This window comes from Dufourea novaeangliae, unplaced genomic scaffold (assembly GCF_001272555.1).
Source record: "Dufourea novaeangliae isolate 0120121106 unplaced genomic scaffold, ASM127255v1 scaffold177, whole genome shotgun sequence".
NCBI lineage: Eukaryota > Metazoa > Arthropoda > Insecta > Hymenoptera > Halictidae > Dufourea > Dufourea novaeangliae.
In genome coordinates this window covers 2,105,882-2,682,597 of record NW_015374070.1, presented here as the reverse complement: position 1 = coordinate 2,682,597, position 576,716 = coordinate 2,105,882, and the positions used below count along the sequence as shown (strand labels likewise).

General features: G+C 38.7%; 20 protein-coding genes, 1 long non-coding RNA gene and 1 other non-coding gene across 24 annotated transcripts; 13 read left to right on the top strand and 9 right to left on the bottom strand.

Moving 5' to 3' along the window:
• Positions 1 to 228,860: 228,860 nt before the first annotated feature.
• Positions 228,861 to 229,741, bottom strand: LOC107190346. Its single transcript, XM_015579140.1, has 4 exons — positions 229,673 to 229,741; positions 229,465 to 229,546; positions 229,192 to 229,378; positions 228,861 to 229,120 (listed from the first exon to the last, which is right to left on the bottom strand). The coding sequence occupies exons 1-4, from the start codon at positions 229,739 to 229,741 to the stop codon at positions 228,907 to 228,909; spliced, it is 552 nt and encodes a 183-aa protein (XP_015434626.1). The 3' UTR covers positions 228,861 to 228,906.
• Positions 229,742 to 230,773: 1,032 nt separating this feature from the next.
• On the top strand, positions 230,774 to 233,972 carry LOC107190324 (dynein intermediate chain 2, ciliary). The gene is made up of 14 exons (XM_015579116.1): positions 230,774 to 230,818; positions 230,897 to 231,007; positions 231,115 to 231,316; positions 231,434 to 231,538; positions 231,610 to 231,773; positions 231,846 to 231,929; positions 232,001 to 232,187; positions 232,253 to 232,414; positions 232,483 to 232,626; positions 232,692 to 232,798; positions 232,918 to 233,095; positions 233,181 to 233,412; positions 233,492 to 233,725; positions 233,795 to 233,972. The coding sequence occupies exons 1-14, from the start codon at positions 230,774 to 230,776 to the stop codon at positions 233,970 to 233,972; spliced, it is 2,133 nt and encodes a 710-aa protein (XP_015434602.1).
• A 1,837-nt stretch (positions 233,973 to 235,809) lies between these two features.
• Positions 235,810 to 238,024, bottom strand: LOC107190345 (fukutin-related protein). Its single transcript, XM_015579138.1, has 3 exons — positions 237,560 to 238,024; positions 236,887 to 237,144; positions 235,810 to 236,577 (listed from the first exon to the last, which is right to left on the bottom strand). The coding sequence occupies exons 1-3, from the start codon at positions 238,022 to 238,024 to the stop codon at positions 235,810 to 235,812; spliced, it is 1,491 nt and encodes a 496-aa protein (XP_015434624.1).
• A 3,133-nt stretch (positions 238,025 to 241,157) lies between these two features.
• On the top strand, positions 241,158 to 243,475 carry LOC107190398. The gene is made up of 7 exons (XM_015579193.1): positions 241,158 to 241,370; positions 241,529 to 241,821; positions 241,991 to 242,134; positions 242,255 to 242,369; positions 242,444 to 242,618; positions 242,703 to 242,878; positions 243,463 to 243,475. Exons 1-6 carry the CDS (start codon positions 241,158 to 241,160, stop codon positions 242,843 to 242,845), a joined length of 1,083 nt encoding a protein of 360 aa, XP_015434679.1. The 3' UTR covers positions 242,846 to 242,878; positions 243,463 to 243,475.
• A 5,977-nt stretch (positions 243,476 to 249,452) lies between these two features.
• LOC107190397 (acetylcholine receptor subunit alpha-like) lies at positions 249,453 to 279,730 on the bottom strand. 3 transcript variants are annotated; one of them, XM_015579192.1, is made up of 13 exons: positions 279,679 to 279,730; positions 267,939 to 268,078; positions 267,193 to 267,237; positions 263,800 to 263,909; positions 262,850 to 263,030; positions 260,382 to 260,497; positions 259,256 to 259,424; positions 255,322 to 255,458; positions 253,829 to 253,957; positions 251,702 to 251,704; positions 251,322 to 251,504; positions 250,484 to 250,697; positions 249,453 to 249,684 (listed from the first exon to the last, which is right to left on the bottom strand). In XM_015579192.1, the coding sequence occupies exons 1-13, from the start codon at positions 279,728 to 279,730 to the stop codon at positions 249,487 to 249,489; spliced, it is 1,677 nt and encodes a 558-aa protein (XP_015434678.1). In that variant the 3' UTR covers positions 249,453 to 249,486. The 3 variants fall into 3 exon arrangements, with proteins under 3 accessions (XP_015434678.1, XP_015434675.1, XP_015434676.1); XM_015579189.1 differs by lacking the exon at positions 251,702 to 251,704 and having other exon boundaries at positions 253,799 to 253,957; XM_015579190.1 differs by lacking the exon at positions 251,702 to 251,704 and having other exon boundaries at positions 253,838 to 253,957.
• A 35-nt stretch (positions 279,731 to 279,765) lies between these two features.
• Positions 279,766 to 372,396, bottom strand: LOC107190384. Its single transcript, XR_001516248.1, has 3 exons — positions 372,298 to 372,396; positions 340,585 to 340,625; positions 279,766 to 279,798 (listed from the first exon to the last, which is right to left on the bottom strand). It is a non-coding gene; the product is annotated as an uncharacterized LOC107190384 (long non-coding RNA).
• Trnan-guu lies at positions 314,323 to 314,396 on the top strand. Its single transcript has one exon. It is a non-coding gene; the product is annotated as a tRNA-Asn (tRNA).
• Positions 372,397 to 376,486: 4,090 nt separating the features above from the next.
• LOC107190323 (IQ domain-containing protein G) lies at positions 376,487 to 383,022 on the top strand. Its single transcript, XM_015579115.1, has 6 exons — positions 376,487 to 376,675; positions 376,779 to 376,852; positions 377,789 to 378,029; positions 378,766 to 378,972; positions 379,918 to 380,049; positions 382,825 to 383,022. Exons 1-6 carry the CDS (start codon positions 376,487 to 376,489, stop codon positions 383,020 to 383,022), a joined length of 1,041 nt encoding a protein of 346 aa, XP_015434601.1.
• Positions 383,023 to 389,259: 6,237 nt separating this feature from the next.
• LOC107190358 (tankyrase-1) lies at positions 389,260 to 391,923 on the top strand. The gene is made up of 8 exons (XM_015579153.1): positions 389,260 to 389,316; positions 389,716 to 389,818; positions 389,901 to 390,059; positions 390,130 to 390,327; positions 390,396 to 390,732; positions 390,827 to 391,102; positions 391,179 to 391,456; positions 391,535 to 391,923. Exons 2-8 carry the CDS (start codon positions 389,756 to 389,758, stop codon positions 391,790 to 391,792), a joined length of 1,569 nt encoding a protein of 522 aa, XP_015434639.1. The 5' UTR covers positions 389,260 to 389,316; positions 389,716 to 389,755; the 3' UTR covers positions 391,793 to 391,923.
• Positions 391,924 to 397,266: 5,343 nt separating this feature from the next.
• Positions 397,267 to 412,658, top strand: LOC107190322. The gene is made up of 16 exons (XM_015579114.1): positions 397,267 to 397,516; positions 398,927 to 399,111; positions 399,248 to 399,444; positions 399,540 to 406,441; positions 406,522 to 406,733; positions 406,811 to 407,114; positions 407,222 to 407,400; positions 407,472 to 407,658; positions 407,746 to 407,978; positions 408,065 to 408,470; positions 408,548 to 408,653; positions 408,717 to 409,062; positions 409,124 to 409,168; positions 409,250 to 409,366; positions 409,443 to 409,545; positions 409,625 to 412,658. The coding sequence occupies exons 1-16, from the start codon at positions 397,372 to 397,374 to the stop codon at positions 411,877 to 411,879; spliced, it is 11,922 nt and encodes a 3,973-aa protein (XP_015434600.1). The 5' UTR covers positions 397,267 to 397,371; the 3' UTR covers positions 411,880 to 412,658.
• Positions 412,659 to 415,621: 2,963 nt separating this feature from the next.
• LOC107190373 (SAP domain-containing ribonucleoprotein) lies at positions 415,622 to 417,541 on the bottom strand. Its single transcript, XM_015579170.1, has 7 exons — positions 417,344 to 417,541; positions 417,009 to 417,105; positions 416,862 to 416,923; positions 416,293 to 416,526; positions 416,092 to 416,220; positions 415,937 to 416,008; positions 415,622 to 415,837 (listed from the first exon to the last, which is right to left on the bottom strand). Exons 1-7 carry the CDS (start codon positions 417,392 to 417,394, stop codon positions 415,739 to 415,741), a joined length of 744 nt encoding a protein of 247 aa, XP_015434656.1. The 5' UTR covers positions 417,395 to 417,541; the 3' UTR covers positions 415,622 to 415,738.
• A 631-nt stretch (positions 417,542 to 418,172) lies between these two features.
• On the top strand, positions 418,173 to 419,237 carry LOC107190321 (ubiquitin-fold modifier-conjugating enzyme 1). Its single transcript, XM_015579112.1, has 4 exons — positions 418,173 to 418,404; positions 418,574 to 418,705; positions 418,926 to 419,093; positions 419,151 to 419,237. Exons 1-4 carry the CDS (start codon positions 418,282 to 418,284, stop codon positions 419,235 to 419,237), a joined length of 510 nt encoding a protein of 169 aa, XP_015434598.1. The 5' UTR covers positions 418,173 to 418,281.
• Positions 419,230 to 420,934, bottom strand: LOC107190320 (NADH dehydrogenase [ubiquinone] 1 alpha subcomplex assembly factor 5). Its single transcript, XM_015579111.1, has 3 exons — positions 420,348 to 420,934; positions 420,095 to 420,279; positions 419,230 to 419,680 (listed from the first exon to the last, which is right to left on the bottom strand). Exons 1-3 carry the CDS (start codon positions 420,932 to 420,934, stop codon positions 419,394 to 419,396), a joined length of 1,059 nt encoding a protein of 352 aa, XP_015434597.1. The 3' UTR covers positions 419,230 to 419,393.
• Positions 420,935 to 422,189: 1,255 nt separating this feature from the next.
• On the top strand, positions 422,190 to 423,921 carry LOC107190365 (probable GDP-L-fucose synthase). The gene is made up of 7 exons (XM_015579159.1): positions 422,190 to 422,222; positions 422,552 to 422,700; positions 422,778 to 422,892; positions 422,969 to 423,097; positions 423,178 to 423,391; positions 423,473 to 423,610; positions 423,686 to 423,921. Exons 2-7 carry the CDS (start codon positions 422,564 to 422,566, stop codon positions 423,919 to 423,921), a joined length of 969 nt encoding a protein of 322 aa, XP_015434645.1. The 5' UTR covers positions 422,190 to 422,222; positions 422,552 to 422,563.
• Positions 423,922 to 427,743: 3,822 nt separating this feature from the next.
• LOC107190319 lies at positions 427,744 to 429,144 on the top strand. Its single transcript, XM_015579110.1, has one exon. The coding sequence runs from the start codon at positions 427,744 to 427,746 to the stop codon at positions 429,142 to 429,144; it is 1,401 nt and encodes a 466-aa protein (XP_015434596.1).
• A 7,687-nt stretch (positions 429,145 to 436,831) lies between these two features.
• On the top strand, positions 436,832 to 526,319 carry LOC107190341 (sn1-specific diacylglycerol lipase alpha). The gene is made up of 16 exons (XM_015579134.1): positions 436,832 to 436,926; positions 487,732 to 487,943; positions 495,219 to 495,320; positions 496,406 to 496,592; positions 498,141 to 498,225; positions 498,328 to 498,656; positions 500,032 to 500,227; positions 501,967 to 502,155; positions 503,974 to 504,264; positions 505,369 to 505,598; positions 505,780 to 505,803; positions 508,050 to 508,182; positions 523,747 to 524,096; positions 524,774 to 525,118; positions 525,547 to 525,721; positions 525,980 to 526,319. The coding sequence occupies exons 1-16, from the start codon at positions 436,832 to 436,834 to the stop codon at positions 526,256 to 526,258; spliced, it is 3,222 nt and encodes a 1,073-aa protein (XP_015434620.1). The 3' UTR covers positions 526,259 to 526,319.
• A 1,277-nt stretch (positions 526,320 to 527,596) lies between these two features.
• LOC107190366 (protein Asterix) lies at positions 527,597 to 528,273 on the bottom strand. Its single transcript, XM_015579160.1, has 2 exons — positions 528,151 to 528,273; positions 527,597 to 527,943 (listed from the first exon to the last, which is right to left on the bottom strand). The coding sequence occupies exon 2, from the start codon at positions 527,934 to 527,936 to the stop codon at positions 527,604 to 527,606; it is 333 nt and encodes a 110-aa protein (XP_015434646.1). The 5' UTR covers positions 527,937 to 527,943; positions 528,151 to 528,273; the 3' UTR covers positions 527,597 to 527,603.
• Positions 528,274 to 528,883: 610 nt separating this feature from the next.
• On the top strand, positions 528,884 to 531,319 carry LOC107190357 (periodic tryptophan protein 1 homolog). Its single transcript, XM_015579152.1, has 11 exons — positions 528,884 to 529,084; positions 529,157 to 529,215; positions 529,273 to 529,373; positions 529,452 to 529,628; positions 529,735 to 529,842; positions 529,906 to 530,080; positions 530,159 to 530,317; positions 530,396 to 530,504; positions 530,583 to 530,673; positions 530,752 to 530,988; positions 531,059 to 531,319. The coding sequence occupies exons 1-11, from the start codon at positions 529,022 to 529,024 to the stop codon at positions 531,175 to 531,177; spliced, it is 1,398 nt and encodes a 465-aa protein (XP_015434638.1). The 5' UTR covers positions 528,884 to 529,021; the 3' UTR covers positions 531,178 to 531,319.
• Positions 531,320 to 533,468: 2,149 nt separating this feature from the next.
• LOC107190379 (YY1-associated factor 2) lies at positions 533,469 to 534,483 on the bottom strand. The gene is made up of 2 exons (XM_015579177.1): positions 534,063 to 534,483; positions 533,469 to 533,807 (listed from the first exon to the last, which is right to left on the bottom strand). Exons 1-2 carry the CDS (start codon positions 534,237 to 534,239, stop codon positions 533,469 to 533,471), a joined length of 516 nt encoding a protein of 171 aa, XP_015434663.1. The 5' UTR covers positions 534,240 to 534,483.
• Positions 534,484 to 537,519: 3,036 nt separating this feature from the next.
• Positions 537,520 to 548,779, top strand: LOC107190318 (WASH complex subunit FAM21). Its single transcript, XM_015579109.1, has 12 exons — positions 537,520 to 537,655; positions 537,850 to 537,978; positions 538,070 to 538,255; positions 538,333 to 538,484; positions 539,279 to 539,639; positions 539,707 to 539,836; positions 539,899 to 540,084; positions 540,167 to 540,465; positions 540,556 to 540,821; positions 544,666 to 546,044; positions 546,417 to 546,538; positions 546,608 to 548,779. Exons 1-12 carry the CDS (start codon positions 537,653 to 537,655, stop codon positions 548,093 to 548,095), a joined length of 4,701 nt encoding a protein of 1,566 aa, XP_015434595.1. The 5' UTR covers positions 537,520 to 537,652; the 3' UTR covers positions 548,096 to 548,779.
• LOC107190407 lies at positions 541,889 to 543,587 on the bottom strand. The gene is made up of 3 exons (XM_015579205.1): positions 543,487 to 543,587; positions 543,072 to 543,174; positions 541,889 to 542,096 (listed from the first exon to the last, which is right to left on the bottom strand). Exons 1-3 carry the CDS (start codon positions 543,545 to 543,547, stop codon positions 541,991 to 541,993), a joined length of 270 nt encoding a protein of 89 aa, XP_015434691.1. The 5' UTR covers positions 543,548 to 543,587; the 3' UTR covers positions 541,889 to 541,990.
• A 987-nt stretch (positions 548,780 to 549,766) lies between the features above and the next one.
• LOC107190343 (putative fatty acyl-CoA reductase CG5065) lies at positions 549,767 to 554,592 on the top strand. Its single transcript, XM_015579136.1, has 9 exons — positions 549,767 to 549,835; positions 550,390 to 550,572; positions 551,877 to 551,970; positions 552,053 to 552,298; positions 552,435 to 552,580; positions 552,651 to 552,950; positions 553,450 to 553,728; positions 553,825 to 554,082; positions 554,166 to 554,592. The coding sequence occupies exons 2-9, from the start codon at positions 550,403 to 550,405 to the stop codon at positions 554,272 to 554,274; spliced, it is 1,602 nt and encodes a 533-aa protein (XP_015434622.1). The 5' UTR covers positions 549,767 to 549,835; positions 550,390 to 550,402; the 3' UTR covers positions 554,275 to 554,592.
• Positions 554,593 to 576,716: the final 22,124 nt, after the last annotated feature.

The window sequence follows — 576,716 nt, the reverse complement described above, 5'->3', positions numbered from 1 at the left end:
GTCCAAGTTAACAAGTAAATATGTAAATTAAACAGACGAATTTCTACGAGTTCAAACATAACATTTAGAATGAAAGACATTTCGACAGAGACCATTTCAGACTGATGGAAATTAAGATAAGATGCTAATAATTGAGTTCTAGAATTAAAAATATGGTATGTGTAATACAGTTACAAATTAACTGAATATCAGTTAGAAATAAAATAAGGTTCACTATAATGTAAATCTTATCTACTGTACAAGGTACTGTGGAAATCAACTGATAAATTGGGAGCACAAAAAAAGGCGAATTAGTGGTAATTTTAGAGAACGGTTTCAAGTAAATCTGGGGAATATTCTGCTAAAATGATTATACGTATAAATGTCATTAGCGTATATGCCATAATTTTCTTGCGGTTCTTCTTTTTTATAGACTCTCTGAAGATCCAGTAACCAATAATTATAGTCCATTCGCGATGATTTCGTTATTCTTTTGCAAGTGAGGTTGCATAACACCGGTAGAATTAAGAATTTCGCGAGGTATGCTGTCGGGGGAATTAAAGCGGTCGTAGCACGTTAACTATTACGCCTGATCCTCAATAATGAGAGGTCGTGATGAGAGTAACAAGAAGCGCGAACCGAGAGTGTTTACTTTTAATTGGCGCCGCGTCTGCCGGAATCGCAAGAGCGTGCTGCTTCTTGCAGCGAGGATAATTCAAGGATTCCTTCCATGCGACGACGGATTCCTGCCTTGTCGACTAAAACGTAACAATCAACGGTAAATCCCTCCAATTCCTAACACATTCTTCCGCTAAATTCAATTTTCTTCGATGTATCCAAACTTTCTATTGTGGCGCAACGAGATCACACAAAAGTACGAACTTGTAGTTTATTTAAAATAGTGGAAAAAGATTGAGATCAAAGAGAGCAAGGAAATAAATTATTCTTAAATAAATCGATTCAATCATAAATTGAAGACAGTAACTTTTATAATATCGTAATAATTATTGGATAGTTCTTCGTCTGAAATTTACGATCGCTACTGTAATGTTTTCAAGATGCTGTAAAGTGGGATTCGTGGAACGACGTAATCCTACTTGTAAAATGGTATTATGAAGAATTAATGAAGAGTGGCTTCATAAAGAATTTACTTAAATGTCAGTACTGTTTTCTTTTTACTTGGGACCTGATAGAACCGTCGATGCATTAAACGAATTTCTATGTCGTTCTAGTTCCTTCACACAAATCCTCGAAGTCAAATATTTGCATAAAGATTCTCTATACATTGATCACGTTATGTCGCTTTCAGACACAACTACGAATTTAATTATATAGAGCCCGCCGTATTTATTTACCTACATAGAGATGTATCGCGAAGGAAAATTAGTACAAATGTTTTTAATCGCCCGATCTCAGTTTTATTCTGGTACTCCATCAGCTAACACTTTTTTCCTTTCGAACCAACAAAGAAGAAAGGATGAGAGCGCATACCTCAATGAAGCATCGCTCGATACGCGTATTATCCGTGGACGCATAAAAGTAGACGGCTCCTAGCTACCAGTCATGTATAAAGCATGAGCCGTTCGGTCTCGGGACGCAATGAATAAATGTAAATTCAGCCCCATAATAATTGCTTTACGGGGTTGCCCACCACTGTAATCACTTTAATAGCCGCTTCTGTCATGGCGGCCGGGGCAAATAGTGGCTTCTAGCCGTGGTGCGATGCGCTGTTGTATTAACGCCGCCTTTTACGAGACCGTGCACGCCCATTCCCGGTTTGTTTCGAGCGTGAGAATAAAAAAAAAATAAAACAAAAATGAGATCGTCTGTCCAAGAAAACGTACTCGCTAGATAGGCCTCACCGTCACCGAATTAAAATCACGCGTAAACTGGGACAGATATCGACGATAAAACGTTCACGCCGTTTACCATGTGCCTTGGGGCTACGTAGTTTCCTCGATAATTTTATTCTACCTGTATACACATATATAGGGTGGACCAATAACGTTGACCATCTGACGTATATCCGTTATTTTTCAAGAAATGGATAAACTTTATTTTCAAAAGTTATACGGAATTTAGGAGACGTATACAGTAAAACAATGACTCTTACGTCATACGAGGCTTTACCAGTTTGCAATGTTGCGTCGATGCAAAGGGACACCGAAACAAGCGGCACCAATAGCACCACCTCCTATGACAAAAGAATCGTCCTTTTACTCCCTTATACAATATGCAATAACCTTGTACCGTAGGTCGGTGAAATCATCTGAAAATGCACTATTCTACTAGGGATACGAAAGTATAAATTAAAAAAAAAATTGAGATGACTGAAATTTTCGAAAATCCACCACCCACAAAACAATTATTACCGGCACCCTTATGGCCTTGTCGATATTGTACAATTTCTTCAAATAAAGCTTTTTCATATCACTAAAAATACTGGACATCATCCAGTTGGTCAAAATTATCGATCCACCCAGTATACACTTTTATTCTTTCAAGCCAGACTAGTTTAAGCGCAGGTTCGTCGGACAAGTTCATCATGGGCCGATATAAAGCTCGTTGCGCTCCGGCTAGTGTCCCTCGCGGAAAATAATGGACTTATTATTTATGCCTGCCGAGAAAGCGCATTGGTAGCTCTGCCGCAGATTTTATTTCAACTATCGCCGCTCGATGATTATGGGGATCGTTCGGATAAACGAATAAGTTTTTGCGTAATTACGAGGATGAAGAATTTATCGGCGTACTAAACGCGCTCGTTACTCGGCTGCACAGAGATCGGATGTACGATATATCCAACGTCTCCTCCCTGGTTACGCAATACTCGGTTCGATGAAGTAATGAATGACACAGCACGTTATGTGGAAATGTTGAAAAGTCATTGAACCGGAAGATGAACGATACTGTGTCTTTCAACAGACCCATCGTAGCGTTTGTTACCGGTGACCGACGCATAATCTTCGGTTCACGTTGTGTCGGTCACCGGTGACCGACGAATAATCTTTCGTTCATGTAGTGTCGGTCATCGGTGACCGGCGGAGAATCTGTCGTTCACGTAGTGTCGGTCACCGGTGACTGAATAGTAACCTTCCGATCACGTCGTGTCAGTCACCGGTGACCGACGAATAATCTTTCGTTCACGTAGTGTCGGTCGCCGGTGACCGACGAATAATCTTTTGTTCACGTAGTGCCGGTCACCGGTGACTGAATAGTAACATTCCGATCACGTCGTGTCAGTCAACGGTGACCGACGCAGAATCTTTCGTCCACGTAGTGACGGTCACCGATGACCTACGGAGAATCTTTCGTCGACGTAGTGTCGGTCACCGGTGACCGACGGAGAATCTTTCGCCCACGTAGTGTCGGTCATCAGCGACCGACGGAGAATCTTTCGTCCACGTAGTGCCGGCCATCGGTGACCGACGCATAATCTTCCGTTCAGGAGTGACCGACACATAATCTTCCTTTTACATCGTGTCGGTCACCGGTGACCGATGCAAAACATTCTGTACACAGCCACGTCGGTCACCAGTAACCGATGCAGAAACTTCCGTTCATGGCACGTCGGTAACCAATGACCGAGACAGAGTACCGTTCACACCGCGTTGGTCATCTTGGTGACCTTCGTGTAATACAAATTCAAATGTCAAACAACACAATCAACGTGAACGGGAAGTCAGCCGCAATAGGCTCAGCGAATAATGTGTTAACGAAGAGGTGCTTGGATGACGACTCTTGGGTACACTCGAGGGGATAGTTTTCGGACCACCTGTTGATCGTTGCAGAACTACTACTTGATCACTGATCATCCGCAAATGAGGCAATGACGTTTAACTTGTCCGTTCGGATGGACGTGAACTCGCGTATGTACAATGATTAAACATATACTCGAGGGACGAATGAAAGAGTCCCGTCGTCGGACAAGGATGCTCCGTGATTGATCAGCGCAGCTGTTGAGTAATTAGCCGTCATAAGCGGAAGCGGTCGGAACCTCGTCTCCATCTGGTGTTGTGATTTCACCTGGAGAGGCCTGGCGGTTTTGCAGCCTGTAACCAGCCGACGGACGAGGCACTTGTTGCGTAATCGGGCTTCGTTTAACGTTTGACGTGTCCATCAACCAGCACGAAATTCCTCCCAGTAATTGATTCCTCGCAGAAAATACCCTTGATTTTAGTGTTCCGCGTTTGGTTCCGAAGTCTTCCTCGGTGTCTTCCGCATTCAGACGTGTCGAATGGCGTTCGTAAAAAGTTAGTTTGAACGCTGGCGTGAGGTAAACGAAACAAAAGATTCTGGTATGTAAGTAAAACTGAGTATGATCGATGGTGCTTGGTTCGAAGATGTTTTACACGAAATGTTAGTGCCTTCAGCGTTCGGACGCGTCCACTAATGCTTGTAGGAACAGTTTGAAAGCTGTCAGGATGTAGATGAAGCAAGGGATTTTAGTGCGCAGGTAGATCGTAAGATTTAGAAGTATGCTTGACGTCCTTGTCTTCAAGATGTTTACAGGAAGATAATATGGTTCTGTATTGAATTGCGTCAGTAATATTTTTGTGAAGGCACTACGATTTGAGATGGGACATTTAAGTATCGATATAATGATTGATTCGAACAACAGACATCAAATTATGGTTTAGGATACAGATGAAGGATGAACCGACCGACTTCCGTGTCATGTAGAATATTATATAGAAGTGATATTAAATTGATGTAAATACTCGGACCATTAGTAACAATACACTGATGAACAGAAAAATTGACAGTGCAAAGACTGTCACACTTTTCCATCTGCAGAGTTAGGCACATCTTTATTGGAATAATACACAGTAAAACGAAAGTACCTAAGATAATCATCCTGACTTTTAAACAGTTAATAAGATTAGTTAATTGTATGTAAAGATTAGTATAATTGTAATAAAAATTGGAATTCGCACGTGTAATCGACTGAAAATGACGAAATACTTTTTTTTACCTTTTATTCTTCATCTAGATTATGAGTGTGCCCACCTCTGCTTCCTCCCATGATTTTAATTTACAATCCCCCAGTAGTTGTTATCGACTACTTATCATCTTGTTCCATTTAAATACCACGCGTAAAAACATTTTCTTCGAACAAATACGGTTCTAATGAGAAATGGATGGAATTCGCAGGAGCCTAACGAGGAAACGAGACACGCATTATCGAACGATAGCATTATCTTTACCAACTGAAACCAGATCGTAAAGCCCAATGGAGATTAAGCGTCTCGGACATAATCAACGAATCAAGAAAAACGAGTCAGGGAGAAGAGTTCACGTTGCACGGGCTGTTATCGTAACTCGAATTACTTCGAGGACGTGGATAAGAATACCGAAGCAGTTTGATACGCGCGGCACCAGTGGCACCGGGACGCGATCGTTGCGGATACGTTGCACGTCCGGCTGCATTTTGTCGCGTGTGCAACACCCAGCGACGGTTTAACGAACCGATCGAAGGCCGACCATCGATTTTCACACGATCGGCCACGCCGCCGTCCCAGCAACGCCGACTTCTTCCCCCTAGATCGTAATTTATCTCCGGTGCGTGGTCGTCCGTTGTAAAGAAGCTCTAATCGCGGCGAACGTCACAGGAAACGTAAAGGTTAAAGACCATAAAATCTGACGGTTCATTAGGTATCATAAATATTTCATTGCGCGACCGATCTTCAACAACATTGTAGATTCATCGAAATCGAACGATATTTCACGAAATTTTTGTCCGATTATGTTTCTACGCGAGTATATGGACGTATATGAAATAGAAAAGTAAATTGAATTTATTTCGAGGACTGTTGAAAATGGGTCTGATCAGAATATATGTTATTATGACATAAAATTATATTTCTATGTACGAAAATAATTAAGAATTTCGATAAGTAGTAAAGTTCCTTTTTTTAATATTAATTCCAACAAACCCTACATTCACCCAGTGGAAAAGTACGAAATAATTAATTTTTTGCGTAACCAAGAAGAAAAAGAAACATCTAATCAGAAGTTACAACGATATACAGGGTGTTAACAAAAATGTGGGACACTTTCACAGAGTGGACACTACTTGCCAAACTGTAAGACGAAACTCAAGAATTACGAAATGAGGTTCGAGGCTTCGTTTCCGAGTTATTAATTCTTGAAAATAGTTGACTACTACTTCAGAGACGCTCTCTTCAACTGTTTCAGAAATTGGTCTTATTAATTTCGTTTCATTTCATTCATTAAATTTATGTAAATCATCGATACTCCAAGTAGTATATCCTACCGCGCCAGGCGTATGTTGCCCATATTTTCAACAATTAATACTTTGGAAACGAAGCCTCTAACAAAATTTTACTTTGAATTTTCGTCATTTAGTTCAGCACGTAGAATCCACCCTACAAAAGTGTCCCATATTTTTATTAACTCCTTATATAAAAAGAATCACCGTACCCATTCCTGGATATATACGAAAATTCAACATGCCAGATTTAATTTCAAAAAATCAAGTCTAACCTGACCATCGGTTAATTTCGGTAAATTAATCGAAAGTAAATATTTGGTAATGTTCAAAACTAACAGACGCAAGAATCCAAAAGCGAAACGTTCGAAGCGGTAGATGCTCTAAATTTCATATTCAAGCTGCTCGGGGGGAACCAGGTGACCTCATCCTCCCAGGTGACACCGATGCAACCTGGATATCGTGCCCTGGTCCGTGGCGAAGTCACGTGGCCGCGCCGTGAGTCGTGCCATCGACAAATCGAGCCCGACTTTCGCACGACCCGCATATCCCGCCGATACGGTTTCCGTTGCATCGTCGCCCGTTTGCCCATCGTGACTTACCATACCCTCATGCCCCAGGTGAGAGCCGTGCACGATCGCCCAGACACGAGCCACAGGAGGGAAGGACAGAATCTCCCCCCCCCCCCAGAAAAGTTGGTGATAAATGCAGATATGCGGCCCCGTGGGGGAGGCGGTAACACGCAAACGCAATATACCCTCATCCACCGTGGGCAGGCCACGGATTAGCAGTGTTCGCCGTCTAAGAGCATAGAAAATCTAGGAACAGGCTCGTCCAGGTGTGCCGCCTTGAAGCACATCTCGTGAATTTAGAAGAAATTCTAATGGCCGTTCTTTGTCTAGCTCCAAAGCGTTATTCCGTAAGCTTCGACGTGTTCGAAAGCAATCGCAGCGCTTTAAATAGCCGCTGGTAGCTTGAAGTTTGCAATACTTAGATGTACGAAATTATTTGTTAAGACTCTGAAGGGGGACGTTTTTGATGATTGAACAGATAGAGGCACTTGGGTCTATAGACTCCTACTCATCTTTAGATGTGCTTTGAAACGAATTTCTTCGACATATGCTGGTATTTTATATAATGATTGTATAAACAACCATGGGGTTCAGTTTCTGTAAGCTAGAATGGTATGCGAGGTTCCTGAAATCCTAGATCAAAATGGACCCAGACACCGCTGGAGTCAGAGGGTGAGAATAACTTTGCAATCTACGTTGATCTGTTTGCCCTTTATACTCCATCTCAACGTTACCGCGGGACCTAAACTCGTTTAACAATTGATCTTTCAAACCCTGATAGTCCGATTAATAGGGACCGTATCCACTCTGTTTGATGGTATATGAATTTATCAACAATAAGAATAAGTAAATAGGTTTGCTGTGAAATGGATCCTTCCCTAAAAAGCCCTGTGAACCTGAGTTAATAGATCTTCGAACCAGTGAAGCAGTCATTCGGACCAACTTCGCCACCTGCGAACATTGTTTCAATTCCAAAGTGTTCGAGCAACCAAACTTGAATCTGGAAACGGTATCGGGTAACACGATACAAAGGATACACTTATCAACCGGCTACGCCCCGGAAAAACGGGAATGCGCAGTGTGGTTATCGTTACAGACCCCCACGGAACGCAGCGGAGCAGAAAGTAGCAGGGCATAAAATTAACATAAAGGAAAATCTTTTTGCCTAGCGCGTCTTCCTGGGCTTTCTATGCCGCGGGGCACTTCCCGTATCTAGATTCGTCTGTGGCCACGATGCTCTGTACTCTATAGAAACGATGCTAGCCGCATCCACGCGAGGATGGAACGCGGTTTGCACGCATAAACGGTGCGCAGATGGTTGTCTGATATCGGCCACGGAAATGCATCGAGGTGGTAGGCACCTCGGGGGGTTATCACTCGCTGATAACGACACGCAGGCGCGAAGCATGTTACATTCCCGACGTAGGATTCTCGCGATCATCGCGAAAGAATCTCTATCGGTTGAATGGCTGTTAACGGTTTTCTTAATTCTTAATAATAGTATTATGTTATGTTTGTTGTTATGAATATATACACATATATATATATATATATGTTATGTTTGTTGTCATAATAATCATAAAGCTAACTCCAACGCGGTTTAAATATCAGACTACTACAATATTTCCGAAGAAACGAAATAAACGCGACACCCACGCTCACAAATCTCAATTAATTATTGTCATATTACTTATTAATTTAGCTTTTTGGGCGTGGGTGTCGCTTTTATTTCGTTTTTTGAGGAAATATCGTAGTAGTCTTAGATGCAGACAAAAATGCAATATGACAATAAAGTTTCGAAAATAAATCGTTAAAAAAATCTTACTCAGAAAAAAGTAAGCCCATTGACTTCAATGTATTTCTCAAGAGACCGTACACACGCATTCCACCATCAAATCCATTGATCGTACCATTTCTGGTATCTAGGTTTCATATCTACGTTACATTCCGACCTGTAACAATTAAGTTTCGAGAATGCAAGTTCCTTCCCCGTCAAATTGAACGTAACTGGTTACAATGCCACCTGGAATGAAAGTCTCGAATCTCCATTCGCAAAACGCAGTGTGGGTAAAAATGGCTCCCAAATGCGGTTTCAGAACCGTCATCGACGGACAGGTTGCGTTGCGTGTGCGCATGCAAAATACATGAAAGCCACGGTGTGGATCTCTGAACATCCAAGGAAAATTGGCGTGTCGTTTTGACGAGGGCGCAGCCAGTGCAACGATAAACACCTGGCGAAATTCGAGGAACAAGATCGTTAAGTCCCCCGTTATCGAGATCACGATCATCTGTCCTCGAATTGTCCCCTGTTCCTTGCATAAGAGGAACACGAACAGTTCTTGTAATGACACGAAACGTCGTGGAAGCGATTTTTTCCGACTTTCGCTACCAGAACTTCCAGCGCGAAATCTTGTCGAACAACGGGGGAGGTCAAACGTACTGGTAACCGCAGGTACCGGTGTTTTATTACTAACAATAAGTCGGCGGTATTGTCACTATCAATTACGATCGAGCCCATCACCGATTACTTTTACCGTAACCGCCACAACTGATTGCCAGTGCGAAAAAGCAATCTCGACGGCTGGAAAATCGGAAATTGCAAGAACGATTCCCTTCGCGAACAATCGAGGGGAAAGTGTATTTTTCGAGCTTCGTATATTGTTCGAGAGTGTTTCGTTACGTGATGCGAGGGGCGAAAGAGTTTCCTGCGTACGACATTCTTCTGTTCGTAGAATGTTAAACATTCCTTGCGAATTATCCATAAAAACTCACCTTACGACGCTATAAATTGGATGCAATAAATCTATTACTTTCTAAGCAGGGTTTCGCAATGGTACGAACAATTTGGTAAGTGCATGAAAAATGTATGAAATTACCTTAGGTTTTGATTGTCGACTGGGTCGATCTGGGTAATCTGGAAATTTGGGACGCGATTGTTGCTAAACGATTACCTGATTTCTCAAGAGGTCAGACACGAGTTGCCACTGAAGAAACTCGGGAGAATTTTTTCATCGATTTGTGATTAAAAGAAGAGGATAATACTTGGGTACGGAAGAACGGATTGTCCCTTTGCGACATTCTCGGTCACGAGCTGCATGCTCGACTCCTAAATGAAGTATGCGGGCTTGATGTTTAACGGGGGTAACGAGATAATTCGGGGACAAACTGCCGCCTGTGTGCCTCGTTACGGCAATCAGATACAAGGCCAACCTGCATTTTCACCTGTAATTCGCGGGAGTGAAGACGACAGAGAAGAATAGAGAAAGAGGGGGGAGGGAAACAACGGTTTGCAACAATGGTTCGCTAACTGTGGATTTAATTGGGTCCGCTATTGCGATATAGCGCCTTCTGATGACATTGTTTGGAGCAATGTAATAAAGAAATTGTATTTACTTTCGGTTTTGCTATAGTTCCCATAATGACTAACCCGCTAACTGCATTTGTTTACTACAGTAGACGCTTACCTTATCATTTTAATGACAATATCTAAAAAATTTCGAGACGATCGACAGTAAGAAACTTCTTTAAATGGCATTCACACATTAGCAAAACCATGTTACTATGACAACCAGGTTGTTATTTATCGTGAGCAAACGGATTGTTTATAAATAATAAAATTTTAAAAAATGGTTTAAATAGTCTTAAAATGACTATTGGTTCTTGATTTAATGAAAAAGAGTTTTTAAAAGATAACAAAAAGGTGCAGTGAGCGGGTTGAAAATATAAAAGTGTAACTGTAATACTTATATTTGTACCTAGTCTTAAATTGGTAATACCATTTCAGGAGGAAAATAAGTATATTGGATACACTAGGTCTGTAATTGTAGTTACTAATGAATTAAATTGTCCACTAATTGTGGGAATTTAAATTAACTATTACAATGTAGATTAAAGATAAGTTAATTTGTGGGTATTTTTCAACTTTTTACGTCTATCCTTTTTCTTACACTTTTGGATTTCCTGTTTCAGTTCTGGTTTCACTTCTGAGGTATTTAGGACCGAACGTTACTACGATATTTAAATATTGATTGTTCCTTCCTCTTTCAGGCAAAACGGACGAACGATTGTGCAAGTTCAAATAGACAGTACACGGCCGTCCTCGTGAACGGTTCTTACGTTTCCTGTATTGGCATTTCATCACCGTTAGATATCCGGAGATGTTACGAAAACTAAATATTGGCAGAGTCAAGGGACCGTGTGTATCTGTTCTGCTGGTACTTTCCTCATCGTTTCCGTCCTTCCAACGGAATTCCCACTTAAGAGATGTTTCTATGAAATTCGAAAATCATGGGTGTCAGGTATACTTCGAGACAACCGAAGGATTCAGTATCACTATTTAACAGGACAGTGCTAATTATTTAATGATATTTTCGACCAAAAATTTATACGTTTACACATTGTGTCACTGAAATACTTATATTACGTAACGTTTAATCGTTAGATGTACGAAATTTGTACTATTCTCACTAAATTACTACCAGTCGTGTATTTACGTGAAAAATGAACCAAAGTCCAGAAATAATTTATTAGGAAAGTTAGACTTTAGAGAATTCAAAAGAGAAGAAAAAAAATATAAATCTTCAAAAGTAAATTTTTCATGATAAAGTTGAATCGATGAAAACATTCTCTCACTCCTCTTAACATGATCCTTACAAAGTTTTAATCCAACTACAAATAATTTATCTCAAAATTGAACCGTATCAAACCTAAATTTTCTTTTAAGAATAAAAAAAAATTGATTACACATTTTTAATCACTAGACTGTTTACTTCAAATTTTGTTTCAGAAAAATTCTTTCGAAAACAAGACTGGTTATTCAATTCTGAACTCATTAGACATACTAAACATATTCAGAACATGGAAAAAGTCAAATTTATAAGAAAAATATCTGCAACACGCTAGTACGCTTTCTGCAAAATCTAAGAAACTTCATATACACAAATCTGACCACCACTTGATCAGAAAGGGTTAAGAAGAAAAATACGCAACTACATTGACTTCACTAATAATACTCTCAACGAGACAAATAGATACACGTGTAAATAAACCATTAGTTTATCTAAAGAGCAAACAGTGATTGGTATTTTTAAAAGGCAATGTAAATGCAAATGGAACACTTAGTAAGCAAGCGTAATCACTTTCGTGAAATGAGTGCAGTTTCCTGTCAGACAGAACAATTCGCGTCCCCTTTGCCAACGTGCGCGCGCGGGCGTTCGCATCAGAAATGCAGATCAGTCCCGAGGAAGCCCCCGAGCGGGCGACTTTCTTTCGTCGTTGGCTCGCGGCGCAGATCGAGTCGAGAAGCGAGAACTTTAAATAGCGAAGTGAATGCATCATACCGAACTTCCGGCGACTCCTGATATTCTCACGCCGCTGATAGCATCCGGTCAACGTACCTGAAAAAAGAAGAGGAACGGAGAGGCTTTAATTAGACCGAAGCGATCCACGAGCCGTAATTGTAGATCAGTTCGCGCTCGTCCACATGCGTCTGGACAGTGGAGGCGTGATTGCCACATAGCGGCGAAGGGGGGGGGATAGGGGAGCGGGAACGAAAAGAATTTCATAAAACCGTGTTAGCGTGTTATGGACAACAGATTCCCTTCGTGGACTCGATGTAGAGCAGACGAGTCGACTCGACCAAGCAACGGGCTGGGAATCTGTTGTCCACCGGATGGAGTCGGTACTTAGCGAACCGGAGGAAACGCGTGTTATGAATTCAAGATGCTCGTCGCGCCTTCTTACGGCTAGACGTTCTTTATTTTATTACTGAAATCAAATGGTAGCCTGAATCAAATTGCTACGTGGTGTATAGTGTGTTATTATTACATTCGTTTTGGAAAAAAAATGTATTCGCAAGAATATATACATATACAGGGTGAACCACGAATCGTGATCAGTAGATATCATTAGATGTGTTCCAAGAACAAAATGTTCACAAACAGTAGGCAACAGCTCAATATCGGAACGCGTACAATGACGTGGCATACGATACTCTTTGTAATATTACAGTTCGAATATTTCTTTAATCTTTTCTCGACCCAGATGAAAAAAAAAGTAACACGTGCTATGTTATGATACTTACCGAATTCGTCTTGAAATCCTCTAACAGATAGGCATAACAAAATTATGGGTGTATTTGCAAAAAATTGAAGGTAACCTTGAAAAATCATGAAAAAAAAAGTTGACAAAAAATGTGCTATAATCACGTTAAAGCTCTCTTAGAACCATGATATACTTGATAAAAATATTTTCGATCGGACTGTTAATAACAGAGTAATCTCTACTGAACACGATTCTTGGTTCACCCTGTATACAGGGTGATACAAGAAAAACGGTTCATAATTTCTGGCGGCGATGGTACTCGTCGAATGATGAAACAAAGTCCTAATAAACGTGGGTCGAAAAATCAATATTTTCGAACTTATAAACAATTTTTTTCCAACTAAAGCAAGTGATCAATGAAGAAATTTAAAAAAAAACTAATAAAAATTGTAGAAAACCTTCCGCAGTCAAGAAAAGAAGAAACTATAAGGTAATTCATTGTTTCCATACGGTACAGTCCCAAAGCAAGAATAGTCTCTCGCATTGACGGAATCAAAAAATTGTTTATAACTTCGAAAATGTTGATTTTCCAATCCATATTTATTCGGACTATTTTCCATCATTTGACTACTATCTACCCTAGAGTTATAGTTGTACATATACATTATTTTGAAGATACTATACGTGGTATTGCGAAGTGGCGACTACAGGACCTCGAAGGTATAAATTATTTTATCGTCGTCAAGCCTTCCATACCTGGATTGCTTAACAGCTGCAACATGGACCTTTTACTACCTTTAGACTGGACATAAAAAAGGCTATATCTAACAGAAATAAAAATGACCAATATGTTGTTTATTAACAAAATGTATTGAAAGCTGATTTTTGACATACATACTAATGAATTTTAATGGCACTTCCATCCTCGTTTATTGATATGTGCCACGACATGTTTGTCCCTTTATAGAAAACAAATTTCTTTAAACGGGTGACACTTATAGCGTTTGTTATGCCCAGACTTCCATTTTCCAACAAAGGCTGACTCCAGGTATTCAGAAACAATACGTAAAGACAACTACTAAGGAAACTTCCCTTTCTATTTTTCTGTTCCACTTGAATGTAACACAACTACAACGACGAAGTTACCAACTAGCCATAGACACCTAGATTAGATGAGAATTAAGAATTAGAATTAGACACCTACAATTTTTTCTAAGATTGATTCAACACAGAAGGGTTTCCCTCCTTCATACGTTTTGTCATATCGTCATATGAGTGACATGAACCAAATCGTTGATCTTTAAATTCTTACGTTAGCTACCTTGCGTCTTGACGATCAAAGCCACGAAGCGTGGTCCAACGCTTGTCCTAATTTCCTAATTCTCCTTTTATAACACATCCGAGGACGTGGAACAAATCTATAGAGTCTGGAATACTGTCGACAGACGATCCGACCAATGAATCATGGCACGGACACTATGCAAAGAGGACCAAAATAATCATGTCCCGTGTTCCTACGAGCAGAGAATTCTTGGACGATGAGAAAACGTCTGTCGCACGGAACAAGTGATTCGTTCTCCTCTAATGCGATTCCAAGCAACCGCGAACAGAAACCCGCCTAAGGTCAGAGCAACCTACCGTAACTGGATCAAGTCTGTATCATTTTCTGCAATTATTTCCAGCGGTAGTGAAAACACTCTCAGCCGTCTCGACGAGGAATATGAAAAGCAGCCGCTCCACCTTACGCGGGCAGGGTTAATTATAATTTCATTCCAATTAATAAGTAGACCGTCGGGGATCTCGTGGCCGATATATCGATCTTTTTATCGCTGGAGAAACAGATCGAGGACAGACGACGTATACAGGAGAAAGTGTTCGTATACGAAAACACGCGTGAAACATTCGATTCCGTTTTTTCTCGCAACACGAAAGCTTATAAATAATCTTTCTAATTATAAAAGACATTAACTTAATGCCTTCTATTTAGATACTTCGTATGAGATTTCACTTTTACTTTCTTTTATAGCTGCTTCGTTTTGTCGTTTGTTAGAATGAGAGGGGGGGCATCTCGTACGGTGAAAAGCTTCTCAATGAGGAGATTCGTTAGAATTATTTAATTTTGTTAATAAACACTTCGAGTCCTAACTCCAAAACTGTGAAAGTTTTTTTTCTCAATGGTTGCATCTCGACATACTAACAACAATTACAAATTTATGTTGATAATAAGATAGAATTTACAGTTGATAATAAGATAGAATGTTACAGTAAAGGCTCTATGAGAGTTGGATAGGAAGTTCCTCGTGAGAGTTGTTCCTTCATCCTCACCACGTACCACGATGAGGGGGAGGGGGTCTGGAATCTATCAAGCGAATAATTTATTCCCTCCACCCCCGTTTTTGTCTCTCAGACTCGAGTTTCAGGCAAAAAATAGATTTCTGAGGTGTTGAAACGGTCCCGAGTAGTTTTCGGAACATTTTGAAGCGATCCCTAATTTTAAACTATCATGGAGCCTTTACTGCACAGTGTGTTTGATTATTTCACTACTGTCCTGCTTCTATAACATAAAACTTCATAAGCTTTAAACTCAGCTTCCTCAGTTTACAGACTATTGTTCATAGAACAATTAAGAACGAGAGCAACGATATGTCAATTAACTAAAGAAAACATGAAAAAACAAAGAATTCCGCCAAAACTAATCATATATTCCACTTAACTTTCAACATACACGAACTCGGTCAAACAAAATTCCTCATTGATTCCAGTTTCCACGAAACAATCTACAAAAATCTGGATTAGCATAAACATCATCCTCGGCCTATTGGTAAACTCGAGCCTCAGCATCCACAGGCGTGTTCCTCTTTAATTCTCCGCTGGCGCTCGTGGCATCGTTTGTCAGACACGTTTTCTCGCTCGCTACCACGATGATCTCGCCCCGTTTCAATATTACCGACTCGATAACGAGACACGGCCGGACACCGGATCTGCATAAATCGTGGATCGGCGTGGTCTCACCCAGAGGGGAGATGAAGCCTCGAACGTCCCCCACCTCCAGCATAAACGCTCGATTTTTACCGCGAACCGATCAGCCCGAGCTTTTTAACGTCCCGCGGTTGTCTGCCCGCCGCGAACCGACGTCTACCTCTCTCCCCGTCGGCTTTACAAATTCACCGTGAGTACACCGGTTTGAAAAACGTTGAGGGAGAAGAGGGGAGATCGCGAAACACCGGTATGACAACTAGTTCCCGGGATCCCCGCGAAACGACAGGCAGAAGAAGAAGAGGAGAGACGTGGTCGTCGGCGAGAAAGAAAATTCCGTGGGCTGCACACGCGAATCCACTTGTCGGCCGTGTGTTAACAGGTTCGCTACCAGCGACACGTATACGTGACGTTCCGATCTCTAACAAGGGAAGTTACACAGATGTTAAATTAGTTTCGAGAAAATGATGATCGGAGGTTTGTGGGACTCGATTCTCCTGAGCTCTGAAGTACAGTGGATGCTAGAAGTTTACCGGTTGAATTATATTTTCACCGTATCTTTGTCGTAATTTTTGTCAGGCATGTACAGTAAATCTCCGATGAGTGTTCGAAGGTTTCACAGCACTGAACATTAAATATTTTAAAAGTCAGCGTTACACTTGGAGACCTCTTGTCAGTGGACCACCTTCTCAGTGCTGAGGAGCCTACGAACACTCATCGAGGATTTACTGTATTTGTGGGAAATAGGTGAATAAATTCTTTTCAAGCAGGACAAATTTTTAATATCATAAAATCTGAAGAAGTAATGTATTATCAATATGGGTATACTAAGAGTTTATTCGTATTATGTATTTTTCAAAGGATGTGGTGAGATTGTAGTTTGGCTGGTAATTTCTGGAAAACCACTATAAGAGTCAGTCGCCAGGGATGTTCAGGTTGGTAAAAAAAATATCGTCAAAGTGCTGTCGTCGTGTATTTCTAATGATAAATATTCCATTGAATAGACTGATAGGAACCTAGCGTGGTCTAGGACGAACATTTTTGAAACAATACAGTGGTAGCGAAAGTGTTAACCTTTTTTGACCCAAATAAATTGTTCTTCTACAAAAAACTGTTTTATCTGTATACACTGTTCACAACTGACCAGTTGAACAAGTGAAGCGTAAATTCTTGAATTTTTACGGTTTCAATTTTCTCAAAATAGGTTTTCAGCTTTAAAGTCATACAGGGTAGTAGCGACATTTTCGACTGTCTTATAAATTCTCTCATTCAAGTTACATATTCGTCAAAAAAAAAAAAAAAAAGAATATTCTCGTTTGTTTAATCATAATAAAAACTGGTATCTTACTTTAAAGTTACATGACGTTATAGAGGGTTAAGTGCACGCGCGTAGACACGAAGACTAAGCGGATTTACGCGCCACTGATCGCAAACTGAATATTCCATGGACGACAGCCGACGGAACGCGGGACCGTGTAATTTGTTCGGGATCGAGGCACGAGACAGGGATCGAACCTTTATAAAATTTGCATGATTAGTCGACGACCAACCCACTTGAAGATCGAACGAGATGCTTTCGCAGAGAACGTCGGGGCTTAAACCCTGAAATTTTTACTACGAAACACTTTACAAGTACTCTTTCAAAGTATGTATTCGAAATCGACGTTGATTTCATGAATATATAATGCGTAGAAGAATTCAAAACGTGTGCAAGAAATTATGTACTTGATGGAATAAATATGCTGTTTAGTGATTAGTCAGTGATTACGAGTGAAATAGTCAATGCGTCTAGAATACAATTTTTTTTCTATTAAATTCTAAGGCAGGATTAGACGAATTCAACCGATACAAGATGTCACACTTTTATTCACACAATACTAAATTTATAACAGTGAAAATATTAGTAAATACTTGTGTTTTCCAAGTAAATCCAGGGGACGTTCTGACCAACGAATCGACTTCCACTACTGTGAATTAGTACTGTGTCAATGGAAATGAAATTTTATACTGGGTTATTTCATCTTGTTGTCCCCTACAATATACTGTGATACATTTTTGCACTAATCCCTCTACCGTAATTATTTTATTATTTAAATCTACTCTCAAACATTTATAGATTTCTCGTACTCAAGGCCACATGAAGGTCACACTATCATAGGTCATTGAGTCGATCCTGATCTCAACTATTACGCCACACTGATAAAAATATATAATCCCATTTAAAGAAACATCGATGACCTTATAATCTCGAAAAATATAACCTTCAGAAAAATTGTAGCTTACCATAGTATTTGCTCCTTCTAACATACTACTTTCCTATCCCATTTTTGGGATAGGAAAGTATAGAACACCCTGTGTATACGCTTCATTAAAATGTTTCCATTCTCAAATACGTTTCATCAATCAGAATAGACTCAATTCAAAGAACGACACCTCGATTAATCCGCAGAAAACGTTCCAAGAACAATACAGCTGTCCGACAGGCATCGCGAACACGTTCATTCGCCTTTGTAAAAGTGGACAAATCGATTTGTTAATTTTGTCATGGTTTAATCACGAAAGCTTTCGCCGAGACGCTTAGGCCATTAACGTGTCGCACCACCAGACGGAAAAGGCCGGAGACTTTCACGCTAATGACAATGGAACTCTGTGCGCGCTGGGGCGGCCAGTACCTACACGGGGCGTCCTTTTCTGACCGGACGCGAGCGAAAGGACATGCCCGACGACAAGACGCGAAAGTGAATCCACGTGTACTTCGAACTAATCGGCCGATAAACGCGCCGGAAAAATCACGGCTACGACACCACCACGAGCCTTTCTCCTTCCTTTCGCGGACGTAATAACGAACCCTGTCCGCGGCTTTACGTTACGTTCAGGTCGGTGACACGCGATGTTCGCCGTAAATTCTTATGAGAGTAATAATTCTATGGAACAATACTGCGTGGAAAAGTCTAGCTTCCCTTATCAAACTTCAACCTGCCTCGAGCAATTATTCGAAATTGATTGTTACTTCTTGCATGAACTACTTTTATTGTTTCTCCCGTAAATTTTCATTAGCTAGGTAATAGGGTAATGGACCCAATTAGGGATGGTGTCTATATTATCGAGGGTTAATTATAATTCTGTGAATTAAAAACACTGTATTTATACAACATCTCAAATAATTATTTTTAATGAAGATCAGTTCCGCTTTTATTCGGAGGAATCGAAACATTTTTAATTTAGACTCTTGTGTTTATTAAGTTTCGTAGTTTAGTGTTGAATCTGACAATTTGGTCGTGATTCTGCAAACAGTCTAAGTGAAAGTGCTAAGAAGTCCCAGATGCACGAAAGTAAAGATAAATAGTATTTATATTTTTATGGAACAAAATAGAAAGAAACATGTATATACTCAATATCACAATTTTAATAATATAGTTTATAATAAGGGCAACAAAAACTTTTTTTTCATTCGTTCGGTATTTCACTAATTTTCATATATTTCATAAAAAAATTTCTTTTTGGGGACTCCAGTAAAATGGTACTTACTAGAAAGCTTGACAAAAAACAATTATCAATAATTTCTTATTATTTCTTAACAAAAACAAGCTCATCGGGCCACTAATCTGTTCGTAATTGGAACACTTACCCTATTGGTGGAATGTGTGTACGACCCTAATTTCATAGGTACAACCGTACGGCTTGAAAGATTAAAACCGTAGCGGTCGTAGATAATGTAGATTGTAGACTCTTGATATGAATATCATTTTTTATGGCGAAAGTAATTTAGATACCTACTTGATGTAATAACTATTTTTCAGATTGTAAACGCTTGATATAAATATTACATTTCATTTATTGCTAGAGGAAACCATTTGTCGTTCTGGTTTTTTATTTTCTGATTTCGTTTGGTTCTCGACTTCTGTTGCGCTACCTGCAATTATTCTTACAGTTGTTCCATTAGATTTTATGTTAGGATTTTATGTTTGACTTCTATGTTTTCCTGTTCGCAGGATACCGTTAAATACATTATATTAAATCGGATGCAATTATACTGTCTTCTTAACTACAGTGGTTGTTCAACCAAAATTGTTCAGAAGTAATTTTCTCAATTTCCACGCGACGCTCCTGGGAACCGATCCTTACAAACGCAACACGGAGGAAAGGTGTGGTGCCGTATTATTATCTTCTAATGTTCTCAACCGTTGTCGCCGTTCATTAGCCCGTTTTCTTTATTGCATCCGTGTAAAATCGAGTATTTACGAGGAATTGTTTGTGGATGCTTGTAATTTGAAGACATTTAAAGTGGATGACGTCAGGGAAGATATGCTACGTAAGTTGCGGTTTGAGTAATAAACGATAAGGAAGGAAACTTAATTGAGTGGAGAATATATTTCTCGATAAGTCTACAGTCTGTACACATTTAGACGACGTTGCTTCCCGTCGAATAGCAATATTAGAAGTCGGTAATATTTTTCTTTTATACTGTTCGTATAAATACACTGTAAATTTTATGCGTTCGTAATGGACGCCTGTGTGCAACAAAAAATTGAATTAAAATGTTCGAATAACATTTTTACTTTACTGTTAACCTAACGATATACCTAAATGACTACTATAACTTGTAAGAAAACAAACATTTTGTTCATTAAAATAATAATAAACTGTTTCTTCTAGTAACGGTGCTATCATATCGCAACGCCGCAAGAATACTGTCACGAGTCGAGAACCTGTAATTTTCCAGAAGAATAAAAAACAAACTGTACTTAATTACCCTAGAATTTCATATATTAAACAAAGTGAAAACAAGCGACCGAATTTCAACCGACGAAATTTTTCTGGATGGTGTATCCTACGTATTAGAAAATATTTCCACGCGATAAAATGGAAGTGGAACATTTGTCCACTTATTACACTTGTCCGACGGAGGTGTGATATTATCGATAAATAGACTGCAGATTTTATGCATTTATAGCCTACATGGCCAGAAATACAACAAAAGACAAAACTATCATCATATTCAACAAATTTTCTATTTCATTCCCAACCCACTAAGATACTCAACAGAAAAAAGAAATCTCCAAGTTCGCTTTTGCCTTAACAAATTATTTTACAAAGCCTCAATCTGCATAAAAATCCGCAGTCTACTGACAAAATAACAATCTCGACGAAACTTCCTAAATTTCGTCACTGTATCCTATTCAACACAATTACTTACTCTCCAAATATGGAAATTCATAGTCCATTCAAACATCGAGTATCAAATAACAATTTCACTTTCTACCTTCGACAGCACGCGTACCACCATCGTCGAAGCCATATTCCTTCGGTCCCTTAACGGAATTAAACGTCCGCTGGACCGAGAGAAATTTTCTAACGGGGCGAAAAATCAGCTGTGAAACGTGTGGGCGATTTATTAATTGGGCGTGAATGCTGTGCGCCGAAAGTTCATGCGAGAAACGTCACTCCGATCGGGGCAAATCCGTTTCACGGTTCTCACCTGGCATTACCTGGTCGCACGTGAACACGCGCGTTCCTCCCCTCTGCCTCTTGTGGCACCTACGACCACCCAGGGACGACCGGCTAATGCGAAAAATTCGACGCACGAACCCGTGAGATAACAATTACGCGGACTGTTACATAAAACAACCCAGAAACGCGGCGACACGTCCTTTCCTCGTTGCCCGTGGAACGAACGGAATTCCACGTCGCCCGTTCGTGCGCTCGGAAACACGCGGTCAACCGGACGGTATGCACGATTCCTGTGTCCTCCTTCCCCTCACGTGTATTTTAAGTCGTTTCACTATTCAATCGACTCGATCCTTGATATCACCGATTCGCGGAAAATTCTGGGCTCCCTGGCGTGGCGACTGGCCAGAGTGAATATCTATGATATTTCCTCGTCGTACTCGGATCCTCCTTTTAACCGGTATGTCCAATTCTTGTCGAATTTCAGGAGGGCCTTACAAGTTTATCTTAGGTGATATATCACCTTGAGTATCAATTTTGTCTTTTGTATATGTATTGATAATTGGGTTGGGTAATCCTAGAACGCGTACAGGGGTAATCGAAAATCCTACTGAACTGTAAAAGTTGCAATTATTCTGATGTCTTTAGGGTTGTAGATATGAACGTTTTAATAATTAAAAAAACCAAATAATGTTATAATATACAATGTATTAAATAATATTATGATGCAACTATTATAACAGAGCAGTTTTTTCGAAAATAAATGTTCGTGGTAGAACAATGCATGCGTTCTAGGGTTAACATGTTCACCCTTGAGTACACGTGAGATATTGTTATCTAAGAGGTTGTTTTACATTTTTTTCTCAGTACTGAATACAGTATAAAATATGGATATTGAGAAATGGGCTAGGTATACATGTATTGTATGAAAGGATAGACAACGGAAACGTCGTGTTTCAAAACTTTTGTCATAAGGTCTACCTGAGTATTGTCTTGCTTATGTGTCTATTCATTACTGGTTATTTCTATTTGCGCTAATTTTTATAAACACTGATCATAGTATCGTTATTTCTACAGTAATTTGATATACATTGATAGGTATACGATAATAAGATTGATACAGATTAAACCATACCGTACCATTATCTGTTTATTGCGAGTAGAGACGGTGAGTAATAGACAGACGCATTAATCAATCATACGTATTCAGAAGCAAATGACTAAAGAGGCAAAATAATTTATAATATATTATATAAATATATTTAGTAGTAAATTAAAAATATTAATTTCTGTATTCATATATTAAAAACGAGATTTAGAGTGTCTCTTGTGATCATTCCTTTCTGAAAAAATGGAATCATACCTGCACTAAAATTATCGTACGTTCATCATCACAGAATGTGCTCTTTTATCAACTTTACGTCAGTGTGGAATTTGATATTTTGAGTCTTCGGTATTATTAAGGTACATCCTTCAAAATTCACATTTGCATGAACATCACCGAGCCTCGAGCGACGCGTGTGCGAAAGAAATAGTAGAAAGTGGAAGTGGTACGATAATTGATGGGCAATTCCACGGTGGCGACCAGAGCTACACGGAATACGAAAAGTCTGGACGATCCAGGCTGGACCAGTTAATTCGAGTTAATTGCACAGCCGCCATGCTGAATCATAATGTTCAGTCCGCTTTCGTGCGTAACATATGCACACTGTGTTACCCGCACGAGACACCTAATTACAAGCGGAAAGACGGAGAGCATTTCTTCGTCGTGTTTTGTAATGATGGCTTATTATAGGCATTTACATTGATATTTACTGTCACGTAACGTGTCATGGGCTTTAGATTAATACGAACGAAATATATTACATGATTTGCATAAAACTTTAGATAATCTACATCTTAATTTGCAACCGTATGTTTTTAACAGGAATAACAATTTTAATATTGTGCCAACGAGTTATTGACTATTTTCTTAATAAACTGATAATTCAAATATACTTGATAAATCAAATATAAAAACACAAGATTATTTGCTGGTATATTCGTTGAGGTTTTCATGTTAACCCTTTAAATCCTGAATTATGTTGTCATTATGTTTTCACCGTAATTTCTATTCTAGATACTCGAAAACAGTTCAAACAGGGTATTTCTAATATATTATATTTCTTTATTCAAATATCTAAATATGGTCTTTGAGTACTGGCACCATTTTGTAGCATCTCAGAGTACAAAAAAGTAGAACCTACTTCAAGTCCTAAATATAGGGCATAAGGTATAGGCATAGGTATAAAGGGTTAATATGAACAATAAATCGAACTATGATATTTAGAGTCAGAAAACTGCAGATATCTAGGCAAATGTCTCGATAGATTCATTTACAAAAACTGAAATTAGATAATAATTTTGCAATACGTTAAGTGTTCTATCCTGTTCAGAATAAAATAAATAGCTAAAAGTTTATAAGAGTCTACCTAATCATGCAATAAGTAATCTGAACATCTAACAATGTTTAATATTCACTTCATTTATTATATTTGATTCCACTATTACGTAATTCGTTCGCACACTGAATGTAAATAATATCTTGAATAAACGGTACGATGACCGAGAATGAAAAGAGCAAACAGTTTATTTTACCACGAAATGTTCGCTTGGAAAACACCGTCGAGGATACGAAGCGAGCCAAACTGAAAATGTTTCCGCACACATACATACGAGACCGTACGACCGTTCGATAACGAGGTTTCGCTACACAAAGGCCTTGTCACACTTTTTTGCTCCGACGCGGCCCACGGTGTAAATTAACGAGAAACGGGAAAAAAGGATTACCGTTCCCTCTGTCCGGCTACTCGCCTCGGCGAAGTTCCTCGTTCGGCGGGAGGCTCCTTTTCGGCCGACGATCAAATTACGCACGTATTAAAAGCCCTCTTTTTATTGATACGGCGTAACTGTTCATTCCGGACACAGCGGTAGATTATTTTGAAATAAACTCGCGTGAAACGGAGGTAAAAGAAAGAAGATATGTGCGTTTAATGAACGACTGATCGAATAAAAATAAAGTAGCAAGGATGAGAGAAGCTTCCATATTTTTTAAAACGACGATGGAATGAATGGAAATAGTGATTCTCAACCGCTGGTCGGTAAAAAAAATTAGTTTTTTAAAAGTTACATATTGCTTTCTCGAAAGTTCAAGACGTTCTATTATCGACATTTTTGTTTACTGCTAGATTTCTGGTTATTTCAAAGTACTATAGTATTTTCTTTTTATAATACTGAATTTACAATCTAATGCACAAAGTACTGTATAAATAATGGCTTTTATTTTGGTCTTAGCGGTCTGCTATGTTCACCGGTGTAGAAATGTAGAAACAAATGTAAAATTCTGTATAATTTTCATTTTCAGGTATTAGTATTTGAAACTGTGAATTTGCATAAACTTCTACAGAAAAGTTTTAAAAAATAGCGAATTAAAATATACTTCACATGTACGGTCTTACCCAACAGCTTAGATAAAATTGTGGAAATGGAATTGATCCAATTCTTCAAACCCCAAAATACTTGACTACCCTTAATTTACACTTTAATACACAACAAATACCATACTTAATATCGAAAAGTACTTACCAACATTTTCAATAGTTGCGACGTTTCAAAATGTTTAAAAATCCGATCAGGACAATCAAAAACACAGAAAGCACAATAACCCAAGTAAGCACACGTGTGTCGCGATCGGCGTTTGTTAGCGAACTGATGCAAATGGCGGTGATAAGCGCCTGAAACATCGTGGGTAAATTTAAAACCGTTTCAACAAGAATAAGAGGTTCCGGTTTTACCCAGGTAGGTACCTACTCGGTTTTGGGCGGGTCACCCCTACATACTATAATAATAACACTCCCAGATCACGTGTTCATGTTATGCAGTATGATATATAGTACATACATCCACGGATTGTAAACGTAACCCACAATTTAATACCGTTCCAATAGATGGTGCGACTCTTGAATATTTCTGATACGCGACATGAGACTCCCATCCTTGAAAAAATTTGACCACCACTAGCCGATATATTAAAATATGTCTAGCCAAGCATTAGTTTCTTCACACCTCCAGAAAATCAGTTTTCAATTAGAACTGTAAGTATTCGGATATTCGAATTATTCGAATAATTCGAATGGTACGGAGTATTCGAATAGTATGACTGACGAATCCGCACCGTTTTCGGAGGCTTTTGCAACAGTTCCACCAGTTCGCATAAGGTTAAATCGGCATGCGATATAACTATTATTTTTAATCCAATATTTCATTGAAATAATGGTTATTTAGTCTGTACAACAAATTCTTCTCTCTACTTATAGGCATCATTCAACATTATTTACATGAACAATTTATTCGAATAATAATTGCAAAACTATTCAAATAATAATACCAAAAAATGATAACTGACGTTTAAAAAACAAATAACTGTAAAGGCCAACGTGAAAAGAATTTCACGATAAACTGTGAAAGAATATAACATGTTCAGATTTCTATTCACAAGAATAAAAAATTCGATCATTCCAAATATTCCGAATATCAAATTCGAATTCCACTTCTGTTCAAATATTCGAGTAGGTATTTGAATATTCGTACCAGTCCTATTTCCAACATCCAACGTAAAACAAAGAAACAAGAAGAATTCAAAATATTCCAAAGGGGGAGAGAATCGTTCGCCAGAAACTGTCGCGGTCCCATAAAAATCCTCGAATACAGGTAATGTATCCACCAATTCGCAGCTACACCGTGACGGAGGAAAATGAAGGTGCGGGAGTAGGATTACCCTATCCCGTGGCTCCGTATCTCTCAATCTCGTCCGTCCTATCGGTAGAGTCACTCTTGAGCGTTGTTGAATCCTGCGCTAAGTGCTCGTCACACGAGAATCGGTAATACCTGTGAAATTTACATCTTTTATACGGGGCCCGGTACGCCCAGCAATAAACCGGAATGGGCGGTACCCGCGACGTGGGGCCTAAAGAAAGAGAAAAAACTCACGCGGCCCCGGGATACCCTACGAGAATACCCCCCAATTATGTTTCGATACGCCGAGATTTAGGGTTAAGGGTCGACCATCCACCCCGCCAACCATCGGTGCCCAAAACAATTTTCGAGCAAACGAGGGATCCTCCCCACCTTCCTTTTTTTTTTTCTTCTTTACCGAACGTGACCGCGAAAGGCTGCAATTATCACTTGAAGGGTACAAGTCGGGAGATATGGGGAGGGGAATTAGGGTTGTTTGAGCGGTCTGCTGAATAGCGTGAGATACTCTTAACAGATTAGGTATGGGTCACTAGATATTATCCGTAGTGATCCTTTATAGTCTCTAGATCCCCCGTAGTCACTATATCGCAGTGATGGGCAACTTAGCGCCCGCCAAACTCACTAGCGGGCAACAACGTGCAGCATGAGGGCATATGGCAGTGGTGGGTGAAATGTGTGAATGATAGCACGTATCTATCATTTTCTTCACACGAAAATATGTCGTGAATCAGGACTCGTGACATCCATTCTGTTAAACGGTTTTTCGAGTAATTGGTCGAGAAGATCCACAGTGTCATGTATCAATGAGAATAGATTAGACATCCATTTCTTAGAGTTTTAGAGAATGCTCCGAAGGAAGTCTCGCAGAAATTCTTTGACGTATTTTGTTCTGCTACAAGTGGGTGCACGAATCTTCAGTTTAATATTGTAGTGTATAATTAAATGGGCGCCTTTGTTGACAATGAAATAGGAAAGTAGAAGATCCCAGTTTTTTTAGTACTCTAATAAGAGTTAGTATCATTACTAAATCCCATCCCTATCATTACTATTATAATTCGCTAAAAAGAGAATTTTTACCTTTCACAGATTTTGTACCATGTTGTTGAAATAAAATGGAAGGACTGTGACTACGAAGAAGAAGCATAAATGAACCTAATACTTCTACATGTCATTTTTAATAGTAATTATATCTTGTACATATCAAGAATTAAAACTTACAACTGTTAAATAAGCACCTATTTTTACCGCTGTCGTTATTTTCTTCATGTGTATTCATGTCGTTTATGCAACATTTATCATACATTACGATAACTCGACTCTTGCAGACCGATAAAAAAAAGTTACACGACGTCCCGATAATATAAAAACTAGTTCAACACACACAGTAAAAGCTCGAACTTCGTAACAGGTGACGAAAGAAAAAGAAGAAAAAAAAATGACATTTGCTTGGAGGATTATGTCGCGCGTACGGACGCATCCAGCCGATGATCTTCGTCACGCTGAAACAACGACGCCGGTTTTCTTCCCATCGGCGCGTGACTCTGTGAATCGTGTAACCGCTAACCTCGTGCCACTTTCGTGACAGTCGCTGATTACCATGATAATTAGTCCATAGAAAAATCGACGCGAACCTCTGTGCCTCTTTTGTACCCGCCTATCGTTCGACGCTTCGAGGAAAAAAGAAACGGCCGACCATCGAGTTTTGGTGTCGAGATGCTTCGACTTCGGTGAATTCAAACCTCGAATTCGTTTTCGATTTTGAATTTCGATGTCGATGAATGCAAATTTCTAATTCATTATCGACTTTAATTTCGAGTTCGATAAATTCAAATTTCAAATTCGTTTTCAATTTTGATTTCGATTTCAATAAATTGAAATTTCATATACGATTTCAATTTCGGTGATTACACCGCGCCGAAAATCCGTGGGAACCTGATTGCATGGAACTCTGGACGATCAGGCCGTGCCTGCTTATCGTTGATTCTCTAATTACGGCGACCCTACAGACGTTGCTAATTACATTTGCAAAGAGGTTCTGATTTCAGAGGAAATTTCTGTTTGATAATTAGATTGTGAACTGTAAACGAATTGAAATGGAGAGTTTATGCAAACATCAACGCAGTTTTTAATGCATCTCATATGAAAGTAAGAACTTGTGTAAACATACGCAGTCCATTGATGAGGGATTTCAATAGAGTGTATTCGTTCTCGTTTGCTTCGAGTAGAATTCAAGATCTTTATCAAACGAATAAAAACAAGAAAGTATCTTGAAAGATACATAGTTAGTAATAATAAATGACAGTATATATTACACGTACTTTAATAGAAGATATCTTTCCGTTAATGCGTTAATCATTAGACTGCCAATCATCGCGATTCTAGAGATGTTGCTAAGTACCTGTCGCGAAGCTTGTTACAGGCAAAATTTCATTACAATGACTGACTTCCAGAGAATCCATTCTGTCTTGCTATCTTCGAGTAAGATTACAGAATTTCATATCTATATTACATCATAATCGTGCTTAGATCAATAATATAAAAGATGATGTATACTATTATTTATTACTACTATTTTCTATCGTAATTTATTACTCTGTTCGATCGTTTCTCACAGTTCTGGTACCCTCGAGTTTTCTATATCCCATAAAATTGGAAACCGTGCACGTGAATGCGAGACACTGCGAAAAATCGGCCTTAAAAGGAAACGCAAAGGCGTGCAGAGCAGCTTGTGTATCCAGAACGAAATAGAGATAGCTAAATTGTATCACGTGGCTCTCCCGCTTAGCCAGGTGTAAGGCGTACCTTAAAATTCTCGGGGGGACGGTAAGTAACGAGCCGATTCTAATCAATAAGATTTGTTTCGCGGCCACTTATGTATGCGCCGCGAACAGGAATGCATCTATTGAGACGTTACCCTTTCTAACGAGCTTCTTGTTCCTCCCACCCTACGCGAACCCGGACAAACCCAATTACTTTCCTTTCATTACAATCTGACGATAAAAATGATGGAAAGAATGGAATGCATGCGTGTAGAAATCATTGATGTTTGATAACGTGGAATGTGAAAGCATTTATGACAACTGTTAATAACACTTATATCGTCGATTGAATTCCTCTTTGTTATCGAGATTTCAATTGTACTCTATATGTTTCGATGAAAATTAAATCTTCTAAAAGTAGTTACACAAATTCTTTAATCGATAAATGACAATAATAGGGTAGATAAATGTCTGTAAAGTGTAGACATTACTTTTATTTCGCATAATTTGAGCCTTATTAATAGCCTTCAGCTGTTGTTATCTCTATATTGTTACGAGTAATTTGTTAGACATAATCTATTGTTTGTGAATAATAATCTTTAATTACCTGATTTTTTAAAATAATTTGAACCCTGGTGAATTTTCAAACTTCCAGGATGCCGATTTGTAAAGGAAGCTTCTTGTGAATTAAAAGTTACATAGGTATATGGATCTATCGAAATCACATTTCGTCAGATTTCGTTCAGTCGGATTACATTGGGATTGTAAGTGGCAATTATTATAACTACGTTTCACTTGAATGAAAGTAATTTCGCGAAAAACGGAAGATACGAGTAGGTATCGCAGTTTCAAATTTCACGGGCAATTTCGTCCAGTTAATATCATATTAACGTAGTATTATTATCGTGCGAGTATCAATTTCTAGGTATACGATCCACGATACCATACTGAACGATTTGCATAATGTTCAAAGTGGAATACTTAAATAACCAGCAACCGTAATCCTATGTGTATCGGGAATAGTTTATTGCACCATTTTCATAATCGATCAATTTTCTTCAATCATGTCTTACCTAATGTTCTAACGTTCCGCGGGAATTCTCCATTTGATCGTTTGCGCAATATTTCAATTTTCCGCCGAAATTGGTTCTTAAATATCCGAGCTACTTCGTTCGCATGCGGTCATAAGCAATGCAATTTGAAGATCAACAGTGGAGCACGATTCGGTGGAAGTCATATTACACGAGCACACCTTCGACAAAGAATTACTTTTCTCCTTCCGGAAATTCTTTTCACATTAGTCTTGACAATTATTTGTTTTTCAAACGTTAAATCTGAATCTCCGACAGAAAATTTCTGTTATTCGAATACTTCGAACTATTCGAATTATTCGAATACCTCGTACTATTCGAATTATTTGAAGTATTCTTACACTTCATGCTTATCGAATTATTCGAATAGTTCGAACAATTCGTATATCCGAATACTTACAGTTCCAGTATATACACATATTGTCAGTGGTCGAATAAAAATAACAATCCTTATACTCACTAGACGTCACATCGATAAGTAAAGATTTTCGGTGAAATGATTGCCGATGAAATCATTACTGGTGATCTAAACGCGTCGACGAATAAGTATTGTCGGCATAATTCGGTGTCGATGAAGTCGTGTCGGTGAAATGACTATCGAAGAAATGATTGTTGATGCGGTATCGGTAACCAGATCAGAGGGCGATTCGCCATTATAATTTTCTTGTCCGTGGTTTTTGCGTTATGGCGCGCTGGAACGAGGTGATCCGGGCCGAGCAGGCCTCGAATAATCGACTTGAACGGGACGGGTATCCCGGCTGAACAAGATCCAAAAAACAAGGAGGAACCACCACCAAGGAGGCTGGGATGAACCGTTACAACGCTCTCTCGGGTCAGCCGCCGCGCATCTGCGGTGAACTGAGCGCACCGCGTACGGCGTCGAACACTGGCTACCGCAATGCAGTAAAATTCGTGCGCGTCTTCTCGCGTTTCTTCCTCGCCGCCTCGCTCGAGCGGAGTGGCTGCTCGAGTCGGACGCTTCCTGGTTCCATCGGTGCCATCAATTTTCGATATTCCCTGGCCCCGACCGGTTCGTTCGTACAGGGTGACTCAGAAAGTGACTTCGAGGAAAGAGGGTCATAAATGTACTACCGATGTTTGTACATGCGAAAATTCATGTAAATAGGATTAATGGTTTTTATGGTAGATTGAGGAACGGAATTTTGTTGTGGTTCTATTGGATTTTACTGGGTTACATTTAGAATAGAACCTTGATTATCAGAAACTCTCAAATACGGTAAATCATTGATGAGAGTTTGTAAAACTAAGTAACATTAACTTTTTAATGAAATTTAGTACAGTGTATAGAGCTTGGAATTCTGAAGCCAATGGTATTTGTTTATGACATACTTAATATTGAGTGCTGAGGAACCCTCGAACACTTATCGATGATTTAGTGAACAGATTAATGGCACATGAAACGACTGGACAAAGATGATATTCTTTTATCTGTTTTTATTGTTACATGAAATTATGGATCTCCTGGACTAAATAACAAGAGAAACCATTTATAAGAAAGGATTTATCTTTTTATTAATTCGGATAATCGAGGTTCTACTGTATTCAGAGGGGTAGGTTACATTGTAAAAACAGAAAGAATGCAAAATTGTCGAGGGATATGATTTAACGTAAACAGTATGTTAAATTGTACAATTAAGTCTTCCCCAGTTGAGAGATTAACTTGTTAACCGAGGGTGACGAGTTACCCCATCACTTGTATTCATCTGGATCTTTTTGTATGTTTTCGTTTGTTTTGCGTAATTATTTACTTGCCAGGAAATCCTTGTAACTTGGAATAAGTCGTTTCAAATCATTTTTTTGTCATCTTTATTTGCGACCGTGTTGGCATCAATGATCGAAAGATCATTTAGTTAACAAATTAAAAATGTTTCGATATTATGTTTCGAGAAATTTGCACTTCATTTCTGTTTGTACCGGATATCATCTTCGTGTTGAAAACAGAGTTAAACTATCCTCAAATGAAACTGTAATTTTTCAAATGAGTTGAATATGTGTGACAAAAATTAATGATGTCTACTATACTGATGTCTCTTTCAATTCTGACAAACAGGAACCTTTAAAGATTCTTTACATAATTGTACACCAGTGTTGAATCGTCCTGTATAATTGACAATGTATCGCGCATACACAATGTGTTTAACATTGTTCAGTAGAAAATTTTAATCTAACGACGACAATCTTCAGATAACTCGCCAACAGCGAACCCAAAAGTTTTGCAACACCCTGTACGATCGTTGTGATGCGTGTACGATTAAACGGTACATTATACAGTGCTCTCAATCAGTGATTTAGAGCGAGGTGTTCGACGGGACCCGAAGAGGCTCCCTATAAGGTGGACAAGAAAAGTCAACGTACCCGAGAGACAGGTGGCTGGCGCTCTTTCACGTATCATGCTCGAGAGTTTGATGGGGATTCCTGTCTGTCGGGAATTCACGGCCTCGTGAAAGAAATCACGGCAATGGCTCGATGTACCGTTACGGCCATTTAAATATCCGTATGTGTAAATATACACGAGCGCGTATCGTCTGCGTGAACTCTGTGTACGATTTTCGTTTCGTTCTGTAAAATTCCGCAGATTCTTACGAAGCATCTGCGTAACACAGGTCAACACTTTTGACTGTCGTGTCACCCAAATATGGGTGACACGTATAATGCAAAGAGGCCTGATTATTGTTGCAAAATTTTTTGTAAAATTAATATCGCAGTATTATTTAAAACAACAATCTGTATTAACGAAGCGCATATTTATGACTTAGAAGATGAGATAAAGTGTGTCTGGCTACGTACGGAAGTTTTCACTGTGGCAGTCAACGTGTTAAGCATATCAAATAAAATTAATATACTCGAAAACGTATAAGCTATGGAAAATTATCGTTATTATTTTATGTAAAAAACATTATTTTGTGCACGATGTATAGCCGGTAATCATGGTAATCCATGAAGGAAAGTTAATTTAATCGGTTAATTGTTATAAGCTTCAACACTACTTGTAACCAGTAAAATGTATAATTGGGAAATACAATCGTCACTGTTAGTATTGACTAAAAGTGATTTAAAAATACAAATGACTTCTTCACTCCTTTTCGATGGATACAGTATTTACTTCAAAACCAATTAGAACTCCCGGTTATCTTAACACTTTACTATCTTAGATCAGAGTTAAAGAAGAAATTATTGCCTTATTAAAGTTCTTGCTATTTCTCATGAATGTAATTCGCTACTCTGATTGAACTGTTTAACAATAACTTCTAGGCTGTTGAATCTACTAATCCTATTAAATAGCAGCCGTTAGGCAACCTACTAAAAGTACTAGTTTTCAGTTTCAAACACGTACAGACGAAATAACACAATTTCCACTTTTACTTCCCACAGCAGAACAAACAAATTGTTATCTGAGACCCACGAAGGTACAATAAATTGCCAACAATAACCAACCCACATACGTTACACGACCCTCCATCCATCTTCACCGTAAAAACTAAACAGCGAAACCCGTTAAATAAGAATAATAACAATAAAATCCTCGTGTCGTCAGAACATACCCCACAAATCACCGGCCGAATTCAAGCGGATATCAATAACGTCAACACATTCGCGCCTTTACGGCCCACTTCTACCTCCCATTCGTTCGCCACCCTAAACCTATCCCCTTACCGCCACATTTGTCGCTCAAGCTACCCCCGTCCGAAGTTTCTAATTTCCATTTTTACACGCCCCGTGCGGACCGACATTGCCGGCCACGAAATCACCACGGCCGATCTACCGTCCATAAATCCCGCGTGACCACGTAGGCAGATATCTAAGACACACAAGCCATTCTCGTTGCGCACGCGAGAGGTATGCGTTAGGAGATAACTGGGTACGCTCCGCGATGCTAGTAAGTGTATCGTTGGTGTGCTCACAAAATTCCGCCGCGGGATTATCGTTCGGCGAACGAGTTTGTCCGTATATTCTAGCCGGTGTGAACGAGCCCAGTTCGCCACTTTTATGGTTGTAATTAAAATCTACCATCGTACCATTAAGCCCGCAGCCCGTATCTTCCGCGCGACTGCCGCGCGGTATCGTGTCCGTGGAGAAACGCGTTTAGGGCCACTGCTTACTTGGGAGCCTGGAGATTTCTTCCGTATACTGGATACAAATCGTTACTGGCTGCCAGTACTGTGACCGGTTCGACGATTCACAGATGGAGAATTAACTGCACTGATTTGGCACTGGGGGGTGGTTTATACACCTTCCAGTGAACTATTGGATTGTTCGAAAGTGTTTCAGTTTCAGTGTATCCGTTGTCTATTTGATGGACGATGGAAAAATCCTTTGATCCGATGGACAGGCACTATTTTACAGGTGTGGATCGAATATACTCGTATTTTCTGTATCTAACAAGGGAAATTCGGTAACTCGAAAATTCCGATTTTTTTAAACTTTGTAGGGTTTGTAGGGGACCTCAAGATAAGTATAGCGCAATTTTTGTTTTTGTACCAATTTCAATTCTTCAGGGTGAAAACATCCCTTGAAGGTAGATAGGTGTTTCCTTATTTCCCTGTATATCTTTAAAACTATCCTAGATATAAAAAAGTAGTTATAATAAAAATTGAATGGTTTTTCATGCTGTATAAAACGATGCAATTAAATTGATAAAAATTCTTTGTTTAAATATAAACATCCCCCCACTTTTATTAAGTATCAATTCTAATAAGATTCTTCATTAGAAAAGATTTTTTAACTAATTAAAAGTGAAAACTTTTAACATCAAACGCGTGTATAATATTCGGCCTAACAGTGTGCCAAAAATAATTATCCCTGAACGTGTTGATTGTGTCGAGAGTGTTAGTTTGACAGTTAAACGTTATTGTTACAAATTAAATCTAACATTGATAGATTAGAATTAACCAGGTATTAGTTACCGTTAGACGATCAGATCTTTTCTGTTCTAAAACCGGTACGCTAAATAAATCATTCAGTTCCCTCGATAATCAACGATCCATTCGTAAGTGAAATATTTCACGAGGAACTTGTGCAAGTGACGAGGATTAGTTTATGACACAAGAACCCATATTGCGGATGCGAGTCAGGTAATACGTAATTACCATACGTGCCAATACGCGCGCGAGCACACACGCCGCAGACGGTCATGTGCATTCGTTGCACCGGCGAATTACCTGCACCCGGCCGCTTATTAGGATGCACATAGAGAAAGAGAGACAACAGTCAGGTAAATATATTTCTCCATCCTTTCGTCACCAGAAAATCTCACGTCCTCCATTGTTTTTATAGATTTTTAAAGCATCCCGCCCCTCTAGCAATTTCATTGCAAAATCACTTGTTTCGGTGATTATTATCCCGACAAGGATATATCGTTTGCCTTTTTTATTACCATTAACTAGTCTTCCCACTGCTTATTTTCGACCGTTAGAAAATTTTATTACCGGAATAATTTATTTTTTACCTGCATACATTCACTGTTTACGATCACCGTTTAAATTGTCAGAACCATTATCCTGTGTTGCCAATTAATGAACGGACTTCTGAAGCTTTCTTACTATTCGTTTGTTTTTTTTTTTTTTTTTTTCAAGAAACTTGTGGAAACGATAAATACCTACTAACGTTTCAAGTAAATATGATCTTGAGATCTACGATAAACGTAATTTCCTCCGATAACAAGTAATAGCGAACGGTATAAGGGGAGAAGCAATCACGGAAACGTAATAAATGATGTATCGCGGTATTATTTCTTGCTGCCTCTCGAACGAAGCACACGTACACATATAAATCGCAAATTACCATTCCCCTCTTTTTATCATACGCAGGATACGCATTTTATTTTTTTTTTTTTTTTTGGTATCGTCCTGCACGTCTGCTTGGCGGTGTTATTGCACGCGGTCATGCGTAACGATTTCTGGATCATTGATCGTACGCGGGACGCGAAATCACTGCCGCGTGGAATATCAGCCAAGAAACGATATCGTAATGCGCAACGTGCACCTTGCAACGATATCGTAAAAGGATCGTAATGCAAGGGAGCTGCCAGTTTATATTAACCCTTGACTGCGGCGCACTATAGCACGGAACCATCAATACATATGACGCGATATGTGAATGTTAAGCGCTAAAGAAAGAACTAAATTCTATGTTAGGTCAGTTTAGTTAAATGGTAAATGTTTATACGCCTTTTGTATACAGGGTGAACCACGAATCGTGATCAGTAGAGATTACTCTGTTATTAGCAGTCCGATCGAAAATATTTTTATCAGGTATAGCGTGGTTTCAAAAGAGCTTTAACGTGATTATAGCAACTTTTTTCAACTCTTTTTTTTTCATGAATTTCAAGGTCACCTTCAATTTTTTGGAAAGACACCTACAATTTTTGTATGCCTATCTGTTAGAGGATTTCAAGGCGAATTCGGTAAGTATCATAACATAACATGTGGTACTTTTTTTTTCATCTGGGTCGAGAAAAGATTAAAGATATATTCGAACATTTAATGATATCTACTGATCACGATTTGTGGTTCACCCTGTATATTGATAGTCATCTGAGGGCATATATGTATATACGCCTTTCGTAGTCAAAGGGTTAAGACACAACAAATCGTCAGCCTGGCTTCCTTCGATTCAAAAATGATTTATCTTCAGAACACGTCGAATCAGCTTTATCGTCTTTTGTTACAGACATCACTCGTTTCTTTGAGTGTCGGTAACGGGAATTAAATCCTTCTCAGGGAAATAAAGAAAAAAAGAATATATTATTTAACACCTTTTGTTGAGGTGTTAATTGACAGGCACAGGTTAATAAGTACAGCATTTCCATAAGGAAGTGCTGTAAAATAAAAAAATAATTCTATAACACCGCAATGAAAACACGCTTAAATGTTACAAGATCTGATTAAAAATTCAGTCATCGGTTTCTCCTTCGGTAGAAAAATCGTTCCATATTTTTATTTCGACACATATGTAAATGAGACGTTTATCGAATCCTTATTATAAGACGTATAAATTTATTCGTTGCCTAATTTATCGTGCATTAAGTATTCCAAACGTTAAACGGTTTTTACGTACGAGTTCCGATTCACGTCGTGTTCGTCGTAAATTACAAACTTACGTAATATCACGGAAAATTTGTTTCTTACTGTTTCCCGCGGACCACACGCAACGTAACGACACGTCGAACACGAACGCCGTGTGTGATATTAATATGCCAATAAGAATACGATTACATCGTACGTGAACCCCGTGAAATCTCGTTCTCCATTCGAATATTGAAAAGCCAGTGAGTACGTGAACATTGTAGACGGTGGTTTTCACGCGAACTATATACGGTTTCCTCGATTTATATTACGTCTATTCTCGTTACGTTCCACCGTCGTTTCCACGAGATAGTATTATTACGACGGTAGAACGCGAGCAACGATACTTCGATCTTTAACCGGGCAAATACGCATTATGCGATGTAGCTGTGCGTGGTACGCAGGCGTGCACGCGCGGTTACATGCTCCGCATGACCCCTGGGCCATTCATCATTGAAACGCACGTGACGTTAATATCGCGGAATGCCTGATACCCGGTGGATGATATTGGATTAGGATACCAGGGAAATCAGACCATTTTGGTCAGACTCTATTTAATAGACGATTTAGCCCAGACTCTGTTTACTAGACCATTTTGGTCAAACTCTATTTACTAGACAATTTTTATGAGATTCTATTCACTAAGCCAGAGTTTCCCAAACTTTTTCTGCAATGGAACACTTCGCAAACCCGGAAATTTTAACGGAACGCTTAGCTTATTTTTTAGGTTGGGTAATTCCTACTAGTACAAATTAAAGAAAAATGTTATTAAAACACATTGTTTAGTTAGTAATTATTTTTAAATATAAAACTACAATATAATATAAACATAAAAATATGAATAAATAAAGCACTTAATGACACACACTGGTGTTCCGCGGAACACAGTTTGGGAAACCCTGCACTAGGCAATTCTAATCTAATGTCACCGAATTTTAAGGTGTGTTCTACGCTTCGAAGATAATTTTACGGTGTATTAAACGGTTCAAGAAAATTTTTAGATGTACTCTACATTTTAAAGTTTATTCTGAGGTGTATCCTACATTCGAAAGACAATTTTAAGGTGTATTATACTATTGAACAATAATTTTGAGGTGAATTCTACACTTCAGTGTTTATTTTAAAGTGATCCTACATTTAAAGGATAATTTTGACACGTATTCTAAAATTATGAATTCATTTCGAGCTGAATTGTAAACTTCAAAAGTTAATTTGGCGCTGCATTCGGCACCTCAAAGTTAATTTCGAGGTGTTTCTTTACACTTCAAAGTTAGTTTTAATTTTAGCAGTCAGTATGTTAACGTAGATATAGTAATTATATGAATAACAGTATTACATTAGTTATAATACATTAGAAATACTTAGAAGTTGACGTGCTTTGTGCTTCGATTCGGATCGAAGTTATATCACGTCCGTGGACAACAGAGGGATAAAGCAATAGAGAGGCGAGCTATATTCCTGAACAGTGCACGGAGTTGTCAATGGAAACCGTAGGTGCAAATAGAATACGTTATACCCGGTTTCTTATTGTCGAGTCCGAGATATTCAGATCGTAAATAGAAATCCGCGGGCACAGGTGAACGATACGGTTGTACGCTGGAAAGGCGCGTACGTTATCGTTACCGATTCTACTATATCGAAGTGACTGCCACAACACGATTCTAGCGACAATACAGTCGAGTATTCTACTCGCGTGAATCTATGGCGATTTCAGAGTTTATGTTTGTTCATAAAATGTCTTCTTCGTACTGTGCTGGACTTCGAAGGTGTTCGAGTATTTCCAAATAAATACATAAAAAGATTAAAATACAATTAAAATGATTTCATTAGGATGTTGCACGTGAAATGACTAGCACTTTTATGTATAAAAATGATGAATAACTCTTTACTATCTCTGCGGAATTTTGCTCTATATGAGACACTGTGTGTCTCAAAATAAATTAAAATAGATAATAAATAGAAATGAAATTTTAACTGAAATCTTTATGCATGTCCACATTTGACAATTTTGAGCTAAACTCCAAATTCATTTTATAATAGTTCGTTGAAGTTTCTGGTGGGGACTGTTCGTTAACTAAGAATTTGGACAGTACACAGATGTCAAGAATGAAGGTTTTTACAAATAATTCTATAGTAATTAATAGATAAGGATGGAAAAAAATGAACATACGTGGTGAAAGTTCCTAATTGTATGAAGAAAAGGATGGATCAGAAGTTCAATGGCACCAATTGGTGAAATTACTCCTTGGAAGTTGTAGCAGGGAAGTAGAAACGACGAAAAAAAAAGAAGTCAAGGATCGATAACGAAGCACGTGTACGGATTCTTTCTTTTTCCTTCGCCCTAACTTCGTGGCGCACGAAATTTTTCTTTCCTGGCGCTTAATCGACTCCTTCGTTAGCGGCTTTGTGAAGTTCAGAATACAAATGGCGTAAATTTGAAATATTCTTGAAGGATACGTATATACACATATACATAGGTGTATATTATCCCAAGGAGAAAGTGATTATTATATAAAAAATTAGTTTAAAATTTAATCTTATACTTAAAAGTAGTAAATAGTACCAAAAGTGTTGAAACAGTCGTGGAGTTATAATGACAGAAACAAATGTTTATATATAATTCAAATCTGTATCACAAACCTATGGAAGTTGTCAAACTGCCAACGAATACGGATGCGCGTTATTATCGCTCATGCAGACCAGCGATTCAGATCCGATCTCGAAGAATTCGCGATGAAGAATAGGCTGGTCCGACACTTCCGTGAGGAATAAATAATGCAATTGTGCCGGCGGTTGAATCGCAGAGAGACTATCACCGTCATTTATCGCACTGGACGCGCCTATTGAGTGCACGGCTTTATAAATATTCTGAATGAGAATATACAAACACATCGGTTAGCTTTTGTTAAAAAAAAAAGAATAAAATCCTGTTCCTGTGTTATTGTAATAACTAGGATGTTTTTAGTATTTTTGTGGTTAACTAATATAATTAGGTCTGAATGCAATGTATACGCTGCACGTATATATTTATTCATCTATGTACGTAGATATTTGTTTAAGTAACATCCAGAATATTTAAATGCATTGTAAAATATTATATGTTGAGTAGTAGACACAAAAATAAAAATTGTTTCTACTGAAACGGTCCATTTAACAATTGGAACAGGATTACGTTGACGAAATCGAGAATTTTATTTAATCCAGGATTAAACCAATTACGATAAATAAAACATCGAACAAATTCAGAGGAAGTAGTTAAACTACAGCGTCAATCGTAATCACCGTAATTAAGTTAATTCTGTTCAGCCATGTCGCTTTCCCCAATTAAGAAATCCTACTAGAAAGCTCCCTACAAACATCAATGAAAAACGTCTTCGTCATTCGGAAGAATGAGCTACTATGTTTACCCATGTAATCTCATGGTCCATTAAAAATGTCGTCGATAAATTTACCAAGCACTACTCAGATCGTTCGAGTGAATAATGAAAGTCCCTTCTATAGAATTCTAGATTTCGTTTAGTAATTTTTGTATTGCAATAACTATTAATTGTTATGGCATTCAGAACTGCATTTAATTTGTAACATGTGCAAAAGATGATCTAAAATTTAAATTTTAGTAAAAATTGATTTTTATTAAGACACATCATTCCTCAAAACATCAAGGCATATCGAATCAAGCCATCATGATGCGAAAGTTAAGCATCGTAATAAAACTGTAGCAGCCAGTCATTTTGACTGCTTCCGTAGGTCTACTGTGAACAGACATCCACTGATCCGTTCTGTAAAAGCGCCAAAACACCAAACCTTGATCAGTAAATCCCCCGAGCATAGATTAAAGTTCCCCCAATCCACCTCCAGGATTTTCGATTCCCCTGATTAATTGCTTTAACACCGAAGAAAATCGTACTTTCGCTATACAAAACAGATCATTCGTCAAGCACGATGCATCCTACGGAAAAACAAGGTAATCATCGTCGTCCGCGCGATCCCGACAAAGGGGACCCCTGGCTACCGAACTCATTTATCCGTGGCGATCAGGCCCACAAGCGAACCCGACTAAATCCTCGAGAATCGGTCGGTCTCTAGTGGGCCGAGCTGAAGAGTCCAGGGACAGTTTATCACTGGGGCCTTTCGCGGGTCGTTCCCTGTTGTTGAAATTAATAAGCGCCAAATAAACCAACTCCGGCCCCCCAAGACAAATGATAGCGAATTGTGCACACGGACGAGCGGAATCGTGGCCAGGCTTATTTATTTCGCCAGTGCGAGCATTTGCGAGGCTCCTCGAGCTTGAACACTGGCTGCGTGATTAAAGAGATGAACGGATACCACGGCGCCGATTTTCTTCGTTATTTTATTACTTTGTTCTTCGAATACCATCGCCACACGATCTGTAACAAGGACGAATTTGCTCTGATCCGCGTGGAAACACCGCACAGTGGTTAAAGAAGGCTTACTAGCTGGACAAAACCTAAACCATCAGTGGGCAAAGTTGGCTACGCGAAACCTAAAACCTGTCACCACTATTGTCCGCCGTTACCATGGAGTAACAGAGGCAAAAGTCTGAGTTTCTTTGTCTCCACGAACACTGCGCGAAGGAACAGTTTGAATGGGCGCGTGAGAGGACCCCTGCGAAGCCTAGCGCTGACCTAAACACTGAAGGTGCTTTAAAAAAAACATTTCGCCACGATTAGTGAAAGGTAGACAGTAGATATGAAGATTCCGGACTGGTTGTGATCTTTGTTCATGGATGAAGTGGAAGTACGTGGTTTGGTCCAGTTGGTAAGCAAATTTTGACCATTGTGCGCTGGTGGGTTTTAGGTTTGGATTTTTAGAGAGGGCGTTAGTGTACAGGTGCGTTCAACTACTGGTTTCGGGGACTTAAACAGGTAATTCGACGTGACGGAGCACATGTAAATGTCAACATTATTTTGAACCACCTTGTATTTATAATCGATTAAAAAGGATTAACTCTTTGAGGCACGGTGGTATAAAAAATGACCCACCTTTTTGTATACCCAACCCGCATAGTGGGACGTTATTCATACCACCTTTAAATCATGGAATTACTAAAAATAAAACATAATTCAAGTAGAACAATATTTTGACACATTTCATACAAAAAGATGTATCTGCAACTAGGTATTTCTTTTATTGTAAAATCCTGTGCTTCAAAGAGTCGACAGAGGGATTTGATATTGACCTTAACGAAACCATAAATATACACCTATGAACTATGAAATAAAATGAATATCTAAATTCTCAGTACACTTCAAGATTGATCTGATCAGTGTCCACCATCCTCTGTCATCCACAGATTAAATAATACATCCATCTTATATCAAAATTGTCTGACCCGTCAACTAGTCTAAACAACGATCCTGCCATCAGATCTCCATTACAGTCTCCAGTTTACCGCCCAGGCAACCCTTCCACCGAACCCCTCGGGGTAAGAATTCCAAAGGCCTAACGAACTCCGCGGATAAGGATCACAGGCCTGCTAAAAACTAGACACGGTGGAGGCAAACGATCTGGCGACTCCTGGAAACCGGTGGTGTAAGCCCGAAAGAAACGCGAGCTCCGTGTCATAAATCGTTCGATCGATGCCGTTTAATGCTCGGACGCTCGGTTCTACCGTTGCTTTGCTATTCCATGACCAGGCGCGACCGCGCGCTCCGTGGACGACGCGAGAAGACTCCTCTTGGAAGCTGGGGGCCCCACGGGACGTTTCTTCGAAGGGCCGATTTTTTACCGGTTGACCGACCGTGCACGATCGGCGGGCGTGTTGTAGCGTCCTCTCTCCTCCTCACCCCTCGGGTACGCGTTCCGCGTTATAGATCGGGATCCACAGATGCCGGGGTAATGTGACGCCCTCATTGGAAACGCCGAGACGTGGCATAAGTGGAGGATCGGCCGGGGCATAAATCACGAACCGGGGGAAATAAATGCCCGTGCACTGTACATTTCTCCGAGTGGATGTACGAATCGTGGCTGCGCCCGTTTCGTTACGATAAATCAGCGGATTGTCTGCGGAAAGAAAACGCGCTTGGTAGTCGCCTGGGCCGACAGTCAGTCGTTAGATAGGTACACAAGTGGGGCCCAGCGAGGTGTATCGGTCAGTATACGCTCTTGCTTGGAGAGTACACGCTCTCTCTCCCGTTCTCCCACGACCGCCACGGATGCCAATATTTTGAATATATTAGGTGGCAACGCGTTACTGACCGGGTGTGGCTGGATCTTGGACGTATGGATGCGATGGTTTCGTTCCAACTGATTCTGTGGGTAGCTCCCTGTACTCTTGGAAGCGATTGGAATAATAAAAATGATCCTACTGATTCGATGGGTTAACGTTAGTGTTAATGGCGAGTAAATAGAGGTAACGAAAGTTTCACTCGCTAATTGCGTCTACAGCAGTGTTTCCCAATGTAGGGCGTACGCCCACTGATCTGTATGCATATATGGATACGGGATGGGGTATATGGGGTTGCTGCATTTTACAGGTACGCCATCTTTGAGAATAAAGCAACTTCGCTGCCTACATAGATTAACGGTAACTAACGTTTTCCATTCACATGTATACCTATTCACATATATTATTATAGTATACTATATACTATCAGTACTTGTCTCATCTAAATTTCTAACTGATTCATCGTTCACACCTTGTGCTCTTTATATGCAACAAATAAGTACATATATACTTTGTATTACTCTACAAATTATACGAGGAAGCATACATGTGTATGGAAAGCATTAGTTACCTGGAACCAAGTAAAAGAACCAAGAACGTTATTCGTTCCGAACGTTTCTCCGATCGCCACCGAAACGATAAATATTCGAATAGAAATATTTTCATCGAAAATCAACGTTAATTACACGCCATAGCCACGCTATTACCATTACGTTCCGGTAACGATCAGTCAACCGAATACAGACACCACGTATTTAGAGCAACATTAATCACCATCGGTATCACTGGACGGCCAAAAAAAAAAAAAGAAAAGAAAGAACAAGACACCCCATTGCATTTACGATCCCGCAGTTATCACGAACCGGTCGTTTCCGTCCCCGATACCCGCGAACGTCAAGCACTATCGACGGTGGTGGACGCGGTTCAAAAAGCTCCAATGACGTATGTATCTCGAGATCCGTCAATTAACGACTCGCCGAGAGTCTTTTTATTTTCTACTCTTCCAATTTCGCAAGATAATCAGAGCCTAGCGCACAGGAGCAACGAGAGGCTACGGTATAATTAGAGGAGACCGGAATCACGGAGTTTGGTCGGTAGAAAAAATCGTATTCCACATTCTTCGAAGCGCATACCATCCGGCCTGCGACCGCTCGATAATCTCGAGCTCTCCTCGGCTACGAATCCCCCCCTGGCGCGGCGTAAGGTATTCCGGCCGTACCTAAAATCAGTAACTCCGATCCGTCTGTAGCTACTCCGGGGCAGGCTCATTATCGTCCGCCTCCTTTGATGCTTCTAATTGCTCGGGAGTCGACGGGGCGGAAATCGGAGAGGGAGGCCTCGCGTGATCAGCTTAACAGATACCAGCCGTCCTCGTGGCTCGTTTCCCGAGAGTAGTAATTCTATTAGCAGGCTAGACCAGAGCTCGTTCTCGTAATTGATAGGACAGATGAACGCGATTTGTTTTATGATTTCGATCGACAGGAGCGAGTCGACTATCGAGGGAAGATCGATGATCTCGCGTAACGAACAAACATTACTCTCTGCTAAATTGTACGCGGAACCTCGTCTTGTTTTTATAGGTAAATGATACTTGCTGAACATCAATTTTTCCGTTCATTGTTCGAGATAGAGCAGATTTTTTAATGATACTTATAAAATCGGTATAACTATTAAACTCATTTTACGAAAGGTAGAACTCCCTTTAATTGACTGCTGCATAGTTCGATAGGAGAAAAGTGGGTAGCCCGGGGAACTTAAATGGAAAACAAAAGGAATATATAAACAATAAATTGTAATCAAATTACTCTTTCAGAAAATAAATGTAAAAACATCCCGATTCGTTATAAATAACAAGATAGAATCTTCTATAATTGAAAGAAAATCAATAAACTGTAGGCTCTGGTTTTACGCGATCAGTGGCGGTTAACCCCGGACATAATTTTCAACGATGATGTAAAAATTCGCGAATCTTTATATACATTACAGTAATAATATAGATTTGACAGATCAATATTTACACCTTCTTCGTGTGCCCAGGCTTTGCGTGTACTGCATTAATTAAACCGAGAAAATGAAGTAAGTATTATTATTATTCACCCGTACCTAATACTAGTATATCTTACGTCGGAATAAATTTAATGGAATTGTAAAACCTCCGTGAAAATCGATTGAAATTTATTTAAATGTATCTGACGGATGACAAGCAGCAAGCCTTTTAAGAACAGAGATACGACTAAAGACACCCTAACTGTACAGACGCCCGTTTATTTCCCACAAAATTCCGACCTGTTAGAGGTTAAGAAGACTAAACACGACCGCAGTTCGGACGGGAAGTAACGGCCGCAATAATCGTGAATCATTCGCCTCTCTTCCACCGTTCTCTCTGTCTTTCTCCGCGTAGCTCGCTTCTCCTCGTTCTGAATGGAGAGAAAAAAAAATTTTTCAAACAGCGCCTACGCATCACCCGGTTGAAATTGTCCTACAGTTTTACGGCCGTTTCGCCACTTTCCAGAAGCGGCCCTGTTTTTTCTCTTTGCGGTTTTACGCCCGTTTAATGGAGGCGAGGTCCAGAAGATCTACGACGCCTCGGTAGCTCGGCGGTTTCAAAAACACGAGCACGAACAACCCAATAGGCTACCCTGGTCGATGTACCGGGTTGTTTCTATGTAACAATATATTCGTAGCTACTTTCCCGTAGTTGTGGGAGGAGAAGATGACTCTAGAGCTATCAAAAGTAATTCGGGAGCTGACAGACCTAACAGTAATGATTCTAGGTTTGTGGAACCCAATACAGGGGAGCTCGAGCTGTTCGAATTTAACAGAGAAGATGTTGGTCTTGTAAATTTTAAGATAAATGATCTCAAACTTCTAGAACCCATAAGAGACAACATCGATCTGGTAAAACTTACGAAAGACGAATCCTTATTCATTCAACTTATCACATGACTCCAGATTCGTAGGACTCAAAACAGATAACCTCAGATCCACGGAAGATGATACTGTCACTTTCGGAGTTTCTGGGGTTCAGAGGCCTCGGAGATCTCAAGGGCCCCAAGAGCCTCGAAGGCCTCGAGAGTCTTTAGAGTCTTATATGTCTTGAGGGTATCTGAGGTCTTGTGGGTCGCGGAGGTCTTATGGGTTCAGAGAGTCTGAATGGTCTTGTAGGTGTCGAGGGTCTCTGGGGTGTTGTTGGTCTCGAAGATCTGAGGAGTCTTGTGAGTTTGGTGAGTATCCGGGGTCTTGTGAATCTTGAAGCTATCAGGGATTTGAGGATCATAAAAGCTCGGACATTTCGGGTCTCATGGAATCCCGATCGGCCAAAGTGTCTCAGACTGGTTCGAAACAGTCTGCATCGGGTCTGTTGGAAATAAAGCAGTCTGCAATGTGTCTCATGGGTTAGGAACTATCTCCTTGGGGTCTATCGAGTCCAGAACTGTCTGTGTCAGATCTCTCGACTCCAGGATTGTTTGTGTCAGATCTGTCAGGTCTGGAGCTGTCTTTCCATCGAGTCTTTAGAGTTTGGACTTGCCTATACCTACTATCATGAGTTTAACACTATAAATAGCATATCCCAAGATTGTAGATTCACATATATTCCACAATTGTTTATGTTATTCATGACGATTCTAGTACAGTCCAGTCTCTTCTGTCTTCAACACAGGGTAATAGATGCAACACTAAGCTCGTTGCATCTAAGAGTATCCGTATCGAAACTCAATGAGAGGATCTCATTCGTACTACTTAATTTCCAGCAAGTCCATGGCAGTTGAACGATAGAGTCGATCGAAACAGGGGTATTATTCACCGTAGTACCGCAATATTTCCCTAATCATCGACTCCGCTTTAACCTTCGGCCGTTCGACACGAATTTGAATTTCATCGTCGAGCATCGCAACGGACCGATGGAAATACGATCGCGTGCGACCGGGGGCCTGTATGCGGCTCCGCTTCGCAATTCAAATACCGCGAATCAAAACTCTATCAGCATGCGCGGAAACTTCGTCGAATGAATAAGCAGGCGGAACGCGAACCGTCGAGGCCTGGAGAGAAACAAAAAAAAAAATAACTCTTTCGAGCCGAACCGCGCGCGATTTCTTATTCCAACGGACTCGCGGGTCAAAAGGCTCGATCGATTTCCCCCGACGCCGTGGTTTCTGTTCCTCCGCAGTTAATGGGCCGCGATTCAGCTCGATTAGTCTTTTAACGACGATACCCAGCGATGCTTGATTTCACTACCAGGCCAGCCTTAAATCAGTAGGCTGCCGATTGCCCTTCGAAACGAACGATCCGCCGAATTTATACGAGAAAAGAGGCCGGAACAAGGACTTCCGATGCTACTTGCGACACGCACGTCTTTCGCGAGCCAGTTTCGATTGTTCGATACCTAAATGAAAGAAGTGTCGTTGTTCCTTTAAGAGTTTAGGCCCTCCTGACCGTTTCACAATCGTAGGTACGTTTGTGAATTTTTCCTGGGAATACAATGAAGTGAACTGGAAATCAGTTGCAAGATCTGTAATGTACATATTTTCGAATATGCAAAAATATTTTTTTTTCGTTCTTAAATGACGGTGCTGGTGCCGATTTTGTACTGCACCTGTTCGATCGACTTGTTCCACGGCGACGTCAATCACCGTCGCTAGGTTTGAACTAAAACAAAACGCACGAATTTTTCATTTTTTAGAAGCAATTTCCTCGGGAAGTACGCAAGAGTTTTTCGATATCTCAAAAACTGTCTTTTTTAGAGAAGTTTGTATGTAAAACTTTTTGGCTAAAATCGATTTTCTTATTTTAAATAGACAATTCAAGAAAATCCCACGTACTTCCCCAGCAAATTTCTCTTATTAGAAAAGGAAAAATTCTCATTTTTGTTCAGTTCACACGCCGGCTGAAAGGTGCTCTGCAGAAGTGGCACCAGCACCGCTATTTTGTATGAAAAAAAATAATTTTGTATACTGGTAGAAAAAATGGCAGAAAAGATTCGCAAAGGTGCCTTTTTTTTAAGCGGTCAGGGTGAACTAATTCTTTAATTCTCGTTTGGAGAACAGTCACACTTCGTGAACTCGATTTTTGGGAACCATTTCACGCGTAGTATTAATTACTGAATCTCGTTACGAGGAACCATGCTGTTTTATAGAGCGGCGCGAGGAACGTTCCGTGGCACGGGTTTCTAGATCGTTTAATTCGAGATTAATCGCTCGCTAATTGTATCGCGTGACGTTGAAGACCGACCATGTGAACCGATTAACCATCGACTCGCGGAACAACTTTCTTATTCCTTGTTTTTAACTTCATCCCTAATGACATTATTGAGTATTTTACTTATATTAACATATTTCTACGTACAAAACCTGAAGCGTAACCTGTAAATCTGTCGAACTACCAAACTTGCAATTTTAATAATAAATTTCGATATTCCTGTTGAACGATATTACAAGTTGATACCTAACACGTCATATGTAATTACAGTAATCTGCAAGGTGTTCAAAAAGAAAGAAGGACACAAGTTAACACAATAACACGACAACCAAGTAGTACTCAGAAGGGAAGGACCACAACAGGGTTTCAGAAGATGATAGTATACAGGCTCCTAATTATATATGTAAAATATTAAGTGTAAGCACTCGATAATTTAAATGATACGAATAATTAAAGTTACAAATCTTCGAGATATAATACGAATATAACTCAAAGTTATCGAAGTTCCGTTGGCAAAGTAAAAAAAAAATATTTCGGTGAACGGGAATCGACTCCAGGACCTCCAATTTACCAGCTAAACAATCTTATACTTTGATAATACTGATTGTAATATACTTGATGTAAGATACTTTGATAATAATTTATATTCATAACATATTTCAAAGGTACGTAAATTTAATTTTTCATATCTAAAATTAACGAGTGTCTACACCTAATATTTCATGTATATCATTATAAACCTGTACACTATCATCTTCCAAAACCCCGTTAAAATCGAAGTTGGGGTCCTTCTTCCCTTGTGACTCGTACGCGTACCTGATCAATCTAAAAACTCGATCTTCCCAAAAACGAATCCTACAACGAAACAATTTCATACCAATTCTTTTTCTGAATTTTTTGCACGTAGAATCACCTCCTGTCCAGTTGTATTATGATATCCGGCCCATCCTGTACAGGAAGAAGACCGGTTCTTCTAATGATATAGATTAAACGCTGCAGATTACAAACTTTCGTTTCGTTAAAAAGTTCAATTTGCGCAGCGAAACGAAGACATCGCGACGGAAGAACATTTTCTTCCGCGGAACGGAAAACGAATCACCGAACGGAAAATGGAGTCGAAATCGCGGAAGGAGCTCTCGTTGTCCGTATGGAAACGGCTCCGATCTCACAGGCCGGAAATAATATTTCACCGGCAAAAGAAATAACGTGTGTACGGTTCTCTCGTGTCGGCGGCAAGACACGCTCGATGTTGTTCTCTTGTTATGAGATTTTACGGCGAATGCGCGCATTATAAAATTTTTGTACGTACGAGAAACGAGCAAAAACCAACTCACGCGGATCTACAAAGGCGGTACGGTGTTTCCCAAGAAAACATTCATTCCTGCGCTCTATTGAGCTTCTCAAGACTTGTAACACAGCTTTTATCGAATTTTGCGGAGTAAATTGACTGTCGGAGACCTCGACTCCGATGCAAATTACCCATTTTTTTTGGATTCTGATCTGATAGATTATCGATTTTTATAAAAGCTGTTGTTTACAGGAATTTTAAATAAAATTATTCTTGATGAGCTACTTATGTACGTAGTTAATTATCCGTTAAGTAATTGATACAGCTTGTAACAGGTCCATTCGTTCATCTTGATAAAAATCGAGAATATGTCTCTTCCAGAAATAATAAAAAATCTTCGTAAGGATGTCTAAGTCATTAAATAATCATTAATTCGTCATGAAGAATTTATTTTCTTTGCACTTACGAACTCCCTTCGTGAATAATTCCTTCGTAGCCTCAATAATTCAAACATTTTCCTTCCAACAGAAGATGGATTCATGCTTCCAAGAACTGTATGCACTCAAACGATCCACAAAGTTGATAGATCACAGTAGAATCATCTTCGACCTCCAACGATCTCCTTTCACTTGTCTCTAGACAGCGTTTGTTCATGCAAATACAGACTTTTGTACTCTAATTTTCAAGAACTAGAATCAAATTAAAGATTCTTTTCGTTATTCACTATATTGCCTCGTTCCAAACAAAATAAAAACTTCTTCGAAGTACACCAAACTCTCAACTACACTGAGTTCTACGTAATCCTGTACGCTATAAATGCACAATTATAACAAGACTGCGGAAGTTTATGTAAATTGAAAATTTGGATCACTAATATACAAAAATTAATTGAACAGAATTTTATTTCCTGACCAAAAGCTCCAGAATATTTACAAGAACACCTAAGAAGCTTAAGCCCTGTTGTTCTCATTTATTCTTCACGTGTGTATCCCTTTGAATATAATTATTCCAAACCTCGAAGTGATTTCTTCCTAAAAAATCGGAAATAGACCAAAAACAGACATTTCAATATTTAGGTACATTGGACACTAAAAACAAATATTTAAAAACATAATCTTCATTTCGGATTCTGTAGACCCGATGAGAACAGCAGGGTAAGAAATTATAAAAAATTTTCATTTTACTACACTTTACAACCTAAGAAACCCAAGGAATGCATGAACATCCGCAGTCTACCGACTACAAGCCCTCATTCTCCCCTAGAACCCTTCCTTCGAGAGCTCTCCGAGCCTCGTGTTCGCATTTCATCGCGTTCGATGGCAGCGTAAGCAAGTCCAACAAGAGTTGACTTTTACGAACGACCCCGATCGGCAAGGCGTTTGCGTTACCATTGTCCAGTTTTCTCGCGCCTCCATCCTGGCCAGCGTGCGTGTACGTGCGTGTATTTACGATTCGAGCGGCATCGACGACGGGGAATCAAAACGTCGACGCGCGTAGGATAGCCTCCTCCTTTGATGGGGGGGGGGGGGGGGGGGGGGGGGGGGGGGGGGGGAGGAAAAATGCGGTTGACACGAGCGGAGGAAGGCCGCGTGTCCGACTGATTATTTCCAAGGATGCATCAGCCCGCCGACCGAGATGGATGTATCTTGGCGAATCTCTCCGGTTGGTTTGCGCTACGTCTCCATAGGCCCCGAAGGACTTCTTCTCGGTTCTGACCTCTCGACCGCGGCGGGCCCCTCAGCGCGCAGACTGCATAAAAGAGCCGGGACACGAGACTCATCGAGCGGCTCCGTCCCCTTTGATTCGATAATAATTATCGTCCTCGCGATAAAGAGAAGAGAAGCACACACGGCGAAGACGGACAATGAGGCAAGGTTTACGTTCCACCTGGAAACGTTCCTTAACACCGCGTCCAAAGCGTTCCAACCTTGAGAAAGGGGGAGAGAGGAAGCTAAACACGATCGTCGGATAATAGTATCGTCATTCGAGGTGGCCGATGACACGGGAGATTTTTTGTTTCAGTGTTGCTTTATAATACTGAGAGGCTGGAGAGATGTTTGGAGGGTCGAATGAATATTGACCGGTTTGAAAGGAAGCTTGAAGATGGATACGAAGAAATGGGAGTGTCACGAAGTTTGGAAGGTGTATTTTTAATATTTTCTACGTTGCACCTGTTTCAGAGAGTTTCTTAATCACACCGTGTGCTTTCGAGTTGAACGAAACGCCCGGTATGTAACAAAAAATATTGTGGTGGAAGAGCAAGACATTCCATGATGAAATCGACGAACTTCTCTAACGTATTTATCAAGTCATTCCGAGCTAAGAAAGTGAGTGCACCTTTTTATTCTTGTTCTCTTTTTGAAGTATTATTAATTATTCCGTTCCTGAAAGTGGGGGTTTCACAAAAAATCAATACCCCTTCTACGGTAATATCGGTACCGACTCAATACTTCCACCAAAATATCAGCGCACATTTGATACTTCAACGAAAATATTGCTATCAATACTATAGCAACGAAGTAGGAATTTTTCCATATACATACAGTAACTTGAAAAATTCGATTCAATCGTTCATTGCATCGATACTTATTTGGTTGCTTTACAATTTCTATTAATTGGTATCCCCTCAAAGGACAGTAGTATTGAAAGTTGATACCAAGTATCAAAAATTTCGATGCCTGTCGATACCTTCCACTGATCAGTCAAGTATCGAACAGTTTGAACACCAGTAATCGGTATCGTATAAGTCCCATCGCTAATAATTCGACGATTGCGGTATCACCTGAGCGAATATTGCGCCGCGATGGTGCTCCTAAAACAGCCGTGGGGATCTTCTATGGCGCAGTAAATTCCCAGCCATCCCATGCAATCATTCTAACCCACCCCTTGCTTAGTCTTCGCCTCGCCGGCGGACCTTTGACTTTGAGACGGACCCAACCTCCTCCCGGGCCCGGTCTCGCACGGTTCCGCTCGGGTAATTTGCAATCGGCCAGCAGACCCGATTTTTTCGCGGATACCAACGCGCGCACCGGATCCCCCGGGCCCGGGTCGGCTTGTCCTTCGGCTGGAACGTGAGACGACGCGCACAATAGTCATCCATGCTCGGACGATCCTTCGATTGTTCGACCCGGGAAAATAGTCACGGGGACTTTTACATTCCCGGCTGGTTCGACTTTCGTGTTGGACGATCGTAACTTTCGAATCTTTCTCGGCGGTCGTCTCCTGACCCCCGCACTTCTCCGCTTCTGAAGAACGACTGACGAGATTAGAATTTATTGACCACGGTCGCATCTCGTCGAGATTACCTGAACAGTTTTCGGATACTTGCCAGTTAACGGACTCTTTAACCCCTTGGCTTATAACATCTAGTCAGACTCGTGCTGACGATATCAAAATGGATTTAACAAACAGAATTATTATTCGTTTTCTTTGAGTCAAAGGGAAATACTAGTTTGTTGATGTTAATATTTAAGTTTTAGAGTAAATATACAATTGCCATAAGTACACGATTTCCTTTTGTTTCTGGGGAATTATTGATGATAAAGTAATTATGGAGGCTGCAGACATCAAGAAAATCATAGGACAAGGGGCTAAACTTGGGAGAAAATTACGACGAACGAAGAAAGGACTTTTACCGTCTGTCTGTAGAAGGAGATTTCGTTCTTGATTATTTTCTCCTTTGTCGGTGTTCGAGTATTAGTCTTATAATTTGTAAGTGATTTTCTTAATTATGTACGTCCTTCGATACGATAATTTTCTTTCTTTGATCACAATCGTCTACGGCGGTTTTTAAGGTTTGTGTGTGTGTCATCGACTGACTACGTAAAAGTACAAACGACACCTGGGAATTTAATTCGTACGTTGAGGCCGCGTGATCGTATCATTGACAGTTTTCTTATGTTCGGTTGATGATAATGGATGGTGTAAATATAGAAAAACTGATTACGGTGGTTATTCTCGACATTTCTGATTCAAAGCATGTCTTAAATTGTTAGTAATTTCCTCATTAATACATTTCTCTTACTACGAACAATAAATTCCATGGTTTGTATGTATTTCTATGCTACAATCAATATCCTTTTTCGAAACAACAGACGAAATTGTGAAATAAATATTTTAGGTTGATTTTCAATAAACGTAACCAATACATACACATTCGACTAAAAAGAGTAAGAAAGGAACTGACACGAATGTAGAATTTCTGCAACCACCGGATTCTCGAAAATCTAATCTTTAATAGACAAACACCATTTTATGTTTTCCAAAGGACGAATCCAATTATAGACTCAAAAGAATCATCCCATATGCATTCATACCATCGATACTTCTGAAGCCTATAGAGTTCACACAAAAATCTTCAACAGCATCTGAATACCAACCAGATTCACTTACGTGGTCACGATTTATTAAGCTTTCTCATTAAGTTCCACGTCTACAATTAAAACTTTTCACAAAATAACTTACACAAAAAATAGTTAAAACCTCAAAGATCATTTCAGAACAGGCTAGGAATTGACGCTAAACATCTTCAACTTTTGCAATTCGTCTTAGCACCATAGTTGTCCACAAAGTGACAAAATTATTAAGATTTGTCCTCAATTTTCTCGTGTACAACTCGAAACTTTACAAAAATACCCTTAAATCGCCTTGTACGTCGTACCCAATAAGTAGCTAAACCCTCAAAGATGATTCCACAACAGAGCCGGAATTGACGCTAAACACCTTCAACTTTTGCAATTCCTCATAGCACCATAGTTGTCCACAAAGGGAAAAAATTATTGAGATTTGTCCTCAATTTTCTCGTGTGCAACTCGAAACTTTACAAAAATACCCTTAAATCGCCTTGTACGTCGTACCGAATAAGTAGCTAAACCCTCAAAGATGATTCCACAACAGAGCCGGAATTGACGCTAAACATCTTCAACTTTTGCAATCCGTCTTGGCACCTATAGTTGTTCACGAGGTGATAAATTTCAGCCGGGACGTGTTGTAAATGCACGATTCTGTGCCGAACCGCTTCACCGTCCGAACGGTGCATTATCGATCGCGGATCGGTGCATTCCAAAGGCGATCGAAGGTTTCCGTGTGCGCGAGCGCGCGTCCATTCAATTTACCATCCGTTGTCCATTACGTTCCTCGCGTTACGCGGAAGCTCGTAAAACCGTTTCTAACCGGGCGAATATATTAATTACGATTTATCACGACATTTAGAACCACGTCGAAAATTGGCCAGCTCGTACGAACCAAGGGTAGCGCGTGGGAGTCTCATTCGCAATTAAAAGCATCCTTTTTCGTCTGAAACTACCACGTGGGGGGGGGAGGGTGTGATGTACCCGAACCTGGACTTAATTTATCGGAGAATCTATCGGGTCACGATTACTTTCTAATAACATTTGCATTTCAACGTTTCGCATATTGTGAAACTACGAGTCAAGGCAGTCATTGGCTGGCTCGTACGAATGTTAATTAACACGGGATACGTACCGTTTTATCGTTGGAGATTATCGACGGGGAACGAACTGTCCGACTATCGATTTAATCGCGACGGGTATCTGGATCCGATCGCGAGGATCGCGCAGGATTGAATAGCGCAAACGGTACTTGCGATACAGGTTGGGGTTTCCTTGAGGTAGCTATGTAGACGAGAGGGAAATGAGGATGAGTATCAGGTGGAGACAGATTAAAATAGGAAGTGGACATTTTTAGACGCTGGGAAAGTTAGGACTACGTGTACTGATAAACTATCCACTACTTTTGTTTTTAATCCTTTAATGCCTAGAACCTTAAATCGTTATTTCAAAATTATGAAACTAATATATATGCTGTATCTCGTTAGCCATTATTTTCTTAAAAAGCAGTTGCAAACGAATTGTGCGGAGAATTACTCCCACACACACCTTATTCGTCTAATCAGGTATTCAAAAATTGAAAAACCTCTACGTGGTGGACAATTCTGGAATTTAAATGACTTAACGAAGAGACTCCCAAAATTTTTATTCAGATGGCCTAAAAGAATATTATAATTATTATATTATAACAAAATTCCCAGAACTTTGGAAACACCCTCTCTATAATATATTATATTATAAATTCAAGAGTAGGTATATGTGCTTGGCTTGTATACAAAGGAATACCAATTTAATCAAGAAATAGTAGATATATTAGATGAATTCTTTTTCATCTAATTACATCTAATGACGTTAGTGAAAGATGGAAGTGGAAATTTTTAGAGACTGGAAAGTTAGTCGATATAGAATTTAGTTCAAGTCTTCTTTATTTTCTGATGGATATCTAAACACGATCGCTAGAATCGTGCAGGATTGACCAGTGAAAAGGATACCTGTGGTATGAATTGTTTCTTTTGTAAATACATATAGACGAAAGTGAAAGGAGGATGAGAAAAATTCGAGACAGACGAGGATGGAAAAGGGAAATTTTCAGAAATTGGAAATATAGCCGATAAAGAATTACCACTCGAATTTTATTCTGTTTCCCGATAGGCATCTAAAATGATCCCGAACATCGTGTAGGATCGAGACATTTCCGAAATCTTTTCATCTTTTGAAACTACAACCGTCCTAGACCAAAATTTCATGGACGAATATATCGCTCAATTTTTACGTACCCACCGCAATTACCGAGAAAGTAAGCTGTTTTAACAACGAACGATTCGTAACAGTTATGCAAACTCACGTGTTTCCGCAACAGATTCTTCAAATCGGTAAAGCTTGCGCCCAAGGGATATTTCATACCTGAAACAAAGAATGAAACGCGGCGTTGAAGTCAGACCGTACGTTAGAACAACGTGCCTAATAAATTGTCATAATGCATAATGCCCTGAAATAATTACCGCCAGTCGCCGTCTATACACCTTTACCATTTAGACAGAAAAAATCGGCACCGTTTCTAGTTGTTACACCCGTGCACGCTTTCTCGTTCAAACACGGTGTACACTTCGTCATAGAGAAGAATGCCGATATATCTTTCGCCAGGTAGCAAACAACCACCTGCATGCTTACGAGAGAATTGTGTGTTCATGCGACATTGAACAGCGATAATTAATTAGGGCAAGAAGGTGCCGGAAAACGATGGCTCGATACACTTTAATCTTAATCCTTGTGACATTCTCCCGGTTCACAAAATTAATTGAAATGGATTTCCAGTTTGTCCACGTTCGTCATTCTCCAATAGTATGGGAACCAAACATAAATGCATTTATGGGTTTAGTTCGGGTCAATTTGGCTCGAAGCCAAACTTTGGTTCTTAATTACACTTTTTTATTGCAGAAATTTCTAAATTCACTGCTCTATCCGAAGAATATAATATTGCAATGCCAACGATATTTTCTATAAACAAGAATGAATTCGAAATAATGAAGAATCAAGTGGAAGCGGCAAGAAACAGCACGAATAAAAATAAAAGAAATATTTTTGTACTAATTACGTACTAATTTTTGTATCTACTAAATAATTAATAAATTAATTATTTTCAAAATATGGTTTTGAAAATTGATATAAGCAGAAAAAAAATGTGTGGTTGAATCCAATCATTTGAACGTGAACTCCTATTAATTGAACGAACAGGTGGACCCCCATTATTTGCACGACCCGATTGTATGAACTGCTTGTCCCCTGACAATTTCAGATACGCGGAGTTCTACTGTAATTTTTTTTTTAGCTTCGTATACGGTAGATGGAATAGTATATCCTTGATTGCGACAACAGGCAGACATAAACCTCAAAATGCAGACGCGTGAGGAAAGAGAACGAGAGAAAGAGAGACGCCCACGGACTGATAGAAAATGCGAGAGAGGGAGAGACAGAGAGGCAGCCGTGGCTAAGAGTTACTGGAATTTATTAGCGATCGTACATACAGATACACCGGGTGCATCGCAATAACACTTCTTCTAACAGGTTTCCTTCGCTTCGATAAAATCGTCGACGGTCGCGTTGCGCCTTTTGCAACGCCCTGTACGCACCTGCGCGTCACGCTCCCTCTTAATAACGCCATTAACGGCGACTGCCATCGGAGTCGCCGCTTTGGAAAATCCTTTAACCGGCCGTTCGATCATGCACATCTTTGCTCGATCCAACGAGGATCGCGACGGAATTGAATTACAAATCAACATTTTGGTTTTGTTTTTTGGTACCGATTTTTTCAAAACACTTCAACTGACATTCGAATAGCGAATAATTAATTTTTGCGATTTTCTTCTCACTTTGGGAGAATTTTTTTTCAGGATTGTAGAAGCATAGTGATGTACCGATTGTTGTTTCTTTTTTTAATAGTTCTATAATAGCGTGTATAGTGCAAATTATATTGTGAACCTGATATTTAAATCAGACAGATTTATCGCGAGTAAGGTGTGTGAAACGCAGTCTACGGGTGTTTATGTAAATGTGAATTTATCTAGACGGTCTTGTAAAACCGTTAATGTAAAAGATATTTTTGTGGTTAAGAATGAGATAGTAATTAACGTTGAATTGGAATGTCTATTTTATCACGCTTTGACCATTCTTGTTTGCTAGAGAATCTACAGTCTGGTGATATCTTTTCGTGCTGATCGTAAATGTCTCTGCTATACATTTTTCAATTTTCAATATTGACATTGCGATATATTAATGCCAAACAGTCGGGTTGGTAAGTTTATTAGAAAAACTATTGCACATTTCAATGTGTCGATAGAAAGCCTTTTTCTTTAAATGTTATCACCATGTTGAATTGAATTTGTCAAACTACCATTGATCTGAGCGGAGATAAATGTTGATTTGTAAATGGGTTATAAATATCAAACAAAGTATAGTAACCAAGTGTTACAATAATATAATTTTCGTAACAAGGAAAGTCACAGTGTATACATCTACTTCCAAAATAACCTAACTACTTAATCGTCCAAAGATGTGCGAATGAAAAGTACGCAACTTCAACCACGTAAAACCGACCCATCCACTGGTTACATACAAATCCATATAATCGACAAAAACTTCACTTACGTTACAAAATAAAATTTGCCAAATGGTACTGTATTAAAACTTAATTTTACTTATGAACCACCACAAGTGATGTTGCAAATGACCTTGTGCATCTATACATTTTTTTCACGTGAAACTCCATTCAAGCTGACTTCACGAAAAATATAAAAATTAATCTTTCGAAGCTGTTTACGTGGGACACTCTGTATAATAGCACGTATAACGAACTCAACGCATAATAGAAAAAGACTGAACAGATCAGACAGCTGCACTGGAATTCAAACATCATTTCCAGCTTTTCATTACAGGGCGACCAATTAAGAAATATTAACGAGTCCGTTCTTCTTTAATCCTCGTACACAAGAGCGGCTTCGCCCACACAGCCAGTAATTACCGTACTTATCGTGTATGTAGAGACCAATTTACCTCCGTACCTAACCCACGATTTTATTCCAAATAACATTTCGATCCCCATAGAAAAATCGTCTGCACCCGATAATTACACCCATATTCTTCCAGTGTAATCTTCAGTTTAACCATCCTTAACTCCGTGGCAACGTTCCGCGACGCTATTCCCAGCAATTACCAGTCACAGATATCGTGCGATAAATATTCACTCGGACGGGTATTACGTTTCAATTAAAATCGTCGTATCCCATGCGCAAGCGAAAACCTACACCGTTTGCCTTCTCCATAACCAATGGGACACACTATTCCGATCCCATATTCTTATATTCAAGACAACGAAACCATTCGATCTTTCCCCTATAGACTCGTGCAACAACGAATAAGAACCTCCAGCAAGCGCTTATGTACTTCATAATCACGATGTAGGACAAAAAAAAAAGATCGCGGCGGGCTCATTATGGCTTCGATCTCGATTGCGAGAACAGGTCTCAAGGTCGAGCTATCGAGGATGCTCGATCTCTCCTCGTTCGTTCTCCACCGAAAACAATTATCAGTTCGTCGGGGATTCGCGTTTCGTATAGACCATAATACGTAACGCGAAAGCCGCAACGAATCCTCCATCGAGATACCATGATGGTTCTGCCCCCCCTTGAAACGAAATATTAATGATGCCCCGCCGGTTTAATTGCTGCACCACTCGCATCCCTCGGGTTCTCGCCCGAACATCGTATCGTTATCGTAGATTGGGACGCGCCCCGTTGATTAAAAAATTGATGTGTTATTTCGCCGCCAGTACTGTTTCGTTTGAAAATGTCTGGTGTGGGCGGTTGGATTAAGCTTGTCGGTGATTTTGAGCTGGGGCCGTGGGGTTCTTTGACCTTATCCGTGGCTACAAAATAGTTCAGAATTATACTTCTGACAAATTTTTGTATAATACTTGAGATTTTATTTAATACGATAATACTTGGGTACGGTATTTCATTGTGTTATAAATATACTGCGGATCTTATGCATTTATAGCCTACATGAGTCTTTAAATACAGTAAAGGATAAAACTTTCATCAGATGTAATGAGTTTTCTAGTTTATTCTGAACTTAATATGATACCTACTTAAGAGGAAAAAGAAATAACTAAATTTGTTCTTCTCTGTATGAATGGCTTAAGAAAATATCATTTTGCATGAAAATCCGCAGTCTAGTTAAAAATATTTGAAATGTATTAAACATCTGTCATTTATTAGATGTACCAATAAGTCATACACTATTTACTGACAGAATCAATACTAATTTCTATGGAAGCTAGGCAATCTATACTATGTCATTTGTATTCATAATAATTTCTTTAAAATTCTATACCATTTTCACCCAACGAAAGATCGTAAACATATTTGTAATTAAAGCAAATAGTGGATTAATTATTATTGGTTCACCAAAAACTTTGAAAAGAATCACGTCTAGAAATTCCACAGAATGCTTTCGGATTTTCAAACAAACCTAGGAAAATATTAGCTACGATGAATATAAAACCATATAGACGTATGTTACATTCAGAATTATTTATAACTGATTAATAAGAATAATATTAATAACCTCCGAGCAGTTCACATTCTAACCCTGGATTATCTTCTTTATGAATTATCTAGAAATGTTAATTACACATTTCCTCGGGTTTCGAAAAAATTCGGGAATTTCATTAAACCTTTTTAAATAAATTCTTTACAAGTACTTATCGTTCACGCTATGCAGCCATTTAATGTGATCGTATAATACTGTAAAATCCCCAGTACAGAAGATTCCTGTATACATTAGAGGGATCTTTAATGTTCCCTTGCCGCTCGAATAAAATTTACACGCGATGAGAATAATCAAAGGCAGCGGCGTTGATTTATTCATTCGAACCACGCTGAGCGTTTACTCGTGGAAGCGCTAATTAATCGTCTCCGCGGAGGACAGAATTAACAGATAGGCGGACATATTTATGAAGACATCGATGCGCGTTTTTCTTTTTTAGCGCGGGGGAACGTCGATAAGAGGGGAGGAGGGGGAGAGGGTGGTTCGATAGAGGGCGTGGGAGGCGAATGAAGAAACCTCGGCTCTCGAATGTGTCGATATGATTTGTTGCTTGCCTCCTGCCTGGCCGCCGCGAGAGAACAAAACATAATTTACACTTGCGGAGCCGAGCCACATGCTCGACCAGTACAATGTCTCGGGATAAAAAGGCCTGACCTCTGGCGTTCCACCTGGTCGACAATTTTAACGCTGGAACTACCATCAACATTCAATGTACGAGTATACTGAATTAACTTTTATTGTATACAATGCTCTATACATTAAGAGTCGACAGAAATTCCGACAATAACACCTATATGGTTTGAGTGATACCTACATAGTAAAACAAGAAACTTGAAATCCGCCATTTTTAAGGGTCTGATGTTTCTGATGTTAAGAAGGCAGGCGGATGGCAGAACGAGAGGCACGATAACGTTCATAAATTTGTTATTCTTGTGCATGTTTGTAAGAATTCAAGTTTGCACAGAAAAGTGTACGAAAGTTTTAAAATTTCCAAATGTTCAAATGTCCCCACTTTCCGATTTCGAAATGTTCAAATATTTAAATTTTCAAGTCTTCAAATGTCCAAATTTCCATATGTCGATATGTCCAAATCTCCGAATTTTCAAATATCCAAACTTTGAAATTTCCAAATTTAAAATTACCAACCAATGAAACGAGCGCCGAATCTGATCTACGAATCTACATATAATCACACTGCCAGTATCGAACAGTGAATAGCAGTGGGGTACAATTATTTGCAGAACGAGGTTAGGTAGCCATAAAATACGCGCAGAAGTTGGATTCTAGTCTTTAGATATATCTTTTCGGAAAGAATCATCGCTCTGTAGTTGTACCGTTAATAATGGGCCATTCTGTTGAAGCAAATGGGATTATTTAAGTCAGGTCAATGATACTTAAGTTTACGTATTAAGGCAACAATGGCTCCCATAGTCGTTACAAGAACGAGATAACATCCTACGTGACGTATTCACGGGTATTTATTTTTACCGTACATATATCAACGTTTAGCAACGCCTCGAGAGACCGTCTTAGGAATGACGATCCTGCAACGTGGCGTCCTACTTCTCGTCCGAGCGGTCATTGAGCAAGCATCGAATAAATCACCACGGAATCGCGAAACACGGCCACCTTCGACTCCTATTTCCACTACAATGAATAGGCTACTTCAATAACGATGTCCCCTGATGCTAATGGGAACTGACATTCGAATCAATACATGTTCGTACAATAGTTCTCTGATGACAAAAAAAAAGAATACGCCACGGAGGACGTCACGCTGGACTTCAATCCAATTTACAATAAAAGGCTAAAAAAAGAGATCGTTTACAAAAATTAAACGAAGCGTTAATAACGTAATTAACCGTCAAGAGACTTAGGGTATTGCTAATGCGGGTGGTCTTGCACCCAACCAAGCAAAAGAAACAAAACAAATGCTATAAGAATGTTTGATAAATTAATATCTTTTCCGTACAATGCTAACATTATTAATACCTAGTTAGATTTGTATTAAAAGCTATTCGAAGACTATACGTCGTATTGACAAGCAAAGCGACTGCAATACGTGATACCCTAATTGTTCTGAACAGTGTATTTCTTTCCCTTAGCTTGGACAACAGAACCGCCCACAATAACAATCCTCTAATTGACTAAACTCTACTAGTTCATATTTTTGTAGAAATACTTATAGTTATACAATTATTATGCATTTATATATCATTGGTTCAGTTGATTCCGAAGCTCAAGAGTTCAAGACTCCTACCTCTTCCACGGACATTTCGTTCCAGTGGACTTGACGGAAAATAACGAAGGGAAGAGATTCAAGCATACCAACAGGTACATCCTCCTTAACGACTGATATCAGTCACCGATAACGCAGCATCTTTGTATACACACGGGTTGAACGTCTTACACAGGCAGGCCAAGTAACTGTAAATCGGAGATTCGCGGCCGCAGAGGGGAGCCTAGAGACTCGAGAGCTCATCTCTGAAACCTGGTTTTATCAGTTTCGCCGGGGTTTACGGTACTCCGAACAACGGCTGCCCGCGGAAGTGGGTCGTGGTGCCTGCGGATTTGTTGTTCAACGGGAAGAGACTTTGCGGTATCACTTTTTTTATTTTACTTCTCGACCCGAACGATACATTGGAGTGTTAACCCTTTCATTCCCAAACTACTTAAAAAATACCAAAGAAATATTTTGTTGTATTTGCTTGTTTACATTCAATTACATGTACACGATTCACAAGAACATTTTAATATTTTGAAATGGTCTAACGCCGCATTACATTCGTTGTCATTTGTACAACTTTTTTACTTTTGTCACAGTATATATAACAATTCCCATTATAATGTTATTACACATAATGAAACCTAATCTTTCTTACCTATGATCAATAAACCCTCTTGAAATATTTAAAACAAATTAGAGTTATATTTCTATTGTATTTGTAACAATGCTCAACACCTGAATTCTATCAAATAAAGGAGACAAAAGACAATGTCTTATTTTACCGATAAACTTTTAAATGCACATTCAAATCCGTGTAATATATTTATATATCAACAACTATTATTCTCCAATAGATATTTCTACTCTCAACCGTACTATTTCCATGAGTTTACTCCCATATATACACACAGCACTAGGACAGGTAATCAATCTCAAGCATCAAATATTACAGCACAAAAACAAATCATATCCTCACATGAAACTTTATTTCGAACGTGGGAATCATCTGAGTTTCGTTCAGAGTTTAATGTCCTATGAGCTTTATAAAAAAAATAACGAATCAGTACTGGCTCCGATGTATCGGTTCAATACAACGTTACACGCTCACGGCTCTAAATTCTTCCGATTCCACTTTCGCCTTTCGAACCTCAGTTCCTACATTTCCTGCACTCTGGACCGAGTTTCATGCAAATGTGGGATCGCGGTTTCTCGATTCAAGCGTGTGCGTACGAAGACACTCGGATGTGAACGCGAACAGGGGATGCACACACAAGTCCGTGTGACTTCCTGCAACGTACACGATGCGGTGCACGATCTCACCGCGACAAGATGCGGCCTTACGATCGCGACGTGGGCGTCGCGTAGCTTTCACTCAACAATACACCGTTGCGTACAGTAATTGGTAGACACAGACGGTTCACCACTGACCCGATGGAAATTTTCAATTTCGTTCTGATAAGAAGAAGTCTTAAAGTGAGCCATTTTTTCAATAGATTCTATTCGGTATATTCCTGATGAAATTTTAAGCGCGAATACAGTAAATCTTCGATGAGTGTTCGGACGCTCCTCCGTACTGAACGTTAAATATTTCATAAACTAATGGTCATATGCGGCTGATAGAAATATATTTCACACAACTAGACACTTACTAAAAACACAGAACTTCCCTATAAATAACACAAAACAGTTGTAAAATGATAATGCAATCAATATTGACTTTGGACACTACTGAATTTCTCGATGGCGACCGAACTGAGAATTAACTGAAAATGAATGTGCCCGCTCGGTGTCACTACTTATGTATGTATACCTATATTTTCTGAGACGAAATACCCATATCTCGTTTAGTCTACCTAAACGTAAACACTAGACCCCGGTCATAATACATGACTACACTTTTAATCGATAGACTGTGCACATGTACAGTTTTACAACAACAAAACCTATACCTCATACAACGAGTCGAGGCAGTAACCATAAAGAAACGAAGGCAACAAGCAGGTAGGCTCGTAGAAAGGTGATGTCTACAGTAAATCGCTCGATGAATGTTCGAAGGCTCCTCAGCATTCACAAGGAGAAATCCCCAGGTGTAACGCTTTTTTATGAGGTTCCGCACAGTAAAAGAACTTAGTATTTTGAAGCTGAAAATATTCAGTGTCGAGGAGCTTTCGACCACTCATCGAAGATTTACTGTATTTAAGTGGGACAGGGACAGAAACAGTTGTCAACCAACAGCTTGACTTAGCACACGAATGTTTGTTTATTCTTACTGACTCGTCTCATTGGATGGATAATAGAACCAGCATGAACTTTCTTATTTACCCGATCAAATTTCAGAAAGCCCACAATCCGCAAATTCTCCGAAATTCCCACAGTTTCCAATCCAAAACGAACCAGTAGGCCCATAAACATCTCTGGTGTATCGAAACCGTCGCGTCGCTGTGAGGGCAAGAGCATCCTCCTTTCCTAGGGGCGCCGTTGGCCCATAACGTGCCAGGGATGAGGGGATACCCAGCAAAAAGACGCCGGAAACGGCCCCCGGGGGAAAAAGGAACGGGCCAAGAGGGCTTTTCAATAAAACTTATAGTCCTTATAAACCACCGTGGGGGCCGACGGTGCAAGCGGGTATGCGGCGTGCACGCGAGGGTTGGAACATGCACTTTATAATAATAGTAAAAATGACGGCGGCGGTTGCGGCGGTTCGCAGCATGCGAACGTTGCATGCAAATGGATTGCAGGTAGGCTCGTAGGTACCTCAGTATCCCGTGTGCAACACGAATATATACGTTGCTCCGTACCCGACGCGTATTTCACGGGAGTGGGTGGGGGAGAGGGGGCCCTACCAGCTTCTCCGTTTGCTGGGACCCTTCGTGGTGGTATCCTCTTTGCTACCTCGCCCTTGCACCCCCACCTCCCATCCTTCTTTCAGCCGGACTCGATACGACCCCGGGGGCCAGTTTTATGCACCGATTATTGAAATAATTGTAACGCCTACAGCTGTCGTCCGCGAACGCCGCAAACGAGGCTTTATGGGGTAATCATTGTCGGGCCCCCAAGCCTCTCCACGATCTTTACGACCGCGTTATTTATTCGGATCGCGAATCGCCGCGGTGGTGGTTCGTTTGCTTTTAGTTCGTTCTTAGGGAAACTGCCGCCGTTCGATACGTACAGATGCTTATTTTCATACGGAAGGATTACGAATCATTTTTATTCAGCTTCAAGGGGAACACGGAGATGCTTTTGCAGGGGCTTGTCTGGCGATTGAGGTGCGCAGTGCTGTTGGAAAATTTTAGAATTTTAATCCTTTAGCTTTTTTTAACTATTGATCAATAATTAGGGAGACTATCAGTGTATAGTTACTTTGGAAACAGAAACTGTTGTTCTGGGAGGGGACTAACCGCGAGGATGAATTGAAGACTTTGCAACAATAAAAGGACAGCTTTCTTCCTCGCACCAAAGTATTCAAATTGTTTTTCCACATTCAATACAACATACAGCTTACTTTCAGGAAATTGCGGAGCTATCGCCCTTCTTTGCAGCAAAATCAACAATTATTCGTGAAATTTCGTCATTACGTTCACCTCTTAAAATACTACACAAATCATTACAAAATACCTAATAGAATTAACACTTCGAGAACACACACCCTAAAAGTTCTTACAGAAGTGCACATAGGCGAGAAATAACCCTAAGTGATTTACAACTCGAAATGTCTTCTAAACTAGGGACTTTTGAAAAAGACTCGCAAAAGCATGTATTAAATGTTAATGTTTGTACTTTCCAGTAGAATAGATGAGATTAAAGAAAAAATAAATTACTAAAAATGGGGTTTGAAATGAGGATGTTTTTTGGTTCACTTGAAACTTGAGTCTGGGTTCTTAAGTCCCCCCCGATGCACTCGAAGTGATAATATATAAGTTTTAAGGTGCCCATTGAATTCTACCGATAACGAACGTCGAAGTGAATCTAAAATAGCGTCGATCCCATTGTTATTAAAATCTCCGAGGGAAGCCACGCCGGTAGGCGTATGTTGCCAAACGATCCTAAACTATGTTACATAAATATCGCGGTTGCATGCTCATTGTCGCGGATCGGCTTCTGGAACTGCAGGCGGCTCTGGACGACAGGACAATATGGGACAACACCGGGCGAACGCATTCAGGCTACACGTTCAGAGAGAAGTGCGTACCCACGCGCAAGCTTCTTATTCGTCGCTTGAATCTATAGGGGAGCCTCGATAAGAAGAAATAGAAGAGTGTTGCGTAGCTGAATGTAGACGCGCGCACGCACGCGTTGCGCAAAACGCCGACTGAAAGAATCCGATGTAACGACGCGAGCCCAGTTGCGTATTCGTTGCCGCGGCTGTGTACCATTTATCTTACTTTGACCGAGGAAAATATAGAGGGTGTCCTTGCAATATACATTTTTCTTCGCAAGTAACGGTAAAGAAAGGATCGAACGATTGGAAAGTGATCAGCAAGTGCAACGGTTCAGCTGCAACATACAATTTTCTTTTTTCTTTCCCCAATTAGTTTGGGTAAAATATATTAGGGTGAGACAGGTCAAAAAATTCATATGTCTGTTATTCTTTTGTATAGCACTTTCATTGTTAGGAGAGTAAATGGGCTGAGAAGAATGAACTGAAGAGGCAATGACCCAAATAAATACAGTAAAGAGTCTATGAGAGTTTAAAATTTCGGTCCGCTTAAAAACTTTCACGGTGCACTGCGAATCGTTTCAACACCTTAGAAATCTATTGTTTTTTCCCGAAGCCTGACCCTCGGCAACAAAAGCGGGTGGAGGGAGGGCAATAAGTTATACGCTTAGCACGGTTTACAATAATAAATTTAACGCGTTCCTTTAAACATTAACCATATAGTTATAAGCAAATCCTATATCGACCAGATACAAATTTTCCAGATTACAGTCTCTATCGTCAGATAGCTCTAGGTTAGCGGAAATATACAATAAAATAAGAGGATAAAACAATATTAATCCTCGAGGGTATTTTATTTTTTTCCTCGTTGTAGATTCCACCGTGAAATTATCGTACAAACATTTAAACGAACGAAATTTCTAGAAATTGTGCTTATCAAGTATTCTTAACTAAAGTTATCGTGAGTACGTCACAGGAGTCCACTAAAAAAGACTGGTCGCTTCTACCTCACACGGCGGTGATCGTGTATTAAAAAGCATTTAAACACCAGAGGCATTACACACCATCGAAAATACTGACGGAGAGTCGTTGTCGGTGAACGTGTGCGCTGTTAATTGATACAACACACGCGATTACAATATTTATGATCGGCTCGTGTTAGCACGGATCGCTCGGTGTCACGCGGCCGGATCGTTAAAAAACTCGTCGCGGAGTCCTATTTGCAGATCGAAGGATCGTAAACGATCGTTACTGAGCCACTGTGTACGTCCTGTCGTCGTTCGGAGATCGATTAAATATTTTCTCAATGGCCTTCGACACCTGCACAGGTGGCTTAATGGTACACTTTCCTGTCACCGTTGGCGAGACCCCCTCAAAAGAATACACTAAATGATACTTCTTGGTGGTCTCGCCGTCACAAACGCAGAAGAGATTGTAATTTAAAAAAAATTCTCATATTAGCTGGGTATTTAAGATACATGACGATACTTCAACAATAAATTAAAATCATCAAGCATAAGGCAATGCTAAACGACGACTCACGTGGTTTGTGGGAAAAAGAACATCCGATGGAAATCAAGAAAAAGCTTTCGATGTTTCGGGATATACTTCTCTGGAAATAGGAAATACTGTGTTCTAACGAATAGGAGTGATATAATGTTGTACAAAAGTTAATAGATCTCTGGAACACCATACAGGCAATAAGAGACAGGTAGAACCCGATCCAGACTACATTGGGTCGATAGTTCCCCATATAGATAACATCGGACCGACACAAGCAACGTTCAACCAGTCGAACCTGATATAGATAGCTTAGGATCGTATAGATCTGATAGATAAATCGGATAGACGGTACCAAACCCTTGAGAACTAACTTAGGCATTTTTGCGACTCCCAGGACCCTCAAGACTTCTGAAATCTCAGGAATCTCTGCGTCCAAAAAATCTCGTAGCTCCTGTGTGTCTCAGGTGTCTTGAAAGTCGAATTTCTCAACTTTCAAATTTCTTGCACTAGAAATCCTCGAGAGTGCTGAGACCTCAGAAACCCCGAATCCAAAGAATCTCGAAGCTCCTGTGTGTCTCAGGTGTTTTGAACTTCGAATTTCTTGGCTTCCAAATTTCTTGCACTAGAAATCCTCTAGAGTGCTGAGACCTCAGAAACCCCGAGTCCAAAGAATCTCGAAGCTCCGGTGTGTTTCAGGTGTTTTGAAGATCGAATTTCTTGGCTTCCAAATTTCTTGCACTAGAGATCCTCGAGAGCGCTGAGACCTCGGGAACCCCGAGTTCAAAGAATCTCGGAACTGCTGAGTATCTCAGGTGTTTTGAAGGTCGAATTCCTTGGCTTTCAAATTCCTTGCACTAGAGATCCTCGAGAGCGCTGAGACCTCAGAAACCCCGAGTCCAAAGAATCTCGAAGCTCCTGAGTGTCTCAAGTGTCTCAAAAGTCGCATTTCTCAACTTTCAAATTTCTTGCACTAGAAATCCTCGAGAGTGCTGAGACCTCAGAAACCCCGAATCCAAAGAATCTCGAAGCTCCTGTGTGTCTCAGGTGTCTTGAAAGTTGAATTCCTCAACTTTCAAATTTCTTGCGCTAGAATTCGTCAGTTAAACACCTGATTATTTCAAATATGCTGACGTTATTGCAATGAATCCAAAGTCAGTTCTGGTAGTTGAAGCATAAATGCATCCATATTTCACGCTGTCTTCGATCCTATCAAGACAACTATGCGTAATACGACGTTTTCAGTGAACACACTCTCCAGGCGTGTGTAATTAATGAATCGAGATTCCGCGGCTTTCTGTTTCGCGATACCATTTACAATTTCACTGGACATTCGCCTGGGTGGTGCACACGGTTACTCCTACGACGAGTTTTCGCCGCCGTGGGTGGATTATATTATGCAATTTCACGGACAGAGCACCGACAGGATGCGAGCAGAAGGGATTAGGATTGTAGGTGGGTATCAAAGGAAACGGCCACGTACTCCTGGTAGCACGATTCGTCGTGTAATCGTTGGCTCCTGCAAATACGGTGAATATAGGAACGTCGTTCGAACGATTTTAGTTCGCCATAATCGAGATTACCATTCACAAACGCGTTTGTATATAATTCGGGATCGTTGATGCTAAAATAAAGTGACAGAAGGACATAGACTTTCCGCAGTTCCATAGGACAAGAAATTCCTATTCTTTTCTTGTCTTTATGATTTACTTTATTAAATGTCATTTTGCATAAAAATCCACAGTCTACTAATAACTAAACCGTGAACATTTATGCCAATATAGACTTACAGACGGATCTCCAAGAAACCTAGAATCGAGCAGAAGTTATTCCACTCCATTCAGACTTCTATAAAATTCAAAAGAAACTAAACATCGCATGAAACTTTCTTATAATCATTCCCACGATGAGATTCAGACAATCCGACGTTCTAAACGCATGAAATCCGTGGACCACTTATCACGAACCGTCTCGGCTAGAAAGTGAAATTAACAAAACAGTAGAGAACCAGCGGACGAGCCTATAACCATGATAGAACATTAGAGGATATCGTTTACAGTGTTATATATACCTGTATAAAGAGGATTATCCGATAGATGCTGCGATCAGCTTTCACCAGGGGCCACGCTTTCATCGCGAAAAGAATCGTGCGCGGGTATAAGCGAAACTCGTCTTGTCGAGGAACGAAAACACAGATAGGGGGATTCATCGGCGATTTTGCTTTTCCTCCAGGCGAGACCTTTCTTCCCCAGCCATTAACCGGGCGCCCCCCTTGCGCATGGGAACCGTTAGGTGAAAGGGAATCGTAAAGCGGCGCGCGGTGAATCGAAGAAACTCTTTCGCGCTCCGCGGCTGGATTGTCTCGCAATTCAACCGATAGGTGGGTAACACACCTTCGACGGGGAGGCCAACGGGCGAACAATTTATGACGATCATACGTATTGGTTCGACTGTCCCGGAATCGTTCGATTCGCCTAGGGAAACCTATCTTTCTCCCCCCCTCCCAAATGTGAAAAACATTTTTCACCTTTTACAATGACTCAACGAGCGTTCGATCGAGTCCCATTCCCGGGTTGACTTTCACGTAGTTTTATTCTGAATGTACTGGGGATTAATAGGAACAATCGTACGAACAATTCGTATGGGTTTGTTAGGGCACGTCGGTAGAAACATCGGGCAAACTTTCGGTTTTTGCTGATATTCGGTTCTTCGGGGTGGAACCACACTTTGAAGCTTTCGTCTATTTTCCTGTATATCTTGAAAACTATAGTAGATGTCAAGAAATTATTGAAATGAAAATTTAATGACATTCCATGTTCTGTAAAAGAGAAGCTAATAATTTTCATTTTAAGAGTTTTTTATATCTACTGTAGTTTTCAAGATATTCAGGAATATAGGAAAACACACATGAACCTAATCATTGCATCTTTATGGTATCTTATACAAACAGTTTTTTTTTCATAAAATCAACAACTAATAGTCATTTTAAGACTACGTAAAACACTTTTTAAAATATTTGTTTAAAATCAATGTGATTGCCAACGATAAGTAACAGCACTAATAGTCACAGTAACACCGATGTCACTTAAAAAAGCTTCGTACTGCCAATTGCCAAGAAATGTTCCAAATATTGTCACTAGAAGAGCAATAAAGTAAGCAGCCACTGTAATAGACAAATGCAGTTAGAGTCAATATTTAAGGGCTAATATATTAATGGCTTTACAATCGTTCTGAATCTTAAGAATTATTCAGAAATATACAAAACCTTTACAGTTCTCCCTTCAACGCAAAAAACCAACAAAACTCTGTATAGAATGTTCATAAGGAAGCGTACAATATCCAGATGAAAGAGAACATTTTACGTTTCTAAGAAGAACCACCTTTAAACCGACTGCAATATCATTGGTCACCCAGCATGATAGAGAGAAGAGCGGCGCGATTTAAGTGGGCATCGAGCTGTGTATTAAAGACAATAATTAATTGAAACGGCGTTATTTAATAAACGATACGATCCGTAGGATCCACTACTCTCTCGTGCTCGAACGACGTACGAAAGTGTCTTGTATGATGGAGCCGAGGAAAACGTGGAGTTAATGGTATATACGAGGCAGCTGTGGACACGAAGTAATTTGAACTCGTTCGTTTCGTGCAGACATGATACGAAATCAAGGCCAGGATACCCGAGACACATATCTACAGGAACTTTACTACAACGAACGTGTAAGAAACTAGAAAAATCAAAATGGAATTTAAAATTTATATTTTAATGTATAAACATAGTACTAAAGTAGTAATGAAACAGGTATCAATTAAGGGTTGGATCTTGATCATTTGTAAGACAGAGGAAACGAGGTGGTAGTACGAGAAACAAAATTAAAAAATGTAGAACGAAGCAGTGAATTCCACGATGATATTCAGAGAGAGGGAGAGAGGTAATTTCCATGTTCAAGTAGTCGAAGACGGGGAACGTGTTTAAAGGAGACAAGAAAGCGAAGGCATGAAGGAGGGTGCAGCAAATTTACGTCACAGCGGGAGCACGTACATGTTCTATGTAGATGGTAAAAAGTTATGGAGCAATTCTGATTTAATAAAAAGAATGGGCCATTGAGTGAAGCACCGAAAGGAACATGATAATATTATGACATTTTTAATATATTATTATTTATTATTCTGCTCACGTTTTTTTAAATATTTTTTTCTCTGCATTTTTTCTTGGCTAACAAATGAAACATTTTTTCCTCTTCTTCTCTATCGTTTCTGTTTAATTGCAATGACTTGGAAGAGCGAATCTTGTGCGTGCCAGAATGTTTAATGAATTTTGATACAGTTCATATTTTACTTGGACGATAGAACCTTTGGTAGAATAGACAAATGTGTGTGTGATTCCAGTTCTCCTAAATTAGTCCATAGAAACCGACACTTGATATGAATTATACTCATACCAATTTCGTAATTCATTGAAAAACAAACTGACGGGAATGATGCAAATGCAATTTCAAGCGCACGATGTCACGAGAGTCAATAAGAAACGAACACGCGAATGGCATTCATTCATATTCGGTAAATACACAGATTTCAAGGCTGGACAAGTGGAAGAAGTCGACAATGAATGGTAGTCGAAGCACGCATGCCCCGAGACCCTTGGATGTCGTAAATTCAAACGGAACGCGGCTTTATCCCCTAATACCGGAATTTATGGAATAATGAACACCTATTGACACTGGTAAAACCAGAATCTACTACGCTATGAACGGAGTGTAGTCGTGCTTACGGGAATCAAAACGCAAATCGCAGGTTGAAGATAATCGAAAACGTATTGTTATGATTTTATTTAGATAACACGTGTGATTCTCTTGGATAGACTTTGCAAGAAGAAGATACAATTGAAATAATTGTTCTTTTTTGTTTTAATACAAGAGGATAATTAACTTCTTTATTAACACTACAACGGTAATGATTGCTTATACATACACTGAAATAAGAACTTCTTAAGTTCCGTTGGCAACTAAAGACAAAGTTTGAGATGTTACTACGGATCACGATTGACCCATCCACCGGCTGTGACGGTACGTACTTTGTGAGTTGAGGAGCCAATTTTTAAATAATCGAAAGATAGAGTAAGGTCCGAACAGAGAACAGTCTACCTAAATGCTTGGGTGATTGAAATTACTGGTAAGTATCAATGCTGTTTAAAACAAGAAACAAAGTGATAAAAGGAACGATCGATATAAAGGGGCTAACTGCATAGATCTTGACCTAATTATAATTTTTACCTTCATCATGTTACACTGTCAGTGTTATAAAAAAATTCAAGTTTTCTCCTATTTTAATCATAAACCTAATTACAATAATTAACCGTGGACAAGCAGCCGGGATAAATCGAGACCTGCTTGAGAAATAACTGGAAACGCATTTTATACAGGGTCCGGCCGAATAATACAATACAAAAGTGGGCACCATGTGATTTCTTATGAAAAAAATACAAAAAAAGAAACATACAATAAAATTTTGTCATTCTCGGCTTAATTTTCGTGAAAATCGTATTTGAAAATTATTCAATCTGAAACGCGTGTATTCGTCACATGATAGTAAGTAGAAACGGAATGCAATGACCAGACGCGCTAGTCAAGTCCTATTCAATTGCACGTGTGTCCAATAAATATTCAAAGTCGACTTTCTCGAAAACTATGTCGAGAATGACAAAATTTTATTTTATATTTCTGTCTTAATTTTTTAAGCTCACTTTTACATATTATACGGCCGTACCGTGTTTACAAATTAAGCTCTTTACATGACAGAAAATGGATTCCGTTTTGTAATATAATCATATATAGCCAGGTGTATCTGCTTACACTTCTTTTATTTTGTTAATGCTGCATTTACAAGTGTTTCGTCACGAACAAAGGGGAGAGGGGTTTTGAAAAAGGGTTGGAAGGGACGACCGTGAATATGAGACCCCGGATAACTAAGTCCCTGGATGACCTCAATCACGGATAATCGCGATCAGATTAACTCTTTAACGCCCACCGTTGCACAGATGCAACACTCATTTTAAAAGTGTGTTAAATTCTATCGCCGATTAATATCCTAACTTTCGTCAACAAAGATCCATAGTTTTACTGGTGTGAAGTAGATCTTCACGCGTTTAGTTGAGAAATTCAAGTATTCCCTCCAAAAGTAAATAAGCAAAAAAAACATTCTTTTAAAATAAGTTTGTTTAATATCCATACTTTCGACTTCCAGATAACAAGATACAACATATATATATAAATTTCATAATATTGAAACAATTTAAGGTTCTAAGTGTTAAAGGGTTAATCGAGGTGCTCCCACACTCCCTAACATTCCATCCCCAAACCGACACCAAACATCTCATCTATAAATATCCAAAATTCAAACAAAACTCATAAAATCTCTCCTCTTCGGTTAAATTAAAGAAAAATCACCAGGTGATAACTCACGGTGTCTACAAGACAGCAAAGCGTCAAGAATCGCACCTTCAACCGTGGCGAATGCCCGACAAACTAGCGCCTAGGAACGCCACATCGTGTCACGTACGTCCCGGCGTGTCTCTTTCTCCGAGGGACGTATGCGCGCCATAAGCGAAATCCCCCGGTGTTTCCCTGGAAAAAGTCCGCGAAACTCCAGGCCGCGAAACCCGTTTCCACCGTGGGCAACCTGGTGGAATTCGCATTTGCAAAATGAATTACCACGTATTAACGCGTCCCGTGGTACGTGCGCGTGCACGCACACACACCGTCTGCAATCGGTCATAAGGCGCATTAACGCCGAACTGACGCGTCCACGTGCATACCCACAGCGCGCGCTTGGTCGTATACACCTGCCCTTTATTAACGTAGCCGTATCTCCTGGAACCGGTACAGGTCGCGCATAGACCGGCTTCACCCATTGCCACCACGCCACCGGCGGCCCTCTGCGGGTTCGCGTGGCGGGTAGAAGCTTGGTTAACAAACGAAACAGGAGAGATAGAGAGAGAAAAAAAGCACGAAGAAGCGGGTCCCGCGGTTAAATTATCGGTATAGTCGTGTGTCACGGGGGCTCGTGTTTGCATGTATACAGTGTGTACAGAATGGTCGAGGCCAAACTCATACCATGTGTTTACTTTCGAATCGTAAGGTGGGTTTTAAGGTCGTGCAGTAAATCCTCGATGAGTGCTCGAAGGCCCCACGGCACTGACAAGAGGAGATACCCAAGTGTAATGCTGATTTTTTAATAAGGTTTAGGAGAGTGATAGAGCTTGGAATTCTGATGTCAATTATATTTGTTCCAGCCGTATATGGGTATTAGTTTATGAAATATTTTATGGCCGAGGAACCTTCGAACAATCATCGAGGATTTACTGCACTTGGTAAGGTGGGGTCGGATACGACACGACCTCTTTTTCGTTATTTTGAGACAGGAAAAAATAAGTAATTGCCTTGAACTTGTATTTTTATTTATTTATAATAAGGACTAACAATTGAGTTATACGACATATAATAAAAATTGAACGTTAATTAAATAATGAAAAATGTTTGGAAACGAGAATAATAAAGAAATAATAGAAAGCGGAGTGGGGACAGCGCAGGGGGAACTATAACTTGGGTTGGATACGACCAGGGCATTTCGATTAGAGGGTTAATGAGGACAAATATGTAAAAAAAAGTTCATATAAACTTATGTCAGAAAATGCTTTGATATGAGCATTCAATGATTTTCATCGATTGTTACGACAGGTATGATGAAAATTCGTAATTTCCTCACCTTCTGCAAGAATGTAGTGTTCTATGCCACGAACCATCGATTGTCGAACTCTTTCGAATAGGGTAAAACTTGGAATAGTGCTCAAAATTATCTACAGCGTAAACACCCAATGTTCATTCCCAGCATTGAAGAGACGCTTTGACACACCGTAAGGTTCAACGGCCGAATTGTGTAACCAATTAAGAATCGCTTCCTCTACTTCATAAATGCCCGAGTACGATTCTAATTTTTGGACACTAATTAATATTTCACTGTACAGTAAATCATCGATTAATGTTCGAAGGCTCTTCGGCACTGAGTGTTCCGACGTCATCCCCACCACTGGACGCTTGACTGATTCCACAAAGAACACCGCTAATAATAGGGATGATGTCTGAACACTCAGCACCAAGGAGCCTTCAAACAGTTATCGATCATTTACTACATTCCTACTATATTAAAAATAGTGATAAATGCATTTTGAAAACGCCCCCAAACCTGGTCATTTATCATATTTTCATAAACCAACTATTTTGCGTGACCCTACAAATAGAAGTGAAGAGATAGAGATCTTCAGACTATAGGACAGAGCGTGTAAACAATAACTATTAATAAGAATTACTCGTGTCTGTCTGCGATTCCGTGTAAACAAGTTGCAAAAACAAGTTCACCCTAATATCTTCGAATATTCATAACTTTTCCATAAAGCCTTTTCGGGCATAGGTCGATATGAATGTTTTTCATTTACTTGACCTGATTAAGACGTAGCATAAGGTTTGGCCCCGACCTTTTTGGACACCCTGTATTTCGGCGAGGCGATAGCGCACGTAGAGCTTGCTGCTCGGTGGTGATCTCTACTGCGAGCGAATATACACACGTTTCGCCGATGTTACCGTGAATGCATTGCCCCGTGGCTGCGAACGCCCGCCTGTGCACCTATAACACTCGGGGCTTTTGTATAATCATAAATCTCGGGGCCCCGGAGTCGACGGAAAAATCCACGGCTTATTCGCGCCGCGTCGGATCGGATGTCCGGGGAATGTTTATCCATTTACGGTTTCCCCCGATAATTTACCCTGGTCGTTAGTCCAAGAACGATTTTTACAGCGCGACCAGCGTGCGGTCAGATTGGCTCGGCCGCCACGAGCGCAGCGCCCTCGAGTGCATTGTACACACACTAACGATCGTAGAACTGTTTGCCCTGCCATCGAAGAAAGCTTTAACGTTGTTCCATTTTACGGTTCCCTTCGAGAATTTCCGATAAGCTATCGAGGATTCTGCTTGCTTTATGGCCTTTATGAAGGGGATTAGGTTTTTTAGGGAATTTGGCACGGTTTTTTGGAAAGTGAATCTAATGTCAGCATTGAAGTACAGACGTAATGGTTTGGAAAGATTCTTTAGAAAGATTCCTTCCATTTTTCCCCTGGGATTTTGTGTTATTTTGTTCGAACGAAGTGTGGGAAAATTCGGGTTTTCTAGAAAGTTGAATAAGATTGGTGTCGAGTACATTTCAATGTGTGTAGAGGAGGAGAAACTCTGATGTTTTGCTTACCAGGTGACCGCTTTAAGCACTAATTATAAGTTACCCGAGTTGGTGATTCATTTAGCTTCAGATTCTTATTACGTAAATTACGATGTTTGGCGAGTTCTGACTTATAATAAAAATTTAAGGTAACACTTGATCCGCGTGCCACATTTGTTTCAGTAAAAATGAGTCAGCACCGAGGATGCATTGAAGATGATTGATGATGTGTCAAGATGATATCCGGATAACATCTTAATGTGCATGTACACATTACGATCTTTTAAATCGAAATCAATATTAAACTTCATAAATCTTCGCCCAACTATTCAGTCAAGACTCCTGACAAAAGACAACAGATTAATCTGTCCCCCAACAAATAAGATAAATCTTAACAAATTCACATCCACGAATTCAACGTCTCTACAATAATATTACACATTGATATTTCTCGCTAATCTCGCTAATTAATAAATACTCCGTTTAAAGTTGAAAGCAAGACACGTGCCACAAAACGATCCATCATCTTCGCTGCGATAAAAGTACAAATACGATTTCAACACTGAAAATTACACCAGCTTCATAATCACTATGAAACAAGCGTAATGCATGAATTCCTCGTGATTTTGCTGCCCCGGGTTCACCATCGATCCAACGCGATCCTTTCTTCAATCCGATTACACAATATTGTCAATTGTCAATTTCCTGCGGGCCCAGCCGATACCGCGGTTTCGAATACACGAAATTACCGGGCAATCGTCGGAACCCCGGCATTCACACTTCCGCCGTGAAATTGCGTGGATCACGTGAGGTGGGGTTCGACAGGGCCCCCTCCGCGCGGAATTACGTACACGCTCGGTTGGAACGGAGATGGAGGGCCGCCGACACACTGCAACGTTCGCGAGAGGTGTGCACGCGGCGGCTGTGTTCCGCGTTAAGATGATTATCAAACACGTGAAACGAGGATTCGAATCGTCAAACGCGGATGGTCAGTTACCGCAGATCCTCGACGTGATAGGAATTCCACGATGAAGTAACCGCTTGTTTTCGCGTATATCCGCTCACCCTGCGGTTGCCCCGATCCTCAATCTTCTCTCCTTTCCGCTCTCCCTCGCGCGTCCTTGTACATTTTGATTGATATTTTCTCAATGTTATTTCGCAACTCACCGCCACGTAACCTCCACTATCTATCTTCTCCACCGATGTTCCATCCACCATTCGGTATTCTCGCTCGTTCCCTAACTTGTTTTCTGTTCCCGTTGCTCAGCGTCACGGTACAGTATCCAGGAATTGAATCCACAGGGTACACCTCTTGTGAACACTTTGGGCATTTTTTCGTGATATTGAAATATTTTCTAACGATTCTTGGCCGTTAAATAATAATAATATTACTAAATACTTGGCAGATGGTAATTAAATTTTGTAATGTCTATACATTTTTATAACTAGCAGACTTCACGTTGAAAAATTGGAAAAATGTTGTTTATGAAATTGAAAAGAAAAATACAGATTTCACCAGTGAATGAACAGTATTAATCAGTTAATTAATTTCTTAGCAGTTTCGCGGAAAACTATTTGTATATGAAATAAGGAATTGAAAAAATCAATATTTATTCAGTTGAACGTGCTATATAAAAACGAGTAAATTCAGGTATTAAAATAAATACTGTTCAGGTATTAAAATAAAAACTGGTTAATACTGTTCATTCACTGGTACGTGTTTATTTCCTGGTGCAACCACCCTATAGCTGGATTGAGGACCGTAGCAGGGTCAATATGATCAAAGCGAAGCTTTATCCTTATCTATTACAGTCGTTATCTGCAACTTACAACTTGTCACGAAAATAATTACACATGCAACAAGACGTCTCAAATCGACCGGGTGATCATAAAAGTATTTAACTTCTCGGGGTAACCAGGATTCTTTCGGAGCGCAGCTTCCCGTTTGGTAACCGTTAGCCAACACGTTTTAGAGAAAAATTGTTCGGTTTGTACGTACTCCAGAGGATGCTGAAATTCCTGGGATACCTTTTCTCCCCTCGGGCGTGCTGAAGCGAACGGAAAGAATTGTTTCCCAAGAGATCGGCGCTTTGAATTCTACGGAACAGTACCTACTTCGAACGAAAGGGTCTGTCGCTTTTTGCCGGTATCCACGATGCCGTTTAATGCCTGGGAAAGTTCCTGGACTTGTTTGTTCGGCTTATATGCATGTTACGCGACGTTTACAATCATGAGAAACGAGATAGATCTGCGGAATTTTCAATTCATATACAGGCCGATAAGCTTGTGTCGTACGTATATTGGGAAATCGTTGCACTTTTCACCGAGAGAATTTTCGTCTGATCTATCGGAGAACCAAGAATTGAACTGAGAATTACTTGAAAAATTTTAACTTGTATATTAAGGTGCCTGCAAAATTGATGGTAGTTTTTTTATTTGATTGTCTTTATTAATCCTGGAATGCTACTCATAATTTTCTTATGCTAACGAAACTCTGGGTGAAAATTCAACGATACATGAGAACCACTAGTGTTCACTCATTTTGTATTCATTATAAGGTGCAAGGTGATGAAACCTCTATTAATTTGAAAATATGAAACTTAAGGTTGAACCTTACAACAAGCATTTGAATTAGATGAGAATTCGGAATGAGAAGTGAGGATAGCATTCCGGGGTTAATATTAAATAATCGCGATAATAGTATTTTCCATTTCTTTTTGCCATTTTTCTGGAAGAACTTCCATTCCTAATCGACGCAATATAGTGACACCTAGAATGTCAATTTCAATTTAATGATACTCATTTTTGCATGCGTATATATCGATTCTATTCTGTTATCATTCATATTCATGAGTCCTTCACTCCAAAACAATAATCTCGTGCCAAAACAGGAAAATAACCACTTCTGATCGAATCGGCTGGAATTCCAAGATTTCTAAAAATCACCGCGGACAGCACATCCGCGGAGAAAGCTGACTAAACGTATGTACTTACAATTAGAGTTTCTCTTGTCCATGTAAACAATTATACACGGACAATCATCAATAAAAAAAAAGATGATTACCCGCGTAATTATATAAAAAAATCGCGAAATATCTAACAACGGAGAGATCAATGTTTCGTTGCAATCACCGCTAATTAGTTACTCGAATCAATTACCACGGAAAATTAGTTGGTAAACACGACCTAACCAGAAGACGATGCTTCCGGCCCAGCCACGTTGAATTTCCACGCGAAATGCAACGTTCGGCTCGACCAATTGCGAAACGTTCCTTCCGCCACGAAACTCTCGTACACGTTCCGTGTTTAAATCGCACACCGTTCTCTGGAATCCTCCAGGAAGGAATGTATGTTAACTTAATTCTGCTTTTACACGAACTTTTTGTACACGATTTTGATTTAACACGAATTCGAAAAAAAGTTTCTTTTTCGTTTTACACGATCTATTTTGATTTAACACGATCGACCCAAATTCTAACAAACAATTTTTTATGGAAGATCTTGAATGAAGGTCCTGAACTGTTCAATAAGTTAGGTAATCCTTTTGTCCAACATGATCCTAATGAGGAACGAACTGGGAAGATCCAACGTGATCTGAAATTATTAACGACATCAGGAATCGAATGATTTGAATTGATGAACACGAAATCATCAAATACAATCAAAACACGTACACATGGATAATTGAATTTGTTCTTAAAAACCACTGAAACATCGACACCACAAGCGACTAGTGCTAATTTTGTTCAAGAGGTCACAGAAAGAATTTCACTTTTTTTTCTTTTCAAGTGATAATTTACTTTATGTAATACATTTTCATATTCATATACAAACTTTATAAAATAAAAAGTGCAAACACGTAAAATTGAGAAGGTTCTAACATGAATTTTCATATGGTTCATTGTATTATTTCTGCTGGTTTCCTAGGTCTGGAACCAACTTCTATTTTTCCATGGATACAGTATATTTTTTTACACGCATTCTTTCCGAACGTATCAATCGTGTAAAAACAGAATTCGGTGTACACTAATTTTCACGACCTCGATCGAACGGATCGAATTACATGCGAGCTTTATGATTCATCCGTGTGTTGTGTTCGTTGAACCTAATCGACGTCTTTTACGTCACGGGTTATGTTGCGTAACAGCCGTGTAAACTGAAATACGGAAACAGGGCATTTACCGCAATTTCTATTATTCGCCATGATTTATGGAACAAGATTTATATCTGGTCCGATTGAAAATAACACGACACGACGAGATGTCGGTGATTATTGATCCTGCGGATCGAAGGAAGTGACTGGCCGTTATTCCCACGATCGGACACACCAGGTAGGATATAACGGGAACATCCCCGGGATGATGATTACGATAACGTTTAAACATGGCCCGGTCGTACGAAATTAATGACTCCCCGTGTCTACGGTCTATTCATGTCTGCTCGACTCGCAGAAGGTTATCGAACCTTGCCACCGAATCAAACGGTCCGTTTCATGACGGTTGTCCTTTGTCGTATTTCTTTCGTAACTTTTTTTAAAATCACCGCCTTTGTAGTTCTTTCTAACTTCAATCGTGTGCTCGTAACGTGACTAATGAACTGTTAAACAGAAAATTTTCTGTTCAATGTACTAATCAGTGTTCCGTTATTTTTTAACGAATTGAGGAATTATACACAGCACGGGAGAAAGGATGGTATAAGCATGCAGAAGGTTATTCTACGTGAAATATTAAGTCGAAATATTAATTAGAATAAATTTGTTTGCGTGGTGCTTTATTTCCGAGATATTCGAATTTAAACATCTGCTGGATACGCGTGTATTTGAATAGGACTTGGCTACATGCGTCTGTTCATTGCATTCCGTTTCTACTTATTATCGTAAGGAATACATGCGTTTTAGATGAATTTTAAAAGAATCTATATAAATATTAAGTAAATATTTTCTTAGTGTTTCTTTGGCTTAGAAGAAAATAAATTATTTGTTATAATGTTTACCGAATTGGACTCAGTGTCCGCTAAAAGATGGCTAAAAAAAATTATAGGTTTATCGATAAAAAACTGAAGATGACCTTAAAAATTCTAGAAAAAAAGGGTTGAAAAAAAATTTGGTACAATCATACAAAAAAAGTTGTTAATCGAACAGCTAGCAATAGAATACTCTACACATGGTCTACAGTGGTCCACCCTATATGCATGCTTCCTTAACACCAGAACTGCTAAATCCCTAAATCCCTTCTTTGTGAATTGGTTGTCTTTTCGTCCGAATTTATATAAACAATCATAAACTTGACTTATTTATCGAAAGTTGTTAGGTTGAACAAAATTCTTAAAAACTCGAAACAAAACGTCCCAATCATCGTCCTTCGAGGATTAATAATATTCGTCATCGTTCTCGAATATCTTGCATCGATCGATTCATATATCCTTCGATTTACTTTTCAAATAATTCTCTGAACCCGAGGTTCTATCCGACTGTTTGTAAACAGAGAACGAATCCTCAATAAAAGGAAGTAATCGGTGTACAAACACACGATCGAACGTTGTAAACAACGATCACGAGTCCACGATCTTATTATATTTCGCGAAGGCACGGCCACACGAGGCATGACAAAAGAGAATCGGTCTCGCCTCGTTACAGCGAGAATCGGCTTTAGTCATCGCTAACGAGCGATTAGCCGACATTGGCGCTACCAAGAGCGCAGTGGAGAGACTGCCGGTAACGAGGTCACGAATAAACTGCACGGACGACGATGCGCACCAGCTTTCGTTATCGTGCGCTTCGGTCGCTAATTACATAAGCCGTTCGACAGAGAACGGCACTTTGCCGATCGGACGACAACCAACCGATGGAGGAGTTTTACGAAACGATAAGCTCGAACTGTCCAGCGTCGGAGCAGCCATCTTTTCGTTGGGATAAATTAAAGTCTCCTATCCCAGCGCATCTCGGACAAGCTTCTTGCATTATTTCATTCATCCCGTCTCAATGGTGTCCTTTTTCTTTCCATATTTCCCGTCACTTACCGCGAGTCATTTATCAAAACGATTCCGTTTCTGCTTGCGTCAGATATTTTGTTTGACGAATGAAAGAATACGATGGCATGGGTTCTGGTGGGTTCACGATCTCACGGATTATTTCACCGCGATCGAACACATTTACTCGCGAACCCGTTCTACGTTTTATGTATAAATATGTATGTACAGGGTGGACCATGAAATGTGATCAACGGAAAAGAGATGAATGTGCTAAGTTAGTGCCATTTCGATGATAACCATATTGGGGGAGAAGGACGGGGGTCCAATGTTTGCATATTAAGATATTTGAAAATTTCATGGATACATTTCGTATTGTAGAACTGATTTTTGTATTTAAAAATGGGAAACGGAATGAAGGTTTCAGGTTATTACTATTTCAACAATAATCATATTAGGGGAAGTGGACGGGCGTCCATTTTCTGCCTATTGCGATATTTAGATATACAAGCTGGACGACGAAAAGTGATCAGCTTAGATTACTTAGGTAGTTATTCGACCAAAAATTTGTACCTAGTATAACACGATTCTGGAGAGCTCTAAGATGATTGTACCCAATTTTTGTCAACCCTTTTTCCCAGAGTTGTCAAGGTTACACGCACAGTTTTTTTCTAAATACATATAGATACGTATAACTTTTTTTGCGCTCATCTTTTAGCGGATACTGAAACGAATTTGGCAAGCATTATCACAAATAATACTTTTCCTTCTAAACCAAAGAAACATTAAGAAAATATCATTTACCTAAATTAAAACGATATTCAAAATGGTGTCCATCAGCTGCAACACCTTTCGTAAACAATTATAAAACGACTGCGTAGTTCTATTTATGATGGTTAAACATGTCAAAAAAATGTTCGATCAAACAGCTAGTGCAATAGAATAATCTAAGCTGATCACGTTGCGTGGTCCACCCTGTATACACTCGTAGGATCGTTTCAATCGCGAATCATTCTCAAACGCGGTTTCGAATTACGTCGGTGAACGGATCAAAGTACACCGGTAACCACCCCAATTACACATAGCAGCTACGAAAATCGGATTCCCTGATGCAATTCGTCTCGTGTAACGGTAAACGTCCCAGAGGAGTGTTTCGATTCATTCGACTCGCTTCTCGATGGACTATCTAGGGAGTCTTCTTCCTGGTAGACATGCCGGGCAGAGGTTCGTCCCGTAATTGACAATGAGGAACATCGTAATCTTTTGTCGATTTCGTTACGAAATTCCGTCGTGTACGATCGGTGGACTGTGGCTACAAATGATGTACCGATTGGTACCGCTGTTACACGTGGAGTGTTGCAATTTCTGTTGGACGATACTGTTTAGAAATCGAATCGTAAGAGACACTGGCCAATTGATTCTTTCGATTACTGTGCTGCGTTTTGAAACCATCTAACATGAACGTACATATTGTCAGACTTGGTTGATTGTTGCCGACTGTAGATAGTGAATAAGTATGATTGAAGGCTTCGATCTTTTTATAGATCGCTGGAGAAAATTTGGAAAAGGGTAAACGCCTTTTCATGCTACGGTAAGGAAAAACCACGCGTATTCAATGAATTTATTAAATTAAAGTTAACTCCACTTGGAGAGTATGGGGAAAAACAGGGAATGTCCATTTTTAGGTGATTTTATGGTGTACATAATGTATTTGGACGGTGACAACTGGAACTATTAAAAATAACATTAAAGATAATGTTAAAGATTCTATGTACTGGTTACATACTGGTAAACTGAATGATTAAAAATTGATTTTCTCAATAAAGCTCTCACGTGACATTCCTCGTTTCTCCTCTTACCTTTGATTTGTTATGTATAATCCTACTAAAGTACTTCATAGGTATCTACTGAAAACTTTACTACATATACGTTTCCAGAACTGTAATATAACACAACAATTAATATAGGAAATACATATCTATGTAATGTTCATTTACGAAAAATTGTTCAGTCATTACCTTACCACATAAGCAATCAAATACAGTGTCGACGACCCCAGCGACATTCCCACCGAGGCAAGGATAAATACCCAAGCTCCCCGTTCAACAAAATCCACTACTGGATACTACACATTAACATAATCCCATTGGTTACCCAATCAAACATCCATTGTCTCTCAGTCTACGGTCAATCCCCTTCGAGACATAGGACACGCCGCCGGTAGCAAACCGTTCTTACAAACTATTACTCAATTTTCCGTTCAGAACCGTCCGATTCAACGTCGACGCGCGTCAGGCGGAAATGGACGACCGAAGAAGCACAAATATCCTTGCGCAATCGGCGCAATTAAGTCAATGAACATCTCGGAAGTGTCAAGTAACCTCGAATTGACTCTTTAGCTGCTCTGAATCACGTCCGAACTAATCGTAGGATGCAGGACCATTACGCAATTAACGTGATTCACGAGAAGAATATGTTCCGTTTCATTCGCCCAGGTTCGTTTTCATCTAACGCCCGTAATTATTCCGTCTTTACGCGAAAGAAACAACTCTTCCTTGCGTGAAAGCATTAATTGCCGCGTAGGAAAGCCGAGGGCGTGCGCAAGGTAGCCTAAATCAAAGCGTTAATCCGTTACACGCTGACCTATAGATCTTACCGCGGTCGGAGCGTTATTATGGCCGGGTGAAACTCATGGGAAACGGACTGAGGACGCGATGCACACGGTTTCTGTGCGCTTCCAGAGGCACCAGTTGGGTTATTTATGCCCATTGCTTGGACAGTAAACGGTATATGGCAAAGCGGCCGTTCCATATTGTACGATCGTTCGCGTCGGTGGAAACTGCCGGCACGATTATAGAAAGATATACAAGGTAATTAAATTGATTACAGTGCTCGAGGCTTCCGGGTTGCTCGAAGGGAGCGGTGAAGATTTTAGTAGATATATTCGCACATTGTTCTTGGCTCGTGGATAGAGTGAAGAGAGGTCGTGTAGACGGTGATGTACGGAATAACTTGAATATTCGTTCTGAGTGGTCTGAGGATTTTTATGCAAAATTATTTAACTTGTGGTTTCTCTACAGTGTGTTGTTGGGTTCAGAGTAATACAGAAAATTCATTCCATCTGATGAACCTTCTGTCATTTTTCATACAGCCCTATATAGATTAGAAATTCATAAAGCCTCTTGTATGGTTTTGAGGTACTCGGTAAGATAGATAGAAAGTGTTTAAGCTAAATTTATCTTTGGTACGAGATGAAATATGAGTGGGAGTTTAATTTTAGTCAGAATTTGTGAATTTCATCTTTGTTCGAAAACGTATTACAAACTGTATTAGAATGAAACACAAGAATGTAATTAGAATAAGTGTTTTAGCTGAGCCAATAAGTAATTAATACCTATGGTAATTAACATAAGTATTAAATGGAATTTTATTCGATTCATTAACGATGCCATTAGGTTAGTAATTAAATGTATATTTGTAGTTACGATACAACATCTTTACGTGTAGTTCTACTTTAAATTATCGAAATTCCTTTCTTTCTATCAACCAAATACGTGTATTCACCCTATCTTTCTGAAACATCGTTAATCTCGCTAATTCTTTACAATGTGTTGCTAAAATCGTGAACTTTCCGCTAAATACCTGAATCTAACGAATCGCACAAATATTTTCCATCAAGCTTATGTAAATCGCACCACCTCGAGAAAAGTATCACAAGTAAAAAAATTTTTAATTTTCATTTTATTCCGCGAAATACCTCCTAATACGTAGATCTACCATCCGAAAAAATGTCGTAAGTCGAAGTCCAATACTTGAAGCGACCAGTGTCGCTCTATTTAATACAAGGAATCCTAAGTAACAAAATCAGTTTCTGCAGTTCTCCTGAAAAATGTTAGGGCTCTTACTAATATTCAAATATTCGGATAGCAGTAGTATTCGAATTTGATATTTAAATATTCAAAGAATTCGAAGTATTCGAAATAGTCAAAGTATTCAAAATATTCGAATTATTCGAATTTTGGATTGTACTGGATAGAAATCTGAACATAACATATTGCTTCACGCTTTATCATGAAATTCTTTTCACATTGGCCTTTACAATTATTTGTTTTTCAAATTCCTATTCAATACAATCCGAAATTCGATCATTTCTATTATACAAATATTCGAATTATTCGAATAGTTCAAATATCGGAATACTTACGGTTCTATTCACAATTACGAAGTTAAGCCTTTATTACTTGACTGTGCTTACCTCCAAAACAAACAGGTGATAACAAAAATAAATAATTTTCTTTTATCTACGATACAGAACTGAATACCAAAACGATAATAAATCGAACAAATATCGTATCTTCGAGACGAATCGTGTCACAAAAGGGTCGAGATTGCGTTACTGGAAGCAACCGTAACAAAAAAAAAAGATCCATTTACGATCGGGGAAAACGAAACTCTCGGATAAGTGGTGCTCGTTCGACGGTACCAGGAATGATAAAAAAAGTATCTTCAGGAAGTGTGTGGCGATAGGTGAACGCGCTATTACGCTCGCGAGTGTTGCAGTTGGAATTCCCGGTGTACACCTAGACGAGTAAGTACACGAGGCGATTCTGCTCAAGGGAACGTCGAAGAAGCCTCGGCGCGCTCGGGCCGAGCAGCAGAAGCTTTCCGTATACATTACGCTTATGTCCGTAATAACGCGCGGCAATGTTTTCTCGAACTGGTCCCGGGCTGTGCCGTGTGCCGCCGTCGATACCACCACCTTTATGTTACGATATTGTGTAACGCGCCAATATTATTATGGACACGGCTTCCGACACTTGCGCGCCACCGCGATCGAAGCACGGTGGTGTAACTTCATCGGCTGTGTTATTAATGTTCCGGCAGCTTGATACGACAGTAACGCGATAGCATGGATATTATCAAAGTAAAGTCAAGGTGGAACGGGGAGAAAGGTGAATACGAAGTTGGTGGTACACACTGTTGGGTAACGGTTTAGTAATGTCAATGCTAGAACTACCAAAGCAGTCAAAACTACTGGTAAATTCTTATAATAATGAGAAGAATGTTGTAACGGTGTACTTTCTGATATTCTTCGGAATATTTATCGCAAATATATGTGAAGAAGTTCATGTACTAACCATCTACTGTATAAACGCAGAAGATTTCTTTCCCAGAGGAGCAAGTATGGAGTCAAACCAGAGACGGCTTTAACATCGCAAGACCACGTAGAAAGACACCTTGAATTATGCGAAAGATACTGACTTGTACCATAAAACCTGAACACTATGCTTACTAAAGTTTAAAACCAAAATTAAAGAAGTAAGTTCGGGTAATTTATCGATTTGCTGATTTTCAACAAGCAATTCGAAACAAGGTCGATCCAAGAAAATTTAACGCGATCGAGACGCGTTCTTTTTTAAACGACGCGTTGAAGTGTCAACTTTCGGAATATGCTTCTATAGTTTAGATAGAAATATTTCAAAATTAAAATGGGACTGAACTGCAAATTCTGTACTGAAGACTTTACTTCGTTAGCAATAACACATAAATAATATTAAACATTATTAAAACTTTTATTTTATCGCACCTTCCAAGTTAAAGTGTGCTATAAATGCATAAAGATCCCCAGTTTATTTAGTCATAACTTAAAATAACGCCTAACTACACAAAATTACTCCCTTAAAATTCAACCAATGAATGGAATCAAATTCATAATCTATACACAGATGTTAACTTGCGTGTGTATTGGCGTGACGAAAGAGGATCAATTTGCGTTCGACAATCTCGACACGGGGCACGATTTATTCGCGAGGTCGATCGAACGCAACGATTCACAATAGAGTTACAAGAGTTACGAGCTCGATCGCCACGCATTAACCACATTCCTTGGTCTCGATCGTGGGGAATCTCGGAGCTTCCTGGTGAAACGCAATACCAGACTTCGATCCGCGGGGTCGCGCGGTGAAATCGCGATAACAAAACCTGCTTATCTCGGACCATCTATCAGGGACCTACGACCCCGATGATCTCCGTCTCTCTTGTCGAACGTGACCGCGTAGTACGTCGAACCTTAAACGATTCGTTCTATTCCCTCGTGTAACGTTTGCACTGTTCACGCCTAAGGCGTCTTTCCTTCAATATTGGATCAGTCCTTTTATTCCGTGTCCACCATAGAAACACCGTGGACAATGCTCGGACACCTGCTTTACTGAGTCATCAGCGTTCCTACGGGTTCTTCAAACATATTTCGGTCGGAGCTTGACCAATTCTGGAGCACTCAATTCAGAGGGTGACTATTGTGTTCTGAAGTCTACACAGTGGTCCATAAATGAAAGAATTTCTTCTTTTATGGATGGATTGGATCTAGTTTATTTCGAGAAGGGTAATCCTGGAGCACTAGGTTTAACAGGTAACTGAGGTGTTTTGATCTCTGTGTATCGGTGGTTTAAATGAAGAATTCTTGGACTAATTGAATCTAGGTCGTTGAGAATGATTGTTGTGGAGTACGTTGTTTAATAGTGAATATGGTGCTCTGATATGTACCTAACTCTGAGGCACTCAATTTAATGGGTGACCATTGTGCTCTGACGTCTACACAGTGGTCCATAAACGAAAGAATTTCTTTTTTTGTGAATCAATTGGGACTAGTTTATTTCGAGAAGGGTAATCCTGGAGCACTAGGTTTAATAGGTAACTGAGCTGTTTTGATCTCTGTGGATGGGTGGTTTAAATGAAGAATTCTTGGACTAATTGAATCTAGGTCGTTGAGAATGATTGTTGTGGAGTACTTCGTTTAATAGTTAATACCGTGTTTTGATTTGTACCCAACTCAAGAGCACTCAATCCCATAAATAACTATTGTGCTCTGGAGTCGAGAAAATAATAAAAAAAGGGAGGAAATTTTAAGTTGATTCAAAGTTTCAACAGTAGGTAATGCAGATTCAATTACAAAAAGAATACCACAACACTTTTTAAAATCGGTTAATAACTTTTTACATTATAATGGGCACCGTTTATATACAGCGCGATTTTGGATCAACGCGATTGGCGCCACCTGCGATGCAGGAACATTAAAACAAAATTTCTCCTTATTTGCCTGAATGTATAATGAACAAAGGCCAGAAAGTGTTTCTACCATATTTTCTTTGCTTGCTTACAAAAATATTCCTAAGTGTCGCTATTTTTTTCCGGCCCGCTAAAGGGGCAACTGTCCTCAATCGTTGATTAATAGTTAATCGAAGATGTTCGAAATGGCCCTTAGTCGTATAACCTAATATTTTATACGTCGTCGTATCCACCAGAAACGCATAAAATCCGGAAATCTAGTGATCGTTAACGAGAAACCGTCGCACCGGGCTGGATCGCGGCGAGGTTGCGGAAACCGTGGCATCACGGGCATCGTTACCCGCGCACCTGTTACGTCCGGTGCACTTTTCCACGCGTAACCCGTGAACGAGCGGACGTTTTCACGACGTGGCGGCTCGAAGCCGTTGCATCCGTCGTCGCAGGTACAGAGAAAGTTCAAGAGGAAGCGCGCACGCTGGTCTATGCGTGTGTCTGTATATGTATATGTGTAATTCACGTCAGAGGGTTGCTGGCGCGTCGCAAGTCGCTCCAGGACGATTTCACGGTGATTCGTAACGATGCCCATAAAGGTCAGACCAGCGAAGGAGCTTGGACTGTTGGCAACACGTTCGACCAAAAATGGCTCTCTCCGACTATAGCGGCCACCGCGATTTACGATATTGATTTTAAAAACGATCGATGTGCCGTACCGACGCGGAAGCGAAGGGGAACTTGTTTGCGATGCAAGACGACAGGATCATTTAGTCGGGGAGAAGGACCTTAAAGGATCACCTTGCTTCTCACGGGAATTTAATTTGAGAATCTGAATAAGGATTTCGTGCGACGAGGTATGGGTTGGCTTGGTATTCAATGATCTCGTTAAGAGAGATGATTGATCCTCCACAGTCCGGTGTAACTTTGCAGTCACAAAACCAGTTTTACCATTTATTAACCCTTTTGAATACTTGAGAGGGAATACAAAAGGTGACAATACTTCTACATGTTCAGATATTGCATTATAAATAGTCTGTGAATAAGATAACAAACGTTCAGTGGAAATGTAATTACAAGAGGAGTTAGTATTAAATCTACTTCGACAGTTTAAGAAATGTTTAATGTACACAGTCACAAAACCAGTTTTACCATTTATTAACCCTTTCGATTACTTTAGAGGGAATACAAAAGTTGACAATGCTTCTGCATGTGTAGATATTGCATTATGAATAGTCTGTGAATAAGATAACAAATGTTCAGTAGAAATGTAATTGCAAGAGGATTTGGTATTAAATCTACTTTGACAGTTTAGGAACTGTTTAATGAACACGGTAGTGTTCCTTCTTTGTAGTCGCCTACAAGTATCGAAAAGGTTAATACGTTCGGTACCAGGCGTCACATAGGTGTGACGCTTCAATTTTAAAGTCAGCATACTTTAATTGATACAAACAAAATGGGTTTTGCAATAGTCACCCATATTTTATGTTATTCGTAATATCTCTGTTTTATGTACTTTTAATGTATTTATAATCAAGAAGGTAGGAACATTCCACTGAAGAAAACGATGGAGACTTATAGAGTGATCCGTGACAAACGTGTTAAGTATTTGAGAAGGTATTTTTTTCACTACTGCCCAAACTCACAAATTTGGAAAAAAAATAAAACCTTTGAAATTACAAATTTAAGTTCCACGTGTTTAACTGGTCAATACTAAATACAGACTAAAAAACGTTCTATAAGAGAAAAATTAATTTCGGGAACTAAAGGATTAATATACATTAGGAGAGACACTAAACCTCAAGCAGAATACTCAACGAGCTGAACTTTATCAATAATTCGTAACGTCTCTGAACTTCCTACCTTTCGACATTACGAATTTCGACATTAATTCTGAGTGCTGACCACCTCGTTCTGCACAACCACAGACTCTAAAGCCTCTAGCAAACTCGATTCGTTTATGCCACTAGATATTAGGATCACTCAACGGTGTCGAGATTTAAAGGATCACCTTGTTACCCTCAAGATTCTAATCTAGGAATCCCGCCAAGAATTCTGGTGTAGCAATAACAAGTGAACCGCAGGTTTCGCAGCTCGCTGCGATTAGGAAATGTCTGTACGTCGATGTGCCTACGTTCGAAATTCGTTAGGACCTCACTCAGCAGGATAGAAACTGAAAAGATCGCCCTGTTGCCCTCGGGAGTGTAATCTAGGAAAATCTTAACGAGAATATTCGCGATGGCGTCGTGGTTACACGCTCAGCTACACACACAATTTGACTCTCGTTACATCAATGACAACGTGGTTCCGGAGATCAAAACTTTCTGAGCTCGAACGATCCATCTGGTACCAGACGGAATCTTGCCCAATGGCTCCGGACAGAAGAAGGTCCCTTCACATTCCGTCACGAGCATCGAAATTAATTCTTGTTACCTGGTCACAGGTAGATGCGCCGCGCCGTAACGAGCGAACGGCGGACAAGTTGATTAATCAAGTTTAAATCGTGTACCGGATAACACGATAACACGTAAACTCGCCGCACGACCATTATTCACTATCAAAGGGCGCCCAGGGGGGGTTTGTCAGCGGTGGAGACGTACGCTGTTGCTGTCGCGAATAATTAATAAGCAAGTTGCGAAAACGTGGCGCTCCTCGATATTATGGAGGATCGATAGACGTAGTGGAGTCTCGTAGAGATTTTCGAAGCGGTAACAATTAGAAAGTTCACTGGTCTCTACGTGATTTCCCGGGAAAGGAGTCACAGAGTCATCGGAGATTGTACTCGAAAAATCGCTGGTAAATGATCGACGATCAGGTGAACGTCGCCAGGATCAAAGGCTAGTAATTTATCACGCGGTATCGCGTGGAAATTGTGCGATTTACAGGTGAGACTCGTTACGACACACGTATGCACACTCGTGGTTCGGCTTTATTCGTGTTGATCGAGCTGATCCACGCATTTATCAATATCATCGGGTGTATCAATTGCAAAATTGTTTTCTGAGATTGTGTCGTTGCTTTCGATGAGTGGAAATGTTTGAAATTTATACTGTACTTCGTTTGAGGAATCGATATTTTAGGTAGGTTTTAGATAGGTATGTATTGTTAATGTTTCGGTTACTGACCTCGATTAACTCTACGATTTCCGTTGGCACCTGACAGGTACCGCCTTTTATTTGGCTTGTGACATAAAGACTCTGAGGGGTCACAGTATCTAAACTCATTTTATCATAATTCATCTTTCAGAATAAACTCACAATAACTATTGAAACCATTTGTTTATATCGATAGAAATAAAAAATTAATCAAATTTTCCATATTGAATCACTATTTGAGCTACAGGAATGTTAATACATACTTTGAGAGTACCAATTATTTACTTTTTCAATTACATTCCTATATAGATAGATATCTTGAAATTTTTATTTTACTTATTCATTAATTGCAGTTATTTTATTCATTTGTTATTAATAATGTCAAATATTTATTAATATTTCAACCAAGAATCTTTGTGAAATGCAGAAGAATTTCGACTCAAATTCGGTTTAAGTAATCATGTTTGTTATAAGAACAGAGTAAATATTGCGAAAGACGTTTGTAAAATGTGCATGGCACCCGATGAGGTTACACCGAGGGGATACAGAACCGAAAAATGACCAAAAAAAATCCCATCGGAAGATGAGTCACATGATGACGCATTTCGGGAGGGAAAAGATCGCGTCCCATTGATAATGACCTACTGAAGGCTGCCATTGAGTTCCGTTCAAGTATAACCAGATATTTCCGCAGATAATTTCGACCAATCAAAGTTTATAATTCGTAGTGTGACTCATTAAAAAAGAGCATTTCCATTTTCGGTGTTCCGAGGATAAACACGTTGAAAAATGTCGACAATGAAATTCGCGTGAATTTATAGAAAATACGAAACGAGGACACGTTAAATAAACTAACACAAGGCAATATACTTCGAAGACTATTAATTTCCTAGCTTCACATGAAAATACTGATTGAGAAATGTTACCTCGTTCTTCATATCTTTCAGACATCTTGCCACCTAAATACCAGCTTTCCCTATTCGTGGACAATTCTCAACAGAATAGACTGTTTCGAAACCGAGACACGTCGAAGGCGGAGTCAACATTTTTCGATTTATCGAACACATGGGTAATTTACTATTCATCACTGAAAGGTTATTATAATACACAGTATGGGATTGAATTGCGTAAATAAAATGATTTATCAAAGTGAATACCACAAGCTTAAGCGTAACACTAATAATAATAACAATTTCACCTTCGTTTAAAAATATCAATGACATAGAGGGTACCTTTTATTGATGACACAACCAAGAAATTTTGATCTCTCATTTTCACTGATTCGCAGATTCATGAAAATCTTCCATAAAGAGAAAAATAAGTTGAGAGAGTTTAGAGTAAATTTTTTCATACAAAATTCTGTATCTGAAGAAATCACTTTTAAACGCTTATGCGACACGTATACCTTTCTACGCATAACCAGTAGAAACAGCAAGTAATGAACAGACATACTAGCTGAATTCCATTACGTGTGCTCAAACAACGTTTCAAAGTTGTGTTCCTTGAATACAAAACGTTACTTGCAAATATTATATTCGAGACCTCTGAATTATTTTTTCATAAAGAATCATCCCTCCAACGCTTAAATTGTCAATATCAAGTCATCCTTTACATTCTTCCACACTTGCTCACGATTTCCTTTACACTATAATCTTCCAATATATGAAGACAAATACAATAAATCCTTTATTCGAAGGCTCTCGTCACTGAACATTAAATATTTCATAAACTAATTGCCCTGTCGAGCTAAAATAAATATCACTAGCTTCAGAATTCTAAGCTCTATCGCTGTGTTAAATTTCATTAAAAAGTTAGCGTTACACCTGAAGATCTCTTCTTGTCAGCGCCGAGGATCCTCCGGACAAGCATCGAGGATTTACTGTATATCCATCAATTACTGTATATCCTTTACTAAGAATATCTAAGTATTTCTGTTTCATGCACCCTTTAAAGGTTGTACTTTCCATAAATCTAACCTCTGTGTCGTTATATTCCGCAATCTCACGTAGAAATCAAACTCACCGTGAGTTCGACAAACTGCTGCGACCCCGTTTATTTCGCGAGTCTCAATGCAATTATCTGTACGAAACACGTTCTAGCGCACAGGCTCGGCCGATTATCGGGCAATAACGAGCCACCGTAAGTTTGTCAGGTCAATTAAACAAGTGTTCGAGGGGGTAGATAAACCGGCGAAAACGATACCGCGTGTTCTTCCCATAGAGCCGAACACTGCCGCATGAGAGTGGCTCGTAATTGAGAACCTAGGCGAATATCTCGGCCGAGGAGGAGGAGGCGTTTTCGAGCCGAGCACAGCCGATAGATTCGCCCGAGATAACTGTTAATGCCGTGTTAATTATCCGTTTGCTGCACGGCAATTACGGGTCGTATAACAGCACACGCCCTAAATGCCAGGCCTGCGCGCCACTCTTTTATGAAAAACTTGTCGAACCGATACACAGAACCGAACACCGATTCCTGATGATGCTTTATTGATCGCACCCTGGCGTCGTAACTCTTGTCGATGCTGTTTTATTTTTTAAAAAAATAACAGTTTATACCACTATTAAGGCTTTTTGCGACGATCGTTTTTACGTTTATGAGCGACTACTACCAGATCGAACTATTAAATCGAAGCGAGAAGTAATTGTCACGAGTTTAAATTATTAATTTAATCGGTGGGAGGTATGCACGAAGGAAAATGCGAGATATTTCGATGGAGATTTTAAACGCAAGTTCGTATTCGTTAAAAGTGACCCTTTCTTTAATAGGTGTTACTTTGAAAGTTTATTATAGCGTCAAGACATGCGAATTTATTTATATGAATCTGGTACGCTGTTTCATCCTTCACAGTAAAATCAGATGAAATGAATGATATGTCAAATATGGAAGTGAAAGTAACAAGATCAAAGTAACTTAATTGGTAACAACACCTATACTGACGATAAGAACACTCATACTGCCTAAAAATCAGTTTGAATTTTGGATTTTGATGGTTCGTTCTTCCGAAATAATCTACGCCAGCGCTAGATAATATTTTCAAAGTGTTCACTTCAGTACGATATATAAATAAAAAACAAACTATTAAAAGTTCCAATAAAATTTGTTTATACTCTCAAAAAGTGTATTCATAAATAGACAACACTTCATTTATGTTGAATATTTCGTTCACTGACAAAATTCCCAAAAAATGCCAATTTTTCAGAGCATCACAGTGGCAAGATCCCTTAATTACCATTTCAAAAGTTCATGAACAAGTATCCAAGACAATGTAAACGATCTATTGAAAGTTTCTATATCCTTGACTTTCTGGATTTCCAAAGAAAAGAACGTTCAAGCGTGTCTGTTTATCATCACTGCGATCAAGAACCATTCCAGAAGCGTCGAGAACATCGTTTCACACATGCCAGCCCCGACGTTTACCGCGTTTTAATTGACCGGCCGAATTAGCTATCCCGTTTACATTAAATAAGAGTGACTTATATGCAATGCGATCGCGAAAGTCACAATTAACGCGCGGTTTCCGTATTCGGCGCGATGTGTACAAGTTCCTTAATCAAATTCCTCGCGGAAACACTTTGGTGAAAGTCGATTGCGACTGTTGGGATATCATAATCGGTCCCCCAGAAGTACACCGAGGCGAAACGATCTTGCAGCGAGAATTTCTCGCTGGAACTTTTATCGCGAGACTCGCAGCCGTGGCGCGACTGTATAAAAGGAGAAAAAAAATCCAGAAGCACGCATGTAATGAGAAAACAAGGGAGGAGGTGGGGGGAGAGAACGATCGTTCGCAGCTAATACTTCTTCGATGCCGGCCAAATCGACCACTTAAGACAGTTACGGAGGAATTTGCGGTTGGGGCCATTCACGACACAGACACGCTGAAACGGTTTCCTCGTGATGATCGGCTTTCGATACCATCTCCGCGAGGTGAATCAACAAGGGGAAAGTGTGAAACTAAAAAACAGAGTATATTAAGATTTTTAAGAATCGCATAATATTACTAGTTGGCAAATGAACTTCAAAGAAACTTGATTGATCTAAGTAGACCTCAACGTATTCCATACACTTTTGATCGGGTTCAATTCTTTCAATAAGCTTGGAGAAGATTTTACTCTAGATTTTAGTGTAAACACGGTAGAGTTTCTAATCTTTTAAAGATTGTTATGGTTTCAGTACAAGGTTTGAAACTCGAGCATTCTCTGAGATACGACATCTGGGGTTTGTGGGCGCCGTTGGATATTATCAAAATCAGCTACGATAAATAGATTAAATTGAAGTCAAAAAGGTTGTTTCATATAAAAGTCCACAGAGACATGTTTGGTTCCGTAAATGGAATTTTGATGAAACTGGTTATAGTTAAATGGCCAATTTCTTCTCTTGACAGATAGGTATACAGCTGAATTTTTCAAACATTACTAAGGAAATAACATATAATAAGATGTATATGTTGAATTTTTAATAAAATATAAAAATTTTTAATTTTCCCTCTGATTTAATAACTTAAAAGTATGTAACCCCTTAAGACCTAAAATATTGTACTTCATACGATAATTACCTATCTGAGCTATTCCTAGAATTGACTAATACAGTACTATACCACCGCTAACTATAAATCAATTACTCATGAATGCTTATGTTACTTTTAAATGACAATAGGCACCATCAGTTCAAATTATCCCGTGTGAAAATCTTTTAACGCAGCGTCGCTAATAAATAGCCGGTTCATTCTTCGTAAATCTCATATGAAATTTCAGCAAAAGCAATGTCGGTAACCTCGCCCATGGTAATCCAATACGTATCGTTCTGTAATTTGTTCCGGGGAAATTGATACGAGGCTCCGAGCCGAGAGATAGCGCAGCCATAACCATCGTTAAATTCGAGCAATAGCCGAGGCCACGATGCGTCTGGCTGCACGTGATGCTGCAGTTCGTTGCAATTAAACCACGCTGGCAATTGGCGCGTCCGTCCTGTTATTACGATCAGATAATCCGAGCGTAACGTTCCACGAGAACAGGTGGATGGTTCAAGGGCACGGGCCTGGCCTCTGACGCGGCGGTGCACCTTTCTGGATTCACTCGGACGGATTTTCACTTTCGTTCGAACACACCTAGAACCGTACTGAACGCAATGCACTGCACTCACTTAAATGATAAATTTTTATTATGTAAATTCGGGTTTAAAGATCGAAAGCTTAAAATTGTTTTAGTCGTGTTATTTTAGTCGAAGAGCGTTTCTAATTAATATTAAGAGGCGTCACTACCATGATCACCTATCAAAATCATTGATTTTTTAAGAAATAAATATTGTAGAGACATAATACATCGGGTAAGTAATGTAGAATTATGAAAGGTGCGTCTAACATTTAACAATTCATGCATCTTGATTTTTTTCAACCGAAATGGAAAAATGTGAGGTAGGTAGATCAATTTGTTTTGAAAAATCATATTTCTAGAACATTTTGATATGTACAGGACTATAACTATGAAACCAAGTTACTCATCTGAATACTATAGGCAGTAGAAAATACAATTTCAAGGTAGTAGATCAATTTTTTCAAAAATCATATTTCTAGAAACTTTCAAGTTACTAATTTTTTTTTAAATTGCACTATATATACACTTGTTGAATGTACATCAGTATAGTTAGAAAATCAACTTAATTACCAGAGTACCATCTGTTCAAATGCAAGAACGAACAAAGAAGCAGCGATTATTCCAGAGAGAATGCATCACGACATTTACTTCTCTAACAAAATAAATGGAACTACTAAATTACAAACAGCCTAACAACGACATACGATGTTTCTTCTGTCACGTACGTTAGGCTCTTCTAGCGCACGATAAATTCAACGAAATTTCTCGAAACATCTCGTGTCTGCATTCGATATTTCACGAACCCCTATCGACATTACCTCGAAGCGGTTCCGCTTCTAATTACAAGTTGCCATTTATAGAATACACTGCAGACGTTTCTGAATCCTGCCCTCCGCCTCGAGGAAGCATTGTCCTGTACGAAACAGTATCAACCGAACTCACCACCGAAAATAAAAGAACAATTCAAAGTAAAAATCCATCGTTCTTCTCGGCTCGATAGAGTCCGTGTATCATCGCTTGCCATATTTCATGGACGGTTTTTCGTGCGATACTCTCCTCTTCGTTCATATTTCAGGCTTATCAACGCGTGCCCAGAAGGTAGCCGGCCCCCCACCCCCGTTCTTTCCTCTTCTGCGTGTCCGTCTACAGGGTACCCGCCAATTATAATCTGATTTTTTTCGAGGAATGCACCGGGGATAACCTTTATTCATTTTTATTCACGGTCGTAAATAAAACGAGGATACGGCGAAATCTGTGTCGATGAGCATTTTTTCGTGGCGGGGCCTTTCGCTTCGAGGCGAATATCGTGAGATGATTCATAATATTAATACGTCCTAGCCGCGTTTAAAAGCGTATTTATAGCTTTCCTGGGAGGAGCAACGCGATCGGTGAATTCTTTCGGTATGTATGTCCGTATCCCCCCCCCCAAAGTAACTGTGTTTTGGTTTATATATTTTCGGGGAACCATAAATTGGTTTAAAGAACTGCAAAGATTCTGGGAATATCCGAGATCGTAATAATTTATGGCGATAAAGAATTTTGGCTACTCAGGAAGCGTGAAGAAATTTTGTAGATCACTTGATATAGTGTCTAGAAGATCAATGTTTTTATTTAACTAAAAAAAAGGCAAGATTCAAGGGACGTAATATTTTTTTAAATTACATTTTCTGTACCTACTGTTATATTCTTCCTTCATTTTTATGCATTCTGAATTCTTTTCTAAAAAAAAAACAATAAAAAATAATTACGTGGAAAAGAATATTTTAGAATTCTTTTTGTCCCTCTGAGTATTAATATTAGATTGTTATAACTTTAAAATAAATTACAAGCCACTGAGGTGGTTAAAAGGAAGTGTCGAATAAAAAATGAGCTATGATTTTTGTCTTACAACTAGTAGCAATTATCTCAGCGTACTTTGTGCATTCGATCGGCCGCTTTCAGTTTGCCAATAATTAAAATACCAAACGGCCAGCCCGTCTGTTGCAGAATGGCCAACAATGCTGTTCAGGCAACGTATTCTGAGTGACCGGATTGGTATGATAATAGCCAGGCGATTTCGCGCGATCGATTCAATCGACCGGACGATCTCGTAATCGACAGCGTGGTTTGTACCAATCGAGAAAATTGCGGAAAATAAAACATTTATAATAAAACCGATTGTTATCGCTAAGTAGAACGAGTACACCGCTATTTTTAGCCAGACATAGTATTTATGTCCAACAAAATAATCCATGTTACGTTAAAAATATTAATGGTGCTATATTCACCAAATGGAAGACCTAATACATATTTACTTAGAACCTTAACTCCGCGCTATATAACTACTTATTGTTAAAATAAAAATTCTATTGCGTTCTTTTAATAAGAAAACAGTAAATTATTCATTGGTACACTTAAAAGATTAATTGGTACACTTAAAATCAAGAGCTTACGAGAAATCGGTAAATTAAATTTGCAAAAGTTGCAAATAAATAGAAAGGTAATAACCACCTTGAACGCTCGCTTTTCTCGTTTCGTAAAGCTCCGATGTTATGGTCGTTTATTTAACGAGATAAATAGATTCTTTTTCGAAACCAACCAGAATCGCGATTCCTTCACTCGGTGGAACTTCAAAGCGAAATACCAAGGATTACCCTTCGGCGATCCACGGCGACTGGTATAATCTAAAAATGTTTGCGCTAATTATGAGCGCAGATGCATCTGCGGGTAACCTGGCACCGTGATCTAATTAAAAGGCTAGTTAGCCTTCAGCGTTTCTTTGCGCGGGTCGGTTCCATTTATCGAACACAAAAAGGACAACTCGTGAAACGATGCAGTCCGTTACTCCACGTATATCGTCCTGAATATCGAGCATATTACTACAATCATAACTTTACTATATGGAGTATTCGTGGATACACCAGAGATGCAAGTAGTCTCCCTCGATAATAAGAGTAACACCGCCACTTTATTTTCTTCTCGTGAATTCATTAATTACCAACACATAAATTCACATTTTTACATTTACATGTATATTCACAAATTTACTTTTTTTTATTTTGTCACCCCTAATACTAAGTTTCTTTATTACAATCGCGAGATTCCCATAAGTTTTGCGATTGGTCGATTCTTTTTCCACAGTGTTACCTGAGAACATGCCTCAGTAAATAGAAAATTATAATATACATTAATTAACAAAAATAATTATAAATTAAACAAATGATTAATTTTAATTTGTGGATTTTATTACTTCTACTTTAAAATGCAAGTAACGCCACCGATAATACCGATATTTTCTTCTCGACATACATCTGCATGGGTCTAGCCAGGAGGGGGCAGGAAAAAAGTGGCTTTTGCCCCACTGTACAAGAAAAAAAATTGGATCCCCTCCCAACTGATAACCTGGCTACGCCCATGTACATGTGTATCGATACTCTGCTTATCAATACGTATCGGTACCAAATATCGATGAAATTCAAATGTATCGCCATCACCAACTCGTGGCTGTTGAACCGATTGCACCATACCCACGCAGTTGTAAACACATCGAGTACCTACCCGAAAGGATAACCGATCCGCGACGTAATGGACGAGATTTCAACGTGGATCGCCGTTAAAAAATCTAATCCTAAAATCCAACCGCGACGAACGAGAACCACATGGACGCCGAATGTTAGTCAAGAGCAACAGCAGCAACTCGTTCGATCTTAACGAGCGGAACGGCAGATTTGCGACGCGATACCGCGAGCAATTTAATTGAACCAATTCAAATGGTCCTACGACTATTTTCGCTCTTAACGAGCGACGCGGAACGTTTCACCGTGGACGCGATTTAAGGGACGTGGGGATTGGAAAACGGATCGGTACACGCAGCGGGACAAATAATTGTTATTGAATCATCCCGGTTACACGCGATAATCTCACCTGGCTGATCTCCGCGGCGCGCCGGATTAAAACGTTGTACAGTTTCTTTCCGGCGAGAGCCGGTTCCACGACCGTACGATAAAACCGTTTTAATTAAGTATTGAGCGTCCACCGGGCGTTATTTATTTTCGTTCGACCCGCTGTTTCCATTATTCATTCGTCCTCCCCGCAGCACACGCCATTCCGTTGCCCCCCTCGCGGGCCCATCTGAATATAACAACGAAAGTATTTTCGTTCGAACGGACTCGACTCGCGGAGTGAACGAAATCGCATTTAATTGCGAAATCGAGTTCCCAGCTTTGTTTTAACGGTAATTTTTCGTGGGTTCGGTGAAATCTTCGTGATATTTTACGGTAAGATTCCCTTGCAAACGAAGCTGGTTACTCGTTGCTATTGTTCAATTAGAGCTCGTTTTCTTCGGTAAAAGTGGAGAAATATTGTAACGAACAACAATTAGATTCCACATTTCACTTGGGTAGTATATTTCAATATATTTGTTTCAATTATATTTGTTTCAGTGGCATATGGCCATTAGTTTACAAAATATTTAATGTTCAATACCGAGGAGCCCTCGAACACTCATCGAGTTTTTCCTATATATGTACCCCACACGCCACTAAAGGGGCAGACTTATCACAAAAGCAAGAACCCTCCACCGGCCATTTTAATCCTGGCTCTTCCGAAAAAATGCATTCAAATACCCTAGGACAGGAGTCGGCAACCTGCGGCTCGCGAGCCACATGCGGCTCTTTGGATGTGAAGCTGCGGCTCTCTTGCATGAATATAATTAAAAGTAAAGTAAGAAGCCAACTAACAAATGAAAATTTAGAGTCGTGTTTGAAACTTAAAACAACAAGGTATGAGCCAAATTTATCCAAACTTTCTAAAACCATGCAAAGCCAACGCTCCCATTGAATTTTTTTGCTCAAATGTATATTATTGTTTTTTTTTATTTTAAGTACAAGTTACATTGTTTAGTAAAGTTTAAATTTTTTACTTGAATAACCATGCAAAGCCATCGCTCCCATTGAATTTGTTTGCTCAATTGTTTGTTATTCAAGTACAAGTTAGGGTTGTAAGTAAATGTTTAATTGTTTTAATTTTTTACTTAAATAATCAGTAATTATCTAATAATGCCACATATATATTGTCTAATTTGTTGTGAAAAACACTACTTATATATGAATAAATAGATATTTTTTCTTATGAATAAATAGATTAGTTTTTTTTTATCAAAAAACTTTATTTATGCGAGTACTATTTATTGTTGGCAAGAAAAAATTTGGTGGCTCTTTAAAAACTTTGAAATTTTGTAAATTGTAATTTTTGACTCTTCCGACTCAAATGGTTGCCGACCCCTGCCCTAGGATCTCGTTAGAGGTCTGTGTTCCAGCCAGCGAATCCAACTCTAGGCCATTAACCTCGTTTGTTCTCTCGGGTTCGTTAACGTCCGCGTCCCGGCGGAATCCGTGGATCGGAGAAGGACAGATCGATTTAATCGGAAGGGGAATCGATAACGCGCTCGCGACTCACGGGAGAAAGGAGCACTGAAAGGTTTACGGTGACTTCTAAAGTTCAATAGCAACCGAAGCAGGCAAGGTTCCGTCGCTATTTATTTTATAGGCGTGCTCCACTTGCCGTAGCCGATCGAGTGGCGAGCACTCCATTCACCGAAAGAGAGGAATGAAAGCCTGGAGGGCGGCAGAAACAGAGAAGGAGAGTAACAACAGGGAGAGATGAGGTGGGGGGCACAAGAAAAGAAATCAAGGTTTACGACGCTGCACTTTAGCCATTTCTGCATGCCACCGCGGCGCAACGAGACGCCCCGGTTGTTGCGCCTTCTTGTACCCGCGGTTTACGATTTACGCGACAAGTTTCCACGGCTCACTTCGCGGGATCCCATCCGCTCTGGATTCTTCGGAAAGATATCGCCCCCTCCGGTGTATACCCTCTTCGGTCTTGCCTCTATTCGAAACAACGAGGACGATCTTCCCCTCTCTTCATTTTATGCGTCCGCGTATATATGCAAAACCGGTTTAAATTCTTCCCCCAGTTCGAATGAAGTTCGGATCATTTGCCAATGGAATCGCTTGTGGCCGTTCGATGATAACAACACAATCGCCCACATTCGATCAACCCTCCAGCCTCACGACTCTTTGTCTCTTCACAGATTCTACTGTGGGATAAGATTTAAATAATATATTTATTAAAACAAGTGACCGAAATTACGTCATGTAGAATTAGGATTATATTAAAACAATTGCAATTAAACTGGATACAACTATGACTATAACAATAAATGACTACTCTAACAACTCTGACTTTTAACTCTCTCTCCTACTCTGTTTACGCCACGACAACTCTATATTCGGTACCTATGGCAACAACTATCCGACTGTCTAATCACGACTCCCTTTTTAAGGAAAAGCTCTTGCCTCCCTATCTCTTATCCCCACCACAGTTTCGCTTTCCAAAACGTCTAGCTTTCGTCTCCATCAACCCTCGCACTCTCTACTCCCTTCTCCTTAAAGCTACGATCTCTTAAAACTAACTCAGAGTTCACCTAAAATTATAGTGCCTCGCCGAACTATAGTGACTTTAGGTGTGACCCTCCCAGTTAGTGTACTGTATGGGACTCTTGAGGGTACGCTAAATGTGTCCTTTGCTACTTCTACAGGACTACAGTTATTTGGTCCTATTTACTTTCCTTTACTACACTCCTGATATATTTGTTGTACCCTTCAAATTTGAAATATTTTTTTCATCATAGGATGTACCTAAAACTATTTAAGAAGATCAAGAATATATATTTTATCTTCACGTCTGGGGCTCCAACAACCACTACCCGTAAAATACATTAACCGTCCCTGAGCGCTTGACTTGCCACCACAGAACTCTATACTATACCCGGAACGATAACTCTGAGTATCGGGGGTCGGGCCAGCCTGTTAAACAGAGAACAAAGTGTGTAAGGTATCCCTCTTTCAGTCTTACACACATCTCTTATGGACGTCCAGTCGCGTGAGTATACCGAAATTTACTACAGGATAGTAAGTAAAGTTACTACAGGATAAGGTAATAAAGAATAGAGGTACCTTCTCTATAACTCTCTCCCTTATCCTGGCTCATCTAGGATTTTCTGTACTCTGTTATCGTTTTAGGCATGGTGTACAGTTCAGTGCTTGCCACAGAAACACTTAAAGATATGAAGGGTCCAAACCCATGATGTTTTTACAACGCCACTATAGTTGGCGGAGGCACTACACGACCCTACCAAACTTCTCTACAGACACAAACAAAAAATGCCATGAAACTCTATGAGAGCTGGGCTTTCTATTTATTATTTGGAATGTATGTACACACTTAATCGCACCAGGCGGACTTTCTTCCAGATCCTGTCCCCACCTATTAACAAACGTCGCCCCTGATAATCACTATCCATGTGTATCGTAATTTACCTCTGTCGACGGAGGGGTGGGGGTGTTACAGTCTAAAGGAGACAATTTAAACGGCTGGTTTTATCGTACCCGAGAGAGTCCTGTGTATGCACAGAACACAGCCTGGTAGAACTACCGAAGGGACACACCAGGTTACTCGTAAATTGCTAGAGGATCTCGACTGGCCCCCCCACACCAGATCCGCAATAAAACCGGCCGCGAAAGTTACGTTATACGTTCTCGCACTTATCGGTGACGCTTCGCTTGGTGCACAACTTGGTTAAGTAAATGGTGCGTTCGTCCTCGCGTGCACACCACGTGGAACCAGCACCGATGTGCAACGCCTATTACGAGCCTCGCTGTATGCTAGATTCTGCCCCCCGTGAGAAAGTCGCTCGCGATGGCGATCGCCACGATGATTCGATTAGAATTAAGGACACATCTAGGTGGGCACAAGAACTCGCAGAAGGAAATACCGCGAGATTGTCGATGCGAAATAAATCGCGTAACACTGCCAGGGACGCCGCTGGAGACTTCAACGTGTCTGGGACACATCATCCGCAGACTTGAACGCCTTGGACGAACCTAGCGCCGTGGGACCATACTAGATGGGCACAAGAACTCGCAGAAGGAAATTCCGCGAGATTGTCGATGCGAAATAAATCGCGTAACACTGCCAGGAACACCGCTGGAGACTTCAACGTGTCTAGGATACATTGTCCGCAGACTTGAACGCCTGGGACGAACCCAGCGCCGTGAGACCACACTGGAGGGTTCGTTCCTGTGGTTCACAACTGGGTAACACGGCTACCACGGATTTCAATGTAAACTACTTTTTGCCTGGGAAACAATCGATCGATCGTTCAATTTGTCCTCGTTATTCAGGCCGACTCGGAGGGACTTAATGAGGCTGTGATGACGCGCGGGGGTCGGTTAGCAATTGAGGGTTTGAATATTAAGCGACGATCACGGACCGATTTGATGATTATCGTCTTTTGGATTTTGTGTAATATCTTCAGGTTAGAGGGTGTATTGGTGAGAAGGAGTTAAGGTTTTGTGGGAGTGATTGTGATGAAATATTGCGATAGTAAGCTGCGTTTTGTTGGACGGGTTCCTGGAATTTAACATAAGACATTTAGGCTAAATCCTCGAAAAGGTTTGGTGACTTGTGATGTAGTCACTGTTTTCGGAAAGAAAGGAAATTAAGTGATAGGAAATAGAAGATGAAGTACAATTCCGTAGGTAGATAGAAGACTATTTAATACATACACTCCCGCGCATAAGTATTAGAACAGTTATCGAATATGCAATAAATGTTACAAGGTATTTCGAAATTGTTGAATGTCTGTAAGAAATATTGTCCAGGGGATAGTAAAGCTCGATGAACAGAACTTGTACTACCATGAAGTACAGTAACATGCTTAAGTAAGAATCAAAACGTAGCCTAAAATATATAATCTTTACGAAAGAGCATACTGAAGAACGAGATATCAGCCCGAACGATGCTAGGTCTATTTCTCGCCTACGACGTTTCAAGGGTGTTTTATGGATCGATCACGGGATAACAATCGATCATAGACCTAAATCTACTAATTGTCGATTAGCCAGCATAAGGGTTGGTCGATCACGGAGGATTGCCTTCACGACGTCCAGTAAAGGGAACATCGAATAGGTCGAGGAGGTCCCTTATTAAAGTACAGACAAAATGACCGGGGTCGTCTTTGTGAAGCGAGAGCCGCTTGTCAGTTTATTGTGGCACAGGACGAACTAACGCCAGCCATCCATTTATCGGCCTCCCATCAAGATAACAAGATTTCCTTTACTTTTTTCCCCCCCATCTCTTCTTCTTCTTCGTTAACAACGCTCACGGAGGATGGTGCACGATCGACGGACAAGACCCTTCATTATGGCCCTGTGTAATTAAGCTTTGTACACGAAGAAAAATGTTCCCCTTTGCTTGGCCGGCAATCAACCCTCCTCGCATTATCATTCCGCGGAAGCACGGAAACGTCGCGAATATGGAATGATGATCGTGCAGCGCGTGCAATACTATCTACTTTCGTCAATAACAATCTCATAAAAGTAATGACTTTTTGTCACTGGCAAGGTCGAAGATTCGTATACAAATTTAGTACACATTTCTGGGAAGAGAAATAATCAGACATATTATAAAATCATCTACTAAATAGCTATTTATTATTTAACAAAATTTTATCTTATTATCAACATAAATTTTTAATTGTTGTTAGTACTGGGAGATACAACCATTAAGGAAAATAACTTTCAAAGTTCCGTAGTTAAAACTTAAAAGAATATTTGTTGTTTTCTAGGTTTAATGTTCTGTATACTATGGTGAATTTGCATCATTTGGACGAAGGAAACGCACGTAGATTAATGAACTAAATTTTTTTGAAAAATATAGTCAGAACAGTTAAGAACTCTGGCATTGATATGTAATAAGGAGCAGTATGACACCAAATTTATTCATATTATGTGAAAGAAGTTGTGTATTTTATTGCGAAGAGTCAGTTCGTTTGCCACATTAAGCACGTAACACTAATAAATCAAGGATCTGATCGAATTACGTGGGTGACAAGTGTTACGTTTCCCTCTAAACACCGACAATGATAAATTACGAAAGTTACGGCCGCCGTGTGCCTCTCAGACTCGCTTGGTAAAAAGTTTAATCGCGTAAAAACACACGCGTACAAAGCACGAATCAACTTTCATGTCACGGAGCGCAAAGTGGCCGGCGTGCCATGAACTCGACGCGATTTATTTTCGTTTACGCGATGCGCGTTCGGCCATTAACATCGGCCTTTCTCTTCTCAAGTCGACACCCACACGCGACAATTTGCTGTTTCACCATCGATTAAAAAACCCTTACATTTTATCAAAATTTCCTCAACTCAATCATTGAACAATATTTCAAAGAATTTTGTGTACAATAAATTATATTAACTTTACCGCTAAGAAATTCACGATTTTCTTCTAATAAAGTAATATTGTTGATTACAATCTTATAGAAATAATCTATAGGATAATTAATTAAATGACAAATGGTAGTTAGAGATTGTGTGTTCGCGATTTTTTACGGACCAAGAAAACAACGGTGGATTACTTCATAGTACGCTCGATAGAAAAACATGACGATGGGATAATAAAACCGTGTTATTAGCCAATCTACCGGACACGAGAGTACCTCGAATCGGGTAAAATTTATGCTGTATAAATCTTGAGACGTTTCACTGTGTTCTGGTCTTTAATCCGATCGTTAGAATAGACTCGGCGAGGATCGGTGTTTAAATTTCCATTTGAAACGAGAAAACGAGATCATCAGAATCGTAACCTACGGCTTCGCCTCGTTATATTTCTCTCGGGCCATTGTTAACCGAGATTTACGCTCCTCCGTAGCAGTAAACCATCCGCGGAGCAATTTCTTGGCACTCTGACTGATTGACCACCTTTGCAAATGGCCGCACGTGAGCCCCAGCTACGGGGATTAACATGTTTTCAGCTGCGACGCGACGCGATTCCCCATGGGAACGTCCTCCATAGCTCCTTAACCTGACTTTGATGTCGTTATCAATAACAATACACGTGTACTAGTATGAATAACTAACGTTACATATTTATGTCTGAAATTCTTTTATTTTATATTATTACTTTAACGATCTTTTTAAGCTAATGTAACTCGATTTCGTTTTCATACGAAGAAAGAAGTCCTGTGTCAATAATTAGAAAGTAAGTGATTGATTTTGTTTTATTTTACATTAGTCGTGAAAATTGGTGTAGTAGCTCGTATAATAAACAGAAATTATTATAAATTTATTCGACAATAATTGTCATGTAACAAAATGAATGTTGCATAATGAACCCATTAGTACATGATCTCTTTCATCTAGAATCTAGATACATTAGCCGGTATCTTTTCCTCGTTAGTGACTGTACCATTTATATTTATCACACTCGTTAAGTCGTTCTTTAACTTCCTAGACGCAGAGAAATGAATTGCTGTATAATTACTAAAAACCGGTATTTAACTCAAACTCGTATGCAGATCAGTAACCAGTAGGTAATAACGTTTTTATAACTTATTACACAATGGTTTTCATGTATTACGTGAACGCATGCTTTGCTAATTACGACAGCAGACGCTGAATAACAGTAACTGGAGGACACAGCTACACAACATTAAATACTTCATAAACTAATGGCGGTATGCAGCTGAAACAAATATCATTGACATCACAATTCCAAGCTCTATCATTCTGCTAAACCGAATTAAAAAGTCAGTGTTACACCTGGAAACCCCTCCTTGTCAATACTTGAGGAGCTTTCGAACACTCATCGAGAATTTACTGTAGTACCAAACTGTTCCTTTAGATGTCACTGATGTAGATAAATTCACTTGTAACTACACAAAACGAATAAGTACCCTCCACAATGCCCCAAATGCGAGCATTTAGTTGAAATTGCAAGATTCACCCATGTTGGGAACTACAGTTCCCACCCGTACCGAACGTGTTAAAAAGAGGAGTGTACAACAACATTCTGATAAAAAAAAATTACCTTCCGAATAACTCACTTCCCACTCATAACGCCGCACCATAAGGACAACAATTATAAAATCCAAATCTCACAATTTCGAAAGAAAATCAGAAATTTATTTTCGAATCCTATCGTCGATTAAAATTTCCTGGGCTGTTCATTGCTAAACGTCACACGCTGCAAGGTGTCGCCGTCGTTCGCGTGCGGCCGCGAGCGGGAAATACGTCAGTTACTTCCCGAGAACGTACCGTAATCAATGATCACAATACGATTATGGTTGCGTCAAGATCCACCGCGCGTGAGATCGTATCGGGTCTCGGCACGTAGCCGGGATCGTTACAACGTCGGGGAATAGTTAATAAGAATAACAGTGAGTAACGTTTCTCGTAAACCATCCGCCGCCGCCGGCCGACCAGCATATGGATCGGCTTACATAACGCAATCAGGGATAAATGTACGTACGTACACACAGGGTGTGTCGCGGGAATCCATTCCCCGAGTGATTCAGTGACTTCGCGGTATATTTGTCTCTCTGCGCGGTGACCGTTTCGTGAATGGCAAACCTCCGAGCCAGTGCAATGCATTTAACGCTGAGTGCGCGCACACGACGATGCTGCCTAGCCGCGCATTGAAATCACCAGGGCAACGCACAGTGGAATGATTCCTTTAAGGTGTCTCTCGCAAATTTTTAATAATTATACATTTAGTTGAACATTTAACGGAACGTAAACGCTTCAACTTTCGATTGCCACCAAAAATCGAAAGCTCAACGATAGAATTATTGACAAAGAAACGTTATAAAAATGTCTTTTTAACGCGAGCCTTGTGGAATTGTCGTTGATACTGAGAAGTTAATCACTTCTTATTTAGTTACGAAAAATGACATTTTCATACAAAATTGGGGTATATATATCATGTATAAAAAATAAGTAGGCTATCTTAATATAGGAAACAGAAATAATTAAGGCACAAGCATAAGCTATAGGACTATCTAAGTTAGTTAGATGTTACATAGAACAATATAAACTTGTAGAAGCATTTGAAAACCAGTTGGGCCATTAAATTAGGCTATTTCTAAAACCTTAAAAAGCACGCAGGGTATACTAGCTTTAATTGAAAAACGAAACGCCCATGAGGCTCCAAATATTTCGAAAAATCTTGAGAAACAATCATTTGTTAGATTGGACATTTTAGACATTTTAAGTAAGGATGGCAGAATAGACAAGCTCCTCTCCGTAAGACGTAAGTCGACTTTTCCGATTAATGTTTTTCTTTTTTGTTCAGCTCCCAGACATTGTCTTCGGGCATAACACCCACCCACGCGCGACGTCTGTCGACGGCATAGGACCACGGACGCGTGTTTCCCTTCGATAAGAATGTAAAATGCCGGTGATGTAACGTTACACGCGAAGTTTACACGGATGGCCTAGAATCTGTTGCGCGACTCGGTGATTTACGGAGTCCAACGCGCGGTTTACGAACCCCGCTTTATGTGTACGATTCGCAGGTTACAAAACTCAGGGAGTCGCGTTTAACCCGCGATGTGAACGTTCACCTCCTGCGGACGGAGTCACGTCGAACATCACGAACGAGTACGAATTTTATGCCAACGATTTGTTATTTATGCGGAGGATGCATCGTAACTCCTAATACAGAGGGGTCAATGGGTGATTCTTGATAAAAATAAGTCTGAAAATATGACATACGATCATTGTACTGTGGATTTTCTGCACTCATAGCATTAGAGAAATTTGTGAAACCATTATAAAATGGATCTTTTTATGCGAAAAACTGATGGAAAAGAATACGATGACAAAAAATATCATTAATTGTTAAAAGGTATCACAAAAATAACACGAAACAAACTTTGTTTCTTGCGATTATTCTATAATATCAGATAGAACTGATTTGTTTTATAATAATTGTATCGCTATTGATAATATGGAGACTGCGGATTTTATGCATTTATCGTAAATGTGATTATGCAAAACACAACATAGTAAACATTTTCAAAAAGATTGGTATAAATTTTACTTTATTTTGGACCTAACGGAACCTCTAAAAAAGGAAACAAATCTCTAACATAATTTCAATTCAGTAAATTAATCTATAAAAATCATGATATGATTAAATATCTAAAAAAATTGTTGTTATTCCTCCTTAAGTTTTTCAGCAGTATTAAAATATAATTCTCACCCATGGTAACTGTTAAGGGTCACGTTAAACTTACTTACGTTTGGAAGGTAATATTACTAAAGCGATCCCCTATACAATCAAACATACAAAGTAATAAAAAGATTCAATATGATAGCTATTCAAAAACTGTGGAAGTCAGTGCGGAATTACGAACGATCCACAACAACGGAGTGTCGAGGCGTTTCGTTCGCTAAGAAAATCGCAGAACAAAATTGAAAGTTCTTTGAACCAATGGTCGAGGAATAGCGAGGAGGCGGGTCGGATTGCGTATCGTCGATTTCCATCGTTCGGCTAGTCGCGACGCACCTGTTGGAAATCCAGAATACCTGTATCCATGCCAAGGTGTTCGTTCTGGCCATTTGTGTGCGCGCACGCGATACTCTTCCAGGGAATACGAATGCCACTATTGTCGCGAATAGTTCCTTTCGCAGCCCCCCGTGGAAAGACTACTGCAATTTTTCAGAAGACACACGCGAATACAAGGAACGTGGAAACAATACAACGCACGGACAGGTGAAAGTTATATTCGATGCGTTATGCATTAGTCTAACGTGAATGGAGACTAATGTATTAAAACAATTTTCTTCGTGTTTATTATTGCGCACGATCGCATCCACGGGAACATTAAATGTCTCCCTGTTTTGTAATAAAGAGAGAGCTTTCATTGCGAATAATGTGAGAACAAATTTTTTGTTTTTGTTCTGCTGATCCATAACACGATAACCGCAGGCAATATTAAGATAATTTTTTAATAATAACATGAGCTTAAGAAGTTTTTCTATCATTGTTTCACTAGGTCTTGTGCCCATGTTCAAGAACACAGTCATTCTATAATATTACTGCACCCAATCATAAGTAATATTTAAAACAACTTGTAGTTAGGTGTTATAAGTAATAGCTAATAATTTAACCTATAAGCAACTGAAAGCTGAAGAAGTTTAATTGTAATTATATATTAACACACATAACAACTAAATAAATATTGGTAACAAGTAAGTTTGTACGGTAAGTTTTAGCTAGAATACTAATGATAATAAAAAGTTGAATACCGGGTACATCATCTACATGTACAGACTAGACATTTGTTATCCAAGTCAGCCCCCCGAGTAACCTTCAAAAGGTTTAAACCGCTGATTATTGGTTATTAAAAAGTTATGAACAAAAAAAATGTCAAAAAGCTCCAAAATTGGTTAGAGACAGTTCAAGAAAAAAAGTTTCATTATTATCATCGCAGATTTTTTGTGGAATTCAATGACAAAATAAGTAGGCATTTATTCTACTAGTTTATATTTTAACTAGCTCTAACCAACTCAGATCATTATAATAATTTGAACAGTATTTTTTAAAGATAGTACGTTACAAAAGTTCAGATTTCTAGGAAGATTACAGTACATTTTTCAATTTTTCTTTGTTAATAACTTTTTAATAACCAATGATCGGCGGTTTAAACCTTGTAAAGGTTATTCGGGACCTTGATAACATATGTTAAAGTCAGGGTCATCCGGTCTGGGTGCTTTTCGGAAGTTCATCTCTTGTTTTCCCACATTATAATTGAATGTGTAGCAAAGACGTATGTTTTATTGTGTCTAGCCAAACAACAAGAATCTCCCTTCCACGTGCGTGCAAATTTCTGTCCCCACCAGCAGTTTAAATTAGCATTATAATTTATCGAAGGAAACCAGGGACGTTGATCGCTTATAGCCCCCATAACGCTCTCGGCATATTGTTTTCGAGGCAGAAGCGCCGCGCCGCGTCAATAGCAAGTTATTCACGGACTAATACGTTCTGCTGCTCTGTACGGGCATCAATGACGAACAAAGAAAGTCACGTCGGCCTTGCGGATGGCTCTATAAGGTTTGAAAAAAGCGAGCGCGGGCCTCGAAGCCGCAATTTATGACCTCGTCATTAAAATGTAAATATAAAAGTTTCTGCTTATCACATAGTGCCTCGTGACGTGGCACATTATGGTCCCGTGGATACTTTTTCGCGCGACAAAAAAAGGGTGACATCTTTTTTTTCCCCACGGACCCATCAATAGCGAGTATTGATTACTTCGAGTTTAAAAATATTTTCCCTATCGTCTGGACGCGTTGTTTTTGTCGATCAGCGAAACAAACGGAAAATTAATGGAACATGAAATTTCAATACGAACAGACGAACATGCGAACGTGGCGTATTGTTTGAACACAATAACCTCTGATATTCTGCATGTTAGGTCTATTCTAATATCTCGTCTGTGGTTTTATTATGTATAATAACATTGTAATGAGTATTATTACAAAAGACAACGAATAAAAAATGGCACTAGACGGTTTCAAAATGTAAAAATGTTCTTGTCAATCATTTGTCATAATATACACAAAAATGCAACAAAATATTTCTTTGATAATATTTAAGTAATTTGGAAATAAAGAGTTAAGAATGATAAAAACCTTCAAAAAAAAACAAGAACAAATGTAACTGAAGTGGCCACAGGTTTCGAAATATCCTAGAAAAAGAAGTATAGAACTTGATTAGACACAATGAACTACTAATTGGTTCACCTAAATAACTTTAAACATCTGAATTAATCACGTCACGATTACAAATGTTTCAAAAATCAAAAGGTTACAAGAAACCTGTCAGTCGACCAGTCAAGAAAGCCAGCTGGATGCCAAGAAGATCGTTCTCCACTCGTTTCACATCGTGCGTCCAATCGTTACGGCTCATCGTAACGATTCCAATCGCGTCCAAGTCACAGTAGGTGTGTACAAGAGCCATTTTCGTAGCGATAGAGAGAGAAAAAAATGACGAGCAGTGTCGTCACACTGGAAGCCACCCCGCGGCCTCGCCACGGCGACTTTATACGGTCCGCGATAGAACCTCGAACGGATGCCAGAACGAGAATCCTACGATCGAGAGTAAATCCTAGCCTCGTCCGCGAAGAACGCCGGTATTCTGGGCGCGTAGGCACGCGACGAGTTTGGAAAACGGTCACAATTATCGCCGAACCAGGGGGGAGGTGGAATTACGTTGGATCCGAACCAGTGGGTGCTAACCGTAACAAAACGATTTCAAACCTTTTCCTGATTCACTCAACGCACAGATATCACCTTTACTTTCTATTGTTCCACAACTGTTACACACATTGTGCTCCAGATATCTCAATGCCTTCTAGATCCTCCTTGCGGGACATTTAACGGCCGGGGCACGGACCCATTTTCCTACACGAACGTATTATAAACACTTTCGAACATTGTAACGTAATAAAGGTCAAATGACGTGTTGTGTCATTCGATGGAAAAGAAATTTGTTACCGAAGGTCAATGCTTCTTTTTTTTTGTTTAACCCTAAATTGTCATAGTGAGTCGAAATGACCCAACATTTGACTGGAGTAAAATATGTTTGAGGTATCATTGAAAATTGTACTACTGGTAATGTATGGTAGTAATTTCAGGTGTACTAAAAAAACCCTTACATCGGAATTTTTTTTTCAAGAATTTTGTTAAACGTAATGATAATTTAACCCTTTAAGGCCCAGACCCTTAAATCGTTATTTCAAAATTATGAGACTGATATATATGTTATATATTGCAATTGGGAAGTCGAAAATATCGACATTAAACCAACCTACTTTTTTTCATTATTTTCTTGATTTATTTATAGAAATTTCTTCCTACCATAAAAGACAGCTAAGAAACGATACAAAATTTATGTAAAGTTTTTCCGATATCTTTTATAATTTACTAATTACAAGCGAATAAGTACAATGGATCCTTCAAAAAGAAAGGTTGGTTTCTCCCTTAAAGCCTAAAAGTAGCATCAAGAAATGGTAAATTTGATCCCATAAACAATTGAGCAAAGTTACAGAAAAACCGAGGTTTATCACTTCAAGAACATCCCTTGTAAGTTAAATGTTATGTTCTTCCGGGTACTCCATAACAATTTAGTTATCCGTTAATGGCATAGTCTAATGGACAGAACTATAAACATGGTGTTAAACTGATAACAGTATTACTAATCGATATTAAATATCACCGGTGTATACTATTTTTTCTGTCACAATACATACATGCAGCGTTCTAGTAGTTACACATCTATCCACAACGCCAGTAAATAAACACAAACTTTCTTCCAATGATAAGGGCTTCTTTTATACCGAGAGTATCACAAAAAAATTCTTCAAAACATTTAAAAATTTTCATCTCCGTTACATTCTCAAACCATTAAAGACAGCTTGTAAATGCATAAAATCCTCGATTCAACAATAACAAGAAAATTAATACACAATTCAAATTAGCTACACGAAGTGACTAATCGTTCCAGCAGCCAATCAAGACGAAAGGGACAATCGATCTTAAAGATGACGAGCAGGCATAAATTATTCAAGACGGTCTTCGTTAGTCCCAGTTAGTCCTGCTCCTCCGTAAACGCATTAACGGCACCCACCTCGCAGAAGCTCCTCGCGGCGTTTCCCCCGCCCCCCATTACCCTCCTCATTACCGCTTTCAACACGCTCCGATTTCGATAACTCCGACGTGGTATACGCTCGCCCGTAATTGCCTTTACAGTTAATTACGCTGGCCGGCGCGTGCATCGACGACCCGCTCACAGGCTCCAAGAATGCAGTTCGATCGGGTTGCGACACGGTCGCGCGCGAACCACGACCTTGCTCAAATCCGTTCCGATGTGTACACACCCGTGTTCGCGACCCGTGCGACTTCGATTTCAACACGAGGCACAACCGGGCGCACGTGTTACGGGAGAGAAGAGTCTTGAGACGTGTGAATGTCTCGTTGTGCTTTTTCGGAGAAATCGTGTATACAAGCTGTGACAATAAAGTTTCGAGAAGGTTTCACCTTGACAGAAATGAAATTATTCTCGAAACTTTATTGTAGCGCCTCTTACATGAGAATATTGACCCCTTCGTTCCTAACGCTGGAATCTACGCGTCAGTTGTGTCAAGATTGATAATAATATGAAAATAAAATTTGAAAGAAATATAGCTTTTAATTGGAATTGTGTTTGTAATATGCGGAATTAAAATAGTGGAGTAACTAGAAAAGCGTATCTTGTTTCCTATCGACCTATATTGCTGCACTACATCATCACTGTTGAACTAAAGTAACGAGAGGGTTATCTAGGTATTAACTTGTTAATTGAGGAACATTTAGAATTCCAGTATGTACTTTACTCGGCAATAAATTTGAGTGAGATATAACCTACACTGACACAAGTACTTCGATACGATAAAATAAGAGATTCTTGTGGCTACATATGTATACAGAAAAGTGAAAAATTATTGAAAGGTATGGTCAAGCAGACTTGACGAGTTGAGTCGACTTCCCCAATTAATAAGATAAAGTATTCTTAAAGTACTTTAAGTACCTTTTAACTACAATTTGTAAAGAAAATAAATATTTTCATTCTCCAAGTTTTCTAAAGTAACCTTATAGACTCTTAGATTATACTCAGGTCGTAAATAGAATTCGTATCGTCCATATAATTGAAAACAAAGATTGATATTAAAGCTTGAAAGCTATAAGCTGGAAGTTTGATTTCTACGTCGTACGGAAATTTTCAGCCCAAAACCGGATGTGTGTTTATGAAACCTTATCGCGTTGCTTTTTACTCGTGGAAACTACTTACGGAGTGTTTTCAACGTATTATGATACACCCCGTGAATTTGTTTATATCGAATTCCTACCTTGGCCGTTGGACGTCACAGGAAAATCCACGCCCGAGAGGGGGGACAAGTACTAGCGAAGGAAACGGAGAATGCTCGTTCTTACCTGGAATAGAAAATATTTTCCCATTAAGTCAGAGCCTCTCAGGGCTTGATTTACATTTCTATCTATTTTCACACGCTGTTCACTGGTTACGTAACTTACACTCGCGTATTTGCAAAGCGGAATAATACCCCAGTGTTGTCAATAAAATGTCGCTCTGATTTATTCAGAGATTGCTTTTTGTTTTACATTTTGGAAAATTTGAGCTTGCAATACTTGTGACCGCCACTGTTATAAACACGTCTCGAGTAACATCTCTTAACAAGAACTGACCACAGTGACTGATGGTTGACATGAAATATACGTTTTCATAGAATCTAGGTGTGGGTGGGGGTGGAAATATGTAGACCTAATTTGCAATTGGTTAATTTCTGCTAGTCTGGGGACAGGTCACGCCTCTTGTCCTGAAATCAAAGGTAGTCGAGTGAGGGTAACAGTGAAAAAAAAGGACACTTGGAAGTGACCTGACTTCTTTGGGCCCTCTAAGACGACATAAACCTTGCTATTTTCGTTCAATGAGGATAAACTGTAGAAATAACCAAAACAGTCGCGTGCTATGCCCACCTATTGGTTGAGAACTGTCTCTATCCCTGTCCTACCTAAATGGTCAGCACCTCCCTTTGTTCATAGTTACTGACTCGATTCGTTAGCCAAGGTATAAACATCGTTTCATAACCGTCGTTGTGCGAAAGTGTCGAAATCTGGTAAACAAATGAAGCTCGACTCAAATCTTCCATGCTAACCGCCATAAATCAATTCTTCAGAAGAAAACAAAAACAAAAACGATTTACAAGAGACATAGAAGATATAATCAAGTAAACATAAATGCACAATTATAAACCAATAAATCATCTATGTATAATCCACGAAAATTATATACAACATTATTAAACTAAATCTTCAAGTTGATTTAAAGACCATCAAAACCCACAGCGTGGGTGACTTTAATGCGCGGCCACGCAAGGCAAACCATCGAAAGTTGAATAAATCTGCACGCAACACAGGTGAAATTATTTACCCATTACCCGAAAGTGAAGATCGGTGGATAACAACAAAGACAACGCATTAAAAAAAAAAGTTAACATATAATTTCCCACTCTCGGAGCTTCCCAAGATCGTATCCCTGTCAATCTCCGTTTTCATCCTCTCACGCGTTTTCCAGTTACGTCATCGGGGAACGGGAGAAAGATCGCGCGCGCGCGCGCAGAAACGCAGCCGATCGCCGTGAGACTCGACGAAAACACCGACGTACCTTCTCAGGGGTTCGTTTTCTCGATGTATACTCGTGCAATGTTGGGGATTGTTAATCCCGTTCGTTTTTTCCCCCCACTTTCTCGATCTCACGTGTCCGATCGATCGGGAACTCGGTGTCGAACCGTATACATCGAGTATCGAGTTTCGAAGGTGTACCTACAACGCAACATAGAGACAACTGGGCGTGTGATGTACCGGGATCGTTTTTCTGCTCGGGAGTAATACGACTGGCCCAGCCATTAAACAAGATACACGCGGCCTACGGCGACCGACTGGACTTTTCGCATGTTAATTTGACGACGAGGACACTTTGAGGGACGACGCTGCACGGTGTCTGGCCTTACCTCGGGATGTCAAAGATGCCCCGAGGGCAACATGTTTCGCTGCGGCAGACGAGTCCACGAACGATTATATTCGATCGAGTGTGAACATTATTTTTATGTTCGACTATCTATATAACTTTAGGTGTTACGAAAATCTCGTGGGGACCATTATTCTTGATATATGATACGTTCTCTGTTTGTTCATTCTATATTGCTTAGTTTCTTTATTGTGTCTGGTTTCTTTGTTCTTTGACTGGAGGATGTATCCTGTAAATGATGGCTAAGACTGGGGATTCTGAGAATTCTTGTTGTTTGCGAATATGCAGAACACAATAAAGTAAATTATACTTGAATATTTATTTATTTAATATATATCATTATTAACATTAGAACTACCACACCAGTCAAAATGACTGGTTTTGCAATTTTATTTTAAAATTCCTACTTTATGTTACATTTACTTCCCGCAATGATGTGATGACTTTTGCAGCGATAACTGAAGGTGTAATATAATGAATTTTATTTTTGTTTTATTTATTCAGAATCAAAATAATTTTGTATCATGGCTACTTATACTAATACCAGTCATTTTTACTGGTACTTCTCAAAGTGGAAAAGTATCCTATAATCTGTTTACCGAACCCAAAATCGTTTTTTAGATATTTAGGTAGATTTATCGATGTTTTGTTATGAAATTTGATCGCACGCCTCGTCTTACCTGGCGCCACAACATAAACATAAACATAGCCACGATGTAACGTAACATAGTCATGGATGCCGTTTCACGCGGTCATTCTGTATACCATAGTCGTTGAAATAGGACCTAATTCTTTAATTATTATAATGATATTATTATAGTTATTATAGTTGTCATTATATAGTAGTTATAATTCCATAACATGGAATTCCTTTTGTAAGATAGTAATAAATCAGTAAATATAAAAATGTTCTATTATTACGTATTTTTTAAAGACCAGTCATTTTGACTGGTTTTGGTAAAAATAACTTCGTCTTAACTGTTGGTAGTTCTAATATTAAGATAGATTATAAGGATAAACGGGGATAAACCCCATTAATGTACAAAATTGTGTACAAATAATTACCTACACAACCTCGTTTGTATTCAAACTACAATTTTAAATCTCTAAATCAATCCTATCCCGAATAAAAATGTTTCAAACATCAAACATTTCCAGAAACCTCTCAATGAAAAACGGTCGAAAAATCCAGGTGGAATCGCTGAACGATCGGTTTTCCCCAGCTGTCGAGGGTCAAGGATCAAGGTAACGAAACAGGAAGAATATTCGCCTAATTGGTGGTTATGAGGAATGGCAATATGAAGCAGATGGTATCTAAGAGCCTGGTTACAAAGTGCTTTCACGGTTCCGAGAACACCCGAGGGACAACGTATGTTAATTTGATAACGACGACACACCCGCCGGGACGTCCCGAGCATCCGGGTGTATATTTCGTCGGTACGTCAAACCTCGCCCTCGGGGTGCGTACCGTAAAACGCCCCCGCGCCATGGCGCGTTCAGAGCCGCGGTGGGTTACGTCGATCGTGCCAAGCTGCCGTGCAATTGCCAGTACCTTACGGCCCGGAATCTCGTGTACCGGCTTGAAATATTACTGTTATAAAAGTATTTATACTTATTATTGACGCACGGCAACGATGAACGCCTCGACGCCTGTGGACGCACGCGCCACGAAGGCCTGGGTGTTGTTGATGGGCCATTCAATGGCACCGCTTATGCGCTCAAATAATGTATTTATGTACCATTGAAACACGGGACAAAGAACTTTACATCATCCGACGGGAACAAGGAGTGGGGAGTGAAAATTTAAAGCGCGACAAGCAGGCGAGGATAACAGACTGTAAATATAATTTGAACGGTATCTCGTACGAAGGATAGATGTAAGTGTCCTTCCCATTCGTTTTCGTAATCTACACGCGAACCAACGACCTATCGCCGAGATACATGGCGATGATGTAAAAGTTTTTTTTGAACCATTTACTGGTAGAATGTAGAGTCCCGAGGGAAAAAATTAGGGTCGCACATAATTTTTCAGATTTTTCGCGGTAATTGTAGAATTAAAAGGCTAGAACGTGATTTAATAATATTGATATTATTACGGTGTACATAGATCCAGTAGTACTATTTTCAATTACGCCTTCAAGATGTTTTACTTCAAAGTCAAAGTATGGGTCAATTTGACCTAGTGTAACGGAGGGTTAAAAATATGGAATATTGTAGGGAATGAAAAATGAATGATTTGTAGTAAACGTAAATTTTAGGTTACTGAAATGAAGAATGTTTGGGGGAATGAGATTTAGATGCGAATGAAAAGACTTTTACGATGACTGTAGGAAACGATTGGGAAGAAAAGTGCTAGAAGTTGTACTACGAACGTAACAGCATTTTGTGATACTTCCGAGGGAAAATTTCATCCTTGCTTGTCATATTCCAACAAGACTCCACTAAAATGACTATTGCATTGTATTCATAAATATTACTAAAAATTTAGCCATATTTCTACTGTTCTAATAATTTTACCATTTTCATTTTAGAACTATCAGTACTAAACGTGTATTAAATTAAATTGTATAACACAGCAATATACATAATATCTAGTACACTTTAGCATAATATAGCATAACATAGAATGTACACTATACAGTATATTAAAAGTCAACGTAAATTCCGTCAAGAGCATTATTATAACTTCAGTAAACGTAACATCAGAAATCTGCAATCCGCCATTTTTACTGGTTAGATAGTTCTATTGTTAAGGTCGTATTAAATCTCAACAATGTTGAATTCCTAGTTCATCTCACTGTACAAACAAGTATACAAATTTCAAGCCACGATTTAATATATTAAATTAAAATTTACCGCTTCAAATGCTATTGCGTAGCTCAAGGTTCACCACCGTTCCCCAGCACCGATAACAATCCATTTTTCGTTTTAATTACCGCCTGTACAATAAACACACAACTTCCGCGTTAATTCTCAGCATCCCATTCCAGCGTGCACGCGATCCCGTTCTTTCTCGCTGTTCTCAAACAATTCAATCATGGCCCGCGTGCATGCACCGTCGACCTTACAGATATATCTGATTACTTCTTTCTCACGATTGAGTGGCTCGTTCAAGTATATCCGCTCCCGTCGAACAACATGAATGGCAGCTACAAGCTTTACTACTTAACCGATAGTGGGGACAGCCATTCAGGGGCGAAGAAGCGAAAAAAAGTTACTATCAGCGCTCTCCGTGGCCGAATCGAAAGTGCTCTTAATATCTTATGAAGAAAGAAAAAATTGACCGATCGAGCCTACGTTGAACGATTGCGCAACATACGTCCGTTGGTTTACGGTTCGATTTCCTTCGCTGGAAATGAAACGATTCGCGGAAAACACTTCGATGGAATTCATAAGATTCAGTGATACCAGTAGCGATGGAATCAAGTTAAGGATCTTTGATTCCGATTCCATTCTTCAGAAGATGAATTCCCTTGGGTAACACGTCACTGTCATGTATAACACATACACTAATGGTCAAAAGTATGGGATCAGGTACAATAATTTAAAACAGAAATAATTTATAATATTATTATAATAATTTTAAATATTGTTCTACAAAGAGTTAATGAAGATAATGTGTTAAAACCGATGGGAACTGATTTGTGTATCTACCTGATTCTGTAACTTTTATTTTATCGTAACACAATAATGAATTACTGTTCCATGAATCTGAATAATGAATTATGAATTACTGTTCTGAAGAATCGAATCGGAATCGAATCTCCCTAGATCAAGTTCGACATGTCCTCAAGAATCCAAGTCGATTCCAGTACAAAGTGTTATAATAAACTGGTTTCAACCCTTAGAATGAGTAGTATTCGAGAATGTACTTATAAGTGCATTGACATTTCAATGAGTCGAATTTCGTAAAAGCAGTATTCGAACTCTGAAAGACAACCTGTTATGTATTTTTCACCGAAAACAAATCACGCGTGTATAATAAAAATCTTCCGATTGAAGTACTCTCGATATGTTTGAATCTACCTACAAGGAATTAGCATTTTATTTACGAAGTGGATCGCTAAGTAGCCTGCGTCATTTTCCACTATCACGTGCCTGATGTACCTACCTATAGGTAATACCTATAGTACAAATTTAATATCGATTATTTCGAAAACCGATGAATGTTGGCACCTACGCTTTTGAATTTAGAGAGGGGTCACCTGTGCTACTATCCTACAAAAACGCATCAAAATCCTATAGGGTCATCCTCTAACCCTCTCCTGATTGGTCAAGGTTCGATTGCACTTAAAAGTACCGTTTACATTTCTTAAAGTACTTGCAGAGTTCGAACCTATCCCACCTAGGTTCGAGTCTACTTAAAGTATTGTTTACTTTTTTCGAAGTACTAGGGAAGTGTTCGAAACTGTACAGTTTGATCGAACCTAGTTGCAATATACTTGATCTTATCACTAGATACCAAAGAAATTTTCAATCTCAACGCAATCGCGTAACATTGCGCGGGTAATTTTCTACTTGATCTTATCACTAGATACCAAAGAAATTTTCAATCTCAACGCAATCGCGTAACATTGCGCAGGTAATTTTTTGAGGCAACCCTTACGCGAAAATAATATGATAATACGAATGTTAAAGCCATATAATGAGGTGACATAAATTAAACAAGAACGACAGGATACAAATCGCTCTTAATGACACCGTACGCTGAATACAGTTTAATTAATACTGCATATAAACGACAATTTAATTAATACAAGACAATTTTCATTACATTAAGTTAAGCGACGCCTGAACAAAGCGGGGATGCGGTCCATTCACGATTAAGCAAATTGTAGCTGTCGCTTGTTCATGGGCGGCGGCAGCGATTTATCGCAAGGATAACCGCGGCCGCTCGGTGTCGTGGGATGGAATATTAAAGCATGATAATTGTCGACCTTACGTGTGCTCCAATAAGAATCCGGTATCAGACTTTCCGTCACCCGTAATGCCTCCGTTCAATGAAGCGACGAAGCAGTCATCCGTAAAAACACGAAGGTCGAAACGGTATTAAAGGTAAACTGAAACTCGTTTATGATCTATAAATCCAAGGTTTGCATCGCGGAAGAAGTGGTGTCATGGGCCGTGGGAAAAATCTTACTCAGCATTATGTAGAATAGTAAAGTGGGAACACGATTGATTGCTAAAGATTTATGGATTCTCAATCTAGATGGCTGCAAAAATGTCCCCTTTAGTGACATTAAAATCCTGTGTGCAGTTGAAGGGTCCAGTTGAAGACGTTTAGCACAGCTTCCAAAAGTAGAAAGAACGTCTCCAGCGGTTTCTGGCATCCCAAGGGGTCTACTTTAAAGAGGATAATGTTGATTCATCGACAAGTTGACAAGACAAATTTCTATGCTACCAGTTTCATTAATTTTCTGACAGGCCTCGTACACTGAATTATATACAAGTGTGTAATATATGAACACTAGAAAGCTGGAATAACACACAGTGTGAGGACAATAGAGTATTCGAATATCAGAGTGTCTATCAGTCAAGAGAGTCTCCATTATACTAAATTCGATAAGACATAATTATTCGTCGGTACACCCAATACATTTGCCACAGGGCGAGGTGTGAATATTACATATTCAGGATTTATTCATCGCCGTGACTAATAAGCTCAGCATCCTTTTTCGATAAAAATAACAGAATAGAAAAAACGACGGGACATCGGTCCCCGGGGACTCCTGGGGTCGTGGTCGGTGTGAATAGAGCATAGCTCTCGAAAATATCGTCCTCGAGGATTCTAACTCGTAAAGTAGGCACCATGGCGGGATTCGGTGGCCTTTGAGGAGCCGCTGAGAGGCTATGGAGCGCCTATAGCGGCTAGAAGACGATGTTGGAGAGGGACTCGGTGAGCATAAATCCCCTAGAAAAGATAAAACGTCGGTGGATGGAAGGTGGAACGTGTACGCCAGGCTCACGCCGTTCCACATGAACGTGACCCTTGCTGCCCGGGTGATTTGTGAAACAAACTGCTACCAAGCTCTACTCGCCGTCCAGACTCTTTTGGATCTGAGTCAGTGCTTAGAAAAAAGAACAATCAACGATCGGTACTCGATTCGATCGTTCGAACAAACTTTGGTAAAACTTTGGTTGGACCAATAAGTTGCTTAAAAATACTGACATTTCTCAAAATAGAGAGATTCAATGAGGAAAATTAATTAGAATATGTTCGATGTGGAACGTACATAATATATGTATTTTATGAATTCCACGATTCATTTGCGCTAGTCATTGAGACTCTTTTGGGTTTATGTCAGCACCTGATGAAACGTAATCTATGAGAAAATCGGTTCTATCGTTCGAACGAACTTTGGTCAATGTTTAGGATGGACCGATAACTTTGATCGTCTAGAATATCTTAGTTATTTACAATTAATAAATTGACGATAAAATGAGAACTTAACCCTTCACGATCTCTACTACATGACCTAATATTTTTTAAAGCTAAATGTTGCAAGGTTTTTTTAAATAACAATTCCTTTATTTCGAAGATATTTGAGGGTGAAATTTCACTTCTACCATAGAAGATCTAAGGGGTCACAGAGGGTTAAGAAGAGTTTAAGATCTGTTGGATAAAAGAAAGTGAAACATATACAATTTTGTTCAACACTGAAATAGTCTAGAAACTTTTCAATGTCACTGCGTACATACTGATCTAAATTTATTTTCCATGGAATGTTAGCAAAAAATAAGAATAAATAGTTCATAAATTTGTGATTTAACACGAGAAATCTATAAATCTTCCACTTTAAGTGACCATTTCCAAGTTACGTCATTTCGAAATCCCGATTTTAGTCATTTACACCGGAATTGCATAAAAATACTGATATTTCCAGAGTATACAGATTCAAGGAGGAAAATTAATTTGAACGGGTTCAATAAAAACGTACATATCCCACGAATTCCAAGGATTCACTTGCGCAATCGCTAACCAAGCAAGAGGAAGGCATCCCAGCTGGAAATAAAGGAGAGAGAGCATCGGAAATAAGTGCAGAAAACCATCGAAGCGACCGTATCTGCATAGAAACGGTGCGTAAACCGTGGATCGCGAACGATTCAATAGAGTGTATCCTACCACCATAAACGAGCATAAGAAGCAAAGTGTTTTACGAGCGAGTTAGCTTGTCAGGAGGCCCTCGCGACTTTTATGACGACCGGCAACATCCCCGTATATACTCTTTGTTCATTGTTCTAACCACGCTTCGGTTACAAAGGGAAATAAATTTCGTGCGATCTTATCTAGAAATGGGCGAAACATCAGCGATCTATACCGAAAAATGTGATACACTCTTGACGGAGGATGAGAAGAATGAAAAATCGTGAAACCAGGCCTCGAAGGCGTAATTACTGATCGTACAAATGCGTATGCTCATATTTCACCTGGAAGACCAAGTCGACATTTTAAATTCGATTTTTTTTCATGTGGAAAATGGTTTTTGTAAAATCGACTTTTAGAGTGAAATCGATATACATATACATATAAATTTGACGATCGTTTTCTGATTCAAATTGTGGCGATCCTTGAAAAGAGCGATCCTTAAAAGTATATTGAATTACGAATAAATTAATTGAGAGTGTGTTAAACAGTTCGCGATTTTCAGGAGAGAACAAATTTAATTAAAAGGCACTACATCTCGCGACAGAGAAGGTAGAATTACATTGCAGATAAAGAAACACAAAAACTCGTGGTTAGGTTTCCACATTCCTGCATATTGTGGCAACTCGAGTCAAGGTAAAAAGGTGACGATCGTTTAAGAATAAAACTTACACAAAAATGAATCTCAAACAACTTATAACTTTGCAAATGTTAACTTATTAACTCGATCATTTTTTTCAATAAACGCTGACATTACACAAATTAAAGCTCCATTAAAAACCATATAATACGATTCATCCAAACAACAAATGAAAATATAATGTATCTTATATGAATCAATACAAGTATTCGTAAAATTAAGTGCATCAATCTTTAAACAAATGAATACAAAGTTCATTAACGCCTATAGACCAATATAAACCAAAAACTAACAAACATTCTCCATTTAATACCTTGACAACTAAAGTGTTAAATCTACTCCTTCCACAACATATCATCAAACAGGTCAAGAAGATCACTTATTTCCACCATGTTCCAAATTACATTCCGCAGGCTTCTCTTAATCAGCTCTATCGATCTCCCAAGTCTCAACACATTAACGACCAATATTTCCAAAAACCGACCACAAAAAAATCGACGCAACGCGGAAACAGATCCATGACCTTGCGTTACTTTCCGTTTTACTAAAACTTACGGTGAAGAACGAAAAAAGAAATAGGGGGAAGAAGAAATTACTTTCACGATAACATAACAGCGAGAGTCGACGGATAGACGGAGATGGGGCAGCGAGGGCGTGGTGGGGAGAGGACACGGCTGACGAACCTTCAGAGGTGGACGAGGCAAGGTCGGGATAGGATAAGCTGTCCGTTTTTCAGTCGGCTCCGGCGTCGTACAGCTCGGCGACACACTTACGAGACGTTGACCTCGCGACCGGCTCTGTAAACACGGTGGAATATCTTCATTTGCGTGTTTGTAGGCGGCCACCACCGGTGTGCCACGGGTGGAGAGGACCGTATGCACGCGGAATAAGTGGGCAGCTGCAGCAACGGGCTCGCGCGCGGCTCGAATCCTATCTGGGTAACCCGGTCCCAGAAACTCGTTCCGCCCTTCCACGTATCCTCCTGAACCGTACACTGCCCCCACCTCCCTGGTCACCTCGCGAATCGGACAGGAAGGGAACGTCGAAATTCTTTTTGCGATTTCTTCCTCGTGGATCAAGATGGGAATTGAAGGGTACAGAAGAATAGGGATGAGGGTTCAATTATTTTGTCTACTATGATATTCGAATACATTTCCTTTCTTGGATGAAATGTCCGAGTACAATTCATTTTGGTATTTAGAAACGGAAAAAGAGATGAAAGTTCGAAGCTATTGACCAGTTCGACGATAACCATGTAAGGGAAAAAGGACGGGTGTCTATTTTTTGCCTGTTAAAAAAAATATATTTGGTATTGTAGAACTGAGGTTTGTATTTAGAAATGGGAACAAAAATGGAAGTTCTAAGTTATTGCCATTATACGGTAATTGTATAGGGGGAAATGACGAGAATCCATTTTTGCGTATTACAACATTTAAATACATATGAATGTATTTGATATTGTAGAATTCCCGTTTTGTATTTAGAAATAGAGAAAATAAGAGATTAGATGAACACTGTTTACTTCAAATGTTCGTAATATGTATTAATAAATATTGTTGTGTTACTGATATGTCATTAATATACTGCGGACATTTGTACAAATTCACAATTTTGGTCGCTAATATATGATATACAAAATCGGACAGAATTCCATTTGCCATTCTAGCAGTTTCAATATGTTAATAATAATGCCTACGTGAATACTACGAAATTATACTAGAATCTGCAAAGAAGAAATAAATTTGTTGTTTAGAATTCTAATAATCCGTCTGTGAACCATCGAATTCGCATGTATCCTTGAATCTGGTGCTTAAAATACCTGACAAGTAGATTAAGTCAGTCAATGGCAGACCTACCAAGGAGCAGCGTCGTTAGCGGCCACACGATTCTGACTATTAAGGCGTTGAGAATTCGTTACACGAGTGTATATTTACAGATGACCGTGCAAAACGATGCGAAAAATTCGGCGTAGGACGAAACGAGCAAAAAAAAAACAACGGATTTCGTATCGTACGTATGTGGGTAACCCGGTTCCAAAACTCGTTTCGCCCTTTCAAGGATCCCCTTGAAGTCGGGTTTCGTCGAAACCTCCAGGAAGTAGCTGGATGTCCCGCGACGGCATTTTTTCCCCAAAGGAGATCCTGCCGTTGATAATAAAACCGTGTTTCACGGAGCAAGGTGTGAATCACTGAACATCAAAGACCAATGTGTGTGTGAATTAACCACGGTAAAAACGAATGAAACGAACAAACGAAGACTGATATGTTTCGCGAAACATGCTTTTAAAACTCTTTGTCGTTACGTAATATATATTCAAGACTGAACAAATGAATGATGGAAAGATCGTATCGTCGAATCGCCCAATTATTCAACTGACAAATAATCGAATGATTGAACGAGTGAATAACATATCAGTTCCATAAAATTATAATTACTCGAAAATGATATTGAGCAGAAACGATATCGAGGAAACAAGTCAATCAACGGAAACCAGTGTTCATAATTATTTCAGAACGATCCACGATAACCACAAGTTATTGACCTACATAGCCTTTTAGGAGCAATTTGCCGTATCTGTTAACGCTACAAATCGCCGGGAAACAATCATTACCGTTTCAAAACATGTGGTTCACCTGTTACGATACACCTGAGACCGTGTGTACACGAATTTCGCAAGGGAACTTCAACACCTTCGGGTAGCACAAATCGTTACACAACAGTTGTACAACTGAAATTTCCTTGTACAATATTCTCCTGTGCCTAAACACCAATCAATTACACTGAATGGGGGGGGAGGGGGAGAACATCGAAAAACGTTAATTAGATCGTTTGCAGTCGAACATATACGCCCCCTCACTTCGCGCCCATTTAAAAGGCAGTTGTTTCAAAACCGAAATGTAATACCTACTTATAACTTCAGAGAGATATAACGCTCTTGTTAAGTTTAATAGCGGACCCATTAAATCAGATTGGTCAGCCGATACCGGTGTCAATGCTAGTTAAACCGCAATATGGCCGTAATATTCAGCCGCGACGGAGACCCTTTAATTAACTCGCAGCCCCTGTATCGTCGCTGAATGGGATCGTTAAACGACACACAGGTATGTATACCCGACGATTTTATGTCGCGCGCCAAAAACTAGTAACTGTCCGTCGCGCGGAATAATATTCTGCACCAAGCCGTACAGGGAGCACGTGAACCTAATTCAATTAGCAAACATACACACACCGCTCAAACTTGACGGTCCTCATTAAGAGTGCTGTGCAATGTTTCAAAAATAATTGGACGACTTATCTAGATCGTAACATGCCCTGACAAAGGAGATTCGGAATTTGTTAACACGTATAGAACACAGGAACGATAAAGTATTCAAACGATATGGTTGTTTAAGTTAATTTTATTATAATTAGTATCAAGGTTACTCCGATTCTTTCGGGAATTTATATATTTCTATTTAACCCCCGTGCACTGTTCCAGTCAATTCGATCGTAAACCAATGGTTGAATTACATTTTGTTTTATTATAGAAATTTCTTAATTAATTTGTCATTGATAGCTTACCTGTATTATAATCCAGCGATACATTTCCTAAACACGATTTTAATTCACGACATGACACATTAGATAGTGCACGAGGATTAAAAAGTATCTACCAGTGCCACTTACAGGAATATATCTTAAATGTTTTTCATAATGAAATGTTAACTATTCAAAAATCTGAGTAGGTACTTCTGTCATTTATTGATCTTTTGCCCAATGACAAATCGATACATTCGTAAATACGGTAATTTTTCTTAAAAGTAAAATCGTTATTACTCGACTTCGTGAAAATGAATACGGGATCTATCGATGTATGTATAGGATCTGGCTGAATAATATGTAAAAGCGGGCATACCACATGATTCCTCACGAAAAAATAAGAAAAAAATACACAATAACATTTTGTCCTTCTCGGCATAGTTTTCGAGGAAAATGGTCTGTGAATATCTATTGGATACGTATGCAATTGAATAGGACTTTGCCAACACGTCTGGTCATTGTATTCCATTTCTACTTACTACCACCAACAAATACACGCGTTTCAGATTAATTTTCAAATTCGATTTTCTAGAACACTAACCCAAGAATGACAAAACTATATTCTATATCTTTTTCTTATTTTTCCATAGGGAATCACGTGGTGCCCACTTTTACATATTATTCAGTCGGATCCTGTATATGTATATGTTCCTTCTCGGTTGTTGGAAAATAGGCAACCGATAACGATGAACCTCTCGATCCCCGTTGATCGTGTCGCGTGAACCCATCAACAGACTTTCTCCATTCGCTTGGAAATCACGGTGAAGCATGGATATCCCAACACGACCGGGGAACGTGAACTTTCGAATGCGTAGGTTAGTTTTGCGTCACCTTTCGAGGGGGGATCGTTAGCTGGAAACGTCGTGCATTCGACTCGCCTCTGCGGTTCGATAACCCGAGCACAAGCAGACCGCTTGCCTTTTCGTTTCCTCCTTAATTGACTTCTTGTGACTTATTGATTCGAAAGGATCCTGGTGTTCTCCTTTCTTCGTAGACGGGACCGTTTACAGTTTCCAGGTTCTTGGGAATCACGACATGGAACTCGATTACTTCCTTATTTTGATTGAACTTTTCAATTTTGGTTTAAATTTGAATATTAGGATTGTAAGTACAGATACCCTTTAAGCCCAGTTAACTGATCGAAACAAACATTGCAAAGATAGACTAATGCAACATATATTATTAGAAAAGGAATGATTACAACAACAGAACAATAAATATTCCGTCATTTTCATTAGGAAAATTATGTTTTCGGGGGTAGACTCAGAAATAAAATTCAGCGAAAATAATCACATTAAAGCTGTATAAAATGATTCGTATGTTACGTTGAATCAAATATTAATAAATAATTACAAACTAATGACAACAAAAACGTGTATGAATTTAATAATGATAAGCTGTCACAAGTCGAAAACGTGTAATTTGTCAGAAGAACGGAAACACAACTGATTTATTACGTAGCATTACAAAGTGATACTAGTGTCATTTCGCTTGAAATATTGGACTTCGACTAATGACATTTTTCTGAATGATTGATCTACGTATTAGAAGAGAATTCACGTAATAACATGAAAATGTTTCACTTCTGACACTTTTCTCGTGAACCGAAATGATTCACGAAAACGCACCGAAACACGATTTCTTTTATGCATTCGCCACGTTCATCTTTGACCGGATGAATCGCGGTTGAAACAAGAACAGAATGAGCAATGCGTCCGGCCGGGAATTTTTGCCGAGGAGAAAGTGTACGTTTGCTTATTAAATATTTCATGCGCGTTGTAATTATTGGCTCGCTTACGAGTCTTTCCCTTACGTAAAAGACTGCAGTTAACGTTTCCACGGCGGAGGCCCGCGAGAGGATCCGAAGGAGAGCACAATCTCTGTAGATCGATCGTCTGAGATAACGTGGCCCCGAGGTTGTTAAATTTCATGCGTAATAAACGTAACTACACGTCAGGAATAACGCTCATTCATCGAGCTTATAACGGAGATTTTAAATTGAACCGACGTTACGGAAGGTCAACGGGTCGAATACCAAACCAGAAGAAGGAAATACATATAACTTAAATTTTTAAATTATATTTGAAAAGAGACCTCAGTTTTAAATATAACAACACGCACGGAAATTATAATTAACCCATTATTTCTTGGCGAATTCAGTATTTGTTTCTATGGAAGTCAAAGATCTATAGCTGCTCCGTTTATAGTCATAATGATTTTCCACCGCCTTACTACATTTTTGCTCAATGAAAGGTCGTAAAGACATTTTTTACCTAAAATGTAACGCCTTCTAATTAAAAAAAAAGTAGTAGATTACTTATTGATATACGTAATATTTACAAACGAAATTTGAATACTCTTAACGCTTATGATTAAGATTTATCATTGGTTACATTAAACGTTCTTAATCATATACGTGGAAAGATGAATTCAGATAATTTTGCTATATCATCTGATATCGTACAAACATACGACACTTTTATCTGAGTTGATTTTTATTCTTATCCTTGTATAAAGGTATCATAACAGACCCATAACAGTTATTAAACCTTGACCTAGCGTACAATATACAATAAATTAAATATACAACACAGAAGAGAATAGCAGAATTTAGATATGCAAACGTTAGCAAGATTTAAACCCTTCCATTTCATGCCCACCATAGCTACATGCATATACATATATGTGTTCTATGTTCGAGAGGGGACTTCAATTTCAAATAGATTAAGCACGGTCGTTATTCACGAGCGAAATTTCAATATCATAATACCGTCGTCAAGCTTTCGCCACGAATGAAAAAAATATCCAACTACGTTGGTCGACAGGGAACAGTCGTAAAGCGAATTATTAACAGCGAGAGAGAGATTGCAAACGGTGGAAGAGGAGGGACAAAGAAGATGACTGCAAGCAGAAATTATTTGACAGGAGGGTTCCCCATGGACTAATCTAAATAAAATAAATTGGTGGCGAAAAAAAAACTGCACACGCGAAGGGCCGCGCACTCTAAGCTGCTCCGCGGCATGTCTTCATCAGTTTCGCATCGCGCGAACTTTTATTCTTCCTTCGAGGATACGAAGCTATATTTCCTATTAAACGCGACCGTGAAAGTTGAGTTGGGTACCGTCGTAAACTGACTATCGCTGATACACCGGAGATAGGGAGATACCCATCGGAACGTAAAGTAACGAAACTTTAAATGGTGAAAGGTTCTAGGAATGGAAACGCTCGTGTAATAAACGACATTATGGAAGAGGAAATATTAAAACCGAATACGGAAGAGTTCGAGATGTATATTCAAGTTGAGTTATATTAGTTCCAACCCTTTCTCTAAAGCTTCAAGGTTATATTACTTTTGAGAAGTGATAGGTTAATTTTTCATGACTTCGGCGTAAATATCGTAAATTGTACAAGAAAGAAAATAAAAAGTTGAAGATACGATTTCAATTCTAACAAATATTTCATACTATTAGTTATATCTAGCTCATTTTATGATGGGAATGGTAAAGCAATTATGAAATGGTGGAATGAAGTGGTATCGCATCAACTATTTAACACAGTTGTTTCAAATGAAAGGAATTTTTAAATTACATTTTTCAAGCAATACCAATATTCTTGTACAAACGTCCAAAGAATTACATATAATGGAATGGACATAACTCCACAGCATAAAGTTAAAGCAAAGTCAAACGAGGAGGGTGAAATTCGCTGCGACCATCGCCTACCTGTGTTAGGTCACAACAAAACTTATAGAAAACATAGATTTCATTAAAAGTAGTAACAATAGTAAAGAATAATAAAAAACATAGATATAATTCGAAATAGAACGAATTTATATGTTATAAACACCCTGTTACATAAGGGTTCCACACACTAAAACCAAATAGATAGCCGAAAAAACCCAACAAATTCATTTATCAGGAAGGTAGCAGATAGCAGTCGATCTACAAAAAGAAGCGATAATACAACTAATTCCCTTAAAAGGTAGGAAACAAGGTACCAAATCCGATGTTCGATCGAATCGAAGAATACCTATAAATTATAATTATCCCATTTCATAAGGATTCCCCACACTAAAACCAAATAGATAGCCGAAGGAACCCAACGAATTCATCTATCAGGAAGGTAGCAGATAGCAGTCGATCCGCAAAAAGAAACGATGTTACAATTAATTCCTCCAGATGGGAGGAAGCAAGGTACGAAAATCGATGTTCGGTCGAATCGAAGAAGATATTTCTTCACGCGTTGAAGAAGCAACAGGCTCTCCGCTCCCGTTTCAGCCGCGATGATTCTCGCCCATCTAATTCGCCCGAGGGGCGAGATGATGATCCCCGTTCTATTAGTCGAATTTATAGGGGTAGGGTTCGTGGAATCAAGATGCAATTTCGAGGCTTCTCCCGCAGCGAGTGGAACGTATCGTTGGAGAAAGCACGATACCGGGAGCGCAGGATACGTTAGGGATAGAGGCGCAGGGAGAAAGAGAGAGAGAGAAAGTCGAGGGCGCAGTCGGGAAAGGAAGAAAAGGAAGGGCCGTTGGTTCTAGGAACCGTCGTGCCCGCGCATCTTCATTATCCTCGTTCAGGGCCTAAGGGCATCCGTGTATACAACAGCGGAACCGTGCTTGGACTCGATCAATTAGCGTGCTGACTTCGTGATCCGAAAGCGCAAAAGGGACCAAAAGGAGGACCACGTACCGATGGACTTTCCACTTATGAAAACAGATTCCACCACGCTCGTTACATTGGAGCTTCGATAGGGGAAGTTTGAAAGTTAGACGCTTTGCGATTGAGCTTTTTGAATGGTAAGCGTTTAGAAATAGCTGTTGGTGATTTATTTTCTTATTTGACTACATTATGAACTCCTTTTGTAGAAAACCATTTCGAGGATAAAAGAGGATATGTAACTGGATCGTTCGTATAATAGGGATTCACTGATTTACCCCAGTGCATATGATTAAGCCTCGGATGTTTCTGGGAATAGACACTTTTACGAATTAAGTCACAAAAACTGGAGTCATGTAGGAAATTCTTTAGTCTCTTAAGGATTTTTTTAAGTTCTAAGTAATATATAATAAAAAAATTAATTGGGTTTTATTAATTTTTTTAGTGAACTGAATTGTAGATACCTGAGTACGCTATAAATACACAAAATCTGCAGTCGACTTGTGATCTTTTTCAGTCATATATTTTAATCAATTCAGCCATACATTTGCTCCTTTCTCTGCTAACAATAATGTTTCCGAACTTATAAATTTTGATAACGAAATATTAAATTTTGACATAACCATTGTAATGTAATGAAGCTATTCCTATTATCATTTCATAGCTGATGCTTTGACATAATATGTAGCTGTCGGTTCATAACAACGTTAGAAATTTAATAATGGATTTGTTAGACATCAGTACGCGTTAGAATTAACTAATAATACATACCACGATGAAAGTAGAATCATAAAAACAGAAACTCCACATCCGAGATTCCTCATTCTCAAGATGCCGCCTTGCACTTCTTACGGAAGTCACCGTTTTTGCAATATTCAACTCGAGATGCACGTCGTGGCTGCGACTTGCGTCACCGTATAATTATCCCGATGAAAAAATCAAAACACGAGTTTATTTTTAAACCGTGTCCATAAAAAGTCCTGCGCGTAATCACGCGAGTACGACATTCGAGAGGAAGATTGTCTGAGGATCAACACGCGCGTGCTACTTGACGGTGGTCGGCCCTATGGTTAAGCGAAATGAGTCACGAGAGTTCACGTGTACCGCGGAACGCGCGTTGTACTTAAAGAGTTTGCACGGCACTGACCGTAATGTGATTCGCCGCGCGGCTTGGTGACAAGGGACTGTCACAAAGAACGTCCTCGTGCCACATAGGTCCAAAAAGAAGAACATGTTTTGGTACGTGGTAATCAGCTGTTTTGGTAATAAGTGAAATTTTGTATAATAATTACTCAAGTAATCATTCGCAAAGGACAGCAGGGTATACGCGTACTGTTATTAAGTGTACTTTACAAAAGATGAATAAGTACGATAGAAAGAATGCAAGCTTATATCTATTTGTAATTTAATATGTTCGTTGTCAAGAGTAAGTAGGAAATTATATAAACTGAAGATTTATTAACGAAGAGATTGACGGCACTGACGTTCACATTCTTTCGTATTCGCCAGAACTGTTCGTGAAAGTTTTGACGAAGCAAGCCTCTACGTTAGCACACGAGAAACGTGTTCAGAATGACAATGAGTGTAGTCGGGCCGATGATGCATCGATGGCTCAGAAAATATTGATTGTATTCAGTTCTTGTCCCATCATTTAAAATTCATATTAATAAAGTTGGCGGCGGATCGATTCACGACAGTATCGGCTTCCATATGACGCAAAGGATCGAACTTTGGACTCGTGAAATCTGATACGGTGAATTTTAAATTCGGAGAACATGATAGGCGTAATTTTGAACCTAAGAAAATGACTATCAACGAATCGACTATCAACCTCAAAAACTTCTATGCCAATGACACAAAGCTGTAGAAACCCGGCAAACACAAATTCGTGTACGAAAGATCACAATGATTACGACTACTCCTCGAATTAGACAATTTTAGCCAATAGAGGTTATTTAGACTCATAGGTACACTACTGATGACGCAGAGTTTCAGGAATACGATAAATACGAACCCAACGTTGCAAGACTTGATATAACTAACACAAGAATTACAGAGACTAATATAACAAGTACTGAAGTTATAAGAACATGACACAAAAGACCTGAAAAAGTCAGCAAATACCAGGGCAAAATCCAGGAGTCTCAGGGGTGCCAGAAATCTCTAGGGTCCTAAGAATCTCAGAGATCTCATAGGTCCCAATAATGTCAAGTACTGGAATATCTACAGTCCCGGAGGTCCCGGAGGTTCCAGAAAACTCGAGGGTCTTGGGGGTTTGGAGGTCTTGGAGGTCTTGGAGGTCTTGGAGGTCTTGGAGGTCTTGAAGGTCTGGAAGGTCTGAAGAGTCTCCCGGGTCTTTTGGGTTTCTTGGGCTTGAGGAGCCCCAATGTCTCAAGGGATTTCGAATGTCTGAGAACTTCAGTGATTTTAGGGGTCACCTATTTCGTGTTCTGTGGATCCAGGGTCGACTCTACACATTTCTACACTGTTGGGTTCCGCTGTATCTTTATCTACGAGTCTGAAATGAACTGCACCGTGTTCTATGAATAAGGAATTAGCTGTTTAGACTTTTAAATGTCCAAACTCTGTTGTTTAGGATTCCATGAGTTGGTGAGGCTGCTATTTCAAGTTCTGCAAGCCTGTAGTCATCCGTATCGTATTCTATGAATTCAGAGTCAATCTTACTAGGTTCTACGTAGCAAAGGATAGTTATATTAAACTGTATTAGTACAAGAACAATTGAATGGGTCCCTGTGCAACCAAGATCAGCTATTTGGTGTTCCGTTAATCTAAAGTTCTTGTATCAAGTTTAATGGATCTTCACCCAACTGTATCGAGTTCTGTGGGTACAGGGTCAGCTATATCGGGTTACTTGTGCTCAGAAGCATCTCTGTTCGAATCTCAAATTTAAGAGTCAGTTCCCTTAGATGCTACGTATGTGTGGTATTATGCACTACAGCTAAAAATCGCAGAAGTACCAATATACCAACCTATTATTTCTACATTTTCTGTATCTTATGTTTACAGTTCACGACCACATGACTCCGTACATCTGTTCATAGTCATAAAACAACTTTTAAGTTCGAAACCATGAACATTCGTTTCCTTCATATAAAAATGTTCAGAATGAGATCCAACATACTTACTAACAATTTATATCACATGAGAGTATGCGATATATTGTGTTACCGGCATTTATAACCACGTTAAAACCAGTAAAATTTTAATTATTTACATCGTCTACGTCAGGAGTTAACACGCAACGGAGTCGACCGGCTGGCACAACGCTTGTTTTGTTTTTTCTCCTACTCCACGTTCACGGTCACGTGCCTGCACGCCACGCATAGATCCTTTGCCCTACGTGCCGATAATTTTACGGTTCGTGATTCTGCCTGTAGACAAATAACAGAGCCCAACCTTTGCAACGCGGCAACGTCGCCGTCTAAACATTGGTGAACCATCGGATTAATCTCGAGAGGAACATCAAAATCGTATTTATCAAGAGCAAAAAATACACCACAATCTATGTACAATGTTCCGTATAATCTTATTCTGTCAATAATTATTCGATGCAATGCTATTTGACTAAAATGTACTATGATTCCTACACAATCGGTGTACTTATACAGAGTCTCAGAATATTACTCCACAAGGAAACTAATAAAACTTTTTATAAACATCGTACAATTTGATCGAAATTTTATATGTGAAGATTTCATTAACCTATAATATTGATAATGTTTTTTATCTACCGTTTTCGTATCCAAACCCAGATTCCCACACCGTGAACCTGATTTCCGGGAAATCGATTCTAATCGTTGATAAGCACCCATGATACCGTCACGATCGTAACATTACCGATGTCACAGCCACTTATAGTCAATGCTACGGATATAATTATCGGGTTAGACCGGCGACTATTATTCACGCCGCAGCGTCTGTGGGACCGCGTAACGCCCGTTTCCATGCGCTCTGCTCAAGTTTAAATCAATCAAACCGACGCTTGTGCCACTTTGCTTTAGCAACATCCCGTCGCAATGAAATATCGATCGGGACCACGTGGGCGTATTAACAGTACCTGATCGCATGGCCATTGTAGAGGGGGTACCGTTCAAAATCAATCGGCCGTTTCTAGAAACAGGTAGATGGATTTCTTGTTGCGAGCACGCGTCACCACACGCCAGACAAACGAGATCGTTGGGCATTGTTTAACGGTGCAATGCGTCCCGACCGATTTCATAACCGTGACCGTGTTGCGCCGGGTAACGCTCTGCGCGCGGTGACTTCGACGCACGCACAAACGCGGCTCTTTTGTGTACGCGGCAGACCTGGATACTTCTGAAATGATATTATTTAAAACCTTTTTTCAAATAACATGTCGTTTTAGTTCATAATTATTTGCATGCCTGTGATCATGTCTGAAATATTATTTCAAATAATATATTATTTTATTTTACCAATTATGCTATTTACATTTAGCTTTTGCCATTTTTAACACTAGAACTACCAACGACAGACGTATATTTATTTCGTTAGGTCGATAAAGATGAGAAATTTCTAAAAATTTACAAATTCATAAGTTAGATAATTTCTTCACTTTAAAATCGTACATAAAGTTACAAAAGGTCTGGGAAAATGTATTGTTACACTATTTCACTCGTAATAAAAGTGTACTAACAAGTCATTTGGACTTTTTTGGTAGTTTTAGTGTTAAAAATGGTACTTTCGCAATTCCACCATTGGAACAGCGATATTTATTGATAATTCTTTCCTTTTCTTCTGTCATGTATTTATTGACCATTTTTCCTTTTCTTCCGCTAGGGGAGAAGGTGGCGAGAGTAGGGCCCCCTACCACTTGGTAAATTAATTTCAAGTACTGAAACAAATGTTCAACGGATTTCTAATTTGGCATAAATTTCCCTAACCCCTGATATGAAGTCGTAGAAAGCCTTTCCCCTGTGCAGCTTTTTCCCCTAGCAGAAGCCGAGTTTGCTCGTGAAAATACGTCTATTGTAATGTTTATACAGACGTGAATTACACCGTATTCATGTTTAACACGAAAGAACGATGCATACGGTTAAGAGATTAAGAAATGATCTGGATTAGGTGATGACATATTAATTAAATATATTATCGTGATTTCAAAGGATCAGATGTTAGCTGCGCTCTGTTATTATCACGCCGGGGAATTATTCATCGATGACGCGCCTATTGAAATGTGAACGGTATGATTACACCTCCGACTGCCGCAACAATCTACGAACTAAACCTTTGTTCCAATCCACGTTTCCTCTCGTCGAATGACAGTCCTGAAATGCACAATTACAGATCGATAATGCCGAAGAACCGATGACAAATCACCGAGTCGAGAATAGAGGAATCTCAATCATTCGTCTTATTGAATGCTGATTTCAGACAATTGGGTAGGGAAATGTAACGATCAACGATTTGCAAGTATGATTCGCTAGATACGCTTTCGATTTTCATTTAAAAGTCGAGCATTTGTGGTCCAAGTAGAACGATAATTTTAAATGATACTAGTACGACGTTTCATGAATCAGACGAGGACACCGTGAATCATTCGAAAGAATGAACTTCACGAGTATGATGAAATTTTCGCCGTGAAATTCAGTCGGTGTTAATGACTGTTTAACGGTCTCACGGGTCGTCGGTTTTACGCAGCGAAAGCGAGAAGCTCGTTGAAAGCTGAATTGCAGGAAAATCATAGTTTTCTCTATTCTGCGATGATGATAGCGCGCGTTCGCTGCCCACAGTTGCCTCGCCGGATAATAGTGTAATTATCGTGGACAACTAAGAGAAACGGGACTTGAAATGCGCAAGCCTGGTTTATGATCCTGAAATTGTAAGCCACGAGGAAAGTACTTACTTTCGTTAGCATCGTCTTCACGGTCGTTGACTTCGTACGAATACGAGGATTATGGTGAAAGAACCACGAACATCTAACTGTACATCGTACCATCGTGAATAAAACACTACGATTATTAGAAGAGGTATTTTTTTAAATTGCCTAATCAATGTAATTTACAAGCCACTCGGACTAAATGGAAACGTAAAATTCTTAAATGAAGTCACAAGCACACTTCAGGTCTGTAATCCAGATTTACTGAGATTACAAGTCATGAATGTCTAGGGGTGATCAAATGAGTTACTCTCGATCTTACGAATGTCACGACTTATAATTTATTTTTCATGTAATCCACCTCATCGACACATCGACCGATAAACCATTCTACGAATATCACAACATTCAATATGAACCGAAAAAAATCATTCTTGGCATAAGATTACAAAGAACAGAAACACCACTAAAAAACTCACAAAATTCATTACAAAATAAAAAAAAAAACTATAGATACCAATAATAAGGGTTCGTTCGTAATGTTGCTAATTTTCCAAAGAAACAAATCTTGTATTCTCAATTGAAATTTTTTTAACGACGATCCAGGTGTTGAATAATCAACTGACGGCGTTCGCGACCAGGAAACGTTCCTCCGTGTCGGTTGAAGATCCGTTCATTTCCCACGAATCCTCGGTTCTTTACGCGTTTTCCGGTGCGGTTTGTTTTTTTTTTTTTACGAGCTCTCGTGGGATGAGCCCGAGCTCGGGGCGTCGTCGGCGGCGGTGCATACGCGTGCATACACGTCCGAGCGCATATTCGCGGTGCATCGGTGCATACATGCGTGTCGGAGGAGCTGTAACGGCGGGCTCGTCGTCGGTGGAAACGTCGGGGCCCGTAGGTGGCTTAGTGATCTCATGTTTCATATTTATACTCTCATCTGCATATTACGAGCGGGGTGTGCCTAGGTGGCTGCTAGCCGGCCCTCGTGCGCGCACTGACAGCTGGAATGCGCTGGATTAGATTGCCCAGAGCGTGCGGTTCTGTTATAACCTGCTGCGTATACTCTGTTCTTCGCTCGCTGTGACAGACATCCTTCACGGTGGGGAAACCGTTTTCACGAATGACAGCCCCGATGATAAATCTATTTAGAACCGGGCCCGCTTTTACGTTTGAAAAAAACACCGCCCGCGATGGCGGCGGCCGAACTATCGGGCCTTTGAATGTACGTATGGAAATAAGGGAGGTGCAGACAGCGGCAATGGAATTGATTTTTTACACTTTATATGAAATTATTCGATTGGTACTTTGAAAAAAATACTGCGGTTTGAACACACTGAACGGCAGAGTTGGGCAGAATTTTATTCGAATAATACACAGTGAAAGGCAGCAGTATCTAAGGGTGTCGTTCTGAGCTTTAAACAGTTAATGAGATTAAATAATTGTTCGACAAATGTCGATTCATTCATAACGAAGTATTATTTTATTATGAAAATTGAAATTTCCACGTTTGAACAATTAAAAATGAAGAAATACTTTTTTTTATCTTTTATTCGTTATTCGAAACTTTTTATCTAGATAATTAGTTTGCCCATCGCTGCTGAACGGAGGTACACGGTGAGCTAACTTGTACGCTTTGTGTAAAAATAAGAGGCTCGACAACATGCAGGTGAGACAGTTGGATTATCATATTCTGCAGTAATACTGAAGGACGTGCATCATTTTATAGAGGAATGAGAATTACGGAGGATTAATATTATTAGTAAAGACTACTGTCTGAAATTCAAACATCTGCAGGACCGATTTGCAGATACTGGAACACATTACCGATCTCTCTCTGTCTCTCGAAGAAATGAAATTGACGTGTTATGAATTCATAGAATACAATTAACCGGTAAACTTCGACCAAAAGTGAATTCCACGAATCCCCTTTCGATTAGAACGATTCGAGGAAATCTATCCTGACATTCCTGCATGGGAACCGTTTTCCTGTAACGGGACATTGCGAAACATTCAGACAGCGAAAGACACGGATGCCGCGAGACGTTTAACCGTTTTTCCAATTATTACCCAAACAATTACACGTTACGTCTCCGTTTCGTTCCTCGTGACTGACGATTAACCTGTTTTCCACAATTAACGGAACCGCGTCTTGGGATGGGAGGGGGGTGGTGTCTTTCAATTAACGGCCGGCCGCTGCAAGGGTAAAGACTTCGTTCGACACGCAACCGGATAGACTTCGCGGCCTTAAAGGGAACACAATGTCGAGAGAGGCCTCACTAAGTCGCCGTGTGTCCATGCTTGTTTACCAAACGAACGCATATCGCGTGCGATTACATCGCAATTTGCCGGGACGCGATATTACCGCAGATCCATCCGGACGAGAGACTCCCGTTTGTCTTGGATTTCAATGGGAACGAAGGCTGCGCAATCGTCCACGATACTTCCGTGCATACGTAACGATGCGAAAGATGTATGTACGTATGTATGCAGATACTGCATTCTTAATGAAATAAATGTTAGGTGTACTAATGTAAGTGCACTGTGGATGATTATGCAATTATATGGACTGTCACGGAAGAAGCGTTAGTATATTGTTTTGCCACCATTTTCTTCTGTTGAAGCGATAGACCTATAATAACCAGACTGCAGATTCGGTTGAAAAACCGTCAAATATTAGAAAAAGATAGCATAATTTAGGTCATGATGTAAGGGTATAAGGTGTGCTCGGCCAGCAGACTCATTTTCGTCTTCTGTTCCATATAAAATGAAGACATCTTCGAAATTTCATTAAGACCAGAACAACCATACTCGTCAAAATGATGGAGTTCAAATTTCTTATTTTAAAATTACTGAAATCATAAACATGGTTATGTCGATATTTACGTTGATTTTAAATTTATTATACACTTCACATCATACCGTATTTTATTATATTGTATTATATAGGTACTATAGAATTTAGTTCAACATACATTGAACACTGATAGTTCTAGTGTTAAATGATTTTTATACACGAGTTTTCAACAATCATATATGCTATAAATGCATAAAATTCGAAATCCACCAATAACCGTTCGTAGTTACGTAAAAGGATGAAGGGAAAAGAAGATCCTAAAGAACAATAAAAAAAAAATCTTTTCACAAGCAACGTATCGTGTTCACTCAGAATGGATATTATTCAAGTCGCGTGAAGTTAATCGTTGCCAGTTCGCGTTTAGACGAAATTTCATACGTCGCCGGTGAAATCAAGCTCGCAAAAACCATGGCCGAATTTGTCTCGCGCGGGCGGATCCGATTTCCCGACGCGAGAAACGATTGCATCTAGACGAATCATAAGAATATTATGGTCCGCGAGCGACCAGTGCATAGACCACAACGATTTTTCTTGCGGACTCGTTGAACCGGAGTGAAATGTTACCTCTCTCCCTTTGGTCGCTCCTCTCGCTTAACCGCGGTGTAATGTTACTACGTAAAGGTGCACTCCATAAAGTCCCATAAAAGTTTCCTCCCCCCACCCCCCCTCCCCCCCCCCACGACTAGGCTCTTTCAGAACGCTCTCCGCCCAGGGAAAATATGGATTTTTTTTTAATCGGCGGGCCCACGGCGTGACGCGTGCAGGAATCTTAAATAGAGGCTGCACACACCGGGAAATTTGCCACGTTCAAGAAACTTGTAACAGTATCCTACTGGGAACATGAATCACGAACACCGACGACGGTGGTTGTGTTCACTGACATACTGTTCCGTTTTAGCGAATTTTATACGGAATTATTAGGTCGAAAATACGCTGACGTTCCAAAGTATTGGACGTGACTAATAAAACAAAATGCATAGTAAATGCTTTAACTTTCATTATTCATAACATGGCAGGTATTACTTTTGTCTCTATGCTGATCATTTTATCGCTAGTATCCAGAGTTGAACACAATTTTATTCGAATAATGCATACAAGGAATGAACCCCAACTGTCCGACTTCAACTTTAATGGGTTTTGAAAAATTAAAATTACCAACTAATTTAAATAAACAATTAAAATTACCAAGTTTCAAGACATATTATGAATATAAGTCGTTATCGAAGTTGTGTTAACAAAGTAAACGACAAATATTATATTTCGGTGAACTGGAATCGATCACAGGATATTCGATTTAACAGCCAAACAAACTTATACTTCGATAAGTGCGACTCCTATTCATAAGACATCTTAAAGGTATACATATAACTTCGATTTTTATATCCTTAAAATTATCGAGTGTCTACACCTAATAATTCACACATATCATTAGGAATCTGTATCTTATGATAGTGACGAGCATCAGTATCTACGACCGTAATCCTGACCTTTAAACAGTTAATAAGATTAAATAATTATTTGCCAAGTATATACTCATTTAAGAAGTATGATTTTATTAGAAAAATAGGAATTTCCACGTTTAATCGATTAAAAATGGCGAAGTACTATTTATCTGGATAACGAATTTGCCCATCTCTGTGAGTACCTTATTACCAAAGATTAATAAGATCTTTATTTGATCTAAAATCAGATAGAACTGCTACCAGATGAAACGATTCCAATTTCTATAAATTAATCACAACGAAATTCTGTTGCAATTCAATCTGATTTTGCAGGTTGTATCCCCAGTCTATCAATTAGTGTGAAAGTCTTAGTATTACTGAAATTTGATACTGAGAATATTTCACATATACGAATACTTTATAAAATCACGATTATTTTTATCAGACTAATTAGAAAGAACAAACGAGTCCAATAAATAATGAAGACAAATAATAGAGATTGCCAAGGAAAGCTCAATCCAATTAAATTCAACAATAGAGATGACCCAAAGAGATTCAATTTCTTCAATCAACAAGAAATTACATCGGATACCGTCTTACTTTAATAAGATCTGAAGCAAAACCAACCCCGATTTCCTCTAAAGAGACCGTTATCAAACGTAATGACGTGTAATTAAAAGCCATTAAATCTCCTCGTCCCGTCTAATAACATTACAACCGATCCGTGGACGGTCGTCTTACGAATTAATTACTGTGAAAGACGGTTTCTGGATAAAAGCGGAATATCACCGGCCAAAGACAGGATATCTCGTCTAGTCGGAATCCCTCCGGAGACAGGCATCGTATCCCTTTCTCTCGCCGCCGCAGACATTTCTCTTTCATTACATCCAAAACGACAGTAATTACGCGGAGAGTATCCCCTCCGAAGAAGGAACAGTCCAAGGATAAAGCGGGTTTACCGATTGTCATCTCGTAGATTGAACCCTAATACGTGCCTGTTGATCCGTCTGGTTAAGGTGAATGCACTCCTGTTACAAGTCCACGTAAAAGAAGGACACGTAGGTAGAATTATAAATTAAATGATAGATTTTATTCAAGTTAATGGAGTAGTTAGTCGAACTACTAATATCGAAATGAAGGAAATTATAAATTAGATGCTGGGTGTTTTCATAAGTATTTAGGCACGTATCGAATATGCAGTAAATGTTACAAGAAATTACGAAATTGCTGAAACTCTGATATAATTATTCTTTAGGAGATGTTAAAACTCGATGGATAAAACTTACGTTACTATGAAGTAATAAATTTGCTCTAAGATATACAAGTTTTACGAAATATCATATTTTCTTCATTTGGAACAAATGTACATACATTTGTGACTGCTAATGTATATACATCCTTGATTCTCGAATTTAAGAATGTGAAATATGTATTCTGTATAAATAAATTTAGCTACACTGCCATCCATAAATATTTGGATATCTGATTTATAAAAAGAAAATACGATGTTTCATAAAAATTACGTATTTTGTGCTACTTTTATTACTTTATATCAGCATAATCGAGCTTCGATATCAGTCTAGATCTAATATTATACTTACTCTTCATATTCGATAACGGTCCTTTCTGAACTGGACAGTACCTATGTATATACAAACCAATTTTAAATAAAATAAGTACCGAAAGATAATACCAAAAACCAATTCCTTTCGATATTCGTTTCTTTTCATTTAACTTCGAATATGAAAATTTTTCAAAATTAAGTCACGTAACTGTTTAATTAGTAAATACAACATTGAAAAGTAAACATGACCGCTAATGAATATACCTACTACAGTATCTTTACGTCTAAAGCACACAAAACAATCCCACAACCCTTGTCATTAAAAGCGCCATTACACAAGCCAGTAACAAAGTTGTGAAAATTAACTTAATGGGCGGATTGTTTCAGCCCGAAGCAGGAAGTAGTCTTCCAAGCGGAAACACGAGAGGAAAAGCAACGCTCTTGTGGATTGCAGTGAAAAATGAATACACGCGAGAGGCGCGAGCCGCGCAATTCCTCTCTCCGTCTCTTTCACATTTAGAGAAAAATCCAGCTTAATTGCTCAAAATAAATTAACCGATTCCGTCGGAGTGTAAAACAATCGCTCTTTCTTTCTCAACGGGTTCACTGAACTCTGCCAGTCTGCGAGATGATCCACCACGTTAATCGCGCGGCATTAACGAACTGATCGAAAAGATACAATCGGACCAGTCTTTCCAAGTCGGCTGAACCCCTTTCACCGCGGCTGGGATGAAAGTGTACCGTTTGGAGCCGTTTAATCTCGTGTACCCTACGTTTCCGATGATCCACTTTATGAATCGTGTCTTCCTTTCTAATTATTTTTCTATCTGTTCATTGCGATGCTGATTTTTATGGTCCATTTCACTCGAGTAAGAGGCAACCTGGGTCTTTATTCCTTTCTGACCGTTATCAACGTGACAGATCCTCTGATCGTTTATAGTTACAAAGTAGAGTCTAGTTAGACTACGGATTTTATGGACTTATCGCGTACACGATCGTCTAAAAGTCAGTGGAGTTAAACTTTTAATAAAGTTCAGCGAAATTTTTATTTTCCATTGATTTTTACGGAGGCCTTAGTAGGGCAAACCAAAGCGTTATTTATGTAACTCTCTGAAAGAAACTCTTAGCGATCACCAATCAACGGATCTTGCAATTTCTGAAAGATCTCATGATGAAAAAATCACTTTTGATTTTTTAGATGTTAGGATACAACAGAGAACAGGAACGATGAGGCGTGAAGAAAATAGTACAAACCATAATAAATTGATAAACAGAAGATCCCAATTTCGAATTTTCGATTTTAATGAAACTTTTAGGACATGTACTAGGCTTCGTCCTCTTTACAAATCACCATTCATGTAGTGGAAAATGTTTGCAAGTTTTTGAGTTATTTGCTTGTGAAGTTTTCCGCACGACTGAAATATAAGTGTTGCTCCAGCATTCGCAGGTGTTGCAGCAACGGGACAGTATCCATAGTCTCTACCGAGACGACCAAAGTTCAAATACGTCCTTCCAAAAATTATTGTGACATATTTGAACTCTGATCATCACCTGCGAATAATGAGCTACCGTAATTTGTATTTACCGTCCAAAAACCTCCAAAAACAAATAAAAACTTCCAAGTATCTTCCCCTATACGAAGGATGACCCACGAAGAGGAAAGAAGCCTGCTACATGTCCCAAACATTTCGTTAAAATCGACGACCCAAAATTAGGGCCCTCTTCATGTAAGACACTTATCTCGTGTCCCCTCACTGTCAGCCAAAATTGTGGCTAAGTGTCCGAAGAATACAGAATGACAACCGTTTGATCTATCGAACAGCGCTAGATCCTCGAGATACCAATGAATTCCAATGTCAAGTCAATCGACGGTGTAAACGAGAGTCCGTCTGTCCGGGACCAGCTGGAAAAAGCGTACGAAGGCGGCTCGAGGAAGACAGTTGTTTATATCACTCTCCGAGACCCGCGGGAAGAGAAGAAAAAAAGTCTGAACGAAGCATACAAAGACAGAAGTAAGCCTTTGTAGGAGGGCACCGATGGAAAGGGACGGACGGTAGAAAGCGGAGGTGTTCTTGCTAAGCAAACCATGCAAGTGTCCTACGGTGGAACTAATGGCGGTGCCATTAATATAACTTTGCCTTAGCTTAGATGCAACCGCGGTTTGTGTACACACACATTTTGTACCAGCGAGGAGTGATGCATGGCACGGTCACGATTCACGGTCTTCTTAAACGTCACAATGCAACCCGTAGGATGGGGACATTAATCCTTTCGCCGACTTTAGACGTTGCCCCGTTCCCGCGTGTGCGCACGCGTTCCCTCGCGGAGTAGCTTAGAGCTGTTGCACGGTCTGTACCACGCGGTGTGTCCGAGGCACGGTAAGAACTGCTCCTGGGGTTTCAGACCTCCCCTTATAAGAGGATAAGAAGAAGTTTTCGTTCCTCGTTAACGTTTAAGCGCGTCACGAGAGTCCAGAGTGGAAGCTCGATTATTCACCAGGGAATCCTTATTATCCTGGTACGTCACGTATGATAGCCGCATGTCCCTATTTTTGTCGATTTATCGGAGAAGGAAATGACACGATTAATCTTGTCGAGACAAACCTGAGATTCGTGGAGTTTTCATTGTTGAATGAGAATGACGTTGAAGGAATAAGTGCACGCGATTGTTCCGATAATGAAATCTAAAAATTCTTTTAGCTTCTGGGAGTATTTGTCACTCTTGTTCATTTGAAATTTTTTGAATGTTAATCACTCCATCGAGTTTTTTCGGTGAAACGCAATCGACTTTGAAGAAATGGATACAGTAAATCCTCGATGAGTGTTTGAAGGCTTCCACTGAACATTAAGTATTTCATAAACTAATTGCCATATGCGACTGAAACCTCGTTAAAATGTCAGCGTTACACCTTGGGATCTTTCCTTGCCAATGTCGAGGAGCCTTCGAACACTCATCGAGGATTTACTGTACAGTCGTCGTGATATTAAAATCCAGAAGCAGATTCTCGAAGTGTCTAAAATATCTGTGAATATTATTCTTGAAATCTTTGAAATGTTCATTGCTGTCGTCATTCAAATTTAACAGCACCTGATATTATTCCAAACCAAAAGAAACGATATCGGAACACTGATCTCGGTAATCTTCACTTTCTTTCTAATTCATAAATTCATTTCGCGCGCGTCAGACTAGCTCACGTATGAAAGTTCAAGCGGTATCTGATCTCAGAGTCGACGAAGCGCGACTAAATATACATAATATCTCGTCCACGAGAGAGTTTAATCCTCAGTGGAACACGAGTCCCGAGATGAGACGTCGGACACCGAATTGGAGAACAAAATCTCTGATGTGTCGTCTAGATAGAGCTTTCGACACGACATTTATTCGCGAGCCGAGTGTGTAATCCTATCGTGTACGTGGCTAAACGTGTGGCTCTTTTTCGGGACCCGAGTGATCTGATAGAAACAAGTAGCCACGTTCAACGAACCGCAAAACGACTGCAAAAACGTTCACCGCCGACACGAGGAGGATTTCATTTTCGGCTCGGTTGACGTTAAAACCTTGAAAGAGCATGTCACTACCAGTCTACTGTTTAGTGTTTTGTGGGTCCTGTTTAGTTCTCGGGGCCATAACTCTTGGTGGCCGACGTTGAGTGAGATCAATGACTCGAAACGTGAAGCTACTTGGATCTAATTCCTACCATTTAAGTCGCTATCGTGACTTTGCTTCTATTTTCGATTCGTTTCTATAGTTTGAACTATCATACCAGTGATAGAATATCGTCACATGCAGTTAGTCAACATTGTGAACAAGAAATAGAAAAGGAATCCTCGGAGGATCAAGATACGAGACCGAAAAGGGTACCGTCATGAATTTTTTTGAGAATTTTTATGAACTCCAATACGATAGTCAACGTTTAAAAGATTCTCAGGGTCCAACCCAACTGTACTTAAATCAATCCTTAATCAACTTCATTCGAAGTCATCTTTCGAATATCTGAAGCCCAGAGTCAGAGTGCATTAAGTCAGACTTTTCGAACTTTAGAGAAGAGCAAATCAAAGGTGCAAAAACCTTGTAACTTTGGAACTGTTTAGTAAAAATTCAACGAAAAACAATTGTTACCTTCGCACTATTGAGTAGACTTAGGACAAGTCTCGATATGTAAAAATGGTGAACATTGCATTAAGTCCCCTATTTGATAGACTTTATACCCTTTAGCTCGGAACAATATACGAACTTAATATTATTGTTACACTATTATTCCAAACACTAAACGACTTAGAACGAACTAATTTGTACCAAGTGAAAAATTTGATACGGGAAACATGTAAAATATCATTTTCTTTTTAAAGTAGATTTAATACACTCCAGCTCTGGGGTGCAGATATATAGGTAATAGCGTCCACGAATCGGATTTCAATTGACAATTTCACGCAGCACGGTTACGCGTATACCGACAGGAAGATACAAATCGCGGGCAAGTTCATTCCTAGAATAACATCGAAGACGGTTTTGCCGGTGATTGTGCGCAGAGAGCGGGCGTTCGGAGGGGAAGCGGATACCCAGCTATTACAAGCGGAGATGCAGCAGCCCGAAGGAGATATCTTCTGCATACCTAACCTAGGACGATCGAGTTCATTGTTGGGCCTAACCTTCGATAAAGCCTTTGTCCCTGTCGCTTATTTTTCAACGTCCGTCCGTGGCCATTGTTCCGAGTCAGCGTAATTAGTGGACCTTGAGGGATAATCTCTTCGTTCAACGACTCGTGTCTTACGGAGAGACACGATCCTTCATTCCGTGACTTTTAAAACGTTTGACGAGGCAGATAAGCCAATCCTTGCCCCCCTCCCTCCCTCACGGACGAATGCAATCGCATCTTCGAGGCACCTTATTAGCGATGATAGCACAGATCAGAACGACGGATCCGCGTTAATTTGATTTCTTACGAACGATCGCTGCCTAATGGATATGTAAATTACGCGTTATAACGTTACGCGATAAGGACAATACGCACGGATGATTGCTTAACGAGAATAAGCGCGTGTAAATGCGGAGAACGTATTCTTCTCATACGATTCGTTATCGCGCATAGCATCTTAAAAGTGATATTTATCAAATTAACACACGTAGAAAGTGTATTATAGAATATCCATACAAATGGAAATTAATTATCGTTAATTACTCGGAATCCGTGGGAGGAATTGAACGGATGAACGAGAAGTCTGCGAATCACGATGTACAGAGTGGTCCGTGATGTGACTGACTAACCTCCTAACACATCTGGCAGGTCAATCTGAGCTGACAATCTATCGTATACTAAATTTGTTGGAAAACAATTGAAAAAGTAAACGTGCATTTCTGTGAGGTACAGTCATCCGTATTCTTCGTGCATTTTTCACTTATAAACATCGATAAACTTTTCCAAGGAACTGGACAGATCATTCCATGTCGCAAAAATTATACAAGATCCAGCACGATTCGTTAACAAAACAAACGTTAGGTAAGATGTACCAGTAAATGACCACGTACCAGTGAATGCACATTATATCTAAAAACGAGTAAATTAAGTTATTAGAATAAGCAAATGATTAAATATTGATTTCTTTCAATATTTTGTTTCATATTTAAACAATTTTCGCGCCACTGGTTAGAAATGTTCATTTACTTAATATTGTTCATTCAATAGTGATATCTGTGTTTTTTCTTTTTACTTTAATTAATTACAGTTCTCCAATTTTTGAAATTGAAATTCATTCGTAATAAGAAGGTGTAGATATAAACAAATCTAATTTTCATGCGCCAAATATTTATTAAGATTATTATTATTTAAAATCCAACTCTAATAGTTCATTCATTGGTGCGTTTACCCTATCTAAAATTTATAATAAATAAGGACGAAATTACAAACAAACACGATACGTATGAAAATTAAGGAAACTGTTCCGTGTAATAACATGTCTATAATATTTGAGCCATTCACCTGGCCTGAATGACTAACTCCGATTTTTGAATTTTTTCTAACGTTATTCAAAAGATTATAGATCAGAGCTCAACTTTTTATATTTTTTTGCGTTTCGCTCAGAATTACCTGTCAAATATATCAGAGAAGTTTGTCGATTCCACGACGGAACACCCTGTATGCAAGCGGACGCGATGTCGTGACAAGTATAAATGGCAAGACGGAACGTCTCGGGACTGGAAAGGCTCTTCGAATCTTGGGATCAATATTCCAGATGTATTATTTCATTCTTTATCCGTAGGCGGGATCTTCGCCGCGAAGAAGCATCGCTCGGCCGTCTAATTACAATTCCACTTTGTTTTCCCCCGCATCCAAAAGTAGCCCGGCTTTTGTACCCCGCATTTGGTTGAAAATAATCTGTCCGCGGATCTACGGCACGGTCCCACGATTTCTACATCGTACGCCGCGTTCATTAGTATCAGAGATCCCTCGCCACGAGAGTGCACGGTGCCATGAGAAAATAAAACGAGATAACAAGGAAAACGGAAAGCAGATAATAGGGGAGTCGAAAGAGGCGCACAGAAGGATCTCTCCCCTCGAAGAGGAGAAGGAGGTCCTGCGAAGAGATAATGCGAGAAACAGGACACGTCAACGTGTTATCAGAGTGATCGAACAACCTTTCGAAAACCACCAGTCGCTGAAAGTTTATTTTACGTTCGGATGACACGGGCATTCGGGAGAAATTAACTGCAAAAGACCCAGGTTTTACAGAAAGTCACGACTACCTAAAGTCACGTTATAGAAGATGATTCTGGGAACCAAGTTGGGTTTTAATGGATAGAGTTTTTTATGGTATAAGAAAAACGAAATTTTCAACGGGAAATATTTTAATTGGAGAGATCTTTTGATCGAGAATTTTTTTCACCCAGTTATATACATTATTTATCGTTGCTGAACGCTGGAACAATCAAACCCATCAGGATGATGGCTTGCAGACTTCTTATTTTGAAATTAGTGAATTTATAAGAGTGGTTTTGGTGAAGTTTATGTTGACTTTTAATTTACTATACATTCTACTGTAAATAGAAGGAATAAGTGAGATTGTATGAGTAAAAATGTATAAATAATTTCTAATATCAAGTAGGGAAAATGTAACTGTAAGTAGAGGTAAGATAAAAAAAATATACATTGTATGTTATGCTGTATTACCCTAAATTGTACTATATGTTACGTATATTATTATATTATACCATTTAATTTGTATTTTATTACACATATCTATTATACAATCTAATTTAGTGTGACATAAAATGTATACTATATTAAAAGATAACATAAATTTCACCAAAACCACTATTATAATTTCAGTAATCTAATTTAGTACATTCAATGCTGGTAGTTTTAGTGTTAAGATCCATGTGGTTCGAGAAAGTTAGAGAATTGAGAATATGAATAATGTTTCCTGGTATTTGTTTCATTCCTCTAGATAGAGGCTTCTAAGCCTAAAAGTAGGTCTCTTACACTGAGAAATGATTTTTTTTTCTGCAGTACTAAAATAACATACCATTTTGTAGACACTCGTAAAGATTATCAGGAAATCAACTTTGATACTAAATAAGTAAACTATGTGCACGAATGATCTTCTGTCCATAACAAACTGCTACGATAGTTTATGTGATGAAAACAACCGATAAAGTATACAAAACACAGTATGAAAATACAAAGATGCAATCAAAGATCAGATTTTTTCTCCAATGTGTGTTCAACCGTTTTTTCATTAAACAGAACTTGTATAATAAAAGCCATATACATATAATAAGAATTATAAACATGCTTTCTCGATCTACATCCCCATAATAATTCACTTCTTGGAAGCTGAACGGCTCGTTTATAATTGATCCTGGTCCGAGAGCCTTGGGAGATGAACGATTCAGCCCAATTTGGCAATTTGCCGAACAAACACGCGGCGTCGCACGTTCAAAGACACCGCGCGAAACATCACGCGACCTGCCAGAATTCTGTCCGCCATTTAGTTTGCGCAAAGAATTCAAAAATTATGTAGGTATGTTACTTTTTTTCCTTCGAAACCCAACAGCCCAAACCTGTTTCGCGACTAGATTCTATCAATTTTCAAAAATAATTGGTTAGATAGTAAAATTTCTGTTATTTGTAGATTGCAGATATGTATGCAAATTCACATTTTTGTAGGCGAAATTTTGAAAAATGGTGGACAAGTAAAAATCTGTGTTCTGTTTTACCAATATTCCTGTCCGAATATCAAATTTTGATAATCTACTTTTATAAAATTAAGAATAAATTGTATATGTATTTCCTCGACTGAAAAACCTAGGAACCCAAAAATGAAGTAGAAAACAAAATGAAAAAAAAGTCATATCTTATTGAGTTTTACTTACTTATGTTATCGATGAATGCATGAAATTAGTATACATACTCTAAGTTGTCCTCTACCAAGTGACCAAAAATATAAAACTGATGGAGTCAAGAAGTATTCAATTTTGCAATAGACATATTGGAGCAGATAATAGCCTTATTTATGAACGTCTTAATTAAATGAAAGTTTACAGAACGTACCGGGAAAGGTTCATTACACGTCGTTACTGCACGCGATACGTAACAAAGAAACTTTCAGTCAATTTGAAGCGAATACTTTCGATACCACGACCCTTTTACCTGTGCAAAGAACAATGCTTACCAAGCAGAAATGCATCGTCGATCATTAATCAATGCCCTGAGAAAACATTCGAACCTATTGTTCGATATCGCACAAATGAACTCGTTGCTTGGAAATAAAGGAACGGAGATACCCGTAGAAAAGCATCAGGTAGTCTCAACAAACCTTGACTGATTTCAACGCAGCGATCATCGAAAGCTTCGGTTACGACGTTACAATAAGATTTATCGCGGTAATCGATCAGAAACCATGGATTGTTATAAATGGACTATCATGAACATTCTTCCTTGCGTTGTTAGTACACGAATATACTATTATAAGGAAGCTTGAACTTTTGAATTTGCAACGACTATGTAAATTAAATTTCTAAGTGACGAAACCAAAAAACTAGAATGGTTAGCAGTTCTTTATTCGATACTTTTATCGAAATTTTAGAATAATGAGTAACAATGATTTAAACAATCGTTATAGAATGAATCTAGAATTGTTTTTAATAAAAATCACAACAGACTAAAAATTTTTAATCACTTATGGTTTTTAATTGAATCATAGTGTACGACAGAGTATCTACTGATTCGAATATAATATTGTTCGAAAAAATTCGAAATAACTGTTACTCTTAATTCTTAATTCCTGTAAATGAATATTTACTGTTACTTAAGTTTGCTTGTTTAACAAACGTCTCATATCGCTTTGTATTTATAATATGATTCTATTCAGATATAACGTTTCATCGGATACTGAACTTAGTTTCCACAAACTATGGGAAGTATTTCAATTCCTACAGAGTACACCGCGAGTGTTTAAGAAAAGGTGTGGAACCGTGACTGCGACGAATACAAATTACAACCCGCGGAGATTGTCCAGGATCTCGGTGACTGGCTAAAGAGACACAGAAAATACATATTCATCCCGGCTGCTAAATGTTGACACACGTTGCAAGCAGCCGATACATTATAACATTATTACGTAGACGTATTTGCAAACATGAACGCAAGGACGTGTACTTGTTTCTATTGTAAGCAGAAAGAATACCTTGCTCTATCCAACATAAAAAAAAAATGTTTATACGTGAAATAAATATATTATCCTGTCCCTAACGAATGTAAATTATTATTTTATAAATTTCTTTATCATACAATATGCGTGGATTAATAAAGTTAGGTACGTCTATTTAATTCTATCATACCACTGTATCAAAAGAACGGCATAAATTTCTTTACTAACTAATAAAACTTAAATTAATATAACAAGACTGTTGCTCTTATGCATTTATAGGATTCTATGAAATAGAATGATAGACAAAACTTTCACCAGTTTGCAACGAGTTTTCCATTTTCATTCTTCACCCAACGAGGATACTTACGGGAAGAAAGATATTCATTCCCTTGTCCTTGTCTTTATGAATTACTTTATAAAATGTCATTTCTCATAAAACTCCACAGGCGAAATATAACAGGTGGTATATTTTCTTCAATTAACATTAAATACTAAAGTGTAATTAAAAGACAAAGAACGAATTGAAAGAAAGTGAAATGTTCAAGCGAAGATCACTATGAAGCTCACTCCAACAAGGTCAGTGTCATAAACATATGCATTCAGCCCACGCATTCCCTTCAAATGAATCTCCAAGATCGACCGAGATACCAACCGATCAGCTAACCCAGTTCCGATTGAATTCTTTTCTGAATCATTTATTGCTACCTCTGGGATAGCGCAAAGTGGCCAAGCAGATTATTGCGACATCCCAACCTTCATGACATCCACGAGAGGAAGACGCACGATCGGATCTTTGCATAGGACTGGTACAGTATGTTGTTGCCGGAATACGGTGAACGGAAGACAGTAGCTTTGTGGGAATGGAATAAATCCTTGGAAATTAATGATATAATCGAAGGTGACTTCTCGACGACTAGAACTCCCCGTTGTAATTACCAGCACGATTGCGGCGCGGCGGAAATATTATTTATAATTTTATGAACGTTCTGCGACTTAATAAATCTGTCATTGCAGAAAAAACTGTTCCGTGGTGAAAGCCTGTGAAAATTCTCGGTGTTATCGGAACGTTTTTCATTTTTACGAGCACAAGGAATTTTCCATAGGTAGCTTTTATTTGCAGAATCTCGGGAATCGGCACCGAGTTTTGCTTCATTTGAAATCAGAAAAATAAATTTGAACGGTAATCGATTACAATTGGATTACATAATTATTCAAGTTGATGCAAGGTAGTATTATCGATTCATTAAAGTGTTGTTGGGTTGTCACTTGGACAAAACGACCTAACAACTTCTATGACAACCTTACCTACAGGTAGGATCCCTCACACCCGTTCAACCTCTGCCATAGACTACTTGCAACCGAAGACAAAAGGGACAATAGAGGTAAAAAGTTCAAGTATTCTTAGAATTCTTCGAGACGATAGTCACTGGCGTTAGACTTAGCATTTTGGATTTGGCTGAGTAGGAATACCCGATTTAATCGCGAATAAAGCTCCACCAACACAGTTCTACAATAAAGTCTGAAGAAAAAAGGTTGAAGTTGCTGGTACCTGCTACAACAATGACCAATAGCTGCTGAAACTTTTATTATAATACAGGATGAATAGCAGAAAGCCTTTGTACATTAGCAGAGGCAAAGTAGGCGCTTAATGGAGATATGTATGTACATTGAGAGTAAATCTCTACATTCTAATGCATATATCAGAAAGCTTCAATCGAGGTCACGCTCATCCTCACGAATCACAGCAAACACCACTACTTTCAAAATTCGTGTATTCGTTCCTAATCTTCAAAAACAAACACGAAAAACCATTGGAAATCGAGTAATACTTCAATAATGCTCACAGACCAAGTCCTTGTAATGAAACTGTATTAATAAATACCAAGCATCTCGGACTATTCGTGACGAAAGTTCCCTCGAATCCTACAAAGTTCCACGGCAACTCGACGTTTTCCTATCAACGTTCATCAGGGGAGAATGCAACGTTTCCCGCGGTACACGACAATTTCCCAGAAAATTCCCCGCGTCGCGGCGTCCGATGGCTATCGATTGAATACAATATATCCCCCGATTGCGTTATCTCAAGAAGTTCGTCTCGCATAGTTCAGTCCTCACGGCGAACGCGAGTCGCATCGAACCGCGCGTACGGACACTTTACTTCTGGCTCAACTTGTCGATTTTTACCTGGATGGGGATGCCTATTAATCCCTTTCTCGAAGACGCGTCTTTCCCCTAGGCGTTCATTAAATGCTTGACACGTCACCATGGAAATGGCATGAGATCACGGTTAATTGGTAAGCGTGGCACGTAGCGTGTCACGTTTTTCCCGGGAAATCGACGAAGCGCGTTAGGCCTCTACCAATTTGCAATGCTGATGCGGCCACCGCCGCCGCCTTCCCTATCGTTCACGTGACTCTTTTGCAATCTGGAGACTTTTTTCCGTGGCGATTATCCCTCCCGCTTGGAACAGCCATGGGGTGCCCACCCGCGGATCAGGATCCCCGGTTCGACCATCGATCAAGACGATTATGAAACCGTGGGCCTCTGCTACACGATGATAGTTTTGATCCGATCGGCCCGATCATTAAACACCCCGAAGTAATGTGGTCGGTGTATGTAACTTCGATAAACGTACTGTGACGGTGTATGAATACGTGTATATAGGGTTGAATAGAGTGTGTGTGTGTGTGTGTGTTTGTGGATAGGACCTACACACCGGTTAGGGCAGAGCTTACTCGAGGCATTAAGCGCCACAAATCAAGCAACGTATCATCTTGTTGCCCTTCCGCATAGTCACGTCGCGGCGCGATGCACATTCTCGATTCTGTACCTGCATTCTTCTACGTTCGGGGGATGGAGAGGGGATGGGGGATGCCGGGTTGCGACAAAGTATAACGACCACGAAATGATTTATCGACGACTCGGACAAGGCCTGTTCGAAGCCGAAGGAATGAGGCACGAGCCTGGACGAACGTCGGTTTGTATCGTATTGTCGCTTGTTTGTTGAGGGAAACAAGAGGAATAGGAAACGAGAGACGCGGCTGGACATACGTAGTCCTTAGACGGGGCGCGGAATTTTATTGCGGTGACACGGACAAAACGGGGAAAACGGAACACGCGTTCGGGGGATTTCAATGAAATTAGATGATCGAAGGTGAACCGAGGCTAACGTGCGCTAAGAGTAACCGATAGCGATGACTAAGGTATAGGAAATCAATTGAACTGGGACGAAGAGACACGAATCATAATCATCCAGGAGAGAGAAGCTTGAAACCGACCAAACTGGGACCGAATGATACGAACCACGCTCGTTCAGGACCAGGAAATACGAAGCACACTCATCCAGAACCGAGAAACTTAAATCAAATCAGGCTAGGACTAGGAGACTCGAATCAAATCAGGCTAGGACTAGGAGACTCGAATCAAATCCATTTAAGACTGAGCGAGTCAAATTGAACCCATTTAGAACTGAGGACCTCAAATCAAATCCACGTAGAACCAAAGGATTTCTAGTCAAAACCATGAAACCTAAGCCTAGGACATCTCGAACCTAAAGACTTAAAAATTGCACATCTCCAGACCCAAGGGACCGAAGTTTGAATACCCTCGACCCAAGGGCCCAAGTCAAGGAACCCCCGGACTCAGAGGTCTGAAGTGATGGTCCCAGGCCTAAGTGTCCTAACTTAGGTCCGTGAGTCCGAGGAGTCCCCCACCTTGGGCCTTTGGGACGAAGAGTATCCATGCCTGGATCCTTCGGGTCTATAAGATCCTCAGTCTTGGATCCTGGGGTTCTAGGGTGTCGACCCAAGACCAAGTTCGATTTGAGTCCCTCAATTCTAAATGGGTTCGACTCAAGTTTTTCGACCTGGGATGAATGTTTTTGGGTCCTAGTTTGTTTTGATGCGACTTTCTTAATTCTGAATGAATCTGATTCATGTCTCTTGATTCTAATGTGATTGGATTCGATTCTCTCAGAAGTAGACGAATTCAGTTCAACTATCTCAGTCCTAGAAAGTATTTATGCGGTAATGATTCTCACGAGTTCCACTCCTAAATTCGTGCATGTTAATTGTTGCACTTCCAAATTCTTGCATGTTAATCTACCCGTTTGATTCATCAGAATTCTGCCTGCATAAATGAATGAAATTCTCCAGCCACCGTATTTATTAACCACGATATCAATTCTCTCAGCATAAGCATCATAAAATATTCACTATACGAATTCCTAAACCGCTCCCGTTTTCAGCTAATCTATGATTCGTATACCGGCAGACCGAACCGCCTATGTAACCTGTGTGCTTCTTGAAAATAAATCATTACCAACCGTGAGAAACAGCACCGGCTTCCCGACAGAATTCGAGAGTGGACGACCATTCATATCTTCCACTTCTCGTAAATGAAATTTCTTCGCTGGCAAACTACCGCGCGGGTTTTGCATAACTTCCTCGCTATGCTGTGTATGATAACCGAGCTGACCCCTCGCTACAAATATCTAGCCATTAAATTACATTGCCTCGGTACTAAATGTCACAGACCAACGCAACGCTATTTTACATTACTTCGTTAGAATTTGATTTTATTGACACTTAATAGCGATTATATATTCAATATTATTTAACCTATACCTGTATTCCATATACTATCCACGAAAAATTATGTATCGTCAAAATTCTATCTAATTACTCGAATATTTGAAGAACACTTTGCAATTTGGAAATAATTTTCATTTTTGCACCGGTAAAAAGTTAACCGTCGCATCTTTACTTCGATAATTCGCCTAATTGTGTAGTGTTCCCTGTATCTGGAATTCTTGCATTCAGGACTAATGATCGTTTTAATCTCGGTATAGTAACGAAGAGCAAGAAGACCTGTAACATCAAACATGCTATAACATTTCTTTGAAATTACACGTTTCGTCGAGCTAAGAAAAAAGGAACGTGGACCGAAGAAGAAGAGCAGAAAATCGTCGGACGTACGTGCAAAAGCTACCAGACGCAGGTGATTCACGGCCACTCGAGAGCTAATTTAGATCAGGAGATCGATAGGTTGGCTCACTCCAAGTGGACCTCACGTACACGGTTATGCTTGCTTTCGCTTTTTCGAAGCGGATCGCTGCGTGAGATAACCGCCTTTCGTCGGGAATGAGGAGCTCCAGCGATTCGAAGTGAATTGCTACTGCACCATCTATGAGGACTTAGTGTGAAAGGTACGACATTTTGAAACTATTCGATTGAATAACAAATAAACTTAAACGACGAAAATATATCTACGTATGATATATAATTTCTCCCACAGCCGACCAGTGTACAGATGTTACTTATGTTCTAGGAAAATAACATTCTGTGAAATCAACGTCCCTTTATAAAACGTATTCAACGAACAATCCCCTTCGATGTAATCTTGACACATTTTCTCACGGTAACTCTCGTCCTCTTTACATAATATAATTAAAAAAATGAAGAGGATTGATCAATAACAACGGCTTTAAATTCACTTTAAGGTCATACACGAATTATCGAGCACCTGACAAACTTGTAATTCGAAACTTGATTTTACACTGTTAATTAAACCTTAACTAGTCAGGTGGCGTCTGACGAACTCCGTGAATTGTCTTAGAATATTTTATTTTTATTCAATAGTTATTAAAGGGATGAGAAGAAGACCTATAAGTAGTTTTAAATTATTGTATCTATACAGGGTGACCCCAAAACGGTAGTACAACCGACTGAGTGGTGATTCTACATGCAAAAATAATTCCAAAGAAAGTATAACATTTATCCATTCAAGGCTTAATGTTCGAGATAATTGAATTAAAAAATCTGCTGGATACGCGTGCAATTGAATAGGACTTTGCTAACGCGTCTGATCATTGCATTCCGTTTCTAATTATTACCGTGGGAGAATGTGCGTGTCAGGTTAATTTTTAAATTTCAGTTTCCCAAAAATGGAACATCAACCGAAAGAAATTTCTCCTTTTCTTTTCGACTTATTTTTTCCTATAGAATCACCACTCAGTCGGATGTACTACGATTTTGGGGACTTCGAGGAGGTTTGAGCAGCGCGTAACAATATGAAAAAATTCTAAAACAAAACTCACCACAGAACATTCAATTTGAAGCCCCCCACCTGTAAGAAACATACATTCCCCGTTTTAAAATTCCCTATATTCGGTTAAATTCCAAAGACTCCAGGCATCGCTTGAATGAACGATAATAATTCACAATTAGTCATTGACAACGATGCCCTGGGGGCTATATCAACGCGTGTCCGTAAGGCCGTCAGCAAACACCGACGAAGAACCGCGGGGCGAGTCGTAAATCGTTGTTGACCTTGCAACAACAACCGCGTAGCTACGAAAGATCATTTTTCTATGATTACAGTGCAGCCCGTTACGGCACAGCGAGCTCCTCGTTTTCGTTTTCTCAAGGGCTTGAAACGACGGTTCCGAAAATAACTGTTTCAATAACTTGTTCACATACAGGTTCCAATTGAAACAGTTACGGAGAACCTAAATTTCAGACTATATCAGTTTCAGTTATCGTTCTTATATCTGCTCCAATATAAATTCTATAACCGTTATTTTTGGGTTCTATATAAGTTCGAAAACGGTTACAAAACCTTGTAACGATTGTCCTGAATTTAACAGTATAAATGACATCACGACATATTACGCTTATCGATTATTGTATACATATAAACATATTGTTTATAAAATAAGGTAAAATTTTCTTAAGCAGTGAAAAATTTATATTAACACTTTTGTATGAACACTTTTCATATTGCCAAATAATTGTATATATGCAAATGTGTACAGATGTATTTACTCACTTATTCATAATAATTTGGAAAACTTCACTTATACATAGTAATCTATAGCTATAATATGTTGGGATTTCATTTACTGTCAAATTATGTACAATCGTTATATGAGAACCATAACTGAAACTGATATACACTAAATCCTCGATGAGTGTTCAAGGGGATCCTCGGCACTGACAAGGAGAGTTCCCCAGTTGCAACGCCGAATTGTTAAAGAGATTACCACAGTAATAGAGCTTGAAATTCTGAAGCCATGTCCTAGTTCCCCCTCTCTCTTTCTCGAAATCAGGTGGCAAAGGATTGTTGACGAGCAGACATATTTTCGGTTCCTCCAGGTCTTCTTATCGCGATCGTAGGAGGCGGCTCGTAACGTTCGCGCGTTGCAGAAAAGAGCGTCCGTCGGCCGGTTTCGCGAAACGAGGACGCAACCACACAATGGATTACAACCGAGCCACGCTTTCGGCTGCATTGTGGACGGGGACGATGAAAGCAGTCCCGCCGCCGGATATGGGCGCCGCCGCTTCCCGTTTCTCATCCAGGACCGCCGTTCCAAGCGCGTAGGAGGTCATCGGAAGTTTTGCCTTTCGCGAGTGCGCGGATATGAATGCCGGGACGCAATCGGAATCGACGGGAATAACCTAATCCGGTTTACACGGAAATCGTGTTAACTCTCCCCCGCCCGGAACAACGGTCTTAATGAGGTTAGACTTACGCGTAATTAACGGAATCGCGGTCACGAATCGACGTGCACACCTGAGCATTTCCAGGTCGAGTTCCTTTTTCGCGATTTCTGTGAATTTACACTGGTCGACGGAGCTCTGGGACGATTACTGGAAAGTTTATATTAGAAGTTCGTGTGACTGTTTAATTAGAAATTTATGTATAGAAGGGAATACAATTTGATGTCAATGGTTTTTTTGTAGGTCGAAGCGTAGAGGACATATGAAGGTCAACGTTTTTTTTTTTTAATTCCTTGCAAAAAAGTTGTTGACGTATTTATACCGAGAAACCATTCGTTTAGGAGATATTTTAATTCAAAAATTGAAACAGTAATACTAATGATACAATGTTTACTGTCATAAAATGGATGTTCACAAGTACGATTATAGACGTCGCATGTAAGGTTAAAATGAAAATATTTCCTAAAATAATGGTTTCTCGACATAAATAGGTTAATAATTTTTTGCAGAAAATGGCAAGCTGTAGTGATCAACGAATTACAAAATATATGGTTCCATTAAAAAAAATAACGTTGATCTTCATATGTCCTCTCCATATTCAGTTGGAGACCTCTCCTTGCAGTGCCAAGAAACCTTCTAACAGTCATCGAGGATTTACTGTACCTGTCTGCGTCCCTGTCTCACATAAATTGTTATCACCTTCCTTTGTTCATAGAAGGGGTGTTTCCAAAGTTCTAGCAATTGCAATCTGGCTAAATATTTCAGGTGGGTAATGAATAATGTTTTCAAGGATCGTTTGATCGTTTAATGAATTCGTCGTATTCATCGAGGATTTACTGTACTTATTGGTACACCTAATAAATGGACCTAATAAAGTATGCGCACACTACGCTCACCAACCCTAATCCTGGCTATTGTGCGCGTTATAACCGCGCCGTTGAATCGCTCAGAATAAAATAGCGCAACCCGCAAAGACCCAGCCCGGGAAACTAATTACAATAGCATTCGTACGAGCTGACCTGACATCAGTAACGAGACAATCACGCGACTCCCCTCAATGAGCACCATACGATTCATGACCGTATATCTCTGAGTGGGAATGATCGGAGTGGATCTATTTGGCAGGCCGATTTATCTCGCGTGGCTCTCCGACTACATACATATTACGAACATTCTTTACATCTGATTATTTATAACGCAACTCTCCCAATGAAGGTCGTGATTAATGTCGCTAATGATTTACCCAAGACATCGTGAGAGCGTCATTTCGAACGAAAGAAAAGAAAAATAGTAAAACGCTGTCATTTGTATAACGCTATTATTTGTTTTCTAGATCGCTTGGACATTGGAATGGTTTAAAAAATCTCAGCAGTATAATAATCATAGGAACGGTTTACTAAAATTACAGGTGATTCTTCCCCCCCCCCCCGTTAATATCATCCGTAAGTGATAGGTATACAGAATAACACACTACGTCTCTCAATAGCATTCGGAAAATTACAACGCACGCACCATCTAATGATCGTGTCCAGAACACATTGTTTTCCATTTAACAATCTCGCCAGGATCGCAGAGGACTTATCACGACGAAGAAAACCGAGAAATCCCAACATTTTCCAAGACGAAATCGCTATGATCGTTACTTTACACGTAATAACGATCTCGCTTTAAGCTCGAAGCAGAAGAAATACCATCCGTGGCGATATTACAAAAATGAAGAACCAGTTCCTCGAAGACCGATACCACGCCGCGGTATCGAGGCAACGTACTATTCATAATATTCCATCACTCGGAAATACCTCATCCATTCCCGTCTTCCCTCGGGCGCCCTCCATTATCCTTAATTATCCGTACCTAGCGACCGTGCGCAACGAAACTCTGGGAACGCTTCGTGCCGCGTTGCATTTCCTCGGCCCTTTTAGCCCCCTTCGTAGCCAACGGAATATGTACAGAGAAGAGATGAGTGTGTCGGTGTGTGCCTCTCGCGACGATGAAACGCGGTTTCTAAGCATCGATAAATTCTGCCGCGTGAGCTCGAGGAATTAACGTTATTAGACACTCGTACCGCGTCTTTATTTACGAGACTAATAACGCATTCACGCGAATCCCCAATATTGCTTACAGATTCTTCATTTTCGCTGATATTTGTTTATTCGGGGTGAAACCACCCTTAAAGAATGATGTGTGTTTTCCTGTTTTCTTGTATATCTTCAAAACTGTTGTAAATATAAAAAAAAAATATAAATTGACAATTTAATAGCTTCTTAAGCTCTATAAACGTGCGCAATTATACTGTTAACAATTTTTTTTATTTATTTTTTTGTTCAAAAAACAAATTATTGACAATTTAATTACACAGTTTTATAGAGCATAAATAGGTATTCAATTTCCATTACAATAATTTTTTAATATCTATTATAATTTTCAGGATATTCAGGAAAATGAAAAAATACACATTATCTTCTAACACGTTGACTATCAAAGTGAAAAAGGCCGTTCGTTACCAGACACATTTAATTTCGTTTTTCATGATGAATACTGCCAAAAGGATTCATCCAAAGTTACGATTTAGATAGACATTCACTCCAGCTTTCGTAACACCCTATTACAGTTTTAACGACCAGAATAATTTCGTTAACATTCTTTGCTACATTTCAGTAAATATTAGCTGATATTAACCACAGTATCCACGACGTTCAAAGTCTTACAGGTGTTATAATCTAAATATAAACGAGGCCAATGGCTACCTAAGCCATACCTTTCGCGGCACGGGCACAGGATACATTCAACGTTTTATTCGCGGCGTTTCGTTATTCCGAAACACATTTTCTAACAGCTTATTCCCTGTTACGCAAGCTCATTATTCTTAATTATCCGCGACCAGTTGCTCGTGCAGCAAAGCTTCAAGCGAAACAGGTTTTTCGGGTACGGGTGACCTCCGTTCTAGCGTGGATATATTATATGTAGATTAAAACTCAGCATCAATGATCGGGATTTTTTTCGCTGAGAAACCAGCTCCGACGATAATAGGATTAAAGTCGAACAGACAGCAGATAGAGAGATTTACATTATATTCGCAAGGGTATTCAATTAAAAGCATCGGAGCGAATGTGATATTGCACGGATCGAAGTAATCTGCGGTCGAAATCATTGGTCGGCCTCTGTTCACAGCGCGTGTGAAACGTTAATGATCACCTTAAGTGTCGGATCGAATCGGAAAACACAGCCTGGTCTATCCGTAAGATATATTTGTCTCATTTTTATAAGTTAGACCGCGCTGCAAACGTCTAATTCATAGTTCGCAGCCGAGGGGATCGGATTTATTGTAAATTCGCTCGATTCCCATGTAATAATATAACACGCTTTTAAATTCTTGCAGTTTTGTCTGCCATCGATACAGGGTGTTCCGAAACTATTATTTCCAAGCGAGTACCTAGAATTTCACTGCACACGCGACTTGAAAAAGAAACAGTTGCTGTTATTGATCAAACAATTGTAAATTGACAAAGGGCAAATAATAATAACGTAAATTATATTTAATATAAAACTATAATAAAAGACGATAAAATAACAAAATGACTAAATTATAACAAACGATAAGTAACTAATATATGACAACAACAGGCAACACGAATTCCATTCAACAAACTGACCTGAAACCATACACTCTGCCTTCTCTTAAGTATCTACATCTACAACACACACCCAAAGTTTGCATCTCTCGCTTTCGAACTGCGCAACCATTCCTAGAAATTACAATTACCGAATACTCAGCTAAGACAGTCACAGGAAATTCTACCACACTAAACTAAACAGACGTCATTCGCATTTCACTCTTGGAAACCCTCCTCATTCAGCTACAAACATACCCACGACCGAACAACAGTAAATTCTCCATAAATGCTCGGAAAGATCTCCACGTTAAATGTTTCCATTTCACCCACGTACTGCTTCTAATTTTTGCTGGCCGTCGATAAAATACAAAAGCGAGCTACCAAAGCTCGACCTGAAATTGATGAGGTGCGAGTGTCCCTCTACGATAATTGTTCCAAAGCAGTCCCGACTTTCGAGCATTAGTCGAAGATTTACTGTATACTACATTCACCCACATACCACACAATTTCGATAACACCCTGTAAATTACACCCATTTAGCCACGGAATGGCTGAATAATCTATTAGTTACAACAACTCTTCCTAATCTCCAATACTACAACAGGCAATATTACAGGATTCTTCAAAGTAAATTTCGTAATTGATAATTCTATCCAGGATTTTCGTATTCTAAAAACCACTGTACCTCACTACAATAAATCCTCGATGAGTGTTCCGAAGGCTCCTCAGTCTTATACATTAAATATTTTATAAACTGCCATATGCGGCAGAAGCAAATACCGTTGTCTTCAAAATCCCAAGCTCTATCTCTCTGCTAAACATCATTAAAAGACCAGCCTTACACCTGAGATCCTCACCTAGTCAATACTGAGGAGCCTTGGACCACCCATCGATGATTTACTGTACCCCGAGTATTAACTACCCATGAACATCAACTTCCTAATCCACAGCCATATAATACATGTTCTCCATCTTAAGAACGTCTCACTCCCAGGGTCCATGAATCCTCTAGGAAACGTAAACGTCAAGGATCTGTCGCCTCGGTGAGTTCTCCAGTCGCGAAACCTCGCGTCGATCCCGCTCGTCATTTCCTGGCCAGTGCGCACGCGACAGCGGCTAGACGACGGCGGCGACACATCGTACAACGTGCATTACAACCACCGATTCTCGGGTTCCCCCACCTTTTGACCCCGTGAACGATGTCAGTTTGTGTCGTACGCGCGAGGATATCGTTACTCCGGCCAGGTCTCGGTCACGCTATAATTCGAGAAGAGCCTCCACAGGACAGGCACGGGGCCAGACGGCGGGCACGCCGCGGTTGGAAACGGATGACCGCTCCTAGAAACCGAGCGACGTGGTACATGGGACCTCGTTACCGCGAGAAAGACACTCTGCCGCGTTTTGCTGGTACGGGAATCTTCGCTTCTCCGCTAGAGGGAGAAAGAGAGGTAGACCGAACCGGTAAGGAACTGCCACGAGCGTTGCCTACCTGATCCCACGGCCAGATTTATTGGCGCGCGGAAAACCTAATGGTAACACTCGAGGGGTTCCTCCGGGATGCGACCAGTACACACGCGTACACTGTACGCCAATGATTTCAGCTGGTGGGAATCGGTTCGATTTTCTATCGGTAGAACGTAACTATGGTCCGTCCATAACCATCGTATTTTACTAGGGTCACCTACATTAGTTAAGGTAATCCTTGTGTCGAAGGACCTGCACAGCTAAATCAAAATATTTCATGGATTGCTTGAAATTATTCTCTCCTAACACCGATACCCAGAAACCGTCTTGTTTATTAAATGGCCTAGTATTATACTTCGGAAGAACATACTACGAAAGAGAGATGACTGTTCACTTTCTCGAGCCAGCGACAACGAAATTACTTCCTCCAACAGAAATCGTTGTCGGACGCTGTACACGGTCGCGCTTCAAACGACTTTGAATGAAACTACAGGAACCAGCCGATCCTATTGATTTAATGCTCGAAGCCGAGTGGACTTCGAGAAAGTGTGGGAACCGCGGTATTTGATTGATGAGCGTGACGTTGTGATAAGAGTTACGAGATGATGTACACACGTTGTGCTCGGGTGACATGGAAATATTCATAATGAGTCTCACGCGGATCAAGAGCAGACGCTTCGAATGAAACAGAAACTGCATACGTAATCAAAGGTCTGTTACGACGGTATTTGCTCTTCGAACTTCAGTCGGTTTTATAAATCCTACACGCACTCGTTTCAATGAGCATCTAATCTTTGACGTTGATTGTTTAGTACCGCGAGCTGTGTCATCGTAAAGAACGAAAGAATCTTTTCATTTCACAATAATGTAAAAGTAACGATCCTGAAATGTAATAAAAACTCAACACGATATTCGAATAAAATTCGAAGAATTACCATCAGTATACGATCCTCCGTCCAAACTATTCCGTGTGCAAGAAATTCGCCGATTTGCACAACGTTTCGTGATCGTTACCAACAGTGTTGCAAATTATTCGAAATCATGCACGTCATGCAACGTGTACGTACGATACTCTGACATGAAACAATCATCAATAAATCATCCATAATGCATAGGTCGTATCGAATGCAGGATAAGGAGGGCGATGCTTTTCAAGTAGGTCGCGAATATCCGTTGCAGAGTTGGAATAAGAAGAAGTCAGACCTGTGCAACTGGCAACAAAAAAAGGACAAGATTCTTCTATCCACATTCGCGTGGAAAGTGAAGTCTGATTACACGTAGTCGAGGACACTGCAAACGGATACCATGATTTCCTTAATGGCAGCTTTTCCCGAGTAACGTCTCGGTGAAAAGAAAGTCATATCTTCTTCCTTCCGTTCCGGCAGAGAACTTTCGCGGAAGTTCGCGTATCGATTATCGAACGGTAGCAACAATATTCTAATAGAACCGTCAGAATGGTTACAAAATCCTGTAATTACTGCGACAAATTCGTATGCAACTTGCTTGTGATAACTGTGCTCGACTGAAAACACGTAGCAGAAATACCATGGATTCTTGTCGAGAAATACATCGGTTCTCGTCGTCGATACTTTCACGAATTTAATTTTTCAACAACCCAGCCACGACATATATGATCTTGGAATGTATGAAATTGTGCGCATTGTTTATAAGGATCGTAAAGAGAACCAACAACAAACTGCAGAACACTTTTCACCCGTTACGATCACCTGGCTGCGTGAAACGGAAAGGTGAGAAGCAGAAGTGAAATTGATCATTAAACACTTACGTGTCTCACCGACACACTTTTCAACCGGGCTGATCTTATCTTCTATCGCAACGAGATGCACGTTACCTGAAACAAATCCGAAACAAAACTGTTAGACAAAAATCACAGGGAATGTTTAAAAAATCTCGGGAATAAAGAAAGAAATTGAATATTGTTTTAGACAATCGTGATTAAGCGCGATCGAAAGTCCTATTTTCTTAATCTCACTACTTTAGACCTGACATTAAAATGACTTCGAAACAGGTATTCCTGTTATTATCATTGACGTACTTTCTATTCAATGCTCACCGCGCTATCCATCCACTTTCTGACATTGTGGAATAACAGAGTGACGTGTAATTTTCTTTAAATTCGGACTTTGTTGGTCGCTGTTGTTTCTTTTTTCTCAGGGATTTTAATACATAATTACTTAGACTTTCTAATTGCTGAGAGTAGTCTGTGGATTTTATGCATTTATACTATACACAAAAATATCGTATAAAGAATATTCACAGCTAGGTTTTCTGTAACCATGTACATGGGTTGTTTAATAAGTTCTCGGAATAAAGTATAGATAACATTAGTAATTTTTAGTTCATCCAAGATTTCCATTTGTTGTATGAACAACTGTAACGTATTAAGTCAGAGTACACCAAAATACATAACATTTTGTAGATAAAAATACAGGAATCTTTATACCAAAAGTGATACAGCTGAAAATATGTTTGTGGTCTTGATGTTTGAGTAGCAGTTGTCTGAAGGAGGTTTGACACGTGAGTGAGTTTGAATGTTGTTTGGTAAAAATGATAAATATATCATCTATTTCCTGTGCATCTTGTAGCCATGGCTATTAATAACTAATGGTAATTCTGGAATTAATTTTGCAGCAATTGCCAGTATTTGATGCAGTAATTGATTTTCCACAAATGGCTGTCTTTTCTATAAGACTAACATTGATCGTACGGAAATTGCAAGAACAAGATTACAAGTAAATCCACAGATTTAATTTCCCAACCGTCCTATGACTATATCCCGCAAGAATCGTCACTACATAAAAATAGAAGTATCCTGTAGTATCCCCCCGTTCCACAGCCCTAGCTCCTAGTTCCCCAGCCTTTAAAAAGCTACAATACTTTATGTCGTCTAGGTCGTGTACGCGACTGTTTAGAAAAGAAGGCTACATCCGGTGGCGAGGATGCAGCCTGCACGCCGATAGGAAACACGACTAGAAAACGAATAAAGCCCCCGCGAAACCGTCAGAGATATATATACGGGAGGGGGGCGGGGGTGTAGGAAGGAACACACGGTGGATCACCGCTGGCCATCGCCGAAGAAACTGATGGTCCCGGGTGGTATTACCATATTCACGAGGCTTCCATCCCGAAGTCAATGTCACGGTCCAACGGAGTAGGGCCCCCGGGCGTTCGCGAGACGATCCCAGAAGGAGCCTTGAAGAATGTCAGTGTCAGGGTCCCATCGGGCCTCGAGGCGACAACGAAACCAGTTCGCGCGGCCGCGCACGGTCACGTGGACCCACCGTCGTGTTTTGAAACAATATTAATAGCCGGCCGCGATATTACCCGGTGAACGGGGAGGAAAAGGGGAGGGGACCAGGCGAAAACAGGCCCCAAAGAGGCCCAGAGCCCGGTCTTTTTGCGCGGCATACGGCAGAATCGCGTGGCGAATCTGAAACACGTCCGCCGACGACGTTCGCGTGTATGGAAATAATGAATAGAATGTAGGCTAATTCGAGACTGCATGGATCGGCTTTGTTTTATGGGGATAGACTGTTTTCTATGGTGTAAGTCATGAATATGCATTCGAGATATGTGGAGGTTTGGAAGAAATCGTGTAACCTCCACGAATTAATATATTCACAGAAGTGTGTTGGGATTTGATTATAATGAGTATGATCGTTATGTGTATGATGAATGACCACTGAAGAGATTTTGTCACTATTGTAGTCGAATTTTAAATGATAATAATGTTAGTGAATGTACGGCACATGGTTGTTAAATTTTTTAATATCTACACCTTTTTGCAATGTATAGATTTCAATTTGAAAAATTGAAACAATGTGAGTAGTTAAATTAAAAAGAAAAAATACAGGTTTCACCAGTGAATGAACAATATTAAGTAAATGGACATTTCGAACCAGTAGCACGAAAATTGTTTGAATATGAAACAAGGAATTGAAAAAAAAAATCAATATTTAATCATTTGCTTATTTTAATAACTTAATTTGTGCGTTTTTATATATAACCACCCTATAATGATTACACTGACTATACATGAATAATTATATTGATATAGATCTGTATCAATTCATATTGTGATGATCTACTCGACACCCTGTGTTGTCTTATTAACAGACTGCGAATTTTATACATTTGTCGTAAATCTGGGTGTAAAAAAAATAATACAGTAGAAATTTTCGGAAAGATTAGTATACAGTTTATTTTGCCCTAAACCCAAAAGAGACCATCAATGAAAGAAACAAATCTCTAGCGTAATTTAAATTCTGTAAATTGGTCTATAAAAATCTGAGATTACCTAAAGCTACAACCTAATTACCTAAATTACCTGTAGCACAATTTTACAGAATGGATTCTACATGTGAAAATTGTATGACGAAACTCAAGAATGACGAAATTGTGATCAAGGCATTATTTCCGAATTATTAATTCGAGATTGGACGGGTCGTGTTTTTTATAAGGATCGATTCTTTTTTATGGAAATGGAACAAGCAACGAAGGTTCGTTGAAATGGGACAATGGGATTACGTGACGTTAATTAGACTGTGATACTCACGGTTGTTTTCTGGTTTTTTACTGAGGGTTCGATTAGTCGTAGTATTGGATCGATTAGAGAGTTTGTGGCGCATTGGGCGTGGAGTACTTATTAGCTTCTTAATAGAAAAACAAAAAATAGATTGACGCGGTGAATATGCGGTATTTTTGAAGTGTATTGGAAATGGATCCTTTGTGAAAGTTACTCACTGATTTTTTCTTTCACTTTTTGTAAGAAGGAGACATAAATGAAGTATGAGTCCGCACAAAGCGCGTTTGTATTGTGTTAATCGTGTGAAAGAATTCTCCCCAGCCTCATGTAATGTGTTTCTCTCCAAACCTACCGCGGCGATATGTAATTCTATTTATTCATTTCTAAAAAGCTGTAACTCAGCAATATAAGAAAAAAAACTAATTATAAGAAAATAATGTATCTGCAATTTATCATACTTTATGCACATTTCGTATAATGGAATGTACATAGTACTGCAAAATAATCTCAGTATTGAGATTCAAATTGCTTCAATAGAAAGAAAAGCTCGGTAGTTCAGCTGGAAAGTGTTATAGTATTTATCCAGTTCACCAGACATACCTTGAAGTATGCAAAACAGAAATATAATCGAAAAGGACGTTGAATCATATTTTTACAAAAATGCACAAAACTCGTGAGGTGTGAAACATACCGGGAACAAATTGATTTAAACGACCGATCAATCATCGAATTAAAGGTTAAGGTGTAATGGGATTCCATAAAAACCTTACTGACCACCGGTTAAATGGATCGAGTTCGACTGCTTGCGCGTGAACGAGCACTAATCGTGAAACGAGTCTGTCAAACCCGTTCAAAGAGTACACATTCTATAGAATTAATGCAAGAGACGTGTCAATTGAACTTTTCTTCTCTGTGCGATCAATTTATCATATTAGAACTCTAGCGAAATCAATGACAGGTAACACGCAAAACAAATAAAAAGAGTTGCTTAGTTACTAAATATTTTCCATCGTTTTACCTGAGAGAGAAGACAATGAAACAAATGTGCAAGCTTAAGTTCGAGTTGCAAAGCTTGGGTTTGCATTGTTCAATGCGTTTAAATTAATTAAACTTAGCAGCAACAATTGTTTCCCCTTCTCTATTCTATTATTTCTATTATCTTTCTACCTTTCAATATATCAAATTCCAGTAAACTGACAATATTTTGGTAACAGTAATCATCATTAATCATAGTTGAATCACTTATCCAATTTCCCAATTCACGAATTTTCCGGTATACTGGTACCCAGTGGTCCAATTTCGTTACCGTAATCTGATCTGACTATACAGCATTCCTCTTAGAAACGAAGAAATGGGAAAATAGCAGGCATCGGTAGTCTCGTTGCCTCGCGTTATACTTGCAAGACTTTCTAACACCATTTCTGTGCACGAACAATTAGCTCGCAACCAGCGACATGCGATTGGGCAGCTAGTACCGATCGGAATGCGACGAGCAGACGGCGTGCATCGGAAATCGAGAGGAAAATCGGCCATCGGCGATCTCTAATTAACGACTCTCTACGCGGTTTTCCGAACGGCAACGACGACGGCTAATAAAGTATGGGTAACCGAGGAACTTTCACTAGCAAGCGGCTGCTCTCACGCGTCGACGTCGAGGCGCCTTAAAAAGATGCGCCGTGACTGTGTGTAATCAGCGTCATGGATAAAAGGGAATCCCGAGAGCATAGAGAATTCTCGAAATTTTTATGTTCCCAATTTCTAACGAATAATATTTCAATAGATAGAAACGTTCCTCACAAACCACGCTAGGATTTCATCGTTTTATGTGCAGTAGAATTTTCTCACCTTTTTTTGATTAATTATTAAGATGCCGTAAAATTGAGATAAGGAGGAACATAAAATATAGGTACACACTGCAAAGCATATTCTACTTTTATCTAATAAAGTATCCTAACTTAGAAATTCGAGCCTCACACATACTGGGCATCTCCGATAGTTATGTACAAACGGGGGCATGAGGTGATTCTACGTGAAAAAATAAGTCGAAAATATAGAATAACATGTTTTTATTTGAGACTTCGTTTTGGAGAAAATCCACTTTGAAAATTAATCTGAAACGTGTGTGTTCATGGTAGTAAGTAGAAACGGAATGCAATGAACAGACACGCAAACCAAGTCTTATTGCACGCCTATCGAGCAGATATTCAAACTTGATTTTTCTCGAAAAAAAAGCCCCAAATGAAAAAATTTTATTCCTTTTTCCTTCTTATCTTTTGATGACGAATCACCTGACGATCGCTTGTACATAACTTTGGAAGGCACCCTGCAGGTAATGCTCGTCGTGAACATGTTAAAGTATGTATGGACTTCTTGAATCGTGTCTGGTTACGTTCACCCTATTCTACTGGCACCACATAACGATAAGGAAATTATCAATGTTATTTCAGTCCTCCATTATTTTTTGTTAATCCACCCAGTTTGTTTACAAAATGGCCACTGTGAAAACTTAAACTTGTAGTTTCCGACATAAATTTTCAACTTCTTCTGTTACTAAAAAAAGAAATGATGCACGAATCAAAAATTGGTTTCACCAAATACTAGATTTTAGTTTTAAGAATATTACCACAAAGTTTGATCCGAATTAGTTCAGTAGTCCATTATATATTTCTGGTACCGATTTGAAAAACTGTATTTCGAGTAAAACGCTTTTAAATGGTAGCCATTTTCTTCTGTTGACAGATATACATGTCAATTTTTCAGAAATTACTAAGGAAATAACATTTAATAAGATGTATATGTTGAATTTTTAATAAACAATAATTCTGCACATACAAAAAAATGTTTAATTTTCCCTCTTATTTAACAGCTCAAATATCTGTAACCCCTTAACTGACTTGTGCTTAATATTAGAGGACAAGAAGAAGAAGCACCGTCAAGGATTATCGTTTCGCGAATAATAGACATTCCAATTGACCGTCAGATATCCCTTTTCTTCGTACGTGTCCCTTTCTAATCCCCCATTCCAATCTACATCTCCGCGTTTTCACTGTATCCATTTCCATCTAACGTGCGACTCGCACGCCGAGAGGCGAAAAGCAGTCACCAAGTGCATCCTACTTTCGCTGGGACTATCGTTCCTGGCCGCTTACGTGCGAGTTTCGCGTGGGATATGAGCGTCAAACGGGTTGTAAAAGTGATTCGCCAGGAGATACACCCGCGGTGGCGACTGCCTTCCCGAATGAATTCGACGTGCAATCGAGTCGTTTCGGTTTCGGATTTAAACGCAGAGACACCGATAGACGACGGAGAATCGACGAACGGACTCTTGAAACAGCTTAAAACGACTCGAATATGTTTCTATCTGGTTGCTACGTCTAGAAATTTATGGACTGTGGAAGAATTCATACAAATTACAAACCAGTAGTGATATATTTTTTAACCCTAGACTACGAAAGTGTCGACAAAATTACGATTTCCAAATACAAAATTCTTATAATGTTAACATGACTGTGCTCCGTAATAGTTTCAATTATTTTTTAAACTGTAATTCTTCAGAAGTGTAATTATTCCAAAGATTTATACCAAAACCAAAGGGTTTTCTTTGAGTAGTAAATTTTACGAAAGTTTCGTAGTAAGGTAATTTACAGTGAAGTATCGTAATCTAGAATTAAATAAGAATACTTCTTGTTGGAAATTTTTATGATCTGTTAGTTAATACATAGACATATAACAGACCGTTTATGGAGTTGGTTGTAAGAAGAATATTCAACGCATTGTGAAATATAATAGCAATAATATAAACCTAGAAGTTAATTACGATACTACCTTTCTAAAAAAAAGACATTAATAGACTGCAGATATTTATGCAAATTCACAGTTTCAACTATTGGTACAGAAGAATAAAAATTTTTACAAAATTTTAAATCATATAACAGGGTCTTTACTAGCAATAAGGTAATGATAATACATAAGTAGTAGAACTTTATTAAAAATTGTATCTTAATGCGTTTTGTGGGTTAGAAGATGCAACAGATGCATAAACATCCACAATCTAAAAATTAAAGGTTGAATCATATGCCTTATAATTTCGTACTCGAATATTTTCCACTTTAAACTAATAAATAAAGGAATGTTACAAGTTACTTTCACGTCTGCTTCAACATTCTATGGAAGGATTTTTCTAAATAGACTGCATAAATTGGCTCTTCGAACATCCAATTAATCATTCATCCACGAATAAAATTGTACACTATGTTAAATACGAGGTTAATTTATACATTTGTATCTGGCTTTAGAGACTGACGTGTTACAAACTTTCCACTTTCTATCGTGTTACAAAGTCATTTCTGAGTTCAATAGTAACGAACGTATAGTTCGACACGAGATAATAGATAAGTCTATCATTCTCTAAAGAATCGGTGAATAAACAACGAACGATATTTCGTGAACACCCGGTGTACATCCGAAGACCAGCTGAATTCTAGCAGAGCTCCGTAGGAGTTGCGCACCGTGAGAGAGTTGGTCGACCCGTTTACTTTCTCGCGCGAAGATGTAAGCCGAAGGAAAAAAAAATCGCGATTCCCCGGCGTCCGCGGAAAGGAAACACGTCGAATCACTGTCCAACATCTCTCAGACACGTGTTCGTCTACCATGCAATCCGCGAGGAGGAAATATCGAAAGCTCGCGACGATTTCTCGCCGAGGAAACACCCACGCCACCAACAATTCATCCCTAATAGACGTTGATATCGACGTTGGAAAGCGATTCACAATTATTAACCGACTTTCCCTGGACTCTATTGAAGGTAACAGAAACTAATAATAACGAATGAAATACAATAATGATGTTCCGAACCGAGAGAAACTAATAAAGAAAAGAAATAAGAATAATAAGTAATGAAGACGAATAAAGTACGACGATAATTTTCCGGAACAAGAGAAATCGAGGCGACGTTCGATCTTCGAATCGAAAGAAGTACGGGTGTTAATAATAACTGTGGGGCACTTTCACGTGGTGGATTCCACGTATCAAACTAGGATGAAAATAAAAAATCATAAAATTACATTCGAGTCTTCGTTTCAGAGTTATTAACTGTTGAAAAGACGAACGAAATACGTGTAAAAGACTTCTGACGCGACGGGTTATTCTACTTCAAATACGCGTTCGTCCACTGCTTCACGAGTTGCTTTCGTTCATTTCAATAGGTCATCGATCGATCCCATGAATCATCTGGAAATCGGCTGTACGTATAATCAATCGCGACAGACGTATGCCACATACATTTCGCCTATATTGTAAACAAACTTGGAAACAAAACCTCCAACGCAACGTCGTCATTCTCGATTTTCGACCTAATTTGGCATGTAGAATCCACCCCGTGAAAGTGTCTCACATTTTCATCAGCACCCTGTACATGAAATCAATTTTCTAAAACATTCCCATCCTTCGATCAACCACACAATTCCCCGCTAAATTAGATTCATAAAATGCCTCCACTTCAAAGTCAAGAGGCCCCCCCAAGCTACGCAACCCGGCTGAAACAACGAAACCAGTTTCGTCTAGCTCGCATTCTTTAAAACAGTCGCGTCACTCTATCAGACATACCTAATTCTCTAAAAATTAGATCCATGAAATTCCTCCTCTCGAAAGCTAAACACAACATCCACAAACCACAACTCATCCAACCCCGCCTCTCTCCAAGCGCACACGCATCTCGAAGACAGTCAACACCTAATCAACCTTAACTAACTCCGTTCCCCTTGGGTACAACCCCTCTAAACCGATGGTTTCGAGGCCACGCCTATCAAAGACATGTTCCGGCAACCCAGACAAGTCGTTCGGTCCTGGCTCGTTGAAAAGGAGCAAAACATCCCAGGACAACTTCTCGATAATCAACGTGGATCGTGGCGCAAAGCTCTCAAACTGCTGGGGGGTTGCCCCCTCTAAGCGCAGATTCCTGTTTCCTTGCGTCTTGGACACGTCCGGCAACCGATGGCAATTCCACGAACCGCAAGAGAACGCGTGGCGTAACGCGAGTAGGTACACACAGGCACACAGAGAGCCTGGTTGGTATACGCCTGATTCAGCCTGGCTAGCCAGGATAGGGAATAGAGAGCGCAACTGCTGTTCATCCTTTTCACCGTTCGAGGATGGTTCTTACGTTAGGTACTGGCGCGCCGATGCGCATCCAGAGAGAAGCGTACGTACCCGCGGCGACTAAGAGCCAGCCTTGCTCGCCGACCGAGTCAATTTTACTCATTAAGGCTAGAATCCTGCACGAAGCATGCGACGAACGCCGCGAGAAACTAGATCCCATGGCGGGATATAGGCGGATGGTCCTCTGAGGACCTTCGCCCGTACGCTCTACACACCAACTCCCCTTCGTGAACAGAAGCAGCGGAGGGAACGATACCGTCTCGCAGACACTCGCGTGAATTCTGTTTCTACGCTTCCAGCATACCGAGATCCACGGCAAAAAGGCCGAGCACGCGAGTGTGTACACGTCCCCCTTAAGTCGGACCCGGCCTCGATTACATTCAGGAAAAATTGAGACTTCGACGGACTCGAGACATGGGCCGTAGCCAGCGATGTTGCGGGGCTTAGATGGAGCTGATTTTTGCCCCTGGGAGAATATTGGAGGTTGAAAAAGTGTACTGGGGATCTTCATTTTCTTGGAGGTTGCTTGTGCACATGAGCCCTTGAAAGGGTTTTAGTAGTGAGAGTCAATAAATATGCTTTTGAGATGACTAGAGAATTAGACAAAATTTTTTGTAAATCCTACCTGAGAAAACACTGGGAAGGAGGACGTTTCTAATGATCGAATAGACGGCGATACCTGGATTGAGATAGGTCTCTAATCATCTGTCTTTTAATGTAGTTTCACATTATGTGATGACATCATAATTGAGTATGATGAATATACCGAGTATATCCGGTTAATTATATTTATATAGATCAATATCAATTCAGAATGAGATGATATATTCAACACCCCCTGATGAGATGTCAGTGAAGCTATAAATATACATATAGCATTTATTCAGAAGATAGAATGAAGTTATGGCTATCTGATGTTAACTGAAATTCATCGAAAATTGACTTAAACCATTAATGCTTTCAAGGGCTCATATAGAGATGATAGATACACCTACCGAGACAAATTTTGTAAAAATGCTCTTAACCAGGGACTGAAAAATTTGTTTTATTACATGTGTACACGATTGTTCGAGTAGAATTAATTCACTAAATGTGGTATCGAAGTACGGTAGCATGGGACATTCTCTGAAAACGAACAAAATCTTACGCGGATAACAAATGAGACACACCATTGTAAAATTGCAACAAACAAGTCAATGTTTTCTCATACGAAGAAGAATTTCCTCCACTTAGGCATCGCCAACTTTTATTTATGTATCTTTGTAATTAAATGACAAGTCTAAGAAATATAACAAATACCAAAAAATAACAATATCACTCGACTTCTTATTTCAAACAAATCCCTCTATACGTACATATATTCTAGCGAATAAATTACATCACCATTTTCTTTAAATATTTGTAAATACTAGTACCTGTAAATATTAATGCCTACCACCACGTATAAAACTTTTACACAGCGTGCACCTAGAAATCTCAGCGTCCATCGAAGAAGCCTCTTCTAAACAATACCCCATTCCAGCCAACGTTCAGCGAAACCAACAACAAAACCACGAAACAACAAAAATAGGACGACAACTCCCATATCCATACGCGTGAAACAAAACGTGCTATCCACGAGGATAGGGAACGTAGTGTAGTCCCCTTATCCCGTTCGCAACATCGCCGCAGAACAGTTCTCCTGACCTATCCCCATAAAGAGGAAGATGCACGGAGTCATCGTCGAAATTCAATTTCGTTTTGCGTCCGTGGGCCCGGCTGCGCTTGTATGGGAACCGTCACGCGCGCAGACAACCTACGATTATCAACGGCGAAAAAATCGCGGCGGGAGTAGAGACACAGAAACCGGGTTAGATAATAGGAGGCTGAAAGCAGAACGAAATTGGCCCACCAAGGAATCCAACTCGATTTTATTTACTGGAACCGGGTCGCCGTGCCTCGGGGTGAACTCGTTCCACGCCGATTCCACGGTCCGGACTCTCCCAACGTGGGATATCTCCGGCTTCGATTCTGCCACGTAAGAACTTTAAAGGGACGATATCCTGGGCGTACAATGAAAATCCGTTAATGTAAGTCCGGAAATTAAGTCCTGAGAAAAATCGATTCCACCTTATGTAGGCGACAGTTGTGGATTTAGTGGTGGTGAAGTTTAGAGGATAATCAATTCCACATGACATAGGTGGCAATTAGGTGGTGATAGAATATGAATTTCAGTCAAATTCGACTTAGTGAATGTTCATAATATGGTTCGAATTAGCTGTGAGCTTCGTTCTAGCCCTTTACAATTAGAATAGATTCGAACAGTGTTGCGTCAGATTGATAGAAGAAAAGTAGACAATCTATCAAAAATAATAAGAGAATCTGATTTATCTTTTTAATTGTGTTTAGGAATTTAGAAGATAAAATTGTGTTCTTGGTTGACGGAGTGTCCAGCTGAAAGTAGGTTTTAAGTTGAAACCGATTCTACGATCTGGATTCGCTCAAATGGGATATCTCCCCTTTGGGAACTTCCCTCGTAAAACCTTTAAGGGATCATACGGTGCGAATCGAATCGCGTTTCTTTTGTAGCTTCTGACAGAAGAATCGAATAGTGTGGCGACAATCACAGTATAAACGATTCTGTATATTACCTAGGAGAGCTACGAAGAGGACTATGTTGCTAATAATAGAGTAGCAAATGGATTAGACAGAATTGTTAGGAGAAAAGTAGGTAAATTATGCAGTCACTAACAGGACCAGAAGAGGCTTTATTCTTTAAGTCGTTTTTTTAAGGAAAGAAGTCTCCCTAGCTAAAAGCTGTTTCTGTCACAGCAGAGAAATATACATTTTCATCTGGATACTGGAATGTCCAGCTAAAGACTGTGTTCCACAGTTTGAGTGCATGCTTACGATAACGTAGGATCGTACAAAGCGGTGAGCATCGAGTCAGGATTTCAAGAGTGGACTTTTACTTTCAATGGAGACAAAGGTAGCTATGTTCAAGTTGTACAGAATCGTACCTTCTCCCTGAGTACTGTTACCAGTTAAACCATCGATACAAACAGATTCTGTATGTGATCAGTAGACTATGGAATTTATGCATTTCGACTGCACCTTTTCATCTAGATCTCAAAATAATTAATTCACTTATAATAGGGTAATCAGGTTTTTATCTTTTCCTAAACCTGATGGAACCCTTAACAAAGTAAACATAATTCTCTTTCACTCCAGTCTCTGCGAATTAGACCATAAAGGTCTATATTTGCATAGATACCCAGAGTCTAGGGATTTGATTTTAGATTTTTAAATTCTGTTGTGTTGTAAGGACAATACATCAATCAATAGTATGAAGCAGTATATATTATATCGATCAATGGTGTATTGCGTTCTTTGACAGAGCATGAGGATAAAACGACTCTAAGCAACCGATTTGCACCGATGATAATATGCTAAGCGAAAGAGATAACAAAGAATTATCTACATTCATGAACTTCCATTCTGAATGACGTGCTCGGGCGCTAGTTGCATCTTTTAAATTCTAATGCCCGCGAAACGACGCCGGGGAAAATTGCAGCGCAACGCTGCCAGCGACAGACAACAATGATTTATACCTCTGGCATCAAGGTTTACGGTACTGTGCCTCTTGCTTAACGTGCACTTTTTATTACAACCTTTCTTATCTCCATGGCAGATGCCTTATTATTTTAATTAAAGCTACAGAAAGGTTTGACGGTAGTTCTCGTTGCTAACTAGGTTTCCTAAACTATATTTTGTACTACCTTGAAAACCACAGGATGTATACTTTACCAGGAAAATTAGTGAAAAAGATTCTTCCTATATTAACTGATCTAGGTTTATGGCCTCGTGTTTCATACTTGATACAGTCATTTGATTATAATCTTCCCTATCTTCACCTCCGCATGGACACACACAGTTTATTCTAATTTATTATGAGAATATGTTCATATAGGAATAACAAGAAAATACTGAAGAAACACACACCCACGTCCATGAATATTAGAACACTTATCAAATATGAACTAAGTGTAAGAAGATATTATTTTTTTTTTAAAGTAAATATTTTCTGTGGGATCTCACAGCACGATGGACAAGATTAACTTAAATGTAAAGTAATAAAAGTAGTCCTAACTATATCGTTTTTATGGAACATGAAAGATCCATAAATATTTAAATAAATTGTCTACTTGCTTGATCTCCACGTAAAGAGAATCAGAGATCAAATTGTCCCATTATCCGAACACTTATATATCCCTATTAGTTCGGATAAGGCAGGTTCTACTGTACAAAGAAACGCTTGTAACTTGAAAGTCTAAACAAAATGTTTCGTCCAAAACTGTATCTCTCTAAGGACATAGACACCTAAATACGTGTTTCCACTATTCAGACAGATCTCTCATTCTTTAATCAAAATTATGAAAAAAGATGAAAGTTCACATTGTTAATACAATTGACCCAACTAGTTTCCCACAACCAATTCCTTGCTATCCTGCAAATATTCAGATGTCCACGTTGACACTGAAGTTGCCAAGCAAAACGAAGACCCAAGCCTAACATCGGTAGCAAAGGCATTATCAAATGTCCGGCGTTTACAAACGTATCTATCATTATCATAGTAGGAGGTACAGTGTCATTAGTTATAATGAACCGGCATCTGAACGCAGGAAACGTGCGTAAATGATGCAGAGAAAATAAAGGACGCGCACGCGTAGCATATGCGCATAAACGGAACGTGACCGGAATGGTGTTTCCAGCGGCACGTGAATCAGATGGCACAGTTCCACCGGCGAACGAAGACGTCTACATCAAAAACGAGAGACGGCATCGAACAGAATCTCGATTTCATATCGGCGAACATAAATCTGCCTCAACCTCCTCCCTCCCAGACTCCCGTGGCATTATTAAATCCGCGGATCCTAGTTGCATCGGAGCCGACCCGGCCAAATAAGGGATCGCGATAAAACGCGAATTCATAATCGATCGAGAGCCCGAGGTAGCAACAACAATAAACGTTCCTTGGAAACCGAAGGGGTTCGGAAAATAACACTGACAGCCTTGGATATTTATATAACCGGCCGGAACATTAGCATACTTCCAAGTGCTAACGTCCTCATTTGCATACCTAGACGTGTCAATTATATACAGGTGACTCTTCGGGAGAGACTATTAGGAATTCTGGATTCGCAGTCGAGATTAATTCGTCGAACGCAGACGTTGTGGATCATTCGATGAGTAATGCCCAACGAGAAAGATTCGTGATTATGACGGTTTTATGCAGTGATTTAGATCAGGCTTAATACCAGCTGAGGTGATTCTCACCTTTACACCGTTAGTTCTTCTATCTTTTTTTCGTTGTATAAACATTTCTTAATGGACTACTAAGTAGACTACGGATTTTATGTATGTATATATTGTACAGGATCGTCTAGAACTCAGAATAATGAGAACATTAGTAACGTTTTAATCAGGTTTTCAGCTTATCCTGAACTCCTGATGGAATTCTAGACAGAGTGAACAAACTTCTGTTTTGTTTCAGTCTCTGTAAATTTGTTTATAAAAATCTATATTTGCATGAATATCCGTAGTCTACTAATGGGGTTGAGGAGAAATGCTAGTAGACTGTGTTCAGCAACAGGTTTATAAAAGCAAGAAGAATGTATAATAAATGAGCGAAAGGATACAATACGATTAACCTTCATTATTTGAAGTTCGACAAGAAATATGTCAATGGCGTTTACACTTTCTTTGTTTAAAAATTTATTGTCTGATTTAGTTGATTCTAGCAGCATTTACCGTGGAGAATGATTGATGATTAAAGACTTTCATGATCAGCAGTCCCTATCGATAGCGAAGGCTTTCAAGTGCCGCGAGCCTATGTGAAAAATGAATCCGACATATTACACCATCCGTATCGTTATATCAGTTGGTTGCCAACGTCAGAATGCTTTTCCACATGGACGCAATGCGCACTTGGAAGCCTTGATCATCGATGCTTTGCTAACTTCGACTGGTTTTACATGTATATTCGCTGTCTTTTAATTATTAATTAAAATTCTGCGGAAAGATTTATTTTATAGTCTTTACTGGTTTCTGTAGACAGAACCACTTCCTACTCGGCTGTACCACTCATTGCAAAGAATCCTGTACAAATAAATCGAAGAAAAATAAAAAATCTTCAACGTTGTGTATTATTATTAGACTTTGGATTTTATGCAGTGTATTAAGATGTTCAATGAATTTGCTATCAATGAAATTTCAAAGAATCTATGATACAGTAAAGAAATTCATGTGCGTCTCTATTGGGTTCTCCAGAAAATTCGTACCGATTTTCAGGTAAATCCATATTTTAAAGAAATTATTTTTCTAATCTATAAGATATACATAGTTTATGAAATAGTTCGTATTCAATGCCGAGGAGTCTCCGAACACTCAGCCAGCATTTACTGTATATGCAAGCTACATATGTTTGTATTCAGTTACATTTGTTTTAACGTGTTCAAGCACTACCTCTTAGAAATCAGTACGAAGTTTCCAACTAAATAGTCCCTCTAAATAAATCTATAGAGATCAACATTTGCATAAAGATTTGCAGACCTAATCATCACAGACAGAACTGATCAAAAGGATTCACCTCTGAAAGAATCGATTATCACCCGATCATCTTCAAGTGTACTTACAACAACAAAAATGTCCCATTAGAGGATAAAACTTTCACTTCCCGAGGACGGTAATTAATCGCGAGTGAATCAAAAGGTGGGGGGAGGCGACAGGCGCTCGTTACTCCGATCTTTACACCCTGGGTATCTCTGGTAGGTGTACCAATGAGCAGACAATCGAAACGGCCCGCGAAGATACCGTGATAAAACTAACGTCGACTCGCGGTCTCGACCAGGAACATTTTGTACCGAGTTTCAAGAGCATCCGCGGGCTGGTTGCTCCAGACGAGATCGTTAGATACAAGGTACCTAGAAATGCCACGGGGGAAAGAAACGAGAGGAAAGAGAGAGAGAAGAAGAAGAAGAACACCGTGGTTGTACTATAAGCCACCTGCAAAAACCTGGATGGCAACCTGTTCCCCGCGCAACCGATCGCGCATCTACTCCCAGCAGAAACAGAGACAGAGGGAGAGAGAGAGAAATACCGACTTGTGTGATGAAACTCGATAATACGTGCCCCTGGTAGGAATCGCCACTCTGCAATGGGGGAAAAAGGAAATTCCTGTTTTTCGTTCTTTCGCGTTTATCCTTGCCACCGGTGTGTGTGCTTTTCATTCCAACCCCATCGGGTAGAAACGTGAACAGACGACTGGCTATTCTTGAACAATGGTTTTGCACGACTATTCTCAGTAGACACGTCAATCGTATTGTTCATCGCGAAACGTGTGATCGCGGGCATTCAAATTCGTTGCGAGACGACGCTATAAAGTGTCCATTAAAGATAAAGTTGTCGACCAGATAATAATTATTTAGAAATCAAGAATATCCTGAGTTAAGCAATTCGGTTTTCCTTTCGATTTAAACAGTATGAAATAAGAATGATGTTGCACCGGAGAGAGAAGTCATAAGGAGTTACGAGGGAATTATCCCTTCGTAATCTTCATGTTTTTTAGCCCTAGTTGTAAGAGAGTGTATTCGCTATAAACATCTTATTTTAAACAATATTCATTCCGAATAAAATAGAATTGCAGAAACTGCACGGATTGAAGTAACTTGCATCGAATCCAATGTTTACAGAATTAACTATATGCATCGATGTATTCGAACGTGTACTCCAATCATTAAATGAAAGTTCATGGTATTACAAACATTGTAAGCATAACAACGGTAACAATGCTTCAGTGGATATGACATAAGTACAGATAAAAGAAATTATATTGTAATTTTTCTATCAATATAGTTCGTCCAATCTAGTGACTTTAAACTAGTTAGTAATTTAACACTAAAACACTACCAGTATTCAATGTACCTATACTAAATTAAATTCAATAATTGATATGTATAATAAACAATGCGAATATAAGAGAATACAGTGTAATGTAAATGTAAATTTTGACAGAAACACCTTTATGATTTAATTAATTATAAAACAAGAATTTCAAAATCCGTTATTTCGACGGATTTAAATTATTCTAGCGTTAATCACAGGTCTCGATACACAAAAAATTATTTTCACAAAAAGTAGTCAAATGATATGTCCTATCAAGAGAGAAAAAAAAAACGATTCTCGAAACTCATCGGACGTAAACCTTCAAAATTATGTCTCGGAGCTAGGTATTAAACAATTTAGCGAGCACCGGGATTCCTAAAGAATTCCACCCTACCTGGACTTCGTACTTTTTCTCTTTATCCTTCGACTAGCATCTCCCGTCGTGTTTCACCGTTTTTGTATTCGCCCGTTCCTGTTCAGTGGAAAAGGACATAACCTTCGGTATGATTGCTGCCCGAGCGCCGGCTTTTTCTTACATTTGCGTGGTATTCCAGCGCGGTGCTCTTGCCGTGAGGAAGAGAGGTTTTCTTCGAACGGAGGATTCTACGAAGCCCCTTCTGGATGCTCTAGCAAGAGTAAACAGTGGTGCGCGCGCGCACGTTCCCAGTTCTTGCCAGCTGCTTTAAATGCCGCTCTAATTTGAATAATTAATGAGGAACTGTGGACTTAGCTTGCTCGGATCGTTAGCGTGGAAAGAACCCTTAAATGATTTCCGTAACGGTTCTGAATGATTCACGATGACTGGAAATCGGTTTGTGTGTTCCAAGCTTCTTGAGAAGGTTTAAATGTCAAAGTTTTTCCAGGCATTAACATTTACTTTGTAGAAAATATTCTTCTGAAAAATAGTACTCCTGTTATTTCTCTGTTCGGAATGCAAAATTCAAGATAGTTCGTAAAGACGAATGTTAAAATTGTAATTGTATTTCAATGTTCATCAGTACCACAGATTCATATGTTGATAAGAAAGGATATGTATAAGGCCTTGTAATGAACGCGATAAATCTGCGTGGATCACCTGAGGCGTAAGTTGTACGACGGGAAGGTCGGTGGTTTAATTATCTAGAGACAACTTAGAGAAGACGATCGCATTCTTGTTACACGATACGCTACCTATCGGGATCGGTTAAGTATCTACGTGTTCCAATGAAACCTAAGAACGATTGCGTGCTCCGTGATTTCTTAATTGGTCACTGGAAGTAATGTTTTCACCGAAAAATATTTATTCGAACGCATTACCGTAACCATTAGAGGCGTTAAATGAAATAATAAATGTACAAAATATTTTATAATATGATAATAAAATAAATGTACAAAATGTTTTATAATATGACCTAAATTTGGTTAACTGAGGAAACAGGTCAGATCGAGATACGCGGCTAAACCTCAAAGCGTTAATCTTGATCCGTTACTTTGTAATCTTGGATAAACAGCTTTCTCTGATCCTGAGGTCTTCTCTCTTTTCTATATCTTCATGATGTTACGAGACGTGATGGCAGTTTGTGCTACTTCTTATGTTTCAGTTGTGTCGTCTTCGTCCGACAGTCCAGACAGTCGACATCAGACCGACGTTACACACTACGACTGATAAAGATCTTGTAGAACGCGCCATAATTGAGACAAGATCCATAGGATCTAACAGAATCAACGCTGGACTCGCAACAATGAATATGGACAGGGTAATCAATATGACCAACCTCAAATTCATGGAGGTCAATGTGGCCGGTCTCACATCCATGGAACTCAATATAGTGACCCCAAAATATATGAAATTCAAAACATTTGGTACCACATACTAGAGTTAATCCCTAGGCCTCAGAAAGCTTCCCAAGGCATCCGTGACATGTGATATATTGGGGGGTCTCCGTGACCTCAGCAGATTCCAGAGGTCCTTAAACGTCTCAAGAGAATTGAGGATCTCTGTAGTTTCAGGGGTCCCAGGGGTCCCAAAGGTCTTAAGGGTCTAGAGAGTCCCAAGGTTTCTGAGAGTCTCGGGGTCTCAGAGATTCCAGGGGTCCTAGGATGTCAGGGGTCCCAGGGGACTCGGGGGTCTTAGAGGTTTCGGGGGTCCTAGGGTTCAAGAAAGTCTCGAAGGTCCCAGGGATTCCAGGCATCCTTGGGGGCAACAAGGGCCTTAAGGGTCTCAAAGGTCTCAGGGATCTTTGAGGCCTTGGGAGACAATGTGAGGATGCAGTATTTATTATATCGGGTCCCATGTATCTAGTCTCAACTATATCGGTATCTATGTTCTAGTGTTAAATATATGAAGTTCCTGAAGTGCAGTATCGACTATGGATACTGCTATATCAATTCTCATGGATCCAGTGTTGATTACATCAGGTTTCTCATGTTTGACGTTAACTATATTGGTTTCATTGATTCGGTGTCGACTACATCAGATTTTCCAGATTTCACGACAATTATACCATGTTCTACAGGTCCGGTGTCCACTATATTATATTCTACATATCCAGTGCCGACGACATTAGGTTCTGCAACTACGACTCTGTCATCTAAACCTACTACAACTCTCAATTTTACATCCCTTACGTTCGACATTACTGCTACCGTTACACATAACTGCGAACCAGAAATATTGATGTGAAACCAACATAATTTCCGATTGAACACAACGTTCAATCACCGCGTACTGAAGAGAGGAAACGCGTAATGAGAAAGCTGAATCCTCCACGCTTCCGGCGAGCCAGAGAAATTCCCGGGCGCTTGTTTAAATGCAGGCTGCATTCGCCTTGAAGCTTGCGTGCCGGTTATGTCATGTCACCGCAAGTGGGCCACACCGCTGCGTCTCTTCCTTCGGTCGTTTTATTCCAGCTAACCCAGGGGACACTGGAATATACGCATCGTCACGAACTTAACGTCTTCTCGGCTCCGGTCGTTATCTCTTCTCGCTCTCCGAGTGGCTGGCCTTTTGTACACGTAAGAGTTATTCCGTGGTTGCGGGCCACCTTGACAAACCTGAATTTCCCTCTTGTGTTCGCTCTTGCGTCGTCGCGGCTTCTTTAGTTGCAACAACGTTCAAAGGTCAAGCATACTAGGTCTGTTTGTTTATGGGAAACGTAACAAAGGAATGAACAGCGAAACGTTCACGAGCGATTACAAAAACTCCTCTTTATACCACAAACGTATCACGTGCAACCCTCTAAATTCCATTTATAAAACTGATCTACCAATCTACTGCAAACGTAAATTTTACCACAGACTTCCATTGTACTGTAAATGTTTTCAGTTAACAATTACCAGTTAAGTCGCCTGCAACTTGATTCCCTGAACGCCTTTAACGATTCCATCGAAGCAACCATAACTCACGTATTAGACTCCAAAGCTATTCTCAAGTGGTCGATTCGCCGGACGATGGTACCAAAGAGATTAATTGATTACTGTGAGACTCCACACGCGAATAGCAACTGACGATATCGCTCATGCCTCGACGTCTTCACTCCCCCCGTAACCCCTCCCCACTCTTTTATTTGGTTTCCTGACCTTATCTCGGCAACCCTCGACGAACGCCCTCGGCGTTATTACCTTGCAAACCGAACGATCATCTGCGATCGCGCACCGGCTCGGCCAACAATGTGATAGACATAACCCATGACCCGAGACCCTAATGAGAGGAGACCCACGGAGGGGGCTTCGAGCCGCTTCCACGAGAAGGATCGGTTCGTGTTACGATGTAATCGGCGCCCGTTGTGTTCGGTAAATTGGATTCGATGATAGAGGGCTTTCTGCATTGTGCGCACTCGTTTTGCCCTCCTCGTTGTTCGTGTGCTCGAACACGACTCGCTCTCCGAGTTTCACCTCTTCGAACCCTCTCGAAGACGGTGTTTTGACGCGTGCTTCCACCCCGATGATGATGACAGGGTTCGCGCTTAGAATGCGGTCCACCCCGGTCTTCTCGCGATGAGAAATCGTACACGGCTTCGATGATTGGAGATATTGAAAAATACACGACCTTTACCGCAACCGCGAAAGTGTATTGAAACTTTAACTTCGTGCGAACATGTGTTTGGGAACGAATGAACCGATGCGATGGAACATTATTGACTAATTATTAATTATTTAAATTTCGTCTTTCAAAACGACAGCGAACATTGTTCAACGAGGCCAAATATCACTCAAATATCATCAATCTTCTAATTTCCTCGAGAATAGGTATTGAATTTAATAAAATATAGTGGATTACTTATTGGCCTAATACTTATACGTTTTGCCACCTAATATTTTATACATATCGTATTACCAATGATAATTGATAGTCGCCAAGATACTCCTTATTTCATGGAAAAAGGCATAAAATATGTACTGTACGAACCGCCAATTACTTCAGAACTTAGAGGATAATCAATTATGAACGCGAGGCACCTTTCCCTCTACTACAATCTCGGTCTTGCTATATTATCTATACGTAATGGAGTAGTTGATAGCGGTGAACCTAATGTCACAGGCATTTGACACAGTCACAGCCCGACCACTATCCGCCCACGCGAACAGAGTAGTGGCGTCGAAATCAGTCAATTTGCTCCCTCACTTATACGGTATAACGTTACACCTACTGTTTCCACACAGTCAAATAATAATGTACAGTGAATACCTTGATCTTTACACGAAGATAACCATGCCGGCTTATTTATTCCCCGTTTGAAATGGCAACGCGTAGTGGCCAGTTAAGTTAAATAGAATTAGCCTCTACGCCATTATTGTGCCGCCGATGTAGGTGGCTCGCGAATGAACCGTGTCGGCATCTCGAATGCCTGCGACATTAACCACTATTATCTATCGGCTACTTGATTATTTCGAGCGATGAGGCAATCTGATTGTATTTCCTCGGTTATTCTCGCTATTTTAAGTATCACCTCGCGCTGGACATAACCATGACTTAATTAACAAGTTTCGAAAGACTACAGTTCAGAGTGCAGAAATGTCGAGACCAAAACACCAATTTCTCTGGGATTATTACCCTTTTTAAAAAACCACACAACTGCTCGTAAGTATTAGGACACCTGGTATACACGAAGAAACTGATGTTTCGTAAAAATTATATATTTTGGGGCCCACGTTTATTACTTCATAGTCGCATAAGCGTTATCCATCGAGCTTTAATATCCCCTAAACTAGTATTTCCCAACATTTTTTGGATCATGCCTCACCTCACGCATAACAGTAAACCAAGTTCTGAAAAAGGTTAGCATTAACAGTTGCTTCAAATAAAAAAGGAACTAATACTGTTGTCGATGAAATAACGAATATCTACTAACTGCCACCCAAAAGTATTCAAATTGACCCTCGGTGAGGTGTACGCCCCGCGTTGGGAAACACTCTCTTAAACAATATTTATTTCAGACTTTCAACCATTTCGTAATGGGATGGTAGTGCTAATGAATGTATTATTCGCCTTTGGTTCTCGGAAGTTTTCGTTTGCCAATACCAGGTGTTCAAAATGAAGAGCAGTATAGACTTGCGAAGAGGACGAAAAATGAAGATTTCAAATCATTCATGCAACTTGTAGAACCAGCGGCACAAATTGATAAAACTGCTGCGAGAAATATCAAAATATTTGGTACAAATCGGTAAAGTGAAAAAACGCCAAAACTAAGAAGTGAACTAAGAAAGCAGACGTTTCTTATCTTACGACCTAAAACATTAAACCAGGAAAGAAAACGTCCAGAATTTATTCAAGCAATGGATTCGTAGCAATGGTGTACGCATAATACTACTCGCAGAGGCACGCGGAAGCAGATTCACGTGTGAATAAAGAAACCCAACAAACAGTCGTAGACGCCACAGTCGTAAATTGCATTCCCGTGGTCGCGATTATGAGGAGCTAGAGTACCTGCTTGGTAAGGACAACGCGCGCGACACACGCGTCATTCGATGAAAAACACACCTGATCCGAGCCGTTGCAACGTGGCTTCTCTTCGCCGATTGCATTTCCTCGAGTCCCTCCCATCGCCGTTAACAATAATAAAGCGTCCGCGCGGCGAGTCGCAATAAAATGAGCTAGCCGACCGACACACCGTAAAATCGATCGCAAACAAACCGACAGAAATGGAAATTCCTTTTACCCGAGATATCTCACGCACTTTTTCAACTTCTCGAAATCGTAACACGTTTTACTCGGTCGATTTGCCACGGCCACGCGATCCTCGGGTTTTTTTCTGTAACCTTATTACGCGTTTCGAACGCATAAAAATTCCGAATTAACAATACGCGGTTAACGTGGAATCCGATCGACCGAATGAGTCGTTAAAGTGAACTCTTCGATCGATGGGAGGACATCAATTGTACACGGAGTAGAAAACGTTTTACAGTCGAGTCTTCGATGTAACAGTTTTGTACTTTGGATAAAAGTATATCACAAGTTTACCAATAGGTGATCGACTATATCTTGTCGAACTTAATATTTATGTTTTTGTGAAACGAAAGGTGCTATCTACTAGGGTAATGATATTCGTTCTCGTTAGACTGGACAAATCTTTAGGCTTCAAACTATTTTACGAATTAATTTATAAAAAATGTAGACTTATTAACGTTTCCTTAGTTGCGAAAAACGCTGATTCCCAATGGTTATTGTTATTAGGTATACCAAATTAATCCACTATATTCTATCGAATTCAGTACTTATTCTCGAAGAAATCAGAAGCCTATGCTGTTTCACACATACTTATCCTCATTCTTCAATGTTCACCGCCATTTTAAAACCAGAGCAAAGTATAGAAATAAGTTTCAAATTCAAACTGTGTCACCACTTTATGAAAAAGAAAAACAGTGGATTATATAAAATATTGGTACGCCTAATACTATCACGCGAAACCGAACGTTGACGTTCAAACCCCGTTCATATGCACCAACGAGCCTAACGTGCCACATTTTGCATTGCTATCCCCGCAGAACGAGACGAACAGGCCTGCGTGGGTTACAAGGGTGGTGAAGAATAGCACCCGGCAAGAAGAAACAGCAATTTGGGACTCCCCACGTCGCCTCTGCACTTAACATCGCCATTTCGTGTTCTCCCAGGCCACGCCATAAATCAAACGAGACCACGCAGCACTTGGAGCACAAGGCCCGGCAGATCTACTCTGCAACCCAACCGACTCCGTGCTGATAAATGCAATTCAAAAATTTTAATCATCCTGCCACTACGCTCGTTGTACTGCAAACCCGCGAAAGCCAATACCCGGAAAGGGTCGAAGACGATCGACGATCGAAGCAGAAAAACTGGGATCCGCACCGTTATGTAAACAGGTTCGGAAGCCTAACATTGAGCAATTTTCCACGGCGAGCAGCGGCACGGGCGCAAAGGATCCGACGACGGCTATTCATCGAAGACCGAAGCAACGGAGGAGCACACAGGCGGATAAGCACACGGTGTGTATGCGTAGATGATCAATCTCGGGCGCAAGAAGCGGCGGAACCAGGCCTCCGGGAGCTTGCCGGACTAGTCTAACGAGATGTTATCCTCGTTTCCTAGCATTTTCTACTATCCTCCTTCTCGAGATGTGATCGTGCCTCCTCCCTGTCCTACCTACGCCGTACATGTCTCTTTTTTTTCCTTTTACCCCCTCCTATTTACTCTGCTTCTTGTTTCTTCGTTCCCAAGCGCGTAGCCACCACTCTCTTGCTCTCTCTCTGTACACACACATACAGTGTACATGTTTCTCTCTTTCTCTCTGTCTCTGTGCTGTCGTCCGATCTCGATCCTTCCGGCCAGGCGACCAAGTGCATGCTCCAGATCACAGCTGGTCGATATCGGCAGCAAACGAGACGGCGCGCGTAATGCAAAAGAAGCCGATACCGAACGGTGGAACGAGCCTTACCAACCGTACGTTTTAATGAATATCGTCAAATGGAACGCCCACGAAAAGGTTCAACCGTCTTCGTTTCACCTCACGGCGGTATACCTACCATTCCTCTCGAACCCAGCTACCCATACCCTTTTTCCAGCTGGACAAAGACTGGTAGGCAACGACACTTCGAGATCGAATCACGCGTTAAATCGCGAACGCTCTTGAACACAGCGCGTTCGTCGATAAATCATCTTGAGGGATGACCACTTTACAGGGACACCCTAATAATCGAGAAGGATACGGCGAAACATTTATAACCGGGCCCTGGAATTGATTTCTGCCGAGGGAACGATACCGTGTCGACATTTTTCAAATCGATTACGCGCGTGTCCTCGGTGGGGCCATTGACAGTGACGTTTCGAACGTTATTTGTCTTGGTATTCGGACGGGCCCCCCCTCTTAAGTCGTCAAATCCAATTATCGTTGATTGACTGGGAACGCTCACCGGGGCTGCTGATCGCACCCGACTGATCGCGGAGAATTCCAATTAGAGGTGCACGGACCTCAATGGAGATCCTCCTCGCGCGATTATAATGGGAAAGACGCGTGTTGTACGAACAAAAAATGCCTACGTCTTTGGAGATGAATGAACCGAGAGAGAGAGAGGGGGGGGGGCTGAATAAAACGTTTTAGGAAATTGGTGTGAAGAAGGTTTATGTTCCGAGAATCCTCGACTTTAATTCCTTCGATACCAAGATTCTACGTAGGACACACTGACGAATCCTATTAACACTTTACTATTTAATAGGCTCGATAGATCCAACGATCATCAGTCAAGCAATTATTATTGAAGACTTCAATAGCAGTAGCTAATTCTATTCATGAAAAATAGGAAGAACTCTAATAGAAAAACGTGACAATTTCTTCTTTAACCTTGACCGAAGGGAAAATTAATAAGCTTATTATCTGTAAGCACTGAAATTTAGAAGTCTATTAATAGGCTAGTCAGTAAACTGTTAAGACTGAATTCTCTAAATCTTTAGACAAGATTATCAAGAGTATCAACGTTTACAGCCCACTTTCTTTTACACTATTAAAGAGGAAGCGTTACTCTCGAAGAAATATTCTATAGGGAAGTAAAGACTTCAGATTTATTATTGACCATTCACTATGTACAAGGTCCGATCGAAATGTTCGAAGATTTTATGTATCAATCTTTTTCATTAAGCTTAACAATAATTCTACAGGATCAACATGAAGGTAATATCATTCTGCCCTTAGAAACGACCCTTGGAGACGAAGTAGCAATCAAACAAGTGTGTTTCATATTTCAGCGACACATACATGCTTTCCTCAAGTGTGGTTCACCTTTCTTCACCCACCAACTCGATCACTGCTTCCTCGTGTTTCGTCCCCAGTTATGGTTAATTCTAAAAAAATTTCATCTCCTTCCGCCCTTTTGAAAAGGTGTTAAAAGAATAACGTTTCATCACACGAGAGACAGTAGTTAAGAACCCACAGGAGGCGATATCGCTTTAAAAGATTGGAAAAAATGATTCCAAAGACTTCTAAGAGCATCAGAAGAACATTACCTTCATGATGATCCTATAGAATCATTGTTGTTTTTAAGAGCGCAAGCAGATTAGTTTCATAGTAACCCTACGGAATTATTGTTAAGTTAAATAGTAACTGATTTATGCGTAAGATCACCGAAATTTTCGACCAGTCTGTGATTTTCCATGGATTCTGACTGAACCTCTTGCCCATGATCAACAGCGTGAACGACATGACGCTGTTGATTGGCGGCGCGCTGCACGATATAAAGCACGAGAAAGGGGCTTGCCCTCGCGGTTCTCCGAGCAACCAGACCCCCGGCGAGGTGGTGAATAACGAGAGAGCGCCCACCGGCAGCACGCCGCGCTACGAGACGCGCATCGAGATCGGACACACCGGTGCGAACTGTGTTGGACACCTGAAACTTTACGGCGACATTCGATTTTATGACGCACGCGCTATCATAAGTGAACTAGAAACCCGTCGTGCCGCGACAGGAGGAGAGGTGAGCCTCTCTTTTCGGCTAATTAAATGGCCCTATAGCTTGAGAATAAAGTACAGTAAATCCTCGATGAGCGTTCGAAGGCTCTGCGGCACTGACAAGGGGGTCCCGAGGTGTAAGGACTTTTTAATGAGGTTTGTTTTAGGCTCATATGGCCATTAATTTATGAAATGTTTCATGTTCAGTGCCGAAGAGCCTTCAAACAGTTATCGAGGATTTACTGTGTCGATCTTCCTCCTATAACCTTGTTTCCAAAATTATACTTTTCTTTATGTCACTGAATCTGTGTAAAATAATAATTGAATTACCATAAACAGCCTACTACTTCATCAAAAAACGAAAACTATTCGTAACTATCCCGTATGAAAGCGCAAAGCTGATCCTAACGAGAGACGTCAACTCGATGAAAAGTAAGGGCAAAAAGGGTGTCGTCGCCCACTTGAGGCCGGTGCACTGAATTATACCAGAGGGAAATTAACGAGATTCCTCCAAGGAGGGAATAGAACGCCCACCGGTGAAAGATGCATTCCAGGATTAGTCTCTGCGAAAGCGTATCCGACATCTCTCGGCTCTCTGTCAGTTCCCGTGGTAGTCAATTTCATAATAAGAGGGACACCAGGGGAAGTCCCACGTTTCTATCCACATAATCTACCAGCGGCGGTGGCTTACGGAATTTCCATTAACGTGTCTAGTTAGAAGATCGACGATCGCTGATGCACGACAATAAACGGACAGACAAGAATGGAGAACAATGCGTATAAAATTGACGAAAAAGGAAACCAACCTATTGCGCGACCACCGGCGAAGGAGGGCGTAGCTGGTACTCCAATTTGATAAACCTCGTCACGGATTTTACGAGACGCAACGTAGTCTAGGATCCCAGAAGCCGTTTCGCAACGTTGTTTCCCAGTTTTATGAAAATTCCCTGTCAAACGACTCGATAAAACCCGATTGTGTATCACCGAATTTGTGGAAGCTATAAACTTTATGCAAAATTGACCAGATTTTACGACTCCTCGAGAAAATTCTTGTAGTTATTTCCATCACTCGGCTATTAAATTAAATCATCTATTATCGAGTTCTCGGGAATCGAGATCAACGATCGAAGACGATTATCTTGAATATGATTCAATGAAAGTGGAATGATTACAGTTGTAGAAGATTTCTGGAAAACCGACTGAATTGAAATGTCGTAAAATCCTTTAAATTAGTAGTAATAGAACCAAGTATATTGCAAGTATTTTTAAATAGACTCGAACCGAAGAAAATACAATACTTTTAAGTAGACCAGAACCGAGACCAGAAAGGATAGAACTCGTTACAAGTACTTTGAGAAATGAAAGCAGTTCTTGCAACTGTAATGAATATTAAAAAAATAAATTCGAATCTTTTTATTAAACACTTTATCCGCAAGCTTTTTATTGTGTGCAATACTGTGATTTGTTTTTGTTGAAAAATAAAAACACACCGATTTTTAGGATTCGAGTACTACATTTACGAGACTCGATTCTTTCGAATGTCAAAGTATTTATAACTACATTACAAGTCTACCGGAGTATGTAAATAAAAGGGGGGAAAGGTAATAGTCAGATGTTCATTAGCTAGAGTTAGGTGTGGTAATTTATCAGAGAAAAACAGATATTGGAGGAACAAAGAGGAGAGAAGATTCAGACTATGTGGGAATGAACCAGGTACGCCGAAGCAAGGGAACCATCCCCTGTAGTGGTGGGATGACGTCTGAACACTCAGTGCTTCCGAACACTCATCCATAATTTACTGTAGTAATCGCATCCCATGAAGCGAAACATTTGTACTCGAATTGACTCGGATTCGTGAGTACACATTAAACTTGATCTCGTCAGCCTTGAATACAGAATTAATATAAGTCTCAGGCCCACATAAATCACGTGTATATACGCTCAAGACAGCATCGAGGACCCCGACCAGCCGGCTAGATATACACGTTGCTCATCCAAAGCGAATCGAAATTCCACGGTAGAGCGATAGGCGGCGAATTGTCAAGCGTGAGGTGGCGCGCTTAATCGAAACGCACCGAACCTATTACTAAGCCCAGCCATCATATACACGTATATATTATCTGGCGCGTGTTGCACGAGCGAACGAGCAAGCAAGCGAGAGCAAAACGGTGCAACAAATAAATCAACGATCGGCCTCGATTCCCCTGACACGTGGTACAAATGATCACGCGACCATGTGGGCAACGACCACGAACCGCCATTAGATTTCCATTAATGATTGCATTTAATAGACCCTTACGTAATTATGCGCCGAACCACCCACGTATCGTCTCTTTTCCCTTCTGCCTTTCTAGACCGCTTCAATTCTCTCTTTTCTCTTCCCCTTTCACATCACCCTTCTTCGCCTTTGCCCTTCCAATCTCCTTTATCCCCCTTTTTACGTAGTTCTCTTTTTTTCCCCCGTTTTCCCTCTCGTCCATCCCACACGCGGGTCATTCTTCTCCTCGGTTAATCTGTTTTCCAAGCGAAGAGGCGCAGCAACAGCACGCAAGTCCCCCCGCGAGCGAGACGATCAGCCAAAGACCGTTTCGTGCCACGGCACGAGAGATCCAGCGTTCATTGATAAAACGATGGGGGCTCCCTCTTTCCCAGCCGCGAATTAATTAAGACGATCGATGCGTCCCCCCGACGTTCACCACCCCTCGGGATGTATAAGGAGGCCTCTGGCTTAAGCGTGCCTCCTCTTCCTCCCTTATCTGGATCTTCGTGAAATGCGACGTGCGATGCGTGCATGTGTGTGTGTGTGTTTGTTTGTCTCTGTCGAACGATGGCCGATCGCGAGGATTTACGCCGTTCGTTAAATTAAATTACGCCGACTTGTCTTTGCTCTGGCTCAGGCTATCGCCGATGAGGGAAGCTATATCGACGCGCGAATATGGTGCAAGGTATTTATAAGCCGAGACGACATGTTGCTTGAGAATTTTCAAATCTTTTTACTGGTGGAGAAATAAGATCGTGATGGAACGGGTCCATATACGTGGTTGTCTGAACCGACCGTGCATTGTGGTATTGGAGAACTTTTAATCAATCCCAGAAGTCATCGATGGCATATTTATAGTAAGTTGCTGGTCATTGCACATTGGATCAGTACGTAAGCTGTAGTCCGAGAAATGATAAATGTTTTTATTACACGAAATGAGTTCGCAGCTAGTTATTTTGAACTGAACAGAAATGGAATTCCTTTTGAGCAATAGATAGTTTCGGGTATTCATAAAAAAATATTCACTCGTCTGGAAAAAAATGTATGACCCATGACAAGTAAACAGCCAATTAAACAGAAAGAAAATATTAATAAATGATCCAAATAGAAAGTAAAATATTAATATATTACCGATATAGAACGGAAGAAAGAAAAGGAAAACCGAAATTCTAACTGTAGCTAAGACATGGAACAATTAATATTAGTCCTAACAAGATCTTGCCTAAATTTGGTTTAATCAGGTAAATCTTATCAATTCACTGACACGACTTCTGAGAAGACATAATAGAGGATATTAAATTTCCATATTCATTAATGAATAAAATATTGCTTAACACGTTAAGTGCCGAGTTGATTTTGACGACCTTTCTGTTTGCGCAACGCAGTCAGCCGATCGACACAGTAGCAGCGCACAAATATTCGAAAATTTCGCAAGAAATGTTATGAAGGAAACACAAAACGATTTGGCAGGGAAAGTGCTAAAAATAAGACCATCAAAGTAATAACATTTCGAAATACCAGTGAAAGAAAACCGTATCTTTGGCTGAATTTGTATCTACGGTCCGAACGGTGACACTTAACGTATTAAACACAATATAGGGACTCCATGAACACTAAACCCAGGTGAAAAATGTACAGTACCGCGAGCACCGCAATTTCATGGGTAAAAAATGAAGAACCCATTTTCTCCACGATAAGCGATCGAACTCTAAACGCATAAAAGCGTGCACAGACAGTACGGGGTTAATAAACAAGGAACTTTGCAGGGCAGTATCTCCTACTAAACATTAAATTCATCATGGATTTAGTATAACGGATCCGACCAGTCATCGTCTGCGTTTTAAAACCGTCTCACGGTTAATTGGTTCGCTCTGACAGAAGGCCGGCACCGCCTAGGGGCATAAAACTTTCATGAATCCGCGATACCTGAAGCTTCACAGGCTGGCTCAAACGAGAGACTGGTTTAACTTACACGTTCGTGCAATTACTTTTAGTGTTATAACAGCTCCTACGATGATGCGCGCTCGCGCACAGGCGCAGACAGAGGCCGTGTGTCCGAGACGGCGGTAAAAAGCTAGTTTTCTCGAGCAGCAAGCCGAGACTAAGCGATCCCGAAAGTGCAAGGGGGTTGTAATACGGCCGGGGATCGTAAAACAGAAATTATTAAGTGGTCCGTGAAGACAGGATTCATGCACGCTTAGGATTCAAGAACAAAGCCCACGGGTTTGTAAAGTTCTAGCGATGGGATATCAGTATCGTTGCCTTGAGGTCGTCCGTATTCTACATGATACTGCTCTCCTATGTATGTTCAGCCTTTTCCCTTACGTTTAGCCACATACTTTTTCTTTTTTCAAATTCTTCAAATTTCTTAAGTTCTTTAAGTTCCCCAAATTCTTCAAGTTCCCCAAGTTCTTCTAGTTCCTCAAGTTCCTCATGTTCTTCAAGTTCCTCAAGTTCATCGAGTTCCTCAAGTTTCTCAAGTTTCTCAAGTTCCCCAAATTCCCCAAGTTCCCAAAGTAACCCAGCTTCCCCAAGTTCCTCAAGTTCATATTTTCGTAAATTTCTTGATCATTATGATGTATGGGAACTGTGGATTTTTTTATTAAATCCTGTTCTAGCTGTTTCAACTTTACAATTTTTCCAACAAACCATACAAAATTAATAAGCAGGCTGTTTATGATTCTTCATCTTGTATTCTCAGTTCTATTAAACGTACTGCATAGTAATCCTATGAACCCATTTCTGTCTTATAACTCACGATACAGGACACTTTTCTCTGTGATACATTGCCTCGATGTAACCTGCACGCTATCCCTACACTTTAGAGGACCCATGAGCGACATAATAACGATTCTGACAGTAGAAATAAATCTCACCCCCTCTGTGTATACTGTGTTTCGTGAAATATAGGCATAACGTTAGACACGTATGAAGCACTCAATTATTTTACTTATGTTGTAACGTAGAACAAGACCATCTAAAACTAGAAAATATATCACTAAAATATTAGAAAAACCCTCGTAGTTCCAAGTAGAAGTGGTTTCACACAATTCTGTATGAATATATATATATGCATGTACAATCAACGCTAGATTATCAGAGATATAACAAAGATGTGAAAGTACCACATGTGTCTTGAGAAAGAGGACGCGGACAAAAGCGAGCAAATCGAAAAGCCAGAGGTATCGCTGTTTAAGAAAAAACGGGGATTAGGTTAGTGGAGCAGTTGTCAGGCGACGTCAGAAAAAGCAAACTCCATTAATTCGTTCAGGCTCTACCCAATCATCAAGCGCTGCTGCATCATCGTGATTTAACTCGAAAATTATACAGCAAATCTTTAGCAAATTTTTTAACATCATTTTCCTACCCATCATCTCATTATACTCCGGCATGCTTTAATCGAACAAAAATACATTTGTTGTGTATACTAACCGAGAATGCTCGAAGGACATACTTCTGTATACGTCTGTATTAATCGTTGACGAAAACATTTTTATACAAATCTTTTCTAACGAATCGGGTCAATGATGTCGAGTGTTCGAAGGATCAATCTCACAAGATTTTCACGCGAGAATGTCAAGGACACGATGAATCCACGAAAAATTATGTCACGACAATTGAAGTGTGACAAGGTGTTCCACTAATTAATTTACAACACCGTCGACGCGCTCGCCTTCGATTAACATCCACGGTGTCATCGTGTGCATCATAAAACCGACAGTGATTTAATCCTGGAAACGAGAATTTAAATCGAGCATTACTATATATTGATCATCATACATAATTACTACTTAATTCGTTCCATTCGAATCGAGTAAATAAACGATACGAATCTCATAATTAACGTTTAACACACCCTGGTGATCTCGTTTTCCAGAGATCCGAGTGACATCTCGCAAACCGTATTCGATACCGTTAAAAAAACAACGATAATTTTACAAACCGTTCGGAAGGTAGGAGGTTCCGTAACCTCTTTCTCTCAAAGCGTGACGACGAGGCATGCGCACGGATGTCGAAACGAATTATTTAATGACGGTGTTGGCACACGATGACACAATTACACATACAATTAGTTGCAACGTGATGGTCAACGGAACCAGTGGACGTTCAAATAATAAAACGAACCGCGTGAAGGGGGGTTCTTTAGGCTTCTCGGAAACCGAATCGTCCGGTTGTTGACACAAGCAAAAATTGCACAAAATCGTTTTACCATACGAAACACCCAAGAACACGCAATTGAACAGAGACAGACAGACCAACCACGGCGAGAACACGCGGGGCAATACCCCTTTTCTTTACGTCGTGAAATAATACTAAGCCGCCTATGACAGCGTTTTCGCCTTGCGTAAATGGCCATTGAGCGGCACTTTAGCTCGCTTCCACGGGGCCTCGTAAATAGTACTTACCTACGACCGCAATGCGCGCCTCTCCTCGCCAGGGGAAAAGTTTCGGTTCGCAACGCGTGCAAGAAAAGAGGTACATACGTGCCTCTGCGTTTCACGCAACCCCGTTTCTGTCGCAATTGGCCCTTTCGCGACCGCGAGATAATCAAACGCGACGATGGGATTTAATTAGCAGCGGCGTCTCGCGAGTAACATCAATTAGTTTCACCTGTCTTTCCTGCTAAACACTGAGACGCGAGACTATTCACGTCAATGTTCCTGGATTGAGCGATTTGTCGCAATTTGGAGGAACTTTGGTTACCAACATTGCAACGAATTTTTTGGAGAAATCGGAAGTCGCAAGTTAGGCGATTTCGAATTTATATATATTATATATATTTGTAAATGTATAATTCATTATACATATACAGAGTGTCACATTTAAGCGTGACCCCGCGAATATTATTTTTAATTAGGAAAATGCAAATAAATATTTGACACGTAATTTGAATGGTATTAGGTGGTCAGTACCCTGAAGGCGTTATTTTTTTTCAAATATTGTTTTTTTCCCAAGTTTTCAAGGTAATCAATGTTTTCTCTCAAATAACTACACATTTTTTCAAGGTCATATACTACACATCTGAATGTATTTTTTCATAAGCTACGCGATGCAGTGGAAAAAAATAGTAGGAAAAACAATTAGGAAAAAATTGTGGGAAAGATGGGACTAGCCTTGAAATGTCATTAGTATCCACAGCAAAAAGGTAATGATATTCATTACACCGGGTTCCATATACTCCCAACGAAATCGAAGAACAAAACCGTCGGGACGTGTTACTTGTCAGCAACGGTTATACACAGAAACACACAGTCGACACGAGGTGAACGTCATCCGTTGACACCTTCATTAGAGGGCGGCATCGCTGGACACGGCGCAATCGTTACGGTTTACGAGCATTAAGAAAATGCGTTAATACGGACTCATACGCCTATAAACACGCGGGGCCCGACTGATGGACGCTATAACGGAGGCTTTTTCGCGGCCATGGCCTTTAAACGATATCCTATAATTGGTCTTCTATCTCGTGGTCGTTAAAGCCCTTCGCAAATTGTGAACGGCGCTTATAGCCATCATGAAGCCGGGAACGCGTCGGTAAAAACGTTATTTTTCAGCAAACTTTAAATTTCCGTAAAAAACAAACACCATTGACCGACAGGTGTGGGAAACGTTCATTTCTATTTGAAAATTACACCATCCTTCTCTTCTTCGTGAGATTAATTCACACACGCACACACACAACAAATATCCTAGAACATTAACCGTCTAGTACCAAAAGACCATATTCGCAACTAATAAACTACAGCATGCTACTGAGGAAATCAATAAATGGACGTCGGAGAATAAAACTAAATGAATTAAAATCTCTGCATACCAACTTCGCAACTAAGAATATACAATACAATAAAATATGCTAAGTATCTAGGAATGAATCTGAATGCTAAACTGAGATGGGAAGAACACATCAAAAAGAAAAGAAAAGAGCTTCATTCAAATATAAGAAAATGTATTAATTATTAGGTAAAAAATCTCAATTGAGCTATTATATTTTTATCGTAACAATTTTTTCATATCTACTATAATTTTCAAGATACACAGGAAAATAGAAAAATACACATTAACCTCTAAGTAGTCTTTTCACCCAGAAGAACCAGAAAATAACAAAAGGGAAAAATTGTGTGGTACTTCTACCGAAGTTCCCTAAACATCTGCACAGCTTGAAAAAAATCAGAATTTTTTAATTACCGAAGTTCGCACGTGCGACTCCACCTCCATTAGTAGAGGTGGTTAAAGGTCCTGAAGGAATCTCCTTCAGTGCCTATCAGGAACACCGCTTAGCGCTTATTTTAATTTCCTCTCGAACGATTCCACGGTGTGTAGAAACCCTTCCCGTTTCCCACTACGGAATCATGTAGGCCCATAATTTCCCGTCGAACGACGACATCAATTCGAATATTGCCTGGGCAGGACGTAAAAGGAGTCTACGTTCCGAGAAAACATCATCTCGTATAAACCACCGGACCGAGGTCCAGAGCCACGGGTACACCATGAGTGTATATCCATGCACGTACACACACGTGATCCCTATCTAGGCTGTCGGACACGCGTTGCCGCGGATCGCGTACGAGGCTGACGCGATAAAAATGCACCAGGGGAGGGGTGGGAGGAAGATGTGTACACGACCAACGAAGAAGAAGAGAACAGAGAGGGAGGGGGGACTTAGCGGGTTATCTGAAATGAGCACGGCCGAGGTGAACCGTGAGAGTCGCTCGGAGCAATCGGTTTAGACGAGCTTTTGAAGCTTTTTGCTCGTCTGCGTCGATCCGGTTGATGGATGGTCGCAGGACGCCGCTATAATATAGTCCGCTAACATCGTCCCCTCGACACAATCCTGATCCCCTTTTTTTTTCCTGGTGAACCCACACACACATACACACGCCCTGGAAACGCGACGTTCATCAAGAGCCTGTGAACCATCGACTGGCAAGAAAAGGAAATTCCATATCGTCGAAGGAAATCGCCGACAAACGCACAGGGATTACCGATCCTGTTTCTTGCCATGCAAAATCGGGGGAAAAATGGTGGCAGGGGGAAAAAGAGGAGGTCTGCGCGGATTATGAGGAGGCCAGTCGTTATTTCGAGTTCGATAGCGTGGAGTTTCTGAGAGACACTCACGGTATCACGGTGATTTTTCATCTTGGGATCCCTTGGAAACTCGTTCAGAGTCGTTTTGATTATGGCTGTGTACACCAGTTGACGCGCGACAGTTGCTCTGGGAAATTACAGGATGATAGTTCTGATTATAATGGCGACGAATGTGGAGTACAAGATTGATCGATGGTTTTGAGCGGTATTGAGAATATACAGAGTGATACAAAAAGAATAATACATAATACACGTCATATGACGAAAAATAGTCGTAATAAACTTAGATCGAAAGATTAATGTTTTCAAAGTTATTAACAATTTTTTGTTTCGGTTAAAGCGAATGACTTTCTCGCGTCATGAGGGGGGTATCATAAGGAGCTATCGTACCGTGTGGAAAAAATGGATTACTTTATCACTGGTTCTTATTCCGGTTATAGGTTCTTTACAATTTATGAAAGCGAAAAAAATGGTAAAAATAGATTTGTTTAATATCGATAATTTTTACTTCAAAATAACAAGATGCAAGATGTACAATCAGTCTCATCTTTCCCAGAAAACATTGAATATTCCTTTAAAAAATAATAGTATACTCATCGATATGCTTTGTACCCAGATCTCTAAAACGAAGAGTGAAATTACAAAAGCTGTTACTTGACGTTTAACGAAAAACACGCAAAAACATTGGGCTAGCCTATGAATTCTATGACATTAGAGTTTCACAAAGATCGGAAATTATTGGAAAGTTAGCGTTCCCGGAATAGTGTTCGAATTAAAATCACGCACATTTACTATTCCTTCCATAATGAATTGTGGCTTCGTTGTTTATGGCTCGCAGGTTTTTGTACGTCTATGGAAACCTTTTAGAACCCACGACATTAAATAATTGCATTGTGTCCCGCAACAAAGGGATCCCTATCTTGGAAAAGCATCTGCGCGCCTCCCGTACGCTTTCCGCGTTGAAGCGATATTTCCTAATTTTTTTGTTTTCCTTGGACGACGACGCATAATGTTTCGAATAACGTAACACACGTTTCAAGTTTTGCTCTAACCTTTGCGCGCTAATTAGTAACTATTACGCACGATAGAAGAAGGCTGCTCATCGCGGTTTCCGTTTTAACACGAATTTTGCTAATTTTTGTTTCGTCAGTTCAGGAGGTTTAAGATAGCTCACGCGTTTGGTATCGTATCTAGCTGGGGCACCATGCGGCGCTTTATACTTTTTATCAATTTTACTAATTTACTTTGAATGATTAATATTTTAAACTAATTCAAAGTACTGAAATAGAAAAAAATTTACAAATAACTGGAAGAAAAATAAAAATTCGTTTTACTAATTCTAAAAAAATTTATTTTTTTTTTAATCTTTAAGAAAAAAGTGGAAAGTTTTTTGACAGACATGCGTTAAAGATATGTACTACCAAACGCATTGAAACCTAAGTTTGGATACTCTGATCTTACTTTTTACTTTTATTTGATCGTTAACATATTTTCTTTTCCATGATATCATAACCCTGTCAAAAAATATATCACCACCTAATTTTTTATGAAAATATCATTTTTTGTAACTTGTAATAAGAAGTGATTAACTCCTCAGTATCAACTGCAGTTCCACAAGGCTCGTGTTAAAAAGACATTTTTATAACGTTTCTTTTTCAATAATTTTATCGTTGACCTTGCGGTTTTTTGGTAGTAATCGAAGATTGAAATGTTTAAGAATGTTCTGTTAAATGTTCAACTAAATTTATAATTATTACAAATTTGCGCACGCCATTTTAAATAATAAATCGCGTATACACGAAACGCTCTCCCCGCAAACACATGAATGAAATATGTTTACCAAGCGAATCGTCTAGATTCCCATTGCTCTTTAAATCTTGTTCAATAAATTTTCCGAGAAGAGTCTTGGACCACGCGAAAGTAAATCTCCCCGACGTCTGAAAGCCGTCTCCGCAGGCGTTCTAATATAGACATACTTCATGCTGCAATATATTACAATTAGCGATGCCAGAAAAATATCCGTTGAATCTCACCTCTATTACTATTTCCTGTTTTACTCGCCACAATTTAGAAGATATACGGCTCACGCAAATCTGGATTTGATCGTCCGAGAACCAATAAATCTCAACGAATACTTGAAAAAAAGAAACAACACACTTCATAACTGTTCGAAGATGAAAATTATCCAAATACGATAAATTACACAAGCATTTCGAATTACAGAATATGAAAACGATTTGTAATCCTTACAGTACAAAAATAATTGCCTGTATCTGAGGAATGTATCAAGGGCTTAGTATCGTTCCAGGTTAAAGCGCAATTATCTTAAATAAATTAAAGGATCATCCTCCTAGTCACGGGCGTTAAAAATACTATCGAATTAATTGCGCATGTTAGTGGTGTTTACTGTCAACATCGCATGCAAATACGATCGTAACTTTACATTATTCTCGATACGGAACCATAAACCCAACGACTATAAAATTCTAACAACCGGTCATTTCACAGAAATCGCGGGCATGTGGTGTCCGCCACTTACCAACGCGAGTTCACGGTTCTATTAAATTCTCCCTGAGACCGCCGCAGGATTCACGTAAGCAACGGATGAATCTGGAAAATCGAAGCATCCTTCTGCGTGTCCCAGGTGAAAAAAAATACAGACAGAGACTTTCACCAACGTTTAACTGGAAAATAAAGCATCCACGAGTGAACCCAGGCCCGATCTCTGGCTATCTTGGCTGACCGAGGCTGGTTGGTGTAATCATCGTGTACCCCCCATATACCCACAACCACCTTCAACAGCGGGACGTAACAAGAGGTGAACCCACGTAGAAGGGGGCATATACCGTGTAAGAGACTTTAAATGTTTCGTATCACGAGAAACAGAGAACCGTACGCGTGTATACCAGCGAAAATACGTACAGACTGAGAGCGTTATCGCTTGAATTTGAAACGTTGTCACGATTAAAGAACATTCTTATTCGCGAGAAAAAAAAAACAAATAATCCTAAATCGGCCACACAGAAATAATCTCCTTGCACAGGCTATCTTAGATTCTGACACCCATCTGTATTAGTTGTAGTTTTTAAATTACAGTAGATCACCTGTTACAGTTAAGGGACCATGAGAGTTTGAAACTCGGGACCGCTTCAAAACTTTTACAATGCAGTGCAAATCGTTTCCACACCTCACAAATCTATTGTTTGCCCGAAGTCCGAGCCTTTACACATCGAAGTATTGAAATCACAAAAAAAAAAAAGATTGATCGTACATCGAGAATAAAAATTGACTACCGGAGACTTCGATGCTCGCGTAAGAAAGGCCCCCGGAGACTTCAACGCGAGCACAAGTGAATCACCAGAGACCTGCAACGCGCGCACAAGCAATATCTTTCAAAGTACTAAATATCGATTGAAACAAAAAAATCGAATTGAATTGATCCTGTGTAAAAATACCCGTTATAAACTTCATGATTCTTAGCTCGGGGAAATACATTTGTAAGAATCCGCGAGTATTGAACGCAACAAATGAATCATTCGGTTACTTCTGCTGTGCGGAATCGCAGTTGAATCGTGTTTCGTGTACGATTGCGAGAGTAGGTACACTCGGCGCTGTGGCTCCGTCCCGATGAATAAAGTAGCTAGCGGACGGGAGGAGAAATAAAAAATAAACGAAGAGGAAGCGATTTTACACGACACCGTGGACTCGACCGAGGCTATTCCTTAACGTTTGTCCCGGGCTGGTAATGATGGATAATGACATAGGATGCGAGTGACCGGTATAAAGCTGCGCGTATTCAGCAAGAGAACCACGACGACGACGACAACGACGGCGACTCGGTATCATATAAAATGGCGAACGGGAAAATACAGGATAGACAGAGAAAGAGATAGTGGCGTCGTCGTGTACATACTCGAGACCGTGGCACGCTGTGTTACACAGCGGATGCAAGGTGCACGCTGCCATGGTCAACACATCTTCTACCCCTTTCATCCCCTCTTCGAATCTCGAACGTAACCACCCTGAGTGAGGCTTAATCTTCATAACGTGCCAGAACAGAACTATAGGTGATCATTCTGTAGTGGTAAGAACTTAATTTCCGAATTTAATGGAACATTTTACTGTAGAACTTGAAAAGTAGAAACTAAAATTTATTTAACATTCGTGTATTTCAATGTAAATTTCAATATAACGAAGCAACGAGTGTATAAATAAATTGCACCGTCAGAGAAGATCGTCTCCGAGATTCTAAAATGATTCAAAGCTTCTTCATCGTTTTGAAACGATCCAAGAAGTGCAGAGGGTATACACAGCTCATAGTTTGTTAACCATATAATGGTTTTCTTCGTTAAAAATCGATAACGTAGCACTGAACAACGGCCTGCGGAGAGAAGTTAGAGAACGCTCCTCCCCCTTTAAGCGTTCAACAGGTAAATGTTCGTCTGTGTGTATATGTGTATATCGTTCGTGGTGCAGCGATGATCTTTGGGTTTTATTCTTAATCAACGTGCGCCGCGATCGTTTCTGGCGAGCGTACCGGTGATTCGCCTGTAGCTTCTACGTCCATCCCGTGTCAGTGAACACGGATCACGGGAAATTGCTGGGTTTTAGTACGTAGTAAGCTTCTTCGTCGGTTTAATAAATAGAAAAACCTTCATATTACTGTAATCCTTGGAAACACGGCCAGTCGTTACGATCAATTATTATTTTTCATTTTAATTCGCGGACGATCGAAACTGGCGATGAAGCGGTTATCCGTTCGAATCGTTAGAGGATAATAGAATCGCAATGTACTCCACGTTGACACGCCAATTTCCATGAATAGAATACAGGTGTACATAACAGGGATTGTTTTACAGGAGACAGCCTTACTTTCTGTTACCTACTTCGACTTTTACGTCTATCAGTTATCGACCACAGAAACTAGGCGTGGATACTGAAAGCAGTACACCACATGGCCAAATATAGAAAGCCTTCGATTAAGAATAACAATGGTACCATTCGTATTTGATATTGAGACATCGAATAAATTTACAAAAGATTCATCTACCAAGAATATAATCCTATAAAAATATGACTCGGTGGTTTTTCCAGTTCTGATTTGATTCGTTTGTTTGAATAACAAAAATTATTTCAAAAATATGATTCGTTTTGTTAAAATGTCAAATTTCCTGTTCTGCGCAGCCAGAATGTAAACTAGTTCCAACTAACGTTTTATAACCCCGTGATAAAAATTACCCTCGCGATAACATCTAGTGATAAGCCATTGTAATGCAACACTGCCAAGATTAGCAGATAAAATGCACTCGTTCCTTCCCTACCTCAGAGCGAAATGCGGTCCTGCAAGCCGACTATAGCATAGTATTGCAGAACGTCTACCATACACGCCCATTTCTTTATAAGTAATCCAGCTATACGAGACTAGCATTTACATTCACCTGCGGATATACTCGGGTTCCAATGCGGCTCGATAATCGTTATTTTGCCTTAGTATCGTTTTAATTGCCGCCACTGCCATTTCTGCAAATCGCGTTTCGTTTAATCCTACTTGCTCGCCGTTCCTGATGTGGCTTGTGATGATTTATCAAAACTTTGAAAACTTTTTGCAATTTAAAGATTTTTATATTATTTGCAATGTTTAAGGTTACTCCCTACAAAGAATCAACAATATGTTCAGGAACTGCGGATGATAAAAAATATGGCATCTATTATTGCCAGATCTCGCTGTAGAAATCTAATATTAGGTTGTTGAAAATACAATGGCCGTTTTATTACCGGCACTTGACATTATATTGAACATCATAGGAATTTAAGTGTTACGTTAATTATATGATTATTATACTGAATTGGACTATGTCTCTACGATAGACATTTTTAAGCACTATCTTTTCGCTAAATATTGTCATCACTAAATAGTATTTTTCAGCAGAAATAGTATTTTTCAATGCACCTAAAGGTAATGACCGAATTTAACTCAGATTAATCCTTTACTTTAATTAACTTTAGCATTCAACATAATTGATTTTATTACTGCGTTAAATAGTACTGTAACCCTTATAGTACCTTATAAGTTTTCCTACCGTCCAAAAATACCTAAAAAAATATGCGATTTTTGAAGTATCTATTAAAATAACATCTTTCAATAATTCAACTCATTCAATAAAAATAAAGTGTCATTACATGTGTTTAAACAATATTAAAAATCGAAAGCCGTTATATCGGCTCAAGGTATTTTCACAAAACCCATAAAATTGATACATCCGCTCTAAGGTGCCTAAAAGATTAAAACGAGTAGAGTACATCGTGTAATTTTTCCATAAAGAAATTAGCTAAATTGATCATTCCCATTTATACCACGAAACTCAAATATATCCTATCACTAAAATCGGTCATTTCACGTGCAACGACCTAATACCAAAACATTTCCAACGTAACAAACAGAAAGAAAAATAGAAAACATGCCATTACAAGTTCTTTACTACGTTCGCCAGTTATCTATTTACTTATTACCATTCCTATATTCGTTACCTCAGATACCATCAGCACCAACCGCCCGGCATAATACGCCATTACGCGGAATATAGGCTCCACACCCTCTCCTTTCGAAGTATATCGCGGCGGCACACGCTGTGCCCGCATTTGCGTTCTTCACCTGCGCAAACAGTGTGTACACACCGACCACGAGTGTGTGTAAGTACCACCACGCGATAATCGTCATTTTGCTTCTTAGGTGTACACCTTTTTTAAAACGAGAAGAGACCGCTCGCCAAGCGACTGTCGCCCCGAGTTTCTGCCGTTGAAATTTATTTACCAGACCACAGTGGTTCGCCCCGTGGTATCCCCGTAGGTAAAATAGAGAAAACACCCGTCGTCACCAAACCGATACAACGAATCCTTGTGTGCGCAAACTCGACGACGACGATCGTCCTGTTGGCCGCATAACGATGCTACACACGAGTCTCAATACGACCTCTATGACGTCTGAATGTTGACGGTGTTCGGGCGACCGCCATTGTTCTGTCGGCGTTTGCAAAATCTCGAAGGAATGGCGACGAATAACGAGCTGGTATCGAAACGTCAAAAGGACGCGAGGAAAAACCCACGGCATACCTTCGAATCGGAAACGACCGGTATACAATGCAAAAATATCGTTCCCGTGGGATAATTACTGTCCCGCGATCGCGATTTATTGCACGACGAAGGCGACTGTAACGGGGCGCGATTATCGCCCGTTTTTACCGTCCTTGTGTCATTTGGATTTGTTTTACCCGCACGCGCGCACACGCCAAAAGTAAGTACGTGTTTATTTGCCCATTATACAGCGGGACCCGCGTCTTTTTTTCTTCTGCTCGTATTTAAACGGAACGGGAAGTTGTTTCCACCGCGGATTCGGTCACGTTTCCCGCAACGGCCGAGGGACGCGTTGAATTTCAGCAGGTACGATCGCGGCTGACAATGAGTCATAAATATTGCGAGAACCATGTAATATACACTTCTTATTTGTTAATGCGGGTGTACGTTCGGTTTCGCGCCACGATTGTTTCGATGCGGTGCCGTGAAATGATTCTTTTTTACGATTTATTGGGGAGCATCTTTGATCTTCAGAAGGAGTTATTTAGTACATATAGAACGCTGAAGATAAACTGATGTTTGAGAATTTATTGTGAAAAGAGGAATTAGATAAATCATCCTTAAACATTCTGTACTTTATAGTTATCGTTTGAAGTTATAAACAATTTTTTTATTAAAAATGTGAGGGATAAATATTGCTATTGAAGAAAGTTGCTGTAGCCTCACCGCCGGCCTGAAAAGTTTTAGCTAAATTCTAAAGGATAAAAATGTTTCCGTTGCTAAATGGTCGAGTAATTGGATAATTTTCTACGCAGAAAATTCCAAACAGATTTCCAGAAAATGTACTTTTCTTAATTGTGTCAGTCTTCTAGCAAACCGACGATATAAAGAAAATGAATAGTGAGCATCCGAAAGATTCGAAATCAACTTTGTGTAGTCTATATTAACACGTAGACTGTCACAGTAAAAAAAGTCGTACTTAGCCAGACACACTGTATTTCGTTCTTTTTAGTCATAAATCATCGAACATAGATGCGCTTAGTTAATAGAGACTGTTTGTCTAATTTTAAATTATACTTCGATATTAATTTTACGCAATAATTTTGTAACGGTAATTGAATAATCCAGCCTCTTTGCGATGTACGTGTTACCCATATCTGAGTGACGTAGCAGTCAAAGTGTTAAAAGGGATCAGTATGTGTATAACACTTTAATAATGCAGTTGTAGAAGCTATTTTTTCGCTTACTGAAGCACTTTTGTACGACACAAAACGTAGATCAGAACTTTTTAATGAACCCAATATAAAGAAAGGCATTCAAATCTTCGAATGGGGTCGAAGAACCGACAGTCAAACGATAAAAAGATTTTAACTATTCATCGGTCCCCATAATAGCGGGCGCGAAACGGCCATACTGGACCGTAACCGGGCGAACTTATACACCCTCGAGGGAAGAATGCAACACCATATTTGGTTCGGGCAAAGTTAATGTCCCTAATCACGATCGGCTGTAAAATTACACCCTTCGAATCGTGAACGAGCGAACGCACGTATTCCGAGCAGCTCGTAAAGTTGGTCGTAGAAAAAAAAAAAGAACCGAACTTCCGAACTGCGCAGAAAACGCTGGGAAACGCGACCAGGACTTGCTTACCGAACGCAAGAAAATGGTAATTTCATGGACCCTCGTTTGTACGTCGTTTCCTGCGGGTGTTCAAAGGAAAACCGTGACAAAAACTGCGGCTCGTATGATGCAAGCTAAATCATTCACGTATTTATGTAAGCAATCGCATAACTCTAATGAGGGAAACGAATACGCCTACGAGGTGATCTAGAAGTTTCAATGAAGAGCATTATTAAGATTTCTCCGGATAAGTAATCAACCTGTAAATTGAAATTTTAGCCCCTCGAATAATAAAACCTGTCGAGGAAATTATGAAATGACGTTTCAATTAGCTCCGATTGCTGTCACCTTAATCGTGAAAAATGCTCTACACGCGATGTGGATACAGTGAATTATTGCCCAGCTAGATTATTATGAAAGTGGTCGGAGGGCGAGGGGAAATTTCGATTTCGCGTATACGGAGAGATAATTGGACCAATAAGATCGCCGGAGAAGAAGCAAAAAAAAAAAAGGCACGATAATGCGGTAGAACTGGTTTGCCGTTCCAGCTTTCAATGGCAAGTAATGCATGATTTATTGCAACTTCGTTTTAAATCTTGCTCGAACCGTGTGTCCATGTACGCGACACGGACGAATGGGGGATAGCTGTCCATACCCGTATGGGCGAAACCTTGAAATCCTTGCATCGCATTACAAGACCATACCCGTAACACGTACAAGGCAATACGCAACACTTTAAGGGTACACGCCGCGACCGTGACAGTTATTATCCCGTAAGATTACGGGTGCACCGGTTCTCGCGGAGCAACTACCGACACTAATTATTGAAATTTTATTAACGTTAATCGCGTTGCAACCGAGAGAACCACAGTCAACCGTGAAGTCATATTCGGTAGAAGAGTCGAGAAGATGCAAGGATGACTGCAAAGAAACATTCGAAACACTATAGAAATATCGCGATGAGGATTTTTATGCAAAATAACATTTTATAATGGTATTGAATGAAGATAAGATCAAGCGGAGGAATTTCTTTCTTCTCGTGAGTATCTTATTAAATTCTGAATAAAATAGAAAACTCGTTGTGCCTGATGAAAGTTTTATCTTTTATTATGGTAGATCGTTCGAGAAGTTCGTGCTGCTTCAGACATTAATGGCTTTAATTAATTAAAATGACTTTAAATAACAAACAGACAATAAACCATATTTGGTTCACACTGTCACAACATTTTGTAGTCACAAATTAGAAGAACCATCGAACCTGGCAGTGTTAATCTTAATTAAATCTCTTCCCCCGATCATTTAACATTGCGTGTATATTAATATTCGCGGCTTCCTAGACATGAAATTTGATCTATTATTCTATTTACACTCTCGCGTGTAACTATCTACACGTCAACTCGCAATTTTTGACGTAGATTCTCTTATCAAATCGTGGGAAACTATGTATACACTATACTTTCTGTACACTGCTTTACATCTATGTCTTTTATTTTCCTTTTTTAAAAAATATCAAACGGTGATAGTTCTAGTGTTAATGCCACAAATATTGAGTGTTTTACTTCCTAGTTATTCTTCATACCTTTAAATCACTCTATGTTCCGACCAATACAGATCATTTTCCCATAGATTACAGAGTCTCAGGTTTTTCATCTTAAATATAGTAAACGAATCAATAGGTTGAAAACGACGTCCATATACTCTGAACACTTCGCGACCAAGAAAGTGCCTTGTCCATTGTCTGTTATTAACGATCGCTTTCCGATTCGTAAACAACACTAACGAACCGTAAATCCAATATCATCAAACAATTGCCCCGGGCACGTTAATCCCGTACAGTTAACCCTTGGCCACGTCCGTGCGTTTCTTTCCTCTTAACGGCAGGCTCGACACGTACACAGGTACCATTGGCACCAAGGTTGAAAAAGAATTCTACGTTGGCAACGTTTGCATCGTCGGTGCATGCATATGCATCAGATGTATCGGATGCTCTCGCAAATTCCAAAGCAACTCGTATGTATATTCTGTGTAAATCATTACGTGCGCAGATTTTTTTTTTAATCGCGAATTAGTTTGAGATCTCTAAAGCGACAGTATACATTTAATACATACTGTCAGTAGAAGACAATTGACATACGCGATTCTTGACAAATTTGAACAAGAAAAGGAACTATTCTATACGGAAAAATTGGTTGTGAGCTTCTGGATATAGAAACCAGCATTCATTTCCTCTTTATTACAAATAAAAGGAGACAATGTGAATAGAATTTCGCCTTAGAGTCTGAAGAATTGATTCAACGTAACTGAAACTAAATAATTTGTAATAGAATAACATTTTAATAAAGGAATTTAGTGTCATTTATATTGTTTAATAAAATCTAGTAAGATTTTAGTTAACTACCCGAATTAATTGCCATCTGTTCGAATAGACTTAATAGAAGGTTAAATTTCAGACATACAATCAAATCAAGATATTTAATAACAACAGACTAGAATAGAGAATAGAAACACGAGAAAGAAAGGAATACACAAAATCTATGAACCACATATTGCAGATATTATAGATCGTTAAAATACAGGGAAAGAAACCACATTAAGAAATAACCAAAATTGCACCATAAGGAAGCGTTAACTACAATGTGGTTGAAACAGCTCACGTAAAAGTATTCGATAAAAGTTTCTCGAAAGACACATCAATCGTTTGACGATCACTCGGCGAGAATGTCTCCGAAACATTTTCGCCATGAGTACAGTTTCGACACGTGACGGTTACATCATATCCTGTGTACACATTGTCTCGCACCGGCGACTACGTGTAACGTACGGAAACCATTAAGAAAGGAATTCCGATTCAATTGGCCGCCCAACGGAATGATCGGAAAATGCGTGTCCAGGTCGTGGTGTCGCGATCGCGTGAAAAATTCCCTTTAACGCGGGGCAGTGTGTACACGTCGGTAGAAAGCTCGATCAGGCGACTAATTTGCACGCACAGTTAGAACGCCCTGTTGGGTTCGTCGGTTTGGCACACGACACCTCTCCATCGACACGCGCAGAAACGCGTTTCCGCCTCTCAGAAACGAATGTAAATTAGATGAACACGATTAACCCTGTGGACGCTGTCCAACGATTTCCCCGATAACGACCAACGGATTCTTGTACGTTGTGGGAAATTTTTTTCTCTATTCAAGTATCCTAGAGTCTCATGTTCGCACTGGTAGCTTGTAACTCGTGGCATCATCATGTCCTATTTCTATTCGATTACACGTTAACCAACATTTTTATTGGAAAAAGTTTTATACATTTGAGTCAACGAACTATTGTATAATGTAGTGGATATATTCATAAGTATCCCAGGACTTTTTATCAGATTTTTTGAAAGACTAAAACAATATAGAAGTTATGTTGGGTATAATCGATCCAGTTTGTCCACAAACTGTTAAAAAGTATGTTTGCCTACGGATGGTTAATATTGAGTAACCGAACGACTAAAAAGTATCGTTGTGAATTATGTAATCCTAGGACTTGTTACGGATGTTACTTACAATTAGTTCCAAGTTAGCCAGACACGATTGATCGGAGCAATAGGACAATGCAGTTCAACCAGAGTTCATTGTTCGTCAGTCTGACCGAAGCGGCAAGTCATCGTGCAAACACGTTTCTCTTTTGCATTGGATTATAAACGAAACACATTCCTGCCAATCGAGATCTCCTCGAGTGCATAAAAATGAATCCAACTGAACTAAAGTGACTGAGGAAATAATTCTCTATGTAATTTTTAATATAATATTAGAAACATTAAAAATACTACGATGAGGTTATCAATGAAATGAAATTAATATCAGTTATCAATTAATTTTGCCAATTTTTCACCTAATTTTCGAATTGCAAACACAAATTCAAGGCTATGTATACCTTGTATTAAGGAATATATTTCTCATGTATTACCATATATTTGTTTGTTTATTTACGTTTCACTGTTGCATCAACTGCTCTGTGATTAACATTGGCTATCTTATTTTTGTCAAAATTGTTCTTCAGATGTGGATTAATCGTGAAAGTACGTATTACACAATAATAGCTCATAATTATAGTACATAATTCTTAGGGAAAATTGCAGCCTTTCTACCAGCAATCTTTAACCTGCACCTTCTAAGTAAATGAATATTTTCTGCGATTCATTTCTAGAGAGACTGAAATACCACAAAGTATTTAATGTTGAGTCTCATGACTTGCTGTCAGGCGAAAAAAATTATATTTCCCGTGAAAAGTAGGCGTACATTAGTGGAGAACTTCGGAAAGGCACAAGGCCTCACTCGGCGAACGTGTAATACTTTCACAGAAGCGTTAGAGCAAAGGTCATTCTTCCTCGGTAAATCCGAGACGAGTAACAAAGTTCAAGCATTCACCATCATAGTAGATACTGATTTCGAGAGAGTGCAATTGCCATGCGGCGAACAGGAAACATCGCGGACGTTGCTCTTTTTCATTATCAACGAACGATGCTCCTTCATATTACAAACGGGATTCATCGTGAGAAACAATGCATCGATTCGAATTGAATTCAAATTTCCCGCGAATGAAAATATGAATAGATATTATGTTGCAACTACAGAATACATATTGTAATGAATAGTATATATTTATACTATGTCTAATAAGTATATATTAGTATGTAATAAATAGTACTATTGACATTGTTAATGCAGTGTGTACAAGAAGGTCGTGGGTCTCAAAGAAGCATTGTGACACACATTGTGCACGATGCATAAACGACACTTTCGATAATTTAAATGAGCGGTGACATTCAATGCAAATCGAGACGCGTACAATATCAACACTGACAACGACGAGAAACTTCGCCTCCAATTAGAAAACCTATAGTTATTGTAGCGCGTAAAAAGGATATCGCCACATAAATTAAAAGTACGCGATTTGATTAGCAAAAATACAATTATAAAAGTGATGTGAAACAAAAGGAACCACTTGAATAAACATTTATGAGTGAGCTACAAAATTGATAATAATTAAATAGACAATAAAGATTTCTACGTTACTACAGAGACCGTTATAAAATAATATATTCGGAATAATTAGTAAAATAAGTGTCAAATGAAGAATTCGGGCTTAGACGTTAAATTAATGCAGCAAAAGAAATATTACAAAAAATTACTAACAAATACTGCAATATATTCTACTTGGAAATACTGCAAACGCATTTCCAACATGGTGTCACCTAACGGTTTCGTTACACCTATTTCAAATTCTAACAGATACAAAAACTAATTGCTCCTTACTGATCACGTGAAAGCAGTTTCTAAAAGTAATGAGTTACTTAAATTGTCCAACGGAAAAATCGTGAAAAAGCAAAGTTATACATAACCGTTCGCTAAATTAAAAAACAAGGAGAAAAGTATAGAAAAATGACGGACTGACCTGTATCGACGCGATGGCGAGCGTAGGTCTCGTTCGCCGGCAGAAGGTCGTCGTACTCCAGTGTCGTCACATCCTTCGTGTGGACAAACACGATCACGGTGGTCGCCAGCAACAACACCATCGTCACCGCCGATCGATCCACCGTCATTGTGACAGAGAAAAGAAGACACAGAAACAACCGGCCACGAAAAATCCGTCGCGCGATAGTGGCTGCGCCGTTCGATCACATTTTCGCGAGTCCCAAATATCGGCGCTTCGAATACGAAAGCTCGAAATTCTCGAGCGCTCGAAGCGGGAAGTTCGAATCACGGGATGGCGTAAGGGCCGATAGTTCTTGCATATCATCAAGAAGATTACACGTGACCCAACCGGACGGGGCCGGAAAACGAAGCAACACGATGAAAACAAAAGCACGGGAAAGTGGTCACGGGGACGCGCACATTTCCGCCGGTCCGTTCAAACTGATCCCCGTTAACAGAAGAGTGTTAACCTTTCTGGGGAAGGGGGAAGGTAGGGGGCGCGTAATCGATGCGTGCGCAGATTGGACGAACTGTCATAATTGCTGCGCGCGCAGGACCGCGTGTAAAACGAGTGCAACGTTCACGGGTGAGAAACTCGAGGTCGGTGAAACTTCGCGAATCCTCTCGATGGTTTTTGTCGTCGTCGCCTCCCCTCGTTACCCTACCCACGTAACTAGTCCCTTTCGAAGGGCTGTCAGTCGACGAACGCGGCACCTTTGTCAACTGTCACTCGCGTGCGCATCACCGGTCACCGGTTTACCAACGCGAAAATTAAAAGAATCGTTTGGAGCCGCGCGTGCTACCTGTGTTTAAAAGAAGTGTGCGCCTGCCGCACAAGTCCATGCTGCACTGCTAGGCATCGGTCAGGTGTTTCAAGCAGCCGCCACGCGACGTCCACGCCATCTGTCGACCTATCACCCAACACACCTGCCGCCGCACCGCGTGAACCTCTGCCGCGCTTTTCACGCGCACGCTCCTTACGTCTGTGGCCCCCCTCATGCGTCACGTGGCCGCCTGACTTCATTCATGGACAGGTCCTCTTATGCTACACGTGGGGACTGTATCTGCGTGGACGTCGCCGGTTACATTGATACACAGGGTGTCACGTAACTGGTGGTACAACTGGGTAGAGGGTGATTGTGCAAGAAAAAATAAGTCGAAAAATTAGAATAAAATTTTTCATTCGAGACTTTTTTTTGGAGAAAATCGACTTTGAAAATTAATCTGAAACGCGTGTTTTCGTCCGGTAGTAAGTAGAGACGGGATGCTATGAACAGACGCGCTAGCCAAATCCAATGCAATTGCACTTTGTATCTAATAGATTTTTCAAGATCAATTTTCTCGAAAACGATCAAATGTAAAAATTTTATTCTATATTTATCATCAATATAGAATAAAATATATATACAATCATCCTCTACCCGACTGTACCAAAAATTACATGACACCCTTCTTACATTATACGAAAGTACATATTTTAGTATTGGATATTTTCTTGTTTACTGTTTACTCGTTCATTCGAGGAGCATATGAATGAATTAATATTATTATTTGTTTTTAACGTATTAATCATGAATCGTGTTTCGTACTTAACGTATTGACTAACAACTACGAAATAACTCGTAGTTGAAACATTGCAAAGATGCTGGATTATTCAATTATCGTTACAAAATTTTTGCGTAAAATTAGTATCACAGTATAACTTAAACCAAAACATACAGTCTTGATTAACTAAACGTATATATTTTCGACGATTTATAACTGAAAAAACGAAATAAAGTGTGTCTGGCTACATGCGGCATTTTTCACTGTAGCAGTCAACGTGATAATGAAAGTGTTTTGTTTTTCAATCTTCCTACCGATCATTCAAAAAACTGTCAATTCATAATGACAGATTATATATATATTTACACTTTAGTTTACTTAATACTTCTGATACGAGATTTCCTCTATTCTCGCGTAGATTATAACCACTTAAAATATAAGAAGTGTACATGATGCTATATGTATTTTCACATACCACGTGGAGTCTGTACAACCGCACAATACGTACTTAGTCCAGAATCGTTTTCAATGATATGAAATTGTAACGTTCAATAGTTTTATTATTTTCACTATTCAACGCCAGAGTTGTGGAAACAAAACGAAAATCTAAGCCATAAAGACTAACTACAGGAAGTCAGTTAATACAGAAATTGTCGTAGAGGACCAGTAGACCAAGGAAGATAATAGTACACTACATTTATAATTGAAAAAAGAACAGAGTTGTAAAATCGCCGAGGAAGCAGAAGAAGAAGCAGAAAAAGAAAAGGAAAACCGTATCTAACCATCTCGTTTCGTCCCTGTCCTTTGCAAGGTAAAGTCGCGGTTGCAGTCACGTAAGCGCGACCCTTCGCGAAGAGGATACGGATGCCTCCGTCTACCGGTATTTAATTAAGCCCGGTCGCCCGAGAGAGAAAAAAAAGTCCTTAGTACAGGAAGCGACGGGTTTCAAGTAAGCGAGCAGCGAACCGTAGTTCGAGCCCCGTTACGGGACAAACACATTGGCGTAGCCGTAATCGGACGACTTTGGCCTTTTCGCGAATCCTTCTAACGCAAAATGATCCTGGCGCCGTTGTAGAATGCCAGTGGAACTTCTTCTCGGTATTCCGTGGGATCGCAAGCTATGTCGATCTAAAAATTATCGACACAAGGCAAGAGAGTAGTGGTCCAAACAGAACACAAGCTGCGTCTCCCTTTTACGTACGCAATTTCCGCTTCAACGAGCTTGTTCTACCTAAACGGAGAAACGACATACGATCTTCTAGTTTTCGATTGACCAGAAAGTGGTCGGTGCATGTCAAGTCATTGGTGCACGGAAAAGACTTTACCCTATTGGATCCATCTAGTACAGAACGATATAAATCAGATTCACCTAGGACGAAGAGATTCCAATTGGACCCACCCAATACGGAATGACTCAACTTGGAACCACCCAGGACGAAAGCATGTGATTCAGACTCACTCAGTATAGAAAGGCAAAACCTGCATCCAGCCAGAATGGATAAATGCGAATTGGACTTATCCAGAATCGATAGATTCGAATTGGACCGATCCAGAACCAGTAGACCCGAACTGAACCCATCCAAGACGAAGAGACGCGGATTGGACTCACCCAATGTGGAAAGATACGGTTTCGACCCATCCAGAATCAAAAGACTCTCATTGAACCAACGGACTTGAATTGAGAACCTGAGACCAAAGAAACCCCAGACCGAGGAACACAGGCCGAAGAATCTCCGGATCCAGCAACCCAAGGCGACCCCCAAACCCAACGAACGTGGCTGAAGGACCACCAAACTCAGGGACCTAAACCGAAGACCCCGTTTAACCCTCAAGCTTAAGGTCCTGGATCCGGACCCTCTTATCTTGGGTCTCATGATCTCAATTGAAGCCCTTCAGTCCTATTGGATTATATTTGAGTCTCACGGATGTAGATGACATCAGCTTGAATTTCTTAAGTCTTGGTGAATTTTATTTGAGTATTTCTGTTCTAAGTGAATACAATGCGTGTCTCTCAAGCCTGAATGGGTCCGACTTGAGTCCACCAGTCTTAAGTGGATTGGATTCAAGTTTGTTGATCTTGTGTTGTATTAATTCAACCATGTAAGTCTTAAATCAGATGGAATCAAGTGTCTCCGTTGATCCGATGTGAATTTCTCTACCCTCTATTAATCCGACTAACGTCCTGATCCTGATTAGATGTAATTTGTACGCTACGAAATAACTTATAGGGTCTACTATTACATTTATCTGTCTTTTGACTCCGTATATTCTTTCTACATTAATATTTAACCACTTTTTATACTGTACGCACCATACAAAAATATGAAAGTATAAATCATGCAGCTAATTTACCTATGTTGAGTAGTAAGAATTTTAAGGTGCTATGTCACTGTTCCTTTCTTATGTAATGTACAGTAACTACTGTCGTGTCATCCGTCGATACAATTTTCTTCATCTAATAATAACGACGCTAAAAAATGTGTTCTGTAATTATTTGCGTTGCAATTTCTGTCAGTGAAAAAGTTAGTGTTCGTATGCAACACTGGTATAATCTCTAAACATCACGCTACGTACCAACGAAATTCTCCTATGCTTCTTCCGTTTTATCGATTCTTTTTTCAAGCCTTGGGGGACATATTCTCACGAAATCCGGTTCTACTGGTTTGGGGTTAGACTCAAAGGTGAAGTCCAGCCACGGTGACTCAAAAAATCGGTACTGGTATTTGCCTGATTATTATGCCACATTACACCATGCTAGACCAATCTGTTTGAGGCTAATGAATAGAATTCGCGGGTCACGGGCGACGAGATATCGCGTAACAATATTAAATATCTTCTTTTTAACTTACATTGTATATTTTTCCATAAATTTCATAATACTGCTTCAAATAAGAAAGTTGAATTGATTCCATCAAGTAATATGATTTGTAAATACATCTCCAAAATGAGTTAATTAGTATTTAAAGTTTTTTTAAGTCAATACACCACAAGAATTGCAATTGAAAAAGAAATCGTGTACACATTGGGAAACATGTTTCTTAATCAATCTGTAAATCCGTGGGAAAAAAAGACAGAGATCAATGTGTCTCTTTTTATACACTTTCTTACTGCAATATCCGACAGAAATCAGCGGTCGATCGCTCGTTAGAATCTCGTTTAAGGAAGTTCGCCGCTCTTTCACTATTTTCGCTTGCAACGTACGCATAAATGAAGGAACATTAGCGGCTCTCGCATTGCAGGCTGTCACGTTTGCCGAAGGGATGAAATTTATTACTTTAAATTGGTTACAAAATACGCCATAATTCTCGTTTAATTTACGACCGTGCCGGCGGTGTTGACGACACAGATCTGTGAATACGTCTCCCTCATATAATATTATACATACGAGGGCAATACGCGGGGACCGGGTGCATTTAAATATTCATACGCAATGCATCACGGTGCCGTGCATCAGTTCCGCCGTTTTGACCGTTGCGAACATGAACTATACGAGGTGTATACCGAGTGCATTTTTAGTATGATTTTCGACCATCTCTTTTATCGATAACTTCACTATACAATGCATGAAAAAAAAATATCAGTGTAACATAACACTCCAACAATGATTTGTCTTCAATAAAATATGGTGAAAGTAATACAAAAATATCAGTGAAAATTTCTATTACTTATGCATCAACCCAATATAATAGCATATTTTATGTACTCAAAGTAGAAGTAACATATTTAATTTAATTTTGAAAATAAAATTGCTGCACAAATTTGTCCTTGTTTCAAAGATATTTACTTATTAAAATATACATGCATTTTAAATGTATCATACCGTTTGAAGAAGGACATACAAAATGAGTCAAAATTAAGGCTCATCTGTTTGCCTACTACTAAAAGTAGTTGCTTTTGTGTACACATGTTTACAACTACATAACCATTTTGCAGTAAGTTCATTGCGTCTTTAACGATAAAAAATGTATCATAAAAATGAGTGCTTTATACAAAGTTCTCCCACGTACTTTAGAATTTTAGTGGTACTGATTTTCTGAATTTTGAGTATCGTGCAACAAATTTTTCACCCTATATGAGGAAATTACGTGCAATAAATATTTCCTCCTCCTCAGCAGGTTGTTAATTCTTCCCCCATGCACCCCATCCGTAGCAGATTTAATTAAAAATCGGGCTTGTCGTAGTATTAGGGAGAAGAATAAATTTTCCGCGTACGAGCAATTAATTTGTGTTCCGTACGACGGCATTCTTGTCGTACAAGACGAGTGTTCGCGTACGTTAAGTTTCGCATCCAGAAACAAAAAAAAAGATTGGTTTCATAAATGAACCAATTTGTTCGCACGGTATTCGAGAATTAGCAATGGTAGTGCATAAAACATGTTTAATACATTTTCATTAGAACAACAGAGCTTTACCATATGTCTGCGAAAATTTCCATTATTCATGGACACGAAAAACGTCCTTGAGATGTACGACTCCACCTTCAATGAAACATAATATCCTCTGTCCTTCTTATCTCGGTGTTGGAAATTCAACAAATAATGACAGCAAAAGTATAAGTACAATTTATTTCTGATAGCTATACTTTCACGGTCATGGTGAAAGCTTGAAATAATAAGGTAATACTTTTGTTAAAAACGATGCATCAGTAGAATCTGTTAAAAGAGAATAAACATTTTTAATAAAATGAAAATTATTTAAATGTGAGTATTATCCGTTTCAAATATTTACGATTTGCTGCTATAAAAATGCAATAAAATATTTGTAACAAATATAGAAATAAGAAACATTAGTACATAGAAATTACATGTAAATACTTAATATATTTGGCTTGCGCGGTTCAATATGTATATAAAACCTTTGGTCACATAATTATATGCAATGTCAAAACATCAAATTAATATTCAACAACAGACAAAAAGAACTATTAATCCTCCATATTCTTGAAACATATTCATAACAGTGAATTATAATATATGGCACTGACAACGGAAGCAGTCTGCACTACATCCATAAGATTTCATAAACTTTAGTTCTGGAGATGATTGTGCAGGTCCTAAATTCAGAGAATCCTCACTTTCTTCGCTTAATTCTTCAATGCTAAATGTATCAGTCAAATCTTGTTTGTGCTTAGACGAGTCTTTCGACTTCAATGTTGAGAAGAGGGTCATTTCACCTTCGCTATATATGTGAACATTGAATGTCAAACATGTAACAGTTAAATTATAAAGAGACAGTTGAAGTTTACCTACCTTTCACTGTCACTATGCCAATACTCGACAAGAGGAAGATGTTCTTTATTTTTATTTGGTATGGGAAGCCTTTGAATTGATATTAAACCAGTAGTACTGCTACCACCACTACCTCCTTTGTCATATTTTTGTAACTTTATATAATCTGAACTACGCTGAATACGTTTTGCTTGTTCAATTCGTGCTTCTACCCAGGACAAAAAACATATAAAAAAAGTGTTATAACATGAGAATATTAATGTACAAAAAAGAAATTAGAATTAACAATAATACCAAGCTTTTTTTGTAGTTGCTTAGTAGTAGAATTGTGTTGAGATGTTTGTGTCTGATTACTGCTGCAACTACTATCACTACCCTACAAAAATAGTAAATGTTACACTATGGTATAATATATACATTTACTTGATTTCATTTTAATTATACTGAAACACTCTTACATATTTAAAAGCATATGGTAGAATATAGGAAATTATATATATACCAAGAAAAGTCTCTCATCTTCTACACGACCAGTGTTTTTTGGATCACTATCAATCCCGCTATCTTCCATCACAAAATAAAATGTTACATTAAATCAACGACTTATTTTTTTCAACTCATCTGAAATGAAACAAAATTTGTTTATATTACAAAACAAATTTTTTTTGTACATAACCACACACGTATGTAAGAATTTCTAATGAAATAACTAAGGAAATACCTCTTATTATTTAAAAATTTAATAGAAATACACAAATTCCATTTATAATATACACACACATTTTCCATACACAAGTACTTTGAACAGGTACTTACAAAATAACAGTATATTCTGAAATGTAACATAATGTACAAATAATATATGTTATATTACACAAAACATACTTAGAAACGTTCAGTTGTTTAATTTTTACTCACAAGTACTTGTATATTATTCTGACTTATCTACAAGAACCAAGCATGCTTACATTATCATGGTATGTTCTGTTATTGATTTTCTTTCATCTATATAACCACACGGATATTTTAACATTATTAACGATTATTTGAATGAAATACACATGAATTCGTACTTAGATATATAATATATCATATTATACTTCACTGTATATATGGAAAATAAATTTTATAATTTCAGATACAAAAATATTTTTTTTTGTATCAGAGATGGCCATAGAATTTGTATTTCCCTTAATAATGTTAATTGTCCACATAATAAACTGTTACATAATGACATAACGTTTCATGTGAAAAAGATGTTATTTAAATACTGCTATAGCAATATAACATGTTTCCTAGGAAACCACAATTTCCTCTGTACTTACTGAAGATAAATCTGATACAGTGAACTTCAGTTTGTTTTTCTAATATATGTCTATTGTCATACAGTAATGTTTCCTATTTATTTAATATATAAAGCAATTTAATTTATACAAAGGAGAAGAAAAAAAGTTTATACTTTTTTATATGAATAAAAATTTTGGCATTCTGTATCAAATTGTAAGAATTTTAATGAATACTTTTCTGTAATATAATTATGCTCATTTAATTATGTGTTATCTTTTTATACATAGTTATGCAAGTAGTTTGAGAAACAAACACAATGCCTCACACAAAGAGACCTTCCAAGGAACGGGAAATAACAAGAGTTAGTAGTTCCTAAATTTCGTTAGTAGTTACTAAATTTTAATAATACTCTTTATTGAAGCTTATTGTATATCTATAGCACATGAGTGCGGTAAGAAGTCGTGTAGACTTTACTGGGGCTGGCGATATGGATTGGATGCGTGGGAGAGTTTTTCTCAAACCAGAGGACCAGTTACAATTGACAGAAGAGGCATGTATTACTTTTCGTTACTAACTAATAGAATTATATTATAAATTTTACTTATACACTTCCTAGAAATATTTGTTTGTTTAACACCATGTATTATAAAACTTCAGGAATTACAAGAAGAGTTTGCAAGAGTCCTAACTATACATAATACGAGAGTTCCAGATTCTTTAGTGGAATGGTCATGGAAGTTTAGAGAATTTATAACATTGCCTCCTCCGCCAAATTTAATAACTGTTTTAAATGTGCCCGGGGCTTTGTTGCACAAGGATTCTGAAGAAGCAAAAGTGCAATTATCAGGAGGACTTGTTGGTAAAACTTCATACAGGAAAAATCTCTCAGCTTGTTTATAATTAACGTGATACTTCCAATTGTTTACAGTGGATCACCAGCAGGATGAACCACACATTTTACATGGTGATGAAAAAGAAGAAGAAGAAGAAGAAGAAGAAGGAGAAGAAGAAGAAGAAGTAGAAGGAGAAAAAGAAGTAGAACGAGAAGAAGCAGAAGAGAGAGAAGATGAAAAGCAAGATGGTATGATGAACAATTATAATAATAATAAAAAGTTTCATAAACCGCCATATACATGTATATATTGTTTAAAGTTGTAGATGACTTAAAACCAAAAGAAGCTGAAGAAGAGCAAAAAGAACATGAAGTTGAAGTTGAACCCGATGAAGAAGAGGTAGAAGCAGTAAAACCTAAGAAGATTCCGAATCAATTCAATTTTTGTGAAAGGGCTGCTCTGACGTATACTAATCCTTTACGAGTGAGATAGTAATAATGGAAATTTAATAAAATGTAATTTCTCCATATCATTAATGATCTGTCAATTTTATAGGAAATGAGTACACAAACAATACCACCGCCAACAGGAACATTTAATACTCATGTTTTTCAATGGACAATCTTTGATGAATATCAAGCATGTATTTTTAATTTAAATTGATTAAGTTCCAAAAAAAAACATGTGTGATTTATATACTAAAATCTTAGGAAGATTTTGCTCAACAACAACGTGAAAAAGAAAAAGAAAAAAGAATCCCAATCTTACAAATGAAGAAGGAAGACATGAAAAAACAAGCCCAAACACAATCCATGGCAGTATCGGCAAGAATGCTACAAGCTGCGAAAACTTTAGAACGAATGGTGAACCAAAATATTTTCAATGATATAGCACAAGGTCACTATTTTTAATAAATAATTAATGTTTATTAGATTGAATATACAATTAAGTACTGCTTTTAGACTACAGATATTGGGATGATCCAAGCGACGAATTTAAGGACGGAGAAGGATCGTTATTGCCCTTATGGAAATTTAGTTATGAACAAACTAAAAAACATGATGTGACAGATTTATGTTTTAACGGCAGATATTATGACTTGTTTGCAGTATCTTATGGAACAAGTTAATAAACGATGTTAAACTCTTAATATCCAACATTTATACATATACTTATGTATACGATATTTCAGTGTCATTTAATAGTCCAATAACGAGCGGAAAAGTTTGCTTGTTTAGTTTAAAAAATCCATCGTATCCAGAATGGATCTGTTCAATAGAATCTCCGGTAATGTCCTTAGCCTTCAGCGAACAACATCCGCATCTTCTAGTTATTGGTAAGAAGTTAAATAAATTATATATTTGTACAATGATGAAATTGCTCTCCTTTCTTATAATTAAGGTTCTATGGATGGTGCTGTAGCTATATACAACATCATGTTGCCACCAACGGCTCCACAATATAAAAGTAATGATGTAGGACAAAAGCATGGAGGTATAGTATGGCAGGTTCGTTAATCCTTACAAACATATTAACCATATAAATTAATTATTTTTAGTTTAGGTTTTATTAGATTTATAACTACCTCGACCTAGTTTCGTTTAATAAAAATCAGTCACAATTTAAGGTATCTTGGGCACCAGATACAGAAGAAGGTAATTTGGCATTCTACAGTGTCAGTATTGATGGAAAAATAAATTACTGGATATTAAATCAAAATGAACTTGGCTTGACAACTGTAATGACACTGTTCTTAGACCGACCTCCGATACCTGGACCAGATGGTACCATGATTACACTTCAAGGTAATAAATCTTAATACAGAATATAATTTTTGTCCTTTGTAGTACTAATAGAAATTGTGTTAAACATGTTTCTATATTTGGCCAGGATGTGGAACATGCCTTGCATTTCATCCTGCAGATCAAAATGTGTTCTTAGTAGGAACAGAAGAAGGAACAATATATAAATGTAATACAGCATACAGTAGTGTTTATATGAAAACTTACAATGAAGCACACAATATGCCAGTATATAGAATAGTATTCAATAGATTTAACTCTACCATATTTGCTAGTTGTTCCGGTGATTGGAGAATAAAAATATGGGAAGATAATAGAATGTATGTCCCTAGTCACATACACAATATCATCTATGAAAAACTATGTTCGCAGTGGTCATTGGAGTGTAATTCTTTACAGGGAGCCTTTGTTTATGTTTGATCTTGGTGTTCCAATTGGAGATATTGAATGGGCACCATACAGCTCGACAGTATTGGCTTGCGTATCAAACGACGGGAAAGTCACGGTATTTGATTTAAATGTAAACAAATACAGACCAATATGTAGTCAAGCAGTTGTTAGTAAGAAAAAGAATAAACTAACTCGATTGGCGTTTAACAATCAACTGCCGTTTATTATAGTTGGTGATGATAAGTGAGTATTTAATAAAGAATTCAAATCCTACGACCTTATTAACTTTATTTTTACATTTCCTATTAATAGAGGTACAGTTACTACATTAAAATTATCACCGAATCTCAGAGTAAAAGTGAAACCAACGAAAAGACAACTCCATTTGACGCACAGAGATTTAGAGATTATGAAATTAGAAAGGCTACTAAGTTTTGTACGCGAACCTCCTGTATTAACACCGCCAGAAGATGTAAGAATAGTAACGTAATTCATCAAGTAAAACATCTTGTCCACTGAAAAAAATTGTGACCATTTTTTTCTTGTTCAATATAACCCCTTTCTACAGAAAAATTCTTCGGTTATACAAGATTGATTACATTCTACAAAAAACACTTAGTGTTTTTAAACAGATATTCATAAGACCATTCTGGCTCATTCATATATCTACATTAAACAACCACTTGATAGTGAAAGAGTATCATAGTATTTTGATTTATAAACAACAACATTTTATTAATAGTTGCTATAACAGAAAATACATGTTAATGTCTATATCTTCATAAACAAATTGGCACTAAATTTAGAATACATTAAAAATATTACTATAATTTACAGATATAATATTAATATATAGGCTCGCTACAACATGTGTTTCCTAGACTAGAAGCAATTATTAACGATTATTGAACTACTTTAATGTACTGCTTTATAAATAGCGTCATTTATACTAAATTTGTAGCAATTCCATACACATAACAGCACTGATTGCTTTACAATAAAAACTACTTGTAAATGTCTTTACAGAATATTTTAGTAATTTCGAAAATTGTTTACAATGAACTGTATACGTTTAACAATATTAGGGATTATTTTAAGTTACATGTATTACATGTAATACATATTTTATATGTTATGAGAAAAAAATGACAAGTGTATGCATTTAAACCTTTGACTATATACTTAAGAATAAAATGTATAATACAATAATAACAATAGTGAAGAATAGAAACATAGTAAAAGTAAATCTGCACTGTTTTATAAGTAAAGACTTTAAAATGTGCAGAAAAGGCTTAAATATTTTCTGATATTTCAAATAAGTAATATAAAAAGCATTGGTTATCACAAAGTCTGTTACCTCCTTTCGAAATATTAAACTAAATGTTACACAGACAACTTACAATATTTTAATTACAATAAAATCTTAAATATAAGATTATTCGACATTCAATTTAGATATGTTTTTAAATCAGATGCTTTTTATAAAAAGAACACATGTACAGTAAAAGGATAATATATCATAGCAAAATTAATGAATAATATTTATAATTCATATGTTATAAAAAATAATACTGATCAAACCGCAGAAAATTTGTACAAGGTGTTTAATTAAATAAAAAAAATGTTTCAAATACAGGCAACTCCTGTATAACACAGCATTTCCATAACACATTTTTAGGAACAGTGTTATACAGGAGTTCTCTGTATAGATCAGTTCAAATCTTTGGCACGTCAATTCACTTTATAAAATCAAAATAAACTGCATTATTTTTGCCATTTTTGGTATTACAATCAGTAATGCCAAAAACTTAATTTGCAAGAAGTTTGTTAGGAACTTGTGAAAATATCTGACAGTTCATTTTTCATTATTCATGAAGTAGAAAATAATTTCTATAATAAGAATGAATAATTCTTTCGGTGAAATTAAAAGTTTAAGTAAATACCTCCACTATTCTTATAAATCTAAGAAAATATGTAACCTCTACATTTTAAAGTTCATTTTATAAACCCTTCCTTTCGTTCTTAAATTGAAGTATTAGACAAATTAGTAATAATTCTTATTTTATGACGCCGTTTATTAACGTTTATAAAATGTCGGAAAATAATATATCTCAATTGGAAATTCTACCATCGCAAATCCTAATATAAGTTCTTAATAGAAGATATTAATTCGGATATTTAAGACAGTAAGAAAAACTGTAAAATCTTATTATATCTATAAATTACTGATCGTATAAATGAATTTATATATCGTAATACAGAAATATTTCATATTTCTACCTGTATGTATCATATACTAGAAGATCAATCTTTAATAAATACAAAACCTAAAAAGTAATTTTTCCAGGAAGTTGTGGATTTTCTATCACACCTTTAAAATACTTCAATTCTAAAAAATCCCTAATATTATTTGGACATGGCACTTGTCTACCAGCAAATTCAATACTTGACATAGGATGAAGAAATTGTTCTGGGAAATTCCTTTGATTTAAAAACCATGCTGCTTTAACCATAGAACCATTTCTTGCATAAAATGGAAGTATGTTCACATTTAATTGATTTATCTTTGAATACTGTACTTTGAAAAAATCTCCGTCTGTTGCCTTTTCCCAAACAAAACCATCATTATCAACTATTGGTTTTATCATGGCTTTGATTAACCATGGTGATCGTTCAATATCATCCCGATTTATTCCTATTTGTACTTCATGATCCCATGGTAAAATATCACCAGTTTTCATAGCACCAAGTAAAGATCCTCCTTCTAACCAAAATCTAATGCCAACTTCTTCTAACTTATCAAACACATGATGAGCAACTTTTCTTAATCCTGAGAGACAACAAGGTGGTGTGTATCGTTTTTGATAAAGATACGATGGAACACCATTTATAATTGATCCAAAACATCTACTGCTCTCCCTTGAACAACCATACCACTCTATAAAATTAGATTCCCTTACGACCTTTTTAATTCCCAACTTTTCAAACATTAATCGTTCACGACTTAGGTGCAACTGTTGTACCTTCCATTGCGATTGTTGATTCTTATATAATGCCTTTCCTTCATTAAATTGATGCTTTGACAATATATGAATCTAGTAACAAGTAAGAATCTAATGAAATTAATCTTACTTACTTCCTACTACACATACATAAGTTATTATGTATATTTAAGATTTAAAAATTTACTTGGCTATACTTTTTCTTCAACGTATAATACAATTCCATGATAATAATAATAGTAAAAAAAACCAAAACCGATATTAAGATAACATAAAACAAATAAAGACATTGCTATTATCCAACTTCAACATATTATCTGTTTTCTTATACTTAAACACACAACAAAACAAAATGTAAACATACAAATCATGTCAAAATAATGATAAATAGAAATTACAAACCTTTGTACCTATTGCAGTTGTCTGAATGTATAATGCCTCCGTGAATGGTAACAGAAAAGGATCAGTTAGTTTCCTTAATAGTTTTGTCTCAATCATTGTAGCATGCTTTCCTTTCACACTATCGCATTCAGTGCCTTCCATTTGCGAAAACTTGAGGCTCCATTCCCTTAATTTCAAATCTATACTGATGCAAGTCAAAGTTACTTTTCCTATTGGTACAATTACTATACCTAGTTTTGCTACATGTGACACAATCTCCTATAACAAATTAATTTTACTTAAATATTATAATTATATAATTAATTAAAATTGTATACTTTAATTCTTTCATGACCAGAAATTCTAAAATCCACTTGTAGTTCAAACAAAGTCTCAACAATTAATATTTATAACCAATATGTTGTACATCTCTTATTACAGAAATCAATGTTAATAATTTTAATTGAGTACATTCTTTATGTTTGAAATATGTACTTACAATACAAAAGGCTAAAATACAATGTTATTCATAATTTATTGTTATGATAGAATGTTAAGTACATTTATTGTCTATTAACTACAATTATTAGAATCGTAGAAGAGTGTACTAGGTTCTTTGAGTTGTAAAAAGACATAATACTATGTCATAGGTTTCAAAACTGTTAAACTAATGATCATATACAAAAACTCTTACCTGTATGACTTCCTTAGTAGAAAGTCGACTAGCATCAGGTAAAAATAAGACATACTTTGTACGCACATAGAACAGTGGATTTCTCTCATCATAAGACGTATTGAAATCTGGTTGTAAACTTATTAATTTCACATTCCGCATACTGTCATTGGAAAAATCTAATTCCAACGGGGGGTATGGTAGCTGATTGCATACTATTAGGATTGGTATACTAGGAAATAGATCAAATACAGACTCCACTGTAGAGGCTACATCATTTTCGAATGTTTCAAACTGTCGTATAACCACAGTTACTAAACGAGCTAATCGACGATGAAGTTTTTCTGGAGGATCAGGTGTCACCACGTTCGGTGTTAATAACCGCAGTGTGTTTTGTGCTGTAAATAACCTCCATATTCTGTGCCATATAATGATATTACCTAATAGTGCAAGCACTAACAGTGTTCTGACAAACTTAAGGCGCATAATTATCGTGTATCTTGCAGTATCATCGTACGTCAAATTTTCTTTCACATAATATTCATATCACAACACACAATAACGTTTGAATATTTGACAGACCACGATACTTCCAGATTAGAGATGGCGTGCGAGAGCGGGAGAGCGAGCCGCGGTATCGGTGCTCTCCGTCGGTGTGACGCGTGCAGAGGAATTTCGGTGGTCTATGGGGGGAGGTGTGCGAGCGAGAGAGTACGGTAGAGCGTGCCGAGTAGCGGTGCTCTCCGTCGATCCAACGCGCTAGTGAGTTGCGTCACCCAGTTTATTGACTTAGCCGTGTACGCCGTGTACCAAGGTCGTACCATCCCGTGCAGGTCTGTGCTTGCTTCCTCATTTTCTCGTGAACCGTCGCGGAGGGTGGCCGCGTGTCTCATACTCGTCTTTTCTTGTTACTAACCCATTGTTTGTTGCAGGCATTCGACAACCATCAATTTATTTACTGTGCATATTGTTGTGTCCCCCCTCTTGTTACTAATCCCTTATATGTTACAGATGTTCGAGAACCATTGGCTTCGATATTTATCTTCTTATGTACTGTGATTCATTTAATGTGATTTATTTACTGTGCATATTATTTATTTATTTACTGTGCATGTTACTAATCTATATACTGTGCATATTGTTGTGTCCCCTCTCTTGTTACTAATTCCTTGTATGTTACAGATGTTCGAGAACCATTGGCTTCGATATTTATTTTCTTATTTACTGTGATTTATTTACTGTGCATATTATGTATTCTATGTGTATTGTATAATGAAAAATATTTTTCCAAACAGTTATTCCATCGAAAGAAGACATCGATCAACGTCTACATCTTCAAAGCGTGCGTCTACCACTGCGTTAAGTTACTGTAAGTTAAACTTAAATCATAATTCGATATTCATTGTTATATTCATATTCATCATCACATCGTTTATTATTAATTTTAGTCTATCTATTAATAGACTTAAATTGTGATCAGCCATTGTGCATACCAAGTTATTATTAATTCATTTTGCTCGTTGATTTCTCTACACAGACTTGGGGTATGGGCAGTGGGTCTGTACCTATTATGGTACGGGCAGTGGGCCTGTGCACTAAGACTGTTTGCCGATCCCTCTGGTTTCTATTGAGAAGCCAGATATCGGACGTGTTTAGTCTTTGCCTGGTAAGTAGGATTTGGAGTAAAGGCTCGTGCGCGCCTGGGTACAACGTACCCGCCTACGGAGTAGACGGGAGTCTGCTCCGTAAAAGGACTCTGTTTTACAGGGGATCTCGCTTGCACTACCATACTTGGTCATGACCTGTGCTCGGGTCTGGTACGTAGGTGACCAGCCCAAAGGGCCTGGAAAGTGAGAGATGGATTCGGGTTTGCGAGGTTGCGCCCGTCTTTCCTATTTTCTTAAACCAGGTTCTGGCAACACTTTGATCGCGATACTTGTTCATACTGTAGTTTAACGTGGTTCATCGTAGAATTAATTTTTGGCTTGGTATATTAGGTGCGTAAACGAAATGATCGATGGAACTTTTTCCATTCCGTCTATCTCTTTCGTTTGAGTATTAGCGACTACATTGCGTTAAATTTGTTATTTCGTATTACTAGCATTAATTCGTATTAATTAGAATATTAAGATAATATTAGTTCTAAGCTGAAGAACGAAGACAACCGACGAGGGAACTTAGTTTTTTATAGGTTTAGGCTCAAGAAAGAAGTCATCCGCCGAGGGATTCTGGTACCGGTAGTATTATATAGTTAAGATTTAAGTTATTTATAAGGTTTATTGTGAAAGGCGGGTAGATGTAGAACTTGTGATTCCATCTACTTGCCTTGGGCCTCCACTCGCAGCAACCTCCTCGTGGTGAGGCCTGGGCAATCGGTATTGTCATCGGTAAAATACTATAAACTGAAGACAATATCGAGCTAATGGCTGCGAACTTCTAATCTATCTCATAAAACCACGTTCTATATTACATCGAACTAGGATTATTTTAGAAATCGATATGAAATTCAAAGTGTAAAAATGTCTAGTACTTTGAATGTTTTAGAAAATTATTCGAGATAAAGATGTATGGAATTACTGAAAATTCCTTTTCCTTATTCTGTAAATTCTTTTATTGGAATATGAATGCTGCGGGAAGTATGAACATTTTCACAGGACAATGATATAAATGGAACTTTAAAACTTTTTAGTTTTAGATGTAGTGCATCGTATTGTATTTCAAACTTTTATATCATTATAATTTATATGTATATATGTATATTCCAATAAACATACGTCAGGAAATATAAGCTTCATTTCATCGAATTGTCTTAAATGTAACTGCATAAATATTGTTCAATCCTATACTAATTATATTTGCCTGGTTCAACAAGTTACTACAGAAAGTAACTACTGCCTACGTCTTTTAAACTTTGGCTGTAGTAGTATCTGCAGAAACTGTCATGATTGCTGGGGTTACTATATAATTTGCCACGGAAGCACGCACAAGTGTCAGTCAGATTTCGACAGTTGCACGAGCAACATTAGATCGAGCTCGAGACTCGTACGAGCAACAACGATAAAGAATCACGTTTCATAACTCTTGCGCGTGCTTCGGGGGTTGTATGACCCCACGTTGTCACCACACGGGGTCTCTGGCGCCATCTCTCGGGGTTCTATGACCCTACGTTCTCATCACACGGGGTCTCTGGCGTCACCTTTGGGGGTCCTATGACCCCACGTTCTCACCACACAGGGTGTCTGGCGCCACCTCCGGGGGTTCTATGACCCCGCGTCTCACCCACGGGATCTCTATACAAAAATTAAGTTAGTTTAGTTGCTCATGACTAGTATATACAGATCAGTGCACGCATCCAACGATCCTTTGCAATCCTTTGCATCCAATACAGTATATTGACAGTATACATACGCTAGTACACACATCCAAGGTGCATTGCAGTGCATTGAGTGCATCACGCAGGGATAAAAATTTTTGTTAAAAAAATTTTGATGAACATTACATATTGCCTTTGTCATTGAATAATGCAGTATTTACAAGACAGTTAATTATATCAAGTTATTATAAATCGTAATACGAAGATTTGGGATTGATACGAAGACTGAGTTTAAAAGAATTGAAAATGTTGGAAGAGGTTGCAAACAGTTGGACCGTCGGACTACATTCGTTTCTGGATGTTTCTGAGTTTACACCAGTGGTTTCAAATCTATGGGATAAAGAGACGTTCAACGTGCAACACATAAACAACACAAAAATAAAAAAGTCTGATGTACTCATTGGATACTTAATCCTATTCTGGGTGATCTTGTATCTTATGTATGAGAAGTGCCTTAACGTAAGTTTCTTGGTTTCAGTATTCAGGCTTTTTTATTTTGCCCAGCTGTGTGTATTAATACACTTATCAATTGTGTTTCCTTTGGGTTTAATTACAAAGTGTGTCGATAAAGGATAACAAGTCTACATTGATACTTTTAATTTCATTTATTAACACAGTCGCTACTACGACGTATGCGTATACCACTGATGCAACGGAGTAGAATAATCAGGGCTGTGTGGAATTGTGGATTTTGCTTTGGTAGCATTTGTTATTTGAAATCATCCACGATCACAACATTAAACTTCTTCTCTGAAGAACAAAAAGTAACACATGAAGAGCTAGGAGTAATCCTACATAAAAGCTTTTATTATCATCAGGCAGGAATAGAGATTTTCTGTCATGGAGCTTGGACAAAAGGCTGGGTGAACTTACTATTTGCATCGTTCATCATGAATCCATATCAAGAAAAGTATAACATTTTTCATTTTAACATGGATTTATAGTCTCAATCAATCATGCATTTCTTAACATTCTGTTTAATCATCTGTACTATGTTTTATATTTAAATATTTCAAATTCTAGTATTAATTAATTTCTACCATTGAAATCTCTACTTTAAAAAGTAATTCTTTTTACAGATGGTGTACAATAGTAAGCACTTTCCTGTTTTATAAGGCAATTGATACCATTGTGATAAACTTATGTCGAATTTCATTATGTATACCCCATTTTGGTAGAAGGAAGCTACCTAAACTGCTTTTCTGCATTCATTGTCTCAGCTGGTTAGTACACTGTTAGTTAAAAGAATTTATTTAGTTAATTTTTCTGTTCCACCTGGCATAAAATTCTATCCTGAATGCATAATTTGGCAGATAAAAACTTTAAGCAATATTCTTTTGCAGGATATATTTGTATATACTGTTTGTGCCTAAGTTAATGTTATGGCCAGAGAAGACCAATTATACACGAGTAGAGCTCGGTTTATGGCTGTGGTTTATTGCAGAATGTATAGATTCGGTAATATCATTTCCAGGCAGCAATGTGTACTTTCTTCAGTGCGATCTTTACTTGCAATACATTTTTAAATGTAGGTATGGTTGAGACTCGTAAGATGCGCAAGAGCTATACATTGGCTTGAAATTTGTTTATTTCCACCTCCAACACAGGAGGCAATCGAACTTGCAGGAATCCAAAAAAGACATAGGAATTCTTTAAAGAAAGTAGTTAATAGATCGAAGAAGACTGAATTATGGCAGACTATGCTCTGTGAGTTCACTGACATGTATTAATGAGCCTGTGGTACTAAATATAGTACTACTAGTACTAATGATGTTTATATTAAAATATCAGGTGCAGTAGCTATTAAAAAGAAAATTAGAAGGATTCGACAGGCTAAACAGAACGAGTCTGAATCTGTGACTAATTCTGCCGAAGCGGGATTACCTGGAACAGATTCAGTGGAAGAAATAAACAACGAGAAAAAGGATCAGTAACATAATCAGTATTACAAAAGTGCTGCTTACTAGGTATTGATAATGAATATTAAATACTAATGAATGATTTATATATAGTTCCTACGACATACTCAAATGAATTTTTGCTTGAAGTTATAAGTTACATTTCGATTATATATCTTTTTGACTTTTCAAAGTGGGTGAATTGAGAAAGTTCTATGCTTATTGAATTAAATAAAAGAATTGGATGCGAAGGATTATATGATGACAAAGTAAGTCATCAATTTTTCATAAAAAAATTTTTATTTGAGAATTTCATAGAGCTACACCTTTTGATGTAATAAGTTCCAATATTTACACGCTTATAAGTTAACGGTAAACTTGCGAACGATATTCGTTGCGTGTTTACGTAAACCTGTCTTTTAGATTCGGTAGTAATATTAGCGTGTATTCATGTCGAATCGGTTAGATAAAAAGAATGGTCTCATACAGTTGAGATGTTAATTAGTAACATAACTCGAAACATTTAACATTATTGTCATAATATGAATCTATTCGTTGAGTTTTTGCTCAGGAAATAACCTTTTGTCTCGAGGTAATACACAACGAGTGTAATATAACTGTCACGCGTACAGTATTATTATTTATCTTTTAAGCTACAAGCCCCACGCTATATACATAGTAAATGTACCAATACTGCTTTGCCTTGGTACCAATGGAATGAAGTTACATTGTGGCGAGGTACGTACAATGTAGAATATGTATCTTGTCTGTGGCAGTAAATAGAGAACATTAAGGAGTGATTCGATGAGCTGCGAATTTTCAAGCAACAAAATTATAACTTTCTTATGAAAATTAAAAATAGCAATATTAGTAGCATGCTACATTATTTGAAATTTCTTGTCGTTTCGTTGATACATTGACTGCCAGTCTAATATCCGAAAAAATTCCTACTAAGCCAGACTAGTTTCTCTTTTTTTAGTACTTATGTTCTCATTAAAGTATTTCACCCATTTCTGTGACATGGTAGTCAATGTGTTAAAACACAGAGAGACATGTATAATTGTTACGTGCTAACTATAAACATAATGACTGCATAATTTTAACTACTTAACGTTTTGTAATGCTGAGCAAGCTTTAAGTGAAATGTAAATTATACATATTTATTGCATCTTTGATAACAAAGTAATATAAGGGAAGGGTACAGTTACTGTACTGTAATAGGATAGTCAGAAGTTTATTAGACTAAAGAAATTGCCTCAATTGATCCAGTAAAAAGATCGTTAAATCGTGGCGCAGTCAGTTAAGTAAAACAAATGAATCGTAAAAGGTTAAAAAGAAAAGAGAATTATTAATTCAAGTGACACGCTGTTCCTAGATATATAAAGTTTTATTTCCGATCATTCTGGACTGTGTCAATAAAATATAGTACATGTATTTAGGCTGAATTGTTCCACGATGTTATACAGTTTACTGAAAAATATTATAAACGAACGTTGTTCGAATAAAATTGTATTCAATACGCCGGCAGCGTACACGCCTCGATAATATATCGTCGTATTTCTAAAAATTGTTAAAACATGTCGGTTTAGAAACTTATTTTACGTAAAACGTTGTATTATACAAATGCATAATACAGCTTCCGATCAGACAACAATTAATATTAAAATTACTCAAGCGACCTTAATTCTTACGACAATGTCTGAATGCAAGAAGATCCTTTAGCGAATGTTTAAATGCATGTCGTCTCTTATCGCAATTAAACAGTTACAATGTCGTTCTTTTCTTCGAAAGGGAATGTTGGGCAGGTAGTTTCAAGATGAGTGTCGCACGAAATAACGTTTAATATAACAAAATCTTCATTTCATTGTTTCTCATTTTAGTATTGTATAAATTTGATTTGTAACATTACATCTTCATCTTAATATATCAACAGCTTTTACATTAGAAACGTAACCTTCAAACTGTCCAAGGTTACGTGGTAACAGATAAGAATCAAGATGTGTGCCACTTTTCTTTTTATCCATGGACCATGTCCGATGTTTATATTTCTGAATTTTCTGTTATACTTTCAAAATACAATTCTAATGTAAGAAACATAACTCAACCTTGAAACAATCATCAACCCCTCTTCTCATAGAGCCATGCTCCTTGTTTTCTGGTTTTTTTTTTTAAGGTTGACACTTATCTTGGAATAGCCTGTATAAACTCAACGCATTGACAGTAACATTTGAAGGTGAAAGTATTCTGAAAAAGAGTGGCTTACGCTTAAATAATTAATGTTAGTGTCAAACGATGTTCGTCGCGGTTCCGAGATTTTTAATCCGAGAAACGAGTACATTGTTTCGCATGGTTAATCACATTAACAAAATTGTGTAAAAAGTGATGGTACAGAATCGGATCGATGATAAAATATTTAATCATAACGTCGATCGATTGTGCGCTACAGAACCCGGTTATTCGCTGCGATGATTATAGGCTACGTTTTTTTTCTTCTCTTTAATACAGCAACAATTCTGTCCCTGAAATGCGTTATGAATCCGAGTGCTGAATAAGGCCTTTTCATTCCCCTTTTGCCCCCCCCCCCCCCCCCTCTCTCTCATTCTCTCGCGTGAACGATAGACAACTGTCTTGTTTATTTACGTTATGTTTTTATAATCGAGCTTATAGACACCACTCACAAAATATCTTGCCATATTGTTTCATCGTGTGTGTAATGGTTATTTATAATAGTTATATATGCATATCGTTTAAATTGTTTTAACTTACGTTGAGAAACTATCACTGCGTTTACTTCCGTAATAAGGTGTAATCAGTTTTTCTTTTCCTCCACTCTTCCAGTTTCGTTTACTCTTGTTCCTTTAATATGACCTTTTTTTCACACACTCACGCGGATGGGTTTCACGCTCATTCAAACGACAACCGAACGAAAATTAAGGAAATAGAAAAGAAAACCTCCACGTGTAAAATTCATACCTTTGCGATGACCACAACGACAAGCCTTCATTGTTCTTGTCTTCCCTTGAGTTTGCAGTTGGCTCACGTTGAAACATCTCTATGAACTGGCTTAAGAAAGTACTCAATAACGTGTAATAAACAACTTGTCTGAACAAGATATATGAATCAACCTGACGTATTTTGAAAATATTACTATTATCGACACTGTGTATTCGCGAACAAGTTATGGATTTTCGTGATTATAATAATATTTTGTAAATTTCATTCTGGTCTATACATCTTGTTCAGAATAGTCTTGAACTGTCAGCTTTTAAATACTTTCACAGCCCACTGGCACATGGAACCCAGTTTTCAGCTTTCTCGTTCCACGTATAACCCCCTCTGTTACAAACGTTAATAACATTAAGGCTCTAATAATGTATACCATAGAGCGATTCATTGGCTAGACATCTCAGGGCCTAGTGTACAAAATTTAAAACGTATCTACTTGTGGATACTCGTAGCGTTTCTCAACCGAATCAAGGGTGTCCACAAGCTGTGATCAGTTGTATATCAATCTGGAGGATGCGTCGAGAAGCTCTACTACCCGTTAAAATAAAAAAAACGCCACCGAAGACGAAACCTTTCAAGTGGTGGATCGTTGCTTTGCTTCTTTTTTTTTTTAAAGACATATCGTGGCTACTCACATATACTTAACTAGCAACTTACCAATCAGACTCTACTTCTTTTTCTCTTTATTTTTTTTTTTTTCAATTTTTTGTGTTTTCTTTTTCTTTGGCGAGGGCAGCGGCGAATCGAGAACACATGATTTATCTGCCCGTCGAAAGTAAATCGTAATTTCGTACCTTAGGAAGACAATAAATTATTCAAACGCGATCGCACAATAAACAATTACGTGTCTCTTTTCTCGTTTGTTTTTTTTTCTTCTTTCTTTTCGTTACGGCTCGTTCTCCTCCCCTCTCGTGCACGCTGTGTAAAGTTTCTAATGAACGTCCACGATGGTGCTGGAACGAATACGATTACGAAAGTTACCTTATTACAAACATATACCGTATATATGAGCAATAAAAGTTGAGTCGGTTAAACTTTCTTAGGCCCACAACCGTTCCCCTTCCTCCTAGTCCCACGCCACTCTGGCGTTTCCCTCCCAACCCCGCCCCTCACGTGGATGCGGACATTTAGAATTTATAGCTTCAACGAGGACAAACGCGTCGTCCTTCCCTCCCGTCTTCCTTTACCCCCCTCCCCTTTTTTTTGTTTCTTTTATTTTGTGAAAATATGGCCCCATTGTTACAGGCTCGATGTAAATTTCGGAAACGGTGATCCTCTTTCTTTCTCTCTTCCTGAGTCTGCAACAGGCTTCGTTGAATTTCATGCCATTCACATTGGGATTATTGTGATATCTTCGTCCGATTCGTCGTTGATCGTTTTTCGTTTAATTCATCTCGACACTACGATTTCGTTTAATTCATCTCGACACTACGAAAAGTATTAAACGTTTTTTTGTTCCGTTCCTATCGGTCCGTTTCGTTCCCGCACAGTGAACAGACCATATAGCGTTCTCGCGACCGAACTATCTTCATTTTATACTTTGACAATTAATAATATCGTTATATAATACAATAGTATAGTTTTAACTTTGCTTTGACCGTTGCCCCCCCCCCCCCTTCACTGTCACTAAGGTACTATACGATCCACGATAACGACCACGACTATAACTCGTTTCTCATCTCCTCCCTACGAAGGATCACAATTGTATTGCGAATGCAACTGGCATAAAATTGTACGTGCGCTCCGACAACCCACTTTTCTCCTATAATTTTAATACCTTGTTTTTAAACCTTATAATCTCTCTTTTTTTATCCGCGATATTAACAATAAAACCACGAGCTGGAACGCTTCCGCTTCCAATATTCGCGTAAGAACAATAACAAGTCTCTTGTCCTCCGGGTTCACCGTATCTAACGTTTTCATTCGGAAAATAAAAGAGCCCTGAACGTAATTTCAAAGAAATCTTCAATCCAAACCGGAGACCAAGAAACCTCTGTCCTGTTTCACTCTCTGAAAGATTCTATCTTTTTCCACATGTCGGCTTTATCCAATTTCTCCACGTGCACTATAGGGATCCACGGCAAACTCTCTGGATGTCATCAAAGATTGCCAATGATGTTAACAGAATACAAATGAATAATGTTAATCAAATCAATGATCACCGATCATAGTCAGATTATACGACCTCGTATCTTTAATGCACATCAAGGATAAAAGTGTAAGTTAAAGAAATGCACTTTGTTTTGTTAACATCCAGAGAGTAATAAATCACTGCTCTATTTTTTTTCACTGTTTCGGAGCTCTATGTTCTGGCCGCCCGTGTGCGTATGCATTGAGAATCCTTGCCGAGCAGGCAAATCCCGATTAATTGGTCATTAATCGTATAATTCGCGCGAAAACTCGAAGACTCGTCGAGGCTTCAGTCTTTCAGTCGTTAACACCAGGGACGAGAAACCTCTATTTCGTCTTCTATTGCAAAGAAAGTATATATATGTATATACATGTTCACACTTAATTGGTAGATTACAAATGAACGGGAGCCTTTCTCAAGGATACAGTTAATTCAAGCAAGATTTAAAAAAGAATTGACGCCGATGATTAGACTGCGGATCTTATGCATTTTATGGCACGTGGAACAATACAGAATGTAACCGAATGAAAGAACTGATATTTTATGTAATCTCTAACTTAATAAAGTCTCCTTATTATTCATTTCTTGTCGAATTGGTTTATGACAATGTACATTGCTAAGACTATCCGCAGTCTACTAGTGGCAGAACTTGATCCAAGCAATACGAACACCCAATGGCATTTCAACGAATCCCGTGTACTATAATTACAACAGGAAAAAACTTACCCGTCAAGGTACTAATCTTCACTGTGTATCCCTTTGCGATTCCCAAAAACAGCAGTGGGCGAAACAAAGGAATATTATAGTGGGACAACGACCAACTAGTGACCCCGACGCGTTATTTTATCCTGTCTCAAGGTACAGTTCCTTTAGACCAAACGCAGGTGGATTGGAAGTATACCAGTGTTAACGCAGATTTTTCACACAGCGTAGACCGGGTGGACTAAAATTCGTGACGTTGTCTGAAAGCCAATGGCTATATTCTTTAAATGAAGTCGAAGTATAATACAGTGTATTTGTTTTGGCTGTTAATAAAAAGGTTTTTGTCCACTTCATTCGGGTACATTAAAACTGGTTTATCGTGAACAATAATAATAAAAAATTATTTTTTAAAGTCTACATTAGGTTTAATAACGGTAAATATACTTTGTTGAATCTTTTTGGGATAGTACCCTATACCATGACCTGTTTGTCTTTTTTCACCTGTTCTGTACATAACTCTTGTATCTTTGACCAAGATTATTATATAATAGATTACTAAATCCAATTTCTATTCAAATGAGGACCAATTACTTTCCGATTACACCACGAATCAGGTCTCACCCTGTACAAGTACAATGACACCGAAATTGTCGAAGACAGTATGTCTGGGTATTTCCTTTTTGTAAAAGTCCCTGGTCAACGTGAACGCATTTTATATTTGTTCCTTGCGCCTTTGCGTACATGTATCGTGTATATATTTATATATGTATGTGTATGTATGTATTTTCTGTGTACGTGAGCATACGTGGATGTGACGAACAAAATTAACAATTGTCTCTCAGAGGCTCGTGACGATGTGTGGCTTGGCAGTGGTGGATGCGATCTCGGATAGTCGCACATCGATTGGGATACGATCGTCGTACAGCGTCGGCGCCTGAAGAATGATACCGGCCGTACCGACGACCACGGCTAATGTAAAAATCCACAGGAATAGCCTGTCGAGTACCATCGCGACGTACTTCCAATCTTCTTTGACCTGAAATCAAGGTCGTTCATTCAGAACCGACGTCTGAACTGTGTGGAATGTGTTCGGGTACGTTAGGTCTGTCTTTTAAAACCCTTTTCCCATTTAACGGCCCGAAAAAGGTGACCTTTAGGAATTGTTTTGAAAAATGCAAAGAAGATATGATAAAAAAAAACGTCCTGGCCTTTATCTATTGTACATTCTTAAAGAAATATTTTCTTTAAAAGAAATTCCTAAGAGTTTTTCCGGTCGCTAAAGGGGAAAAGCGCCTTAAATTGTATCAGGTCTGTCTTTTTTTATGTCCAATTTGCTGCCTATGTTGTTGCCAATTTGCTTCCTATGTTGCTACCAATGTGCGCACAAGTTGCTTATCGCAAATCTTGCATCAAACTTGTAGCCATAACCTTATAACAGGCATTGGACAAAATTTGGCTTTGCAGGTTTGGCTGACTGGGTGGTTAGGTTCATCTTGAAAATGTATTAGGACTGGATAAACTTATCCCCAAACGATATAAGGTCTGTCAAAACCTACTTTCAACTTGTATTATTTCTGGTTAGGTCTGTCTTCAACTATATTGTGTTTGATTATGTATGTCTCTGACTGAGTTGGGTTTGGTTGTGTCTGTCTTCAACTGTATTGGGCTTTGTTAGGTCCATCCTCATCCGTGTTGGGTTTCAGGTACGTCTACCCTCACCTGTATTGGGTCTAATTAAGTCTCTTTTTTCAATTAAATGCTAAGTTTACGGTCTATTGGTTTCAATAAACGATACTAGACAATTTGATAGGTATTGCATGAGAATTTTGACGTACTCTAGTTGAGTCCTCTTCTCTCTTTGTATGGTCGGCAATGAAACGAATGCCTTCGATGGCCTTGTACAGTTCTGGGCAGTGATGCCAATGATGAAGCGTGTTACAGAGAGCGTCCACGCTCTCCTCAGTCGGGAGCTGCGGTGGTGGTGCAGCCGTGGCCGCTGGGGACCCATGAATGCGGCATGCGCTTCCCAAATTCACCGCTTCCAATTCCCTGATCATTGAAATCCTTTTATATTACCTCTAAAAAGACCTACTTTATTTCACACGCATGCCATGTCTACAATATTACAGACGTAAAGGACAATACCAAGTCCTACAAGACAGGTTACTAACAAGTTGGGATCATAGAATGTAGATCAAAGAATGTACGCAAGGATTAACGATTAGCTCAGTGTTAGCAGATCAGGTTTATCTGGAAGTCTATGTTACAATTCGTCTATTTCTGCATCCACATTAGATTTGGCTAAACCTTTCATTTAGATTGTAACAGTGAATATTAGTATAGCGTCGACTGGTTCCAGAGTACCTATCAAATATGTACCTTCATATTAATTGCAAGACAAGTCAAATGTTCCTTATACCCTGAGATGTTAATATAATGTATGCAATTAAAAATTATGATATGGATTTAAATTTACGATTTTCTCTATCATTAATTTCCTTACTAAAAATAATGTACCGTATTAAATATTGCATTACATATTCGTAGACCTAATAATTAATTGACCCCACCGAATGAATTTTAGGCTAAGCTTACTGCCGGCTAAGGATTTGCCTATTAAAAATGGGAGTCTTTTAGTTGAAGAGTTTATGGGATATGTTATTGCTTTAATACCGAGGGTGTAATTCGTCCCGCGAATCGAGACTCGGGAACAAAACGGAGGACTCAACCAGCTCCGACGCCGAAGTCTCTACGAACAAAGATGGATCCCGTAATTCGAGACCGTTGCACGTTCTGACCATCACACGTTGACCATGATGGCCGGCCATGCTACGTTTGTCTATCTGGTACTGCGGCCTGTTCAAGAACAAACAAAATTTATATATTATTAATGGCCAAAAATCTTAACTTCTCACAACGAAATCGTGAACATATTCTACAGATTATTCTGAACAAGATGTATTTGTGAAAAAAAATTAATAAAAAAGTACTATTACTATCAAAGATCAAGAAGTGTATATTATATCCGAGAATCTTAATTTCTAAACTTAAACCTACTAAGAAACCATTAACGCAACTTGAAATCACTAAAAAGTGAATGTCAACAAATAAATAAAGTGATACTATAGTCACCAAAGGTCAAAATAATGTATATCTATAAAAAATCTTGATCTTTAAGCTTTACAGAGTGATTGTCATGAAAGCTTTAATATCGAATTGCAATGAATAAACAGATCGTGTCCATGTTCTGGAGTTTCTTTCATTCTATTAAAATTTGATATGATAAGCGATCGAAGTGGAAGAGTCAAGCAAAGACATCGAATTCATGAACAAATATATGCTGTGGTCAACGGGATAGTGGACAAAGTTGTTCCATAAAATCGTTCAATACTTGTTATTTAAGCTGTTCTTTCCAAATTGTCAAGCTCGTGTAACTACAGTTCTATATACATATTATCTAACAGCATATCATCTGTACAGGTGACGCAATTACCAATGGAGAATCGTATCAAGCGGGTCGGTGACAATTTACAATCGAAACGTGAACAACAAACTCCGAGCAAAGGTGCTATCGACGACGGTAGGTGCTGGAACTGTGCAAGATGTTTCGCAATGGGAAGACATTCTTAACAGAGGGGGGGGGGGAAGTGGGATAATAAATATTATTTAAGTCCCTGACCTCGCAAGGAGGTTTAAACGATGAATTTACAAAAATCGAATTTCGATCGAACCGACAATATTCGATCAAGCTTTCAAATAGACAAAATTTTTCCAATTTTTTATGATCCTTGAATCGTTTTTCGTCAATACTGTTGCGTTCTTTTTCTACCAATTTTTCGATGATCACCCCGGGTCTCGTTAACGACGTGCTCTTCTCCGAGCCAATTAAACACTCGGCTTGGAAGAACATACCTAGCGAGTGATGATCGTTTCTGGTCGCGAGCATAACTCTATATGTATAAGCAATATTGCCGCTCCAGTTATTAACTGTTATAACTCGAATTTTCAAAAAAATTTAGTTAATCAATGTACATGCGCCTCGCTGATCCAGAGAATACAAATTCTTCGTAATATGAAGAAAATTCAACCTAGATAGCAACAAATATTCCTTTCAGTTCTAACTCGAGAAATCCAACTTCGATTTCAACTGAGTTTTGTAAGATGATAGTGTACAGGTTTCTAATGATGTACCTATGTGAAATAATTAGGTGTAGATACTCGATAATTGCAGAGATATGAACAATTAAAGTTACGAACCTTCGAGATGCATTACGCATATAAGTCAAAGTTATCGAAGTTACATTGGCAAGGTAAAAGAAAAACATTTCGGTGAACGGAAACCGATCCCAGGACCTCCGATTTATCAACCGAACAACCTTATACTTCCGATAAATTTGACTTACATTCATAGTACATACATCTTAAAGTTATGTAACATTAATATTGTACATCGTAGTACAATTCTTAGTAAAAATATTTCAGAAATGTAGCAGTCATTTTCTGGGCTATTATACATTTAGCACATTATAAATAATATTTTAAAAATCAGGTTACCAATAAATAACTGTTTCGATAAAAATTTCAAGATAAAGAAATGTGATTGTAAGTTCAACAGGTGTTTTGTTGTTATAAATAACTACGTTCAAGTATTAATCTCAAACGTCCATAAATTAAACAATTCAATCATTTACTGGTTAGTTTACTATCATCCTAGAAAATCCCATTAAAGTCGAAGTCGGACAGTTGGGGTCCTTTCCTTGTAAGCACGTGCTTATTTTGCTTAATGGTTAATCCTGCCTCCACGACAGTCAACGTGTCGGACGAAGAAATCGGGCTAAACGATCCTGATTCGAATTCCAAGCCAAGTGTTTAATCGTCTAACGATCGTCGAACGTGGCCCCCGTTCGAGGCGTTGGAACCGTGATAAGTGGTTGTCTCGTTCAGTTTCAAGTTCAGTACCGCGGGACAGAGAGCGGAGAAGTGGTATGTATATGTAGTTGTGCTAATGGTTGCGGAGACGGACGACGCGGCGCTAGGCGTCACGTGTGCAAGGTGTGGCGGCCACTAATGAACGTTTCTAATGCTTAGTTGGCAACAGGCCCAACGGGGTCGCGAACCGTCCAAATGCTTCGTAGATAATCATATCTTGCCTGGAATCGTAATCGGTTCTCTTCGAAGACGTATTATACCTGCGCATCACCAGCAGTCTCGGCAGAACATGGATAAAAACACGACGGACCCACGGCGCCATCACGTGCGTCTGTGGCGACCGGAAGTGAACATTGAGGACTACCACGGTTACGCATATACTGAAACGTTACGATCGATTATGTTACGTTAATCCCTACTGAAACAAGCGAAAATAAACGAGTTGGTTAGAAAAACAATTCGGTGGTAGCAGTTCCGAGAAAAGAGGTCCATACCTATTGATTTCGATGAAACTTTGTGAAATTGTCTTAGATACACGCAAATGAACATGTATGTGTATGTATAAGGTGTTATTTATAATATGTTCATTGTGGGAGTATTTAAGATAATCGTACCATGTTCCAGAAAAATTGGAGGGTAGACCTTTACTCGAAACTACGCTGCCGCTCATAAGTATTAGGACACCAATCTGTAGAAAGAAAATATGATATTTGGTAACGTATATTTTAAGCTACTTTTAATACTTTATGGTAGTATAAGCGTTACCTGTCAAGCTTTAATATCTCCTAAACAATATCTATTTTAGATTTTTAGCAATTTCGTAACAGCTTGTAACATTTACTGTATATTCGGTAAGTGTCGTAATACTTATGAGTGGAACTGTACAGTAAATCCTTAATGAGTGTTCGAAGCCGATGTTTCAGTCGCATATGGCCATTAGTTTATGAAATATTTAATGTGCCGTGCCAAGGAACCTTCGAACACTCATTGAGGATTTACTGTACATCGAAAAATTAGTTTCGTGGATTTCTTGTATTTTGCAATACTTTCGATCGTTCGAGTGTTGTATATTTATAGGTTACTTAGAGAAATTATTCAATAATGTAAATAAAGACTCGAGCAATTACTTTAATACAGGTTTACCGAAGTTTCTAGTTTAACTATTTGAGTGCTATATCAGCAGTATTTGTATGTCTAATGAACAGCATCGGTACCGATTATGGACAGACACGAGATATTATTTAAATAAAAATTCGATACATTATACGATTCGTCTAAACAAAAGTTTAAAGTTAGGATTCTGTTATGCATTATTTTCAATTAATGGTTCTATAAGAAATTGTTCTGCGACGTTTCTCATCACGGACGCACTGTTATCAATAGTGATTCTTCAATCATGAATTCTTTCCACTTTAAAAGGTCACTCCGACACAACTATGGTACTCGAATGGTCGAACAAACAAATAAACGTTACAATCTTTTATGTAGTTTTTTTACATGATCCTCTCTTTTAGATCACTGTATCGATCCTGTTATTACTCTACTATATTCACGTTCAGGACTTATATGATTTGACACACAAATTTCTAGATAAACAAGTGCTGTTGATTATTTTTAATTAGCTTCTAAAAAGTCTTGATGATCGATTCTAACAACTATGTACCTAATAACGTTCACCGATGACTTCCCCCGTTTAATTGTTCGAACATTCTGTAATTCGTAATAGATAAATCGGTGATAATACCTGAAGGTGTCTAGGATCATGGTGAAAAGGACGAATTTACCGAGAAGCGGTACCACGAGCGACGTGGGCGGGATGATTTCGGCCAGCAGGAGGAAGAACACAGTCAGCGACAGTAAAATCGAAATTGAAAGGCTGACCTGCAATTGAGAGAAATCGACACTTTGCAACATACTGTGTATAATAACTAGACTGCGGATGTTTATGCAAATATAAATTTTTATGGATTACTTTGTCGAAATTCGATGCAAAAAAATTTTTATTTACCTTCTTAACGGTTCTAATAGGTTTGAAATAAAAAGAAAATCTGAATAAATTTCCTGAAACTTTTTATTATACTAAATTTCAAACAATTGGATATTCTATAAATGCATAAAACCCGTAGTCTAATAATAACATTTAATGATTAATTATAATATCTAATTCCTTAATCGTAAATACAATGAAATGAAAACGTTAACAGAGATCAATATCACGCTTTTCTTTTTATTTTGTTAACCTCGACAAACCGTTTAGTCGACCAAGTGGGTTTTTTTAACTTTTTTTTTAAAGTCGTTTATAGTCCGTAAGCTCCGAATAATTACGACGTTAGTCCTGGCGATTTTTGAGATTGTTTAGAATAAATGGAAAGGACGAAAAGGGAGCAGTAAATGGAAAACAATCGAATACAATGTCCTGATCCGATTCGGAATTTGAAGTGCACATTCTCGAGGAAAGCGTGTCCGCCCACAAAGAGACAAAGGAGGAGCCCTCGAGGTTAAGTGCCGACGAACAAAACGTTCCTTTCATTCCCTCATGACACAGTATTGTACATTTCGAAACGTGTTAAGGTCGTGGCCATTACTCCTTCTAATGGCATCCAAATGACTCGTGCACATAGTCCTAAATAGGGGGATGAAGGATCGCGTAATTTCATCTCGGTCCTGTTTTCACCGTTTTTGTCAGATAAAATAAGACAAGAGTAAACTTAGAAGAATTTAATTAAACAAAAAAACATAAACAGTGATTTCTTATATCTGATTCATTTTTCAACTGCTAAATCGATTTTTCTATTATTATCTTATATTTTTTAGATATCAAGGTGACTGAATTTTTTGAAGGTCAATGCATCTGAAGGACGAATTAAACAACCTATAGCATTGTGGTATTAAAAAAAGATGCATTGGAATTGAAAAAACTCAAGGTCACCTTGATATAAAAAAAAAAATAAGATAAAAAATCAAACTGTATTCATCCGATGCATCCCTTAAAATGCTACATAAATTCATGAAAACGTTCTGTGATACAATCGATAGGTAATGAGATATTTTAGATAGCAGTTCGTATTGATTCACCCGGTATTTTTGGTCTTTATACCTGCATTCATCCCTGTAGATAAATCGTGTTGCTGTTTCTCTTTATCCGAACATTTTTCTCAGTTACCAAAAACGAAAAGTAGATAACCGAGTTATTCAGGCAGAATGTTTCAAAAGCCTCGAAATTCCCCAATGGCGATATCGTTAAGTAACACGACCGTCAGGCCGCAAAACAAGCCCCCGCGGCGCGGCGACAAGGCCAGAAAAATCGAGCCAAGCGACGGGCGGTATGAATCAAGCTTTAAATCGAAATCCGGCAGCTAGACTCTAGATCAACGCGGGGGCGGGAGAAACAATGCCCTCTCGAATCGGTCTTTGTCCTCGGTTTCCCTCGCTTGCTTACCGATTTGAAACCCACAACCCCCTTTCAGCCCACCTGTCCTCCAATGCACCTCGACTTTCATCTCGTGTTACGTCTATCTTTGCGAGTGTATCGTGTCTGTGTGTTCATATCGATACGGATACCACCGACCTTTCGTGGCCGTTGCATCGTCGACGAATTGTGGTCACTTAACACTAGAACTACCAGTGTTCCAATGTATACTAATGTAAATTGTATAATATATGGATACGTACAGTATACATGGTGTCGTGTAACTGCTGGTACAACCGGGGAAGGGGGTGATTCTATGTGAAAAAATAAATTGAAAATGAAGTTTCATGTGATTTTTTAGGTATGTATGAAAATCAACATATTTCTTTTAAAAATGAGGACGTTTTCATGTTTTTTAAATATTTGATTATTCCTATTCACTAAATGTATGCTCTAGTATAATAAACGTATTTTATAAAAATAAAGTGTCATTATATGTGTTTAAATTGTATTAAAAATAGAAAGCCGATTCATCGGTTCAAGGTATTTTTCGGAAAACCCACAAAGCCGATATACAGGGAGAGTCAATAAGCACTAGCACCTAAATACATCATTATCTATTAATTGTACCAAAAACCGTTTTAATGAAGTATATAGCATTTTAAGGGACTCATCGGATGGATACAATTTGATTTCACTAATATCCTTTTTGTTAGATATCAAGATTACCTCGAGTTTTTTTCAAGGTCAGTGCATCTGTTGTTTTAATACCATCATGCTATAGGTCGTCGAATTCGTCCTTCTATTAGGAACAACGTAGTATTAAAAAAAAGATGTATTGACCAAAAAAATGAGTTATAAAAAAAATCTAAGTCTATCCATCCGACGCGTCTCTTAAAATGCTACATAATTCATTAAAACGTTCTCTAATACAATTAATAGGTAACGAGTTATTTTAAATAGTATTTCTTATTGACTCGTCCTGTATATCGGCTCTAAGGTACCAAAAGGGTTAAAAGTCGGAAGTTCAATGGAAATCAGTGAATCAGGCTTAAGCAATCGTGGTCCCGCCTTGTATCAATTTCAGAACGAATCGAAGTGTCGGAGGGGGGCGAGGGGCGTGAGACTCGACTGCGGATGGCACCGTTGACATCTGACCTTCTCCCCCCCGGTTTTAATCCCCTAACACCGTCGCGCCCCTGGCGCACCAGGGCTTGCCCCGTTGCTTTTTCCAGCCGGAGAACAATACGACTGAATTATAGAGGCGCGCACGGCGTCAAGTGGGTATCGGCTCGAGGTCAAGAGTCCATGAGGAATGGAGGCCGAGCGGCATTTAGAGGTTTGCATACCCGCCCGTTGGATTTTGATATTTGACCCTCTCCTCCACTTCGGAATCCATCCCGATCGAACGAATTGGATATCCACGATGGAATACAACACCGCCCGCGCGCCGCATAACTCGTACTCTTTGACTGTACAGCGTGGATCCGGCTTACCATCCCACCAACAGACGATTATTTAACCCTCTTATAGACTGAATTTTGGTTTGCGTAATTATAAGAAAAATTTCTGCAACGTGAAACCAACGATATTTAACCTCTAAATAGAAATTAATAATGAATTAATAATTATTAAAGAGTTTATTATTACTCCGATATCTCGAGACTGGAGTGGATAATCGCTACAAAGAATCTTATCGGTTACCAAAGAAAGGGCATAGAACACGGTATGTATACATGTCACATAGCGGTAAAAAAAATAACCCTCTTAGTACCCACAAGCCGAAATATAAATTATAAATTCTGGTACAAAAAGTAACGAAAGTATGATACTTAATGTAATACAAAATACACTTCAGTGTGAAATACAAGAAATGGTGTAAAATTATCATTATTTCTAGAAAAATAGTGTCAATTGTAATAAATATCTTCGAGAATGCATGTTTTCTAAGATATTTCTAGATGGTACACAGAAAAATTGTAAGGTACTATAAGGGTTAAATTGGACCAAAGAAAAATATAATTTTTTTGAACAATAACTTCTTTACACACGATGACATCCAACTAAAACCTTGACAATACTACTCAGGCCGATGACGTTGACAACATATTAAAAAATCATCGAAATCGGAGGTGGGTCCTGTATCTATCCGTTGTAAATATTTACCTAACATCGAAAAGTATCCAGCGAAATTAACGTTGGCACGTTCACCGAGTATAGTTGTATTCTAGAACGAGTGATTAGTAATTTTTCTGAATGGAGAACTCACCTTCTCGCCACTGTCGCTTGGCAGATAGAAGACCAACACAGTGAGAAACGAGATACCCATGCACGGTATTATAAGGTTGACGGTGTAAAATAGAGTCTTCCGTCTCATGGTGATGTTGAACGTGATGTCGAGGTAAGGCTCGTCGCAGCACGTGTAAAATTTTTCATTTCTGAAAAACGAAACGTGGCCAACACACGGCATTTCTCCTGCCTTGCGCGGCTGTTGCCTCGAGAATTGGGTTTCGGACGTGTGTGCATTAACCGCCACTTCGCAGATTGTCGCGGTCGTGTGAGCCACAGATGTTTGTACAAGCGTAAACCCGTTCCGAAAAGGCATTTCTCGCTGATAAGATTATATTTTTTTCCTCGGTGGCTCGAACTCGATTGGAAAACAAAAGAGAATTTGAAACGACGAACCATTTTCATTCGAACAATCCCTCGAATTATTTTCAGGATTTTTAGCCTTAAGTGGTGAGGTGTGGTCTGAGGAACTCCACGAATAGTTTTAGAATATTTTATTTTTACTATCTTGCGCGTTTCACCTGGTGTGGCGCGGGTCATTTTTGGCGACTTGGCTGCGTCAGCAAGGGATTTGAAGAAGTCGCTCTAATTACTGTGAATTTTTATTTAATCTTCTCTCTACTATTCCCTCGATGTTTTACTCTCAACATATATTGTCTATAAATAGTAGATATTTTTTGAAGGTTAATAATTATAAACACTAAATATTTAATTTTTCGGTTCAAAAATCGGTTTATATCGGTATATACGGTCTTCTGTAGGTAATAAAACACCATGCAACAAAATTTTGAAAATTCTGAAATGATTTGAATTTCTGATATGCCAATTAGTTATCGAAGCTAATCGAAATATTTATGAATATATTATTTGTTGAATACGATAGATAGAAAGTCACCAAAATTGTACTAGGTTGAATTATTCGAGAAATAAGATAATTAGGGGCTAAAGGGATGCTTGTTTGTTTCTATCTTTTTTCTTAGATTACCTACAATCTGAAACAACCACTTGTATAAATAAGTAATAAGATTTCCAACCTCACCAATTAAGGGTTACATTATACATAACGGTTTAATGTGGATTCGCGTAATGATATTCGGGCCACTCACCTCACGGCTGGGACTTCGAGGATGTCCCACTCGACGGAAGTGTAAAACTCCGACAAATCGACACCGATGTCGACGACATTGCTGCCGCGGATCTCGTCGATGTGCCTAAGATCGACCTGCGGAAGATCGTTTACGAAAATATATATTAATGGGACATCCGTTAATTGAATAATGAAGATAGAAAAATAAATCGATTGAAAGATATCTACTAAAATGGTAATTATTTAAACAAAATTTTTAAGTTACTTATTAAGTAAAGTAACTCTTAAAATAATCGAATAAATGAAAATCTAGTAAATTTGTCGGTCATTTAGACGAGTGTTTTACATTCATTTAGAGCGTATAAGCCTATTTTCGATCATTCTACGTGAAGGAACTAGGAGAATTTTGGGTCGTTTGTTTTTTACCATCTGGTATATAATGATTAATGTGTTGTTCGTGGATCGTACATTGTGGTAAATCCATCAAGTTCGTTCAATAAGAAGCATGTACCGATCGATCAGCTCCGCGTGGTACGAATGGACATTCCCGTAAAAGATGATTACGTGAGACGCTTTTAACGACCAAACGGGACACGTCACACTTGATATCCGAAGGATCGTCAATTTCTGTCGCTATGTCAAACACATTCTATGGGGATCAATTTATTTTTTAGATTGAGAAGTCTAACGAGACAATGAACGAACGATCATTAAATTGTTGCATAGTAAAATGGCGCTCGAATTAATACCAATGGGTTGTTCATTAAGGTATCCAGAAATAGTTCATGGTTGCAACTTATTTGTTACTATTTTCATAAAATATGTGAAGCGTATCAATATGCATTGTCAAATTCAATACTTATTTTCGATGAAATCAGAAGCTTGTACTATTTCAGTCTTATTTACTGAAAACTAGTAATTTTCTAGTTCTGACAGTGCATTGAGTCCGAACACTTACGGAAGGTAGTTGTATACAGGATATCCCACCTAACGTGAACACCTTAAATATCTCATTTGTATTTTAGAAGATACAAGAAAATATGAGGGAAAAGTATTATTTGGTTAGAAGGAGTGAATATTATGATAAGCAAAATTTTTTCTCAAGTTCATATTTTTCGAAATTTCAAGGTCATCAATATTTTTTTTAAACGAGACCATACATTAATAGCTGAGATTATGATCAATCCAATGACCTGTAATAGTGTGACCTTCATGTGACCCCGAGTACGAAAAATCCACAAATGTATCAGAGCAGATTTAAATAATCAAATAACTACAACACAGGGGTTAGTGTAAAAATGTATCAAAGTTGATGAACGTCACTTTCAGTATTTATTAAAATTAATTTTCTGCAAATCAAATGCACATTAGGTGTAACACACCCTGTTTACCAATAAAACGGAATCGCCTGTATTTACGTGTTCGAATCGTGAGAGAGTATCGAGTTTATCGTGTGTCTGAGCTCTGTATCTGGGACTTTCGTTTCCGAACGTTGTCTCGAAGAAGTAATCAAGGATTCCGGCGCAGTTCACCAGGGAATCTCGTTAACCCGGACTTAACGTGCAGAAACGGACGGGACAGAAACATCAGGAACATCGAGGGGCATTCCGTTCGCCCGAGCGGCGAGTGGATCAAAGATAACTAACCGTAATGCCCCGGCGTTCCCTCGATTAACTAATTGATACCGGTCCCGTGTCAATTTCCCATTGATACTTATCGCCAGGAACGAACCAACGGCCTCGTTTATGAACTCCCGTTACTTGTCTCTGAAACTCGTGTGTCACTTTATCTGAACTCACGTCGCTTATAACACGACACCCGTTACATTTATCCGAACTTGTCACTTCGTAATTGACGCGTGTTGTTACCGAATCAGAACTCGCGTCAGTCGTATCTCTTAACTTATTGTTAGTTATCTTATTTGGACTTGCGTTACTCTATCTGTATTTGGGTCATTTTATCTGGAGTTGCGTTACTTCATCTGACTTTGGATAGTTTCATTTGAAACTCGCGTCACTCGTATCTCAACTCAGTTACTTTATCCGAATTTGCGACACTTTATCCAGAGTTGCGTTACTTCATCCGAATTTATATGTTTGATTCTACTTAACAAAATTATTTACTAAAATGCAAAGTTTATTTCAGAATTAAGAAAAATTTCTGAAAAGATGATAATAGTAACGATAAGGAAATTATATAAATAGATATTGTATAAATATTTCGACATCTATGTAATCCTTATTTCAGAAATCTGTGAATAATGTGAATAGTCACTATATACAGGGTGTAACAAAAATGTTGCAGATCCCTGAAATGGGTCACTCGTGAGGCGATTTGGAACAAGTTTTTTTCGTAGCAAAAATGTTATCCGAGGCTTTGTTAGCGAGATACTAACGAAAAACTCCGACCAATCAGAGCGGGAGTCTGCCGGCCGAGCTTAAGTTTAAATTGTTCTATATAAATGTAACGCTCAACATAATCGATTACCTGGAAGCCATCGTAAGTCCACGAGCCGAACTTCATGACGCACGTCTGCTCGTCGAAAGGAAAATATTCGACGTCGATCTCGCAGGAAGACTTGTATATCGCCGGTGGCTTCCACTCGACCCTCCCTGTGTAATTCAGCGTCGCCTTCGTTGCCAGCGTCACCTCGAAATTGCCGTCGGCGCTGTACACGATTCGAAAAGTGATAACGACGGATCCCCGAATCGATCCGTGATCTATTTACAACCTAGGTATACACGCTATTTCGTAACTTTCGAATCACGTAATTTTGTATTCTGCCGTGAAACGCGGAAATTGGAATTTTGCAGCTTGAATGTTCGAATGTTTCATTAGTGTACGTGAATCTGATTATATTAATATTTTCGCGGTGTACGGTTAACAGACAATGAAATTTTATTGGATTCACGGCAAATTACGCCCCTTTATGACCGTATTCCAACCCCCCCCCCCTCCAATACCGAGAGCAACAAAATTCAGGGATTATCCATGGCCGTTTGCCAAACGATTTCTGATGACACTGCGGATCACCGAAACTTTGTAGGAAAAAAAACCTTTTAAAATGCAAAATACTGAGCGAAAGTACGTTATATCTTTTGTATATGTATATATTGTACGTTACTGTTTCTCGTTTGTCGGATAGGTATACATGTACGAAATTGTAAAACGGCTTAATGAATGATTTCTTGCTTTTGATTTTTGTGTTCGTTCAAAGTCAAACTGTGCTATTAATGAAAGTCCAATCGAATTAAAGCTACAAGAAAAAAATCTCCCCTTTCCTCTCAATACGTATAACGAAAGGTCCACTTGTTTAACAGTTAGAGAAGATTAAGCTATTTTAATCACTGATATTCGAATGTCGCGATTTATCGATTTTTATAATGATGAATATTAATTTTTTATGTAAAATGAAGAATAAAAATAAAGTTTCTTACTTGTTGTACAAAACTATATCGGGCCTCCATATATGATCGGATGGCACGTGCAGCATCTCCACCCCACCATATTCTTTCGGATCCCATTTTAACTTGTAATCGTACCACGACTGCGAACAAAACACCGAAAATTTCAATTACCTCCTTGATTCACAACACTCCGTTGCTGGAAAAAAGTGGACAAAAAAATATTCAATTTCCTGTTGCAAAATTACCAATCTCTGTTGGTTGAAACGAAAAACGAAATTGATTACACGAGGAACACTGAAGCACACAGGACAAAAGAATTTAAAAGAAAACGTACACAAAAATTCTCACCTTTCCAGGTAAATTTCACAAATTTTCGTCGAAAGAAACAAACTATTGAGTCGTTCATTTCTCAAAGTGATTAACTCCAAAAAGAAACGAAACATAAAAATACAAATTATACAAGTATAAAAAGTTAAGCATTGATCAATTGCTTTGGCGCTAAAATTCGAAAGAATTCAAAAAGTAAAGTCAGTCACTTTCGCCTGTGTGAACAGTTCAACCATCCCGAAATAAACGGAAAACTATTGGATTCGGAATTACGAATGGAACATCTGGTATAGCGGTGTCCACGTGGACAGGTGACGAGCGGAGCCTCGAGCACGTTTAAAGGAGAAACAACGAGAAACTCGGAGAAACAAAGATTGCACACGCTTCTCTGCCGGCTGTCAACGGTGGACCACGCGTGGCGCCGATTATCGCGCGGCGATTCGCTCTTTCAGCATTTTCCGGGAGGGCGCACGGATTGTTTCCGTTGGACAGGGAGGGCGGCTGTCAACGGCAGGGGAACGTCTGCTTTGTGCGCGGCGTTGAACAGTTTTGACGGCTGTCGGCGGGGGAATCCCCTGCCCCACTTCCTCTTCCGCTGCATCAGACCTCCGTGGAGGAATTAATTAAACCGTAAGGAACAACGAATCGCGATGCAACCGAATTCGACGAACGCCGGTGGAAATGTATCGGACGTATACAGGGTGAGTCAGTAAGAACTATTTAAAATAACGCGTTACCTATTGATTGTATCAGAAAACGTTTTAATGAATTATGTAGCATTTTAAGGGATGCACCGGATGCATAGAAAAATGGTATTCGGATTTCTAAATGTTACAATGTAAAAATAAAGAAAATATATAAGAAAAATAAAAAAATAAATCCGCCTAACTTTTTTATTTTACTCTTAAAATAACAAGATGCAACGTAAATATCAGTCTCATAATTATGAAATAACGATTTAAGGAGCGTTAAAGGGTTAAATATAGGTACTGAAGTTTTTGATGATTCGAATAAAATTCTACCAAACTCGAAACCGACTCTTGCACGATGCCTTTAAACCGTCCCTAACGACAACGTAAATCACTTCAGAATCAACACCGTATAATGCAATCATGCCCGGTCAATTTCCTTTAATTGATTCTATTTCTGGCCCCGATAAAGCCCACCCGTCCCGATCCGAATCGAAGGGATTCGTGGCAGTATTTGCCGACCATTAATCTATCAAGCGGCGTCACGGGGTAACGACCATAAGTACATAACGACGGGGACTCGGTGTCAAACGTTCGTGGTTCGTCGAAATGCCGCCTGCAACGGAGAGAAAGAGCACCCGCATATATTAAAGAAACCCGTGTTACTCGGGTCGAAATGAAGGGTGGGTGATGGGGATAAGGGATTTCTTCGGCGACACCGGTGAATTACAGACTCTACAATTTCTATTTACACGAGCAACCGCTGATCCATCGATTTTACACGAGGATTTCTCCTACAAACCGATTGATTCTATAAAAGAAGGTTAGACGAGAAAAGAAAATAAATTTATTCGTTCGTATGTTACGTATCTGTGGTTAGCAGGAAAAACAGTGCATAGTCGTCATGAAAAAATGGAAATTTTGTGTTTCCGACGAGTATACTCGTCATACAAAAGACAAAAAATTGCCATTTCTTCCTGACGAATATATTCGTCACAAAACAGTTAACAGGTTAACAGATTCATCAACTTGGAAATCAAATAAAGATTTAGTTTATTTCTGACCTTGTCGAACACTTGGTTTCGTTTCTTTTCTGAAAGTTTGCAATAGTGACTTGGATCCACAAAATCCTCTGTGACGAATGTACCGGGTGTTCCGTAATTATCGTAGCGAAAAAGGTGGAGCATGTTTTCGTCGCAGCCAAACAAACCCAGAAGCTTGGCTGTCGGTGATTTAATTTGGACGCGAGGATTTCCACGGTTCCCGGTGAAATATCAATAGAAAAAAGAATGTGAGGGGGAGGGGGTGGGATGCGGAGAGATGGTCGCGAATCTGTCTTACGTAATCCAGCACTCGAAAGTGGGTTGCACGGTTCACCGGACTTATTTTGCGACTCTCGAGTGGATGGTTCTGGCCGATTTTCGTTTTACCGAATACGCTCCCTCCGAGTGTTTATATGTATGTCATATACGTACGTACATACATACATACATATACAGGGTGTCCTATCTAACATGATCACCTTAAATACCTTTCTTGTTTTTGATGGTAGGAAAAAAAATGTGGGAGAAAAATATTATTTGTTTGGAAGAGGAAAATGCTGTAAAAAACAAACAAGTTTTCTAAAGGTCATATTTTTTCGAAACTTCAAGGTCGATATTATGTATATAAATTTATATATTTGTGTGAAACAATGGTCGATCTAGCGACCGGAACGATTACGATAGAAAAAGCTCGCAGCGAGTGCATCGTTCTCCGATACTTCGTTTTCTCGGACAAAAGAAGAGACTTTAACCCTTGACTTTAAACCTTGTCGCTTTGGACCCATGCTTTTGCACCAAAACAATTATATTACAGTTCAAACTACACTGCGTGATATAACCATAAAACCATCGTAAAATTTTCAATTCTTACGTATTGTGGTTAAAATAAAAATGAACCAAGTATGCCATGTCTGAAATTCTGTTGAGAACTAATGTTTCTCCAGAAACGGATACATTATATTCCCTAGAAAAAAAGTGATTCGTTTTTATTTTAACCAGGATATATAAGAAGTGAAAATTTTAGAATGGTTTTATAGTTATATCACGGAGTGTATGCCTGGAGCAAAATTGTGAGAAAAGATCCATGGGATATACCGAATTTAAATTATACGTTTCAGCTGTATTAACCAGCAACGAATTTACATATTAACGCGTTTAATATCACTGAACGCAATAACAGTAATAATTTGTGGATTAACTATATCATATTAATGTACGATGTTCCCGTAAAGTTTAATGTATGTTTTCCGATTTCTACGGCCAAATACTATTTTATACACGAAGGAATTAAAGAAATTTAATAATTAGTTTGAAACGTTTATACGAGAAGAGAAATAGTAGAATAAAGTTACGTAGGCTCTCACCTGTTCGACCCACAGGTTCGTCGTCATGATTTGATTCTTCAGGTTCTGTAAAAGAGAGGAAAACAACAATTTACGGTCGTACCCCTAGTTTTACCTGATTCGTTAACTCGTTGATTGGCATGGTAATGACGATGACTGACGCCATTAACTCTTTCGACAAAATTTGCATTTGCTATTTAAAATAAAATTTAAAGAGAACAAAAACCATATTCGTAATTTCAACACATTTTAGAATATTTTAGGAACCAACAAAAAAGAAAACACCTGACGAAAATAAAATCACTTGAAAGAAAGAAATATGCAGCAGCATATGCACGAGGACTATTTGATAAGCCAGTGACTATTTTTTGATAATATTTACCGCTCAAGTCGCAAGAGTAATTTTAACATTTTATTAGAATTTATTTCAATTTTACAGCAAATGCATTCACTCTGCTTTCGTCGAGTATACTTGTCATAGCTTAAAAATAATTAAGCGCACAAATGCATATTTTCAGAATCAAATAAAACAATTAACGTGTTAAATTACACGAAGAAACATTGAATCTCTAAACAGGAACATTAAATATTTTATAAGTAGAAATTATACTATCAGAGTAATAACGAAAGTGACGAGTATTGAAGTCAATGCTTAAGTATTTGTATTGTTAAGAACAAATACCTAGAAAAACGTATTTTATCACGATACTGTTAAAAAACAACCGTGCCATTCAACGTGTTAATCGTGGCTATGTTTCGATACTCACTACATCGATCAACTGGGAGAGTTTGAGCTTGATTTTAACGGTGAGGGCGTCTGTGACGTTGACCACTGGACGAACCAGCTTGTTGTAATTCGACAGGAGGTCGTCGTACAGTCGCTTCGCGTCTGGATTTCCTGAGCATCCTGCAACAGGGGAAGAATACACGAAAACAGATTAGAAAGAGTGCCCGTAACGGCGATCGATCCATTCATTTTCTACCAAAATTTAATATTCGTTACCGAGAAAATGGAAAAACATATGCCGTCTTTATTACTATTACACGATATTCATCATGGATTCAGATATCATAGAATCATAATATAGTAAACAGCATTTTGATTTGTCTATACAGATCACACAGAATCGTAACTAGACTGCACAGAATCTTTAAAAATTTCTTCACAGAAACTAGAAATAAACAAACATTTTTTTATCGCGTCGAAGTGTCTATGTAAAGAAATTTTTATACTTATATTTACATGTTGTGTTTACACTTTATGTAGGGTTAGCCCCATACAAAATGAATACCGAACTGAAATTTACTGAATTTCTTAGTACACTGAATATCAGACAATTAGGTAGGCTATAAATGAAAAAAATTCGCAGCCCGAAAATAATGTTACATACATAATATGACGATCAAGTGCAATATTTCACTATTGTGATAGATATTCCCTAGCCTGTTTTTGGTCATTATTAATACGAACTTTTTACCTGATCGTAATTTAAATATTGTGATTAACTGACCAGGAACAATTTCTTCTAGTCGTTTGGCAATCACGTCTACGCATTGTCTGGCTATGATTGCCTTATTCCACTTTTCTGACCATAAACCAACTTAATCACGCGGTTCTGGTCAAGATCGCTTGTTCTACTCGTCTAACCTGAACTGCTTTATTTCACTAGTCTAACCACAGATATCTTGTTCTGCTTATATCTCTAGAATTGCCTTACAATTAGACCACTTGTCTGACTGCGATCGTCTGGTTCCACTCTCCTGGCCACTACCGCGTTATACACTTGTCTGACCACGACGGCCTTATTCTACTTGTTTGACCACGTACAATATGTACTTTTCCTAACTTCCGATTCATTAGCGATCTATTCTATCTGTCTGCAGAGGTATCAACTGCGATGAGATCTAATAACTTTCTTTAAATTAGTACTAATGTTATGGAACAATTTAACACGAAGTTTCAATACACAGTCTGTCCCAAAAGTTTCCAAACGGAAATTAAATGAGCAGTTTCCTGTAAAATGATGAGGCTCTTTATCATCAAATATTATAAATAGTTCTTTAAAAGAGATATAAGTTTCACAACAATTATAGACAGCCTGGAAATGACAACAATAATTTTTCTCGAAGACGGTGGAAAGGACGACAGTCGAAAGTTTTGGCTTCACAAAATTTTTGTCTCAAAACATCACTTGAGAAGGAAACTACTTACAACTGCCGTTTAAAACCCTTGAACATCACACAAAAAATTTCTGTCTTACATTCAAATTCGGTATCTTCTCAGAATATTTCAATATTAAAAAAAAAACAATCATAAATTCGTCCACTGAACATTCGATGCACAATAAATATACATACACGGTGCACCGCCGCTCGCAGTAAAACAGTTCTCGACTGCCCTGTTAGAACGGAAGTGGGGGTAGGTGTATATTTTATCGACGAGATTTATTTCACGCGTTAATCGAGCACCAGAAGAACAATTATTGTCGATTAAATTATAGAGACGGATCAAAAGGGTATAGGAATGGGGAGAGGAGATCGAGGAGGGGGGAGGCTCTCCTCAACGTTTCCATTAATTTCGTAATAGATATCGCTGGCACGGCACCCGAGGCGGGTTATTATTTATCGTTTCCGAACATTATATTATCGGTGTTTTACGAGCTTCCTGGAGCGGTACCAGGATGGTTCATAATACGGTTCAACGTATACGAAGAAGAAAGGGGGGGACATGGGGAACAACGCTGGCGACGATTTCAATTTTGAAGCGGTGCCAGCCGGATCTTTACGACACACCTTACCACTCCCGACCCCGTGTACACGACGTACACCGACAGTTTTTCTGCGAACAATGTTTCTTCGTCTCGTCCGTGTTACGAGGAACGGTGGGAGGCATCGATCACGGTCGCGACACGAACTATTTATCGGTGGTTCAGAAGCACTCCTCGCGGACAGAGAATTTTTTCGCCGATGTCGCCGCCAGAATATTTTCGTATGTTCGGGTAAACAAAAACGGTGACTGGGGCATTCGATTTTGGACACTCTGCAAAATCTTGCATTGTACTTTGCGGTTACGATATATACATTCGATCCAGAAGTTTATTGGATTGCCCGGAAATTATCAGGTTCTTGAGTAATTAAACCCTTAACCCTCTAAGTGGTTTATTTCATTTTGAAAACGTACATTTGCATGCTTAAGTATTTTTAAGCTATGACGAGTATACTCGACAAAAACAGAGTAAATGCATTTCACCAAAAAACAAAGTCACTGCCTTATCAAACAGTCTTAATACATACACTGCTGCATATTCCTTTTTTTATGTGATTTTTTCTTGTTTGTATGTTCTCTTTTTTTTTTGCTCCAAACTGTTCTAAAATGTGTTAAAATTACGAATATGTTTTTTGTTTTACTTAAAGTTTACTTTAAATAGCAAATGCACATTTTTTTATGACTAGCACACTCGACGTTCAATCGAATCGGTCGAAAGAATTCAAGAATGAAAGCATTCAAGAATGAAAGAATGAAAGAATTCAAGAATGAAAGAAAAAGACGAAATGATCGATTACAAAATGGTTGGACAGTACACATTACGTATCAAGAGATGATGCTATGCCTGGAATGAAATCGCATGGCCAGACAGGTACAGTCACGTGACACGGTGGATCAGAGACGTAACGATAACTGGGTAGACGAGCGGAAGGCCATCGATTCGATCGCAATCTTACGTGAGTAATCGGTTAACTGGCCGGAAATTACGTGCGCCCCCGAAGCCGTGCCAGCTCGGTTTTCGAGGAAGCGGATACAACGAATCGCGAGGGCCCTCCCCCCTTCACCATCGAATCTTCAAGACCGATCAGGATGCCACGCGACGTTTCAATCGTTCCTGAACACCAGAACACGGTATGTTTCATTCAAAGAAATCACTCACATTGAATTCACTTGGAGGTTATTAACACTAGAACTACCGACAATGAAGTATGTTTCTTAACCTCTTCAGGAACAAGTTATTAAGAAAAAATTTAACAGTTTCAAATCTTGATAGCATAAAATAAGCTTAATAGAGTTTAACAATATCTTTAAATAGGGTAAAATCTAAAAGATTAATTATATCGAGTAAAAAAAAAAAGCGACGGGAGATCTTGGAAAATTGCACTGTTAGAATATTTGAATTAATCTCGACAATGTTGATAGTTCATATGGAAACAGAACAATATGATTAGAATGGCCCTAGGTTTTTGTTGTTTGACAAATAACTTAAGACGACAATATGTGCCGAGGTTTAAGTAAATCCATGGTTATTTAGTACGCAGTATTTTTTTATAAGAGTCAGTCTACTGGTAGAAACCTAAATATATCAGACAGTTTGTATCGTGTCATAAATGAAAAGTAAGGAGAGTGGACTGTAATATGTCAGACGCGTAGCACTTGATCCCATGGGCCAGCCAAGTGGAGGAGACTCGGATACATCAGGCAAGTAGTATAACCTTATAACATTGCAACCAGCATAAGTAGATTAAGTCGGCGAAAGCCGTGTATGGTCAGATAACGAAGGAAACAAATTGAAAACATACGTAAAGGCCTACACTAAAATAGTAAATTAATCAATAATATTTATAAACATTGTATATACAAAACATTATTTCGTGTAGAAAGCAACCGAATAACTATTACTGTAAAAGCACCACACACCTCCAACGTTGAAAATTCGCAATATTTTAAAAATTTATTTTCTCAAAAGCTGGACGTGCTAGGAAAATTGTGTTTTACATATTCATACATAGTTCATAAAATTCTATCAGAGACGTATATTAACAGTTACGAGGTAGAGAAAAAGTTATAATTTGTTGCATAGTGCAATAGTATCATAATAAAACACAACAACTGAGTGTATTCCCTAAGAATAACGTAACAGTCAATACAGAACTTTCACGTAAGATTCCGAATTGATAATGCTACACCAACGTCGCCAGGCGATTTTCCCTCCCTTTTCACAGGCGATCGCAACGAGAAAAGGAACGAGCGCGACTACCTTTTTTTTTCCTCTTTTTCTCCGGCTATCGATTCGATACGCCCCCCCCCCTACCCGGGGTATATCGGGACAAAGAAGGGAAAGGCTGGAACAAAGGTGCATTTGTTATCGACAACGGGACAACGGCGAATAAAAATTCATTTCGAGACCAAGTGGATTTTGACGGTCGCAGAGATGGGGGAGGGGGCGTTAATGGAATCAGACGAGCACAACTTTTTCTCCCGAGCGATTACCGTGGTAGGAAGAGAGGAGAAAGGAAAAACCGTACGAACAGTCCAGCGGTAGTGCCCGAGCGGCTGGGATTGGTTGACTGGAAAAGAGGGTTTGGGGGTTCGTGGAAACCGATTACATCTCTCTGTATCTGAAAATTCATGCTCTTCCGCGAAGATATATTCTTCTTCCTTTTTTTGTCAACTCTTCTTAGCGGAATTGTATTTTCCCAAGTATTAACACACCGTCGAGTGTTACCGACTGTAACACTGGAAAACTTTCGTTCCTCTTGTAACCCCCTTTTTTTGTTGCCAGTAACTGAGCGTTTGGGGATTTAGTACGGTGTTGGAAACGGATACTTTACAATGTACTGGGTGATTCATAAATGTTGATCGAAAGTAAACGCGTCGTGATTTATAATCTAAAATGGACATAAATTATTCTTCTTTGGTAACCCAGCGATTGGGGATTTTATACGCTGCAGATAACGGTACTTTACGATGTACAGGGTGATTCATAAATATTGACCGGAAGTAGAACCGTCGTGATTTATATTCTAATATCGACACAAATTTTCCTTCTTTGGTAACCAACCGATTGGAGATTTAATACGCCGTAGATAAGGGTACTTTACGATGCACGGGGTGATTTAAAAATATTGCCCGAAAATAAAACTTTTATACTCTAACAGCCAATTACTTAACAAAAACAATTTGTCAAATTTAGAGATTCAGTGCACTGAAACAATACAAAAAATTTTAAATTCAAAATTTGACAGCAATTGCAATTTACCACCTACTTTAATTACCAAATAAAATAACTGCGAGGCGATACCGAATTTCCCGAGTAAAATAAGTTTCCCTAACAAGTAGTTGTGTAAATTTACGGTATTATGGCATGTGTTCCTTTTCTACTCAGGCCCTCAATTCCTAAACGAACATTCTGAATCACCCTGTACAGATTCACGGCATTTCTTGGTCGTGAGGGCCGAACATTCTCAACTTATAAGTGTTTACATCTCCTGTGGGTCGGGCCATCGGGATATAATACTCTCTGTATTTGCATTTTTACGTCGGGCATTACATCCCACCCGGAACAACGAATCGAAATCGCGACATTATGGAAATTCGAGACAGCGTGCAAACACCGATGTTCGGTTATCCGATTTACCCGGGGGACAACAGTTTTAGCCAGTTGGGGCTTGAATACGGGTGAGTAGCTTCTGTGGAATAGAAAAACATTTGGGTCGCGAAGCGCCGCGGTTACAATCTAACGACCTTTGAAGCCGATCGTCTTTCCAAACAACCTCTTAACCTGTTAACCGAGTCGCGTCTCGGTCGTGAACTACGTTTCAGACATTTCCCTTATTTGGTATACGATGGGAACATTTGGAGGACTTTTCATGAAGTACGTAATGTAAACAGGACTTTTGTGATGAAAATCGGTCGAAGGTAATTTGTGATTGTTATATAAAATATTTTCATTCGTGAATTCAACTTATTTTTTTATGTAGAATCATCCTCTACGCGATTATATGACCAGTTGCAAGACGCTCCGTATATTAGGCTGAATAAGTAGCATATATACAATTAAAACGTAAGTATTACTCTGACTACTATATTGTCAACCACGATTAGTAATCGAAAATGATGGAAATAAGTAACATTACCCTAAATGTATGAGCCAATACTATACTTGAATAGATACCATAAGTAGTGTCGAACACCCTGTGTCAGATGAGAGTCCAATAAAGTTTGAAACCTTTGAGTGTTTTATTTCATTTTGAAAACGTACACTTTTGTACTTAATTGTTTTCAACTATGACGAGTATGCTCGACAAAAGCGGAGTAAATGCATTTGCTGTAAAATTGAAATGAATTCTACAAAAAAGACAAAATTACACTTGCGACTTCAGCAGAATCTATTAGAAAAAAAAACAAATCTCTGTCTTATCAAACAGCCCTCGTACATATACCTTGCATATTTCTTTCTTTCTCAAGTGATTTTAATTATGATTATGGTTTTCGTTTTACCTAAATTTTACTTTAAATAGCAATTGCAAGTTTTTGCCTTCTTTTTATAACGAGTATACTCGACCTAAACATCGAAAGGGTTAAGTAGTATAAATTTCATTCAATTTTTCGTACAATAACATTTTTCATTTTCGATTTCTCGTTTCACGGTTATTTACAATTCGACCACGACTGATTGCAGTTATTCCAATTCGCTACACCGTTCTGTGTACACCTTCGGGCGCTCACCTGAACCGGCTTTCATATCGACGACTAGTGTGTCGATAACCACCGAAATCGATCCCCCTGGCCCGTTTGATCGAACTTCTTTCGAAGGGGTTCGAGCAGCCCGTCCCGCTGGTTTGAATCGTCACTGGGTGGGAAATGGCCACAGAATCAAGAAGAAATACCATCAGGGCCAATTAGTCGGCGAATCGACGTCCGTGAAATTGTTGCTTCGACGCGCACTGGCGGCCCCGCCAATAAGAACTGGAGCACCGTTGTAACCGAGACGATATTGCATTTCTCGGGCGGGACGGGATTGTTCGATGAGCCGGACATATCGAGAAATATTGAGTTCCGGCCGGCGCGTGGCACACGTTTAAAAGACACTTTATTCTCGGCTCCAGTATCCCCTTATCCTGTGTTTATCACGCGGAAAAAGACGTTTGGTATTCTCGCGCTATTCCAGTATTTCACTTGGAAAGTACATTGTTTATTTTTTTTATGCAGGGTGTTTCATTTAACTTGACAAATCGAAATATCTCGAGAAATACGCATCGTACGAAAAAATGTTTCAAATAAACCCTCGATATTTTCAAAGGGGCTATTCACCTGTGCTAAAATTACCCCTTTGGAATCTTAAATGCAAACCCACATTTCTTACTGCAAACTCAGATTCTACGGAAAAAAGTACGTAACTATTATCTGAAACGTTTTTATCGAATCGTGATAGATGGCGGTGGAATAGGCGTAAATTAGTTAATCATTCGATTTTTTCAATGGGAACACTCATGTTTTATTGAATATGTTTCAACGTTGATTAAATATTAACGAGGCGGAACTTGTTTTTATTAATTAAATATTAACCCTTTCGATGTTTATGTCAAGTATACTTATGAAAAATACAGTTCAAATTGTACAATCGCGCAATGTATGCAGACAGTTCTGATAATTCGATCAATCAAAGTAGTACATCAGGAAAAATTAATAAAAATTTAAAGGAATCATAATAAACTGCGTGGCATAACTATAAAACCATCATAAAATTTTCAATCCTAATATATCGTGGTTAAAATAAAAACATACCACTTTATTTCCAGGGAATATAGTTTACTCATTTCTGAAGAAACATTACTCCTCAACACGATTTCAGATATGGCATATTTGGTGTATACGTAGATTGATCAATGAGTACAACGCGTTTATGGTTGGTCAGACAAAAGAATTCTGTATGTCCTCTGTTCGGACGCGCAGAATCCAACGAAAAGTGGTAAAGACATGTGTAACGAACGAGAGGAGCTAACTAACCCAAGTGGTTCGCCACGAAAAGCGAGGTAAACACGTGAGTAGTATGAGATTGTGTTTGCACAGGCAAGTAGAATAGGAGTGCGCTTGAACGGACAAGTAGAAGAGCGTACATGGTCCGGCAAGTGTAACGAGACTGTCTGTACGTTAAGTAGAATGGGACCGTGCGGCCACTTTGTTAAGGAGCGCGGGATCGTATCTGGCCAGACACACAGTCTGTAATTGCCTCGTGGAACGGAACTAGTGGACGTATACAAGTGGATGGTACGTGAGAAACGTTGATTCTCCACTTTAAAAATCCTTCAAAAAAATTGTTTACTCTCTTCATAACTAGATTCTTAGTAAGATCAATAGAAAAGAGAAGCACTATTATACTATCTCGAATCTTTGTCAAAAGATAAATTGAAAAAAAAAATTCCTGGATGATTAAAAGTTTCTATTCGATATTTTCAATACACAAGGTCGGGCAGGTCGGGTGGCATGATCAGACATAGAAGGTCATTTTATATGCGAAATAAGTCGAAAATGTAGAAAGGAGAGTTTTATCATGCAATGTATCGCGCTATAGATAATCGAAATCCCAAAATCTGTTGGGTACGAGTGCAACTTGAATAGGACTTTGATAACGTGTCTGGTTCATTACATTCAATTTCTACTCATTGTCACTGCAAATATACATATGTTTAATCCTATCGTTCCCAAATTATTAAAAAATTACGAAAGAAATAGTATGTTGTATTTTTGTGTATATGACATACATGACATAAAAATGATTCAAAAGAACATTTTAGCATTTTCAAACCGTCTAATGAAATTTTTCATTCACTACCCTTTGACCCATTTTTTACTTTCATCACAGTTGTATATACAAATATTTACACCAGAAAATATGCCCCTGATACCGTTTAACTTCTGTCAGAAACATTTTTTAATATCGTCAATATTTTCGGAGATACTCGAGTGGGTCGATATAAATGGGACAACTCGTATAAACATGTAAACTGACTCTACAAAAGTTCGAACGTTCGTTCGAATTTCTCCGAAAAAAAGAAACGGTCCAAGTTAGTTTTCTCAGTTACAAAATGCCGTTTCACCGGGGGATACGTGAGTTCGCGTCGGCGACGCAAACGTTTTAACTCGCCCCTTCATCTTTTTTTTTCTCTGGCATCCGTTACGAGTCACACACACAGGTCCGTCCCAGTTTCTCGAGACGCCCTCTATTTATAATACACACGGCCAGCGTCAGCCTGAAGAAACCAGCTCCCAAAAGTTCATCCAGCAATGGGGGGTCACAGATCGACTGCCTACGGTTGAACGCATAAATTTTCCACACACGTATCCGTTAGGACACGTTTCGCGTTGTAGCATGCGACGTGAAACGTGTTACGGTTGTTGTTGTTCCTCCTCCACCCCCTCTCCACCCCTTTTAACCTGTCCTTCGTGGACCAACGTGAAACACGTTACACGCCCACGAGATAAGTGGAAAAAGGACCAACAATTATCATTTTTTAAAAGTACCTTTAAATATTCGCGACATAGACGAAAATTTGAATTTCAGATTTTGACTTCTTCTAACTATGTCAATATAGTCGTTGGACATTAAGCAACAAGGAATCGGAAAGAGACAAATTATTTTGAGTTGTTTTAAAGCTGATTTTTTGACGATTTCTGCGTACACTTTTCGAGCCACCTATGCTTTGAATTAAAACATCTATGTGAATTCAAAAAATTTGTTTTCATTTATATTGTTGAGAAATTTAGAATTCGACGATTAGTTTCAGAAATTTTACTTTTTAAAAAAGTTTTTATGTTTTTAATGATATAGTAAAAAATTCAAAAAGTTCAAAAATAAACCAACTATGTCGCGTTAATCTTCTAAAGTCTCTACTTTACGAAACTGTAAAAACATTCTGCGACCACTTGCCACTTCGCAGATAAATCGCGTTTAAATAAATAGAGAGAGGACATAACGCGTTGAATTTATGTTTTACATAATTTTTACAATTTTGTTATTGTAAAAATTATATAGATTCGGACGAATTTTTATTTTATGTACCAATCTTTTGATTTCAGACATATTACCCTCTAGAAACACGATTAGAAAAGCCTCGACTATACAATAATATATTTTTACAGCTTCCATGTATTGGACGCCATGGAAAACCTCTGGTTCAAGTACTTAACAAGAAAAGTTAAAAAAAAAAAATCACATTTTTTAATATAGTATTTAAAAAAATTATTTACATGGTTGGATTCCTCTTAGTTTCCCTTTCATCATTCAAGCATGATTTCAAAATACATAATGAACATTTCTGTCAATAAATATTCACTAGAAAAATCCCAAAAATAAAGAATACATTCTACCAATTGACTGTCGTTCATATTTACATATACATTTTAACTAAATACAGTTAAAAAATAAAAAAAAAAGATTCCTTTTCTGGTCTTAATAAATTCGTCCCTGACGAAGTTTAAAAACATTTAATAAAGATATTATTAGTCGATTAGAAGAAAACTGGATGTCCAGAGATTTACCCCTTTCGTCCCTTTTATGCGGCAGTGGTGGCACAGCTCATTGTGTAATACGTTCGCGGGTAAAACATTTACATTCGAATAGGGGGAGAGAGGCGATGCATATGCAGAGACGGTACCTACACGGCGTATCTTACGCGATAGTTATTCGTCGTCCTATGATTATAGTCGGACCGGTTTATTGTGCGCCGCTGGTGGGCTTTAACAGAGACGGCGACGACTCAACGGAATATTTGGATTGCAAAGGGTCCGACGGGCGTCTGGAAATTACAATGGAATAATATAATGGAATATAGAATTTGAGTTATTGTAGTGACTGGAATGGTGGAATGACGAACGGGTTGAAATTCGGTGGTAATTTAACTCGAAAGATTTATAGTGAATTGTGTAATTTAACACGCAATGGAAGATTCGGGTTCCCGAAAATTTCGAGGTTTTTTTTTAAAATTATGCGGGTTCGTAGGAGACTCGATAGAAACATCGGGATATTTTTCGTTTTTGCTGGTATTCGGTTCTTTAGGGTGAAATTACTCCGTGAAGGTTAATGTGTGTTTTCAGTGTATATTGTGTAAACTATGGCAGATATAAAAAAATTGTTGAAAATGAAAATTTAATGGTTTCTTAAAGTAAAGAAATAAACACATTTTTCAGAATTTTACTGAATAACTTTATAGCATAAGAACCTATTAATTTTCATTCTAACAGTTCTTTTATATCTACTATAGTTTCCAAGATATACAAGAAAATAGGAAAAGACAAATTAACCATTAACCCCAGATTCCTAAAAGCAGAATATCAGCAAAAAACGAAAAATTACTCGATGCTTCTATCGAAGTCCCCTACAAAACCTGCAGAGTTTAAAAGAAAAATCAGAATTTCCAAGGTACCAAAGTTCCCTTGTCACTTTGAGCTTTCGTATCGTTTTGTAATAGTTGCGTCCCTTAAACGAGATAAGGCTTCAATTTTCTACGATATAAGGAGGAGGCAATCAATTTCGAATTATTGAATAATTTACGGAGGGGAAGGGGTTCCGATGCAAACTTCAACCGGGTTTGACGGTTCGCCTATAAACTCCGTGGTAAATATCAACGTCCGTCTTGTCTTTGCCCCGATTGATAGATATTCTCGCGAACTGCGAGACCTAACGTTGCGCGTTCGGGCGTCCCGTATAGTTGCACGGATAGATTTATCGAACTAACCTGATATGAGCACCAACACTATCCACATGATCCCCACCAGACTCTTCATCATGTCATTGTGTCACGTCCGACTCATTTCTTCTCGCCTTCGTGCTCTCCGGACCCCTCACAGTTCTAGCACTGGGAACAGAGAGAAAACACGTATGTGCTGCGGTGAAAGTAGACGCTCGCCCGTTCGCTCGCCTCGAGTAACTACTTAGGAATCGGACGGGGAACACGTTTTTACCTGATAAATGGCCGACGATCCATCCCCCGCCAATTAAACCACTCAGTGGCTGTTTCGAGTGGAATACAACGGGACCGGCCATTTATTCTCATAAAAACGTGAACGGCGGCACCATACGCCAGGTATGGCGCGGAATTGGGAACTAGGGACGTGGGGTGTGCTCATTTTGCACCCCCTTTCCGTTTCTATTTTTCAACGAATTTAACGGAAAAAGAAGAATGAAACAAAATGAATGAATAGCTACAACGAAGTAAAGTAAAACGGACGAATGGACGGAAGGAAAAATTCAGAACACTGGTGGATCATTTTTCAAGATATTTTTTCCTCTCGACAGTTTTCAGAGTATTATGTATGTATGTTCTTTTGACACTAAAACTACCAGCGTTGAATGTATAATATGTATGATACAATATAATGGAATATAGTGTAATTTGAAACGCATAGTAAACTAAAAGTCAACATAGATTCCGATAAAAGCATCTTTATGATTTCAGTAATTGTAAAATAAGAAACATAAAATCCGTCATTTTGACGGGTTTGGTTGTGAATATTAAGTACTATTTAAGACTAGGTTAATACTAGGTGTTAATATATTAACGTTTTGACCTGAGAGCTGGGTAATAAATTGTATGCAGTCCGGGTCTATTTTCTTTCTTAAATGGACGACTAACTCTCGGTCGTGCTCTTACGGATTTTTCCTCACTTTGAGTACGATTTTCCAAAAAATAAAAAAAACCTCCCCTCCCCAAAAAAAAAAAAAAAAAAAAAAAAAAAAAAAAAAAAAAAAAATAGGTGTTAATATATGTGAAAGATAAACTGTGTGTGACACATGACAGAAAAACCATGAAATGTATTACAAGATACTTGATATATAGTTCACGATTCATGATCTATGATCCATGGTCTGCGACCTACGACATGATTCATAATCCATGATCTATGATCTATGATCCATGGTCCATTATCCATGATCCATAATCTATGATCCACGAGTCAAGATCCATGATACGCAATTCATGATCCACAGTTCATGATCCATGATTTGTGATTTATGTTCATGATCCATGATTCATAATTCATAATACAAACTTAGTACATAATTTCTACTAATACTGATACTTCTTATATTATCAGTTCAGCACAGTTAAAGATAGACCATTAAACTAAACGGATCGATTTCGTCTGGATGTAAGGGGAAGCGAGTTCCGTGGTTTCGATTTAAAGTCTTAACGCTCGAGCCCTTGCGTGCAAAGCCGGAAATGTATCCTCCCTGTGTAGACTCGACGATATTTCAAAAGAGATCCGCTCGATATTTTTTTTTTTCACCGCCTCCTCGAGACACGAAGCGCACGGCATCGAAGATTTACGAGGTACCGACTCGAACATTTTAAGACAGAGTTCCGGAATCGCGTAATCGTCATCCGGTACGGTTCCTATAAATCTCGCGGGACGAACATGGTACACGGAGATAGAAGGCGACACGACTTCTGGGGTCACACCGATAGCGTTTTCTCGACGGAACGATTTCTCGATCGAACGTAGCCGAGATCGATCAAAAATTTTCAAGACACCACGGTTTATTCAGGAAATTGTGCCGCCGTGCTTGCTCAGCCGATAAAATTAATCCCGCCGGTAAAAGAAAATTGAATCCCTTATCTGGCTGAGCGAGAAGTGTTACCAATGTCCCCACCCCTTCACCCCCTCCCCATTTCCAACCTGACGGTTTTAATTAATCATTGATAACTATCTATCGCGAGCATATACCGTAAGCGCAAAAATAGTCTCGGTGTTTCGCCGGGAAACTTGGATCACCCCCGCTTCATAAATCATCCACCTCGGCACGACTACCGGGCCGTGTCACGTGTGTTTGAGTTTATAATATCGCTTCCAATTAAGTTTCGATAGAACCGCACGATCCACCTGCAAAGAAAGTCACGAAGTATGTACAGGGTAAATCATGAAACGTGATCAACTTAAATTATTCCACTGCTAGATCGAGATTTTTTTTTGTTAATATAACATGATTCAAAGAGAGCTTTATGATGATTTTGCACCACATTTTTTGTTGACACTTTTTTTCAGAGGTTTCAAAGTCACCGTTAGTTATTTATAGATAAATTTACAATTCGTTATGCTCATCTTTTAGCGGATACTAAAAATACTTTTTTTTTCTTCTAAACCAAAGAAGGATTAAGAAAATATCATTCACCATAATTAAAACGATGTTAAGAAACGACCACATCGTTTTTGTATCTTGTACAAACATTTGTTTTTCGTAAAATCACGAAACAATTTAAGTCATTTTAAGACTATTTTAGACATTTTTGAAATATTTGTTTTTATTTTTGTTTATAAACAATGTATTAGCTCACGATAAATAACGGCACTGATAGTCACAGTAACACAATATTTCTAATGTATGGATGTCACTTAACACTAAACCTACTGAACCCTTCAGAGCGATAGGAATTAGAACGGCAAAATCGGTCATTTGATCGGTCGTGGTAGGTTTAGTATTAAAGAAAGTTCGTACTATCAATCGTCAAGAAATGTTCCAAATATTGTCACTAAACTGATCAAGTACGCGTCCATTGTAGTGGACAAATGCAGTTCGGGGGTTAATCGTGCAAAAAAATTGTCAATCCAATAGCAAGCAGTAAAATAATCTAAACTGACCACGTTTTGTGGTCCACCTTGTATTTCACATGGTCGTGCACGCTATAAATGCATATAATCCGCAGTCGACTAATAATATCCCCATTACGATCCGTATTGTTATAAAAATATAATAATTACGCGAGACCGACGCGTCGAAATTAGAACGGTCAACCGTTCGAATAATTACGAGCGACGCAACGGGCGCACAGCCTGCGGCAGTTATGCAAGCGAATAAGGTGAACAAAAAAAAAAATTGTAGCTTCACCTGGCAACAAATCGGCGAGGGAGATAAAGGGGTGGTAACGGGAAGAGAGGTGGAGGGTCGTAGCACGGCTGCAGTTTACCTTGCCGCCCTATAGAGCACTCTGCGGCCGTGCAGAACGCAGCTGACTGCAGGCCGCAGCTCTGCGGTCCACGTGGCTCCGGACCGATCGGCGGTGGCCTCAAACGGATCGAATTGAACCGATTACAGATTCCTACCCCGGCTCGTTCGTTCGCGAATTTACCACCCTCTCCTCCCCCCCGACTGTAAATCCGCTGTTTTTAGGTGGATATGAAAAAAAAAAAAATAAAAAGGGAATGTCCGATACGGCGTGCCTGATAAATCTAATGTTATTCTATAGTGACTCAATTATTCGTTGGTTTTGATATTAGAATATAAACAACTTTAACTGTTCGTTAGTTTGGTAGTGTTCCTTGTCACGATCGTGTAACAGAAAAATTTTTTCCTTATTTTTCCACATAGAATCTCAACCCCTTTTGTCGTTTGTACTACGATTTCTGCGCTAGTCTGTATCTGGACATCGGAAAACGAGACTGCTTATTTTTACTCTAGATTCGACGGTCAAAATGTTTGATTATAATCGATGACCAGACAGCTGTGACCTCTGCTTGTTAGAGAAACGGTCGAATGTCCAAAATGCAGTTCATGAACCTGCAGTAATTACTCCATAAGCGTTAATCGAAAATTTATTGTTTACGATTGATGGAAATGTGGAGATCTACTTCATATCAGTAAAATTACGGATCCTCGCCAACAAAAATTAGATATTAAACGGCAACAGAATTTGACGCAATTTTAAAAGAACTGTTGCACCGGTGCAACACTGACCGTTAAAGCGTTAAGAGAAGAAATTGATTTTCTCGATCCAATTACGCGGAACAACCTGTACAACAAAACCAGTTCAGATATTTCAGTCGATTCGACACAAGAAAAAAAAAGGAAAAAAAATACCGAATATGCAGATACTTTTCTGTGTCGCTACACCATCGACTGTCCGAACATTAATCGCAGCCAAACCAGTCGGGACTGACGAACGACCCATAATTCCCGCTTGAACGGCGGATAATTGTAAATTTTCCAACGAGTCCTCCACCCCACCCCCTCTCGTCGTCGCATCCGATATATTCCTCTCCCATAACTGACGCGTGTTCGTCACTCGTCGCGGATAACGCGTTCGACGGCGGTTCGCGCGTGGAAATACGAGCCAATTAAATAATGGAGTGATAAAACCAGACGGGGGCAGGAGAGAGGTGTATAAATATCACAGCGAAGGGGGCATCGGACGCGTTAAACGGATCGGATGTATCGTCGTTCCGGGAGAAATTAATCCGGCTGTGTCCGATGGCTGTGAAATATTTAAGGTGGAACCAGGGGATTTCACGCCTGTCCCATCATCCCAATGAATTATGCAGCTGTTGATCGGGCGCAACTTCGACACTTTTATCACCATTTCGCGGTCATTTAACCCGTCAAGAACGACGACGTCTGTGCACCGTACGAACTCGGAGCTGGAAAGAAGTCCAGCGGAAGGGATGACAAAAAAAAAAAACACTGGTCCGATAGGTCGAATCCTCACAGGCCCACCTTCTTTAATCACAATCTATACAGGGTGTTTAGAGCAATAAAAAAATGTATACTTTTGAAAATATTTTACACACTGGCTGCTGTACTGAAAACTAACAGAAAATGTATTTCCTCTTTTGCGATCGGTACAGAACTAAAGAGAAATAATTTCTTTGCAAATAATTGATTACTTATGGGTACCTCTAATATAATAAATAAAAGCCAGATGTTGTTTTTACCATAACATTTTTGCTTTTTTTAAAAAAAATTCCTGATTATCATCTTTTTTTCGGCCACTAAAGGGGAAAGGGGCCTTAAGGAAGACTCGAGAGAGAGAAATCACGTAGGGGGGATAATTAGCCGGTTTCAGAGGGGCGGGAGGCACGGTCGATAAAGACAAGTTCGGTGCTTTATCGATCCTCCGGTCCACGTTGCAGAAATAACTTCCGGCCGGGAATAAAAGCCAGGCTCTGGTTCTCGCGTGGGTTGAATTAAACTCTCGCCGCGGGGGGACCCCGGTGGTGGCGGCTCGGAAAGAATAAATTGTCCGAGGGGGAACATTTTTGGAAGTACATAGAGTCGCGGGAAGTTCTGCGAGCGAAGTTCCGATCTCTCGTTTCTTTGCCGCAGTTCTCGCGCAGGTACCTTATAGTTGCGAGACAGAACTGGAATTCTTTAATTGTGCTCGCACAGGAAGAGACCACCGAGTTTTCCTGTTTTTGACAGAGAAAGGAACTTTACGACACGACGGTTCAGTTCAGTTCTTGAAATGATATGTATGGGTCAAAGAAAGATAAATGCATAGATCATTCTCGTGTGTTAAATACGATCCTACTTAGAAGCCGATAAGTGTTTTGTATGCTTTTTAAACGAATAAGGGACCGGAAATTGGAAAGGGATTCGGAAACAGGCTACGTATGTTAAATATAGTGTAAATATCAAGTGTCTAATCTAAGTAAATACCCCATACACAATAAATGCATGGTACTTATTATAGTACTTCATTCATAATGCTTGGAATACGACGTTACTTGTATAGTCTGTGAGCCACGATCCATGACCCATAATCTATACTTTATGATCAATGACCCATGACCCATAATCTATGATTCTAATCCACGAATCCATGATCTATGATTCTAATCTATAAATCCATGATCTATGATTTATAATCCATGATCGATGATACATGATCTATAATCCACGATCGATGAGCTATGATCTATAATCTATAATGCATGATCGATCATCTATAATCCATGATCTATGATCTATGATTCATGATATACAATTCATGATGAACCATTCAGGGTGTATGATTCATGATGTATAATTGATGATCTATGATTTATGATCCTCGATTTATGATCCACAATTTACGATATTATAATATTGATCCATAATCTATAATATATAACCTATGATCCATGTTCTATGATTTATGATCCACGATCCATGACATACGAAATATCTGATACTGTCGTATATTTCATGTGCAGTACATACTTATAATTTGCCATTAATGTTAATACTTTTGTCACTACATATTACGTCAATGAAATCAGGAACAACTCATTAAACTGTTAAGATCGAGACACAGAAGAACATTTCCTTAAGCCACTGAGAGAAAGAGAACGAGAAATAGCCGATTAAGTATTCAGGATGCACGGAACGCACCTTTTCGCGTTCTCAGCCGCTCAATCGACCGAAACGGTTCCCTCGTACGCGCTATTAACTCGTTCGCGTAGTTAGGCGGCCGACGGATCCGATTCAAAGCTATCGTCGCGCACCTTTGTATTCCCACCGATGAATACGCTTCGACGGCAAAATCCCGGGCAACTTGTTGCTGAATAAATTAAACCGGGCAGCTTCATTAATTTTAATACGCGGTTCAAGGAGCAGCGCGCGCGCGTTCAACCGAGACTCGCGGGAAGAAGCTCTGTGTTTTGGTTTCGCGTTTTATTGTCCGCCGTGAAGGGTCGTTGTGGAGCTTTTTTAAATACTCGCGCATTCAGACGGGGACTTCGATAATTGTGGCCTGCGTAAAAGCTTTAGCATCCAGGGAAACAGGTCTGACAAGTGAATAAAAAGAAAAGTGAACCTTCACACGGACGATACTATTTGATTAACAAAATAACGATTCACTTATACTCATTATTGTTCACCTAACATCTTCACCACTTCTCTCGGAATGATTTGTTATCTACATGTTCCTCTTTTAGTGGATAAACATAAATATAATACAACACAAAATCGAAAAGAAACTTTCGTTGATTGGTCGGGGGTTTTCGTTAATATCTCGTTAACAAAGCCTCGGATAACATTTTTGCTAAGGAAAAAGTTGTTTCAAATCGTCGAAGCTATTTTGGGGACACTCTGTATAACGGAAGCAAAGAAGGGAACAACGGGATTGAGTAATCAAACTAGCCCAATCATCGACACGTTTTAGGGAACACGGGGATTCTCGACTCAAGTCGTCCGCCATTTAAATCCAAGAAACCGCTCGAAACGCCAGCAGGTATCCGTAACTCACCAGCGAAACAAGATTTATGAATTCAATAATAGCAGCGCATCGCGCCGCCGGGGAACAATTAAACCGCGGAGCGAAATTGTGCGGCCCGCAGTGCGGTTAAATATCGCGATTAGCCAGGTGGCCGTGAGATTGTTGGAAAAAGACCGCGCCGAAAACGATTAGGGGAGTAAAGAGGTTACACGTTACTGCCGTTGAATTACAATTTCGAAGATATAAGACAGTTCAGCCAGAATTTTAACTACTTTTTTAAATATTCAAAGCAATTCTGATTCACCTGTCTGTTTAATAAAAATTTTACAATCGTGAATTGGTTGAGTATCATTTGTTTACTATATCAAATTGTTACCACTATTTTAACAATTTGAGGATCAACCAGAAAAGCATACCATAATAAAATTACGTAAAAATCGAAGGAGTATATACTATCTGTTTGACTATATGCATTCAAGTATTCTCTCTTGCACAAAATGTGAGAAAACTTCCAATATAATAACTTTTTTAATAATGCAGAAATCAAAATTCCAGTTGATCGGTATTTTATATTTGGGGGTATACTTTTCATATACAAATGCAGAAGAAAATGGATTAACATTTAACCAGAAATATTCATAGAAAGTGCTATTTTTTAAATGTATTTTTTTAAAAACTGGATTATTCTTTAATCCAATCATATAACTAGATTCCTTATCAATATTATATTTGTAATAGTTTTCAGGATATTCGACCGAATATATAATAGTCTACACCCCTAACTTTGAAGGCTTATAATGGTTTAAAAGTAAAAAACACGAGACACTTCTTCTACAAGACAACTGGAAACCGTTCGGTTACTGACACCCTATAGATTCTGAATCTGATACCACAATTACGTCATCGCATATTCGACAATTGACGACGATGACTTCTACAGCGAAGACGCTTGTATTAGTCACGTCTGTATAGGCAGAATTCAATGTATTATCCAGAATGTTTTTCAATAATATCTCAGAAATTAATTAAGACCCGCAACTAAAACTTAATACTTAAGATTTTATCCCCCTCCCCCTTTCATAAAAATTTCGTTTCATTATAATGCATGGGCCATACCGTACTTCAGCCCCATCTTTCCTTCTTCCTTCCTTCACTTCATCTCGATGCGAACGATCCACGAATTGGCGATCACTGTGCAAGAAACTTGAGGGGGCCACAAATTCGGCCTGGCCAATTTGTATGACAATCGAGAAAGCCGAAGGGAAACGGCGAATCAACCCGTCATCTTATCATTCCGGGCCGCCGATTCATCGGCCGATGCCCAGATGATTTATTGCCCTGACCCTAAGACCTTCATCCATCAGTGTCCTGGCGTGGCGTGGTGAGAGAAAGAGAGGGAAAAAAAAGAGCTATCGACCGCAACTTGTCGATACCCCGTTTAGCCGTTGTGATTACAAGCTGCCAGGGTCCCGGTAAGCGTACTTTTTAACCCCGACCGAATCCCCATGATACTTTCCGTTAATCCCACCGAAAACAGGATGAGTCGATATTACAGAGGAAAATCGAACGAAAACGGTTATTCAGGGGTTGTCGCTCGTTCATGAAAGTTAACCGTCGATCAACCGACGACATAAAAAACTGAATTTCCGCCCATCTTTCTACAGGGTGTTTCCGAAATAATGGTACCACACAGAAAGGATATAATTTTACGCGCAAAAGAAAGTCGATAATGTTGAGTCGAGTTTTTTCGTACGATGCTTCGTTTCGAAATTAATCAATTTTCCGAAAGAATATACGGTGACACACACATTCGTTCACGGACTTATGAAATAAATTTTATTATTACTTTTATCATCCTTCTGTCACAAATTTCTCGTAATTTTGAAATACAATTCGTATTTCGGTTAATAATTTGGTCTAATAGACGTGAGAACGTTTCGTGAACAAACTTGTGAGTATGTATTCGAGGTGACAATAAGTAGAAACGTAGTGGAATGAACAGACGCGTTGGTCAAGTCCTATTTAATTGCACGTGTTTCCCATAAGATTTTCAAATTCGATTTTCTCGAAAACGAAGCATCATACAAGAATATTTTTCGACTTATTTTTGCAGCACTTGTAAACAAAACAACTAACACTAAACGAACAATTTCAATATTGTTAAATGTAACTTGAACTACTTTTTAAAAAAGAAATAAGAATTTACCCAATTCGTTTTACGAATTATCGCATAAAAATCCGGAGTTCAGTTAAAATCTGAAATAATATCTAATTAACCCTTTCATTCCCAAATTATCTAACACTTACTAGACTGCGAAATTTTATGCAAAATGAAATTCTCTAAAGTAATTTGTGAAGTCAATAACAAAGGTAGAAATTTCTTTCTTCTCTTAAGTATCTTATTGGGTTCAGAATAAGGTCGAAACCTCATTGCATCTGACGAAAGTTTTGTCTTTTGTTGAATTTCATAGAGTCGTATTGGCTATCGATGCATAAAATCCGCAGTCTACTAATTACTATCTTTCATTATTATTCATTAAATTTACCGTTCATGTGGGAAGTTTGTTCCGCCTCGGCACAATATAGTAAACATTTCGGCCTGGGTCACAACTGTTCCCCAAATTGCAGCTGGAATGTTTAATAAATTGCTAGAGAATGTCAATCGAATTACATTCTCTAATTCGATGAACTTTCAGACTTAAGGAGCTGAATTTTCCATAAGGAGCATTTCCATCGATACTAGATTTATCCCTCTGTGACATCGTTTCCCAGGGAACCGAATAATTAACCAAGAATGCATTTTTTTACCGTCTATGTCCCAAGGAGAGGGAAGAAGAATGCGATCGAGGCTAATGGAGCCAAGTATCGGAAGAAAGTTCCACCGCGCTCGAACTTTATTCCACTTTCGTGGGCGTTTAGAGGATTTACCTTAGATGCATGTAAGGCACCAACACATGGAACACTGTAGCCATTACAGATAACAAGAAAATATTGTACAGGGTGTATCATTTAACTTCGCCACTTACGAAGTTTTGGGAAACATTGTTTTTATATACACACACACAGAGTGTTCGATTCAATAAACTGTGGCCCGCGTGTTCAGCAAGCGAATGTAAATAAACGTCTTGTACATTATAGGTCCGTTTTGTTTATACATCATATATTCTTTTTCCATTTGTAGTTCAGAAAGGCATTGCGTCACTCTAGTTCATAATGTTCTATCACCCATTAGTTACTATATTGAGAAAACTGAGTTTAAAGTTTACAAAGTTCCATATTACACAAGCAGGAACGTAATTAAATAATCAAACACACTACAGGATCATCTACTGAATAACTATTAATTACAGTAGTCTAATATTAGACAACCGACTAATAACGCGTTGGATGGATCTACGTAGCGAACGAAACCGATTTCCACGAAAACAAGCAAACGGTCGATAAGGTAAGTGCCGCGGCGGAAGTTTATATCCGGCGAGCAACCAGTCGAGATTTCGGGATCTGGAGGAGGATCAGAGCCGTGCGAGCAGGCGCCCACCGTTGCAGGCTGCCAGAACCGGATAATAATTAATTTTCCATGTGGCAAATGGATGCGGTGTACGTGTTCGTGGTGCTTCCATCCCCCCCGACCCTCTCACCCTTCGATAGCTGCGCACACGGATCGAGAGACGCCGAGTTTTCTCCGGCGAGAAATGTTTACACGGGCCGTGGGTTTTCGAGGTTAGATTAAGACACGTCGGAAAATATCGCGGCGTCGGTGAGACGCGCGAGGATTTTGCTACACGGGGAACGGGATCGATTTTCCGCGCGATAATATTTGGACTCGTTGTCTTGCACGAGATGTTGACTAGTCGCTCTCGCGGTTGTACTTCGAAAAGTCACTGGTAGATGATCGATATGAAATTTGGTGGGTGTTATGAAGGACGCGAAAGAACCCTAAATATAAATTTTGAGCTTTGGACATTCACCCGTTCAGAAGATACAGCTTCTCATGTACAGTAGACTCGCGTTAAAGTAGCGGTGCGGGGCTCTCGAGGCGGATTTTTCCTGGAAACGCTACTTTAATGTGAGCCAATGGGCACGCAGGATCTCGTGGCAGCTCGATCGATCAACCAATTTGATCAGACCTTTGGTTACAGATGGAGTAATGCGTGTGAGATGGGACGTTCCTACCGCTACTTTAACGCGAGTCTACTGTATTGGGAAAATCTGTGGAGACGTAGTTTAAATATTGGCCCTCTGGTGGTAAGATGGAAGACTGTTGAATTTATAGTTGTTTACAGTTCAAGTACCAGAAATACGCAGTAGCTTGTGACAGCGTTAAAATTGTTCGAATCAGAAGTCTGTGATTTGAATTGAAAGAACAATAAGAATTTCCATAAACAACATTTCTAAGTTCGCGTGAGCAATACCCCATAAGTAAAAATTTGATTGGTGGTGAAAATATGATTAACCCCTTCGCACCGGTGGACGAGATATCTCGCCACGTGATTTCGTTCATGATATGCTTTGGACGATCTCGTGAAAGCATATCATGAACGAAATCACATGGCGAGATATCTCGTCCATCGGTGCGAAGGGGTTAATCGTGGCAACCTTTTAAACTGTGGAAGACTAAAGAAAGATGACAATGATTTTATTGAAATCATCATTAACCAGTCGTGTTTAAGTGAACCGTGAGAATATAAAGATCATAGTGACAATTTATGTCCCGCTTATATGCCAAGAATAACTAATTTCAGCAGAAAGGAGCTAGGAAAACGCGTAAAGAGCGTGTTCACGGGAGCGCGTTGTTAACGAGAATTTCACGTATAATGAAAGGAACGAGCATTTATCGCATTTTCACAGAAACGTGTAGAGCGTAATGGGCAAACGAAATGAATTTACGACGACTCGTATCATAACTCGTACGCACGAACGAAAACGGATGTTAAATTCTTATTTAGAGGCTGCGCTTCATGTAACGACTCTGTTCCAGCGTGTTTAAAAAACGAGTGCTTCATTGAGTCTCGTTCATACGTCCGCCTATGAAGAACGTTTAGCGTGATGATCTTCTCTAATGAAATAACAAACACCATAATAAATGTCTTATATAGGGGATCATGCAAACGAAATTATAAATGGTGAAAATCTGCTGGAGATACGTTGAATTATTATTCCGTCTTTACTTACTATAATGACCAATACACGCGTTTTAGTTTAATTTTCAAAGTCGATTTTCTGGAAAACGAAATTTCAAATGAACAAATTTTATTCTATACCTATTATTTATTTTTTCACGTAGAATCACGCGCCGCCCTATTGCACCACCAGTTACACGACACCCTATATGTATAGAACTACACACAATTCCTATTCTACTTGTCTGACCACGTATATTCTTTAGAATCGACGAATTTCACACGCATAAGTATAAGGATGAATAAATTGATAAATTAATATCGCGAAGCTCCTTGGAAGATGGTGTAACACGTCATGCTAAGACACTTAACACTTTGATGTTAGATGACGTAGTAATACGTTTTTTCAAAAACAAAAGCTGAAAGCGGTTAACGTAGTAATACGTCTTTATTAAATAAGAACTAGAATAGTAAAACAATAGGATAATATCGCTTTTCCTATATGTAAAGTTTGACAAATGAAAGTTAACCAGTAATTTCTAAATATTTTTACAACACCTGAGGTTGTATATGTGCAAACACAAAAACTCTCCCGCCAGCGAATTAACGTGACACTAAATAACACACAACTTCACTAAACGTAACAGAATGTAGTGACATACGTGTATGTGTGTAACAGTTGCGTTTGCTCTGACTGATAGACCTGCTCTCGTTGACAGTCGAATGTGTTCTGTCTGGTGATTTGTATGCCTAGGTGCTTGTCGCTACAAATCGACCTGTGATTGGTAGAAAATTACGAATTTTAGTTGGTGTATGTGTTGGAGGAAGTGGTTAGTACGAGGTCGAAGAAGTGAGGCTAGGATGTGTGTATTGTTTTCTGGGATTCTTGGAAGTCAGCGTCGAAATACAATAAAGAACTGTTCTTAGAGAGAGGGAATATATTGCACGTGCTGTGCAGCTGTTCAGGAATCCCCGTTTATGACGGTCTGCCGACCGTATTGACAACCCAAGGAGCGACTATTCCTGCGACCATCGCGCCTCGCCTACCTGCGTTAGATGGTAACAATAAATAAACGACGAATAATGAACATAAGAATAAAAAATCGAAATTGTAATTGGGAAATAAGATTCCTCGTCAAACTACTGAGGAAAGGGAAAAACAAATTCAAGTTACAAATGGGTAACCCATCGAGTCCCAAGCAGTGAAATATGGCGATTTTTACACATACCTATAATTATGTATTATTTCTATAAGTGTATAAGAATGAATATAAATGTTAACAAAAAAATTTTCGATCGGTACTTTCTGTGTAACAATATGTTGCGTTTATGCAATCTTGGCTAATTTTTTATTGGAAAACGTAAATAAAATAACTTATATATCTATTACTTTTCAGAAGTGTAAAAAAAGGCATTATAATACTGGATACCATAATATAGAAGCTCACTATATCAGAAAGATACACCAAAAGATTTCCATGATTTAAGAAAAAAGTGGTTTATTATAGTGCTATAAATACTTCAATTCCCTCAAGTTACAAAACGTCCTAGGATCTAAGCGGAGGAATAACGTGACGAAAAGTACTAAGCAATTCCTTGAAATCCTCTTTCGTATCTGCAACATGAAAACCCGAATGCAATACTGTAAATTCATTAGAAAAAAAAATTCCGAGCAAAATGTTGCATTAAAGCAACGTTGGGTCCTAATAGGATAAACACGCTAAATCTTCGAGAGTCAGATGTTTTACGATACCATCTGAACATATTCAAACCTCCATAAAATTCACCGCAGACAAATCAAATTTAATTTCTGTGTGTTAACGGGACAGTTTACTTGAATCCCCTCGAAAGATACGAAATGAAAAAGAAAGGTGTCACGGAGCCGACATATCGCGGTTCGTCGCCCTTATCACGCGAGCCAACGGATTTTTCCCAGAGAAATACAGTCGTAAAAACCCGGGGAATATTTTTCACGCAGAGATCCGTCCGCGCACATGCACACCTATATCCCTATTCTTCGTCCCCTATTTTACGATGCACGCGTGATAAATCGCGGCCGCTTATAATCCGTTGTCGAACGGATAAGAGGTAAAAAGAGAGAAATAGTGATACCGTTGTTCCTCGACGAAAGCCTCTCTCTCTCACACACACATACACCTCGAGAATATTTTTCATCGACGTATCCATTTCCATCCGGACGATCTGTCGCAGCGCTGTCCGTCGACGAAACTCAATTTACGGAAAATCGTAAATCCTCGATCGGAGGTGGAGGAGATCGAGAGACCGGTTATATCGGCCCTAGCCGCGCCCTTTTCCGGGACACGTCTAATGGACCAACGGGAGAACCGTGCCTAAATTGCACCGAAACTAACACCGAGAACTTTTAGTGTTGGCTGCGCACAGTTGCTCGCAGAATGTATCCATCCGTTTCCTATATGTATTTACATACTCGGTTATTTCGCATATTTGAACCGTTTATTGTGAAAGTGATGATGTGTCTCTATTTTGTGGAGGGAATGAATTGAAACTGAATTTGATTGCAATTGAAACTTTAGAGGATGGACAGTTTGAGTTTTTATATTTTCGAGTTAGATTTTTTATACATATATATCGTCGCTCTAGTTTTTAATTATTCTATCTCCAGTAGTCTCTAAACTGAGAAAATTGTGTTTAAAGTTTACGAAGTTTAATGTTATAGAAACAGGAAAGTAATGAAATAATCAAACATTCTATAATATCATCTACTGAATAGATATTTATTAGAATATTTAACATAATTTTATCTTATTATCAACATAAATTTTTAATTGTTGTTAGTGCTTGGAGATACAACCTTCCGGCGAACTATAACAAGCATTTGCTAACCTGAATCATTATCCTGTCACCTGTCACCATACCTCATAGAAATCACGTGAACATTTTATTCGTCTGTTAGGTCGACTAAATTTTTATTTGAATAAAAAATTATACGAATTAAAATTTTTTCGTTCAAACTTATTCGAATACTTACTCGAATGAAAATTTAATCGAATAATGCCCAACTCTGGTGGAATTGTCTTTATATTACGGTGAATTTATATTCCTTGGACCAATGAGACGCAAGTAGATTGATTAACTGTTTTTTAAAAATGGACCCAACCTTACCATTCGAGGGTTAAAATAAAAATTCAATCGTTGTAGGGTAAACTTTCTTTTCCCTGAACGAACGGATAACAGTGGACCGGATGGAATTCATTTTCGCGTCGGGATGCATCGGTTCGGTGCGGGTTCGCGGTGCCAGGGAGAAAGAATCGGCGAAGAAAATCGAAAGAAACGAACAAGGAACGGTTCCGTTCGTCGCCTTTCTCGTCGTATCGACGAAGTATCCCCTTTTCTTACCTCGAGTCACCCACCCTATACCCGATTCCTCGGCTTCCACACCGCGATCGCTTCGATTTCTCACACGTCGGCCACGAGAGCGTAATGCGCACGAGCCCCGGACACGAATGATCTTGTATCGTCGTTATCGCGTGCTATACGGTTGAACAGGTTTCTGCGCCACTGGATAAGAACGTCTCGACGCGGTCCAGCGATCCTTTTGCATCCTGTGTGGACTCGTCCACACACACGCGCACACACTGGTTTCCTGTCGTGTCTCTGCGCGGAAAATCCGACGACGATTTCCGTGGGGTGGAGGATGGCAGAACGATCTCTTTGCCTAGCTAGATCGTTGAATTCCAGAGCCGCAAACATGTCGCACGCGATAACGGATTCTAATCCGAAAATCTGGGATCGTACCCTTTTTCTCGAAAATTGAACATTTTCTAGGTTATCATAAGGTTTCCCACTGGTCTCTACATTCGTAGATTTTGTATCAGGTGTACTGGTAAGTAGAGTTTACTACTTTCCTGTGACATTTTTGGATTTGCGTTGAAAGAATCTATCCTATTTTATTTATTTTCCTTTCAATTATTATTATGAGAAAAAGTAACTTAGGTATATGAACGGTTGAAAAATCTGTGTGCAACGTAGAACATATCTTAATCTTCAACGACAGCGGGGATAGCGATCGACGGAGTAAAGTATCGCGATCGATGAAGGAAAGAATCGTGATCGACGAAGGAGAAATTGCGATCAGTGGAGGACAAAATCACGATCGACAAAGGAAAGAATCGCGATCGATGGAGTAACAAATCGTGATCGACGAAGGAGAAATTGCGATCGATGGAGGACACAATCGTGATCGATGAAGGAAAGAATCGCGATCGATGGAGGAAAGCATCGCGATCGACGATACAAAAAGTTACGATCAAGGGAAGAAGAATTGCGATCAAGGAGGAATCGCTAGAGTGTCGAGGAAATCGAGCGAAATGAAGACAAAGAGCGGGTATCCATCGGCGGCGCTCTTTACTCGCGGATAATTGAATATCAGAGGAGGGTGGACGGGAGAAGTAGGTGGAGGAGAAGGAAGACGGAGGTGAAAGGGGCGATATTCGGTGGGAATCCTGGCAGCCAGCTAGATCGGCCTACGGTAAACCGATCGGGAAGGGGGGGGGGGGACTTCACGAGAGCACGTTTCGTGGACGACGGAATCAATTCGACTGCCGGCTGGTTCGGCTCATGGTAAAATTAAATATCCACGATCTCCCGCCGCGTCTCTCTCGCGCCTTTTCCGTTCAGACACTGAAATTTCTTCGATTCGAGACGATCCACCTCTCGACGCCCCGATGACGTCTCTCCAACGATCCGTGAAGTCGGCTGAAAGGATCGACGCGTTTCAGCGAATCTTTCATTGAAATCGGTATTACTTATCAGGAGAAAGAAATTGAACCGTTGATTCAACGGATTTTACATAGTCGTTCGAATACACGGTTCTAACGGGGTTTTTTGTGGATGAATTTTGTTGAATGCACAGTTTAGTTTCACATTCGAATTGTGAATATATACCTCGCTGAACGATTCATTGAAATCTGTTTCTCTCGATCGATTCCACGGACAAATAACGTTAAATGATTTATACTTTCCCATCGTTAGAGTAAACCGGATCCATCACGGATCCAGTTCCCGATCATTTTAGTATATAGATACCATATGACAAGTTGATTATGATAAAGGTTATTTTTCAAGAAACTGCTAACTAATTATTAACTATTTTGACATTTTTATACGTCAAATTCCATAGGTAAAACTGAAATACAGATATATTGATGGCATAATTATATAATAACATGATTTAGGTGATAAGAAATTTCACTTTGCAATTCTTACTTTAAAAGTTAAATTACAATTTCACTGTATAGGGATTCATCGATGAATGCGACAAGAGCAACGGCGTTATTCTCACCACGGTGGGAGTCCCCCTCTGAAATAAACCAAAACAGAGTAACCAGAAGCTAAGCAGAGGCTCGGCTTCGGGTAAAAAACAAATTTATGAAGGGCTGAAAACTCTTCCGCCTTCCTATGAATGCTCCGAAACGGATCCGAGTACGTCGCACTCTAATAGTTTCTGCACTTTCGTTAATACCAAATTAAAGATAAAACTACACTTATTAACGACGATTCTTTTGATCTTGATTCTTTTTTCTCCTTATACGTTAAAAAGACGTACTTACACACTGCGATTGGTAGCCAATACTTCTCGTTAATATCTCGTTAACAAAACCTCAGATAACATTTTTTCTAAGGGAAAAAGTCGTCTCAAATCATCCCAGGAACCCCTCATTTCCGGGAGTCGAAGCTATTTTGGGACACCCTGTATTGCGGCACGAGATACGTAAAAACACCAGATCCCTCGGACGACGGAGGAGGGAAGAAGGGAAAAGGTAAGGCGGGACCGGTCGGTTGGTCGGTCGGTCGGTCGGTTCGCAAGTAGGTCGCATCTCACGGCTCAATATCACCGAATACTCTTTTGTGTCCTCTTCTAAATTGGGTTACGAGGGTGCCGCAGCCGTTAGCTGTTGGCTGCGGCTTCTTCTTGCTTCGAGCCGCCGTCGCGCGCGGCTCCCTTGAATTTCAATATAGCAATTTTTCCCCCGTCGCGATTCGAGGCTTCTGCACACACAACGTCTCGTTCTTTCTCTCTCGAGACACTAGCGAACCTAAACCCAAGCCAGATCTGCCGATTCCTACGAGCAACCCCCTCGGGGGCCTTGTCAGGATCGTCGTCGTAGGCACAAGAATGCACAGTGGAGTGGATCTTTATGCCAAAAACGAATTTCACGAAACACTTGAATTAAACGGAACTTTACGGTCTGTTCCGTTAAAAATTCGGCGTAATTTACGTTTGTTTCGACGCACGAATTTTTTTACAAACCTTCCTCTGGAATGTATCGATCGTGTAAAAACAGAATTGGGTGTACTAATATATACTAATATAATAATAGATTACTAATATATATTAATTACTAAGACTAACAAGAGTCGAACACTGATTCATATTTCAGTGTTTCTCGATATGTTCACTCACAATTTTACATCTACAACGTTCATAAATATCTAAACGTGTCTTAAACGTTATAAATATAATTATTATAAAATTGAACCTTAAATGATATTAACGTAAATGCTTGAGACAGCAGGCTTAAAACAGTTTAGACCCAAACGGTTACCACTGAACAATCATCCAAGCAAAGGGGAAAAATCTCTCTTTCCTCTCCTATTTTCAGTAAACCGCACAGACTGCACAGTTCACAAGCGAGCCAGTGCGTGAATCGGAGAAATCTGTTTCTCGGGGACGATCGACCCAGTACTGGGATCGATCCGGTTCGCACAGTTTCCTAAACATTTCGTATCTTCACCAAACCGGTTCCTAAAATGATACTTGAAATCGTATTTACTTGGTTATTTCATAAAATTTTCAGTATAAATCTGTTGTTTTCATGTTTATAGTTGACGTTCCAAGCCGGTTGTTAAATTATTTGAATCACACCGCTGGATAGGCCCGTAAAGAAAAACGTGCAGGAAAAGAGATTAACCGGTAAGCGAGAAACGATCCCGGATGCATCGTCGCATCAAAGATTCAGAGGGAAAACTCGCGACGGTGGGATTCTTTATTTCGAGGAGTGACATTTCGATCCCTCGACGCGTCTCATTAAAATAAGATCCCCGTGTTCCACCGTTCGATTCACAGACGTGGACAGACGGACGAACGGACGGAATCGCCGCGCGGCATCAGGACGCCCGCGAAATTCAATTTGACGACGCGTCATGCTCGCGGAATTTCCGTGAGCGGGAATTAATTGGACGCTCGGAAACGAATCGATCCCCGGACTTGCCCCCCCCCAACTCCCCTTACCCTCGCCACTTCCGTCTCCATATTTGCAAGTTAAACTTCGCGCGCGGCTAATTGTACATTGACCCCACTCTTCGCCCGAAAACCAAGTTTCCTACTCGATCCAATATCGCGGCGATTCGTAAATCGGACATTTCGACATCTCGATATTCTGGACGAAACGGAATATTTTCGTCCGATTTGGGTTTTTTCAGATTTTATTTAGTTAAGTGTATTAACCCCTTCGAGACCGTCGAGACTATGTGTCCAGAGGTAACTTTTAAAATGTCTCCTGGGATATAGAGGGTGAGTTAATAAGAACTACTATCTAAAATACCTCGTTACGTTGTTTTATATCTTATTTTTGTCTAGATGTCAAGGTCACCTTGCGTTTTTTCCAAGGTCAACGTATCTTTTTTATAATACCAACATGCTATAGGTCGCGGAATTCGTCGTTCCATCGACAACAATACAGTATTAAAAAAAGATGCATTGATCTTGAAACAATTTAAGGTCACCTTGACATCTAGAATAAAAATAAGATATAAACAAAGTCAAATTGTATACATACGATGCGTCTCTTAAAATGCTGCATAACTCATTAAAACGTTTTCTGATACAACCAATATATGCTCACCTGCATATGCTATTAAATTCAACCTGTTTATCTGTACGAATGAAATTCATTAAGAAAAAGATGTTCTGGATGTTCACCGTCAAGGATGTTAAAGATGCGTACGATGACCTATTTATGAAGATACGTGAAAAAAACATCTCTGTCTTTCCATTCAAAAAGAAAAAAAACGTTGACCTTCATATGACCTCTACGCATCCACCAATCAAAAAAACTATTCACATCAAATTGTGTGCTGCTTTATACCATACAAGTTTGGTCCGACATATTTTTTTATCGCCAGTAACGACAAAGATATTCAAGTGGCCCGTTTTAGGTGCTTCATGCCGCATATATTTCTGAAAAAATTCCATCTGATCGCGTTCCCGTCAAAAACATGCGACGCTACGTGTTACAATATTAAAAGCGAATCATCCTGTAGACGCGAATATGTACAATATATTCGCACGTTCGAAAGCTTCGAAAGCGTTTCTACGGGCACGATTACATCTGTCTACGGCAGCATGAAAATTGAATGGCGAACGAGGCAGAAAAGGGACAAGCACGGGATGGTGAGGGGCTTGAAGAAGGTTGTTCTCCTTTCGTCTCCGGGTGGGAGCCTCGAAACAGGAAGAATCCTCGAACAGCCGGGTGGAAGTTCCGTTCTCATCGGAGTGAACTCGAGGCTGCCGAGGCAGGCGCGGCGAAAGAAAAACGAGTTTTCCGCCCGTCCCGGGCCAACCACTCTCCTCGTATATAACAATAAGAGAGGCGTGTTAGGGGCCCTCGAAAAACTTGCGACGCTCGCGAGAAGAAAATCTACCCGCTCGGTCTCGCGACCGTCCACGACTGGTGTGCACAGGGTGTCCCGGTTAACCCTCCAACGCCCAGACCGTTAAGGAGGGAGCCTGGTGTAAGAAAAAAGGTGTTTGTTTTTACAAAAATATCATTTTTTTTAATTCTGCATGTTTTAGCTTCAAAATAGATTCATGCTGTGAAAAAGATGTTAAAGAATATATACATGCAAGGCTGGGTCAGTTGGTTGAATACTCTTTTAGTTACATACTAATAACAATAATATTTATGGATTTGTCGTGAGAATAAAAAATGTTTACATTTAGTTTAATTACACACTAAAGTATTCACAAAGTTTCAAAGAGATTGGTTTAATACTTTCTTTACAATAAATTCCCAAAGATTCGTTTATTTTTATCTGTTTACACCAGGTGTCTCTCCCCCGAATGAAAATTTTTACAAAAATCTGACAATATCTGGAACATCTCTTAACGATCAGCAGTACGGAACTTCTTTAAATGCCATCCAAACATTAGAAAAATGATGTTACTGTGACTTCTACTCTACGTTATTTATCGCGAGTAAACACATTGTTCATAAACAAATTTTTTAAATGTTTTCAATAGTCTTAAAGTTACCATTAGTTGATTGTATGAAACACAATTTCTACCTAAGATACCAAAAAGATGCAGTAACCGGGTTAAGATCGTAGTTTCTTTTAAGGACACCCTGTGTACCGCAAGCGGTGGCCGCAGCGACGTACTCTTAACGATATTAAGCTCGGTGACACGGCAAAGAATACGGTTTTCGTTCTTTCGCCTGTGGTACACACACTTCAATTTTCATCGAGATGCATACTTTCTAGAGGAACTTTTTCTAGAAAGTCCCGCCTCTCTTCTTCTTCTATCTCGGTCTTCCCCACAATCGCGGTAAACTTCGTCCAATCACGAATTCCTGTAGAACTAAACTCATCCTTTAAAACTCTGTGTCTCGTCTACTACTCTCACATAAACACCGTCCCACTCCCCGCCCCCCTGTCACATACGTTTTATCTTTATTTTACTTTTCCACTGTGTATCATCTTTCTCTCCAATCTTTGTGGCCCGTATAACGATCTCAAGTTTTCACCGTGTTCCAGTTTTTGTCCGATCAAGTCATTAGCCCCGCCCAACCGAAAGTCCTCGTTACACTCGAACCGATCGTTAGCGTATTACGTTCTGTTTTCACGGATTTCACAGTTTCGTAGATTGTTTTAGGGAACTGCGATGGGAAAACAAAAATTCACCAGGATCTCGAATAAATCCTTACGGTCGGTAGAGCGCAAGTTGAAACCACTTTTGTGTCGAATGACACTCGAAAACAATAAATCCATTTAAATTCCCCTATGTTATCGATGTCAACCACACGTTATAATAGTACAGCAGACATCCCCCATTAAGCAGGTGAATACATTCCGTGTTATACGAGTCACATTCGTTACACATACTTCCATTTTCCACTGCTCGTTGGTAAATTATGGTGATACGTGGTTTTAAATGATTTGACACGATATTGTAACACACGTACATTAACAATGTCCTGTATACAAGGTGTCCCAGAAAGATGGGGCAATCCAGCAGAATATGCATATTCCTCATACAAACATAAATCGAAAAGTCCTTTACCGTTTTCTAATCTGAAGTTCCATTTCCGAGATATTAGCAGTTAAACGACCTCCCATCAACTGAGCGATGAGCCACATGTACGCACATACATAATCAAGAAGCGCACCAACTCACTGACTGTGTCTGCGCGTACCTGTGAGTTTGTTTAACTGCTAATATCTCGGAAATGGAGTTTCGAATTACACAAAGGACTTTTTTATTTGTATTTGCATGAGGAATATTCATGTTGCGTATTGTCCCATCTTTTTGGAACACCCTGTATGTATGTCTATACGAACTGTGTGTTTATTCTGCCTAACAGATCTGTTCTTATTGACAATTAATTGAGTTCTAGTACATGATTAAAGGTATAGATGCTTGCGGCAACGGATCGACTAGCGATTGGTAGAAAATACGGGACTTTGATTGATATAGTGACAACTGATCAGAAATTAGGTTCTGATCAGGAATTGGGTCTCCAGCAGCGAGTCGTTGTCGTCTATACAGGCCGAGCTACGCAACGAATAACGAACGAGCCCCGTACCAAATAGCCGTTTTGAAAAAGGGCAACCGTCATTATTCCCGGAAGACGAGAAAGGAAAGATTAACGAACGCCGCGTATCCCCGTGCATTATTCAGATCCCGGAAGGAACAACGACGTGAAGAGTGAGAGGGATGGAGAGGAGGGAGGCAACACGGCTGTGCTCAGGGCGGCTCTATTGTTCGTCCCCGGTGGCAAATGGATTTCCGCCTCTTACGGGATAAGGATTCGGTATCAAATATTTACTGAGACGACGATAGGAGGAAAGAGGGATTGACGGGGGGGAGGGTGAGAGGACGTTACATCGACGTGAGACGTCACGTTCCAATGACAACGCGACGCTGAAGCTTAAACTTTCGACTCCTCGCACCATGTGACTATTCACACAACCAGTCGTGTAGCAACTTGAACGTACGTTCGGTTTTCGTCGTCTTCGGACGTGAATAATGAAATTGGAAAATCGAGAGAAATGGGGGGATAAGAATATGACGTAAATGGGGTGAGTAGGTTTCGAGAATTATTCTGGACGTTTAAATATCTACGGATGATGGATATGTTCCGTGGGATCGATGCGGTAGACAGATCCTAGTGGTGACTAAACCTTCATTATACCGTAAATTATCGATAAGTGTTCGAAGACTCTAATCTATAACCACCTAATTTTTCATGAAAATTACATTTTTTGTAAATAACTAGACAAGAAGTGATTAACTTCTCAGTATCAACTACAGTTCCATAAGGCTCGTGTTAAAGAAATTTTTATAACTTTTCTATTTCAATAATTTTATCGTTGACCTTGCGCTTATTTGCTAGCAATCGAAAGCTGAAGCTTTTAAGAATGTACTGTTAAATTTTCAACTAAATCTACAATTATTAAAAATTTACCTAAGTCACTGTAAATATGCCAAAAAGGACGAGGAACACTTCCGAGTTGTCATCATACGGCCTTGACCTAAGTTAGAGTACCGTAAACATCTCGTATTACGAATTCTACGATCAAAATTAGTGCTTAGTTGTAAAATCAGTCGGTTTCCCGCTCCACAGAAGCCCTGCCGTCGACTTTACACACAGGCGTGCGATAGCGTATGGTTGAAACTAACGTTGGGTCTCTTTGCTTCCCGATCTGTTGTTCCTATTTCCCATCGAACGGACAACAAAAAAATAATGAATCCTCCATCGACAATATAATCCCTGGGAAAAAATCCCCGCGATCCAGGCAGAACACGAGACCTGGTTCGTAAGGGAAGGGGGGAGTGGAAAGGTCGTTCATTCCGGACGGGGGATGGTGGTGGATTACTTCATTCCAACGACTTTCGAGACCCAGTTAAATTCCACGGCGCCTCGTGTCTGTTCAATTGAAAATCCCAATATGTTCGTCGTGCACCAGAGGCTCCCCTATATCGACAACCGGGGAACGTATATTCGAAGGTCCTTCTCTCCGCCTACGCCGACATCCCTCCTGTCCCACGATATCCCACCGTCCTGGAATCCGAAGGCCATTCGGAACGTATAACACATACACACACACATACATAGGAACACACGCGTCCCATACCTTGGCGTGCTTCCGGGAAGCTGATATCCAATAAACGAGCACAAATCAATTATTATATACACGCGTGTTAAGATATTCCCGCGGTGTGCAGTAACCCTGGATGTTGTGGGGAGGGAAGAAAGCTTTTTCGAATTTCTTTCTGTAATTTTTCCTGATTAATATACGTGTGGGCAGTGTGTCCCATATTAGCGCTGACAGGAATTCACTGCATTAACGTGGAGGAATCTCTTACATCTGTCCCGCCGGAATGGACAGTGGAAATCGATTGGAGGGGTTCTTCCACGATTTATAACGAAACTCAATGGCCCTCGTGATTTGTACCGTTTGAATTGTTATATGTTCGGGAATCGATTATGTTATACGTTAACTAGTTATCATGGCTACAATATTTTTTAAGCCTCGTGTCTAGTAAACTATTACATTATTATTCCTTGAGTTAAACTGGAGCTGATTTAGAAGTAATTTAGAAATTTCTGTAATAAGGAATATAATTAATAATTAAACATTCGGTTCAGGTGCAAATTAAGCCGAACAGTGCACGGGGGTCAATGGTCTTGTCTAGCCACATACAGGCCAGTCTACTTGTCTGACTACAGACCGCCTTTGTTCTACTTGTCTGACTGCATACCGCCCTTGTTCTACTTGTCTGGCCACACGCATCTCCTGGTACACTTGGCTGACTACGCATGACCCTTATTCTACTTATACAGGGTGTCGTGTAACTGATGGTACAACCACCGGGTAGTGGAGAATAATAAATAACGTCGAAAATTAAGTCGAAAATATAGAATAAAATTTGTTCCCTTGAGACTTCCGTTTTCGAGAAAATCCACTTCGAAGTATTAACACTTTAAGTGTTTTATTTCCTTTTGAAAATGACCACTTGTGTGCTTAATTATTTTTAAGCTGTGACGAGCATACTCGACAAAATCAGAGTAAGTACGTTTGTTCTAAAACTGAAATAAATTCTAATAAAATGATAAAAAATTACTCCTGCGACTTGAGAACTATCTATTGTCAAAAGAAACAAGTCACTGCCTTAACAAACAGCTCTGGTACATATACAGGGTGCCCCAAAGTAGGTGTAAGTCCTTGAAAAAGATTATTTGAGTTCTGGGGTAATTTAAAACAACTTTTTCCTTATTGAAAAAGTTTTTCGAGGCTTTGTTAACGAGATATTAACAAAAAAAACCCCGACCAATCAGAGTGTGAGTTTGCTGACTGAGCTGCCGCGGTAGCGTTGGCAAAGCGTTGCGCTTGTACTACGAACAAGCAAATCGGCATGCATCGAAGGAAACTGCGTAGAATAGCGAATGAAAAATTAGCGAACGAAAATAAAAAGTTCCATTTTATTTATTATTTTTTTTTTCAAGAACTTACATCTATTTCGGGGCACCCTGTATATAAATCACTTATACAGGGTGCGGCCGAATAACATGTATAAGCGGGTACGAGGTGTTTCTTTATGAAAAAATAAGAACAATATATGGTATAAAATGTTTTCATTTCAGGCCTCGTTTTCGAGAAAGTCGACTTCGAAAATTAATCTGAAACACGTGTATTCACCATAGTAGTAAGTAGAAGCGGAATGCAATGAACAGACGCGCCAGCCCAGTCTTGTTCAATTGCCCCCGTATCTAGCAGATTTTCAAAGTTGATTTTCGCGAAAACTATGCCTTAAATAACAAAATTTTCTTCTATATTTTCATAGGGAATCACCTCTTATTCAATTGTACATGTTATTCGGCCGCACCCTCATGACAGCCTTATTTCAACGCAGACTATCCCAGAAGGGGTTACGAACAAGGTACCCACCCCCGGCCAGCAGTTTCTCATTCGAATTTGTTTCGCTCGGCTGTTAATAGCGAGCAAACGAGCGCGCGCTGAACTGCGTGCAACAGGTGATTACACGCGTTCGGTAAATATCGTCCAATTAAACGTCGCCGGGACCACCCTAGGATTCCAACTCGTCATTCTCTTTCTCTCGTTTTCACTCTTTCATTTGTCGCGGGAACTACTCTCGCGATTCCAGCCGGTTTGGCGAATTTCCTGAGCCCCCAAAGTGGACAACACTCGCGAGTTTGTGTTGTCCGACCGTAGTTTGCCTGGCCGCGTGCCGCCGATTCTCGATCGAGCGATCCAACCGACTCGTCCGGTTGTGGCGATCCATCAGTGAAGAAACTGATCCTGCGGAGTCACGTTCTGGCACTGATCGTATCGCTGACTGAGGGAAGACTCTATGTAACCGTAACAAGTGGTGGTTCTCGATAATACAGGGTGGACCACGAAACATGATCAACGTACAAGGGTAGACACGGAAGTGTCCCCCTTCGATTTTGATGAAACTTCGTATGTTTGTTAAGCAGTCAAAAATAAGGGATACGTATTTTTTTTAACGGCTGAGGCGCGACTTTAAGGGGTGAAATCATCCCTCGAAGTTGCGACCCGAAAGTACTATCTCGAAAACCAGAGGAGATACATGAAAACTTCTAATGGACGATGGATTTTTAAACTAAAGTACTATAGTTATTTTAATATGATACATTCAAAAACCAGACATATATAATTAATTATGCATACAAAAATATGTCATATATACAGGGTGTCCCATTTAAATCGATGTAATGTTCACAGCCATGAAGTTGATATTCTCAAGTACGTCCATATATGTCGCATGTAATTTTGAAATTAAAATATCTCCTAATGGTTTCTCCACGTAAATAGGTTAATAATTTGTTACGGAGAATGGCGAGCTGCATCGATCAATGCATTAAAAAATATATGATTTTGTTTAAAAAAATAAAGTTGCCTTTTATGTCTTCTACGCCTGCACCAACGGAAAAACTACTGCCATCTAATTATCTCCCCCCTCGATATCATTCAACTCTTGTTTGAAACACTTTCCGGAATCACAAATAATTTCAAAGATATTCAAGTAGATCGATTTAAATGGAACATCCTGTATATATACACATTCGAAATCGCCCAATTTGCGAATTGTCATTTCTCCCTAAAAAATTCATCCTAACTTTAGCACAAAAATCTCTCAAATTGCGATGAATTGCTCAATCCGGTAACATTGCTCCCACTGTTAAGGGCGGAAGCGTCCAGAACGAAACATCTACCTTGACGAAGGTCGTCAGTTACGAAACCGTCCGGTGAACACCACACCCGAAGAATCAATAAGAGAATCGAATCGTTACGTAAACAAGAAGATACGATACCGAGTTTCAACGAGACCTCGTCGCTGCTGGCAAAAGCGCGGGTTGTACTTCAAGCTCGATTTAAAAGGGATAGAAGAAAAAAAGGAAAGAAACAAAGACACGGAGGATAATGATGGAAAACAGAGGAGGGCGGGGCTTGAAGAACGCGTCAACGGGCTCGTTAGAGTAGAGACATTAAGGGTGGGAGGAGGGAGGGGAGGGATGGAGAGTATTTCTTAATTAGCGGCGAGCCTCGAACGAGGTGTCTCGAGCCAAGTCAGCCGCTCCCTCGATGCCGAGCCCCTTTCGCGAGGGCTCCCTCGTAGATCACGATTTGCTTTAAGTGTCTTACGTTCCTTAAAGGCCGTCGCGAGCGATAAACTGCCATCCCACACCGTTCTAAGGGGCCACTGAGGGAGTAAGAGAAATAGAGAGCTTGTTCGAACGTTGCCTCCCTGCGATATTAATCGTGGGGGGGGATTCACGGGAGATGCAAAAGAGGGCTTTTTTCGGCTTGGATGCGCGGGAAGCTACTGAATAATGCCTCGAGCGCGCACTGTATACAGCAAAACGATGTTAAACCTCTCTCCGTTGGCAATGTGGGTCGTTGACGATCCAAGCGGCTTTTCACCACTTTAATACAGACTGTTCTCTGAATTTTTATTTTTGCATTGACACAAGTTTTAGGCAATTGACTTAATTGAACGATTGTTTATAGTGTAGCAGAGACTTTTATAAGTAGCCTAGAATTCTTTGAGATTTTTTTTTAAACTTTAACAGGGACAAATATTTTTATACAGCAACCCAATTTGTGCGTACCGAGTGTGAGAAAATGTTGTTGCTTAGCAGCGTTAATCGACCTATGTAGTAAAAAAAAAAAGAAATGTAAAAACAACCTCCGTAGGTGTGGTAACAAAGATACGTAGTAGAGTAAACGCACCAATGAATGAACATTTTAGAGGTTTTGTCACTATTAAAGTCGAATTTTAAATGATAATAATGTTAAAGAATATTTGGCACGTGAAAATTAGACTTCTTCACATCGATACCTTTTTACAACGTATAGATGTCAATTTAAAAAACTGGAACAGTGTAAGTAAATGAACATTTTTAACCAATGACGAGAAAATTGTTTGAATAGTTTACTTTCCGTCGACTTTCAATATCTCCGAAACAATATTTCTTTCAGACTTTGAGCAATTTTGTAATGCCGCACAAGTATTCGACAAGTGTCCCAATGCAATATACTAAATTACCGGTAAGTAGTTGAAGTAGATCGTCTAGTGGTAGAGCTTGAAATTCTGAAGCCAATGATATTTATTTCAGCCACATTGATTTCTGAAATATTTAATGTTAAGTGTCGAGGAGCCTGCGAATACTTATCGAGAATTTACTGTAGTATACCTATGAACTTTTCTCATTATTTCAGCGCCTAGAGTCCCACCCCTGTGAGCATGTCACACCGCACCTTTTTATTAACACCTTCGGGGTGAATATTGAAGGAAAACCCCCTCGGTGGATGAGAAATCGACGGGGCCACGAGTTGCCGTCCAAGTAGAAAATCAAATGCAGCAGCTTTGTGTTCAATCGTTTTCGTTTGAATTTCGTTTCTCGACGGGAGATCACCGGGGATCTCTCTTTCCCCCCTCGATTCGCTTGTGTCCGAACGAAGTACAAACGCCTCTGTCTGCTGAGTAACAAAATGAATAAATAAAATCGCAGAAAAACCCGAAGAAGCGACGAATAAACGTTCCAAGAAGTTTCGAACACGATTTCCCCGTATGCTGTTGTATCGGGGGTAGTTGTAGCATCGAGTTCTCTGGCTTCGTTTTCCCGTGGCTAGTGTACCACCCCTCCATTTTCTATCGGCTCGTTTTTTGTTGTTTGATTTTTTTTTCGTCTTTCGTTTCACGGTTCGTCGATCGCTTGACAATTTTGCATATCGAGCGGCGTCAGGGGGATATTATTTGAGCGTCGACACCGAAAAGCCCATTTCTCCCCGGGCTCTCATTGACGGACAATCGATCAGTCCCGCGGCATCGTCGGTCTTCGACGAACCGTGAAACCTCCTATTTTAAAAACACGGCCTTTCCCCGCCCAATGGAATATACACACAGACACGTTATCAACAGGATTTTTTGGTTGGTATTTTCTTTTTTAGCATTCTTCGTTGTTGTTGCGCCTTCAATCCTACATCTGTTAGGTTAGGTTAGGATTCTGTGATTACGGTACTGTTCTGTGATTTACGGTATCACTAAATCATGCATAAACAAATACGAATGAAAGAAGACACCTTGTGTGTTTTTGGAAAATGTTCTTTTTATCGAGGCAAAAACATACGTTGTATCGTGATAGTTAAACTTCGAAATAATCAAAAATTAAGACAGTAATTATTTAAAAAATCTGAATTTTATGGGAATCGGGAATTTAAGGTCGTTTTTTTACGATAGTTTAGTGATCTAGGGTTGACCGTTGAATTTGTAGTAGATGAGGGTCACCGATGACCGACGCGGCGATGATTTTAGGAGAGAATGTAACACTATCGAAGAACACATACTGTACCTAAAGTTACATTTTTATCTCTGTCTTTCATGAATCCGTGTAACTGTTCGATTCAGAAAATAACATTTACTATCGACACAAAAAATAAAACAATGGTCGTTGGTATTAAGTGAATCGAACTAGATGAATTAAACTGAATCGACCTGAAATAAATAGTTCGACTCATTCGCAAGAAGAGATCTGAATTAAACTTAATCGAACTCCTATAAGAATCAAAACATGCTCCAAATTTACTGTTAACAAACAAATTTTTCAAATTCCATCAGACATTTAGAAGTGCAAACTGATAAATGTCGATGGAATCCTGACCTAACATAACCTAACATAACCTAACATAACCTAACATAACCTAACATAACCTAACATAACCTAACATAACCTAACATAACCTAACCTAAAAGTTCGACGACTCGTTCTCAGGAGGAAGTGAACGCCATTCGGGCGATCCGGATAGGACAAGTATCGAAACACTCTAAATCGTCGACAAGCCTGGATCGCGATAAGAATCAGCTAAAGCCGGCCGCTGCGCGCACTTTCGGTGATTTCTCGGTCGAGAGAAAAGGTGCGCACATTTTACGTTTCTCTCATTTTTTTTTTTACTCTTTCAGTCGAATACTCCGAGTTTAACGATAAGGTCATGCTGACGTCGAGATAAGGAGACCCCGATTGGGAAAGATCGCGTGCTCGACAGAATACGGGGCCACGAAACGTAATGTTATCAGGGGGCACACAACAGCTGCACTAAATTTTTTTCGCCGACAGCTCCACTTTTCGAACGATAACTCGCGCGCAACCGCGCGCACCAACTAACTAAACACGTTGCCCTATTAAATAATCGTCGTTACATCATACGAATGCCCTAATAAAATTTCGGAAACACAAACACTGCGCCGTCATTGATTACAGAATGCATGTAAGTGATTCCTGACACAAAAATATATTTTTTTTAGTTCATGTCCACTTATGGTTGTAGTTTGCCTATTTGATATTAGAAACTATGTATTTATACATTTATGTTGCATTCATACATTCTCACTCATTCCTTCTGTTTACATACTTTCTCAAACTAGTTCTAGACTCAAACGATAATATAACTTATCCACTACTTTCTCACTCATTTGGAAATGAAGATATGATCCGAACCCAAAGACGGGAAAATTTTTTATCTAGATGAATAGCTTCGAATAACGAATGAAAGATAGCGACCCAAATGCGCAACTTTGATCGAACGAACCTGAGAATTTCAATTTTAAGACTGAAGCAGTATGTCTTCTCGACTGAATAGTCATGTTCTCAAAGAACTATTTAATCGAATGGACGATTTGAATGACAGAACTATTAGATTCACTATGCATATACACTATTCAGATAAAACTGTGCCCGACTCTGTGTTCGAAACACAAGGTTATCGTTGGATTACACAGCTTTATGGATCGTTTGCAACTGTACCGAAGGTAATTTCACGTTCAAAAAGGGCGGACAAAAGATGCCGCCGGGCAGCGACGACGGAAGGAAATTGTCCGACCGGAATTATCGAATATTATGCGCGAAAGTAAAAAAAAAAAAAAACAATATGCATCCGGCCGGAGTGCTTTGCTGCGTGGGACATTTAATCAGAAAATCCATCAAGAGATTGCTTCTGGGCAATTTCTTTTCTCTCTTGTAGCAGCCTATCCCCCTGTTTTGTGATCCGTTCCCTATACCGATATTTCCCCAGCTTTGTGCTTTAGAAGACAACTTAAATATATACGTTTCCCGACTAGCGACTAACGTCAAATTCACACTAACGGTCAAAGGCACGGTCACATCACGATCAATTTGAATTTAGACTATATTTCACTCATTGGATTACGTGTGGACGATAAAAACTGCTCTCGGATGTGACGTGATCTGACGGTACCGTGACCGTGACCACTACACACCACTTCAGAATGAAGTTAGGTCTCCATCACTATAAACGATAGAGCAAATGGCGATCGTTCTCGAGGCACAGATTCATGACCCTTCGACAACAATGGTATCCGTAGTCTTATTATTAGACTGCGAATTTTATGCATTTATAGACTCCGAAGCTTTGTGAAATGCAACAAAAGACTAAACATTCATTGAAACCAACGATTTTTCTATTTTATTCTTAACTGGTAAAATTCATCAAAAACAAATTCGTTAGAAATCCTGTACAGAAAGTGTCCAATACACGAGGGTCGAAAGACACCCAACGGCTCTGCCTTTCGCCGTGTCACCGTGTCAGAACCGTCCGTCTTCCAAGGGTTTTAATCGGCCATCTTGAAACTCCGAGCGCAACAACGGGGCTAAATGCAACCCCCCTATTACTAGATTGCAATTCTTAATCAATCAACCGGCACCTTTACATAATGAATAGCGTAACAACAGGGGTCTCTACCTCGGATGAACTATCTCGTGAAAGCTTAATATCTCGCGGGTATATTTATTGAAGGCCTCTTAAATATCTAGGCGAGGATTAGAAATGACAGAGTAACAAAAGTTTCATCTTGAATGAAAAGAGGGGAGAAAGGGGGTGCGGAGAAGGCAAGATTAATGAAATATTCACGAGATTAGTTGTATCCGGTGGAGAAGTTCGGACCGTGATTTATTCGTCGTTTTTCTTCGGCCGCGCACACCACCAGCCATCTTGCACTTCGCGGGGAAGGGGGTTGAAACTCGCAAGTTTCACAGCGTGGATGTCGAATAAACCGCGACACTTCCACGATATTTCTCGATCCCGACGACGCTCACCCATCACCGATTCTAATGAGTTCCAGTTCGCCGTTGTAGGCAATTTTTTTTTCTCTCACTCGCGAAACTTCCAACCCCCCCCCCCCTCGTTCCGGGCACGAGTACCGATAAGGGGGTGTAACTTTCCACGAGTGCACTGGCAATGAATTTATTTCGAGGCGTTTCTCTTGTCGCTTTGAGATGCGAGAGGTTGCGACTGTGGTCGAAACCACGGATGTACAGTAACAGATAGAAAAGGTGCCACTTTTCCGATTTGGTTTATTTTTATTATTTTTATTTAACATTAACTCAAAACTTCTTGTAGGGTAAACGCACCAATGAATGAACACTTGAGAGATTTTGTAACCATTAAAGACGAATTTTAAATGATTATTGTAGTATTAATAGATATTTGGCGTATGAAAGTTAGATTTTTTTAATGTACGATACCTTTTTATAACGTATAAATTCAATTTAAAAAATTGGGAAATATTATTAATTAAATTTAAAAAAATACAGATTTCATCGGTGAATGAACAATATTAAGTAAATGAACATTTCTAACCCGTAGCGTGATAATTGTTTGAATATGAAACGAGGAATATAAAAAATCGATACTTAATCGTTTGCTTATTTTAGTAACTTAATTTACTCGTTTTTATATAGAATGTTCATTTTCTGATACGTGTACAGTTCACAGTGTTGTAATAATTCTTTCCGCTCATAGTTCAAAGATATACGGCTCCAGCGGCACGAATTATTTGGTATATTGTTCTAGAAAGAGTTTGTACTTCGGTTGATAATTCATCAACGATAGATCGAAAATATGAATGATAATTACGAAACTATATCATAAAGCGTGTAAGATTGTACAATAACAGACTGATAAACTACTAAAACATTTGAAAAGAAAAATTTTGTGTACTGTACTACTGTGTGTAATTAAAAAAAATAAAGGTTATCAGTTAAATTGTTAATTAATCTGTGTGCAGATTAATTCCACTCAATTTTATTCCCATCAATAACCAATTTCTATTTCGTCAAATTTTAATGGATACTTCGTATATCACATTACATATACGAAAGGAGAAAATATTTGGTATAGAAATTTTTAAAATATTTAATGTAGTAATTAAATTAGATTAAATTCGTTTCAAAAAATTTCTCATAGCTTCTACATGTATACATATTTTCTATTGCTTATTGTACATGCACTATATACCACTCAGTATTTTAATCCCGATTTAATTATTCTTGATATTAAATATTTTAATACAAATTTTATAGTTCACCAGAATTAAACGTGTATACTTTCAAATGGTATTGTTCCGAACAACGGAGAGAACGAAGCCTCCACACCATGTATACTCAATTTGAGAAGTAAAACTACAACCGCCTCCGTGGCGCAATTGGCTAGCGCGTTCGGCTGTTAACCGAAAGGTTGGTGGTTCGAGCCCACCCGGGGGCGTTTATTTTTTTTCCGTCAAATTTCATTGACAAAAAAATATTATGAAATCACGATATCCACGTCCCGTCATAGGTTACACGAAACGAAAACAAAAAAAAATGTCAACGCTAACAAGATTTTTATAAAACTCTTCATTACTATGAAACTGTGGATGTTTCTACAAATAACAAATCTTTCGTATTCGTTTCACAAAAACTAGGAACAAACAGAAATTCTTTTACTCTAGTAAACTCCACTAAATATCTTTGTACATTCAATTTTAACCCTTTTGGTACCTTAAACACGATCTCGGCTTCGTTGGTTTTCCGAAAAATACCTTGAGTCGATATATCGGCCTTCCATTTTTAATATGGGTACTTTGAACAAATGTAATGAAACTTTATTTTTATAAAATAAATTTATATATTGGAACATACGTTTACTGGGTAGGAATAATAAATTTTTTTTATAAAATGTGATATCTTCATTTTTAGGAGAAATCTGTTAATTTCAATAGATACCTAAAAAATCATATTTTTCAAGGTATTTTTGGACAGTACCTTGAAAACTTATAAGGTACTATAAGGATTAAAGAATCATATACGCTATAAACGAATAAAATCTTAAATCTATTCATTACCCTTCACGACACTAATAAGCATATTCCACGGAGGATATACGAATGTTATAAAAATCCGTTCGACAAGCAACACGCGTATTCCGCAGCGATACTGGATATGCATTATGCATACACGGTATGTGCCGATGCAGCTTTATGAAACATTTACGTGATCGGCTCGCGGATCTTCTTTTATAGGCCAGGTGTGCCTCTTTCGCAGGCACGTGCACTCATAAGTTCCGTAATACGAGATCTACACGTGAACGATTGAAAGGCGTTTCCAACCGTGACGGCACACCTTCAAAGAATCGTGTCACTCGGAATCGAAAGATTGATGAATGTACAAGAGTGTACGAATTAAAAATCAAATTCAAAGTGATCTTGAATTTATTTAAAAAAAATCCAAAGTGATTTTGAATTTATGTAAAAAAAAATCCAAAGTGACCTTGAATTTATGTAAACAAAAAAAATCCAAAGTGATCTTGAATTTATGTAAAAGAAAAATTCAAAGTGATCTTGAATTTATGTTAAGAAAAAATGCAAAGTAATCTTGAATTTATGTAAAAAAAAATTTTATCTCGAACTAAAATATTTTAACGATCAGACTAGGGATTTTCATGCAAACTTAAGTTTTTCTCAATTGTACATTACGTACAAGCTGATTTGGACTTTTCATAGAATGTCACCGAGTTGTGAATGGTTTTATTTTTATTAACGAATTTGTCGGTGATGTAATGCACGTGTTGCGATGTAGTTCACGTAATTTCCGCGAGATGTCTACGCCAAGAGGCTTTTCTCGCTGTTGAAGTATTACGGACGAGGTGATATCTCCGAGACGGAAGTTCTACTCTGCAGTCATTCAGTGGGTGTACTACTGATCGATTTAGCAAATGATGATATTCGGAGATGAATCTATGATTAAACTCCGCTCCCTGGCTTCCATCAATCGCAACGACGGTTGTCAGAGGAATTTCTGATGCTAATCTTACTTTTTTGTCAGAGGAATTTCTGATGCTAATCTTACTTTTTTAAATTATTTGACAAAAAATAAATTTTCTATAAAAAATATATTATTTTACATATCTGAAAAATAACGTTTCTATAATAGTACAGAATATGCACTCTGCCGAAAAACATTAGTTTATACGAATTTTTATATCCAAAGAAATGGGAATAATACTATGTAACATTAACTATTTATTATCAATTATAGTTTGAAATTGCAAATTACGTAAACATCATCCGTAGTCTAAAACTAGCACTAGCCAGATTTTTTATAATGTTCTCGCAAACATAAATTTTGTCTAAAATCGCCCAAGGTTTAAATCGCAATAATGCAGTAAGAAAAATCACGTGAAGGTACTGGTATTACGGGATTTTTAAATTAAAGTACTTTTTTAAGTATGATGCATTACTAATTTATTTAATGTGATAGATTTAAAAAATAGACATTGTATAGTGAATTATATAAAAAGATACGTAAATTCGATATTGTCCAATTTGCAACTTACGATTTCTTTAAACAATTCGTCGAAATTTTAGTACAAAAAGTCGCCCGAATTCCGATAAATCGCTCAATCTGGCCACACCTGGTCTAAACATAACGGATAGTAATCACCGATAAATCACAGAAATTCCGAAACGGTAACGCGTCGAAAACAGCCTGCTCGAACACAATTCCGTATAAAAAAGCAATCGTAAGCTGTGAAACAGAATGACCTAGGTTAGATCTCGAAACTTCGTAACAAGAGTCAAGTGCCCGTTACAGAAGGGAAACAGTGGTCGATCGACGGCTTCGAGTGTCAGGTTCGTCGGGTCCACGAATTCTGTTGCGATAGCATTATGGATTATGGTGCATGCTCCTGACCCCATTTAACTTTCAACTACGTCGCAAACGTTTTTGCACAAGTGCGAAACAGCTGTCATTGGCGCGCGTTGGAACACTGTTTTACTCGATTTACCCCTACTTCTTTACTACTCGACGTGTCCCTTCCATTTCGCGTGTCTTATCTTCTTCGAACATTATACAAGATTGACCTATAGACCGTGATCCACAGATAGAGATCTATTTATCGTGATCCATAGATTGAGATCGATAGATCGAGATCCATAGATCGTGATTTAAAAATCGAGATCCGTAGATTAACATTCATAGACTAAGATTCATGGATCAGGTATGAAAATGTTGCTCGAGTAAATGATTATGCAAACATGGTTATTCAAACGTCAGGTGTTAAATTAGCACTTTGGTAAACCTTGCCCATTACGTAATGAAGCCTTAACTATACTGGTAGTGTACAAACGTACCCCACCGCACACAATGTGCGATTGTATGAGCCAGAGTTGGCCGGTGTAATTGAGAGTTAATAACCATTTCTATCTACCTTTCATATTACTTCAATATCTAGTGTAGGTACTTGTTATTAGCGGAGATAGCGTATAAGAATTCGCTGACCATTGTATGTACCTTTAAACGATATTCTAGTCCTTCGTTCGATAAATAACGGACAGAAAGTTCTTTAACTTGTATCTTCTATCCGACACGTATGTCATACACTTACTGATCACGATGTTCTTTATCCTCAACAGAAAAGAAATTAATATTATTAATTAATTTTAACGTACATGAATCAATTTCAACGTATCGTCCTATGCAGCCAGGCATTCCAATCTATTTTACCCTACTCATTCACGTAGTCACACCGATACAGTAACCAGAATATGCAATATGGCCAAGAAATTCAATAACCAAATTGAATTTTTCTCAGAATCAATTAAGATCAAAACCTCCAGCTACCGGATACTGCGAGGATAACATATATACTAAAACTACTATAGGTACATAATGTCAATTAAACAGTAGTAAGTTGATTAACACATATAGAGAAAAAGTGTATGGGTACAAAACCCGACTAAAACCAAAGACTAAATATAGAGTTACATGTATATATATATAACTGTATATATATACAGTTAGGAATTCGTGTATGCTGTGTATGATGTGAAATATGTATAATAGAGATAAATGAGTATAACTAAATTCGATATATGTGTGTATACATATATGGGAGTGTATAAGTATGAGAGTGAGTGATTAAATATACATAATTGTAAACTAAGTTATTTTTAGGCTGCGAAGCCGAAAATAAATAAATACTACTACATACTGCTACTAAACATAATATCATGCGATATTGTTAAACCTTTGTAATAAAACAGAGTCTTCCCATTAATAGTAATAAATTAAATTTAATAAATTATCCACCGTTTCGAAGCTGTAGCTTGTCCTATTCACATGAAACGGCCTGTAGCATCTATTTATCGCTAAACGTCGAGTAAAGCAGATTGGATCGTTAATTATCAGGGCGAAAAGGGCTCGAGAGACACCGACAAAGAACGCCAATTAACACTTTCCCTTCCTCAATCGGCCTCCGATAAGCCGGAATTTTTGCCCGGAAAATAAAGAGCAAGCCGCGTGAGAGGGGTGGGGGAGGGGGCGATAGGTGTGCTCGAATAGTGGGCGAACGCGCTAGGAGGGTAGCACAGCAGACGAAGGTGGAAACTCATTATCGTGACAAAGAAGATAGGGAGGCAATCGCAGCAGGTTCGAGAGAAGCCTCTATCAGTAAGCTGCAGGCGGAATCGAAGAAGCCTCTGGCCGTTTTGCAATACACCGGGGAAAAGAACAAGGGGTTCGAACCTTCGGCCTCGTCTGAACCCTTTTGTCCGTTCTCGCGAGAAAGCTTCCTCTTCCCTACTCCATCGGCGCTTTTAGCCCAGTAATTCCCGTGGTCTCTCGCTCTTCTTTACGGAAACGTTGATTCCACACTGTTCAACCGTGAGTTCGATCAACCCAAACCGTCGATTCCCTATTTCTACCTCCTCCAGTGCCCTTTAATCGGTTCCTTTCCGTACTCCAACTATCCAACGTTCAGTGTAAATACCGTGGAACCTACACCGCTGGAACGTTTTATTATCCGCAGCAAAGATACTCCCCCTTTTGTTACGCAAAAAGATACGAAAAATCGTTGAAATTCCAAAGTTTATACGTATAAGATGTGAAGTCTATCGATCTGAAGCTTTTTAAGCGATTCAGAATAGATTTCAATGGTATCTAGTTCCGACACAAGTACAGTAATAATACGGTAAGACCTCGATTATGCGAACTGGCGAAAGCCAGAAATGTCACTATTTATTATACTACATTCACATGTGTACATGTACAGTGTTAACGAAAATCCACTTGATACGTGTTTCTGTTCTGCACAGAAGTTCGGATAATGGAAAACTGGATTAAGCGACGTTCGGATAAACAGTGTCCCGATAATCGAGGTTTTACTGTACTACCGATCGAAACAATTCAAAGGACATGGCACTAGAAAAGCAGAAGAACCACCAGAACATATACCCCACTTTTGTAATTTGAAACGAAAAACAAGAATAACGTACATTCTTTCGCAGCTGGTGTGCAATTCTTTGTTGAATCAGTGACGCGAGTTCACTCGTCCGAACTCGATCAAGCAGCACTTTCAATGTGACGTGTTAACGTCGTCATCGCCATATGAACAGGTTAATTACCTCACAGGGACCGCAATGTCGCAGGTTTTCGATCATCCAAACCTTGGGCCTCGAGAGGCAAGAAGGGTTCGAGGCTTATTTTTTTTTTCTACGATAAATTTACCTGCATAGAACCAACACAACTGGCAGGGGTGGGGTACATTGTGGTTCGTCTGGAAGCTCGCCAAGTATCGATAATTAGCTCCTGCATGCGCACACAAAAGAAACTGGAACGAAATTAAGACAACGGCCTCTCCTCCCTTCCCCTTCCTTCCCCTCTGGGTCCAACAATAAGCCGACTCGGTGTTTGAAGCAACTTTGAAGCGGACTAATTTACGATAATGGTATCCCTGAGGGTGCTAAAACGGACCTCGCTAGGGAGGGGGTTCGAGATGCGATTAAAGTCGTCCCCACGAGCACCTTCGAGAAAGGAAAGGACACTTGCCCGGGGAGAATTATTGTTTGGCCTGTTTTACGACCGTCTAAAAAACACAGAAACGATCCAGGTGGGGAAAGAGGAGGTCGGTTATCGTGATAGGAATCGTCGTCCCGTTTTGTAAGAGCCTCGCGGAACGATGAACGGCCGATATTCCGGCACTCTGTCCGCGAGAGTCTCTTTATAAGCGTGAAACTATCACTCCAGGCGGGGAGGCAAGATCCCTTGCCGTTCGATAAACGATTCGGGTTTTAATGGGCCCAAGTACAGTGGAGCATGTGGGAACAGTCGTAGAGTAAGGAGAAAGGTTTATGCCGTGAGACGGTAATTCGGAGGCTGATTTCGAATGGTTCGTTTCGAGATGGTAGTGGTAGTAAAACGATTCCATTCGGTAGAATCGGAGGTACTTTGTAGAACCGATACGTCTCGGACTTCATTGTAACAGTTTCGCGATTGAAGTACAGGGTATATCTGTAGGTAACCCACCCAACGTTAGCACCTTTATACCTCACTTTTGAAGACACACAAAATATGAGAGGAAAATATTATTTGGTCGGAAGGGGTAAATACTATGGACAAACAAAAAAATGTTTCTCAAGGTCATATTCTTCGAATTTTCTAGACCATCGACGTTACTTTACCTGGGACTTTTTATCATCGTGGCGTAATAAAGGTATCATTTTACTGTCCTTCAAAACAGTATGACTTATTATGTAAAATAGTGACTTTTTGCATTAATCCTCTAATTTTTCTGTGTACTATCTATCTTGGAGTATTATGCATTTCTGAAGATATTTAGTAAAATTAACACATTTAAAAAGAAAATAAAGATAACTACACTTTTTTTGTACTATTTTGGCTACGTTCAGAAAAACATATCTAATTTCGCTTTGACAGGATATAATTGAATAACGTTTAAGACTGAAATTTGTTAGTATAAGTGCTAAGTACTTTTGAAATTTCAGATCGATTGATACATTGATACATTTGTTCATGAGCTAGAATGATAACTACCAGCATTGAATGTATACCTATTAAATTAAATTGTATACTACAATAATACACAGAACATATAAGACAATCTAGCATCATATATCACAAAATAAAATCTGTAGTAATTAGCCAACATAAATTTCGTCAAAAGCACCATTCTAATTTCAGTAATGTTAAAATAGTAAATTTGTAATCCGTTTTTTTTTGACGGGTTTGGTAGTTCTAGCATTAACACACTGTAGTCACCTTGAGAAATACGCGGCTTATCCTCGTGTCCTATCAAGGTATAGAGTTTTCTAATTTGGAATGCAGGCGTCATAAGGAATCTTCGACGAGTCTTATTTACCAAGACAACGAGAGTCGCGAAACGGAATCCCTGATGAATCTCATTTTCAACGGGGATACAGTAAGACAGAGAAGGGATCCATTTTTCTTATTACCGAGATCGTGTCGCGTCTGAGCTGACCTTTGCAATTCTGTATTCCCTTTCAAATCTCGTTCGCTTCATCCTGTTATTATAATTCAAACAACACGTCGCCCAGTGGAACAGTGAAATCTTTCGAAACACAATTCTTCTTCGTGATATTATTTAGAAATATATACAAACCAGCTGACAAATGTCAAAGTACAATATTCTGAAATGGAATCATACATTTCATGAGTTAAACCGATATTTAACGGTGTTCGGACCATAATATTAATTTTATTAGAGTTGAAAAAAAGTTCAACGATTCCACGTTTATTTTTTCGGGATACGGTCATGTTTGGGGGGTTCCAGGCGAAAAACGAGAAAACGATGGCGCACAGTTTGAGAGTCGATTGCTCGAAGAGTACTTCACTTTCGAACCGACGTGCAAAAAATCCAGAAAAGCGAAACCACGCCCGACAAATTGCGCCTCCGACTTCTACAGTGAGCCAAGCCCCCCTTCCTCTCCCATTCCTGAACCCTCGAGGAATCCACGAACCCCGTAGGAGTCAACAGAAATGCTTGAAAACTCGAACCCTCTGGACACGGTGAACGTCCCCGCGGAGCAAAATATCCGATTTCGCCGACAACCTGGTCAAAAGTAATACTTTTAAATCTATGGTAAATTGTTGGAATAAATTGCAATAATACCACTCTAAAACGACAATAATGTAATTTTTTTAATGGTGAATATTGATTTTTTTACGAAATATAAAAATGATTATTATCTACAGGAACAAAAATTTAAAGTACATTCTACTTTATATTTAGTAGTTTCCTAATTATTAATCTACATTTCTTGGAAAACCGAAAAACATTTCTCCTCCGTCATAATAAGAATTAATCACACGTCAGAATTGTTAACCGTCTACATTCCACAATCCGACAATCACAAGAATAATGTATCCCTCCCCCTTAAGAAATGCACATAAATGTACTATTAATCAAACTATCAGCAATTTAGGCATAGAATTAGGTATACTAATAAGGCAAAACAGGATACTCTGATCCTATGCGATAAATGCACCACTCCATAAACGGTGCGGGCGGCGAACAAATGATAATAACTCAAAGTATCGCGAATTACATATCGCAGAAAAATGCAATTGGCCTTTCTTTAAGAAGTTGCAAAGTTTATTTAAGAAAGAAAAATTACTGCTCGATCTTGTTTGCAACATTACTTTTTCCTTAGGGAAAAGAGAAAAAATATTTGTATAGGTCTTATATTCTCCACTATGGCACCTGTAAAAAGTGAAATAAAGCAATAAATCAAGAATATATATTAATTTATAGCATACCAGATAGCTACCACATTGAATTATTTTTCAGATATAGTTAATTAAAATATATTCATAAATATTAGCAACAATCAATTAGTGGAGTATCCTGTTTTGTTGGAGAATTTCCTAGTGAATATTTCATTACAATTTCGAAATGAAAGAAAAACTAAACGCACACATACGTGCAAGTATCCCTCAAGAGGTTAATTTTCCACTGGGCTAAAAAATGTTTTAGGTATAGTTCATATGAAAATATTTGGGACGATTTTACCTAGTTTTATAAAAAGATGGGACATAATTTTGTAACTGCAGCCGAGATCCGTCTCCTAATATGTTTTTTTACACTGTATAAAATCATCACGAAGGATTTCCACGTGACGTAAGGGGACTCGGAGGAGCAGTATCCAGAGACCGTGTGCAAGTGTTTTACGAGGACGTGCCGAGGCCCCGAAGAGCTGGAACTTATCTTTATCTGTTCCGCGCGTGGCTGCCTCATCAACCTTGGAGGACGGCGGCAAGTTCTCCTTGTTCCGCAGATAACGAGACGAACTTTCGGCTGTTCCGCAGGTAGGGTGATGCATGGATCATTAGGGAGACTGGGGCTAGTTATCATCGGTCCGCCCTGATAATCCTGCTTACCGTGCACGCACGGCGGCGATCTCGTTTAACATCGCCTCGTGTCGAGACCATTCCTTGAGGATCCTACTTACGGGAATGAAGAAACCTCCCAAAAGAGTATTAAACAGTGGGAAGAATAAAATAAAGTAGGGGAGAGCGAAGGATGAACCCTTGATATATGTGGTGAAGATCTTTCAGTCACTCCTGGCTTACTGAGTATAGGGTAGTATCCATAGTAACTCGGGGGATTTAGAAAAATTAGTTACAAATATTCTGTGTATCACTAGAAATATTGTGGATATTCACAATATCTTACTTATAAAGAAATTTTATGATACAAAGTTCTTAGAATATTGAATTTTATATTGTTGCGTAACTTTCAAAAGTTTTTGGGTAATACAGAGAAACTGAAAATATCCCCAAAGAGGATAGGAACTGAAGGTCACCCAAATATCTCAATGATTCTTTCAGGTCTTCAGTGGTTCTCGCGAATTTTTAAAGGGATGTAGAGGATCTTTGGGATCTTCAATGCGGCCGAGACGATCCTAAGAATTGTCAAAGGGCATCAGAGGATCTGAAAGGTCCCTAATATAATCAGAGGATCCCTGGGTTCCATTAAAGTTTTCAGGGAATCCAAGGATCTCTCTCAAGGTTTTCGGAGGATCCCAAGGATCCCTTAAAATCCTCAAAGGGGTTCAGAAGGCCCCAAAACTCTTGAAAGGGCGCCAGGGGAACCCAAGGATCCATTAATGTATTCAAGGGATCCCTAGGATCCCTTAACGTTTTCAGGGAAACCAAGGATCCCTCAAGATCGGAGGATCCCAAGGACCCCCTAAGATCCCCAATAGGGTTCAGATGATTCCAAAGCTCCTGAAAAGGTACCAGAAGATCCCAAAAGGTACCAGAGGATTCCAAAAGATCTCAAGATCTTTAGAGAATCTTACGGGTCTCTTGAGATCAGGTTCTGAGAGCCCCCAAAAGGTTCTAGAGGATCCCTAAAGGTCTTCAGAGGGTGGTTAGGGCTGCCTAAAGTATTCCTAAGGATCTCAAGGTAAGAGGATCCCCAGAGAACTTTTAGGGTGCCAAAGAATCTTTAAGTGAATCTTCAGTACCCCTAATAATCCCAAGTGCATCTCCAGAATATTTCAAAGGTTCCTAGATATCCCTAATGTCTTTTCAAAAATCCCCATATACCTAAGGGCTAAGCAAAAGTTAATCGACTTTTAGCCCAAGGTGGGGCAAAAATAATAAAAAGATCGAGAAGAATTAAAAACAACAAGAACAAATGTTTAGTATACTTACCCCCGCGATCCGTGTTGGGTACGCGAAAATGGAAAAAATCGAAAGGGACAGAAACGACAGCGAGAATCTCCACAGTTCTAGTAAATAAAATAACACGACCAAGCGGAGAGTATTGTTCACGGCCGCGGTTGCGAGTCGCAAGCTCGTTCGCGAGGAAATAAACAAGGGTCCGAACCCCAAAGCAGCTTCTACCCCTTAAAGGGTAAAAATAGAGGATCCGCTCAACAAAAGAGTGAAAAAAGAAATCCGAGGAAAGATTGGGGGTAACAAAGAAGACCCTCCCAAAGACGAAAAAGGAGGAACTAGAGGTTTAGAGGAGACGTAACAAAGGTCTGGACAAGGAGAAAAATAAAAAAGGATGAATAAATATTAAAAATAAGGTGTATAGAACGGGGGCAGAAAATGTAAAGTCTTAATAAGAAAATAGGAGAAATGTTAAATAAGATACTAAGGGAAATATTAAATAAAAGAGAAATAAATAGAATTTAATAGATAAAGAGATGAAAATTCGGAAAACATGGAAGAAAACAGGAAAGTTCAAGCATAAACTGCACAAGAGGGGCAAGGATTAACAAGGTAATTGCAAGCAGCTCCGTCGAGCGTTCTAATTAACACACCTCATTAACGCTTCTGTGTACCGGTTCAACAGGGATTAGTTTCAACGACGGAATGAACGGAAACGAAGTTCTCAATGAAACTAAGCTCTAGTAACGTCATGAACAAACGCACACACACACACTTGTACAACTTGCTAATATCCAGACAGGAAATGTTTATGGAAACTCCCGTATCCGGAAAATTAACTTATAAAAACTGATAATCAAATACAAACACATTTTCTTTATTAAACATTCTACCAATCCTATTTCTCTCGTCTACATGTCCCATAAACACATAAACAACCAGAGGTCTACGCATAAAAGATAGTTTATGCACGCAGAATTTTTTAAAAGAAATTTTAACTGATATTTTCTATCCTTTTTACCTTAGAAACAGTTTTTCCACGGAGAAGCATACCAAGGATAAACGCACTAATGAATGAACATTTAAGAAATTTTGTAACTATTAAAGCCGAATTTTAAGTGATATTAAAGTTAGATTTTTTAATATCTATACCTCTTTAGAACGTATAGATATTAATTTGAAAATTTGTAAAAATGTAATTAATTAAATTAAGAACAAAAAAAATACAAAGGTTACAGCAAGGTAAGGCGGTCAAAAGTGACCTTAGACCGATTTGGGTCTATGATACGCCATTCGATAGTTTATCCAGAAAAAAGAATTTGTACTAATTTTCAACCCTCTATCTCAACCAGGAGGGTAGTAACAGGAAAAATTCGGATTACCGGTATTTCCTCTATTTTCCCTATTTAATGGTACGCAAAAATTTCGTAGAAAATCTGTTAGATAGTGCTCACCGATGCACGTATTTGAGAACTTTCGCGACTTTTTGATTGACAATCCTAGTTGTGAAAAATCAAAAACGCAAAACAAAATGGTGAAAAAGTTTTTTTCTTATGTAAATCTTATAGCGACTACATTTACATAATTACAGTAACCATATATTATCATAAGTAATGTCCTCAATTTTAAAAATCAAGAACCGATTTTTTCAACGCTTTTTCGGTGAAAAAGTAACTTATACTTTGAATGTTAGTCTTTCCTTTATTAAATCACACGAAGAAACATTGAATTTCTAAGCGGAAACATTTAACATTTTACAACTATAATCACTAGTAGAGTAATAATGAAACTAATGAGTATTCAAGTTAACGCGTAAGTACTTGTATTGTTGATAACAAAGACCTAAGCAAACCGTATCGTATCATAACACTATCCCAAGAGTGAAAACTGTGGCATTCAACGCGTTCACGTTTCCGTGTCGGACGGCGGATACGTGTCCATTTTCATTGGAAAATCGGCCATTATCTTAGGAAAAACACTTCTACCTGGGCACCACCAGGGGATCCATTTAACCGTGAGTAGATGGGTACGCTCGAAAAAGCCTCGAGCGTTATTCTCGCTGCACGGCGGTCGCAAAAGTCCGTCTACAACGCGCGACGGTTCACCGTGGAATATTTCGTCTTCGCCGTTAAATCGAGTCTCGGGGACGGGTTTTCCATCCCCTCCATGCCATCGTTTCGTTACGGTGTCCCCCGGGCAAAGCCGCGATAATGACCAGACGTCGTTACACGCGTTAGAACAGTGAACGTTAACAAGCCTATGGAGGCAATTTGCTTTAAACGGGGAAAACGAGTTTACCCGTTCGCGAGAGCCACTCGACAATTTGCCGGTACCGCGCTGTTTTTCCATGTCACCATGCTCGCTCGCTCTTTGTCGCCGCAGGAATTCGATTAACAACGCGCGGCTGCCTAACAGCCGGTTCAGACGATACGGTTTTTGGATCGATTTGGTCATTTTTCCGAAGCGTTTGTACGATTCCGTATCTTTACCATACACGTAAAGGGTGTCTCAGCAAGAACTTGAATTTCGAATCGCGCGCCATTATCGTCTGTCAAATGGTGAATCAGTTATATTTAGCGGCTTTTTAGTTAATACATTGACATTTACGAAAATGACGCGTTACACTTTGGAAGAACGTTTGTTAACAGTGAAAACCCATTACAAACATTACAAACGTTGTTGCAAACCAAGTTTCTAAGTCGTGTCATCTCTCGTCTTGGAGATCAAAACTGACCGCCAAGAAGTTGCGATTTAACCTGTTTGGATTATTTCCTTTGGGGCTTTTTGAAAAGTAAGGTCTATGCAAACCACCCTGAGACAACTCAAAGCCTCGAAGAAGAAATTGAACGCCATATTCGTCAAATCCAGCAGCCCTTACACCAAAACGTACTGCGACATTTCGTCAGAAGAATACATACCTGCCACCAGACCAACGGTGGCCATTTAACCGACATTTTATGTCATATTTATTGTGATTAATAACTTTGAAGATATCAATAATAAAATGTAAAAAAACAATTAAATTAATGTGTTTTTTAATTTATTTAAAATTCAAGTTCTTGCTGAGGCACCCTTTATAATACCCAGACCGCGCGTTCTGAATATCTCCCATAGTCAGGACCGATAAAAAATTAGAAAGAGTTAGCTGTTGTACGGTCACCAACCTGTGTTTCTCTAAAGCCGTGTAGTACGATAAAGAAGTTTTCGTTGCCTGGGAAATAGAGAAGTAGAGGGAACGAAGAAGAACGAATGTCAGATGAAGGCAGGTTGATGACCTAAAGTATGCTATCTTTGTCTAATATCTGATGGATGTTGATCAGAAGTTTATATTCTTCTATTCTTAGTTTTACTGTTAAATAAACATGTGAATAATTATTGCAGAATCTGTAACTTTATTTTGTGCAAACCACGTACGTGGTATAAAATACATACAGGTGCCTGATAGGGAGTGTTATGAGCGAAAGTCAGGGGACCTGCCCCCCCCTCCCAAGGAAAAAATTCTACATAATTACGCCAGTGTTAACGATTCGGATGAATCCTCTATAATCGCCTGGGAATGACGATAGACAGAATTCTTCCGCCAATTTGTTCAGATATACGAATGGCTGAAATTCTCAGCATCTTAACTCTTTGAAGCACAGGATTTTACAATAAAAAAAATACCTAGTTGCACATACATCTGTTTGTATGAAATGCGTCAAAATATTATTCTACTTGAATTATGTTTTATGTTTAGTATTTCCACGATTTAAAGGTGGTATGAACAACGTCCCACTATGCGAGTTGGGTATAAAAAAAAGGTGGGACATTTTTCATACCACCGTGCCTCAAAGAGTTAAATCACCATTCCTCCGTTTCCCGACCGGGGACCTTTCTTTCCCATAAAAGTGAGTGGAAATCGTGTTCGTCGACGATTTCCCCGACCGACCCAAGATTTCAAGCTACAGAAACGAACTTCCAAGATTTTTCAAACGACAATAACCAAAGTGCAAACAGTCGAGTCCTCCTTCAAAAAACGGTTCAACCTTATCACAATCTAGGGTCAGCCGGAGTCGATATTTTCCTATGGAAATTGCGCGAGTTATCTTTCCGCAGAAACGACGAAACTTATCTCACTTCCTCTCTCTCTCTCATGAAAATTGTAAAAGTTACCATTTCGTTGTAACGATCAAAGTTATCTTTCCGTTAAACGTCGTCCGTGTCCTGGTTATCTACCATCGAACTCTTGTCGACGCATATCGTCTCGACAGAACGGCTCCAATTTATCGGCGCGAACGGACGAGGGAATTTACGCCGGGAACGGAGAGAGAGGAAGGAACAAACGGGGGGTGAGGGATTGCAAATGAACGTGCCGCGACGATCGTGATCTCCTTCACGATCCTTCCCCTGTCGGTTCGCGTCACGGAGGACAAGCGGTACGACTGATCAATCGTCGCTTTCAGGTGAGAAACGTCGCTTCGACCACTGAAAGAGGCTTTCATTGGTCCTAACAGGCCGCACAGATTCCCTCTCTCTCTCACTATAGACACTCGGCTGGGATCTGACGAAAGTTTTATAGAGAAAAATAAAAGCGATCGTTTTATTCACTAGAGATTAGAGATATGTTTACAGCAATGAGCGACGATTTTGCGGTAATTCATTGACTGGCATGTACGTACTTATAGAGAGAATAGAATGCGATTTTACGTGTAGTTCACTGATTAGCAACATGCTTATAGAGAGAAATATACGCTATTCTAGAAATCTTGCAAATTATTGCGTTATATATTTACTACATTTAAACGATCCGTGTTATTTATTATTATACACAATATGTAACTTTCATTCTTGTGCATAATTATTTTTTTCTTGTACACTTCTACAGAGTGGACCACAGAACGTGATCAGCTTGGATTATTCTATTGCTACCTGTTCGATCGAAAATTTTGTTGACTAATATAATGACTGATATTGTGATTGTAGTTTCTTCACCGTTTACGCGATGTATTGCAACTAATGGACACCATTTTGAACATCTTTTAATTACGGTAAATGAATACGAATTTAAATACCGTAAAGAAGCAGAAAAAATATTTAGCAAAGGTTAAGTATTTGATAAACTTTTAATGGATTTTTAACCATCGCAGTAAATAATTTAATCAGTCCACTACATTGTCGGTATATGAACGTCCACCTTTATCGAATCATCTGAATCTCCATGATTAATAATGTATTTCCGTTCTTTATTCTAATAGAATAAAGCTCATCGGTGCAAGAATGATTAATTACGGTGTTCATTTAAAAACTTGAACAGCTATATTTTAATTCTGGATCACTGTGCGTCGCACCGAATAAAATATGTATTAAGAATCTAGCAATTCTCTTCTTTCTGGACGATCGAAAGTTCGAAACCTCTCAACAGATTCATACAACGAACGTACACTTCTGTTAGGAATCCGACTTTCAAATCAGTCATTCCCGAGATTCTATTCCTTTTATATTCCCACACACCCCTCTCCCCCCGCCCAAAAAAATCTGACCACGATCTTGCCTATAACAAGGAAATCATTCGAATTTAAAACCGATCTTTTCCAACAGTTCAATTCACTGCCTGGTCGAAAACATTCCGCCCGAGACGAGAGAGAGGGACACACAGAGAGGCAGAGAAACAAAAAAAAAGGAAACCCGTCGGACGGCACGATTTTCGTGTAAATTCGATCTGCGTCGATGCGATATCGATCCCGCCGATTAGGGGTTATATGATTCCTCGGCGATTATTCGCGCGCGTTCGCGCGCACACGCGATCGAATCAAAAACGGGGAAATTATTTCCGCTCCCGGACCCGACGAGGCCTGAAACCATCTGTCTGGCAAGAATCCAGCGTGCAACGATGAACCGATTTGTTTGTTAACACATTGTACGTGGGACACGTATTACAGTAATGTCTCGATGAGTGCATCGTACTCGGGTACGCTTCGGAGCATTCATGACAAGGCGGAATGATTTTCAGCCACTCCAAAATTTGTTTTTTACCCGAAGCCGAACCTCTACTTAGCTACTGTTTACTCTGTTTTGATTGATTCCAGAGGGGGACCCTATCAGTGGTGGAAATAACGCCGTTGCTCATGTTCCATTCATAGAGAAATCACTGAAGTACGTTTTTCGTACATTGTCAGTCTGCGGCAGAGTTGGGCACAATGTGATCTAATTTCAAATTCTACATTGCAGTTACAATGTAATTGCAGAACAATTATAAAGCTAATTACACTGTAATTTTTAATGTAAATTTAATATGGTTAATTACAATGTAATTGTAATTGTGATTTGGACTTTGTAACTAGATTACATTTTGCCCAACTCTAGTCTGCGGAACACGTACAGGTACGTCTTTTAGTGTTTCAAGAATCTTGTCGGTGTTTTTTATTTCAAACGAACAAAACGTCCAATAATGACGGTACTCAATCGAGCATTTTTTTCGTGGTGGACTACTTTTATTTCGCATTTCCAACTAAGCAAAACTTTTATTCGTAGTTTAAGATATAATAAAAATACAAGAGAAACGTTCAACATAAAAACTTCTATTAAGGGGCTATGCTAGTGTGACGGTTTCAGAAAGTCGGATTTTTCTTTTTTGCAATTTGCAACAACTTTTTCAGGAATAGCAAGGTGTTTTATATGGCCCGGAATAGGTGATTAGCTGTAAGTATGAAACATTCCTCTTTTTATACTCTAAAACAGTACTTGAAACTTTGATCGCGTTTTTCTCGAAGCTAAAAACAATACCAGAAAAAAGTTAACAAAATCGCATGTCACAGTAGAATACCCCCTTAATAGAACCGTCCGACACATTTCGTCCCTTTTGTCCAGCGCGCAGTCATTGAACCGCGGAGGGATCCCCGAACGAAAAACAGGCCTGCACTGGCCAATTATTCTCCCGCGTGGGTCGCGAAAAAATCAGGATTCGCGGCAGCGCTGCGCCCGACAGGTGATTAATCCTTCTTGGGGGCCGCAAGAAGCGAATCCCTTCGAGAGAGTGCAGGATCCCCTCCTGGATTTTCTCACGGACGTGCCGTCTAACTCGCCTAGTTCGTCGATTTATGGAAACTTTTCCGCAGGCCCCATCCTCTTGTCCATTTTCGCGGAGATTCACCCTCTTAAGGTAGTATCCTCATACGGAGGGATCATTTTCAGGGGATCATTAGAACGAAAAATTAATGGACCAAGGTACTTGCAGGTTTTTTTTCGTGAATGTCTGTTCACATTTCCAGAAAGCATAGAGATATTGTTATCCAATTAGTAATTACATTAACCATTCAGTGCAAGTGTTGGGTCCATGGGACTGATGAGGATATTATTTTTTTTTTCGTGTGAGTACTCTTCAATTGTACACTGGAGGGTTAAATAAATTATTATTCGATGAGTCCCACGATACACGTTCATGTTATATTGATTTAAAGCAGAGAAATCAAAGGTTATTTTGATCTATGGAAGTGTGGTTAGGTTTCCCTGGTTTAAGATGTACCATAGTATAACTTCAATAATTTAACTCCAATTTATTGAAGTACAAGGTTGTTTGGCTGGTAAGTCGGATGTCCTGGGATCAACTCCCGTTCACCGAAATATCTTTGTTCTCCTTTGTCAACGCAAATGGGATAACTTTGAATTATATTCACAGCATATCTTGAAGGTTCATAACTTAACTATTTATATCATTAAAATTATCGACTGTCTGCACCTAATATTTCACATATATCATTAGAAACCTACACACTATCATCTTACAAAACCCCGTTAAAATCGAAGACTGACATTTGGGGTCCTTCCCTTATTAGTGTGAATGATCTCGAAAACCATTCGCGTGGATCGATCGAAACGCGGCACTCTCTACAAGAACAGATCCCAGGTAAAAGAAGATTTTCTCTTCTCCGCAGAATTTATGCAGCGACCCAATATTTAACAACCCTAAATAGACACACACGTAGTGGCATCGAAAAGGGTCGAGGAATAGTATACACACAGAAACCAGAACATATCAGAACCGAACGCTTGTTATTCGCCTTATTTACCTAATTCCCCATCGGCGGCCGACTCAGGCCACTTCCATATCGCGTTCCAGAGGAACCATCGTAGTTCCAAGTGGATGCAATTTCCCGTAACGATCGTCAGATTTCTCCCGTACTCCCGAGACCTCGAAAAACCTCCCACCGTGGCCGACGGCTCGATCTTATATTAGCCCGAAATGTTCGTTTCGCCGTGATTGAACCCGCACACGCCTTTAATACCGACCCCCCCTGCCAAACCCCTTCACCACCCTCTTTCATTAGGTTTCATTAAATTTCTCAACGCGATCGCGTGAAAAGCCAGCCGTATCCCTGGCTCCTCTGACACGACCCAGGGGGCCAGAGCAACCAGAGAGGAATCACATCGCGCGAACAAAATGCTTCCTATTGATCCCCGCCCTCGAGAGACGTGAAGTGCTCCGAGAACACCCGAAACTGAACCTGGGATGGGAGCAACCCAGGGAACCTACGATTTCCCGAAATGTTTATCGTTTCACGGCTGCGGAAGCGATAGAGCTCGTCTGTGAAGAGCTGTATGTCAAGAAATTTGACACCGATGCTTAGATTTTAAACCCTTAAAGACCACACTGTACAGGGTGGACCACGAAACATGATCAATTTAGAACATTCTAATGTTAGCTGTTTGATTAAACATTTTTTTTTGGCTAATATAATATGATTGAAGGAGAGCTTTAGGGTGATTGTACCAAATTTTTGGTCTACACTTATTTTCCAGAATTTCGCCCTACAATTTTGTTTACCTCATTAAAAAGTCGGCGTGCACCTGGGTATTGCTCTTTGTCAATGCCGAGGATCCTTCGAACAGTTATCGATGATTTATTGTATTGCACTGGAACACTTACCAAATACCTGTGCATTATATTGGGACACTTATTAAATACCTGTGCATTGTATTGGGACACGTATCGAATACCTGTGCAGTAAATTGTTATAAGGCATTACGAAATTTCTGAAAGCCTCAAAGAAATATTGTTTAGGGGATATTAAAGCTCGACAAACAATGCTTGTGGTACTACAAAGCAATAGACGTGGCCTAGAACATACAGGGTGGACCACGAAACGTGAACAAGTTATATTATTCTACTAATCGCTGTTCGATCGAACATTTTTTGTACGTTTAACCCATCAGTGCAGACGTCATAAACAGAACTAAACAATCGTTTCTTAACGGTTTACGCGAATGTATTGCAGCCGATGAACACCATTTTGCATATGCTCTCAATTCAGGTAAATGACATTTTTTTAATTTTTCTTTGGTTTAGAAGAAAAAAAATTATTTGTTACGATGCTAACCGAATTCGTTTCAGTATCCGTTCATTTCATTTTATAAAATTATAGGTTTATCTGTAAAAAAAATAACTGAAGGTGACCTTGAAAAATCTGGGGGAAAAAGGTTGACAGATAATTTGATGCAATCGTCTTAAAGCCCCCCTTGGATTATGTTATACCTACTAGTCAAACAAATGTTTGATCGAACACCCAGCACTAGATAAATCGAAGCTGATCGTGTTTTGCGGTCCACCCTTTATAAGCAAATCGTACACAAGATGTCACAGCCTGATAATTAACGCGTTACGCGCAGATCGCGCATCGATACCTGATCCTCGGTGCGCGCGCAATTCCAACGATATAAATTGCACGAGGGGTGTGTTTCCAAAGTTCTGGGAATTGCGATCTATCTGAACACCGCGTACCTTGCTTCACATTAGAGCTTGCAATTATAAAACCAATGTTATTTGTTTGAACAGCATATAGCCATTATCTTATAAAATCATATCGAAGATCTATATAAATATGATGATCGAGATACATATTACCATCGAGAATCTACTATATTCCGTAAATGTCCATCAAGCTTTAGAATACCCTTAAAGTTTAGGGCTGAAACAATGTATTTCACACTTCTATAAGTTTCAAAATAATATTTACTACATATTCCATAAGTGTACATCGAGCTTTCGTATCCCCCTAAACAATATATTTCTCCCTGACTTCCAACGATTTCATAATGCCCTGCAACATTTACAGGAAATTCCATAAATGTCCTGATACTAATAACCAGCAGCGTACTTAGACTGTCCGTCGTGGGCAGACACCTCTCCAGATCCCTCTCTGCCCCTACAAACATCAAACCATAAACACGACCATCCACCGAAAACAACACAGCTGTACCCAGACTCTCTTTTTCCCCACCTATCAGGTAGATCGGACCTATGTTCGGAACACACCATTTCGCATAAACGAGGAATCGATCGGCCATCGATGGCAATTATTCCCGGGCGAAGTAGCGCGTTTCCGGTAATTTTCGTCGACTGGCGGCCCGAGTTATCGTCGTCGTCGTCGGATCCGATGGCCTGGCGTGGATGACCGTGTAGTGTCTCGATTCTGTGTATAGATCTGTGTATACATATATGTGTGGATGGGAGGGTAGCCCTCCCCCAATGGGCGGAGGGTCGTCCGTGTAAAAGCAACGACCGAAGCTGACCTGAATCCACCGGTCGGGGCGATGAAAAGGGGGCAACAAAAGCCGCCGCGCGGGACGAGGACGAGAGTGAAAATACGGAAAATAGGCCGTCAAAGCGGGGCGGGATAGGTGGGGACAGGGAGGGGAGGGAAGGGAAGGGTGGGCCCACCTTGCGGAACTATTTCGCGGAACGTCGATTCCCAGAGACCTCCTCCTCTCTTTTCTCTCTCTCTCTTCTCTCTCTCTCTCTCTCTCTCTCTCTCTCTCTCTCTCTCTCTCCAAGTCTCTGTGTCTCTCTCTCTCTATCTCCAGCTGACGAGCGCAAACCCTGAGAATCCGCAAGTTTCATCCCCCAGCCCAGGTTGGACGGCTAACTGGGCTCCTTTTCTCGATCTTTAGCCGGATAACGAGTCAGAGAGACTCTAGCCCTTGTACACTCCGTACTTCGAACGGACCAGGGCTTTATCTAATGACCAGACGACATGCTGGCGTAGCTTGAGGGATAGACACCGTGGGTTTTCCAGAGACTGCGCTGCTCTGAGTATGTATAATTGCACGCGCCTACTACAAAATACATAGCGAATTCGGTAAGTTTTATTAACCTTCGATAAACAGATGTTTTGTAATCTTGGTACATACAACGGTACCTAGGTCCGTTTTAGACCCCAATGATACCTTCTTTTTGAACGTATTTTCTGAAACAGTCATTGAAGAGGACCTGTCCCCGTTGTATATGACTTGATTTGAACGGCTCCTGGGTTAAATTAGATTTATAAGCTGATGTGTTAGATCGACGGGTTTAACAGACCCAGGCACGGCTGTTAACCCTCACTTGATAGCTTTTATTTTATTAATGTATTTGTCAACAATTGCCACTAGTATCCTTATCTTCATCGTGGGTTACACATAGATTATAGTTTATGCCTACTTACACAACCGTTCATAGGTATCCAGGCACTTATATTATTATGATGGTGGACTGTGAATACTGTAAGATTATATCCTGCTTTCGTAGATTTTGATCATTTTCATTTATCAAAATTTAATACATTGAATTGTTGGGGAGTAACATTATTTATTAACAAATAATATCGATAAAAGTTTTATCAAGATTACTGATCAAAGTCAAGAAAGATTGGTTTTATTATGTACAACAACTTTCTAAAGTAAATTATTCTACATATGTGTGATAAAAGTAAAAAAGTAGGCCAAATTGACAACGAATGGAAAATGGCCTGAAACGCTTCCAAAATGTTGAAATGTTTTTGCGAATAATTTCGTATGCCATGCAATATAGACAAAAGTACAAAATAATATTTTTTTCGTAATTGTTCAATAATTTTGGAATGGAAAGATTAACACTAGCAACCACCTTGAAATTGAGATAAATTAGTACGAATCGCCATTATGTTCATTTTTTTTAAATGCTAATAATTTATAATAAAAGTGTCTTGGAGTGCAAAAGGTTAATATCTACAGAGCAGAGGTTCCACCAACACTGAAAAATTACCAAACAACGAACATAAAACACAATCCAACGGACGAAACAGGTAAAATTGCTGGAATCAAGACGATTAGATAAATCAGACTAGCATGCCGTGTCGCGGATGATCGAACCGACGAGCAAACGGCGGAACCAGGAGGAAATAGGAACAGGAGACTGGGAGCCCCCGTTCCGGGATGTTGCCAGCCAAATAATATAATCCTCCTCGGAAATAGCGTAATTAATACACGCTCCAATTAAGTGGAGGAACGGCTGCGGACGGTCGAGAGTTCCCATACTCAATGGGACCCGTTTGTCCATTTCGACACGGTCCCGCGGATAATTATTTCCCGGGGATGACGATCATCGTTATCGAATCGTGTCGTTATCGTCGTCGTCGTCGATCTACCGCTACCGAAATAATCATTTACCCTGTTTCTCCCTTTATTTACGCGGTCATTCAATGAGACGTATAAGTGAAACGTGTTCACCACTATCCACGAAACACGCCACCGAACTAACGAATTAACCCTTTGCACTCCGAGACTCTTTTACCATAAACAACTTGGAAACATTTGTTCTGTCAGTTCTGAAATGTATACCGGGTGATTCAGGAAAAACAAAACACCTAAATATCTCCGTTAGGATTGAAGATAGAAGAAAATGTTAGAGAGGAAAATTGTACTGTTCAAGCAGACAAATATGATGATATGAAACATTTTTTTATTGTTGTTGTCTTCAAGGTTTTGTGAAAGTAATCGATGGTTGATTAAATGGCATCACATATTTATAACTTCACAATATACAGCTAATGTCAAGACGAAATCAACGATGTGGTATATTATGACTTCCAAATAGCTCGAGGAATTGTCAAACAATGTTCAATCTCATCAATTTAGGATTTAGACTGCCGGTAGTTTGTGCAGTTACGATATTCAGAGCAAGTACAACCGTCAATCGTTTTAATAAAAAATGATTCTCCGAAAAACAGTTGCATTTCATCCAAAGTACTGTGATTTATAAACACGTACTGTGATTTATAACACAGTAAACACACTAAATCCTCGACGAGTGTTCGAAGGGTCTTCAGCACTGACAAGGAGAGATCCCCAGATGTAACATTGACTTATTAATGTGGTTTAGCATAGAGCTTCGAATTCTGAAGCGAATGATATTTGTTTCAGCCGTATATGGCCATTAATTCATGCAATATTTAATGTTCAGTGCCGAGGAGCTACTGTACTACCTAAAAATCCCTGAAGTAAACTACCTATAGGCGCCAGAAATGCACGGAGCGCAAAGGGTAAATAAACAAATCGGAAATAGATCAGCTGATCAATCATTTTTCTTGTCGTGTTTGAGACTCATAGAGATCGTAAAATCTTCGAGAAATCGCCGAGGAACATTCTCGAATTCTTCCATGGCGGAGTGCGTAACGCGGTGATCGATGCGAAGCCGCAGCTCTTAAAGGGGAGTTGGAAGCTTGTGTGGGCGGTGGAGGGTGCGTTTTCTTGGCAGCTGAATCCCCGTCTGACCGCAATAACTTCGGGATCGCTTACCAGGAATCGAGCCCTGGTAATTTAATAAAACGCGGGACGGTCGCCCCGGCGTCTTCGGGCTGGTTCCCAATAAATTCCGCGCGGCGGAAACGCGCTTCTCAGGGCCGTTGTGCCGGTAAAAATTTTATTTCAGTTTCGAGGGAGTAGGGCCTGTAGGTAACGGCAGGGGACGACGACCCCGTATCCGACATTGTCGCCCGTTTGATATTCGTGAATCGACGACACGACTGAATATACGGGGAACTGGAAATATACTGGCGGTAAAAGAAAAGGATACGGAATAGAGACGGCAAATTGATTGTCTGGATAAAGAATATGGAGTAACGAATAAAAAAGTACCTCGGCATTTTTAAATTGATTAAACGTGGAAATTCCAATTTTTACAATAGAACAATACTTCTTTTTATACGAACAGATACTTAAATAATAAAATTCAAAAGTTACTTATTAGATAGTGATTACCTAAACTGAAGGTCTGAAGTGGTCAACTACTGTATCATTTAAGCTGTACTCTGGTTTCATTGCTTAACTTCACTTTTGACAATTGTTATAGAGGAGAATACAAGATCTATATATTTTTTCTCCTCTCCTAAGGAAAAAGTTATGTTGCACTTAAGGTCAAACGGTAATTTTTCATTATAAATAAACTCTGAAAGTTCTTGAAGAGAGGCCCATTGCATTTTTCTGCGATAATTTACGATGTTTCTTGTTATTGTCATTTACTTACCGCCCACATCGTTTATGGGTTGGTACGTGTATGGCATAGAATTAGAATATCGTGTTTTGCCTCATTAATGTACCTAATTCTATGACTAAATAGCCTTACTAATTTGATAATTAGTACGTTTACGTGCGTTTCTTGCGGTTGGTGGATTGTGGAATATAGGCAGTTAGAAATTCTGACGTGTGATTGTTCCTTAAAAACTTCTAGGGTAAACAACTAAATATAAATTAGAATGTATTTTACATCTTTAATCCTATAGATAATTATCATCATTTTTATATTTAATAAAAAATTATTTTTTTATTCAATATTTAACATTAAAAAAGGTATATTATTATCATTCCAACAATTTACCTTAGGTTTAAAAATATTCAACTTCCAAAATAAACAAAAAAATCATCCACTGCGATAATCCGACATTACTTTGCGGCCAACTCGATGCAAACTTTTTTACCGGCCCTACTAAATAAACCCAACTGTATGTACAGACTCATTGGCAACCATCTCTAGGACGGCCCAATAAATCGCACGAGATCCTCCATCGGAGCGATCAGCGGAACAGGGCGGCGAACGCTGTTGAAACCGTTTCGGGAACGCCCAGTGGAATAAATTTCGAGAGAATCGAGAAGACGGTAGAGAGGCGAGAAGGTATCGACAAAAGACAGAGGACGTCTTCACTCGTGGATTATTCTCGCGGAATAAAAGGTTGGGGATTGTGGGGGGGGGGGGAAGAGGAAGGCGAGGAAAAATTATTCAGGTTTTTGACTGAAGCAAGCTGATCCGACGTCGATGTGCCCTCGCGAACCGCTTTTTGAAAGTATAATTCCGGTGGTCCGTAAAATCGTGCCCTCGGCTCGTTCGGCCTAATGGGGAAGCGCGTCCGCGCTTTTCAATTTGTTCGAGCAATTTCCGCTCCCTCATCGGGCATCCCACCTTTTTGCACCGGGATATACGTTCCCTCCCGTCCACCATTCCCCAACCCATCACCCCCCTGGATGAGTTATTCGCGTAAGATTCAACTGGCCAATTCTTCGACTCCACCGCCGCCCTCCCATCCTTCCAGCGCCCCCGAGCAATTACCGGGGTCGAGCTTTCAGGGGCGGGGGCAACATCTGGGCTCGCGAACGTTTATGAGCGTCGAAGGGTGAAAAAAATGCGCGAGTGAAAAGTTAATGGGCAGAGAAACGGATCGTGCCCCCCAACTCCAAGAAATCTTTTTTTCTTGTGTTCTTGTAGGATCGTGTGATCGTCGCTCCCTATGGTTAGAGTTATTAATGGAGGAAAACATGTATCGATGTATGGTGGGAATTAAAAAGTAAGGAAACCAAAATTCATTTTATAACGATGTAATGACGGAGGGATGATCGTGAGTCATGAGATCATTCATGCTGCGATCTATAAAAATTACAAAATCTAATGTTTAAGTTAAGAAGTATTCCCTCCCAAAATAAATAAAAAAAGAAAAAATAAAAAAATCGGTTTTGCTTAATATCGATGTTGTCCACTTCAAAATAACAAGATACGTATCAGTCTCATAATTTTCAAATAAAGATTTAAGGGTCTGGGCGTAAAAGGGTTATGTAATATAGATTGTGGTAGGCGATCTAAGATTGTTTATGCAATACTGTCTACGGGCGCGTGAAAATAAAAAGCTCTAAATAATCATTTTGAAAAACTGACTCACCGTAGGCTTTGTCTGTAGAAGCACCGCTATTGGACGGTCACCTGCAACAGACATAAAAGAACAATGAATATTCACTTCCGTTGAATTTTCTTTCTTTTTCGTTATCGATTTTGTTATTTACGGAATTACTCTCGTGATCAACGCAGTATCGTTCCCGTCGAAAGTAACGACGCGGCGTGCAGCATTTTCCGTGTATGTAGTTCTTAATAAAAAAAAAAAGAACCGTTGCACCACGCAGAGGATGTATCGTGTACACCGGAGCTAATGGCCGGTGAAATTGCGATCGTAACACGGGACATCATCGTTATGCGGTGTGTTTCCTCCCCCCCAACAGAACATAAATCGCGGTCGGACGCCATTCTTACGTGGTCTCACCACCGTTACTCCGCCGATCTTCCGGAGGACCGGCCGTTCCGATACGCCGGAAAATCCATCGAGATATTTTAACCTCGCGACACCAACGTCTTCGATCGTGTTTCACTGTCGAAACACGCATTCGATTGTTTTGATCTTCTGTATGAGTCGAACACGCGAATCTGTTTTGGTTACGTGTAGAAATGGTATGCAAAATCACTAACATTGATTTATCACAGATGATTTTTTTATCTTTAGTGAATTGGCTCACGGTGATCGTAACTCTTGATCTTTAAAAAAAAACTCAATAAGGTTTCAAAATGAATTCTACATTACTATTCATGTTTTCAAAAATGAGTAGAAAGAAGGAAAGTATAAAACAATGATTTGCTATAATTATGCAGCATATATGTTACGTAATATATCGGTTAGAATTTATAATCATTAATTCATTCATTATTCTTGATTGTACCGCATTACATATTACTTTACTTTATACGATTTAGCTCGTATTTTTGTTTCGATGTCGTCAATATGCAGGTTATGTGACGCGTGCAAGAACTGTTGTTATGTTCAACAAAATCAGAAACAATCACAAAACTCATGAATCACTGTAAAAAATCACAATGATATGGAACGAACGTGATCGAATAACTCGTGATTTAGTAATAGCAGTTCACGCCATCTGTAGTTCCGTGGCAGCGGAAACGTTGAACCTTGCCTGTTTCATTCGTTTATTTTGTACCTATACACCAATCGCTCGATTTATATGGCACGCTCATTTTTTCCCGTGATTAAAGAATGTACAGGGTCCTCCGAAAGTTCCGGAACGGTTGAATACCTCAGAAGTAAAGCATTTTTGACAAAAAAATGTTTTGGATAAAAACTTTAAGATTTCAAGAGCTCTATTGAATGGTCGTATCCGTTTAACCTTGAATGGAAGGATCTATGAATTTTTTTGAATGGACTACCACTTATTTATTTCAAGTGCTGAAATAAATGTTAAACCGAATGTTAATTTAACATAAATTAAATTTCAGTAACTCCCAAGATCAAAGGGGTAGGAGGTTTTCACCTACGCCACTTTTTCCTCCAGCGGAAGCCGAGTTTACTCGTAAATGTAGATTCGTCGAATCGAATTTATCCATACACTGAAAAACGCAAGACTCACGACAAAACGATCGAATAATTCTCCCAACGTGTGCATCGATTCGATTCTGTTAATTATTCAATCGTACCAGGTATATTAATCGAATTATCCCAGGCCGGTTCGCGCTCACCTTTCGGATTATTTCGACGGCTCGTTTGGCGGAATTAATTAAAAATGTAACGCGATACCGACACATCTCCCGCGCTTTTACGGGGCATTAATAATTTCCAAGTGTGTACGTGTGTGTATGCATATACATTCGTTCGGTTAAAGGGACCGTTTAATTTTCATGCGCCTCGAGAATGACATTAAGTGATTACTGTTTGGAAAATTATTATGCTCCTGTCAGTGTGGATCGGAGGATATAAAATTAAACGAGACAGATTAAATTCTAAAAGGGAAGAATATTTACTATTGGAATTGCACGGATGCAATTATATTATTACAAGCGTTTACAATATACCATTCCAATAGGTTCGTTTGGTAGACGAATTATAAGTCTTTAGAATATTCATCTCGTTTGAACGATAGCGATCGAAGGATTTAAATAATACAGAACAAATCGAAATTCCTAAAAGGAAAAACATTTACAATTTCGTTATTGTAACTACAGTCTGTTGATAAAAAAAAGATAAATATAAATTAAGTTATTAAAATAAGCAAATGATTAAATATAAATTTTTTCAATTCCTTGTTTCATATTCAAATAATTTTCGCGCCACTAGTTAGAAATGTTCATTTACTTAATATTGCTCATTCACTCATGAAATCTGTACTTTTTCTTTTTAATTTAATTAATTACACTTTTCCAATTTTTCAAATAGAAATCTGTACGTGACAAAATATGTATTATAAAATCGAATCTTTATTAATATTATTATCAATCAAAATTTGACATTAATAATTACAATATCTCTTAAGTGTTCATTCATTAGTACGTTTACCCCATATTTAAATTGTTTCATTCAGAAATTATTTAAAAGAAACTAAATGGTAACGTTTTCTTCATGACACCCTGCATTCATAATATAGACAGACTTCATTGTTATTATTAATATCAAATAACACGCCTCAAAATGATTTCACACGTACGCTCCGAATTCGATGCGCCCTTTATCACCGATCAAAGGGCACCGAGTATATATATACATATTTATTGGGGACAGAGGGGAGAGACCGGGGGAACGAGAGACGGTGAATCGAATCAAATCGAAGCAGACTTCACATATTCGGGGGAACATGAATGCGCAGCTCCTTCGCCGTAATACAATGTGCCGGGGCTACACACGACGCGGATAACGCGTCAATTCGGCCCCCGCCCGATCGATATTTTTCATTTTCTTTTATACCACAAGCCTGAAACGCATTTCCAGAAAAAGCCTCGCCGGGATATCGCTTCCGGATGCCCGTCTTCAGACGCGGATTTTAAATACCTCAAAAAAAACGATCGAGCTCCTCCGTTAGTCCCTCTAGATTTCGTCATACCTGGGGGAGGAATTTGTCGAAAACAGAATCAGGTGAAAATTAATCGAAAACAGGTGTAATGGAGTTTAGAATTGTTTTCGAGAGTTTGTTACCATAGGCTTGTCGAGAGCAGGATATTCTAAGGTAGTAGAAGCTACGAAATTGTTAGTTACAATTATGTTTACAACTGTTTTCGAACGTTAATTACATAGACCACTGTGGTTTGCAATTGTTATTAAAAGTTTGCAATTGTTTCTGACTGTTTGTTGCATAGCCTTGTCGAGAATAGAATATCCTAGGAGGGTGAAGCTACGAAATGGGTGGAATCGTGTTTACAAGCCTTTTTGGGAGTTAGTTGCATAGGTTTGTGATTGTTCTTGAAAGTTTGCAATTGTTTTTGGAAGCCATTTGTATAAGCTTGTCAAAAACAGAATATCGTAAGGTGGTAGAAGCTACGAAATTGTTGGAATGGTGTTCGCAACCGTTTTTGGACGTCAGATCGCATAGGTAATGGAAATGTCGTTTATAATTGCAACGAGTATTAAAAATTACAATTGATAATTGGATTTTTCAGTGTTAAGTTGTTTCTGATGATGTTTTGATATTGAAAGCTTGGCTTAGGAAGAACGATCGAGGATGGGGTAAGAGATCGTCGACTGGTGGCTAATGGCTACGAAAAGTTGGCTACAGATGACCAAGAAAGTTTAAGATAGCTAGTAAAAGATAGTTGAGGAAGTTCGGGGTGAGTGTTGGAAAATACTGCCGAGAGAGTTTAGGGGATACTTAAGAGAGTTCGGTATGGGTGGCTAAAGGATAGTCGAAGATGGTCAAGAGAATCAAGAACAATTTGTAAAAAAAAGGGTAGCTAATGATGGTCAAGGGAGTAGGTAGGGATACTTGAAAAGAGGTGAAGAAACCAGGACAAATTAACTGAATGTAGTCGGAGTTACGAAAGAGTTGCCAAACAACCCCAAACAATTTATAACGAGCGATTAAAGACAATCAAAACAGCCGATTAATACTAGCCAAACATGGACTACTAAGCTGATGAAAGAAGGGTATGCAGAGATGATCAAGACTGTTTAGAAAGACTAACTAACTGAAGGGAAAGAAATTAAGGCAGACTAGTTGAGTATAGCCAGGGGGCTAAAAAACAAATAGCCAAGATGGCCAAGAGACTTTACAGAAAGTCATAAAAGACAGTCAAAGCAGTCGAGTTGAAAGTGGACAGAAATGGTCGAGAGAGTTCAGAAATAATAGCCAGAGACAGTCGACGATGTTAAAGCAAAGTATTCAAACACAATTGAGAAGCTTAAGAAAGAGCAGCCACAGATAGAGATAAGAGAAACTAAACAGAAGTGATCAGAAGACTTCAAAGCGAGTGTCCCAAGTTGATCAACGAAGGACCAGAACAAGTTAACCAAAAGAAAGTCCGTGGAATCAAGAATACTGGCGATCTAAGAAATTCAAAAGAACGAAAGGAGAATCGAGAAATGTCGGCCAATAACATTTCAGAGGTAGACGACCAAAGAAAGTTGATCAAAAAGGACCCCAAAGAGGGTCTGGAAACGTAACATGAGCAAACATTTCCCCGTCGATCCGACGAAAGTCACGATCGTTAAAAAATTCTCGATCCCTCCGTAGATCGCCTCGGCCCTTTATTTGACCGGCCAAAAGAAATCTGTTCTAGGCAGCCAAACTCCGCCAGACGCTTTAATGGCGAAGTCGACGCGAACGCGGTCAATACGCTTTGAATCCGGTGGTCTCCCTTAATCTCTAGATCGACATTATTCCCGAGGTCAAATTCGTCCCCGAGTGAATTGACGCGACAGGACGAGGCTTTCCGAAAAAACTTTAGTTTCTCCGCTCCAGAAATCGAACTTCCGTAAGAATCCGGGTATGTTTTGCGTCTCACCGACGAAGTTTTTCCGTTTCCACCTTTATTCTTTCTTCCCCGACTTTACGGATTGTACACAATGTAGGAGAGGACGAACGGTACAAACGAACAAGAGAGATCATTCTACGTGTAAAAATAAGTAAAAAATGTAGAATTACATTTTTTCGTACGATGCTTCATCTTTGTACAGAGACTTGAGTCGAATGCACTGAACATACAACTAGACACCAACAGTAGCTAAATTCCATTTTCCTAATTGTACAAACTCCTTTTCTACTACTTCACTCGCTATACATAAGTTAACTCAGAAACTGTACAGAGTTAAAGTTGATTGCACCAAACATAGAATTACACACCAACAATAGCTACCAAATTCCATTTTCGTAATTGTACAAATTCCTTTTTTCAGTACCTCGCTCACTATACGTAAGTTATAAACTGTAGAGGGTTAAAGTTGATTGCACCGAACACAGAACTAGACACCAACAGCAGCTACCAAATTCCATTTTCCTGATTACACTCAAATTCCTTTCACAACACTTTGCTCATTGCACACAAGTTATCCGACAACTATGAAGGGTTCAAGACGATTGCACCAAACATAGAACTAGACACCAACAGTAGCTATAAAATTCCATTTTCCCAATTGTTCGAATCGGGTTGGAGCTAAAACCACTCCGAAAGTAGCTTCATACCCTCAGCCCGGTTTGCACTGCTCTTCGAAGTAACGGAAAGGAGTCAGCGGGAAATTAATATTTAAATCGTCCGCGGCGGTTTCGACCGCGCACAGATAAAAGTTTCCGGCGTATACACGAGCGAGATACCGTGTATACGACGATACAAGTCAAGTAGACACTCTCGGCATTGATTCGGCAAAGAAAAGCGCAACGACTAATGGTCCTTCTTGCCGTTTAACCCTTTAAGTGTTTTATTACATTTTGACAACGTGCACTTGTGTGCTTAATTAGTTTTACGCTATGGCGAGTATAAGTACTCGACAAAAGCAGAGTAAATGCATTTGTTGTAAAATTGAAATAAATTCTAATAAAATGACAAAATTACTCCTGCGACTTGAGCGTCATCTATTATTAAACAAAAAGTCCCCGCATTATCAAACAGTCCACGTACATATACTGCTGCATTTTTTTTTTCAAGTACTTTTTTTCTTTGTATGTTTTCTCTTTTTTTATCCTAAAATAATTTAAAATGTATTATGTATAATTGCGAATATATTTTTTGTTTTACCTAAATTTTATTTTCAATAGCAAACGCAATTAAATAGCAAAAAAATGCTATCTTGTCATGATGAGTACACTTGACATAATCACATCAAAATGATTAAAGGGCACACGACTGTTAGGAAAGAATTACACAATATATGTATTAGGGCACAATGTAAAGGGTTACACTATTGTTCTTTGATTATGAGGCGTTGTAATTTAAATTACAGATATCTCTTTGACCTTTCCAGTGCATAAGAAGGATGTAAGATGTTAGACAATCCTTATGAATGTAACTGAAACAGTATGGATCCTTGACTTCCATAGAAAAGAACACTAATAGCGTTTAGAAATAATGAATTACTTATTACTACAGTTAATACACGGAGTGTTCAAAAAAAAAAAAGGTCGAAGATTTTAGGTGCTTGTAACGATCAAGGAGGAAAAAATGTCTGATCTATCATACATAGGTCCTAAAATCAATCATTTCGATGAAAAATACAGAAGTTTATTTTCACGTTTGTTACAGATGTTCGATATGTCTTCCGTCCATTTCAATACGAAACTGACATCTGCGGATCAAAGATCGACGTATATTTTCAAATATTCCTTCTGTACCTCGTATTGTCTGTTGTTATACAATCTTAAACTACCTAATGTACTTTTAAATCAATTCATCTGTTCACATTCAATATGCTGCGAAGTCACTCACTTACGACATGGAACAACTGTAAATATAATAGTTGGTTTTTACATTGAAAGGATTTCTTTTAGGACCTATAATTGTATCAATATACATTGTATATATTGTATATATATTGAATACACTTTTTACTCCCACTCGGTGAATACTATAAGCCCCTAAAGTCCTAGACTATTTTTTTTTAATACCCTGTATGACGATTACTTCGCGTGATTGTTGAACATCATTTTTGTTCTTTTCAAGAATCCACTATCGAAATTTTGGGGCGTGAATCAGAAACCTCAATTGGAACGGGATTCGGATTCGCGGAAGGGTCTTGAAAAGTGACGAGTTTTTCGTTTCAAGAGTAACCAATATTACTCATTTCCGTGAAAAATCGTGAAGTCGTGGTTCGCGTGACTCGAAACAGGAGCCGAGTGGATCGCACGGTACGGCGGTTCCGGTGTTCGTGAAAACGGAGAAAATTTTTTGAGCGTGTAAAAGGCAGCTTTGTTTGCATTGGGGAAAAAACGTGGTTTCGAGTGAACGCAGTGGGACTCGCGTGTTTCTAGGATGATAGCTTTTTAGGTGAAACACCGAGTAGCTAACAGTAACGGGGTTTAGAGAATCTATCCGTTGTGTAGGTGAAGTGGTAACGAAGAGGACTCGTTACGTGCTCGTTCCGCGGATGTACACTGAATCTCCGATGAATGTTCGAAGACTCCTCGGCACTGAACATTAAATATTTCCTAAACTAATGGCCATATGCGACTCAAACAAACATTATTGGTTTCCGAATACCAAACTCTATAACTTTGCTAAACCTCATTAAAGAGTCAACGGTACACCTGGGGACCTCTCCTTGTCAGTGCCGAGGAGTCTCGAACAGTCATCGAGGATTTACTGTACTCGGTGAAGGTTTTTTTAAAATTCCATCTCCAGGAGATGAAAAGGTATCTGAATAAGCGATGATAAATATAATAATATAATATATATGTACATTTCTTTTTAACAATTTAATTTAAAAATTTTGTTAAAAAAATAATTTTGCCAAATCTCGACGTCTACGCGAGCAAAAAGCTTGTAAGTGTATAAGTGTTCCAATTTGTCATTACTAATCTGAGACCGACTAAAAAGCGCATTAACCAACGATACATATTTTCAAACATTATTCAGTCCTCATCACGACTGTCTGCACAAATTCCGAACGCAACTAACATCCTGAATAAATGTAACGATTTTACCCGTCAATTCGACACTGCATCGGTTAAATTCAATAATGTTCTTCAGAGATTATCGAATATATCAAACCGAGGAATAACTGCAGTCGCGAAACCGGTAGATACTTCGGTGTTACGGTATCCGCCTGATCCATGAAGCCCTCATTCCCTTGGAAAACCCGGGAGAACCATGGGTAGACATTAAATAACACGGGCGCATAACACGCGGAGGCAGCAGCACGCCACGCTCCGGATGCCCCAATAAAATATTCGATACTTTGCATAGCGAAAACTTCCAACCGAACTGTCGTTCTGAGTTTCGCCGAAGTAAAACTAACTGGAGCATTCGGAAAACAGATCTGTGGATGGAGAGAGAGCGAGAGAGTACGCAACTCGGGTGGAACGCGTGGCTGCATTACCACTTGGCCCGATCTAGACATCTAAATGATTTAGCTTTTCCTTTGTTCGAACTAGTTAAGCATTACAGAGGTGAGATCTCTTCTTGAAACATGTTCTTCCATACACTTATTGCATTGTATCATCTGTTTCATAAAAATTATATTTAGATGGTGGAAACGTTCAGCAACTTTATAATCACTTCTTAAACTGATTTAGTTGTGGTTTCAAAATGATTTAGCACCCCCTGCTTGACCAATTAAGTAGTATGCAGGCGAAATATGTTTTTAAATATGTTCGATGAACTTGTGGTATTGTATTATGTGTTTCATAAAATTATATTTAGATGGTTTAAACGTTAAGCAATTTAATAATCACCACTTGACCTGGTCTAGCCATCGTTTCTGAATGATTTAGCTCCTCTGTTCGACCAATTAAGTATCCCAAAGGTGAAATCTTTTCTTGGAAGATATTCCATACATTCATTATATTATATTATCTGTCTGCTAAAGTTATCTTTAGTAAAAATTATCGTAAAAATTAGCATAAATTTTACTTTATTTTCGACTTTACAAAGTCTGAAAGCAAATCTCTGACATAATTTTAGTTCATTACATGGATCCATAAAAATTTGGATTTGCATAATAGATCCACAATCTGATAATACTCTTTTGATAAGACTTTTGCGTTCTGTTAATTAGTGTCTGATAGCCATCAAGGGACACTCAAACTACACTATATTGCGTTTCAATAACAGAAGTTTAATACAAACGATGGATTGTTTCATTTAACGAAATGCAGAATGAATATCAAGGTTGGTTTTATTTCGACGAACTCTGTGTGTGTTCCATAAATGAAGTTTGCAGGCGAATATTAATTCACATTGCCTCGAATGTGACCGACACGTCGGTATCACCACACGATTTTGATTCCCCCGCTATTAGATTAAAATTTTCCCGTGGCGTGCAATTATTTCGGTTCTCTACCGGTGTTATCCGTTTTAATCCGGTATTATAACACGTAAGTGCTTCGAGATAATGGATTTCGATTCGCTGATGCTAAATTGTACAATACTAACCGGAAAATATTACCGGATTGCTTGGCGGAGACTGCGCTACTGGTCTCGGCTGTCAATTTTCACGAGTGATCCAATAAAAATTTCATTAAAATACTCATCCTCCGAAATGATATGACGGTAATGTTACGAACAATACTACGAATTTTACGAAAACATTAACATAATTGAACACAAATATTCTAATCGTCAACTAAAAAGAGGAAATAGATCCTTGGTTTAATTTTAATTTAATACTATTAGCAATACCAATAAATAATGTGCTATTTCTTTTTCATAAACGGGTTACACAGTTTAAATATATAATATCTTTCTACCCTTTTCTTCTATCAAAATGACGGCGAACATTGTCGAACGAGATCAAATATCATTGAAACAGCGTAAGGCTTCTGATTTCTTCAAAAATAAGTATTGAATTCGACAAATAATTGAATAATTGTATTATAATTTGTACTTTACCAATAATTATTATAAATATTTTATTGCTAATAATTTCAATTCGCGTAATGGTCCACGCCATAGTCCTGATATATTCAAAATGTCGTTATTGTGATATATTAGTGGAGAGAAAGTCAAATCGTAAACCTGTGTGTACGTGAACCGAGAATCACGTGTCCGGCCATGACTGTCGGAAACTACTGCCAGTGACGCCTGACCGCAATCGGTCAGGACTACTGAATCTGACGCCACATTGCCGAAATGTCCCCTATGCTTTGCTAAACATCCACCACCGGTGTGACGCTCATCGTAAAGAGCATCCTTATCCTGGGTTAAATTTCCAAAACAATTGAAATATTAGTAATTAAAAATTACGATTTAATAAATCATATACTGAAAATAGTAGATTTTAATATTCTATCTAACGCCTATTGAATGTGGGATTACACTAAGCAAGTCGAAGGGGGCAAGTGAAATGGTATTGAGTATCGTTCAGGTCGAGTACTTAATGTAGATTCAATTTGAAATAATAAAATAATGTAAGGATTAAAAAGAAAATTTTAAACTTGAATAGCATTGAATAAACTTTAGTTAGCTCCAGTGTGCGAGTTCCACGTATCAAAGCAGAATGTAGAAGAACATTGTGCAGAAGTAAGTGGAACCTAGTGACTGGTCTCTATCTAGACGAGATTTAAGTAAGCAAAACGTGAGTAGAACAGCAAAAACGTAGTGCAAACTTCCTCCCATCGTTCGATCGAACCTATCCACTTATCTGAATGCAATGAAAATCGTTCCTCGGTGATACTTTTAAAAATAAGGAAAAAGTATCAAAAGCAAGACGCTCGAAGAGAGCAAAAGGCTTCAGTCAATGACTACAAATACATGGTTTCCCCCGTGACGCTCCTCCGAGCCCCGACAAAATGGCGGCAACGGCGATACCAACGGCTCGTTGTAAAACACACCGCGGGGAAAAAGGAGACCCCGTCGAAAAGAAATTTTTCACTGTAATTTAATTAAACTGTTGTAACTCGACTGGAGTTTTGCTGGGTCGACACGCGAGCCCTGAATTCACAATGCTGACCACCACGCAACCGAGAGTCCGCGCAATTATTCCTGTCGGACCACGGTTCTTTTCTAACTCTCTCTCTCTCTCTATCTCTCTATCTCTCGATCTCTCTCTCAAATGCAAAAGTCGCCAAGGAACACAAGCGAAATAAGGGGGACCCCCTAGGGGAACTGAAAGAAACGAGATGTAGAAGCAAAGTTCCCTTTAATCTTTCCCCTCGATCTAATTCCTGCGTATCAAACATATTGTAATTGTTTCACTCGATTTCCGTTGGATCTCCCGACATCTCTCGTGTCCACGAAGTCTCAAATCCTTAACCCTTTTATTCCTACATTATTTTACAATTACGAAAAAAATTTTCTTTTTACATTTTTATCGATATTACAATGACATATAAATGATTCACAAGGCAACTTTAACATTTCGAAAGCGTTTAGTGTAGAATTTTCATTCGTTGCCATTTGGCAATACTTTTTTGCTTCTATCACAGTTATGTATAATAATTGATACTTTTTATTAGTTATTTACACGCAATGAAATCCGTTTTTCTTACATCCGATCAGTAAAGCCTCTTGAAATATTTGAAGAAATTAAAATTTCGTAAGTTCTTATTGTATTGCCAACAATGCTAATCACTTGAATTCCAGCACATGACAGAAAGAAAGGACAATAATGTCTTGATTTACCAATAAGCTTTCAAAAGCCTATGAAAACTTGTGTCACGCCATCTATACTAGACCAGAAGAAACTATTATATCAGATAGAAAAAAAAATTATACTAACATTTCATTGCGTAATTTCAAATACGTAGACATATGGCTACAGTGAGAACGAAAGGATTAAAGCCTTTAGGAATTTGTCCTGGCCGCACATCTATCTTGGTTCCAAATAGTTTCTATCATGCAAGTCACACTATCACGTTAAAATACTGCTAAATTTAAAATCTAGTAAATCAAAAATAATTCAAATTATTTAGGATGAGATAACTCTACCGCCACGATAAACCGCTTGATCCTCGGTTTTAGGGTATGAGAATTCAAGAACACGAGAGATCTCGCGAGATTCGTCGTGAAATTAAGGTACGAAATCATAACATCAGGTTAAAACACCGATAAATTTAAAATCTAGGAAAAAAAGAATAAATAAATTTAGTTAAAGATCGCGAGTAAGGTTGAGAGTTTCGTAAAAACTGTGGCGTATTCGGGAGCGTCCACGCTAAGCGTCTCACTGCTGTCATGTTAGTCCAAGGGCCTGTATTCGGAACACTTGTAGCAGATAAACTACAGACAAGAGTTGACAACAGAGACAAGAGGGTTATGCTAGACTTTCCACGAAAAGAGAAAAGTCTAGCGTAACCCTCTCTTAGTGCCTGTCTTTCTCTCCGTGGTACTCTTTGAGGTGTCCATTGTAACCCTGCGGAATTTCTTCTTGGCTGGGCGCAGCAGCTCCCTGGAAACTGAATTATCCAGACTAATGGCGAAATTAACCCCGCGTCGTCGTCTTCTTCAAGCCGTATTTGACAAGCCAGGCGACGCGACGCCGCGAAAAAACGGCCCTCCTTTTCGGTCTGTGCACGGGCTCCCTTTTTCCAAGGAGCACACGCGTTACTTACGTGTTTCGAGCTGGCTGACCTATTTCTTGAGCTCCCTGCCACACAGACACACTTACACATCATTCTGGCTTCTCTCCCCCTACCCTTACACCCCGGAACTTTTTCTTCTTTCAACAACGAACCAGGTGGATATTTACGCTTTTTCGTCGGCTGCCATTTGCTTATAGAGATTTCAAGTCGTTCTTGGGCACTGAACTTAGCTTCAAGCTGCATGGACACAGATTAACAGTGGAACTACCAGAGTGTTTAATATATAATTATGAAATTATGAATAATTCAACATAAATTCCAATAAAAACACCTTCATGATTTCAGTGATTGTAAAAGAAGTAATTTTTGAAATTCGTCATATCGACGGGGATTTGGTCGTTTTAGTGTAAATTCACGTCTATCTTGTTTCTTTGTTGTTTTCCTTAGTGGTGGGAACGAAATATCGTCAGAGTTTCGCAGCGTCTTCTACGGCCGATATAAGTTTGTTATTATACTGGTATTAAACTTCTTAAGCTGCATATGTACAAACACAATTTTTATTTTCGTCGATCTTTTTGGTAATAAATGGAACATGTTTCTACCATTTCAGTATCTCTAACGGATGAAGTAAGTCTTCGTTAAGCACTCGACTTCCTAAGCTTCATCTGGTACAGATATAGACTCACATTTTGTATTCGCTTCATCGATTTCTTTTTCTATCGACGAATAAAATAGCTGTACACTTCCATATCTTCTACTGTTGATATTAACTTGTATCCTATTAAGTAGATACGTACTTAAGGGTATAGGCTATCTCTGCACAGATACAATGACACCTAATTCTTTTGTTTCATTTTCTATCAATGAATGGAACACCTTAACAATATTTCAGCATGTTCTCCTATTGTTATAACTACGTAACATCTTAAGTTGCTTCTACACAGACAGACTGATATCGATTTGACTTCTCTGCTCCCTTTTCTGTCAAGAAATAGAACATAGCATGGTCTCCTAGTGACATAGATTTTAACTATCATTAAGTACTTAACATCTTAAGCTGTCTCTACACATACAGGGTAAGTCAATAAGAACTACTATCTAAAGTAACTCTTTACCTATTGGTTGTATCAGGAAACGTTTCAATGAATACCTAATGTAGCATTTTCAGATAATGGATACAATTTGAACTTTTTACATCTTATTTTTCTCGAGATACCTAAGTGACCTTCAGTTTTTTCAAGGTCAATGCATCTTTTTTTAATACTACAATGCAACACATTTTGTTTTCAGAACCTTGAAAAAACTCAAGGTCACCTTGACATCTCAAAAAAAATCAAACTGTATTCATCCGATGCGTCCCTTAAAATGCTACATAATCCATTAAACGTTTTCTGAAACAACCAATAGGTAACGAGTTATTTTAGGTAGCAGTTCTTATTGACTCACGCTGTACATTCAATCTATCTCACTTCCCTTCTAGCCACTTTTATTAACGCGAAATAAAAAAACACCTTCAATGCTTCAACACCGTACACTGTCGACCATGTAAATTTCATTTCGATACCGGTAATTTAAGCACCGCCTAGAAATAAAATATCCGCCAGTTATAGCTGTAACGGGCAAATTAAATAGAAAGGCAGCTTCGTAAATGTAACTTCATAACTTCGTTCGCTTGTTACATTTCATAAGCGACTCTAGCTCGTAAAAAATTCATGAATACACCGACCCGCCGGTTGGGTGTTAATACTCTCTTCCTCCCCTTGGTTTATCCCCGGACGATTGCACCCTCTTATTAACACCCTGTTGGTTTTCTGGCTGAAAACCAATTTTCACCTGGGGATCGACAATCCACCATGTCAAATGGAGAGATCTTCTTTCTGTTAATCTTATCGTCGATTACTATTCCTACAGAACAAACAATTAACCCTGTTAAGGTGGAATAACACCTTTTATGTAACTCTTGGACAGATGGACGGTTTCAATTGATAATACAAACAGCTGAATATGCTCTATTCTATGTAGGTCAGTCAAAAAGAATTCTGTGCTTTAAACGAAAATAATTTATAGACAATTAAAACACTGACAGAGGAACACACCTGTGATTAATTAAAGCAGTGACACCTTAAAACTGTGGTACATCGATAAAATCGCTCATTTAACTTCGACACACTATTGATAAGTTTCCTAAATACACATAATGTGAATTTATAAACTGTTTACATCCATAGAACGGTTAAAAAATTTGTTTTTACTTACTAATAATATTCTCACGGGTTTGATTAATGATACTAAGGATACTTTCAGCTTTTTTTACAGATGTTAAAATACATGTCTTCGATGAAACGTCGAGAACAGAATAATCCTCGCAGCTTCTTTCGTCGAGAAGCTAAAGGAACAATGACAGTGAATTGCGCGCAGTTTAACCGTCCAGGGAGGGGGAGGGGAAGTGAGTTGAGATCGCGAAAAGGGGGTGAAGAAGGTGCTTGTGACGAAACGGTTGCTCCAGTGTCCACGGAACGCAATTAAGATTCTTAAAAACAGAGATACACAGGTTAATCGAGTCAAAAATCCTAACGAAGTTGGGGCAGAAGTACTGGTGGTAATGGGGATAGGTAAGGAGGGGGGCGAGTTCGCCGAGGGAGGAGCAATTTTATCGCGCCCTTGTGTCGCTTTATGCAATTACGAGTCGTTGTCGGGCCATCGTGAAAACACGTCGTTCATCTTGTCGTGCTTGCGCATACCACCCCCTCCATCTCGATGTTCTCCTGTAATCCAAGTCGCTTTTGTACACATTTTATACCGAGGGGGTAAATAAATTCTTTTTCCTTTTCACCCCGTGGCGATGAAACTGAGATGCTTGGGCTATTAGATTCGTTTTTTTTTTCTCTCCTCGTTCTCTTCGTGTGAATTAGGTCGGCGCACGTGAGACCGTAATTTCGAATGAGAAGATTCGAGCGAAAAGGTTCGTTCGCGTTGAAACGTTAAGATATAATTAACGAATTACGGTCGGTTACAATTCTTTTCTCGTTCGTTGAATCCGGACTCGACGAAACGGAACGTTTGTCCGCTTTTTTTTGTAACCTATTTATCGCGTCAATCATTGTGAAAGTAAGTTTTAACTTAACGGTATTCAAACTCTTCAAACCTCTTTTTTATTACTGTAAAGTATTTTTTCTTTAGTCTCAGCTATTCTACCGAAAAGTACAAATATTAAACTTCAAAAAATGCTGCTACAACGTTTTCTTTTCAGTTTCGGAGAAGTAACCAAAAAAGATCGTACCGTTTTAATCAATAAAGATAAATGATACACAATTGTGGATCAAACAATACTTCAGAAAAATAGTCACCTTTGGCTTACATTGCCTTTTCCCAATGATTCAACAATCATTCTATTGCTTTCTTATAAAAGTTTCTCTCTCTAGCATCAAACCATTAGACTCTTTTATTATTCACAATAATATGCATCAAATTTCTCGTTTTTTTTTGCATGTCTTCGTCAAAATTCATATCAAATGTGAGATCATGTTTGAATAAAGAAAAAAACTGTACATACACACTATTTGCCAGTATCCCTCAAGAGGTTAAGCATCCAAACAAATTTTCGATCGAACACCTGCCAGTAAAATAATCTAAGCTGATCACGTTTCGTTGGTCCACCCTCTATACTTAATGTTTGGATGGCGGCTGTGGCAACCGGTGAGTTTAACGAACAGACGAGAGAATCCAGTATCAGAACCGACGCGGAACCGCGTGTACCGCGGGTGAACTTGATGGCCAGTAATACCATCTGCTACGAGGAAATCCGCCCCCCACCCCTCCTAACCCGCCAGTATACACGGGCATAATGTCGCGCTCGTCTCTACGCAGGAACGAGGAGTTACTCGACAGATGCAAGCCGGATGCGCGCGTTATGGGAGCTATTCGCTCGGCACTTAATTCCGTTCTTATTTCCGCTGGTGGCTGGCTTCACACCTGGTTTGGCCGTTGTTCGCGACTTTACGGGGCAGTAACGAACAGGCTAATCTGAGCGTTTCACCGGCGTACAGAGACGGGCGAAAGTTTCGAGGATCGAAGGGAACGAGAATCCGTGAATTGCTCGGTTTTAAGCGATACACGAGGAGACAGTGGTCTCTATTCTAAACTGGGGAAAATAGGGGTGTCTGTTTTATAGATCTCCATACTAGTCTGTACAAGGTAAGGGCCTCTGTTTATTAGTTTCTATTGTGGGATTAGATTTAAATAATACCGGGTGAATCAATCAAAATCACCATCTAGAATAAGTTGTTATCTATTAATTGTATCAAAAAACGTTTTACTGAATTATATAGCATTTTAAAGAACACATCAATTGGATAAAATCTGATTTTTTCATATTTTATTGTTTTTAGATTTTAATAACGAAGTAGTAAAACAAAGATGCATTGACCTTGAAAAAGCTTAAGGCCACCTTGATGTCTAAGAAAAATAAGTCAAATTATATCCATACGAGCAATCTCATAAAATGCTGCATAATTCATTCAAACGTTTTCTGACACAATCTAACTAGTTATTTTAGAGAGTACATAAGTAATGTCTCGATGAGTGCGACGACCTCGGATCCGCTCCGGGGCATTCGTGGAAAGGCGGAAAGGTTTTCAGTCCCTCATAAATTTGTTTCTTACACGAAGCCGAGTCTCTGCTTAGCTTCCCCCCCCCCCCCCGCCCCCAATAGTGAAAATAATTTCGTTGTTCGTGTCGCATTCATCGAGCAATCACTGTAGTTCTTGCTCACTCACCCTGTATATTTATGCCACTTTTTATCCCCACAGACGTATCGTACAATTTTTACCTACAGAATTTACTTTATCCAACGTTTCGTAACCAATACAGCCAACTTCATCAGTGGTGTCGACAGACATAGTGACACTGATGTGTGTGCCTTGCGGTGCTCCACTAATACACTGAATTTAACTGATTGCATGCTCACGTTCCGGTTCGTTGCTTACCAATCAAAAGAGATTACTAATCGGTCAGCTGAACAACTATTGATTCTCGAAAAGATATTTCGTGTCGCCACAGTTTCCACAGACGCGTATTGCGAAAAAATCAACCGTTTTGCCGCAACAACAACTCAGTTTCTAATTCCTCTGTGAGACACTCTCCGATTTACGTGTCGAACGTCGATGCGAGACACTCCAGGATGCTATGATAAATGGTACGTATATCTATCCCCCGTTTAAAAACGAAGTCCCGATTGACCAACACCGACAGAGTATCGTAAATTTCGACCAAAATAGAGAGAGAAAGAGGGTCGCGAGGAAAATTAATGGTTTTCTCCACAGCGCACAGCACACATACAAATACGTACACGTATCACGGGGAAATGAAAGAGGAGCTGAGAGAGAGAGAGAGAGAGTTTCGTAGACACCGATATCGAGGAGGCTCTTCTGAAGCGTTGATCGAGTTTCTATGAAATCGGAAGGGGCCTCAATGGGTATTATTACCGCATAAGGGGGAGCGTGGCCCGTAACGACGGTAATTCCGTCGGTCGATAAGCGATTGCGGCGACCTTAAAGGAACCGAGATAAGCAACACGTGAAAAATCTTTCTCTCCGTGTGTTCACGTGGCCATACGACCCTTCCTTTCCTCCCCCTTGCATCTCTGTCTCTCATTCTCTCTCTGTCTGATACTACGCTTATCGAGGGCGGTCGCGAAGGAGCCTCCGTGAAACTCATCGCACTGCCCTTATCGCGTGTCGGTCATGGGGAAAATGTTCCGAAAATGGGGCTGCTACTCTCTCGCTCTCTCTCTCTTTCTTTTTTTTTCTCCTCACTCACGGATGATTTGGTTTTTTGAAACGATTCTTCGTGGACGGTGAAACCTCCGGGAGAACCTGCGATTCTCGATGAATCGAAAAGGAGGGTGTCTAAGTGAATGTTATATTAATGTTATAAGAAGTACAGCAACCCTTTGGTTTAGTTGAACTTAAATTAAATTCTAATTCGTTACAGACTTTACACTAGAACTACTGAAGACGAACATATATAGGGTGTCCCACCTGACGTGAGTAACTTAAGTATCTCACTGACTTTTGATTTGCGGAAAATTTATTTTAATAAATGCCCAAAGTGATGTCCATCAACTTCGATACACTTTTTGTACTAATCCCTCGATCGTAGTTATTTTATTAGTTAAATCTACTATCATGCATTTGTGGATGTTTAGTACTCAAGGTCACATGAAGCTCGCATTATTATAGGTCATTGGATTAGTCTCGATCTCAAATATTACCCCACGCTGATAAAAATATGTAGTCACATTTTTAAAAAAAACATTGATGACCTTGAAATTTCGAAAAATATGGCCTTAAGAAAAATGTTTACTTATCATATGGTATATGATCACTCATCAGGTGGGACATCTGTCCAGGCCTGAAATTTTATGACGACACTTGGGTGGGACACCCTGTATAATACAATACAATAGAATATAGTATAATGTAACATGTGTAATAAATTAAAAGTCAACATAAATTCCAAGAGGCATCTTTATGATTTCAGTAATTGTAAAATAAGAAATCTAAAATTTGTCATTTTTAGGGGTTCGGTAGCCCCAATGTTAATACCATAGCAACGAATGGATCCTGTATTTTGGGATAAATCTAGTAATTTTCCAACCGTCCAGAATCCCACACGCGAAAGTGACTTCTCCGGGACGACGCCATATTGTCTGGTAAGCAAAACGAGACAGACCTCAGCGATATCTTCGTCAGCCCCCTTTTGTGTTCCAAAATTGTCCGACATTCTTTCTCGAGTTTCTCGCGCAACATTCGCTCCGAAGAAACTTAATCTTGGGAAAGTCTTTTCTGCCTCACCCCCTCCCCCGTTCGTTTCTACCTCTAACCCTCGAGTTATGGGTCCGTCGGATGAGAGAAAAGAAAAATGGAAGGGGAAAAAATTGGACTGAAAACATTCTACAGTACGAATACGTCGTGCCTGTTAAAGAGACCGAGCTCATAGACTTTGTAGCAAAGACAGGGGTAACTTCAATCCAAATTGTTCTCCATTTTCAACTGGTCACTCGACCCTCGGCGCTGTCTAAACGTCGTCGTCAAACGATGAGGACGAGCGATTCGTTGTAAAAGAAAATAATTTCCATTGTTTCTTTTCAATTTCCCTCGACCCAACCCTAACTGCCTGGACCCTAACCCCCGAAGCTATTTGAAACACGCGCAACCCTCGGTCGCGGACTGCCAGAGGCACTTTATCAGACGGACAGAACTTGATCTCAATGAAATTTCAATTTCACACCGTTAAACGTTCATAGTTTTACCATTGGGACGATATATCGTGATGGGAACGCATTTTATTTAAACCTTTTTTCAATGAAGAATATAAATATTTTCATATTGTTTTGTAAACTCATTGTTTGGATCGTTATTCTACCGTTTGTATTTTTTTTATGAATTTCAAATGTTACGGTTCAAAGTTCGAAACGTGTTGAATTGTAAACTCATTGGTGGGATCATTATTAATTGGTGTAATGGTTCAATTTAATTAATTATTGCCCAATGATTGGGTTGACCGACGGGTCAGTGAAAACCTTGGCCATAAGAACAAGAAAGGTTTTCTATATTTAGGGGATTCGAAAAGTTACTTCCCTCAAAATTAATGTTCCTTATATGACCATTGTTGCAGACAAAATGTTAAATTTTAGCAAACCTCAGAATCATGAGTTTTATATTTATAAATACCTAATGCACACACATTTCCACTAGTTTTTCATTTCTTAGTTTCCCTAGACACCAAACTTTCAAGTTCTTTAACACTACAATTATCAGTGTTGAATGTATTCTAAAGTAAATTGTGCAATATAATAATACGCATAACATTTAATGTAATACAGTATATAACATAAAATTTATGATACATTAAAAGTCAGAGACACTATTATAATGTCAGTAAACGTAAAATACGAATTTATTTGACGGATTTTGTAGTTCTAGTATTAAAACACACCCTCGGGAAAAACTATTTTGTTTAAAAAAGAAGAAGTAATTTAAACCCCAATTGAATTTCATTTTAAACTTTTCTCAACACCGAAATTGTAAGTTCTTCTTTTGTTTTTTTTGTTTGTTAATTTTCCAATAGATACATCCCTGGCCGACCCTAACTTTCAAATTATCGATCCGTGAATCAAACAAAACACACAGCGTGAAAAAGGCAATCAAAATGGTTCTTCGACGAAAAACACCCTAGTCGGAGAGGATAAGCTATTTGTTGTAAAAAAAAAAAAGAGAAACTGAGAGAGAGATAACCCAATTGCAATCGTTTTCCATTTTAAATTGCCTGTACGCGGGTGGATGCCTTTGTGTTGACGAAACAACGGAGCCGAGGTTCACGAATCGCAGAATTCGGGGATATCGATGGAACTTTTTAATCATTTGTTATTGGTGTCGAGCGGGGACCCATTCGATCATACATTGAATGGATCTCCTGACTGGCAATTCTGATTCCGATAAAACTTTGTACAATTACTGCTCGGTCCAAACCTAAGAATTTAATCGCTATATCTGACTGGGGTCCGTTTCAGACTTTAACCCTTGTATAGGCAACCAAAATATTCACAGTTATTGAGCAATCTTTGTACCCCTATTCTGACAGATTAAATAAACATAGATAATTTTACTTCCATACTTTTCCTTAATACTTAGTTTTCCTTTCCAATGATATACCAAGTGCTGTTTTAAGCAAGAACATAAAAAATTATGTAAAGAAACTCAGAAATGGGTACCTAGGTACCCGGTTGCCTAGACAAGGGTTAACACGTTGACTGCCGTACTGAATAAGGACGTATGTACCCAGACACGTAATATTTCGTTTCTTCAGTTACAAATCACCGAAAATACATGCGTTTAGTTAATAGAGGCTGTTGGTCTTGTTTTAACCCTCGAGTACATCGCACATTTTCTCTTATGCTCGTACATAGCAGGGTCTTAGGGACCCCATCCATTTTCAATCGTTTATATTTTTGGCCATACTACAGGAATTGATATGTTTTTTTTTATCTCTTATTAATTTTTTATATCTTTAAAATTATCGAGCGTCCGCAGCTAATATTTCACATACAAGGTGTACCACGAAACGTGATCAGCCCAATAAAAATTGGAGTGATCCACCCTGTATATCATTAGGCACCTGTATGTACTTATCATCCTGAAGGATCCATCCCTTGGTAAGTGCAGCCGCATCAATTGCTGCCGCCCTTAAACTCGGTTAACTCACCCCCGCCCATCGTGGCGAGGACTAACCCATAAAGTTCTCCATGTGACACAATGGAATCCGCCGATAAACCTGATAAACCAAAGACTCCCCGAGATTCCCGCAAACCATCTCCCGAAAACAGCCTAATCAGAAGACCTCGTCCGTTAACGCGAGCCAATGAGACGACGAAGGGCGGTGGGACGCGTTCAACGAACCGACAAATCCATTCGAATAATTCATCCAGCCGAAAACAAAGGGCGACCACCTTCTGGCACACGAAAGAGGAAATGGATACGGGCAAGGAAGGAAAGTGGCGGGCGCAAGCAAGCCCTCGCGCGTCCGATTCCACGGACGTTCCCCGCTTCCGAATCCCGGAAATCGCATCCCGGACGACGCTTCCGGGAACGGGGCTGGCCTAGCGTTCGTTGACTGGCGAGAAGGATCCTCCTCAACTGTTCCTGGGGGGGCTCCAACCCCTCCTCCTGCCCCTGCTGTTCGCGTGAAACGCCTCGGAGCAAGTACTACGCCCGCGGAATAGTTAAGTAGCGACCTCCCCCCCTTCCTCCCACAGTTAGCGCAATACGGAGGTTATATGCGGAGGAGGTTGCAGGCGGCCAAAGGTCGGATGGTCCACTGCGACACGCAGCGACCCCTCTCAAAGGAAAAAATTTTAATTATCGCCATTTTGGCGGTGTCCCGACGACGTCTCCGTGAAACTGTAACATGCTCGATTACATCTTTTATTCCGAGGCTAGGAACCAGTTCGCGAACAACTTCGATTAAGCCTATTAAGGGATGAATGTATGAAGACCCGCAAAAATATTTTTTTATTCTTCAGCTGTATTTATTAGGTGTACAGATCAATTCGTGGCCTTCTTTTCGTGGGTTTGTTGTTTACTTACAAAAAAAACAAAATACAATGAGCCTTGAAAATATTCCCCGTCAGTTTCTAGATATTTATGTCATTTCTCGGCATAACAAAGCAGTTGGCGAATTCCTTTTCGAAGAAGGTATGGCGGTTTTGAGCCAATACTTAATTGTGGGGGCCTCGAATTAATTTGTATATGTAATAATTAATGACAAATTTTCAAATTGCAGACATTTAAAAAATTTAAGAATATTTTTAGTTTTTGTTTCAGATGAACAGAACGACCAGAAGCATGGCAGTCAATCGAGCAATTTTTCTGGAGTACATATTCGACTTTCAAGAGCTTCAACACCATATTTATATCATATTTCCAACCAAACAAAATGTTTATTTATAGTATAAAATATAATAAATATACAAGAGAAACATTCAACAGAAACACCTTTCATTAAGTCCTTCAAAAAAGTTCCTAATAAAATTTAATAAAATCGCATGTCACAATAGAATACCCACGTAACAAGTTGACTTCCACAGTGTAAATGGCCATACGTAGTCAGACATCCTTTATTTCGTTTTTCTGTCATAAATCGTCGAAAATATATGCGTTTAGTTAATAGAGGCTATTATTCTTGTTTATAATGATACTGTGATATTACTTTTATGCAAAATTTCGCAACAGTATTTAAACAATTCAGCCTCTTTGCAATGGACATACGTGTCACCCATATTTGGGTGATGTGTGGCAATCAAAGTATTAAATGACCGTCGCGCAAAAGAGCAGACCAATGGGATTCGACAAAGTCGATTGATCGCTCCCTCAATTTGAAACTCATCGATATTTATCGCAAGACCAGGTACATAATACATTCACGTGAAAGTTTGTGGTCCGAAAATAAGAGCGTGGGGGGGAGGGGTATATCAAATTTTACAAAGCGACGAACCAAAGACACCGCCACTGGGGAGGGGTTATCGTTCAAAAAATCAACAGTGGGGTAGATCGTTTCTCGTTGCAGCACGCGCCCAGAGAAAGGGGAAGATTTTTATGGAAAATTTATCGAGACGGAATTTCATTAAAAACACATTCTCCTGCGGCGGATAAGCGGAAGAGTGGGGCGGCGGTTAGAGAGTCATGCAAAAATATACAACCAATAATTTCGCGTCGTCTCGCAGAAACGACCGGGCATTAAAGAAGTTGATGGCCAAAAGAAGTTAATTGCGCGTGACATAAATTGTGTCTGCGCGGGAGAAAGGGATTAAAAGCCTTCCGCTAAATAGGTTGTCGCTGAACGAAGAAGACGAAGGAACGGGGTGGAACAAAAAAAAAAATTGGCGCCGTGGAACGTGTAATCTTAGGTTGGGCTAGGTTGTTTCGTGAACGACACCGCCGAAACACCGCTCGTCTACCGTTTTAAGCGATGACTTTGATTGCGCGTGCGAAGATTTGTTGCTTGCATCGATCGACAGGTTGATTCTTGGGTAACTCGCGTATGATTCGGTGTACACGACTTGAATAACAATGAAATCTGTGTAAAAAAAATTATGTGTCACAACTGACTTGGTGTCGGTTCTCCGCATTGTTCTTGGATGGTCAGGTGTTTTAGGATCAACTGACTGTACGCGAATTTGATCTATTTTACCAGTCAGATCACACCATAGTGAAATATTTCGTGATCGTAAATGTTTGTATAATGACAAAATATTGCACCATGTGATTAACCCTTTAACGCCCAGACTGTTAAATTGTTGTGGAATATATTAGAAAATTCATCGATGTTCCAGAAAAGGAAAATATACCCACAAAACTTCCGAGAAAAAAACGATAGAAAATATGACAGAGTTTGTGTCAACTATAAAAATTCGATCTTGTAAGTAAATCTTCATACTAATATTATCTGTATTTTTATAATAGGGCTGATTTATGAATACGAAAATTTATTTTATACTGTGTAAGCCACTATGGATTTTGTTCACCCACGATAAATAAATCTGACGAACGCAAGATTCATGCATCGTAGGGTTAAGATGTTAGAGTTAAATCTGAGAATTAAAGGATTAAACAAAACGAGTCTACATAATGTACACCCACTAGCAAACTTGGCTTCCGTTAGGGAAAAAAGTAGCGTAAGAGAAAAGCCTCCTACCACTTGGTCTCGGAGTTACTGAAATTTATGCGAAATTAACAATTCGGTTTAACATTTATTTGAGTATTTGAAATAAATTTATCAAGCAATAAGAAGCCCTAATCGCTATATTGGTTTTTCCCCTAGAGGAAGCAGAGTTTACTCGTTGGTGTACATAAAGTAGGCTATCCGATGCGTTTAGTTGATACCACTATTATCGCTGAACATCACAGTCTTTGCTTTCCTATCCAATCATTAATAACTTTTTCGATGCCGTTCATACGGTCACAAGTATTTTAACAAATTCACCAGCGCCAGTGTTACACACGACCCGATGTATGAACGCCATGTAGCGCACCGTTCGACAGAGACAAACGCTCGTCGACGGAGCATAAGTTCCTTGATTAGTCCGTTTACACGACTAGTAAATTCCAAGGGGAAGGGGGTGAGGGTCTGATTGGCTCGCCAGGTCACGTGTCGGTAACCGTGATCTCCGATTCCCTAGGCGACGCTCGCGATGATTGGTGGAACCGTCGTTGCCGGATTTATCGCCGGAATTACCGCTGACACGACCGCCATCTTGTATCGTTCACGGTTATTTACAGCGGTCCAGAGGTAATGGTGCGTCGATTTCATACGGTTCACAGGGAACGGATTCATCCGGCCGTGTTATTACTTTACTTATAAATCTTAATTGTCGATAATGGCTCCGTGTGATTCTTCGGCCATTGTCTCGTTTTCTGCCACCGTCTTGGCGCCGGTACCGTTATTATTTTCGCGTCTCATCTGTAAAGATTCGATTGATACACCCTACATTTTTTTTGTTCATAACACGTTGTGATTAACCGGTCATTGCATAAATCCTCGGTGCCAAATGATCGCGCTTCTTTTTGCTTCACGTCGACTTAACGATATTTCTATCACAAAAGTCACTGGACTTCAGTAGCAGTCCCGGATTTGTAATTGATTGAGCAACAACTTGCCGTTCGTACGTTTACGAATCTGTGAGAATACACTTGTGTTCACGTATTTGTAACCATTATTTATGCATTTATGTTGCTAATATGAGGAAATGGTTAATACAAGATTAATACAAAATACCACTTGGAATTCTGAGGCCAATTAGATAGTTTATGAAATATTTAATGTTCAGTGCCGAGGAACTTTCGAACACTCATCTGAAATCAATCTGTTAATTCATAGTAGCATAAGCGTTGCTCATCGAGCTTTAATATCCCCCAAAACAACATTTATTTAAGAGTTTCAGCAATTTCAAAATACTTCATAATATTTACTGCGCGTTCGATAAGTGTTCTACTACATAGCTTATAAACGGAAGTATACATTCCCATTAATAAAGGATTTGATAATTTATGTTTTAAAAATATATCAATTGCTTGAAATCGAGAATTGAAAGGATTACGAACACCTCTGTGACTCACTGTAAACTTTTCTCTCTTCGATGGAAACTAATTCCGATCAGAACAATTTATAATGTGAAACTAAAACGTGAAGTTCTAAGAACACGTACAGCCACCAGGTGTCTGACTTTTGAACAAGGAACACGATTGTCTGTAGCTGGGTCAAAATGCACCCTGCACCAAGGATTAAGGAACTCAAGGGTCCAGGGACCGTTGGCCATTCTATTACCCTTTATCGAGCACAATATTTAATCGTAACCACGAAATTTCAGTGAGCTCTCGCTCAAAGCAATCAACAACGAGAAATCGATCCCCTTCCGCGAAAGCCTAAACACGTTCGCCCGGTGTGTGGTTCCGAGTAATTACGAAATTCCTCAGTGTTGGAGAATCAGAAACACGGGGACTGTACGGGGCCGCGGTAGAAACGTGGGGAGTGGGGATTCTGTTGCCTTCAAAACATTCGCCTTTAAATGTTCCGCAAGACCTCCAATTCACACGGTTCGTTGGTATACGCGCTCTCTTTTCTCCGCGTTTTTAATTAATCGCGCCCGTCTCGATCTGGGCCGGCCGTGGTCTCTGCATTCATCCTGTCCCCGGGTTCGTTTTATAACTCATTATTCTTCTCGCGGCGGGGCAAAAAAGGAACATGACTGGGGTGACGGGACCCGTTGAAAAACGGCTAAACAAGCTTTAAGCGCGTTCAATACTACAAACTACAGAGAGAAATGTATACTAATACCCCCGAATCCTCTGAGCGAGGGGCCGTACGTCGAAAAATCGACGAAGATGCACTGGTGATTGGTCACCAGAGATGGTAAAATTGATTATCTAGACATAGAGTTTCGTGTAACGAATAAAATATTGAAAAGGTACTTCGTCACTTTTTAATCGATTAAACCGTGAAAAGTACAATTTTTAATAGTCAAATGATACTTCTTCTGGAGTGAGTAGGCATTTTGTAAACCTCAGGACCTTACACTTTACCAAAATTTTACTTCCAATGCTATGGAACACCCGAAACATTTTAATGCCATTTATACAAAGACTTTCAAACGGTTTTTGATATGGTCAATCACAAGATTCTGGTTAACAAACTCGAATGTATGGGTTTTCACGGCAACTTACTTCAATGGATCCCCAGTTACGTGCACGACAGATTATGCAAAGGAAAATTTAACACTGTCTTTTTACAACCAATTCACACATGTAGCATCCGGAGTGCCTCAGAGTTCACGTGTAGGATCACTCCTCTATAATCTTTTCATCACTGACATCTCCAAAACCTTTAAGCACTCAAAATTTCTATTGTATGCAGATGACTTGAAAATCTTTTAACAAATGGTTCGTTATGCATAAAATTAATTCCATTATACAGTTGCAACGCGCAGCAAATTTCTGTTGAAGAAAAAGATAAGGATAAAACTGCATTCTGTACTGGGACTGGATTATGGCAATTCAAGCGAAATCCATTTGGATTTTGTAACCGCTCCAGCCACATTTGAACGTCTTATGAAACCCGTTTTAACAAATGTAAACTGGAAAATCTGTCTGGTATATCTAGCCGATATAATTATATTTGGAAAAGGTTTTCAAGAGTCAACGGCCAAGAAGGATATTAATAAAGGCTCGAGATGGCGGACTGTCGGGGTGACATATAATGTTGAACGCAAGAAGCACGTTAGGTGTTTGAAACTTATGGAAGAAAGGTCTAAAGCATAGTTTAGAAGTAACAAGTCTAAATTGTTACGAGCCAAAGAAAAGTGCCACGAATTCTACTTGAACCTAAATATGTACATCTCATTAAAACAATTTCAGTTAAGAAGCTTTTTTAAGACTTGAATTGAAATACATAGTGAGTTTCGAGAATCTCAGGGCAATATGTGAAAGTAATACGAATCTTTAACAGGTTACTATGTCACTGAAAATACTATTCTATTATCTATTATCTATTTAAAATTATCAGGTATACCAATAAGCAATTCACTATAGTACCAATATAGTGGCAATAAATTGTTGATTCAGAATATACTTTTTCCAATCTTAATTACATACTTATAACAGATATTCTTTCGAATCTAATTTCCAATGTTATGTATTCAGTCGAAATAGCGGAGAATGATAGAAACAAATAAGGAACACCGTTAAAACAGGGCAAGTATTTGAATTATTCCGAAACGAATACGTTGTTTCACGAAAAAAAATGGTAGACTACTTATTAGTACACCCACATAATAATACATTTTAAAAAAACAAGAGATTTTACATCGAATGATCGTAAATATTATTTCCTGTTGTTTATTTTTCCCAACTCCATTATTCCGAAGCTGTATTATGAATAAAGAAGGAAACTGATACGGGGACACGTAAAAGTAATTCGTATCCACGTAAAATAATCCTTTTAAGTCGGTTCGCGGTACACGTTTAATAATAGCGCACTTAATACACGACAATGGCCGTACCTGACGCGTATGTAAACTAACCACTCGGCCGCGGGACTGTCGTTAATTAGAAACGCGCGACGGGCGCATAAGGGGGAGGGGGGGGGAGGAAGGAATTTTCCCGCGCAAAAGCTCATGCGTACGGCGAACGAAACCGGGGCCAACATATAATCGAAGAAACTGTGTCCGGTGAGAGGGAAAATAATGAAAGAGTGAAAGAAAAAAAACAAAGAAATACCGAGAATCCATTTATGCCGTGAAACAGCGAGACGTCTGATCAATTCGATCTCATGTCACTGGCACGTTGTTTCGGTAAATCCCCTTTCACGAAAGTATCTCCTTCTGTGCTGGAATATCCTCCCCGACAACGTGATATGATTCCACCGCGAAAAAATAAATCGAAAAGGTAAAATAACATCGTTTCCACTCGTTTTATTCGGAACAAAGTAGATTCGAAGGACTGGTCGGATATCATTGGCAAGAACAGTATTTTCTTTCATTTTATGTTTACGAATGTATCCGAAACACATAAGACACAAATGATTGTTTTGTAACAGATTATCATTTTAATGTGTTAAAATTTTAACGAAATTTTACACATTCAAGATACCTTGTTAAACAAAACTTATCGAATTTTAAACGAAATTTAAACTAACCTTACGTAATTATGTATAAAACAAGCATTCATATCACCTATCATTTTAGATATTCGAATGTACAGTTTTTCCGAGTGAAAATGACAGCAACGACAACATATGAAATAATGAAGAAAAATCGTCGCTAAAATCACGTATTGCGGCAAATAAAAATTTCCTACAGAAACAGCCCTGATTTCCCCATTGTATACGTACTTCGTGAAACTTTTCGTTCTAAAAGTCGTTTATATTATCATTCCCTCGATTCCTTAACTGATGCAACAAAAGTAGTTTCAACGCAACATTTTCGCACCAGAAATCCGTGTGACGGACAGTTTCACTCCCGAAACAAGTTACCTTTGCATCCGCAGTCGTAATCAAACTCGAAGTTCACTGTATTCACAGTAACAGAAAAAAAACGTGTAACGATTTTTAAAAAAAATCGAGCCTCATTATTTGTTTCTTCATTGAGCACACTCGGCAATTAACGACCTAATTAATGTCGTCAATTTAGTTCAAGTATCGATGTCACGGAGCAGACGCGTACAAACTTCACGAATACGGGGAGGGGGCACACATGATGGGGCACATTCGGGAAGGGCGCAAAAAAAAAACTTTCAAACATCCCGTACTTTTCGCGGTGTAAACACGAGGGCGTTCCGAAGATCCCGTAACTGGGTTAACCCTGACAGAATTCGGGACGCTGCGTGTCCCACTACAGTCTCGCTGGGTTAGGTTCAAGGAAACTGTTCACTCTAACCGTATTAATTTATTTAAATTGTCCGTCAAACTGCTCTTAGGAGCGAAATATTCGGTAGAAATTTTTCAGAATCTTTTCTTGTTTACGTTCCTCATCTCCAGGAAGAATCACTATTAACGTATTTAAATTAACAACCAAACTGTTTGTGCGACCAAAAAATTCGGTAGTAATTGATTTGAGTCTTTATTTGTTTGCGTTACCCATCTTGAGGAAAACGCACTATTAACGTATTTAAATTAACCGCCAAAGTGCTTGTACAGCCAAACATGCCGATAAACATTTCTGGATAATTTCGTTTCTTTATGCTGGTCACTTTGAGGGAACGATTCGCATTTATTTAAACGAATTAACCGCCAGACAGTTTACGAAGCCAAAACAGTTAATGAGAACTGTTGGTCAGTAAAACAAATTGTTATTGTCGACTGCTACAGTGGACATACCTACTATTGTATATTTCTGAATTATAACATATTTCATTATCTTTATATGACTAAATATTGATACTATAATTATTCACAATTCACGGGTGTAGTTATGTTTGAGAGAATTATTGGTCATATCGAACTTATTAATGTTATGGGTTGAACTGCCTATACCTAATATCCTTCAACGAACCGTGTTGTTACGAAGATTAATGTTTCCATGAAAATTATCATGACAATTGACAAAATTATAGAGACATTTAGCGAGAATAAGTAAAAGTAATGTATAACCAACGTTTATATCAAATGACAAAATTATTGCATGACTACCGAGCCTATGTAGTAACAACACAACTCATTAACCTATTAATCGGAAAAGTCCGCTAGTTCGTCATTTCGATTGAACCTTAACTTTCAGCAATATTGTATTTTTTTATTTATTTACCCAATAATACTCGCAATTAACTGTACCAGAATATTTTGCGTTCGTATAACCTACACTGTATTTACTTTTATTGCATAAGTATCTTGGTCGGATTAATTTCATTCGAGTTCAGCTTTAACATATTACCGCAGGGGGGTTAACCGTGGCCACGTAAATCTGTTTACGATCGAAATATTATCCTGGGTTAATAGATTAACAGACATCGTATTAGAGGCGTACTTACGGCGACACCCGGATATATCTCTAAACTCCTCCGTCACTTCGCCACCAATATTGCACATCGAATCGTCGGACACGTTCGTGGATTTCTCAGTTTCGGGGGGGAAGAACCGGATGGGCGGTTCGAAGATTGGTAACTAGGTTAATCTTGATAGGTATGGAATTCCCCACGGGATTCCTAAATCAGCGGCGGTGCTGCGAGCCGAGGAACCGATAGATCGATAATCACTCCCATCCATCCCCGGTGGGTCGAGATCGAGAAACGAACGGATACCGGATAAAATACCGTACGATCGTTCTGGCATCGACAATCGTATGTCGAGCGATATCCCCGCGCGACTCGTTCGCTGCTAGACGCTAGTATACTTCCGGCGTTTCAAACGTTTCGCATTTTCGCGGCATAAACACGAGGGCGGTCGAAAAGCTCGTGCAACTAGGTTAACCTCGAGGCGTTCCAACGTACGTTTTGTTCGACACACACGCGCGCACGAGAGAGAGAGAGAGAGAGAGAGAGAGAGAGAGAGAGAGAGAGAGAGAGAGAGTTAGGAAAAAAAAATAACAGACGAAAGAAGGAGAGTCGGTTTATACCGTTACTCACCCGCGACGCAGCCGATCGGGACTGACGACGATGATGTCGACGGCGCCGATGACGATGGCGACGAGGACAGGTTATAACCGTCGATTCCACCGTGATCGGGGCTGACTCTCGACAGCTCGACACGTCGAGGTATCATACGCGACTGTCGGTGAACCAGCGAAACGATGACGGGATCAGGCTAGGGGACCACGGCCCGTGGTTAGTACGCGGCGTTCCTCTATCGACTCGCGACGACTACAGGAACAACAACGAGAGACCACTCACTGTATCCACCGACCGCGAGAGCGTGCACAAACGAAACGACAGACGGTCTGACGATGACAACGACGAGCGGCGACCGACCTCGCAAAGGGTAAAAAACGTTTCCCTGCTTCCACCACCGACACCGCCCTCGCGCGCCTCGCCACACTCGCCACGATGAACGCGCAACCGCGACGCCGCCTCGGCACTGCGCATGCGCACCGACCCCCTCTCTTCGGACTGTCACTGCACCGCGCGCCGCGGTCCCCGCACGGAATCACACCGCGATACCGGGATTCCTGTGCAACGGGGGAAAACTTTTCGGAAGCGCATTAGATCCCGCTACCGATGTTTCCGACGTGTTTCTGTCACCTTTGTCAAACTGCCGACTCTACCCTATCCCCCACCCCCTCCTCTTTCCACCCCCGTTTGTCAAACTTTCGGCTTAAGGCGTTCCCTCCCGACCCATTCGCTTCGGTGTTGCCGACGAACTCGTAATTAGAGTCGATTCGCGCTATCTCGAAAATAGACTTAACACGCTCGACGCCCGCTCTACTGTTTAAACCGTTACTCGAACGACGCCGGGTCACCTGTGACCCACCTATGTATTCTCAACGTAGCGATAATGACGATAAATTTGAATGAAATGATAATAAACAAGGTCTTCTGTGTGTATAACGAAAATTTTTTGAATCAGTATTGACCCGGTAAAGGCATTCTGCAATGTTGTCAGACGGTTCGAGAGTGAAACAGATCATATGAGAATAACCTCTCAAATATGTCCTAGTATATGTCTGCAAAAAACTAACCGTATTTTCTAGGCTTAAAGTTAATGTCTTGAGAACGACGTATTTCTATTAAATGCAACGCAATTTAACAAAATAGCGATATTTGAAAGCAAATAATGTTGATGTAATAGTTGTACACGAACTTCGAATTTTATTGGAATTTCTTTTCACTCTTCTCTTTTCTTTCTTTTTCTCGGGGTGTGTTTTTTGTGTTAATTAAGGGCGAAACAAGTTATTGTTGAGGTCTAACCCGACTTATCGTAAATTAAATCTAGCCTGAGATTTTAAAAACGACATCTCCCGAACTACCGGCGGCCCCCGGGAATGCAAATTAGGTGTAATTTGAAGTTGGCGCGCGCAATGACCGCGTCGGTCTTCGCCGGGCGTTATCTCGTTGAAGGTGCTTCCGGATCCGGCTGTACGAAGATTATTTCATTCATGAAAATGACTACAAAGTTTCTCTTTTACGAAACCGGATGAAAATTTATCGTATCATTAAATATACATAAATTATCGTTCATTATAACATAGTATGTATAGGTAATATTTAAAAAAGATACATCTATAACCGCTTAATATTAAAATTGCTTTTTACGTTCTTTATACCGTTTATACCCTCTGAGCGGAGAAAGCAATTTTAAAAAGTCGAAGATGAAACCAGCTTTCGTGTTTAATTTTGCATTCCTTCGTATCGGCAAAGTGTCCCCTAAGTCCATGACGGACAGATTGTAGACAAGCTGTGAACCAAACTTCTGATATTCTCAAGAAAGGACGAAACATTAGATAATATAAAAAACATCGGGACTATAAATGGGCACATGAAAAATTGATATCACTCTATCTTACTGGATAATTTGTCTTGTTTATGTTCGTATACAAATTTATTTGTGTATTCTAATATCACTGTGATCGGCCATTGCTGGAGTTTTATATGTTAATATTAATTCAGAAAATGGCATCGTACAGTGCAGTTGTATAAGTTTGAAGGTGTACGAAATGCACAAATAAATTATCGACAACATTTTAACGTTAGAAATATGCTACGCGATGCAACAATTTTTCTTACACGTTTACTTGACCTTATTTAGATAGATGGTGGACATATAGAAAATCCTTTCTATTATCGTAGTACTTATTTTTGCCAATTGTTCATTATAAATATAATTTTTTCAAAACAATAAACGAGTCTGTTCATTTATGAAATCCCTGTACTTTCATCCCATATCTGTGATTGTATACAACGTTATACCGATCACCTTGAAAAAGAAGTTAATATACGAACTGTACATTTCGGAAGTCCTCAAACTGCACGAAACCGTGGGCGTTATCGCCTGTCCCGAGTTCGTGAATAAAACGATACAGGCGAAATCCAGAAGCGAAGCCGATCTAAAATCGACTCGCGACGAAGCCCTTAGTTAATGTAGATTCGATTAAAGTCGACCAAGTACGAAAAAGTTTTCCAATCAGAATGGTACGTGCCCCACGAGCCTTTCCACCGTTGACCGACTGGGGAGAGGAGGCAGAGACAATCGGTGGACCAGGATGAAGAAAGAGAAGTCCGTCCAGTATCCACAAGGACATCTTAGCCCGATGAATTCTTCGGCGGAGCTTTAACGCGGCTGGCTCCCCTATAACTCGACCGCTTCACAGTTCTTCACTTGACATTCCCTCGCTATTTTTTCTCCTTTTACACACTTGAAACTTCAATCCTGCCTGAAAAACCGACTGGCTACGGTTATTATTAATAAAAGCTGGATGGTCGAGTGTCTCCTTAAGTGAATGTGAAACTTATACAGGCCGTTTCAAAATTCGGGAACTCTTTCTGTGCGTGTCAATTATATCGATACATTCGGATATCAGTGTAAAAATTATATGATGGTTGGTGGTGACGTGCTTGGAAGGCCGTGAAAATTATATAGGGGGTTTAAACATTTTCGAAATAACCCTAGAGAGCATATCAATTCACGCTAATGCATGTCGACATAAAGACTTTTTATAAATACGTGTCTGTGAGATCCTGTTACAGTTTACGATTGTTCCAGCCGGAGGCTTTAACAATCTATAATCCAAGAGTTAAAGACATGAACGTTTAATTCTTGGGTCCCCTATTAATACGAGTTTAGAGTGTCGCTAATGACAACAACGTTATGCATTTTTTTTTCTAAAAAAAAAAAAAAAAACAGATTTCACGGGCCATGGAGCCTAAGTTTTCTGCGTGAAATCGTTGGACGATTAAGCGTTAATATTCATTTCAGTTTAGTGCGTCCGCTAAATACAGTCGCGGTATTTCAGTGAGAGGCGAAAAAGTTTTAACGGCGGCGACTCGTTCAACAAATCAATGGACGAAAAATATTAGTTCACGAGAGAGGTTAGCGGCGGGAGTGGGTGGTGCGGGGCGTTATCGATGCCAGTTCGCCAGAAAAGAAACAGAAATTGCTAAGTACTGCGAAATTCCGCTCGTAACAACGCGAGGGTATAAATACTAGTCTGAGGGGGAGGCCGGTAGGCGTCCCGACGTGCTCGTTTCCACGGGCAACGTGGCCCAAATGGATCAAACCGTATCACGTGTTTTAAAGCTCCGCGAGCCACCTTTATCGAGCAGCATTTAGTTGCTGCCAAAGCGCGCCGTATCATGATTAGTTTTACAGCCGGCTGCTCGACATTCCCCCCGGCCATGAATTAGATCGACGATAGATCCAGTTGCAATTTTCCTATTGAAACTGCGACATTTCAGCCGCGGCATAGAAGTAAGTGATCACCCATGTCACGTTTAAAAAAAAAAGGTATTAAACGTTGTATAGTTTTGTAGCTTATCGTATTGTCTTGTGAATTTCTTTGAAGGCTCAATTTCCACTTCATTGAGTAGTGTTTGGCGTTAGTGAGGCATAGATGTTTTGAAGAATTCCATTTGAGTTGGTAAACTGTCTCTGTATATCAGTGGATGATAAAGAGCTCTGTGTTCATCTCTCTGCGGGTTTAAGCTGGATAGACAACGCTTACGCTACTACAAAGTAATAAATTGAAGCAATACTCATTTGTTTCGAATCGCATTTCGAATTCATTTCCGAGGCAAGACGATTGACAATTCACCGTCGAAGGTTAAAATCGCCTAGGGAGCTGTGAAAGGGCACAAGAAAAAAAAAAGAAATTTCGACGCCTGAATGGCCGGGGTCGAAAGGAACTGCACATCGCAGTTGTCCCCCCAGGAGCGATCGGTGATCCTGGCCATGCTCGAGGAGTACACGAACGCTCTGGTCATTTACCACAACACTCTGGAAAAACCAGCGAAGGACGTTAACGATATCGCCGAGTGCATTCTGTTCGATACCGAGTACGTACGTTACACAAACGCGTTTTAACGGGGCCGCAGTCGAGTGAAAACGATCACGAAAAATCGAACTCGGGGAAAATAAAATTCTACCTTGCAGCGACTTGGAACTGTCGAGCATGCAGCTCAGCCCCGACGACATCGCGAGAATCGAGGAACTGAAAGGACAAGCTGTGTCCGCGAAACTTCACGAAGACAGGTCCGCGAGAAGAACTGGAACTGGGCGCTGTGTCGACTCGGTCGAGTAGTTCCTTTCGATTTGGTTGCTCCGCTGCGAATAAACACAGCGAATGTTCATCTTTTCAGTCGCGTAATAAACACGATATTTTTTGGCCACTGGATCCTGGACTGAATTATTCCGTACGGCGAAAGCACGAAACCCCACGAACAAAAAAAGGCCACTTCAGGCTTGAACTCTTTATCTTGACCCGTTATTTGGGTATCGGTATATTAAGTTGTTGTGTAAATTGTACTTGTTAATTCTGTACTAAATAAGAGAAGAATCTTACTTTTTCCTCGAGGGAATTGTTCTTGTAAATACATATTTCGTCTAAGACAAATGGCCATTAGAACGTGTCGACCCTTTTATGGCTTTCAAATCTTTTTCGTCATGATTTTCTAGTTTTAACGTTAAATTGAGCAACCAAAAATATTAAATTTAAGAAGAATATAAAAAGGTTGTTGAGTCGATGTTCTTAGTACTGTTTACCCTATAATTGCAGAATATGTAGATTTTGTTCGATTGTTTTTCACGTGATCGTGAGTAGACTTTGTAGTATTAAAATTAATTGTGGTGGATAGAACTTTGATCCACGTATATGTGAACTATACCCTAGTTTACTACCGTACAAGATGTGACAATTGATTATTTTTAACTCACAAATATGCAATGCAATTCTCAATACACATCCCTTTCATAAAATTCAATTTCTGTCTAATAGATTTTTACAAACTAGTCATGACGTCAGCAACAACCGAATATCCCTTCACTGTTACATAACATTCTTCCAATTGTGTATTGTAGTTGTTATAAATTCTTGCATCCAAATCAGAAAGAACACACGACGACTCGACAAGCGACGAAAGAATGCATCGCTACTTTTTCAAATTTTTCGGTTCTTATTAACGTCCCTAGCCTGTACTTACAAAAAATCATGGAAGACCTCAAGGATGAGGTCCGCGAGAAAGGAACGTTCGAGGTGTTGACCAAAGAGGTCGAAAGATTGATAGCCCAGGAGAAAGAGGAGGAGACTTTGCGTCTGGAAACCGAGAGGCTGGAGAAACTCGCGGCGGAACTGAAGAAAACGATCGCCGAGGAGAAGATCGCGAACGAAGAGGAGAAGAAACGTATACTGAACGCGCTCGCCGAAGAGAAGGTAGCTATTTCATTGAATGAATCAAAGTATATTCGATCATTCTGACACATTGATACACTGAGGCGCGAGAAAAAATGGATCGCCTGAATAATATAAGGATCTAGTCCTTATACTATTATAAGTCAAATATCTTAACTACTTATTGAGAAAAAGAATTATTAAGTTTTGGGTTGTTATCCCCGTATAACCCTTGTGAGAGGGGATAAAGACTTGAAATTAGTCACAGTATTTTTTTAGGCAAATATTTGGTAAACGTAAATACTAAGATTGATGGTGGAACCGTTTTCCCACGTTTACCCGGCTAGATCCTATAAGAAATGAGTCAAAATTGACTTCGATATGGAGAGATTCGATATCACTCACATTGACTCTTCCATCAAAGAAAGGCTACGACTTCTTCATTTACGCTTCGCTCTAAAAACTTTCAATATAAATGACTTGAAATTTTGGTCGCTTTCAGGGCCTTATTGTAAAAAGTGAATATAGTTTGTTTGAAAATTTTGGCAGATTGTTTTAGTGAAGTGAATTTAATATGGATGAGCAAACACTTATGAGCAATAATGTATGTAGGAAACACTATTCGGGAATTAGTGGCGAAACCAAGATGGCGGCAACCCTCGTGTTTCATGATCGAAATCGGAAGCTAGTTGTCCCGAGTGTATCCGTTGGTTCTCGCGCCCCTGGTATATGTTTAATTCGCGGGTACCAGTAATCCCCACCCTTTCAAACAACGTAGCGAGACATAGAGAAACTAAAATTAATTGCGGACGCGGAGCTGGATTACGTTACCGCGTGGGAGGCCGCGAGATACGAGCAGAACGCGGCGCGCGCTGACATGGAAATAGAAAAGTTGGAAAAGATATTAAACGAGTGCCGGACGCGCGAGAAAAACGAGGAACGGGTTCACAACCAGCGCACGATGTTCCTGACACGTGATATAAAGGTGAGCAGCTGAATTCTGTTTCGAAAGTTTCCGTTGAATCGACGGGACAATTGTTGTAGTGGAAATTCCGTCGAAATTTCTACGGTCTTCACGATTCATTACGAAATCTTAACACGTAACCGGTGGCCTGGACCTTTTTTCGCGTGATTTCCTGTTTAAGTCACGTATAAACTATCGATGTAACGTTCCCAGATTGCAATTGTGGCGGGACTTACTGCACTCGCTACCAGAGGGCTACCGAGACGCAATACTTTCCCCACAGTTACCCTATCCGTTAAGGTGTGTATCCATTTGTTGCGTATTCTCATATCGTATCGTCACACGATAATTTTTATACGCAACGATGCAACGCTTACCCGGCTACATTGATACACAACGGTGATATGATACAAGGATACGCAACAAGTGGATACGCACCATTACCGATTCCTATTTGTACCCTATCCCTTTACAAATCGATGAGTCCATTATCAGGCCCACAACGAAGCGGTTTCGACCCTTTTCTCTCCTCCACCAGTCCACTTATTTTATTACATCTGTCAAACCTGCACTGCGAAGACAAGCTCACCAGTGAACGATGAGCTTATTGCTGCTTCTAATCTGAATCTCAGAAGTGACAGTAAATCAGAAAGGTGAATACGAAGAGCAGAATATTTTGTATAGGTTTCAGAGAAATCCTTGTGTATAGGAACGATGCTATGACATGATAGAAATCGGCTCAGAAGTCCTCTGGTGATGACCACGGGATGTAACCGCCACAGTGCCATTTATGCTCATGAATAGTGAGGATACATTTTTCGAAAACCAAAACGGCTTACTCCAAAACGCCTTGACAATAATAAACGTTCGGTTCGTGTTGTCTCGTGGAACAGAAAAGATTCTAATCTCGCGACGAATCGAATGTTCGAGCGGATTACCGAACGAGCCCGTTTTCAAACCCCACAGTCGTTCGAGGAGAAGACGAGGGAATGGGAGGAACGTTACGTACGGGAGAAAGAAATGCACGAGAAGAAAATCCGGCAGCTACGCATTGAGATAGCGGCTCGTCGAAAGGAATTGGAGGAACTTACGGAAGAGGTACTCTAGCTTTCCAAACAATAGACCTTTCTTTCCTCCCGCGTTTCCGACTCCTTCATGTTTCCATTCGAACGAATCGAATTAATCAAAAACGGTAACAAAGAATCACTGCCTCCACGAAGACGAGTTTAGTATTACGCGACTTGAAGCACATCTCGCTCGTCCGACTTATATATTTTCGAACGATTACCCCCTTACGTCTCTTCAATCAACACAAGAAACTTTAACATTGTAGATATACGATTGGAATAAGCGTTCGGTAAATATTGTTTTGGTAAAACCATATACAGTACCGGAATAATTTTCATACTAACATTTTGACTGCCACGTCACCCAAATATGGGTAACACGTACATTGCAAAGAGATGCTGGATTATTTAACTACCGTTATACAATTTTTGCGGAAAATTGATATCGCAGCATGATGTAAAACATAAACATAAATAAACACATATATTTTCGACGATTTATGACTTCGGAAACGAAATAAAGCGTGTCTTACTACGTACGGTTTTTTTCACTGTGGCAGTCAACGTGTTAAATGAAATATTACTTGTTTTATCGAACTGTCCAGCTTTATAAGAAACTATATTTTCGAAATATTTTTATGTCTCCTGTTGAAGAATTTATTAAGACTTTGCTGACGGTATAACTTCAGGTTTTTCTAAAAATATTTAGAAACTACTACTTAACTTTATTTGTCAGACTTTATATATAGGAAAAGCGATTTTTTCCTATATTTTACTATTCTAGTTCTTATTTAAGGAAGAACTACTACATACGACGTCAACCGCTCTCAGCTTTTGTTTTTGAAAAGACTTCCTACTACGTCAACCGCTCTCACTTTTTGTTTTCAAAAAGTACTACTGCATCATCCGACATCGAATTGTTAAGTTTGAAATACAGTTAGGCACGAAAGTATTCGACCACCTTAGGTATTAAGCGAATTTTGCGTGAAAGTATAAATAGGTTTACAAATCAGAAACTATATCAAAATCTATTTTTAATGAACATTTATTAGTTTATTTTACCATTTTTATATAGTTATTTCTTTGCAAACCTAATTACAACTCCACGCAAAATTCGCTTAATGCAGATGGTGACTGAATACATTTATGACCAACTGTATATAAAAAAGTCTGTTCAATTATTGTTAACGGCTTCTGTAACGACAGTTGATTTATTATTGATATCCGTTGTAAATGTAATCCACAAGTAGATGGAAGTTTCACTGGATGCAATTGTGTTTTCGTCGATTATACGGGATTTGCGCGTCTCCCAGAAAAAAGATACTGGTCCGGTCGCGCGAACGCAATCATTGTCTCATTAACTATTCGGCGTGATCCGGTGATTTACCCGTCTCACGTTAAGCCTATTGGAAATCAAGCTCTGTAGCTTGCTCCCGTAGGCTTAGAATCTACGTGCAATGCGGAAATTCTGCCCCCCTACCCCGGGAAATCGATAACTCGTGTCAAGAACCTGTTTGTGGCCATTCTAAATCACGTGAAATTCCTTAAGTGTGAAACGAAAAAAATCTCCGTCATGCAATCTCATAATTTCCAACGGCCCAGCCGCATCGTAAATATTAAAGAAAACTCCTTGGCTGATTTTACACGTACCGTGTGTGTAGAGAAAGATCCGAACGAGCTACAGGAATATTTATGAAAAATCCAATTTTGCATAGGCCAATTCACGGGGAACGAGAGTTACGCGGACATTTATTTACCGCGTTCGGGATTTTCATTTGATTGCAAATAATTTAAAAATATTATCGAACAGAATTAAAGTTCCCCGTTTATTTATTTTTCAAATATGAATATACAAAGTTTGTAATTTATTTATAAGACAGACGGTATTCGATGAATTGATGAGAAACCCCTAATTAACGCGTGTCAACATAGAAGTGCTCAAGTAATTCCTTCTGCTAATCAAATATTCAACTGTTCACTAATGAATTTCATGAATTTCGTTTTGTCTTCAACGATGATCATAGTTTGATGACTGCATGTTGTTCTACGGTATGAATATTCCAATTACGACGCGGGACGCGAAGTAAAAACTCAGTGTCAGTTGCCGTTTATCCAACATGGCGGCGGACGCGTTAACATAACTCCAAACACACTTTGCAGATAGAATTTACTTCCGATTTTCGCAATCTAACTAACTATTATCGCCATTGTTTTCTGCTTTTCTAAACAAGAATATAATGTAATGAGTAACAATATATGTACATCAGCAAATCCAATATGGCGGCCGTGTAATTCAAACTAGTCCAAGAAGTTTGCAACTTTGAGAAACAGAAATAAAAAAAGATACTATCGCAATAAAATAAAACATTATTTTTTACTCTGCGCATAGTATACTCATATAATAGTTTTCATATTTCCGTTGATATTCCCAATAAATTAGGCTTTATGTAACTTCGACAGTGTTGATCTTTCCAAGCCACGTTAACCAATCATGTTTTATTCAGTTCAACAGCTCCAAACCACAAGGTACACCCAATACCCAACCAAGAATCGAACCCTATTACTTCGGAAGAATGTTTCCCGACGGAGGAGAACATAAATAACGACACCAATAGACCGGGCATAAAAATACGATTAGACTTGAAAAACAACGGTCATGTTGGATTCTTTTTTTATCCGCTTCCTCGCTCATTTCCTCGTTTCCCGCCTTTTCTTTCGCCCCCTCCCCGCCCCTGCCGGTCACTAATCACTGAATGCAATGCTTCCAGCGGCGTTTCAGTAAAATCATATACGTACATCGTTCCAGTATCATCATAAACAGGAATTCATAGACACGTGTCTGACGGAGAAAGAGGCACTCAGGAAAGAAACGGAGCAGAAGGAGCGTGAACGAAGTGGCGCGATCAGGATTCAAGCCTGGTGGCGGGGTGTTATGGTGCGCCGGAAGTTGGGACCGTATCGACCTGAGGAGAAAAAGAAGAGGCGGGCTAAGACCAAGAAATAACCACCGGCTTGTTTCGATGGAACCCCTTAACGCTGTTACCGTGCAAACACGCGACCCAACACCCGAGCAATGATTCAACGAAACAATATTTACTCTATTCTTTTGCGATTCGGTTTTTGTAAACCACCACCACCACTGGTGAAGAAAATGCTTTTTGTTCATAGTAGAATGACGGAATCTTGAACAGAAATAACGGGATATTTATGATCCGAATGAAAAAATTCCGAATAAAAGACACGAGACTTCCAATTACACAATGATACTTTGTTTATGTCGGCAAACTGGGCACCTAACCTGATCACCCAAGGTATCCTTATTGCTTTAACGATACAAAGATGTCCCGTGAAGAATGTTGTTACGGTCGATACAGTTCAAAATTATAACTGATTGTACAATTAATACATTGCCGTACCATTTAGTCCGGCAAAATCCAGGCCAAGGTGATATGTGCGGAAATGCTGAGTTTTCTGGTTAGGTTCCCTACTGCCGAGATTGTTTAAATTTTAGCCCTTATCCCCATCAACCGCTACATCCACCATAAACATACCTAGTGCCTAATATATGGCCCGAAATTGACACCACCAGTCTTACTCGTGATATTCATGTTCGGCCTAAAATTATGATCACGAGTTAGACTCGTCGAAGTACGGCAAGGTGTTAAGTTCAAGGTGTTATTACAGTAATGTCTTAATGAGTGCGGCGTACTTGGGTCCGCTTCGGAGCATTCATGGCAAGACGGAAAGGTTTTCAGCAGCTCATAAATTTGTTGTTAACCCGAAACAGAGTCTCTGCTTAACTTCTTTTACTCTGTTTTGATTGATTCCAGAGGGCGACGCGCGCAATGGTGGGAATATCGCCGTTACTCGTGTCGCATTCATCGAGTAATCACTGTACTACTGTTTCCTTTTAAGTTATTGCTGCTTCATTTTACCTGAAACCGTTTAATCTTTATTACAAAAATTGTTCGATGTCTCTTTGACATCGGTAGAGGACGCAAAAATCTGTCTACAGAGGTCGTTCGAAATCAACTGGAAAAAAAAGAAGGAGGGGGCGTATCCACTACCTTCGACGGATGATCCCATGTGAAATCACAACTCCTCTTGTTCCTGACGCGATATGAAGCTGAGGAACGGTCACCGCGGGCGTATTGTTCACGCAAGAAGCTCATTTCCCGTGCAGCACTTCCTGGGATCCTGCGGTGTTCAGAAACGCCGCGACGGAACACCAGTAATATTCCCGCGTGGCTCACCGACCTCCGCCACATGCAGCACGAAACACACTCTCTACGTCTCTCTGTCTTTCTCTGCGTCCTCATAGAATACACTATTACAATAATTGAGGGCCCTTGCGGCTGTTTTCAGAGACGACGTTATTTATCGACTAAACGGGGCGCTACGTTTCCACACATACCACGCGGCTTCCCGTTTATCAAACATTTCTGTTACAGTGTTTTCGGATGGTGGGGGGGGGGGTGCTAAAAGTAGAAAAAATGCGAGGAATAAGTGATATGTAAGTTTTGATCGGGAATGATAAACTCTTACCCAGACCTGGATTAAGATTTTTGTATCCCAGGGCTATCAAACCTTCGAGGGCTCCTTCGGCTGCGAAGCGGGGAATGGGGAGGGGGAGGGCGGCAAAAATGTTTATAATAAAACATGCAATAAAATACATAGTCTTCTTTACTTACTGCCACACTAGTTCTTAAGTTATAACTCTTGATGTCTTGTAGAATGTCTACCTATGTATATTTAATCACATGGAACCCTTTCACGACTATACCACTTGAAACAAACATCGGTCGAACTCTTTCTCTCTTACAAATGAACTCATCCGACATCGTCATTTTGACGAAGCTCAGCTAGCTTTCTCGGGTTAATATTGTAAGAGAAAAAAAGATAGACGATCTTTAGTACCTGGATCGCGAGTCGAACATACGGGTCTTTAGCTTACCGGGCCGATTGTGCTGGTCTACTTTAATCAACTAGGCTACCTCTGTCGACTCTTCCACTTATTCTCTTTGTTAACACACAGACAAAGATGACCACAGCATTTTATTACTTACAATACCGATATCGACCGTGTTAGGTCCAATTATGATCCACACACCTCAATGGTTGTCGCTAATTCATCGGGAGGATATATTCTCCTAGTGTAGCGGGAAAATCCACTGTGTCTCCTGTATTATGTCGACGCAACTGCACGCTTGCTGGTCACACAAAATGAATTTAATTCCGATGTAGCCGCGGCATCCCAGCGAGGTACTCGGAACTGCGGCTGACGGCTAAAAATCCTGGCCGCAGGCATCCTCCGCCCGTTGTCTTCCTTTTTTCTCCTGGCCGTCGTCGTGCCGAAAAACACGCGCAGCCCACTCGTTCCGAGAATATTTAGCCATTTCGCTAGGCTTTTCTAGCGTGCGGCTACGCGAGGCGCAACCGTGTCGGATATTATCCCCGATTCTTGTTTTCTCGTCCCCATGAAGTCATGTCGATCCTGGCAAAACAAGCTATGCTAGCTCTCGGGACGCATGTTGGAGCACATGCAGCTCGTGCAACCCCCAAACTGGTGATTCTACATACAAAAAATAAATCGTAACTCTGGGATAATCTTTTCTTCTGAGAGGCTTCGTTTTTAGAGAAAATACAGTCCAAAAACTCCTGGGACACTAAATGAGACTCTTGGGGCTCTTACGTGGTGTCTCTTGAATGATCTCCCATTTGACAAGTCATTCTTATTAACTATCAATAAAGCACCTGGATTCAGGAGCACATTCAGATGATGAATCCCGTTCACAGGTTGACTGTCCAGCTTCTTACCATTGTCAAATTCAATCGTGATTAACACATTGGCGCCCGATTTTCGGCCTGTACGGTTTAAGTCTCTATCTGTGACACAGATTCGGGACAACGGGCACCAACGTGTTAAATACACCTGTAAAAATATTTACAATTAAAAATATAAATATTCAACTGTTGAATGTTTATTCGTGCATTTTAACCTGATCAAGGATGATCACCACGTCGGTTAACGTGTTAAGGCGCTAAATTTTCGGCAAGCCTGAGTCGCCTTTCAGACACTATCCGAAGTGTACCCCCGGGCGACACTCCGGTCACCCCGGTTCGTCCGTGGGAAAAGTCGGTGGCCACGGGCGGCCGACAACGTCCGTGCATTTTCCTTCATGAGAAATTCACGAACCTTCTAACCTACTCCGTTTGAAAGCATGCAAGCTCACCCCCGTGACCGTGCGGCCGGCCACCTCCTTAGATTACGATATAAGGAATGGTTAACGCGATGTGGCGGTGCACGCACCCGATAGTGCCGCCCCGCATATATGTATGTATGTATGCAATGCTTTGCTGACCCAGCTTTCGTGCCGGCTGCGTCGTAATTCGCGGTACGACCAAATGGAGGGGTCAATTCCTCTAAATGAAAAAAAACATACAAAGTATACATATAGGGATGAAAGGTTCTTCTCTTGCAGCTTTCAATTTCGTGTTTGGATATTGAAGCCAAAGAAGAGAGCACCCCTAGCTCCGAACAAATGTATGTTCACGATGCGTAAGCTCAACATGCGACCATCGAATATCATACCCAATAAAATGACCAAGAGACGTAATAAACGTCGACTAAACGCGATGACAGTCTGTGTTTTAGTGGAGTTCGAAACGTGCAAACAGTGTAGTTTTCCGAGTCGATCCAGCTGCGTCGCGCAAAAGAAAAGCTTTCGGTCACGCACATTTTCGTCGTTCTTGAGTTGTTATTAAGGTTATGTCTTTTATCGACGAATGATCTAACGATGACATGTAATAAAATAATTTTTGGTTTCTTGTGCATTTCATGGAATCAGATTAACAAGGCAAATCCATTCCAGCGGACACTCACCAACCCCCTATGATTGAACATTATTTTCCAATATGAGATTCTGATATTTACTAAGAAAAGTATTCACTTATTTCCACGTGATAAAAACAACTCCGTTTTAACGTTATTGTCATTTTTGATTCCTCCCAGAAAATTCAAAATATTCTCATACTTCAGAATGTTACATACTTACAGAGTTTTTTGTTCACTTTAGAATGAACATTATATTCTTCTACAATTGACACACTGGCTATATATATACATATATATATATATATTTCGTAGATTTCATTATTTTATCGATATAACCTTAAAGTCCAATCGATTCTGCTATCTACTCTTGCTTCCTTCACGAGCATACGACAGTACATTCTGTACCTTTAAGGACATATTGTAAATTGTAAATGGTTACTCCAATAACCATGCATGTTAATGTGGTCGATAAATACTTCTTGCTAGAGATAGTATAGGGGACAAAATGGTCAGAGTAGTTTATTGTTCTAATTGTCACTCTTCCATTGTGCGTAAAATAATTTACGGCATGGACCAAGAGGACCGGCCCAAATATTATCAGTCGCGATAACGAGGCATAACCAGCAATCGATAACTGTTCTCAGCCAACACTAGTTATCCTTCACACATACAGATGCAGGACGCATTCCTTAGAAGCATACGTATTCTTCCGCGTTGCATCTCTGTGGCGTGGGTGCATAGATTCATTGTTGTTGCACCTTTCTGCTCTGTTATCTCCGTGATTCTGGGTCAACTGCAAGACGAAGCGAAAGAAGTGAAACCGGAACGCGGCGAACAAGACGAAAAAACGCGGTGACGAAGACGGGAACGAACGACCGAAAAATATAGGGACGGTGAAAGTGGACGACCGCAAAAGGAAAAAGACCGAAACGAGGAACGACGTCGCGTGAGCATCGATACGCGGTGCCGTCCGACCACCAAATTAATGAAAATGACCGAATGATTCGTTGTTAATAAGAAACAATTCCCTTTTAAAGAAAACTGCACGCTCCTAAAAGTATTCTCAAGAACTGCCACATTGTTTTTCTATTTTTCTTTTTAGACGTCTGTGACAGTATTTCCTCGTTTACTAATGTTCGATGCAACTGAATCAAGATGTAGAAAAAGAAGACATTGGATTTAAACCAGTGACTACAGATATAATAAGACTACGGATGCCATTGTTCTCGAGTGGTCGTGAATTTTAGGTGCTGGGGACCCCAGAGTGAAGTTAGGTCTCTATCACCCAAACGAAATTCTCGTCTGTGGTACCACATCATACATTCATATGTATCCTACATGTATGCTGCAGTGCGAATGTGTTTCATATTCATATAGTAAGATAGAACAAATGGCGCTCGTTCTCGAGGCACAGATTCATGACCCCTCGACAACAATGGCATCCGTAGTCTTATTCTGTATATCAATCTGTTGTCACTGATTAAGCATAATTAGTTAACCTTTTAGCCACTACGCGCCACTAGAGTGCACCGAGTGCATTATAGTGATTTCCCGCGAAGTGATCGTTTAGATTTTTAGAACGAAACACCACTACAGTGACTCCCTTTTATAATATGTAATAGAAACCTCATTAACCAAACATTTGTTTATTGTATTAAGGATTTTGAACATTAAACTTTATTAAACTTCTTACTAGGTATATTGAGTTTCAATCATATATGTCATAAATGCATAAAATCTGCAGTTTAATAATAAGCAGTATCCAACCCACCGTCAATAATGCTTACTTATGTACATTTGGTTAAATAATAAGCATTAGATTCAAATATCACACTTCAAATGGTAGTTAAAGAATTATATACTTTTTTCGTTATTGTCGCGTATAATTTCCTATTATATATTGACTTTTTTAATATAAAACTTCACAAACATTCCTTCAACAAATATATGGAAGAAATTAGAAATTAAAATGTTTTTAGGTTTCTTAAAAGCAATCATCTGATTTGACTGAAATATTTCGAAATATATAAGATGGAAACTTTGCGATGTAACCTAACCCTACATAAACTTAACACGTACATGGTACATACCTAACCTATTTAATGGAACATGATTTACACGTGCACCACGGTGTGGCGCTGTAATTCGTCATGCAATCGAACGGATTTAATCATTATTCATAAATTTGTCAAATAAAATAATCCAAACCCATTGTATAAACATATTATTCTGTATGAAAAAAAACACGTTCCGTTACAAGAAACAATTTCTATCCATGTCAAGGACTGTTTAAAACAATGAGAGAATTGTATTAGGAATGGCGCCAAGGTGTCGCCATTTTCATGAAACTTTACCAAGACGGTAAATCGAGAAGGCTGTGGGGACGAAGAATTCCCGAAAGGGTGTGCGCGGTTCCGAAAACTACAGCAAAAATCGGGAAAAAGCAAGAATAATGTACTGGCCGTAAGTATATAGTCCTTCCGTGCTATTTTTGGTTGGTTTGATTCGGTTTTGGGTAGAAAACACGGGGCCTATGGCATGGGACTTCCGTTTAATGAACAGGAACAGGAAGTTCCTCACGATCTGAAATGGCAAAATAAAAACATCCTGTACAGATGAAAATTTCGAAAAATCTACACGCTAGGTTCTACGACCGAGTAAGCAGAACTAAATAGATCGTGTGAATTTCATCGAATTCAACTCGAATTTTCATTTTTTCCGACCTACTTTCGATTCCGGTACCTCAAGGTCGAGCGACAGTGACGAATTGTTCTGAATGAAAAATGGAATGGTCACAGCTAGGCTTATTTACTTTGAAAAAAGCCCATACGACATCAATTGTTATGGATCATTTGATTTTAGTGTGCACCAAAAAAAACGGGATTGAGGTCAGTTTACAAAAATGCAAGCTGAAAGTATTTGCACTAATGATATTGAGGGTCTGGACTCGGATACCCTTATTCCTGTACGTACAGAAATTACATTGTAATAAACAATATTATTTATTCCCTTTAAGGTATATTATCTGAACTATAGATATTTCACAGGTTGAAATCCTTTCCTGTGATGTTTCGCACAGGGCAAGATCCCAAGATGCCTTATCGATAGTAGAATTAGGAAAGCAACTACTTTTTAGTGCAAAGTATGGAGATACGGATACTGTCCGTGATCTGATGTGCAGAGGGGCACCGTTTACTACAGATTGGGTATGTACTACAACAATAAATTGTCTGAAATAATGATAGTGCAATTATTAATTAAATTATTCTTTGTCAGTTGGGTACAAGTGCGTTGCACTTTGCTGCGCAAAATAATCATTCAGAAACTGCAGAGGTTTTATTGAGAGCAGGAATTTCAAGGGATGCAAGAACAAAAGTAGATAGAACACCTTTGCATATGGCTGCATATGAAGGTCATCACCAGATGGCACAGTTACTTCTTAATTATGGTGCAGATGTTGACAGCAGAGATATGGTAATTAAAATAGAAATTACACAAATGAAATTGGTTTATAGAATATATAACTTGAAGAATGTTTACAGTTAAAAATGACTCCTTTACATTGGGCAGTGGAAAGAGAACATGTGGAAGTAATGCATGTTTTACTGGAACATGGAGCAGATGCAAATGCCACTAGTAAATTTGACAAAACTCCAATTAGTCTTGCATTGGAACACGACAGACTAGACTTGGTAGATATATTGCAACAGGAGAGAGAGATTGTTGGTGTCAGAGCTCATCAACAAAATCAAGCAAATACACAGGAACTAGAAGTAGCAACTCATAACTTAATACAATTGGAATCTGAAAGAGAAGAAGAACAGCAGAAATTTGAATTGACGCAGCAACAATCACAACCCAGGAGAAAGATTACTCAAGGTACTTTCCTTTGAAAGTACTTATTTTCCTTGTGAATTATTATTTCAAATTATTTACATTAAAAAATTATTATTCATCTTTGTTGAACGTTTAGTACAAGTGGGAAAGAAACCACGAATGATCTTTCAACAAATTCATGTTGGACCAAACACTGATGATGATCAAGAGAAAGAAGTTGAAGACATGGAAGAAATTACCAATGCAAATAATATTAATAACATTAAAAAACGCAAAGATGTTACAACTGTTGGAGGAGTGAATAAACAATTTAGGTTATTAGAGGCTCATGGAATCACAATGATACCTGTAGATAATGATTCTTCTATTGTAGAGAATGCAATGGAAAGTGGAAGAACAGTTGTTTTGACTGGTATAAAATACTCTAGAGTTCATGTGGATTGTACCACCTACACTTATTTGTCGGTGTTGATATTTCATTTTTGCAGAAGCTGGTAAACTTGCTCTAAATTTAACAAGGAACTCTTCGATCGGAGTGAAACGACTTCAAGTAGCTGGAAAGAAAGGAACTCCTAGAAAAGTGATAGCGATTAGAGCAGATCAAATTTTAAATCATAATACGCCCACTCTCACATCTAGAGGACCGAACATATTGAAAAGATCTTCTGTAGATAATAAAGCTGGAAAATTATTCATTTCATCTATCTCTAACACCACACCGGCGTCAACACTCACGCAGTCTAAGAACATCATTTCTTCGACGGAGGTATGAAGATAAAATTTCTTCAATAGGTTTATGAGTATACATCATATTTATTGTACTTGTATCTTGTGGTTTTCATAGAACAAAATCATTGGCTCACCAACGAAGATTACCGAGCCAATAATTTTACAATTAGATGATGAAATAGAAGAAATTACCGAGGATGATAATACGGATAATAATGAACAAGTAATGGACATTGCCCTTTTAAATAGACAATTAGCAGAGGCACGAAGACAAGCGGCCGAGTATCGTAAACGGCTGCAAAAGAAAGAAGAAGAGGCGGAAATTTATAAGCAACAACTAAAAAACATTACAGCGCAAAGAGCATCCAAGTGATTTTGTATCATTATACATTTCGCATTAAGCTTCATTTTATGAGTAGCCCTGCTTTTTCTACGAAGGAACTTTTTGCAAGTACAATTTTCAGTCTCATTGATGAGCTCAGTTGAAAAGTGTACCTCTATATTCTAAGCCATTTTTTTTTCAATCTCTCATTGCAAAGCATTATAATAGTACTTATGCAAGCTTTTCATTACTAACTGCTTATTTTTGTAAAGAATATCTTAAAGAATCTTCAAGATTCTTCAGCTTTTCATTTTACAGGGCATAATTCTATAATATTTAATGTACGTAAGCTTTTTAAAAGATGCATACAATATGTATTATTGAGTCTGATTATACAACAAAAAATATTTTTTTTTTAAAGATGTATATAAATACACAACGCGTTTAATTTGCTTTCCACATAATATCTCGTGGTAAATTGTAATAGAATTCTTTTTTAATACAATATCAGTAGTTTCCAACCATTTTAAATTGAATTTCCAACTCGAAATTCATTGGACGTTGATACGTGAACGTATTGCACGATATTATTACCTATTCAGATATTTCTCTTATGGAACACAATTCACAAACAGCAGTTATTGTCACTGTATAAAATTTTCGTACCGAACATGTGTTAGAACACCTTAATGCAAAAGAGAAGAAAACCAATATAAAAAAGTAAGTAATAGATACTATAGAAGAATATGTATTTTGAAATTGTATATGATCTATTTTGTACATAGTAAATTTTTATATACATTGTAAGGTTGCATAATAATTAGAGAATGATTGCGCAGTATTGATAAAGAAAACTAGAATTACTTAAAAGATGAAATTAAATGGATAAAAAGTTTCTATAAAAGTTTTCAAATTTTACGCGTAAAAAGACTTAAAGTAATGAATATTTCCTAACTGTTTATATTTTGTAGGGGAGAAAGGTTGATGTCATTTGGTGAAAAAAGTTTATCATGAAATGTAAGAATTCGAAATTGTAAAATACGATATTGAATGTAACGTAATAATTTTTCCATTGAATCAACGGAAAAGGTATTTTTTTATAAGCAGAACGTCTAAAGCGAAAAATGTGGAAAGCAAATGATTCAAGTGAATAAACCTTTCAGTAATGTAAAATCAAACTCACTTAGAAAGATAGATTCGCGCGTTATTTGGATACCGTTGTCACACTTTGTATAGTTTCGTACAAACAAGGTGATTTCATTCCAAGTATCTCTTCAATCGTTCCAATGAGATAAATGCGTAAGCTCATTTGAAATGTGTTGTGAAAGAATGAATAAGTAAGTCTCTTCGTTTTTATCTAACAGCATGTATGGTGCTACATATTCAAATGGACTCCCAATATTGGAATTACTAGTTTATAAACACATGAGAATCACATGTACAGCAGACAAAAAGAAAAGAAAGTAGTCTACTCAGGTACCAATGATGGAGTGTATAAAGTTTGAGAGGGAATTGAACAGTATCAAACATTATCAAACGCAACCAATACCATAATACTAAGACTTTTTCTAGTAATATATCTTGTAAATACCAACATTTATACATACGCTAATAGAACTTGTTGAGATGCAAAGTTAGAAAACTTTCATTCAGAAATAAACATTTTATATTTCACGAGTTATTTGTATTATTACGTTATTTAAGATTACGTTTACGGTTTTGGAGAATTACTTAAAAAAATATTGGAACAGTACATCTTATGCTACTCAAATACTTTTCAGATCATTGAATCGTTTAAAAGATATTGATTATTTGTAAATAACGATGCAGCAACCACGAAACATGATTAAAACGTAACAATAAAGGCTCATTTATATTACATAGAAGCAATAAAAAGAAATACATACAGTTTGTAAAAAGATAAGCGTTCCCGCCAGGATTCGAATCCAGACCTGCCAGATGGCAGTAAAGAACATAAACATCTTGGTTATTGATGAAGTTGAGAACACTACCTCTTATTAGTAAAGTCGGGCGAATACCTTAAAATGTTTAATTTTTATGTACATTATTTTACAAAAATAGTGAAGTAGCTAATATTTGCGGATTTATTTATACAAGCCGTTAAAAATTATACTTAAAATGCTTTCTATCTTTGAAGGTCTGAACAACTGTTTGTTTGAGAAATTTACTTCACAAACTGTAATCCTCAACACTTTGAAACTTGGATGACGATCGCCAACATCCGAGTAGTAACGTATTCGTACTGATTTGAAATATTACAATGAACGTAAATATTCGGATAAGTATTGCTCACAACAATTTTGAACTGGAATCGTTCCAGTACCGCTCTGTGTCTGAAAAGATAGGATAAATCAGCCTTAATCTTTTCCCCTAACTTCATGAAACACATATGAGATCGATAACCTAGCTGAAATGTCTCCCGCGCTATCGATTTGAAACGAGCTCGTGGCAGCACCGTCAGCTACAAAACTTTCATATTTTAAAAACTTCGCTTATCGATCAGTTCGATGGATTTCTGTTTCGTCACCGCTTAACAAGTCGTACGATAATGTCCTGGAAATATTCCTCGATCTGTAAGATCGGATAGAGACCAGTCGGTACCATACAAGGGAACATTCTTTCCTTTACTACAAACGCAATGGTGTCGACAAAGAGTCTCTACACTGCATATAGGTATACACACGTTCTCGCTCGTGTTTCTGGCTCCCGCGATCGATCGCAGCAGTCGCACAATCTCGGCCTGCTGCAAAACGTCGGCGTGTTTACTGTGTTTGATGTATAGCGGCATAGCGTAGGAGGCTGTGTGCAAAGGCTTATCGTAAACGGTGTGAAAATCGGGACGGAGCCCATTATACGCTCCTGTACAATCTGATAGTTCGCGCTCGTTTTCCTAATTTTCGTAAATGACCGTGAGTGTCCTCGGGGGATGGTAAGGATGGCAAACAAAGTACTCGTACTCTATACCTGTAGCCGTGATCGATCGAATCGTTGCCCCCGTTGTACGAAGTTCCACGGAACTACGCAGAACTACGTCATTGAGCGAGAGTGTCGTTCGGAGGAGCCTTGAACGTGCGCTCGACGTTTCCCATCGTAAACATTTCCGCGCTCTTTCGATAGAATCGATATTCAAAGGCACCTCGAACCGACTTTATGGATCGTTGATCGGTACTTGTGAAATGGCCTTCCGGCGGGCATTTTGAGAAACAGAAGTAAACCATAAGTGGGAGCAAATCTGGGCGTTTTGATAACTTATTGAATAACATTATTTTAACATTTCTTCTTTAAGCTTATTTCAGACATAATAAATACTTCCTAGAAAAATGAAAGATATTCATTTGAAATAACAGATTCATTTTTTATTTCACAAAGTAAATTATTTGTTATTTGATAAAAATAATTTCATTTTTATTGTTCATTTAATGTCAGTATCTATGACTTGAATAGTCACTATAAAATGGCATTTAAATGTTGTCCAGGTCTGCTTAAGTTTAAATGAGAGTCAAAAAGAGAGATCCAGAAGGAAGTAAATGTTTTAACATTTTGTTTACACAACCAAAAAAGTTTCCACACAACTGTAATAAATAAAATGTGTTCATTTGTAATATATTAAGCAAAAAGGTATATCGTAAAAAGCTTCTTTGAAGAAAATTTTACATTAGCTAACAAAACAAAGGATTACATTTAGAACTACCGAAGCTCATGTTCATAAATCATTTGATGTATGAGATTCAATCATATATAGTGATTAGTCTAAAAGGTAAAATTATTAGCTTTAATGGCAAGATTATGATATAGCAAAAAGAGAATGAACATTTAAGTTATAAATATGTGAACCATGATCAAATACAAGGATACAGCTCTTTTGGTTTAAGGATGCATAGGTGCTTTAGGAGCTAAAGATTTCATATTTATTGATATAATGAATCAACATATTTAAACTTATTCAAATAAAATCTACATGCAATTTAGACAAATCATGTCACGGATAGATATTCAACTTCCTCCAAAAACAGGATCTAAAACTTATTGTTAAATGTAATAAAGACTTAAGTTACTGTATAATGCACAAAAGTAATTACATTCACCAAAAAGAAGAAAAAACTAGTTTAAAGAATAAAGAATAAGATGTTCATTATTATAAGAGCAAAAGGTACCCACCCTAATTATTAAAAATGAAAGAAAACTACATTACATATATACTTAATGAATAAGTTAATGAACCACAATTATTCTGTATATAATTATAGAAACTTTCCAAACTTCCTTATTTTTTTTTTATTTTTAATGTTACAACATAAACACAAGATGTCAATTCTTTCAAAATTACTTGCTCTATCGATTCTACAGATCATAACCTATTACAGAAAATGTGCATATACATAAATACATTACAACACTAAAATAAATTAAAGTTGTGTATACGGAACTTCTTTGATCCAGTGTATAATAGTATTTCGACCGCTAAGCACGCACCCAATCTTCCTTTGCATCTCTATCGACATCTGTTCACCACACAACCGTCAATATTTCAGATTCCAAACATACAGTATATTAAAGAGATCTTTCCAGGGCTAATATGCTAACAGAAAACACAAAAGCAAAAACAAAAATCGTTGTGATCATTCACAAACGTCTCTAAAGGGATTTCAGGTAATCAGTAGCCGCGTCCGGTCGCCAGGTTGAGAACCCCCTAAATGTTTCGTAGCCCGGACCCGAAGGCGATGTCCAGTGCGCCGCAGTGCAAAGAAGGGGACTGGTTTCGTTGTTGTGGTGGTCGCGTGTCGCGTGCTGGTTATTATTCCTCTCGACATACCCAGTGATTCGAGAGCGACGAGGATTCTCGGCGACGAAACGGCGAGGTACGAATAACGTGTCCGGGGAACGCGATACCCCGCGATTACGTGCATCGTTATTATTGCGGGCGAAGGTGGGCGCGCGCGCGCGCCGCGCGTGCACACACTACACACACGTTACACACGTCCCCCGCCGTATATTATATACTCGAGAGGCGCAACGATCTCTACTTTGACTGTGTGTCAGTGCGTGTTTGTGCTCGAGCACCGTGATATGTAGAAAAGTGCGAAGTGAACGAGAAGGGGAGAAGAGGAGAGCCGCGCGCGAGAAACCATTCGTTTTCTTGAATCGTTGAAAACGATATCCAACACAACAAAGTTGAAGTATTTTAAGGAGTAACGAAAACAACGTCGTGAGCGGTCCATCAATTGCCTGCGCTCCGCCGCGTCTTTTCACTGCCCGCTCGCGTCTACGATCTGGTTTCAGCGACGCGTGTGCGCCCGCGTTCGTGTGCTCGCTTGTGTGTGGTTTTTGATGCGGGTGTGAGCAGCAGGTAGAAGATCGAAAGGTGCAGGCGAGAAGAAACTTGAAGCGGGAAGCGGCGTCGGAAACGTTCGCAAAGGCCGGCGTTTCGTCGCTTCCCGACGGGAATTAAAAATATTCCCGAGCGTGTTGGTGTTTTTTGTGCTACACGAGCCCCGCTGCTCGGCCTCGACCAGCAGAGGCGGTTTCACGAAAATGCGATACGAGTTGTTAGGCCGCCTAGCGTAGTATATCGCCTAGCGGCGACGGGCCCAGAGAGAAGCGGCGGAAAAATGGCGTCCGATAACGAAGCCTCTTGCGCGAGTGACCCAAATTTCGCTGTGATCTGCTCGTTCCTCGAGTGCTTCGGCAAGTCCTGCGGCGTCGTTTATCCTGATATCGCATGCCTTCAAGAAATGCTCGAGAACACGCAGGATGGTGAGTAAACTCCAGCGTGCATACGTGTATGCGTAGGGAAGAGAGAGAGAGAGAGGAAATGACTGACCCGCCCCCGCGAGGCCAAAAATCTCCGCGTACGATATTACCTTTTATTTTCTTTCCAAATTTTGAACCTATTTCCCTACCATTTAATTGTGCGTCATTATACCCACTCCCGCTAGCTTTTTGGCTCGCGCAGCAACGATCATTCACCAACGAGGTAAACACGCTACTCATGACTCTGTTTTCATCCCTTTTTTTCAGCGGAATTCGATTCACGATTTCTCACTGATCTCTCATCTTTTGTTTCACTGTACTTTCGAACTATGCTGTTTCGATCATGGATCATGGATTAACGATATATAATAATTGCAAGCAGTTACGAGTCATCGATACACTTCAATAATATTATTGACAGTCAGATTCGATTTGCTCTCGTCTGTTGTTATTTTCTCCCGTGCTGCCACCTCCCTTGTTGTCAACCTCGATTACACGTGATTACCAGTTACGAATCTCGCGGCGATTTTATCGATATACAAAAAAAGTGTTCGTACGCTTGACTAAATTTTCTTAATAAACTTATTATTATTTTTTCATATGTTTACAAACAGTTTCTATAGTACTTTATAATCTGTACAGTGAAGAGAATAATTAATGTTAGAAGAACTGATGTATTATTTTCATTTTGTAGTGGGTATTTAAAAAGAAAAAATGAAATCCTATTCAATTGAAATGAACAGATTTCACACGGAATAATTATTGTTGATCAATTTATTCATTAGCTATAAACAATTTAATGCCTACTTCACTTTTAATAACTAATACCAGCCTAGTTTGAGATTATAATATTCAACATACTATTTTTTTTATTCTCTGTTCTAGCTTTCTGTTGTTTCATCATTAATTGAATCCCATCTTGTCAGTGTTACATTTTTTCAGACTGTAACTGTAATTACTCATTTTCATATGGGAAATTCTTAACAAAACAGTTCAGTTCACGTAATTGTTCATTTTTATGTAATGTTCAATGCATTTGCAGCTTCACAGTTTTATCAGTCAAAACATCTTCATCTATGTCAATTAATATTGTATTTTCTTTTATTACTCATTTTATGACATAAATATATTTCTAAGTACATACTTACTATTCATTTTCTTGGGTCACTATAATTTGGCTCAATAATTTGACTGAGATAAAAAAGGTTTTACAGAATATAGAATACAATGGTGTTATTGATGCATTACTTATAATACACATATAAGTTTTACAGTTATTCTTGATCCGATTTTGGTAGGCCTTTAATCGGATTCAGGATTCTAAGTCTTTTAATACTTACCATTAAAAAGTAATATTTGATATTTTTCATACATTTATTTATTTATGCGACTAATTAAATGTATTCGTTATAGTACCCCAACAGTTGATCGATCTACACATCAAATTGTTGCGTAAAACACGGAAAACAGTATCACCAGAAAAGTGGGAACGAGCGCTGGTTAAGTTTTGCCATACGTATTCTAATCAAGATGGTTGGGAGCTTGAACGTTTTGGTTACAAAAAAGCCCGTACTGCTGTTAAGCTACGCTTACTCAAAGTATGAAGACAAAGAATTAATTATGCTTCATAAAAAAATGCGAATAAGTTGGAGCTTTAATTTACAATTAAAAAACGTTTATATCTAGAGGTATGAAGTTCAGCTTGTTCTACATGAGAAGTCTTTATTTTTACAGGTCCTTTTGGAAACGCAATTCGACTTGAATCAAAAGTTTAAAAACGAGGTGAATAAATTGGCAGCTACTGAATTACGCGTGGAGCCATTAGGCAGAGACAAATCTGGTTTGGCTTATTGGTGTCAGCTCGACGAGGAGTGCAATATAAGGGTTTACAGAGAAGATTTAGACGAGGAAAATTGGGAACTTGTAGCTAAGTAAGTTTTCAACTAACACATACCATATATTCTTTCTTAATCATTTTGAAACATTTTCCAATATAGATGCTTAGTTAACATTTTGTTAATACCAGGGATCGAGAGGGTGTTGTTAATCTAATAAGCACCTTATCGAACGGCGAGATTGGAGCTATACCGATCAATGAAGATAGTAACAGTTTAGAAATTTCTGAGAAACCTATTATTGATACGGGGCAAGTAACAACGTCGCCGAGTTTGGAGGACGAGGCTGTGCAAGAAAATGGTGTCCACACTGAAGGTTTGGAAAACAAGGGATTGGAAAAGAGTGGAGTTCAAGGTTGTGAGGCTGACAGAGAACAAGATGATGCCAATGAAATTGATAATGTTGAAGAAGACGGAGACGCCGAAGATGAGGTGACAAACGATGAAAGTTCGAAACAGAATACAGAGGAAGATGATTCTCAGGAAACTATACAAAATCAAGTAATAGAGTCAAGTTATGTTCAGATGCCTTCCTTAGTGGCAACATCTTCGAAAGTTGTTAACGGTAATGTTGATACATTACCAGAAAAAGGAACAACTGCATCTCAAGCAAAGGAAATGAACATACCTCAAGTAACAGCAGCTACGCTCAGTACATTCAGTGCTAAAACTATAGAATCATATAAATCTGAAGAACCTATAGCAGTAAGTAGTTCGAAAGTTGATGCAGAAGAGTCAATGCCTCTTAAATCAATTGAAACACCTGTTATTACGTCTCCTCTTAAGTTGGTAAATATTGCCGAAATCAAACAACTGCATGAAGAGAAGGTGCATTTTGGGATAGCACCAATTGGTACAGGGCTCAGCGTGAAGAAACAAGAAGATTTAATGGAACAAGTTGTGAAACCACTTGATAAATTATTTAGCAAAAATAATCATCCTTTCCCATCCGCAGATATACCAACGACACATAGTAAATTATCCGTGAAACCAATTGATCAGTTGGCTGCGAATCTTGTCAGGATACAATCGGAGAAACTTGAAAAACCAAGCGGCGCGAAATCGTTAGAGAAAATAGCCGAAAATTTGGCAAGATCAGGTAGCATTGTGGGAAGCGTAGCAAACGGAGGCGACGATAGATTACCACAAGATTTCTGTGCAAGAAGTCAAACTGAGAAAGCTGATGCGCTCAGAGGGCATAGGGGTATGGATTTATCTACATCACCCAGAGGCTGGGAAACCGCTAATGAACAACATAGGCCGATGGATTTCTCTGGAATGGATTTATCTAGTCGAAAATTTAATAAGAGTATGGACTTACCCTCTCCCGGGTATAGAACGCAAGATTTCCAGCATAGAGAAATGGACCTCAGTACGAAAAAATTGAACAAACCAGATGTTACGAATTTACCTTACGATGCTCGGGCTGTGATGATGCGTAATCATGCGATGGTAACGGACTTAAGTAAAAGGCAAATGTCGTTTCCCGCTTACGACATGTCGTCTACTCCGTACCATAATAACGCCAGAATACCTACTAAAGAAGACCATAGATTACCAAATTACACTATACTTCCGGATCCAAGTAAGATAACAGCTTTAAGGATGAACACAACACCGGTAAAACGTCCGATGGAAGGAGACGATATGCAACAAGAACTTTTGAAGCGAATGAGAGCTGACGTGATACCGATCAGAGGATCTATGGATAAAAGACCAACGATTGGTACTAACTGGAGGGACGAAGTTAGCGAAGCCATCGAAGAACCAATGATGATGATTCAAGGCGAAGGTTCTGGCAGCGATTGCGATGCTGTGAATCCTGGTCTCGGTGAGGCCGTAGAAGAACCCATAATTTTTTTTTACGGGGAAGGATCGGGAGACGATTGTGAAACAGGTAATCCTGGCGAAGATGCATCGGCTGACAATAAAGAAAGCAACGAATCAAAAAACGAAGCTGACTCCGCTACTTCATCTGTATCGCCGAACAAAAGCTTAACCGAGGACAACACTGTCAACGAGGTGTCCCCTGGATCACACGTAGCGAATAAGAGTACCATAAAGTTGAACAGAAATTTTCCTCAGTCTAGTGATAATGTAAAGAGTAATTGTCAAGTTGTAGGCTCTACGCAAGAAAAGCCAAAGTTCAAGCCAACATTGGGTATTCAGATTATACCTAGAAACAGTAGCAGTTCTGTTAAGAGGTTATCGAGATGGGATGTCGGGAAGCCAGATGAGAAGACAGAGTGCGACAGTAGTATCATATCAAATGAAAGAGACATATCATCGAAGAGAAATGAAACTGAAAATGAAGATTCTACTAGCGAGAAACAAGATGTTAATGTAGATGGAAATTCTGTAAATAGCGAAGACGTAAGACTGCAGGAAAGGAATATTGAAGTGAAACATACACAGGAAGATGCAGGGGATAGTTCTGCTGAACAGAAACAAAATTCCACTGTTCAAGACTCTGTGCAATGCGACTCGTCTATATCTTTATGTCAGGCGGACACATCCGAAGCGGTCGATTCTTGCACAGAAGCAACACCTACAACACATTCAACAAATGATAAAGAACTTGTACAAAATACTTGTGACTCTGACAGTATAGTTTCGCAAGAAACAGATACTTCAGAAAAGGTGGACAATGAATGTAAATCCGTAGCATCACCACCGAGATTTTTTTTTGGGCCTAATTGTATATCCTATACTTCTAGAACGGAAGTATTTGAGTCGCAATCCGACCATACCGTTTCAACGACTATCCAATCGAAATCGGACACATTGCAGTACGAATGTGTTTCTTCTTCGAAACCTGTCGAGGATGTGATTACTTCTTACAAATCAGACGATTTTGATGTGACGCAAACGAATAATAATTCGTTGAAAGTCAAATTGTACACTCCCGAATCAAACATTTCGCTCTGCGAAGATGATAGTAAAGGTAAAATGGAGCTGATCGAAGGGCCAACTAATACATGGGAACACGCAGTTTCTTCGAAGTATTCTGCGGAAGAGCAACACAGTGCAATGTCGAAGACAGAGGCTAATTCGCCGAATTCCGAAGTGGCGTCGAAATCGGCAAACACTTTGAAATCCTCTGTTACCGACAGCATTGTACAAGATCCTATTTCTAGTAGCGAAACCACAATGGATGAGTATTCGGAAAGAACAGAATCGTTAGATGCAATCTCACAACCTCACAGCACGAATGATTTGAGTAAAGATGATTCCGATACAAAACTGGAAAGTACAATTATCATACCATCTGAAACACAATGTGGTCTAGCTATCGAGTCAACGCAGCATGAAGCATTAGAACAGGGATGCAGTATGCTTCAAGGACAATTACAAAGCGAGAAGCCAGATTTGGAAGACAGTACTATGACAATTTTAGAAACTTCAAGCTCTTGTTCCCAAGATAAAGCTGACTGCAAATCGTCTGATTCGTTAACGTTTGAACAAAAAACGGATTCAACGTCTGTTAACAGTTCTTGTTCAAGTTCACAGCTAGAAACGGGATACGATAATAATTGTTCGAGCAAAGCCGATTGTTCCGCTGATCAAGAAGTGGATAGCTCGGCGGGCAAGGAGACAGAACGGATCTTCGAGAAGGAATTCGATTTGCCTGATGAGAATTCTTGTAAACAGGTCGAAGAAACTGATACTCTCTCAGAATTATTTAATCAAGAGGAACGATCAATAGACACTGATAATGAAACAGGGAAGAACCAAGCTGGCTCCGATGCAGACTCAGCAAGCATTAATTATGACAAAGGAAGCGAGCAAATCGATGCGTTAGAGGACGCTAGTGCACAAGGCAACGTTTCAGGGAACGTCGAGGAAATGAAGGAGAATTTGCTAGTTGACTCAATCATGAAAAACTCTGTGCCTGATATTAAAACTGATTTAGATGCCGCGGACAGTTCTGCTGTTACTAGTTCAGAGTCGATCGAACAATATAACAAAGACGCGTTAGTTCCTACAATAAGTAGCTCGGATGATGCTTGCATAGAAGACACTTCATTGCACGAAAGTGTCGAAGTGCAAGCAGACTCTGAGAAATCGTCCTTTAAAGATGCGTGTCCTATTTACAATGTATTACCGGAGATAGTACCTGACACAAATAATATTAAACCATCCGAATCTGACGCTGTTGAGAATACGGAAGAAATTAATTTATCTAATTTAGTTGAAACTGCGAATACATTCGAGGATGCTGCATTGGAGAACCGAAGTTCCTGCGTCGATGAAGAAACAAATGGAGATAGAATTACGGACGGTAAATCATTGGAATCCGATGAATCTACAAAATTACACGACGAAAGTATTTGTTCCAATGAGACTTTGGTATGTGATAAGGATGCTTTGTCTGAACACCGTTCATCTACTACGGAAAAAAATAATCCACCGGACATTGCTTCCCAAGATGAAGAAATTGAGAATCGTAATATTGAAATCGTTGCGAAGAAATCTTCCGATACTGCGATAGAGTCTGCAATTTCAGAAAATGATAACACGGATCGGTGCAAAGCCGTTTTGAATTCTACCGAAGAGAACGATCATGAAGATAAGAAAGAAAATTTAACCAGCACCGCCACTGAAGATGTAAGTAATACAGAAGATGAAAATATTGTGAGATCAGAAACGGAAGAACCGGAAGTCAGTATAGAACCCATAAATCTCCAGGAATCTGTAAGTGAAAGTAAGCCGTCTTTAGTTGCAAATTATGAGAGCTGTGATTCCAGTGATGGTAGCGATGATGTATTCGAACCTGCAGCGGCTGAATCGTCTGAAGCCGAAGATAATATTTTCAATGACTTAGAAGATACTACTGTCGATGAAAAGCAAATCGAGAAAGGAAATCTCGAAGAACCAAGTCCGAAGAGTGAAATATTGCCTAATGAAGCACAAAGTCCATTCACTAATGATCCGCAGTTAGGGTTATCAACAGGAAGTGACATTGGAAATATTGTTAAAGAAGACGTTGAACAGACAGAAGAACAGAAAAATAATGATGAAGGAATGAAAGAAAAAAGCCAAAATCGTGATTTAGTTCAACATGATTTGAATGATAAATCAATTGTATCAATCAATGAACATAAAACTATAGGTAGCTCGAAAGAACGCGATACTACTGTATTCACGAAAATTGATGCGTTTCCAACTTCTTCTGAAACTGACGTTAAAAGTGTGCATAATGAAGTAAATAAAGAATGTATCAACTCAACATTAACCAAAACAAACAATTTGTTGGATACTGTGAAAGTTGTAGAAGAAAATAAAAGTATGGTTTCTATTACGGACAAAATGGGAAACTTGGTTCCTGAAGAAGAAGCTGATGTTAAACTTGAAGTAAGCTCTGTAAATGAAATTAAAACGTCTGAGTTAACTAAAGAAGTGAATGAATCTAATGATGCTAACGATCAAGTGACTCATGGAAATTTAAAAGGGCAACACTTGAAAGCAGTAGAAGAGAAATTGGTGACAAGTCTAGATAATGATATTAAATTCATCAAAAACGAAGAAACTAAACACGTAGCAGAGGAATTGCAAACCGTGGAATCATATAAAAAAATCAAAGAACTGTCGGAATTCAGCGATAAAGAGAAGAAATTCGATGTGAATTTGTTCGATGAAAGTCATTTAAATAAAGAATTATCAGAAGTCGATGCATCTATTCACCCAGTACCAAATAAATTTGACAATATATCTTCAGGTATAGATAAATCAGAGGTATGTAAAAATAGTATTTCAGCTATATCGGAAGACTTCAAACCTATGGATAACTTACAGTTCGTAAATTTTGTGTCTGAAAAATCTGAAAACTTGAATATTCTGGAGAACCATGAAAAATTTACTGAATCCCTCCATGCCATAAATAAATCTGTGGGCCCCCTCCCTGAGAATACTGCCCCGAATGAAAATGACAGCACAGCAATCTTCAATGTGCAGGAAGTAAAGCCAGGTGCAGTTGGTACAAAATATGATTTCAAAAATGAACCTAGTAAAAGGTTGAGCGATGTTTCTGATATTCAAGATGTTCCTCCATTAAAATCCAAACCACTGTGTCTAGATTCTACCAAACAAGTATTGGAGAATTTAACGATCTCCAAAATGCAATTGGAGAAAAATTCGGATAGTTCTAAACAGATAGACGTACCAGTAAATGAAGACATAATATCCGAGACCAGTGTAACCCAATTAACAAAAGATGATCCAAATACAATCCCTGCTGCCGTGCATAATGCAGCAAATGAAGATCAACAGAAGAGCAGTATCGAAGGGGAAGAAAAAAAAGAAAGCTCAGAAATTCAAAGTATAGATGTCAAAACGATCACTTTGGTATCGGATGACTCTATGGGACTGGATAATGAAAACATATTTAGTAATACTCCTGAAGAAGTCGATCCTTTGGCCTGTACCGATGATGATACTTTAAAGAAAATAGTCGAGAATGAACCGACACCGAGTGTCACTGTGCCCAAGATTGGTATACGAGTTAAACCTGTGTCTGAACTGATCTACGAAGGATGGAAATTAGATACCACCGAGACTCCGAAGATTTCCCGCAAGAGACGTAACAGTCGCCACGAGTCCAACTCAGAGGATGGAGGAAAACAGGAGAACGAGGACATGATGGGAGGTAAAAGGATAAGGTTGCGTGCAAGGCGTATACCAGACAGACAGTTACGAAAATCTGTGGAGGAGAGTCGAATCGTAACGATAAGCTCGGAGGACGAGACTGTAAAGTGTTCTCCCGCGAAACTGGAACAACAGGAAGCGAAGGATGGCAGCGACGATCAAAGTACCACCCCTCATTCGATTACATTCGAACGGAAGGCAAGAGGTCGTCCTAGAGGAAGACGACGACGGGGTTACAGAGGAAACGCGCGTTCGACTCGGCCGAAATACAATGAATTTCCGCGTAATCAACCCCCAGAAATATCGCCCGAGGTTCATCTTGATGGAACGCCTACCACCAATGATTCGTTGAATTTAACACCGATTTCGCAGAAGAAACGGAAGAAAAGTATGTGAAATCACGTTTGTTTCCATCAGTTTTAACGATGATTTAACTTATCGCACTTTATTTAATGATATTGTTTATAGGAAAAATGGTACTGGGTCTTGAGGTAGGAAGAGACATAATCGAGGAACAGTCAGGTATGATGCAGAATGATCCACCGGTTAGACAGTCTAGAAGGATAGCGCAACTGAAGATCAAAGAGGAAGCAGCCAAAGGGAGAAACGAAGAGGAAGTTTTACATGAGAAGAAAGAGAAAAAAGATTCCACGGAGAAGAAGAAACGAAAAAAGCAGAAAGTAAATTTCCATATTTTTTTTTATTTGAATTTTTGATTGATATTAATGGACGGTGTAACGATTTTAATGATTTTCAGCCTGAAAGCGACGAAGAAGTGATTATGAAGGTGATAGAAGTAGAAAAGAAGTCTAAGAAGAAACGTAGGAAAAGAAAGAAGAAGAAAATGTTGTCCAAATTTAATGAATCGAATCCCTGGCAAAGTTCCTCGGGTTCTAGTAGTGACGAAGAAATTGAGAACGACGAGGAAGAAGATGAGGAAGATGACATGGAGAGTGAAGGATCTTTGCTCTTCAAGAGTGATCATGAATTTTCACCGGAAAGTGACCTTGAGAAAGATCAAGAGTCTGAACCACTGAGGAGGGCCAGAACTGCCCAAAAAGGTACTACGTGATTATAATGTTACTAATTTAATGTTTATACTATAATCTATAATACATGTTTATATATTCGTCAATCATACTCATAGTCTTGTTTTCTGTAATTCTAGCTCAGAGTGATGTTGAAGAAGCAGATGATGAATATGCTTGTCAGAAATGTGAAAAAGCAGATCATCCAGAATGGATACTTTTGTGTGATTCTTGCGATAAAGGTTGGCATTGCTCTTGCCTCCGACCTGCACTCATGCTTATACCCGAGGGTGATTGGTTCTGTCCTCCGTGTCAACATGTAAGTTAGTTACCCTATAAGTATGTATTCAAATAAATTACATTATTTACAGTTTGTAAAATTTATTTTAGAACCTACTAGTGGTTAAATTACAAGAAAGTTTGAAAACGTACGATCAACTGGCGAAGCGACACGAAAATGAAGTATTAAGGAAGAAAAGATTAGCGTTTGTTGGCATAAGTTTAGACAATGTTCTTCACAAAAATGAATCCCCGCGCCAGAAAGAATCGAAAACGTCCAGTCAGGAATCTGACAATGGTATTGTTTTTTTATTATTTAAATATTTGATGTGACAGATTTTTCAAATTTCAGTAAATCACTAATGCGTATAAAATTTCTTTTAAGAATCTTCAACTGCTTCCTCTTCCTCGAGTTCGGACACGTCGTCCAGCGACGAGAGCGAGCCTGTGTATCAATTACGCGAAAGGCGAAGTGCCAACACATATAAATTCAACGACTATGACGCCATGATTAATGCCGCCATTCAGGATGAAGTGGAGGCAGTTCAAGGCGCCGGAAATCAAGGAAGGGGAAAGGACATAGCGACTATAGTAAACGCGAAAAAAGAGGAAGCCGAGGTAAAATTATCGTGTATTTTCCGTGTCATCCTACCACATTCACATTTTTTTTTCAAGTTTTTTTTTCAATAAAAATATTTGTACAGCTTCATTTCAAGCATGAAGAATTGAACATTGAGGAAACACAAGAGAGCAAGGATAACATTGATAGGAAATCTGAGAAAGATAGCGACGATGATTACAAAGTCGGGGGAGACCATGGTATGGAGGAGGAGGATGAAGAAGAAGAGCATAAAGAAGTAGTGAAGAAATTTTTATCGCGTAAGAAACACCGGAAATTGAATAGTCTCGATATAAGTAGCGAGGATGATCCAGAAAGCGACGAAGACTTCAAGGGCACGAGCTCGGAGGAAGAAGAGGATTTTGATGATCATCTGACATCATCTGACGAGAGTACATTCAACGATGTAAAACGGCGCGGTAAAAAGGGAGACTCGCGATCTGTACGAAGAAGTACCCGGGCGAGAACAATGCGCTACGAAGATGACTTCAGTGAGTATAATAATGTAAAAACTTTTAACCTGCTGTTATGTACCATAGAGAAGTTACGAATGATGAATTTTTCTCAGTAAATGACAGTGATGAAAGTGACAGACCAAAAAGGAAGAAATTTCGATCTACCTGGGATTCAGATAACGAAGACAGTGATAATTCGTGGCGACAAAAAAAGAAAAAGTAAGATACCATCGTTATTACTTAAACAAATTAGATCTTTAACGTATCGTGAATTTATTTTAGGAGTAAAACTACACCGACGTCTAGATATAGGTCATTGTCAAAAACAAAGAGTAGAAAGAAAAAAAAGAGAAAACGTATTATCGAATCTGATAATCAAAGTGAGAACGAGGACTCTAATGAGGAGGCAACGATTATGCAAAAGTGCGAACCTGAACTGGAAGTAGATATCAAGCATGTGGTATCTGAAGAGGCGTTGGATATCAAATTTGGTATCACAAATGAAAATAATGAAAAAAAAGACGTGTGTGAAACGAAAGATCCAAAGTTGGATGGAATGAACACAGGTATATCTGAAACACCAGGGGTGTTGCCGGTGGCAGTGGTTACACACTATAAGAAAAAGAAAGTAAGTGCACATTTATAAATTAATTTTATTCTCCAATTTTTTAAACGTTCCTTTATTTTAGGAAAACACGATGAAAACAAAAAAGACCCCAACAATTCGTAGAAAAGTATGTAAACGGTATTTCCTTACGTGTGTACCTGATTCTATATTCTGATTTTATCGGTTCAAAATTCATCGATGCTTTCAGATTATTTATGGCGGTCTTCCGGACGATAATAAGCCAGGGGAAGAAGAAGTTTTAGGCAGACGAACTCGGGGAAGGAAAATTAATTATCAAGAAGAAATAGCAACGGACAGCGAAGAGGTAATAAGCAAAAAATATTAAGTATAAAGAAATCACAGTTATTTGAGAAGATTATATACTTATTCTAATTTCATAGGAATTAAAGAAGGCACTGCGAAGAACCGGGGAAAGCGAAGATGAGTTTGTAGTGAACGAAGGTGAAGAAATAAACGATGACGTTGAGAAAGACTCTGATTCAGGTAAATTAGAAAAGCATATAATTGTATTACCTTTAATCTTGTACTTTAGTATACTAATGTGGAATGTATTGTCTTACAGGGGACATTTATAATCCTAAAAAAGATGGCCACAAATTAAAGAACAAGTCACCAAAAACCAGGAAGCCAAGGAAAAGCAAAAGTCCCGGAGGTAAACGAAAAACAATGAATGATGGAACACCAAAACAGAGAAAAAAACCTGGCCCCAAGCCTGGTAGTAAGAATAAAGCGCGAAAACAAAACTTTTTTGCTGGTTCAATAATTCATAGACGAGACGACCAAGACGGAGAGAAAGACCTCATGGCTAGTGTTATGGACAATCCTATAGGTGATATAGACTCCAAAATTGATGACAATCTGTCTGAAAACGTAGGATTGTCTGCTACCACTATGTCGGTGGCGGGTTCTTTTAGTGGAGACGTTCCAGAAGGTTCCCTAACAGGACTGGGCCCTGGTGAATTGGCTGATTTTGATGACGAACAAGTAGAGCAGATGATGATGGAGGATGAAGAATATGGTCGACGACAGTTGGAGCTTGCAGCTATTGAAATAGCGAAAAAGAAAAAAAAAGAAGAACGCGAAGCTAAGAAGCTGGAGAAGGCACGTTTAAAAGCACTGGAAATATTGGCGGCAGAGAGGCAACGGGATCCCAACGCACCAGAAGGAACTGACGGTGAAGTACCAAAAAAGAAGAAAAGGGGGCGCCGCAGCAAAGCTGAAATCCTTGCAGAGCAAATGCGCAGGGATGGCGCCCCTTCTCTGAACGCTACCGTTTTGCCTACCAGTTTATCTACTAGTTTACCTACCAGTTTACCTACCACTTTACCTACAACTTTACCGACCACTTTACCTACCACTTTACCAACCAGTTTACCTACCAGTTTACCAACCAGTTTATCTACCAGCTTACCTACCAGTTTACCTAGCAGTTTGCCTACTAGTTTGTCTACCAGTTTGCCGCAGAACGTAACGAATAGCATGTCGCCCACCATGACTCCTACTATGTCAACGATTATGACGTCCGATGCAGAGAGATCAAGCGAAGGACACATTTCCATGATGACGCCGGACGGACAACTCTTCAGTCCGGATGGTTCCCCGATGAAACCCAAAAGAAGAGGGCGCGGTAAAGGTAAAAAGACCCTAGCCTTGGAGGCAGCTAGAGCCGCTGAGGCAGCAGCCAAGGCTGCTGTTGAAGTTGGTCTAATTGGCATGGGCACCGACTCTAATCCAGAGATAAAACCTGGAGATATACCAAATGTACTTCCTACACCAGGTAGCAGCACCTCTGGATCGGCTCCGTCCACACCACCTGCCGGTGTAGTCACGACGCAGGGGCCGCCATCTTCACAGACACCGACCCCCCAAACTGTCTACCCCACGTTACCGCCGAACAATCAACAACAGTCTTCCGTAATCACTAGAATGCTCCAGTCTCAGCCTGTGTCGAGTAGTCCGCAGTCGTTCTCCGCTGCAGCCGCGGCGATGGGACATAAGTACTTCGGAGGACCGAACGGTGGAGGTCAGATAATGGGCGGACCTAGAACCGGTTACGAGATGCAACCACGCGGAAGGATCCCATCGCCGTACAGACAAGCTGGCCAAACCACAATGCCACCTCATTTCGCGGCTGTAAGATCAGGAACTCCACCCATGAGGATGAGAGTACCTGGTCCACAGATGTATCATACGCCTCATCATCCAATGGATCCATCCCCATCGGGTGGTGGACCGATATCAATTAACAACAGGGATCGTAGTTCACCGCTCGGGCCGGGACCAGCGATGATCCCGCCAGCCGCTGGAAGCCCCCTAGCCAAAGGCGGTCCTACTCCTCCTCCACCTCCTCCATACGTCCGTGGACCTCCTCCTTTGTCCAGGTTCGCGGACAATCCGATGGGTCCCAGGCATCAAATGCCCCCCTTCACGAATGCTTCACCAGTCAATCATAATATGCAACAACCTTCACCACCTCCTAACCGACCACCCGGTAATTTCTCACCGTACCATCCTCCACCGCCCCCTAATTACCATTACGGTGCCTATCCACCTCCACCGCCAATGTCCACGGCTGACGATGCGGCAGCGTATCAAGGTTCTCCGTATCCGGCGGACCATTTTTCGTCCCCCGCAGATAACCAACCGCCGATCCAAGCACCGCCACCTCCCCAAGCGCCGCCGCCGCCGTCTCAGCAACAGACACATCCGAACGATGCTGGTGGTGGGAATAAACAGTACGACGAGGAAGGTTCTGGCGAGTTCGGTGGTTTGGTATCGTACTTTAGTAGCCAGAGAGAGGACGATCTTGATTCGTAGCATGAGTGAGCTCTTGGCCAACCCTGAATCGTTAGATAGGATGCGGTATGATGGATGATACAGAAGCGTGTTTTGACGGTCCAGGTAAGATCGCAACTTTTGCTCGAGAGGGACAAGTACAAGAGAAACATAAAAAAGGAGTTAGCGACGTGTAATCTAATCGTAAATAAAACAAAAAAGTAGATATATATTATATACATATAATATATGTGTCGGGGCATTGGAATGTTTGAAATATTGAAGAAAGAGAGTATCGCATAACCTTAACACATTCGGAACGATGTGTCCTACCGATAGTCATTCTACGATAATAAAATAAGTGTCTGGTGGACAGAATGGCTCTCCCGCTGTGATTGATAGAACCACCAGATGTGTGGGTTACTGGTCAGAATGACCGATGAGTCATTGTATTACTTTATCTTTTTTCTTTTCTTCTTTTTATCAAAACATGCACCTACGTAGCTGGTAACAAGACTAAACCCAGGAAAAAAAATTACTACCAAGGAAAGAAAACGTTTCAGTGAAATCAAATTACATGTTTATTTATGAAAAATAACTTCGTGCTGAATGTGTTAACAATAACGATGTACGTTCTAGCATTATTTTATACTAACGCGTACTGTAATAATATTTTAAAACGTAAGATACACGCGTAGAGTTAGAATCGTCTTCCTCTTCGACCTCTTAAGCAAACAGTTGTCTGATGTCTACAAGTTTCAGAGAAGAAAAGATAGAGAAAGAAAGAAAGAATGAAAGAGATATAGAGTGTGTGAAAGGGAGAGAGAGAGAGAGAGAGAGAGAGAGAGAGAGAGAAAGGATAGTAGGCGAAACCAAATCCAAGGTTGGCCAAGCGAAGTAAAGAGGGAAATATTAATAATAGTAATCGCTAACAATGGAGCCTATTTCCTAAGAGTTGTAAGCTTTTTGTAATTAGTTCGAGTTTGATTAAATTTGTATGAAGTGAACGACCACACGTTAGGTTACAACGCGAGTGAGTGGAGGATGTATCGTGTTACGCTAGAGGAAGGATTATACGAAGATCTGACCAGAATTTTAACTAATTATTAATACCTCCCCGTTAGTAATCAGACGTGAAATTCGTCTGCACAGTTATAACCTCCGAATCCGCCGTAGATGGTCCCCCCCCCCCCCCCCCAGTAAACCTTTTGCTGTTGAAAGGAACCGATCTTAGTAGTAATCGGACAAGAGAAACTGGGAAGAAAAAAAAAAGATTATTAATGAGTTCGGACTACGCGCCGTTGTTACATGTACATATGTAAATACAATAAGTCCTTTAGATTATACATTACATGTATTATATATATACACACACAGGAGACACGTACAGACACATGCAAACGACACACGTACCTAGGGACACATCTACAGTCACTCAGAAATACTATAAAATGAATTAGTGCAAAGGGCACAAATGTAATATTTAAATTAAACAAACGTGGAAGAGAAACGAATGAAAACAGCATCCGGTTATAATAAATTAACAAATGGTGTGAAGACTACTACTATAATTATTTATAAATGAGAAGATTAAGAATTTATCATATAGGTAGTAATAATATTGTATTTTACAAATTTTACTTGATTATTATATTAAAGAGGAGAATGGAACAAAAAGCATTGAATATATATAGTTATATTAGAGAACAGGAGGCTGCCGAAGTCCAATTCTATAAGAAAGCGATGAGAGAACACGTGAAAAAATTTAACTAAACCGATATATGCGAAGCGCGTGTATAGATAATCGGCCGAAGAGAGATTGGAAACGATGAAGTTTTTTATTTTATTGTGGCGTGCAATTATAAATACATAATTAATATGTAAACTACATTAGGAATGTATATAATTTCTCCAGGCATGTGCAACCGTATCGACAAACACTCAGAAACCTTTTTTTTTATACATCTATATATATATATATATATATATATGTAATAAAGTATAAAGAATTAATTATTATATATTATATGAATGTGTCGTATTATTACAAATCATTATTGACTTGACCCTAGTTGCTCGTGCCTAAAGCGCAACTTCGAGAAAATACTGTCTCGTCGAATCTTTTGTTTGAAATGTTCTCAAGAACTGGATTCGTACGAGACGAAAAATGGATTGGTAACCAATTTGATCGAGTGATTCACTGAACAGATACGATTACGTGCAAGGTTGATATATTTACAAAATGAAAAAGAAACAACTGTTACTTCTTTGCATGGTTTACTAATTTGTTATCAGTAAGACAGCCTCCTGCTCTTTGATCGAACCGCAAAGCTGGGTAGTGTCTTTGCGCCACAAAGATCGTGCATCTGTTTAGTTATCACACATACGTGCATACCTAATATAAATAGAAGTTATATAAAATAAAAAAAAAGGAAATACATTATCTTAGGATTAGCTGCTTGGGATAGTTTCCTTTACATTCGTCGACCGTTTAACGACCGAAAATTGTGAATGAACGTACACAATTACACGCCGTATAATTGTAATAGAGAGAGAGAGAGCGAGCGAGAGAGATAGAGAGAGAGAGAGAGAGAGAGAGAGAGAGAGAGAGAGAGAGAGAGAGAGAGAGAGAGAGAGGTTTAACTACAGCTATAATTTTATTATTTTTACACGTATACGATATATTTCGGTTGTATACCGTTTTTAATGTACAATCTCTATCGTCTTCTTTAAACGTAACCGTGTGTGTCTTCGACCCGTTCGTCTTTAGGGTACGCTTCAAGGAAAATGCGAATTCGTTCGATTAAATGGTCGTTGATTAATCATGTGTGACGTTTCTATGAACTATTCTTAAATACAATCAGTGACCACGACACTTTGCAATTTTGAAACCTGATTTTCGATTCAAATGACCGTTGCGACCGTTGAACCCGCCGTTCCTTGTGTTCGACAATGTACAAAAAAAAATAGAATAAAACGCGAAAGTCATTGTTTTGAATGGTGTACGTGTACGTTTGTACACATATATTTATATTATTTTTGTGCATGACGCGACCGCATTTATTGGAATTGTTCGTATATTTCTCGTACGAAACACACTTTGTGATATGTATAACACGATGACTCGATCTCAAAAGTGGCTAAAACATTTCGAAACTCCACGATTTATGATCGATGCTTGAATCTATGTACGCGCATCAAACATTTTCGCATTTACGAGTGTTTCCTTGAAACGTAAACTGACGAAAGCGTGTCTTGTCGAGACAACAGTAAATGTGGTGCAGTTTAGCTTTTCTTTTCGTAAGGGTCTAGACCAAACGCAATTATTATATTACATGTTGTAGCCTAAATACAAACATTTTATAATAAAATTCAATATATTGAAATAATCTCGTAGGATGCTTTTCTCTTTCTTCGGAGCGTGCGAGTTCAGTACGCGTCGACGTCGACGGTGAAGTCAATCGTATTTATTTAATTGTTTCGATTCATAGCTATCAGACCTTGATATTAGGAGTATACATTCATTTCTAAGCAAACTGTTTTATTCCTAAATGGACACCATGAAATTGAACTCGTCGTGGAAACAGTTTTAAGAATGTCATTACAAATAAGAAAAGGATCGTAACACCGAATGTAATCTTCTCATTACATCTAATATTTTAAGTGTAAACAAATAACTGTCAAGTGGATTCACATGGTTTCTTTTAAACCCGTGAAATATGCTTCGAATGTTTAATATAGCATTACACCGAAAAAAGAAGTCTATCAGATTGATTGTGCAAAGTATTTTATAACAAATACAATGATCTTTTATTATGTATACAATAATTGTACTGAAAATAAGAAAACTTAGAATAAGATTTGCAATCTAAGTTGCTGTTTTGGTATATAACACAGAATATCATTCACTCTTAGCTTTACTTTGAAGTATTTTTTCCGCGGCGGGTTTCACTTCACCAAATCTGGCTTTCCGTTTTTCTATTCTGGCTTCTAATTCGGCCTGAAATAAAGAGTATTCATGAAAATCATGCACAACATATGCGTATGTAAATGTGGTTGAATGTTATATAGCTTTTTTTTATTTTATTCAATTCATCACCTTTTCCATCAAAGTAGATACAGACGTGCCAAACCTTTCTGCTCGTTTCTTTAAAACGTCGTATGTTGTGTGCTGTGAACGTATGTAACAAATTATGAATGTTTAGAGCACATCAAACGGCATTCTAATAAAAAAAAATATATATATATATGTACCACAGGTGTTTTTACAGAAGCAGCAGACTTATTGTTTTGATTATTAATACTGAATCTGGCAGATCTGGCTACTTTCTTGGCAGCTTCTGAGAGTGGCACTCCAAATTTTTTAGCCCTCATCTCCAACCTCTGCTCATGTACAGAAATTGCGTTAATATTTTGTATTTAAAATTTATTTGATTCAAAGTTAAATTATCTTACCTCTTTATCGCCAAGATCTGATAATTTAATCATTTTCCTTTCAGGTGGTGCTGTATCTATTATTTTTATCTCAGTCTCAACTTTCTCGGTTGGTTCATTTTTAGCTTCTTCGATTACTGGTTTACGGTTTAAAACTATTTTCTTTGCACTCACATTACTTTCTATGGATAATTTCCTATTCTCAATAACTTCTTGAGAATCTGGTTTACTCGATAACTCTTCTATTTCTTCATCCTACATAATAAGAAAAAATTCATTACTGCTATACCATTAAAAATCAAGTTATTGTATTAAATTTAAATTGAACCACTATGACTGTATGTATATTTTTAAGAAACTTTCGTACATAACATTTTTTTATACATTAATTAAAATATTTAAAGCATTCTATACCTCCATAAACATCCAAAGTCTAAAAATAACTTAATTTCATATTTCAGTACAAAGTGATAAGAATTTATGAAGAAATTACATAGAAAAATTTATATTCTAAACTATTTAATTGACTGCAGGGACTTAATATTCAACACTGATTTTGTCTATTAAATGATAATATTTGTTGTATTTACCCCAAGAACAGCGTCTTCATCTAAAATTTCTTCTGTTGTTTCGTCCAAAGATAATGCAGAATCTACCAGAAAAAATATAATTCTATCAATATGTAATTCTTTCGAAGTAAGTTACAAATGTTTTAAAGCACATTAACAAACACATGCCACCATGAATTGCTAACTGAAGCCTCTCGACTAATTCAGTTTTGTTACCACTGGTGGGAAGTCCCCTCTGTTTCAATTCGATCTTCAAATCCGCAACCTATTTAACAAAATTAATCAACACTCGTATGAGTATGTTTTGCTATGTAACCTTAATGACTAATATTCATTCTTTGTCAGGCTCAAAAACTGAACACGATTCAAATTATTTTCGAATAGTTACATGTATCGCGGGAAATGAATGAAAATGAAATAATTAATTTGTTGTGTAGAAAAAAAAAGTATCGAGGTTAACTTTCCGGTTACAGAAGCATATCAATAATATGTACGCGAGTTACCTTCATCTTTGAAAGTTCCGTGAGTCCTTTTTCATAAGATGAATCAGCCATGACGCATCTGTATTATTTTATTTCAACAGATAATTCTTCTGATTTTGCCGATTACCATGTCACAATTTGTTACACTATATGTACTATTGAGGGCTTGCCGCTAAACCAAAATCGTGTACAACATAAAAGATTCAATATCACTATCTTCATGAACGCAACTGAGTGCAACTGAGTGCAACTCGTGTAACTGAACTACTGATCCTACTGATCGATCAAGTTTCAATCACGAATAAATAACTAGAAAATGAACTATCATATAATAGTTCAATTGAACATAACACAGTAGAGAGAGTTGAACATTATTGTAATGACTATTTATTCTGAAACTAAATTAGAAATAAATGATACTTTGTATGTATTCTTCTGTTTTGTTTTTATATCTTAGAGATCGTCTCGTATTAATAATATATCTTGTGATTTTACCATATATAGCAGTAAAATTTTAAACTGTTTATTAATGAAATTGTAACTATGATTGTAACTACCAGACTCTGGACTGGTAAATACTTTAAAACTACCTCTAAGGAAATTGATAAAAGAATTATTTCCGTCTTCTCTTTTTTGCGGTTTCAAACGGCTTAATTTGTGCAAAATTGAATTGTCATCACCGCTTGCCATGCTTATAATTAATAATTCTTTCCCAGAAGTTCAAGTAAATATTAATTTGATGTGGACATCACATGAAACAAATATTTTTCTGAAATAATTCTAGTAAAAGATTAACATTGGTTCGTTGACACTCGTGTTTGCTAAGGATGTCGCGTCAGTGTGGGTTCGACATAAGGTTGTTACAGAACCTTAAAACTCCACATGTGTCACTTGTGTCACGAATGATCATAATTTTGTATAGCAGCTGTCACCATCAGTGGTGGCTGTAAAAGTTTACAATGGTGGATGAATCGACGAAGAAAACATTAAGTAGCATTCCACTGTTGCAAACGAAAGCAGGCCCCCGAGACAAGGATTTATGGGTGCAAAGATTAAAAGAAGAATACCAAGCATTAATTAAAGTAAATTGTATTATGTATAGTAGTACTTTCCATATGGTTAAAATTCTTCAAAGAAAAGTATTAATTTATCAAACACGTTCACGCTTGCATTTCGCACCAGTGGTCAGATTTTGATCCCTTAAAACTTTATAAACTTATTTAATTAATAGCATTTCTATATGCATTTTAGTATGTCAAGAATAACAAAGAATCTGACAATGATTGGTTTCGATTGGAATCGAACAAAGAAGGTACAAAATGGTTTGGGAAATGCTGGTACATTCACAACCTTTTAAAGTATGAATTTGAAATTGAATTTGATGTAAGTATTTCTGTTTATTATATATGTTAGCCTGCTATGACATACATAAAAGAGAATGTTAATTAAATAGTTGTGAAATGATTATACTTCTTAAGAAAGAACAAGACAGGGCCAATCTGTCTCATAATATGTAACCCATGAGGGATTTAATAAGATCACAAAAGTCAGACTATTGTGTACATTGGATTAAGCATATGCAAAATGGAATTCTTAATTGTAGATTCCTGTTACATATCCCACAACAGCACCTGAAATTGCTTTACCAGAACTAGATGGTAAAACAGCAAAAATGTACAGAGGTGGAAAAATTTGCCTCACAGACCATTTCAAGCCATTATGGGCACGTAATGTTCCAAAGTTTGGAATTGCTCATGCTATGGCACTTGGAGTAAGTTTCTCATATAATAATAATATAGTGCTCTTTCATAAATATTTATATTTTTAGCTTGGACCATGGTTAGCAGTCGAAATTCCTGATCTTATAGAAAAAGGTGCTGTAGTCCATAAGGATAAAATAGGTCAAAAGTCGTAATATAAAGAAATAGTGTAAAATATAAATGAAACTATGTTTTTTTAATTGATGATTCAGATTAACATGTATAGTAATCTTAAGGAAAGATTAATACAATGAATGTATTGTATTTTGTATTAAGTATAAAGGTTTACAATGCTTTATACATTATTTACATCATTTATCTTCATCTATTTTAATTTGTTTAGTTTCCTTTATAATCTCATCTAATCTGTATAAATTCTTAAGAGACACTTCTCCAGTGCCCCTGTCTAGAGGTTTTGGTTGTGAAGGGTCTGGCTTCCAGCCTACTAGATAAATTATTTGAAATGTTGCAGGAAGAAATGGTGTACCATCTTCTTTAGTTTGTCCATAAAGCTCTTTGTAAATTGCAGAGGCTGCAAGTATAGTGTCCTTATTTAAACGTAATTTTCGATTTCTAACAGCATTATTCTCAGCCATTCCTGTAAAAGTGATTACTTTGATAGGTAATCTGTACATAACTTATTGTTATCGTGTTGTTTATGTAACTGGTGGTTGTGTGAAAAGTTTAACACCAATTAATCAAACATAAGTTTATAAGAAATAATATATATGTTTTGTTTAATATTCAGGCTGACTACTAATTCTATTACAACAACTTGACTTACTGAGAGATATTCTACATTAACAATCCTCTACAAAATTATTACTGTACAAGTATTTTATCTTGCTAAAGAAAAAAATATATTTCTTACTTTAATATACAATGTATAAATATGAATTTAAAATTTGCTAAATAGTGTTCCCTAATATCCAAGTTTTTTATATTCAGTTCTCAGTTACTTGAAAACAGTTTATGGAAGACATTTACAATGATTTAGACATTCTGCTATTACCTTTTAAATCCCACATTAACTCAAACATGTTTGGATAACCAACAACCATTTCATCTGTATCAATGGTTAACATTGTAAAATTGGCCCTATTCAACAATGTTCCAACATCTCTAACTTCAGCAAATGGTGAAATGTGAACTGAAATCCCACCATCTCTCTCCAGTTCTGCTAACTGTAAAGAACTTCTAGAAAGAAACAATAGTAAAAAATAACATTCTTGCAATAATACTATTTTCCATATCATTCAAAGTACCTTAATTCATATAATGTTTGTCCTCCGAATATAGCTGCCAGGAAAACACCATCATTCTTTAAGCTTTTATTAACATTCTTGAGACAGCCTGGTAAATCGTTAACCCAATGAAGACTCAATGAACTTAATATTAAGTCTAAACTATTTGGTTCCCATGAAAAGTTCTCTTCGTCCATAACTGTCCTTGTTACTTTAACTCCTTCAGCTGTCTCAGCTTGATCGACATAGGTCGGACACGTATCGGTCAAGATTAACTCTTCTACAGATTCTGCCAAGATGTGCTTGGACACATGACCACGACCACATCCTAAGTCAAGTGCTTTTTTGAATTTTTTCTTTATGTCAAATACTCTATCTGCTAGTCTGTAACCTACTTCATCTTTGATGTAGTCATACAGCTTCACGTCGGATGCTTGTGCAGCTCGTTCTCTTTGAAGAAGCTTCGTGTTTCTGTCGAAAACGTACATTACACTATCCGAAGGTAGCGCAAAGTTTGACGCACTGTTAACGATGCGACGAACATTGTTAAGACGACTTTGAAAGTTGAATGCATGCCGAAAAGCATAACATTCCAGCAGTGTATGCATTTTTTGATTTCGAAGATTTAATATTTTTTTCCTTGCTTCAGACGATTATGTAATCTTAACATCGATAATATTTACACAATGCACATTCAGAATATTTAATACACATCATTTTACGGTAAAATTGTATCAGTCCTAATGAAAGCTTTAACCTTTAGAGTGTTTAGTCCGTACGTCGTACGGACAAAGTGAAAAGGTCCTCGACAGCTCGCCATTGTATTTTTTCTGTAGTGATGATCGTAGAACAGAACAGTGAGTGAAAAGGAAAAAGAAACTAACAATAAGTTAAAGGCACTCTACAAAAATTTAAATTTAAATGTCGCATATTGGAGAGGCAAAAAAAAATGCAACGATCAAACTTTTTTATTACATCCAATTTCACCTAACAATCAGTGTAATGCTCTGTCATATGCTCCGGGGGCCACCGGGGGCTCTAGAGCCCCCTTAGAGTCTTTTCCATTTTAGTATCAATATCTGTCGTTACTGCAACTATGAATATTTTGACAGAATGTTGATATAAATGCAATTTTGAAAGTTATCTAAGTTTCATTTGTTCCAATTGGCTTAAATATTCTAATTTTGAAAACTTTGTACATACATGCATACATTAACTGTAGTTGTCTGTTTCAAAAGGTTTCTACAGAAACTAGATATTGCCTTCGTCTTCTGTCATAAAATTCATACAAATACTATTGTAAATTGTATACTTTCTTACGATTTTTTCAATAAGAAACAGTTAAATTGTATATATATGTTATTCATTAATCCCCGTACTATCTCAACACCTATTCCTAATTTCACTTTGTAAGGAAGATATTAAAAAACAATGAATAATACCTAATCAAATAATAAATTTTGAAAGTTAAGAAACACTAATATCACCGACTAGGTATAGAATAGACCTATCATCCAATGCTTTTTTCTGTCCCCTGCCTTTTTACACTATCGGTATTTCAGAACATGAGACACGAAGTCCCATAAGATGATCGGTCTATCCTATACCTCGTCGGTGCTAATATTCGGCGCCAACTATTTTTCGGTGGTGGCTACCATAAAAAAGAATTCAGTGGTGTTTTTATGTTCTTACTAACAGATGGCGATAGCGGGTTTCAGCAAAGAGTAGTCGAGTCTTGATATTTGTCAGTTTCATCACTTTCGAGTTTTCGAGTATGCATGTGTCAGTATTTGTGTATTGTACCAAGTATTATCACTGACAGTGCCACGCGCAACCACGTGGATTTTTAATATTAGAGACTTACGTTAATTACGTATTTGTATTTGATTTATCCGTGTAAGTCATGAAACTATTGGCACGTACATCAAATGAATATACGTGTAAAATGTACTGTGCGTAATGATGTGAGAACATTTTTATGAGATTCTCGTGAATTTGATTGTGTAAATAACCACGTTGTCATAATGATATCAATTTACAATTCTGTATTTTATCGTTTAAAATGTTTTAAATATACTCTCTAAAATTCTTTCTGTATTTTCTTAAATAAACCATCATGGACGAAATTAAAGCTAAATATATATCTATCATAAATAACGCTTCTGTGTTGTAACTGTAATTATTATGGATGAGAATTAAATATTAATAATTAAGTTTTTATTTAGATTTCATAAAACATGTGTGAAAAAGAGAAGATTATACTTGTAACTGGTGGGACAGGATTAGTTGGTAAAGCCATTCAAAGTGTCATTGAAGCAGATAAAATTAAGAATGAAAAGTGGATATTTGTAGGGTCTAAAGATGCAGACTTATGGTAACTTATATTCTAATTATTATGAATTAAATAATTATGCTAGTGGAATTATAAAGATGAAAGTGTTATATTTTCAGTAATAAACAAGGTACAGAGAAATTATTTGAAAAACATAAACCAACACATGTTGTTCACTTGGCTGCTATGGTTGGTGGTCTATTCCACAATATGGCACATAATTTAGATTTTTTGGTAAACTAAGTTAACTTTAAATGACTAAGTTGTAACTGATGTAAAATTGATCAACATATATTCCTTAAAATTCTAGCGTAACAATATTCATATGAATGATAATGTATTACAAACTGCTCATGAAAATAATGTTGTCAAAGTTATTTCCTGTTTGTCAACTTGCATATTTCCTGATAAAACTACATATCCCATAGATGAAACTATGGTATTGTCATTCTGAACCTTATTATTATTTAAAATTTTAATTGACACTTGCATTTACTTTTCACTTTGACATTTCTTTAGATTCACAATGGGCCACCACATCCATCAAATTATGGTTATAGTTATGCCAAACGTCTTATAGATATAGCAAATAAAGGTTATTATGAACAACACGGTAGAATTTACACAAGTATCATTCCGTGCAATGTATTTGGTCCAAATGACAATTTTCATCCTAGTGCTAGTCATGTTATACCAGGTTTAATGCGAAGACTTTATGATCTAATAAAAAATGGTACAGAACATTTGTGATAAAGTTTTTATTAGTTATTTATTATTTCTAAGAATATCATTAGTATGAATACGTGTCTTTCAGGAAATACTGAAGATAAAACATTTACTGTATTGGGCTCTGGGAAGCCTCTGAGACAGTTTATTTATAGTTTAGATTTAGCTAAATTGATAATATGGGTGTTAAGAGGATATGATTCTGTGGAGCCAATTATATTATCAGGTACAAATAAGGTGGATGGAATATTACTACATGGTGTTCTACAATTAATAAAGTATTTACTTTTATATTAAACAGTGGATGAGTCTCAAGAAGTCACAATATCACAAGTAGCCGAAGCAATTGCACAGGCTTTTGATTTCAAAGGGAAAATAGTATATGATTTATCTGCAGCAGATGGGCAATATAAGAAAACAGCAAGTAATGCAAAATTACGAAAGTATTTACCAGATTTTCAATTCACACCATTTACTCAAGCTATTAAAGAGACTGTTGATTGGTATATAGCAAATTATGATCAGGCAAGAAATTAATGATCGTTAAACATTGAAATAATTCCACTTCCAGTATACTTGATTCATGTAAGTAAGTAAAATTGTAATTTACAATTGCTTTCCAATTGTATTTTATGTATACTAAATTTATTTAAATAATAGTTGAAATATCTTAATTATTATAGTAACAGTTAAGTTAAAAATTCCATTTTAATTAGTTTTGTATGTAGTTATACAAAAGTTTGTTGGAAGGTTGGAAAACTGTTGCATACAATTACATTTCCTCATTTGTGGTATTACTATAGTCCAATACACTATACATTAGAAAAATGAACTTATGTATGAAAATGCTACTGCTATAACTGTTGTATATTTTTGGAATAAATATTCTACAGATTTCATGTATTTTCTCCAGGATATTATTTTCATAAAACAATTGTTTGTACCACGATTGTAAAATAAAAGTTTATTTTTGAATAAAATTGTGGAGTTGTATTTTCAAAACATCTTGGAAATATTTTATATTTTTATATCCATTTATTCATCTTGATTCTAACTAAAAAATTGTCTAAATAATCAGTATTTATTAACAAAGGTATCGGCGTTTGTTCAATAACAATGGTTCGACAATAAAACAAACAAGGACAAAGTTTGTGGCATATCTATTAAGTGAAAGAGATCAATACAAATGCGGCTACAATTATCTATCATTCCAAGCAAATAAATCGAAATTATTACAGAGATAGTATTTATAATTGATGATACCTTCATCTTCCGTTGTATTCGTTTCCGTATACCGGTTGGGTGAACGTTAAATAAATAATTTATTTTAGGAACATACATGTTAGCCGTATTTTAAAAAATATTTTGCTTTTCGTTTTCAGATATGAAACTGGTTGAATAATCACCATTATCCCACATGTCTGACTTATCCATAATTACTTTCATAGATAAATTTTAATAATAACAACGCTTCGATTTAGCAAGAATGCAATAGGAAAAACTAAAACCCAACCACTCCGTTCACGTTACATTCTTGCCTTGTATCCTTATAATCTGTGGAAACTAAAGTCCGAGTATTAACAATACAATTCCAAATATAACTGCAATTATACACTGGTATTCTACTTTTAGTAACAAACATAACTATTCGAACAGCAGGTCCGCACATCTACAACATTACTGCAAATTTCTTAATACATACATAGGTATACATATTACATTTCTCCTCCAATTCATTTACACCCGAAGCATATTTTTCAATACAATCTAACAATCTTTTTACTTACAGCGAACCCTCAACTATTCTATCCTCTGAATATTTCCACCAATCCTTCTACACGTATGTGTATATTATACCTATCGTACAAAAGGATACCCCCATAAATAAAAAACAAAAGCAGTTTACATGCTTCGGTACTGTCCGTCCGATTAGAACGCATCAGACGATAACAGGAAGTGAAAACTGCGACACAGATCCGTCTCCGGTCCCATTCCAAGGACTTCCGAGCTTCGAGGACCACCGACGACAAGACAAACAAGCGTGGCCAACGGGCACACGGTGTGTACACTCGATATAAAACTGTCCCTTCGTGCCGAGCGTCCGTCGTCGCGACGCACATCGCGTCTGCGGGGCACGAAGCCGGCGTCGCGACGCACGCGCGTCCGTGAGCATAGATTGAGCGCCCTCCTCGGTACGGAGGAGCCGTCGCTGTAGGTGCACGATGGCTCAAATTCGGTGCGCTCAGTCGCGCTCGAGGTGGCTCACCTCGACGGTCGGGTCCTGGTGATAAAGTGTTTTTCTTTTTTTCACGGTCTGACGTCCGTCGTGGCCACGGTGTGTGCGTGCGTGTGTGATTGTGTGTGTGTGTGTGTGTGTGTACGATGTACCCATTGCACGTGGTGCGGCGTCGTCGGTCAGGGATCCGCGAGTGAAAATATGCAGCCCCGTGCAGGGTCTTGCCGCGACGCGGAAGAGGACCGCGGCGAGGAAACGATGACGACGGGGGTGCGTGTACACGCGTTGCGGCATCGTGCACGGTAACGCCGGGTGATCGGCATAGCCGTAGGGAATATATATATATATATATATATGTATATTGTATCACTGGGGTCTTGAAAACCAGCGAGAAACCCCGTCAAAGGAATCAGCCACGACGTGATTTGTTTCTTGAACTTGACCGAATCGAGCGTACAGGAAGTGACACGAAAGAATACCCCAAGATACTGTTCTCGATGTGTGGGGGTTGAGAAACGTGATAAGGAGACTCGGTACGAAAAATAGGCGGTTTGTTTGTCCGTCAGACGCGTGACTGACAGCGACTCGGAATAGACATCGTGTTAGGGTATTAATGAATGGTAAGATAATACTTAGAGGGGATGTGTGCGATTTGATTCGAGTAGACTTATGGGGTAAATTCGTTTTTTTTTTACTTGTGCGTGACTTGGAGGCTAAGTTGTTGAAGCTACTCGGATGGGAGGTAGTAAGGTGCCTAATTCGGGAGACAGAGATATGTTAATTAGTATTGATTGTGCGCCTGGAAGAGGGAAGTAATTCGACACGAGGTCTCCGGTTTGTTCTTTAGAGAATCGTGACCTTCGTCGTGGACAAGGCTTGGTCATTATTGGCTGTAGATGTTACATGTGTACAATAGGTGTCTGGTTTGTGTAGGCGAAGTGGAGAATAGTAGGAAAATAAAAGCGACACCGGCCTTTCCCGTTCGATGCGTTTGGCTTTGCGAAAAATGTCAGAGTATGTTCTGTTGTTCGGATAATGGAGAGTCAAGAAAAATTGAGAATTACGACCTAGTTCTTGGATAAGACTCGGTAAAGGTTGTACAGATTGCATGTACATAGGTATTGTTAGCGCGCGTCGCTAACACAGGTTTATGGCACGGTCGGGGATTCTTAAAATTGATTGGAAACCCTCGGAAGGAAACGTGTTCCTGACATTTGGCAACCAAATGTGCAGGAGACCCACCTTGGAAGGGTCCGCATGACCATCGACGTTCCATAAAACCCAGACTTCGGGACGGTACCTTTGCGCGGGGACTTAACGGTTTCTCGGAACCGCGTGAGGAAAGTGGAACCGACGGGAAAATCCGCGATGTTGACGAACTGCCGTCCACCCCCATTGTCAGAGGGTTGCGACAACCTCCTCCTTTAAAGTATCACGCCAAGGGCGCATGGAGGGGATGCACGGGCCCAGCAACCTTTTTTCCGGACAGTTTGTTGAGACAGTTAGTCAGAGACAGAGTCAAGCAAACAGTCACTCAGTACAGTCGGACCTATTGATAGAATTTTAGAACTATCCAACAATCAGGTTGGAGATCGAAGTGAACAGTTAGGTTCATTGTTGTATTTATTTAAGAGCACTCAGGCTCTTTCTGTACATACCGTTAATAAATATAGTTCAGTTATTAGTCCCAACATTGGGTGGTCCTTCGAGTTTTACCAAGACGGCACCTCAGTGCAAATACCCGCGATCTCGACCAAAACAAGTGTCGTGATCCTATCATTGGTCCTTCGAGCCGGATACGCGGTTAAAGACAATCTACTTCGAGGACGGAGGTTAACCTGTGGGAAGGCGCCTAGCAGTCAGGGAATCCAGATCGTGATATCTTTGCACCAGCAGAATTCTGCACCGTACCTGTGGGGAGGAATAGGTACCAGTAAGAAGATCCGCTGCGGAGAAGTACGTGGTGTTACACGGGAGACGAGGCAGATTAACCGAAGGCGCATAGTGGACTTCTTTGGTGTATCATCGGTCCAGCGCAGTGAAGTCATCCATATTGCATCCTCTCCAATCACAGTAAGCCATTCTTTCTTGTTTCTACTTGTGTTAGTCGAGCGTCGTTTAATATGGAAGCCGAATTGAAAGAGTTAGTTCTTGACCGTGGTCTAGTGAAGGCATCCTTGACTCGTTTTAAAACGTTCTGTAAAGACTCCGCGAATTTAAGTAATATATACGCGCTACAGAAACGGTTAGAAGCAAACATTGCATTGTATAAGAAGTTCAATGCTATTCAAGATAGAATAGAGCGGCTAGTGGCAGGAACGAATGTAGACGAAGCACACGCTTTCGAAAGAGATCAGTTCGAGAACACATATTTTGATTTAATCGCCGAAGTTGAATCCTTTATTGAAAGGTCACAACCGAAGAAAACTCCAGCGGCAGCTAGTACAGTAGTAGATACATCTCACTCACCCACACCCGTAAATGCACCAGTTGTTTTGCAAATGCCATCAATGCAATTACCATCATTCGACGGTAATTTTAATGATTGGGTTAAATTCAGGGATACGTTTTTGTCAGTAGTGCACGAAAATGGGGCCTTATCAGATATTCAAAGGTTCAATTTCTTAGATTCTGCGCTAAAGGGATCTGCCGCTCGCTTTATTCGGTCACTGGGAGTCTCAGAAATCAATTACAAGTTAGCTTGGGAAGGGTTGAAAGCACGGTATGAAAATTCCGTGGCTGTTAAAAGACATCATGTTACGTCATTATTAGATTTGCCTTCGATTCAAAAACCCTCGGCCGACTCAATCAGAGAATTTTTAGATGATGCTAGTAACCATCTATTATCATTAAAGGCTTTAGGAGAGCCAATAGAATCCTGGGATACTCTCATTCTTCCAATTTTGTCTAGAAAATTAGACTCAGTGAGTGTAAAGGAATGGGAAAGACGAACGGTTTCGTTAGCTAAGATCACGTTTAATCAGTTCTCAGTTTTCTTAGAAGAACGGTCGAATTACCTACAGAATCTTACAATAAACAGTCAGGTATCGTCTGCACGAGTCGAATCGGGTTTTAGAAACCCAGGTAGTCGCAAAGGAGTACGCGTAACTGCCCATGTTGCTAGTACGACAGTCAATTGTCCAGTTTGTAAGTCAAACCATTATATATACCAGTGTGAAAAGTTTAAAGGTATGACAATAAAGGATAAAACAACAATAGTTCAGTCATCTCGTAGTTGTTACAATTGTTTACAAACTGGGCATCAAGTGAAGAATTGCACACGTCGACATTGCTCTCGTTGTGGTAGAAAACACCACTCATTGTTACACCGCGATGATTTTCATTCAGAGAAAGAATTAGATAAGATTCCTAATGTTCAGAACACTGACGTTACATTGACCAGTGTTACGAACATCGCGAGCAAGTTAGATGCGTATACAGTGTTATCAACAGCAATAGTGCAGATTATGGATAGTAAAGGAAAAAGATTAGAATGTCGAGCGTTATTGGATTCTGGTTCATAAAGGCACTTCGTGACAAAGGATCTCTGTGAGCGTTTGGGAATGAAGGTTAATATGAGACAGGATCAGGTAGCAGGGTTAGGCAAGTCTCTCAATACTATTATAGGCAATGTTAATGCTTGTATATATTCAAAACACAATAGTTTTCGAGCTGATATCAAATGTTTAGTAATAAAGGATATTACAGATAATATGCCGAACTTACCATTACATAGAGCAGATATCTCAATACCGCCGAATATGAGATTAGCAGATCCTAAATTCAATGAGTGTCATAGAATAGACCTATTACTGGGAGCTGGTTTGTTTTGGAAGTTAATGTGCATTGGCCAACATAAAATTGCTCCTGAGTTAGTATGGCAGAAAACTCAGTTGGGTTGGATCCTTGGAGGGGAACTTCCCTCTTCGAACACAAACAAATCACTTCGCAATGCATGTCCTGTAACTACGGTAGTAGGTTTAGACACTCAATTACAAAAAATTTGGACAATTGAGGAATTAAATACAGAAGTCGAGGAAAAATTAGATAGTTGTGAGGCTTATTTTATAGAAACCACAAAGAGAAACGATGAAGGAAGATACGTAGTTAGGATTCCATTCAACGACAATTTGAGAATGTTAGGTACATCGCGACTACAAGCAGAAATCCGTTTACGTTCGATTGAAAAAAGATTAGCGAGGCAACCAGAATTACGTCAGCACTATGTTGAATTTATGAAAGAGTACGAAATATTGGGTCACATGTCACGAGTGCAAGATTCACAACTAAATCAAGAACCGTCATACTATCTCCCACATCATGCCGTGTGTAAAGATGGAAGTACTACAACAAAGGTTAGGGTTGTCTTTGATACGTCGGCAAAATCTTCGTCAGGTTTGTCATTGAATGACACGCAATTAGTAGGTCCCACTATTCAGAGTGATTTGTTCTCTATTCTTATTCGATTTAGAACACATCGCTATGTCCTTTCAGCGGACATAACAAAAATGTACAGACAGATTCTTATAGAACCAGAAGAAAGATGTTTTCAACGCATCCTGTGGCGTCAAAGTCCAGAATTGCCCATAGAAACGTTCGAACTTAATACAGTTACATATGGAACAGCATCGGCCCCTTTCTTAGCAACACGGGTATTAAAACAAATAGGTTTAGAATGTACACACACGTTTCCAAACGCGAGCAAAGTAATCATTAACGATTTTTATGTTGACGATTTACTAACCGGGGTTGCCACGATCTCAGAAACAAAGCGATTAAAGGACGAAGTTTCAGGAATATTACTCCAGGCCGGGCTTCCATTGCGTAAATGGGCAACGAATTGCCCTCTTATTTTTTAATCGTCCCCGGATACAGTAACGGCAAAAGAACTCAATGCAGACAAAGATCCAAAAACTCTCGGTCTGCAATGGGCGTCTGTTGAAGACGAACTCCGATTTTGTATTTCATTTTCGAACAATAAACGGGTTACAAAGCGTACAATATTATCAGAAATTGCTCAAATATTTGATCCATTAGGATTAATTCGACCAGTTATCACTCGCGCGAAATTAATGATGCAACGGCTATGGAAAATGCAGATAGGTTGGGATGAGACAATCTTCCAAGGCGTCAACCCGATGTCCCTGAAGGACAATAACCTTTGGTGGTCAGGTCCTTATTGGCTTAATGAAAATTCAGATATTTGGCCATCTTCAGACATATCCATTACAGAGATTCCAGAAGAAAGAAAAATTATTACTACATTAACGATAAGCACACTTCACGACTATTCCATTTTTGAGCGATTTTCGAGTTATATTCGTTTAGTACAGGTGGTTGCATATTGTTTCAAGTTTGTTTCAAATTGTCAGGCTAAAAAAATAACGTCACATGACAGTGTGTATCACACAGGGGTCAACTTAACAGTTAGTGAAATTCAGCGAGCCGAAAATGCATTGCTGCGTCTTGTACAAGCCAAGGTATTTTCTGGTGAGCTGACTGCACTAAGAAATAAACAGTTACTATAAAAAAATAGTCCAGTCATTACACTCTGTCCATTTCTAGATGAAAAAGGATTAATGAGGGTGGGCGGCAGACTCCAGTACGCTATCCTCAAATATGATCAAAAACACCCAATCATATTACCGGCAAAGCATCCATTCATAGATCTTCTAATTCGACATGAGCATATTAGATCGTTACACGCAGGATGTCAGCATGTAGTAGCGTCTTTGCGGGAACGGTATTGGCCTTTGGCATGCAAACGGAATGTGAAACGAGTAATTAAAAACTGTGTAAGGTGTTATTACTGTTATTAGTGTTATTTACCTGCCGTCCGAGTGACACCTGCTCGTCCATTCAGTACCTGCGGAGTAGACTACGCAAGCCCATTTATGACCAAAGAACGTGTTCGGACTAAGATCTCTACGAAGGCGTACATTTGTATTTTCGTATGTTTTGTAACAAAGGCAATTCACATAGAACTAGCTACAGACTTAAGTACAGATGCATTCCTGAATTGTTTTAGGCGCTTTATAGCACGAAGAGGTAAATGTCAACGCATCTTCTCAGATAACGCTACAAATTTTGTGGGGGCAAACCGCCAATTAAAGGAATTAAAGAGTTTTATTACTGGGAGTACATATAATAGTCAAGTAAATTCTTTCTTGAACAAGGAGCAAATAGATTGGAAATTCATTCCTCCCCAAGCACCAAATTTCGGAGGGCTTTGGGAAAGTGCGGTGAAATCTGCTAAATTTCACCTAAAACGAGTCATTGGTGAACAAAAATTGACATTCGAAGAACTCTACACGCTACTAACACAGATAGAAGCATGCTTAAATTCCCGCCCTCTCAGTCCCATCTCTTCAGATCCTACTGACTTCAATCCGTTAACTCCCGGACATTTTCTAATTGGCAATGCACCTAACGCGTTACCGGACCATGATCTCAAAGATGTACCTACTAATCGATTAGGCAGATATCAGTTAATCCAACAGATGTTCCAAAACTTTTGGCAACGGTGGCATCGAGAGTACATCCACCAACTACAACAGCGGAATAAATGGCATATCACATCGCCTCAGAGGATAATGGAAGGGACGTTGGTTATACTCAAGGATGACAATTTACCTCCACTACGGTGGTGTCTTGGGAGAATCACGCAACTACATCCAGGAAAAGATGGGGTAGTACGTGTTGTATCCATCAAAACCATCGATGGAGAGTATAAAAGGCCCTTAACCAAACTTTGTATATTACCCATAGAAGATAACAATTTAACAACTTAGAATATGCGACTAACTTACTATATAATCAGTAATATTATTGTAAATAGATTCCCTAGTTTATAAACATTTAGTTAATCAGTGCGATAGTATAATTTAATTTATGGACTTGAATCTTTCGGGTTATTATATTGTACATTACATCCACTTTGTAAATATTAGGATAAGCAACATTATAGTACAAATAAGTTATCTAGGTTTATAATTTAGGGTGTTTTACGCAAATTCAAAGCATATATGCTTAATATGGAGAAGTTATAACTTGTCTAGAACTCGCATAACGATGTAGTTCATAGATTCAGTAATAATTCCGTTGTTCTTTCGACATTAGGTTAGGATACATATTAGGTTACATAGGATGAATGGATTTAGATAATTAAATACACAGTGCGTGTTCAAGGTGGGCGGCATGTTAGCGCTCGTCGCTAACACAGGTTTATGGCACGGTCAGGGATTCTTAAAATTGATTGGAAATCCTCGGAAGGAAACGTGTTCCTGACATTTGGCAACCAAATGTGCAGGAGACCCACCTTGGAAGGGTCCGCATGACCATCGACGTTCCATAAATACCAGACTTCGGGACGGTACCTTTGCGCGGGGACTTGACGGTTTCTCGGAACCGCGGGAGGAAAGTGGAACCGACGGGAAAATCCGCGATGTTGACGAACTGCCGTCCACCCCCATTGTCAGAGGGTTGCGACAACCTCCTCCTTTAAAGTATCGCGCCAAGGGCGCATGGAGGGGATGCACGGGCCCAGCAACCATTTTTCCGGACAGTTTGTTGAGACAGTTAGTCAGAGACAGAGCCAAGCAAACAGTCACTCAGTACAGTCGCACCCATTGATAGAATTTTAGAACTATCCAACAATCAGGTTGGAGATCGAAGTGAACAGTTAGGTTCATTGTTGTATTTATTTAAGAGCACTCAGGCTCTTTCTGTACATACCGTTAATAAATATAGTTCAGTTATTAGTCCCAACATTGGGTGGTCCTTCGAGTTTTACTAAGATGGCACCTCAGTGCAAATACCCGCGATCTCGACCAAAACAAGTGTCGTGATCCTAACAGGTATCTTTGGGTTTGCGAAAAAAAACGTTAGGGTTTGTAATTTATTCGGATAATAGACAATGTGGAAGGAATATCGGAATAATTGAATAGGTTCCAAGGTGTTCCTTTTTCCAGAAAAATCAATTTTCCCGGTGATTCTTCTTTGCACAAACGAAAAGTTACGTCACCCTCGCTTTCAATCTTATTCCGGGCGAACAAAGCGATCTTTCTTTAAGGTCTCGCGACTCTTTTAATAGTTTCCATTTATTCCGGATAAAAAAGCGAGGTATGTAAAGAGATCTTGCTCTGTGCGACTGCAGTTCGATGAGATCGGTAAGGGTCCTGGTGACTTCGGGAACGCCGATGTTGTCAGCAAGTTTCAACGATCCCCCGAACATCGGATAATTCGTAGTTACAGTAAATCCTCGATGAGTGTTCAAAGGCTTCTCGGCATTGACAAAGAGAGATTCCCAAGTGTAACGCTGACTTTTTTCACGAGGTTTAGCACAGTGATAGAGCTTGGAATTCTGAAGTCAACGACATTTGTTTCAGCCGGAAATGGCCATTAGTTTATGAAATATTTAATGTTCAGTGCCGACGAGCCTTCGAACACTCATCGAGGATTTACTGTACTTGTTAAGTGTAAAACTCTTCCACCCGATGTATGTAAACGTGTGTGTATACAGCGTTGTTCATAACTGTGGATCAGTCTTCAGTCATGGAATGTTTCGATACGATTACAAAATTTATCGTGCAGTAACACTTTAGAATTTTTTACTCGATACGTAATATTGTCATTAAATATATAAGTAAACGAAAAAGTTTAATTTCGATATGAAGTGAAGGGTGCTCCACAGTTCGAGCGGCAGTTTCAAATGTAAAAAAACCAATTCTATTAACTTTAATTTCATTATGCGTACATAGGAGAAAGGAGAATTATATTATAGCTTGGACGAGGGATTTTATAAAGACCGGTATTATCCTATCTGCTTATTCAATTTAATAGGACTTCGCTCTGCTTTTATGTCGCGACTTCATTTTATGCACGTCCACTCATTGTTTCACAATACGTATTCTTCATTAAAACTAACTGAAATAAAAATGACGAGGCTAATTGAATTCACGAAACGTTGCGAATTTCGTGTTTTTTTTTATAAAGGGCGAGATATTTACGAAATTTACTGTCAGCGATAAAAAGACGAAGAGATCTGCTGACGTTAATTTAAAAGAGCTGATTCAGTAATTTCAATACAATTCTTGGGCTATTTTCTTGTGAGAATTTAAATTGATATTTTTACTGCTTAGTTCTATAGCAATGTTGTAATAATTATAACGACGTCCTTTAATGACAATTATTTAAATGCAATTGCACCAAGTTTTTTTTTATCATTTTTCATACACCTTGATCCTGTATGTGATTTTGCAAGGAATGATGCAATGCGGCGCGGTATAAAGTTAGACACGGTACGAAGTCACGTAAGTTTTGATGGTATATTCAAAGTAAAAATATTTTACCATTTAATGGATACTTTAAGAGTGTTATTAGCCGGCGATATCGTTGGATTATTATTAGCGACGATCAAAGGGTAGTTTTCGCGTCACGGCGGTCCGCGTTCGTACGTCTTAGCTTCGGAAAATCGTTAACGAACGTGGTAAATGACCCGGGACACAGAGGGGTAAGGATAGCAGCGGAATTGGCGATCGTCCATTTCATTCTCGTCGTCCCTATAAGCCCCAGCGCGTGTCTCTCGATATGTCGATGCCGCAACTTGGCTTCTCCGTGTTTCCTTTCACCCCGAACAACGGCAGTCGATAAAATTTTAATTAAAACAACGTTCCGTCTATTGTTGACGTTTCCACGGACCTACGGACGAATGTGCAACCAATTTTCTCCCGTATCTTGCCCGTCCGTTCCGCGGGCGTGTCACGTGCGAATAGCGAATCCCTATCTTGAAATAGGAAACTACGTAATAGCACCACTTGTTTTCGGTTCAATGTCGTGTTTCCTTAAAAGCAACGGCGAATATTGTTATTCTGTTGAACCACGCGTCAAATCGATTTCTATTGCAGCTGATTCATTGAAATAGTCGACTAAAAATTCTCGTAAAATTTCAAATTTGCATTTAATGTAAAAAGAGGAAGATATAATTAATAGTACTTTAACTTGGTTTGATTATGCTACCTGATTATTTCTTATTGCTCTGTAATTATTTCATTACTAGTACGTTTAAATTATACACGGAAAGTGTGAGAACCTTTGAGATGGCAAAAGAAATATTAGAAGCTGTTAAAAATAAATTATTACTTGTTATTATCATAATAATGGATATCATAATAATCATTATCATAATAATGGATATACCCATGTGTATATTGAAGAATATACATATTTATGAATTACAGTACTCTTATCGCTAATAAATGTCATATTTTTTATGATAACGTATAATTTCCATGAATAAAAAAGTTTATTTTTATCATTTTTCATACACCTTGATCCTGTATGCGATTTTGCAAGGAATGATGCAATGCGGCGCGGTATAAAGTTAGGCACGCGTTCCCGTTTCATTTAGTACCTCTTGATTCGTATTAAGATTCGTTATTAATCTACACCATAATACCCACAATTCTTTACGATCGTATTTAATTTCCCCCGACAGTTTATCGATACCATTCGCTCAAGAAATTACCCACTGTATCATTAAAACACAGACTGGAAAAACCAACGTAGGATATTCTGGCGAACCCGGTAAATTGTTACGAAGACATTTATGCAAAATCAACGATAAACAAGAAAAGGAAACCGCAGTGTCGTCACGAACTATCCTGTACGTATAAAACCAACCGAGTGACCACGAAGCATCGCGATAACTACCGAGGTTCCGTTCGCATGAGAAATCGACGGGAAGGGTCGCTAGTTTGGACTCAGCAGTGCGAGATATAATTTATGAGTCAGTAGAACAAGTAACAACACAGTCGACAAAGAGGAAGATAAATGTCCAGTAAGTCGATTCTCGTTTGGATCGGTTGAGATAAGTGAGAGATGCATTGTCGTCGATCGGTGCTACACACTGTCAATGTCTCGTGCACACAAGGAAACGATCGGCCCAACGGTTCCTAATAAAGTCCGTCCACGGGGAGGATGGCGAGGACTCGTGGTCGGCTGGACCAAAGTTACGAAAACGCGCGTCCCTAGTCGCGAGGACGACCTCGAGGATGCGACCGACGTTCCTGATGTGTCAAGACGAGGTCTATCCCGTTGCTTGGTCCACGTTCCCGTTGCCCGGTGATTCGAGGACGAAAACGGGCGACACGGGTACCAGTCGCGATGTCTAGAAGATCGAATGGGAGATAAGGGTGAAACGAGCGAGAAGATATGCCTGGTATCGTGGCGTTCCGACGCCGATGGGGCGTCGGCAGCGACGATCTCGTCGTGCCCGGCGCTTTCCTGTTCATCCTACATCTGATATGGTGAGCGAACATTTTCGATATTAATATCGTAGGCCCCCTTCTCTCCCCCCCCCCACTTGTCGGATCAATCACTTTAATATGTTGCAAAAAACAAGTAATGACGTTGATATAAAAGATAATTGTACAAAAATTTTACTGTGCTTTTTTGAAATGTGCACAAATATATACGAAAAACGACAAGTTCCTTGGTCCATTAATTCTTAGTTCTAAAAATCGTTTAAAAGTGACGCCTGTGAGTAGGAATATCCTCTTAAAATAGGATATACTTACACCATAATTCCGTGTGACCTACATTTTCGGCCTCGATGCATGGCCAGGTATGTATGTTCGGTGTTGTATTTCGATTAATTAATCGAGATATTCACGGGCCGTCATTTCCGCATCTTGATCACGGTTGTAAATTCGATAATTGGCCCCGCGTAAATGTAGACTAGACGTAACACGAGGTCGACGTCGTCTACGGATATCGCGTCGTATATGAATCGGATGGTTAATTGTATCAATCTGTAATTAAGCGTGATTAGGCACGGAGAGGGATTTCGATTACGTTTCCGAGCATCTTCCCTCGAGCTGCACCCTCTAACTTGCAGGTTTTAGGCGGATTCACCCTTGTCCTCGGCGCCTATCACTAGAGTTATGGGCAGAGATGGGCAAATTCATTATACCCAGATAAAGAGTTTCGAATAACGAATAAAAGATTAAAAAAAAGTACTTCGCAATTTGTAATCGTTTAAACGTGGGTATTCTAATTTTTATAACGAAATAATAATTCTTCGATAAGTCGACATTGACGACCAATTATTTAATCTCATTAAAATTACAAATTTGCATTTAATGTAAAAAGAGGAAGATATAATTAATAGTACTTTAACTTGGTTTGATTATGCTACCTGATTATTTCTTATTGCTCTGTAATTATTTCATTACTAGTACGTTTAAATTATACACGGAAAGTGTGAGAACCTTTGAGATGGCAAAAGAAATATTAGAAGCTGTTAAAAATAAATTATCATAATAATGGATATACCCATGTGTATATTGAAGAATATACATATTTATGAATTACAGTACTCTTATCGCTAATAAATGTCATATTTTTTATGATAACGTATAATTTCCATGAATAAATCGTGTTATTACTACAGCTAATGGTCGCGTGAAACTTCCATTAATTCATATAGGCAATGCTTGAATCTCTACAATCTGCCTTAAATGTCACATTTGTTCAATTGTTTCAAGCCGTGAGAGAATATCGTTAAAATTGAAAGGAAATGATTATCATAAAAAATAATTTATTTAATCATTTATATAGGATCTATATACTAAATAACCTTCCATTATACATCATTCTTGCATTATTATTATTATTGTTCCTCATTATGTTTAATTAGAAATAAACCTGGGTATTATAATGGTATCGAAATTTTGCAATTATTAAATACATATAATGGTATCATTTATATATTAATTTGAGTTTGACTAATTGGTGTCATAAATGCCCTATAATCACCTATTCCAGTAACAACATCATTTATTGAGAAGCATTGTACATGTATTTTCATCCCGTTTTAGATATCTAAACAGATCGCTTTCCAACCACTGGAAATATTTGAGTATTCAACTTCACTCGCGTATCGAAGCATAGTTTAATGCACATTTTCCAAGTGCTCCAGCAACTGTAATAGATCATCATTGATGTGTCTGTTAGCAACACTGTAGTGTTCCATAGGTTCATGGAATGCAGGACTAAAAACATAACGAATAATAACTGAATATTTTCTAAAATATTAGTGATATCGTTATATGCTATTAGGTCAAATTGAAGTGGTGTCCATACTTTTGTTTATTTATCTCCTTTACAGTCAAAGTCAATTAATGTTGTATATAATTAAAAAGCGTATATAATTAAAAGCAGATAAATTATTATCATAAAAACTATTTATTTTATTTGAGAAATGCAATGAACGAAACTTTCGGTACTTCTAGGTGGTTTTTTCGTGATGGATATGACGAGGAAGTGTAATATGGGAACCATGATCGCTTGATCTTACTCTACTTTACTACATATTTTTTATGAGGATATGTCACACACCGTGTGACGTTATCGGTTTCAACAATAGAGAACGAAATGAAAATTCTAATATGTCAAACGTGAGAAAAAACTGTTTTACAAGATGTCGTTATCTTGTTATCCTTGATTTGAGAAATGTTTACAAGTTGTAGGTCAATATCTTGAATCAATTGATAAATTTGATCGAAATGATAATTTATTTTTTCTTTATCTACAACAGTCTTTATCTAATCATGTTCATTGAATTCGTCTAAATATAGATGTATATTCAAAAACATATAGTTTCATTTAAAAGAAATAAGTGACTTTGAAATCTCCAATTCTTTAAGTTACAAAAAAATCAAACTAAGCGAAAAAGTGGATACCATTTTTGTTAATAACATTTTTCAGCGTCAACAATACTTTAGAAAATATTTGGTCGTCTCCCTTTATGTACCTCACCTTCCATGTTAAATCACTCTAATAATAATTCATTTAATATTAATGAAGTCTTTATTAGGTGTTGTACATTCAACCGTACTATGAATGCGTAAGGCTCCAGTCCACGAGTTAATGACAAACCGTGGTAGTATTGTATAATGGATTCTGTAAAACTGTCTGTGTACAATACACTATAACATTACTGTATTACAAAAGAATATACCCAAATATGGTGTATATGTTTACATAAATCTTTTTTTTCATGAATACCCTTCACATTTCAATTGATACCCTTAAGGCTCTTCAGAATATACTTGAAATACATCGTAGGATTTCTTCGGTTCTTCTGCCCCGCGATAAACCGGTCGAGCATACTTACATACATATAGTTTCGTTCCGCGTTTCAGTGATTCAGTGCATCCGTGACAGCCGGCTGGCTACGAAGTCCGGCGGTTCGGTCGTTCGCCTTATCCCGTGCTTCTACGTAGTACGAAGTGTGTGGCGGTCCGGAGACGTGTTCTCGCGTTGCTCCGTTAGTGTCTATAGGTTATGTCATCGCGCATGCATGACGTTTTCACCCGCGTACGAGGACGATTGCTGGATCGAGCCTCAGAAACATCGCCGGCGGAAGAATGCCAAGTCTCATCGCATTCGGTAGACGTTGGAGAGTCGGTAGCGATGACCTCTTATTACCGGTTGCCACCTTGGCTTCAATACACATACTCGAGTAAGTGATGCGTGCGTTTAGTATAGTATGGTAAGTAGTTAAAGGGGCAGGGTTCACTCGTCGCACCGATATCAATTTCGAACTGTCACGCGGCTGCATTTTTAAGCAGTAGCCGTTCGTGCACGATCGACAGATAAATTTAACCGGCGAACGTTTGCTTTTCTGTTGACGACTTTGATCGATGAACGAGCTCGATGCGAAACATCCCCGTTCCGAGCACGACGATCGACCTGTTCCTTGACATTCTGGTTTCGAGAGGTCGATATATGTATGTCTGTTTCGTAGATGAAATCGGAAGCGTAATTTTCGTGTACCTTGTAACACGTAGCCGCGAGTGCATAACGAAATTATATTGTGTGACCAGCGAAGCATTTCGTTACACATACATACGTATACGTTTTGCGTTCGTAACAATTGGATGGTGTGAAGTATATTCGAGCATTTTTGCGCCTCTCGTAATGTCGATTAATCGATAAACGTCAGTTTTGGGTGTGACGTAACAGTACAGATATCCGGTAACAGTTTTACCACAAACCTTCGAAATATATGCGAGAATTTAGTCACGTATCAGAATACAGTATTCGTGCCCCTGTTTCGAGATGTACGTTGGAAATCGTGATAGAGGTACTAGTAGAGTAATGTGCTGCTAACAATTAGTTTTGTTCTGCGAAAGTTTGTATCGTACGTTAATCGTTATATTTATAGTCTCTGTAACGTTTCTTGTCATTTTCTTCTCGCGTCTCGTTAAAAGTAACTGGTACTGAAAAATCGATGGATATGTGAAGTAATTGAAAGTGATTTACCATGACGCGGATAAATATCGACGATTAGTTTAGTGTACAAGTGACAAGTCTAGTGTGCGTTACGCGACGATCCGAGGTGGAAGGGAAACTTTTATTGAACGCAACACGGAACTTCTCTGAAGAGTAATAACCGCGATCGGATGTGGATATATGCACAAGGTAGGACATTTTCCTTCGTAGTGACGTATCGTGTTTTCTCAACTGAGATCGATCAGACGCGGCTAGACAGAAAAAGCGTTTGATGTTTTCGTCCATGGTAATGTATAATCAAACATCTATAAATATTTATGTCTTATGTGGAGACACGAGCGTTTACATTACCAAAATTTCTTATTTTGCCTTCGTTATAACGAAAAATTTGGATGGATATGTACGATGGCTAACAAAAACAATTGTTTTTCAATAGGATTAACAATTGCATGATGAATTACGTAAAATAATTATCAAGAAAATTTGGTGGAATTTTTTTTTGATGAAATGAAATTTTCTTTATGAAATCCTATAGTAGCAGAAGAAGAATAGTCCGAAAGATAATTTAGGCTTATCGTAGCTTGTATATACAAACTGGGAAAAACATTTTCGTTTATCAGTGTTTTATGAAATAAGTGATTGCAACGTTATTTTGAATTATGACTGTGTCGAGGTATCCTGTGTATCTTAATGTTCGCTGCGGTATTTCATTTGACGCACGTGGTTCTGCTTTCAGCCGCCACTGCGGTGAACAAGCAAACCCCTCTTTTTTTCTTAAATGAAACACCACATAAATCTCTGTATTTTTAGGTACTTATTTTGAAAATCAGTAGTTTTGCGTACTTTAAACACTCGAAGGAATACAAAAAGTGTAATAGACATCTTGAAAAATGTTCAGATATGCAAATGTTCTTAAATATTGCAAGCTCTAACTCTAACGGCTTAAATTATACCATAAATAATCCATATATATATTCTTTCTTAAAGTTGGTATTCACTTTTTTATAACTTTAAAGGTATATCGTCAAAAATTTTCATTGCCAGTTTTATACGTACGGTCGTAAAAAATTGCATTATTTTCCGAATGTTTGTATCGATTCGTTTTTATGTCCTTTCAACAGTGTCACGTGCATAACACGGGAAAACCCACATGTAACATTCAAAGCGTATTTTGAAGGAAAATGTCGCAGAGGAGGCACGTCCCACATTTGAGACCCTATTAAAATTCAGACTCGTTACAATAAAGTTTCCGACGGCAAATACCTCATCGACGGTGCTTTATGTTTTTCATTAAATTGGGAACGACGCAAATTCCGCAGAGATCCGATTATACCTGTGATATTAAGATCAAAATTATAATAACTTAACGTCTTTTACATATTCTATATAAAGTATAGAATTCTAAAATTTGAAGTAAAATTAAAATTTTCTAACACGAAGTTTCTCATAAAAAAAGTTGTTTCACATAACTGTACGTTACCTCCAAGCATTGCCTTGCAGAACAATCTGTATAAGTATCCAAAACGCGATTGCAGATAGTTCTGTGGTTCTTCTGGAAATTGGACATATTTGTTTCGAATGTTCCTCCATATACGACGTTTAACGTCCATTTTAGCACATTTAGAAAACGTAGGAACGTAAACCACTGCTAAATGGTAGGGACGGCGTTCGTTTCGGCAATAATGCTCGATCTCATATCCCATGTTTGATGCTCTAAAAGTCGAAGTAATGGGAGCATGAAACTCTTTCACATTCAACCCATTTCCTGGATTTACCTCTGACCTTTGACTACCACTTCTTTGCCCCTTAACACTTTCAGCCAGATGACATTTAAATCAGATGACCGGGAAAAGTAACTCCAAAATGTTCCCCGACGTTACTACCTAAGAATTCATCTCTTTAGGGCAGAAATCTGAAATACTTCTCTACTTTAATGTCTTATTCAGTTTACGGTAGTTTCATGGATACATTCCTTTATACAACGTGACTCTAAATTTTCAGAATGTTCAGGCGCATTTAACGCTTAAAATTAATGAAAAGTTATGGCATTGTTTAATTTTGGAGTATGATGACACCTTTAAGTTAGCGTAGAAAGTAGGACGGATGTACGTAACTGAAAGTCATCGTAAATTTAGGAGTAATACTTAACAGCAGTGTCAGCCATTTAAAAATTACATCAAAAGTGGGAAAATAGTTGAATATTTTTCGATCGAAAAGATTTATCGATCGCTCCTGATAGAGGACATTTTGGACAGTTGTTCCAATGAAATGTCCTACTAATTTTCGAAATACATTGACATCTAACTGACATTAAAAAATTCCTGAAGTATGTATACTTGGGAGTTGACGAGAAGTTCTCTAATCAAATTCGTTCGTGACAAAGAGAGCGAACGGGACCCACGATATCAAGTGAGATTGAGCGATAACAGAGTAATCACGTGGTACTGATGCAGTAATGACGTAGCATATTGCAGTGCTAACTATTGGTCGGCGAAATAGTCCTCTTGTCCCTGTGCCGTTCAGTTTGTAGGAGTTGGGCAACTTAGCAGCTCCCAACTGTACTTCGACTTTTATCAGACAAAGCCACGATACGATTTTCTAGACTTTGTACAATACTCGATCACACAAAAGTCTTATGTCTTTCGAACAAATCTAGAGAATGTAAGCTTTGCCAGAAACAAAACGAGTAGAATACTTTCTCAAAAGTTTATTCACCTATTCCTGCTATCCTCTGTATGTGGAACAAAAAAAACATTAAAAAGATTTGTTGTGCTTCGTTACTTCGAAACCAACAGAAGGTTCGCGCCGATCCGAGTATATGTATATCTGAATCGAGATGGAACTTGGGGCCGTGATTTTCAGAAACAATGACGTTTGTTTCCCGCAAACAGCCCGAGGAACCTTCTGTTTCCGTTTACTACGTTTCTCACTTTTCCGGCGAGGATCTTAGAGACGTTGTTCCGTGGGGTTCGTTCGCGACGGTAAATAGATTTAGCTCTGAATCAGACCACAACGCGTCGTATAAACTCGTCGGGCTTCCTCGGGGTAAAGGGACGCAGTGGGGACACACCAATCTCGGTTCCTTCCACGGCTATTCTCTATTCGTTCGCTTTTCTTCTTTTCCATCTTTTTCTTTTTTATGAAAAATTCATGAAAAATCGGGTTACGCAATAAGACTCGCGTCCGCCCGATTTGGACTCGATTAAATTTCGTCTCCGTCAGGCATACACGTGAACCTTCAACGATGTAAATTCTGCGCGGGAAACGGCCCACGTAACATTGAAACGCGATCCGCGAACTAAGCGGCCGAGGGTAGATAGTCGATAAAACTTGTTTGCGTCGGGCAACTGCCTTTTGAGACAATACAAATTGTCCAGTGGCAGATCTGGGCAGATTTGATTTGAAATGAAAATAAGAAATAACTATTTGAAATAATTTATGTCAGAACTTTATTTTCAATACTGTTATTTGAAAATACACGTATTATCGATTTGTTTCAAGTAATAGCAATTTTAAATAGGTAATGAATTATTTTGTTATATTTGTATTTCAAATTGTGGTAAACGAAATAATACTCAAAGTAATATGGAAGAAAAAGATTTTATTTTCAGAAATCTTTAACAGCAATTTACTTTAAGCGGTACCCGCTCTTCAAAAAGTTCTAATTTAATATTGCCCAGATGGGGTTTTAATCTTCAGAAAAATTTGATAATTAACATTTAATCGTACATGTTAAGTAAAAAGTTTGCAGACTGGGTTCGTTCTATAATTTTCGCAGAATTTTAAAGATGGACATCCAAAGGAGTGAGATTAAAGGAATAGCTGGTAATAAGTCTAATTTTCGAATTTTTTGCGATTTTATAAAAACATATTGACTTGCTTTTGTTAGAACATTTGGAAATATTGTCTTGACCAATACCTTGTTATATACACAGGCATACTAGAGTAAACGCCAATTGGGAGAAAAAAATATCCTCTGATACGTTCACGCCGCTTCCATTTTCCCTTCAGAAGCTACATAACGTTCGGATAATAGAACACCATGTGTCGTTATTAATATTTTTCGCTTGCAAATTTTTCAGCGCTATCGAAATTCGAGCAGACGGGAACGGTTCACCGACTCCCCGTTTCGATCTTCTTAATTGCGCGACGCTCTCTCGTAATTACTCCCAAATTGAATCGCGGAACAATTCCCCGGCGAGCCCGTTTCCCACAGTTTTCCGGTGTCCCCTCTGTTTCGAGGCGTTGCCAGGCGCTATAAGATGGGTAGATCCAGAGCAGAGTCGGGTTCACTTGGCCGACTACGAAACGATCCTCTTTAACCCTTGCAACTACGAACAACTCGGAAGCAGAGAACGTTCGTTGTGCACGATATTTTCTGTCAACAATTTTTAAAAACATCCAATTGTTTATATAAATTTTATAAAATGTGTAACAGCCGTGGTTGTCACAGAAAAAGCGAACACGATGGATGCAAAGTAATGGCAGACTAAGAAATGGTAATTTCTGAATTTATGGTTACAATGAACGAAGAACACCTACTATAAAGGCGCTGGTAGGATTTAAAGGGTTAAACTTTGGAAAAACAGAAATCTCGAATCGAAATCTGCAGCCTTTTTTGCGGTGAAACGCATTCATGTATGATTTCGACAAAGCTTATAATTCATATTACCATTCTTTTAGACGGAAGTGAAGCCATTACACGATCGCTTGACTCATATTTCGGCTTGTGACCACACGCAAACAGAAAAAAACAGACGAGAGCAATCATAAGGATATTCTCCTCGTTGTGGAATTCATTTGGTCGGGAAGTACCGTGAATGTGTTAATCTCGGCGAGAACATAAAACTTTCATGATTTCCTGAAACGACGGGAACGGAAATACACACGGTTAACGAAGCAACTGAATTTACAAGATGAACCGTTACTCTTGGAATTAATCACTCGAACATCCCGACGGATTTTTAATATTTTTCCTCCGTAAAAGAAAAAAAACGTTCAAATTAATGAAACTTTGATATTGCGTTAAACGATACTTCTTTCGTTATCCTGAAAATGTTTCAGACATGTACATAGTTTTGCCTAGAATCTTTCTAAATGTTAATGTTCCATCAGCTCTCGAGTACTTGAATAAAGTTCGCTTATTGCGGTATTCAACCTCTGATAAGGGTCATTCCACGCGAAATCGGACACATTTTGGAGTGACATTTCGGATTTTTTTGCAACTTGTATATGTTGTAGTCTTTAATGGTGTATAAACCTATCTTGAACAATTTTAGAAAATTTAAAAAGCTGTTGATATTACAGCTATTTGAAATATAATGTCAACCTTTTTTTAGTAAAATATAATTGTTGAACTAATAACTGTTCAAAATGAGCTTTGTAGGTGCTTACAGTGGAGGCATAAGAGTACCTAGTAAAAATTTTCGGAAATTCTTCGAAATACATTTATATATCATAGATGACTAGTACATATCCAAGTTTCAACAAAATCCGAAATGTTACTCCAAAAAGTGTCCTATTTCACGGGGAATGGTCCATAACGGAATGGCTGTTACTCCGTTACGATAAAACTTGCAGTTATTCTACCTGGTTGGTTTCACTGCACATACTTTCTGTACCTCGTAGAACCTAGACTAGGGACTCGTTGATTCCGCTGTATCGAAAATCAACAAAGGGCATCGACGGTAGTACTTCTTGAGGATCAATACGTCAGGCACAACCGCGCGCAATGGTCCCCGCTGGTGAATGGCTCGTAACACCCTCTCTCACCAGCTATGAATCATTTAAGGTTCACCCTATATATCCGTCCCCATTCAACGTCTATTGTGTTTACGCGCGTTACGTGCTCCAAACTATGCGCGACACGGTCGTCTTTTTCACTCGGGAAACGATAGAAATCTCACGTTGTTCCGTTTTGCTTTCTCTATTTTTCGTCCCGCGTTCCATCGCATCTAAACCAGGTAACTGCTCATTGGGAAAACCCATTTCTCGTTCGAATCGTATTTTGGCCCTTAACTGGTGAGATTGAAATCTTCTTACCTATTACACATATTACTTATTGGGTCATTCCACGCGAATTCGTACACTTTTTGGAGTAACATTATGGATTTTTTTGTAACTTATGTATGTTATGGTCTTTAGTGGTATATAAATGTATCTCGAAGGATTTTTGAAAATTTGTTAAATTGTGGATTTTACAGCTGTTTTCACAAATGAGAATGTGTCCACAAAGAGGACAAATAGGACTATATTCTGATTTTTTTCCGCTATTATAAAATTGCATTTCTTTAAAATAACTGTAAAATGAATGGTTACAAAAGACTTTTATTAAACTGAAATATTTTTATTAGGTTCTCTTATTTCTCCACTGCAAGCACTCATAAAGCTCATTTTGATCAGTTTATTAGTTCAACAGTTACAATTTATTGAAAAACGTTAACACTGTATTTATCAACACTTTTGATCACTATATTATAAATCTGATTACTTATTAGACAATTATGTAGTTGTTTTACATTCTCGACGAGCATCTCTTTCAGTGACCATTGAATGAAAATAAAATATTCGAAATATATTCATGGGCTTCTTCAGACTCCACTTTACCATTTAAGGGTTAAAAGAAAATAGAACGAACTCAAGTAGATTTCAGCCTGAAATTCTAATGACAGTGTTAAAAAAACAGAATTGTGATAATATGAAAAGCGTACAGCTTAACGCGAGGCGTGCATTATTTTCGCGGGCGTTGCGTATTCGTCCATGCGATTTCCGTGTGTTCCACCAGATTCAGCTGTTTCATATTTATCAACCGATTTGCATTTAAGCACTGCGCATGGTTTTCTTTCAGTTGTCTCATCCAGTTGGGACGGATATCCTCATTTCACGCGTCATGGTCCCTTGTACATATGGATTACGTTGTTTATGCAATTTTGATATAATTCTTTCTTGCTATGGAATATAAAACTTCTTCCTAGTGTGTTCTGCTTTTGGTTGCTCATCAATAGACTGCGAATTTTATGCATGTATAGTCTATAGGGTTGTATGAAATACAAAAACAAATAAAACTTTTCTATTTTATTCTGAACCCAATAAGATGCTTTAGAAATTTTTATTTTGCATAAAAATTCGCAGTCTACTATCAACTTTTTCCCTTCAAAAAACTGTCTTCCTGCGTAGAAAGCTACAATACCTATAGTACATTTACTTACTGCCAAACGACAGATTGTAAACAAATAGGAGAATAGAAAAAAATGTCTTGTATTTTAGATCGAAGCGAACAACGAATATAATTAGTAATATTGGGATTTACGATATTATTGTGATTTAAGACGACAGTAATCTCAATAACGATGTCGAATGGCGGCGAAAATCGAATTTTTTTACGGAGGCGAAAGGGATCGACCGATTTTTTTTGACGAGCGTCGTTACTGGCGTTTAGGCCGTGAAACTCGAGTGTGTCGCGTGTATTTTTTTTTTGGCCAAGATACTATCTTTCGCCAGGAATGTTCTATTTATGTTTCAACGAGGCCGTACGTTTTCATAAATCATGGAATGCGCCAGCGGCGAAATATTCTTGCCGCGAGTTCGCCGTTAACGCGCGCGCGCGCGTGCACCGCAACTATTACGACCCGCCACCATTACATATCTATTGTATGTACCAGACCACATTCTCCCCTCGGTTACACACGTAACTGTGAAACCTGATACGTTATTATTCGATAAATTTGTGAAACGTGTCGTGTGCTACGCGTCTCCTCGAGAAATTCGACTGAAACGGTCGTCCGTTGGTTTAGCACTCTCCTGGAAAATAGTTCTGACATTTCTCAGCTGGTGTAGCTCTTTTCATGGGCAGTTGAGAACACAATGGTATTCTATGTGCATATATTATCACTGATGTTAGGTCTCGACTGTTATGAATTGGATGAAACCAGAACCGAGAAACGTGGAAGGACCGAGAGCTTCGAATGAGACCAATCCAGGATCAACTGATTTGAATTTGATCAGCCCAGGACCAGGCTGGTCCGATTCGTGTCTCGCAGACTTGGTTAAATCCTATTCGGGTCTGTCAACCCTCCCTGGGTTCAATTCGTGTCTTTCACTCGTGGATCGATGCTCTTCGTTTCTCTCGGTTCTTGTTGAGTCCACTTGGAGTCTTTCGATTCTCAATTCGTCTAATTTGGGTCTCTCTGTCCTAGGTTGGTGCCAATTCGTGTCTCTGGGCTCTGGGTTGATCCAAATCGAGTCTGTTGGTTCTTATTGGGCCGAATTCAAATCTTTCAATTCTCAACTAGTCTCATTCGAGTCTTTCTGTTTTAGGTCGGTACCAATTCCTATCTCTGGGCCCTGTGTTGATCCAAATCGCGTCCCTTGATTCTTGTTGGGTCCAGTTCAAATCTTTCGATTTTCAATTCGTCCAATTTGGGTCTCTTTGTCCTAGATTGCTCGGAATCGAGCCTCCTGGTCCTCGATTGATTTTATTCCTGTCTGTTAGGCCTGTTGTCACCGTATACACAATCGTACAGTGACGCAGATGTAGTTTCATTAATATTCTTGTTCAACCTCCTGTATCTCGAATAAATGTGGTGTCTTCTGTTGCAGCTAGCTTAATATAGGCCTCTAACGAAACGTCAGATTCATTTACCCGCAAGACCCCGGACCATGATGGCCTCAATGATCCCGTAAAACATCTCTCCCATGGGTTAAATGCGTGCACGTGTATCGAATACTATTTTTTCTCCGATATGCAGGCAGCTAAATATAAGTCTGTTCTATAAGCTGTCCACGATTTAGAATGCATTAAGCGCGTCTACTTACTACACAGAAGTTTCGCAATCGGAAGTTTCATCCTTGTCTCCCGATAACAGCGAATTGTTAATAATCTTCGATTCGAACCTGTTCGAGATAATACTTTGTCTGTTTTCTATCCATCTATTCTCGGAACTTTCTGCAAAGTTTTCTTTCTGTTTTTTTTTTCAATCGATGTTTAAGTTTCCCGATATGTATCTGTTGTTTGTGTTAGCATAGAATTTTACGAGCCTCCCGTGTGCTCTTTTATTGCGTGGCTTACTCTTTCGCGAAGCTTGAACGCGAAGTAAAATTAAAATCAATGTTTCTCGCTTTTAACCTTCGATCGCGTTTTATTAAAACGTTCAAGTCATCGCCAGCAGCGCGGACCAAAGAGAATAGCAAATCGATAGAATGTATCCTGGCACCGGAGACCTTTATCAACCTTCGACGTACGTTTTTCGCTACGTTTTTCTCTCTCTCTCTCTCTCTCTCTCTCTCTCTCTCTCTCATTTTGGTATTACGCTGTCCGAATCGAAGACTGACGATCATAGGAAACCATTGTTGGAAGATTTATTTCGTACGCGATACTTTTGCGGATAAAATTTTTCTCGATATTTCCCACTCTTCTTGCTTCCTTTTTTTCTGCTCTAGAGAATTCTATTTCACGCCCCCCTATTACGTAATAAATATTACCTCTCCAAAGGAGATGAGTTATGGAACTTTTTAAGGTCCAGGCATGTTAAAACATTCATCATGCGATTCCGCGAACACCGCCACCCCTCTCGAATGTTTCAGGTGATCTTGGTTGAGTGACAATCCGCGAAAGTTTCGTAACACGCGGACTGTCATTTTTAGACGACAGATGTGCCCCCGTAGCGTCACCGAAAATAGAACGTTTCAAAGTTTCCTTCTCGATGTGAACGTAACCGTCGTTGTTTTTGGCTTATAAATGCGTGAAACGAACGACTCTCCCTTGTCCGCATAATTTTATCGAGTACGATCCTCACTTTCGAAATCAGTCGACAAACTGCCCGTTCGATATATCGTTTAGCGAACTCCATCGTTGATTTCTGCTTTATCTCGTGTTTTGAGAATCAGACATTATAGAGAGCATAGAATTGTAAAAAGATCTACTGTATCGATCGGAAGCTTAGAATCACCTATAGGTTCTTAGTATATTTATATTGTATAAAAAATCGTCTGACTGTTATAGCTCGTTGTTACTTTGTAATTTATTTAAATAATTTTCAAAGGGATTTCACACGCATGGAGACACAATTTTGCACAAGAATAAGATAAGGCAATTAAATTACTTCAGGCAATTATATCGGTGTTGTAATTTACACTTTTTTCGAAACTAACATTTTTCAATATTGCACTTGATTTTATTTATTAACTCAAGATTTCTATGTAAATAGTTATTGTAACACACTGTTTCCCGTTTCAGATACTCAATGTTTGCTATATTTCTTAATATTATTCGCTGTATTAAATAATAACAAATAATCATGGGATTATAATTTTCTTTTAAATATTTTATTAAGAGTACCCAGATGAAATAGATCTAAACTTTCATGTCTGAAACTTCTTCCAATAACACAGTCGTTTCTTCCGTTGACTCCACTATGTTCTAATAGGTTTCGTCGGTATTCCTGCGCCTGGTCTCGTATTATTTTTATCATTCGCGTGTAAATATACAACGTTGGCGGTAATGGAGTGCTGTTACCGATTGTTATGCTAATAATGTTACGTCATTCACGCGTCAACATTCTTCGGTTGGCGTTATTCAGTACTAAAGATCTGAATCATCGATCGTCAACTAATGTTTATACGTAAACAGGGATAATTTATTGGAAAAGTTCTTGTATGTACGAATTTACAGAAGATCCAGTGGGAACTGTTTGTGCACGAATGTTTAGAAGTTTCTTCATTTATCAGAGCAGTACAGCTGCAATTCTATGCCTGTACTAACTGTCCAAATCTCCTTAAGTTCAGTAATAAATTCTCTAAACGTTATTACAATTTCGTTCACAGTATCTACACAACCGTCTCACATTTCCCCGATTACTTAACTGAACTTAAACTTTATTGTGGTATATATCTACGTTTTTTATATTGAAATATACTTTTTCCAATGTGTTTTAATTATTTTTCAACATTAAGCTCTGAAATGTATTCCCACACTTTTATACCCACGGTTCTCCGATATGGACACATTTCACTCACAAATATTGGTCGAGAAAATTCTTACCTTTCGCATTTCCCCGAATTGTCACGTATAAAAGTCAGAAAACAATACCATTTTCGATCCGTTCAATTTCACTTCACTTCAAAATTACGTAAAAAAGTTTCCAAATTAATATTTCTTCATAAGATCATTAACTCCTTCTAGGACACGAAAGATTTGTTTTGATGTTAATTGTTATAAAACGCAAAGAGATTATTGAAAAGAATCGGAAAACTAATATAATAACATTATGCACAATTTCGTCTTGAAACCTACGAATCACGAAATTTTGTTACGAATCAGAATATTCCGTTGATGAATAAATAAACAAAAGTTTCAATAGTGAAAAGAAACGTTAAATCAGATGGGGAAAATCGGATTAACTCGACAGAAATATCGTAAGATTTTCCCTCAATATAAAATGCCCGATTATATCAAAGCCCTAAAGCTCCCGCGGTCACAGTTCCTATCAGTGGCCGAGAAAGCTACGACTGCTGGGAAACTGATTCGGACGTTTCGTCAGTATTCTGGGTAGGAGTCTTATCAGAAGCCTGCAGAAGCACTGATACTGAAGTTTGTCCTCGTGCATTGTCCTTATATGTGTTCTGCGGTTGTGACACGTACGTATGTGCGCTCACTGATAAGTACCATACCTTTTCTTCTTTCAATTGGTCAGCTGAAACAGATACCCTTACAGCTTACATTCTGACGTTTCGATTATTAGGTATGATTTTGGTTATTATTAGATTGCTGGGGACGAAATCTCCAATTAATTCGTAACTAACAACAGGACCTTTGGTAATCCGAAAATTTCGATTTTTTTGAAACTTTGATTTTTCTTTTTTGCTACTTTTTGATTCTTTGGGATAAAAATTGTTCTAACGTAATTCAGAAATTTGTAAAATTATTTTTAACAATTACAATAATTGTGGAAATATATACCGTTTTTTCTCGTATTCTATATATAGAACGAGGTAAAATAAATAGTGCAATCATAATCCCTCCCGTACACGCCAAAGGTTTTCGATCATCCCGTAGTTATTATATGTATACGTTCCCGAGTGTGTGCACGGGAACGTATTCTGGCATACGAAATGTTCAAGTTCGGTCGCCAAATAAAATTTTCTTCTCCAATCGGCTGTCCCGCGATCGCTTCTTAACATTTAACGGACGGGTTATTTTTTTCTCTATATTTCTTCATTTCCTGCCATTGTTGAGGGAATTAAATAAATATTTATGCAAGTTATCAAAGCGTTGCAATTTTACTAAATTAGTATTATTAAACTTTTTAGATGTTACTTATTTTCATATCTAGTACATATTTCTTACAAGTAGAATATTTTCTAAACATATTTTTTTTTAGCTGCATACTTAGCAATAATAATAGAATTAATAGTAATAAGGCAAAAAAAAAATTAAAAAACCCACACGTATAAGAATGAAAAAATAATGTAGCGCTATCAAAATATGTGTAAAAACGTGAATCTACGTGGCCCGTTCGGGAAGTGTTAATCGTTCTTTATTTCAGGCGAGAATGTCGGATCGCGCGAAACACATTCTCGTCCGCGGCTGTGAACCTACATTCGGTCCCGGGGTGTGTTATTACACTAATTAAAAGTGAGGCTTATCCTGTCATTAACGGACCGATCTTAATTTAACGAGTTACCCATCGTCGTCGTCGTCGTCGTCTTAAGAACGGTTTACCCATCGTGAGGTAGGGGGGGGGGGAACAAAGGTGCAACCCACGCGAGAGATCGATACCGGTGATTATCGGCTTGAGCAAATTGGAGGGAGCGCGAGCCCCCCTTAATCAAGCGGATGCGTAATCCAACGCGGAGCACTATCTTCCTACCGAGGGCAGACACGGGAAATAAGGATGGAACTTTTGCTGATCATGGAACCAGTCTTGAAAGAACGTACGATATGAAAGCACGCGGCCGTCCATTGATCCACGGGCTGCATATCACATCATTCCGCGTGCATCTTTTTCATCCCTTTCGCGATGCTTTGCTCGCGAAAACGGGCAACGGATACAACCGACTGACGTCGAGATCCTGTTAACGGCTTACCCCGTCCACTGGATCGTTGAATTCACATGGAAATTTTTCTAGTTTCGAGTTACCTGTGAGTATAATTTATACAGGGTATCCTTTTCAACTTGAAACGGTGGACAACCCTCTTAAGGGGGTGCTTTCTGCCGTGACATGCGATTTTGTTAAATTTTTTTAGGAATTTTTTTTAAGGGCTAAATAAAAAATTTTTGCTGAACGTTCGTCTTGTATATTTATTCTCTGTGGAACTATAAATAAAAATTTGGTTTAGTTGGAGGTATGAAATAAAGATGGTGCTGCAGCCCATGAAAGTCGACCATAACGAAAAAGAGTTCATTTGGAATAAAGAATTAAATTATTCGAGCATGGCTATCGTACCAGATTTCGGTTGAAATATTACAAATTTTTTAAAATGCCTGCAATTTGAAAATTACGTATCGAATTTTGCGAATTTTTTTCGTCTTTTACGGGTTGTAAAATTTAAAATGCATATTACAAGATCATGTGTCGGAATTCCTTTAAGGTATGTATGACAGTACAGAAAAAATAACTGAGGCTTCTTTCTTTTGGAACATCATTTCTTTTCGAAACTGACTAAGAAAATCGATTATTCAGAAGTTTTCGCCGTTCCTGTTCTGCGCGCGATTATATAGGAATCCGAAAAACGCGAAAGGGTACTTTTATGTTCAGTTTAGAAATCTGTGGTTCGATAAAATATCAGAACAGCGATCGAAATTCCGTAGAGGAAATGGAAAACGAAGTTCCCATTCCCTCTGTAAAAGCTTCGATCGTATTGAATCCATTGCCAGGAAGATGGTGTAAATGATATTCCAAGAGTTCGATCACCAGGCTTTTTATACTTTTAAAATCGAAATGATTTATTGCAGGAACCACGAATGGGAGAATGCACTTACGCGTTAGGTACTTATAATTTTTTATGTTTGATCTGTAGTGTTGTGTAACCACACAAGGGATCGGTGATCCGTAACTAAAGTAAAATATTGTCCATATAAATATGGTCGAAAATGTTCAACCGCAAAGAGAATTGGTAAGATCTCCTTCTCTATAGCAGAATAATGGATTTGCGATAATAGCGAAATAAAATAAATATTTGTTTTTCGTCGCTGTTATCGTTCATCGTACGTATAATAAGTATCGCTCTGCTCGTTGCTCCAATATAAACACTTCCATCATAAAACAATAGATTGTATTTCTACGCTTTGCTATTATCACCGCTCTGATCGTTTATCGCAGCTCCAACATAAACGTACCTTTTCCACAATAAATTTCGACGATTCTACCTGGTTAACGTGTCGGATCTTCTCCCTAATTTTACGTTTCTACGTAACAAATGTTCACCTTATACAGAAACACGGTTCACCCTCCTAGGTTCATCAAGATTCCCTTCCATCTGCTAACGAGTTCGGCAACCGAATCCACTTCTCGAGAACAGTTCAGAACCACCATTCGTTACAGAAAACGTGGACTAAGCAGCTCGATTCCCAAACCTCCTGTACCATATCTCGCTATCAGCCACGAGCGAGACACGATTGCATAAATGACGAATCGAGGTACAATGTATACAGGGTGTCCCAAAATAGCTTCGACTCCTGGAAATGAAGGGTTCCTAAGATGATTTGAAACAACTTTTTCCTTAGCACAAATGTTATCCGAGGCTTTGTTAACGAGATATTAACAAAAAACCCAGACCGGCAGACTCGCGCTCTGATTGGTCGGGCTTTTTCGTTAATATCCCGTTAACAAAGTCGGATAACATTTTTGCTAAAGAAAAAGTTATTTCAACTCATCCCAGGAACCCCTCATTTCCGGAAGTCGAAGCTATTTTGGGACACCTTGTATATGTATGTACATATTTCCATCCTTAGGGACTTTCTCCTCGTTCAACACAATCGTCGGGTAAACAAGCGTCAGCGATGCTTCCAGGAGCTTCTCACGAAGTTTCTCTAGAACTTCCTTCAACAACGTTCAAACGTGTGGAGAGGTGTCGAGAGAATCGCGCGCGTATCGGTTCGTGAAATTCGATGGTGGAAAAGAAAAAAAGAAAGAAACGGTACCAAACGTCCTCGAAATGGCTGCATTACCTATGCCGCAATGGGGGTACTTTTGTCGTTCTAAGAGACAAAGAGGCATTTATCGCTATGGGGTGCCGGGGGTAACAGCAGCAGCAAGCAAGCAACCCCCGAAACTCGCGTATCGACCCCGTGCACACGCGCGTCCGTTTCTGAAAACCGAGGGGGAGGTCGCGCAACCGGCCGAGCATCGGGGAAGGAGCAATGAAAGGGTCGCCGTGGGTGGATTTGCATCGATGCCGGGAAGGGATCTGCACACACACACACCCCATCCCTCACCCTAATACATAAAACAATTCGGCGTTTGACGCAGGGACGACGGATGCGCGCGTAATGTCCACCGAAAGGAAAAAAAATCGACCGGCTGGAACCAGCCCTCCAGATGCGTGGGATGCTTCTCCTTTCCCCGTAGGTTCGAAACTGTCTATGGGGTGCGGGGGAAAACATTTCGAACATTCCTTTATGGGAGACGGTGAATTTGATTAAAATTGCGAGTGTGTGTGGGCGCGGGTATTTGCGTTCTAGCAGTTCAGATGAAAAATTGGGGAGCTGAGAAAGTTCCTGGAGTGACCTAATGAGAAGTGAAATTCTAGTAGGTCGTTAACTAACAAGGGAACTTCGGTATCTTCAAATTCCAGTTCTTTTTGTTAAACGCCGTAGGTTTGTAGGGGACCTGAATAGAAGCATCGGGTAGTTTTTCGTTTTTGTTGATATTCGGTTTTTCAGATTGAAACCACCCCTTATGTATATCTTGAAAACTATAGGAGACAGCAGAAAACTTTTATAATGAAAATTTATTCACTTCTTGGGTTCGATAAAATTGTGCAATGAAATTGTTAAAAATTTGTGTGTTTATTTATCTATTTAAAAAATAAATTTTGTTGTAATAGTGGACATTACAGAAGGAAAATTCATGTTCTCACGTTTGGGAATTCCATTAGAGTCACTTTGTGATCTCAAGATGCGAGCAGTGGAATTTGAAAATATAACGACGGAAGTGTTTGGAAATAAAATTTATTTTTAGTACAGCGCATTTTATCGAGAATGATCTTCCAAACAATTTGTCAGAGTTTTTTACCCTCGTTCTGACTCACCGTGTGTTCGCACGATATCGTTGTGTGGTGATGGTGTTAAGGATATTGCCTTTGGGTCGCGCGTTGGAAGTAATGTACTGTGACGGTGGGATAAGATATATCATTTATGAAATGTCTGAATATAATAATGGAGTGTGTGTGTGTATGTGTGGATTTTATGTAGGGTGAACCATGTAACTTGTCCACCCTTACAGTTTTTATGATTACTTTTCTTACAAGTTTTTTCAAAATAATCTCTAATTCAATTTTCTCAAATTAAATTGTATAGTTACAAAAATTCCTATCTATGGGTATTAAAATGCATAAAAAAAGATTAGTCTTATTCTGTTAGTATGTATAATTTATTCTTCAAAAGTTAATTCCTTCAACCAGTGACCTCGAGAAACGTCCAACTCGTGAATCACCATATAACGATTCTTTTTTTATACCATAATTTCCTGAATTTCCCGGGAAAAAACTAACGAAATTTGAAAATATTATGCGAAGTCTGATACAGTGTATGTTCCTGTGCTTTTCGAAGTTTCCTATTGCCTGGCACCTGAAAGCCATAATTAACAGTCGTTCGGATGATTAGTGGGTCATAGGTTAGAGGAGATACCTTAGCTCTGCGCTGCGAGCCGACCTCGCGAAGCCTAATAATACCAGCGCGTCTAATTGCGCTCTTTCGGACAACGATTACTCGCCTTCCGTGATCGATAGCAGAGTTATTTTCCGTACCGAGGCGTAGTCTCGCTATCAACCGGCGAACGTATATTTCCGGCAGGATTCGTTCGTGACTGCAATTTTAGCGGTTGGTTACGTGGTTCCGCGTGTTCAATCGCTCAAAGATGCATTTGAATGATTTTCTAACTGAAATACGTACATACATCTGACACGATGAATACGTGTATCGAATTTAGAGTAGAAAAATGTTTGCGTCGTTTATTTCCAGCTCAGTTTTACAATAAATGAATTATTCATTTGTCAAATGAAGAGTCTGTATTTAAACTCACAGATCGTATTTAAGAGTTCTAGGGGCATATAAAGAATAGTGATTGGAAGACTATTCGGAATATATCTATTCGTGAGCCCTTAATGTGGGTCATCGTTGACCCCACCATGGAATTGATAGTAGACGTGTTATGTATTGGTTGTACCAGTGAGTAACCTATTATTGTTTTTAATTGTGAGAAGATATATTTTAAATTAAAACTTCCCATACTCGTTGAGTAAAAATGGTACAAGATTATGGGAACTCATTACGAACATACAGGGTGGACCACGATATGTGATCAGCTCAGATTATTCTGTCATAAGTAGAACTATTTTTGTAAAATAACTGTTTATAAGATCAGAATCTGAACTGCTATAATACATTCGGCCCTGATTGACGAAATGGTAACCATATACCGTGTTCCATATTTCATAATAAAACTGCACACGGTTATACAATCAATAAATGCAATATACCGATGCAGGACACCATTTGGCAACGAATAAGCCTACGAATCAAACTCTCCGTCGATCGAACAGTTTTCGAAATTGCATTTCTCCCATCCCTGAAATCACCGCGGAACGGTATCGACCTTATCCACGAAACAACTGGCTCGTCCACGGAAACTGGATACGGGGGTGCAGAAAAGTGGCTGCGCTTTCGTTGGCCCGCGAGACGGTATCGCGACCGTGCGAACGATTTTCGTCGAGCAATCACTGGTAACCAAGAGGGGGCGGAATTCCGGTTGAGTATCTGAATTGGGAACCGTTCCTTTCCTAAGATACCATCGAATCACTATCAAACACGGAATTCTCCACGACCTGGTTGGTGTATCCTCTCCACACATTATGCCGGCTCCACGTTGGCGTTCGTGAGCAGTTAGCGAACACTTACAAGGGAAGGATCTCATTGTCCGACTTCGATTTTAACGGGGCTATGTGAGATGATAATGTACAAGTTCCTAATGATATATGCGAAATATGTATTAGGTGTAGACACTCAATAATTTTGAAGATATTAAAGTTCAATTAAAATTAAAGTTCAATAAATTAAAGTTCACTTAAATTTTGAAGATATTAAAGAACAATTAAAGTTCCGAACCGTTAATGTGTACTATGAATATAAGGCGAAGTTATTGAAGTTGCATTGGAAAACCTTATACTTCGATAAGTTTGACTTATACAATAAATCATCGATGAGTGTTCGAAGGCACCTCGGCACTGAGTGTTCAGATGCCATCCCCACCACTGGGCGCTTGACTGGGCGGTTCCACGGGGGATCCCCTAGTGGTGGGGATGACGTCTAAACATAGTAAGTACATTTTAAAGCTACGTAACTTTAATTGTTTATATCTTTCAAATTATGGAGTATTTACACCTAATATTTCATATATCTCATTAGGAACTTGTATACTATCATCTTACAAAACCCCGTTAAAATAGATGTCGGGAAATTGGAATCCTTCCCTTGTTAGTGAACGGTTTGTGCACAGGTACCGCACCTTCATAAATAGGCCATTGTAAGTATTTTAAAAGTAGGTTTAAACGTTCTACTAGAAGGTACGTAAAACAACATGTCTTTCCATTTAAAAAAACGTAGTTCACCTTTATACGACCACTACGGATCTACCTATCAAAAAACTATTTACCTGTATCAAATTACGTGCTCCTCGATACCATGTAAATTTGGTCTAAAACAGTTTTTTCTATCATCAGTAAAAGCCAAGATATTAATGTGACCTGTTCTAGGTACCTCACCCTGTATACAATCATAGTATACTAAAAAAAAATAATACAAACCTCAATATCTCATAACTGCACTGCAGATTTTTATGCAAAATAGAAGTTTCTAAAGTAGTTTATAAAGACAGGTTCTAAAAAAAAATAATACAAACCTCAATATCTCATAACTGCACTGCAGATTTTTATGCAAAATAGGAGTTTCTAAAGTAGTTTATAAAGACAGGTGCAATCGTCGAAATTTATTTTCCCTCTTAAATATCTTATTGGGTTCAGAATAAAATAGAAAACTCTTTCGATCTGATGAAAGTTTTGTTTTTTATTATATTTCACAGAGTCCTATAGGCTATGAATGCATAAAATCCGCAGTCTAGTCATAACGTTACTATCTTTCAGAATAAAATAGAAAACTCTTTCGATCTGATGAAAGTTTTGTTTTTTATTATATTTCACAGTCCTATAGGCTATAAATGCATAAAATCCGCAGTCTAGTCATAACGTTACTATTGTGGCGTAGCTCCCTCTAGCACTGAGACCCTGAATTCCGTAACTGCTCGTGAACAGTTAAGGAGATCAAATGTGAGCATGGTGCTGCTTCGGTTCACGAACAATTCTGGCCCGTGTGGACCAGGCATTACAGAACCTTGTCTGCTCGCGTGCACGACGATAGTCGACGCGTGTAATCGTTTCCCGGCCTGATCGTAGATATATGTGTACCTACCACGGGCTCAACGAAACGGGAATAAATACTTGGGTGGTGTGTACGGGACGAACCGGTGGCCCAATTAACTTAGTTGATTTCCGAAAGAACACGCGCGCCGGCACCGCGGTTTACGCTGATAATTAATCGACTTTAGCCCCGCGGCTGCTTAATTTACGATTCCACGTGACATGACCGCGCCGTTTCAACCGGCAATTTGTGCGTGCCAAAGCGACGAAGTGTGTAGACACGTCGATGTAATTTCGTCTTTCGGAGCCTGAATGGGGCGCACTCGTTCCGTTTAAATAACCCGAGAAGGGACAGTTGCGATTGGATCGCGGATATTTATGTGAATGTAACGTTATCCACGTTGTTTTATATTAGAAAAACAAATGAGAATCAAACGGAAGTGTATTTCTTCTCTTCTGGGCTTTTGGATACTAAATATAAAACAGGAATCTTATTAACCCTTTCGTTTCAAAGTTATTTGAAAATGATCAAAGAAATACATATTTTGTTGTATTTTTTGGTATATTACATAACATTAAAAAATTCATAATAACATTTTAATATCTTGAAATCGTTTAATGCCGTCTTTCATTCGGTACTATTTGACAACTTTTTTATTTTCGTCACAGTTGTACGTAATAACTTTAATGTAAATGTTATTATACATAATAAAATCCAATTTTTCTTACCTTTGATCAATGCAACCGTCCTGACAATCTATTCAAGATTGTTTCACGATTTTACTTGTTAGTGGCCAAACATTTTCTAGGTTTAGGTACTCAATTTCTGAAATAATATGGAACAAGAACGATTTTGTGAATTCTAAGTGAGTCTAAACTGATCTCACTGTTTTTTTTGGAGGCAACGTCAATTTACTGTTTTGCAGTTTCTGATTCTGGGGCATAAAATTCAAATTTAGATTTAAAAACCCACGGATGTAAAGGTTAATGCCGCCTGAGAAACAACAGTGTGTCCGAATCGATGTATTTTAAGATAACGATGTTTAATGCTCGGAAGAATCACAGAAGCGGCAGAGCTTTGTTGTTTTGATCTCGTGGTGTGCACGTGGTTTTTGTATATGCAGGAATTTTATATAGAATTCGAAAGATCTGGATTTTGCTATCATTAACAGGTTGTAAAAAACTACAAATAAGAGGATAATAAAAGAAATCATCTGTGATTGTGTAGAATTATAGGTCAGCTGAGTGAAATTTCATTATAAATAATATTTGAAATAAGGATATTACATGTATGTAGAGATTACGATGAAAGTTATCTTGTGCATAAATATTAAATTATTCAAAAACATATGTTACGTAGACAGGGTGTCCTATTTAAATTGACCCACTCGAATATCTCCGAAACTGTTGACGATATTAAAAAATGTCTTTGTGGACACGTAGAGGTCATATGAAGGTCAACTTTGTTTTTTTAAATGGAATCGTATATTTCTTAATGCACTAATTCGCCATCAGTGACTTAGTACTTTATCTGGGGAACAACGAGTAATATCAAGTAGTGCATTATGAAATATACGATTCCATTTAAAAAAACGGAGTTGATCTTCATATGGCCTCTATGCGTTCACATAGGAAAAAGTTACAAACTTAAAAAAATGTTCCCCTGATACTATTTAACTTTTGCCTGAAACATTTTTTAATATTATCAGTAGTTTCGGAGACATTCGATTGCGTCGATTTAAATGGTACACTCTGTATACATATATTGAATGTATTTACGTGCGGGAGTGTGGTATGATTAACCTCATAACTTCTTAACAATACACTCCAAAACTTCACATTAACTTGTAATCATTTTAATATTCTGTTGGTTTAATATAAATCGTTGTAAGAATATACATGTAATAGATTTTAAAGTGTAGGTAATTGATTATAAAGCGGAAACTAAGAAAATAGTTTTACTAATTTTAATGATTTATAGTATTAATCCAGTGTTTGGCAATTAAGCATTAAAGTATATCGTGATAAAAGTGAACTAAGGGTTCCGGTTTCCTCTAACAGAAAGAACGTTTCGATTACAGTGTCAATATCCGAGAAGTTTGATTTAACATTAATCCTGCGGCACGCGATAACTTCTGGAAGGGTTTCAGCGCTATTTCCGATGTGCAGTCGGTAGTTTTGCGATCGATAAGTTTTATTAACGTGGAAAATCGTCGAGTTCCAAAGAATTACCGGTCTCCGAAACGCGAAATTAATTTCCGTGGACGGATTATTCAGCGTCGAGTTTTAATCGATACTTTTTTAATATCGCGATTCCGAACCGCAACAATGAATTTCCATGGGGTGTTACGAAAGCCTTAATGGGATTTGGATGAATGGCGAGAAGGAGCGTCCGATAATTCTTCGAATTATTTTCGAATTGCAAAGAAAGTGGCTCGCGGACAGGCGAAATGAATCGTCTAAGGACATCGTGCGCCACTTTATTGAGATCTTTCAATACCGTCGTTTCTATCTGCGCGAGATCAATCAGTGATTGGGAAGACAGATTGCGGGCTTAATAGGATTTTCATGAAATCCTATCGAATGATGTAGTTCTTTCAATTTCTCTCCCCGTGACAATTTTTCTATCGTGATAGAATTTTCGAAGCATAAAAGAAAATAGAGAAAAATAAAGGAATTTCTCTTCGGAGTGAATAAACATTTTGTAGCTGACCGGTGACCTTATTTCTCAGATTCTGTATGTCGAAATCCCGAATTCGCGTTGGTATCGTATGAGGATTCATGACGTTTCAACAATCGTATTAACCGAATACGCAGTACATATCTAGCCGTATATCATGATCCATGATCAGTGAATTCTAACCGCAATGCAGATTTGAGGATCTACGAGAGTACCTAATATTGACCGAATCTATAATTTCTCCAAGCTCTCGAATTGCCGAGATAAAGAACGCCTTTTAGAGATATTGATAATTCGCCAAAATATTAAATGTTTAAATTTATAGGAAATGTGTAATATAGAGAATACGTTGTTGCGATGTTCTTTTTTAATCAATTTCAGATTTCGTCAAACAGATTATCCATTTGTATAAACATTTACAATGAACTCTTCCCACGGCTAAGGCAGGCAATCAAGGCAGAACGGATCATAAACGTCGAGGCGATTAAAATGTATCAAAATCAGTACAGTAAATAGCCCACTTGCATTGACGAGTGTGAACATTTACGTACGTTCGATTTATAGTCATTGGGTAATTGCGGTAAGCTTTCGACGGGGAACGTTCGATTCTTTCAGTAACGGAGACACGCAGCAAAATATTTCCGCGACAGCCGTGGACCCGGTCGTATTATCCAAAGTCATAACCACACGGGCGTGATCGATCAATTTGTTCGAATCGGGTGTTGGAAATAGTATTTTTCGTTCGAATCGTTTCCTACGCGAGGGAAATTGGACGGGGCGGGTGGTCGTCGTTGTCGTTTTATTCTTCCCGCTGTTCGATATTCGTTGATAAAGTCCGTGTCGCGCCGAAATTTTCGCGAATTGGCCCCTTCCCCTCAATTCGTCTGCCTGCCAGCAGTTAATCGATCATGAACGATCAGATTTGTTACCGCCATGCAATTTTAGATTACATCCAGGATTGGATACAACCTGTACCAAGGTATGATTAGCTGATCAGAGAATGTCCAAAAAACATCGTTTCACGATAACGATATTCTAAACTTTTTTCAAATTTTTATGAAATATTTATGTTCTCGTATAAAGAGATATTTCTACATAGTGTCTAATTTTTCCAGAATTTATAAATTATTATTTTAGCCAGAATTGTCAGAACAGTAATACGGTGGGCATAAAACAGTAGGGCATAAGGGAGCCAAATTTTTAAAAACTTTGTCCATAAAGGACTGTATTTTTTTCAAACTTTTCAATAGTGTGCCGTTATTATAAAATTACATTTCTTTAAAACAATTGCAAAATAAATAGTTAAAAAATGTTTTTTTAATTGAAATAATTTTTATTATGTATTCTTATGTCTCCACTGTAAGCACTAGGATGGCTCTTATTATAGGTATATCACTAAAGACTACAACATATCCAAGTTTCAACAAAATTCGAAATGTTACCTCAAAAAGTACCCGATTTCGCGTGGAATGACCCTATAGCCACCCAAGAGGAAACGATTTCTCAAAAATCTTCCACCTCGTCGATCTTCCATAATTCCGAATAACGAACGAACGTTTCGGAACGTGACAGAACGTTTTCCAAGTTCAATTTATTCTCGGCGTCTTGCACAGCTATTCCAACATCGCGGCCGATTAGCTTCTTCATTCCGTAACCGTCCAGGTATTTTCGTATTTCTCAGCTGCCCTGGCATTCGAGTGGCGTCGATTACCGTCGGGGGTTAATTGAATAAGGATCATGTTAATAGAATTTCGATGCCAAGCATGCATACGATAAGGTTGTACGGCTGCTCAGGGGTGGGAGGAGACCGAGAGACGTCGCAGGGTCAACGACTCGCTGAAATAAACCCCTGGCTCTCAAATTAACATCGACCGATTCTTCGACGGTGTTTGACTCGAGAGCCCATTGTTACGAAGTGATGACTCACTATTAACTTCTCGAAGGTTAATGTAACTTCGACTAATTCGAAAGAATAGGGAAATGAAGGTAAGAATATGTTAACCCCTTGCCGTACCATTTAGCCCGACAAAATCCGGGCCAAAGTGGTGCCCGGAAATGTTGAGTTTTCTGTTTAGGTTCCCTACTGCCGAGACTGTTTAGATTTTAGCTCTTGTCCCCATCAGCCACATCTCCACCATAAACATATCTACATACTGTCTAATATATGACCCGAAATTGACACCATGTGTCTCATTCATGGCATTCAAATTTGGCCTGAAATTCGGATCACGAGCTAAACTAGTCACAGTACGGCAAGGGGCTAACATTGTTCACCATCAAAGACGAATCCAGCGAGGAGATTGTCTGTTCGTTGTTCAATGGCATCGCTGATGGTGTCGATCGAGTTAATGTCGCGGCGTGTGGAGAGTAACGCATGCCCAATCGATAGCCATTTACCGAAGTATTCGATTATAAATCCGTGCCATTTGTCCCTTTGACGCGCCCGCCTTTGCGTGTATACCCTCGAGAACGCCAAGCAAACGTTATATACGCGAGGCGGCATTAATTTCGGGAAACTTGTTAATAGCACCGCTGAAATTCAATTAAGTCGTTTTCGAAACGTATGCATATCGATTGACCGTTTAATGCCCAACGCTAGTGGAATAGCGGAAGAGGTTCGGTTATCCGGAAGACCGTTCGTCCAGATGTTCGAGCCTTCGAATGTACCGGCCCATTTAACGCTAACTCACTAACTTCCTGGCTTTGCGATTTGCCATTTTCGATTTTAACGAAACTGTAATATGTTGTAGCCTGTGTGAAATAACGGCGAGTTTATGTCATTATTTCGCTGGTTTTAAAGTTATTAGCAAGTTATAACATGTTGAAAATCGCGAAAAAGCGTGTTTTTAGCCAAACCATAGTGTAATTGAACTTTTTTTGTAAATATTATTTCCAGGGATTTTAATAACAATATAATTTCTTTTAAATGGTACTGCATATTTTTATTATTAACATGTTATTAAGCATTTCAAAACGAATTCAACAACATATTTAAAAGTTCTGTTTAAATAATAATTTCTCAGATTAATTAAAAGACGCTAACCGAACTTGACATTTGCCAGAAATATTCATACATTGATCCGAGAAATTATGCCAAGGGTGAGTGAGTTGGCGCGGAATGGCCCACCGTGTTTGATTGATCACCTGGAAAAATGTCTCTAGGGATGGACATAAATGATATGGTATTAAAAAGTTCCACGACTCTGAACTTTACATTTTCGCTGGAAATACGGTGGTATGACGACATTTTGATACCTGCTCAGAAAAAGTTACGGATTCTGTTTCAGTTTGATAACTCGCCAGGCAACGTTTCGCTGGGAAGATCAGTAACAAGCGAACGGAGGAATCAATAAAATATGTATTTCATGGCTGGTCGGGACATTTCTCGATACCGTGAACTCAATAATGCTGCAGGCGATAGTAAACATAATCCATACGAAAGACGTGTTTCCGATACGTTGGTCCTGTCGGTTTATATCGTATATTATTTTCTACTTTAGTTTTTAGTCACGTGAAAGAGGGCTTTGTGGGTCAGTTGATCGCAATATTCGAGTCAGCATTCTCATCCGAATCAGTACAGACATTTCGACTATGTATTTTTAACAATGTCTAGACTCACTTGCTAACTTTCATATAACATCGACGAGGAAGATACTGTTTGATGCTGAGAAACGATGTTTAGTGGTTAAGGGGGTATTCTATTGTGACATGCGATTTTGTTAAATTTTTGTTAGGAATTTTTTTTAAGGGTTTTGTGAAAGATTTTTATGCTGAATGTTTCTCTTGAATATTTATTATATTTTGAACTATGCATACATACATAAAAATTTTGTTTTGTTGGAAATACGAAATAGAGATGATGCTGTAGCTCTTGAAAGTCGACTATCTCGAAAAAAATTGCTCGATTGGTTGTCATGATTTTGGGTGTTCTGTCCATCTGAAATAAAAATATCTAAAAAAAATTCTTAAATTATTCAAACATCGTCATCGCAGCTACCAGATTTGGGTTGAAATATTAACAATTTTTTTAATGTCTGCAATTTGAAAATTAAGTTTCGATTTTTGTGTTCTCTTTTCATTTTTTTCGGGTTGTAAAATTAAAAAGGAAAAATATTTTAGTCCAATTCTGACAGAGACGATAGCGACACATCTGCTGAAGATGTGTGCACAAGATGGGCCTGATCGGTCAAGTAGAATTGAAGATATCGTGACAATCTTTTTCCAAAACGCGGTTTTGAGAAAAATGTGTTCGAAGTTTGTTGCGTTTTAAGTCCGTTTCTCCTATAAGTTTGATAATTTTATGAATTTCGCCATAATGCTTCAGGAACACATTTTCAGGACCCCAAACTATAAGAAAATACAAGGAAAAGAAAATCGATTTTGTTGACCGGCTACAGTAGAATATCCTCTTAAGACATAATCTGATTTTCGCGGAAGTCAGAGGTATTGACGTGACTGCCCATTACGCATTCCTTCTACACCACCGAGCCATTACTCCGGAATTTCCTTTTTTACTACTTCCCCCGATCCGATGTGCACTGAATCTGTAAGCTCCGAAGCCACCAGAATCCCTCGCGTCCACGTGCATCTATTTTTACGATTTGCTTTGTGTCTTTTTCGCTCCCTTCGCTGGGTAGAGTTCGAAACGTTAATCATGTTCTCGCAGTAATTTATAAGCTCCACGAAGGACACTGGAGCTCTTATCGGTAGCGCTTGAAAGGTCAAGCGTCTCATTCTAAGGACCACCTAACGCCTTTGAAGTGGTCACGAAAATACACTAAGGCTCTTCCTGAGATCCTTCGGTGAAGTTTCAAAACATTGTAAGATCTTCGTGCGACCGCCAGATGCTGTCTAAGGGGTTCAAGACAAATAAACTCGAGGATTAACGATTTGACTTGGAAGCTGTTTCCGGTGTATGCCACAAGACACATCATCCTGAACCTAGAAACTTCCCCATGATCTTCGAGGTCTCTTCTGGACCCAGAACATATCTCAAGATATTCTGAGATTTCTTTTCGGTGAACCCAGAGAAGCTTTCAGTGGCTTCTAGATCCTTTCAGCAGGCCTAGAAACACTTCTGAATCCTCGAGGTGCGCTCTTAATGCAGCCAGAGAATACTCTCCAGTCCATAAGGTCTTCTCTCGGTAGACCCAGAGGAGGCTCGAAAATCCTCTGCATCCTCTCGATAGACCAGGGAACCTCCAGGGAATCTTTCACGCTCTGTTAGCAGACCCAGAGAACCCCCTAGAACTCTCGAGGACTTCCGTTCCCTCGAGAAAACTCCCTGAATGGTGCACTCTCTAGCCCCGCTGGGTCAATCGAGAATGGCAATTTTCGACAGTGCAGGCACTGTTTAATTTATTCGAGACAACAAATGCGATCCCCCTTCTCGATGGAATATTTTCGACAAGATTGTACGTTGATACGATTACACTGTTCAACAAACTTCAGTCGATAAAAATCACGTTTATTCTCGTTGACATGCTTCGATAACAGTTTACGTGAAATATAGTCTGTGTAGATGCATTGACAGCGAACTAAATTTAAACTTGTTATTAAAGCATGTAAACCGGAATAATCATGATTTTTATCAACTGTTTCACTTAAATCGTATTTTGTTTTAAATTCCTGAAGGGTAGACATATTCTGCCGCCAGATTTGTATTCAGCTTATCGAAGTCTATAGGAAATGATGTATAACAAGTCAAGGAAAAAATTGAACCATACATTATAACGGAAAAACCACAAGTTTCTTGAAAAATGTCAAGTTTGACATAGATTTCCAAGGTCGTAACTTGCATGTGATACGTTTTCCGTATTTTTTTCCTGATTCTGCAATATCTTAGTTTTAACTTCGAAAAAAATTCATCCTTCTACCTTATTTCTATCAAACGATTATTGAGAACGATTATTTACGATTTTAAGAACAAATACAAAATGAGTAATTTGTAATCGTTAATTTTGAATGTGATTTACAAAAATGAGTAATTTGTTCCCCTGTGTGCCGCGACACGCTTACCTAAAACGGGGGTATACCAGGCACTTTTACAGCTCTTTGTGAGACTAATTTTAATTGCTCTATCTTTCCGAAGAGCTTATTTCGTAGGTTAGATTTCAAGGAATCAGACAATATATTTAACAAAATTTAAACACCCCTTGCCCATCACAGAGAAAATGGCGAAACAAGAATTTGTTTCTAACTAGCCGAATTAAAATATCTATTTTTCATCTAACAAAAAAAATTACTGTAATAGGATAATCCTTCTAGATTAAAATAATCGAAGAACGAACTCGATACTATGAATAGTTTCCGGGATATAAATTTTTAAGTACATTGCAATTTCATGAAAATAGGCAAAAATCGTAAACTTCGGCCGCCTGTATTTTTTAAACAAATTCGAGAACAGAAAAATGATGACATAAACCCCCCCCCCTAATGTCACGTGAACTACAACATATATCATTTTGAACAAAATCTGTGACATCGAGTGCAAAAAAGTGATCGATTTGGCGTGGAATGACATCCTCTCCCCTCGTATCATTCGCGAGGCTACGTCTCCTCGTCACTCCAATAAAACCGTACAGACAATGTCGCCTCAAATAGCCGTGGAACTCGTTTCAAAAACCACATTCGTGGTTTCAGTTTAATTACGCGTTTGGACTCGACCAATGGCGTCTGTGACTCGGCAGCAGACGCATTTCGTCTGCTCCTTGAACGCGTGTCCTGGTGTCCCCGCCGGTTGCAAAGGCAACGGGAACTGTGTCCATAAAATGCACAAAGGAATGATAATTCAACGGGTAGGCCGGGAGATAACGTTGCCTGGTTGACTGTGTAAAATCGTTCCGCGAGCCAAGAGATTCTCGCGACAATACGCGAAACGTTTGTAACCACCAGCCGAAGCCCACTACCAGGCTATGTTTGTCATCCTGCGTCGCGTGTAAATGGAGCCGTGGCGTTTCTCAAAGGTACATTTTTCCGGGTATAAAAAGCGCGCCGTCGCTGCACTCGATCCCTCTGGCATCTTATCAAAACGAAAGTATTTTGCATGTTCGACCGGTTGAAGCATTCTCGACGGTTTATTTTATCGGATCTCGCGCGGATAGTTCTCGAAGGTTTACAAATCACTTTTGAACATTTTATTTCAAATATTTTTATCGACCTAGAGTGGATTTGAGAACGTACTTACATACAGCTATTTCGTTGAAACAGTTTTTGTAGCTTCTCAACATTGTCGAAATAACGGGTTCTGAATTTCTTGTTTAGGTATTACTGAGATCGTAAATGTGGTGTTGTCGGAATTTACGTTGACCTTTGACCTATTATACATTTTTTATTACACTCATTTATACAGAGGGAGTCAATAAGAATTAATATCTAAAATAATTTGTTGCCTATTGGTTGTACCAGAAAGGTTTTTAATGAATTATGATCGTTGAGTTCGTCTTTCTATTGACAACAATGTGGTATTAAAAAAAGATGCATTGACCTTGAAAGAACTCAAGATCCCCTTGATATTTCAGAAAAATATAAAAAAATGAAATTATACTCATCCCATGCACCCCTTAACATGCTACATAATTCATTAAAACATTTTCTGATACAACCAATAGGTAACGAATTGTTTTAGATAGTAGTTCTTATTGACTCACCCTGTATATTTCGGTCGCTCGTTGAGTACCAAGATAAAATATCGAGAAATATTCGAAAATTTGTGGTTCGTAATTTAATTTTCTCTGGGTTTCATTGTTCCTCATAAATTTTCCAATATCATGTTGCTACAATTTCGATGGGTTTCAATGCGAAGAGGTAAGCTGTGAGAATATTTTATCATTCGAATAAAAACACGCAGAATGAATTTAATAAAAAAAATAAACAGTGAGATACGAGGTTATTACGTTGCGCGTGGTTCTTTAGAAGTAATAATTTTCCAGGTAATTACACGGTTCGCCGCGTAGGAAATATTTTTCCGCGGAGCCAGCCGCAATTTTCTTTTCTCCATTCACCCGCGTTTCACGCGCTCGTTGTGTGTGCTTCGTATGCAGTTAGTCGCTCTTAATGAAAGGCGCTTACAACACGGTCTCGACTCGTAAAAAATATCGAATAACAAGGGAGAAGACTGTTCTTACCCCTTCCTTAAAGTACAAATCCAAACAAAACGGCTTGCATGTTGCAGGGAAATGCAGGCAGCTGAAACATGCCATTCCAAATTTCAGAATAGAATTTAAAGATATTTCGCGTTTGGACAATAGGAACATTTCTCAGCGATTTTCTCTGCGTGTGATGTTAAGTTAATAATGTTATGTAACCCTTTCGCCGCGGCAGATTCCAACTAAATTTAAACTATGATCAACGCTGCGAATAGCAACATTTTTTGTCAGCGATAACAATTGCAGAGAATTTCAAAGTACATTTCGTCGCCCGAGTTCTTAACTGTTCGATTAAAAAAAAATGAAGTTAATCAATCTGCGTGCGTCTCATTGGTCCACGAATTCACTATAATATAAAGAAAATTCAACCCAGGAAACAAGAAATATTCTTTTAAGTCTAAATTAAGAAACTTTGAAAGTTTTTTTTAATGACTGTATTTCCAAATACCAACAACAATTAAAAATTCATGTTGATAATAAGATAGAATTTTGTTTGCGGCATTTATCTGAAAGTGTAAATAACGGGTATAATGAGAGAACGAAACGAGCTTTTTCCACGGTGAAGAATATTACAAATTGTGAGAAAGAAGAAGACGTTGAGGTGGAAGGAAATTTGGGGTACCTGAGACGCGGGAACACCGGTCGGCGCAAGCGTCGACCCTTTTCACTCTCGTTATCTGGTTTTCCTCGTAACCGAGTGTGGCAGAACCCGGTCCCGAGCACTTCTTCGTTATGACGCCGCTGTCCCGGAATTCGTCTGAGCAACCTACACCTGCTTCCCACGATTTTGTGCACGTATTTCGCGAATTACGTTGCACGCACGTGACACCGGGAAAATGAATTCTTAACTGTTCCTTTTTCACGTAGGAAATATCGTTCGTACAAGGAATATCGTAACATGCAGAGACTGTTCGGAAGCAGTTGTAGTTGAAAACAAACAACACTTTTGTTTATATATAATATGGAAATATTATCAGAGATGGGCAAATTCATTATCTACATAAACAGTTTCGAATGAAAGATTTAAAAAATGGTAATTCGACATCTTTAATTGGTTAGACTCGACTTGCTAAACTTGTGGATGTAAGGAAAAACGTCGCACATCACAATTTCAAAAAATTTGAGTTTATACATTAATTGAGTTATAGAATATAGGATTTATGTATGTATGTAAAAAAGAATGCATGAAAACAAATTTTCTATCTTCGAAAAAATAATGCAATTTAATCGAAGTGCAATATTCAATTCATACGTATTAGGCAAAACAACGTAAGTCCACAAAATTTGGAGTATATAATGATTACACATGTCTGTCTTTTGTGATCACTTTCTATTTTCTGTTTCTATGAATACGCATGTACTATTACTTATTTTATATGGAATAAAATGAACAAAATTATATTCCATATTTGTTTATTTTATCAGAAATAGCATAGGTACTGTTACATACCAGTGATAAATACATATGTAAATTGTATTTTACAAAAAACACAGCACAGAAGAAAAAGAATAAAAAAAATTCGTGTTCACAGCTTTAAACGACAATATCTCGAAAATGAAAATATGTGACATGCGGTGTTTTTCCCGACAACCACAGAAATAAAGTACACGTTCTGTCTGTGTATTCATTTGTTGGTTTGCATTAAGAACCAAGACGCGAATAAAAACTTCACGAACGTCGTGCGACAATTCGGACAGCAATCACGCGACTTTTATAGAAGGATCGTGGCGTCGTTCATGATTGTTTCCCCTGATCTTCCTGTGTCGAGTTGTTGTGGCCTACCGATACTCGTTCGGAGTTAATCCGAAGCGTCGATAATGCCGTGAAACCGCTCGCGCACGTACGCCATGCACGACAAAGTGAAACAACTGAATAGAATAACGTGGACTACACACTGTTTCGATCTACGTGAATGCTTCCGGAATATAAATTGTTGTATCGAGCGGTGACGCCAATTTACCAGCGATGTCGCCTCGCTTACGGAGAACTCGAGCACTGAGAACTGAAACAGAAAGGTATACCATTGATTCCCCTGATGTTCTTGTGTTACATTGTGTAACAAAACTGGCGCATACGTCTATTGACAGAAAAGGGTATGCTGAGAATTCAACCCTTTCGATGTTTATGTCGAGTATACTGATCATGAAAAGATGGCATCTTTTTGATTTAACGACAGTATATGAAAATGATGCAAGTAAAAAAACTAAACAAAAATTGAATTTTCCTTTTATTGTACGTGGATCCGTTTGTATTTCAATATTGTCAAAGAAAATCCTCGAAGCGAAAAATTCATGAATTACACCACTTTCATGATCATCGACACAATTATACACCACTCAATTTCTATTTACGTTACAATATACAATAATTGAAGGACTTGATATAATTTAAAAAGAATGGAGTTAAAGGGCTTTCCACGTAAGATTGGCATTTCATCGATCAGTAGTCGATTACGAGGAAAACTGCCTCAAGAAACAAATCATTTTTTAACAGATTGCATAGAAGAAATTCAAAAAAAGTCCGTCGCAGGAGAGTAGTCCTCTCGTGTACCACTACGAAAGAACAGTCTTATGACGTCACGCATAAATTCCAAGTCCTCCTGCAGTTATAACTTTATTACACGCAATCATAAAACGAATTGCAGACATCATAAACTGAAACAAGAGGCACGGACACGTAACAACCCTGTAAACACGACGATAAAATCGTCAGAACGATATTCAAAAGATTTTATCGAAAATTGCCACAGTCGAGTCACTCCATTGACCCAAAATCCACAGAAAACCAACGATCCGCCGTGCCCGATATTTACCAACGGGATCGGATGAACGAGTGAGAATGGAGTGTCGATACCACAAGAGAATTGGCGGGAACCAAGACGGATCAAAAGAAGGAAAATAATTATTTCTTTTCTTCTCTTCTTAACGCCATGTTGGATCTCTTGGATTCTATTTCTTTACCGAGGCTATCTTCTTCATCGATTTCCAATAAATCTAAAGCAGGATCAGCGTTTTGTACTTTTTTCGTTGTCGATAAGATATAAAATGATGTAACATCAAGATCAATAAGTGACAACATACTTAAATATAAAAAAATAAATCCAGTTTATTTTCTTCAGATATACTTAAAGGACTTTCATACAGCAATTTTTATTTTTCACTAATTGTAAGACATCCATTGAAATCTTTTCTTTTTCTTAAATCTGTTTTAACCTTTTCAGACCTGAATTTTCCTTTAAGAGTAATAAATATTTGATGACGCATTTTAACTCATTAAACTGTTTAGATGATATTTTGTTTAAAAAGATGTTTATATGTCCCATAGTTTTGTAGGTGTTAAATGTACACACATGTGTACATTAGGCCTCAAATATCGCATTCCACCTAAGAGAGCACAAATGGAAGATCTTGAAAAATTTAAATTTATAAGAAACATATGGATCTGCAACACACTATATCTAAGGCTTTCTGTGAAATTGCAAGAAACAGTTTCTTTCCCCGCGGAGACACAAATGCACTTTAAACTTTCTGCAATGAATCCTTGAACGGTCAGGACATTTTAGGAATTTGCAGCGACTTGGAGGTCGAACACCATGTAAAGGCAATCAAGGGAATCTTACTGTAATTCTTGATTAGGGCGTGTTTGAATTTCCGAAACATTTATCCACACCGAAATATCAGCGTAGAAATTTCATGTACACAAATATGACCACCAGGTCTGCAAGGGTTAAGGAAAGGCTCTATCTCTTCTAAACATTCTTCACATAATACAATGCCATATTCTTTGGTACACCTTAACCATATCGCATTTTGCCATATGAAGTAACAACCATCGACATAACGTATGATCCATATGCAAAAGATTTCATCGAAAACTGCAAGAGTCAAGTCACGCTCCATTCACCCAAAATCCACAGAACGGGACGAAAACCAACGATCGGGCCTGTCCAATATTTGCCAACGGTCGGACGAACGAGTTGGACTGGAGAGAGTCGATACCAGAAGAGGCGAATTGGCGGGAACCAAGACGAGAATGATCGGCTCAGCAGCCGTGGAAACGACGTTTCCCACCGAAAAACAAGTATCGGACAGAAAAGGGGTAGAGAAATAAAATCTGTCCGGCCTCTGGCTTTTAACTCGTCGGACGATGAGAAGGCGCGGGAGAATGAGCTGAAGAGAGAGAAAGAGGGTGGAGAACTCGACACAAGGTAAATCGATACGGGCCACAGGCAGCACCCAAGGCTGACGGCCCTTCGCTTCCGTCGTCTCCACTTTCTCTCCTCCTCGGTGCCTCGCACCCCTATCCGTTTCCCTTCGCCTCTATTCCGCGAGCGACCACCGCCACAACCCCCTCGCGCACAGATTATGGTGCTCGGTTCTAGCGACGGAAATGGAGTGGCACTCGTCCCACAAAGTTTGCCATCGGGACGGCTCTGTATGCCCCCTCTTTTTCCATCGAATCGCGAACCCCTTGGAACCTCTGACGAGGACGAACAAACCGCGTGATTTTTTACCGTGCCGCGCTTTGGGTTAGGACGTTTGGCAAAAATTATGACGTCCGCTACCTGGAGGACACATTCATGACTAGACTGCGGATTTTTATGCAAAATCACATTTTAGAAGGTTGTTCATAAAGACGATAAGAAAAATAGGAATTTCTTTCATCCCTTAAGTATCTTATTGGGTTCAAAAGAAAATAGAAAACTCGTTTCTGACGAAAGTTTTGTTCTTCATTGTATTTCACAGAGACCTATAGGCTATAAATGCATAAAATCCGCAGTTTATTCATGACTGTATGGACAATTTCTTCTTTTTTATGACGCTTTGGGAACGTTGGAATTCTTCCTTGCGAAGGAACGTTTCAAGTCATCGATTGGAATTTTTCTTCGATACGTTGACTGCTGTTGTGAAAGAGATCGTACATAGCCAGACACAGTTTATTTTATTTTTTAAGCCAGACTGTGACAGATGCTACACTGCCCTCCAACAGTGTTGTATGGGGTACTGTGCTTGGTATATACTTTACTCAGGGATTGGATATTCCAAGTAGAAGAACCCAGTTTTAGATTTCCAATTACAAATTGATTTCATAAATAAAACAGTATAAATGGGTTCTGTCAACGTCACATTGATGGTATCGCTACATACGGACAAGAGCAACGAAATAAACTGACTCTAGGAATAAGGAAAATAAATGAACATTAAGAGAACTCTTGACATTTACTAGTTTCAAGTGCATCGATTGACTCAATCCGAGCCATTTGTATTCTAAATATAAAATATTCAAAGCGTTACGAAGCAACCTCAAGTACATATGATACTAGTTATTTGCTTTTTTGAGTTTAACATATCGACAGATTGAAACCCTGCGGGTTTGAGCTTACCTTGTTATTATGAGATGTCAAGTGCTCTGCGCACTGGCGGCTGTTGAACACGTACTGAATATCTCTGAAACACTAACACGTTCCAATTACGAACTCCCGTTGTAAGAACAACTTGTTTCATGTGCAAGTGTGATGTCTTGTCTTATAGGTTCTTTATTTTCTTACTGAAACTAAAACCTCGATTAAAAAATTATAGTCACAGGAGGGCATTAACAACCAAGAGCCGTCAGATTCTAAAAAAATCTGGATCAAACCACAAACTGAACGGTATGCTGCTTGTAATGAAGTTTGATATTTCCGAGCATAGCGATCCAGTAGTAAGCTTCACTCAGCTTCATTCAGCGCCCTTAAAAAGGGAGTCTGCATGTACCTTAACGTTGTATGCATTTTTACGGTGTCAAAGCTTACGACACTTCCTCAAGACGATCGAAATAAAATTCGATATCACTTTTCCTGACGAAGTTTACCGTAATGGCTGTGCCCGGTTTTCTGTCAGCTCGAGGATGCCAAACATCCAGGAATCGGAACATTGTGTGCCTTGTAACGTTATACGCCGTTTCACGACACTGTGTGAAGCCTCGCTGGTTCTACTGTGTTTACCATTGTGGTTAAACATTCTCCCTTAGCGACACGCGATGCATGAATTCTTGCCTGAAAATTATTATTCGCCGTATTCACGTTATTAGTATTCGGCGTTTTTTCAGAAAAGTTGATCAAATTCTTAGAAGCATAGTAGAAACAATATGTTCTTTTTGCATTTGGGTAGAAATGAACTTACAATACCAAGGTTGCTAGACTGGGTAATTTCTAATTAACGAGTGTCCACTAAAAATACACAAAAATGTTAAACTTAACGTTACGTAGTTGTAAAAAATACAATTAAAATCGTCAATTTATGCAGATATGGCTCTAATATTATTTGATTAGTCCCTATAAGTTAAATCAGTTTATAACTTTTTATAACAGAAATAAGCGTATCGTTTATAAAACTGCAATAGTTTCTATGTAATAAATGTGCTCGTTAATTTTTTAAACCTCGAAAGGCAAATGGTCTGGGACAGACGTGATAGATGAATACATTTTGACCCGCAGTAAAATGTCTCTTGTGCGCAGGTTTCAGGAAGAAATTGCGCATAAAATTTTATTTATACTTTTTAAATTCATATATTACATTCATATTATACAGATAGATCAAAATGACCCTGCATTCGCTGTACAAGGGTTAAGGATACCTTGCATAAATGTTTCCAGTTCTTCGTCCCTCGACATGTTCGAACAACTGAAATTCGACGCTTCCTTTCCGAATGTTTCCACAGTGCACCCTTCCAGTTTCGCGGACTCGAAGACGGTTTCAACCGAGCGCACGAAAACTATTTATTCAACCGTCTAGTTTGCGTTCCCACTTTTTGTATCTTCGTTCTGTTTCAACACGCTGCCATCCGGCGCGGTTTCATAAATATGGGCACGTTCGACGTACGAACGAATTCCGCGATCGACTGTAACCCCTGACCGTACTGGCAAAGGCACACGTGGAAAATCGTTAGGCCGATGCGCAAGTGGTATTTCCGGTTGATCTAACCGTTTGAAAGGAACGAACCCGTGCCCATTGTGACCGGGCACTGCAGACAGTTCGATCTACTTTACGTCATCCGCCGAAAGTTTTCCTGGTCAAAGTTCACGTGTCAAACCCTTAAAGGGTGTTTTACTATAAATCTGGGATTCTGAGATATAGAAGTTCATAAAATAAAAATTTCGTTTTCTTTTCGTTTACATTTATATCGGTCTGAATTACGTTAAAATTAAACTTGATGCACTAAGTTCAATTCTTAAGTAAATTTCCACTTCTGTAATTATTCTCTTAATTAAGTTCCAAAAAATTGCTATGACTTGCGAATTCGTGTTACACGTAACTAAAAACTAGTATACGGGATGTCCCATGAAATTTCAGGACTTTCCTTTAACTTTCACCATATTTTTTCCATACATTTGCAAATTACTGCACACAATTCGATCTGTGTTCATTGCTAACAGAAAAACCCTTCTTCCGGTACCCAACACATTTTCCCTAAAAAGACTCGTAATAGAGGAATTAACTGTCTCTTCAATTTCTATCTGCGTGAATTGATCAATAGAACAACGAATTTGCCCGATCATCCACATTCTACACCTAGTTCATTCTTGCTGCCAGAAATCTAGCGCAAGAAAAGATAAACAGTATGAATATTCATCGTCTTCCATGGGTTAGTTAAACGGTCCGTATACACGACGTTTCAGAAAATAGGATACCAGCGCATGGCTCGAAATGGACAATGCTACAGAAGTTACCATAGAAATTCATTACGCACTCGATGGCTGTGTGGGCTGTCGCATAAATTCCGTCGCTATCTTAATGGACGCGCGATAAAGCTTGTGTCCAGGTGGACGGTTCCGCACGCAGAATGGACACAGGATAGGAAACGTTGCACGGGGACATAAAAGTACCGCGAGCCTCTTGATCCGAACGCTACTTATCCAAGAGCCAGAAGTATCTCGACGCAACCCCTCTAAATCTCCCCTAACCGCGCCTAGAATCGCGCTTCTTCTACCCTCGTGCCCGTCCCTCCTCATCTCCCGCGTGTTTCTTCGCCCCTCTTGTTATCATCCCTTATCTCCTCCACAATGCCCCTCCCCCACTTTGCTCTTTTCGACTGCGCTCTGTGGCCCTCAGGGTACGCGCCACACAGATCGATCCCGGAAACTGGAAATCGAAATCGTTGGGGATGGAATATTTTTTAACGCATAGAGTGTCGTTTTCGTGGTGGTATCCGCGAACCTCGAGGCACTTCCGGTGGGACCGGCGAGAACTGTTCATATGGGGTGAGCCGATAACAGTTTGCGGTCTGGAGTAACTCGTTGCTTATTCATGTTCACGAAAAATCTTCTATACAGGTTTGGATACCTGAATGTCTAAGTTACTTGTCTGTGTAACATGTTGAAAAACTCCTCAGGAAAAATTGAAATCTAACAAACATACATACATATTTTGACTTTTGTATGTGTCGGTTATTATGAAAGTGGTCTAAGTCAAAATTCTAAAAAAATTAAACGTGTATGACTAGACTGCGGATTTTATGCATTCATAGCTTACGGGGCTCTGTGAAATACAATAAAAGACAAAACTTTCATCAGATGCAGTTAGGTTTCTACTTTATTCTTAATCTAATAAGATATATTTGAGAAGAATGAAATTCCTACTTTTGCTCTTGTCTTCATGAATCGCTTTATAAAATGTTATTTTGCATGAAAATCCATTTTTAAATGGAACCACCCGTTTCTCCTTGATCTTGAATGACCTTGAATAATTTAGTCACGGAATTCCTAATGAAAGGGACAATCATTGTAGATGTTTAAAAAAAGGTAATTCCATTTTTAAAAAAGGAAGGCGATCGTGATATCTCTAACAACAATGACATAAAAACAAAAAATTGTTTGGTATCGTGCGAGCCCCATTAAACCATTCAACGTTGTCCTAAAGACATTTGACGTATTTTTAAAAACATCAAAGATATTTGAGGTGCAAACGTTAGGTGACTCACCCTGTATATAAATGCATATTTGTGTATTTATTTATTTAGGAAATATATATTTATTTTAGTATACGTGTAAATTAGCTGTTATCTTCGAACGTTAATCGGATAATGTCGACCTCGCCTCAAACTCATTGGAAGTATAGTTCTATTCCTGTGTGCCAATGAGGGTGTCAAAAGGGTAAAATATTCCGCGTCGCGCCTGTCGTGCTACGGTGGAACTATGGAATTCTCTTTGACAGATGCTCTTCTTGCCCGTGAGTGCTCGAAAGCGGTGGACTTAATTGATTCGTAACTCGTTGGCACTAATTGGTGGGGAGGGGGGAGATTTGAAACATGCAGCGCGGAACGCGTTCGTTCGAACGAAGTTTTCAGTCTGTCGACAGAGCGAGTTCGGGTAACAAGAGTTTTATTATTCCGTCGCGATGGGATTATTATCGTGCCTTAATTCGTGGATTGCTTAAGAGTCTCTCCTGATATAAATCCATCCGTTGTCTTAATTGGCCGACCGCCATCGAATGAGAGTTTTTAGGTGGATGGAAAGTTCGTTTAGAAGTTCATTCCTGAAGTTTCCCCTCAAAGGAAGATTGCCCGTTTCCGACCGTAAATGACAAAGTAAATGACATAAGATTCGAACAAAACGTAAAAGTGGTTCTGCGAACTTGATTATATTTAAGTATCTTTTGGAATTGCAGCGGAATATTTGTTGTAATCAGTGGATTACTTATGAAACTACGATTTTTTATAGACTGGTTCACGTGAATCGGTAGCAATGAAAAAATGTACTTCAATATTCGAAAGGTTCGTTATGCTCCAAATCAAATAGAAACTATGATACACATCTGTATATGCCATGAATACATGGATAGTTTAAATAATAATAGGCAGTTTGGTTATAATACTTTCAATTCCGATTGTTCAGAAAGCGTAAAACACCAGGTTCGAAATTTCGTATTTACCTTGATCTCGACTTGGCGAATAATATAATTGATTACACAGGGTGTCCCAGGTTGGGTAATGCAATCAGTAAGACGGTGATTCCGTAAGGAAAAATAAGTCGAATAAAAAAGAATATTTTTTTCGATTATGGTTTCGTTTTTGAGAAAATTGGGTACGAAAATTCATCTAAATCACGTGTATTTGTGTTGGCGGTAAGTAGAAACGGCCTGCAGTGAATAGACGCGTCCTAGCCAAGTTTTATTCTGTTGCCTGTGTATTCAACAGATTTTCAAATTCGATTATTTAACTGTGATAAAAATAAAAATGTTGTCAAAGGGCAACAAATGGAAAATGTCATTAGATCGTTTCAAAATGTTAAAATGTTCTTGTAAATCATTTATGTGTTCTGTAATATTCATAAAAGTACAACCAAATATTTCTTTGATAATTTTCAAATAATTTGGGAACGAAAGGGTTAATACTTTAGTGTAATTAAAATCATAACAACCCAATTGGTTCTACACTTTCAGCGGTTTCTACTAAATTTTCAATTTTGGAATATCGTATGTGTCAGGAATATAGTAACACACACAGGGGGATCGAATAGCAACTTATGCTATAGTTTAGTGGACTGAAGTGTCCGAGGAATCGCGTTGTTGTCGACTAAATAATAACTCGGTCTTAAGTAACATTCCGCCTCGTGACGCGTTCGTTTTCCGCTTTGGCCCGTCTGAACCGCGACTGACGCGATTATACGGGGACAGGGGGAGCTGTCGAGATCGTGTTATCTGTGTTCTGAAGTGGCTAACAAACGGTGAGACGCGACGATCGGTCATATCCCTTGAGGCCTTTATCCATAGAGAACACGATGCACACGTTGCATTATTAAAGCGGAGCCGTGTATCTCCATTCACACAGCTGCCTGGCACGTTTCACCTCGTTTCTTGCGGCCGCTTTGAAGAGATTTCGTGATGTAAACGCGCGCTCGCGCGTTTTCAACGAGATTCTTTTCGCTTTGTACAGGACTTTGCAAAAAAAAAAAGAAAAGAAAAAATGAGACGAGATTCGCGAAACTCTGGGACACGGGAGTTACGAAGTGATTAAAAGAATGTCTTATGGATAGACGGTAGATGGCTGAAGGGGATATGCAGATGAAATTTGCATTGTAGAGGGAACTACAAAGACAGATTTTAAGCAGCTACGTACAATGAATGAAAACAATATCTGCGCACGTTCACTTTTCTTTTTTTTTTTTAGAAACGGTTTTACAGCTTCGTAGAATGCTGAATTAAGAACTGAATTAAGTGAAACTGAATTAACAATAAGAATTTCCGTTTCATTGGTTTATATTAATTATGAGAAGCTTTCAAATAATATACTTTTTACCACTGCATAACTGTTCATTTCTTTGAACAGGAGTTATTTTAAAAGAACCCTCATTTGCAGAAACTTTTTTTATTCAGAAAATATATGTGGCAATTTATACATTAAACAAAATAATGTTAGTGCCATCTTGGTTGAAGCATTAGACTTCAACTTGTGACATTTTTCTGGAACAACTCATCAACGCATGAGAAGATATTTCACGCAATAAAATGAAAATTGAATATTTTTTTATTTGTGACCACTTTTCATAATCTGCGTACCTGTTTTTTATATCTGTTTATGTTTTGTCCTATGTCTTATATGCGGCTCCAAGAAATATGTATCATTGGCTTCAGAATTCCAAGTACTATACTAAATCTCATTAAACAGTTAGCGTTACATTTGGGAACCTCTTCTTGTCAGTGCCGAGGAGCCATCGAACACTCATTCAGGATTTACTGTATATTAATTCGTGTTTGAGTTAAATGATCATAAAGACAGTATTATTATTATTTTTTTGTCATCATTATTTTTTTTTTCGATTGTACGATCGTTAGTCATTCGTGTGCCGTATCTGTTGCAGGTCAATTAATCGGGATTATTTTACACCGGTCCATCGAAATATTCCCAGCTCGTCCTTTTCAATTTCTCGATTGCCATTGTTCCAACGGTGACACGGCCAGGATTACGATTCGGGATCGAACATCTCGTTGTTCTTGCTCCCCCGTAGCTACTACCCGGTCCCCCTCGCCCCTGTTTCTTTCGTTTCGCGGACGATTAGTGGACCTCCGGGCGGAATGACCTGACCCCCTTTGATTTTATTTCGAACGAAACCTAGGATCGACCGAGGACACTCGAATAAAATATTCCGCGAGAGTGCACGAGGTCGTGGAGTGACGTTAACGTGTATTTTAAAGAGTAGACAGATGGGGATGACTTATTAACGATGAACAATCGATGGTTCCAGCGTGGATCGGTGGGCTCGAATGTGAGTAATGCGCAGAAGGAATGGAGACGATTGTCAGTGACAAAACGCGCGAACGATCTTAACTGCGTGTCATTAATGTTAAGTGCGTTTGTCATCTGAGTTGTGCTGTGTGCGAAAGTAAGTGTAATAATTCGTCCATGGTAAGGGGGCGATAACAGCCCCTAAAGTTGAGGGATATAAATATATTTTTCGGAATGTCTCGGAAACTAGAGGGAATAGGAAAAAGTTTTTTGTTTTTTAATTTTGTGTTTTTGAATGGAGAATTTAGTTACATAAGAAAATTTAAGAACAAAGCATTTGTTTAAATAATATATTGAAAGTTGGTATGTTTTCTTCAATTTGTTTATGTGTAATGTTGTTTATGTAAATTCTGTCTGAACTGTGTTGCGCGTGAAAGTAAGTGTAATAAAATATTTTACAGTTTAACGTTTCGTGTGCATCCTGTAGAAGAGATCATAATGATTAGACAGCGAATTGTGAGGAATTTGTGGTGTACATTAATGTGCGCATTACGATAAAAAGAAAATATTAGATAACTATTAATGAATTTTTTATTTTATCTTTTCATGGGTATTATGTATATATTTAGTCTTTAGGATGTGTATAAATGCTGTAGAATATGAAATGAGAATTCGAATACAAAGAAATGTGGAGTACAATTAATTCTGGGGACTACAAGGTACTAAAGTAAAATAATTAGTACCTTTTGCAAATTTATGCTAGTACCGTATACATGTAGTGAAGTAATTCCCTAAAGAGCTATTCTGGACGAAATAAAATGGAAAACATTTTATCTCGTCCATATTCTTTTTTCTTTTAATTTCGCCATTTTGTTAGTGTATTGTGAGAATGTCCCATGGGATCGCACGGGAATACACGTTCCGTAACGTTACAGGTTAATTTGAAACAAATAAAATTAACGTTCTGTAATTAATTTGCGAAGCTATATTAATTTAACGGCAGAATTTTTCATTCTGTAATATTCGTTACATTCAATTACCAAACGTGTTATACAGATCGTCCACGTTCGTGTCAAGCATTATGAAAGATTTTAATTACCTGTAGCGCCGTTTGAAATACATACAAAATCAAATATGTACATGTTTCCTCTGCAACCAGATGATTATAAATGGAAATTTAGTAATACGTAAACAAACATCAATTGAAGTAGTTAATATCCGCTGATTCCGTTTACAGTACCCAAAGCTTAAATTACAAGCAAGGAAGTAATATCGATTTTTAATGTATTTGTATTAATATATGAAAATTATGAAATATATATTGCATCACTTTCAAATATACATATGTAGTACGCAGAATTTTCGTAGGCAATGTGATTTGTAAGATGATTCGTATTTAACTTATTTTGGCTAACACGAAAACATGTCGAACTTGTACACGCCAATTTTAGTGAAACTTATATTGGAGATAGTTCCTCAAAATATGTTTGGTATGTATAAGGAATAGATAAAAGTTGTTTGTTTTTAAATTGTGTGTTTAATCTTACAATAAATAAATGTATTACGTTACATGTATTATAGATTTTTATGTCAGTTTAAAAAAAACTTCGACTTGTTGGTTCCCCATACCAAAAAAAGCTCCGACTGTAATGGGTTAATTAATTTTCTTACTAATAATAATAAGAGAAGTATACTGCCCTACTTACTTAAAATGTCCAATCTAACAAATTATCGTTTTTCAAGTATTTTCGAAATATTTGGGGCCCCATGTGCTTTTTACTTTTTAATTAAAACTGGAATGCCCTGCGTGTTTTTTACTTTTTAATTAAAACTAGATTGCCCTACGTGCTTTTTTGGGATCTAGAAACAGCCTAATTTGTTTGTCTTAACTGGTTTTCACATGATTCTACTAGTTTATATTATTCTAGGTAACATCTACTAACTTAGATAGTCCTAAGTTATGACTGACGTTTATGCCTCAATTATTTATGTTAAAGATGCGTGCAAAAAACTAAAATAAATATGATTTGAACCGTTTCCTCCGTTACAATGGCCCACGATGAAGAACAACGTCACATAGAAAATGATAAAACCTCATTTTCCTCGGATGTCTGAATATATCAGTTAAGACAATTAAGCTAAGGAGGGCAGTGTACGTAATAAACTGTTTAATGTTCGAGTGATGCAGGGGAACAGATGTTCAAATAATAATCAAAGAAAACTATAAAAAGTGACAAAGCGATGGAGTTTAAAAAACGAAACCAGTGAAAGAAGCGTTCGGAGACGTATCGGTGAATCGATTAAAACGTTGTTTTATTCTGGAACGGTGCAATCACGTGATTACCTCGTTACGCGATGAAGCAAGAAATGGTTATCGAGTAATTATTCCTACTGGCGCTTCGAAGGGAAAACCGTGGCACGAATGAATGATTTAAAGGAGTTGCCCGCGGAACTTTGCGATCTAACGGGAACGTTAACGAGGCTTCGGCGTATTTCGTTTCCAACGTTTCCGCATTTGCATCGTCGGAAAAGTGGTTGCCTCATTTTTTTTTCTAGTGAAGGTGACTCTTCACGCGACCGAAGACCGACAAAGTTCCAATCGCGTCGCGTGAAAATCGCTCGATTACTCCGTGAAAAGTGAACGGGAGGGGCTCTTTGTTCGTTGGACAAACTCGAAATATCGCCATCGGCGACATCATTTAATCCTGGATCTTCCGGCTATCGGAGGACATCCAGTATTTATCCTCTCACAGGATATTAAAGTTGTCGGAACGTGCCTGAGTCACTATTCGATTCTATTTTGGATATGTTTAGTCGACTCATAATCCCATCACTATAAATTAAGTTAGGATATCTAAGAATGTCAAATAATAAACATTAGAGTCCACTGGATGTATAAACTCTACTGGAAGTATTTATATCCAATTGATGGGTATAAAACACCCAGTTTATGAAAATGGCGAAAAATTTGGATTTCCACTTTTTTTTTCTTAATTATTCTGTCATTAAGCTTAAGAAGTAATTATTACGTATATATGAATCGCAAGGAAAGACTATACAAAGTCACATGCAATTATTTCATTATACAAGAAAGAAATGTAAGAATGAACATTCAATTTGATATAAAATACTCACGTTATGCATCCTAGGGTTAATACCACAATTTTCGATCCCTTTTAATTTTTCCTTCACGCCATTTCAAACGGGGTCTAATGTACTTCGATGAAATTGCTCTGATAATAGATCGCTGGATTGAGAAATAGTGTTCCGATAACTGAGAGGCTCCACTATATCATTATGGTAGAAGTTCGAAGGATCTTCTTTCCATTTCGATGCGCACTGTAATAGAATCGAAGAGTAACACACCATGCAAAAATAAAACGAGAATGTAACTTCCTGTGGGAGCTTCGTTCTTTTGAGAAAACTAATTTTCGAAATAACTGGGTAACGCGAAAGTTTGGCTAACAAATCTGAGCTTTATGGGCCCTCCTCTGGCCTGTTCGTGACGTGTTTATACGCGAGAGCTACAAAAAAACAACATGCCCGGTCCATACATCATTATTCCTAGATTCTTTATACAAAACTTAACCGAAATTTACAGCAGGATTTCAATCAGAATTCAACGCGCGTAAGCATTGGTCAAATTTAAGATTCATTTTCTTAAGAACCAATCGATTTGTCGAAAAATTATATTCCATGTTTCGGAATTATTGTGTTTGCGGCATAATTATCGACTTTTTCGGTTATATCGATTACAGGACAATTTGTGTTTGTAGGGTGTCCCATTTTATAAAGGATTTTCCCAAAACCTGCAGGCTGTTCATGTAAGTGGGCTATAAATATTGCGGCACTAGGCGACGATGAAATACGAGGCGGGCGAAATGAGTTAAAAGGGGGTTGGCAAATGTCATGTGGATTTCGTAATGTCTGAAACCTCAAAGTCAGGTGGATAGACTTATGCTGCCTGATATATGGCCTCTTTATACCATTCGCTGTCGTAATTATGTGAAAGGTAGACGAGAATTTCTCCAATTTTACTGGATTCTGTTCACGCGTCGATAACCGACAACTGGGGACAGTCGTGATATAGTTTCAGAAACAGGTACGAACCGTGGGCAGTTCTTTTCATGAAAGTTCTTATCGTTTCTGTTACAGGGTGACAGTGCTGGGCGTTCTACTGGGGATTCTCAAATGGGATCTCAGCGTCACGTGCATTCTCCTTCTGTGGGAATACGTTGTGGGATACTTGGTGATTTTCGTCGTCTCCATGGTAGTGGAATTCTCTATCTGCTTCCTGGCTACCAGAGGGAGCATCCTGGACACTGCGGCGAGGGCGCCGATGCAGTACATCCTCTACATTCGACTTTGTAAGTGCAACCGATCTTTCCACTGAATACTTCCTTTTGAACTTGAAAATTGATCGATCGACTTAGGTGAATTGCATACATTTCATTCTTAACTACAGACAGTTGTCCGTACATCACCGCAGAGATGAATAAAACTGGCAACAAACAGTTCGCGACATTGTTAACCCTTTCATTCCCAGATTATTTCAAAATAACCAAAGAAATATTTTGTTTTATTTTTGTGCATATTACATTACATATAAATAATTAACAACAACATTTTAACATTTTGAAACCGTCTAATGCCGTTTTTCATTCGTGGCCATTTGACGTTCTTTTTACTTTTATCACAGTTATATATAATAATTCCCAAGATAATGTTATTATATATAATAAAACCCAATTTTTCTTACCTTTGATCAATAAACCCTCTTGAGATATTTGAAAGAAATTAGAGTTCTGTAAGTTTCTGTTGTATTTGTAACAATGCTTAATATCTGAATTCAGCAGTTTTAACTACTTTGGGAGTTCCAGCGTTAATAACCAACTCAACCTTATTTTCTTCCTTAACTTTATGGAAATTGTATAGGCCATTTAATGACTGTAAGTACGTTAATTGAAGGTAGTCAGATGTCTAGAGTTTCAAAAATTCTCCGCTAGGTTGTGATAGGGAAATATAAATTCAAACGAGTCTTCTGTGGTTAAGGGTTAAGCGTAATCATAATTATACAAATTTCTCTATCGCAGAGCTCGCCCTCGATTAAAAGTTAAAACAAGAAATTTATTTTTCATTATTAAAACGTGTTTATTTCACTCTGTGGTGTATGTTTATAGGATGTCTTATTACTTACGGACATCTAAATTATTTTCAACCCTCTTTGCAGAGAGGGTTAGCACTTATTTGGAAACAATCACTTAAATTAAAGGGAAATAGGGATACTAAGGATACACTAGCTACAAAGACAGGAAGTAGAGGCGTACTTTCTCGGTTCGCTACTAAAATCGATAAGATTTTTATCAGAATTCCCCTCCTTATAGACAGAGCCGACAACGTCGTCAATCCCGGAACCACTTCCCGTCCTTTCGTGGTTATCCGATATATTTATGGTATCGAAACCGGGAGGGTGAGCCGGTACAAAAGAGGAATTGAAGTTGAAAATAGGCGGCTGTGTCTGTGACTATGTATGTAGGTATAGTATCCACCTAATGTGAGCATTTTAAATATCTCACTTGTTTTTTTGACGATAAAAGAAAATGTGAAAGGAAAATATTATTTAATTGGAAGTAGCAAATACTGTGATAAATAAAAATTTCGACCTCGAGCACGAAAACTCCACAAATGTATGGGAGTAGATTTAAATAACAAAATAACTACGATGAAGGGATTAGTGCAGAAAATTAATTTTAACAAATGCTCAGTGTAATGTCCATCAACTTCGACACATGTTTGTATACGATAAATGATTTTTCATATTCAATGTAAAGATAGTGTAGGTCATTGGATTGGTCTTGATCACACCTATTACACCAAGATGTTAAATATATGTAGCCCTATTTAAAAAAACACACCCATGACCTTAAAATTTCCAAAAAAATATGACGTTGAGTAATTTTTTTTGCTTCTTCCAACCAAATATATATTTTCTTTTCACATTCTCTTTCTCGCTTCACAAACAAATGAAATAGCAAAGATGTTCACGTTAAGTGTGATACCCTGTATACCTACATAATCGAAAAAAACCAGACTGACAAAATCAGAGTTAATAAATCGTGTATTGGCCAATAACACACCGATTCTCATCACCATTCTCGGTTCTAACGAATTCCATTATAGGACTTGCTTTAACGGTTACGCTGATAATAATCAAAGATCACCGGGAGATTCCTGTTGGAACGTTAGTAATTACGTCGAAGGAATCAAAACTGATTCGTAGACGCGCGATCTGCCGGGGGGTTCGTTAACGAAACGCTTCGTTGGCGGCGACCGAGGGTGCCCCTTCCGACCCTTCCAATCCTCGGCGGGGCGAACCGGAGGGAATATTAATAAGGGCTGATCCTCTTTTGGCCTGAAGTCCTCGCTCGTAATAAACGACCACTCACCAGAGGGGGGAGAAAAGAATTTTGGACCACGAGGGTCGCAATTATTCCCCCGTAAGAAGCCTAGGGATGGAGAATGAATGCAACGGGGAACTGCGGCAGAAAAGTTTATTTCGTATTTTCGCTGGAACCGGAAGCCCACCAGTTAACATTCAACTAGAAATTTGTTCCCGAAGAATGGCCAACCGAGTTCTTTTTCAACGTCGAGAATAGTCTTCCACGGGCGCAAGGACATTCTTAAGATATCCCCATTACTTCAGCGAGCGAAAAGGATCGATCCACTTTTTGAATTCACCGCTGTCTGGCTTCCACGGAGAGTCTTCGAAGCAGAAGACGAACGTCCACGCTTCTCGCCTTCTTCTTTATTTTTTCCCCTCTACCCCATTTCCGTGCGCGAAGACGGCGTGAAATTTTCTGTCTTTCTGGCCATTAAGAGATGGGAAGTCGCATCGTCGTCGTATTCTCGGCTCCTTCCTTTTTCCTCCGTTCTGGTGTTCTGTTATCTCTTCAAGTGACCCTTTAATTGTCCATTCTCCTAATGCGCCCATTCGTGTGCGTCTTCTGGGAGGGAACTTCGATGTCTGCTCTTTCATTTGGTGTAATGGAACAACCGCACCGTGTTCCCATAAGTTATTCGGTAGTGGTACATATATGTAGGCGAAGTGGAGACGAATATACGAAGAAACTGGGTCACGTTCTGATTAATAAATTCCGTGTCTCATGGACGACCGATGACCTTTCCGTTTTGGCAATTTGCGATTTTCACCGTTAGTAACTCCGATTTCACAGGTATTAATTTTATCGTACAACTAGCTTTTTTCCCGCAGTTTCGCTCGCGTGGATTTCGGAATTTGACAAAATTAGTTTTTCAACAAAATTTTTAAATTGAATTGTAGAAAAAGGGAATAGAAAAGAAAAAATAGATGTGTATTATACATATTATTATATTTGCCCCCTGGAGACGAAATTTCAAAAAATTCTTAAAATTACTTCCCTGGCATTTGAATAAATAGATAGTATTTTAAAGTAAAAAGTAGTCTGATATCTCATCGAGACTAAGAGACAATAAATATTCCCAGAAAATACAATTTTATCTGTTCACCCCTTTAGGGGTTGAATTTCGAAAAATCCTTAGTGGATGTCTACGTCATAAAAACAATGTAATTTCAAAATTTCATGTTCCTAGGTTAAACGGTTAGAACTGAGCGTTGATGAGTTAGTCAGTCAATTAGAACTTCTTCTTTTATATGTATACACATATAGATACACTTCCTACGTTGTTCTTTTGTAATAAGGAAAATGGATATTTGTGTTCTTAAAAGCATCGTATTGAACAACTTGATGTAGTTATACGTCTTATAATAATCGTTAGTACATATATACTGCGGATGATACTATATGCAATAATTTACTACTAAGTGATCCTGGAAGTTCATGCCACAATGAATTTGATTATCAACTTTGAAAACACTTAGGAAACTATTCGGCCATCGCTACTTCTAATTACCGACCACTTGAAACTTCGTAATATTTCTTAGTGAGTTGAAAATCTGTCAATGTCGATGGTGTAAGAAACGATACGTAAGGGTATATTAATAAAAAATGACAAAAACTTTTCTTTTGAGAGCATAATTGTTTTATTAAGAATATAGGACAAGTTAACTTTAAACATAGTGTTTAATCGAATCGGCAGACCCTCCGCTTTAAAATGAACTTAAGATCATGATGTTGCGGCCATAAGCCTATTTCGAATAAACCTGATACATCGAAATGTTAATCAAATCGAAAAAGTAAAAGGTATGTGTCTTCAAGAGGAAAGATTGATCTCTCTATTACTTTTTTGTCGAACATCCTAGGATAATTATTTCACTATCTAGAAGCAATTAAAGTCAAAAGGATGATTTTTGCTTCAAAGTTGAAAAACTCTGCCAAAAAAAATCGTACAACAATCGACGAACACTCATTTTACACAGGAAGATACTTGCCTTCGACTAGTATAAATTCAACATGTCTAAAAAGTTTTGTTCATCCCATGTAACATTGCAAAGTAGACCGAAATTTTAACAAATTTTTCAAGTGTATTTTATATTAGTACAACTTTTCCAAGAAGCAGCATAGCTAAAATCTTGAAAAAGCAGCTGAAACTAAAGATTCTACAATTTGAAACGATTTTTTAATAATATCGATACGATAATTTTTCTTGGAGTTATGACAATTCGAACTTGGCCCTATTTTTCAGGTTCGTAGAGGTGATCTCTTAATTGCTCTGCGGACTGTATTTCATTCTCAAGCTTCAGAACATGTGTTACATACTGGTCTGTCACGTTACAACGATAGGAATTTAGTTAACAAATGTGAAACTAATCCAGAGGTGTCATCTGAGAGCCAAAAAAATCGTTCTTGTCAAAGTTTATTCATTATCACCCACTTAAACTGTATCGTTCTTTTTTACACCCGTACATTTTAAAATGCTCGCAATATGCCAGCACATCATGTGCCGGTGTTTCGTCCAAGAAATTGCTTCCAGCCGTCTGTTCGCCCGAAAGACACATCGCTGCGTATTAACGGTTCTGGAGCCGATCCAAACGCCGGGTACTGCTGTTCCCTGGAAGCTCTGTCTCTCTGTAGCGCAACCCAGGAAGATACTGGATGGAAATTCCGATCACGTACAGCTGATTGGTCGAATGCGTACGGAGTGCGCGCCAGGCCACCCGACGTTGCACCTCCGTGTACACTTGGATCCTTTGTTCGATTCGGTTGATCTGGTTTCGACAGACGCCGATTCGGGACTTCAGTCGAGACGGAAATATAGAAGACGAGAAAATGCTTCTGAATGTGACCGAGGTCGTTTCTTACGGAGAAATAAAATATATCCGTACGAGTCGAACTGGAACAACTCCGAAGCTAGAGACAATGGTGGGCGACTCTGTTAATCGAGCTCAGGGCCGACCACTTCGAGCTGCATCGACATCGGACGGACAGACTCGAATCGAACTAATCTAGGACTTAGAGATTCGAGTCGGGTCAAAATAGCATTGAGAAACTCGAATTATGCTATCTCTAGACTAATGGAGTTGAATAGAATTCATCTGAAATTATAAGACTAGAATCTGATACATTTAGTTTTCAGATTGAACTAGGTCCAGAACATCAATCCAGAACCCAATGACCCGAAGGACCTCCGGACAAAGGGGTCCAACTCAGATAAACTCAGAATCCAAGAACCTAAGCTATCTCTCTTGATCTGGGGGTCTAAGTTAGATTTGGATCTCTGTGTCAGGACTTTCTGGAGGACTCTTCTGGCTTGGGTCTCTGGAACCAGGAAGTCTTCTAATTAGGATCTCTGGGTCTTTTGTTTTATGTTTCTGGGTCCGGGACGTCCATTGGCTTGGATGCTTATGCCCAGGGATCATCTGGTATCAGTTCTGCCGTTTGCTGGCTAAGGGCTAAGGTCTTTATAGGGGTCTTTAGATAAGGGTCTTTGGCTTGGGTTCTGCATTCCGCTGTCTTGAGTCTTTGGGTCCTGCGGTCTGCTGGCTTGAGTCTTCAGGAGACTTATGGTTTGGGTCTCTCTTTGGTTTGATCCTCTGGTTTGAGCTCTTGCTTTATGGATTGGTTCAATTCAGATTCTTCGGTCCTGACTTAACCCATCTGAGTCTTTCGGGCCAAGGTTATTATCATTTGAGTCCTTAGTCACAAACTAATCTAATTTTGAGTCTCCTCTATTTTGTTCTTATACCTTCTTTTCGTTTATGTATATAGAATTTTCTACTTCTGCCAAAAATATTTGAAAATCATTGGTCCACGTTTATCCCATCAGGATAGGTTGTCCATGTATATTCGAAATCATTTCGAGGTACGCGATCGTGTTGGTGGGTAATTAGGTCAAACGCATTTTCCACGGCTCAGGCAGCGTCAAAAGCTGTCGAAGCTTTGTGACGTAGCTATTTCATGCTGGGCGCGCGAAGAAAGCACTGTCAATACCTTCAATCCTTATCCGGTGCGAAGTTATGGCATTTATGTCGACGCGGTTTCCTTTCAGCGAAAAAATGCCAAGCATCCCCGACAAAAAAGCGTTTATCCTAGGAAACGCTTGACCCAAATATTTTCCACCCTTCCCTTCCGATGTAATCTGATCGATAAATATTTCTTAAACCTGTTAATGGTTTTACGTCGTCTTACCTTGTTTTCATAACGTGATAACGTAATTACAGAACAGATTTAGATCTACCTTCTTTAAGATAAAGTATGGTTTACTTTCTTCTTCAGGCAAGAAAAAGAAAGTTGAAAATTACGCCCTTGGAAGTTTAATCTTGGCACTTTGTCATTTCTTCAGAACTATCAATACACAAGCAAAAAATACAGTTCTATTTATTCGTTCGAGTAAAAAGACTTATTTCCTTTCTGCTTCTTTTTTCATCTTTATCAAGTGAAATATTCGAAAGTTATGGAGCTTGCGGTGTATTCACATACTGCGACTACGTTTTGTAATTATTTATATTCATCCCGAAACGGATCAAAGCAAACTATTTCCGCGCGCAGCGTTCGCCTTGATAAACATAAAATTGCGGATCGAAGACATAAAATGTTTAAAGCGGGTTTCGGACCAGGATAAAAGCTACAGATTCTCAAACATTTGCAACGCTTTTATAAAAAAAAATGAAAAAAATAAACAGAGGAAGAGATACAGGTTTAAAGAGTTGAAATTATTGGAGAGGAATTATGTAATTCGTAGAAAAAAATTGCAGCTATACTTCAGAGTTGTATGTATAATACGCGAAAAAGGAATGTGGATTTGTACGTAGATTTATAAACGGTATATTTTATCTACAATTATCATATACGGTGTTCAAAAATTACAACAAATTTTTCATACAATTCTGATTTTTTAATTCTACATTTTTAATGTATTATATTTCGATATTTATACACATTCTTCTGAAATTACTTTTCATTCAAATAGCGCTTAGAGTTAAAGTTCAACTTTTGGTAACAAGTAAATAATATAAAAAGTTTATGAATACCTACTTTTTTTATAAATAATTCCTTTATATTGGAATCACGTTTTAGATGCATGTACTTCTCTAATTCAATTAACGCTTCGCTCAAGCTATTGATTTCTTTCGAAAAAATGGGGGACTATATTTTATGAGTCACCCCTGTATGAATAAGTCGTTACAGACAGAACTTTATTTTCAGTTATGCTGTTAGTGGAAACGGGATGGCTGTGCGCAGGTGTAACGTGGCTGACACACTACTACCAAACCTGTCCGGTCGACCAAGTCAGGGATGTAATGTTAGGTAAGAGGAACTTTTCTTGGAAGCTTGCTCGTCCCCCACATATATTTTTCCTCTTGTGCGACGTCGAACGGGAACGATTTACGGGGACAAGAGAATCTGTCCAATTTTAATCATCCTCCTCGATCACTGAAAAACTCTACATTTTTTTTCATTATAGAACACTATATCTACGAACGGAACCTTCTTAAAGCAATATTCTCATTGACAAGTCGAAAAAATGTGTTTCTCGGAAATTTTTCGTAAACAAAATGTTAAAAGCAACGAATATAGATTTTAACATGAAATTGTAGGATATATTTACCACATTTTAAAATTTGGCTGGTGAAAAATATAATACAGTCTATATATAAATAATTTTCATCGAATTTCAAGAATTTCCAATTTTGAAATAATGATAAATATTATTCATACTGTTAGTAGACTGCGGGTACTTACGTAAATCGCACTCTTGGAAATTAATTATAGGAATATAAGTTAGGCAAAATTGATTTCCGTTTGTTACGAGTGTTATTAAACTGAAAAATGAAACTAGAAACTTAATTAAAGTCTATTAAAGTTTCAGCACTACAATATGTTACAACCTCACGTAAGCAATAAATTCATAAAATCCACAGTTTAATCATTCTCCTCTTTTTACGCCACTATTACTTTTATATACTTCTATTACTTTTATGTACTACTATTCCTTTCATATACTACTAATTCAGTGGTGGGACTCAGTCGGGTCGCACCAGTTGGGTAAAACCATTTCCTAAAAGTTCTGTAGTTTCAACGAACCGCTTGTTGAAATGGTAATCACCGGTGGTAAACTTTTCATTATAAGTTTGTTCTTTTCATTTTTGCAGTTAACGCTGAGGTTGCGCATCAGTTGTTGAATTATTTGAATCCCACCACTGCTACTATTACTTTCACTTAGATAAAACAAAAAACAAACGAATAGAAAAATCCTATATCGGTTAAATTGTCCAAAGGATGAAAAGCTCAATGTTATGTGAACTCATGTGGGGAGGGGGGTGGGTAAAGAGGGAAGCGGCTGCTGCCTTCAATCAGGACGATTCGATTCTAGTCGAGTTTGCACACCGCAGGTTTAGTGGTATCGAATTGGTGCGTGCTGGCGTCTGTGATGGTGACCGTATGGTGTACGTACGACGCCGCCGGCAGATCGTGGGTGAAAATGAAGAAATATCAGCGCAGCATGAGAGAGGCGGAATCAAGATGCGGGAAATTGCATTACAACCGAAGCGGCAGCAGAAACAGAAACTGGCGGCAAAGGTAACAGTCCGGGGTATTCCTTCTTTTGCTCCCTTTCTCACTTCAGCTGGCAGACTTATTGCCTTCCACTTCTACTGAGACTTTTACTCTCGACTCGTTCCCTTGTTGTGTCACTTATCGCGACGCTTTTGTTACCATTTTCCCTTTGAGTTTGAATCACAGTTGCGCTTTAAATAGCAATTAATTTTGTAAACGACACGATGGAAAAATTAATTTTCGGAAATTCTAGCGCATTGTTGTATAATTTTATTGTATTGATGACCTCTTTGTTGACGTTGGTAATATTAATATGGTAATTAATGTAATTTTTAGAAATTCTAGTGCATTGTTGTATAATTTCATTTTATTGATTTCTTCGTTGCTAAATTGATAATATTATATTAACATGGGAATGAAAATAATTTTTGCATAATGCTCGAAATGGAATTTTAGAGAAAGTATGTGATAGAGTACGAGATAAGAAAACTAAATTTCTCTTGATCAAAGGAAAAAAGAACTTTCGAAATCACAATCCTAAAAATTTCTATCTCGTTTCCGTATCTCAAACAGGAATCCACCGTGTATAATCCAATTACTTCGCATTCCCTTTTTTTAATACATCTCATCCATATCGAGTATTGCAGTAAAGGATTCCTGAGAATTGGATAAGAAGTTCCTGGTGAGAGTTTCTACTTCATCCCTACCACTGGGGGAGGGGGAGGGGAGGAGCATGAAACCTGTCAAGCGTATACTATGTTACCCCCACTCTCCTCTCTTTTGATCAAAAAGTAAATTTGTAAGGTGTTGAAACGATTCGCGGTGCACCGTGAAAGTTTTGAAGCAGTTCGAGTATCAAAGTCATGCGAACTTTTCCTCTGGAAAACCTTTTTGGGGTTGATACTTATATATATGGAAAGTACTTTTTGTGTAGAGCTTAACGGTACCAATTTTAAGTTTAGAAATTGTTTCGTGGAAAAGTTATGAGGCGAAAAAGGTTGCGAAATTTGAATATATTTTCTAACCCTTATTGTGGTTGTTGTTGCATACGCACTGTTACGGTGGTTGTTGCATATGCATAATGGGTTATGGGACGGATGGGAGTAGAGTTTATCTTTCACGTGTAAATTTGTAAACATAGTGGTTTGAGTTGGTTAGACTCGAGTTACAGGTCTGTGTTTGTATAATAAATACTATTACCCGTGTTGTTTTGTGTCTTTTGTTATGAAAGCATTATACTTATCTGAGTTGGTTAAAGCTAGTTAAAAAAAAACAAAAAAAATACAGTTTAAAGCATTATATGTATAGATTTGAGTTGAGTGAGTTACATTAAAGGTTAGAAAATACGTGAAAATTTCGGAGTCTTTTTTCCTAATAACTATTCAATGGATAGATTCTTAAACTCAAAATTGATATTTTTGCGTGTTATTCGTTACGTATTTTCGATTAATATAAATTTATAGTAAAAGAAAGGTTTGCCAGAGGAAAAGTTCACCCTCAATGGAGCCTTTACAGTAACACCATTGTTTCCGAAGAAACGTCCGAAAAACAAACGTTCCATTCCTCTTCCAGAAAGGTGATACGCGCGTACCAGGATAGCTGGGACAACAGGTGCAGGCTATTGTTTTGCTGCATGGGCAATTCCGACAGAAGCCGCGTAAGTGTCGCGCGGAAAACGACGGGAAACGTGTTCCCGTCGACCATCAGGCCGTGTCACGTTCCTACCTTCGTGTTCCATGAATAATTTTGTTTCTCGCAGAACTCGTTCGCGGACATCGCGAGGTTGTTGAGCGATTTCTTCCGTGACCTTGACGTGGTCCCGTCGGACGTTGTCGCCGGTCTGGTGTTGCTGAGGAAGTTCCAGAAGATCGAACGGGAATTGATCGTGAAACAACGGAAAAATGACACGTACGAATTTTTGTCCGGTGTTCCGGTCACTCCACGGACGAAATTCTTGTCCTTGACCGAGGATGGTGATCTGGGCCACTTCCAGTCGGCCATACATTACATGCACTTCGCCCTAGCCGCCTATGGCTGGCCGATGTTCCTCGTTAATCACTCGACCGGCCTCTGTCAGCTGTGCGCCAGGTAACGTCCAACGCGTGTTACGCTGCTTGTCAACGGCGACACCACGTTTCCATTGATTCCCCAGTCGATGGTTTCGCCACGCCGTTCACCGATAAAACAATCGACTATTCCGGTGTTTAATTACAGCAATTGTTATACACGCTGTTCAAAAGAAGCATTCAATATTTATATGGTACACAGAACATGTTTTTATTGAGTAAAAAAGCTTTAGTAAACCAGGCTAAAAATCCGCAGTCTATTCGTGACAGAAGATTTTATCGGCGATCAGTCAGTTTTCATCAATCTATTTATTATTACACAGTTACAAAGTATCATGATGAAAATGTCAGCGTATTACTCTAACGAAGAAAGTAAAAATGATGAAGAAAAGTAAAGTGTAGCCAGTAGTAAGTCAATTATGACACTAACATACAAAACTGATTATATCTCAGAAACGGTTGACCTTTCTGACTTATATTTACTTAGGCTTTTTCACTCAGCATTGTGTGTCCTATGTAGTATATAAATATTGAATAGTTTTTTTTAATACCCTGTATTTTCGATGCAATTACGCCGCACAGTGGTCGATTATCCAGAAAAGTGAGACCAAAGTCAGTATTACTTGAAAACTTACTTTGTTGGTAAGTGATAGAATTAAACACACTTACCTCTTAATCATCAAGGTTAGATGTATGATTCCTGTCAAGGTAATGACTTAACGTCGTCATTGAGCATGACAGTTTTTCTTTTTGATAAAAATTCCAATGAGGCCTATTATTACAGGTTCCGATGTAATACAAAGCTTATGAAACAGGTTTTCCAAGTTTTATTGAAGAGATGACACTGTGCAGGTGTGCATCTAAGAAACACTTAGCTTCCTTCAGCTAATTTATGACTTTCAGTCTATAGAACTGAGTAAATCGCAAAAATCCGAAGCTAGTTTTAGATTTTGCAATTGCACTAATGAGTATTCTAGTATATATGTACAACGGGTAACAATTCATTCCAACACATTCCAAAGAAGTTACATACCAGCATTCGTGTTACAGGCTATATCACAAATTGCACCTGTTATCTAAATAATTCGTCGATTGTTATCGTATTATTGTCATTTAAAGCTAGATTTTCAGTTTTTTTATACAAGTTGGAACATATTCATTTTGATGGAATAGAAAAATGATTATTATGGCTCCTATCCTGAGATAGTTTGGCCACCACTGCTGTACAGTGTAGAGGCAGCTTCACCCTGTGTGCAGCGGGTACATCGAACCCACGATCTTGAAGGTGAACATCCGAAACGCCCGGAATGATCGGCCGCGAATGAATTTCACCGGGTGTCGAGGGGAAAATTGTTCCCATGATAATCACAACAGTGACGGAATTTTGTTTGTCGCAGATTACGATGCGGCTGTTTCCCGTGCGGCGGCCACGAGGACGAGGCGACCGTTGTGGAGGACAATTGTTGCCAGTGCAATTACGCCGCGCTACGAAAGACGGTCGACGTCGCCGAAGTGGAAGTCGTTTACGCGACTTTTCATGTCGACGTCGGTGAGACGCCGTTCTTCGTCGCGCTCGATTACACGAAGAAAAAGGTTTCACCGCGTTCTATTTTATCGATTCGCATGCCATACTGACACGGGTCTCGCGGTAGTCCATAGGTTCCCAAAGTGGGCGCTACGGGTGGGAAATTTGAATATTTTTTGGATAGGGGAGGGGGCGCAATTAGAAAATCATTGACAGTATTCACCTCATCGACCTACAGCTTTACCTATGTGCCTTGTTTAATTTGAAGCAGATATTAATGTTAGACTTTTTCAAAACATGGTTTACTATTATGCTAGGTGGAGGGGGCATCGAGATATTTGAGGCGTTAAGGTGGGGCGTGATCCAAAAAAAGTAGGACACTGTTATAGACCCATAGGTTCCCAAAGTGAACGCTACTGTTCACCGATGGACGCTGAAGAGATCTGCGGTCGTTTGCTAGTTATTTCATTTTCTTTATATTCAATCCAATTTTTTAAGATTCAAAGATTACACGTATAGAACTACACTTGGAAATTTTTATAATGGTTTACCTAATAGGGTGGACAGAAACAACTTTGAAAAGGGGGCGATGAGCCACAAAAGTTTGGGAAGACACTCGCGATTGAAAAGAAAATCCGAACCCACGGTGTCCTGGAGAGAGCTTCCTTCGCGTGTGTCGTAACACACCGCGATTCGGTTAATTACATTCGAATTTGCCGCCACGGCCCGAGGGATTAAAGCAATCCTCTCGTATCGGCCGTGTGCAGTTCAGGCGTATCGGGTTTAATTGCAAACTAAACGGATCTCGTTAAGCCCGCCGGTTTATGAATTTTTCATTTGAGACTGAACTGGATGGGTGTCGCAGGAAAATTGCTCGCGGCGTTTCGGAATTCGAGGCTATCCGCATGACTATTTTCACTTCAGTGTTGACTGAACTGGCTTCATAAGCGAAGTGACAGAAGTCACCCAATGACGTGTTCCAATGATTGATTTGAATTACTCCTACGGTATTTAGTTTCTATTGTACCAGTTTATAACATGTATATTGCCAATAATATTAGATCGATGAGAAATAAATGGCCCCTCGTATCTATTAGTTTTGGAAAATCTGAATAATTTAGCGATTGGAAATTGTTTTGTGTCACACAGCTTAAATGGAAGGACCCCAATTGTCCGACTTCCATTTCAACCTTACGATGCATGAATCTGGTGTTCATCAGCAATACTATCTTAAGCTAGGATATCTAAGAATGTCATATAATAAACATTAGTCTCTGTGAAATGCAACGAAGGACAAAACTTTCGTCAGATGCAACGAGTTTTCTAGTTTCTTTAGGACCCGATAAGATACCTAAAAGAAGAAAGAAATTCCTACTTTTGTTTTTGTCTTCATAAACAACCTTCCAAAATGTGATTTTGCTTAAACATCCGCAGTCTAGTGATAAATATTAGAATTTATCGAATTCACACGAACCACAGCAAGTAAATAATATTCCGATCGACCTAAGACATCTCAAATAATATTAAAAGATATCAGACGCGAAATTACGATCGGCCATTTGTTTCTCCCACAATCATATCTGATTAAATTTCACATTTGCACTAAACACCCGTACATCTCGCAGTTCCTAACAGAGTTCTCCCTGCGTACACGTGAAACCGAGTGGCTCGGAGAAAATTAACCCCCCCTGTCTAATAATGCACTCTCTAACGATCGCTTTCATTCCGAACTGGGGCGAAAGCATAAGTCCCCTCGGAAAGGTTAATTACTGATCCCGTGTTCCCATCTTTTTTCTTTTTCCTTAAGGTTGTCGTGAGCATACGCGGAACGCTCAGCATGAAGGACGTGCTGACGGATCTGAACGCGGAGGGTGAAGTGTTGCCGTTGTCGCCGCCGCGGGAGGATTGGCTGGCCCACAAGGGAATGGTCCAGGCGGCCGAATATATCCGTAAAAAGCTGCTCGAGGAAGGAATTATATCCCGCGCCCTCGCCAAGGTATAACGTCCACCTCGTTCCCCGTTTTAAATGCAAATCGCACTCGACCCGTCGTACATCGTCGCCCCGTTAAACAGAATAATTACCCCTTATCACTGTGCTCGTTACCCATTTTGAGTCACGAACAGGAGAGGGCAGCCACGTCTCGAGGAACGAAGCGCCGTCGACCGGGTGAGATCGCGTTCAGAGCTACTTAAATCGTCGTATAAAGTCGACATTAAAGTTTATCGGGAAAATTTGCGAGTTGTTTCATATTTTACGATTCTTATTACGTCCGACGTACGGCGACCTAAATACATGCGACGGGATGTCTGTCGATGAGAGGAACTTGTCTACTCTCGGAACGTCTGTCCGGACTATGTTGGCTTTCACAGTCACTGAAATGAAATAAAAATGTGGAGTAGCACAACTTTTATTACTGTTATTAAGATAAAGAAAGTAAGAAACAGTTAATTCGGGTGAAATAATGTTAAATAAAAAATTACAGGGAAATAACTCTATTTTAATTCATAAACCTAAAAGCAATATTAAATTTAATAAAGATATATATTGATAAAAATATTTAATATTGAAGAGTATACATATAGAAACGGTAAAGTATAATATTTTGTTATTTTTATTATTAGAAGTTGGATTTATTAATGTAGTAAATGAGAATGATGAAATTTCTATTAGTATTCATAAAATAAGATAGTTATTGGTAAATAAAGACATTAATGTTGTTAATAAAATAATAATTACTAATATGATATTAAAATTTTTAATTTTATAGGGTTTGTTAAATAAACAAATATAATATAGTAAAAGAAAAATAATTTTCATTAATAATACCTCAAACTATTTCTTTAATCAGACATATTACTATTTATACATACATACAAAAGAATGTATCCACACTTAGGTTATAAGCCTAAAAACTTTATTACTTTATTTATATCAAAATTGAATTGCAGATCAAACGATGATCAATTGGCAGTGTTAAATCATCTAATTTGGTATTCAAAATTGAGATGTAATTATAATTATATTCACGTCCCTTGAACTTACATGTCGTCCGAGTTCTTATTTTCGTCTGGTTCTTTATATTGATCGATACTTGAGCTTGGGTGTTTCTTTTATGCGGTTATAGTTGGCGAAGGTAATATGATGAAGTTGTAAAGATAACTCTTTAAAGACCACGAGGTATTAATAGATCGAGACTTAACCATTAGATGGCGTTGTAGGGTTGTAAAGATTCCACTTATAAGACTAATACCTATTACGTGGCTATACTTGCAAGTACTCTTGACATTTCATGTGTTTCTAAGACAATTGCACTGGGAAAGGTATGAAAAGTGGTCACGGTCTATCTATGTTCGTTGCAATTGTAGATTATGCCACGAGTATTCTAGTCATTTAGTGTTGTTAACCCTTAGCTACAGACCACTTGTCTCAGAGGTGAATAATCCGACAATGAATAACTTTGTAACACAATTAATAACCAACAGAATGTTGATAATCATTTCGGAAATAGGGAGCCACTTACTGTCAATCGAGGGTATTCAAACGCCTAAGATTTCCAAATTTCTCCACTAGATCAGTGATAGTGGAAGAAAAATTTAAATTCGTCTCCAAAACGAATGGTTTGAAGACAAGGGTTCATATCTTTAGTGTAGTTAAAATGGACATGTCATATTGTTGGTCGATATCCAGAACGTAATAATCTAGTCTCAATTATGATTCCAATAGTGCCACTGAATTATTTGTTGATTCAGTATTTTCGAGTTTTACAATTTTTTTCAGGCTTTCAGTTGCAAATCGTTCGATCTTCTGTTTCAGGATCCTTCGAGGGGGACCGATCAATTCGGTGTGGCACTGGTTGGCCACTCCTTAGGAGCGGGCACAGCAGCTATCCTAGCGATATTGCTAAAACAGGACTATCCAGATCTAGTGTGCTTTTCGTTCGCTCCACCGGGTGGTCTATTGAGCATGCCCGCTCAGCAATACTCACAAGAATTTATTACATCCGTGGTGCTCGGGAAGGATGTCGTGCCCAGGATAGGCCTTCGGCAATTGGAAAGTTTGAGGGCCGATCTTATCAACGCCATAAAAAGGAGCGTCGATCCCAAGGTACTGTAATTCCTGATACGAGAAAAATAGAACGCGACGGAATATCTACGAATTTTTCTATTTGGAAACGATACTAAATATCGATTCGATGGATGCTAGTATCTATTTTAATATCCGTTTTACATTAAGTAAATATTTACAATACACGTCACGATTTGACTATGCAACAGAAGAAGTTTCTACGAAATAGAAGAAGTTTAAAGACTGTTAAAACAAAAGATTAATTATTTCCATAGTTGTACCAAATGAAAGCAGTCCCGCGAAAATCACATTATTGAATTTTCGTTCGCATTAAATACGACATTATATCATTCTATAATTCGCACTAAATTGAATATCGCACTATTTAGACTCGCATTAATCGAGACCTATTTGTATAATATCTAATTCGCTTGGCGTGCACGCTACTTGCAATTGTGTCTCGGCTCAGGCAGACATGTTATCAACGTGCGTTACGAAAATTAACACGTTTCCTTTGTTTTACAAAGCTAGCATATTTCAATTTATCCCGAAAAGAAGCATGTTTCACCACGATAACGTGCACGTTTCGCAGTTCCCCACGAACAATAGCGTCTATCGAACACTGCAGCGAGAAGTAACAAGTTTCGTGTGTTTTACAAAGACTAGCACAATTCAATTTACGAACAGTTGACATAAATTAAACGCTAGGCAACCAATCTAATCTACGAAGGCTAGCACAGTTCAGTTTACAAACAATTGAAGTAGATGCTAAGCAACCTATGAAACATGTTGTTTTTCGCGGTGGAGTACCGCAACATGCTAGTTTTCGTAGCGAAAAAGCACAACATACTATTCTTCGTCGCTATAAATGAAATCATGCTACTTTCGGAGACCAAAATCGAAACGTGTTGCTTTTCGTGGTCACGAAATCGAAAGCTCTAGTCTTCGTAGGATAAATGAAACGTGCTACTTTTCGTGACGCACGTCATTAGAATCAGTCATTTATTCATCTACATGGTTTAACAACGAAGATACTGAAATGTCCTGGGCTACTTGCTTTTCCCCCATACACAAACCAACGTTGTCTCGTCGGCCAGAACAATTGAGTACAAGCTCGCGTATCAATCGCGACATTCGTTTCAGTGGAAAACGATAGCGTGCTCGGTGATGTGTTGCGGTTGCGGTTCCACCCCCACATCGGCCGCAAATTTAGAGGCTGGTGGATGCATCAGCGAGTACCAGAGGGACAAAGACCTAGCGCGTTCGCAGACCGTCGTGCCGAGCGACTCCAGTATCGCGTTGACGTTGCACAGGCCCCTCTACCCGCCCGGTCGTATTATACACGTTGTCCGGCATCATCCGAACAAGGGAGAGTAAGTGAAAGAAAAACAAACAAACCGTATTTGCCCGTTTTGGATTTGTCCATGTGTTGGATCTTATGAAACCGGGTTCGTAAACGACTCACGACGCGGTTCACGAGTCGCGACAGTTATATCTCTAGGTGAGAGCCGATCAACGGCAAGACTTTTAATCGACGATCTTTTCCGTTTCTAGGCAGAAGTATGAGAGCCGCTGGAGGTACGTTTATCGAAAAGTTTCCATTTTCAGGGCTGCTCTGAGTAATTGCATTCCTCTTGAGGGCTTCTCCTGCCCTCCCCCCGCATGCCTAATTTGGCTCTATATTTTCTACACTTGTTTTTCCTGTCGCGTAATAACGCAGCACACACGTCTTTCACGTTTCTGGGAGGTTGATCCTCTCGCGAACGAAGTGTATTTTCGTTTCGTTCGGTTGGTCACGAATGTATTTGCGGAATCGGAATGTACGTACACACATTACTCACTTGCCTTTTAACCCTTCAGTTCCCACAGGTACCTACAGGTGCTGTCTGTCGGAAGCTTACAAGATGTAATGCCCCCTAGTGAGCAATTGACTATCTATTTCAACGATTTAGGTCAGGAAACAGCTGATAGGGGCGCTGATTTGATCTATTTTTCAGAGTATAAACTCTTGGGACCCTTTGTTTTTGTATCAATCGAGATAGAAATGAATAAAATTGTCCGTACTGGATCACAGTTTAAACCATGGGAATTGGAGGGTTAAGATAGACTTTAAATGGTATTGGTCGGACATACGTTTGTGACTAACTGAACGTGCATGAACGATCCTAGAAATACCTACATCTTGTACAACGTGATACGTAGACTTCACAGTTTTTACTAAATATTAATTATCTCTTCTACCTTTTCTACGTTTTCTTCTTTGTAAAAAAAACTACTACATCTATATAGTCTGTTCAGGTGCTCGAAATATATAAACCACCCAATATACGTACACTTGGTGACAACATACAGCGAACTCGTAAAAGTAGCCCCTCCCAAGAAGCGTCCCATTCATCAAGCGAAACCCAACCAGGCTAAACACTGGACCTTAGTAGTGTCCAAGCCTGTAAACGGAAAAAAATATATTCTACTTTCAGATTCAGCACAATAATTTCGCAACGACACTAACTGAGAGTAAATCAGAGTAGAGACGGTTCTGAAGAAGCATCGAAGCCTATCCACTTAAAATTTTTCGAAACGCTTCTCTGGTCCTTGCGTTTACCCGTGACAATTCTTACAAGCTCGCTGTATCACCGGGCGTGTGCACATCATAGAAAATCGAATTTCGAAACTCTACCCTTGGATCTGCGAATGCATCCGATTGCATGCCTCCCAATCGTAGCGAAATAGATTTCCTCGTAGAAGACCCGCGGCGGCGGTCGACCCGATACACGCGATATCACGGGCGAGTTGTCGGTGCCGCGACGCTGTACAGGGTGTTTGAAAATTATGTCAAGGCTATTATAACGTTATTCGACACACCTCTGGATCAGCAAAGATCTGCAAAAGAAAGTCACTGTACAGTTGACTTTGACCTTGAAATTCAAGGTCAAAGTTGTTTTTATTATTGCAGCGTATTCTACTCGTCACGAGGATATAAAATTTGACAGGAACCATGGGTTGTAATTCATCCGTTGTCTTGGAAAATGGTGTTAAAATTAACATTCGGACTCACTTTATTTGCAATGTGCTTACATTTTTCAGTCAGATACAGAGTAAATAGCATTTATAATCGCGCGTAGATACCCCAGATACAACATTATGTATCCAATACCTTCCTTTCTTTCTTTCCTGCTATAAAATGTTCACAGTTCGTTGTTCTACATACATGTATGTATGGATCAGCGTACCAACGACGCATACGTCAGTTGTCCCATATAGTAAAGTCGTCTTAACTGCGTACAGAGGCTCCCAGTTGACTGTGCGCATAGGCATTTGCGCGTAGGTATGGCGACTGTAATGTATATGGGACAATTGGACGTGTGCGTCGTGAGTACACTGACCCATAGATGTACATGCTACAACGAACTGTGAACGTTTTATAGCAAGAAAGAAAGTAAGGAAGATATACGATATATATAATGGTGCATTTCAGGTACCTACGTGCGACAATAAATGCTATTTACCCTTCATCTGACTAAAAAATGTAAGCACATTGCAAACGAAGAGAGTCCAAATGCTAATTCAACTTCAACATCATTTTCCAGGAGAACGGTTGAGTTGCGACCCATGGTTCCTTACAAATTTTCTGTCCTCGTCGCGTATAAATACAATGCAACGAAAAAAAAATTGACCTTGAATTTCAAAGTCAAGGTCAATTTTCCAGTGACTTCCTTTTGCAAATCTCCACCGATCCAGAGGAGTAGAATAACGCTATGTTAGCCGCGACATGTAGTTTTCAAACACCCTGTACAACGGGCCCCGTTCTTTCTGTTCGATTGCAGACAGATGCTGAACAAACGGGAGCCAGTGTATCAGGCGTTGTGGGCCGGCCCATGCGATTTCGACGAGGTGCTCATCAGTCCGGTGATGATACAGGACCACATGCCGGACAACATGCTGAAAGCGTTGAACAAGGTAAGCCACCGGGCCGCGGACACGATACACGTCGGACAGACAAACAGGCCACCCCAGACACCGGTCAGCCGGATGTCTTCGGTAAGACCGGGTAATTACGAACTTTTGGAAGAGACGCAGGACGAGCTGTTGGTCCGGATGAACGACGGGGACAAGCCGAAGAACCGTGAGCATCGGGTTCAGGGTGGTAACGGGCTGCTAGCGACAACAGATCGCGAGCGTGCTAGTACGCAAGTTCAGATCGCCACGATCAATGTCACGGGAACGAACGACGAGACCATTGTCGTCGATGTCGAGGTACACGAGCGAAGGGACACGCAATCTGGACCACTTTGACACACGTCTGAGCCTGACTGTTGATATTTAGAGTTTGTTTGATAGGGAAACGAGGAGGAACGGGTTTCTTTCGTGATGATGCTTCCCCATCCCACTCCCCACCCCCTTTGCTGGCAGACTGCGGATGTTTATGCGCTTACGTCCGTGTACGTAACTATTAGCGCAGTGGTGAGTTTGAATCGAGAGAGCTGTAAATTGGATTTCATTCTTTATGACAAGCATTTTGGAAGTTGAATTAGAATTAGAGGTTTTTGGAAGGTATTTCATGATTTTTATTATGATTTGTAGTCCACGTAAGTTCCTTGTGAAGGAATACAATGCGAATTGGGTAATTATTCGGACTAGGGGGGTCCTCATCGATTACAATGACCTTGAAATTTACTGTCGAGGTCGTCATTCTGAACGACATTTCCGTATACATGTTACCACCACTCGGGTTTAGTTTTCGAGATATTCGCAAAAATATATTCGATACTGTATATTGTATTTTGCTGTTTACAACATGTACAGGGTGAATCAATAGAAACTACCATTTAAAATAACTCGTTACCAATTGGTTATATCAAAACATTTTAATTAGTAAAGGATGAAAGTGCCTACAAAATTATTTTTTCCTTTAGTAGTAGAGAATGCAAATGGCGAAAAATAACAAATACCTTTTTTTTTGTTAATTTTGGCCTGTTTTCATATTTACAGAGAGAAACCACCCCTCAAAGTGCATGAGTGGAGGTACAAAAGTTCCTCTTATTAGTTTAAAGGATATTCTAACATTATATTGAATAAAACTTGATATAAATTTAATTTACATTATAACACCTCAAGATTAATAAACATGTCTATTGTATATACTAAAAATACACTTCTGGCACTTACATCACTTATTATTGCGACATCTCAATTACATATTTGGGGAAGATTTGAGGAGCATATTTCTTTTTCATGATGGCGGAGAGACATTCGTCCCGACAACGTTCTCACTTGGAAATCCGTAATATCTCGATTGTTTATAATTTTTCGACTTGATTTTTTGCGACCATTAAATTAAACATACATATGAAAGCAATTTGTCATATGGAGTGAATAACTCCATACATTCGAAGCCATGTGTTAAAAAAAAACAAATACAGGAAACAGCTGTCAAAATTCATCTCTCCCTGTGCACACTATTCCATAAAATTTATATTTGCATAAACATCCGCTGTCTGCTGGATATTGACTCTTTTGAATGAATTTTTGTGACTGAAAAAAGGACTGCGGCTGCTAGACATTAGGGTCGAATCAACTTTTATTAATTTATTGCGTAACGTTTTTGTACAGGGTTATTTATTGTACCAGTTGGAAATCACAGTCGAAATGGTTGTAGTCGTAGTTTTTCGTTGAATAGAGTAGTCTTGTTTTTGTTATCGTTATTAATATTACTTTTATCGAACCCGACAGAAAGTAGTTACACTAGAGATTGTGTATCTTATACTTAGTTAGTTATTTATATTTTTATTTTAGTATATAACACTGTAATAACACTATACTAATCTTGTGTACGATGAATTTGTTTAAAGATTCTGTAACGAAGATCGTATTCGTTGTTATTTGAAATTGTTGCTCGAATTAGGTCGAGCAATCAACACGCATGCTTCTCGACACTGCATGAATTTTAACGTTCGCAGACATGTTGTAATTATGTACGCAACATCTTCACGTGATTCTCTACAACGTTTTTTTTTTTAATTCAATCGTTTCTGAATCTTTCAGGAAGTATTCTTTTTTTTTTTTAGTTTTGTTTTAACTGACTGCATCCAAAACGACTAAAACAACATGGCTATGTATATGTAATTTATACACGGAAATTTTTAATATCGAAGAAACTATAATCGAGCGGTTTTTATTGTCAACAAATAATTTTTAATAATCAACAATTTAATTTTTGCTAATCACTGTGGTACATCGTTACGAAATGTTCAACGCGAATTATTGTAAAGTAATACAACATTATATTTCGTACCTGTAATTAAACTAGTGGTCGTTTTGATTGCACATTGTAACTGTTATACTTGATTCTGTATAATTTGCGATGTACGCTACCTTCGATCAATATACTTTGTACCATGATGAACGTTGTTGTTTATTTCGTCGGTTACGCTTCCTAATTCTGTGCTTGACGCATTTGTGAATAAGCGTTAGAAAAGAAATTACAAATAGCGTAAATTGCGTTTAATTTATATTATTTGTCACTGCTCTTATTTGTCTTGTTACGCAGGATGTTTCAGAGTTCAAGCGATCAAACGTTATCGATACGTTCCACAAGCAAATTTAAGGAATAAAAAGTGTTACATAAACGTAGGTTTAAAAACATTTTGTTAAAAGAATTATGAGGAGAATATTAATCATCGATACAATAATGGTAATACTAGACGCATAGAATGGAATTTTTAGATCGATTCAAATTAAATCAACCGCTCCTAATGATTTTAACCCTTTAACTCTTGAGAGGACAGGTTCACTTTCGTGTTCAATTAAATCTTGAATTAATTCTTCATTTTTTTACTTATAAACTTTAACTATCGAAAGATTTAATGATATAAACTACATCGTATTCGCGTTTATTACAGAATAAAATGCATGAAACCTATTTTTATTAATCCTTAACCGTCCCTACACAGAAATTTATGATCGAGAACTTAACTCGATTGACAAATTACATAATAAACCCAATTACAATGAACACACTGTCGTACCATTATCAATCTATAGGTAATATTATTTGTCATTGCTTTCCGTTTAATATTTTGCGTCGCAACTTTGTCAAAGTGTTTCTGGATCGAATGTATTTGGTAACATTTCTATTGATAGAACGCACTATCGATCGTTTAACTTTGATACACCCTGCATACCAGGCACGTCCAATTGGGGATTTTCGAGAAAAAGAACGTTCTTTGTTTCTCATTTGTATCGCCAAAAGCAAAGGCGAAGAAAAGAACAAAGAAACATGATATGCTTTTGATCGGCTCTCATTCTTTCCTCGCAGAAAACAACTCGAACAAATTGGACATGCTTGTGTATACGGTACTCCCTCCCTATAATTGCATTTTGTCATTGTATAATCGTTTCAACGTACCCGCCATATCACGAGGCTAATTGATAGTGGCTGAGCCTTGCTCTGTCGATCTTGCAGACATCCAGGAAAAAGGATAACAATGGACGAGAGATTAATTGTATACGCTGCTCTCTATAATCGTAAGATTGGTTTCAAGTAGTGCGTCTATAGAGAGGGAATACTGTAGTTAACACGTGCACAAAAGGTAGGACACAACGATTTCTGGCTTTTATTTGTACCTACTATTATTTGTTCGTTTCACTATAATTGATTTTGGCTTTATACTTATAAGTTTTCTTTATTTTCAAACACTTTTTTTTCTAGATCACGTTAAGATTTCGACGGCGAATGCAAGTCAGTGAAAATGGCTGTTCGCGTGTGCTTCTGCTTTGCATGAGAGTGAACTATTGAAATTGATTACGCTCTTAACCCTTTCGCTACGGCGGAAGTTCATGCGCCACCACTGAACGGGACTCGAAGCTCTGAGATTGCATTTGTATATGGTAAATTTCAATGTATTTAATAGATTTAATAGATTTCGAGGAAATACGCTCGTGTATTTAAAATTATTGGTACATTTTCAAACGAACACATTCCACATCAATGACTGAATCTAGAAAAGAGCGTTTCGCGGCGAGCGTATACACAGTGTCTCAGGTCAGATAATACAAACTTATTATACGTGCAAGAATAAAACGAAAATATAGAATACAATTTTTTGCTGTGATGCTTTGTGTCCGAGATAATCGAATTTAAAATCTGCTGGTTACGCGGGAAATTGAATTGGACTTGGCTACCGCGTCTGTTCATTACATTCCGTTTCTACTTACACGCGTACACTTGATGAAAGGGTATATTGTAGGTGAAAATATTCTTGAACAAATAGAATTCGTTGTCATTCAGTTAGAAATTAAAAAAATATATAATGAATGTAATGAAAAAAAACTTAATACTTTGTACGGGGCTCCAACCATGTTCCAAAGAATTTGCCAGCGATTGCGCGGCTGGATCGCTTAGTCGTTATAATAACGACGCTTTTGGAAGTTCGGTAAATATTTCAGTATATAATGGATACAGCACGGTGTTAATCAAATTAATTCGAGTTCTATAATTTATATACTGTTTTATTGGATATGGAAATATTCAAAATCGTATAATAGACTTCTTAATAAAAGAAATATAAAAATTTTAAGTGTAGGTTACTTTTTCATAGAATAACCGTCGAAAAAATCGGTTTTTAATTTTTAAAACTACGCCGCACCCGACCAAAAAATCTCCAAAATATTGAAGACACTACTTATGATAATATATCACTACTGTCTAAGGATAAACATGGTGCCTTTAAAACTTCAATAAGAGAAAAACCTTTTTCAGTTTTTTTAGCGTGCTAAATTTTTCGTAACTAGAATATTGAACTAAATAATCACAAAAAATTCTCTAACGCGTGCCCAGATAAATACTATCTATCAAATTTTAACAGAATATTTGTATGTCATTAAACAAGAAAAATAGAAGAAAATCTGGTAATCTAAATTTTCTTTATTACTACCCTCCAGATTGAGGTAGAGGGTTGAAACATGGCGCAAGCTGTCTTGTCTTGACAAGCTATCGAATCGTATATGACAAGTCCAAATCAGCATAAGGGCACTTATGACTCCCTTACCCTACTGTATCATTTCTATGTGGATTTTTCTAGGAAACGAAGCCTCGTAGAAGAAAACTTTACTGTTTCTTCTACGACTTATTATTTCTTATAGAATCACGTCCTGCCTGGTTGTACCACTCGACCTGAGATATTCTCTGTATATTGCCCGTAGTAGCGAAAGGGTTAAAGGTAGTTCGCCGTTCGGATGGAACATTCGCCTACAGAAGAGCACGGTATACATATGTAGCTATTGAAAGAGTACGTGTTTGCCGACGATTTCACGTGATAGAACGTTTTCTCGTGGACGGGACTAACCCTTGTGTGGACAACCAAAATATTCACGGTTACTGACAAATGGGAATACTCCTATTCTGACAGATTAGATAAGCATAGATAATTTTACTTTCATACTTTTTCGAAACTCTTAGTTTTCCCTTCCCATAATATACCAAGTATTGTCTTAGACAAGAACATAAAAAATTGTGAAAGAAAATTTAAAAATAGGTACCTGGGTACCCGATTGCCTACATAAGGGTTAAATATTCCAACTCTTTCGAAAGCTGCACGAATAGCATAGTCGCGTTTTTTTCACCGGCAACGGACTCCGTGCAAGAAATCGTGTACGTATACACGAATGCAATTAAACTTCAAACGATCAGTCATCTTCCGTCGAACGGAGAGGTATTAAAACTTCATCAACCGATTGCTTCACGCCCTTCCGATGGAGTCTGTAAACCGTTCCGATATTTTTCTTCTACCTTCATCCCGATGCTATTGGTATTGGTTTCTCGTTCTGCCTACCTTGTAGCTTAGATCAATATATTGGGTTGTAATATACGATATATTTAACTTTCCTGCGAATAGTTGACAATAAAAAGAAAGCATTTTCTCGTGGAAAATTGCTGTTTCAATCACAGCTTAGACATTCTTGAAACAAACATTGTGTGAATCTTTTTACACTAAAGCTTACAGTAAAATCATCCTGGAATAAACATAAGAAAAATAAAAATTTATATTAAGTTTTCTATCTTTCTAGGCATTTATTAATGCTCATAAGTATTTGGTCCCCATTGAAGACAAATTTTGCTCCCTTTCATTCTATACTCGACTATAGGAATTTGCAGTAAATGACAATTTTCATTTTCGATATGACCCTTGTTGCGAGAACTAATTCTTCTGAAATTAAGGAATGTTTTTTTTTTCTTCTGGGAAAGTGAATCTGACACGGACGGTGTTACGACCTAACGCAGGTAGGCAATGGTCGCAGCGATCGTTGTAAACGGGGATTTCTGGACAGGTGTGCATCACGTGCGAAACATTCATGTGTCCTAAGGCCATTTTTTTATTGTATTTCCACGCTGAGTTCCAGGAATCCCAGAAACAATACATACACCAAGCCCCATTTCTTCCACCTCGTATTACCGCTTCCTCCATAACATACACCAACCAAAATCCTGCATTTTCCACTAATCACAAGTCGATCCGTTGCGAGAAGTGACTACGCATACAACCACCGGACAGAACACATTCAACCGTTAATCAAAACACATCTATCTGTCAGTGATAACACACAACTAATACAAACAGATACACATACATCACATTCTATTACGTTTATTAAATTTGTGTGTTATTAAGTGTTACGTTTAGATAGCGTATTACTAAGTCGTGTTAAATTATTCAAATGACACGATATCACTATACACAATAGCATCATCTTATCACAATATCGTCGTCCAATGAGCACCGCGATTATTAATTTATCAACGAACAGTGACAAATCGCGAGCTTATCGTGAGTGTACGCCGCAACAGACACGGTCAAGTTCTTATCAGCAATAGTGTACGTTATTACAACCCAATTGTTATTAGACTGCGGATTTTATGAATTTATAGCTTACTCGATTGTCTGAAAATCAGTAGGTAGATACAGAACGAGTCAATAAGAACTACTATCTACAATAACTCGTTATCTTTCGATTGTATCGAAAAACGTTTTAATGAATTATATAGCATTTTAAGGGACGCATTGGATGGATACAATTTCATTTCATTATATCTTTTTTTTTCGATATCAAGGTGAGCCTGAATTTTTGCAAGATCAATGTATCTTTTTCCGATACCATCATGCTATAGGTCGTTGAATTCGTCCTACTATTGTCAACAACGATGCAATGACCTCGAAAAAACTCAAGGTTACCTAGCTATCTCAAAAAACAATAAGATATAAAAAAAATTAATTGGAATCCATCGGATGCATCCATGAAACTGTTATATAATTCATTAAAACATTTTTTAAACAACTAATAGGTGCCGACTTATTTTAAATAGTATTTCTTATTGACTCAGCCCGTATATCGACAATGTCTATACATTTTAATACGGTTATCGTTTTAATGTGCGACCTCATAGGACCTCCAAATGCGGTAAAGAAATGTTTCTCTAGAAATAAATCGATATTTGCAAAATGATCCGCAGTCCAGTTGTTAGCGATGGTGTATACACATTACAAACCGAATGTGTCAATAGCGAGCTATTAGACTAGATATATTAGTGGTATGCTCCCGTAATTACGTATTATCCATGATACAATGAAGTGGTACAAGAGTCTTGTCGGAAATTATTCCCCTCTCCTCGAATCGTGGCCGACCAACGGACCTTATACGCGAGGAAATGTGTGGCTCTGAGGGTGTGTGGTGTGGATTAGGTGTCCGCGTGGAGAGATCGGGGCGCCGCAGAGGCCGGTGCAGCAACGCATGAAACGGTTGCAGCGGACCCAGCGACCGAATGGAGGCCCGATCACCGACACGTCGTACTCCACCATCAAAGTTGTACATCGGCGACCTTGCAAAGCCGTGACGCCGACCTCAATGCCACCACACACTCTTCTCGCCACGACACAAGGTACGATAGACGTCTTTAGGCTTCGTACGGTGTGTTTTCTTATTATACTTGCGAGCTACGCGCGTGTGTACCAGTGATACCGTTCTTAGGTGACCGTGCATCGTATCATCGAACCCTGTGCAGGTGGAGACATAACAATACTAGAGTTAGTTTTAGTTACAAATAATATGTATACAGGGTGTACCACCTAACGTGAGCATTTTTAATAATTCACTTGTTTTTGAAGTTACAAAAGAATGTGAGGAGAAAGTATTATTTGGTCAGAAGGAGTAAATACTATGACGAGTATACTGTGGATTTTATGCATTTATAGCCAATAGGGCTTTGTGTAATACAATAGAGAAAAAACTTTCGTAAAGTGCAATGTGTTTTCTACTTTGTTCTGAACAAAATAAGATATTTGAGAGGAGAAAGCAATTCCTACCTTTGCTGCTGTCTTCAAAATTTACTTTAAGAAATGTCATTTTGCATAAAAATTAAGAGTATATTTTTTGAAATTTCAAGGTCATCGATGTTTTTTTTAATGGAACTACATCTTAGCAGCGTGGTGTAATAATTGAGATTAAGACCGATCCAATGACCTGTAATAGTGTGACTTTCATAGGACTCTGAGTACGAAAAATCTACAAATCATTTTGAAGCTTTTATTAAAATTAAGCTTCTGCAAATTAAAAGCAAGTGAGATACTAAAGGTGCTTACATTAGGTGGAACAGCCCGTATGCTCTTATAATACTAGAGTTCTATTCTGTTGATTGTAATATACAGTGTTGCGAAATAATGTAGGACAGTTTCATAGAATGAATTCTACATGCTAAACTAACAAGGCATGTTCGCGAAGTTATACGTGCTGATTTTTCTGTAACTTTGCTCGATTGTTTATGGAAGCAATCTAAGAATTTTGCTGTACTTAATTGATTTGTGTTACTCTTAGACTTTAAACATTTCAATTCCAAATTATTTGAAAATTACCAAAGAAATATTTTGTTGTATTTTTGTGTAGGTATATTACGTGACGTATAAGTGATTCAGAAGAAAAAAGTTTAGATAAAATTTATATAATTTTTAGTTGACCACATATTGGTTAATGTTTTTGAAAATTTCTTCCTTACCTATCTACAACAAAAATAACATAGAATTTGTCAAATCTTTTTTTTTGATACCTTTTGTAGTTTACGTGTTGTGAACGAATAAGTAAAAGGGAGGCTTCAAATAGAAAGAGTCGTTTCTCTCATGAAGTCTAAAAGTAACACCAATCAAGTACAGAAAAATTCTTAGGCTGGTCCCATAAACAATTTAGCAAAGCTACAGTCGTTATAAGACAAAAATCAAGAATGATGAAATTGCGTTCCAGGCTTCCTTTTCGCACGAAACACGTGTAAAATACGTCTGACGCGACGGATTATTTTACTTGAGAGGCGAGCTCTTCAACTGTTTCACGAATTGGTTTCATTCATTCTAGTTTAGTTCATTCATAAATTTAACTAGGTCACCGATTTATATTTACTTACTCGGAAGTTAATTCTGAGTTAGGTCAATATCAAAGGTTTTCTTTGTGTGGAAAAGTTTAACATTTGAACAGCTAAAGAAGTTACTGTTTAGATTTCACAGTCCCCCTGAATATTCGTAACATCGAGTCTCATTAATTGGTCCTCATTGTTTGTGATCCTAAGTAAAGATCTGGACCTTAGGCGTATCAGACTTACTGATTTATCTTATTTTTGTATTACTAGTTTCGATATCTATCAAGCATCTGCTTGATCTAACTTATAGCACATGATACAGTCTAAATGATTTGTCCTAAAAGTTTCCAAATTGAAGCTGAAACAACAATTTCTTATCGAATATCGATACTTTTGCCTCTCAATTCATCAAACAAGCTTTTGTTTTTACTTTTTAGTGTAACTCTGAAATGGAGATACATACCTTCTCGGTCATTTGACCGAACGATGAGATACATATACTTCGTAAATGTTCGTGTGACATAATTCTAACTAAAATGTACGTTATAAAGGAAACTTAGATGGAATGATATAACGAAGATACACAGAAGTTTCAGAAGAACGATATCACTGGTACGAGGTCGCTGAAGACTAGTCTGTCTTTTAGAAATTATTTCGAGATTGCTACTAATGAACAAAATCGATCACTTCTTTTATTGTCGTAGCTCAAAAATTCCATAATATGTGGGCACAACTTCGGAATTAATTGGTTACACATAAATAATGTAAAGACTTTACAATCTTTGTCATATTTGACCCTGCTTCTTAGCATTTTCATAATTCTTGTTACACATTGAATTATCGTCATTAATATTACTCAATTATTTCTTATAAACAATTTATATTATTACAATCATTACGATTACTATAATTATTTTATTATTCTTTCGTTCTTAACACTTTCTTCGTGTCTGGAATTATTCTAATACAGTTTTTTCAAGAAAGTTAAGCCTACATAATATGGAACACCCTATATATTGCTTGTTAGACCATTGAAATAATACTTGTAGTCTCAAAAAAAGGTAACAGCGATCAATACAAATAACAGACTATTACAACATTAAATACAAAGAATTATATTAGAAATTCATCAAAACCTCACTCTGTAAGTTGGCCACGGATAAGTCTACAGCGACTGAAAATATCCATCAAAATTCCATCATTATAATTATCATCACTATTGCAACCCATTTTCGTCACCTTCGACTGCATTCAGATCGCATGCACTTACCGATCTTTAGACATCGCACATTTCATCCATTCAAAGTCCGCTACCGAGGTACACTCGACACGAAATTTCGAGTGAAGTACGTATACAATTGCAAATCGGCAAGTAGAGACTGTCAGTAGTATGAGATCGTCCGAATGGACGTAACGACGGTGTTGTAACGATAGATCTGTAGACACACACGATTTAGAGGCAGACGATTGATCGTCCGAATCGTATTGTGAATGGTACATACTTGTCACAGTCGTTCCATGCATGTGCACCACGCATCGTTTTAGTTTATTACCGATTCCATATTTCATTCCTCGGATACGCTATACTGCAATGATTCTGTCTGGAGGCAATTCGTATGTCTCCTGTTATATGTCTACTGCCTAGCAAATTGCTTATGTCTTACACTGTCGGCCAAAAGTTTGGGATCTCACTCCGTGAATCGAAGAAAACGTATGTTTACTCATTGGACAAACAAATTAAAATAATCGTATTTATTTACGAAAGTTGGGAATTATAAGGTGTCTAGTATTATTAACTTACAATTTGGGATAAATTCTTTATATAATTGTACCTGTTGAAAATTAACAAACGGATCTAAACTTTTGACAATGAATTTTTGTTACTATAAACATACAAAGGAAAAGTATTGTTGAATTGCACACTTTTTACTATACATTGTCATCTGATTTTTTATTTGATGGAACTCATTTGTTACAAGCATAGGAAAACAATTTTTCATTTTTAACACTAGGAAAAGGTTGTGGCAAAGGTCATGGCAATCAATGTCTTAAGAATTTCAACGCATGACTCGTGGATCTGATTAAACAGCGTGCTTTTGAAATACAGATGTTTTAGAAATGCGTTGTAGTTACAAAAATGTTTTTCAACAATGTACAAGTTCCTTAGATAGACCTTTTTTTTACCGTATTTTTGTTTCTGCACTTAGAGAACAATGTGTAAAAATTAACATTCACCGATTAAAGCAGGTAGATACTGAGTGTGTAGTTGTTAGTCCTTCCAGCTAGAATCATTACTGGATTCTGTACACTTCTTATAATAGATTTGCACTGTTTAAGGTGAATATAAAAGTCTGATGTAAATTTTAAGTCTGAAGTACCTTTAGGGGATATTAAAGCTCCATGGACAACGTTATGCTACTATGAAATGATAAACGTGGCCTAAAATATAAAATTTTTACGACATACCACATTTTCTTCATACAAACTAGATTTCCGAATGCTTATGAGCGGTAGTGTACGTAGTTGCGATATATAAATGGATTTTTATTAATGAATTCCGTATTTTTCTAGACCGATTTACAGAAATTTGAAGTTAAATAAAAATTGAGGTCGTTTATTAAATATTTTATTAGTTCTGAAAATATGTTAAAATTTGATTAGAACTCGGGAAAATTCTCAATTTATTGACTTTCGTACATTTTCATTTGTGCAAAAAATCACATTCACGCTGCTATATTTTCCCTCACGCAGTGGAAATCTTTGAAGTGTACCTACGTAATAGACGTTATTTCATCGCGAATTACTCTACATTAATCGCATGCACGACATCATAACGAAGTGTTTACTGCTCACGAGAGTACTTGTCGAACGCGTTGATCGTCAGTTGTCAGTTGTAATCATTCTGTGTTTCATTTTTCATTGCAGACATCCATTCATTTGCACGTTTTCGCTATGGAAAGAATTTTTCATTTCAAACTTTTCAGGATGACTAGAATCAACAGAATAATTTATTATAATTTTTGTTAATACTTAACAAATGGAATCTCTGAAAAAGTATTTCGAACATGGAAATATTATTTCAAGTAAAAGCATGGACACTCGTGACCATGAAACTTTTTAACGTTTTATTTTTTATCAAATCTAGCAGTCAATTTGTAAATCAAAATTTTATACAAAACATTCTAATCTTTATAGTATTAAACATTGTTAAGAAATAATTGATCAGTTATTAACTTGTTAACTTGGGAAAATGAGTTAACTCGTTATTTCCTATAATTCTATAATCAACTCTATCTTCCTATAATTTTTCGTTACCTTGTATATTTATCCGACCGTTTCTAAATCTAACTTTATAGTAGATTCTGTAGTAGTATAAATTAGATCGAATAATTTTCATCGGATCGTTTTTACTGAACCTTCGGTGTATCGAAAATCGAAAAGAATCCTTTTAACGGGTTAATTTTCTGTATATTATATCGCAAGTAATGTTCAACAAAGCTAAAATTGGCTCTAGCTATTCAGTGCGTAATCTTTGTATCCTGTAAAATTTGAAAAAAAATATATTTCACAGCGAAAATGGACTCATGCAAGCCACATTCCTTTGTAGCATAAAAATGGCGATTCGATGTTCTCTCTCCTAGATAAATTACATGTATAATCGAGTTTTTAACTATTGTTGTACATCCGAGCCATTATTATCCTACTTTCCATATATTTAGCTGAGTTCTCCGGGAAATTCTATTATCCCCGTTAAATATTTCACGAATACTCGCTCGGAATTTTCGGTTTGCATAATGGGAATTAAAAATTTATAATCGTCGATTCGGATCCACGCGACACGGAACTGGATCGTATTACCGAAAAAAGGCGTATACACGTACCAACTGTCGTGAAATTCTAATTTGCCTCTCAGCAAAATTACTTTGTGAAAGTATAAAGAATGGGTGCTATACGGTTCGTTACTGAAAACCATGGTCGGTGGAACCATACAATTTTCAGTCGACTATTTCTTCCGTTAAAAACAGTCGTGAAATTGACACTTCCGTGAACAGTATAGCGCGTTCGTAGTCAGTGGAAACGGTATAGTGTGGTTGTAAAGTATCTAGATCATTGGACTTATAATGAAATTAAAAGTTTAAAAAAAAATGGTACTAATAACTTAGAATCATTTTGTTAGTAGGAAAAGCACATATTTTAATTAACATTCCCAACAAAATACTAACCTGAAACAAAATTTAGATAGTTTATTTTACAGCTACATTATATCCCTCCATCAAGAGTACAAGGCGAAAGGTTTCCTCCTTTTCGAGATTAAGATAAAAATCGAGATTATACGTAAATAAAATAATATTTTTCTAGTGTTCGACCCTTGATAGATGGTTCAGTTATTACAGAATCACCCTTAGCGTACCACTAGTATCTTCTAGGTGAACAATCGATATTACCAAACCGCACGATTGGATATTCCAGTACCTGACTAAACCCATTGACTCGATGACGCTATTTTATGTTCCCGAACTATCAAATATCATTCAAGCATCCATTAATTTAAAGTCAACATAGAGACCGTGATACGTACCAATCGTTTGATTACACCCCCCTTCGTTGTTTCCGAAAACTCGATAAAAATCGACTGAATACTTTCAATGTTAACGGTACGGAATTATAGAACTAATGTCTGTGAATTGATAAATCAATCACAGTAGACGCTTCACACGATTCGAAAAGCTTCGAAAGTTTCACGCCGTGGAAAGTAGACACATTGGAAGTAATTGAAATAGAACACTAATCGAAGGACTCGCTGGCTCCTGAGAATTTTAAAACGGGGTTAAAACGACGTATCAGTTTGGACAATTCTAACACTAATGCAATATGAAAATTTCCTCACATTTTTATGAAATTATAGTCAGTGAATTATTAAGGTTCTCCTTGCAAAAATGAGTCCATACGCGAATTTATTCGAACAAACTCTCAGTTCCACTTAAAACAACTCCTGTCTTATTCGATTAATAGCATTCGTTATTAAAAGTAAATCTAGAAATTATAGGAATATTATTCGTAAAAATATGATGGCAAACCAAGAAAATTTTTACATTGCACAAGTATCTATATAATTGCCAGTTAAATATTATACCTCCTGCGCCACCATTTCAAAGTTCCAGACGCCCATCGTAATTATTCGACAGCTCGTAGATAGGGATGGGGCCACGACCAAACGGTTACGAACATGTTTAGACTTCTATGAGCACAACAAGTTCGAGCAGATCCAAACATAGTTTGAACGTGGCAAGGCACTCAAACTAGGTGGTCAGGTCCAAACTTTTCGACACAGTTCAGACGTTTCAAATCGCTCGTATCGATCAAGCAACAAGTTAAATCCTCTGACGCCCCATTATTTCGAGTCGGTTGGCCGATTCGAGCGTCTCGAAATGAGTTGGAAATGTTTGGAAAATTTGTACTCTGACCTTAAATTTGAACTAGAACTGTAAGTCTTCAAATATTCGAACTATTCGAATAATTTGAACAGTAGAGGGGATTCGAATAAGTCGAATAGTACGGAGTATTCGAATAACAGAAACTTTCTGACGAAAATTCAGGTTTAACGTTTGAAACACAAATAATTGTAAAGGCCAATGTGAAAAGAATTTCACGATAAGGTTAGAGGAAATATATTATGTTCAGATTCCTATTTAGTAAAATAAAAAATTCTATCACTTCGAATATTCAAATACTCCGAATACTCCGAATAATCAGAATATGTCGGATACCTCGAATATTTGGAATAATTCGAATACTTTGTATAATCCGAATATGTCGAATGTCCGAATGATTCGAATATCAAATTCGATTCTACTGCTATTCGAATATATTGAATATTCGAATATTCACAACAGCCCTAGTTCGAACGCCTCCTCGTGTTCAACCTTTGTTTGGACCTGTTCAAACTATTGGTGCCGGTAGAAGTCCAAACACGTTCGAATCGTTTTGGGAGGTCCCATCGCTACTATCGCATTGATGTTCGAGAACGGAAGGGATATAAATTATCAAAGTCGTAGACGAGGTTGAAGTGTTCGAGTCTTGTGAAACGTTTAACCGTAACATGGCAACACCCCGTGTGGATATGTCAGGTTGTAACCACTTTGGGGCCGGCGAAGCCGCAGAGGCTCGCTTCCGGCCACGCATCGTCCACGGAGGCGTCCGAGGCGCGCGAGGTCGTCGAGATCCAGGAGATGGAGATCGAACAGGAAATGAGAGCGTTGCTGTCCTCATCCAGCCCCGTGAAATCCCATCCCAGCAACCTGGCCGGTACGCCGCCGCACAAACTCTGCCTGGAGACCAGCTTCACGTCCCTACAGAGCCCGTCGGAGTTCCCACAGGCCGGCCGCGAGCTGAGCGTCGACTCCAGGGGTATACCATGGGAGTACGTCAGCCTGGCCAGCGAGCTGCTGAACACGCCTAGGGCCGAGGAATGTAAATTGTAAGAATAGCACTTTTATGTCTGGAACAACGCAAACCGTGTGTGTGTACGCGCAGTTTCCTTAATCGGAGGGCTGTGACGACCGAAGAAAGAGAGAGAAAGACACCTAGGATTTAACTTTGATATGGATTTAAAGGAGCGAAGAATTGTGTTGGACGGTCGAACTCTCTCGGGATCTTATATATATGTATTGTAATTAGATTTGATCGTACTAGATATTCTTGCCTGGTGTGGATTCGTCTAGACGCCGAACCCGACAGGATACTTTCGGCTAAATTTCACAATGACACTGTTCACTTTCTAATAACTAAATCCTCGTTATCATAATGAAATCCTTATTCATCGAATAATCACATCGGAGTTATACAATACATCACGCTCTCGTTCACAATCGCTTATTTCACCGACTCGCAGTATTTCACCGCTTTGACAGTCGCGCACATATATATAAACCGATATCATTGCACACCGTAAGGTTGTCGAATACATACGAAAATAGATTCTGAGTGATCGTGTCTATTGGAGGATTGCAGGTGGGGAGAAACATTTTGTTCCATGGACAATTGTCTTCTGTTTTGTTGTTCCTGGAATCGAAATTGTTCCCTTTAGCTGCAATCCCCCGCCGTTCCTGTGGCAATCAACTGTAATATCTTGAGCGTTGCGTTTTTTGCACGAAGGCCAAATCGACGGACCGATTGGGACGACACGTCCCGAACAGCGCCGCTAGCGACACCGGAAACACTGTCGGAGGCGTCCAGCAACCCACCGTCACCTGTACCACCACCAAGACCGATGAGACGCACCCCGAAGATTTCGGGAAACTTGTCAACGGCGGCGGACGACTTGAAGAACAACATTCACTTCGCTATGCTCTCGGCGAAGAATTATTTCCTGAGGGAGGGAAACAACGGCAGTAATACAAGCAGCGGGAATAGCGAGGCGAGCTACGAGAGCGCCAGAAGCTTAACCGCTGGTCTTCCGCCGCCAGTGCCGAGAAGACGGGACTCGGTCATTGTCAGAAGGTACCTACTTTGACCAGGGATTAAAAAAGAAAAACCATATCGACAAGGGAACTCTGATAATTTGCAAATTCTAATTTTTCTGTAAACTTTCCGATTTTCTTTAAGGGCTGCTTTCACACAGAAAAACCAAAAAGTAGTCAATATTGCCTGATCCTCCTGTCGGAGTCAAATCTTGCAAAGTTTACAGGAAAATTGGAAATTCGGTTTTCGGGTTACCGAAGTTCCTTTGTGAATCCCAGATTTTCTTGGGTTGAAAGCTTCTTATAAAAATACTTTGTTCCTAAATCGAACGAAGTTGGTTCCGGAAAGAAAAGTCCGAAATTCTTCATCATACGAACTTTCCGCTAGTGATAATGATAAAAGTGACTTTCAGAGGACAAGTGAACAAATCTATTAATAACGCGTATAAATTTTATAAAACATTGCAGAGAGCAAAGAGTATGCACGGCTGCCTGCTGTAGAGACGACTTGTCCGAAAATTCTTCGTCCCACACCTCTTCTCATTCCTCTGGAGCGTCCCACGCGTCGAACCGGGTACAGCCGGGCTACGCTGAAGAGGAGAACGAGACGAACGGCTCCAGTTTGGACTTTTACGAAGCCAAGGTGCAATATACACAACTTGTGTCAAATATACCAATGGCTACATGAATGTCTCCACATGTACAATCTTTAAAGGCATTTTTAATAACAAAGTTGGAGCGTCTTGGTGGCTAATATTCAAGACTTTGTTAACACACATAATTAGCCTACATTTTGACCTAAGATTTATTTCAAAAAAGCACCAGGCTCAATTGTAAACTTCCTTTGAAAGTAGGGCAGAATTTAAATTTAAAAGTGTGCAGGAAGATATGTATTTTTTAGGGTTCTTCTGGACAACGTGACAGCAGTAACGACGTGTTCCTCAGCGTTAGAAGTTCTCCAGAGTGCAAAGGCCTCATGGCACCAGCAACGGATCTAGGAGCGGAATGGAAGAAGAAATTCGACGCGACCGGGTTGAGCGGCGACGCTTCGTTGCCCCTTTTGCGTGGACTCTCGCCGACGCCCACGCACGGGCAACACGGTTCGCCGTTTTTTAGCGCAAAACGGAAAAAGTACGTGTATCCGATCACGCTGGTCGGTCGGGGAGAAAGTAGCGTTTAATTGCAGACGATTCTCGACCGATCGGGGACCATAAGCGAAAGGGCCAGAATAGGTGTAAAGTAACTATTAGGAGGTATCTGTGCCAATAGCCGCACGCAGTCTTGTGCGATCATTTGTAAATTGCTTTCATGAGTCCTTGAGTAAGTGGGATGGACTGTTGAAATATTCTAAAACTGAGGGGCCACATATTGCAGCCTCCTTTTATATGATCTTTCGCTGAAACTCTATGCACAGTTGATGAATCCACAGTCAAGTATTAAACGGAATGTTAAGGGGGAGAAGATAATAAGGATTCTGGAAAATTCGTCACGTGAGGATGTAGATAGTGAAATTTGAATGATATTCGATTTTTATCGTAGAACTCTCTTTCTCTTTGTACAAACAGCTATTTCATCGACGAAACAAAGTATTTTTTAATTCGGGAAAACTTTTCTGCCAACTGAACGCAAAAAATAAATAAATAAATAAATATATATGTAGTATATGTGTAAATAGAGAACACGTAAAGCGCATAAAAAATTAGGAAAACAGCAATGTACTACATGAATAATAGTTTATGCAAATTGAGATGCCTTGCTCTTAAAAAAGAAAATAAACTTTTTTATTAGGTTTCACTTATGCAATCGCTGAATATTGTAGCATCGTGAAATTGTCTGAACATTGTGTGGCGGTTAGACCGGCCTATTCCATAATTATATTATTTAACACACGAATTTGGAGTGACACATTTTTGTACAATTTTTTAATAGAATCAACAATGGTACAAAACAGTTACTTGAATCTATCATTTATATCTGTCCATGTATAATTCTGTTATATCATCTAATATGAACTTTATACTTAGAAACATTAGACGGTTTATTCATACTTTGAAATAGTCGCGATTACTTTTTTACTCATTTTTAACGAGTGCAAAAATGGGACTGAAAACGTGTATGTATAAAGTATACATGGAATGTAAGATATACAGCTACTTAAAGAAGACAATTATGTAATGAAGATTGAATGACAAAGCGTGATTTCTACTAGCAGTCTCAGCAATTTTAAAATCACTGTATTTATGTAAAAAGTAGAAAAAAAACATTTAACTCTGAACAATATTTATTAAACTTAATATAAGTGATAATTGTAGGATATCATTAGGAACAAGTGATGCATAGAAGAAAGTTCATTTAATGTAATAAAGTACAATCCTTTTTAAGAAATAAAACAATGAAATCAATTTCCTGTTTATTTCTTGTCACTTCATTAAATCTATTTCTTTTGTTTTAAACTATTAAAAGTAGAAAAAGAATATATCAAGTAATAAATAATCATCAAACAACACAGAACCTTTTAAATACTTTTATTGCATTGCTGATGCCCATGGTGGCGTCATGGGCTGTGGATTTTGTAAGTACGACATAACAACTGCTGATATAGACAACATAAAACTGCTAAGAATTTGCTTAGTATCGTCGCTTACTTTAGAATTTGCAAAACTAATACAAGAACAATATAAGGCAACCCAAGCACACCACTTTAATCTCATCATCAAGCCACACATACTGAAGATCATTCCTAATATGTTCATGTAGTCTGGCGTTGAAATGTCGCCTGGTTGCGCTTGACTACATGCAGCAGCAGGTTTGTACCTAACCTCTCGTTCAGGACGTCTAGGATCCGCTGAACTATTCATGTTGACACTGAAATTTGTAATAAATTTTTTCTACTTAATGCCACAAAAATTCTAATTGATTCATAAATCCTTCAGCCATCATATGAGGGTAAAATAATATATATGATGATAAACACTGTAAGGTTATTAAAGTAGAATGTGTTATGACAAACTATTACTATATAGCCCTAACGGAAATTAATCTATAATAATATATGTAGGCAAATGTACTCACCAATTTAATATAAACAACACTTGTATAATAGCAATTAGTATTTAATCATAGAAGGTGAACAGCTGATTAAACATCATTCTTTTTCACTTCTGACCACTGACATTCCTAACGTTCCTCACTTCAGACGAAATTCGATCAGCTATATATGTATAGAGATGGCGTGCAAAATCACTAACGGTGATTTATCACAGTGATCGCCGAATCACGATCACGGTCGTGTTTAACTTCACTGATTCACGACCGAGATTGCGATTTTTTTATGTTGAGTGAATTTGCTCACAGCGATCGTAAGTCCTTGATCTTTAAACAGAAAAACGTATTCAGTATAATCAGTAGAAAAAACAAGAAATTCTAAAAGAATGAGTTGCTAGATAACATGTAGATTATAATTTATAATCATTAATTCATTCATTATTCTTCATTGTTTCTAATTATTCCTTCACTTTATAGGATATAACCACCGACTAGGTATAGAATAGACCTATCATCCAATGCTTTATATATTTATTTATGTATATAAGTTCCAGAATGCCTAGAAATTTTATTCATAAATAAATGTAATAAATTTCTGGAAAGTTTATATTAAACCACATCTACTTAGTTTCTAAATAATTTAACATAAATGAATAGAATATTCAATTGCTATTCACAATTTTTGTGTAGTTTCCGTGTATTCCTGAGGTTGTCGGAGTGGGACTGGAGTGAGATGGTCTTCTATTTTGAACCTAGCTGTACAAATTGTCATACATTTCCCACTGATTTGCCACGTGCTTTTATGCGTTGGCTTAGAATTTCACATTGACATACCTACCTATTTAAACAGTTGTACATATTTTTCCCGTAAACACTATTGTAAATATATCAAATAAAAATGAATATTGTACCGTGTATAACCTGGGTCAAAAAAGGTGTAGCTGCTACGCATCCCGAAAAGGTTAATAAAGAAAAATTTTTAACATAATTTTTACATGTCATTATATGTATTGTATGTTTTTAACATTTTAAGGTTGAGTTAACACCAAAAGAGTTAGAACAAATTATAAAGCAAACACAGTCTAAATTGCAGTAAGTAATTTGTGTTTACATGTCGAGAAGAATTTAATATCAATGTAATGTTCTTAGAGATGCAGATTCAGATGAGGATCAGAATGAAAATGTGGAGCGCAGAAATGAAACACAATCACAAATTGATGAATATGACTTTGACAAATATGATGAAGAATGTATGATTTAAAGTTCATGTATTGTACAATAATGTGACATTTCTTTAATCTTATCTCAATGTCTGATTTGGTATTCAGCGGGTGACATACATTGCAATATTAGTAACATTGCAACTTTTGGTAAAGATGGGAAGGATCCTTTAATCACAGGGAATGATGATGATTCTGAGAAGGAAGATGATGGCATAAAAAGTGACGACAATCTTGTACTGATAGGGCATGTTGAAGGAGATGCCAGCATCTTAGAAATATTTGGTTTGTACATAAATTATAATTCTGTTCAGCTGAGAAATTTTTTACCTCGTGGCAATTTGAAATGTATTTTAAAGTTTTATTAAATGTGTCTTAAAATTATTTTCAGTTTACAATGAAGCAGAAGGTTCTTTTTATTGTCACCATGATATATTGCTACCATCTTTTCCATTGTGTATAGAATGGCTTAACTTTGATCCTGCAGATTCAAAACCAAGTAAGTGTAATATATTTTTCTTATGCAGTAATAAAAATGTATATATAATATACTGTTTTATAGGTAATTTGTGTGCAATTGGTAATATGACACCTATCATAGAAGTATGGGATTTAGATTTAATCGATTGTTTAGAACCAGCTTACAAACTTGGACGCAAACCAAGTAAAAAGAAAAATTTTAAACGCATTGGTCATAAGGATGCTGTATTAGATTTAGCATGGAATCAAAATTTCACGTAAGTATATATTACACATTTTTTGTGTGTAACAATAAATTCTAACAAATTATATTGTGAATATCTTTATTCTTTCAGACATGTATTAGCTAGTGGATCAGTTGACCAAACAGTTTTGTTATGGGATTTAGAAAATGGTACACCTGTTAATAAGATTGACTCCTTCAATGAGAAAATTCAATCACTAAAGTGGCATCCAACAGAAACACATCAGCTATTGACAGGTTGTGCAGATAAGTATGTACATTAACTTGCAATCAATAAATGTTTTCTAAATGCACTTCATATATTCAAGTGTGTATTCTTTTTATGCAGAATGGTTAGATTATTTGACTGCAGAGATCAAAGTGTTATGAAATCTTGGGAAACATCAGGGGAAGTAGAAAAAGTATTATGGAATCAGTTTGATCCAAATTACTGTTTAGTTAGTATACCAAATATGATTACTTTTTTAGACCTATAATAAAATTCATATCATTGTATTCTAATATTTGTACTGTAGGCAGGCATAGATAATGGATACATGCAGTACTTCGATATTAGACAAGATGAACCAATTTGGAATGTTGAGGCTCATACAAAAGAAGTTACAGGTATTGTTCACGACATTTAAATGTAAATAAGATTTAATCATACAAATTACAAATGTGGTCATGGTATTATGATTTCAGGTTTGACTCTAAGTTCTTCGTGTCCCGGTCTTCTTGTTACTTCAGCAAACGATGGTGTCATAAAAGTATGGGATGTTATTAATCATGCAGAACCATGTTCTATTTGGGAGAAGAAAACTAATCTTGGTGCTTTGCTATGTCTTGCATCAAATCCCAATGATCCTCTTGTTTTTTCTGCCGGTGGTGATCATAAGTCGCACAACCTTAGAGTGTTCAATTTTTCTGAAGTAGCAGAAAGTAAGTTTCACTGTGTACGTATATAACTGTTCTGTACTTTTATATAACTTAATATTCTTTTGTTAAATAGTACGTGAGAGATTTGGAGATAGAATATCGGAAAGTAATAATCAGGAAGAAGTGATGAATGTAACAGAAAATATGGAATCAATGTTACTTAATAATATTGGAAAAAAAGAAAAAAGATAAGTAAATATGTAGGATCAAATGAATGAATTGTATCAAAGTTGAATTCTGTGAAGACTGCAAATTAAGATACACATGTTTCTCACATTTTACTTGTACATACATTATTTGATACGAATAAAATTTCAAAAAGGAATGTACTTGGAAGGCCATATGAAATTTTCGAGATTTTCTTCTCAAAACATTTAATTTATTCTTTTCTTGTAATAATATAATGTTAATCCCAACAGTTTTCCGAAAATTTTACAATCTGTACAACATAGTAATATCCTAATCATTTGCAACACACACAAATCCAATTTTATTTGGTATTAACATAGTTTTATATTGTGAAGGCAATCGATACATGTTTTTGATTCATGTTCACACAATACCATAAAAATACGAAAAATTATTAAATCATTCAAGAATTCGTATGTTTTTAACGTTTACTAAATATCTATTATATTGGAAATTATGGATTCCCTACTCGTAAACTGTAAAGTAATGATTTTAAGAACATATTGTTTTAAAGCGATATTCTAATAGAATTTGAAGACACATTTATCACCTAAACGTTTCACTTTCTTGTAAGATTAATATGTACATAAATATTATGTATACGTAAAATGAAAATAATTTTTTAATTTAGTAATCAATATGTTTTTAGTATAGGTTTGACATTTGTTTTATAAAAAAAAGTATAACTTTGATAATGTTTCTGACAAATTATTTATGAAATGGAAACTACAAGAATTTTACTTGCATTATAAATTTTCCTTAATGTTGTACGATTACGTATTCCATCAATGTTTTTGTTATTTGAGTAATGCTGTACTTATGTATAAATATTTGTAAAAGTATTGTTTACTTTCATGTTTATGATGTACATTGTTAATGTTCAATGACAAATTACGTTTTATATTTCAATCTAACTGGCATACAAATACATTTTACACAATTCTAAGAAGAATTGTTTGTATGGCATTTTGTAATTTCATACACTTATGAAATAATCCCGTTATTTTGTGGTCCTTACAATCACAATACTTTTTTTTTGTGATTCAATTCGGCAATGCTATTTATTACCTGGTAACGTAAAATGTGTAAAAATAAATATAAAAAGAATTATAAATCACAGTTAAAAGTGATTGGGCAGTTACTAGTATGTGCCAGCTTAGTAGCTTTTATGGTTAACTATTTATACCAATAATAAAAGCACATATCCCACTGCAGTGTTCCAAATTTTGTGATTTTACTAGTAATAGAAATTAATATTTTATAGATGGTTCAAATATTGTTTATATACAATTGGTATATCAAATGTATATACTCTAATATTATTAAAGTATATTGTGGAAAGAAGTGTAAAAATTACTTCTGAAGTGTTGTAGCATAATAATAATCATGAACACTCAAAACTAATGAACTCATTTGTTACAAGATCAAATAGTTTCTAAAATTTATAAAACTGTGTATCACTTTATATTATGCTCTGCACTTTAATTGCATAATAATTCACGTGTACAAACTAGAAACTTCTGCGCGGCGACTGGTATTAATTTCTACGAAAGTATAAAGCTCGGAACAAACGAGATTTATATATCGATAATTTTGGAATGGGATCAAGGTATATACGTACCAAAGCCAGTTTCATAGTTCGCTGTCACAGTAATTATTAAATAAACAAATTATATAACTCATACATAAATGAGTTCATTAAAACATTCTAATTAACGATAATCTTACAACATGCTTTCTGGCAGTGGTGTTACAGATTCAATGAAAGTCATGTGGACATTGTTATGTCAACAATGGATATATAAAATTCCATTTGCAGTATTAATGCACATAATGCATTTGTTACAGTCAATATTATATAAGTAGAGTAAGTAATATCCGAAGTTGTACAAATAAAATTATCTAAAATATTCAATTAAATTAAATATTCAATTAATATTAAAACTCGCAATTTAGAATTCTCTGAAACTATGGAATACATAACATTAAGTACAACTTCAGTTGATGCGTCGAAGTATGAACTAGATCATTGTTATGGACCAGATAATTTTGATGTTAATAAGAAACAACAATACACGACACATTTCTTATATTACATTGAAGTCATAAAAATTCAATGATTCCACTGATAGCATAAAACGTCTGACCTCATTGAATGTTATATAACCTGCAACACATAGAAAAAATAGTTTTTTTTTGTCCATAAAATGTACCATAGTCCAAAGAGATTGACATACATTATATAATATATTAATTAGATTAATTCATACACATATGTGATATAGCGTGTTGAGCTAAGCATCAGTTCCTATATCCAAACTTCTAGAGTCTTGATTAGAATCGTGTTGACTTCCATTTTCAGAAGAAGCACTGCTAGATAAACCAGACTGATCAGAACTTTTCTTCACTTTGGGCTTATATTCCGTAATAACGACAGTAACATTATTTACTGTCACTTCATTGGTTTGAGCTGTACTGCGGTCTATATTTTTTAGACGAGGTGGATGCCTATTTTTACGCCTTGGTTTCTCCAATTTACGATCTTTTTCTTTACCACTACTAGCTGTACTTCCACCACTTCCACCTTCCTTCTTTCCCGGCTTCAAAAGTGGTACATATTGTTGCTGTGCAACCTGTGTACAAGATAATTGTATTACTAGTGCCCCATGAAAAGTAGAAGGAATTCAACACATTCGAGACCGATGTATTATTACAGGACTATCCTCAGGAGCCAGCAATGTTTACATACAGTCTGTACGTGACTCACATATGGTAATATGATGATGACCCACACATAGTGAGTCATCGGTTAGATGGATGAGATATGTGACTCATATGCTGGGTCTTCAGTATCGAATGTGATAAGTGAAATGCAATTAAATCATAACCTGTTGTGCCACAAGTTGAGGATTAATGCGGGGTTTCCGCGTAGAAGTTCCCTTACGGACGTCACACATGAGGCACTTAAATGCTTCTGCTGTATTTCTATATGTGCAGACACTGCAGTCCCAATAATTTTCTTCCAAAACCTTCGCCTGACGTTTTCCACTTCCCGAATGGTTCATTGTTCATGAAAGTCGGTTGTAGAACACTATACCTTCTCAAAAGAGAGTTTGCCTTCCTATACGTGCTTTCAGCCTCATTAAAAGTGATTTTATGAACACTGGTTACTTTATGACAATAAGATTGCTCCAAAAGAGCAAGATAAAAGATATGCAATAAAGTTAATCGAGAATTGTCTAAGACAATGTTCCATGCATCAACTAAACAGGATACACAGTTCTTGGATGTATTCATCTTTACTATATAAACCACCTATATTTCTTTGTTGTATCATTCTGATGTACATTTTTTAGATTGTACCTGAAACAAATAAAATATGTTAACGCAACTAGTTTTACTAAATTAATGATTTGTTAAAAATAAATATTTAATAATTAGTGTATAAGAATAATTAATACTATCACAAACCATAAACAATCGTTTATTATTTTTTATTATCACTTAACATATTCACGCGTGTGTATACGTAATCTTATATGTACATCGTATTGTTTAAAAAACAACCAATTTATTATATAAATCCTTGATTAAAGTAAATATATGTGTAAGATAACGTAAAATATTACTTATTTGACAGACTTACCGATTAAAGTGCCAATTTATGGAACTTTTATTAAGGGTTATCTGTTCTTTTTTCCCCTATGTAATAAAAATTCTTGCTTTTTCACATGAAAAATTGGTTCCTTAATTATTAAATATCCATTGTAATGTACAACACAAAAAAAAATCAATTTAGAAAAGATCAGATGTTTCTTGTAATCCAAGATATCCAAACATTCTTTTCCCTAATGAAACAGATGGAATTCCTGACTTGCATATAAAAGTAGCATTATTGCACATATACGACGTTCTCCTTAACAGTATTATCTGTGTACTTTATACATATACACTACACATTGTGACACATTTACAGTCAGGAGATTTTTTCAGTCTTTCGTGTCATCGTAAAATGATCGCTTTACACACAAAAGCCAATAAAAATCAACTAACTCGAAGATATTGACAAACAATCCACAGCGCTGTTCCTCTATCGGTCGAACAGCGGAATGTTGAATGCGGACCAAAATACTGTTTGCTTCGGCAACATTGCATATATCAGTAACGTATTATCTAATAGAAAAACCCTTCTTTACTTATGTGCATATGTACACGTATTTAATAACGATAAAAGTGCTTTAACGAACTATAAATCGTTAACGAAACTATAAAAAGAAATAGAGGGAATTGATTTGTTGTATATGTAACTAAAAAACAATTACAAAATCAATTTTATTAAGAATTTCAAATAAATAGTTCGTATAGAAAAAGTAGAAAAGTTAATGTAAATTTATGAAGCATTACGTTAAATTGTACATCATTCTTTAGTTTATTGATACATTAAAAACAAAACTATTCTTAAAATGAAAGTCTCTGGATTAAGTATCGTACATTCCTGCAACTTTCCTTTTGAAAGAAGGTATGAATTAAATTAAACCATACGTATATGTGACAGTCATAGACATATATAATATAATAGACTGCGCGGTCTTATGGGAGGGCTGAAGTCGACACCAGAGAGAGGGGACAATTGCGAAGTCATATGTCTCCCTTCCTAATGGGGCTGTTGATGGGCTGTTGGTAGGGGATTCTTCTATGGCTGTAGTGGAAACATCACATACGTGCAGCATTCCTTCTCCTCATCGCCCTCCAGTTCTTTTCTCCACTTCCTCGGCGATCAGCAAGTGTCGGACAACCGCGGGCTCCTGTGGTGGCGATGCGAGGCAGGAAACAGGAAACGTCACGACAGACATATTTGTGTATTCTTGTGGGACTTCTTAACACTTCCAGCACATTTTAATCTAAATTAGAGTATTATTCGCATAGATTAATAATCATTTATGTTTCTTTTTATTCAAAAATGATAGAAACAACCTGATCGTATCCCAGCAATATCTCCACTCCTATTCCTAATTTCAATTTTCCAACAAAATAATAAGAAACAATTAATAATAGCAAAATAATACATTCTCAACATTTTTAAAAAAGCGCGGGAAACTGAAAATTCGAGATTTTGCCAAAATTACGGTGGCGGGAATTGGAACTAATTCTAGAACTTTTAGTGTGGCGCTAACTAGTGGTGATTTTGCGAACTAAATTTGAAAATCCCCCATTTTTTGCAGCTTTCCCACGCTTTTTCAAATTCAAATTTCGCGCGAAATTGAACTTCAAATTTATTTTAATGCAATTTTAACTAAGTTTACCAATTACTATTTATTTATTTATAGAAAATATGAGATAGTCGTAGTCATAGGCTTAACAAACAACACATATGTACCACTTAACTGGTTTTTATTGAAAAAATCTGAAGAAAATGCCCAATTTACAGTAGTATTTGAATAAATTTCACAACAATTGCTTTAAATACTACTTATATATACGAGTTTAGAATATATTTGTAACAACATGTGCATAAATTCAGTAAAACATGGCTTAAATATTATTCAAACTTTAAACAATAAAAATAATTGCCTCTTCTGTAACTTGTAAATCTTTCGTACGATGTTCACAGCTTCATATATAATAGTTTCATACGTTTGTCGTCGAAATTTTCATTCTTGGGGACATATGATAGATACGCACTCTCACTCACACATTTCACCCATCACTGCTATATGCCTGAACGCTGCACGCTGTTGCCTGTCAGTGAATTTGGCGGGCGCTGAGTTGCCCATCACTGAGATAGACGGAATGAAAAAAGTTCCAGCGATCATTTCGTCTACGCACCTAATAGTATACATATATGTATATTAGTGCTCTTTACATGTTTCTTTGTAACTTTATAATCTGTCACATATTTCATAAACTTTGGCGCTATTGCCACATTAGCAGGACGTATTTATCACAGATGGCACTCGGGAAGTACGCATTTCAAAAGTTCAACCATAGACGAGATATAGAATAGACCTAACATCTTATGGAACTTCAGGTCACATGTTCTGAAATACCGATCGTGGAAAAAATCAGATATGTACATATGTATTTTAAATCCAACTCGAAGCAAACCAAAATGGGTAAAGGGTGTAAACTAAACGTATTAGAAAGAAGTCTTGGGTTAAGGCCCGCCGGACCTGTTACATACATCTTTTTCCGTCTGATATAATTCTCTTCCCTGATTTTTTGCACGATCGGTATTTTAGAACATGCGATATAAAGTCCCATAAGATGTTAGATCTATTCTACTAATATCTCATCTGTGGTGATGGTGATAGTGCCGAACCCCGACCATTGCCAAACAGTGTCTATAATCCACTATAATCTCAATTGCTAAGTGGGTGTTTTTTTCTTTTATTAAGTTTGATATAAAGGATACTCAACATATGTAAATGTAATTGCTTAGGAAAATATTAGTTTGTTACATCAAATTGGACTGTGTGGTATGGTATGTTGTGTAGTTGTTTACTAGAATTGATATTCATTTAAAAACTAATTTTCAGGTTAATGAATATAAACAATAATATTGGTTATTATTGCTTTTTGCATACGATATATATTTCTTTTTGTTAAATTTATCGAGCATATTGTTAAAGATGTTGAATACTCTTAAAAATATTTACATCAAACTTTCTATGGTAGGACATATCAGATGGAATGGATAAATCATGGAATCATGCATGGACCACAGAGGAAATGAGAACAAAAAGAAGAGAGTGGAGTTTGGCAGCTGATGCAGGACTTCTTAAACATCTCGAACAATTTTCTGAAGTACGACTTAACTCTATGATATATATCATTTCCTTGACTAGTTGACCAAACATATAGGTATGAAATTAATATTAATATATATTCTTTAAAGAACTTGGTGTCAAGGGCAAATAAAACTGAAGAAACACTGAATTCATTGACGACTCAGTTAAATGAAGCAGCTATACTTATTGATAATGTCACCAATACATCTTTGGCTTTATCTAATAATCAGTTTATTGAAAGTCGTGTGCAAGAAGATGATATAGAGATTGAAAAAAAGGAAACCTTGGCTCAGGTAACTACAAGTTAATGAACAGAAAGTAATTTAAACTTTTGGATCAGTATTCCATCACAATGATGATTGATTTATAGGAATCTAAGAATGAAGATTTAGCAACTGCAGATTTAATAGCTAGTGTAAGTGAAAGTATAAAAGAAGGCCTCAACATAATGGATCAAAAATATAAGAAAATGGAATTTCTTGATAGTGATAGTGAAGAAGAAGACAATGGAGTAGTATTGCGGTAATTTACTTTGTTTAATGATTACTTTTGGTAATTAAGCACAGAGGGCAACCTCATGTATGACCTTGATCTTGACATATGTTATCAAGGTCATTGTCCTGTGTAATCTTGATGTTGGAAAAATTGGCGGTCATGATCCGTTCAAAAGTTATGAACCGTTAAAGTTTCCGTTTCGTACAATACGAAAGTACGATATTATGCCAATGTTTCGACTGAAGCTTTGTTTACATTCCTCCGACGATCTACATTCTTGTTGTAGCATGTTTAAATTTTGATTAGTTGTGTATACATTAATAATAAATAGTGTGATCGGACTACGTTGGAGACTAGATTCGCTACCGAGGAGGGGGTTTGGGGGAGGGGCGGCAGCAAAACAATAGACGAGTTTTTACTTGAGGTGGTGTACCTCACACTGATTGTTCTTGGAAAGAGCGAATTTATATTTTAGAAGATTTGTCAGCTGTTTGTGTTTTTTCAGCAGACTGGCAGTGTGGCCGACCGGGGCTGCTGATCCTCCCCCAAACCCCCTCGCCGCTAACGAGTCTATAGCTTCAGACCTACTCCGATCACTCTTTCAAATATAATCTTCTCTTATACGGTATACGGAAACGTTGACAGTTCATAACTTTTGAACGGATCGTAACCGCCAATGTTTTCAACGTTAAGGTTATTTATGACAATGACTTTGACAACATATGTCAAAGTCAAGGTCATACATGAGGTTGCCCTCTTTATGCATAATTACCCTACTTTTTATTGAAACAGTTCTGTAACACTTTACAATTGAATTTTAGTGTTGTATTGGGGCCAAATGATCCATACCAACATCGGCCTTTACCTTATGTCATTGGTTCCGATCTATGGAAAAAATCAACTAAAATTGGCCTGGAAAGTAGCAGTAGCAGTAGTGAATCAGAACAAGTAGAAGAAGAAGAAGAATCAAGAAGTGATAATGACACAGCAACACTTAGGGGTTATAATATTGATACTGGTCCAAAACCAAACATAGTTGGATTATCACCTTCTTTGATTGAATCAGATTACAGTAGAAGAAGTGATATAACATATACAGACAATGATAAGTTAGATGTAGTTAGTCAAAACAATATGCATTCTGCTTCTGAATCAATTTCTCCTAATGATAATACACCGAAGGTTTGTATACTTTCCATACATCCTTGTTCACTTTATACTATATATCTTAATACTTAAAATTGTTTAGGTACCATTATCAAACGATTCAACTCCAAATTTTGCGGAAGAGTTAGCTAAGCGCTTAGGTACAGTTCGGCAAGCTGAGAAACCAGTCATCGTGGATGAAAAAAGTGAAGCATCGATAAATCGATTGAAAGGTACTTAAATAAATCGAATAGCTTTATCATTCATTTATGTTAATCATTATTCTATATTTTAGACGATTTATTTACACCAGACGGACATGAGAATGCCTTAAATGATAAGTCGAAAAGTATATTTAATGAAAGTGAATTTTTAAATGACCAAGCCTCTGAAAGTTTATGGAAAGAAAAACCTATTAAATCATACAAGAATAATATTATACCTGCTAGTCTCGATGTACCGCCACCCATTAGTACAGTTTGTAAGGGTTTTTTATTTGAAATTCTTTGTAATGTGTGTAAGTACATTCTGTGAGATATTTCAATAGAATTCTGCATTTTTAGCTACGCAACCAAAATCTGCGATCGATGATCTTTTCGGTGATGGTGACTCTGAAGATTCCGACGACATCTTCTCCCCCAAAAATACAGTTAAAACAGTTGCTAAAACCAAACATCCAAATAATAGCAATGTTAATACAGAAATTGCTCAGAAGAAATTTTTAGATACTGTAGCACCATCAGTTATTAGTAACAGAGCAACAAGTACACCGGAGACTAATGCAAACAATAGTAATTTATTTAGCGACGACGATGAAGACGATCTATTTGGCTCGTTTAAAAATCCAGTCTCGAATAAGAAAGTAAGCATCAAGCGTTACTTAATATTAATTTCTTTAAACGTTTAAACGATATGAAATTAATGAAATGAAAAAATCATTCAACCATTGTAGGGCGTGGAAAATAAATTATCGAATAGAATCATACGAACAAAATCATCTGAATCTTCTGGTAGTGACCCATCAGCAGCCAATCAAGAGTCCGTGCAGGACAATTTGCGGAATACTCATTCTAACGATAATAATGCCACTGACCGGAGTTCCATCGTGATGGCAAGGAATAACGCAGAAAATCTAACCGCTACCAATGAAAGCACCAACACTAGCGGGATATCGATCCAACCACCGAGCATTAATATCACCGGATGTTCGAGTATCAGGTAAGTTTTAATGTAATCCGTACTGCCTTAGTTTTTATTTCTCTTAAGTCAACTTTCATATATGATTACTAATCACTTTGATAGAAGAGAATAATTTTACTGATTTAGCCCGAAAAATAAGAATCTTTTATTTCAGCAAAGATAAGTACAATATTTATGTTAACAAAATAGTAGGATACCAAAGGTCGCCTACAATTATTTTATTCCTTTCTTTTAAATTTCTTGAAAAAATTTGTATTTCAATTCAATTTTTTACGATCGCATATTTCTTCCCGTCTAAGCAAATAATGTTCTTGAAGACAAGTTCAATAACTTAAAATTAGTTCATTTGTGGCGATTCAGGGTTAAATTATAACGAACTAATTTTCAAATTGCACAATATAATTGTTTTTTTCGATTTTTGTAATTTTTATTCTTATATTGTCGATAATTAATTATTATTGTGTGGTACTAATGATTTACTGGCCTTAAGGATGCCTTTAAGGATAAAACTATGTGGACATTCAAAGGTCTGTCGATTTTACCTCTATATTTCAAAGCGTGTCCACCAAAAGAATGTGGGATCGATCTCTTCGAATAAGTAGTTCTCTGTACCTTTTTACCACTAAACCTACTACGACCGGTCAAATGATCGGTTTTGCCGTTCTAATTCCTATTTCTCTGAAGGGTTCGATAGGTTTAGTGTTAAAAGATTACACAATTCATCATTACACGTACATCGTCCTGTATACGTATATTGAATCATCGAATATCGACCTTCAAGTTTACTAAGCACTGATAAACAATTACCATCGTCTTTGTGTCTCTCGTGCACATGGGAGAACGAGTACGCGTGCCAAATACTTAAAGTGTCATTGAATTGATGATCCAAACATTAGTCATCCACCATTGCGTTACAGCGATTGTACGATGCACACGCGAGAGCCTCCAAGGCGAGCACCGTCAGTTCCAGAGTATCTCGTCTCGTATCGGTATCTCTCGCGCGTACAACTTATCGTCGTTTCGATTTTAATTACACTTATGTATTAATCATACAACACCGAGTAAGTCTTAACACGGTTCACGGTTTATGGTGTCAGTTTATTTAGCTTCGTGTTACTCCATAAATCATTTCGCAGATACAATTTCTTTTTCCATTTAACATCGGTCACCACTAGCCAACGTCTATTTCAAGGCAAGCAAATCGGACCTCCGCAGCATTGCGGATAAGGTTTACTGTTGTCCTGTTCTTTGTATCCGATTTTCTTTCCTTCCATACATTCGTATAATGCGCATCTGTAATGTTTTAACGTATTTTACTATTACAACGGTTTCGTTCAACGTGGAAATGATACGCGCTACTTTTCGCCATTTACGATGATGGGATCAAAGATTCATATCAAGAATATATCTACATTAAAGGTATTTTTTTTTTCTACGGTAAAATTGAGTTTCCACTGATGAGTTTTCAAAGTGGAACCATATAAACTTTTTGCTAATAATACATAATAATGTCACATTTTTATTCGTAATAATATTAAATCCTTGATAGTGACTAGCAGTAATTACAGTGTATTTGACATAGATAGCCGTTGTTTCGAGACATCGTGTAAAAATGTAAAAGTAAATATTGAGCGTGTCCTGAAGGCAAAATGAAATAGTGAGATTTATTGGTGTGCAAAATGTGTATTTAATTCCAGTATATGTTTAGAGTTATTTGGTACTTTGGTTTCAACATGTCTGTTACTGCTATTGTTAACAACTTTGTTTCTATATTAACGAAAATGGCTAAATAATCCGGTGGCTCGTTAAAGCGAAACACGTTCTATAATGAGATAAGGAACTTTAGTATTCGATAACTTCTTACTTGCCCTCGAACTGTAATATCAATTATCTTGACAATTCAGCAAAAATTTAGAAAAATAGTATTCAACACTGCAATGATATTTTGTAATTCGAAAGAGTAGAAGGAAATTAAAATACAGAGAAGAAAAAAACAAAACGCGAGTTAAAGTAATAGGAAACCATTTTTTAGAAAATTCTACAGTTTATATTGAACTTAATCGTTGACTAATAAGTGTAAACACTGGAAAGTATACAATTTATTTTGATTATTCGTATATTTAATGAACATGCATGACACGTATGATCAAATTTTTCCTTCAAATTGGAAATCAGACGGGATATATATGTATAAAACTGAAGGTAGAGTGTAGACGTGTTATTTAGGAAGTGAATATTAATTCGAAACACTCGAATCACATAACTTACGTAAGACCACCAAAACCTCCTCCTGACTGACAAGTAAACTCAGCGCAGTTCTGTGTGTATTTTTCTCCCACTTTATAATTTTTGCCCATATACTCGCAGTCCGCTGTACATAAACAATTCAAATATACAAGGTGTTTAATAAGTTTCGAGCATAATCTCTGTAGATACAAGGGAAACTGACCAAGAGTGAGATTTTGACATCATCTTTGACTCTTGAACTACCCTAATCTTTATCGACTTTTGTTTCTGTTGTGTTATTTAAAAACTGAACTCTGTACATAGAAGTAAGCAACGATTCGCGTATTGTACAGTGGAAACGTGTACACTTGTAAAAACGTTAAAAAACAGGTTTTTGTAAGTTAAAACACGAGATAAAAAAAGTAAAAAGTCCTCTGCATAATGTGAAGTAGCATACCTTTCGTTTCCATTACTAAACACATCGCCACTAAAAGTGTACACAAAATAATGTTCTTCATATTGCTTTTGTAGCTGGTGCGTTCTGTAGTGTTTTAGCTTCCTGAGACGACTGATACGTTCTGTATATTCGAATTCCTCTTTTATACCTATATTTTTCCTTGTTATCTTGATTGACCTTTACACAAACTCTTGCTTCTTCATTTATATACGATCTACTATACCGATCTTAAATATAGAAAACAGAATTTCAGAATTACTTGTTCGTATTGAACAGACATATTGTTTTTGCATTAATATCACTATTATCTGTTAATTCTCGTCCATTGAACGTTGGTTCACTAAAGACCCGTATCTTAGGTCTGAGTTTTCTCTGAATCTGAGCTGATTGCGATCACGCTATTTTCTTCTCGTCTCACACTCGTGGACTCGTTGTCGAAAAATGTATTTGACTTCAGTTTTATACCAATGCTCGCAAACTCAACACGGATTCCTCGGCTAACAAAGTTTTTATGATCTCATAGAGGAAAATACATTTCGTGGAATATTTGCAACGTACATATCTGTAATATTCTTGGAAAAATTGAAAACAAAAATTTTACGTATTCGATGTGCAGATTTCGAGTAAATATCGTTCGCTCTCTACATTATGTATTTATCGTACGTTGTATGATTGCATACAGGCTCCTGTTTTTCACATGGAATACTTTTCGAAAATTATTTTAACTTTAATTTAAAGAAAAAAAAAGGTTTATAAATGTAATCATATACATGGCATTAAGGAAAAATACAACTTCCTTCCGAAATAAGCGTAACAGTTAATAATACTCCTGGTCATAGTTCACGGTTTGAGAGCTTAATATACATTCTGTATTTAATATAATCCGGATTAAATTCTTTAAAGTCTCGTCGAATAAACTATTTTAACGTCTGTGTAGGGGAGACTGGGGCTGGTTGGCTAATTTTTAACATGTATATGTTTTCGAAACGTTTCGTAACAATTTCACGAAACAACAGAGAACCGGAAACGTGACGTACCCGCGGGCCAAATAAACAGGGTTTTCCCGTGACGCGAAGGCAGCCCTGAGTTCACTAAAAAATTTCCATTGCACCAATTCGAAAAAAGAACCACCGTTCCGGCATCCCCGCTAAGCGTGGATTTTTCCGTGTTTTGCGAGAGAGTCGCCAGCGACAGCCTGTTCACGGCGCGAAGCCCTAACCCGGTCAATGCCACCGCGAATTCGAATTTGACTAGTAATCAGCCGCAAGAGGAACCGACCGAGGAATCTATCTCCACGCAGGAAGACGACGTGTTCGAGAACGAGGACTTGTTTGGTCCGCCGCCGTTACCGAAGGCCGACACGAAGCCGGTGAAATCGAAGGTCTCGTTCTTGTTCGACGACTCCGATTCCGGCGACGAACTGTTCTCGACGACCAGTTCGGGCTCGAGGTCGCAAAAGAGCACCGATTTCTTGACCGCCGCTGGTACACAATATTCGGACAAGGCGAAGGTCACCCAACGAAAAGGGCTGTTCGACGAGGACATCGATGTATTCGGCAGCAAAGATTCACCGGATGTCGACATATTCGGGATAGCTGCGTTCAAGTCGGTGCAAGAGGAAACTAACGTTCCCGGGAAGAGGCCGTCGGACACCACCGACGATGGTCTTTTCGCGAGAACTATCAAAGATACGATGTCCAAGAAGAATGACGTAGATAAACAATCGAGTAACATGCCGAAGAAGATCAGTCTGTTCGACGATGACGAGGATAACGATGACGGTGATCTTTTCGCCGCGAAACCGATCAGCAATGAGAGTAAAACCGAATCCCAACTGTTAAACAACGAGGGCGACGGTGACCTGTTCTTGATTAAAAAAACGAACGATGCGAAGCAAACGAACGTTAAGCAATCTGTTGGAACGGGTTCAGCGGGGAAAGACAGCGTTGAGCAAGAATCCGTCCGTAAAACGGAAAACAAGAGCGGCGGTATTTTATCAGGAAATGGACTGTTCCCAGACACCGTTTCGTCCCACGGATCGATCTTCGAAGACGATGACTACTTCAGCAGGAGCAACGTAACCAAAGAGGAAAAGAAACAAGATGAGAAGGCTACACCACAGAGCAATATAGTTACGGATATAGTGTCCGTTATGGGGACTGAAGTTACGGTCGGTAGTAATACATTTGATGACAATAAAAAAATAGATACATTTGAGAAAGGTGAATCTCGAACGACTTATGAAGAACCTGCGGCTGTAGAGACCGCAGAAACTGAACCAAAGAAGAGCCCACCGCGATCGTTGGACATTCAAACGACCGTTTCGTCGTCGTCGTCCAATGAAAATGACCAAGCCGCTCGACGAACGGTGTCCGGGAAAATTAAGAATCTGATGGGAAAAATGGGCGATTTGAAAATACTCTCGCCCATGGACACTCCGCCATTGTGGAGGAGGAGCGAAGAAAAAACGGACGAGGACGATAGCATAACGGATAGAGACAGTGACGACGGCGGATGTATTAGCACGCAAGGTCATAGTTCGCCGCCTAGCGTATCTGGTAGTGTATATTTACATTGAATTTTACATATAATTTATTTTTGTCTGTTGTCAAACAGGAAGTATTTCTAGATAGATGATCAATTTTCTGAATACTCGAGCCGTGACGAGGAATCGTGGAAAAATATTTCCTATATATATGTATTTATAAATATTTCATATATAATCAGATATTTCAATCTATGAAAGCAATACAAAATAATTTTAAAAAGTTGTTTCGAAGCTGAATAATTAATTTGTTAATATAGAAATTATGTAGTTGTGGCGAACAGTAACTCTGAAAATACACGTAGGGACACACTTCCGACAATAACGTTGCATTTAATTCGAGTAAATATATTGCAGATGTTAATTACAACTCTTTTTTTTGTAGAAGACAGCACCGCTCAGAAACAGTCCTTGCAATCAACAGTTTCGGGTGAAAGCAACGTGGAAAGTGCAATCAGTTTCGATGAGCCTGCTCAAGTGGAAACACTATCTACTGCCGCCTCAAAGGTACTTGCCGAAATAGTTTTCGTGGTAACGTAATATTCTTTCGTTTCTAATTTACGTGTAATTCATTAGACAAGAGTCAGAATTCAAGCGAAACGGAGACCTCAGAGCAGACACGCCCGAAAAACTGCGCTTAGACATAGCGGGATTGACTTCGACACCGTGGACGCCTCGGGAAGCAATCCTCCGAATGAAAGCTATGGTGATAATCTATCAGGCGGTCTTGCTAAAGATCCTTCTAACCCTGCGAATTCTAATATTCCTCAAATCGCAAATTCTGAACGTCTGGTTACGACAGGGAACGATGGTTTTCATCGGTTAATCGATCCAAACGTTTCGTTAGCCACGGACGATAGATCCGAGCTTGGTAGCATAAGCAAGGAAAGTTCGATGAGCGCGAATAAGAACACTTTGTTGTCCCCATCCACCGACGAGGAAGATCTGTTTGACGTCCCACCGGATTTACCGGAGGATCCGCAAAAAGAGGACGCTCTGTTCGGTCGGGCGCCTATTCTTTCGCCTGTCGATCGTGTCCTTTCCGAGAAACCGGTTCCGGGCCTCAAACCGTTGAAGGACACCCACATCAAAACAGTGGATAATAATACAGGCGTAACTGTAGAAAAAAGCAAGGCTATAAATCAAAGTAGAAAGCCAACGGAAGCTAACAATGAGTACGGTACGAGAGCTACGGTTCCTTCTGAAAACGAAAACGATAACGATGACGTTCACTCGAAAGAAATGATCGATCCGTTAAGGGACAATAAGCATGATCCCCTAAAGGATCCCAGTCAACTGTTTGCGTTCGTCACGAAAACACCGTCCCCGGAGAAGGGCAAGAACTTGTTGTTCTCTGAGGATGATAGTCTATTCTCCAGCGGCGCTAAAAGGCCATCCGAGGACCAAACCGCCAAGAAGTCAGTGTTGGATTTGTTCGCAGACGATGCGGAAGGCGACCTATTTTCGGCAACCTTGTCCAAACCAGTGAAAAAGTCAATGAAAGACACGAAGATCAGCCTGTTCGACGACGACGACGGCCCGGACGACGAGGAGGACAGTCTGTTCGGTCCTGTCACGAAGAAATCGGCGGCGGGAGCTGAAATTGAAAGGAAACGGTCGACTCAACAGCCCCATAAGAAGATAAGTCTGTTCGATGACGGCAACGACGATGCCAGTCTGTTCTCCGAAAAGTCGGAGCACGCACAGAAGTCTGACGCCGGAAGTGTTCAAGAGCCCCAGAACAAAAATGAGATACTTGCGAGTACTACTGATCCCGTGAAGACCTCACATATTACAGACATTTTCGGCGATCAGTCGAGCGGCGAGGACGACATTTTCGCCGCGAAGACGATACTGAAGAAGGTCGTTACGACGAAGTCGTTGTTTCCGTCCAACGACGACGACGATGATAGTGATATTTTTGGGAAGAAATCGTCGACGAGCGAACTGCGCGCACAACCGACGGAAACACGCGCTACCGTGAAAAAATCGGTCACGAGGGATCTAAGAAAGACTGCTGAGAAGATCGGCGAGGATCCGTTGAGTATCTTACAGGACGATTAAAATGTCGTTACTGTCTGATTCGTATTGGAGAAATTATATATTTTATTTATGCTCCCTGTTGCAAATTTCCTTCGGAGTTGATTTTGAAATTATAACGTATTATATTAGAATCGAACGCGTAAAGTGCGTTTAAAATGTATATTTATCGAAAGAACAATTGAATTGCGGATATATTAACTGTGTATAAATGATTGAACAAAAAGGAGAACGCTGTGCGTTACAAAAAAAAAAAGAAAGAAACAAATGGGTACTGTGCAAAGATAAAGCGAATTTAGTTATAATGCCTGATTTTATTCACCCCTTTTAGACGGCGAAAATTGCGAAATACATTATAATTTGTGAAATATACGAACAAAGATATTTTACAGTATTTTTCCACGAATACTTTATCGAATAGGGATCCTTAGGATATCGAGTCGGATTAGACCAATTTTTTTCTTTTAAACATCGAAAACAACGAACAACAGAATAGTATACGGATAAGATAGAAACGAAGCCGCTTTATTGATTTATTGTATTATCGATTTGTAATTGTTCAACAATTTTGCATAATCAGTCTGCAGGCAGTGCTTTATTAATAGATGTTATATATTTTCTTTGTTTATAATATATGCCGCTCCATTATGTATTGTATATATTGTATCCCCTTTATGAAACATGTGTATCAGTACAAATAAATTGGTAGAAGCAATCTTATGTACACCGTGCGTGTGATAATTCCATGGGGATACGATTTTTTCCACCGGATTACACTTCCGACTGAACGAATCCTATTGAAGTAAAATATCATTTCCCTGTGGAGAAAGAATGCGTGTAGTTAGGTCGTACGAGAAGCTATTAATTATGTATACTGTGACTTTAGTAGTCACTGTTGCGTCAAAGGGTAAGCACTGGAGTGACCTCAAAATACATTATTTAAAAAGCGTAGTCATTGTTTCGTATTACGTTACCAATTAGTCAATTTTCAATTCTGTAAAAAAAAATACAGTGGTCAAAAATTTGTTCACGAGGCCTAGTTAAAGTTGTAGGAATGAAAATGAATAGAACGCAAATAAAAGCATTAATATATAATTAATTCATTACAAATATGCGTATAATTAATTAACGTGAAAATGTATTCTTAAGAATTAATTTCGAACAATATAGACAACCAGAAAAAAGTATGTTAATAAGTAACAAAAACGAGGGTATCATGAAAGGTATAATAAACTGGCGTTATTTTGTTATTTCATATAGAATCTGTTTTCGAATTTCATTCCACTATATTACAATTAATATATGAACTCCGTAGTAAATAACTGACTATTTCTGAAGGAAAAACATGAAAAACATAATCTTTATGAATAGTTTTCTGTAATTGTGTCATTTGAAGTATGTAATTTATTAAGCTGTGTTTTCAATATTTTGAATTTTCTTTTTTTATTTTCTATACTTTTCACAAACTGACAATTTTGAAGTAAACGTTAATTAAGTACTTAATTGATCGTACACTTTATTATTCTATTTTATAATAGTTAATGTTAGGCTTTAAAATCGCTATGAGAGTCCAAACAATTATTAAATGGCCGTTGTTGATTACCATAAAGAGGCGGTCACTTCTACATGTGTCACATGGATATACGTATGAGGAAATGTATCTTTTTAACGCTATTGGATCGGGTTCGGAACAGTTCGCAGTTGAGATTCACCCGTCGTTGAATTCACATCGGACCGATTATATTGGGAGTTAGTCCAGTCCAGGTAAGAGACAGCCTAATCAGGTTTTCTTCGAATCATGGCACTTTTTCCATTTTTCCCAATATATTCAACTATTTCCTTAAATGTTGTAGATTCACACACATTCACTTCAATCAAATATTTGTTTTATATTTACAACCGATAACATTACCCGAAAAAACTATCAAAATTAAAGCGCAACCTAAACGTATGAAATTTTCTTGAATATATTAAACTACACGATAATGTATTTAAAATAACGATTAAACACATTGTTAGAGAAAGCTTTATGAAATGTTCTTTCTCATTTTTTTGTTATTAATTGTTTTCTTTCGCTTTTGGTATTAAATATATACATCGATAATCTAACGAAGATGTCCATGTACTAGTGAAAGATGAAACAAAAGTAGAATTGCTATTTTACGTGCTAAATTATTGGAACGATGATCGTTCAAAAATTTTTTGTTTGGATTGAATGATTTTCGTTAATGCTCTTTACTTATCCTAGATATTTGTGTGAGTACACAGAATTAATGAGTTGTTATTATTCAATCGCGTATATCACGCGAATCTAACAGGTACATAAACGAGATGACATCAGAAAGAAGTGATGCGTATATAGACGATATATTGGATTTCTCTGAATTACCAGCTTTAAACAATGAAAAAAGTAATATCGTCGAATTTTTTGCTCAGACGAACGTTTTGGTAACAGGAGGGACAGGTTTTCTGGGCAAGTTACTCATCGAAAAATTACTGAGGTGATCTTTTTTAACAACATGCGCATTAAAAGTTCCATTAATCTTTCGTGTTTCAATGTTTTAATATCATTCCACGATCATCGGGAATCCATATCGATCCGCATTTTGTGCAAATTACGGCTATAAAAATGTAGATTCTTTTCTTTATTAAGAGATACTGAAACAATCATTACGATATTATTATAAAAAGGAAATTCACAACCTATCGAATATTCTCATGTGTTTCATCGATCGATAATTATATTTTGTGTATTACAATGTTTTACGATACGATTGCGTAAAATCTCTTACTTACGAAAACGGGGAATACGAAACGGTAGCAAAGTGATTCAGCATTGCATTGAAATTTTTAATCAGATTTTAATTAAGTTCGGTACCATTCTTTTTCCGCTTCATATTACGAATTTCTTGCCTACGTCCACGAATCCCACCCATCTTGGTGCTTGTAATGACTTATCGAACAGACATTTTCAACGCGTCACGTCCTTTCAACATTTTGCAACACGCGTCATGTTACATTTAATAAACGGTTCAAAAGGTACATCCGGCGTGTATAGACTAACTACGTTTACAATTAGAATGAATTAATGTTTAATTATGATGACCATATATTTGTGAGGAAAAATAAGAAAGAATAATTGAGATGTTTCCAGGAAGCCATGGAAAGATCATCATTTGATTTATGAATGTTACTGCCGTATAATATATAGATACGTACATTCATTAATTGCACAAGCTCATTAGTTCATTAATATTTAAGGTCACAGTATTACATAATTTATGATGGTACCCACATATGGGTTTTTCGTTAATTTAGGTTTCCATAAATAGTTTTGATTTTTTCATATATTTGTAATAAGGCAGTAATAATCGAGAAGCTATTGTTTTTACATTTCGCTACTGTCTTAAAAATATATGTATTTAATTTTTTAATGTAGTATATAAAAAATGAATAAATTTATTTTTGTAGTATTCTTAACCCTCGTGCATTGTTCGGGTCAATTTGACTCAAACACAGACTTTAACTTTTAATTATACTCTTTATCAGAAAAACTTCTAAATCAATTTCACGCCAGTGGTTTAATTCAGGGAATACTGATGCAATGACTTATTCAACAATGCTCGAATATTAATACTATTGTTGGTCTGCGATTAACATTGTGCCATTTTTAGCAATTACTGTGCACGTTGGGTAATCAAACTGTGCACATACGTATAGGTATATTCACAGTTTAAAAAGATGCAAGTGCGTTCTATTCTTTCACGTGCTGGGTCAACGTATGTCATTGTATGCATATTTACAGATCCTGCCCGGACATTAAGACTTTGTACATGGTAGTAAGATCGAAAAAGGGGAAAAGTTCGGAGGAAAGATTTAAAGAAGCCTTCGATGAAGTTGTATGTAATATAATTAAATGAATATAAATAATGATAATGGATGAAATTGAACAATAGGACATGTGCACATTATTGTAATTAGATATACGAGAGATTGAAGCGCGAACAGCCTAATTTCTTCAATAAGGTGGTAATGATAGAAGGAGATGCGGCAGAAGAAGATTTTGGTTTCACACCGGAAATTAAAGAAATCTTAATGAATACCAATATTATTTTCCATGCTGCTGCAACCGTTCGATTCGACGAGAAACTCCGTTTAGCGGTGAACATCAATGTGAGAAGTACAAAATCTATGCTGTTATTTGCAAGGCAACTACCGAATTTAAAGGTAACGTGGGAAATTAGTTACATGTTTCGTTAAAAATAGAAATAATTATTAACAGTTGACAACATAATAAATCAATTAACTTTCTTAATATCATTATATTTTGTATATATGTTAATTGCGATTGATTTACTTACAGGCATATGTACATGTATCAACTGCATACTCCCATTGTGTACGTAAAAGTATTGATGAAAAACATTATGATGCTCCTATCGAAGGTGATAAGTTGATATCCTTGGTGGATAGTTTGGATGATGACAAACTACTAAAAATTGGCCCTGTGTAAGCATTACTACAAACCAGAGAGTAATGCAGGTAGCTATGAACAATTTAATATTTTCTATATTTATAGATTGCTCGACCATTGGCCCAATAACTATGTCGTTACTAAAGCTACTGGAGAATATATGGTATTGAAATATGGGGTTGGACTTCCAATATGTATCGTTCGACCTTCTATTATCATATCAACAGCCAAAGAACCAATTATTGCATGGACAAACAATTTGTATGGAGCGACAGGTGTCGTTATGGGTACTGCTTTGGGTCTATTACGTACCTTACACTGTAAACCAGAAGTGAAAGCAGATATTATACCTGCGGATTATGTTGTTAATAATATTGTCTCTGCTGCTTGGGGAATTGGTAATAGGTAAATTTTAACATGATCGCCATTTATTATTATACATACTCTATTAGTACAACATGGATAAACTTTAAAAATTCATTCTATGCATCACGAAGCCAAACAAAAAGAAAAAGAAGAGGATGATGGCATGAAAAAATATGAACTATAAATTAGAGAAATTGCGATCAAATTTAAATTAACACACTTTCGTTGCGACGACTTTCTGCGTAGACTGCTGTATACAGCCGGCATCATCATATTCTATTTTATTATATATTTATAATTTCATATAATATTCAATATTTGTAATACAGTTCAGAAAGTTTATAGCGCGTCTGTTTTAAAAAATTTCACTATAAACAGACTGTCCACGAGTCCGACATATCTATTTGTAGACGATCGGCCGTTTACGGAAGTTTTTACAGCTAATTTTAATCGACTGCCGATAGTTTCTTAACTTAGTAGAAGACAAATTTGAATAAGATATACGTATGTTTGATACTACATAGTAATGACTTTATAGGAAATTGCCAGAACTGGAGCAGCAATCCAATCTATCTAATGAAGACAAAATACCTATTTATAATACAGTGTCCTCGTGTCAAAGACCAATTACTTGGGGACAATTCTTGGAACTGAATAAATTTTATGGCATTAGTGTCCCTTCCAAAAAAGTACTTTGGTATCATTCGATAATCCTCCAAAGAAATTTTTTTCTATACCACATCTATTCTTTCTTCTTACATTCAATACCAGCAGTTATTGTTGATACAATTGCATATCTCATTGGACAAAAACCTATGTATGTACTTTATATATTCATAATTTATACACACTAAGTTATAGTATATAAAACGAGATAATTACCATATTCATTAACAAATAATACAATTTTTAGACTGGTAGATGCATATAGGAAAATACATAAATTTAGCAAGGTAATACATTACTTTTCAACACAAGAGTGGGAGTTTCGAAACGAAAATGTTATGAAACTTTGGCAGAAACTGAATTCTGTTGATCGAGAAACTTTTTACTTCAATATGGAACACCTAGATTGGCATGAGTACCATTACCATCATATTAGGGGTCTTCGTATGTACATGTTAAAAGATCCACTTGACACTATAGAGGAAGGTCTCGTGAAATACAGGAAGTACGTTACTTGTTAAAATTTTTATTAGTACTGTATTTAATAATATTCAATATTATAAAACATAATATTTTTTTGTATTTCAGGCTACGTATAGCGCACTACACGATATTAACAATAATCGCACTGTTACTTCTATGGATGTTTGTGTCTTTTGTAAGTTTTCTTTGGTCCTTCTGCCCCTTAGCACATTAACGGTTGATTATTTTAGCCCCGTAATCTCCTCTTCAGAACGGTAAATTATTTCAATGCAACTACTTCACATAATTATACGCGTCCTTATTACTGAAAACACCTGTTCATTGTGACTATGTGAACATGTTTTACTATGACGCTGATAGATGTCGCCACGAATCTGTACCTTCTTGAGTAAAGTGCATGTGTCAAGAGTTTTTAACTTTCGTTACATCCTATTTCACAAACGATAAATCTAGAGTACTTGAACTTCAAATTCTTTTATCAAAATATATTGAAATGTTTTATTATGAACTTTATTAATATAGTATATTTATTATTATACATATATTTTTTGTAATTCGACACTATGGAAAAATGAAATTACAAATACAAAAAGCATGTACTTACTACTTGGTATGTATCATTATTATTAATTATTATGTGTTGTATGAAGCTTTATACGTGTAAGATGAGTATCGAAAACAAATCACATTGTTACTTTTACTCACGAGAAAACATTTTTTAAGCTGTGTTCTGCAATGTTTGTCTAATGTCTACAAATTATTGTTATGTGGTCGTGCAATTATCAACACGGAGAACCGAGTGTTTACCGTAATTGTAGGCTACATCGACACGCTTGGTATAATGACCACCCGAAACGATGACTGAAAACGAAACGAGGTGAAATCGTGACGTTCACGCAAAAATCGTTTCGTTCTCGTATTAAACACGACTGATCGCGAAAGTATCGTGGCAACTCATGCGTGAGCATAAAACCTAACCAATCACCATTTTCGTTGTATATTATATTCCTAATGGAGGAAAGGAACCGCCTAAAATTTGAATTTCGTCCAGCGGCAATTAGAGAAATTTCTCAGAATAAAAGTTCCCATTCGTGAAAATGAAATTGACGCGTGGGCGTTGTTCATCGATTCACAATAGAGTTGGGCCCACAATCGTTTATAGGCGTGACTACAGGTTTGTCGACACGCTGTATATATTGCATAAAAGTGATTGATTCATTACGCATTGAGGTTCCACGGTAATACCATTAATCTTCACTGATCGACAAGGCGATTTGTTTCCTTTTCCCTATCACGATACTATTTCAATACCACAATGCATCAATTACACTGTAAACCGTACACAATTCGATTTTGTTTAATTAACAAAATACTTAGCGATGCATCGTTAATAATCAAATTTTATATTACTATCAACGCAGAAACAGAAAAAATCATTTATCAAAATGGACAATTATAAACGCGCGGATGATTACATAGAGACGGTTGGAAGCGATGGACTTGATTTATCGAACAAACCGTACTTCATTTATCGGTTATCGATAATTTCACTCCAGAACTAGAAATCTTGATGTCATCCAGATAAAAAATACACGGTGAACAGGGTTGTACCGAGCATCCGAGCGTGGCGCGATATGGGGATGGAGGCCGCGAGCCAGGCGAGCGAGTCGAGCGCGAGCCGAGTCGAGGATCGGGAACCAACCGACGACTCAGGAAGGCAGTGCACGCCCGACTGCCGACACGAGCGGATGGCTGTACGTAGCCGCTCGCGCCACGCTTACCTCGTGATTTTCCTTCCTGTCAGAGACACACGGTCACCGGCGTTGTATTTTGTGACGAGTCACGCAGTATTTGAGTTGCCTTGCGACGGCACGCGGTCGTAATCGTCAGGTACACCGTGACGTTTCGCGTGTCGCGCAATCGAGTATAGAAAGACAGGCGGAGACAGAGACAGGGAGAGAGAAAGAGAGAAAAAGGAATTAAAGAAACACAAGAGGCGAAGTCGAATAGTTTGTTTGCCGTCTTGCACTTTGCTTCTTCGTCGGTTCTCGCTCATTTTCTTGTGTTTTGCCATCGACGAACATTGTGTGCGATCCGTATATACCTTTTTGACCACGTGTGTGCGCGCACACGCGCGGCACGCATCCAAGAAACCGACGACGTTTACGTACCTATATTACGAATCTTATCGGGCCCGCGCGACGGATTGCGGCGTATCGGGGCGCCCTCCAAAAGTCGTGTGCGCGCATGCAACCCTCTACCGGAGCCCGCTGACGTTGGTTACCATAGTAGCGCGCGTGGCGATCAGCTGATCGTTGCGACCCGAGCGGTGTTCGACCGTCGGCAGTCGGCCAACAGCGGCTCCGTCCACTTGTCGTTCCGTGCGACATCTCCGTATGCGTTTTTGTGGTTAAACGTGGATTCTCATTGTTTCGCGTAAGCTCGTCCGTTTTTCCCGCCGCGATTCGGTGTCAAGCAACGTAAAAACGTTCGAGATCGCTTGGAAATATTTTGGAAGGATTAAAGAAGGTTATGAGATCGTACCTTACGGCCACCTCGATCGTTGTTTTCGGCGCTGCCAAAGCTGGAAGGATATTACCGACATGTGCACTATACGTCGAGCTGAAATTCGGACATTCGAATCGAGCATGATTTGAGATAGATAGAGTTGATCGGAAAACGTTGCTCGGATGGTCCGCGGTGTGTCGATGATAAGCCGAACTGAAACGTGTTGCATTTCTCGTCGACGCCTGTACCAGTAAGTTTAGGAGCCTCCGTGACACTTGACTGCTGAGACCTTGTTACGATTTGCGTCACGCATCACAAATTCAGCCGTCTGGAAATGAAACAAAACGGAGGAATCTTTCCCGCAACAGTGCAGTCTGGATGACGACGTCGTTACCATGTTTTCTCTGACTGACCGTTACAAATCGTATCGTTCGAAATATCGAAACGTTTTCGTTGCTATCGATAGTTCGATAGTTCTCCGCGATCAAGCGTATCCGGCACACGTTCAGACGGGAGTTCATTGAGTACGAAGCAGTCATACTGGGATGTGCTCGTAGTTTCAAATCCACATGATTCAAGAAAGATCACATCGTTGACGTATATACCCGCACGTACAGTGTTCTTCGAAGCCGGAATCTATTGTGCGTTATTCTCATGATAGTGCCGTCAGGTGGTTTGTAGATATGTGACTGACCCTCGGCGACCATAAGCGGCACACTACAGACACATGGAACGAAATTACGAAGAAACGATCGCTCATAGAAATAAATATCTTTCCGAGGATTACCAAGAAGAGACACTTGCCTCCCGACGCAATCGCTTAATTTTAGCAGAAAATTTAATTATTCAGACTGAATCGGCATCCCATTCGTAAATGCAAGATATAACGGTCACAGTTCAAACTGGAAGATATCGCAGTGGGTCTTGAGAAAAAATATCGAATACATCGATATATCGATATTGTTTCGTGTCAGAGTGATTCCAGTCGCAGTGAGTGATGGTTAATGTTCTCGCGCGCGTTCTAAGGAAAAACAGAATACATCCTAATTTCAAATTGTGAATGCAGTGAATTACAAGCTTTTGTTAAACAATAAGTTTGAACAGTCCCGTCAAGGATACCGTAGAATGTGAAATGTCTCAGTGTTTCGTACAAATACGTTTTGACAATCGTTTGTACCTGTGACAGGTACCTGTGGACTTTCGGTCGTATTGACAAAACTCGCCGTGAACACGTGAAGTGACTCTGTTTTTCAACGGACTTTCGTCTGTAGTGATTGTTTTCTGTGCGGTGCCTGCGACTACAGTTTGCTCGTGGCAGCTGTGGCGATGACAGTTCGTAGTATATTTCTCGTACACGCGGAAACACTGTGATAGCAGATGCCAGCAACACCATTACTCGGATTAAGTCAAGTGTGAGGTGAACGTGGTTCCTGGAATCATCTTGATAGAAAGCTTTGGTGAGTACAAAACACACGTGTGTCTACCGAAGGGTAAACAGAAAGGGGGAACGAATGACGTTGTCTTTCTCTACTTACGCGAAAAAGCTCGTACACGATGAACAAAAATATTCAAGTATCGTATTTTCCCGCCAATTCGTTACCGAAGACAATCGTCTGTTGTACACGTGAGAATTTCAAATATCGTAATTTTTGGTAAATCTCCGGGTCGAATTAACATAAATTGTGCCTGTGTTGTGTTAAATCACGTGAAATCATGATAACTTTTTACGTTCGAAAGCATTAGTAGTTCCTCCGTCAGACGGAATATAGACTCCAGTTAGTTGTCGAGTCGACGAACCTCTATCGATCTTTGCTTCCTGTCTACGTCTGTCCTTCCCCGGTTTGTGTCGCACAGGAATGCAGACTGCGTTGTATTTCTGGCGTGGTTCTTTCTTAAGTTCAACGAGTTACAATCGTTATCGTAAAACGTCAAAACAAACCGGTTAATTAACACCGTCACTTAATTGCGCATTATAAATATTAATGCACTATACTGCGTATATGCAGGATGGAAAATGTTTCACGTAAAACCCTTAGAGCGTAGATAAAGCTAGAAAACTATCGTCAATCGTATATATACATATATATTAAACGCATTTTAGTTGGTGTTTGGATTAAGTGTTTTTAGAAATTATTTTCTTACTGTCAATTGGAAAAATGAGGAAAAGAACATTGTGGCTATTGTGAATGTTTTCGTGGGTTACACTATATGGGAGACACTAGTGGCCGTAATCAATGATAAACAACGCCCGCATAATAAAGGTACACACACGGTGATAAGCTCGCGGCAATGTACGGCGTATGCGCGGTTGTCGTTTCAGTAACATGCGACGATACACTTTATCGGTTTCATTTCCGATATTTCAAAGAAAGGAAAGCGTGCGTGTTCTTAAACCGTGATTCATCTTCTTTCTTTGCAACAACGAACGCTCACTTTATCGTTCAGAAATTTCATTTTTTTAATCTCAGTAAAGGGGATAATTGATGGTATTCACACGAGCATACTAATACTAACATAAATATTTATTTATCATCACTTTCGCGGCCTTCGATGGTACTATTCCGTCTTTGACTAATGCCACGGTACATTCTTTCGTGATTCGAACAATTATAATGGCAGGCGATAATTCAATTTATAAATATATTTTGGTTTTCTAATCACAAGCGGTTCATAAAATTACATTTTAAACTGATTTCTCTTGATTTCATGCTTGTTGTGGAGGGTAGCCGTACATTTTAATTGCTGAATGTTGCTCTACGGTTTAAATAGTTCCTGGAGTTTCCGGCCGCGAAAGTGTTAAGATAAAGTATATATGTATTCCGTTTACTTAGTTAGTGCTTGTTGGTCATTAATGGGTGTAATACAGAATATCTATCCGAGATACGGAAAGGTGTTAATTGAAAATTATCTATCTTGATTTTGCAATGTTATGTTAGAGAAATTCACTTCCGGTATTGCTTGAATTGTAGTAAATTGGTTTTCTGCTTTGTGTCCTTGGTACACCATCGGGTAATAAAAAAGCCTTAGGCAGTCTTGTAAATTGCTTTTTGTTTATGTTTTTCACACATCATTAATCGTAACTGATTTTGTGGTGACCTTAAAAGTATTAGACTATTCTTTACTCTTTATTGGAATCCATTTTTTTTATATATGAAAGAAAAATTCTATGAAAACTATACTTTACATTAAATACAAATCGTCGGACTATTAACTATTTGCTCAGAATTATTCAAACAATATGACTTTATATTTTATAGCCCTTAGCTGATGGTATATATGTTTTTGTCAGCTGCTTGTCATAAATGCCTAATAAACCAAGAATATTAATGTGCCATTGACAGACCGTTTTGTGACTCTTATGAACAGTTTGGGTTTCTCTGCTAATTTCGTACTCACTAACCATAATGTACTAGAGAAATATTTTCCGTTTTACTGTTTGCTTAGGACCATGCTCCTACCACGAGCCTTATAAATATGAAATTCATCTTTTTCTTAGTCATTTCTTGTTCCCGTCTTGGCAAAGTAACATTCGCCCGAATCTGCTGAAAACGCCAAAAGTTGCAAGTGATTTCAATAGAAAAATATTCTGTAGTGTGTGTGATCCGTGATATTGTTAGTAATCGAAAGATATCAAAGAGCAGTGTGTAAAATATCAAGAAGGAAAGAAACGACTGGTAGCATAACGAGTAGAAGGTTCTTTGAATTTTTCTAAACCAATCCAGGCGTTCGAATACTTCTAACCGGTACTTGTACGTACATTTTAAATATGGTTGACTAACATGTCTGTGCATTATACACCGTTTCTACTTACACATAGGACAATGGTACGATATTAACTGTGTTACATCGATTTTCCTATTTTCTGTCTATCAATTTACAATAAACAACTAAAGGATAAATTATATCCTACATGTTCCATCTGATTTTACACGTCAGATCACCGACTTTGCTTACCTGAATTGCACCTTTTAATTGGTCGAATGCGACGATGACGTATGTATATCGAATGACCAATAGGAGGAGAGTCCAACCGACGTGAACAATACAAATGTGAATCAAACAAAATGTGTGTCACCACACCACGCTCCATATATTGTACGAAAATTGTCATTGCAGCTGAAAATTAATGCTATGACGGAGGCGGGTCCGGGTTCTGTGTAGATGGACACGGTATTGTAGTGTGCGCTGCATACGTGCGAGGAACGGGTCTGGCGCATCTTAATTTGCGGTCGCACGTTCCTAATTTGGTTTACCGACGGCCGTGCACCCAACGAATAACGTTTTGGACGGTTATTAGTCGGTGGCGGTTATTTCATTTGAGACTCATGGTCCACGGTACAGGTTCGTGTAATTGTCAGGTTTACGAGGGACCCGCCACCGTGGCTTGCGACAAAGCTTCGTCGAAGCGTATCCAGAAAGTTTATGGCCTATGCAAAAGTATATATACCCTATTCACAGCGCTCCGGGAACGACCTCCACATAGACCGAAGAATACGTTTTCTTGAAAAGTAACATAGTGACCATGTTGCGTAACTTCTTACATCCGTGCGTTTGTTTTTTGCGTGAAACGAATAATGGTAGCGTTAACGTCAGGAATGCACAATTTTTGGTGCAATTGAATCACTTCGTATAGGGAAGTTCGAAGTCTGTTTGATGATAGAATAGGAGACGATGTTGATGGAACTGATAGAACGAGAAAGTAAGAGAGTACGGACTGTCGAGGGTTTTTTTTGTATTTCACACTTTATTCTTAGTGAAATAGAATATCTATCTTGATCAAGTGTCTGAATTAAAAGACTACAGATTGAAGATAAAATAGGTAAATTTAAAGGTTGCAAGTGATTAAGAAAAGATAATGTACTTATCAGTTTCTTACAATTGTACGTAGTGTCTTGTTCGTGGCGATAAGGATACACAAAAGGAAACCTCTTTTCTCGTTATTAGAGAACAAAAAATCTGTACGTATCGGGTGCAAAGTCGCTCATCCGTACATAAGTTTACAGACGTCTCGACGGCACTCGAACCGCGCGCGCGTTCCGTGTATGTACTTATATTTACCTACACGTCGAGAGAGGTGAAGTAGCTTGTGGAATCCAAATGAATAAACAGGTGTTCAGCTACGGAATAACTGTTCACCGTAAACGTATGTTTTTTTTAAACCGTCCACGGGATTGGTGCGTAATATCTGAACGCGTGAACGCTATCAAAAACACCGTTTACTTCAATCAACTCTTCGCGGGTCTGGAAAAAGGAAGACAAATTGGAAAGCGAGTATAATTGCAAACGGATGTCATTTGTTTCATTCGAAGGACAGAAGTGTTGCGATATTTCGATTACTTTGTAATAAATTAGAATTGTTAACAATTCCGATTGTTCGAACAAAATTATCAAGTTTAAGTTGTATTTTGTCTTTATGTAGAAGTTCGGTTATTCTTAGGTATGTCAGTCAAAAATACCCAGAAATTACGCTAATAAACTGTCACTATCTCCGCAATTACAAGAAAACAAGTTGTAACGTTATGTAGATACGGTGCACTAACGGTGACCGTATCAAAAACTATACTCGAAACTACAATCAACACCACTTCTGAAATAAACGATAAGACCTGTATCGTTAGAACATTTCAATTAGCAAAAATACGCCTGTAACATTATCAGCGTTATTTTAGAATCGTTCGACAGGATAAATGTACAGGTGACATTTTCCAAAAAGACTCTCCGAAGGCTGTATGGTATTCTTTTCAAAACGTGTGACTGTCGTTACGGATAAACCTTCATTTTACCTGACAGTAGATAAATATATATATACATATATAAGTACAATGTTTGAACTTTGGACATACGTTCATTTCTTATTTTTACCCAGGATGAAATCACGAGTCGGTGATTTGCCGACATTGATTTCGAGGGGACAGTATCACACGCGTATAGAACCGGGGAACACACCTAACCGTGCCTACGGCCTAGGCTCCTATCTTGTCGGCTGTCAGATTGTTGACACAGCCAGTGACACGTTTAATAGGATTATTTATGCTCCTAAAGGCGTTTAAATGGTCCCACGTTCGTATCGGCTTCATCTACCTGACGGCGCGTAGCATAATTATGTCGACACGGTTTGTGTATCGGGGCTCGGGCCGAGATCCAAGTGACAACGCCTAGACGTCCCTGATTTTGCCTTCGCTCGACTTCCGACGTACAACGAGACGTTTTAATCGCCTACGAACGGCGCTCCAACGGTCGCGGGTTGAACACGTGCTCTATAACTTGTTCCGATGATTATTGACATGATTATCTCGCACCGCTGAGCACAGAAGAACGAATGAGAATTAATTGAAAGAAAGGTTGGATACGTTTGTTCCTCACCTTCGAACGGTAACACGAGATTTTTCTCGGACTGTCGTGCGCAGGTAATGCATTCGTTGTTTTGCATTATAGTCGAGCCTCCCGTATATGAACCAACAGGGAGACACAATTTTCAGATAATAGAACAATCACTGCTCTGATTACTTGGCTTTATTTATTTGAATGGAGACCATGAAAATTAATAGTTTGTTAAAATAATTTTGGATCTCATATCTTTTTGTGAAATTTTTCTGCATAGAATTCGATCGAACAGAAGAAAGTATATATTGTATGTAAACACTATACATATATTATATATTATGACAGACCGTTTAGATAGTAGAACGTTTGAATGTTGGGGTATTCGAATACGGGATGTTTTACTGTACCTTCTGTCGTTACTAGGACGTGTCCCTGTACCTTAATTATACTTTTAGACGACGATATTAATAAGATCTCTAATCAAGTTTCGATTGTTTCTTTAAATCGAAAAACATTTTTCTTTAAGACTAGTTAAAAATATATCTCTTAGAACCCTTAGCATATACAGTTTGTTCACGAAGGAATCTCTGATACTGTAGGTGTATAGTTAATAAATTAAAATAAAATTTAAAACTGAAAAATAATCTTGTTTCAAGCGGTAACAATAAAACGATACGAATTACCTTGTATTTACGCATGCGTAAATTAAAAGTTACCACTCATTTTTGTTTTAAGAGGTTTGTCCACTGATCTCGCTGTTAACTTTCATGGACTTTGTGTTCAATCTACATCCTTTATTAAAAAATGTTAATCTCTCGCGCAGCGCGTATTTACATCTTAATACGTTCCATGAATTAGTTAAATACGAAAGGAGGCTCATTCGCTCGCAGGTGCTGGTTAATTAATTTGTACGTGCACGTACGAACGTTCGCCCGTGCGTGTGCGTGTTTAAATAATACACTTGTACAGACGTGTTCTTAATTGTTGATATCTAATCCATCTTGTACTGTGATACTCGATCTGCGTGCGGTCTCAGTGTGCGTTTTCCAGCGCGCGTTCGTGTGTCCCGCCGACCGTGTACGTGTGCAAGCGTCGGAGGTAATTTGCGGTTTTGAGACGAGGCTGGATTCAGCCGGATAATGACCCGGTGCTGGTAACTCGTAACGTTAATTGCACTCGTTTCAGTGTTTTGCACGAAGCTTCATTGTGCTCGGGTTTTAAGCTTGAACGTCGCCGCCGCGCCGGAACGTCGCGTCGTCTCGCAGGTGCGAAACTCCCCGACGCTCGCTCGCTGGGGCGCGCGCGTGCACGATCATTTTAATGGCACATAAAAAAATTTATGCACTCGTTAATTTCGTGGTCACCTCTAACACCAACCAGCCCGTGTACCCGTTTTTTAGAGGCTGCTTAGAATCTGGGAACACTGTAGCGGGTTCCACGGCCAGACCGTGAATAATCGTATCGAAATTCGCTAGAGAACCTGTTCAGTGAGTTTCCGGCGAATAGTTGCGAACAGCGTTCCCGACATTTCTCGGAAGGTTAAAGGGTATATTTTAATATATCCTCCTCCGTTACTTACACACGCGACCCCATCGACGACCGCGAATATTTCTGTAAACCCCCCGTCACACTGATTCTACAGAGGGGGTTCGTCGACGATGGCTATCTGTGTTATGTTTTTTTTTTGTCCAGCAAGTATCAAGGTGTTAAATCGTGCATAACTTAACGCCGCGCTTGGCAACAGTTCTCGCCGGATTTCTCACGTGGCGGTCTATTGAAAATGAAAAGAAGCATTCAATTTCTCGAACGCGGGTGCGATGTAGCGATCGCAGCGCGCGCGTTAATTAACCATTTAATTGACTTTGATGCGTCGCCGTTCCCAACGCCGGACGACAAGTTTCGCCTTTGAACGATACGAGAAAAAGTAGAACTCCGGGCCAGTATTGGCGTTTTCGAACGAGGAGGCGGAGGATTCCCTTTGAAGTCACGAAAATTCTATCCTTCTCGGGTCCATGATGTAGTGGGTAACGCGCATCGTTGATGCGCCGATGTATATATACAGGGTGTCCCAAAAAGATGGGATAATTCGCAATATGCATATTCCTCATGCAAATATAAATCGAAAAGCGATTTACTATTTTGTAATCTGAAGCTGTATTTCCGAGATATTAGCAGTTAAACGAATTCACACGTATGCGCAGATACGATAGATAGATCGAGTTCCTTTAATTGCTAATATCTCGAAAATGAAGCTTCAGATTACAAAATGGTAAAGGACTTTTCGATTTGTATTTGCATGAGGAATATCCATCTTGCGGATTGTCCCATCTTTTTGGGACACCCTGTATATCATGACGCGTCTATATTTCGCTGTCTCTTTCGCAACGAGGAGACGAAGATGCGTTATGTCAGGCGCGCTGAAAAATGGAGAACCGCTGCTGGGATGATATAACACGATATAAGCATGGATCACGGGCAACAACCGCTCATTAGCATACAATACGGGCTAATGGGATCGCACGCTGACGGCTACCGTTCAATACCACCGGTCCCCACGCAGCCTACGACATCCACCCTTTTCGAGGTGGTAAAGGGTGGCGTCGACGATGTTACAATTGGCCACAGAGTTTGGATTAATTTCTGCTTTCGCGGTTTATTATTGCGACGCTACGCGATCCCTCTCTTCACTTGCGACAGTAATAATAGCTTCGGTCTCAGGACTGATGGGATGTTCGTGCTAATTACGAGATACTATACACGATAATTTACTAACTCTGGCGCAAAAAGGCTTCGAAGGTGTATTACTCGATACTTACCGATCATGATTTGAAACAAGTTTTTGTTCGATGAATCTTTAAATTTTTTTGAAAAAATTTGTACTGCATTTGCACGTTGACTGCCACAGTGAAAAACGCCGTACGTAGCCAGACACACTTCATTTCACTTCAAGTCATAAATCATCGAAAATATTATACGTTTAGTTAATGGAGACTGGTGATCTTGTTTCAAAATATACCGCAATATTAATTTTACGCAAAATTTAATATAACAACAAATAATTTAAAAACATTTTTGTCCCATTCTTTACGAATATTGCCCACTGTTACGTTTCATCGCAGCGCTCCTTGTACCCTTCACAGAAAAACTAAAACAAATCTCGTCTAAGTCCTCGCGTGAGCACATGTGTAAATTATTGTGTATAATAGAAGAACCGCAAAATTGAAACATTTTAACAATTCTAATGACTAGACTGCGGATTTTTATGCAAAATGACATTTCATAAAGTAATTTATAAAACATGAGCAAATCTAAGAATTTCTTTCTTCTCTTAAGTGTCTTATTGGGTGAAGAATAAAATAGAAAATTCCTTGCTTCTGATGAAATTTTTGTCTTTTATTGTATTTCGAAGAGCCTTATAGGCTATAAATGCATAAAATCCGCAGTCTGCTAATGACTAACCACACCTATCAGTTCCATCTATTGTGTCTCGCGACAGCCTGATTCTTTCGTCCCCATTAATAAAATTCGTTATCGCGCGTTCTCCAGGAATAGGAAGTGTGGCGAGCGTGCGTGCGTCCGTGCGTGCATGCGTGCGCGCGCGCGCGCGTGCGTAACTGAAAATTACTGTGACTAACATGTAATAACATATCGAATTACGCTCACCGCGTTACACCCCGCGGTTCGTGCGCGCGCGAGCGCGTATCGCCCTTTCCGAACAGATAAAACTAACACGAATCGGTCCGCCGGGCATTGTACCAGTGATTGCCATTTGCACGTCATCGCGGTGTAGTTGGTAACTACGACCCTCATTACCGGGCTCCACCGCGGCGAATGCGTGCGAACAGTCAGTTTTAGTGCGCGGCAATAAAAGACGCGCGAGAGGCGTCGCTGTTATTGCTTTCCACTCTGGGCAGCTCTAGCCCCGGCTAGCTCTATTGGCTCTGTCTCTCTCTGTCGCTCTCTGTTGTTTCATTATCGTCCCCGGGCCGGGCTTTCAGACGAGGATTATTGAGATAATACAATAAGCCGGGGATTTCTGTGCAGCTACGGTCGGTGTAACGAGTGCAATTCGCAGCTGGAAAAAAAAAAGTGCACCAGAAGGTTCGCATTGTTATTCGCGCGCGGTAAATTTAATGGGGGGTTCGCTGGTGGATATCTGCGGTCTAAGGTCATTCACTTTACGATAGATCGATTCTAGATTGAAGTTTAAGGCTTTCGTAAACGATACTAGTGATTGCGTTTATTAGACACGACCATTGCTGGTTAGTAGTATTGACTGAGCATATTGAATTATCGTTGATATGTTACTGGACTGTCGGTTGTTTTGAGATAAGTTTGTAGTTTTCAGACATTGGACACATGTTGTGCTAGTAGCTTGATCTGTTTTTGTATAGGATACTAATTCCAGAGACGTATTAATAACACTTTAGGATTATTTAGGGAAATTATGTCATGGTAATGAGATGTATGTATAGTGTGCCTTTGCAAAATAGGGAAGTTATGGCAGTAATTAGGTGATCTTTAATTGGGAGTGAATTTTCTATTTTAATTTGGATAATCCTGTAACATCAATTCATTTCTACATTTGTAAGTGTCTAGTGATTTATTGGGCGTGAATTAATTATACTTACTTTTATTAAGAACCAGAATGATATTTCAGGTCCTTTTAAAATCTGTTAATGTTTATCTGAAACAAAGATTAATACCATGGTAGAGATCAAAGAAATTCGTTAAATTATTGTATTGTAATTTGAAGCGATATTAGTTGGACCAGTAGTCAATTTTCAGGCTTGAATTGCAATTGTCTCTGTGCATACGGAACTTTGGAATAACTAGAAACTCGAGTAGAAGTTTTCAGGAGCGTTGCGCGCCACACAACTGACAGCAGTCCGAGCCATGTAAAAACGTGAATAGGTCGGCGGTAAAATAGAACGAACGCTTACAAACTGTGGCTGATGGTAGTTGAGGAGAGTATTGAAGCAAGTAGCTGTCGATAATGAGAAACTCGATAAAAACCGCTGAACCGTTTCGTCTCAATTGATGTACGTCCCGTCATAATTGATACTCTAACGTCGGAGTGGCAGCTCGCAGGTTGTAGTTAAAGAGTCTTAGTTTACGTTTAATGAGACGTTGCCTTTGACTTAACAAAAGGCGATTACGAATTCGTTTATCCCGTGGAAACTGATCATTTGCCGTGTGTTCCTTTCACTCTATCATGAAAAATTAGCAAGCTTCCTCGGTGTGGCAGAGATTTTTTACAGGAAAGCGTACTTTCTAATGCTATTCCGGATGAATCTTGGGTACAAGTGTTACGTCTATCCTTTTCTATTTCGTGTAACAATTAAACGTAACGTAATATAATTTCGAAGTATGTTTCAGTTACCTACAGGTAGTGTTTATTTCGATTGTAGAATATTTTTACATTTCGTGTAACACAATCAGCTTCATCGAGTATCATGTATCGAGGGTAGGCCACGTGTTCGGTATGTTGATCATAACTCGATCAGAATATTTCCTTAAAATGGAGGGATAGCGCCAGAGTTGGAACGATGTAATATGTAACCAGAGGATAGTGCAAATGCACATGTTTTACGTAGATTGTTTAGCTTTTGCGCATAGAAGTCTCCCAACAAGATATGCCTGTAATCCGGGACCTAAATCAGCTCGTTAATTTTCATTCTTTCACGTGGGACGATAAAATCTGATACGAGGGAGAAGTATGAGGCACACGTACGTGATCTACATTAACGCGTGACAGAATGAGAATTTCTTTTGCGGTACATTGATCTAAGTTGTATATACATACGTCAGAAACGTGCGTATATTTATATTCACGACACGGTATTCTAAGCCCGATGCATTCGTATTATTATACGATGCGTATTAGAAACTGCGTTTGCGAGCCGTTATTGCGTTCGAACGCATATTGGGGACATTCTTCGAGCATTTCAACCCAATACATGTTACGCTGTAACAAAATATGTGATTTATAATTATTTTTCTTAAATGTCACGTCATTTCGTTGTTATTGTTCTCTTTTACAATATTTTATAAAGACGAAGATGTGCGTCGAGATCATCAAATGTAATTTTAGTTTGGTATCAGAACAATGGATGTAGTTCCCAATATAAACATCAATCGTGTACAACGAAGGTGACAGTGGAAAACATACAATTGTGGCAGACAAAATTCAGACTAACCCAAGTTCAAGAGATTTGCAGAAATTTAAATCAGACTAATTCAACACCGATGGATGCAAATTGGACAAACCTAGAATCGAAGGGCTTAACCTCAACCAACCCAGAATTAGAAGATTCAAATCGGATCAATCGAGGTTTAAGAAACCCAATTCCGATCAACCTAGGATCGTGAGACACGAATAGGACCATCCCAAAACCATGGGATCCGAATCGGACCAACCCAAAACTGAAGGATCCAAGGCAAAGGACCCCTTGGTCCAGGAACTTAAATTAGGAGACTTCCGGGTCTGGATATCAATTTCTAGGGTCGTGGTGTTTAAGGGTCTTCAGATCTGGGTCCTTGTATATAGGGTTTTCTAGTCTAAATCCCTAAACCCGAAGGATCCTTGTCTTGGATCCTGTGTCTTAGGTTCATCTCATTCAGGTCTTTTCATCATGGACTAGTCGAATTCGATACTTTAAGTCCAAGGTTTACCTGATTCCACTCTGTTCACCATTCATACTCCCTTTCGAGTTTCTCCTGCTCTGAGTTATCAGACTTTTCCACTCTAGGTTGACCTGTTCCAAATTCATCTCTCCTAAGATGAGGCACTAAATGTCCTTACGCAGTTATACATATATTGTTCCTTACCCTCCCAAACTGTTTGAATCAGAATGTTACATAATCAAATTCTGAATCGTCAGACATCGCTTACCGTGTTTTCAGATTCACGCGAATGTATGTACAAACGCAAACACGAATGCAAACGTGTATCGTTGTACGTGCTACGCAGCAGTCCGCAGCACGCGCGCATACACGCGTCGAAGCGTTGCCAAGTTCGCCGGTATGCTAAAACACGATTCGCTTTCGAAATAAATCGATAAGATCTTACTCGAACAGATTTCAAATTAATGTCAATGCACACCGCGCGCGCCTGTCGGCGCTTATTAATGCGCGCTGCGTAAAGTTGTTCTAATGTTATGATTGTTTCATGCTAAGCGGACGTTTCGAGTGTAACAGTATTCCGGGGATGTGTGTTACCTCGATACATGTTGGACGGTTAGCCCCTTAGCTTTGAAGAACGCTCCTCAAACTACTACGTGTGGGCGAGAACTTCTGATTTGAAATTGAAAATTTATTCTTCACGATATGCTATTACATAATATTATTTGTTCATTTCGATTGGTGAAATTTTTCGTCAACTATATCACTGGTTCACGTGTTACAAATGACCCGCAGAAATGTAAATATGAATTACAGAAATGCAATTTATTCTCATTGAGTGTACCGTATAATATCGTTACAAAAATAATCATTAGAACCTCTAGAGACAAGAAATTACCATTCTGTCTCATACGGTGGAAGTATTCCCACATTGAAACATTAAATAGGGCGGAACACGATGATTGCGGTCACGGGGCAATCGAAACGATTCCCGAAGAAAGACCTTTTTCATACACACGGTTTAATTACAGATATAGCGGCAAACATAACGTGTCAATAACGTAAGTGGTTTCTTCAATAAATTCTCCGTTATACTTTCTAAAACACACGATGAGCCGGCGGCCAGTCACGGGTCGCAATTAGTTTAATTAACACCATCGGGGCTCGATAGCTGAAAGAAACCGACTATGATGAGCCGTTCGTCTGATAGGGTTAATTGCAGAAAAAGTCGGTGTAACTAGCTCGCGTGAAAATTAACATCATTCGACGGTTCCATCAGGACGGATCCCAACTGTTATCGTTGCCGTCGGAGAGATCAATCGGATTAGGGGTCAGGATCACAAAAACCAGAGGATTTTCAAAGGCTTATTCAAAAGTGAATTCGTGATCGATGACACACAACTCAGGGTCCTTAAGAAGCTCTCTAGCCCCTTCGATTTTCTGAGATTTATTATTCGCTCGACACGGAGCGTCTACTTCTAATTTTAAATGACTTCGATTTAGCAATCGGTCGTGTGTCTGTTGCACTGTTTGCGCGTCTCCGTTATCTCGTGTCCATACGATAACGCGGTCTGCCCGCGAATTCTATATTAAGAAGCCTGTGTCCATAAGCGTCGAGCATTATTGCGCGTGTAGAATAATATTATATGCAAATTGCAAGAATATTATCGGTCGGGCAATTAGCAATATACGCGTGTAACTGCCGCGTATCTGTTCGCCGCGGCCCCTCATACTCGGGGGAACGTTTTGCACGGAGCCCCCGCGCGATACCCAGCTATGTCTGGCATTTGTCTCGAGTATATCTGCACCACTTGGCCGGGCGAGACTACCACGGTAGTCTTCAAGGCGAAAGGAGAGAAGGCCAGATAAGGTAATGTCCTGGCAATGGTATACATGTGCTTTCGTTTCACACGCGGATACGAGCGATCCGCGCGGGGCCCCCCCGATCGTTATCCGGCCCGCGTGTTCACGTATAACACAATTATTTGCACCGGTAGTACTACGACCGGCCTACGAGTTTCCATGCAGATATCCATTTCGACATGTCGCTGGTCACGGTACTTGTTAATGTACCGAGAAAGACTGGTCGGGAAATATGTGACGTGGCTTTATGGTCGCGCGTCAACTCATGCTAGGAAAACTTTAATCGTTGTGGTACATACAGTGAGAGTCAAAAGTGAGTATACACTTTAACCGTATAGGATTTATTTATATTTCTTTCTTTCTATTTAAAATCTAATTGTTCGCATAGATGTTCTATTAGATTTAGATCTGGTGACTGTGAAGGAGGACTGAACTGATTGAAAGTGTTTTCTAGGAAACAATTTTTACCCACCTTTGCTATATATTTTGGGTCACGATCTTATTAAAAGATCCATGTGATGTACTTGCAGATGAATTTGATTTTAAAATATTTATACATCGAAATTTGTCTATGGTAACTATGAACAAAATCCAACTGTTCTACGTCAGACATTGTCATGCTGCCCCAAACCATAATAGTAGATTCATCATGTTCAAACGATATTTACAATATTTTGTGGTTACAGTTTCGAATTTCTTTTTTCTCGAATTTTTTGACTGCCTATTCATCCCGAATATGTTAAGAAAATCATATCCAACTGTATTACTGCCATGATCTTAGAATATTAGGATGTTAGAGAAGGATTACACGCACCTTACCTATGCAAGGGGTATCCTTAGTTTTGACACTCACTGTACGTGTAGCATACACCGGGTGCCGTTTTATGTGTCGCCTGGCTTGTTTGGAAGAAAATGTAAATTGACCGACAGATCTAATTTCCTGAAACGATTCCAATTGCTCTATTCATGGTTCTTTCTTTTCGAAAGAAATAATTGCTCTGGATACCTACGCCGGAAACTAATTGGAGTAGATTAAAAGAAAGGTTTAACGTGTTACGAACTGTTATTACGGTGCTTCGAGCTCGATACTGAAATCTTGTAACATATTCGATTAATTCGTGTAATTACATCACGTTATATCGACGTCGAAACGAATAAGCATAGGTAATGCCGTGGTTTCTTTCGACAAATTGGTTCGCCGCGGAATTTCATCATAAAACACGTTCCTCCGGTATTTAAAATCGTAGCCCGGGACATAAGAAAGTCTGAAGTTCAAGGAGACGTTTCTGCATTTGGATCACCGGCCACCGGAGTCTTAACATTAAATTGTATGTGTATTGAGTTATTAGCACGATCGCGAGAAAGTTACACCGAAGATTCGTTTATCCCGTCGATTCCGTATATTATCGTTAAGAACTCATATAACTTTCTACTCGTTATTGGAAATGACGGCTATGATTGCGCCTAAATAGAACAGAATGGTCTCAATGTTACCTCTCCATAATTACGTTTCTTTACGAGCCAGGGACCTCAACCCCGTAGAATCCGACTTGGGAAACGAATCCAGTAAAAACGTATATCGAGTGACATTCCGTGAACGAAAATCTGCAATAAAGTTCCACTTTCGTCGTTTCGAATGCGCAGAAATTGTAGGTACTACCATTCATGGCACCCCGCGGTGCATTTCACACTTGCACACATATACGAATGGGCGCTCTACGATTTCGCGTCCCCACCGAGGCGCGGTTACCCGCTCGGATGCAATTATCCGAGGCGGTTCTTACTCTGGTTGTATACAGACGGTCGTGCGTTCGCGAGCAGGTACAAGTTAGAGCAGGTCACTTTCGCTGCCGGCTCGAACTGTTCCAGTCGTCGCGCACGCGTGCTGCTCCATTCATAAAACTATAGAGGCCCGTATACTATGGCCCCTCGCGGAACTCTTAGCGCTGCAGGTTCGCAAGTTCGCGCGGTACAACTAGGCACGTTCACTGACACGAGAAATTTCGGGAAAATCCCATCCATCCAGGTCCCCTTTGTGAACAATCGAGAAATCAAAACTGTGTACGTCGTAGCTGGATGCAGTAGGCTTTTAATTGCTTCATATCGGGTAATATAACCTGTATAGGTGATTTCTATAAGAAAAAATAAGTGGAAAAAGGGAAATAGATTTGATTTCGTTTAAGGTTTCTGAATTATTTTTTTCTTTAACTGGTTCTTATCAACTTTGAAGCATTATACTTATCGGAGTTGGTTAGAGCCTCTTCGAGCATTCTTTTGTTCATAACTTTTTAAGAATCAATGATCGGCGGTTTAAATATTTTGAAGGTTAGTTGGGAGGGTGATGATAACATGTGTCAAGGTCAGGGTTATCAGGTGTGGGTGCTTTTCGGATGTTTATCCAGGAATTTTTTTAAGGAATGCAAAGATACGATAAACAAAACTTGCTGACATTCGAAAGTAGTTCGAAATTAAAATTCCAAAAAGATTTCTGAATGTTATTCCAACGTCTATCGTACGACCTATCATGGAATCGATAAAATAAAATTGCTGCATTTGGTATGAGTTTTAACAAAGACATGCAAAAAAAAGAAAATTTTACGTATATTATTGTGAATAACAAAAACCCTAATGCTTCAAAGTTTTCAATAGTAGGTCGCGCGATAGCTCATTCATTTACAAAAACAATGCCACAAGAATTTTTAAAATCGGTTAATTACTTTTTACGATACGATGGGCACCGTTTGTGTATACAGTGAAATTTAGGGTTAACGCGATTAGCGCCATCTACAATACAGAAATATTGAAACAAAAATGCTTCTTATTTACCTGAGTGATTAACAAATGATGGTCAGAAAGTTTTTTTTATATCTTCTTTGCTTTCGTAAAAAAAATTTCTTATGTGTCACAATTTTTTTCCGGTCACTAAAAGGGAAAGGGGCTTTAACCTGGAACGCGTGTAGTTGTCGCGTGATAGTAAGTAGAAACGGAATGCAATGAACAGACGTGCTAACCAAGTCCTATTCAATTGCATGCGTTTCCGGCAGTTTTTCAAAGTCGATTTTCTCGAGAACGAAGATTCAAGTGAAAAAATCTGTTCTTCTTTTTCGACTTACTATTCGTTTGGTCTAGAAGAAAAAAAATGATTTGTTACGATGTTTGCCGAATTCGTCTCAGTAACCGTTAAAAAATTTTAGGTTTATTTATAAGAAAAACTGACGGTGACCTTGAAAACTCTGGAAAAAAGGTGTTAGCAAAGGATTGGTACAATCATCTTAAAGCTCTCCTTGAATAATATATTATATTGGGGAAACAAATTTTTGATCCAACAGCCAGCAGTAAAACAATCTAAGCTGATCACGTTTCGTGGTTCACCTGATATACCTATACGTGACGCGGCTCATTGGGAACTTCACGTATAACCTGAATTCAGGTGACATGGCAGTTCAACCCAACCTTTAACTATACTGAATTGTAGACTCGAATTTTATCAAATTCGGAGTCTCCGAAAATTTGTACCGATGATTATAAAAGTGGCATAAGTCAATGAAATATTTCGCAAGGAATGCTTCCATATTATTGTAATGTAAATCGATGTGACACGAAATAAGCGATAAGCTGAATTTTCTCACATTTTTTATTTATACCACTTTCATAATCACCGTCACATTTGAATATTCGATTTCAGTAGGTGTACACAAACATCGTGCCCTAGTTATTTGCCTCTGATTCGACACACACGGAAACGTTGTATCAATCATTTCTAGTTAATGTCTCGCTAGTCCTCTCTCCTTCGCATTTCACGATTACTCCGTTCGAAAATGAACGTACGGATGTCGAAGTCATCGACACGCGAATCGAGCCAGCGATTCAATGAGTCCCGCGAAAGAGATGCTGGCGTTTGCGTAACGCGAAATTATTATGCAAAATCCATGCGGCGAATTTTTACGCGTCGCCACGGATATACATTCGGTGTCCAAGTGCCGCGATTATGCGCAGTCATATCCCACTGAAAGAGATATAATGGATGATCTAGTGTTCCGTATACATAGTTCGGTTCTGTCAGGCAGCGCGCGAGCGTTTATTCGTTAAACGGCGAGGTTTCGTAACCTTTCAATTAAGAGTCCGCGCAGTGCCACGCCGGCGCAGCTCTTAAACCGTGAACGGTCGACCACGGGGAGGAGACAGGTTCGATCGAGGCATCGTATATTCGAAACGGTCGATCGGGGGGTTCGTCGATGATTTAGAATCAAGATCGATAAGGTGATGCCCGTCGACGCGTCTGACGACTAGCCTTTTATCGGCAGCATCGTCAGGGTGTTTGTCTTCCGATAAAATGGTCTGACAGCGATCGATCGTTCCGATCGATGGATAGATCGATAACCGTTCCAGGGCTTGATCTCGACGCGAATACGTTCCTTCATATATGCGGGCCACGAGGATGAAATACAGTCCGGTATTATTAATGAAGCGTCGACGCGTCTTCTATGCTCGCCATTAGAGACGCTCTCTAAAATTAGCTCGACCGAGAATGACATTTTTCGTGTCAACGTGACTTTGAACGCTCGGATATTTTTATCGATTCGAGAGTTCGGCAATATATCTGCGGTTGTCAGGCGAAACGTTGTGTTTCACGTGTCTTCACTTTCAAGATATTGTTAAAGTCCTAAACACCGATTCTTCTTCTTAGCAATGTTTTCTTTTTTTCTTTCTACGATATAAATGTATAATATTCTTTTGTAGATTGCGTTGTTTTTTAGTAATAGAATAATTTTCAGATATACGGCTGAGGTGTATTCTTGTACACATAATTAGTTGTGTAGAAATATTAATAAGCAACATGGTATACATACTAGTCGAATTTATGGAAACTTAGACTTTTTGCAAGTTATTCTACTTCAACCGCATAAATAAAAATTGTATACGTTTTCTTTTAGTTCCTTTTTTTAGTACTTTAGTAATAGTTTATATAAACCTATTAAAGGATCAAATTTTATTGTATAATTAGCAAATCATAGGAACAATGTATTTGTTCTCTAATTAATAGTAAAACTAATTAATGAAACCTGGTTCTTTCTGTTAAAGCTTTCTTATTAACGTTACTACGAATGGGGACTTACTCTAATTGTGCAGTATGTTAAACGGTTCACATGCATGTATTTTTACAAATAACGACAGTGGAATTTTATCTGAGAATAAAACTAATATTATACCGAGAGGTTTAATGAATTATTACGATTTTATTTACGACTAAAGGTATTTATCTCTATTATAAAAGTCGGCACGGAATTTCATCGTTACATACACTGAAAAATGAACGCTTTAAACGCGGAGAGTACA

Excerpts from the sequence above, each read along its gene's own strand:
- LOC107190346 (XM_015579140.1), bottom strand. The coding sequence starts at position 229,741 with ATGGAAGATAGCGGGATTGATAGTGATCCAAAAAACACTGGTCGTGTA. Across the intron at positions 229,547-229,672 it reads AAGATGAGAGACTTTTCTTG|GGTAGTGATAGTAGTTGCAG; the intron begins GTATATATATAA and ends CTATTTTTGTAG. Across the intron at positions 229,121-229,191 it reads TGGCATAGTGACAGTGAAAG|CGAAGGTGAAATGACCCTCT; the intron begins GTAGGTAAACTT and ends TCACATATATAG.
- LOC107190324 (XM_015579116.1), top strand. The coding sequence starts at position 230,774 with ATGCCTCACACAAAGAGACCTTCCAAGGAACGGGAAATAACAAGA. Across the intron at positions 231,539-231,609 it reads AGAAGATGAAAAGCAAGATG|TTGTAGATGACTTAAAACCA; the intron begins GTATGATGAACA and ends TATTGTTTAAAG. Across the intron at positions 232,799-232,917 it reads ATGGAGGTATAGTATGGCAG|GTATCTTGGGCACCAGATAC; the intron begins GTTCGTTAATCC and ends TCACAATTTAAG.
- LOC107190345 (XM_015579138.1), bottom strand. The coding sequence starts at position 238,024 with ATGCGCCTTAAGTTTGTCAGAACACTGTTAGTGCTTGCACTATTAGGT. Across the intron at positions 237,145-237,559 it reads CTACTAAGGAAGTCATACAG|GAGATTGTGTCACATGTAGC; the intron begins GTAAGAGTTTTT and ends AATTTGTTATAG. Across the intron at positions 236,578-236,886 it reads CAACTGCAATAGGTACAAAG|ATTCATATATTGTCAAAGCA; the intron begins GTTTGTAATTTC and ends ACTTGTTACTAG.
- LOC107190398 (XM_015579193.1), top strand. The coding sequence starts at position 241,158 with ATGTTGGAAGAGGTTGCAAACAGTTGGACCGTCGGACTACATTCGTTT. Across the intron at positions 241,371-241,528 it reads TGTATGAGAAGTGCCTTAAC|TCGCTACTACGACGTATGCG; the intron begins GTAAGTTTCTTG and ends TTATTAACACAG. Across the intron at positions 241,822-241,990 it reads ATGAATCCATATCAAGAAAA|ATGGTGTACAATAGTAAGCA; the intron begins GTATAACATTTT and ends TTCTTTTTACAG.
- LOC107190397 (XM_015579189.1), bottom strand. The coding sequence starts at position 279,730 with ATGATGAAGAGTCTGGTGGGGATCATGTGGATAGTGTTGGTGCTCATA. Across the intron at positions 263,910-267,192 it reads CGAACCTGTGGGTCGAACAG|TCGTGGTACGATTACAAGTT; the intron begins GTGAGAGCCTAC and ends TTTTGTTCGCAG. Across the intron at positions 259,425-260,381 it reads CTCGAAGTCCCAGCCGTGAG|AAATGAAAAATTTTACACGT; the intron begins GTGAGTGGCCCG and ends TTCGTTTTTCAG.
- LOC107190323 (XM_015579115.1), top strand. The coding sequence starts at position 376,487 with ATGGCCGGGGTCGAAAGGAACTGCACATCGCAGTTGTCCCCCCAGGAG. Across the intron at positions 376,676-376,778 it reads AGTACGTACGTTACACAAAC|CTCAGCCCCGACGACATCGC; the intron begins GCGTTTTAACGG and ends TCGAGCATGCAG. Across the intron at positions 376,853-377,788 it reads GCGAAACTTCACGAAGACAG|CCTGTACTTACAAAAAATCA; the intron begins GTCCGCGAGAAG and ends TAACGTCCCTAG.
- LOC107190358 (XM_015579153.1), top strand. The coding sequence starts at position 389,756 with ATGCAAGCTGAAAGTATTTGCACTAATGATATTGAGGGTCTGGACTCG. Across the intron at positions 390,328-390,395 it reads ATGTTGACAGCAGAGATATG|TTAAAAATGACTCCTTTACA; the intron begins GTAATTAAAATA and ends GAATGTTTACAG. Across the intron at positions 391,103-391,178 it reads AAGAACAGTTGTTTTGACTG|AAGCTGGTAAACTTGCTCTA; the intron begins GTATAAAATACT and ends TCATTTTTGCAG.
- LOC107190322 (XM_015579114.1), top strand. The coding sequence starts at position 397,372 with ATGGCGTCCGATAACGAAGCCTCTTGCGCGAGTGACCCAAATTTCGCT. Across the intron at positions 399,112-399,247 it reads TTAAGCTACGCTTACTCAAA|GTCCTTTTGGAAACGCAATT; the intron begins GTATGAAGACAA and ends TTATTTTTACAG. Across the intron at positions 407,659-407,745 it reads CAGTCAGGAATCTGACAATG|AATCTTCAACTGCTTCCTCT; the intron begins GTATTGTTTTTT and ends ATTTCTTTTAAG.
- LOC107190373 (XM_015579170.1), bottom strand. The coding sequence starts at position 417,394 with ATGGCTGATTCATCTTATGAAAAAGGACTCACGGAACTTTCAAAGATG. Across the intron at positions 417,106-417,343 it reads CGGAACTTTCAAAGATGAAG|GTTGCGGATTTGAAGATCGA; the intron begins GTAACTCGCGTA and ends TTTGTTAAATAG. Across the intron at positions 415,838-415,936 it reads TATCTACTTTGATGGAAAAG|GCCGAATTAGAAGCCAGAAT; the intron begins GTGATGAATTGA and ends TCTTTATTTCAG.
- LOC107190321 (XM_015579112.1), top strand. The coding sequence starts at position 418,282 with ATGGTGGATGAATCGACGAAGAAAACATTAAGTAGCATTCCACTGTTG. Across the intron at positions 418,706-418,925 it reads AATTTGAAATTGAATTTGAT|ATTCCTGTTACATATCCCAC; the intron begins GTAAGTATTTCT and ends TCTTAATTGTAG. Across the intron at positions 419,094-419,150 it reads CTCATGCTATGGCACTTGGA|CTTGGACCATGGTTAGCAGT; the intron begins GTAAGTTTCTCA and ends TTATATTTTTAG.
- LOC107190320 (XM_015579111.1), bottom strand. The coding sequence starts at position 420,934 with ATGCATACACTGCTGGAATGTTATGCTTTTCGGCATGCATTCAACTTT. Across the intron at positions 420,280-420,347 it reads CAAACATTATATGAATTAAG|AAGTTCTTTACAGTTAGCAG; the intron begins GTACTTTGAATG and ends GTTTCTTTCTAG. Across the intron at positions 419,681-420,094 it reads GTTAATGTGGGATTTAAAAG|GAATGGCTGAGAATAATGCT; the intron begins GTAATAGCAGAA and ends TCACTTTTACAG.
- LOC107190365 (XM_015579159.1), top strand. The coding sequence starts at position 422,564 with ATGTGTGAAAAAGAGAAGATTATACTTGTAACTGGTGGGACAGGATTA. Across the intron at positions 422,701-422,777 it reads TCTAAAGATGCAGACTTATG|TAATAAACAAGGTACAGAGA; the intron begins GTAACTTATATT and ends TTATATTTTCAG. Across the intron at positions 423,611-423,685 it reads GGAGCCAATTATATTATCAG|TGGATGAGTCTCAAGAAGTC; the intron begins GTACAAATAAGG and ends TATATTAAACAG.
- LOC107190319 (XM_015579110.1), top strand. The coding sequence starts at position 427,744 with ATGGAAGCCGAATTGAAAGAGTTAGTTCTTGACCGTGGTCTAGTGAAG.
- LOC107190341 (XM_015579134.1), top strand. The coding sequence starts at position 436,832 with ATGCCTGGTATCGTGGCGTTCCGACGCCGATGGGGCGTCGGCAGCGAC. Across the intron at positions 498,226-498,327 it reads GCAATTCCGACAGAAGCCGC|AACTCGTTCGCGGACATCGC; the intron begins GTAAGTGTCGCG and ends TGTTTCTCGCAG. Across the intron at positions 508,183-523,746 it reads TGCTGAAAGCGTTGAACAAG|GTTGTAACCACTTTGGGGCC; the intron begins GTAAGCCACCGG and ends TGGATATGTCAG.
- LOC107190366 (XM_015579160.1), bottom strand. The coding sequence starts at position 527,936 with ATGAATAGTTCAGCGGATCCTAGACGTCCTGAACGAGAGGTTAGGTAC.
- LOC107190357 (XM_015579152.1), top strand. The coding sequence starts at position 529,022 with ATGAATATTGTACCGTGTATAACCTGGGTCAAAAAAGGTGTAGCTGCT. Across the intron at positions 530,318-530,395 it reads TTGACAGGTTGTGCAGATAA|AATGGTTAGATTATTTGACT; the intron begins GTATGTACATTA and ends CTTTTTATGCAG. Across the intron at positions 530,989-531,058 it reads TTTTTCTGAAGTAGCAGAAA|TACGTGAGAGATTTGGAGAT; the intron begins GTAAGTTTCACT and ends TTTGTTAAATAG.
- LOC107190379 (XM_015579177.1), bottom strand. The coding sequence starts at position 534,239 with ATGAACCATTCGGGAAGTGGAAAACGTCAGGCGAAGGTTTTGGAAGAA. Across the intron at positions 533,808-534,062 it reads CTCAACTTGTGGCACAACAG|GTTGCACAGCAACAATATGT; the intron begins GTTATGATTTAA and ends TCTTGTACACAG.
- LOC107190318 (XM_015579109.1), top strand. Across the intron at positions 537,979-538,069 it reads ATCTCGAACAATTTTCTGAA|AACTTGGTGTCAAGGGCAAA; the intron begins GTACGACTTAAC and ends TATTCTTTAAAG. Across the intron at positions 546,539-546,607 it reads TATCTACTGCCGCCTCAAAG|ACAAGAGTCAGAATTCAAGC; the intron begins GTACTTGCCGAA and ends GTAATTCATTAG.
- LOC107190407 (XM_015579205.1), bottom strand. The coding sequence starts at position 543,547 with ATGAAGAACATTATTTTGTGTACACTTTTAGTGGCGATGTGTTTAGTA. Across the intron at positions 543,175-543,486 it reads TTTAGTAATGGAAACGAAAG|CGGACTGCGAGTATATGGGC; the intron begins GTATGCTACTTC and ends GTTTATGTACAG. Across the intron at positions 542,097-543,071 it reads GGAGGTTTTGGTGGTCTTAC|ATGCGCATTATACGAATGTA; the intron begins GTAAGTTATGTG and ends AAAACATTACAG.
- LOC107190343 (XM_015579136.1), top strand. The coding sequence starts at position 550,403 with ATGACATCAGAAAGAAGTGATGCGTATATAGACGATATATTGGATTTC. Across the intron at positions 553,729-553,824 it reads CTCATTGGACAAAAACCTAT|ACTGGTAGATGCATATAGGA; the intron begins GTATGTACTTTA and ends TACAATTTTTAG. Across the intron at positions 554,083-554,165 it reads GGTCTCGTGAAATACAGGAA|GCTACGTATAGCGCACTACA; the intron begins GTACGTTACTTG and ends TTTGTATTTCAG.